This window comes from Nyctereutes procyonoides, unplaced genomic scaffold, assembly GCF_905146905.1.
Source record: "Nyctereutes procyonoides isolate TBG_1078 unplaced genomic scaffold, NYPRO_anot_genome, whole genome shotgun sequence".
Lineage (NCBI taxonomy): Eukaryota > Metazoa > Chordata > Mammalia > Carnivora > Canidae > Nyctereutes > Nyctereutes procyonoides.
Genome location: NW_026575043.1, coordinates 25,040,562 through 25,607,117, shown reverse-complemented (window position 1 = coordinate 25,607,117; position 566,556 = coordinate 25,040,562). Strand labels below are relative to the sequence as shown.

General features: G+C 42.3%; 2 protein-coding genes and 1 pseudogene across 9 annotated transcripts; 2 read left to right on the top strand and 1 right to left on the bottom strand.

Moving 5' to 3' along the window:
• Positions 1-32,908: 32,908 nt before the first annotated feature.
• Positions 32,909-51,281, top strand: IRF4 (interferon regulatory factor 4). Of its 3 annotated transcripts, none has more exons than XM_055321857.1 (9): positions 32,909-32,948; positions 33,753-33,991; positions 34,980-35,166; positions 36,211-36,299; positions 37,007-37,148; positions 39,562-39,669; positions 42,006-42,359; positions 45,691-45,803; positions 47,798-51,281. In XM_055321857.1, exons 2-9 carry the CDS (start codon positions 33,776-33,778, stop codon positions 47,939-47,941), a joined length of 1,353 nt encoding a protein of 450 aa, XP_055177832.1. In that variant the 5' UTR covers positions 32,909-32,948; positions 33,753-33,775; the 3' UTR covers positions 47,942-51,281. The 3 variants fall into 3 exon arrangements, with proteins under 3 accessions (XP_055177832.1, XP_055177830.1, XP_055177833.1); XM_055321855.1 differs by having other exon boundaries at positions 37,004-37,148; XM_055321858.1 differs by lacking the exon at positions 39,562-39,669 and having other exon boundaries at positions 37,004-37,148.
• A 76,883-nt stretch (positions 51,282-128,164) lies between these two features.
• EXOC2 (exocyst complex component 2) lies at positions 128,165-353,955 on the bottom strand. Of its 6 annotated transcripts, none has more exons than XM_055322773.1 (28): positions 353,838-353,955; positions 296,654-296,814; positions 291,500-291,676; positions 289,286-289,412; positions 276,426-276,539; positions 274,001-274,125; positions 266,730-266,810; positions 256,057-256,202; positions 255,750-255,831; positions 254,690-254,792; positions 250,947-251,065; positions 234,896-235,021; positions 229,092-229,216; positions 218,308-218,373; positions 217,978-218,135; positions 217,478-217,599; positions 215,617-215,678; positions 210,479-210,559; positions 210,066-210,125; positions 208,936-208,997; positions 205,164-205,230; positions 201,030-201,146; positions 191,377-191,518; positions 146,833-146,888; positions 144,316-144,438; positions 132,642-132,703; positions 130,318-130,377; positions 128,165-128,928 (listed from the first exon to the last, which is right to left on the bottom strand). In XM_055322773.1, exons 2-28 carry the CDS (start codon positions 296,769-296,771, stop codon positions 128,835-128,837), a joined length of 2,775 nt encoding a protein of 924 aa, XP_055178748.1. In that variant the 5' UTR covers positions 296,772-296,814; positions 353,838-353,955; the 3' UTR covers positions 128,165-128,834. The 6 variants fall into 6 exon arrangements, with proteins under 6 accessions (XP_055178748.1, XP_055178749.1, XP_055178750.1 ...); XM_055322774.1 differs by lacking the exon at positions 353,838-353,955 and adding an exon at positions 347,317-347,336; XM_055322775.1 differs by lacking the exon at positions 353,838-353,955 and having other exon boundaries at positions 276,426-276,536.
• Positions 159,615-160,328, top strand: LOC129507813 (serine/arginine-rich splicing factor 10-like; annotated as a pseudogene).
• Positions 353,956-566,556: the final 212,601 nt, after the last annotated feature.

Below are 566,556 nucleotides of genomic sequence, written 5' to 3'. Positions count from 1 at the left end.
GCCCTCTGTACCTGCAGCCGGAACACCTGGTCTGCAAAGTACAGTATTTTCTTGAACCAAAAAGACGTGGACACGTTTACAGGAGGCGTCCCTGGGCCGTCGGCTGGAGCACTCGGACACGTCCACGAAGGGCCTGGAGTGTGATGCTTCCTGCGCAGCCACTGCCGGAATTGCAGGCTCCCCGGCCGCCCTGGTGTCCGCCTGCGTCTGCAGCGGCTGCACCTTCATGCCGGGGGCGCTAGGGACAGTGGCTCGGCATCACCAAGGGGGACAGGGCGGTCGTCGGCGTGAACAGAGGGAACCGGAGGAGGGGCTTGTGCTGTGTCTGCACCCGGGCGGGCACCGGCACGGCATCCGTGGGCACCTGCTGCCCTTGTCGGCTGCAGGGCATTCGGGTGCGGCTTCGGCTTTTAATTTGGAGAAATGCAGGCGGGCTCGAGGGCAGATTGCAGCCCGTTCCCTAAGCTTCCGTGTCTAAGTCCAGAGGAGGAGGAAAGCAGTTTGGGTTGGCAGCCCAAGGTGGCTGGGGCTCGACCCGGCGGGTGGGCGCAGCAGCCGCTCCACGCAGGCTCTGAGGGACCTGCCGACGCCTCGAGGCCCCGTGTTGGCGCCCCTGGCCACGTCACCAGCCAGCTTGCCCCCTCGTGGGCCGGGCCCGCGGCGGCCGCGTGTCTCCACTCCGTGTGGGGCCGCGCCGGAGCCATGGTGCACGCAGAACCCAGGAGCGGTGGCGAGGCCTGGGCACGGCGCCCCGGGAGGGCCTCCCTCCGTGCCGTGAAGGACACGAGGAGCAGCAAGGGGCAGCGGGGGTGCTGGCGCTGGGCCGACACCGCCCCGTCCTCGTCCTCTTGCTGCAGGAGCAGGTGCGGCACCCGGGACAATCCTGTGACAAGGGCCTGGCAGAGGGCGTAACCCTGCAGAGACACCAAGAAATCCACCCAAACGGAAAATGTTCTCTCCGCTTTGCCCGAATTTGGATCTTCTGATTCCGAATCATGGGGTGCAGCAATAGGACGGGCCGCTCCGCCCCCGGGCTTTGCACTTGGGGGTTTGTGCAGCTCTGAGGAGGGAGCCCCAACAGCTGCAGCCAGGCCTGGGCCGGCCAAGCCAGCCAGCACCTCCGTCGGTCACCCCCCGGGGCTCATTCTTGGGCCGGGAGCCCCGTAAGGAGCGTGGGTCCCATTATGCGGAGGAATGGGTAGGGCCGGAGGCGGGCGAGCCTGCAGGGCAAGCGGGTACCATGCGTGGTTGGTGGGTGGGTACGCGGAGGACGGAGGATCCGCACTGGAGGCCGGTCAGGGGCAGCTGAGCGCTCAGGCGACCGCCCATGATGCCAGAACAGGGTCGTGGGGGTGGAGACCCAGAGCGGCCCAGGAGGCGAATATATTTGGGCTGGAAGGCGGTCGGGGGGCCAAGCAAGCCTCTTCGCACTACACGGGACGCGGGGGACTGTAGGTCTCGAGGCCTCGCCGCTCCGGAGTCCTGCTTCCCGCGCACGGCTCTTCGCATCAGCGCCCTCCCTTCCTGTGGGCCGGCGGGGGGCTCTTCCAGGGCCATCATCCCAGCTTCGCGAAGCACGTCCTCAGGAGCATCCGGGCGCCCAGGAACCAGACTAGACGATGCGAAATTCGGGCGTCCAGCCTTGTGACTTACTGTGAGACGTGAAGTAGGTTCGTGAGAACTGATTTTATTGGCTAGCCCATCTCTCCTCATCAGGATTTGTGGGGGAGGCCAGGTTCCTCGTTGGGCCCTGCCCGGCAACATGCACGTGGTGCTGAGAGCTTTGGCCGGGTCGGGGTGACCCCGATCGGGCTCGCCCCATAGTCAGACGGCTGTTCCCATAACACACCTACGTCGTGTACAAACCAGGCACCTGCTTTGCCCCCTGAAGTCACCTCTCCAGGGTCCAATGGACCAGCCTGTTCATCATATACTCTCTCTGCCCCAAGGGGACCTTGCACCTAAATCCCGCTTTTTTAGGGCACATTCATTAACATTGGGCATCCTCAGGTGTCTTCAGTAGCATGCTTTTCTGCAAGGATGGGTTCCCACTTGTGTTTTTTTCCCCTTTATTTGTTGGGTGCTTATCCTTTCCACTTTGTGTCTGAGCAGGGAACCCCACGTCCAACCTCCGGGGATGTTTCACGTTACCCATGCGTAGAGACAACTTATAAATTCCGGCGAGTCGCGTACGCGTGTGCGCAGGTACACCTGTGCCTTACCGTTTCTTTGGTTTTATTTTAGAGAAACCGCTGGCTTTCAGCGGGGCCGTGTGTGCGACACCAAGGGCACGGTGAGCTCCGTACCGTCGACGGCGGGCACCTCGGGGTGCCCGGGGGGACGTCGGAGCCCATGTTGCACAACCAGCAGCTGCGGCTGCTCGGCATGCCAGCGTCTGGCGAAAATAGGGAACACACTGAAAATCAAAACCCTGTGATGCCACCCTGGGTGACTCCTCCCATCCTGACCCTAAGTTATTAATAATTTTATTAAGAACATGCTTTCAACATGCTTGTATTTATATATGCACTTAGCAAGAAATCACCAACACTTCAGAGGGAAGTTCTTCTTCCCTTTCCTTTTTATTGCCCAGAGAAAGGGAGAAACTAAGAAGAAGCAGCAGCAGCAGCAGCTGCCTCTGGAGTGGAGCCTTGAGCGTGTCGGTCGTGCCCGTCCTAGGATTTTATAGGGTCTCCTTAGGCCTTGGGCTCGTTGGCACCGATGTGGGCTTGGATTCACGCAACGCACTGGCCACATTTCATCATGCACAGAGGCCTTGGCACGTGGCTTTCGTCCTCCTACCCCCGCTATATAGACGCTGAGACCTGTCCCTGCAGCAACGGGACATAATTAGTTGCAGCCGGTCCTAAAATTAGTAATCAACATTAGCATCTATTTTGCAGCAAAAGGCTTAACCACCTAATAAGCATCTGACTGAAGGTCGCAAGTGCTGCGCCTGGGTCTCTCTCCAATCGGGGGCGGCGGGGGTGGGAGGGTGGGGGGAGAATGGCCAGTACGTCTCTGAACATCTGCAAGTTCAGGTTTACTTTGGCTCTGGATGTGTATGCAAACTGTTGATGAGGAGCCAGTAATTTGCAGTTCATTTTCCTGGAGTTTCTGGTTCAGTTATTAGAGTCTGGTGTCCGAAGAGCTATTTTAGCAGGTGACTGAAATTACTAGGCAATTCGACACTGTGCGCGTGGTGCGGACGGACGAGTTAGAGGTGGGGTTAGTTTTGGATGGGAACGTGCCTGAGCACACGCTGTTTAAGGAGGTCAGGATCCAGCATAATCCCCTCCAGTTCCATCCACGTCACGTCGAAGCAAACAGGAGGTGGGGGTGCCTGGGTGACGGGCACGGAGGGGGGCACTGGATGGGATGAGCACTGGGTGTTCTTCTATATGTTGGCAAATTGAACACCGATAAAAATAAATTTATTAAAAAAAAAAGATGAGGATCCAGGGGGATGAAAAAGAAAATTGTGATTTAGGGGCGCAACGGGGGGGGGGTGGCTAATAATCTCTAGGAATAATGCAGTTGCTGGAAATGGTGCTAATGGCAACCCTTGCCCATCTGCCCAGCTTGAGCCAAGTAGGCCACACCAGGGCGGCCTTTCCACGTAACCACGCAATCCCCCTGGGTCGCACACGCGTGGCGAGAGGTTACGTGCGTGGAATGTGGCCGTCGACGTGGTGCTGGCCCCTCTCGCCCTGTCGCCAGGTGCTTCGCCCTCCGCCTCTGGTGCCCTTCCCCAGAAGAGGCCAAACCAGCACAAACAGGAACCATCCTTTCTGGTGAGCAGGTTTGCCTTTTGTTGGCTGGCTATGGGTTTCCCCAAAGGCGCTGGTACGGACTCACTTTGGAAACTGGAAATCAAAAGGCCTCCACGGGTGCACTAGAGAAATGTCACCTTCTGCTTTGCAAAGGGTGTGCCCTTCAAGGCAAGAGACGCAAGTGGCACCGAGCTTCCCCGGAACGGGAGTCCCTAGAGAGGCTGGTCATGTGCCAGGGGTCAGATGTTTGGATTCTCTTCGGTTTATGCTGAGTCTTGCTGATGTGGCGACAGAGAGAAAGGCAAGAAGGTGTGAGAAGAGGGGACCCATTTCTCGGCTGTTTGCCGGAGCCTTCGCGAAGCTCCCCGCCCGACCCGGGTGCATCCCGGAGGTGGGCTGCAGTCCCCCCCACGGTCACGCCTTGAGACTCCCCGCCCCGTTTCCCAGCCCGGTGGAGCAGGTTGTGGGAGATGAGAGCCCAAGGTCCTGGACTGGTGACCGGGCGGCCGACATAGTCACGTGCCAGGCGGGCCTGACCGGCCCGGTGTCGCACCGGTTCTCCAGAATACCTTGGGGAAGTCCCGGGGGAGGCAACCCACTCATGTGAGGAACTTCTTGTGACACTGGAGTGAAAGAGGCCCCCAAGAAGGGCCGGGCGGTGCCGGAGGGCACCTTGCGTCGTGGCCCCGAGGCGGCCAGAGTGGCCCACCACCTTCCTGGGGGGCGTTCTGTGTCTAGAAAGGCCTCTCGAGTCCTGAACACCTTCCACCTGGAGAGCAGGGGCACCGTGAGTGTGGGAGGGCCGCTGGCCTGGAAGCCTCTTCACGACATCACTCCTGATGGCAACCCCGCGCGATGCATCTGACCGTTGCCACCATTTTTCGGGTGAAGGAGCCCAGTTCTGGGTACCTTGGGCATTGCCCGGGCTCAGGGCCAGCAAGCGGCCGAGCGAGGCTCGGGTGCAAGCAGCCCGACTCGGGTGTGCTCGAGGTCGCCTCTCCTCCCGGAGGCTAAGCTAATGAAGCGGCCACGGTCAGGTCACGCGCTTTCTGGGAGGTCACAGCCTGGGCCAAAGGCAGACGCTCACCCGCAGAGCCAGCAGGTGTCCCTTCACACGTCTCCTTTATTTTTTCTGGTCCTTTCTTCAAAAATAACTAAAGATCACGTGGGTTGTTTGGGGGCCGGGCGAGAACGCTGCTTGCTGCTCCCACGAAGGCTCATTGGAGGAAGTTCTGTTGCACGAGAGACCAGTGGACGCTGAGCTTGTCCCTTTTCTTTGTCATTAGTGTGTCTTTCAATCACCATCTCCCCCGATATTATTATTTCACGGGGTCACATGTGAAGTAACCAGGTGTACGTACCCTTTACTAAGGCTACTTCTTCGGTTGCAAAAAATCATAGGGCACCTCGCTTTAGAAAGATCTTATTTATTTATTCGAGGGAGCGTGCACGCAAGCTGACGGGAGCATGGGGGACGAGGAGAGCAGCCCCCGCGGGATCCGTCCCAGGGCCCGGAATCGGGACCCCAGGGGAAGGCAGCCCCCAGCCAACCGAGCCCCTGGGCCCCCAAAGACATGGGGCCCATGGAACCTAATCTAAGCATCTGTGAGCCGCGGGACCCGCAGTCTGCAAATGCGTCCTGGCGGTGCCTACGGTCGCCAGGCCCACCTTCTCGTGGGGAAGGACGCGCCCGGCCCGCGGACCTCAGCGCCTGGGGCAGGTGCACCTGCCACGTCCTCCCCGGGGGCTGGCAGCAGCTCAGCAGCCCGGTGCTTGCAGGGCCGCATCCCATGCAGGACGCCCGGAACCCCGGGGCTGCCCTCCCGGCCTCTGCCCCTGCCCCTACCCCTGCCCCTGCACCTGTCCCCTGCCCGTCGCCGCCGTGCCTGCTCCACGCGCTGGCCTGCCTGGGTGCGGCAAGTTCCCAGGCCCTCTTGGCTCCATCCGGTTAGCGCTTCGGCGTCGCAGCCTCGGGCCAGACTCCTGCCCGGCTGAACCCACGCGTCCCCCTGAGAGGGCTGAAGGCTGCCCTTGGGGGCAAAGGAAAGGCCTGCTGCAGGGTCTCCTTCCCTGGTTGCATCCGCAGCCCCAGCCGGAGCCCATCCACGTATGTCTGGCTTCTTCCTGTGGCTCTGATTTTTAGATTTTTTTTTATATATATTTCTTAGAACATCATTGACCTTGTCACCTTTCACTCAAATCCATGCAGTTGCTATCTGATAGCCTTGTTCTGTTTCCTGGATTTCCTCATTCACTGCCTTTCTCACAATTTGCACTCATTTCTCAGAAGAGTTCGATGCTGATTGTTTGCTGTGAAACCAGCTCTGAACAAAGTTCACGGCACCCGGGGAAACGGCTGCTTAAAGCAACTTTTAGAGTCTGTTACTGGAATCCCGTCTCTCTAGAAAAGATGTGAGTTAACACTGAAGGATGTGAGCGAGGGCCCTGAGCCAACACCCGGAGGGCCCAGGTCCCCACCCAGACGCGCAATTCAGACCCGAAGCACCTTTGGTAGACGGCCGTACGCACAGTATATCCAGAGATAAGTGGATTTTTCATACACTGTACACATATTTAATTAGATATACATAGATTTATACACACACATCTATTTTATTTATTTTTATTTATTATTATTATTTTTTACACATCTATTTTAATTTACATCTTTTCTCCAGGTTTCGTGCCAAAAGTGTAGACTGTCCAGGTTTTCTTTCTTTCTTTTTTTTTTTTTGTGTGTGTTTTTTTTTGTCCAGGTTTTCTAACAGCTTCTTTCTGAGATCATGAAAATTTGCCCCCCCCCGCCCTAATAAAAGAAGTCTACAATAAAATCCTGAAAACTACATTGATTTGGTCAATTTTTATAAGGTTGTATATTTTCCATCACATATATTGATTTATTTTTTTCCCCCCAACAAACCTGTGGGATTACCAGCATCCGTGGGCTGACTCGCAGATCCAGGTCTAGAAGGAACTCAGTTCTGACTCTTAGTCCGGTGCTCTTTGCACTACACCGTGTTGGAACCAACGGGCAACAGGCTCTTCGCGCGAGCAAAACACAAAGATAACCTGCCAAAATAGTTTAGAAACAGAGATTGAGGCAACTTTATCATATGACATAGTTGGTTCTCAATGGATTGATTTATGAATTAATGAAGCAGGAATGAATCATAAAAGAGGCCACAGTTAACTAGACTATGAGGGAGTGTTGTCCCCACAGGAAACGTTTATGCAGGAAAATCCCTCTCCTCGAGGACTTTTTAGTCTGATACTGTGTTTGAGGCTTGTGGATCCGATTTGGTTTTGCGGGATCCACTCTGGATAAACCTGCGGTGGCCGCTAGACTGGAGGGGGGGCAGCAGGCAGACCTGGAGTCAGTCTGGGAGAAACACCACTGGAAGAGCCAGGAGGGGCCCGGCTGTAGGAACTCAGAGAGGCGAGAATGCGGGACAGAGCAAGGGGCGAGGTGGGAGCTGTATGGGGGAGAAGGGGTGGCCCAGGACCTGCAGAGAGGGAGGAATTTGTCCGTGTGCAGGAACAGGTGCTCGCACGGAGGGAGTACCGTGTGCTCCTGGGGGTCGGTGAGGGGGAGTGAAAGACGCTCACCGCCTCCCGTTGGTCAGGTCACATTGTAGCTGCATAAGAAAGAAGGTTCTGGACCAGTGACAGCCGCTCCGCCTAACGCCAAATCATCAGCTGTGAGTCAGTACACCTGCACCTGCAAGACCTCAAAGACGGGCGGCTGGGTAGCTCAGGGGGTTAAGCATCCGACTCTTGGGTGCAGCTCAGGTCATGATCTCTGGGTCCTGGGACCCAGCCCCACTTTGGGACCCACACTCGGAGGGGTTGTCACACTCTCACCTTCTCCCTCTGACCCGCTCCCTACTCGTGCATTCTCTCTCTCAAGTAAATAAACCTTAAAAACAAGAAAAAGCCATAGAGTTCATCTCTTGCCCAGAGGTGAGAATTGTTTTGCCTTAAAGCTTTTCTAAAAAAGCCTCAAGAGGTCCGTTGAAATGAAGCAACTTCTTCCAAAGAAAAGTGAGTGAGGAAAAGAAGCAATGGGGTAACTGAAAAGGAGTTATGACAGCCATTTTATTTTATTTTATTATTATTTTTTAAAGATTTTATTTATTTATGAGAGAGAGAGGGGCAGAGACATAGGCAGAGGGAGAAGCAGGCCCCATGCAGCGGGCCCTATGGGGACTCAATCCCGGGCCCCCAGGATCACGCCCTGGGCCGAAGGCGGCGCTAAGCCGCTGAGCCACCGGGGCCGCCCTGTGACAGCCATTTTAGAGAGATGACGAGTAAATATTTGAAAAGACCATGATTAAGTATAACGGTGACTGCTTCTCCGACTTTCTTAAACGCCGTCAAGATCATGAGGCAGCACCCACGCTTGGGTTTCTGTAAGCTCAAGACCCTAAGGTTAAAACAACAGATACTATGATGGTCTTTGGAAGTCAAAGACAACTTACATTTTCAGAAAAGAGCCTAACTTACGCCACTTAGGTAACCGGGATTTTATTTTGTCCAAACAATACGCTTTTTGATCTGATCATGGAACATGACAACTGTCAATACGTGGAAAGAAAACTTTTCAAAATTATTTCTGATGCTTGTATTTACTAAGTGACAAAGGAAAAAAAAAAGTTGTGACATTTAAGGTGAAAAAAACCTTTAGACCTTCTTTAGCAACGTCACCCTTTCCTTATTTCCATATTTTATGAGGTGCTTATTTTTAAAACATGTTTGTTGCCTGAATCCCACTCAGCAAAGTGGTGTGTACGTTTCACAGACCGTGCATGGGACAAACATGTTGTCTTGATGATCCTTTGGTGCCTGTCGCCAGCAAAAATCAAAGAGAATGTTCTACATGACATTTTCCAGGAAATTGGTGGGATTTAATCGAGTAGATCCGCATCCTCTCTGCTCTCAGCTTCCGGTTTGCAAATTGGGCCTAATCAGAATTATTCATCGTTTTAAATATTGTTCTTGAAATGTTGGCAGGTATCATTACGGGGCGTATTGCCTTCCTGGCTGCCTTCTTGCTCAAGCTGAGTGTGATTTCTCTGGGCCTCAGTTTACTAGTCCTGAAAACAGGGGCCGAATTTCTCAGAGTTGTAATGTTCTGTAACATATCGAGTTATTAAAAGAAGAAAGTGTCTTTTGTGTGTGGCCTTTGGGGGAAATTAAAGTTACTGAAATCATCTCTTCCCTTTCATGTTCCCACAGTTTCTAGCTGAATGGGGGGGGGGGGCGCGGGGAGTGGGCGGAGAGAACGAATTTACTGTCAATACCTTCCTTTATCCAAAACCTTGCCGGATTGAAGTCCTGGGATAACTTACCTAAAAGGCCACATGTCTAACCCACTTCTCTCTCTTCTTATCTCCATCAGAGCTGAAGATTCTAGAAATTTCAAGTGCTGCCTCACTTCGGGTTGTATATTTGGCCCAGTTAGTATTTAGAACTTGACCAGGGACGTCTCCCCCGCCCCCTTTGCTTACACTCCAGACAGGTCATGAACCCCCTGAAAAAGACTAGGCCTCTGAGCAGAGAGTGCATATTTTGTACAGTAAATAATTTAATTTAATCAGCTGCTGGGCATCCTCCAGGGAGATATGTGCTGTCCCTTTTACAATAAAAGAGTCCCCAGAATATGTTTGAATAACAGCAACAGCTGTCATTTAATGTCCACCAAAGAAGAGGTGGTTTTTGCTTTTTGGTTTTGTTGTTGTTGTTGTTGTGTGTGTGTGTGTGTGTGTGTGTTTTCACTGTGGCAAAGGTTTGAGTGGGCAACAGGGAGATTCTGGGTGGTTTCAGACCTTTTTCCCCTTCACATACCATGTCTCACGAGGCATGTTTCATCATGAATGAGAACTATTTTATATGCTCACAGAAAACATAGAACGTCTTATAAGACAAACCCCCTAATAATCACCCTGTCCTCTTCCTTGCCATGTTGAACATGGGTGACCATGCGTGCACATTATTTTCCATAGAAAGACACACACCAGAACTAATTAAACAGCCTGTTGAGTTGCATCAGGTGCTAACAGACGTTGCAGCTGTCTGGGCGGCGAAAATATTGTGGCTTGCTCTAACGGTCATTTGGGTTGATTGAATGTGGGGAATCTGATCTCTCTGTTTTTAGGAGACTCCTTCCCATAGTCAAAGGAAATCTATGGGGTTGGGTTTTCCTCACATTTTCTCTTCTTTTGCAATGTATTTTATCCTCCTCTTTTTTTCATGCTTAAAACCACCCCCCAGCTTCATTGAGGTCAAGGTTACGTACACTCACCCATCTAAAGTGTGCGATTCAATGATTTTTAGTACACCTACCAAGTTGTGCAGCCATCAGCATAATCCAGATTCGGAGCATTTTCATTATCCGGGTAAGATTCCTCATGGCCCCGTGCAGTCACCTCATTCTCACCCCAAGGCTGACAGCTACTAACCTTTGTTCCATAGATTTTTCTTTGCAGCGTATTTCACGTAAGTGGGATCATACAGTCTGTAGCCCTTTCTGTCTGGCTTCCTTCACCTCCCATACAGTTTTTGAGATTCCTCCATGGTATATACAGCATGTCATGGTGTCTCTTTCCTTTTTATTGAATAACCTGGTTTGTTTTTTTTTATTGGAGTTACGGGCTGATCGCTGGTGATGGGACCAGAGGGTCTACACAGGGTTGACGGGGATATCTGGAGGCATTTTTGATTGTCACGGCTGAAACGGGAGCTGATATGGCCTCTGGTAGAGACAGGTCAGGATGCAGCGGGACAGCCTGCAGTGCACAGGGCAGCCCCACGACACAGAATTACCACAATGTCTGGCGCTAAAACTGAGAATCCTGGAGTTAAAGTTCACTGAATTTTCATGTACCATCAGGGGACATGGTTAAAACCAAATGTTGCATAGTGGAAACCCTCCCTTTGATGTGTGTGGTGTGTCTCTGCTTTGGGGTTCTGTTCATCTGATTTTTATGTATGTTTAATATATGGACTCACTTGTGAAATGGATTTTTTTTTTTTTACCATTTGGGCAAACTCTAGAATCTCCTAAAATATTATTCAGTAGGTTGCACTGAAGGACAAGGAAAGAGTACACAATTCTTGTTTCCTGGTTGAGATCTCAATACAATCTGGTTGCGAAAATTTAGCAACAGAAAAGAAGCAAATGGCGATGACTTATACAGCATAAGTTCCCAGGAAGCTGCAGGAACGGTTGGAAGGTTCATAACAAAAGCATTTAATAAAGTACATCGCCTACTTAACAAATTGCACCATCAGTTTTGTGGTGTGACCTCCAATGTCACGCACTGTATTCATATTTTGCCAGTTCGACTCCAGAATTTTGAATCTACTATGTTATTCTTAACACTGGTACATAAAATTTTCATGGGGGCAGAGATCAAAAGAAAACAGATCTAAAAAAACAAAACTAAAGGATTCTTATCACCCAGCATTTGGTGCATAAAACCCCTCTTGGGAATAAGAAGAAATTAGCCTGAATTAAAATATTTTGTTTTATCTGAAACCAGGGACTCACTGGCGGCTTGATTTTTTCCCTCTGGGGTATTTGAGATGCCAAGAGGTGGAATTCTATCTCTGAGGCCTTTTGAGTTTTGTGTGGTGATGAATTGGAAGCAGAGTCTCTGTTCAGAGCCTAGTGACACAAGAGGAGACCTACGTGCTGCGAGTCAGTAAGCGTACTGAGCAGAGGGCACCTTCGGGGACTGGACAAAGGAACGGTGGCGTCTGGGCTGCCCCGGTGGGGTCACTCGACCCTCTCCTGTGCCAGTGGGTGGTGGTGCGGCCCTGCCCGTCGAGGGGCAGAGAAGGCTGGGCCACGGTGGGCGTGCTGCCGGGGCGAGGGCCGGAGTGGGGGTTCCCGGGCTCACACCCAACACCCGCGTCCCATGAACACCTCTGGTTCACACTAATGCTGAATCACATCAGAAGTACACGGCGGAAGTAAAGCGAGGGCAAAACCCATGCAGACACAAATGTGTACACACACACAACACGTGTACACAACACACAGAGGTGTACACACGCACAGCTGCACACACAAAGCGTACATACACACGCAAAAACATATGCACATATACAGCTACATACTCACCTGTGTGTGCACAGACTCACATACTCACATACACTACCGTCAGCCCTCGGGACACATTTATTCCTCACCGCCAGGGACATTTCTGTGTCTGCGTTAGAGTAAAGGACACTTATGCTCTGACAGGCTTAGTCATTTGCTCAGAGCCGCGCAGCTGGGAGCAGAGCCCAGCTTGAAACCAGGCTTTTTCTAAATCCAAATTCCAAAGAGAGAAACAATACGAAAGAAAATTTTGAGGTTAAAGAGAGGTAACTCGAACAATAAGAAGATCAGCGGTTGCAGGGGTGGGGAGAGATAAATGGGCAGAGCAGTGGGACACCCTGTGATAGTATAAAGGGGGATACGTGTCATTATACACTTGTGCAAGCACATAGAATGTGCGACACCAAGCGTGAACTCCGCTGTGAGCCACAGACTTTGGCCGCCACGTGTCAACTAACTATGACGTACGTAACATTGTGACGGGGCGTGTTGGTGGGTAGAGCAGAGGCGTATGGCAACTGTCTGCACCTTCCTCTTAATTTTGTTGTGTATTTAAAATTGTCCTAAAACAAAGTCTGTGAAAGGAAAAAAGATGTAACTCCGCATGGAAGCGGAGTCATTCCAAGACCGTTCACAGATGATTCAACTGGGTGATCTGATGGCCCACCCGAATTGGAGGTCCAAGAATATGATAAACCCTAGTCGCTGTGTGTGCACACAGGGGTGTATGTTCCTGAAAATAAAACTGGAGTTTTTCTCTGAAGATAAAAATGACCTATGCTAATTCCTGAAATAGTATATATGCCCATGAAAAATTTTTTAAAGTAAGAATTATCTCCATTTCTTCACCTAGAGATAAGAATTTCTCTTGTTCTTTCTCTAGGTAGACAGACAGGTATGCACATATGTACATGCGCAGGTAGATGAACAGTTGGTAGAGTCTTAGATAAATGATATCATATAAAAACTGTCTTCCGCAGACCTTATTACCCGGCGGTACAGGTTGACAATTCTCGTTAACATGTCTAGTTCTGCATCATCATCACAAACACCACACTGATTCATTACGATCATCTATTCGGCTTATTTTTTTTAAAACCCTGTTGTGAGGTTAGAAAAGACAAGTAGATCTCACAGCCCGACAACGGGGCAAATGACGCCTTTGAGGAAGGAATCAAGCCAACGCCATCTGTATGAAGCTAACCTTTAGCAAGTCAAGACCTCTTGATTTCTTAGTACTTGAAATTCTAGGGCCTTCTTCAGCCTCAGTTCTTTAAGCCCAACTAAGCCTGCTAAAGACTGGATTTGGGCTAATACAAAAGACTGACACCAAGACTAGTACAGGGGACACCTATGACCTTAGGAGTCCCTGCTGTCCCGTGACCATGCTTTCTGTCCCGCGGAGGAGCTTAGTCCCGCGGAGGAGCTTAGACAGCCTCTTGCCTTCTGGATGCTCAGTCGCTCCTCTGAGCTGCTGTCCTTCATTCTGAAAAGGATTCCAAGATCTTACGTGCGACCCCTCTGCTTACGCCCATGTGTTCCTACTCTGTGCTAAATTGTGGGAAGAGGTTGGTGCTTTTTTGGACATTGAGATCGCAGCCAATTTTTTCAGTTATTCACTCCACTCAACAACACCTACTATATACCATGCAGTCTTCAAGATCCAGGAATACCGCAGCAAACAAGACAAATGTGATTACTAGTGAGAGGTGAACGAAATTTCCAGGGCACCTGGGCGGTGCAGCAGATTGAGTCCAGCCCTTGGTTTGGGCTCAGGTTTGATCTCAGGATCATGAAATCAAGCCTCGTGTTTGACTCTGCACTGAGTGCAGAGTCTGCTTGAGATTCTTTCTCTCCCTCTGCTCCCCCCGCCCCCGCTCAATCTCTCAAATAAATAAAATAAATCTTAAAAAAAAAAGAACGTCAATCTCCATAAAAGGAATTTAGGGATTACAGGGGGCTGGAATGTACGAAACTCCCCTCGTGCAATAGTTTTACAAGTCTAAGTGGTTTTCTCCTTGAGATTATCTTCCAGAAATGCTACCTGGGATCAATGGATCTGCATATTCAAATACTCTTTTTTTTAATTTTTTAATTTTTTAAGGTTTTTTTTTTATATTCAAATACTCTTGAGAAATACCAGGTCAAATTGTACCTCATACAATAGCGCATAACCCCTGCATTGTGACTTTCCACTTAATCTCCTCTCTCTCTTTCTCCAGCTCAAGGATACGTAATTACAAGAAAGAAATGGAAGTGAAGGCCTCTTCCCCTAAATTCCCTTTAAAAAAAAAAGTCTGGGGCACCCGGGTGGCTCAGTGGTTGAGCGTCTGCCTTCGGCTCAGGTCGTGATCCTGGGGTCCTGGGATCGAGTCCTGCATTGGGCTCCCCGCAGGGGAGGAGCCTGTGTCTCTGCCTCTCTCTGTGTCTCTCATGAATAAATAGATAAAATTAAAAAAAAAGATTCCAGAGATAAGTATTTTGATTTTCAGTAATGAGAGAAGGGAAGTGTTCTGAGAATTATTTGTGTTCATCTCTCTCCAGAACTGACTAATGGATGAAGCTCTCAGAACCTCAGAGGGGAGCAGTTGTTTGTTGTTCCCACTATTCCCCTTAAAAATGTGCCTGTTCTTCCATCAGGGTGCTACTCTGTGCCCCTGGGAAATGTTTGCCTCCAACAGAAAACTGAAAAGTCTCTGGGAGCCAGAAACTCTCAGGTCAGTTGGAAACTGTTACTTTTAGAGCTTTGCTCCCAAGCCGTCCCTCTGGATGAAGCTTGGCCCCGTCGTGACCGCAGTTCCCGCTCCCTGGACCTCGTCCCCTCCAAGCCCACCTTCTGTGATCTCCTTTCCATTCCTAGGTCCGCTTTGGAAACATTTTATTTTTTAAACAAGAGGATTGCAATTACTATCATTTTTTCAATGGTACTCAGGAAATGTTTTTCCCAACTTTGGAGCCATACCATGACCTAAAGTGTGACCGGGAGGGAAAAGTGACGTCAATTCTAGATGGTGAAATATGGTCGAGTCATCCAATGCTTGGCAGACTCGCTTCCTGCACCTCAAAGTGAGAGAACACGCTCTTTTGTGTTTATATAATATCTACTCCACTGAAAAAACACACAACATTCTGACAAAAGTTTTCTTAAGCCCCGTAACACTAGCATTAGGAAAAAGAGGTACTTTCCTTGGTCCTGAAGGGAAACTAGGCCTGTTTCGTTTTTGCTCCATCCCAGAGGATGATCGATAGAGGAAGACGGTCCCACCAACCTGCCAAGGATTTGATAAGCCTCTGGCCACTCAGGGTGATGTCAGTACTGATATGTCCATTCTCAGTCTGTTGGGACATTGGATCAGGGTCACAGAATTAGAAGTTGTGCAGCCAAGACTCCTACTGAGTGTGGTCTGCCCCTTAGGCTTGTCTTCTGACCCTGCAACATGCAGCATAGGAGCCCCGTTGCTATGGGGTATGAGGCACGAGTTCATGGAGCGGGCATGAGGTCAATGGGAACCCAGAGAGCACAGGTCCTGAGGGCACGGGTCCCCACAGCCCCCGGGACATGGGTTCTGTGGACAGCAGTCACCCTACCCTGGTAAGTGAGCCCCTGTGTCAATGCCCCAGAGGAGTTGTTTAGAAAGTCTGGATTCTGAAGCTTGAATGGGATGGAGCCGAGGAGCAGTGCTATCAGCCACTTGGGGTACCCACGCTTTATTGGCTTTTTTTTTTTAAAGAAATGTAAAATATACACAATACAATATGGCAAATAGCCAGGTTCCCACTATAAGAACTGGTGATTTAATATTTTGTCATATTTACTTTTTTCCATAAAAGAACATGTTACAAACCTGTAATATTTAAAAACAAGCAAAAATATTATCTGTTCTTCACAGACGGACATAGAAAGGCTCGAAATAGATAAGAGAATTAGGGGCCCGAGTCACGGTTGTGGCCGACTCTGGGGGGAACCTGGGGTAGGATTGGGGTGATAAACGGCACGTGGCTCCCCGTGAAGCCAGAGTGTTCACGCAGGTGTGTGGCCCTCTCCTTCCCGGGACAGTGAGATTCACTTGGAAAAAAGGGTCTGTAGGTAATTTCTGGGAAGTTCAATTGTTACGGTCCTTCAGCTCCCTGGGAGGGGCCGTGTGGCCCACGGGCAATGGGGTGCATGTGGGACAATTTGGCAGACTCTGGGGGCCACAAAGGTGTGCCCTTGTCAGCAACCCCCAGGTTGCAGCGTCCCTCCCGGGACACTCTGCTGGGCACACTAGCGCATCCTTGCCCCTGAGCGTGCTGACACCCCCGCGTGGCCTGCTCAGAGGGAGCCGCTGAGTCCCTCTCCTCTAGGATTTAGCGTCTCATCCCCTGAACCCTCTCTGCTTCCACATCACATCCTTTGTTGCACCCACAGAGCTTCATCCTGCAGGGACCTTCCTGCATAGCACTTGTCCACTGTATTATGCAGCATGAGTGCCTGAGTGTGCAAATGTAAGAGTCCCCTGAGGCTGGGGAAGGCGTCCATGCATCTCAGCACCCCCAACGTCCAGCACATTGCCTGGCATAAGCGTCATCGAATGAATCATACACTCAGTGAGTATAGGCTTGAGGTCGTTCTAGCCTGTGCACTTCAAACTTCTGCACGGTGCCTCTCTGTCGAGGGGAGAGAATTTCCACTTACACTTCCCATTCCCTGCACCAGGGTTGAGATCCCTGGCTGAGATCTTAGAGTAAACCATGTACCTAGTAGGAGGTTCAGTATTAGTGACGGGTTCGGCGGGGAGAGACAGTGCATTCCTTTATTTGGCTTCTGCAACAAACTACCACCGGCTAGCTGGCTTAAACAATGAACATTTTTTCTTACGTTTCTTTAAGACAGATTTGATGTTTGGTGAGAGCCGTCTTCCTGGGTCATTATGTCTTCACATGATACAAGGGGCCGGGCTCTCTTTTATAAGACACGGTCTCTGAGGTCTCCTTTAATGAGATGCTAATCCCATTCATGAAGGCTCCACCTTTATGACCTGATCGCCTCCTAAAGGGCCCACCTCCTAATACCATCACCTCGGGCATTGGGGTTTCAACATATGCATCCTGTGAGGACGCAATCATTCAGTCTACAGCAACTATATTTTATTTTACTTTATTTTATTTTATCATATTTTATCTTATCTTATCTTATTTTATTTTATCTTATCATATTTTATTTTTATCTTATCATATTTTATTTTATTTTTTATATTATATTTTATTTTATTATTTTATTTTATTTTATATGCAACTATATTTTAAAAAGGTATGTTGAGACTCTCAAATTTGAGTTCTTGTCAGAGCTTGTCGTATTAGCACCAAACGTTTTTTAATCTGAAAAGGCAGCTGACCAGGAGTTTGTACTCAGGGGGAAAAAACAGGCTTTGCCTTTTTTATTTTTCTATTTGCTTGTTCTTTTTTACTACTCTCTTTCATTCGTAGGTTCTTTGTGAATAGTTCTTTCTGGGGTTGCCTGCTTAACATCAGAAGACTTTGCCTGTGAGTCCACTTAAGGAGGTCCCTGTAGTACACTGTGATAGTCCCCATGGAGGTTGCCACTGCCAGCCTCTGCCTCAGGAGGCCTGTCTCCTGTTAGGAAGCCCCTGTGTGGATCATGAAGCATCAGGGCCACCTGGATGGCCCAAGTGGGGCCATTGTCACTCTCTAGGCTAGGGATGAGTTCACCATTAAAACAAATAGATATTCTAATCTATTCTTTTGAGACCCCTTTCATACTCTGCTTACTAACAGTGAAAGCTCTGAGGGAGCCAGCCCCCAGAATAGTACTTGGCATGTGATAGATGCTCAACACATGCTTACTAAATGAGCAAAAGTATTTGGATTGAAATCAATTTTTCATGGACCAAAGACAGACATGGTAATAAACATTCAGGTAGAGTCCTGACTTCATGTCTGGACCAGTTTTCTCCAGATTGGAGCTCCCTCTAGTCGGGAAGGACCTCAGACCAACTTCTCTGACCCACATATCATATCCATTGCATCTGAACAAGTTCCTTATATATTAACAGAGGAGGTTGTGGACTGGTTGGTATTCAATTTAGAGGCCTTCAGATATACAGAGTTCACTAAAAATAAAACTCTGGGGGGGCTCCTGAGGGACTCAGTCGGTTAAGCGTCTGAATCTTGGTTTTGGCTGAGGTCATGATCTCAGGGTCATGGGATCGAGCCCTGCATGGGGCTCCACACTCAGGAGACAGCCTGCTTGAGTATTCTCTCCCTCTTCCTCTGTCCCTCTCCACACTCATGTGCTCTCTCTCTCTCTCTCTCTCTCTCTAAAATAAAGAAAATAAATCTTAAAAAAATACAGCTTTGGTGATAGCATCCCAAATAGGGATTAAGGCATAAAAGTAGTAATAGTCACAGTAGCAGTAATGGCAGCGACCATGGCAATGGTAGTAGCAGTAGCAGTAGAAGTAGCAGTGGTGGTGGTAGTGGTAGTAGTAATAGCAGCAGCAACAGCAACTGTGGTAGCCCCATTGTCAGTAGATATGGGGGCAGAATGATAGCCATCATCACCCCATATTGAATACTTTCTATGTGCAAAACATTATAGTAGATGTAATCTAATTTAATCTTAAAAAATCTCCCTGTTTCAAACTCTTAGTAGCTTCAGTTTGAGCTCCTTAGTTTACAACACCCGTTGAAGCATCTAGCCCACATAGCTGTCCTCTAGCCACATGCCCCACCAGCACTCAGCCTGCATCCTTCTTTCAGTTCCTCTGCACATTCCGTCCACTCCCCTGTGCGTGGTACATTCTCCTAGCCCATTCCCCACCCCATAGGCTTAGCTTATAGTCAGTCCTGTTAGGTGAAAGCACCTCAGGCATGGTGGTACTATTACTGTAATTGTTCATGTAACACTTTCTCTCCTCCTCTGGAGTCAGAAAAGAAGGAATCACTTTTAAAAAGGCTGGGTACATAACATAAGGGCACAGAAGTCAACCTGATGGAGCTCCCAATGGCAAGAACAGGAAGAGTTGGGAAAAGAAAAAAAATAATGATAATATGATAAAATAAAATAAATATCCCCAGGTCTATATTAATATAAAAAATGCAAATCCCATAAGAGGAGGAATTCACCTGTCTTGCCTGCTACTCATGACCACACCTAGCATACAACATGACACATAGTAGGTGCTTAATGAATAAGATTTAAATGAAGGAATTGTGTTATTATCACTATTTCACAAATGACTGAAAAGTTAAATGATTGCCTGAGGAAGTATAGTTCGTAAGGGGAGAGCTGGGATTTGAACTCAAGGGTGTGTCTTCAAACTCTGTTTTTTTTTTTTTTTTTTTTTTTTTTTTTTTTTTTTTTACTTCTACCTCCTGAAGGTGAGACTGAAAACTCAGTTAGATTCCTAGTCGTTACCTTAAGCATGAGTTGGGAGCCAGGACTGACACCAATTGTGTAAGATGCTGAAACCTTTGGCTCCTCTTTGTAAGGTTTAAGGAACTATTATTTACATTATAATATGCCACAATTCATCGATGGTTGTGAATCCAAGCAGTGAATCTCCTTGGTTTAACAATGCAATAATGGCACATGGAGAGAATGTTCTGGCCTATTTTATGCCATTCAGACTTTATTTTTGAAAAGTTCATTTAGTTAGAATGTTTTGCCAATGGCAAAGATAACTGATAGATTTTAAAGTACTCTATTTTAGATGAGTTTAACAACAATACTTAGCAGCAGCTTTAATGGTTCATACCTTGTTTTCTGGAGTCACTCTTATTCCAAATGCTCTTGTACATCCTTGACCACCTGAATGAACAGCTCATTGCCTGGTTATAAATTTGGCATGTGTTTGCCAATGAATTCCTTGAGATTTGTGTCAGTACCGCACATTAAATACCAAACTTTATGATTAGTTACTGAGATATTCTACAACATATCCCTCTTTCCTGACTGCTTGAAGTAGCATTCGAGTATGTGGAGTGACTTCGATTCTGTTGCATTAAAAACGATTTTTAGAAAAATGAGCACAGAGATTTGATTCCTAGTTTCAGCCTCTCCAGGCTCGCAAAAACTAGAATTGCTCAAAGTCACCAATTTCTTTGACAGCCAGTGATCAGAACTCTCTGGTGAGTAAAGAGAAGTCCCCAAAGGGGATGAGAGTGGGCTCCTAACCTGTGTCAGGGGCTGTTTCAGGTGGTAAGAAGGTAGCCATGACCAGACAAGCAAGTTCCCCGCTCTCCTGGGGCCAAAGTCTCCATGAAAAAAGTTGACCAATGGAATGCAACTATGATTGGTAGCAGAAATTTTAAAATGTAGGGATGCATTTTGTGGGGAAGTGTTCGATTCCAATATGTGATGGAATATTACTCAGCCATAAAAAAAGAATGAAATCTTGCATTTGCAACAACATGAATGAAACTAGAATATTCTGCTAAATGAAATAAGTCAGTCAGAGAAAGACAAATACCATATGACCTCACTCATATGCAAATTTAAGAAACAAAACAAACCAACAAGGGGAAAAAAAGGAGTGAGAGAGAGCAACAAACAGACTCAACTATAAAGAACAAACTGATGGTTCCCAGGGGAAAGAGGTGAGGGAAAGTTAGTAGGTGACGGGGATTAAGGAGAGCTCTTATAGTGGTGAGCACCAGGCGATGTTTGGAATTGTTGAATCACTATATTGTACGCCCGAAACTAATATGACACTATATGTTAACTATACTGGAATTAAATTTAAAAAAAGATTAAGTGGTTGATTCCAGGGTTTGAGCAGGGAAAATACAAAATAAACTTGAGACTTGTGGGGCCAGAAAATAGGAAAGTATTTGAAAAAGGAAGGGAAGGCACAAGAGACAATTTGAATGAGCTGCCATTGGCCAAATTGGAATAATTTGAGATTAATGGATAATCTCATAAATAAACGATGGATTCCAATCCACAAATTAGAAGTAATGTATTCTAACCCACAGAAAAAAAATAAATATTCCTGAGTCTATAGTGATGTAGATAGGTTGATGGACAGATAAATGGCAGAGAAAGAGCAACTCTTCCTTACATAAGGATTCAAGTTAACAAATATGGAAGGAATGAGGGAAATACAAAATCACCAATAGACTAATCTGATTGTAATAATCATGGCAAGCAAGATTCTCTGATAGATACAAAAATCACTGGGCCCAGCCTGAGAAGAAACAGGATCTTTTCAGTCTCAACTTATTTCTTCAAGGAGAATGATCAGTTAGAAAGAGACAAATAGTAACTTTGCAGTGGAGGTACTCTGCAGCCACCTTCACATGGTCTTTAAGAAAACATCACCAAGGAAGTCTATCAGCTCACACGTCCCTGATATGATGCACCAAGGACGGTGCAGCATTACTTCTGCGGGATCCCCGAAAAAACGCACCACCTCATTATATGAGAAAACATCAGAGACGTTCTACAAACTGACTCGTACCATCAAAAGTGTCAAGGGCATGAAAAACAAGGAAAGACTAGGGAAATGTAAAATAAAAAAAACCCCACAGTTTTGGTGATCTGCTCTCTGAAAAACAAAAAAAGGAAGAGTTGTATAAGGAGATGCTCTTAAACTCTGGCAGGAGTTGGGTATCACCTGGAAACCTTGAGAATCAGGTAAAACGTATCTCTGATGTTTCTATAGGGCTAAAATGAAGTATCAGAGAAAAAGCACCTGAATTTGGCCAGTGTTGATGGACAGTTAAGATAGTGCAAACCCAAATATCTTATTTGTCGTAATAGCAGGTTGAAAAAAAATGACCTTTATTTGAAAAATTGCCCAAATGCTCATTTTTCCTATCAAGTAACTTACTTTGTACAGACCACTATTTTAAGTCTTGAGGAAAGTAATAAAGCCGTAGAAAACACAACTCTTGTCCTCAGAACTTATTAGGGGGAAGTAGGATACTACAAGAGAGATACACAAATCCAAGATTAAAAACATGTCTATATTGAATGGATGAAGAAAACGTGATATATATCCACACAATGGAGTATTATTCCGCTTTAGAAAAAGGAAGTTCTGCCTCTTGTGACAGCATGGATGGGTCTGGAGGACATTAGGCTACGTGAGATAAGCCAGATGCAGGAAGACACATGCTGTATGACCTCAATTATATGTAAAATCTAAAATAGTAAAACTGATAAAAGCAGCAAGTTGAGTGGCAATTGCCAGGAGCTGGGAGGAGGGGGATAGAGGGAGGCGATGGCCAAAGGGGGCAAAGTTTCAGCTGTGCGGGGCAAGGAAGTTCTGGAGATCCACTGCCCAGCACGGGGCCTATGGCTGATAATACTGTCCCGCGTACCGAAGCTTGGCTATGAGGATGGGCGATCTTATGCTGAGTGTTCTTCCTACAAAATAGCAATACTAATAATATTAACGAGGGATGAGAGAGAACTTTGGAAACTGAGGCATGCATTGATAGCCTGGGTCGTGAGGATGATTTCACAGACCTATGCGAACCCCCGAACTCACGTTATGTACACTAGGTAGGTATAGCTTCTTACATGTCAATCATGCCTCCATAAAGTGGTTTTTAAAATAAATAAAAATGAATGAATAAATGAATGAGTGAATAAAAATAAAATAAAATAAATAAAAAAATAAAAATAGATATTACACGTATTCTGAGATACGATCTTGTGCAAAGAAGATGTTTTAATCACCATTAAAGGTGAGGAGGGCAGAAAGGATAAGTCCAGGAAGAGGAAGTTGAGAGCTGTGGTTGAATGGTTAAATTACGGCTGTGAAGAGAATATTCCCGGATGCACGGGGACCTGCCTTTTCCTGCTAAAGACAGAGCGCTTGAATCATTAGGGGACGGGGGTATGGGAGAGGTTGGAGGCAAACTTTGAGGTTTATTTTATTTTTTGGTGGAAGAGGGCAGCTGAGGCCACTGGGCCCAAGGTTATGAGAGTGATTGGTGTCATGAAGATAAACATCTTTGAAGTGTTTGGTCAGATAACCAGGGTTGATTCAAGAGTCTTGTGAGGCCTAGAGAAGATTCTGAGAAGCAGGAAAGGAGTTCAAGTTAAAGCCCGAAGGATTGTGAAAGCCACGATCAAGGGTACAAAATGCTGCCGAAGACCAGACTGGGTGGGATGTCACAGAGGAGGAGCTGATCGGCACGGGCCGCGGAGCTCAGAGGCCCAGAGGCTCAGCAAAGGGATGAGGCCATTGGATTTTTGCCAAAGAATGTCACTGGTGGTTTAATAAAAACAGTTCCTCCAAGGTAAAGACCAGAGAATGAGAGCTGCTCAACTGAAAATTTATTGAGGGGAGGAACCACGCTTTAATATATATTTGTATTTCCCCAAAATACCTAACCCAGAATATCCTCTTCGGGTTTTGACAATGGAGTTCTATATTTCCCTGCCAAGAGCTTCAACCCAAACCAGATTGCAAGCCATCCAGAAAAAAAAAAAAGACACATATGTGAAAATAGGAGTGATTTACATCAAAGATGCGTTTAAGGAATGAATGTTCTAGTAAGAAGGGGGGAAAATGGAAGGCTGGCGTAGATTGAGGGATTCAGTGAAAGTCAAGGTCAAGCATGGGCATAAATCAACACGGTAAGGCAATATCAATATGTGTTAATTTTCTGTCCTTAAGAGATTTTTTTACGGTTTGGATTATAAGATCTTTCTATGCCCCTGAAAGTACAAATGTCAGAAAAAAGGTGGAGATAAAAACAACGTATATAAATAATGTGTGACCTCACCACACACGCTGGGATTTTCCCTAACTCTTGTGCTTTTTTCTCAGTTAAGATTGTATCACGCATACGATTTTGCATTCTGCTCTTTTTCCCTTAACTTGAACTCATGAGCATTTCCCCCAAATTAACACAAATTTTCATAAATAAATCGCCCCACTGTGTGAATGTGCGAACGCGTATTTAATTGTTCCCCAATGATTAGACATTTAAATTGATTCCAGGTTTTACAGTAACAAATGCTGAGATGAACATTTTTGAAGGGTTTTCAATTGCTTTCTAGAGGGATGTGTTTTTTTCACTCATATAGATGTAGTGTCATACGGTCTCATTTAAATGGGTACGGATTTTCTTTTTATTTATTTATTTATTTATTTATTTATTTATTTATTTATTTGAATTTTCTCTTTTTAATGATCATTTACTCATTCAGCCAGAAAACATTTACGGAGTATCTAATATGGGTGGAAAGTGCTGTATGAGCTGGAGGTGCCAGGTGCAAGGGTGTCAAAGTCCCGACCTCCACGGGGCTCGCGCTGTGCTAAGTCGAGACAAGCCATCAACAGCGTCAACAGGTAACAGAAGTAGGCCATGGAGAGCGACGTGTGGGCATCAGGCAAGCATCCACGTGTTGGATCGGAGGATCCCCCACTCGGTGGCCTCTGGGTAGAGGCCTCGTGAAAGGCAGGGAGCAAGCACAGGTAGCCGCAAAGAGTTTTCCAGACAGAGGACTTGTTAACGAGGCTGATTTGTTCTCAGTTAATCATATGGACTCGTTTCACACTGAGGCACGTGGCCGGGGCTCTCACCGTCGGCTCCTTCTGCTGACAGCAGGCACCTGTAGAAGCCCGCGGACCTCAGCATGCTCACCTCCGCAGCCAGGGCCGAGGTGTGAGCTTCACCTGTGCAGGTGACAGCAGAAGCTGGCGGGGCAATCAGGGGGCCCCACGTGGTAAGCTGCAGACCCGATGTCGGGGTGGCTCCCTCGCACGTGGCCGGGGCCCTGGGCCAGAGTGGCACCTGCTGAGACTCCTCCCGGGCGGCCGCCTGGACCCCACAGATGGGCCCGACGGGCGGTGCTGCCCGGGAATGGCATGGGCCCGGGGAACCTGCCAGGGCCCAGGACGCCGCAGCGGCCCTGAAGGACGTGGCCTGGTTAGTCCCGCCAAGGCCACTCCACGGCTCACTGGATAAACCTCCGGGAGGGAAGTGACCCAAGTCCGTGCTCGGGGAACCCGAGCTCCTCCTGACCTCCTACTGCTCCAAGCCCACAAGTCTGGGGGGCAAGTAGAGGCCTGCTGCCAACGGAGACGCCCGCCGTGTTTAGTGGTCAGCGAGTCCCCCGCTGCCCCCCGCCTGCCGGGGCGAACCCGCCTAGCCCCCTGAACCTGCTTCCAAGGGTGAAACCCAAGGGCTCTTTACAGGACCACCTGCCCGGGTAGTTTTCTGGCGCCTCAAGCCCAATCCCCAGGACACACGTGACACCCTCCCTCGTGAATGTCACTCCTTCGTCACCGGCTGCTGTCCGGGTCTCAGCCTGTCTGGTGTCTCCCTCTCTTGCCCACCCCTCGGTGAACCATGAGTCTCACTCCCACGCCTCCTTCTCCGTGACCCCCTGGTCCCCGGGGCCTGGCTGGGACCCACTGGCATTCCACCTGGCGTCTTCCCAATGGGGCCGGGAACGGGAGCGAGGAGAGGCCATCAGGGGAGGCCCTGGGCAGCGGGAGGAGGCCCCCCCCGGAGGCTGGGAGGAGGCTCCCGGGAAGCTGGGCCAGGCCCACCCTGCTCTGCACACCCCCGCTGCCTGCGGACCTCGTGCTGCGCCCTCTGTGGCTCAAGGGAGCATCCTGCAGGCCCGCAGCCCCACCTGCCTCCCCGGAGGCCCACATGGGGCGCTCCGACCGGCCCGCTGAGTGCCCCAGGACCCGCGCGGCCACAAGGGCTGCTCAGAGGGAACCGAACCCGTGTCCCTCCCTTGGTGGCTCTGCAGGTGTCTGGGAGGAGGCCGGGTCTTGGGGCAGTGACCAGGGTGGGAGGGAGGTGCCTGGCGTACGTCTCTGCCTCCCCTCCCTGCAGGTGGGGCGCACGGGGGGCAAGCGGGGCAAACGCAGGGTGCAGACGCCACATGCCAGGGCACCCTCCCCCAAGTCTGCATGGCTTTGCGTCCATGGGACCAGCGTGGGGATGGAAGCCGCAGGTGGGCGCCCAGGGTGGAGGCAGCAGATGGGCGCCAGGTGAGTGGCAGGTGCATGGCACGGAGGCAGCCGGTGGGTGCCAGGTTGATGCCCCGGGACAGAGGCAGCAGGTGGGCAGCAGGTGGGCGGCAGGTGCACGGCACGAGGCCCAGGGCCAGGTGAAGGCGGGAGGTGGCCGGGTTGCCCTGACACTGCGCCCTCGAAGCCCGGGTCCCAGCCGTTCTGTGCAGGGAGCCAGGGTGCCCGCGTCACTGCCCTGGGTCACAGTGGGGCGGGCAAAGGGCAGCGCGTTCCCACGAGGCCCCAGCCCATCCGCCGGTGGCCAGGCCCGGGAGCCACCGCAGGGCCTGCCCTGCGACAGGTGCAACAGGTGCAACAGGTGCCCGCCGTGCGGGTCTCACTGCCCCCTCTCACGCCTCTGCCCCAGCACCAAGCCGCGGCCTCTGCTCGTGCCTCGGAGCCTCCAAAGGAATCGCGTTCCCACGTTCTCTGCGGAGCACCGGTGGGGGAGTCTGGAAAAGAGGGAGCTGGGAGTTTCCCGAGATCCGGGCTTAAATGGATGTTGTCCCTGGTCAGCTTCTGTGGGCAGAGGCCTTGAACGCCGCGTGGAGCCACCGTCCTGCGGCCTAATGGACCTCCTGTGGGTCGTCCCTCAACCGCGGGGGGCGCCCCCTCTCCTGCCCTCTCCCTGCCTGTGTGGGTGCCGACCCCCTGCTGGCCTCCACCACCTGCCATGGGCCCTGCCGCCCGCCCCAGGCACCGCCGGCCTCACCAGGCCAGGCCTCGACCTCCGCACACCCCTGTGCGCTGCGGCCTTGCCACGGGCCCTGCATCTGGCTTTCCTCCCTCCCGAGCCGCTTCCTCCTCCTGACTCCGTGGTGTCCACACTGCAGGCAGCCAGTCTGCGGCACCCGGCAGGCCCGCAGCCCACCTCTGTGGCTGGGTCTGTGCTGGTGCCCCGGGCAGTCCCCAAGCGTCCCCCCACGAGGCCGCCACTCCAAGGCCCACGGCACAAAGCTGCGGCTCAAACACCAGCCGCAGAGGATTCTGTGTCCGGTGCCAGGCGGTCGGAGGGGCGCCAACCCCAAGGGGTGCAGCATCCACCCACTGGCCTGGATGTCAGGGTGCCACCTCAAGGGCCCCCACCTCGTCCCCGATCAGCCCCTTCCCCTCCGGACGCCGGACGCTGTTGCTTCGGCTCCAGGCCACCTCGGCCCCGCTCCCCCGGGCCTCCCCGACACCCCACCCGCCGCTTGCCGCAGCATCCACAGGACGCTTCCCGCGCCCCCCACGGCCTCTCCATTGGGCCGTCGGCCGCCTCCTCGTCGCCCCCCTGGGCTCAGGACTCCCGGCTACTTGCCTCTACTTACCCCTGCGACTCCCGGGCTCCCTTTCTTCCGGGCGCTTCTTGCCCCGCAACAGGGGAGCACGAGGCTCGGTGACGTCAAGCTTGAGGAACAGCTTGGTTCCCCTGGATGGTTTCCCTTGTCCCTGTGACCAGGAAGGTCCCCGCCAGATGCTGCTTGGTCAGCCTGGCTTCTCAGGGTAGGACAACCAGCCGGCGAACGACCAAGTAACCACGAAGAGCCCCGCGGGCCTAGGCTCTGGGGTCTCCGGGACCTGCTGGGGATGCACGGGCACAGGCCCCACCACCCCACATGCCCCGACCCTCCGCAGCAGAACCACATTTGAAAATAACGGTGCGTCGTCTCAGGATACTCAGCCGGAAGGACAGCGGCTGGGCCGGAGGATCCTCAGGACCTGCTGCAAACGGGTGGAGTCAGCCAAGCCTGCCTGGTTGCCATCCGTGGCTCCAGCTTTCAGGAGATGCTGCAGTTGCGTTCTCGTTGGCTTGGTGAACACAGTCGGCAGCGTCCAGCGTCCCTCGCCAAGAACCACGTCGCCAAAGGAGACAACGCTGCCTTAGCGCCTGTGACCTTGTGACCTTTTATCAATGGATTAAAATGGATTAAAATGACCAATTTCCCATAAGCGTGAAAGCGGGGGGTGCACTGGGCCTGAGGAAGAGCCACGCACGTGGGCTCTGTCCCCAGGGGCTCACGCACTAGTGCTGACCGGCCTGCGTTCTGGAAGCGCACCTGATGGAGGGAACTCTGCGAATTTCCTTCCCTGAGGAGGCTCTGGGCACTTTGCACATTAAATTAGGAAAGAGTACGCGACTCTGCATGAGAAAATAATCACGTTTCTACACCACAGTGGCATTCGAATTTCTCTTTTTACGAAGAAAGACCGATACAATCTCTTTCCACTGGAAGTTCGGTGAAAGCATTTAACGTATCATTTCATTTCCAGAGTATTCCATCCCGACTCCTCTCCTGTATGGGTTGCTTGTAAGTTTAGAATCTTTTTCCCCCAAAGGACTGAATACTTGCGGTTAGAGGTTGAGAAGCAGCACCCGTTTCCTCCAGTTTCCTCCAAGTGAATACAGCTTTGTGAGGACGGATGGAGATCAGTGGTTAGGGCCATGACGTAAAAACACAATGAAACGGAAAACAAAAACAAACAAACAAACAAACAAACAAAACAAACAACAACAACAAAAAAAACGCAACGAAACGAGACACAACTTTTCTTATTCAGAATTCGCCATAACCAGAAAGGCCACTGGGCTGTCGTTAACGGTTTTAAGTTTGAGCAGAAATAAGACAGCAGTTACTTTGGGGTTGGAGCAAGGTTCAGCGGCTGCACGCTGCCGACCTCCAGTTCACAGACGAGGGGCACAGGGTCGGGAAGGCTGTGTCTCCCCCACGTTGCCCTAAGCAGCGAGCACCCAACTGAAGGGAAAATGCCCCCTGTGGGCTGACAGGCGGGTGCTTAGAGGCTGATCCTGAAATATTAACGCGACAGGCCGCTAAATACCTGTACCCAAGGGAAAGGACTGGGTCGGTTCGGTCAGAACGTGGCCTTGGGCCAACCCCTGGGATCTCGGTGGGCCTCCCTCCTCATCTGCACAATGGGGTGCATATCGCCGCCCTCACTGCGCGGATTCGGCTGCGAGATCGAGATAAAGTCTAGGAAACCCTTCATGTTGAAGCGCGACATGATGATAAGGGACCCAGTTTGTTGAACACTTGGGGTTAAGCCAAGCTCTGGGCAGAGCCGCTCCTCCTCCTCGGCCCGGCACACGTTAGCGCAGCAAGAGAGCCGGCACCTTCTCTGTACATGTGAGGTTTAGACTTTGGCTAAATAGGTCACCCCAGGGGCGCCCCGGGGGACTCAGCAGTGGAGCACCGGCCTTGGGCTCAGGGCATGACCCTGGGGTCCCGGGATCGAGTCCCACGTCGGGCTCCCCGCAGGGACCCTGCTTCTCCCTCTGCCTGGGTCTCTGCCTCTCGCTCTCTCTCTCTCTGTGTCTCTCGTGAATATATAAAGAAAATCTTAAAAAAAAAATAGTCCACCCAAGACCTCAGGGATTTGAACCAGACCTAGCTGACCCTCCTACTTGAGCACTTAATTGTCAGTAGTGCTATCCTGTGATCACGCTATAGTGTTGTACTGCAGTACGGCCGTCTGTTACTATAGCACATGGCAGAGTGCATCGGGCAGGGCCTGTTACTATGTTACTACGTATATTGTACGTTACTCCACGAGACCTGCGATGCTGCCACATAATATCATTAGGACTACATACTGTAACACATAGTGACACCATGTAGATGTATGGAGTCATCTAATAGCACTAATATAATACATAGTATCACTATTTATAATAATAAGAGCATGATAATACCGCATTACAAAATGCGTGGTTAATAGTAGTATTTAACATTCACAAACTGCCCAAGAGGAGATATTTATCCTGTATGATTCTACATCATCACAAGACATTTTCAGTATTTTCCTGATGTTTACCAGTAATTATAATTAATCGCCCTCTCAACTTTTTCAAGGATATAGTTGTATTGCTTTTTAACTAATTGTAGTGCCGCACCCTTTAAAAAATAAATTAGTGAGAAAATGACTTTGTCAAAAACCAGATTCCTATGTTTTACTTTCTGTTTCTAGTATGAGTTTTAAGAAATATTTGTATCGGGGCTCCTGGGTGACTCAGTTGGTTAAGTATCTGCCTTCGGCTCAGGCTGAGATCCCGGGGTCCTGGGATGGAGCCCTGCGTCGGGCTCCCTGCTCACTGGGGGGCCTGCTTCTCCATCCCCCTGCCCCTCTCTCTCACGTACGTATGCTCTCTCTCTCTCTCTCTCTCTCTCTCTCTCAAATAAACAAATAAAATTTAAAAATATTTTTCTTGCATATGAATGTATAATTTTAAAAGACTGATTTCTCAACATACTGAATGTAAGTAAATTTAGCCTGTCTTACAGTCTTTTCATGATACTGTAAATGGGAAATTGCACTGCTCCCTGCAGACTGTGCCCCATTCACAGCTTCTGGACCACTTGCCTCCTCACGTAGCCTCCTCACAGCATACAACGATCAGCTTCTGTTTCAGATGGACACTCAATTGGCTGATTTTCTATGTGTCTTCACTGTTTAAGAGGTTGTGACATTTGGAGATAAATGTCTAGTTCTTCTGTTACCCAAGAACCCTTTAGTTTACGTGAGTGTGTCTGTGTGTGGGGGGAAGGCTGAACTTAAAAATTGTTGTCATTTTTGCTTCAACTATGACTAAGATGTAAGTCTTTGGTGAGTAATTGGCAACTCCTACCTGTTTACTCGTCCCCTTCCCCGGGTTAATGAGGATGTCAAGAGCTTCAGTGTTCAGAATATATCATTTGTTTTTTATATGTTTAAGATATATCATTCTTTGTATTCATCTCATCATTAAAACAAAAAAAAATCACTTCTAGCAAATCAATATGACAAACGAGTAAGCCAGAAGATGGCGTTGAAGATTAGCAATCACATTCTTTTTTTTTTTTTTTTTTTTTTTGGCTCAGTGGTTGAGCGTCTGCCTATGGCCCTGTCCGGGGATTGGGTCCCACACTGAGCAATCACATTGTAAAGCAAGGCTGAGAAAATCAGAGAGTGAAGAACAGGAGAGACGCCGACCCTGGGAAACTAAGGGTTGTGGAGGGGAAGGTGGGCGGGGGGGACGGGGTGCCTGGGTGATGGGCACTGAGGGGGGGCACCTGACAGGATGAGCACTGGGTGTTATACTACATGTTGGCAAATCGAACTCCAATAAATATATATATATATATATACAAGAAAATAAATAAAGCAAGGCTGATGTGAAGTCTCCGAAAGTTTCATACAATGACTGTTGTTTTCTTCTAGATGAGTGAAAAAAATGCTGAAACTAACTGAACCTACTGCAGAAGACACGTGGAGGAAAGTGCAAAAAGCTCCTTTGCCATTTTTGTTTTTAGCAATCTCTTTCTATGTGTTGAGAACCCTCTGGAGAAAGGAAGCTACTGATCAGGACGTGGCGCAACGCGAAGGCGGTGGTGTCTGCCGTGTCCACTTGGGTGACCCAAGTGCCTACAGTAGTTTGTGACGTGCAGCTGTTGCTCAAAAAAGTCTGCTAAATGAATGAATCTGTGAAAGGAGAAGAGAGGAAGAAAAATGGGTTGTGACTAGAGTTTTCTCTGAACAAAGCTTTGTTGTTTATAACACAGACTCTGATAATGGAAAACTTGCTTGGGTGAATAAAAATATAGCATCCTGTTAATTTCTGAGAAAGTCCGTTAGGGTCAGGGAAGGCGGACCTAAGCCGCGCATCACCGCCTGTTTTGCTGTCGCCCAAACTCAGGTTTTCCTTTGGATAGGAGACATGGAGCCGACACGTGAGTTCAAAAGAGAAAAACTGAGAGGTAAGTGAAATCAAAAGCTTTTCAAAAGTCGCAAATTGACCTAGGCTGGTGGTGGTCTAAAATCATATAGAAACCGGTGATCTGACGGTTTACCTGAAATTGCTAAGTGCACCAACATGCTGGAAGCATCCCAGATGCTCTGCTGAAAGCGCAGCGGGCAGATGCACAGGCACTTCACTTGAATATTAAGGACATCTGGGGAAATTAAGGAAACTCGCAGGTCCTTTCAAATGCTCTTCTTCTCCCGGACATCCAAGCCCCACCAGCAAGTTGCTTCCTGCGGGACTGAGGTTAGGCGGGGTCATTTCAAGGTGAACTGAAGCCCAGGGCTGGGCGCTTGCAGACACCCCCCCCCCCGCCCTCCTGCTGCCTTAACTGGGTGGGGGGGGGCAGCGCATCACCTGGGGACCCTGCTTTAATGGACACAGAGGTCTGGGAGCGTTTCCACCTCGCAGACGGACTCCGAGGCGCTGCCCAGCTCCAGGGGACCCCCGAGTTCCCTCCCGATTTCTCAGCTCCTGGGGGCTCGCGGCGCCAGCTGCATCCCGGGAGGGGGGGGGCGCCCCCGCGGCTGCTCCGGCTCGGGTGCAAGCTGTGCAGGTGAGGTCCCCTGCACCGGGCCCCACTTCCCGCCCTCGCCGCGCGGCCTCCGGGAGCCGCCAGGAGAGCTCAGCGAGGTCCCCTTCCGCGCCCCGCCCTGGGCAGGAAGCCTCCCGCGGGGGGCCCGCCGCCCGCCTGCTGCAGGTGCGCTCTCCCCGCGCAGTGCCGGACCTGCCCGGGGCACAGCGGACCGGGTCCCCGCGGCACACGGGGTCCCCCCGGCACACGGGGTCCCCTCCAGCGCCCCCGTGCGCCCAGCACCCCCGTGCGCCCAGATCCCCCCGTCTCCAGCGCACCCCGTGCGCCCAGAGCCCCCGTGCGCCCAGAGCCCCCCCGTGCGCCCAGAGCCCCCCGTGTCCCCAGCGCCCCCCGTGCGCCCAGAGCCCCCCGTGGGCCCAGCGCCCCTCGTGTCTCTAGAGCCCCCAGTGAACCCAGAGCCCCCTCCGTGCCCCAAGCATCCCCCGTCCCCCCAGCACCCCCCGTCCCTCGGCGCCCCCCGTGCCCCCGCCCCCCCCTGCCACGCGCTCCCGCAGCCCCGGCCCGTCCTCCCCCGCGGCGCCCCGTCCCCGCCGGCAGCGCCCCCTCACCCCGACCCAGGTCGCGCCGCGCTGCCCGCCCAGCTCCGCCCCCGGCTCCGCCCCAGCGGGCTTTTAAGCTTTATAAGTTCCTCTTTCCCACCTCGACACTTACTCGGCTTCACCAGTTGAACTTGGGACCAGCGCGGCCTCAGCGCCGAGTCGGGGGCGAGGTAAGGTCGCGGCGGGGCGGGGGCGCGGGGGGGGGGCTGGAGGGAGCGCGTCCTGGGGAGGCCCGAACCCCGGCCCCGGCCCCGTCCCGGCCCCGTCCCGGCCCCATCCCGGGGCCCTGCTGCGGACGGCGCCTCGCAGAGTCCCGGCCCCTTCACCTCCCCGCGCCCCGACCCCGCGGCCCCCATCCCGGGGACGCATCCCCTGACCCATCATCTCGTGGACCCTCTGCGGACGGCGCCCGGCTCGGCCCGGGCCCTCATCCTCGGCCCCCATCCCCGGCCCCCGGCCCCGCGGGCCCCCATCCCCGGCCTCATCCCCGGTCCCCATCCCGGGGACCCTGCTCCGCGGAGGGCGCCCCGGCTCAGCCCGGGCCCGGGAGGCCACGCGGGGGGCGGGATGCGGCCGAGGGGCTGCGGGGGGCTCCGCGCAGGACGAAGGGTCCCAGTCCGCGGCCCGGGGAGGGGGGTCCCGAGGGGTCCTAGGTCAGCGGGGCCTCCGCGGCTGCCGGGGGGGCTGGGGGGGCCCTGGGACCTCGCGGCTCCTCGGCCCGTGTCCCCGGGGAGCTGGGCCTCGGTGGGGTGCGGTGCGCGGCTGGGCCCCCGGGGCGGTGCAGGTGCGGGCCCGGGGGGGGGGCCTGGGGGGCCCGGGGGGACCGGGATGGGGAGGTCGGGCCCCTGGAGCGCACGGACGGCGGGCGCCCCACGTGCCGGGCGTCTGCGCGGGGCCGGGTGCCGGGTGCTGGGTGCTGGGTGCGGGTGCGGGTGCGGGTGCGGCGCTGACGCCGGGTGTCGGGGCGCGGGCAGGCGGCGGCGGAGCGCGGCGGGGCATGAACCTGGAGGGCGGCGGCCGCGGCGGGGACTTCGGCATGAGCGCCGTGAGCTGCGGCAACGGGAAGCTCCGCCAGTGGCTCATCGACCAGATCGACAGCGGCAAGTACCCGGGGCTCGTGTGGGAGAACGAGGACAAGAGCATCTTCCGCATCCCCTGGAAGCACGCGGGCAAGCAGGACTACAACCGCGAGGAGGACGCGGCGCTCTTCAAGGTGGGGCGGGGCGCGGGGGCGCGGGGGCGCGGGGGCGCGGGGTCACGGGGCGCATCCCTCCCCGCCTGACCCCCTGGGGCGGGGGGTGCTGGGGCCGGTCCTCCCGCCCCGGCCGCGTGGTCCCCGGAGACTCCCCCCCTCCCCCGTGTGGCCTCCCCGCTCCCCCCTCCCCTCCCCGCGCGTCCCTATCTCCGCGTCCCTCTGACTCCCTCCTTCCAGGTCTCCCTCCGGGCCTGGTCTGGGTCTGAGTGTGGGGGTGGGATGACCCCAGGGCGCCCAGCGACCTGCGCTCGGGGACCGCCCCGACACCTGCAGGCGGAGCGCGGCGGCCTGGGGACTCCGCGGGGAGTCCCTGGAGGGTCTGAGCCTCCGCGGCCGCAGCCACCCCTGCCCCCCCCCGCAGCCCCCGCAGTCCCCCCTGCAGCCTCCTTTGCAGCCTCCCCCGCAGCCCACCCCCAGCCCCCCTGCAGCCTCCCCTGCAGCCCACCCCGCAGCCCCCTTGCAGCCTCCCCTGCAGCCCACCCCGCAACCCCCCCCCCCGCAGGCCTTCTGCTGCCCCCCGCAGCCCCCCCAACCCCCCTGCAGCCTCCCCTGCAGCCCACCCTCCAGCCACCCTCCAGCCACCCCTGCAGGCCCCCCCCCCGCTGCCCCCCACAGCCCCCCCCCCAGCTCCGGGGCAGCGCATAGCAGATGCAGTGACCAGGGCCCAGGTGCTCTTCGCCCCTCCCCACCCTCCCTAAGCACCCAGACCTCCGGGAAGCCCTGATAGAGCCCAAAGCTGAAACTACTCCACCAGGAGGACACCTGCTGGGCTTCTGTCCTGTGTGTAAATCGCAGAAGCCTCATTCTTCCCTTTAGAAATACAATTCTCAGGATCTTTTTTTTTCTGTTCTGTATGTTGGCAAATTGAACACCAATAAAAAATAAATTTATTATTTAAAAAAAACACCTGTATTTTAACTTTGCCTCCTCCCTTCGTTCCCACAAGGCTTGGGCACTATTTAAAGGAAAGTTCCGAGAAGGCATAGACAAGCCCGACCCTCCCACCTGGAAGACGCGCTTACGATGCGCTTTGAACAAGAGCAATGACTTTGAGGAGCTGGTGGAGAGGAGCCAGCTGGACATCTCGGACCCCTACAAAGTGTACAGGATTGTGCCCGAGGGCGCCAAAAAAGGTGGGACTTCCTAGACTGGGGTACGGAACATGGGCAGCCTGACACCCTTGAGGCCTCAATCTCATTCTGAAGGTCGGTTTTTCTCATCTTTCCTTTCCCTTTTCTTTCTTTCTTTCTTTCTTTCTTTCTTTCTTTCTTTCTTTCTTTTCTTTCTTCTTTCTTTCTTCTTTCTTCTTTCTTCTTTCTTTCTTTCTTTCTTTCTTCTTTCTTTCTTTCTTCTCTTTCTTTCTTCTTTCTTTCTTTCTTTCTTTCTTTCTTTCTTTCTTTCTTTCTTTTTTCTTTCTGTTTCTTTTTCTTTTTTTTTTATAGCCTGCCTGCCTCCTGCCTCATGTTCAAGCCCAACAGGCTCTTTGCCCAAATCCTCAGGGCCATGAACTGAAGCTCCTGTGCTAGTGTGGGATAACTTCTCAGATTCCAGCTCTCTGCCCGCAGGCGTATGCACATCCACGTGCGCGCATGTTTCTCAGTTATTTCTACTGGTGTCAGATATGGGCCCGTTTTTTCAAAAAAAAAAAAAAAAGGAAAATCCATTCAAAGTTTTATCTTTACTTATCGGTATTTCACGTGACCATTCTATAGAAAGGAAGCGTGCAGGTAGTATTACTAATCGTAGTAATAAAAATGCCGATTTTTAGAGTATACTGTGGCCAGTTGGGATGCTTATTGAAATCCGGGTCTTCTCTTTCCAAGTTCCTGACCAGCGTGTCAGAGTAGAGCTCAAGAATCTGCATTTCACACAAATCAGACAGATGACTCCACCTGTGGCACATCCTGCTGGTGGGCCCCTGCGTGTGACTAGGTGCACTCACACGCGGCGTACCAGCTCCCTCCCTACCTGTCCTACATAAGTCAGACCTCGCAGAAATCACTTTAAGGGCCTGAGCACATAATCGCCGGTGGGAATTGCTGAAAAACTGTCTTATTTGTCAACACCGTTATGCCTTCTAGGAATTAAACTCTCATGCATTTTTCTAAGATTTCACTTTTACTTGTGACAGTTCCTTTTTTCACACTCTGCCATTTGCCTTTGGCCCAAACGCATAGGAGCAAAGCAGCTCACCCTGGAGGACCCGCAGATGACCATGAGCCACCCCTACACCATGACGGCTCCCTACACCTCGCTGCCAGCGCAGGTACAGCTGAGGGTACGGGCTCCTGGAAGGGGAGGCTGGGTCTGGGCGAGGCCACGTGAGCCAGCGGGCCCCACGCAGCAGGAAAAGTGAACAAACAAAAACAGCAGCACTTTGTTTTTGTTATTAGTCAACCAGCTGAACCCAGTCCCCAATCATGGGACGAATGTCTCACTTCCCACCTGGTGTTGCTCTCGGTGCTGGTTTTCAGGAGAGGAGAGGCGAACGCGTCTGCCCGTTAGCGCAGATTTCGCCCGATTCTGAAATCTGGGAAACAGATCTTTTCGGGGAGATGAAATTTTTGGAAGTAGCGCTTTATCATGTGAAACCACAGGGCAGCTGATCTCTTCAGACTTTTCTGATGTGAATTACGGCTCTGTTTGCTTCACTCTGGTGGGTAGGAGAAAGCAGATTTCCCTGCAGGACTTTTGGTGCCAGGTTCAGCCATATGACGAAGCTTTAGACAAATCGTTCCTTACAACACTGTCTTCATTGTGCCTCTTGAGTCTTTATGGCTACTTTCCACCTAGTGTGATGAGCTTTTCACTCCAGAGTCTCTCGAGATGATAAAACAATGCGGCTGTGAGTGACTTCAGAGGTTCTGCGGGGAGCTGATTAAAGGAATCGGCCCCCCTCGCGCAGGGCAGCCGCTGGTCCCTGCCCGGCTGGTGGCTTTTCGTCTCAGCCGCGCCCTCATATTCCTTTAGCAGGTTCATAACTACATGATGCCTCCCCACGAGCGAGGCTGGAGGGAGTACATCCCCGATCAGCCCCACGCGGAGATCCCGTATCAGTGTCCGGTGACATTTGGATCCCGCGGCCACCACTGGCAGGGTCCGGCTTGTGAAAACGGTAAGGGGTGCAGCAGAGCACACCTGGCCCGGGGCCCCGGCCTCCCCCGACCCTTCCCCGGGCGCTGCCCCGGCTCCTGCCCTTCTCCCGCGCAGTGAGGGAGAGAGGGTGGTCTCCCTCCTGCAGCCTGGAAAGGGGAGGCGCTCCAAGGCTTGCTGACACCTGGCCTACCTGTGCCAGCACCTGGCTGCCAACCGCCTGATGCGAGACCTTATTTAAACATCACAGGCATGGTTCCGGGTGGCTGCTGCTTACTCGGTTAGGGTCTGCCCTGGTTCCCTTCACGCTGGGCTGGGACCAGGCCCAACAGGCTCCCTGCTCAGTGGGGGGCCCCCTTCTCCCTCTCTGCCCTCACCCCCCGCTTGCACTCTCTTGCTTCTCTCTCCCAAGGAAATGAATAGAAATCTTTTTTAAAAAATTCTTAAAAAAATAAGCATTGCAGAAAAAATGAAAGGGGGCACTAATGTCAAAATAAATGAATGAATACATAAAAACAAGAAAATAAACATTGCAGAGACCTAACCCAGGCAGCTACAAACTGCCCCGCTGTTTTTGAGGCAAAATCGCACCACGTAAGGAATGCCCAAAGTTACCCAGTGAAAAGTGAGGGGCTGGAGTTCGACCTCGGGTCCCCGAACCCAGCCTTTCGTTGAAGCCAGGGGGTCTCAGACGTCAGGCTGGTTGGCTCTGTCTCCTGAGTTCTCTGTCTGATAGGTTAGCATCTTTCATCTTCCCTAAATAATCTTGGGCGAAAAGTGATAGATTTGGTCAGCCTTCCCCCTGGACTGTCCCGAATGCTGACGGGACCAATGGCCTCGCTGCTCTGCTGCTTTCTGGCCGCCCCTAAGTGGGGATGCTCCAGCTGTGCCGGGCCCTCCCCTTCGGGACCCCAGGAGCCGACTGCGCCCCCCGGCCACCGGCCGCTCAGCACGTGGAGCATGTGGCTCTCCATCCTGAGCTCAGGAGCTCGAGCCCCACAGGGCCGGGAGTTCACCTACCCCGATGCGGTGCCCATCAGAGTGATTTGGGGGCTAGAAGTGATAGTACGAATGCAATGAGTAAATACTAAGAAGAGAAAAGCCCACAGAGGTGTCGGGTCCAGAGCTTCGCCTACCCCGGGCGCTTGGGGTCCTCTGCCCGGAGGAGCTCCCCAGACGTCGAGGTGAGATGTCTCCGCGGAAGCACCAGTTAACCCTGCAGAGAGAACCTCACGGTGTACCGAGCGGAGCACAAGCTTCCAGGACTCGGAGTTAGGTGGTTCGGTAGGAATCCCGAGCGGGTCAGGATCAGATCCTTCTGTGTGTTCTAGAAGTACTGGGTTCTTCGCAATGTGGTCAGCTCCCTTTTTACTGATCGTGTTCAAGTCGGTTTTGGCGTTATGGGATTTGAGATTCACGTTCAGTGGCAAGTTTCCAGAAAAGCCCAGAATTTGATTGCACTAGCATTTCAAGAGCGATTTGCAACAAAGGCTGCTTTCCATCCCGCCGTGGAGGAGTTGGCCCCCCTGGAACTGCTTGCTGAGGTTCACACCTGTGTCTAGTGCATCGGGCCCTGTTGAATAAGAACCTCAGTAACAGGGCAATGCCTCGAACTCTATGGAAATATGGGATTGGCACACTCGGCGTGGAGGCATAGTTGACAGCAAATGAGGTGCCACCAAAACCGTGTCCTATTACATATTCTTTCTCCGTTATTGTGTAACGTGACCTGCAGCTACTGGGCAGCCAAGGCGCATGGTTCGGTTTTGCTCCTGAGCCCAGGAATAGAGAGCTAGATAAATGTGGTGTGAACAACTTGTAAGTTTTTGATTGGGCCCTTTGGCATTGGAACTCAGGCAGACCTGAGCTCTCAGCTCTCCTATGACCCCGCTGTGTGGACAGGACAGGGTAGATCTCCTTGACCTGGGTCATCCTGTTGGTCAGGGTAGTTACGGAGGGACGCCACTCACAGGTACGGACTGGCGGCTATCGGACGAGTGAGCCTTGGGGACCCGAACACCCATGGTGACGACAGTCCGCAATACTGCATCGTATTAAAAGCCGTAGGAGAGCAGAGCTTGAGTATCCCCCCGACGTAGCACACGCACAGGGTGATTATGTGAGGTGACGGAGGTGCTCGCTGAGTTTAAGACGAGAGAGAAAAACTTACAGAGGGATGGTTCCAGGTTTCCTTCCGCGGCTCTGAAAAGCCTCCTTCCTCTTTCAGTGTTGTGTTTTCCCGATTTGGGCTTCGGCTTCTCTTTGCCCCTGGAGGATGCCCCCAGTCTTCCCCGCAGGGCCCCTGGCGCTTCCCTCCCAGGGCTGGTGCGTCCCCGGGGGCTCAGCGGCCACAACCCAGGGAGAGGAGACCTCCCTTGCGTCTTGGTTGGATGGACTCTGTTTAGACATCATCTGACTCTTATTTACGAATGCAGGTTGCCAGGTGACAGGAACCTTTTATGCTTGTGCCCCGCCTGAGTCCCAGGCCCCAGGAATCCCCATAGAGCCAAGCATAAGGTCTGCCGAAGCCTTGGCGCTCTCAGGTGAGTGCAGCGTTCCCTCCTGGAGCCGCACAGCAGGCTGGCTTCCCGGCGCCCCGCCCTCACCTTCCACCTTCGGGTAGACTTGCTGGCGTGGGTGCGGGGTGGGGGTGGTGTCCCTGGGCACAGGCCACGGCGCTGGCTTCTTCCACCTGGGCTAGAGCGGGTGTGGACACACCTGACTCCCGCGGGTGTGAGCCAGAAGCATCAGTAGAACACTCAGCACCGAGAAGCCAGCTTTTGATTCTAAATGCTGGCTTGAGTCCAGTTGTTTTAAGGTTTCCACTGACATCTATCTGAATTTCCAGGAACACGCAAACGCCCCAGCTCGATACACCAATATTGGCCCCGCTTCAGCCAATATTCTCTCAATGTAGTATAATCTCTTAGAAAAAATACACAAGGGTTTCTCATTTTGAAAAGCTGATCATCCTTCCAGGCTTAGTCACAGGTAGGTCTTCCTGTCTGGCCTCCTGGGGACGGGTGTCCCGCTCCCCTCTCTGCCACATTCGTGCACCTGAAAGCAATGGACGTGGCGCTCTTCCTCTGAAATCCGATATGTCTTGCGAAAAATTTGGATTAGATCTGCTTTCAGAGTTTCACTTCTAAAAGGATTCCTACAAGCTCAGAGATCCTACCTGTTTTAAGGAAGGCACCTCAAGGTTCATGAAACTTATGTGTTGCCTGTATATTTATTTATTTATTTTTGTATAGTATTTTGGGTTGTTTTAAAGTGAGATGCGTAATTATATTAAACATGAGTAGCCTAAGCTTCAGAATGAATTATCCCCTTCCTCTTGGGCTTTTTTTTTTTTAAAAAAAAACAGTGACGGAATAAAATAATTATCAAGGTGGCAGGGATTCCGGGTACCTTTCCTGCTTCCAGGTCCACCACTTACCTCTTCCTGGCTCTACAGCTCTGAACGAGAATTGCTGCCTCTTTTCTCACATGGTCCTACGTGACGGAAGGGGGGTGTTTCTGAGCGGCAAGACTTGTGCTTGTTTTTAGAAACGTTCTAAGACTTCTCTTAAGCACCTAAGACCTGGAGGTGCCTGTGGGTGCCTGGAGGGTGGGGGGTAAACAGCTATTATGTCGCTGTGACCTCGTGATTCCTGAGGACGTTAAATGCAATGAGGCCTGCCCTGCGGGTCACCTCGGGTGTCCACTAGCTCTCCCAGCTAGTGCGTTTACAGCCGCAGGAGTTGGAGTGGAGGACAGAGACAGTGATGAGGGTTCAGTCTCACAACCGACCGTTGGGGAATAAGAAGCTTTTGTGGGTTGCTTTCTTGGGAATATGCACAATACAGACGAATGATCAACCTCGAGCGCATTGGCCGAGCCGCGATTCCCGTTCCTGAGTCCCACACAGTCACGGATGGCTTGCTCCGGCCCGTGAGCCCTTCCGTGCTTCGGTGAAGGGGCCCTTTGCAGACCGAGCTTGGTCCTTTCAGTCTGTGGGTCATATTCTGAAGGAAAATTTCCCACCATAAGGTGGGTTTACTGATGGATATAATAGATGGTGCAGTTATTTTAGCCTTAGAATATCTTTTTCTCCATGGATTCTTTTCTTTCCTCATGAATTAATTTTTTTATGCAAGTCATACATACATACACAGCACAAAAACTAACATGACCATAGGGAAGGCAAAACTGGAAAACAAAAACCTTGCATTCCTACCACCCAGAGGTCACTGCTGTTAGAGTCTTACAGCTTACCTTCCCTAAGACCTCAATGTGCACTTGTGTGTGTATATATATATCTTAATGTAAGTGACGTCATAATGGTAGTTTAGGGCCGTTTCAGATGTAAATATTTTTATTTATTGAAACACCATTATATCTCTCTGCTAGTAGGAATTAAACTTAGGCTTTACCTCCTCCAAAAAAATCAAAGCTGATCGCCATGCGCGAAGATGAATTTTGTTCAGTGCTACGTGCCTTAGTATTTTAGACACGATTCTTGTCATCACTGCCAGCATCAACACTAAAGCAATGACACAGAAAGTGTCTGACACAAGTCAAATACATTGTGCAGAAAAACGATGCAAGGCGTGATCCCCCTCCACGAGAAGAAATCTTTGGCCATGTAAATTCAATAGGTTTCTTGCAGGATTTCTTTAATATCTGTTACTTTCTGTGGCTCCGGGAGGGAGATGAGGGCGTACAGCATTTCCTGAACTTCCTTAAGCTGGAACTTTCTAGTTTTTGTGGAATATCCTGGGACAGACACCAGGGTCCCCCCAAGCGCACGTGTTCTGGTCACTTAGTTTGGGATCCTGATGGGTGTCCAGTGCTCCTGGGTCCGTTAGCACTGACCTTGAAATCTCTGTGTTTGCAGACTGCCGACTGCACATCTGCTTGTACTACCGGGAGATCCTGGTGAAAGAGCTGACCACATCGAGCCCAGAAGGCTGTCGGATCTCCCACGGGCACACTTATGATGCCAGTAACCTGGACCAGGTCCTGTTCCCCTACCCAGAGGACAATGGCCAGAGGAAAAACATCGAGAAACTTCTGAGCCACTTGGAGAGGGGTGTGGTCCTCTGGATGGCCCCCGACGGGCTTTATGCCAAAAGACTGTGCCAGAGCAGGATCTACTGGGATGGGCCCCTGGCACTGTGCAGTGACAGGCCCAACAAACTGGAGAGGGACCAGACCTGCAAGCTCTTTGACACACAGCAGTTTTTAGCAGGTAACGCGCCAAATTCTCTGTTAGAATGGAGCATCCCATGCCTGTGAGCCTGAGACACAGAACAGAGGGGGTGCCCGCCACCGTGGTCCAAACAGATGGTCACTCCCGCCCCAAGTGGAGGTCCTCCGTCTAGGAGCCCCTGAGCCCACCCTGCGTGATCCGAGATAGGGTTCCTGTGTGTTCACCTCTCACCTTTGCCTCTACCACCCGCTCCTCTCCATTGGCAGAGGCGTGTGAAGAGAAGGGAGCTTGCTCCGGGGGATTGTGGCTCAGGCAGACAGCTAGAAATTCTGGGATTCAACCGATAGTCACCGACGCAGAAGGTTCATGCTTTACTGGTAGCGGGATCCCAGCAAGCTACTATTTGTTAAGGTCCCTCGGAAAATTATAAGGGTCAGAGGTGTATCATTAGCGTTCTTGGCTGTGGGATGTGGTGCCCCGTGCAGATGCCCTCCAGCAGGGGGGACGAGGAGGGAGTGTGCGGAACCCGCTTTGCAAAGGGGAAATCATGAGAAGGCTTTGAGGTATCTCTACGGTATACACTTCTCAAGTAAGATTTTCTAAAACTAGTAAGTTTTGACTTCATGACAAGTAAATTAGTCCTGGGCTGGCTTTTGTGAAACCACTGGCCACATTCGTGCTGAAGCTTCATCCAGAGAATCCATTTGGCCGTTGTCTATATTGATGAAGCCTCTTTTTGGGGGAGAAAGCTGTTCTCTCGGCTGTCCACTCTTTCTGTGCCCTGTCCTTAAGCTACTCTTTGATAAGTACCTTTCAGAAATGCCCTATGTCTTTGGGTCTTCAGGTCCCTCTCCTTTCCGTGAATACGCTTCTGATTCAATTCATTTAAAACAGAAACGTGAAGCACCTGCGTGCTTTGGTACGACTGATAGTCGCTCAGCCTTTTGGGTTTAGGTTCCCCAGATTGGTGTAGGCTCATCCAAATTCTCTTTGGTGCCCCCCCCCCCAAACGGGTATGTCCCTATATGACTGACCCTTGACAAAAGGTGTGACAAGAGGAAGAGGGAGACGTGGGTCTGTGAGTGCCCGTGGCAGCACCAGGCTGAGAAGGGCCTGCGGGCCTGCACGTCCCTTTCTCCGGCGTCAGCAGAACTGCCTCCAGGTCCGCGCTGTGACTTCTGCACACGCTGGGCCTGGCGTGGTGATCACGGGGGGCAGCCCGGGGCGGCTCGGGGGCTGCTGGGGGCCGTCCTGTCTGCACCTCCCCTGTCTGCGGCGGAGGCCGAGGGGTCCGCGGGCGCTGGGTCTCCTCAGAGACCATGGGTCTTGGCCTCTTTGGACTCGGAAGAAGTCGCAGGCCTAGGGCTTTAGTCAGGGCGTCCCCGAGGAAGGACACTGGTGTCTGTGAGTTTCTCGCCACGTGTGTTTTAGGAAGGTCAGATCCTCCCATGTCACGAGGCTGTACGTGCCCCTCAAGTCCCAGGCGCTGAGAGCTGGACCCGGACTGGAGGCACACGGTGTGAGGCCCGGCCCCGAGCACCCCGGGCTCAGTTCACCTGCCCAGGGTTCATTTATCTGTGAGCAAGGGTTGTTTTTGGTTCCTCGTAACCAAGGGCTGAGCTTTTTGCTCACTACACCCCCTTATCTTGAAGTGGTCCCTGAGGCTCAGGGAGGAACCTGTGAACTCAAACACTGCAGCTGTGCAGACCAGCTTCTGCATAATCAAGGATTCCCACAGAATGTTCTCGTATTATCAAGCATTTGAGGCGTGACTTTTTCAGAGAACTGTGCCGACTTGTCACTCTGACTGGCGCGTGTAGGTGGAGGCTCGGGCCTCAGCAGTGTGAATGCCTGCGACACATTCTGACTGAGTCAGTTAGGCTTGATTTGAATTCTGGAAGAAAAAAAAAAAGCAGGAAGTCAAGCAGTCCAGTGAGTTAGTTAGAAACTTCGCTTCAGTTGAGGAGCACAGTGAAGATCTTTGATATCTGCCCATTCAGGATTCGCAGACTCCTAGGGACAGCCCCTGAAGGCAGAGCCTGGAGGTGCACAAGGTGCATATCTGATCAAGATGCTGTGCATTCGGCTTGCAGGAGGTGCAGCAGCACTGCGGGTCCTTCCTCTGCAGGCGCAACATTTAACTGCTGGGAAGGAAAGCTTAGGAGCAGCTGGAGTCTTAGAGTCCTCCTGAACGTGGGCGAGGGGCCGGGGTCAGTGCCAGAGACTGCACGTGCGGCTTCCCTGCTCCGCGCCCTTCCCGGGGAAGGGTGCCTGGAGGGTCCACACACCCACCAGGGTGGGGCCGGGTGCTTCATCACTACCTTTCTCCTTCCTTTTTTTTTTTTTTTAAAAGATTTTTATTTATTTATTCATGAGAGAGAGAGAGAGAGAGAGAGAGAGAGAGAGAGAGAGGCAGAGGGAGAAGCAGGCTCCATGCAGGGAGCCTGACTTGGGACTCGATCCCAAGTCTCCAGGATCACGCCCTGGGCTGAAGGTGTCGCTTAAACCGCTGAGCCCCCTGGGCTGCCCCCTTTCTCCTTCCAAAGCAACGTCTGTCGCAGGAGACAGGCAACAAGTCAGCCCAAAGTCCCACAGTTTAGGCTCCGCGCCAAGCAGGAGGCAGCTGCCCAGAGCTGGTGCTCAGTCCCCAAGATAACAGGAAAGCATTTGCAGGGGTGCCTGAGTCATGGAGAAGTCCCGACTGGCCCAGATACCGGATTATAAGCGCTCAGCTGTTTTGAGATGACATTTTTAAATAATCAGAACATTTTTATTTATTTATTTATTTTTAAATATTTTTTAAAGGATTTTATTTATTTATTCATGAGAGGCACAGAGACACAGGCAGAGGGAGAAGCAGGATCCCCGCAGGGAGCCCGATTCGGGACTAGATCCTGGGACCCCGGGGTCACGCCCTGGGCCGAAGGCAGATGCTCAACCCTTGACCCACCCAGGCGTCCCAATTTTGATTTTTTTTAATGAAATTTCTCCTTTATATAAATTATTCTTTTGCCTCAATGTAGCTACATTGCTTTTCCTTTTCCTTCAGCCTTCACTCCTTGCTCCTACCCTTCGCACTGCCCTGGCTCCAGGGCTACAAGTCAAGAGTCTTCATCTGCAGGGCACATTTCCCATAAAGAATCAGGTGAAACCTAGAGCTGTCTCGGGAAAAGCACACATACGGACGTGGACATGCAATTCTCTATTGGGGTCTGAGGTTAGGAAACCCACTTAGAGAAATAAAGAATACTCACTCCTTCAGTTTTCAAAATCAGCAGTGAGCTTCTGCCTCCCGTTTTAACCCGGCACGTTCAAGGATCGTTTCTGATCAGGGTCGTTTGTTCTGTCTTTTTCTTGTGGGGTTCTCTAGAGCTGCAAGCTTTTGCTCACCATGGCCGTCCCCTGCCAAGATTCCAGGTAACTCTGTGCTTCGGGGAAGAGTTTCCAGATCCTCAGAGGCAAAGGAAGCTCATCACTGCTCACGTGAGTATTCAGTCCCATTCGAATGATGCAGTTTCCCTATTTTCCATCAGGGGTGGGGTCCCATTTAGAAAATTCTCAAATACAAATATATGTCAAGTGATGGGAACATCCTAAGGGAGGAAGCATGGCCCAGTGAATGGTGCTGGGAGTCCAGGGACCCACAAGTTCTTTCCAGCCCTAGATGTCTACTCATCAAACCTGCACCGTGGGCCTCTTTGTCCCATCATGACACTGTCCTATTCCCGTTTTATAAGGATTTAAAAGGACTGGTCATAAAAGTGTCCCCTTAATATTCTCCATATTTAATATTGCCTTTAAAATGCCGTCTAGCTGACCTCCACTCAACGGAGAAGCTCTTTCCAAATGGGAAGCTTAAGTATTTTGCTGTTCCCCCAAATGTTTCCCAAATCCTCTTTTATTTCTGGATTTTTAGACATTATTTAACTAGTGGAAACCGAGGGCCATGTGTTATTTGGAGGAAGCTAACTCTGTCAAGGAATTTAAGTAGCTCAGACCACCAGTGTTCTCTAGCAGAGTTTGAAATAGGTTCGACTGCAGCAAGTAAACACCTTTTTTTCATAAAATAGAAAAGAAAAAAGGATTTATAGAGATAGCATTTGGAATAAATTTGCCACAGAAAACAGAGCTTTGAATACCTAAGAGTTTTGAATTTGAGAACTTCACGTTGCTACCTACCTTTGAGAGTCATTAATGGGCCCAGACAAAAAGGTAAAAGAAATCATACTCAATAATATAAATATTCAGGTCATATTGTAGAAATAAAGAATACTCACTCCTAATGTTTTTTTTTTTGTTGAAAAACTGAAAATAAAACACTAATTGTAAACCCATAATCCTCCTCTTGATTTGAAAAATCAAAAACCAATCCACCAACCAACCAAAAAAAAAAAAAAATATATATATATATATATATATATATATATATATATATATATAGTCTTGTAGATTTTTAGGGCTTTTTCATGAATTCTCTCCAGTAATTGATACAATAATTAATATCTTGTTAACACCCAGGACTGTTAAATAACTAAATAAACTTGGTATTGACAAATAACATGTCAAAAGTTGGTGAAAAACTCCTGCACCAGCCAGATTTTAAGGGTGTTCTGGGTGCACCAGGCATCCTCTGAATCAGGCAGTGATGGGTTCCTCAAGCAATGGTCCCTGGAATCTAGGTGTCTGGGGTGGAAAAGAAAGATGGATTGGTGTACACCACGAGTTCTACTCCTTTTTATTATGGATTTAATTTATTTCAAGCATCTCATATGAATTATGCTTAAGTTTGTATATATCGAATAACATAAAGGCTCAATTTAATAGCGGAATTGATTAACAAAGTATTCTGTTTCCTTAGATGTTGTAAATTAAGGACATGCTGAAAGCTGAATTTTTTTTTTTTTTTTTGGGACTATGAACCACACAAATAGCCAAACTAGATGAATTTGGGTTCAATTAGCCTCTCTTTCCCCATAATAGCAGTGTTGTTGTTTGCATAGATTTTGCCCCTTTCTTCTTCCTTTCCCTTAGAAATCTGTGGATTATCTAGGTGGTCCAGGAATTGTAAATTGCTCAGGATTTGCACCTGCGTCCCCGTCAAGCTGTGGTCGCGGAGAAATGCATTGGCCTTAATCATACTGAGTTAGCTCCAACTTCACTAGTCACCTCTAATGGCCTTTTAGTTTGGTCATGTCCCTCATTTGCTTAGGCATAGCCAAACGTAAATTTTAAGCGGCTGTTCATTGAAAAGCACCATCCCTGACGTTAATGCAGTCGAAACTCAGAGCTCAGTAGGGCTTGTCGCCTGGGATGTGTGAGCGAGCGCCTGCGGGAGCGACTTCCCCACGGTGTTGTGACCAGTGGGCGCCTACCCCGGACTCCACCGTCCTTGAAACACGGAGTCATTAACGATGAGCCAGTCACAGGGCGCTCGAAAGCGTGTTTCAATAATGTCTTCTTAAAATCTCTTATTAAAGGTCGAACCTCTACTCGCCAGACAGCTGTACTATTTTGCTCAGCAAAACAGTGGACACTTCCTGCGGGGCTACGACCTCCCCGAGCACATCAGCAGCCCGGAGGATTACCACCGGTCGATGCGCCACTCCTCCATTCAAGAGTGAGACCAGGCCTGACAAGGGGCGGCCTTTCACTGTAAATATCTGACTTTCCCAGGAACAGCTCACCGAACTCCCTCTTTTCCTTTTGAGAAACCTGGCGATTGGGACTTCAGCCCTTGAGGAGAATCTCGGCAAGAATGAGCGTAAAAAAAAAAAAAAAAAAACAAAAAAACAAAAAACCCACCCCGGCTCCGTCTAAGGGAGCTCATTCCTAAGGAAACGCGGTTTTCAGGGTCTCCCGCAGACTGCCGCCTCTGAGGATCACTGTGAACCTTGACCAAAGGATGTGTTTACATTGACTTAAATACTATCTTTAATTTGATGTGGATTATCTGTTGCTTGAAAACTGAGAAAACTTGTGTTTCAGTGTTGACCACTAACTGGAGGGATAGAAGCACACGAGTGTCGTACTATTACTCAGGGAACTAATGTCTAAATTTGAGGTGACTCTGCCCACAAAAGGAACATGTTGATGCCCATAGAAGATGTCGCTCTTGTAGACAGTGCTTGCTGTTAGAGAATCTTTGGCTGGGATTGGACCACGGTGCCTCCAGCCTCGGGCTGGCTCATTAACCCGCTGCGCCCGGGCCTGGGCCTGGCCCCGCGGCTTCCCTGCCTTGTCTCACCCCCCCCCCGCCCCCCGTTTGCTCTCTCTCTCCTCAGGCGCCCCTGAGAACCAATTGGTATTTTCTGGAACCAAAAAAGCATTAGGGCTTCCTTGATTAGTGTATTTTAGTAAGGCCTACAGTCTGGTAATGGGTACTTGAGATAGTTTTTGTTTTTTTGTTTTGTTTTGTTTTTTTGTCTCTCTATTCTCTATACTCTATTCTCTATAGAATAGAAATCATGGCTAAAGCTATTTCTTAAAAAAGAAGAAAAGGATAACAATCCAAGTACTGAAGATATATTTTTGAAACTCGGTGACATTTCCCCCTCTTACCCTGTTTGTTTTGTTTGGCTATCAGTTAGTTATCCATGACAACACTAAAGAGGAGGAGCCGATGCTTTTCAATTTGGTGAACTCTGTTAGGAAAGATGATGACAGGATTTCACTGATTGCATAACTGCAGACTCAGTGGGCTGTTTTTGCTTATTTTGTATATTATGTGCTTCCTCATGCCAATATGGTTTGACAGGGCTTTTACTGGGCTTTTTCCAAATACATCTTTTTATAGAATCACCAAGATCTCTACTTGCTTAAGTGAACCTGGTCACTTCCTTGTTGCTTGTTTTGGAAAAGCACAGATGTTTAGACTGATGCTGGCAACTGGTGTTTTTATTATACTATGAAAAACTGCTCTTACTTTCAGGCTCAGCAAAAGACTTAATAATTCTCAAATATATGCCGCTCTTATTCCAGCCTGTATTTCCAAATCATTCAACAAGCTGTGCCCCTTACGTTAGACAGATTATTTATGGCCTTTATCCAATTTGGTAAGCAATGAAGCAATTGGAGTGCCGTTTTTTTAACCTTTAAAAAGGAGGATTTTTAAAAAGGATTTTATTTATTTACTTAGAGAGGACGGGGAGAGGGGGACAGAGGGAGCGGGAGAAGCAGGCTACCCGCTGAGCAGGGAGCCTGACGTGGGGCTCGATCCCAGGACCCCGGGGTCACGACCTGAGCCGAAGGCAGACGCTCAACCGACTGAGCCACCCGGGCGGCCCAAGGACTTTTTAATGGTAACATGATACATATTAACTACAGGAAATGTAAACAGTATATACAGGCCAAAAAAAAAAAAAAAAAAGAAGTGCATCGTCTTCCTTATCGCCAGCCCAAATTCCTCCCTTGAAATATCTGCAAGAAGAGTTTCACTTATTCTTCCAATACGCTTCACTTCTCTGTAGGTTTACATCAACTCAGAAAAAAACCAAAACGAACCACCTCCTAGGATCATCTTGCAGCCACTTTAATGCAGCTGCTCTTTCAACCTAAGGATGCATTTACCTCACCCTTTCAGGAGGCCTTGTCCTCGCAGAACCCCACCCGTGCAGGCCAAGCGAGGAATTTCACCAGCCGCTAGGAGTGAATATGCGTGGACAGCGGATTATATTTTGTGAATTGCAGTAATTTATACATCTTATAGATGCAAAGTGTTTTAGGGTATATTATCCTAAGGGGAAATTGAAGGCAAAATTAGGAATCGCTGTGACACAGGCCCCAGTGTATGCGGCCCCTCCTCCCTGGAGAATATTTAACCCACGCCAGCGCTTCAGAGAAGTTCCCTGGTGTCAATCCCAGGAGTGCTGTGTCTTCTGAATTCTCCAAACAGAAGCTTATTTCTATTCTGTTGTGCATTCTTTTCTCTTTTCTTTTTTCTTTTTTTTGATATTAAGCTACTTTAACACTGGAGTTACATTTCCTGGAAAATGCTCTTGGCTTGGGCTGCTGTCCCTTTTCTCATCCTTACTTCCATCTACTTTTTTTTTTTTTTAATTTGGAGGAATCCAGAGTGTGTGCTAAGGAATGAATCATGAAGAAATCAGGGTGAAGAACCTGGCATGGGCTCCTGCCTGAGAGGCTGGGCAACAGGTGGGCACGCACCGAAAGAAGCCTTTCTCCTGTGTCGGCTGCACCACTGAACATTGGTTGTTGCAGTTGGTTTTTTTTTTTTTTTTTTGGTAGCAAATATTTTTTTAGTTCAAAGCCCCCTTAATTCTTCTTTGATCACATTTCTCCAATTTCCCCACAGGTGAATGTTTTTCTGGAAGCAATGAGCTTCCTTGAGGTCTATATTTTTAGTCTGTATCTCCCGAGTTTGTGGTCGCCTGGCATCTATTTAAATGTTGCATTAGGGCTGTCTTGCTGTAGGTGTCGTCCTGCAATGGACTTTCCTCGCTGTTCCATCGCTGAGGTCTCCCCACATCCATGAAGGTGGGTCTCACCCGGCTCTCGTCAGCTGGGGTCAGATGGCTTTTCACATGAGTGTGGTGAGGGTCGATTTTCCCGGTATTTGTTTCCACTGCTCTTAGGAAAGCATGCATGCCGAGTGTTGTCGAAGTGAAGGAGAGAGAGAGGATGTGGACAAGAGCAAGAGTCCAGCGGACAGTCGTCCTCCAGTGTGGACTCCCATTGTGCCTTAGTGTCCGAGGTGGGAAGAACTGGTGGGTGTTGGGCCCGCCACCCGCCCCTCCTCCCCCGCTGTATCAGTGGCCCGGACGAGCTGCTCTGGTGGGTCCCCCCGGGGTTACGCTGGTTCCCTCCTGGGGCCCGGCCTCTTGGCCTCCCGGGCAAGGGTGTCTAGAGAAGAAGCAAATCGCTCTGCAGAAGATGATTGTACATAACAATGTCGTGCATCTTGGTGTAGACTGCTTTTCAAAACAGTTCGCCGTTTGTGATAATCTGTTGTTTCATGTAGTTGTTAAATAAAGGCTTTTTAAAAAAGTCATCTGTGAGGAGCTGTGTGTGTGTTATTAAACACTCATCTTGATTGCTTTTAAAATACTTCCTCCTTCTGTTGTGTTCTTTCAAAGAGGCTGCTTCGGCAGCCTGCTTCCTTCCTGGTTGTCATATGTGTTCGTAAAATCAGATCTCAAAGTGCTCTGCTAGGCTTTAAAAAAAAAAAAAAAGAAAGAAAGAAGAAAGAAAAGAAAAGAAAGGCAACACTGGTCCCGGCAGCGTAGGGCAGCTTCTCCAGCCCACGGAAACCCATCTAAGGAGCGTGTTGAACAATCCTTGCCTTCTTCTCCCTTGTGTGTTTTAAAAGGTCTACTCGACCCAAGGAAATTGTTAATATTTCCTTTTATATTCATGACTTCTTTGATTTTGTCGTTGTTGTTAAAGAGGAGGGGATGTAGGTTAACCAGCATCCGGAATGTGAACTATAACGTGAGACTCCACAGTGAGAGAGCCGACGGAGGGCCTGTAGGTCTAGTGGGGCCCTCGGGGGTCGGGGCTGCACTTGGGGGGGACGGCGGGAGCCCTGCCGCCAGCGGTTTCGTGGAGCTGCCAGAAGCGCTGGTGACCCAGGAGTCCCAGACTATCAGCTTAGAGAATTCTGGGTTTTCTAAACGGTTCCATAGATCGGATTTTAAATAGCTTTGGATTTTCTAAATTAAATTGAGCAGGTGGGAATATGAACTACATGCTGTTGGCTGGGGCTCTAACTGTTCAGCTGGTACCGAAGAGCCGGAGTCACTGCACATGAACCATGATCTGTCGATTCTTTAGGCCTAAAAAAGGATTTCAAAGAGATTCTGAGCCCTTGGACTGGCGCTCAAGTAAGTTCACACCTCCCTCGGGTGCCTGTCCTCAGGCACAGGCGCAGGCTCGACTGTGTCGGGTTCACTCTCCTTTCGGCAACCATTACTTGCACAAATAAATACTTGCATGTGCATGCACCGGCGGTGATTCTCGACACCAGAAATCGGTCACCACGTTCCGCATCGCGTCTCTGGAAAGCCACTCGAGGAGCCATAACACCCCGTTTCTCTCTAGGTTGGTCTAAGCGGCTCAGCGCAGCTGCCTGCCGGCCTGGTGGAGGGTCACGGACCAGGGCCCGTGGGCACGTGGCACCTGCAGGCCTCCCCGGCCGCTGGCGGGCAGACCGTCTGTGCCACGGCCTCGTCGCCCCTCTATCCCTGGCCTGGAGCGGGTCCCCAGCCTGGGGAACCCCGACCACGGGCACTTGCTGTGTCCGAGAGCTGCTGCTGCTCTGCTCCGGGTGGACGCGGACTTTCCGTTTTCTCCCCGGAGCTGGTGCGTTCAGTGGATGGAGGCTTCCAGGAGCAGCATCAGCAAGGCCGGGTCCCCTCCTGTGTGTCCCGCGCCCCATAGCTGGTGCTTGGAGCCTCCAGCCGTCCTCCTGGCCACCCCACTGTGCAGCCCACGGTGCCCAACTCCGGGGTCCCTGGGGCTCCCCTCCCTCCCAGGAGGCCCCCCGACACCCGGCCAGCCTCGGCCTCCCTGCTGGGCCCTGGCCACGCACCCTCGCTGTCTGCAAGTGCTCGGGCCTCCGGCGGCGGATGTCGGTGTCTGGCCTCCCGTGTGGGCCCCAGAGGAGCCACTGCTGGGCCGTGGGCCGTCGTCACCGTCAGGGAGGAGGGGGCCACCGGTGCCTGTGTCTGCCGCCGAGGCTACCGGGGGCAGCTGGGCCTTGGGCACCGCCACCCCGTCACCCTTCCCGGCCCCCGGCCCGGCCGGATGCAGGTGCTCCGAGCCACAGAGGAGGAGAACGAGGAGGGGCTGCAAGGGCTGCCGCAGCTCCGGGACAGGGGCCACCGCTGTCCGGGAGCCTTTCACCGTCTGTGCCCCGGAGGACAGCGGCCGGCAGGGCAGCAGGGCACAGGCCCCGAGGGGAGCCCAGGCCAGCCAAGGCTGCCGGCTGGACCCCTAGGGTACCACTGCGGCGGGCACCCCGAGGGCCAGGGCCCTGGCCATGCTCGCCCCGCTGTGCCCCCGCCGGGCTTGTGCCACTGGAGGGAGGAGGCGACACAGAGGCTGAGTTGGTGCCAGGTTCGCGTCGTCCCAGGGGAGTAAGAGCCAGAGTGGAAATGACGCTGCTGGAGAAACCGGGTCCGGTTCCTTAGACCCTCCCCAGGGACTGGGCTTGTGCCCCCCGGTTCTCGGGCCACGCGGCCGCTCTTACTGGCAACGGCCCGCCTCCTGACCTGTGTCTCGGCCACAGGGTCCCCGAGGTGGACGCCGGGGTGCCGCCGAGCATCCACTCCGGCAGTGCGGGCTGCAGTGGGCCGGGCGGTGACCCCAGGCCAGGCGGTGACCCCAGGCCAGCGGGGAGCACCGACCCCTCCGCGACACAGCCTGGGCCCCCTGCACATCACGGCCCACGAGCATCTCATGGAAAACTTCGCTCACTCTGTTGGTGGAAAGAAAGCAAGTTTCAAAACAAACAGGGTAGATGTTCTTTCTGTAAGTGGCGCGGTGGTGCGGATCCTCAGTTCTCTTGTGTGTCGTTTGGACTTTCCAAGGTCGCTCCAGCCATCCCTGATTTCGTCGTCGAAGACAGAAGCATGCGCCGCGGTCCTGCTGGGGCTGCGTTTCTGTGTGGCGCCGCTGTGTGTGCATTTCCTCGCTTGCACTTCCGCGTGGGGTCCCGGGGGCCAGGGTCGTGGTGCCACCCAGGGGCCCGGGGGGCCAGTGCCTGCCACCTAGGAGGTTCCCATGGCCAGAGGGGGGAGGACTCAGCCTCTGCTCCTGCCCTTCCCTGGTCCGGCCCTTGCCCCTGCTTTCCCCGGATGCCCGCCCCCCTCACCTCCTCTCCGGGCCAGCGGTTGTCCTCCAGCTGCCACATGGAGGGGGACACTGTCCTGATTCCTGGCGGTGACTGTGCCCCCCTCCGGGAGGACTGCCTTCCAGCCTCCCCCCCCCCTTCTCTCCTGGCCGCACTCTGCCTGTGGCCCCACTGTCTACCGTCGGGTGAAGGATAACGCTTGGGGTTGCTTGAAAATAGGAGGGAAAAGAACGCTTCCCTCCTTCCCTCCCTCCTTCCTTCCCTCTCTCCTTCCTTCCCTCCCTCCTTCCCTCCCTCCCTTCCTCCCTCCCTCCCTCCCTCCCTCCCTCCTTCCCATATAGGGTACAGCGTCATGCTACTTTCAGGTGCACAACACGCCGAGGCGACAACTCTGTGCATCCCTCCGTGCTCACCAGGTTGATCCTTACCTACCTCACTGCTCCCCCTCCCCCCCACTCCCCTCTGCCAACCACCAGTTTGTTTTCTGTATTTGACTTTGTTTTCTTCTTGGTCTGTTTTTTTTTTTTTTGTTTCTTTATTTGGTCATTATTTTGTTTCTTAAATTCCACCTATGAGTGAAATTGCATGGTGTTTGTCTTTCTCTGACGTAGAATTATACTCTCTAGATCCATCTGGGTTGTTGCAAACTATGAGATTTCATTCTTTTTGATGAGCGAGTGCTATTCCGTATGTCCCATCTTCGGAATCCGTTCATCTACGTGCGGACACGTGAATTGCTTCTGTGGCCTGGCTACCGTAATGTGAAGGAGGCCGAGACATATGCAGGCATGCACCTATCATTTCAAATTAGTATTTTTGTTTTCTTTGGGTAGATATCCAGTAGTGCAGTTACTAGGCCACATGGTAATTACATTTTTGATTTTTTGAAGAAATTCCACCCTGTTTTCACGGTGGCTGCCTGATTCCCATTCCCACCATCTGCACCAGGTGCCCTTTTCTCCACATCCTCTCCAGCACGTGTTGCTTCCAGTGTGGTTGATTTTAGCCATTCCGAGTGCTGCGAGGTGATATCTCATTGAGGTTTTAATTTGCATTTCCCTGATGATGAGTGATGCTGAACATCTTTTCATGTGTCTATTCGCCATCTATATGTCTTTTTTGGAAAAACCTCTATTCAGTTCTTCCGCCCTTTTCTGATTGGATTATTTTATTTATTTATTTATTTATTTATTTATTTATTTATTTATTTATTTATGGTTAAGTTGTCTAAGTTTTTATGTATTTCCGATATTAACCTGTTATCAGTTATATCATTTGCAAATATCTTCTCTCGTTCAGTAGGTTGCCTTTTTGTTTTATTGATGGTTTCCTTCTCTGTACGAAAGCTTTTGATTTTGATGTAGTCCCAATAGTTTAATTTTGCTTTTGTTTCTCTTGCCAGAGGCTGACGTATATTTTTAATGGTGGTAAAACTCACTAAAAATAAATGTACCATGTTCAACTGTACAGTTCAGCAGTGCTAAGTACATTCACATTGTTGTGCAACGACCACCACAGAACTCTTTTCATCTTATAAAACTGAAACTCTGCACTCATTAAGCATTCACTCCCTTCCCACCCCCCCCAGCCTCTGGTAACCCCCATTCTATTTTGTCTCTGTGAATTTGACTACCCTGGGGACCTCGTATAAGTACAATCATCCCGTATCTGTCCTTTGTGCCGGGCTTATTTCACTCACTATAATGTCCTCAAGGTTCATCCACGTTGTAGCATGCGTCAGAATCTCCTTCTTTTCTTCTGTATGTTGGCAACTTGAACACCAATAAAAAATAAATTTATAAAAATAAAAAAAAAGGATTTCCTTCTTTTAAAGGCTAAATAATTACTGCATTGTATGCATATACCACATTTTGTGTATCATTCATCCTTCTATGGATGGACATTTGGGTTGCTTCCAACCTTTGACTATTGTGAACAATGCTGCTATGTATGAACATGGAGGTATAAATATCTGTTCAAGATCCTGCTTTCAATTCTTTGGGATATATGTAGAATTGCTAGATCATACGGTAACTCTATGTTTAATTTTTTTTGAAGACACTACATGCTTTCCTTTTTTATTTATTTTATTTTATTTTATTTTATTTTAATTTTATTTAATTTTTATTTTATTTTATTATTTTATTTTATTTTATTCTATTTTATTCTATTTTATTTTATTTTATTTATTTTGTTGTTTTTGACACTACATGCTTTCCTGCCACCCTTTAGGGGCTGCACCATCTCCCATTCCTACAAACAATGGAAAAGGATTCCAATTTCTCCATATCGTCTCAAACACTTGTTGCTTCCTAAGGAACATTTTTTTAAAAAAGCTTATTAATTCAATGGACATCTTCAGAAGATGATCCACCATGTTCCTGGCCCTCTGCTGGTTTCCAGGGATACACAACTTCAATAGGACAACATCCCGACCTTGAGAGTATCATAGGATAGGACGTGGCACATACTCCATAGGTACTGTGGGGACGCCACAGTCATCAGCCAGTGGTGGGAGGGGCCGGTGGTGATCTCTGAAAAGGAATTGTTTTCATTCCCATTTTTTAAAAATATTTTATTTATTTATTCATGAGAGACACACACAGAGAGAGGCAGAGACAGAAGCAGGCTCCATGCAGGGAGTCCAACGCGGGACTCGATCCCAGGCCTCCAGGATCACGCCCTGGGCCGAAGGCGGGGCTAAACCACTGAGCCACCCAGGCTGCCCTTCATTCCTATTTTTTTTTAAATTTTTTTTGTTTATTTATGATAGTCACAGAGAGAGAGAGAGAGAGAGAGAGAGAGAGGCAGAGACACAGGCAGAGGGAGAAGCAGGCTCCATGCACCGGGAGCCCAACGTGGGATTCAATCCCGGGTCTCCAGAATCACGCCCTGGGCCAAAGGCAGGCACCAAACCGCTGCGCCACCCAGGGATCCCCCTTCATTCCTATTTTTAAGGTGAAATTAACAAGGCCCGGAAACCTGAAGTTACCAACTTAATGTTGAACAACTCCTAAGAAGCAAAGCCTATATGTTGGCCAACTGAATTTAAATAAAAAAATAAAAAGAAGGAGGAGGAGGAGGAGGAGGAGGAGGAGGAGGAGAAGAAGAAGAAGAAGAAGAAGAAGAAGAAGAAGAAGAAGAAGAAGAAGCCGCAGCAAAGCCAGGATTCTAATGCAGATCTTTCTGATTTCAAAACCTCACCTGCCAATCTGATGCCAATCTGTAGTGGAGGAGCTGGATCAGGGAGGCGACGGTTTGCCCAGTTCACATGGCTGGTGAGCTGCCCACTGGCATCAAACCCAGACTTTCTAAGACCTTTGGCCTTTTTTCACCAAGAGGAGTCCCCCAGATGGGAGCCTCTCCGTGTAGGTGGGCAAAGAGAACACCAAGGCTTCCAGAAAGAGAAAAACCCAAGGATGTGAGATTTTGCATTAAAATTTGCCTGACTCCATTTAAATTCTCTTTAAATTACCGTTTATTGGCTGCTAAGTGCTTAACATGTATCAGCTCATGTGACCATTGAAGGAACCGAGGGGACAGGCGTCGTGTTGTTTATCCCCTTATCAAAGGAGCAACTGTGGGCCAGCAGGTAAGTGCCTCACTAAGTCTGCATCGCTAATAGGTGTCGGGAAGGGACCTAACCCCAGCTCACCCTGCTATACAACTAACTTTCTTCTTTCAGTTTATTCTGTAAAATGGGGAAAGTGACAAGAATAATATCTGGGGCATAATTAGTGCTATGGAGATATTAGTTATTATTTTTAAGCTCAATATTTATTATAAGCTCTTTTGAGAGTTAGAAGGTAGCTTGTTTCAATGTTTCCTAAGTTTCAATCACATATATACTGCATTCAAAACTGTATTGTTTTTTAGATATTAACTAATTAAAATCCATGACAAATATTATTTACTCATTCAATATGTATTTAAAATGTGACTTCCTAAAAGTATTGTTATTTTCTTTACATCTTTTTTTTGTTTTTTTTTATAAATTTATTTTTTAATTGGTGTTCAACTTGCCAACATATAGAATAACACCCAGTGCTCATCCCATCAAGTGCCCACCTCAGTGCCCGTCACCCAGGCACCCCCGCCCCCTGCCCACCTCCCTTTCCACCACCCCTAGTTTGTTTCCCAGAGTTCGGAGTCTCTCATGGTCTGTCTCCCTTTCTGATATTTCCCACTCATTTTTTCTCCTTTCCCCTTTATTCCCTTTCACTATTTTCTTAACATCTTTAGGTAGACCCAGTTTTCAAATTTAAATGCCTACTTTAGCATCATTGTAAAGAATAAAAATTGGCCAAAGACACAATGTTGGGGTGCTTGTTATATATCCATCTTCCAATACCCATTTAAAATAAATAGTAATGATTGGAAAAAATGCCCATCACTGCACCCCCTAAAGCACCCCCCACACTACCTGTGGGACACACCGCTCCTTGGGGAGACACCAAATACCTGTCTCTCCACCTCCCCACACCTGGCATGGTGCTTCGTGGCACAGTGTTTACCAAATGAATGGCAGATTTAGTTAAATAAGAAACACTAACTTTATTTATTTATTTATTTATTTATTTATTTATTTATTTATTCATTTTTTATTTTTTATTTTTTATTTTCTGATTTAAATTTATTTTTTATTGGTGTTCCATTTGCCAACATACAGAAAAACACCCAGTGCTCATCCCGTCAAGCGCTCACCTCAGGAAACACTAACCTCTCGATTGATTATTGATTTCATGGGAGATTTTCTGTCTTTTACCCTGTAATTTAATATATCTTAATGAATAACATATCAATCAATCAATATATCTTATTAATGAAAATAGTGTGACACATTTAAGATTTGGGTTTTTTAAACGACAGTTCAAGGGTTACATTTGCAAAACTGGAGCATTGCAGACCCTCAAGAAAATCCACCCCCCCAAAGGACCGAGCACCCGCTGCCCGCTGGAATCTAGACTGACCGCTCACTCCCTCTCCACCTCCCACCACTGTGGTGGGATTATACAGGCTGGAAGTGAGCACTTACTCTTTAGAAAACTTTTTCTCTGACCAACCATAGATCTCAAGCAAATAAGCAAATCCTTGTTTGAAGCCTGACTGGGTCCCTTGGTGCAACCCCAGCCTTGTTGAGAAGCGTGCGGGTGCCGTTCGGCCCAGGCCTTTTCCAATGCCCCGTTAGTCTCACGTACTGACTTAACATTTTATCATGTCGCTAAAACATTACTCTTCTCTGTAAATGATGACATGCTAGAGCCTCTTCCTGGCAAAAAGACCAAGAAATGCAAACATTAAGGCTGAGACATTAAATTAAGAAGCGTGCACACATGCAGTCATTTCTGTCGCCGTGTAGCCTGGGCAGTCTCACCCCGGGTCTTACTCACCACTGTGTGATTCGGTGTGTGATCACATCCCAGCGGCCCAGTGTTTCAGTAATTCCCCTAATGCAGCTAAATGAGCTGCTTTCCATTATATTAAAAACAAAAAACAAAAAAACAGCAAGGCACGATCCAGGGTTTTCAGACACTTAGCATCTCAGTTATCACAGGCAACATCAAACTTAAAAACGTTTGGGTTTAGACAAAAATATTATTTTATCTTCTGCTTTTGAAGAAAAAGTGGGGGAAGGAAGGCAGGGTGAGTGGTCCCCGTGTGGACCTCACCCTCCGCCGCGGGAGGTCTTGATGGGCCCTTCCACCCACTCGTCTGGTCCTGGGGCTCTCCGTGCTCCCTTCCAGCGGGAACATGGCTCTAGGTCACCAGGCGCTCAGCTCCCCCATGACCAAAATGCATTAAAATGGGAGAAGATTTCTTAGTAGAGTTGTTTCTTAGTCAAGAAACTTGGAGTGGGGAGAAAGGACTCATAAGCTGGGGGCCGCGGGTTTGTGGTCGGCATGGGCAGGCCTCTCTGCTGCCGGCTGCTGTCCCCAGCCTTGGGCCTGGGCCCCGGGGGGGGGGGGTGAGGGGGGCAGGACCTGAAACGCAGGGGAATGCCCTCCCTACTTCCTAATTCTTGATTCTCCCTTCAGCTCTGGGGGCCTTCAGGCAGGTCAGGTTGCCACCTACCCTTTTGAGTGAAGACAGACAACCCTCAGAAAGTCCCATCGGAAATGCAGAAGAAGAGCTCGGCTGTTTAGCTCAGCTGTGCAGAGTGGAATGAGGTTTGGGGACCAGAACACTCGAGTGAGAATTGGATGGATTCCCCAGCATTTTGGACAAAAGTGCTGCCTGAGAGCCATTGGGGAGGGATGTCACCCTTGAGGGGTGGGCATGGCCTTCGGGGGAAAAGAGAGAGAACAGGACGGGGGCAGGGGGGCACCAAGGGCAAGCTCTGGGGTAGCAGTATGGGGCCGCCAAGGCAGCTTGGGCCTCCCATCGGCATCCCGCAGCGAGTTCTAGGGCACCTTTGGCGTTCCCACCGGCACAGTGGGGGACCCGGCCACTGCCACGGGGCAGTTGAGGGCCCCACTAGCCCATTCGCGGGCCCCGGAGGCCACGGTGTGTGTCGAGGGCTTGGCACTCGGTGTGCGTGGGGTGCCCCTCGGTGAGCTCAGGGCCCTGGCGCAGGGCGAGGGCTCGCAGGGCCTGTCCACTGAGGACCTGTGTCAGGGTCAGGAGCGGGGCAGCCTGTCCCCGGTGAGCCCAGCAAGTCCCCGGCGTCCCGGGTGATGAGTGACTTCTCTGCGGCCAGAGTGCAGGGCCAGCGACAGAAGCACAAGCTCTGGGCGGGGAACGACCTTTACTCATCGGACCAGTGGGTCCTCGGGGCTCTCCTGGGGCCGGGGCCTGAGCTCCCACACAGCCTGTCCCCTGGCCCCCGGTCCCCCGGACCCCCAGACCCCGGCCCCCTGGCCCAGGCCGCCCTGCAGTGAGGCCTCCACGGTGGCTCGGGGCCCCGAGGCCGTGAGCAGGTGTCCCCAGGACAGGGCCTCCGTGTCCCCGAGTCCTCTGACTGCCGCTCGCTCCTCTCCGCTTCGGCCGTTAGCCATGGTTTGCGTTCGGACCATGGAGCTAGGACACGACCCTGTGCTGCCAAACAGCCCTCCCGCCCCACGTCGGGGGCACCTGTGCTGCGGCCCCCCCCCCCAAATCCAGCCCCTGTAACCCACGTGCACCACCTGCCAGGACAGCACTGGCGGGCCTGGCCTCCCCCCTCGCTCTCTGCCTCCCGCTCCTGGTTCCAGCTGCTTCGGAGGGTATGAGTGGGGGGTGGGAGGGGGTAGCAGAGGGCCGGGCAAGAAGGGCCACAGGGCACGGGTCACCCCTCCTCACACTCCCCTTCGAGACCCCACACTCAAGCGTTCCGAACGCCCAGCAGCGCCCGGAGGAGGCCGGCCTCGACCTGAGAGCATCTCCCAGGGCCCAGGGCCAGGTGAGGCCAGGCAGCAGGAGACACTTGCCATGCCCACCTGGACTCACGAGTCCCATGGGCGGAGCTACTCGCTCTAGCGAAGTGGGAGTCATCTGGGCCCAGCAGAGTCCTTCGCATCACAACAGCCTTCAGACGCTTGGCCCCGGCTCTCCCGTCCTGGCTGAGCCTGCTTTTCTCCAAACCTAACAAGATAGGGAAGAGGAGATGAATTTTAAAAAAAAAAAAAATTGAAGGGAAACGTCACCCAAATGGTAGGCTCCAGCCAACTTCCCTTTGCTCATTGCCAGTTCCCATCCACTGATTCCCTTCCTTCGGGTTTGAGCATGTCGTCTGCTAATTCTCTTTCTCACGCGTGTCACTCAGGCTTGAGAAAAGTCTCCTTAATATCACAGAAGTGGGGGTGACTGGGCGACGGGCACGGAGGGGGGCACTTGACGGGATGAGCACTGGGTGTTACACTATAGGTGGGCAAGTTGAACACCAATAAAGAATAAATTTAATAAAAATATCATAGAAGGCACATGACAATGAGATGCCCAGCTGAGTGGCCTGAGTTTCTGGAATGGAGACTCGGGGGGCGCAGTCCCGGACCCCGAGAGAAGCATCATCACCTTTTGAGTGGATGGTGTGGGCTACCTGGACGAGCTAGTTTCCGTCCCCGTCCTCCCATCCTGCTCCTGAGATAGTGTCCAGCGTGACTCTTCAGGGGTTCCCTGGGCACCCCGACACGGAGGGACGGTCGCCCTGCCAGTTCAGATCCAGGGCGGCGGAGGTAACACGCAAGCCGCTGTGTAAACGGCAGGCACCTACTTGAGAAGGCGAGTGTCTGGAGTCAAATGGAAATTTTTGCCACGGGGACCATGTTTTTCTACCTCTTTATTCCAGTGATGTTATTCTCTGTATTTAGACATCCTAAATTCAGCTTCATGTCCACGCCACTGTTATGTCATTATTAGTAATTCCAATTTCTCGTTTAGTTTCCATGCAAGGTAGGGCTTGCTTGTGAAATACACTGGCGGAGGCGCCGTTCTATATTTAGTGAAGGAGATGTTATCTCTGAATTACAGGGAAGTGATTACATCAAGGTCCTCTGTTGATGAAATAAACCACAAGAAAGAAATAAGTGTACGAGAGGAACAACATCCTAAAAGTCACTAAGAACCAGAGCCGCTTGGCTTTCTTGCATCTGAAGATTCCTTCGCCCACGAGCATCTTCCAAGCGGATGAGCCCTATGGCCTTTGTGGCCTCGGTGCGGGTGGGAGGGACGCTGAAGAACGGCAACAGTGTTAACGACTGTTTATTCTATATCCTAAGGAAATTACCTGCTCCGTGGATGGCTACGCATCTGAACCACAAAACCACAGGGTAATTGGATGTGCTTCAAGGAAGGGATAGGGAGCATGGCACGATTGCCACTTTGGCTTCCTAGAGCTGAGAACGGGTTTATTGCCCCCAATTCTGGCCATCTTTCCACTTTGTTATATGAGGAAACTGAGGCACGGAGAGGGATAGGAGTCTGCCTAGGACCAGATCTCTGCCCGAGCTGGGAGTCCACCAAGTCTTCAGCCTCTCCCATTCTTGCCATGAAACAAAGGAGCTCCCTCGGCTTCTAGCGAGCAGGGCTATCCAGGAGGAGGACAGTGCAAGCTCCGCCGTATTACCCGGTAAAATATGATGCAACCCACAAAAGTGAGTCACTTACGTGATTTTAGATTTCCTGGTAGCCACATGGGTGAAGGAGATATGGTCTATGTGTGCGATGGAGGGTTACTCAGCCATCAGGAAGGAGGGACACCCACCCTTTACACTGATGTGGGTGGAACTGGAGGGGATTATGCTGGGTGAGGTAGGTGAATCAGAGAAAGACACTTGTCATACGGTTTCACCCGTATGTGGAATATAGGAAAGAGAGCAGAGGATCGTGAGGGAAGGGAGGGAAAATTGAATGGGAAGAAATCAGAGAGGGACACAAACCACGAGGGAGGCTAACTGTGGGGGACAAACTGAGGGTTGCTGGAGGGGATGCGGGCGGGGGACGGGGTGACTGGGTGACAGGCACTGACGGGGGACACCTGACAGGATGAGCGCCGGGCATTACACGCAACGGAGGAATTATCGAAAACTACATCTGAAACTGATAATGTTGGCTGATTGAATTTAAATTTAAAAAAATGTAAAACAGGAAAGGGAAAAAAAAGAATAAAAAGCAGGGGGAATTAGTTTTTGCGAATATATTTTATACAAAATCCAGTCTATCCAACATTATCCTTCTAACGTACTCAATACGAAACAATTGCTTGGGCACCTGGGTGGCTCAACGGTTGAGCGTCCGGCGTGACCCCGGGGTCCCGGGATCGAGTCCCATGTCGGGCTCCCTGCAGGGAGCCTGCTTCTCCCTCTGCCTGGGTCTCTGCCTCTCTCTCTGTGTATGTCTCATGAATAAATAAATAAAATATTTTTTTTGAAAGGAAACAATTGTTAATGAGCTATTTTACATTCTTTTTCTGTACACGCATATCTCAGTGCAGGCTACCCACATTTCAAGCGCTCCGTGTCACACGTGGCCAGCGCATCGTACTCGACTGTGAACGTACAGACAGAGACGTGGCTCAGGGTCGTGAGCCCTGGGTTCCCATTCTGGTGCTGCCACTCACATGTGTGATCTTAGACCATCTCCTAATCTCCTTGAACTCACGTCTCCACAAACGTAAAATGAGGATCTGATCCAGCCAAGTCCAAGATGTCCAGGAAGCAGCCCTCTTGGTTCCTGGCACCTAGTGGCACGCCTCCATCTATTATTATGACCGAGGCCACTGTTCCATTAGGTAAAGTTCCTGTCATTCAGCTGATTCAGGGTCACACTTGGGTACGGATCACTGGTGGCAAGTAACTTGATTCGACTTTTTAAAATGAAAACCTGTGTTCCAGACCTTGGGCTTGGATATGGGATTTTGATGTTTAGAAAGACAGAGTTCCTCTATATGGGTTTGGGGGCGGGGGGAAAGGCGGCATTTAGAAACTTCTTGTACTGGGTGATTTTTCTGTAAACCTAAACCTCTTCTGAAAAATAAAGCCTATATTATAAATAAATAATAAAATATGTATATAAATATATATTTATATTTATATAAATATATATTTATATTTATATAAATATATATATATTTATATAAATATATATTCATATAATTGATTATATTTTTATATTTAATACTTAATATATTTATATATAATATAATAAATCATATATTATTAATATAATAAATTATATTCATATAAATATATTTCTATAAATATAAATATATAAATATATTTCTATAAATATAAATATATATTTTTATATTTACAAATATATATTTTCATATATAAAAAATATAAATATATATAAATTATATATATTTATATATATAAATATATAAATATATTTCTATAAATATAAATACATAAATGTATTTCTATAAATATAAATATATAAATGTATTTCTATAAATATAAATATATAAATGTATTTCTATAAGTATAAATATATAAAGTATTTGTATAAATATATAAATAAAGCCTATAAAAAGAAGACGGGGTCATTGCCATCTAGCTGATTACAATCAGCACCCCTGTTAGCCTGACAGGGTCTTTGTGCAAGTTGGACAAAGGCACCTCTTTCTTAAAGTGTTTTATCTCCAGCAAACAGGAAGTTGTACTAACAAATACATAAATATTATATATGTGTATATTTATAAATACAACTCCATTAACTATGAGATGGACGGTGCCCCTAGAGTTGTGCAGTGTACAACCTTCACAACAGTGCACAACGGCCCTGCTTTACATTGGTCCGCGGAGGGAGGTAAGCATACGAATTAGTTACTTAGACTAACAGTAACAGGGACACGACAAAACCACAGGAAGGCAGAAGATAAAGGAGGTACAAGCCCGGGAAGAGAAGTGGAAGAGGTCAGGAAGGAAATGGGGGAAGCAGATGGATGACACAGTCACGTGTGCTGGATTCCAGCTGGAGGCCGTGGCCCACTGTGACTTGTCCAGGATTCTGATGTCACTGGTCTGTGCAGGTTCAGTGTCTGTTTATGGATTTCTGGGCCTATCTCGAGGACTGAGGATGCCTCACTTGTACCACAAGCTGTGTGAGCACGAGACACCCCGTTAAGCCTTCCAATGCCCTGGGGACAATATGTGTACCCGGAAATGATCCTTCTCCCCTCTGGGTGTCACCAGCGCCTACAACAGGCCTGGAAACATGTCGAGCTCCCACAAAGGCTGAAACACTGACCAGCACCAGGGCTTGAGCAAACGTGTTTTCCCAGCGGTGGGTGACGTCGGGCTCCTTCGTCCACGCCCTTTGGCCCAGATGCCCATGGAAACAGATGCTCTGCAGATCGCTAACTCCCGGTTCGTGCCACCGATTTCAGTGCCACTGTATTGCCCTTAGTCACTAGACAACTCCACCAAACCAGCCTTGGGTCCGTGGAGAGCTGCAACCACAGCCCCTTTGCATGAGTCTTTTGTCACGAGTTACAAAAGCCCAAGCTCAAGGCTCAAGGCTCAAGGCTCAGGCTCACGGTGAAGGTCAAAGTGCAGCGTGGGGCTCGGGTACCTGCATGCTGCTGCCGCGCAGTAGGAGAGGGGGAGCTCCTTCTCCATTTGCCTCCAGCATGCACGGGGTCAGGGTCAGACCCCATAGCTACCTCAAACCACACCCTCACAGGGACAGTCTTGGCCGTGCAAAGAGCTGAGGAGAGACCGTCGGTGAGCCCACAGCCACCAGGGGTTACACTCACGTCCTAACCATGCAGACAGACAGACGACAGGAGAAAAATCAGAACCGCTTGACAGCAGAACAGACCCAGCCTTGCCAATCCCATGGAGGCCATCAGAAGGCACGGGCTTGCAGAGGTAGGTCTTCAAGACACGTGGTAATCCCCCATTTCCATTGTATTTCTCCAGAAAAAAATCCATTTTCATTCTGCCTCTCCAGCTCTATTGTGTGTCTACAAAAATGGTAAATGAACAAAAATATTCATGGGAATTAAATACACCAACTCGAGGGCAGCAGCTGAACCTCGTAGCCGTTAGTGGTGGCCAGGCAGAGGGGCATCTGTTCTCTCAGTATCTGCATGTTTGAAGTATCTCGGTGACAAACAAACTTCCAGCAAAGAAGGTAAATGGAGGGCGGGTAAGCACACACAAAGATGATCTATAGAATTAGTTATCGGAGAAATTCAAACTACCAAGAGTAATGTAAACCTATAAGAATGGCTACAATAGGGACCCCTGGGTGGCTCAGCGGTTGTGCGTCTGCCTTCGGCCCAGGGCATGATCCCGGAGCCCCCGGATCAAGTCCCACGCCCGGCTCCCTGCATGGAGCCTACTTCTCCCTCTGCCTGTGTCTCTGCCTCTCTCCCTGTGTCTCTCATGAATAAATAAATAAATAATCTTAAAAAAAAAAAGAATGGCTAAAATAAGAAAAAAAAACCTGAAAAAAATGACATTGGCAAGGATGTGGAGCAACCAAAATTCCCATATGTTGTTGGTAAGAAGACAAAATGCTACAACCACTTGGGCAGACAGTTTGGTGGGGTTCTTTTATAAACTCAAACGTGCACCTAACCTATGACCACAATGCCCTCCTCCTACGCTTTTAACCAAGAAAACTGAAAACTTATTTTCGCAGAAACATGAATTAATCTTAAATGACTTTTTTTTTAAATGAAAGAAGCAAAAAAATAAAAAATAAAAAAATAAAAATAAAAATAAAAAAAAATAAAGTGAAAGAAGCAAGACTCAAAAGCTACGTATGGGGTGATTCCACTTACATGACATTCTAGAAAAGGCCAAAAAGTATCAGACAGAGAAGAGATCAGGGGATGCTGGGGGTGAGAGCGGAGGGGAAGTTTTGGGGAATGACGGGACTGTCCAGACTCCTGACTGGTGGTAGTTTCCCAGTTCTATGCTTTTGTACAGCAGAAAGAGTGGATCTTAGAACATGTCGAGGTCTTTATGAGTCTGCATCCGAAGCACTTGTTTCTGATGGCTCCAGAGCTCAGAAAATTGTTTTCCCTTGTGCAGAATGCCATGGAGTTCTGTTATTTCCAACAGATCATGTTGACAGAAGAGCCAGACATAAATTTATAGAAGAAAAAGAAAGGAAGAGAGACGGCGGCCGATGTCACTAGGGCCGTCTGCCAAGCGTGCACTTCTCAGGGTCCAGCAAGAGGAGGAGAGGCGAGCTCGGCCGAAGGGGAGGGCTCCGCGGGGCGGCAGGTGCAGGCAGGTGCCAGGAGGAGGACCGGCGGCCCCGACCGTCTTCCACCTTTATGGCTGGCGCTGCTGTCCTTGTGGGCCAGGTCTCGCTCGTTTTACATCCCCAGCCACCTGCGAACGGTGTGAGACATCCGGTGACTGATGAGGATGCACGAGCTGGGCTGGCACAGCTGTCCTGGCTCTGCCCCTCGCACGAGGACGGGAACCGCCGGAGACCCTAAAAGGTGACCCCTCGCTGGGGAGCGGCTGTGCAGCACCTCAGGTCACGTGCACTCATATTAGCCTTTGGTTAAAGTGAGGATTCCCTTGACTGTGCAACAGGCAGCCTGGCTCTGGAGGGCCTCAGGGCAACCCCGTGGGGCCCAGCAGGGGTGCATGGGCCGCCTCTGCCCGCTCCAACCTGGTGGGCTGGCCTGGGAGCCGCTGCTTGTGCAAGGCAGGGGTGAGGAGGCGCGGGCTGCGGGAGTGCTCCCACGGCGCTGACTCACTCCTCGCCAGGGCTCTTGGTTCACTCTGCGGCCTCCAGCAACCGTCCACGCTTGCAGGGAAAACGCCCAGGTCAAACACAGTTCCTCAGTTGCTAGAAATGTCTGTGCTTCCCCCAAAATCCTTGGCCTTATTCATTGGCATGAACTGAAATGCAAAAGGCGATTTGCCCACACGTTGGCCTCATTTGTTTTTGATTAACATTGACTTCTGGTTAGAAGGGAAAGAAGAGCCGCTGCGAAGCCAGGGCGGGAGCCAGGGCTCAGGTCTGCAGAGCTGCGGGCACAGGCTCTGTCTCCCCCCATGCAGTAGAGCCGCCGCCGCACTGGATGCCACCTGGGGAGCTGGAGGCCTCAACCCTGCATTTAGAATCGGGGAGCCCTGGGAGAAAGCCCACGCCCTTCAACCTCCGGGCCCCAGTCAGGGCCGGGTCCCCGGCTCCCGGCCCAGGAGACACGTCTTCCACGAACCAGGCTGCACACTTTGCAGGGGTCAAGCAAGTGAGCGTCTGCATCTGGGCTGCACAGTCGCGCCGGCTCGTTGCCGCGCTGACTCCTGAGCTAAACACTCTCCGCGGACTTGCCCCTGGGTGCTATGTGACTGTTTCTCCGGATCAATTCCATTGGCAACTACTGCGACTATTCAAAAGAACATGCTGCATTCTGCTCTGGAAAGAGCTCGGGAGGAGGATACCGGGCTCTGAGCCAAGGCCGGAGGATGGGGAGATAGGGAGATGAAGGAAACTTGGATTTTAATCTTTTTCTTAATATGTGCAACATAACATTTGCCATCTACCATTTTCAAGTGTGTACTTCAGTGGCGCCAAGTACACTCGCGTTGTTGTGCAACCAGCGCCACAGAACTCTCCTCACCCCTGCACCCAGTAACCCCTCCTTCCTCCACCACCCCGGCCCCCGGCCACCACTCCTCTACCTCCTGTGTCTATGAATTGGCTACTCTAGGTACCTCGTATGAGTGCGATCCTACGGTTTGTGTCCTTTTGTGTTTGGCTCACTTCACCGTGCGTAACGTCTTCAAAGTTCACGCATGTTGTCGCATGTGTCAGAGTCGCCATCCTTGTTAAATGGAACAGTATTCTGTGGTATCCACCTGCCACGTTATGCCCGACCGTTGGCATATATTCCATTGTATTTAATATTGTATGCCCAACCGTCCATGTATTCCACTGTATGCACCTGCCACGCTATGCCCAACCGTTCTCCTACTCCGGGTGGAGTTGCTTGGGTTGCTTGGGGTTACTTGGGTTGCTTCACCTTGTAACTATTATGAATAATGCAGCTATGAACATCGGGGCACAAATGTCTACCCAAAGTCCTGCTCTCATGCCTCTTGGGTATATATATATATATGTATCCAGAAGCGGAATTGCTTGATCATATGTCAATTCTACGTGTGACTTTTAGAGGAACCGCCATACCGTTTTCCACAGTGGTTGCACCATCCTAAACCTCCACTCCGTCTTAGCTTGGCTTGGGTAACGGAGTTCCACACACAGACTGGGTTGTTTATACACAACACTTTTTATTTTCTCACAGTTCTGGAGGCCAGAAAGTCCAAGGTCATGATGCTGGAGGATTTGGTGTCGTGTCAGATGAAAAAAAAATGGAGTCACTTGCGTCGCGGTGTTTTAAAATGGAGCTGGGAAGCCGTGAAGGAGATGGGCCTCGTGTACATCCTTCTGGGAGGAACCATGAACTTTTCAACTGGGCCAAACTGCAGGTATTCCAAGGATCCAGCCCAAGTTATACCAAAAACATTCTACCGTAGGAGCCTTTGCTTAGTGGTAGCCTTAGCAACCAATTATATTCGATCGATATTAGTTTTCTGGCACCAACACCAATCCAAATTCTCTGTTGATAACCTTAGCCATGGCAACTTCATACTAGACACATTGCTAAAGGCAAGGGAAACAAAAGCAAAAATGAATTATTGGGACTTCATCAAGATAAGGAACTTCTACCCAAAAAAGAAAACAATAAATAAAACTAAAAGGCAGCCCGTGGAATGGGAGACGATATCTGCATATAAGATATCAGATAAAGGGCTGCGAGTATCCAAGATCTATAAGGAACTTATCAAACTCAACACGCCAAAAAACCCCCAAATAATCCAGTTAGGAAATGGGCAGAAGACGTGAATAGATATTTTTCCAAAGAAGACATCTACAGGGTTAACAGACGCATGAAAAAAGGTTCAACATCACGCATCAGCAGGGAAATACAAATTAAAGCCACAATGAGATACCACCTCACCCTGGTCAGAATGGCCGACATGAACAAGACGAGAAACAACAGGTATTGGTGAGGATGCGGAGAAAGGGGGAGCCCTCTTGCCCTGTTGGTGGGAACGCAAACTGGTGCAGCCCCTTCCTCACAAAGTTAAAAATAGAATTACCCTGTGATCTAGCGATAGTACTGCTAGGCATTTACCCAAAGGATGCAAAAATGCAGATTTTTTTATGGGTCCATGCACCGTGAAGTTTATAGCAGCCTCTCAACGGAAGCCAAGCTATGGAGAGAGCCCAAATGTCTATTGACTGATGACTGGATAAGGAAGATACAGCGGACGTATAATGGAATATTCCTCAGCCATTAAAAATGAAATCTTGTCATTTGCAATGACGTAGCTGGAGCTAGTGTTTTGTGCTAAGCAGGATAAATCAGAGAAAGTCAAATGCTGTATGGTTTCACTCATGTAGAATTTAGGAAACAAAACAGAGGAACATATGGGACGGGAAAAAAAAAGAAAGAAAAGAGAAGGAAACAAATCTTAAGAGACTCTTAAAGATAGAGAACAAATAGGGCTGTGGAGGGGAGGGGGCAGGAAGATGGGCTAGATGGGTGGTGGGAATTGAGGAGGGCGCTTTTTATAATAAGCACGCAGTGTTGCATGTAAGGGATGAATCCGTGAATTCTACTCCTTATGCCAGGGCAGCACTCCTTAATTTTTATTTAAATGAATATTTTATTTAAAAAAAATTTTTTTAAATTTAAAAAATTTTTTAAAAATTTTATTTTTAAAAAATTTTAAAAATTTGAAGAAACAAAATAAAACAAAACCAACAAATTCTTTGTATGTAATATATACTAGTACTCCCTTTGTCTTTAAAAACTCTTGACTTTTTTTCTCCAGGGGGGTCACTATTTAGGTTCAAATCTGTACTCCTCAAATTGCAATTCTGAGACCCCCCCCAAATCATTGCTTTTTTTTTATTTTTTAATTTTTTTAAGCTCTGCCTTTCTTTCTTGGTGGTGTTGTCTAGTGAGAGCTTCCTGATTCATAGATGGCGTGGGGAAGGGTCGAGGTTGCTCTCTGTGGTCTCTTTTATAAGGACACTAATCCCATGATAGTGGCGACCTCATGACTTTATTAAGGCCCCACATCCTCGCATCATCACCGTGAGGGTTAGGGTTTCAGCATATGGATTTGTGGGGGCCACAGGCTTTCATCCTAAACCACACCAGGACTATATCTTCTTTAAGTTAGAGACAGACGGGTGTAAGATGCGATTTTAACCACTGTAGAGTTCGTGGCCAGGAGGGGTGCGTGCAGTGGCAGCTGGAGGCGAGAGCGAGTGCACCAGTGTGCAAGCATTTTCAGGGCAGGCTTCTTCAAAGAGATGTGTCCTCAGTCACATTTTGAAGGAGGGCCCGGCGGCAGGGGACAGTGATGAAAACAAACAATCTGGGACTCCCGGGTGGCTCAGGGGTTGAGCGCTGATGGGGGTGGGGGGGGGGAACCCACGCCTTCGTTTCCATCTTAGACTTGTCTCTACGAGCTAGTATACCAAAAACCTGCAAATTTCGGCCCATGGGTCAGACCCAGGTCACTGGATTTGATGATTTTTTTCAATCGTTAAAAACACCTGAAAGCAGGCGCCCGGGTGGCTCAGCGGTTTAGCGCCTGCCTTCAGCCCAGGGTCTGATCCTGGGGTCCCTGGATCAAGTCCCACGTCGGGCTCCCTGCATGGAGCCTGCTTCTCCCTCTGCCTGGGTCTCTGCCTCTGTCTCTCTCTGTGTGTCTCTCATAAATAAATAAATAAAATTAAAAAAAAAAAACCCTGAAAGCTCTTCTTAGCCCCGCGGCTCTGGACCTCGTTAGACGCCTTTCCTCACTGACAGCGGCACCAGGAACTGCCAGGAATCGCCTTAAATGCACTTATCCACTTAAAATGTAAAAACAGTGACTTTTCAATCATTTGCTATATTTCAAGCATATACCACCAAAGAGAGTGACCCTCTGAACTCACTGCCAGCTCCAATAATTATCCACTCGTGCCCAGGATCGTTCACATGAGCATCCCGCCACCCCTCACCCCCAGGATTGTTTTGAAATAAATCCCAGTCACCACAGCAAGAAATTAATTTTAAAAGCACACATACCTCCAAAGGCCTTTTCTTTGACGTAAATATATACTGAAAATCAATTGAAGATTTGTTAAATATCTATCAATTTGCATTGTTTAGATTCATCTGGATTCACCGGAAAAAAAACGAAACCTTAATATTTCCTCACATAAATGCACCAAAAACATTTTGCTGATCTAGTTGCATCAAGCGTCAGATTCTAGGGCGTGTTCATTTTCCAAAAATAGGGCCAAAAAGAGCATCATGCAGTATTAGAAAACAGGGGAAAGTCTAATTTCCCGGGAGAGCTCTGCTGGTCGGCTCAAGGCTGTGCGGAGCCACCCCGCGAGGCTGCCCGAGGCGCTGGGCCCAGGGGCCTCCCGGGGACGGGGACCCTGACCTGAGAGCCACGACCGGGCAAGGTCGTTGCCAATGCTGGTCCCACTCGCGTCAGCACTTGTACCCACTTCCTCGCCCCGCAGGTCCGTCCTGTGCCCGGGGCTCAGCTGTCGGGTCTGTTGTCGAGACACAGGTGCAGCTAGGCCCGCAGCGCCACCCGGACAGGTGCACCAGCACCTCCCAGGGCTCTCGGCCCCTCCGCCTTCCTGGTCACCTGCACCCACCGCAGAGCCGTGGCTGCTCCCGGTCTGGTCCGTGTGCAGATGGGGGGGGTCCAGCCGAGACCCCCGGGCCAGGGCTTGAGGAGTGCGGGGATCCAGGCGAGACCCCCGGGCCAAGGCTTGGGGGCGGTCCAACCGAGACCTCCGGGCTGGGGCTTGGGGGGGTCCAGTCAAGAACCCCAGGCCAGGGCTTGGGGAGTGGGGGGGGGTCCAGGCAAGACCCCTGGGCCGGGGCTTGGGGAGGGGGTCCAGCCGAGTCCCCTGGGCAGCAGCTTGGGGAGCAGGCCCCCATGGGAGCCCTGGAGGCCGTGCCCCCCCAGGCCGGGCCCCCCCCACTGCTGGCAAAGTCCATCTCCCCGAAACCATTCGTGCTGTTGGCCGACGCTCTGCTGTCCCCTCCCGCCCTGGGGACACTGTGCCGTCGCCTCCCTGCAGTTCAGCACGGCCACACGGGTGCTCGCTTTCACGGGTGACATGGAGAGCAGGTGGCTCGTGTCCTGCAGGGGCACAGGGCAGAGAGCGAGCACGCAGCTAGCCACCCTGTCGCCACTGCCTCGGGGGCCCTGCCTGCGACCCTACTGCGCCCGCCGCCCAGTCCTGCTCCTGGCCCTGTGCTGCCTGGAGCCCCCACTGCAGCCGCAAGCACGATTCTCTGCCTCGTGTATGCAGACGGCGGAAATTACAGGAGCCCCTGAAACAGGGTGGCTTGAGGAGGGCACGCAGGGCCGAGTGGGGAGAGCACCACCCCTGCCCCCCACGAGCCCCAGCTCGCCTGACCCGCTGCCGCCTCCTCCACCACTAGGGCCCCTCACCCATAGACGGCGGCAACAAACATCCCAGCTGACCTCCCCCCTCAGTTCTGGGATTCAGGAATTTCTGTTTTTTGTTTGTTTTGGTTTTAAGATTTATTTATTTATTTCAGAGAGAGAGAGAGAGAGAGAGAGAGAGAGAGAGAGAGAGAGAAAGACGGCATAGGGTGAGGGAGAGAGAACTTCACGCGGACTCTGCTGAGCACAGAGCCCGACTCCGGCCTCGATGTCACGACCCTGAGGCCGTGACCTAAGCCACATTCAGGAGTCAGATGCTTAAGTGAATGGGACACCCAGGTGCCCTAGGAATTTCTGTTTAAAAAATAGGATGGTCCCAGGCCAATCAGGACAAGTTGGTCACTCTCCTCATGTGTCTGTGGCCCCCGCTGCTGCATTTGTCATAGGCATGGTTCATTATTTCAACGCTCAGATTTCTTTTCTTCCCCCGACAACACGCCATCTCCCCTTCTCCTTTTCTTCAGAATAAAAAGCAATATATATGGTGAGAAGCACTGCCCCCGTGCTTCAGAAAAGTGTGGGGCACCCTGTGACCACAAAGGACCAGAAGAACCAGGCTGTGGAGCCAATGCCTCCTGGGCCTGCGGATACTCCTGGTACCATGAGTTCCAATTATCCTCACCTGCCCCAAGCAGGGGATTGAAAATGTCCCTTGTGCCTGGGAGTTGAACAGGCCACAAAGACCGTGAAAATAAGCAAAGTAGACAAAGCAAACTAAATGTCTCCCTCCCACCTTCCATCTGCTCCCATGCTGTGGTTGTGCAGTTGGGAAAATGGGAAGAATAAATGGTAAGAATATTCAAGTAATCAGAGAAATTGGGGGCAAGGTTAGCCATGTTTTACAATTTACACGTTCAATGTGATCCCTATCAGAATACCATGGACTTTCTTCACAGAGTTGGAACAAATCATCTGAAGATTTGTGTGGAATCAGAAAAGACCCTGAATAGCCAGGGGGATACTGATAAAGAAAACCAGAGCCGGGGGCCTCACAATGCCAGATTTCAGGTTGTGCTACAGAGCTGTGGTCATCAAGACAGTGTGGTCCTGGCACAAACACAGACACACAGATCAATGGAACAGAATAGAGAACCCAGAAGTGGACCCTCAACTCTATGGTCAACTAATATTCCACAAAGCAGGAAAGACTCTCCACTGGGAAAAGGACAGTCTCTTCAATAAATGGTGCTGGGAAAACTGGACAGCCATGTGCAGAGGAATGAAACTGGACCATTCCCTTACACCAGACACCAAGATACACCCCAAATGGATGAAAGATCTAAATGTGAGACAAGATTCCATCAAAATCCTAGAGGAGAAAACAGGCAACACCCTTTTTAAACTTGGCCACAGTAACTTCTTGTAAGATGCATCCATGAAAGCAAGAGAAACAAAAGCAAAAATGAACTATTGGGACTTCATCAAGATAAGAAGCTTTTGCACAGCAAAGGATACAGTCAACAAAACTACAAGACAACCTACAGATGGGAGAAGATATTTGCAAATGACGTATCAGATAAAGGGCTAGTTTCCAAAATCTATAAAGAACTTATTAAACTCAACACCAAAGAAACAAACAATCCAATCATGAAATGGGCAAAGGACATGAAGAGAAATCTCAGAGAGGAAGACATAGACATCGCCAACATCCACATGAGAAAATGCTCTGCATCACTTGCCATCAGGGAAATACAAATCAAAACCACCATGAGATACCACCTCACACCAATGAGAATGGGGAAAATTAACAAGGCAGGAAACAACAAATGTTGGAGAGGATGCGGAGAAAGGAGAACCCTCCTGCACTGTTGGTGGGAATGTGACCTGGTGCAGCCACTCTGGAAAACTGTGTGGAGGTTCCTCAAAGAGTTAAAAATAGACCTGCCCTATGACCCAGCAATTGCACTGCTGGGGATTTGCCCCAAAGATTCAGATGCAGGGAAATGCCGGGACACCTGCACCCCAATGTTTATAGCAGCCATGTCCACAATAGCCAGACTGTGGAAGGAGCCTCGGTGTCCATCAACAGATGATGGATAGAGAAGCTGTTGTCTATGTACACAATGGAATATTCCTCAGCCTTAGAAATGACAATTCCCCCCAATTTGCTTCAACATGGATGGAACTGGAGGGGATTATGCTGAGTGAAATAAGTCAATTGGAGAAGGACAAACATCACATGGTCTCATTCATTTGGGGAATATAAAAAATAGTGAAATGATTATAGGGGAAGGAGGGGAACTGAGTGGGAAAAAATAGAGAGGGAGACAGACCATGAGAGACTCCTAACTTGGAAACGAACAAGGGGTAGTGGAAGGGGAGGTGAGCGGGGGGTGGGGGTGACTGGGTGATAGGCACTGGGGGAGGCACTTGACAGGATGTGATACTATATGTTGGCAACTCCAATAAAAAATATGCAAAAATAAAAAAGGGATAAACTAAGATAATGTAATACCAAAAATATTATCCATGTTTTAGATGTTTCTAATATGTGAAAGGTTAATGGGAGTGCTACCTCAGGGAGGGAAGATCTCTCAAAACCTCTGAATTACACCGAAGGGCCCTGGGCTGATCTTGTTCTCTGTCGGTGCCGTAGCAGTTCTAGGACACGCCACCACTAGGATTCCTCTACTGGGCAGGTTGACCAACTATCCCACTGTGCCCAAGACTGAGGGACTTCCTGGGACTTACTCTGGCCTGCCATAAATCCCTTCCTACAATCACCTTCAATGCTCTACTCTCAAGGAGTGGCCTCTCCATTGTCCAACCTCCCCCACTGGCATGGCCCACTAGTCACATCCTGCTTTTGGGGCAGCTTATTGCAGCTCTTTCCAGATGCGTCCATCTCTACACGGTGCACAGTGAGGTCAATGCATGGAATGGGATGGAACTTGTTTCGGGGAAACTCCATCCCCTGCCGGTACTACCCGCTGGAAAACAGCAGTGAGAAGCGATGCCGCCTGTGGACCTCGTAGGCTGCCCCAAGCAAGCAGCCTCCCAACTTCGGGATCCCCTGGGCCAGGGCCTGGAGCAATTCCCAAAGATGGAGGACCACGCTCTGCACTGGCCCCTGCACGCTCAGAGACTCTCCTTGTAGCCGGCAGCGTGGGGTCCTGCCCATGGCCTCCCTGTGCACCCATGGGCTTCTGACCCCAGGTCCGCATGAATGCAGGATGGCAGACAGGGGAGCCCCGGGAAGCAGCACGTCGGCGTGGAGGACGAATGCCCTAGCTCCATGGTCTTCGGTGGTGGCCTGGGTTCCGAGCCTGCAAACTACTTCCAGGGTCCCAGGCACCTGGGACTCCCGCCTGACCTCCTCCTGCCCCTGCCTCGCTCTCCACTGCAGCACCTCTCAGACACTTGCTCACCATTCTCGCCTCGGTGTCAGCACCTGGGGGCACAACAGGCCCCCCCCTCGTTCATCTTGGATGAGTCTATTGTTGGGTCAATGTACCTGAAGTCGTGAGAACCTACGTGCATGTTCATAGGCTAGAACTCTCTGGGCAAAGAAGGTTCATGACTTCGCTGCACAGTTCATGGAATAGCCCTTTCTCAATCTGCCTCTGCCGGCCTTCGTCCTCATAGCCACCTCCTACCTACAGGGATAACCGTTTTTAGTCTCGGTCCCTCGTCAGAAACGGTCTGAGTCCATTTGAGCTACTATGACAAATCACCACAGACTGGAAGCTTTAAACAACAAACATTTATTTCTCACATTTCCAGAGGTTGGAAGGCTTCAAGACCGAGGTGCCACCTCAGTTGGTATCTGGTCCCTCTTCCTGTTTTGTAGAAGGTTCTCTTCTCACTGTGTCCTCAAATGTATCCTCATAAAAACTCCTTATGAGGGCACTAGTACCACTCATGAGGGTCCCAGTGACCTGGTTACCTCCCAAAGGCCCCATCTCCTAATACCATCACACCGGAGAGTTGGGCTTCGCCATATAAATTTTGGGGGGACAAATTTAACCCGTAGCAAAAACTATTCCTCTTTTTAAAAAAGTTTTTGTGAATAAAATGCCATCCTTGACATTCTTAGCATAATTACAATGGCATTAAGACTGTGTTACTAAATCCTAAGCCCCGGGAGTGTGGAACTATTTCTGTTGATTCACATAGTGCTTGGGACAGCATGGGGATTCAAATATACATATATATATATATATGTATATATATATATATTATTGGAGTTCGATTTGCCATCATATAACACCCGCTTGCTCATCCCGTCAAGTGTCCCAAATAGTTTTTGAATGGACAAATGAATTTTCACTGTCTTTATACCTTTCCAATTATTGTCCATATTCATGTACTTTTGCACGGCTATCACTGTAGTGTATATCATAATGCAAGTGTGATTTTATTGTTTAATATAATAAAGATTTTCCATGTTGCTGTAGTACGTGTGACGTATGTTGTAGTGAGATTTCTTAATTCTCTATTTAACCCTTACTTAACATTTACATTGGCTCCAAAAGAGTGCGTGCATCATCACAAGTGAAATGGAATGACTGGGCCAAAGGCACGCCGGTTGAAATGATCAGATATACGTATCAGGGCCTTGGTTTCCCCAAGGGTGGGACGGTCTTCTCCGAGACCAGCACCTTCACCTTACCATAGGGTGCTTCGGCTCTTCCCTTATAAACCTTCTCCCTCCATTTAAATGGTATTGCATGGCTCTCATTAGCATCTTAATTTTTTTTTTGTTTTGTTTTTGGACTGTTTTTCACATGTTTGTTCCCCCTCTTCTAATAATGACATATTGTGATACTACTACTACTACTACTACTACTGCTGCTGCTGCTACTTGCAACACACAGCGGAAAAAATACCTAATCTTCCTTGACCCTTGCAAAGGACTCCGAGAGGGTTGGCGAGGCAAGGATTCACCATCCACAAGGCCAAGATAGTAGCTGATTGCTAGACAAGAATTGCTAGACAGGGGGATCCCTGGGTGGCGCAGCGGTTTGGCGCCTGCCTTTGGCCCAGGGCGCGATCCTGGAGATCCGGGATCGAATCCCACATCGGGCTCCCGGTGCATGGAACCTGCTTCTCCCTTTGCCTGTGTCTCTGCCTCTCTCTCTCTCTCTCTCTCTCTGTGACTATCATAAATAAATAAATAAAAATTTAAAAAAAATTATAAAAAAAAATCTTTAAAAAAAAAAAAAAAAAGAATTGCTAGACAGGAAAACCAAGACAAGAATTTTGCTTCTCTGATTTAGTTCACTGGTCTTTTTTAAAAAAACTATCAAGGCAATTTCTACAAGGTAGATTAGCAGAGAACACCAGAAGGTCTTCAATGGAAAGAGATAGTTCTGGTGTCTCCCTCCCCAGCCCTGCCTCCCAGGCCATGTTTGGCATTCCTTCGTCCATCCTCCTGGCAAATACCTCCGTGTGGGTCTGTAACATTTGAGCATCAGTGTTTTCTGGGTTATTAATTTTAAGCAATATTCTACTGACTTCCCCAGAGGATCGGACCTGAGGATTTCTTTTTTTTTTCTTTTTTTTTTTTGAGGATTTCTTTTCTTAAACCTGTTTCTAGTTCTCTTACTGGTTATCTCTGTAACTTAAAAAATACATTTTTATTTCTCCCTCAGTGGGTTTAGAAAGGAAGCCTTATCCCCGTTGTGCAGGGATTCTCGTCCTCTGTGAGCTCCATTGTTATTTTACGTGGTTACATCAAATATTTTACATTCCGTCTGTGACCAAGTCACAGCTGATAACAACAGCTCCGTTGTTCAGGCGCCGTAATCAAGCCTCTACTCCTGGTCCCCCAGGTGACCAAGCGATGAGAAGGACTGATGAGAAGGGCCCACGAGAAGGACCGCTTTTGCGTGGCCAAGGGAGGCACTTTCTTGCTCAGCTTTTGCTTTTCTTAGAATTTCTAATTGACTAACTGGGAGCCCAGATGGAAGCAGACAAGGTGGGGCAATGAGAGAAGGGTGGGGAGAAAGCCCTCTGGGACTCGGGCCTTGCATTTCATTTCATCTCCTCGGGGTCACTAGAGATGAGCGATCCTGGAGGGCATGGAGAGCAGAGCAAGTGGGCCCCGGGGTGCGGGTTGGGGGACAGCAGGCCTGCCGGGCCAGGGCTCGGCCCTGAGAGCGAGCACAGCCACACCTCAAACCATCCAGAGAATGCAGGGAACGCAGATGGGGGTGCCGGCCTTCCCCTGCTGCAGGCGACCTCGGGGAAAGCACGATCGCCCCGAAGAACACTTGCAAGGGGATGGCATAGCCTTTTGGACTTCGGCGAGTAATAATAATGATGGGAACAGGGACATTCTACAAAAACATCGAAGTCATGAAGGCAAAAGACAGTGCAGAGCCGTCCCAGCTCAGAGAAAGCTTAAGACAGGTGACACCTTCCTTCCTGTGAGCCCCTAGATTGTGGCCTAGACCAGGAGAAAACAAATTTCTTCTTTTCACTAAAGAAGAGCATTGGTGAGATTATTCGTGAAACTGGACTGTTGTCTGGAGTTAAGATTATAGGCTGGTAGTCCTTGATGTGGGTAATTACACTGTGGTTACGGAGAGAAGGCCTCTGTTTTCCTGTAGTCCACACTGAAGAATTTAGTGCGGAGGGAGTGCAGTGTACGCAATTTACTCTCACTCGTTTCAGAAAAAAAAAACTATATAGAGAGCTAGAATGCTAAACAAGCAATAAATAAAGTATGGACCTTTGGGAAGCTAGGTGGACGGTATATGGGAATTCTTTATATGATTTTAGCGACCTTTTTGCAAATCTACACGATTTCAAAACAAAATGTTAAAGAGCAACAGCACAAGGAGAATTGGATCCATGGCTACGCAGCTATTACTATAGAGGCCTGTAAGTGAATATCAAGCACATAGCAGCTGAGCACATGGTGCCCTGTGTAGATTTTACCGCTCTTTTCAAATATATATGATTCTGTTGTGATAGAACAAATGCAAATTTGTTTGTAAATGCTGCTGAATTCATTGTTAGTTCCTTATGTTGTATTTCATAGATCAATGCATATTTTAAGACATATTTTAAAGACGGGTAAGAATGAGACAGGAATGACACCACTTTGGTCATCCCTAAGGCAAGGGGATGGGCACATGGAGGTTCAATGTATTATTTCTAGCTTCTTTCAAGTATGTTTGAAGTTTCTCCATGATACAAAAATTTAGCTTCTGTGACATTTGGCTTTCCTTGTGTGGTCTTCATCTCCGTTACTTCAAGGTACGGTCTGTCTTTGTTTCATCTATCGCATTGTACTCTGCCGCTGACTAGCTGCGTGCCTCAGTTTCCATCATCAGGTAAATGGGGGTGATGATAGCCCGTGGCTCACGGTGCATCTGTGAGTCATCCCAGGCTACGACAAGTGTTCCAAATGGCTACTTCTGCGAACCAGAACAGCAACATGCTTTCACCCACTGGATGAACACGGCCCAGGATAGGCCCGTAGCCAGTTGCTGCCCCCTCAGCACCCTCATCCCAGGGGAAGACTGGATCATCAGGGCCATGTGGTGAGGCACCGAAGGCCCCGGGAGCTCAGATGGACATGGCACAGCAGGCTTTCAGGAGGTGTTTGGTGAACTGATGCGATAACGTGCTCATCAGGTTTTTGCTGAATGAATGTTGAATGAATTTGAAATCAAAGACCAAACCACAACACCCATGAAGAGGAAATGAGAGGATGGTTCTAGAGAGAGTGAGGGTTACATCGCAGAGAAACAATGGAAAAGCGGCCAGTGCTCCAGGCGGGGCTCAGAAACCCCAGACCATGTGAAGTGTGATTAGGGTTGTTTTTGTTTTTCCCTTTCAGATGACAGTAAAGACTTCCCCCACCCCTCTTTTTCTGGTTTTTCAGAGTTTCAAGCAATAAGTCAGGGGATTCATTAGAATCGTTGTAAATAAACAAAATGGAACACATCTTCCTGCCTGCTGGCTGGTAACTCGGGTTTCTGTGGTTTTTAACTTTGGTGTTATGAAATAGAGTCTCTGGAACAAAACAGGTATGAAGGTTAAAAAGCCACACTCAGGAGCCCAGGTCCAGACCTTTCCAGAAGCCACCATAGGAACTGTCCCAAGAAACAGTTTTATTTATTTATTTATTTATTTATTTATTTATTTATTTATTTATTTATGTCTTTCTTTCTTTCTTTCTTTCTTTCTTTCTTTATTTATTTATTTTTATTTTTTCCAAGAAACAGTTTAAAGGAAAAATAGCAAAGAATGGATTGACAATGACAAGTGCGTCTTATACTTGACACAGCTTTGCATTGTATTAAAATCAGATTCCGATAGAAAAACTTGAGGGGCAATCAATCCTTCAAGGGACCGCATGGATGTGACCTGGATCCTGCTGGGTCTCTGGTGGTCGGGAAAGACTCCTCCAGCTTCGTGGCCCGTGGGTCTGGGGTCACCGAGCATTCAGGGAAGGACGTGGCAGTAGTTGGACTTTGGGACTAGAGTAGCAGCTAGATAGGGTTGCTGGCGCCTGGACCCCTCCGTGAGGGGACGGTAGGAACCTCTAGATGGAGCAACGGAAGCAAAGGGACCTGGAGCACCACTGGGCGGGGTGGGCAGTGGCACTCACTGTGCTTACAGGACGTGCAAAAGCACTGGGGTCACCACGGGCTTTCCAAAGCTGGAGTTCAGACAGACACTGCGGCTGGGAGAGGATGGCCTGGGTGCAAGGAGTGGGGACCAGGCTGGGAGGGGGGAGGGCAGTGGCCCAGGTGGGGCGTCCGGAGCTGCTGCCCTTGTGGGGGACCTTCCCACCCAGGCCAGAGGGCCAGCGTTCCCGCCTGTGGGCTCCGCAGGTCCCCTTGCCCGGGAAGGGTCTCCATCTGCTAAATGCCAGGCGACATTTTCTTATGGAAATATTTGGAATATTAGGCTCCTACCTGGCTTCCAGTTCTGGTTTTCCCAGACTCTTGGGCTTCCGGAAGCTTCTCCATGTCATTCCCAGGACCTGGCCATCTGCCTGCCTGGCCAGTGCTGTAGCCTTCTGGGTGCGACCTCTCCCCACCCGGAGGAGCCCCCCAGCCTTCCCGCAGCCCCCACGCAGGATGGCGAGGGTGGGCACCTTCTGCTGGGGATGGGCAGGGGCCCCAGGGACGGAGGGTGCTCCTGGCAGGGACCCCGCATGTGCAGGCAGCGGGAAGACGCTGACAGGTTCGGGATGGGGAGTCGAGAGCTGCGGCCGCAGCACCTAGAGCATCGCGGAACAGACAGCATCTAGTGCCCAGCAGGCCTGCAGGTCTGACAGCAGCAGTGAGGCGGCAGCCTGGCCCTGGGCCCCACGCCGGCGACACCTGGGGCAGCCGACAGGGCGCCAGGCTCCGGCCACTGCTGCCTCCTGTCCCTGATCGTGCCTGGCTCCTGTTTGACTTGCTACTTGGGGGCGAGACGTCCAGAGGCCGGCGCTTCCTGAGCCGGGGGTGCAGGGGGGCAGGGGGGGCCCGTGGATGCTGAGCGAGCCCGCTGACCCCTCCTCCTCCCCTCGCTGCTGACTTAACGCAATCCTTACCGAGAAAACCACACACACAAACACAGACACACACAAAACACCCCACAGCCTTGTGAATGGCTGAGTTCCACTGGGAGAGTAAAAATTTTCAGTGGAAATAGTGACACAGCAGTCGAGTGTCACTGGCATGAAGCAGCTGCGGCAGCCGGAGCCCGACAGGGACTGTGACCCGCCTGACTCAGTGGGAGGAAGTGGTGTGTTTCCACTGCAGAGCTCGAAAACACGCTTGTGTCACTGGCATTTCCCTGTTGTGTTTATGAAATAAGGTGGGAATAGAGCTTCGGGGTTACTCGAACCTCGTCTTTTACAAGAAACCAAGGAGCCCCCAGTGGAACAGCAGCAGGGGCTGTGGCGGCGGGGAGGCGCTGGGAAAACCCGCCGGGCCGGGCCCAGGGGCAGAGGGCACCTGGTGCCCGGAGAGCCAGGCAGCATCAGGTGACCCCCAGGGCAGCCTCGTCATCGGTGGTGCCTTGTCCGGCTGCGCGGTGTGGGGGCGACAGCAGGCACCGAGTGGGGGACCTGGCATCGGCTGCAGGGTGCGGGGCCCAGGGAGTGCTGGGAGGGCACTGTGCAAGCGCGGGGGACCGGGGTCCTGGGAGCAGAGCGAGCGCTGCAACACCCCGTCCCCGTCCCTCCCGATGTCAGGGCAGGACACTGGCCGCTCCAGTGACACACACTGAGGTTGGAACACAATTCCTACCACGCGGGGAAGGGATGGCGCTGAGAGGGCCTATAGGAGACCCGGGAGGAAGGGCTGGGCGGGATGGCCTGGAAGGTTCTAGACCCACAGTTGGAAGGGCCTGCAAGAGACCCGGGGGGAGGGACTGGGTGGGATGGCCTGGAAGGTTCTGAACCTACATCTGGAAGGGTTTGCAGGGGACCAGGGAGGAGGGGCTGGGCGGGATGGCCTGGAAGGGTCTAGAACCACAGTTGGGAGGGCGTTTAGGAGACCTGGGAGGAGGGGCTGGGTGGGATGGCCTGGAAGGTTCTGGACCCGCAGTTAGAAGGGCCTATAGGAGACCAGGGAGGAGGGGCTCAGCTGGGATAGGCTGGAAGGTTCTGGACCCCCAGTTGGAATGGCCTGTAGGAGACCGAGGAGCGGGGGCTGGGCGGGATGGCCTGGAAGGTTCTGGACCTGCAGTTGGAAGGGCCTGTAGGAGACCCAGGAGTGGGGGCTGGGCGGGATGGCCTGGAAGGGTCTAGAACCACAGTTGGGAGGGCCTGCAGGAGACCAGGGAGGAGGAGCTCAGCTGGGATGGACTGGAAGGTTCTGGACCCACAGTTGGAAAGGCCTATAGGAAACCAGGGAGGAGAGGCTTGGCTGGGATGGCCTGGAAGGTTCTGGACCTCCAGTTGGAAGGGCCTGTAGGAGACCAGGGAGGAGGGGCTGGGCCGGAATGGCTCAGAAGGTTCTGGACCTGCAGTTGGAAGGGCCTCCAAGAGATCTGGGAGGAGGGTCTGGGTGAGATGACCTGGAAGGTTCTGGACCCGCAGTTGGAAGGGCCTGCAGGAGACACGGGTGGAGGGGCTGGGCAGGATGTCTTGGAAGGTTCTGAAACCTAGCTGGAAGGGCCTGCAGGAGACTGGGGAGGATCGGGCTGTGGATGATGGCCTGCAAGGTTCTGGACCCGCAGTGGAAGGGCCTCCAAGAGACCAGGGAGGAGGGGCTGGGTGGGATGGCCTGGAAGGTTCCAGACTGCAGGCAGCAGGGCTCCCGGGATAGGAGCGGATGGGGCTGCACCCAGGGCCCCTGCCACCGTACTCCCCCGAGGGCGGCCTTCCCCATGTTCCCTGGTCCCAGCCGCCCCGCTCGGAGCCTTGGGCCGCGTCGGGCTCACATCTATCCTCAAACTACAGTGAAAGGCCCGGAGCCGGATGAAGGGCACCGGACGCTGAGCCACAGAGGAGGCCGCGGCCGTGGGGGGTGTGTGCGGCCGGGGCCCGCGTCCACTCAGCCGTCTGGGGGCAGGGCCGGCGGCCAGACATCGGGACAGGAAAATCCCCGACCTTCACAGGGAGGTTTACTGGAAAATCTTGTAGCCGTAGGTTCAGAGGGTAAGCACAGCAATCTTGAAACCGCCTTCTCATCATTGAAATGTTGTCAGGGGCCCTGCTCCCCTCGGCCACCGCCTCGAGGCCTCCCCTACCTGGGCCGGGCCCCGAGGCCCCGCAGGCCCCCAGCGCCCCGGGCCGAGGTGGGTGCTGCCCCGGTGCCCCCGCCCGTCGGCGACCCGGTGCCCCGGGGCTGGGCTCTGATGGACGTGGCCGGGCAGGACTGCTGTCCTCATGCGACAAGGACATCAGGGCAGAGATGCCAGGACGGGGAGCCCGGGGAGCCCGGTGAACCCGTGAGGAGAGGGTGGCCCCAAGCCCGGGAGCGGCTCAGGGGGAGCCACAGCCGCCGACCGGGACCGTGGCCACCCCGGGGAGAAGAACGTGGGCTGTGAACCCTGCTGGGGGGGTCCTCGGTCACGGCCCCAGCCGCGCACTGAGCTGCTACAGACCCTTTAAAGGGAAAGGAATGTGGGGACCCCGAGCGGCCCCCGTGTCCCACGCGAGGGAGCAGTGTCCCGAGGGGTGGCCAACACCAAGCAGTGCCGTCGGCGGCCCGGGTAGCTCAGGGCCTGGAGCAGGCCTGGTGCCCCCACCTCGCCACGTGGTGGCCGCAGCCTCGGGCCCGGCGGTGAGGGCAGCGGCGGGCAGCTGGGGCGGGTGAGGAGAGGTGCCCTGTGGGCCCGGCCCGGCTCCCCAGGCTGCGGAGGGGACCCAGGAGTGGGGCACGCACAGGGGCGCCCCAGGCCTCAGCCTGGGCTAGGCCGCCGCGCGACAAGGGGGCCACGAGGTCAGGGACCAGGGCAGAGGCCCGGGGAGGGGCGGCTGGACGGGCTGCCGGGGACCCCACACAGGCAGCGCCGCAAGGGGCAAGTGTGCACCGGGCTGGGAGGGGCTCTGGCGACCTCAAGTGCGGCCCGGGGGGTGACAGGGACACGAAGCCCGGGTTAGGCAGCGGGGACTGGGGGGACGGGCCTAGGCGCCCCGAGGGCCCGGCTCTGCAGGAGCCCCACTGCGGGTGGGGTCGGAGGCGGCCTGCACCCCGAGCCCAGGGCCGCTTGCTCGCTCCCGAGGCCAGGGGGACACGGGCCGAGCTGAGGTCCCTGAAGAGCCAGCGGGGCGGTGGGTGTAGACGCGCCTCCCCGGACAGGCCCCCGGGCTCTCCCGCAGGCCACCCCCCACCTCACTGCTCGGCCCCGCATCCCTCGGGGGCTCGAGTCCCCGGGCCCAGGCATGGACACCGCCGGGCCCCAGCGTGCAGCACACATTTGTCAGGGCCACGTCCTCCTGTCCCCGGGACGCACAGGGCCTCTGCGTCTTCCTGCCCTGCATCCTCCCTTCGGTTGTGACAGGTGCTCGGGGACCCTGAGGGGCCGTGTCACAAGGAAGGGCTGCTGCGTTGGGAAGTGGCGTGGGCACTCGGTATTGTCCCCGGTCCCCGCACTCAGTGCTTTCACGTCAGCTCTTAGTTGCCCTTTGCCACGGGCTTTTTTTTTTTTTCTATTGTAAGAACTAATTAAAGATGAAAATAGCTAATATTTACCATTTAATAGGAGCCACACAATGTGCTCCACGAATTATTGTCTCATTAACCCAAACCAGTCATTGTCCTCCGAGGCCTGGTGCTAACCTTGAGCCATTTAAGAGTCTTTGTCTTGGGATCAGTTCCCCCAGAAATGCCCCGAATGTCCCAGAAAGAAAAACGGAAGTGTCACCCAGCTCAGCTTAGACAAAGGTGCAGATGCTCCAGGCAGCGTCCTAGAGACCCTGCCCCTGGCCATTTGGGCACTGTGGGGGGAGGGGTGATCCAAGCCTCCTCCCCTGCCCTCACAGCCCACCCCGAGGACTCTGGAGCTGAAAGGAGGCCGGGGTGGGGCAACAGAATCACCCAGCAGGTGGGAGGGGTGCTCCCTGTGGGTGCAGCCCTTGAGCCCACATGCACCTCTCCTCCTCCTTCCGCATGGCCCAAGAGAATGCCCCCAGGGGGCTTTCCCAGGTAGGGCTAAGGGGCAGTCCCTTCCCTCGGAGGAACAGGCAGGGCAAGAAACACAGCAGGACGCCCCGCCCTGTGAGGGGCAAAGGCCATGCTTGGTCCTGGCCAACTCCAAGCGACCTGGCAACGTGCTCTCTGCAAATCCCAGGATCTCACCGTGTCAGGCCCTCGGCAGTTACGGCTGACATTCGTGCAACTCGGGTTTCCAACAACAGCTCCGAGCACCTCCGAGGAGCACCTCCGAGGTTGTGCCCCTGCTCTGCTCCCTGGGGCTTCCTGAACCAAGTCCAACTTCCCACAAGATTTTGAAATGCTTGAGGCAGCATTTCTGGCAAAGGGCGAGGTGGATTGGGAGCTGCCCCCGGGCACAGCCCACAGGTGGGGACCTCACCCTGCCATGCCCCCGACGTGGGGCCTGCGATCCAGGTGGCTCCTTCGGGCCCATGCAGAGGTCTGCTGGTGCCTCCATGGGGAGCTAGGCCTCATGGCTGCAGAAGTGGGGAGCACCGATGAGCACCGACACCCCCGCTCCGCCCCCACCCACCACCACCAGGCCTCAAGCCACCGGGAGCACAATGCACTCAGCACTCGGCAGATGTCTTCACCGGTCATCAGTGCGACACCACGAGGGTGGAGTTCCTCTACATGCTGCCCAGACTGGGGCTCCTCGGTGGGGTCACAGGCCGAACCCCCGGTGAGCCGCACAAGTGGAATGTGGGCTGAGGCTCGGCTTCGAAGCTCGTGCGCTCCTCCTGCATCTGTTGAAGTCATTATAGTTTTCCTTTTCTGTCTTTCGATAAGACGAATGACACGGGTTAATTTTCAGGTGTTGAACCAAGCTCTCATTTCTGGTATAGACTCTTCTTGGTCATATTTTATCCTTTTTATATATAGTTGACCCCTGAACGACATGCATTTGTGCGGCGTGGGCCCACCTACATGTGGACTTTTCAATACATACAGTATGCTCTAAGTGTATTTTCCTTATGATTTTTTTTTAAAGATTTTCTTTATTCATGAGAGACACAGAGAGAGAGGCAGAGACCCAGGCAGAGGGAGAAGCAGGCTCCATGCAGGGAGCCCGATGGGGGACTTGATCCCAGGACTCCGGGGATCATGACCTGAGCCCAAGGCAGACACTCAACCACTGAGCCACCCAGGCGCCCTCCTTATGATTTCCTTAATAACATTTTTTCTGTATCTCACTCTGTTGTAAGAATACAATGTAGAAGACAGAGAGCGTACAAAATACGTGCAATCGACCGCTTATGTTATTAGTAGGGCTTCTGGTCAACAACAGGTTATTAGTAATTAGGTTTTTGGAAAGTCAAAGTTGTATGCGGATTTTCAGCTGCTCAAGGTTCCACGGCCCCCGTGCTATTCAAGGGTCGACTGCATTGCTGGACTCATTTGCCAATATTAAGGATTTTAGGGTCAATATTTATGAAGGGTATTGGCTAGTAGTTTTCTTCTCTTGTAATGTCTTTATCTGGTTTTGGTGTCAGGGTAACATGGGTATTATAAAATGAATTGTCCTTTTCTATATTTTGAATGAGTTTTATATTCTAAAAGAATCTAAATATTCTCTAAGCATTTTATAGAATTCACCAGTGAATTCACCTCTTGGCTCGCAGATGTCTTTAGGTAGGAGAATTTTTTTTTTATAAATTTATTTTTTATTGGTGTTCAATTTGCCAACATATAGAATAACACCCAGTGCTCATCCCGTCAAGTGCCCCCCTAGGTGGGAGAATTTTAAACCGTGAACTCAAATTCCTTGACAGATATAGAACTACTTAGGTTATCGAATTCTTCTTGAGTGAGCTTTGGTAGTTTGTCTTTCAAGAAATTTGCTCATTTCATTCTTGATATTAAATGTATTGGCATAAAATTCTTCATAATACTCCTCATTATCCTCTTAATGTCTGTAGACTCAGGAGTAATATCTCCGCTTTCATCCCTGACTTTGGTAATTTTGTGTCTTCTTTCTTTTTCCTATACCATTCTGGCTATAGATTTATTAATTTTACTCATTTTTTTCAAGCAACTACGTTTTGGTTTCATTAATTTTTCTATTGCTTTTGTTGTTTCCAGTTTTATTCATTTCTGCTCTTATATTGATGATATCCTCCTTGTGTTTGTGCCGGGTTTCATTTGCTCTTCTTTTCCTATTTTCTTAAGGTAAAAGCCTAGAGTGATTTGAGACCTTTCCTGTTTTCTTATATAAGTTCTTAATGCTATTCATTTCCTTTTAAGCACTGCTTTAAGCATGGCCCACAATTTCTGATGTAACATATTTTCTTAGTTAAAAATATTTTCTAAGCTCACTTATTTCTCTTTCAACATATGGGATATTTAGTTTTATAGACCATGTTTAACGTTTTATATTCTATCTTGCTGAATGTTCCATGTGCACTTGCAAATAATGTGTATTATGCTGTTGTTTGGTAAAATGTTCTAAAAATGTCAATTATGTGAAGTTCATTGATAGTATTATTCATGTCCTTTATACCTTTATTAATTTTCTATCTATCCCTTCAGTTATCGAGAAACAAATGCTGGGTATGTACTTATGACTGTAGATGTGTTTATTTCTCTGCCCAGTTTTAACATTTCTATTCTATACGAATCAAGTTTTTATTGGGTATATACACATATACGATTACTTTGTCTTCTTGATGAACTGATCCTTTGCTCATCAAGTAATGACCTCTGATAATTGGTAATAGTTCTTGTTCTAAAGTTTACTTTGATATATATTTTTTAAAGATTTTATTTATTTATTCATGAGACACGCACAGAGAGGCAGAGACACAGGCAGAGGGAGAAACAGGCTCCCTGCAGGGAGCCCGATGCGGGACTCAATCCCAGGACCCGGGGGGTCATGGCCTGAGCCAAAGGCAGATGCTTAACCACTGAGCCACCCAGGTGACCCTATTTGTCTGATATTAATATCATCATCCTAGCTGTCTTTTGATTAGTATATGTAGGTGGACCTTTTCCCATTCTTTTACTTTTGACTGTCAGTTTCTTTATATTTTAAAATGAGTTTTTCATACACAGAATATAATTGGGCCTTTCTTTCTTTCCTTCTCTCTCTCTCTTTCTTCCATCAGCAATCTGCTTTTTAAGCAGGGCTTTTGCATGTATTATAATTATTGATGTGATTGAATTTAAACCTATCATCTTGCCAACTGTTACTATTTGTTTCATTTGCTCTTTGTTCATTTTTTTCCTTTTATCTCTGCCTTCTTTTGAATTGAGTATTTATTATTCTACCAAAATAAGCTCCACTGTTGGCTTGTTAGTATCTTTAAAAAGGTCTTTGTTAGTGGATACTCTAGGGTTTATTATATTAACATATTCTATTTCTGATGGTCCACCTTCAAATAATTTACCACTTCTGAATAGTGTACAAACTTACATTATGGTTTTCTCCTTTCTATCTTTTGTTCTTTTATCATATATTTTATTTCTACATGTTATAAATCCCATAACTTATTGTTCTTGTTTTGGGTGTAGACAGTCTATTAAAGAAATTAAATGTGGGATCCCTGGGTGGCGCAGCGGTTTGGCGCCTGCCTTTGGCCCAGGGCGCGATCCTGGAGACCCGGGATCGAATCCCACATCGGGCTCCCAGTGCATGGAGCCTGCTTCTCCCTCTGCCTCTCTCTCTCTCTCTCTGTGACTATCATAAATAAATAAATAAAAATTAAAAAAAAGAAAGAAATTAAATGTAAGAGAAGTGGGATCTTGGGGGAAAACAGCAGAGTAGGAGGATCCTTAGCTCAGATACAACTAGATAACACTGGTATCAGTGTAAATAAGCCAGGCAATGACCCAAAGACTGGCAGAACAAAGTCTGCATGGCTAAATGTAGAGAAGAGGCCCCACCAAAGAGGGTAGGAAGGGCAAAGACAGAGTCAAGAGCTCACAGACACACGGGACTGTTCATGAGAGGGAGGAGTACTACAGGTGCCGGGAGGAGGAAGGAATAGATCCTCATACCGAGCGCCCCAGTCATAGAGAAGGTAAATCCATGTAGCATTTGGCTTTGAAGCCAGAGGGGCCCAACTACCAGTGGGGCTTAACACCTGGAGCTTTAAAAATCAGTGGGCTAGGCTCTGGAAGAACTGGGAGAATGGAGTTGGAGTCTCTACCCTTAAAGAGACAGCATAGCAAACAGCCCCACAGACATACAGCATAGAAGTAGCAGTTAGAAAAAATCCCCAGGGCATACAGGACGGAGAGGGATTTACTCATCTCAGAGCATGTGCTGGAGGGCAGGGACCACTGGGAGACTTCTCCAAGAACAAAGGAGCTGGTGGGTGCCATTTTCCTCTCCTACTTTCAGCCTAGATACACAGACACCTGTAGGAACCAGTGCACCAACACTCTTCACCTAGTATACTAACAGCATCCCTTGCCCTATTGGACTTCTACAGATCCACCCCTCCAACATGGCAGGCCGTGGGAGGAGTTTTGGGCTGCTACACATTCCTTCCCACTGTGGTTTGGTGTGGACTTTGCTGGCACAACATAACCTGTGTTCTCCCACGAACCTGTTCATTCAAGTACATCCTTGGCTGGGACCCATCCAGAGCAGTGCCACAAGCCTAGCAGTGTGCAACCAATCCTGACAGGGGCCATGTCAAAGTAAGTCTTGCCCTGGGGAGAAGGGGAGATAATCATACACACCAATCCAACTACAGCCCCAGCATGGCCTAGAGGCAGAAAGCTGGTCTGACTGCAGGCTCTGACCACCAATGAAAGCTTCTCAGGGGACAACACTGGGAAAGCACCTTGCAGTTTGGTGCTACTGCACCTCCCGCAAATGCCTGGTCTGACTCAACTCAAGCTTGAGGCATCCCCAGGCTGGCCCACTAACAACACAGGGACCAAACACTGCCCACAACAGGCAAAGACAATTATTGCAGACAAGTGGACTGAAGGCAAACATGGCTCAATCACAAGGGCACCGTACATCAATACACAGAGGAGACACTCCTGAAGTGCCAGGCTCTAGTGAGAAGGGGGCATTACACTGCAGGTTATTATAGAACTTCTTCTTTCATAAGGCCACTACTTTTAAGGTAGGGCAACTTTCTTAGCACACAGAAATAGAGTTAGACAAAATGAGAAGAGAGAAGAATGTGTCCTAGATGAAAGTACGGGACAAAATTACTGCAAGAGACCTAAATGAAATGGAGATAAGTAGTATGTCTGATGAAGAATTTAAAGTAATGGTCAAAAAGATATGACTGGACTTGAGAATAGAGTGGAGAACCTCAAACCTTCAACAAAGAAATAGAAAACAAAAAGAAGCAATCAAAGATGAAGAATTCAATAACTGAAATTAAAAATACACTAGGGGGGAGGGGCACCTGGGTGGTTCAGTGGTTGAACATCTGCCTTTGGCTCCAGGCATGATCCCCAGGGTCCTGGGATCAAGTCCCACATTGGGCTTCCTGCAGGGACCCTTCCTCTCCCTCTGCCTATGCCTCTGTCTTTTTCTGTCATGAATAAATAAATAAAATATTTTTTAAAAAATACACTAAAGGAAATAAATAGACTAGAGGAAGCAGAAGAACAGAGCAGATGCCTGGAAGACAGAATAATGAAACGTAATCAAGCTGTAAAGGAGAGAGAAAAAAATTATAATAACAAATGAAAGTAGATTAAGGAAAATCAGCAACACCATCAAGCATAGTATCGTTCACTTTATAAGGGTCCCAAAAAGAAAGGAAAAAAAGGGGGCATAAAATTTATTTGAAGAAACGATAACCAAAAGCTCCCGGAATCTGGGAAGGAAATAGAAATCCATATCAAGGAGGCAGAAATTCCCCCAACAAAATCAACCAAAGGAGGTTCAAACGAAGATACATATTAACAAAAATTAATAAAAAAATAGTGATAAAGAATTTTATGAGCAGCAGGAGAAGACAGGGCAAATCCCATAAGTCTATCAGCTGATTATATAGCAGAAACATTGCAGGCTAGAAGGGAATGGCATGATATACTCAAAATGCTGAAAGAGAAAAATATTCTATTCATCAAGGATATCATTCAGAATGGAAAGAGAGATAAAGAGTTTCCCAAGCAAAAGTTAAAGGAAATCATGGCCACTAAATCAGGCCTATAAGAAGTGGTAAAGGAGACTCTTCAAGTGGGAAGATAAGACCATAAGTAAGAATAAAAAAAGTAGGATGCAGGATAAAACCACTTAAGGGATTCACAAAATAAAAGGATGTAAAGTATGACATCACAATCTAAAACTTGGTGGGGCAATAAAAACTGGGTTCCAACTAAGGAAACCAACAACTTAATATAGACTGCTAAATGCAGAAGATGTTATATACCAACTAATGGTAACCACAAATCAAGAACCGGCAATACATATGCAAAAAACAAAGAGAAAAGAAAACAAGTACTTCACTAAAGAAGCCAGTAAACCATGAGAGATGGCAACAAGAGAAGTAATGAACGAAGAACTACAAAAATAACTATAAAACAAGTAACAAAATGGCAATAAGAACACACCTATAAATAATTACTTGGAACATAAATGGACTAAATGCTTTAATTAAAAAACCGTAAGGTGAAGGAACGGTTAAAAAGAAAAAGCAAGACTCATATTTATGCTTACTATGAGGGACTCATTTCAGACCTAAAGACACATGCATATTGAAAGTGAGGTGTGGAAAAGCATTTATCATGTAAATGGAAGTGAAAAGGGTTAGCAATGCTTATACCGAACAAAGTAGACTTTAAAACAAAGAATATAACAGAAGACAAAAAAAAAAATGCTACTTAATCATAAAGGGAACAATCCAACAAAAAAAGATGTAATAATTGTAAATATTTATGAACCCAGCATGGGAGTACTCAAATACATGAAGCTACTAATAACAACATAAGAGAACTAATCAATAATAATACTATAACACTAGGGGACCTTAACATCCTACCTGTGGGCAGATAGTTATTCTATATGTTGGCAAATTGAGCATCAATAAAAAGTAAATCTATAAAAAATAAAATAAAAGAGGACTACTTTAAAATAAATAAATATTAACCATTTAAGTGCAAAAAAAAAAAGAAAATAAATAATGAAATAATGGCTTTGAATGACACACTGGATGAGATGGATCTAATAATATTAGATAATATTCAGAACATTCTATCCTAAAACAGCAGAATATATATTCTTTTCAAGTGTGTGTAGAGATATTACTCAGCCATCAGAAAGAATGAAATCTTGTGTGGAAACAGAGTGTAATATGCTAAGCAAAATAAGTCAGTCAGAGAAAGACAAATGATTTCACTTATTTGTAGACTTTAATAAACAAAACAAATGAACATAGGAGAAAGGAAGGAAAAATAAAGTAAGATAAAAAACAGAGAGGAAGGCAAACCGTAAGAGACTCTTAACTATGGGGAACAACCTGAGGGTTACTGGAGGGGAGTAGGTGAGGAGATGTGGTAAATGAGTAATGGGCATTAAGGAGAGCACTAGTTGTAATGAGCACTGGGTGTTACATGCAAGTGATGAATCACTAAATTCTACCCCTGAAAGTAATACTACACTATATGTTAACTAACTTGAATGTAAATAAAATCTTGAACGTTGAAAAAAAAAAAAAGACTGAAGTCATAGATTGCAGCCTGTATTAACCTGATATCAAAACCAGATAAAAATCGTACAAATAAGAGAGCCATTGGCTAATATCTCTGATGAACATTGATGCAAAAATCCTCCACAAAATATTAGCAAGCCAAATCCAACAATATACTTAGAAAAATCATTCATCATAATCAAGTGGGATTTATACCTGGGATGCAAGGGCGAGTCAGTATTTGCAAGTCAATCAACAGGATACATCACATCAATAAGAGAGAGGCTCAAAAACATGTGACCATTTCAATAGATGCAGAAAAAGTATTTCACAAAGTACATCAATTCATGTTAATAACTCTCAGCAAAGTAGGTTTAGAGGCAACATACCTTAACGTAATGAAGACAATATATGACAAACCCACAGCTAACACCATATGCAATAGGGAAATCTGAGTGCCCTTTCCCTAAGGTCAGGAATAAGACAAGGATGTCCACTCTCACCACGTTTATTTACCATTGCTGGCACAGCAATCAGAAGAGAAAAAGATACAAAAGGCATTCAAAATGGTAAGGGAGAAGTGAAATCTTCATCGTATGCATGTGACAAGACACTATATGGAGAAAACAGTAAGGACTCCATCAAAATTCTACTAGAATTGACAAATGAATTCAATAAAGTCAGAAAATAAAAAAATCAAATATTTCCATTTGAAATCCACCAAATTGGGACACTTGGGTGGCTCAATGGTTAGCGCCGCCTTCAGCCCAGGGCTTGACCCCGGAGTCCCGGGATCGAGTCCCACGTCGGGCTCCCTGCATGGAGCCTGCTTCTCCCTCTGCCTGGGTCTCTGCCTCTCTCTCTCTCTCTCTCTCTCTCTCTGTGTCTCTCATGAATAAATAAAATCGTTTTAAAAAATAAATCCACTGTATTTCTATACAAGAATACTGAAGTAGCAGAAAGAGAAGTAAGGAATCAATCTCCTTTACAATTGCACCAAAAATATTAACATACCTAGAAATAAACTTAATCAAAGAGATGAAAGACATGTACTCTGAAAACTATAAAACATTAAATATGACACAGTGAAAGGGGAAGATTTTCCATGCTCATGGATTAGAATATTGTTAAAATGTCTATAGTAGGGATCCCTGGGTGGCGCAGCGGTTTGGCGCCTGCCTTTGGCCAGGGCGCGATCCTGGAGACCCGGGATCGAATCCCACATCGGGCTCCCGGTGCATGGAGCCTGCTTCTCCCTCTGCCTGTGTCTCTGCGTCTCTCTCTCTCTCTGTGTGTGACTATCATAAATAAATAAAAATTTAAAAAAAAAATGTCTATAGTACCTAAAGCGATCTCAGTTAATGCAATCCCTATCAAAACATGAAGACCATTTTCTCAGAAGTAGAACAAATGACTTTAAAATCTATACGGAACCACAAAAGACTTCAAATGGCCCAGGCAGTCTTGAAAAGGAATAAAACTGAAGGTATCACAATCCCAAAAATGAAGATATACTACAAAGCTATAATAATCAAAACAGTAGGGTACTGGCACAATATTGAAAGATAGATTGATGGAACAGAACAGAAACCCAGAAACAAACCCAGGATTGTATGGGCAATTAACTGGCCACAAAGCAGGGAAGAATATGAAATGGGAAAAGGCAGTGTCTTTCTCAACAAATGGTGTTGAGAAAAATGAAGAAGCAGAAGAATAAAACTGGACCACTATTTTACACCACACACAAAAATAAATTCAAAATTGATTAACGACTGAAATGCAAAACGTGAAACTGTAAAAATCCTGGAAAGGACGAGGCAATAATATCTCTGACATTGACCGAGTCAAAAATTTTTAGATATGTCTCCTGAGGTAAAGGAAATAAAAGCAAAAATGAAATATTAAGACTACACCAAAATAAAAACCTTATCCGCAGCAAAGGAAACTTAATAAATGGTAGAAGAATGAAAGACAACTTAATAAATGGTGGAAGATATTTTCCAATGATATATCTGATAAAGGGCTAGTATTCAAAATATACAAAGAGCTTATGAAACTCAATACAGATAAAAACGAAAATCCAATTAAAAATTGGCAGAAGGCATAAGCAGACATTTTCCAAAGCAGACATACAGACAGCAAACAGACACGTGAAAAGATGCTCCACATCACTCATCACAAGGGAAATGCAAATCAAAACCACAATGAGAGATCGATCACCTCGCACCTGTCAGAATGGCAACAGTCAACAACACAAGAAATAACCGGAGGATTGGGAAGAAAGGAGCCCTCCCGTACTGTTGGTCAGAATGAAAACTGGAGGAGCCACTGTGGAAAACAGTGAGCAGGTTCCTAAAAAGGTAAAAATAGAGCTGCCATATGAGCCAGGAATTCCATTATTGGGTGGTCCCCCAAAGAATATGAACACGCTAGTTCAAAAAGATATGCGTACCCCTATTTTACTGCTACATTATTTACAGTAGCCAAATGATGGAAGCAACCCAAGTGTCTGGTGCCCATCAATAGATGGAAAGTCATCAATAAAAAAGAAATATTCCTTTTTTTTATCAGTTTATCCACAGTATAATATAAAGTATAATATTTCGTTTTATGTTATATATATGATGAAATATTATTCAATCATAAAAAGGAATTAAATCTGGCAATTTCCAACAATAGGGTTGGATCTAGAGTGTATAATAGTAAGTGAAATAAATCGGTCTGACAAAGACAAATACCATATGATTTCATTCATATACGGAAGTTAAAGCACAAAACAAATAAGCAAATTAAAAAATAAAACAACAAAAAAATGACTCAGCTATAGAGAACAAATTTGTAGTTTTCAGAGGAGAGATCCTGGTGGGGAGTTTGGGTGAAGTAGGAGAAGGAGATTGAGGGATGAGCAGGGGGTGGACAGTGCATAGAGTTGCTGAATCGCTATAATGTTTGCCTGTAACTAATACAACACTGTACATTATATAACGTGACACTAATATAACACTGTATACTCACGATGCTGGAACTAAAATTTAAAAAAAAATAACCTTTGAAATAAAAATAAACCTAAAATACTGAAAAAATAAGAAAAGCGATATATATTTTTGTTTTTTTCAATATTCGGTAGTGGTGTGTGTGTGTGGTGTGTGTGAAATTTCATGCAGTAGCACATTCCTTTTGATTGAGAAACTTCCTTTAGGGGGGCCTGGCTGGCTCAGCCACTAGAACATGCAACTCTGGATCTCAGGTTGAGAGTCTGAGCCCCACTTTGGGCACGAAGCCTGCCTTAAAAGAGAGAGCGCGCAGGCGGCGTGTGGGTGGCTCAGTCAGTTAACCATCTGACTCTTGGTTTCAGTTCAGGTCATGGTATCAGGGTTGTGAGATCAAGTTAAAACATGGGGTCCATGCTGTGCACAGAGCCCGCTTAAGATCCTTTTCCTCTCCCTCTGTCCCTCCATCTCTGAAAAAAAAAAAGGGTACAAAGAAAAGGACATTTCTCATAAAGGGCTAGTGTCCAAAATCTATAAAGAACTAATCAAACCGAACACTCAAAAAACAGATAATCCAGTTAAGAAATGGGCAGAAGACGTGAATAGGCATTTTTCCAAAGAAGACAACCGGTCGGCCACAGACACATGGAGGGGGCATCGCCGCCCATCAGCAGGGGATGCAAACCCAAACCAGCGGGGAGATGCCACCTCACACCTGTCAGAATGGCTAAAATTAACAAGACAGGAAATAAGTATATGCGAGGATGTGGAGGAGGGGAACCCTCTTGCACTGTTGGGGGGATGCAGGATGGTGCAGGAACCCTGGGGTGCAGTGTGGAGGGTCCTCCAAATGTCAAAAGCACAACTGCTCAATCATACAGCAATGGCAGTACCAAGTGTACACCAAGGGATCCAAAAATACAGATTTGAAGGGGTGCACACCCCCCAATGTTCACAGCAGCACATCAATGGTGGCAAACTCTGGGGAGCCCAAGTGGCCGTCAACTGACTAATGGATAGAGAAGATGAAGAATTGGGACACCTGGGTGGCTCAGTGGTTGAGTGGCTGCCTGTGGCCCAGGGTGTAACCCCGGGGTCCTGGAATCGAGTCCCACATCGGGCTCTCTGCATGAAGCCTGCTTCTCCTTCTGCCTGTGTCTCTGCCTCTCTGTCTCTTTCTCTCTCTGTCTCTCATGAATAAATAAAATCTTAAAAAAAAAAGAAAGCTGTCCAGTTTCACTCTTCTGCATGCTGCTGCCCAGTTCTCGCAACACCATTTCTTGGAAAGACTGTCCTTTTCACAGTGCATAGTCTTCTCTGCTTTTTTTTTGGGGGGGGGAGATTAATTGACCATATAATATGGGTTTGCATCAGGGTTTTATTCTGTCCCATTGATCTGTGTGTCTATTTTTATGCCAGTACCATGCTGTTTTGATCACTACAGCTTTGAAATATAACTTAAAGTCTGGAACTGTGATTCCTCCAACTTTGCTTTTCTTTTTCAAGATTGCTTTGGCTCTTTGAAGTCTTTTGTGGTCCCATACAAATGTTAGTGTTTTTTGTTCTAGCTCTGTGAAAAACGCTGTTGGTATTTTGATAGTGATTACATTAAATGTGCGGCTTGCTTTGGGTATCCATGAGCATGGAATGTCTTTCCGTTTCTTTGTGTCATCTTCAATTTCTTATATCACTGTGTTATAGTTTTAAGAGTATACAAGTCTTTCACCTTTTTAGTTAGGTTTACTCCAAGGAATCATTATTTTTGGTGGAACTCTAAGTAGGATTTTTTTTCTTAATTTATCTTTATGCTGTTGCATTACTGATGTATAGAAATGCAACAGGTTTTTGAACGTTGATTTCATATCCTGTGACTTTATTAAATGTATTTACCACTTCTAGTGGTTTTTTGGTGGAGTATTTTGAGTTTTCTGTATAGAACATCATGTCAGCAAATAGTGAAACTTTGACTTATTCCTTACTGATTTGAATGCCTTTTATTCCCTTTTCTTGTCTGCTGTTGCTAGGACTTCCAGTTGAATAAAAGTGATGAGAGTGTATGTCCTTCTGTTGTTAGGGGAAAAGCTCTCAATTTTTCCCCCTTGAGGATCATGTTAACTATGATTTTTTTCACATCTGGCCTTTATAATGTTGAGATATGTTCCTTCAAAATCTATTTTGTTGAGCGTTTTTATCATGAATGGATTTTGTACATTGTCGAATGCTTTTTCTGCATCTTTTGAAATGATCATATCACTCTTATCCTTTTTTATTGTTGTGATGTATCAAATTGATTGATTTATGAATATTGAACCCTACTTCCAACTAAGGAATAAATCCTATTTGATTGTGGTGAATGACTTTTGTAATGTATTTTTGGATTCTGTTTGCTAGTATTTTACTGAAGATTTTTGCATCTCTGTTGATCAGGAATATTAGCCTGTAGCTCTATTTTTGTGGTGTCTTTACCTGTTTTTGGTACCAGTATGATGCCAGCTTCATAGAATGAATTTGGAAGCTTTCCTTCCTTTTCTATTTTTTGGAATAGTTTGAGTAGGTATTAATTTTTCTTTAAATGTTTGGTAGAATTTACCTGTAAAGCTGTCTGGCTCTGAGTTTTTGTTTGTCAGGAGTTTCTCGATTACTGATAAAATTTCTTGGCTGGTTTTCGGTGGGTTCAAATTTTCTATTTCTTCTTGTTTCAGTTTTGGTAGTTTCTATGTTTCTAGGAATTTATCCATTATTTCTAGATTTTCTAATTTTTTGTCATATAGTTTTTCATAATATTCTCTTATAATAAGAGAATCTTATTATTATTATCTCTTATAATTCTCTTCATATTATTCTCTTATTTCCTTTCACTTGTGATTTTATTTATTTATTTATTTATTTATTTATTTATTTATTTATTGATAAATATGGCTAGAAGTTGATCAATTTTCTTGATTTTTTTTTTCAACGAACCAGCTTCTGGTTTCATGGTCTGTTCTATTGTTTTTTTTTTTCATTTCTTTATCATTTATTTCTGATCTGATCTTTATGATTTCCTTCCTTCTGCTGGTTTTGTGCTTGTTTGTTGTTGTTTTTCTATCTCCTTTAGGTGTAAGCTTAGTTTGAGATTTTTCTTGCTTCTTAAGGTAGGTTTGTAATTGCTATAAGCTTCCCTTTTAGAATGACTTTTGCTGCATCTCAAAGATTCTGGCTCACTGTGTTTTCATTTTCATTTGCTTCCATGTAATTTTTATTTCTTCCTTTTATTTCCTTGTTGATCTATTCATTGTTTAGTAACATATTATTTACCTCTGTGTATTTGTGGTCTTTCCAGATTTCCTCTTGTTGTTGACTTCTAGTTTCATAGTGTTGTGGTCAGAAAAGATGCATGGTGTGACTTTGATCTTATCGACTTTGTTGAGACTTGTTTTATGTGATAATATGTGATTTATTCTGGAGAATGATTCATGTGCCCTCATAAATAACGTGCATTCTGCTGCTTGAGGATGGGCTTTTCTGAATATATCTATTAAATCCATCTGGTCCAGTGTATTATTCAAAGCCAATGTTTCCTTGCTGGTTTTTCATTTTGATGATCCATTGATGTAAGTGGGATGATAAGGTCCCCTACTATTATTATATCATTATCAATTAATTGCTTTATGTTTGTTATTAACTGCACTGGGTGTTATATGTTGGCAAATGTAATTAAAATTTTAAAAACTTGTTTTATGTGTTTGGGTGATCCCATGTTGGGTGCATAAGTATACAGGGTTATTATATCTTCTTATTAGATTGTCTCCTTTATTGTTATATAACAATATCCTTCTTTGTCTGCTGTTATGGTCTTTGTTTTAAAGTCTGTTTTGTCCCAGGACACCTGGGTGGCTCAGGAGTGGAGAGTCTACCTTTGGCTCAGGGCATGACCCTGGGGTCTCAGGGTCCAGTCCCACATCCGGCTCCCTGCAGGGAGCATGCTTCTCCCTCTGCCTGTGTCTCTGCCTCTCTCTCTGTGTCTTTCATGAATAAATAAATTAAAAATCTTTAAAAAAATAAAGTCTGTTTTGTCCTATATAAGTATTACTACTCAAGCTTTCTTCTGATATCCATATGCATGACAAATATTTCTCCATCTCCTCACTTTCAATCTGCAAGTGTGTTTAGGTCTAAAATATGTTTCTTATAGGCATTGGCAGCATATAGATGGGTCTTATTTTCTAATCTGTTCTGTCACCGTATGTGTTTTGATTGGAGCATTTAGTTCATTTACACTGAAATAAATTATTGATATGTATGCATTTTATTGACATTTTACTACTTGTTTTGTGATTCTTTCTAAAGATTTTCTCTTATCCTTTCTTTTTTTCTCTTTCACATTTTGCTGATTTTCTTTAGTGATGTAGTTGGATTTTTTCCTGTTGTTTTTTGCATGTTTATTAGTGATTTCTGATATATTGTTACCATTAGGTTTGTATATATCTTATGCATATAGCAATCTATATTAGGTTGGTGGTCATATAAGTTTGGACCCACTCTTTTTTCCCCTCTCCTCTCCACATTTTAGGTATATGCTATTATATTTTGTATCTTTTTTTGTGTGAGTACCTTGACTAATTTTTTACAGACATATTCATTTTTACTGCTTTTGTGTTTCCTACCTTCATACATTCACTTTTGGTCTCTCCTTTCTACTAAAGCATCCCTTTTAATATTTCTTGCAGGGCTGGTTTAGTGGTCATGAGCTCCTATAGTTTTTTTTTTTTGTCTGGAAAACTTTTTATCTCTTCTTTTAATCTGAATGGTAGCCTTGCTGGATAGAGTATATGTGGCTGTAGATTTTTCCTATTCAGAACTTTAAATATATCATCCACACCCTCCTGGATATCAAAGTTTCTGTTGAAAAATCTTCTAGACTTATGGGTTTCCCTTGTAAGTTACTTACCTTTTATGTCTTGCTATTTTAATTTTTTATTACTATATTTTGCCAATTTAATTATGTCTTAGTGTGGGTCTGCTTTTGTGATTTTGATGGGAGCTCTCTGAGCCTCCTGGATCTGGGTATATGTTTCCTTCTCCAGATTACAGAAGTTTTCAGCTATTACTTCTTCAAGCAAGCTTTTACCACCTTTTCTCCCTCTTCTTCTTGGACTCCTATGATACAAGTATTACATTTGATAGAGTCACTACATCCCCTAAATCTATTCTCGTTCTCACAATTCTTTTCTCTCTTTTGTTCAACTTGATTACCATCCATTACTCTATTATAGGTCACTAATTTGTTTCTCTCCTTCTTTCATTAATTCTATCATGTTTGTTTCTCATTTCATTTATTGAGCTCTTTATCTCTGTTATATTATTCCTTATCTCTGCGTTAAGGATCTCACTGATGTTTCTCCTCTTTTTTCAGGTCCAGTGAGTATCTTTATGATCATTGCTTTAAACTCTCTATCAGACATGTGACTTACATCTGTTTCATTTACATCTTTGACCATAGCATCTTCCTGTTCTTCTCTTTGGGATAAATTTCTCTGGGTCCTCATTTTGTCTGCCTCTTTGTATCTGTTTCTCTGTCTTAAGAAATCCAGCTATGTCTTCTTCTGTTTAAAGTAGTGACTGTAATGAAGAAGAGGTCCTGGGGTGCCCTGCAGTGTTCCCTGTCCACCAGAGCCTGGCACTTCAGGAGGGTACCTGATGTGTGTTGCTCATGCCGTACTTTTGGGTCAGAGTCGATTTTCCTTTCAGTGCAGTTGCCTGTACTGACTATGTGTTGTGGGCTGTGCTTGCTCTCTATTGTATTAGTGGGAGCCAGGCAGGCCAGCTCTGAGATGTGCCCACCCAGGACCTTGGGAGCCATGAGAAGTAGATGTTATCAAAATTTTCACTGGGCTTCTAGTCCTATGCTAGATCCCCTGAAGCACTGCAGTGGCTACAGGCTGCAAGGTGGGGTGTCTGGGGGCACAAGACAAGGCACAAGTGGGACCAGCTTGTAAGTGGCACATGGGATTGTGGACAGTAACTGGGTGTGGCACAGGGTGGCAGTTGTGCATCAGCAGCTGGGTGCAGTGCACTGTGGCAGCTGGGCATGGTGTGGCAGCTGGGCATGGCTGCAGGGTCAGCTGTGCACCTGGTGGATGGGCAGATCATGCACTCTAACAACATTAGTCCTGAGCCCAGGGCCAAGGCTAGCAGGCTTGGAGCAGGTGAGTCCTCAGGAGAGAACTCATGGGTGTGGCACCCTGGTAGCCAGTTAGGTAGCAAGTGTCTGCACAGTGTTGCCTCCTGCAGGTGGCTCTGTGTTTATGCTGGGGGGTGGGCAGGGGAGGAAAATGGCACCTGCCAGCTCCCTCATTTTGGGAGAAGCCCTTCGACATACTCTGAAATCAGTATAAACAAATCTGTCTCTTGTTTGCCCCCAGAGTTGTGCAAACTGCCCCTCCACCCAGGCTGCAGTCTTTTAAGGGCAGTGACCCAGCTACACGTGCTTACCCAGCTTACCCAGTGCAGAGTCAGCTGACTTTTAAAGTTCTAGGCTGCAAGTCCCACTAGTTTTACAAACTCACAGAATTCAGCTCCTCTGGTTTTCAAGACCGAACCTCATGGAAGCTCATCTCCCTCATGTGAGCCTCCTGATGAGTGGGCCTCTTCCTCTGCCTCTCCAGGTGCCCAAATCCCTCCAACTTTCTGACCTTCCTAAACTTTCAGATGCAGCTTCCTCCTTGTATTTAGTCCTGGAGTTTATTCTATCAGCCTTTGGTTTGCTTTCTGGTTTATTGGCGTGGATGTGGGTGATATAGTCATAAACATGGACCCAGGACAGCTCAGGCCCCTCTCGTTCCACCATCTGCCCAAGATCCTTGAAGCATATATAATATTTCTTTTTTGCTGGCTAACCTTGAAGATGTTCTCTAAACTTGTGATATACTACTTTATGTATCTAGGAATATGTGTGTGTGTGTGTGTATGTGTGTGTGTGTTTATCATGTTTGAGGTTCTTAGAGCTTATTGGATTTTGGGTTTTTGTTTTCATTAATTTTGGAAATTTTTCAGCTACTATCTTTTAAAATATTTTTGTTCAATTCTGTCTCTCAGACCCAAAAAGGACATGTCAGACCATTTAATATTGACCCATATTTTGGATACACTGTGCAATTTTCTCTCCCAATTCTCTTATTTACATTTAGGTCATTTATACCAACTTTTCTCCTCAGGTTCATCTGCTGAAGGCCCACTGAAGGATTCTTCATCTCTGATACTGTGTTTTATTTCTAACATTTCCACTTTACTCTTTTTTAAATTATCTCTGAAATATCCCATCTGTTCCTGCATGTTTATCATCTTCCCTACTAGGTTCTTTTTTAAAGTCCTGTATGATATTTCCAACATATGGGTCATCTCTGTGAATGCTCTTGCTGATTTCTTGACAATTTTTAAAAATCTTTTTTGCATCTCAATTTTTGACTAAATGACAAACATCATATGTAGAAAAGTAAGGACTGAGACAAATAGTATACATACAGTCCCTTCTTTAGTTGCACTTTTAACGTGGAGGGTGGAGTCAATCTGGTCCGTAGCTGAGCTGGATTTGGGTCTTGCTTTAGCTTTCCTTACCTTTAGTGCCCGTAAGCTTCCAGACTCTCTGGTAATGGGCTTCTGTTACTCTGTGCTTAGTGGGAGCTTGAGTGCAGAGAGCTCCACCCTCAGTCTCCAGTCGTCCCTGCATGCCTGTGCTGTACAGGGTATCTATCTTCATGTTCATGATCCTCTCCCAGAGGTAGGTTGACGTGTTACTTGATGTTGGAGGGATTCCTATTTCTCCAGGTCCAGCTGCAGTCTCAGGCAGGACTAATGAACCTGGGCCATGAGAGTCCTCCCCAGTGCGGTTTTCTTTCTCACTGTTCTGCCTCTTTATTAACATTTCAGAAACCATATTTATTAAATATTTATTTAACTCTTAAAATTATGAATCCTGAGACCTAATGGGGAACTTTAAGTCCATCTGGTCCAACTACTTATCCAAATTATCTATCCATCTAATTGCCCAGGCTCTATATTCATATAACCTAGAATTAATAGGACTCTAACATTCAGTGTAGACTATTCTATCTCTGGACAGCTCTGATAGCTATATCTCTCCTACACTGAGTTGTTATTGGTATTCCTATAATTTATACTCATTAAACCCACCTTTTTTAGGCTCAATACAAGTTCAATACATCTTCTGTATCATAGCTCTTCAAATATTTGAAGACAATTATTATTCATCCATGTTCTAATTCAAAAAATGTATTGAATGCCAATGTGCCAGATATTATATTGGTCACTAGGGAGTCATATGGAAAAGGTATAATTCTTGCTCCCCAAGATCTGAAAGTCTAATGGTAAGGATAGAAACTGTAATACAATATGGTAAGAAAATTAACTGACATAAATTTGATCAGAATATTTTGGGAACACGGAGAAGGAATATCTAGTTGGAGGGACAAAAGGGGCTAGAAATGGCTCCCTGGAAGAGCTGAGACTTACAGGGAAGTAGGAATTAGGTATACAGATGGAAGGAGGACATTTCAGGCAATGCATACTATTAGCAAAGGCTTGATGGTGTATACCTTGGAAATAACAAGAAATCCAGGTATAGAAATGATGTTTAAGGAAGGCGTCCTGTGAAGGGAGGCCATCCCAGAGTGCACTATATGTTTTATCTCATAGGCAGTAAGAGCCATTAAAAAGTCTTTGTAGAAGACTAGCATAGTGTATAGTACAAACAGACATGCGTACAACGTGTTTCTAGGAGTTCTACTTGTGTGTAAAGTGGAGAACAGTAGTGTATCAGGGAGCGTGTTCATCATGCTGCTCTGCACGAAAGTAAGCACTCTCAGAAACATGTTTTATACATATGTGCCTAACCAGTGTTCTACATGCAGAACAGTGTGGTGAATGCGTTCATTCATGGAAGGAACATTTGGAAACGTATAGGCACATTTTTGGTTGTCATAGTAACTAGGAGTTATTGCCGGCATTTAACGAGATGGAGCTGGGAATGCTAAAGTTCCTGTAGTGACCTGTAATGCACAGGATACTGCTGCCTGACAAGCCAAAAGTGCGAACAGTACCTCCTTGGAAAGCCCATAGAGCAAAGTCTGGAAGGTAGAAGAGAGGTTGGAATCAAGTCACAGGCCCAAGTGTAGACTTAAGACAGCAAGGGAGATAGCACATCTTCAGAGGCTAGTTATCAGGAGGTCACAAAGGGGTGAAGATTATTTTTATTCCCCTTAGAGATTGAAAGGGAATCACGCCTAGAACTAATAAAGAGAAGATGAGTTTGAAAATAACAGAGTGCCTGGGTGGCTCAGTCAGTTAAGTGTCAGACTCGTGGTTTCTGCTCGGGTCATGATCTCAGGATCCTGAGATTGAGCCCTGCCTCAGGCTCTGTGCTCAGCATGGGGTCTGCTTGAGACTCTCTCCCTCTCTCTCTCTCTCTCCCTCTTTCTCTCCCCTCTACCCCGCCCCTTGCTTGTGCCCTTTCTCCCTGAAAGAAAGAAAGAAGAGAAGAGAAGAAAAGAGAAGAGAAGAAGAAAAAGAAGAGAAGAGGAGAGGAGAGAAGAGAAGAGAAGAGGAGAAGAGAAGAGAAGAGAAGAGAAGAGAAGAGAAGAGAAGAGAAAGAAGAAGAGAAGAGAAGAGAAAGAAGAGAAGAGGACAGTTGAGACACTGGCCCAAAGCCAGCGGTCAAGGGTGACCCAGTCATCATGGGTACGGAACGGGAAGTGGGCAGGACAGAGCCTGTGGGAGACCTGAGTGCCCAGCTAGGTACTGACAAGATCCGCGGAGTATCAGACAGCGTCGTACCAGGAATTGGAGGGTGCTCACAACCTAGGATAAGTTAGTGGTGGTTTGATAAAAGGACGACTTACAGAGGTGTGAGAAGGTTGTATAGAAGCAGGATACGGGGATCCCTGGGTGGTGCAGAGGTTTGGCACCTGCCTTTGGCCCAGGGCGCAATCCTGGAGACCCGGGATCGAATCCCACGTCAGGCTCCCGGTGCATGGAGCCTGCTTCTCCCTCTGCCTGTGTCTCTGCCTCTCTCTCTCTCTCTCTCTCTCTCTCTGTATGACTATCGTAAATAAATAAATTAAAAAATTTAAAAAAAAAGAAACAGGATATGCAGCGTCCAGGAGCTGGTGACAGCAGATCTCCTGCCACCCGCGAGCCTGACAGACACCTGTGGAGAGGGCTATTGTGGAAGGTGGAGGGCCTGTGAGCCAAGGGCACAGTTACTCTCAGCCCGTTCCCGTCTTCCTCCTACTTCCTGCCGGGCCTTCCCCCTGCTCGTGCTTACCCAGCAGCCGAGTGCGTGTCAGCCTGTTTCTCTGGCCCATTATCAAGGTCACAGAGCAGGGCAGGCGAGCATGGCTGGTCGGAGGGAGAAATGGAACGTGTCTAGCTCTGAGAGTGCGCTCTAGGGTGGAGTGACAGCCAAAGGGGCCGGATAAGTTGGCATTGATGAGATCCAGGGATTCAGAGAAGGGTGTTTAGTGGATTTTTAAGGACATTCAATGCAGAGATTGAGTAGAAAAGGTCATGGTGATCCCTGGAAGTCTACCTGTCCCGTGTCCTTTCAAGAGGGGATGAGCATATGGCAGTTTATGAAGAGGGAACAGAGTTTATTTGGTCATTGTGTCCACAAGCATGTCAAAGCTGTGGGGGCAAATACATACTCCCTGAACCTGCTTTCTTCTCTATTCAGCACACACGGCCCGACTCCATCTGCCAGCCTTTGGCTCAGTTAGGAGGAGCCATCGGGTTAAGCCCGACCGACGGCACGTGAGCAGGAGTCACGCACGCCACCCCCTGGCCTGGCCCCCAGCAGCTCTCTGGGCAGGTCCCCACATCTCCTCAAAGAGCAATGGGAAGGCGGCGATTCGGGATGGAGGCGGGCAGCACCTGGAAGAAAGCCGCCCAAAGGGGTCGCTTGGCCAGAGAAGCACGTTGTGGGCACGCAGGGAAACTTTCATTGGGGTGTCACCAAAATTTGGAAGAGTCAGACTTTCCTCCGGAGCATCACTCCCCCGGAGTCAGGCCGGGGACAGTGCTGCCGTGGAGGGCTCCGAGGAGCGCTGTGGGGCAGCCGGGCAGGCAAGGTGCCCGGGGAGGGGGCAGGATGAGGGTGACGGGAGAGGTTAGCCCCGCAACCTCGACTTGGCCGAGGCACCCGGAGTCCTCTGAGTCGTGCGGGGCCCTGAGGGCAGCAGGTGGCGGGAGCCGCCAGGACGAGCCCCGAGATCTGCCCGCTGGCTAGAACCTGGGGGCGACGGGCCGGTGCGTGCTGGTGGGCCCCGGGGACTTGTGCTTGTCACCGGTAGGACCCTTGGGGGGGGGGCTGAAGCTGGCCTTTGGGTAAAATGGGTGTAAGAAGGAATGAAAAGAAGCCTCTAGAAGCTCTGGAGGTGGAATTATGGCTCGGGGCACAGCGCGTGGACGTGGGAAGAGCCCATTTGTAGCCTGTCACAGAGTCAGGAACGTCCTGACCCCCTCCCCTTGGGGGCCATCGGACGGTGACAACGAGAAGAAAGCGAGTGTTTGCTGGGTCAGGGAATGCGCGGGGGCCCTTGAAAGGGCCGCGCTCCCAGTGGCGGAGTCCCCAGGGCCGGTGGGAGGCTGGACGAGCCCGGGTGCTGCCTGACCCCCTTCCCAAGCCACCTCCCTTGGCCTAGACAACAGCCCCCCCCCCCGTCGAGGTGTCCCGGGGGCCGGGAGAGGGGCTGCTCGGCTGTCACTCATGTCAACTTCCAGCAGGTCTAGAAAGTGGCCCTTGGGTTTTTTTTTTTTTTTTGCCAACCGAGGGAAATTATTTTGAAACAGTCTTAGAATTTTGGAAGCGCCGCGAAGGACGGAGGAGCGTGCCCGTGTGCGGCTCACCTGGCTGCCCTGGCACGGCGAATCGCGCGGATCTGGCGCAGTCACGGGGCTGAGGGGCAGTGGGGCTTGGGCACGAGGGGACGGGAGGACATCTCCGGCCTAGATGTGGTGCAGTGGCGAAAGCCAGGACATCATCGCTGCAAAAACGTAGGTTTCCTTCAGATCAGGGTCGTTCCCATGACAGCGACGGCGCCCCGTTGGCCCAGGGCCCGTCCCTACGACGGCCGGTGGCGAGCCTTGGCCTGACACACGACCCTTCCCGAGCGACGGTGCAGTTTCCAGCCCTGCAGGTCCGGCAGACGGGTGGGCAGAGGAGCTGGGACGCCCCGGAGCGGTGCGGGGAACGGAGCCTTCGTGGACGCCTGCCCAGGGCGTGGGGGACGGTGGCTCCTGGCCCGCGAGCTGCCGGCCCGGAAGGTGAAGGTGCCAGCAGGCCAGCGCCGGGGGGGCCGCCGTGGGAAGGGACAGGCTCCCCAGTGGGCCGGACAGTGCCTGTGGACCTCTTCACGGCTGGCAGACTTTTGCACCAGGTGACCAATGCGTGTCCAGGATCCCAGTGCGACTCCCCACACGTTAGTCTTGCAGCGGGGGAGCCGCAGGGGAAAGGCGCCGGGCCCAGGTGGCTCGGGCCGGGGGGGTGCGGCACCCAGCTTATGACTTTCCATCCCGTGTTTGTCCCGTCGGTACCGTCGCTCGGGCCTCCAGAACACGCAACCAGGGAACGGAAACGAGGTGACTGGTTCTTGACAGTCGTTCCAGTTGGGGTCCCGGGGCTGTGCAGAGGAGCAGAGACTTTACTTTCAGGCCATCCGGACACCAAGGAGGAGAGGACGCTCTGTGACCCGTCGCTAAGGAAGAGTGGGGCGGTTGGCGGCCTGGGAACGTGGCATTCTAGCTCTTCTACTTCATCCTAAGGCTGCGCGCTTGGCGCAGCTGCTGTGGCCTGTTCTCTAAAACCCTGAACTTCCACGGGAAATTTTCATGCCTAACGACTTTCATGTCAATGTTGGGTTATTTTTTTTGTTTTGTTTTTTTCATGTTCTTTGAATGAGTATCTCTATGTTTTATAAATATCCCAAAGTACTTGGGTTTCATTGGTGAGGTGGGTTATCAAACGTGTTGTCTATTTTTTTTTTTTTGTAAAGAAACACTTGTTGTTTTGTTGACTGAAAGTATTTATGGGATTTTCTTTTTTTTTAAAGATTTATTTATTTATTTATGATAGAGATAGACAGAGAGAGAGAGAGGCAGAGACACAGGCAGAGGGAGAAGCAGGCTCCATGCAGGGAGCCCGATGTGGGACTCGATCCCGGGACTCCAGGATCACGCCCTGGGCCAAAGGCAAGTGCTCAACTGCTGCGCCACCCAGGGATCCCTTTATGGGATTTTCTTACAAGTGCAACGGCACTGAGGTTTCCTGAAATGACGTGGAACGAGGGCTCGCTCCGGTCTGGCCTTCGTGAACGTGCATGGAAGCCCCTTTCTCTCTCTCTAAAGGCTCAATGTGGCCTTTGTCGCGACTCCGCTCATGGCACCTGCCTGGGATACAGGGAGCAGTTTAGGGCCTTTAGGAGAGTTTTGACCGGGTTTGATCCTAATGCAGCCAAAGTTCGAGAACCACTTTGTAGGAGACAATCAACAAAAAGAAAAGGCAGCCTACGCAATGGGAGGTCGTGTTTGCAACTGTCTTGTCAGATAGAGGGCTCGGGCCCACAGTCCACAAGGAACTCAGCAAGCTCAGCATCCCCCAAACTAAATAATCCAGTTTAGACATGGGCAGAAGACATGAATAGACATTTTTCCAAAGAAGACATCCGGACGGCTGACACATGAAGAGACGCCGCACATCACCCGTCCTCAGGGAAACACGACTCAAAGCCGCAAGGAGATACCACCTCACGCCCCTCAGGAGGGCTGGAATAATCAGCGACACAAGGAACAGCAGGTGTGGGGGAGGAAGCGGAGAAAGGGGAGCCCTCCTGGACGGTTGGGGAGGCAGCTGGTGCAGGTTCCTCACAGTTAGAGCTACCCCAGGACCCAGCAACTGCACTCCTAGGCATTTAGACAAAGGATCTAAAAATACTGATTCGAAGGGGCACACGCACCCCAGCGTCGGCAACGGCCAACCCATGGGGAGCCCGGTGTCCCTCGATGATGACCGGACACGGACGACGTGCTCTGCATGCACATAAGGGCACATCGCGCGGCCTTGAGAAGCGTGAAACCTTGTCCCTGGCAAAGACACGGAGGACGCTAGACGGCGTTATGCTGAGTGACAGAAGTCCGAGAAGGACAAGTGCCTTATGAAGTCACGCCCATGTGGAGCTTGAGAAAGAAAACACAGCACGCACACAAAATAAAAAATAAAAATAAATAAAAAATAAATAAAAAAGAAAGAAAGAAAGAAAACACACGGACATACGATAAGGGGGAAGGAAGCAAAGGAGAGAGAACAAAGTGAGGGCTGACGGGCCGAGGGCGGCCGAGCTGGCTGGGGGCACTGACGGGCCTCGTGCGGGCCGGGTGCTGCAGCCGATGACTCTCCGAATTCTGCTCCAGAAGCCAGGGCTGCACCGTGTGTTCACCGACTAGGATGGAAGTAAAAATCTGAAGAAAAAAGAACCACATTGTAGACAAAACTGGATTATCCCCGTGCACAGAAGAAAAGCTTTGAAGAGCAAGGCCCAAGCGGGCAGCCCAGGCTCTTCTTTGGGTGATGAAGTGGTGGGAAGGCCGCGGCCTGCTGGCGCCCAAGCAGCACAGGTCCCGAGCCTGGGGCACCCTTCCCAGGTGCGAGTCCCTGAGGTGGGTGGGAGTCCCGGAGAGCGCCCAGGCCCGGGCCGGGGGCTGGCTGTGCATGGGGTGGCCAAGGGGGGCTGTGCCCGCAGGCCCTGCGCCTCCTCTTCCTCAAACCCCGGCCCACCCCGGCCTGTGGGTAGGGGACTCGGCTGGGGCACAGCTGCCCGGGTTCTCAAGGGCTCTGTGTCATCTTGGGTGACGTGTCACCGCCCCCCCAGCACCCACCCCCTCCCCTGCGTTGCGCCCCCTTCCTTGGCTCAGCCTGGCCGGGTTTGGCCTCTGCTCCCTGCTACGTCTTGTCTTCCACGACAACCAACCTTCAGCTTTGTTGGTTTGATTGTCTCTGGTGTATCTTTGTTTTGTACTTCTTTCATTTCTGTATTTTTTATTTCCTTTTTTTTTTCTTTTTTTTAGACTCTTGAGTTTGAAGCTTACCTCACGTTCAGTCTCCCCCGTACTTGACGTATTTCTTGGGCGGCTCCTCTCCTCGTGACGTGGAATTTTTCATTATTGTTCAGCTCTCAATTTTTAGGACTGTATGTTCTTCAGAAGTCTGTTTTAAAATTTCCAAACATGTATGGGGTTTAAAAGTTATCTTCTCGTCACTGATTTCTAACAGAATTTTACTGTGGTCAGAGAACTCGATAGTGATTCTTTACTATTTCGGGAGCCTTGCTTTGTGACTGGTGTGTGGTCAGTCCTTCAACGACTGTGGGGTTCTATAAATTTCAGCCAGATGCTTTCTTTTTTGTGCTTTTTATATTTTCTTCAAATTTGATAACTATTTTGTATACTTAATCCATTAATACTGAGAAAAAAGTGCATTTAAAATCTACAAATTGTGGGCCGTGAATTCCAGCAATTTAAAAATTACATACTGAGGCTATATTATTAGATGTACCTAAATTTCCTGGGAAATTGTTATTTTTATCACTGTGTAAGAGCCATTTTTATTTTATTTTTTTAAAAGATTTTATTCATTTATTCATGAGAGAGGCAGAGAGACAGAGAGGCAGAGACACAGGCAGAGGGAGAAGCAGGCTTCATGGGAGGGGAACCTGATGTGGGATTCGATCCCGGGACCCGGGGTTCTCCAGGATCAGGCCCGGGACTGAAGGCAGGCGCTAAACTGCTGAGCCTCCCAGGCTGCCCCATTTTTATTTTTAAATACATTTTTCTTTATAGTACACTTTGTTTGATATCAAATTAGGACTACTAGTTTTAATAAATATTTTCCTGACATACCTTTCTAGTCTGGTATTCTTCTGCTTTTAATCTTTATTTCAGGACCCAGAAATTACATATATTTAAAAGTACCACGTGGATGAATTCTTTTGGTTCTAATATGAAGATCTATTTTATTGAAAAATTAGTTCTTGACATTGTGTTCATTTAAAAATATTTTTACCTTCTTTGTTTGCATTTTCTATTCATTTTTTTGTGCTTCCATCCCCCCATATGAAAGTAATAGAATAACTATTCTACAAGTAACTTCTATTTTAATTTTCTTAAAAATTCCTCACCAACACACACTGATTTGGAAGCTTCTATTCTATATCTTTATTTTTTTTAATTTTTATTTATTTATGATAGTCACACAGAGAGAGAGACATAGGCAGAGGGTGAAGCCGGCTCCATGCACCGGGAGCCCGACGTGGGATTCGATCCCGGGTCTCCAGGATCGTACCCTGGGCCAAAGGCAGGCGCCAAACCGCTGCGCCACCCGGGGATCCCTATATCTTTACTTTAAAAAAAAAATCAAAAAAACTTTTTGTTGCAAAATAATTTAAGACTCACAGAAACAGTTTCAAAAATAGTACGAAGCCTTCCGTATTTTCTCTTCACCTAGCTTCTCCAAATATTAATATCTCACATCGACATAGCACAAGGGCCACAGCCAGCAAGTTAACATTAATACAATTTATTATTAACCGGTCTACAGATCTTATTCAAACTTCACCAGTTGTCTCACCAATGTCCTTTTATTTCTGGTTCGGAATCCAACCCAGCACCGTACATTTAACTGTCACGTCTCCAGTCTGGGATAGGGCCTCAGTCTTGGTCTTCCATGACTTGACACTTCTGAAGAGTCTTTTTTTTTTTTAATTTTTTTTTTATTTTTTTATGATAGTCACAGAGAGAGAGAGAGGCAGAGACACAGGCAGAGGGAGAAGCAGGCTCCATGCACTGGGAGCCTGATGTGGGATTCGATCCTGGGTCTCCAGGATTGCGCCCTGGGCCAAAGGCAGGCGCCAAACCGCTGCGCCACCCAGGGATCCCACTTCCGAAGAGTCTTAGGCATCTTGTAGGATGTCCCTTAGGTGTGCTTGTTGTATGCGTCCTTGGGATTAAATTTAAGTCATGAACATCGTGTCTGCTAATTTTGCTAAGAATGTATCATTACTGCTCCCTGTTGGCAAGTTGGAAGCGTCCAGTGCCAATGTGGCTTTTCCTCCAGTTATTACGCTTATCGCATCCTGTTTTTCTATCTCATACACCCTACTTCACAGACTCAGATCCGTGTAGCCTGCTAAACTCCAAGAGGTAGTCCTGGGCCATAATGGGAAACAAGCCAAAGGGAAGTCCCCCACTTAGTTGCTGGTTATAGCTGAATGTGACGACTCTCAGGAGCTGGTCTGGAGAGCACATACTTTGACACTGTGTCCAGTGCCACGTAGGGGGGACAGTGATTTATTTATCCCCCTTTAAGTCTTAAGATTTCAGTGATGTGCTTCCTTCGGGACGTTATTAAAGTCATATTCTAAATTGTTGTAATTTTAAGAAAAAAAAACACATTTAATGAGAGCTAAGGTGAAAGTGAGGGATGCTCCTTTGTAGAAGTCTACCAGAATTTATTTTGAGGCAGAAAACATTTGGCTTTGCTTGAAAGTATGATTAAATCTTACAAATAAGGCAGACAACTCATATGGGGAGATAGACCCACCGAACAAAGACAATGATTTTCCAAGGGCCTCAGGAGCAAGTCAAACAGAAATCAAGCTTGGGATCTTTAGTTTCTGGTGTGCAATGCAACTACTTGCACGTGTTCACTTTTAACTAAGCTGACAGCCTAATGCTTGATACAGAACGTTGTATTTGAATTAGTTCTGTGTCATGTCTATGTTCATGGTACATATTATTTTGAGTATAAAAATGTAAATTGATCAGCATTATAGATTGTGAAAATAGATCCTTGGAAAGGTGGTCATACCCTGAGGCTTCATTTATTCAGCATATTTACTGAGCAACTGCTAGCACATGCTTAGTTTTAGAATTCTATTATCATTGCTCTCTGGCCTCTGTGAGAACCTAAAAATTTCGAGCACCTTTGTGTGTCATCTAAGTCTAACCTCCCTTATTATATAAATGAGTAAACAGATGCATTGAAAGGTGAAGTGACTCCCCGTGTTGTGTAGATTTGGTGACTGGGCTGGAGGAGAAACCAGCTCAGAACCTTTTGATTTCATTTTCCCTATTGCTTATGCATTCTCTATTTCATTAATTTGTGCCCTTCATTATTTCTTCCATGCTACCTGCTTGGTGTTTAACTTGTTCTTCTTAAACTGCTTAACATGGAAACTAATAGGTCAAACCCTTTTCTGACTTCTCTAGTTATTTACCCTTTGACTCACGGGTTATTTAGAAATGTGTTAACTTCCAAATATTGAGGGGTTTTCGAGACGTTTTTGTTATTTTTTTTTTTGTTATTGGTTCAAATTTTGACTCCACTGTGATCAAAGAGCAAACTCTGTGTGATTTGAATATTGTTACTTTAGGAGATTTATTTTACGGCCCGGCATACGGTCTATGCCGGCGAACGTGCTGTGCAATTGCTTGGGTACTGTTTTATAAAAACCAACCAGGTCAGGGTAGTATTGCTCAGAACCCATGTCTCTGTTGATTTGTCTAATTGTTCTAGCAATTGCCATGGAGTTTACAGCTCTCCAAATAGATGGTATTTCCTATCTTTCCCTTTAATCATATAAATTCTTGTTTCATTGTTTTTTCCCCCCAGCGGCTCGTACCTCCAATCCACTCACCTATCTCACCCATTGGGTCGACTGCCTCATTGTGTCTTAACGTTGTACCTGCTGTTTCATTGGGTCATGCTTGATTAGGTCTTTCTGACTCCCCATTTTATGGCCGTGAAAAGCTCTTATCTCTTATATTTTTTTTGTATTAAAATCTACTTTATCTTATATTAATACAATCACTCCAGCCTTCTCTATGCTTGCTGTTGGCATGGTATGTGCTTTCCCATACAGTTACTTTCATCTTTTCTGTGCATCTCTCGTACATAGCATATAGTTGTGTAAAGCTTTTTAAGAGCTATTGTGATAACTCTGCCTTTTAATTGAAATGTTTAATCCATTACTATATAATAAATCTATTGCTGTGGGTATATAGCATTCTATTGTTTGTTTTCCATTCTCTCCTCTGTTCTTCTCTTCATGTCCTTTAAATATTATTTTAATACTGCTCAGATTATTTAAAAATTCAGTTATAATTTTCTTATTTATTTACATATATTTTAAATACTTTGTTTATTCATTCATGAGAGACACAGAGAGAGGGAGGTAGAGACACAGGTAGAGGGAGAAGCAGACTCCATGCAGGGAGCCCGATGCAGGATTCAATCCCGGGGACTCCGGGGTCACGCCCTGGGTCAAAAGCAGATGCTCAATCGCTGAGCCACCCAGACGATTCTAACTGGTTTTTAGTTATACTTCTCTACATTATTATTCTAGGGATTGCTCTGGGAATTAAAATATATATCCTTAACTTTTCATAGGCCATTTGCAGTTATATATTCCTTAAGTGCAGAAATCTTACAAACATGTAGGTCCATTTTCCTTCTTTTATGTTACATCTATATGTTATAAACTATGACAATGCTATAATTTTTCCTTTAAACAGTCATGCATATGTGTTATAAGTCATATGTATTATAAAAATTTTGAGAAGATGGCAAAAAAAAAAACCCACTCCAGAAGTATTTTATTTACCCAGCTATTTATCATCCATGATGCTCTTCATTGCTTTCTGAGGATCTGAGGTCCCGTCAGATATCATTTCCTTTCGGTTTCAAGAACTTCCTTTACATTCCCTATAGTGCAGGTCTGCTGGCAACAAATTCTCTTGATTTTATCTGAAAATGTCTTTATTTTGCTTTCATTCTGGAAGAATATTCTTACTTGATATACTATTTGGACTGACAGTTTTTTCTATCATTTCAGACATGACGATTTCACTCCGTTCTGACCTCCATGGTTTTTGATGTAAAGTCAGAAGTGAATTCAAATGTTGTTCCCCTGTATGTAATATGTTGTTTTTCTACTGCTGCTTACTAGACCTGTTTCTTAGCTTTGACTTTTACAGTTTGTTGCAACCTTTGTGTTTATCCTTTTTCTGTTTGTTGAATATCTTGAATCTGTAAATTTGTGTTTTTCATTAAATTTGAGAAAGTGTCGGCCATTACTTAAGGTGTTTTTTTTTTTTTCCTGATTGTCCATTTGTTTTTCTTCTAGTACTCCAATTACACATACGTTAGATTATCTGATTATATTTAACAGGTACCTTTGAAGTCATATGTTCACTTTATCCTAAATATTTTCCTATTCTTCACATTAGATAATATCCATTGATCTATTGAGGTTGGTCTCAGTTGATTTTCTATTCTCTTGAAACTGTTCCATTTTCCTTGTTCTTTATATGTTGGATAATTTTACATTTTATTCTAGACATTTGGAATAATAAATTGTGAATAATCTGGACCCTTTTTCTTTTGGTTTAGTAGTCAATTGCAGTTGAGTGGCAAACTCAGGTTCTTACGTGTTCCTTGAGTGGAAGCTTTCATTTAGTTCCAGTCTTTGTCTTTAGGACGAGCTGAGTCTGCTTCATTCAGGTATTGCTCAGGGATGTCAGCCAGAGATTTAGACTCACAGAACTTGGGGGCCTCTTTGGTTCTTTTCTAAAACTCTCCTTCTCTCTCCAGTAAGTGCAGTTTTCTGAATACAATCTTCTGGTTTCTGAAAGCAGAAAGACATCAGTTTTTCCACGTAGGCCCCTGACACCTTCCCCACTACCTACCAATTTTACCTGGTTCCTAACTAAAGACTGAAAAATGTGAAATCACTTTGTAATCCTGATAATTTCAGTGTGGGTTTTTCCTGCCTTTGCCCATTCTTCAGTGCCTTCTGGTTGTTGCTTACGAATTATGGCCAGAGCTTATGGTTGTCATCTGCAGCAGTGCCAGTCTGGTAGGGTCGTACCCAGCAAGGATGGGAATCAGAGCACAGTATCTTTTGAAACATTAAACTTTACTCCGACTATAAAAACCATCTCTTAAGATAGTAATATTCTCAGTAGGCATCATGAAAGGGAAAGGGTTTTTTCCTATATAAAAATGTAGCTTTTATAGAGATGATCTTTTTTTTTTTTCTGAGACTTTCACAATTTATTAGGAATAGTATGGAAAGGAATAAATATTCTTCTAGAATATATACCTGCTGTCATCGTAGCAACCACCACTCACAATTATTTCTTTCAGGACAGTAATGCAGCTAGGATTTCTCATGAAGGATCTGTGAGCACTCGTCTTTCACCGAGATGTCCCAGCCCACACCTTTCTTGCTCCAGCGGGATTTGAAGACATATGATTCTGTGCCCCTCGGCCTCCAGCAGGTATCTAACACTTATTCACTCTCAGTCACCTCTTTCCAGTTATGAAGGGGTTTGCTACTAGTTGCCTGCACTTGTTCTACTGGTTATAGAACCCTCATGTAACCCAGCTGAGCTATTCAATATTCAAAGCCTTTACTATGGAAAATTTCAGACATATCAAAAGTGGAGAGAAAGGTATAATAAAGCATCATTTACCTGTAATCCAGAATCAACAATCATCAACTCATGGCCACTCTTACTTAATCTGCAGCCTACTCGCTACCTCTGTTCTCCACTGACACCTCACCCTGGATCTTTCTGTGGAAAATTCCAGACATTTAATTATATTATTTGTAAACAGTTAAAGGATAATCACACACGTTCAATAGGCTGTATTGTAGAGCTTTGGTTCATAACAAAACCAAGCAGAAAGTACAGATTTCCCATGTATTATTCGCTGCTCCCCCCACCCACACACAGCCCCCTGCAGAGTCAACATCTTCACCATGTGGTGCACCTGCTACAACCCATGAAGCTGCATTGCCACATCACTAGTACTCAAGGCTCAGAGTCTACAGTAGGCTTCACTCTTGGTGTCATAGGGATTTGAACAAACATATGAAGCCATGCAACCCTCAGTACAGTATCCCGTAGAACAGCTGCACCACCTCGCAATCCTCTGTGCTCTGCTTGTTCATCCCCTCACCCCTCCCTCCAGCCCCTGATACATTTAGTGTCTGTAGTTTTCCCGTTTCCACAATGTCACATAGTTGAAAATGTACTGCCTGTTGCATTTTCACATTGGCTTCTCTCATTAGTAATGTGCAGCTAAGCTTCCTTCATTTCCATGTCTTTTCATAGCTTGATATGTACTTTTTAAGCACCGATTAATGTTTTCCTGAATGAAGATACCATAGTTTATTTATCCATTTACCTGCTGAAAGGCATCTTGGTTGCTTCCAAGTATTGGCAATTAGAAATAGTTGTTGTATCTGAAAAGTCACTGCCAAACCCAAGGGCATCTAGATTTGCTCTTATGTTACTGGGAGTTTTATAGTTTTGGATTTTATGTTTAGGTCCGTGATCCATTTTGACTTAATTTTTGTAAAATGTGCAAGGTCTGTGTGTAGATTCATTACTTTCTATGTGCTGTCCAGTTGTTCGAGAACTATCTGTTGAAAAGCTGGTCTCTCCATTGTATAACCTCTGCTCCTCTGTCAGAGGTCAGTTGACTATATTTGTCTGGGTCTAGTTCTGGGCTATGCATTCTGTTCCACTGGTCTATTTTGTGTATTTTTTTGGCAATACAAGTTTGGGTTACTGTAGCCTTACAGCAACATCTCATATGACATGTTATCATGTCATTTAGAGTTAAAAGATAGATTTTTGAAAATTATAACCGCATATCATTACAACACATAAGATAGCAACAATAGTTCCTTAATATAATCAATATTGTTTAAATATTGTTAGAATAATAGTGTTTAAAATTTTTCCAAATGTCTAATTTTCTTAAAACAATATGTTGGCTCAACTCAGGATCCAAATAACAGCCATACAATGCAATTAGACACATTTCTGAAATGTCTTGTATCATATAGGATGCCCTCTGGACCCTCCCTCTCTTTAATTTTCTCTGAAAATTTGTTATTGAAGAAATGGGATTATTCCCAGCAATATTGATTTTGCTGATTATCCACTGATATCCCCTTTATTTCCTACAAATTGTTAAGTAGGTCTAGATATTCACGTTTGACTTTTTGGCCAGAATACATCATTGGTGCACTGTAAGACTTCTTTCTAAGTGTGGAATAAAAGAGAGTTTCTGCATGCTAAGCTTGACCTGGTACCTTCCGCACCCAGGGATGGGCAATGGGGTCATCAGAATAGAAAGCGCCTTTCAATGTTTAGAAGTTGTAGTAAATAGTATCTTATTAGCAACAAATCTGAAGCCCACGCGGATGTGAACAGTTAAGGGTCAAATAAATAAACAAAAATTAATCTGAAGTTTCAGTTATAGATGGAACATTGAAACCACATATTAACTTTAGCTCTACCCCAAACTGTCTCTTTACGTATGCAGAATGTTATCGTCATGTTATGTGCTTGTGTGCGTGTGTGTGCATCTAGCATATGTGCCGCATATAGGTACACACACACCATGTGTATACTGCACATAACCACATATGCTACCGTAGATAGTTAATACTTAGTTAAATATACACACAAGGCATAAATCCACAAAGTAAAAGACAAAAGGAGAGGAAATAATAGCTAGAAGAGTTTGAAAGCGGCCACGTATATGGGTAAGTGGAATCTGACTTAGCAGATCTAAACCAGTCAGATCCTAAATGGGCAGTGTGAAAGACAAAAAGATGCAACCTCGTTTACACTGCAAAATGCTCTAAGAATCTGTGGTGTGGGAACTTCTGGAAGTGGAGCTTAAGTTGCAGTTAAAACCAAATGATCGGTTTAAAGGCGTTGATGAAACAGCTGGATGTTAGGTCTTCTCTTCCTTCCCACATGGCAGCAGATTAGAGCTTCGTTCTCTGGAGGGCAAGCAGAAGGCGCACCCCATCCGGCCGAGGGCACGCTCCTGTCCCGGCCTCCAAGCCTTCTCTCTCTTGACTACTGGGAGCAGTTTATATGCTACCGGCAGGAGACAGGGAGGACTCTCTCGCGGAAATCTGACCAGTCCCAGAATGACCCAGCTATAGTATTAGGGATTCCCCAGTGGAGAGGCCCACCCATGCATAGGACCCTAAGTGAAGCTGATTAGCCTCATCCATTCCATGGAGCTTACAGTCCAATTCAGCTTTTTAGTGCTCTACTGCTAATATGAATAAATATCCAAAGCTTGCTAGAAATTTGAGAAAAAGCTTTAGGACATTTGTACTAATATATGAGAAGAATAAAGAAATTTGGAGGCTATGCAAAAAGAAAAGAAAAACAAACCTTCTAAAATAGTATAATTATCTCCAGAGAAAGGAAATCAACAGAGCTATAAAAAATAATATTCAGAGAAAAAAATTCTCATAAATGAAAAACAGCAGAAATGAAAAACCAATAAAAAGTTTTGACAACCTGAAACTAACATAACACTGTATGTTAGCTACAGTGGAATTTAAAAAATAATTTTTTAAAAAAAGGCTGGACAATAAATGTGAGGAAGTTTCTCAGAAAGTAGGAAAAAAGTCAAAAGATTTAAATGTTTTTTAAAAAAGGAGCAGGATAGGAGATCCAAATACCAAAGATAAGGATAAAAACAGGGACAGAAGGGATTCCAATAAATAATTTAAGACAATTCCTAAAATCTAAAGACAGAATTCCCACTATGAATAAAAAGGCATGACACCCTGAACAACATTATGAACGGGGAAAAGGAGCAGATTCTACAAGCAGAGATTGACAGACCCTGGAGGACTATGGCAGAAAGGCTTCAGAATTCTGGGGAGAGGTTTCCAACCTAGAATTTTGTATTCAGCCAAGTTATCCTAAAGACTTTCCTCATACATTGAAGGTCTCAAAAAATTAACCTCCCATATACCATTTGAGTTCTACCCAACAAGGGGGCAAATCAAGGAGGAGGACGTTCTAAGATCCAACAGCAGTTGGTCCAAGAAAAGAAGGGCAGAGTAAAATTCTAGAATGATGACGACGATGACCAGACCCCCGTGACAGCTGTGGGGCCGGCCTGGGGGCAGCCAGTGTAGACTAGAGAAGGCTGAGAAGCTGCGGGGAAGGTTGCTCGAGGGGATAGACCTGGTGAAGTATCTGCGTGTTTGAGTACAGCACAAGGACATTGTGTGTGACGTGGATGGGGGGAAGTTTTGGGAGGAGAGAAAACTTCGTAGAATCCACAAAAATTGCAAAAAAGTATGACAGGAGAAGGATGCTGGTATGTCCTGGCTTGTGACCGGGGGACTTGTACATCGTACAATAACCTGAGCAATGAATAGCGATGGGACCAAGCACCCTGGGAGGAAAGGCTGGGGAGCTGGGCTACAGGGGAGATGCAGGGAGTAGCGTGTGCTCCGGGGAGGACGGGGGAGGGGGGAACGAAGGAGGGACATGAACCTGTTAGGGCAGCGGCACTGAAGGAAATACCAAAAGCAGATCATTCCAAAGTGAAGGGCTCGAGGGAAAGGGCAGGGCGGAGGTTAGACGGTTCGTTTCACAACCAGGCCCGTGGAACCCCTGGACCCCACACCATGTGCATCGCTGAAAAATGTAAAAAGGTAATGACACGTTTGCTACTATGGCTTCATCAGCAACGCGGGATAGAGGTGTCCAAGGGGCGTTTGGTCGCAGTGCTGGGTTAGCACCTGCAGCCCCCCACGCCACCCGCCACCCAGGGCAGGGCTCTGGGCGCCACATAGCAGAGTGAAGACAGCTCCACGCCGTCTGACGCTGGGGGACACTCGGGTGAGGCCTGGGTCTGGGAGCCCCAACCAGTGAGCTAGAAACTGTGGAAGCTTTCTGGAAGGGCAGATTCCGGAGAAAGGAAAGGCAGGGGCAAGTCATTCTAACAGCAAAAGCAGCAGGGGTGGCGGGAACTGATTGGACACCCAGGGACGGAATTTAAAAAGAAAAGGAAGCAAATAAATGAATAAATGAAAGAAAGAGAAAGAAAGAAAGAAAGAAAGAAAGAAAGAAAGAGAAAGAAAGAGAAAGAAAAGAAGAAAAAAGAAAAAAAAGAAAGAAAAAAGAAAAAAGAAGAAAGAAAAGGAAAAGATAAGAAAGAAAAAAGAAAAAGAAGAAAAAAGAAAGAAAAAAAGAAAAAAGAGAAAGAAAAAAGAAAAAAGAAAAAGAAGAGAAAGAAAAAAGAAAAAAGAAAGAAAAAGAAGAAAGAAAAAGAAAGAGAAAGAAAAAGAAGAGAAAGAAAAAAGAAAAAAGAAAGAAAAAAGAAAAAAGAAGAAAAAGAAAGAAAAAAAGAAAAAGGAAGAAAAAAAGAAAGAAGAAAGAAAAGAAAAAAGAAGGAAAAAAGAAAGAAAAAAGAAGAAGAAAAAGAAAAAGAAAGAAGAAAGAAAAAAGAAAGAAGAAAAAAGAGAAAAGAAAAAAGAAGAAAGAAAAAGAAGAAAGAAAAAGAAGAAAAGAAAAAAAGAAAAGAAAGAAGAAAGAAAAAGAAAAAGAAAGAAGAAAAAAGAAAAAAGAAAAAGAAAGAAGAAAGAAGAAAAAAAGAAAAATAAGAAAGAAGAAAAGAAGAAAAAAGAAAAAGAAAAAGAAAGAAAGAAAGGAAGGAAGGAAGGAAGGAAGGAAGGAAGGAAGGAAGGAGGGAAGGAAGAAAGGAAGGAAGGAAGGAAGGAGGAAAGAGCGAGCTTTGCAGACTGGCCCCGGGAGCCTCACTCTTGCTCGTCGGGCCGGACACGCCGAGACCCTCAGACACGGCTTCGTGATGGGGCTCGTGGGCGAGCTAAGAGGAAGTGTCCCTGATTCCTGGTCACTCCCTGGGGATTTACGACTTCCTAAGTGTCGATCTAGCAGCCACTTCCCAGCATCACCCGCTGGGACACATTGGCAACATGTGGCCTCACCCACCGTGTCCTCCCTCCAGCATGTTCTTGCCCCTCCCGTGACTCCCGTGATGCTGCCCCCCCCGGCCCACGGCCCCATGCCCCCCCCCGGGGTGCTGAGTCCCCCTCTGGGCCTCCTTTGGCAGGTAGTGGTCGGGCAGGCGGTTGTCCTGATTCTCAGGGACGTGAGCCTCGCTGAAGAGTCCGCAGGCAGATGGGACGGGAATATTCAAGGAAAACGTGGGAGAAATGACAAGAACCCCCACGGCACCGTCAGCAAGGACTGGGCGACACACCCAGGGGGACGCCGGTCATGCTTCTGGTGCCGATGGAGGCCACGCGGCCGGCAGTGTGGGCTGCATCTACGAGTGTGTGGGCCGGACGGGAGAAAGGTATCTTGGCGTTTTATTGGATTTTATTAGCCACATTACAAACAGGTGCCCCAAAGGCCCAGGTCCTGCTTATAAAATGTTTATTGTTGCGTATCTATACCCTGGCCAGGTACGAAAAGGCTTTCCGGTGATGCCTGCGAGAAAACTGAATTTAAGTTATGGGTGAACGGGGACGCCAGGGGGGCTCAGCGGTTGAGCGTCTGCCCTCGGCTCAGGGCGTGAGCCCGGGTCCTGGGTTCGAGTCCCACATCGGGCTCCCTGCAAGGAGCCTGCTTCTCCCTCTGCCTGTGTCCCTGCCTCTCTCTCTCTCTGTGACTCTCATGAATAAATAGATAAAATATTTAAAAATCAATAAATAAAATGTGGGCGAACAGAAAAGAAGACCCCAACCCACCCAAACCGTGACTGATGTACAAAAATATGCATTCGATGCAAAGCTCAAATCATTGAAACTGTTGTTCCAATGGAGATACACGGATCAAATACTCAGGGAACCTCTCACATCCTCGGAGCATCCTATTCATCCGTGTGCGTGTGCCCTGACGACAGTACCGCCAAAAAGGGTTTTAATGACAGAAATGTAGGCCAGTGTCAGGCCGCAGTCAAGCAGAATTACTTGGAGCGCGTGGTCGGTCCAATCCCGCGAACCTCCCTTTGGAGGCCTAGTTTGCATCTAAAAGCCTGTTGGAAGCTGTGATGACTTCGGAGAACACCTCATAACGCTCCCACTTCACCAGCAGCAGGACGTCGCACACACCACACGTGACCAGCAGGGAGAGCCATCGGCGTGCGGCCCAAGCCCGGGCCTGAAGCGCGATCTCGTCGGTCCCCCCGGCGGCTGCTCCCCGGTCGCCTGCCCACAGCTGCGGGGCTCGGCGGGCACGGCCGGACCCCCTCCAGGGCACCCCACTTCCACGTAGCCCCGGAGGGGAGGCGGACTTTGCCGACGGATGAAGCCAGGCCGACGGCGGGAACGTGGCCGTGCTAAACCCCAACGCTCCCGCCAGGCGTGCAAGCGCCTTCGAAGATCTTCATTCTCTTTCTTGGCTGTTTTTTGTAAATTTGCTCCAAGTCCTATTGTATCTCCCACAGCTTTCTTTGACTTACAGTGTATTCAGCTTTCTCCTCTTAACCACTAAATTCTTCTTCTCTACCTCAAGAAGGTCTTGAAATCCCCCTTTCTTCCAAGAAGTCCCCCTTGACTTGTTGGCATAGGAGTCCTTGAACCACCTCATTTGGGTACGGGGTTTTTACGTGCCTCCCCTCCATTCTCTGAGCCACAAGAGCCCTTTCTTGTCTCTATTTTGCTTAAGTTTTGTCATCCTCCGGCACCTAGTGCTTCCCTGAGCCGTGTCGCTGGGGGGGCGGGGGGGGGGCAGCAGAAGGCCCGGTTGGCCGGGAGGAGGAACTAGCCGAGGCTCACCTAAGGGGTGATGAAGCCAGACAGCTCTGACGGACACATCCTGCCCTTTTCAGTCTTACAAGTCGCTAGCCCCTCTCGGAAGCCCTCATTTTCTTTCCCATCCGTGCAATGGGCCCAGCACCTTGTAGCTCACAGGGCCGTCACGAGGCTACTGGGGGGCCATGGGATGCTCTGGAGCACTGTCTAGCGCACGGGGAGCCCCCAACGAGCGGAGGACCAGCAGGATGGCTGATACCTGCTTTATGGTCAAACACAAGGCAAGCTAGAATTTAAGTGTTTATTTTGCGCATGAAAACTAGACATAAAAAGTCATACAGGCCATGAAATGCTGAAATACAGACGCTTATAGGGGAAGAACAACTAAACTGCATCTTGTATTAAAGACACCCCCTTTACTGGGTGGACGCCCTGTACTGGATATTTAAAATAACAAACACTCAGGACGGAGGATTTGCGCTCAGCTCATCATCCTGTTGGATGTGAGAGTTAACACGCTTAGGAGGGACCACAGCCTGCGTATTCCTCGGTAAGTGTGTCAAGCACATCTGAAAAATTAGACTTTCACCTCCAGGTGCCGTGGTGTCACTCATACACCGAGTGAAGGGACACAACAACACGGACTTATTTTAAATGGCTGATACTGTACTTGGCCACACTGCGCTCCACGACCACTTGTGCTCGTAAAGATACTGATTTAAAAAAGGGGATTCTGTGACATCCACAGAAGTGTTTGAGAACCTGACACACAGCCTCCGGGTAAGAAAATTACTCAGCGTTCTGGGCAGACGGTATGATGAAGTTAGCTGGGGGAAGCTGACCTTGAACGAGGTCACGGTGCCCTGAACCTGTTCTGGTAAACGAAGTCAGCAGCAAATGTAGGGCAAACAGCAGGAGGTTCACCAGACGCCTCTACCGCCTGGTGACTGGGGAGTATCCTGGAATCCTCAGAAAACACAGGCTGCCCTGGCGGCGTTCCCGCAGCCACTGAGGACGGTCCGCCCAAGGGGGAGGATGGTGGAGGGGGGACACCGCGGGAGGGGGGAGCAAGCAGTGGGCAGGAGGGGTCACCAGGCGCTGGCTTCCCTTTGGGAGCAGCGAGGCCTGCAGCCGTCCCCATCAGCGCCTGCGGGGTATCCAAGCCCCACCGCAGTAACCAGCGGATCCGCAGGGGCAGGCGACGCGTGGACACGAAGACACATTGAATTAAGGGTGAGTAAGACACAGGAAAGCCACACCGAAAGGTGCTTGGTGTTTATTAGCTCAGTGAGAAACAGAAATTAGGCAGCAAAACACAAGGTTAACTCGTGGACATCGGGACCACAGATGATCTACCCCGAAGGTAACATTTTCCTAGGCAAACTGCAGATGTTCTAGAAATCCATTTGAGTTAGGAGACTTGGAGGCACAGGTATGAAATAAAGTTTTTAAGGACAGATGTACGGTTCAGGAGTGTTCAGGCTCCAAAGACGTCTATATATCTAACTTGCCAAGCGTCTTCTTACAATTTCTCCACGTGTCTTGGAAGCTGCCGACCCTACAGGTCTGGCACATGAGACACTGAAGAAGGCCTCGGTCACATCTTAGTCACCTGCCACCTCACGGCACCCCCTGGAACAGTAGCTCCTCCTGAAGCACTCATCATGCAACATCTAGCTAAGAATATGTATATTTAAAGGTATTTTAAAGACAGACAGGGCCTAATGTAATAAAAATGACAAAGTAATGCTTGGGCATTCCAAACAAGGTCATTTTGGTTGAAATAAAACGTATACAGACCCCTCGTTAAAGTGGCAATTTGGAAAAAAGAGACAGACTGCAAACCCACTGCTCTGTATGCCAATACGCTGAGGGCACTAAAGCGACCGATGAGATGCCAATCTCCGGAATGCCCTTATCTTGGAGGTAACTATGTTTTCATCATAGTTGAAGCAGCAGCTTGGAAGCAGGTGAGCTGCAGGTGCATGCTGCTCTTGAACTTGTTCAGCAGCTCTTCCAGCAACCTGCAGGGACGAGAAGCTACTTTACAACCTGCACACTGAGGTCGCCTAGCGACACGAGAAAGCACGCAGGAGGGACGAGTGCCCGGCTTTCACTTCTGCTCGCTGAGAAGTTATTTACTTACGGATTAACTCAATAACAGAAGTACATTAATCAAAGAAGCCAATCAAAAGGAGTATATATTTACAGACATATTTGTATTTATATATAGAAATCTCCCTCCTGTCTCCTTCCCCTAGATTAATTACATTTCTTCCTAAAGCCCATTAATGTTTGGGGCTATACTTCTTTTTTGATTCACTACTCTACGTTGGCTAATTGAATTTAAATAAAAAAATAAGACCATAAAAATAAGTAAAAATTCATACATACGGAATGTACTCCTTTGGGCATACAGTCTACGGATACTGATAAATACACAGTAGCAACCTAACAACCCTTCAAATCCAAATCCTTTTGTGTTGCCTCTTTGCGGCCACCTTTCTCCTCATCCTGACCCTTGGCCTGTTTGTCTTTTCCTCCTGTTTTGCATTCTCGTTTTTAACAAATATTGGAGAGTGCTAAACGGAGGTGGTGAATTAGGCGCCAGGAGAATCAGGGTCAGTTGTAACTCGGTGGGCAAATTATCCTAGTACTTGATGACTCAGTTAGTTTCTTTAACTGGTTTGATGTCTGATTTTAGGGCCAGAAAGGATCTTACAGCCAAATGCAAAGGCAGGTGGACTTCAGTTATGGGGAGTGAAGGAGCAAAGACCTACAGCGCTTCCGCTACCCCAGCTGATGGGGGTAGAGCATTTCTGAGATTTGCCCGGCCTACATTTTGTCTCAGGTCAGAATTTCCTCTTTTGTGAGTAGCAGAGTTTAAACTCTGGGCAAAACCATTAACATAATGCTTGTGGAATGTATATAATTTCATTATGTCACATGTACAAATTCACTTTTTTACTACTTTGTAATATATAAAGCAAAAAAACAAAAACAAAAACAAAACAAAAAAACAAACCACATTGCTGAGCTACTCCAAGGAAAAAAATCATCAAGCTCTGCATTTTACTATGCTGCCCTTCTTACATTTCTCTAATATCTTTTTAAAAATCTAGGACAATAGTATAGTTTACTGAGTCAGAATAAACTTTCTTAAAATGTTTTCTGTATTAGTCACTTAAAACAAGAACAGAACTAATGTCTCAAGTGCCATAAACGCAGGGGAAAGGTTTTACCTTTTCTGCACTTGGGACACAGGCCGGGCGCAGCCAACGTTAACGCATGCTGTCAGGGGCCATCGGGTACATCCTGACGCCCAAACCGTTACCTATTCAAACAGTCCTTCGAGGTAACAGAACCTTGCTCACACATCTGAGCTGCCCTTGAAATCGGCACATAGAACTTACTTTTTATCTGCTCCGCTTGAAAGCTGAGGCAGGGCTTCTAAAGCCTGTTTAAAACTCGACCTGGAACACAGACAGGCAACATTCAAGTTGGAACATTTCATATTTCTAAGGGGGATCAAGAGCATCACTGAGAACTCTAAAGTACATCTTAAATATAAAGGAACCTGTATAAGCCAGTGAAGCATGTAGAAAAAGTAAAAGTGAAAAACAATAGAAAAAGTAAAAGTAAAAGTGAGGGTACAAGGTATGGTTCCCAGGCGGAGGCCCTGTAGGAGTAGGGTCAGAAAACTCAACAAGGAAATGAAACACGACTTGAAAAGCTAAAAGAGACGGATTTTGACAGAACGGTGCTACTCACGGTAGATGAGAGCTTAATAATATGGACATGTTCAATTTTTAAAGTCTTTTCAAAACAAAACTGAACTAGTAAAGCAACTGGTAAGAAAGGGAGGAAACTAACTAGAAATAGAGATGATCCTGTGAGAGATTACCAATTGGGGGCATTTATAGTATTAACATGTAGAGGGCCTGATTTACATTAATTAAACAGTCCATAGCATTTAGCTATTATCATATTTAAAATCTGTATGGTAAGTGGGGATTGACTGGTTGGTTTTAATTAAACATCCTTTCTTTTCATGAAAACCTAAAAAGGTGTGAATTAAAAAACCCACCGATTTGGTATGCTTAACTTTTTAAAGTAGAAAGTACCAGAAAAGCTACTGAATCAAATAAAAAGTACTCGAGGGGAAATCCTTTGGTAATGACTTATACTGGTCACTAAGGAATAATTTTTAACTTCTCATCTCTTCTTCTTTTATAACATTGACTAAAGGTAAAGAAATAAATGTGACTATTCTTGACTTTAAGGTGGTCTTTGATTCCGTATTGTAAAACTGGACCCTCACCAGGGCCCTAGCAAACATTCTCTTGGGCGAGGTTTCTCAAACGAGGGGCAAATATCACAGCAGCAAACAGAGAGACTACGAAGTTCCAAGAGGGTTATAAAAACTGGTCCTGGAAACTTCAGTTGTTCCTGGTCAGGGCAAGGAATAGGCTACAGCTTGTGGGCAAACTCAGCTCCCTTCCCACTATGAAGTCGACTTTCCTCTTTCCTGATGCAGAGCGGAGTCTCTGCTGTTATCATGTCATCTTAAATCTCTTCTCAATCAATAAAAAGTGATGTAATGCTATTATTCTTTATTTTTACATTATGACAGTAATGATGACGATGATGAAGACAATACCACCGATTATTTGCAGTGCACCAACAGGCTAGGGGGCAACTTGGCACATTTTTTCATTTAATTACCCCAAAATTCTGCCCAGAAACTACTTATTATCTTTCTTGTGTAGATGAGGAACTTATGCTCTTAAAGGTTAAATTAAAAGGAATACCTAGGTGCCTACATGAAGCATGTACCCACATCAAATACAGACTCAGTGGAGTGCCCTCTATCATCTATTATTATTTAGTACTTTATGTAGAAAAATGATGACTGGGAAAAGGTGTGGCTACATAACTAACATGGGAACCATCCAGAATGGCTCTGGTCAGCCATCATGAACAGGAATAAGAAGCTAACTTCATTTGTTAGGAAAAACTGTTAAAAGTCTTTTTAGTTGTGATAATGACTGTACAAGTGATGGTGTAAGGCATGTCCTCAAAAGCTGGAGATGAGTAACTGTATCACACCAAGTGTCCTTAGACATTTTATTTCTATACTACTTGGATTCTCAGGCATATTAACAATATAGCCCAGTATTTCCTAGGCACGATTGCCAGTGGAGTAAACAATTTTGTATAGGCAAGTAGTCAGTAATGTTTCAGTTCACCTACTGATATTTCGATAGGAAATCCTGACTTTCATTCAAAACAGCTAAAAGTTATCATCAAATTTCCACTACAAAATTTTGTAGAGAAACCACAAGGCTTCCTCTTATGCTGATATTTACAATGCTTAAACGGTCTCTCAGAGTCAGCTATGAATAGATTAAGACTCAATTCTTACTTTTTTCCTTTTTAAGAGAAATATATAATGCTCTGCTATATCACTTACGAGATTAAGATTTATCTTACTGAATGAAAAACATAAAATCATATTAAACCTTTTTTCCTTTATATTATGCTACAGAGAACCAGTATTAGGAGTCTTTGGCTTATTATGCTTTTTAGTTAAAAAAATTAATGCAATGTAAACTTTATCACATCACAATCATGAGCACTCACTCTGACCAGTTATCTTTACAAAGGATTTTATATACTAATAAGAGAATCTTTATTTTTAATGAAGCACTCAGAACAAAAACATTTAGCATCTCACTTGCTTTCAGGTGTCAGGTGAACAGCCACAGTATCTCTCAAAGCACAGATTTCAAGCCGTGCCTAAGGATGAGAAAAGGAAAAAGTGAGGGGAACTGCATCAATTATTAAACTGAAACAAGCGATGAGCAGATAGTCTCAGCCTGCTTACTGCAGAGACGGTTGACAGAAGACTGCCAGCACGTGGTTCCCCGCCACCTGCCACCTACTAACTATGAACAGACTTTCTACAACATTCCAAAGAAATCAGCTATGACAAACTATTTTTTTACTGAAAATTAACTCAAAGTCAAGTATGACTGTGTGAAGGCAGGGAGTCAGATTTGTTATAAAAAGGGTCAATCTATACAAGGATTTTCCAGAAATCTGTATTTACTACCTAACCAGTAATGTTTCCTTTAGTATGATTGTGAGAGGAAGCAAAATTTGAAACATTGTCCCTGGATTATTTAAGGAAACAGACTGGCTTACTTTCTTATACCTATGCCCTTTTGGGTACACTGACTTTAATCTCAAAAGCTAAAACAAAGCTCTGCAGATTTAATCACCACCGGCTTTTGTTTGTTTGATGATTGTTTTTTTTTTTTTAATAAAAATTGACAAGTTGATCCAAAAACAACTTGAAAAAGAATAACACAAGTGGAGAAACACTTTCTAACATCAAAACTCATGATAAATCTATAATCATTAATATAGTGTGGCATTGATATATGGACAGAAATACACATCATAGAACAGGACTGACTGTCCCAAAATAAACCTTACATTTATGATCAATGGATTCTGACAAGGGTGCTGAGACCATTCAATGGGGCAAGAGCAATTTCTTCAGGAAATGGTGCTGGGACAACTGGGTTTCCACATGCAAAAGACTCAACTTGGATCCTTCCCTTAACACAAAAATTAACTCAAAGTAGATGATAAACATAAAGGTGAGGGATAAAACTATGAAACAGAAGAAAACAGCAGTAAATCTTTGTGATGTTGGGGTAGGCAAGCCTTCTTAGACATTATATCAAAAGTACAAATGACAAAAAAGGAGAGGAAGATGGCTGCAAAGCAGGAGGACCCTGGGCTCACCTCATTCCACTAATACAACTAGATAACTATCAAACCATCCTAAATACTCCAGAAATTGACCTGAAGTCTGGCAGAAAAAACTCCAAAAATAAAGGCAGAGAAGAGGCTGCATCGAAGAAGGTAGAAAGTATGGACATACGGTCTGGGAGACAGATTGTGGCCACCACGATCACAGAGAAGGAAGAGAAACAGACTAGCTCACAGGGAAGTACACCGGGAAAATAAATCCCCAGAGCAACTGGCTTGGAAAGTGAGAGGGCCCAAGTTTCGTGACCTCTTGCAACTCACAAGTCTTAAAGCAAAGCCTGGAGTGTTAAAGGTCAGCAGGAATCAGACGATGGCAGCAGCGTAGGAGGACCCTAGGCTTATCTCATCCCATGATTACAACTAGGTAACCATCAAATCATCCTAAATGCCCCAGAATAGACCTGACGACCGGCAGAACAAACTACAACTAAAGGTAGAGAAGAGGCCATAACAAAAAATGTAGGAAGTGCAGAGATGTGGTTTTGGAGACAGATTATGGCCCGTTGCAGCAGGGAGGAAGTCATAGTTGCAGACAAGGGTGAGAGACAGACTAGCACATATGAGGAAAACATCCCCATGGCAACTGGCTTGGAAAGCAAGAGAGGTTGAATTTTGTAAGTTTTTACATCTAGTAGGGTTGAAAGCTTAGAGTTTCACAGGTCAGTGGACTTGGCTGAGATAGACTCTGCAGTACATTATGCTGCTCTTGGAGAGAAGGCTAGCAAACAACCTGGATACAGCCTGGAAACAGGGATCTGAAGAGCACCTGGGGCACACACAGTAGGGAACTATTTGCTCACTTGGAATGTTCAAAAGACACCCCCCCCCCCCCCGGGAACAAAGGAACTGGCAGGTGCCATTTCCCTCCCCTGCCCTTCAGCATAAACCACCTGTGGGAACCAACATAGCACCACTTCACTACCTAACTTGCTTATACCAAGCCCTGCCCCCCAACATTCCTGTGGAAGCACCCTTCCCAGTGGTGCTAGCCTCAGTCCCAATGCAGTGGGTCTCCTCCCCCAGAACACTAACCCAAACCCCTGCCAACACCATGTCTCTCCACCTGGGAGTTTTGCACAGCCTCAGTTGTGGCAGCAGTGGTAACAGGCCTCATTTCATAAGCAGACCAGATGACACCAAAGTTAAAATGTGCCATGTTCAGGCCAGGGACCACCTATTGCCCATAACCAGCAAAAACAACTGGCCTGAAGGATAAAGCAGCCAGTACAAAATAGCAGAGGATGTGCAGCGTCCACTGGAGACACTCCTGGACGTGCCAGGCCCTGGAGAACAGAAGACACTACACAGCAGGGTACTATAGGTCCTCTTCTACATAAGGCCATTACCCTCAAGAACAGGAGACAGAGTCGGCTTTCCTAACACAGAGAAACAGGCACAGAGACTTAGAAAAAATTAGAAGACAGAGAAATTTGTCACAAAGCAAAGAATAAGACAAGGCCATGGCCAGAGATCTAAGCAAAAACAGACATAAGTAACATGCCTGATTGAGTATTTAAAGCAATGATCATTAAGGATACTCACTGGACTTGAAAAGAGAGTGGAAGGTATCAGTGAGATCCTTAACACAAAGATTAAAAAGAACCAATTAGATGTGGTTTTGAAGACAGATTGTGGCTGCTGTAGTGGGGAGGGGGTTGCAGTTGCAGAGAAGGGCAAGAGACAGACTAGCACATATGAAGAAAACAAATCTTGCAACAGACAAGATTAGAAACATGCCTGATGGAATCAACATCAGGCTGGAAGAAGCAGAGGAGTGAATTAATGATCTAGAAGTCAGAGTAATGGAGCGTAATCAAGCTGAACAAAAAGAGAAAAGGAATTATGTAAAATGAGAATAGACTTCAGGAACTCAGTGAGTTCATCAAATGCAATAACATTCGTATTATATGAAACCAAGAAGAAGAGAAAGGGAGAATTTATTTGAAGAAATAGTAGCTGAAAACTTCCCTAATCTGGGGAAGGAAAAAGGTATCTGGGTCCAGGAGGCACAGAGAACCCCCAACAAAATCAACAAAAGCAGACCCCCACCAATGTATGTTGTAATTAAATTGGCAAAATATAGTGATAAAGAAAAAAAATTAAAAGTATCAAGACAGAAGAAGACAGTAACACATGAAGGAAACCCCATAAGGCTAGAAGGGAATTTTTCAGCAGAAATGTAGCAGGCTAGAAAGCAGTGGCATGATATATTCAACATGAGAAATGAGAAAAATTTGCAGCCAATAATACTCAACCCAGCAAGACTATCATTCAGAATAAAAGGAGAGATAAAAAGCTTCCCAAAGAAAAACAAGAAGAGTTCACGACCACTACGCCAGTCATGCAAGAAATAATTAAGGAGACTCTGAGTGGAAAGGAGAGACAAAAAGTGACAGTATGAAGGTAGGAACATAAAAGCAATAAAAATGAATAATTCTGTAAAAAAATAAGTCAATGAACTCATATAAGAAAAAAGGTATGTGACACTATATACCTAAAATGTGGGGTGAGGAGGAGTACAGAATGGGTTCAAACTTAAATGACCATAAACGTTGCGCAAGATGTTATATACAAAAACCAAATGGTAATCACGACTCAAAAACCACTAATAAAAATGCAAAGAATAAAGACATAGAAATCCAATTATATCACTAAAGAAAACCAAGTCATGAAAGAAAGACAAGAAAGGATTAGACAAAATCTTCAGAAACAACCACAAAACGAGTAATAAAATGTCAATAAATACATATCTATCAATAATTACTTTGAATGTAAATAGATTAAATGATTCGATCAAAAGACACAGGGTGACAATCGATAAAAAGCAAGACCCATCTATATGCTGCCTAAAAGAGACTTATTTTAGACCTAAAGACAACCACAAATTCAAAGTGAGGGGATAGAGAAACACTTATCATGTGTATGGATGTCAAAAAAAAAAAAAAAAAGAAAAGAAAAAAAAAAGCCGGTGTAGCAATATTTATTTGAGATGAAAACAGACTTTAAGACAAAGGCTGTAACAGGAGACAAAGAAGGACACTATATAATAATAGAGGAGACAATCCAACAAGATATAATAATTCTACAAATTTATGCACCCAACTTGGGAGCACCCAAATACATAAAAGCAGTAAATAACAAGCATAAAGAACTAATTGATAATACACAGTAATAGTAGGGGACTTTAACACCCCACTTGCATCAATAAACAGACCACCTAAACAGAAAATCAACAAGGTAATAAAGGCTTTGAATGGCACACTGGAACAGGTGGATTTAACAGATATATATTCAGAACATTCTATCGTAAAACAGCAGAATAGACATTCTTCTCAAGTGCATATGGAACACTCTCCAGAATAAATCATATATTAGCCCACAAAACAAGCCTCAACAAATTCAAAAACACTGAAGTCATATGATGCATCTTTTCTGACCACAAGGCTATGAAACAAGAAGTCAACCTCGAGAAAAAATGTGGAAGTAACACAAATATATGAAGTTAAACAACATGCTACTAAACAATGAATGGGTCAGCTGGGAAATCAAAAAACTAAAAAAGTACACATAAACAAATGAAAATGAAAACACAAGGATACAAAATCTTTGGGATGCAACAAAAGTAGTTTTAAGAAGGAAGTATATAGAGCAATACAGGCCTACCTCAAGAAGCAAGAAAAACCTAAAAAAACAAAAACAAAAACATAAAAAACATAAAACCCAACCCTAAATATACTTAAAGGAGCTAGAAAAAGAAAACAAAATCTAAAACCAGCAGAAGGAAGGAAATAATAAAGATTAGAAAAGAAATGAATAATATAGAAACTAAAAAAGTAATAGAACAGATCAATGATACCAGGAGCTGATTCTTTGAAAAAAAAATCAATAAAACAGACTTATCAACAAAAAAAGAGAAAGACTCAAATAAATAAAATCACAAATAAGAGAGAAGAAATACCCAACAGCACAGAAGTACAACTATAAGAGAATATTATGAAAACACTGTATGCCAACAAACTGGACAACCTGGAAGAAATGGATACGTTCCTAGAAACATATAAACTATCAAAACTGAAACTCCCAAAAAGCAAAAAGTCCAGTACCAGATGGCTTCACAGGTGAATTCTATCGAGCATTAAAAGATGAGTTAATACATATTTTTCTCAAACTACTCCAAAAAATAAAAAAAGGAAAACTTCCAAATTCATTTAATGAGGCCAGCATTATCTACTAAAGAAATACCAGATAAAGAAATGATTAAAGAGAGAACTACAAGTCAATATCTCTGATGCAAAAATCCTCAACAAAATACTAGCAAACAGAATCTAACGATATGTTAAAAAAATCACTCATGATGATCAAGTGGGATTTATTTCTGGGTTGCCAGGGTAGTTCAATATTTACAAATCAATTAACATGATACATAACTCAATAAGAGAAAGCACAAGAACCGTATGATCATTTTAACATATCTAGAAAAAGCATGACAAAGTGCAATTTCCATTCATGATAAAAATCTTCAACAAAGTGTTTAGAAGGAACACACCTCAACATAATAAAGGCCATACACGAAAAACCCACAACTAACATCATCCTCAAGGGGGGAAAAACTGAGAACTTTTCCCCTAAGGTCAGGAACAAGACAAGGATGTCTTTTTTTTTTGCCACTTTCATTTAACATTATTACTGGAAGGCCTAGACACAGCAATCAGACAACAAAAATAAATAAAAGTCAACTAAGGAAGGAAGGAAGAAGTAAAACTTTCACTATTTACAGACGATATGACACTACATATAGAAAACCTGAAAGACTTCACCACAAAACTGCTAGAACTGATACACAAAATCAGTAAAGTGGCAAGATACAAAATCAAGGTACAGAAATCTGTTGCATTTCTATATACCAATAGTGAAACAGCAGAAAGAGAAATTAGGGAATCAATATAATTTACAATTGTACCCAAAATAATAAGTTATCTAGGAATAAACCTAACCAAAGAGGCTAAAGACCTTTATACTCTGAAAACTATAAAACGGTGATACAAGAAATTGAAAATGACACAAAGAAATGGGAAGACATTCCATGCTCATGGATTGGAAGAACAAATATTGTTAAAATGTTTGTACTATCCAAAGAAATCTACACATTTAATGCAATTCCTATCAAAATACCAATAGCATTTTTCACAGAATTAGAACAAACAATCCTAACATTTGTATGGAATCACAAAAGATCTCAATAGCCAAAGCAATCTTGAAAAGAAAAAGCAAAGCTGGAGGCATCACAATTCTGGACTTCAAGCTATATGACAAAGCTGTAGTGATCAAAACAGTGTGGTGCTGGCCTGAAGACAGACATATAGATCCCTAGAACAGAACAGAAAACCCAGACATAAACCCACAACTATGTGGTCGATTAATTTTCAACAAAGCAGGAAAGAATATTCAATACAAAAAAAAGACAGTCTCTTCAACAAATGGTGTTGGGAAAACTGGACAGCAACATGTAAAACAATGAACTGAATCACTTCCTCACACCATATAGCAAAATAAATTCAAAATGGATTAAAGCCCTACATGTGAGACCTGAAACCATAAAAATCCTAGAAGAGAACACAGTAGCTTCTTTGACATTGGCCATAGTACCCTTTTCCTACACGGGTCTCCTGAGGTAAGAGAAACAAGAGCAAAATAAACTACTGGGATTACACCGAAATAAAAAGCTTCTGCACAGCGAAGGAAACAATCAACCCAACTAAAATGTGACCTACAGGAAGAGAGAAGATATTTGCAATGACGTATTTGATAAAGGGTCGGTATACAATATATATAAAGAACTTATACAACTCAACACCCAAATACCAAATAATCTAATCTAAAAAATGGGAAGAAGACATGAACAGACATTTTTTTTCAAAGAAGACATAGATATGGCCAGTAGGCACATGAAAAAATGCTCATCACTCATGAGGTATCACTTCATACCTGTCAGCCCGTCAGAAAGGCTGAAGTGAACAACACAAGAAACAGCAGATGGTGAGAATATGTAGGAAAAAGGAACCCTCCTGCGCTGTTGGAGGGGATGCCAGCTGGTGCAGCCACTCTGAACAACAATATGCAGCTACCCTGTGATCCAGCAACTGCACTACTGGGGATTTACCCCAAAGAAAACAAAAACACTAATAAAGGGATAGGTGCACCCCTAAGTTTACTGCATTATTTAAAATAGCCAAATTATAGAAGTAGCCCAAGGGCCCATCAACTGATGAATGGATACAGATGTGGTCTGTATGCATGTAGATATATGCAATGGGATGTTATTCAGACATAAAAATGAATGAAATCTTGCCGTTTGCAATGACTTGGATAGAGCTGGAGTACCATGCAGGGCGAAATAAGCCAGAGAGTGACAAATACCATATAGTTTCACTCATATGCAGGATTTAGGAAACAAAACAAATGAGCAAAGGGAGGAAAACAAAAAAAAAGGAGAGAAACCAAGAGACAGACCCCTAAGAATAGAGAACAGGGTGCTGGTTATCAGAAGGGAGGAGGTGAGGGGAGGTTAAATAGGTGATGGGGATTAAGGAGTGCACTGGTCAAGTTGGGCACAAGGTGACGTGTGGAAGTGTTGGTTCCCTACGTTGGACTCACGAAACTAACAGCACACCGCGTGTTACTGCACTGGAATTAGAATTAAAACTAAAAAAAAAAAAAAAAAAAAAAAAAAGTAAAAGCAACAAGATAAAAACTTGATAAATTAGACTCCATCGAAATTAAAAACTTCTGTGCCGCAACCTAGAGCATCAAGAAAGTAACAAGCAACCCAGAGAATGAGGGGACACTTGACACGCAGTGTGGTGGCGGGAATCAGTAGGATGGACGGCACCAGGCACTGGGGGGGATGTGGAGAAACTGGAATCTTTATACGCTGCTGGTAGGAAAGTAAAATGGAACAGGTCGGTTTACAGACAGTCTGGCAGAGGGTAACCATCTGAGCTAGCGATTCCCCTCCTAAGATTATACCCAAGAGAAATGAAAACATAGAAACTCGTATGTGAATGCTCTTATTAGGTAAAAAGTAGAAACCACGTGAACGGCCATGCGACGAGGAGCAGACAGAGAAAATGGGGTATATTCACAGGATGAAATACTGTCTAATCACCACATGAAGTGACGTACTGGAACATACTGCAGCACGTATGAGCCCTGCAAACGCTACGCTAACTGGCAAGAGCAGCCGGTCACAAAAAGCCATATTCATATGGTTCCGTTTATGTGAAATTTCCAGAACAGGCAAATCATAGGGTTGGAAAATCATGGAAGGTGCCCAGGTGGCTCAGTGGGTGAAGCATCTGACTTCTGCTCGGGTCCTGGGATGGAGCGGGGACGGTCTGCTTGTCCCTCTCCCTCTGCCACTCCCCTGCTCATGCTCTCTCTCTCTGTCAAATAAAATCTTTAAAAAAGAAAAAAAGAAAAACAGAAAAAAGAAGAGATGGGAGGGAAGGAGAGGGAAGAGGATGAAAGGAAAGGAAACCACGGAGACAGAAAGTAGGATGCTGCTGGTCTGTGGCCCGGAGGGGCGGCTGGGAAGGTTCCTCTAGGGTCCAGTGTTCTGGAGCTGGCTGTGTAGATGGCTGCACAACTCTGCCGACACAGTGAAAGAAAATTCACTGAACTGTGCATACTTCTTGCCTTGTAGACAACACTGTGTGGCAGGTGAGCTTCATCTGCGTAAAACTTTCAAGAACAACAACAAAAAAAAGGTAACCTAAAGCTTAAACTTTTTTGCAAGCTTGAAAAAGTGAGACTTAAAAAGAAAAAAGAAAGAAAAAGTGAGACTTCACGTACAGATCAAGGGTCCTCGGATCACTGAAAAGCACCAAACTGGGGCAGCCCGGGTGGCTCATGGTTTAGTCCTGCCTTTGGCCCAGGGTGTGATCCTGGAGTCCCGGGATCGAGTCCCATGTCGGGCTCCCTGCATGGAGCCTGCTTCTCCCTCCTCCTGGGTCTCTGCCTCTCTCTCTGTGTGTCTCTCATGAATAAATAAATAAAAACTTAAAAAAAAAAAGCATCAAACTGTGGTTCCACTTCTCTCTACACTGCATCTCAGGAAGGTTCGAAGACCGTGCATTAGCCCTTAGGTGAGTGGTCATTTCCGGTTAATCTGTCATCTGCTCAAAAGAGCGCAGCCTCACACAGTGACTCCCGGTGGGTGAGGGTGGGTTGGGGGCCAGAGTCCCCCGAAGTCCTCCCATCAGACAGGGCTGCCCCGTCCCTCGGAGGCCGTCCTCCTGGGCGTGTGGAGCTCTCTTCCTCGCCCTCCTTGCTAGCTTTGAGAGAATCTAGCTCTTGGGCCCCTCCCGAGATCATCTCAACCACCTAGAAGAAAGCACTGGACTTTTCCCACCATAGTTTTATCTGTTGAGAATTTCCTGCGAATGGCCCCATACGGTGCGCGAGCTTTTGCGCAGGCCTCCCTTCACCCCGCTGAATGCTCCTGAGGTTCACCCAGCTGGTCCCCGTCTCCCCCTCACCGCTCACCTGCCCTGCCCTGCCCTTCCTCTATTCTGCTGATGGATACCTGGGCCATCTGCAGCGCTTGGCCCTCATGTTTTCAGTCCTCTTGCTTATATACCTGGGACTGGAATGGCGGGGTCAAAGGGTACTTGTGTGTTTAGTTGTTTTTTTTTTTTTTTCTTTTGTTTTTTTTTTTTTTTTAGAGGCTTTTCTTGTCACTGTACCATTTCATACCACCAACAGTGTGGGAGGCTTCTAGTTTCTCTCCAGTCTTGCCAACACTCGGTATTTCTAAGTCTTTAATTTTCGCCATCCTGACGGACGGGTAATGGTTTATTACGGTAGCGCTGATTTTCACTTCTCTGATCACTAATGATGCTGGCCATCCTTTCATGTCCTGATTAGCCATTCTGATTCTCCTAGAAATCGAATTACCTGTATGCTAGACTTTCTGACATGGTCCCAGAGGTCTCTGGAGTTCTATTTATTTTTTTTCCAATGACTCTTTTCTCTGTTCTTTCTATGGGGTAATTTCTGTTGATTTACAAATATGCTGACTTTCTCTTTCGTCCTCTCTACTCTGCTGTTTGTTATTCACATCTAGAAGACTTCAAAAAATTCACATATTGTATTTTTCCATTCCAGAATTTCCATTTAGTTCCTTTTTTTGGGTTTCTATCTTTCTGGTGAGGTTTCCTAACTATTCATTCATTATGAGCATGAATAGTTCCTACATCACTGAACGCAACTGTTTAAAAGTCCTTGCCTTCAAAATCCAACATCTGCATCATCTCAGGATTGGTCTTGGTTGATTGCTTTTCTATTGAGAATGGGTCATATTTTCCTGTTTTATTTCGTTTGTGCATTTCATGTAAATTTCGATAATTTCCTGGACACTGTCAATATTATGTGGGCTCTATAATATGCTCCTAAAGAGGACTGATCTTTTGTTTTGTTTTAGCAAGTAATTAACTTATTTGTGGGCTCAGACTGAAAATTCTTGGCTCTTGGGCAGCCCTTCAAGTCTTACTGCAGTTCTTCTAGCCTAACTGGGCTGGTTGGAGGAGACTATGACCGGGCAGGAGTAGGTCAAGGGTCAGCTGGTGATTTCTGCAGTGTATACATTTGTGGCTCTTGTTTTCTGCTCTCCGGGATACCTCACTTTCCTGTAATTGTGGTGGAAGCCTATTCTTCAAGCCAGAAACATAGCAGGTTTTGTGAAATTGTAGGCATTCCTCGCCTTGCCTCGGGGCTAAAATCTGTATGAAGTGAAAAATTCGTCAAGTGCCCTTTCCTCCAGAATCACTCGCTCATGGCTGTCCTCCAGTATCTTCAGGTTTTTGTGTTTACACTTATGATTCTTCTATATTATGCAGGATGACAGTTGTTATCTGCTGGGAGTTGGCCTGATAGAAACTCCCTCAGCCAGTACTGGAAGGAAAACGGCCAGTACTTTTTTAAGAACACATTCGCAACGCTTGAGGTCACTGCAGTCCATAGGTAGTAGGTGACTCTCCCATGTGCTGCATACCTTGGCTGCTCTCAGTTTGGTCATACGCACACCAAGAAGTATCTGGCTTATGGAAGTTATATTTGCTATTATGACCATGTGACTTCAATAACTACGACATAAATCAATGGATCGTGAGTGCAAAGAGACGGTGGTCATTCCTATGAAAATTGCATTGAATGCTTTGAAAAGATTTATTAAGAGTTAAATGCTAAACATTTCCTGCGAAATTGAATTGCGTGAAGATAGTTGTAAACTAAAAAACAAAACAAATCACGTAACTTTAGAAGGAATCTGCATTCAGATGTCACAAGAGTCATGAGGGTCTTGCTCTGCTCTAAAGAAACAGAAGCCCTATAAAAATCGTAGACAATATAAAAGATACGATGGTAGATGATAAATCAGCAGATTCATCAAAACAACAAAAACAAAAACAAGCCCCAAACCTGTCTGTATATCATAAGATCGATAACTAAAAATACATGTATATGTTCTAAATGAAATAAAAGTTCAACATGGGACTGACTGATTTTGGTACCTGTAATGCTCCATTTTTGCTGAAGGATGAAACACACTGCATCAGCCGACTTAGCTCTTCAGAAACTGCTTCCACCACCCTGGATAGAACTCGAGGTACCAATTCTTTGGAAATCGTGAACACCTGATGGAAGGGTTTAAAGTAAGAAGTGATGCATTGAGGGAACATTTCCTGACTTGAATTTGTTAGAAACAAACAAAAATGCACAAAACACAGTAAGTCACAGGTCTTCTAAGTCCTATTTTTAAAGGATGGTTATTATGAGTGAAAGGAAGTTACAGGCTTCTACTTCAGTTGTATTGAGTGATTCATGCCAAAACTAATCCTCTTAAACATATTGGCAAATATAATTCTGAAAGGTATTATTGATGCTGACAAACTAAAAATAATTTCAAAGATTTCTTCTTCTTCTTGCCCTTTTCACAAAAAGAAATATTATTTCTAAAAGGGAAGTTATATAAATAAAAACATGCTGTGCCAGGTTTTTTGTTTTGTTTTTTTCCTTTCTTTCTTTCTTTCTTTCTTTTTTTTTTTTTTTTACCACAATTAATAGAAAAACATACTGGGTCAGACTGTTCTTACATTAAAACAAACACCATATTATATTGGGGACTTTATTGTGTATTGGACAACAAAGTCCCTAATTTCACTATTTGCTGAATGAATGAATGAATGAATTTTTAAACATTTTATTTATTTATTCATGAGAGACAGGCAGAGGGAGAAGCAGGCTCCATATGCAGGAAGCCGGACGGGGACTCGATCCTGAGACTCTGGGGTCACGCCCTGAGCCAAAGGCAGATGCTCAACTGCTGAGCCACCCGGGCATCCCAATATTTGCTGAATTTTATATATATTTCACTTGACATAAAACATTATTTCCAAACTTTGAATTTTGATATTTTCAGGCTAAGAGTTACTATATTTGAAAATATGGTGAAACATTTTACTATGCTGATTTATAAATTTGTCAAGTTAAGATCATGTGGGAAATACTAAATAATAAACATTATGAATGAAATTCTACTTTCAATCACTGAGATAAATTAAAAGGGGGTTTGAAAACCCTAATACAAATCATGGTTCCTGAGAGTGGATGTTAATAAAAGCTGCCTCTTTAGGAATCACCAGCATCACTGCAAATGCCTACATATTTTATCATTCCTCTGAGCACCACTATCCATCTACCACAGAAATGCTTTCACTGGCTGATGATTTAATTCTATACCCTAATTTTACTAGAAGCTAACACTACGAAAGCATTTGTGTATCTTTGATAAAATCATTAAAAATGTATGTGATAAATTCTTGCTACAGTCAAATAATATATACATTTTAGTTTTGGGCGCCTGGGTGCCTTCGACTCAGGTCACGATCCCGGGGTCGGTGACCATCCCTCTCCTCCCTGCTCATGCTCTCTTTCTCAAATAAATACATAAAATCTTAAAAAAAAAATAGACTTTATTTTTATAGAGGAATGTGTGGATTTTTCCCTTAGGAGGAAATGAAAACTGTAATATACTACATTTTGCTTTCTGCTCTAGTTGCTTTAATCCTAGAGCCGAATTTGGGAACGAGGGAGCATTCTGTTTCCTTTGGTTACTCTTTTATCTTCACCTTGATTATCCACGTTTTCCCAGTTTACCTGGACAACCTCTGATCATTGTGGGTAAGGACATAGTATAAACCAAATACACCTCTATCAGGCCCCTACAGCTCAAAAGGCACTCGCAGCAGTGGAAACTATCTAATGATAACCTCTCGCTGGGCCCCGTGCTATCTGGTCACCCATCGGTCTATGAGCCATAACAACTCTGAAAGTCCTGGCAAAGCAGTGAGTAATGGGTTGTGAGATTAGCGAGGCGGGAGTCGCAGTGGTGATAATGGTGGAGGCTGTGCTTCTTTTGATGTTACTGAGAAGAGCCCTTCTAAGAAGGATGTTAACAAAGGAGGTTCATGTTAAGCTTCAGATGATGGTGCTTCGGGTGAAGCTGAAGGCAAGGTGAGCGTGAACCAGAAGCACCAGCATCTATGTGTCCCTAAGTCACCGCTGATAGGAACCCCTGCACCTGTCTCCTAGCCTCAGCCTGCCCTTTCGGCCCAACCTTCCAACGAGTCTAGTTTTCTGGAATCCCAGCCACCGTGTAAGGATGCGCTGCTACGCTAGTAAGACACCAACGCTTGTTTGTATCCTGGGTATAAAGAGGTTGATGAATTCTCCGACATAAGGGATTTAACATTCCTTTCAACCCAAGATAAGGAAAAAACATCTTTTCAATCTCTCTTCTCCTTACCTTTTGAACATTAATGAATTTGGTTTTAAACACAATTTCAGAAAAAAAAATTCTCATAGTTAAAAAGCACGTGTGTGTGTGCACGCGTGAGAATCGAGCCGTACTTTATTTATAGTCAAGATACATTCTGAAGGGAAAAAAGACCATAAAACCCATCAAATTTGCCTCTTTTTATTTTTTTCCAGTTACCCACATTTCTTAGGAACATCTAATGACAGCTTACCTCCGCATGCACAGCAATTATATTCACCAATGCTTCTTTTAAATAGTTTCTGACACCTGAAATCAAGATGAGGGAGGGGAAAAAAAGGCATTTAATGGAAACAAACTCCCCGTCTCCCTTGATGGCATTACTGTGCACTGTACTACTGTCTTAGAGTTTTCTAAGAAGAAACAGAAAGTAACACTACCACGGTCTATTTCCTTTTGAGGACCAAATGGTAAAAGGACTATTTTCGTACAGGTTAAAAAAAAAAAAAAGATAAATTAGCCATTTTCTTTCATTGTTTTTCCATTTCTGTCATTATTTCTCTGAAATTGATGGCCAGTGTGTTTGAAATTTAGGATTCTCCTTCAGTTTCTTCATGAATGTGTGTGTGTGTGCAAACAGTACAGACATACATTAGCACATCAAAAAAGAAAAAGATATTTACCAAAGCTTACGAAAGCTAAATACCTATTATAGCATTTTACCTCCAAAGGTAAAAATTAAATTATGCAGAATGACCATTTTGATCTTAAAACATTACTTCTGCGAGAAACATGGAACAAAATCAGTCCGATTCTGTAAAGCAACTTAAAGACTGGACAAAATACAGGATTTCAGGACAGTAGAGAATTAACAAGCACTACTGCACTCAAAAGCCAGGGTGCACAAGACCTAATAGTACAGGAGTCTGAAGTCAGATTATCTTTTTTTTTTGAGATTTTATTTATTGATTCAGGAGAGACACACACAGAGAGAGCCAGAGACACAGGCAGAGGGAGAAGCAGGCTCCATGCAGGGAGCCCGACGTGGGACTCGATCCCGGGACCCGGGGTCACGCCCTGGGCCGAAGGCAGCGCTAACCGCTGAGCCACCTGGCGGGGGCAGGGGGTCCCCTGAAGTCAGATTATCTTGGATCAAACCCGCTTCATCACCTACAGGCCATGGCTTCTGGCGAGGGGACAGAGAGGCCAGTTCTCTCCTCCATCAGAGCATGAGGACGCGCCTCGCTGGCAGGCTTGCCGTGGGCAGGACGGGAGACAGTGCACGTCGTCAGCCCTGGTGTCCACGGGGCTCATTAGGAGCTTGCCTCATTATTTTATAGGAGGAAAAATGTAAACCCAAGACGAAGCTGTACCGTAACTGTAAGGAAGCCGTTTTTCCTTGGAGTGGAACACTACTCCAGGGTGCCTTCCAGGATTAACTGCAAATAACGGAGACTTTCCTTTCCGCAGAACAGAGAAAATCCCGCTGTGCTGTAAAATCATGGATGTTAACAGTAATGATCTTAAGGAGAATGTTCTTCCGTTAAGGTCATCTAAACTCCTGGGTATTCAGAAACGTGGGGATTAACGGCCAAGACGTAGAATCAACTTTCCGAACTGACGTATTCCGAGTCGGAGAACGCAGCTAGCTCTTGAGTCGCCCGCGGGCTGCGTACACTCAGGTGCACTGTTTTGCTTTTGAGGAGCCAATTCACATACACTGCTTAGGGACCTGGGGGTTCAGGTGTTCTTGTTTTTGCCGGTGGGAAAATTAAGAAAACTGTCGAAGAGCAAAAGGATGGAATTCAGAAATCAGTTGAAACCAAGTAACTGCAAGGTGACAAGTCTCACCTGGGAGGTAGAGAGAAAAGTGTCAGGAGCCTATTGTTAAGTGAAAGTGAAGTGAGCTACCACTGTGCTTGCGGCCGGGCGGGGCGGGGGCCCACAGCGGAGCCGCTGCCTTGGGTTGTCCACCTGCGTAGAGTGAGGCCAAAGGGAGGCCTGGCTGGGACATCGCCCGGCAGCCAGGGCCGCCGCCCGCAGGCCCCCTCCTCCCTGCTCCCAGAGGGAAGGGCTCTGGGCCTCCGACAGTCGCGGGGGCACAGCGTGAGGGGCCGGCTCATGGGTGCACACGGTCCACACGAGGGTGCGCGCACATGGGTGCACCCCTCGCACACGCTCGCTGAGAATACAGGCGCAATCTTAGGCCGGTGGGGATACGAGGAACAAAGGGCAAGAAATGCAACAGTCTCAGCTCTTCGTGAAAACCAGGGTTCCACGATGCTGCTGTCTGAACAAACATCAGGAGTCCGGGGGCTTAGCAAGTTTCTAGCAACAAGGACTGGAAGTGTGAGGGCAGTTTTTAGCTTCTAAAATTCTTCAATGTAAAAGAGAAGAGTGGGGCCACAGTGCTGACTAAAAAGCAGAAAATTAAACTTAGAATAAAGCAAGCCAGTCTCACATGCTATCAACTCAACTCCCACTCTGACCCTGATAGGAAAAACATTTCCTGGCAAGAACCCATCAGACTGAGCATTACTAATAAAAAACCCTGTAAGAGAGATAAATCCAAATTACTCAATGTAACTCTAGAGACAAAGCTGTGAATAATAAGAACAAAAGCACAAGAAACTTTCAACTATTAGAACTATATTGCTGTTGATAAAAAATTTGAAAACAAAATCAAGCTTCCTGTTTTGGGGTGACCACAGGTTTCACAAGGATAATATGTTAGAAGGAACACAAGGCCTCAACCTGAACAAATTGAGAAAAAAAAAATTGTACCTCTCGGGGACTTAATTTTTATGAATACGACAAAATGAAATAATTGTACCCCCCTCCAAAAAAAAAAAAAAAAACAAGGGCGACCGCTTTAAGAGATAAATGCTAATATTGGAAAAAAGAGAAGGGAAAAAAAAATCTGTGGACCTAGGGATGAAGAGAAAGAGAGCTCCTGGTCAAACCACATGTCGGGTCAGTAAAGGTTCACGAAGACGGCGTTAAATGGAACGTGCCGGAAACAGGCATGTTTAGTTGGAGGTGGGAGATTTGTGAAATATCATCCTAACCTTCCAAAGCAATGCATATGCTGGTGTTAATGACGATAAAATGTGAAAAACGAAGAACAGATCACTGATTGCCTGTCTCCAAAAAGCTACCCGTTGTATTAAATACAGGGAGCGGTATTTTAATTTTTTATTTTCTTATATTTTTACATATTGGGTTGAAATCGTTAGTTCTGAGGGAATGGCTGGTAGTTCTCAGTAAGTCACTTAACATCACTTTGTTGAGCTTCTACTTCATGGGGGACCCTGACAGGCACGTATCAGAGGTGGGGACATTAGGTCCCCCAAGTAGGATGTGTGTATGTCCCCAGTATGTGTTATGACCCCAAAGTGTCTGTTACTACGTTTCATCCCAACCTGCTGGTATTCACACACGTGTCTGAGTTGTATGTCGCAAATGTGTGGTATGAAACGGTTTTAGATTGTTAAAAAAAAAAAATTCTTGTAATACGATTCACGCTAACCTGTGAAACATTCACTTGCAATTTCAACTTTTTTAAGTTCTTGAAAGGTCAAAGAATGTATTCAGGAGGGGGGAGGCAGGGCGCCGGACCCAGAGACTACGCAGCGTCCGTGTGTAGGGACTGAGGTCTGGAGGTTCACAAACATGAAACAGATAAGATCTCTGTGGTCTTCCTACTGAAGAATTTCAATTCCTTTCTCTCCACTCCAGGCTACAGGCTGTCGGCAGCCTCGGAGCCGCAGCAGCAGCACCGCACGGTCCGCGCCGGCCTGCCTTCTGCGCTCGCCTGCTCCTTCGGCTCCGCGCGGGGGCCTCCAGGTGTGTCTGGAAAACTAAACCCCGACGAGGCCCTTGGCTTTGAGTGTCTGCTGACTTTTCTGTCTTAAAACGTTGCCCCCAAGCCAGCCGTGGGAAGGCGCGGGTCCCCGGCAGCCCGTGCTGCCTCGCCTGCTCCCGTGGTGCTCGTGGTGTGAGGCCGAAGGAGCCCGTCAGAGCGCGGCTGACGTCGGGCAGCAGCCTCTTGTGGAGGCTGCGGTAGCAGATTTGCTCTTTTCTGACCTGGGAGAGGAAAGTGCACGGAAATCATGCCGAAAGGACACAGGCTCAATTACTTGGAGTCGAAACACCACGGCTTTGGGTCTTGCACAACGTGGAGCCGGGCCTTGCCTGTGCGAGGATGGCCTCGGCGCGTGGGTGAGGCCTGCAGGGCGGGAAGGGCGTTGCGGGGATGCTGACGGGTCCTGGCGTCAACAGGGGCTGCAGGACGTCGTGTCATCCACATGGGTGTGGAGCTCCAGCGGACTGTGGCCCGTGCGGGCAGGACCCGGATCTGACATTGGGCTTTCAAAAGGTCCACGACGGTGGCAGAGGGACCCTTTGGGGGCTGATTTGGGTGGTTCACGCTTTCTTCCCGCAACATTGATCCTAATTCAAGATTATTAACATTCATGGTTGATGATGACTTGTGAGTTCACTCGGTGACAGAAAGAGCACTCAACGGAGAGCCAGACGACTTGGGGGCAAAGTCCCGGCTTACCGATACCTACGGACTCGGCCCCAGACGAACATCGGTTCACCCTTTAGACAACAGCCTCGTTTACAAAATGTAGAGATGGCGACGACTGTTTGCCAACAAGCTGTTGATGCTCAGGTGCACCTGCGGGCGGGCCCTGCCGGCTGGCGGGGGGCGCGGGGAGCACCAGCCAAGGCCCCCACTGGGAGCCCACCTCGCTGCGGGGGCCAGTCTGTAGGTCACAACGCGGTGCACGTACTTAGGCATTATTTTTTTTAACAGAGACCTACACGGTTGGGTCAAGGTACACCGTTTGTGTGTGCGGCACACCAGGAGGAGCGTGCACCTGGACTGGCCGGGCCGCCGGCTGCCTCCCGCACCCCCACCTCTCAGCCAGGGTCCCCTCGGGGGCCCCAGCAGCTCTGAGCGGCAGGCGGGCGGGCGTGCCAAGGGCCTGACGGCAGCAGGTGCCCAGATGCAGTACCAGGCCCCAGAGACGTGTGGTCCCTGACACCTTTGGCTAGCACCTCGCTCTCCTGGTTTACACAAGGTTCACCGAACGTGGGAATTCCAGTGGCACCGTTTTGCCGCGCTTTGCATCGGTTTGGAAAGAAGGGCTGGACGTGACACAGAGCGCCGGCCAGCAAAGGCCTGGCTCCCGCGGGGACAGCCGAAGGATAGCCGGGGCCATCGGGGGGGCAGGCGCCGAGCTCGAGCACACAGGCCACCAGCCGCTCACCTGGGCCAGGTTTCTCAACAGCTCTCGTCCCTAAGCTATTTATTAAATGATATGACAGGTGTAAGGGGCCTGGCGACACCCACTGCCTCCCTGTGGCCACCCCGGCCTCGGCCGCAGCTCCCACGGCTCCCAGCACTGCCCGGCCCGCTGCCATCCACCCTGCCCCACCGCCAGCTGCACGGCGGGCACCGAGCCTCACTGTCCCCCTCCCGGCAGTCCCCCCCACCCCGGGGGCTGCGTGCCTGAGGCTGGGGCCCAGCAATACTTAGAGCGAGGAAACCGAGGAAGGCCGGCAGCACGTACGCCTTGGCCGCCGGCAGTCCCCTGTGCCCCTCAGAAAAAGTGGTGAGTGGAAAAGTGGTGAGTGGATGAATGAGTGGACAGAGGCAGCAGGAAAACCGTGATGAATGCGGGGTCCCCTAGTATATGACCGTGTAGTGAGTCACCCCCTCAAAATGTAAACGCTTCAGTTTGTGAGTAAAGGAGATACTCTCCGCTGAAGCACGCATCTCTTACTTCTCATAGGATTCCAGAAAGAAAAAAAAAAACCCAAAAACAGTACTTACAAAATACTTTTTCAGGACCCCCCCTTGAAAAACATAATTTGAATAAATTAAGTACAGCAGAATGGCATATGCTGCCCGGTCTACGCACGTTTGTTTCCTTTCCCAAATACACTCTGTTTCTCCGGTTACACACTCAGGGAACAGATTACTTCAGATAACAGACCTTCACGTTTGCTGAGCGCTCACGGTGTGCCGGGCGCTCGGAGAGCAGCTCTGATACGTGAGAACCTAAGGGACACGCGGTGATGGGTGAGGGCACCAGGGTTTCAGCTGCGGCGCTAAGTAGGCCATAGATGCCACGCTGATAGTACTACTGGGAAGTGAGCCGTCCCTGCGAGCAGTGGGCACAGAGAAAAACAAGGCAGGCTGACTTGTTTCTTGGAGTCACAAACGTTACAATATCGTGATGTAGTAGTAGCTATTGTTTTTTTTAAAAAAAGGTTCCCCTTAGATAAACCCCCACAACTTTCCAAGGGGATGAGAACGACTTCTAAGTATTTACAATATGTATCTCTTCTACTCTCTGAATATGAAATTAGGATGTGTCATGATATTTGACCAAAAAAGCGCCCCACACGGTATCAATCTAGACTATCACTTAGCAATTAATCTGGTGGCCCGCTGTGGAAATTCCCCATGGAGAAAACAAAGCTCATCTCTGCTCTGAGCAGGAACCTGTCGACTTCTCCTCACAGGGTGGGCTTCCTGTAACTGGGTCTGGAACCTTCTCCAACAAGGAAGGTCCTGATTTTCATACATGAAATTGGGAGAAGGCTCTTCCCTTGCTCTGTTTGTCAGTTTCTTACGTGGATCTCACGGGGAGGGCACGTGGTCTAGGAATGCGCCGACGACTCAAAGTATGCGGAGGGATGGCCACGGCTCATGCCAGGCTCTCGCAGGGGCGGGATGCAGCGGTGACCCCCCCCCAAAAAAAAAGAACAGACCCACAAGAAATAAAGCCCCTCTACATTCCAACGGAGACACTAACGGATCTAAGGAAACACGAGCATCCTGCACGTGGGAGGGAGCCTTGCCCCGTCTCTAAAACAGCACAAGAGAGCAACTGCGTGCAAGAAACCTGTTCGACAAACCCCAGGACCCACACTGGTTAACAGAGGGCCTCTCCTGGACGGTCCCCTGGCGTGTTGCAAGGACCCGAGGGCTGCCTCTGTGCCAATCTCACGGAGCAGTGCCCAGCACCAGCGATCACCTACGGTAGATAAGCACGGGCACGCGAGGAACCGGATTTCCATCCTAGCTGGGAAATCGGACCTGAAGGTCTTCTCTGAAATATGGGAAAATTAAAAAGTGCCACATAAGCAGATCCGTTTCCCTTATAATTACTATTCCTTCTTCTTATTAATTATTTGGATGAACTGTTAGGATTTCTCTAAAGAGTGTCCACATTAAAAAAAAAAACAGAATAGTGAGCGTTTGAACACCAACCTTTCTTCTTGATTTTTTTATCTTGAAAAAAAAAACATTACATGCTCATTGAAAAGAATGAACACAACACAGACGCGCATGTTTTCATAATAACAAGTAAGAGCCCGGGAAGCCTCTCCTCGCCCTTCTCCCCGCCTGTGCGTGTCCTCCCAAATCTGCCCCCGTGGCTGTGAGCCCCCCACCCTCACGGGAGGCCGCGCGACACGCTCCTTGACACCGGCTCCCGCCTCGCTCTAGAAGGTCACGGCCTTCTTCCATTCCGGGGTACACCCCCAGGGCCGCCTGCGACTCCACAGCGCGTGTGTGCCACGAGTGGTTTATTCTGTTATCCCTTCTGATTTATTTATTTTATTCTATTTATTCCTGGCTCACTCTCCTACCGTTAGACAATCGCACTGCCTTTCAGGGCATGCCCCTATAAAGCATGCTGCAGTGAACACCGATCCTCGTGTTCTCGTAGGTTAATCCACATAAACCGTCTTCCCAGAAGCGGAATTGCCGAATCAAAGGTTTTCAGTTTGGACCAGTTCCGCCAACCTGCCGCGTACACATTCAAAGCCATATAGAACTACACGCCTTTCCACTTTAACCTGGATGCTCTGCTTACTACAATTAATAGTAACTGTCACATACGCTCCTCGACCGTGAGAAGGACAAAACTTTCCACTGAAACCCTAACACGACATCTGAACCCAAACACTCAAGACATCCAAGGAGATTCACTGAAATCTAGGCAGGACCCCCGCTCCCGAGCTGTAGGACGACCGTCTAAAGGAGCTAGAGGGAAGGGACCCTGTGATCATAGAAAACACCCGCTGTGCCATCTGAACCTACACCAAGAATGCAAACTTTTCCGTGAAGCATTTCCTGTCGTAAGTGAACAGACAACTCCTTTAAACAGCCAGATTTCAAGGTATGCTGCTTAATGTTGTTTTGAAACCTGACACTCTTCGGTCAATACTATAGGAAATCAAGACTCTGGAAACTCTGGAGATACTACCTACTTTATAAACCACATTTCCTGTTTTTAACCCCTGTGCCCTACATCGGTTATCAGTCCTAGTCTACAGATAAAAATAGATTGAAAAATACTATAAATATCCCACAATGTACTTTTTTTTGGGTCAAACTGAAACACTACATGAAAAAACTTCGGGGTATTTTTTTTTTTTCTAAATAAATTATCTTTTCAATTGCACTCTGAAGACACACTATTGAAATTACTACCTACTGAAAAAAGGTAACCAGAAACTGTCGATACTGGCAGACAGACAGAAAGGCCTAAATACTCTGCAAGAAAATTAGCTTTTGTTGGAAACTGAAAGGGTTTTAAGTGCTAGGTCTTCACATTTTAGTTTGATCATTCCTAAATTGAACTCTCTTCCTAGATTGATAAATGCCTTTGCCATATGAGGAATTTTTAAAATGAACCCTTGAGGAGAGGATACCCTTCGTATGTAGTGTAGGAATGAATGATCTCCACTTTTACAGTTTTTTCTCTTCTTTCCCAAGATCTTTTTTTTTTTTTCTGGCTTTAATTAATATGATCTCCTAGCTTTTAAATATGAATTGGAAAACTCTGTTCTATAAAAAGAGAAAATACTGCCAGCAGTGAAAATAACAATAAAATTATTTCATGGCTTATGTTTTCCATTTGTTATATTCATAACAGTTTAGCATTCATATACACCAAGGACAAATAGCTTCCAAGACCCAAAAAATGAGCAATCATGTCTCCCATTTCAAAGTTAAAGTCTGATTGGTAAAATACATTATGAATTACATATACTAACATTATTCTGTGTTAGAATATTACAGTTTAGATATTTAGCGTAGAATATCAGTTTCATCATTTGAAACACGATATTCTGTATTTCAGGCCTAAAAATAGACATTTAATCATTTTAACAATAGCTGATAAATCAAACTCTGTTTCAATGTAGTCTTTGGCAGAAAAAATTTTTTTCGTTAGAGGGTAACTTCAATTAGCAAAGTGAAAGAGACAAGAAAATAAGAGTCATTCTATGTAAATGGATGCATTTTGCTTTATACTTGAAATGTTTCATCACATTTGTATATAACACTTCATAAACAGATGTGTATGTAGAAACTGTTCAATTTCAAAATCTCAGGTGTTTTTTTTTTTTTTTAATAAAATGACTTTGATTAAACCAAAACTAATAAATGCTCACAAGAAGCCAGGCTGAAGAACATGGCACCAGAGCCTGACGGGTTGAGCTGGAATCCTGGCTCCCCCAGTCAGCCACGTGGGCCCCTGTGATTCACTGAGCGAACACCCAGAAGGTGCCCTCCCGCCGTCTGACCCAGGACAGATGGTATGAAAACACCGGGTAGTGCCATCCGTGGTACGGAGCAGCTGTTGCACCTCTACAGCTGGATTCACCATTGTGGGGCACAGCAAAGAGGTAGTAAGGTAAAGTCCCTATTCTCAACATATGGTTCCATATACAACTTAAGAAATAAAATCTGATAATATGTTTCAGCCATTAAACTAAAACAAAGAAAAAAAGATGTTGAAGTTAAAAACAATCAGGTTGTAATAAAACTGGAGAAAAAATAAGAAAAGCCAATAGTTAACTTGGAGATTAAAGTCATTTACATAAGACATTTTTTTAAAATCGAAGCACAATTGATAAAAAAATATTGCATCAGTTTCAGGTGTACAATGTAGTGATTTAATAACGCTAAATATTATACTATGCTCATAAGCGTACCTACCATCTTTTACCATATAACACTATTAAAAGACCACTGACTACATTCCCATGCTGTACCTTTCATCCCCATGACCTACTCATTCCATAACCGGAAGAAGCCTGCACCTCCCACTCCCCTTCATTTATTTTGTCTATCCTCCCATCCTTCTCCCTTCTGGCAAACAAGTTTTTTTTTCTTTTTTATTTATGGGTCTATTTCTGGTTGTTTTTAGATTCCACGTATAAGTGAAATCCTATGGTATTTGTCTTTCTGTGTCTTGTTTTACGTAGCATAATATCCTTTAGGTCCATCCATGTTGTCACCTCACACAGGTCAGAGCAACTAGTATCAAAAAGACAAGAAATAATGTGTTGGTGAGGATGTGAACCTCGTGCTCTGTTGGTAGGCATGTAAATTGGTGCCATGGCTGTGCAGAAAGAGTATGGAGGTTCCTCCAAATACCCAAAATATGAGCTAGTAATTCTACTGCTGGGTATTACCCAAAGAAAACAAAAACACTAATTCAAAAAGACATGGATCCCTACGTTTATTGTAACATGATATACAATAGTCAAGATACAGAAGCAACGTAAATATCCATCTATAGATGAATGGATAAAGAAGATGTGGAATGAAGTTTTGCCATTTGTGACAAGATCTTTGAAATATTTCAATAAGCATCTCTCAAGCCTAACTGTGTCACTTAAGCCTACCAAGCGCTGGGTTTTTAACTGCTGGAATGAAACTGAGGAAGCAGCAGGGCAACGTAGAAAGGGTTTGGATGCTGGCATCTCACTACACAAGCGGTTTTCGTCCACAAGCCCACACTTCCATTATTTGGAAAACTGCTCTTAAAGTTTGTTGTCAAGGCTGCCAACTACAAAGGCACAGAAGGTCCAGAGCAGCAAGGTGCTGGAGCAGACGGGTAGTAACAATTCCTTGCTAGGATTTTGTTTCTCTGAGTCTTTGTAACAAAAATCTTCATTCCAATATTTGAATTCTAAGTTATGTTTTCTCTTGAAGAATGTTATTAACAATTATTCAGTTTTTCCACCTTCAGTATCAGTGTTTGCTCTTATGGCTCCACCACATTTGTTGCTTACGGAAGGCTCTGGAACAGTTTTATCCAAAAACAAATGCAATAACCCCTTTATTGTTCCTGGTATTTTTGACCATTTATTATAGTAACCTTTATAACTCCGCCATACTTTGAAATGCTACCGTGCAAGTCGCTGGTTGTCAGGGAGAAAGGAAAACTGGACATACCAGCTGTCCTTCTGGCAAGCCACCACCACCCGTCTCTTCAGCGGGGTCGGACCGTGAGACCAAAGCTGTGAGCCGTCGCTCAGGGAAAGCAACGGCCCTCCCTCTTCTAACTGTTAGCTATGCCTCTGACAGAGAAAGGCACAAAGTTGGGCAGCCCCGGTGGCGCAGCAGTTCAGCGCCGCCTGTAGCCCAGGGCGTGATCCTGGAGACCCTGGATCTAGTCCCACATCAGGCTCTCTGTATGGTGCCTGCTTCTCCCTCTGCTTGTGTCTCTGCCTCTCTCTCTCTGTCTCTATGAATAAATAAAAAAAAAATCTTTTAAAAAAAAAAGAAAGGCACAAAGTTCTTTTTTAACCCAATTAGTTACAAAATATTAGGATATGCAAAATTGTACAGTATTGTTACCCCTCTAGTCTGCCCCTTATATGTTTCCAGTATGAATGATAAAGTTAGAATTTGGAGACAGACAAATAGCACCGAAGTCCTAAGGCTGGTATCCTAAATAAGTCTGATTCTTTTTCTGATTCTCCAAATTTTAAAATCAGCCAAGTGGGGAAGATAAAATCTTACCCCAATGGTGTTGCTGGAAGGATAAAATGTGATAATGCATGTAAAAATAAGTTAAACTATAAAATTCTGTTATTTGAAAATGGACCAAAATGAAATATCTTAATAAACTTATCAAGTTTTCAATATGAACCAAAGCAAAATGATGTTGGGTATTTTATTTTTAATGCTACAAGCTTAAAAATGACAAAAATAAATGGGCCAGCGTTATGTTTCCATTCAGTTATGACTAAACGGTATGTTACCAGGTTCTCTTTCATGCTGCTCCTAAGGCAGAGGACACACAAGACGGCACCTACATTTCTAGAGGCATCCATTCACTAAAACGTTCATTTGTTCAAATACACGTTGAGAATCCATTACGTACAGGGACTTCCTATTACAGGGACCCCCTTGGTGACTTGCCATCAAGAGGCACAGTGTAGTAGTCTTCAAACTTTTTTGATTATGCAAGTTATAGGTAAAGAATTTTGAGCCCTCTTGATGTAAGATTATGATATATAGTACATAACCTCTGATTTATAAAACTATGTGCCACTCTATTAATATATTATAAAAATACATATATACATTTTTAAACACACGATTTATACATATATATGCACGTTACATATTCCGTGCATTGTAAATAAAAAAACAAATTAGAAAATGAGATAAAAAGGAAATAAAAATCATTTTATCAGTTTAAATAAGCTAGGTTATGCTAAAGTTAAAAAACAACCCCCAAGTATTTGCTTAACACAACAGCAAATGTACATGCTCGTGAGACATGTCCCATGGGGGTGAGGGGGGTCTGATCTCTGTAGTCATTCATGGATCTCAGTTTATGGATGCTTCACTTAATATAAGCTTTATAAGTTTTACATTTAAGAGTATAAAAGTGCTTTAAAACTGAAATCACAGTGACTTGAAGATCTGAATCTACGTTTACTTTAGATCATTGGACTTAGTGACTTTCATAGCTGAAAAAGTCCTACACAAAGTATTACACAAAGATACGTGCTTGAAAAAGGTACACGATTGGCTGCACTTACTAATCATCATGCTCTGTTCTCGAGATTTTTAAGTTTGTAATTTTCTCCTCTTTTAAAAATTAAGTATAACTTCTAGGTGGCTGTTGTAGAACCCTCTGGCTGAGAGTCTCTGAGGATCTGTGGACAGTTTGCGCCCCTGCTGAGACTCATGTCATCGTCATGTCCTGCCACCTGCAACCCAGCCCATCTCTGTTCGCAAGGGACGTGGCTGACGATACGTGGTCCAAAGATTTACACCTCAAGTTTGGTCGTTATGGTCCTATTTTGATGCATATGTTCCACTTGATTTCTACACCCATCATCCAAGATGATTTGCTTACATTCAACCTGAGGATGTCTGAGACACCAAAGATGCTTTATGTAATTTAGACAGAAAATGGATTTGTGGATGCAGAAATGAAATACAGTTTGCACAAGGGGATTAGAAGACTCCAAATCAAATGAAAACCAAGGAAGCATGGGATGTGTACAATTCTTCACACTAATGATGATTATGACAGATACGGATGTTCTAGAAGCTGAAGTTATGAAAGAAGAAGATCAAGAAGCTGGTACTTTGGTTACAACCATAGAAGATTTTAGGGGTGCCTGCATGTCACAGTCTCTCAGTACTCAGCCTGGAGTCGGCTTGAGATTCTCTCCCTCCCCCCTGGCCCTCTTGCTTGTGCTCTCTCACTTGGTAAAGTAAATAAATCTTGAATAAAATGCATAGAAGACTTTATAGTCTTAGAAACACACCAGGTTGAAGACCGCAGTGTAGCAGAAGCCATTCTGATAATGGTAAGATTTGAACACTGAAACTGATCTTTTTCAAAATCTAAATCCAATTCAAGATCATGGTCCAAGTCCCAGCTCAAGAAAGTTTATTTATAATGTTATGGGCAGTTACCATTTTGTGGTTTCTGTATATTTTTGTTAGGATTCTCATCTTTTATGCTTGAAGTATTGATGAAAATATGTTGGTTGACCGTAATTTGCAACATATCTTATTAAAAATAAACTTTCATATCCATATTTGGTCAAACTGTTAACATAGAACTCTAGCTTGGCTAATATGATAGAATGAAGCAAAAGTAACGTTGTAGCACGGCCCAAATGACTGATCATACACATTTAAGTTCAGGGTAGACCTTTCTGTCTCGTTATGATGTCCAGGTCCCTGATGATAGTTCATTTATGACACAACATGGAACAGTTCTTTTGTTAACTGTAGATTTTTGGGGAAGATTGTGTTTTTGACTGAAACATGGAACCTTCACTGTTTTTTTTTTTCTGGTTTCTATGAAGATTTGGAACATATAAACATTGGAAGAACTTGCCTTAAAAATCTGAGCAAGTCGATGGCAGAAATCATTTTAAGGGGAAACAATGTTCTCATGTAGTTACTTAAACTTTAAGGACCAGTGTTGGTCATATTGCTCAGGAAGTAAACTGTTTCAAAGCAAGTTTGTGTTTATGCATATGCATAGAGTGAAAGAACTGAATTTTGTGGTTTATAGCACTCAGTCTGGGCATCAAAATCTGCCTAGCACTTTATGAAGGAAGCTTATTCTTCACACCTGTTTATTTCATGTGAGGAAAGCTGAAAGAGAACACTCCCCCTCTAGGTTGCGTATAGGAGAGTCTGGTCATTCCTACCGTCTACAAACATTACTGTAGGACCACACCACAGCTCATGTACCTGTTCTAACTGCTGATAAGACATCTGAATTGTTTCCAACTGTTAGCTATTTTAATTAGAGCTGCTATGAATATTGTTGTTGTCTTTGGTAGGCATAAATACTCATTCCTCTTAGGTAACAGAATTGGGTCATTGCAAAAATGCAAATATATCTTCAGCGGGCCCTGCCAGTTTTCCAATGGTGGAAGACTACATGCCCCACCAGAAGCACTTCATTGTCAACATTAATTTAAGTATAACCTTGCTGGATATGCGCACACATGTCCAAAAGGAGCACTTGCTCTAGGTAAAAAAGGGAGGGGGAGGGACTTATTTTATGTTTTCCTTACAAAAAAAAGTCACAGCACAACATCAAAAAAGAAGGGAAAAATGTCCAAGAATATATACCAATTTTTAATACAACCCAACTTGTACTGTAGAGTACAAAAGTATTAATCTTTTTCATATCCACCATATTTAAACTCCCTGAGGGTGGCTTTCTGTGATTTCATAAAACCTATTATTAAGCTCCTTCAATACACAAACTTGCTTAAAGTGATATGCATTCTACATATAATTCTTAAACTTCTTGTTACTGTAATTATAGGTTGTCACACCATTTGCAATCAGAAATGACAGCAATTTCAAAAACGAAAAATGGGTTTTTAAATATATCATATTTATGAATTTACTTTGTCACTCATTTTTTCTTAACAGTATGAGACATTATCAGAAAATCGAAGTGAACTGATATAAGAGAAAATCTATACCCCAAGTAAATACTTTATATAATATAAAGATTTTATTATTGTGTTCAACTTACTTCTATAGACACAAACTGCTTTGTTGATGTCCATGGCCCAATCAGTTAAAACTTAGCCCCAAACGGAGTTTTGGATTCAAACAGCATCATTTTTGGACTGTTTATACAATACAGAGTTTACCACATTAATTAGCTTGCTGATAAGTGATAAACTGAGGCAGAAAGAGAAAAGTTCCAGTTTTGTCAATCCTACGGTGCTCCAGGGCCTTCAAAACCCTTCACCTGCTGGGTTTCCTCAACTCTTCCACTGTGATGTTCAACAATTATCAAAATGGCTTACTATTAAGCTGTACTAAAGTATTTTGGGGTGGGCTTCTGCTTCTTATTAAGACAAGATGGTTAAGGAAGTTGCTACAGAGAGCAAAGTGATCACTTCTGACAAGGTAGGAGTGTGGAGAAGAGAAATGGAGGGGATATATGGGAAGATACCTGGCGGGGGGTGGAAAGAGCCTTGGTAAGCCGCTGCAGGAAAGCCGTGTGGCGCACAATCGGGAACTTTAGAAATCTGCTCCTGAGAGAGTCTTCCCTGCCTGAAAAGTGCTCAGTGGGGAAATGGGCAGAATCGCAGGAGGGCCAGTGAAGCCTCAATAGTCCCAGGGACACAGCAAGAATAAGGGCATCCAGGAGGAAGCTCAATTTATGCCATAAACAGGGAAGTTCAGTCAGATGTGGCAGGACTGACGTCTCCTAGGTCCCAGTAAAGGGCTGGGACGCAGCAACCCTCCTGGCCTTGCTCAGGGCTCTCTGTCCCAGGGCCCAACAGCAGACAGAAGCGGGCTACCCTCTGTTCCCTCCAGGATGCGTGGAACCGGGGAGGGCACAAGACAGTGAAAGCTCCCGCCACTAGGTGCCCTTCAATTTGCAGAATCAGTGCCCCACGCCTGCCTCTAGGAAGATCAAAGCCAGTGTTCACTGAGAGACTGTGGGTTCCGACACACGGGGAGCTCCTGGCTCCGGGTCAAACATCTGGGCACTGCCATTGGTTCTCCTCCTTTCACCTGGGAGAGGTGCTGCGGCCCAGGACAGAGGCCTCAGAGGACAAACAGCTGGGTACCAAGTGGACCACCTGGCAGGGGGCGGGGCATCCCCGCAGAGGCACAGACACCTGAGAGTCAGCACAGCAGGCCCCGACCCAGGAGATCAGTTGGAAGAACAGGGGAAGAGCAAGTTAACTGCGCAAGCAGCACTGGAAAGCTCCAGGAATGAGGGAAAATAGTATACAGAACTGGAGGTTTTCTCCTTATGATTCATTTATCTTTCAGGTTAAAAATTTCCAATATTTTTTCGTTTTTCCTGCCTTAACTACAATACTTTATCAACTTTTCATTTATAAGTTTCTTCCTTTTTGACTTTCATATTTTTACAATTACATGTCATAGATATATTCTTCATTTTTGGATTCCTTTAACATATTTAATTTTTGTAGTTATATAAGTTATGGGTTTTTTTGGTCTTGTTTTGTTTTATAATTTTGGAACTTAGTACTTTCTAACATATGGACCAAAATATATTCAGAACCAAATGGAGCATCATGTGGTCCACTCTGTGAGATTATATTCTCTCTTCTTTCCCATTCTGTCCCCCTCTTTTGTCTTGTTTTTGTTCTTGCTATTGTTTCTCTATATAAGTTTTGCAGGTTTATGTAAAAATTGGAATTTAGCACCTTCTAACATACAGAACAAAATATACTCAGAACCAAGAGAATCACCCTCTAGGTCCAGTCTGTGAGACTATATTTTCTCTACCAAACTACATCCTCCCCACCTTTTTTTTTTTTTTTAATTTATTTTTCACTTTTGTGGGCTTTTTCTTTTTCTTTTATTTTCTGGTCCCTGACTTCTTCAGAATTGCCTAGAGTGTATTTTACTTAAGTCGTTCTTGATATTTTTGACTCGGCTCGCTCATACAGCCATTCTGCACTGGACAAAATGACTAGAAGAATTCACCACAAAAGAAAGAACTGGAAGCAATACTCTCTGCCACAGGCCTAACAGATATGGATCTAAGTAGCACGTCAGAGATACAATTCAGAGGTACAATTATAAATTACTGGTGGCTCTGGAAAAAAAGCATCTTTTTACTGTAGAATTGAGATCTAATCAGGCTGAAATTAAAAAATACTTTAGCTGAGATGCAGTCTAAACTGGATGCTCTAACTGCTTGGGTTGATGAGGTGGAAGAGAGAGTGCGTAACATAGAAGACAAGGTGATGGAAAGGAAGGGAGTGACGGAAAAAAGAGAAAAATAATTAAGAGCCCATGAGGAAAGGCTTAGGGAAATAATTGATAGCTTCAGAAGGAAGAATATTCATTGTTTTGGGATTCCAGAAGCTGTGGAGATAGGGAGACAGAGAGCAAGAGAGAGAATATTTGATCAAATATACTTACATATACTACAAAGTATATTTGAATAAATCATAGCAGAGAACTTCCCTGATCTGGGGAAGGAAACAGGCATTCAGATCCAGGAGATAGAGAGGACCCTCCCCTTCCCCCCCCCCCCATCAACAAAAATCGATCAACACTCCAACATATAATAGTGAAGCTTGCAAATTTCAAAAATAAAGAAAAATCCTAAAAGCAGTTTGAGACAGGAGATCCCTAACTTATATGGGGAGATATCGGATTAACAGCAGACCTCTCCTCAGAGACCTGCAGGCCAGAAAGGGCTGGCAGGATCTATTCAGGGTCCCAAATAGGAAGAACATGCAGCCAAGAATACTATACATAGCAAGGTTCTCATTCAGAATAGAAGGAGAGATAAAGAGCTTCCAGGATAGGCAGGCCTGAAAGAATATGTGACCACCAAACCAGCTCTGCAAGAAATATCAAGGGGGACTCTAAAAGAAAGGGAGCCAGAGGAAAAAAAAACACAAAAACTGGGAGTGAAGAGGTAACATGATGACACTAAATTCATATCTTTCAATAGTTACTCTGAACGTGAATGGGCTAAATGATCCCACCAAAAGATGCAGGGTATCATAATGGATAAAAAAGCAAGACCCATCTACATGCTGTCTACAAGAGACTCATTTAGACCTAAGGACACCTCCAGCCTGAAAATGAAGGAGTGGAGAACCATTTACCATTCAAGTGGTCCTCCAAAGAAAGCTGGGGTAGCAAGCCTCATATCAGATAAATTAAAGTTACCCCAAAGACAATAATAAGAGATGAAGATGGACACTATATCATATTATTTATGTATCTCTTTACTTTGATTATTAATTGATTGATATACTTGGCAGCTCCCACATTAGGGGCATAAATATTCATGATTGTTAGGTCTAATCTGGAGAAAGTTCCAGGATCTATCCCACAAGAAGACCTAACAATCATGAATATTTATGCCCCTAATGTGGGAGCTGCCAAGTATATCAATCAATTAATAATCAAAGTAAAGAGATACATAGATAATAATACACTAATAGTTGGAGACTTCAACATGGCACTATCAGCAAAAGAAGATCTTCTAAGGAGAACACCACAAGAAACAAGGGCTTTGAATGATACACCGGACCAAATAGACTTCAGAGATATAAACAGAATTTTCCATCCTAATGCAACTGAATACACATTCTTCTCAAGTGCACATGGAACTTTCTCCAGATTAGACCACATACTGGGTCACAAATCAGGTCTCAGCTGATACCAAAAGATTGGGATTGTCCCCTGCATATTTTCAGACCATAATGCTTTGAAACTAGAACTCAATCACAAGAAGAAATTTGGAAGAAACTCAAACACATGGAGGTTAAAGAGCATCCTACTAAAAGATGAATGGGTCCACCTGAAAATTAGAGAAGAATTAAAAAGATTCATGGAAACTAATGAAATTGAAAATACAATCTTTCAAAATCTTTGGAATACAGCAAAGGCAGAGGGATACAAGGGTGGTTCAACACTTGTAAAACAATCAATGTGATAGATCACACAAACAAGAGAAAAAACAAGAACCATAGGATCCTCTCAATAGATGCAGAGAAAGCATTTGACAAAATACAGCTTCCATTCTTGATTAAAACTCTTCAGAGTGTAGGAATAGAGGGAACATTCCTCATATCATAAAAACCATTATGAAAAGCCCACATTCTCAATGGAGAAACACTGAGACCCTTTCCCCTAAGATCAGGAACACGACAGGGATGCCCACTCTCACCACTGCCATTCAACATAGCACTAGAAGTCCCAGCCTCAGCAATCAGACAACAACAATAACAACAACAACAACAAAACAACAACAACAACAAAATAAAAGGCATTTAAAGTGGCAGGGAAGAAGTCAAACTCTCCCTCTTCCCAGATGACACGATACTGTACATAGAAAACCCAACAGACTCCACCCCAAGATTGCTAAACTCATACAGCAATTTGGCAGTGTGGCAGGATACAAAATCAATGCCCAGAAATCAGTGGCATTTCTGTACACTAACAATGAGACTGAAGAAAGAGAAATTAAGCAGTCAATCCCATTTACAATTGTACCGAAAAGCATAAGATACCTAGGAATAAACCTAAAAGAGGTAAAGGATCTATACCCTAAAAACTACAGAACACTTCTGAAAGAAAGGAAGACAAAAGAGATGGAAAAACATTCCATGCTCATGGATTGGAAGAATTAATATTGTGAAAACGTCAGTGCTACCTAGGGCAATTTACACATTTAATGCAATCCCTATCAAAATACCATGGACTTTCTTCACAGAGTTGGAAAAAATAATCTTAAGATTTGTGTGGAATCAGAAAACACAGGGTAATATTGAAAAAGAAAACCACAGCTGGGGGCATCACAATGCCAGATTTCAGGTTGTGCTACAAAGCTGTGGTCATCAAGACAGTGTGGTACTGGCACAAACACAGACACATAGATCAATGGAACAGAATAGAGAACCCAGAAGTGGACCCTTAACTCTATGGTCAACTAGTATTTGACAAAGCAGGAAAGACTCTCCACTGGAAAAAGGACAGTCTCTTCAATAAATGGTGCTGGGAACATTGGACAGCCACGTGCAGAGGAATGAAACTAGACCACTCTCTTACACCAGACACCAAGATACACTCAACATGGATGAAAGATCTAAATGTGAGACAAGATTCCATCAAAATCCTAGAGGAGAACACAGGCAACACCCTTTTTGAACTTGGCCACAGTAACTTCTTGCAAGATACATCCATGAAGGCAAGAGAAACCAAAGCAAAAATGAATTATTGGGACTTCATCAAGATGAGAAACTTCTTCACAGCAAAAGAAACAGTCCACAAAAGTACAAGACAACCTACAGATGGGAGAAGATAATTGCAAATGACGTATCAGATAAAGGGCTAGTGTCCAGGATCTATAGAGAACTTCTTAAACTCCACAGCAAAGATACAAACAATCCAATCATGAAATGGGCAAAAGACATGAAGAGAAATCTCACAGAGGAAGACATAGACATGGCCAACACGCACATGAGGAATTTCTCCGCATCACTTGCCATCAGGGAAATACAAATCAAAACCACAATGAGATCCCACCTCCCACCAGTGAGAATGGGGAAAATTAACAAGGCAGGAAACCACAAATGTTGGAGAAGATGTGGAGAGAGGGGAACCCTCCTGTACTGTTGGTGGGAATGTGACCTGGTGCAGCCACTCTGGAAAACTGTGTGGAGGTTCCTCAAAGAGTTAAAAATAGACCTGCCCTATGACCCAGCAATTGCACTGCTGGGGATTTACCCCAAAGATTCAGGTGCAGTGAAACGCCAGGACACCTGCGCCCTGATGTTCACAGAAGCAATGTCCACAATAGTCAAACTGTGGAAGGAGCCTCGGTGCCCATCGACAGATGATGGATAGAGAAGCTGTGGTCTATGTATACAGTGGAGCATTCCTCAGCCATCAGAAAGGACGGATACCCACCGTCTGCTTCGATGTGGATGGAACTGGAGAGTGTTATGCTGAGTGAAGTAAGTCAGCGGGAGAAATACAATCATGATATATGGCTTCACTCATATGGGGAATATAAGAAATAGGAGTGTAGGGGAAAGGAGGGAAACTTAATGGGGAAAAACGAAAGAGAAAGACAAACCATGAGAGACTCCTAACTGTGGGAAATAAAGGGTCGCAGAAGAGGAGGAGGTTGGGATGATGGGGTGACTGGGTGATGGGCACGAAGGAGGGCACCTGATGGGATAAGGCACTGGGTGTTATAGTAAATGTTGGCTAACTGAATTTAAATAAAATATTAAATAAGAAATTAATGAATAATGATTTTCATTTAACAAAGAAGAGACCATGTACACACACACACACACACACACACACACACACAGTGTTTAGATATTTTCAGTATAAAATAGTTTCCAAGGTTGTTTTTTTTTTTTAATACAACTTTGTGTGTCCTTAGTTTCAGTATTATTTTAATGTCTTAGATTCTGTTAAGCAGTGACTAAAATATCAAAGCACTTTTGATGGTGGCTTAAAATTTGTTAAGAAGTCCAAATGTGACATTTGGAAATCATCTGAACCTCAGCTTTCTATTGTGATGCATGTTATAAATAACTGGGAAAGCATAACATTTGTCACAGTTTTCCAGGTTAAAGTAATAATCTGGAATTGCCTATGCCTTCTACTAGTCCAATGCACTCCACCCATCCACAGACTAAGACAATTAAAGTGTTAGATAAAATTCACATATAATGCAGAGTGCCGAGGTACTCAGATTAATCAGCTTGTTATAACCGGCTATCTTTACTAATCCTAGAATAAAAATTTCTGAATTTGAACAGAAAGCTTTTGTTCTGAGGAGGAATCAGGGTGGAGATAGAGGAAATCCACGATAATAGCTCCAACATGCAGGCTACATTTATGAAAATGAAAATCCAAACGTCAACATTTGCTATGAGCTGTCAGTGTTGCCAAACACGTAGCTGTGCGGTTATGTTGCTGGACCTGCAATTAGCCCAACGGAGGAGCGGACATAGCTCCCTGCTCCTCATGTCTGGCAGGCAGCATGGACTTCCACAGGCCTACAGGGCGTGCCCTAAATCAGAGGTCAAAACAAAGGAAGGCCTTCTAACGTCCTTTAAAATTTCTCACACAGAACTATTTAGAGAAATATTTTTAAATTAGTGTTACAAGGAAGGTTACGAGGTTATAATGAAATGGCTGAGGTAGAGAAGAGAATGCCAAAATGGTAGAACATAGACAAGTGTGTGTTATCTTGGTGTGTCCCATGGTGCACATGGCTGTGAAGTGTAAATGAGTTTTACAAAGACTCTTAACGCGTGTAATTCAACAAAATCAGGTAAAGTAAAGGAAAACAATCCCTAATGGTTCCCATAGGCCCTTAGAAACAGAAGTTTTACGGACTCTTAATTACAGAACATACATACATAGTCCTTCTAATGTCTTCCTGCTACGAGACACCTCTTTAGAGGAGACCTAACCTTGCACTACCTGACTGGTAACAAGTGTGATGTTAGGGAACTGGCTTACCTGGTGCTGACTTGAACAGAAGCAACTTAGTATTGTTGGAACGTAAGAAGCCACAAAGTAATGATGTGACTGCTGCGGGCGCTCTTACCCAATTACAGAATACACTTCTGGATGAGAGTTAATGAGATAGAGATACCACAGAAAAGGCCAGGAGCACATAGGGAGGACAGGGAGAAGGTGTGGGAAGAGTAAAAGAAAAGAAGTTTCTTCGAATTTTACATTATTTCAATATTTGTTGTTATTTCACTCCCTTCCAATGGCTGACTCCACATCTGGGACAAGAGAGCACATGGCAAGCACATACCAGAGTGCAAGGGAGCATCACGCAGCTGTACTTTTCAGGAGCCAGGACCCCAGCTGAAGAGACTCCTCAGCGAAAGAGGGCACAAATTGATTATTAAAGAAATAATAACTGCCTATAATGAATTGAAACTCCATAAATGTACTCAAACCAATAAAAATTTTAAAAGAAATTTTAAATCTTGTTGATCATTTTTTCAAAATGTGAGGGAACCAACTCATTCTGAAGCTGATAAGAAAAAAGAAAGAATCAAGAATTTATCCTGCCTTTCCTATAGGAACTGCACTCTGAGAGTAACTGAATAGTTGATGAAATTGTTTTATTTAGTGTTTCAGCTAACAATCATGAATTGGTAATCCTTAAGGAAATAATAGGTCATGAAAACAATTCCCAAAGACACTAAAACCATCAGATGAAAAGTTTAAGAAAAACTTTTAGAGAGTGGATCAAGCTGATAACCCCTGAATCCAATTTTCAATCTTCACACCATGAAAAGAGAGACAACCAAATCCTATGTACCTCCTGGTGGCAGCAAACAAAATTAAAACAAAATCAAGCCTGAAGCTGATAAAGCTATTTTATTAATTACAAATTTACAGGATTACAAATTTACAAGGAACAGAGGAACATGGTAAATGACACCACGAGGAAGCAATCTGAAAAATCCAGAAAGTGAGAATACCTATAGAACAATCTGATTTATTCAACAAATAAACTGAAAGGGTTGGGGGAAGAAGAGGAAGAAAAGAAAAATTATGAGACACGACAACCAAATGCAACGTATAGACTTTGGTTGAATCCTGATTTGAACAAACTCTAAAAAAGCTTTTATGAATTCTGAACATTGACTAGATAATTTGATGACACTGAGAAATTGTTAACTTTCTCCAGATCCGATGATGGGATTGTAGTTATTATTTTTTAGATCAGTCCTTATCTGATCTGTGTATGGATGAAATGATCTAATGTCTGGGATTCACTTCAAACTAATATATCCCAAGGTAGTGGGGAATTGAGGGTACAGATAAAATAAGATTGGCCATGAGCTCATAATTGTTGAAGCTGGCCAAGAGGTCAATCACGATTTGTTTTACTGGTCTATTTTGACATATGCCTGAAATGTCCAAGATGAAAAGTTTAAAAAAATGACTTAGACTGTTTATTTGCACAAAAGTACTTTAGTTTACCCTGATGCCAAACAGCATAGTTTAAAGCTATCAATTTAATACATAATACAATAAATGCTTTAACAGATAAGACATGTAATGAAGAAAATATGTAGGCCACAGGTCATCTCAAGGTTAATAAATTTCACGTTGAAAAATGCTTGGCAGACAAAGAAATTATAACCAAATGTTCAAGGCATTGTACAAATGGGTTTACAGCACTGACTCTAATACATTAAACTGCATATAAAAAAAGGAGAAAAAAAATCTGAAAAAAAAAGAAAGGTAAAGTGAAAAAATGAAACTGATTAAAAAAAAAAAAAGACTGACTAGGACTATCTTCCTTAGAAAATGTAAACCTTCTTTTCTCTTAAGTAGATCAAATACACATTTATTACAATCTACTTCATAATACTTTTTAAATGAAATTAAGAAAAATAGTCCAAGAAATTAGTAAAATTAGTCTTTCAGAGCTCAGTAAAGGGAAAGATTATTGACTTAAGACTTCTCTCTTCAAAGAGGAAGTTCGCTCAATTGGCATTTGCTTTGATCAAAAGCAGAAGTATATAATAAAGCGTCAAGCCACTCCAGGACTAGAAAGCAGGAAACTTGTGGAAGATGGGTCATAAGAGGAACATGAGAGAACCACTAATGTTCCAAATTCAGAGAAGAGGGCAGATTCTTTTTTAATGTCCAATAAATAGCAAAAAGATATACGATGTTCAAATGGTGCTCTTAAAATTCTGCAGGGCTTAAAAAAATCTTCAGAATACTTTTAAAAAGGTAAAATTGTATTTAAAAGATCTTTGGTGCTACATGTATGTTACTATGTTCTGATTATTTCTAAATAGGTTGTTATGTTACTTTTGGTAACTGCTACCATATTTTATCAACCAAGGTTCTCTTCTTTGACATTTATTGAATTAAAAAAAAAAGATAATTCAATGAACCATTCTGTTCAAAGTATCCATCACTCTTAAAAACTCAACTGTAGGGGATCCCTGGGTGGCTCAGTGGTTTAGCGCCTGCCTTTGGCCCAGGGCGCGATCCTGGAGTCCCGGGATCAAGTCCCACGTCAGGCTCCCTGTATAAAGCCTGCTTCTCCCTCCTCCTGTGTCTCTGCCCCTCTCTCTCTCTCTCTCTCTATGTCTATCATGAATAAATAAAACTTTAAAAAAAATAAAAATGGGAACATCCCATCTTTAAAAAACAAAAAAAGAAAAAAAAACTAAACTGTAAACTGGAACTTTACTTGGTTATTCCTATCATCTCCGGCTTAAGATGCCAAGGCGTATCTCATCAATCAATCACTTGATTGAATGAATCTGTTCAGAAAGGCTCACTATGAATCAGACACCACTTAGGAGCTACGGACACAGAGATGGGAATCAATGTCCAAGACCTGGAGAAAGAGAAGAGAGACGATGGCACATGCCCTCTCAGAGGGCAGCAGAGAAGGGAAGGATGAGTACACCTGCCGTTGAGGTCACAGGCAGAACCCAGGGAGGACGGGAAGTGAGGAGGATACTGATTGCATCATCCAGGAGACCAGAAGTCGGATGCAGAGTGAAAAACACGTCAGGGTCAACTGAGAATGTTGCAAAGCATCTTTATAGCTGATCCATGAGGTACTTTATTTGTAGTAGGAATTAATATTTAGATTCTTAACAAACTCTGCTTCTTGGTATATCAATGGGACACAACAAGTTTTTTATTTGCTGAAATCAGCTTATATCTTTTGCCTGCAGACCTAGAGCTAGTTACCTCTTACATCTGCCTTCGATGCACTCGTGACCCCGGGGTCCTGGGATCGAGCCCTGCATCTGGCTGTGCTCAGCGGGGAGCCTGCTTCTCCCTCTGCCTCTGCTGCTCCCCCTGCCTGTGCTCGCTCACTACCTCTCTGTCAAATAAATAAATAAAATAAATAAAATCTTTTTTTTTAAAAGAGGAAAATGTATTACTTACAAGGCCAATAATCATTTTTAGAAAATGCTAACTATAACTGCTACTTATTTGATTTTCATTCTAATTCCTGGGCTATACAAAACTGATTTGGTTGTTTGGTCTTCTAAAAATCAATTTGAAGAGGGGAAAATAAAACAAGACCAAATCAGAGAGGGAGACAAACCATAACAGCCTCTTAATCATGGGAAACCAACCAAGGGTCGCTGGAGGGGAGGGAGGAGGGAGGGATGAGGTAACTGGGCGATGGGCGTGACGGCGGGCACGTGATGTCATGAGCATGGGGTGTTGTACAAGACTGATGAAGCACTGACCTCCACCTCTAAAGCCAATAATTCACTATATGTTAATTAATTGAACTTAAATAAAAGAAAACGAAGAGAGCTATTAGATCCGTCCCTAGTCCTTTCTCTGTCTTAAATGACTCCAGTGCACGGGAATCTGCCCCTCCTATCTCTCGGAATTACACTTTTATAATTGAAATGATCATTTCTCTGGCTATTATTTAGAGGCAGCCACAGCACAGAGCACCTACAATACAACTGTAAATATCTAAAATCTTTAGAATTCATGCATTAGCTCTTATTAAGCTATTATCTCTTTCTTCCTTTGGTAAAATTGAGTGATCCCCTCAACTGTACTTATGTAATTTACATGTGTGACTTTTTTAGTTCTTACATTTCTAATCATACCTTATTTTGCGTGTTCTTTTCTAGGAGTTCAATTTCTATTGTATGGCTTTAAAGTTTTTTCTAGTCACTGAATTTTTTTCGGTAAAAAAAATAATGTTTAGGTCAAATCTACATGTACTGAACGCACAGAGGGTAAGTGTACAATTTGATGGGATTTGATAAAAGTGTGTAACTTGCATCCTCCAGCACAATCATGATGCGGAGCATTTCCAAGGTACCTCTCAGCCGGTCCTACCACCTACATTCCTTATCAGGCCACCGTCACTCTGGTTCCGTCACCATAGTTTAGTTACCGCCCGTACTTCAGTTTCACTTAAATGGAATCTCATACTATGTACCCTTCTGTGTTTGGCTCATTTTGCTTCAACATGTTCTTGAAATCCATTCACAGGGATGGGTAACAACATAGCAAGGATGAGTAGACCCCCACTGTATGGATACTGCTGCTTAGTATGAATATACTCCAATTTCATATAACCTTCCCTTGAATGGATGGTCAGGCTGTTCCCAGTTTTTGGCTGTTATGAATAAAGCTGTGATGACCACATCGTCCAAGTCCATTTGTTTTCTCTAATTTCATTTAATAGTGATTTCCAATTTTCAGTGAAGAGGTCTTAAATGTCTTTGGTTCAATTTATTACTAATTGTGTATATGTTTTGATGCTATTGCAACTGAAACTTTAAGCAGTTCATTTCCCATTTTTTGCTATATATTACTGAATTTTAAGTAAAATTAATTTTTGTACATTGAGTCTGTAACCTGAGATCTTAATAAATTTACTTAAAATAGTACTTTTCTGGATTCCTCAGAATTTTCTACATACATATTGGTAAAGCCTAGGAATGAAAACACTTTCACTTGTTTTGTTTTCTTGCTTTGTTACGATACCTAGGACCTCCAGGGTAGTGCTGAATAGAGGGGTGAGAGTGGACATCCTAGTCTCCTTCCTCATCTTAAGGGAAAGCATTCCATATTTCATCATATGACATTAGCTGTAGGATTTTGTCCATCTTTTTATCAGGCTTAAGAAGTTTCCTTCTATGTCTAGTTGGCTCAGAGTTTTGTTAAGTGCTTTCTCTGCACCTATTGAGATGATCACACTGTTTTTCTGCTGCCCATAACAGCGATTTTCAAATGTTTCTATAACCATGCATGCCCGAGATGAACCTTACTTGGTCATAATATATTAGTAGCCCATTGTACAGATAATAATAACATTGTTTTATTTGATTTGCTAAAGAATTTGTTAAATTTTCTTCTTCAATGGTCATGCAAGAGACTGGTCTGTAATATTCTTTTCCTGGGATGCCCTTGTTAGATTTTTGGTCTGGGGTTATGTTGGCTTCACAAAATAAAATTAGACATGTCTACTTCTATGTCTACCGATAAAGCTTGTATAAAATTAGTATTACTTCTTCCTTAATGCTTTAGATAATTACTAGTAAAGAATCTGGACTTGGAGTTTTGTACAAAAAAAAGGTTTTGGACTATGAACTTAATAAATTATATGGATTTTTCTTGCATCAAGCAGTTGATTGTCTTTAAAAAATTGAAAACTAAATAAAACAAAGTTTGCCTTTTATAATTACCCACATATTAATTATCTCCAGATGCCAGTTACCACCTACTGTTACTTTCTTTGGGCTATGTGCCCTGTAGCCCAGGTCTTTGGCTTTCTGCTGGAGTAATAATCACCAAATGCTACACACTGGAAAGCTTTCAGGGGAAAGCCAGATAGAGGCAGATCTTGGCCAGTACAGGTTCCCCTCCTTCAGAGGTCGAGTGTCCCTTACAGTTTCTAGTTGCTTTCTATGACTTTCCAGTGTTTCAAATAGTTATTTCTTACATTCTATGCAGAGTTTAAAATGTTTAACTTTGGAAGAGTTAGCGTGATAGGAGTTGATTTGTCATTTCTGGAAACCAGAATTCCTCTGAAATTAATTATTTTTGACTATGTGCTAGTACTAACAATGCATGCTAACTGTTGTCATTAATGTTAGAATACTTCCATCACAGGCTTACAGTAAAGCAGTGTATAATGTAAATGTAAGACACTGATATTACATAAGCTAACTTACTGGGTTTTTATTCATATACCTGGATAAGAGTTTTTATTCTTCCATTTTCAAATGGCTAATAAAATGTTAAACATTGATTTTTAAAAATCCTCTTGCAATAACTAGAGATTTCCCTCTTGTCTGACACTAAGACACTCTGGCTGTACTTACTCCAGCAGTGATGATCCCAACAGCATACCAGGAAAAAGTGTCAAATAACTTGCTAAAATTCTAATTTGTCCTCTATGTCATTTCTTTGACTATCAAATCATATGTGCCTATGAAGAAAATAAGTTAGCATTAAATGTTTCTTTTTTGAATATGTTGACTCCATGGAGAGTTTTTCTTCATTTTTAAAGATGTAAAATTCTTTTTAAGATAAAAATGGATGTTCCTTGAAAATACCCAAACACCGAATTTTAGAGTAGAAAACTACAGTTTTCTGAAATTCTATTTCCTATCCCTTGTCAAGATATACCTGCACATGACAATTGAACATACTACTATAAATGATATGTCTTTTTATAATAAAAGTGATAGAATAATGAATGTATTTTTCTACCAAATATATGAACAATATCTGTGTGTCTCCATTTCGTCTACCTTAAAAGAGGGTGTAGCTACCTCTTCCATTATAAAGGATGCACAGTATTTAATAAATCCTAGTATACTATATTGGTATAGATGTAGCAATATCTAGAAATGTGCTAGTATACTATATTGGTATTGAACTATGATGGGATAGTTCATGTCTCAGTACTTTTGCCAAAGCTGGCAGTATCAAGCTTTACACATTTGCCATTCTAGAGCATTTTATGAAAAATGACAATGCTACTTTAATTTGTATTGAATACTGATGTGTTTTAGTATCTTTTCATGTTTATTGGCCATTTTATGGAAAATTCTTTAGTGAATTTCATGATTTGTGCTATTCTTCTCTTTCTTAATAGACTTTTAATGGCAATTTTTAGTTCTCTAACATCATGATATAGTGCTTTTAGGTAGGGGCTGCCTGGATGTGAACTCTAGATCCCAGTTCCACCATTTCCTAACCATGTGACCTAAGGCAATTTACTTACACTCTTCTGTGACCAATGGCACCTATAAAATAAGATAAAATAAAAATATCTGCTGCTGCTTGAGGTGCTGTTATAAGGATTAAATCAGATAATCCATGTAAAGCCCTCTACCTGGCACATAGTGTATACTCAATAAATGCTATATATCCACAGAGTAACATGTATATGGGTGCACAGCATAAATCATACATATATAACACACACACCTTATTATTTTACAAAGGCCTTTAAACATGTTAATGATCCATTTTCTGAAAGAGAAAAAAAATCAAGCTTTAAGGCCTGTAGCTCTCCATTTTTTGGAAATCAAAGATATTTTATCTCCATCCTTTTTTTTTCCTCAAAGATTTACTTATCCATTTTGTGTGTGTGTGTGTGTGTGTGTGTGTGTGTGTGTCCGAGAGAGAGAGAGAGTGAAGGGGGACAGGGAGAGATACAGAATCCTCAAGCAGACTCCCAGCTGAATATGAGGCCTGATGTGGGGCTCCATCTCACGACACATGAAACTGAGTCACCCAGGAGCCCCTATCTCTATTCTTCTAACATCTTGTTCTTTAGAAATGCTAAACTGGCCTCAGCTTTGAATTATTTAAAGTGATAAAATGCAAAAAATAACAGAAGTACGCAGTGGCTCTTATGGACTAACCACAGACTTAAGAAAAGCTGAGCATCTGCCTTTGGCTCCAAGATGGCGTGGCAAAGGAAGACCCAGAACTCACTTCCTCCTATGGACATGCTGAATCTACGCCCACATATAGAGTAATTCCTCCTGAAGAATAACTGAGGGCTGATTGAAAAGCTTTTGCACAAAAAAGGCTAGAGGAACCAGGTATGGCAAGAGAGATAAAAACATGGGAACTATGGGGATGCCAGGGTGGCTCAGCGGTTTAGCATCTGCCTTTGGCCCAGGCCGTGATCCTGGAGTCCAGGGGTTGAGTTCCACGTTAGGCTTCCTGCATGAAGCCTGCTTTTCCCTCTGCCTTTCTCTCTCTCTCTGTCTGTCTCTCATGAATAAATAAGTAAAATCTTAAAACAAAACAAAACAAAACAAAACATGGGAACTACAGGAAACCCACCCCCAACACTGCAAAGTGTAGTGGGGAGGGACAGCACTAAAGGCTCCCAAGTACACATTTGTCCAACCTGGGACACAAGAAAAGAACAGTGGTTTTACAGGAAACTAGAGTATTAAGTTAAAGAAACCCATTTCTAACCTTAGAGAGTCCAAAAAACAATGGAAACCACTACTAAACTCTCTCCAGGGTTGGAGGTGCTGGTGAGAAACATTTATGCTCTCCCTCTACCTTGATATCACAGGTGAGAACAGGGTTCAGATGCTCCAGCTGACCTGCCACCCCAACAAGACCGGGGCTCTTAGGCCACACCACCTCTGACCATCCTCCCAAGGCAGCCTCTACACCTATGCCCATCCCTGCCCCAGCTGTCTCACCAGGGAGGCCCTTGCCCATGGAATCTCCAGCTGTCCTGCTGTCCCCTACAGAGAATACCCTGGCCTCGGCCTATCCCAGCTCCAGCAGTCCTGGGAGGGTAGCCACAGTGCAGGGTGCCATGGGACTTGCCAGCCCTCATCTACTTTTGCTCCAGCCATCCCACCAGGGCGTCTCTTGCCTGAAGCACTCCGAATTGCTCTATCCCAGCTCCAGCAAAGTCTAGAGGACTTTCAGAGAAGATGGTGGAGTAGGAGGATCTTGGGCTTACTTTGTTCCACAGATAAACTAGGTAACACACACAGCCATGTAAGTAAGCAAGAAAATGACTCAAAGACTGGCATAACAGATTCTCCACAGTAAATGTAGAGGAAAGGCTACATTTAAAAGGGTAGCAAGGGCAGAAATGGGGTCAGGAGGCAAATGAATCTGTGGGAGTGTCCACAGGAGAGAGGGAGGCTATGAGGCATGGAGAGTGGAGAAGAGTGGATCTCGTGCTGGGCTCCCCAGGCATAGGGGGCATGCTCTGGGAAGACAAATCCCCATAAAACTTGGCTTTCAAAGCCAGAGGCACCTGGCTTCTGGAGCTTTTACCATCAACCTCAAATCTTAAAGACCAGCTGGCTCAGCACTAGGAGAGATAGGAGGGCAAAAGGGAACTGAATCTCCACCCTTAAAGAGACAGCACAACAAACAGCACTGATGAGATACAGCACAGAAGCAGCAGTTTAAAAAATGCCTGGGATTTATAGGAAGGAGATTTATTTAATGATCTCAGAGCCTGTGCTGGATGAGCAGGGATCTTTGGGAGACTTCCCTAACTATGAAAGAGCTGGCAATACCATTTCCCTCCCCATGCCCCAGCCTAGATACACAGACTCCTGTAGAAGCAACACGATGACAACACTCTCTACCTATCTTGGTAACAGCACACCAGATATTCTCCTGTGGACCTCCCCCACCCCTCCAAACTAGGAGGCCTTGGGAGTTTTCCCAATCTGGTTACAGATCCCTTTTCTCAAGGACCAGACAGAAAAAAATCAACAAGGAAACAGTGGCTTTGAAAGACACATTGGACCAGATGGATCTAAGAGAGAACATAAATTCTTTTCAAGTGCTCATGGAACATTCTCCAGCAGAGATTATGTATTAGGCCACAAAACAAGTCTCAACAGATTTGCAATGACTGAAGTCATACCAATGCATCTTTTCTGACAATGCCATGAAACTAGAAATCAACCACAATAGAACACAAATACATGGAGGTTAAATAACATGCTACTAAACAGTGAATAGGTCAACCAAGAATTCAAAAGGGAAATTAAAAAAATTACGGAGACAAAAGAAAATGAAAACATACCACTCTAAAATCTTTGGGATGCTGTAAAAGCTGTTCTAAGAGGGAAGTTTATAGCAAAGCCCACCTCAAGAAGCAAGAAAAATCTCAAACAGCTAACCTTATGCCTAAGGAAGCTAAAAAAAGAACAAGCAAAACCCCAAACCAGCAGAAAGAAGGAAATAATTAAGATTAGAGCAGATACATAGGAAATAGAAAGTAAAAACACAATAGAACAGATCAATGAAACCAGGAGCTGGTTCTTTGAAAGGATCAAGGAAAGTGATAATCCTTTAGCCAGACTCATTCAAAAGAGAGAGAGAGTGAGAGAGAGAGGACTCAAATAAACAATATCAAAAATCAAAGAGGAGAAATAAAAATCAACAAGACAAATGCAAAGGATTATAAGAGAATACTATGCAAAATTATTTGCCATCAAATTGGGCAGTCTAGAAGAAATGGATAAATTCCTAGAAATGGTATAACCTCCCAAAACAGAACCAGGAAGAAACAAAATTTGAGAAGACCAATTAACAGCAAAGAAATTGAGTCAGTAATCAAAAAACTCTCCACAAACAAAGATCCAAGATCAGATGGATTCACAGGTGAATTCTACAAAACCTTTCAAGAATAGTTAATACTTAATCTTCTCAAGTTATTCCAAAAAATAGAAGAGGAAGGAAAGCTTCCAATTTCATTTTATGAGGCCAGCACTACCCTGATACTAAAACCAGATAAAGATGCTGCAGAAAGGAGAACTACAGGCCAGTATCTCTGATGAACATATATGCAAAAATCCTCAAAAATGCTAGCAAACTGAATACAATAGTACATTAAAAAACAATCATTCACTGTGATCAAGTGGGATTTGTTATTGGGATACAAAGGGGTTCAATGTTCTCAAATCAATCAGTGTGATATATCACATCAACAAGAGAAAGTATAAAAGTCGTATCATTTCAGTAGATACAGAAAAAAGCGTTTGACAAAGAATATCCCTTCCTGATAAAAACCCTCAACAGAGTAGGTTTAGAGTGAATATGCTTCAATATAATAAAGACCATATATCACACAGAATTAACATCATACCCAATGTTGAAAAAATGAGAGCTTTTCCTTTAAGGCCAAGAACAGGACAAGGATATCTACTCTCACCTCTTTTATTCAACATAGTTCTAGAAGTCCTAACCGCAGCCATCTGAAATCAAGAGGAAATAACAGGCATCCAAATTGGTTAGAATGAAGTATGACTTTCACTGCAGATGATGTGATACTATATACAGAAAACCCTAAAGACTCCACCAAAAAACTAGTAGAACTGAGAAATGAATTCAGACATTTCTCATAAAGGGTTATTATCCAAATCTATAAAGAACTTACCAAAGTCAACATCCCCCTCCCCCCAAAAAAACTCCAACAACAACAAAAAACAACCCAGCAAGAAATGGGCAGAAGACATGAACACACTGTTCTCCTAAGAAAACCTACAAATGGCCAACTGACACATGCTCAACATCACTAAATCATCAGCAAAATGCAAATCAGAATGGCTATTATCAAAAACATAAGAAACAATAAGTGTTGGTGAGGATGTGGAGAAAAAGGACCCCTTGTGTACTGTTGGTGGGAATGCAAACTGGTGCTGCCACTGGGGAAGATAGTATAGAGGTTCCTCAAAAAACTGAAAAAGGAATTACCACATGATCCAGTAATCCCACTACTGGGTATTTGCCCAAAGAATACAAAAACACTAGTTTGAAAAGATATATGCACCCCTAAGTTTATAACAGCATTATCTACAATAGCCAAATTATGGAAGCAACCTGTGTCCATCAACAGATGAAGGGATAAAGAAGTTGTGGTGTATACACACACAGACACACAATGGAATACTACTCAGCATAAAAAATAATGAAATCTTGCCATTTGCAACAATATGGATGGAGCTAGAGTATGTAATAGTTAAGTGCAGTAAGTCAGACAAAGACAAATACTACAGGATCTAACTCATACATGGAATTTATGAAACAAAACGAATGAATGAAGAAAAAAAGAGACAAATGAAAAACATACTCTTAACAACAGTTAATAAACTGATGGTTACCAGAGAGGTGACTGGTCAAGGATGGTCGAAATACAGCAAGGGGATGAAGAGGACACTTATCTTGATGAGCCCTGAGTAATGTATAGAATTGTGAAATCACTATACCATACACCCGAAACTAATATATCTTTGTGTATTAATTATACTAGATTTAAAAATTTTTAATGAAATTTTTAAAAATATATAAATAAACATAACCATTCTAAATGCTCATATCAAAAGACAGAGTGAATGAATGGATAAAAAAATATATAAGAACTATCTATCTATATGCAATCTTCAAGACTCTCAGTTCAGACCTAAAAACACATAGACTGGAAGCAAAGCGATAGAAAAAGATATTTCATGCAAATGGTAGCAAAAAAAAAAAAAAAGCCGATGTAGCAATACTTATACCAGACAAAAAAGACTTTGGGCAAAAAGGAGAATAGGAGATAAAGAAGGGTATTATATAATGATATAGCTATTAATCCTACAAGAGGATATAACAATTGTAAACATCTATGTACCCAACATAGGAGCACTTAAATGTATAAAGTAAGTATTAACAGTAACACAATAATAGTAGGAGACTTTAACGCCCCATTTACATCAATGATAGATCAACCAGACAGAAAAAAATCAATAAGGAGACAGCTCTGAACAACACATTAGACCAGACAGACTTAGATATATACAGAACATTTCATCCAAAAACAGTAGAATACACATTCTCTTCAAGTGCACATGGACATTCTCCAGCATAGATCACGTGTTTAGGCCATAAAACAGGTTCTCAATAATTTTAAGATTGAAATCATAGTAAGCATCTTTTCTGACCACAACGCTAATAAAACTAAAAATCAATTTTAAAAAAACTGGTAAAATCACAAACACAGAGAAGCCAAACAATATGTTACTTTCAGTAGCATGGATCAGTGAATAAATCAAAGAGGAAATTAAAAAAAAATCTGAAGATAAATGCAAAGATAATGGTTCAAAATCTTTGGGACACAGCAAAAGTGGTTCTAAGAAGGAAGTTTATAGCAATCAAGAAACAAGAAAAACTTCAAATAAAAAAATCTAACGTTACAACTACAGGAATTATAAAAAAAAAGAACAGATGAAGCCTAATTTTAGTAGAAGGAGAGAGATAATAAAGATCTGAATAGAAAATACGAAATGAAGACTAAAGGAACAATAGAAAAGATCAATGCAACTAAAAGCAGGTTCTTTAAAAAGATAAACAAAATGGATAACCCTTTATCACACTCATCAGGAAAAAAAGAGGGCTCCGATAAATGAAATCAGAAATAAGAGATGAAAAGTTAATTTACACACAGAAATACAAAGGTTTGTAAGAAACTACTACCAGCAGGGAGTCTCCTTCAGATTCTCTCCCCCTCCTTCTGCCCCATCCCCTCCACCTGTGCATGCCCTCTCTCTCTTTTCCCCTCTCTCTCAAATAAATAAATCTAAAAAAAAAAATGGGTTAAAGACTTCAATGTGAGAGCTGAAACCATAAAACTCCTAAAGAAAACATAGGCAGTCATCTCTTGGACATCAGCCTTAGTGGAATTTTTCTTCATCTGTCTCCTTCTGGGAAAGGTAACAAAGGCAAAAATAAACAATTGAGACTACATCAAACCAAAAGTTTCTGTATAACAAAGGAAACCATCAATAAAATGAAAAGGCAACTAACTTACTGAATGTGAGAAGATACTCGCAAATGATGACATTCATTAAAGGGTCATATCCAAAATATATAAAGAACTCATACAACTCAACACCAAAAGACACCCCACAAATAATCCAATTAAAAGGGCAGAGGATTTCAATAGACATTTCTCCAAAAGAGCCATGGAGATGGCCAAGACACACGTGAAAAGAAGCTCAACATCACTCATCATCAGGGAAATGCACATCAAACCTGCAATGAGATATTTCCTCATACCTGTCCGAATGGCTAGTTCAAAAAGACAAGAAACAACACGCGCTGGTAAGGATGTGGAGAAAGGAAACATTTGTGCGCTCTCAGCAGGAGTGTAAATTGGTGCAGCTACTACAAAAAAACCATACGAAGGTCCCTCAAAAAATTAAACACAGAAGTACCATATGACCCGGTAATCCCATTTCTGGGTATTCACCAGAAGAAAACAAAAACACTGAACATGAAAAAAAACCATGAAAGATAAATGCACCCGTATGTTTACTGCAGCATTATTTACAACAGCCAAGACACAGGAGCATCCCAAGTATCCACCAATAGGGGTAAATGGATAAAGAAGACATGGTACATATATACAATGAAATATTACTCAGACGTGACAAGAACAAGATTTTGCCATTTGCAATAACATGGATGAACCTAGAAGGTATTATGCTAAGTGAAATAGGTCAGATAGGAAAAAAAAATATCATATGATTTCATTTATATGTGGAATCTAAGAAACAGAACAAACAAAACCAGAAATAAACTCATAAACACAGAACAAACTGGTGGTTATCAAAGGGGAGGTGGGTTGGGGGATGGATGAAATAAAGGAGATTAAGAAATACAAACTTCCAGTCATAAAGTAAATATGTCACAGGGATGAAAAGTACAGGACGGGGAATATAGTCAATAATATTTTAATAATTTTGTACGGTGGCAAAAAGTAACTAAATTTACTATGTAAGCATTTCATAATGTATAGAATCGCTGAATAAGTATGTTTATACATGAACTAATATATTATTTCATGACAACTGTACCTCAATAAAAAATTAATAATTAAAAATCAATTAACTACTTTATGTATGTAAAATGGTTAAGTTTATTTGTTAAATATCTATAAGGAATATATGTTTTTATGCCTTTTAGATAAGGAAAATCATTAAAATCAAATTTAAATAAAAATCTAAAAAGAAAAATTATTTTTCTTAATTTATTTTGAAGATGTGAAGTTCCATGTGTATTTTTGTAAATGGAGAATAATATTCCTAATTTAGCTAAAATTTATCAAATGCCAATACTCAGAGCTCTTAATAACTATGGATAATAGAACAATTAAACACTCAGGTGACTCACAACTAACCAGAATCATCTTTCTTGACATATACACAAATAAAGAGGTGACAGCAATTTAAATATCCAACTGTCAGGTTAAAAAAAGCAGAGCTATAGCTCTAACGGATACCTCCTCTTGAATCATGAAATTAATCAACTGGATTTTTTTAAAATTACTACATACAGTATCGGAAACTTAATTTATTGCTAACTACAGTAATAAGTAATCAGTTACCTATATGATTTGCAAAATTCAGTTATTCAAGATGAAAACCCTAAAGGTAATATTAGGGTTGTTAATTGAAATTGTTTTGGAAGATTAATAGTCAAACTATTTTGGTTGTTCACTTTACATGAGGTCTCAACTTAAGTCAACTTTAAACAAACTAAAAATCACTAAATGACTATGCAAGGCAGGTTCAGTTAGTGATCATGAAGCCAAAACTACACAGAGAACAGAACTAAAAACAGTTCATAAAAGTGAAACGAACACTGACAATTTCTAAGCGTTTTTGAAATCTGAGAAAAGTAAATAAATTGCTGACACTGCAGTGCCATGTGCCCTCTGTTCATGAAAGGATGTTTATCTTTTTTAAAAAAATGAGGTAAAAAGCCTTATCGCTTAATGTCACACGGCCGGCAGAATACTAATTTTCTATTAAAAAAAAGTTACCCAGAGTCCACAAACTCTGATGGCTTGTACTAGTTCAATTTCATGGCTGAGAAAATATGAAGATGATAGAGAAGAGACTTTGAGCATCTTAAATAAATATTACAAAGGGAAGACCTGGGAACTCTGAATCATTGAATCATCCAATTCAGTGAAGTGGAAACCCAAAGCCCTAACGGGTGGCACTGCCACCCACATAGTCCTCGTTCCCTTGCGACTCCCTGCGGCCACGTTCCAGGACCCAGCGTGGTGTGACACAGGCCGGCAACCACCGTCTCAGGGAGCGACAGGCCTCCTGCATGGCCCTTTGCAAGACCCCTTTAGAGAGGTGAGCCGACGACAACGAGCTGCGGTCGCTGCGCTGGCCTTGGGCCTGCCGAAGGCGCAGGCTGGTCAGGGGAAGCTCCGAGGCGGGCGCTGGGAGGAGGTGGAAAGACTGGCCGCCTCCGCGTCGCCGCGAGTGAATGAGGTTTCCACTGTAACAACCAAGGTTTCGGTGGAGGTGGACACGAGCAACTGGTTGTGACGACCGATGCTCAGTGACCAAGTCTCGGGCCAGGGACCCTGGAGTGGCTGCGCCGAGGTCTGCTCTCCTCGGGAGACATCACACACCATCTCATAATCTTGAACGTAAGCCCAGTAAGGTAGGACAATGTCAGAGCCGACAATTCTGTTCACCGCAAGCTAATCGTTGGAGAAAACCTTAAATTTAGCTAAATTCATTTAAACCAGGCAATGCCACACAACGGCTGACATGTTGGATACGCTTTACACTCACATTTTAACTCAAATACAGTTGCTCAGAATCTAGGGAGGGCATAAAGCTGGCACATGAGGGTTCACGGAAGACAAGGTGAATGCCAAAAGGCTCATTTTAATTCGATTCAATAAATATTGGATTTATGATATTCATATATTAACTGTGTACCACCTTGAAAAAGTGAACAAGAGAAACAGTGGAAACTGGATTATATGATGAACCCTCCCACCGAAAAGAAAACTGAGAAAAATCACTGCAGAACCAGAGAGCAAGCTCGGCAGCCAACACTCGAGGAGCGGCCCGCCCACCTAGAGGACTGCGCCCGCTGGCCGCGTGCTCGCTCCCCTGCTCACCTGCCCAACGTCGGGAGCCTCTCCTGGCCGGCTGGGCCCGTGCTACACCTGCGCGTCGGAAGGAAGCGATCGATCAGCCACGGCGTGGACGGTCCCAGGGCAGAGGAGCAGCAAGCAGGTGGTGACCGCCCCTCGGCCCAGGAGTGCTGTGGGAACAGGAGGCTGGGGGACACCAACCCACCTGGAGGGATGAAGGGAAGCTTCCCCAGGAGGCGGGGCCTGGGGACAGAGCGGGAGCAGGGGCCCTGACCACCGGCTGCCTGGAGGAGGGCACCCGGGCGGGGCGGGAAGGAGCGCGGGGCCCTAGCAGTCGCCACAAGCCAAGCAGAAGCATTAGCAGCGCCCAGGGAGCTTGGGCTTCGGCCTGATGGAGGACGGGTCTTCCGGAAGGGCTCTAAGCAGAGGAGTAACTGATTCCATTTATATTTTAGAAAGACAAGCTTTTCAAAAGGGCAGAGGTGACCGTGAATCGGGCAAGATGAGGTGCTGGGACCCAGCAGAGGAGAACCCTCAGGTATCCTGACAGGAAAACTCTAACACATGATGAGGGGCAGAACTCAGGAACGGGAATGAGAGGACTTGTAACTAACCGTTTGCTAGAACAAGACGGGGAGGGGGGCCTTGGCTCATGTCTTCACCTTCCCAGGGTCAGGAGGTCCAGTAGCAGAGAGAGCTGACCCGGAGATGATGGGAAAGCCAAGGTGATGAGCTTGCTCGGACGGCTAAGCTGAAGAGGTGTCCGGAATGTTCCGACGGAGAGGTCTACTAGGAAGGTCCATAGAAAGACCTTGAACTCAGAGTAGAGAGGTTAGGCTGCTGGAGGCACCAAAGATTAGCAGATGAAATTGCTCAGCGATAGTCTGGGGATAGTCTGGCAAGAACAAAGGAAGTCCTGGGGAAATCAGCAGCGCAAGGCTACGCAGGGGAAGAGAGGCCCGTCCACAGAGGAAACTAAGGCTACAACTAGTAGTGGGATCAGGGACGCCAAAGAAAGCCTCAGGAAGACGGTTCAACGATGGGACTACTACAGAAACACGGAACAGGAAAAGGAGCGAGCGCATCACAGATTCCCAACTACAGCTGACCTTTCAACAACGAGGGGATTGGGGCGCAAACCCCTGCACAATGGAAGATCCACATAGAACTCTGACTCCCCCAAAAGTCAATTACTAATAGCCTGCTGTTGACCAGAAGCCTTACCAATAACATAAACAGTCAATTGACACATGTTTGGTATGTTCTACGTATTATGTACTATATTCTTACGATAAAGTACACTAGGGAAAAGAAAATGTTATTAGGGAAATGAGGAAACGTAAATATATGTACGGCGCTGTGCTGTATTAACAAAATCCACACATAAGCAGAACTGCACGGATCCCCCCCCCCCCCGGTGTTGTTCAAGGGTCAACTGCGTAGCACTGGAGGTGGATTCAGTGAAAACAGTCTGAATGGGTGGGGGGGACGGTGAGGGCAGGCTTTAGGGGATGAGGCATCAGGTGACACAAGAACACGGAGAGCACCAGCATCGAACCTTTGAGGGAACAGCAACAACTTTTCCTAAGCTGGGTTGCAGAGAGAAGAGTTACCGGAGGGGCTGTGATTTACAGTCAGGTCGACCACCCTGTTGGTTTAGTGCCTGCTGTCCTAGCCTTACCACCACCACCACCCCCACCAGACTCTCGAGAGATTATATTTAATATGGTTTTCTTAAGATGGCTGAAATCTAGACGATCAGAACCACAAGTAGTAAGTGATAATTACATGCAAGGCACTGAATCAGATGTTATGAGGACACAAATAACTGAAACCATCTGTCCGTGAGACGCTTAAAACCTAGGATGTGTATGCATGTGTGTGTGTGCGCACGCGTGTGTAGGTGTTTGCACATGCGTGGCCTGACGCAGAACAACTCCTTTATTTCTGAATATCTGGGATTGCTAAACTACCACGAAAGTTTGGCAGAGCAAAACTAAGACTTTTCTTTTTCCATGAAATAGTTTTTGTACTTAAACACAAGGGGAGGTGCTTCAAATGAGAAAGGAAAAGCGGTCACCGTATGCCATCCCCTCCGCTGCCTTAGGCAGGAGATGGAGGCAGGCCAGCCAAGGGAGAAGCAGGAATCAGGCTGGTCCATGAGCTCGGCTCTTTATGTCTAGTTCTTCGGGAAAAAAAAACAAAAAACAAAAAACAAAAAACGGGAGAAAGGACAAGGCAGTGACTTCAGTTCACCAGCAGTGGGCTAAGAACAAGAGGGACAACACCTGGGTGGTGTGCGTTATCACCTTGAGTAGAAAATAAAGAGATTTTCTGATATCTATCCCTTGGGATTCTGAAACTTTCAGTCAGTGTTCTATAAAAATATTTGAATATTTTGAAGTCTGTGGATGTGTAAAGAATCTCCTCACATCTTTGTTTAAAAATCCTTCCAAAGTGGGGCAATAAAAAAGAGGTAAGAAAATATATACACATATAATGTATATGTAGTAAAGAATTGTGAGAGAGGTACAGGGATTCAGAAAACAAAGAATCCTGCCAGGGTTGATGGGAGGAAGACCTCCCAGAAGCAGCACTCCTTTCGGAGACAGGTCCTGAAGGGCCCGAAGCATGCCCTGGCTGGCCAGGGCAGCCAGGACGCTGGCAGGGGTCAGCTGCAGGGGTCACTCATGCAGCCACTGAGCAAACACTTGCTAAACAGCCATCATGGACCAGCAGTAGTTTAGGTACTGAAGATAGAGAATTCAAGAGGCAAAACTTTCTGTTTGTGAATGTGCAAATTTGTGGACTCTTCCGATGGCATTTGCTCACCTGATCTGAATAAGGGTACTAATCATCACTCCTAGTCTAAGTATTCATGTTTCCTTGCAGAAATCCTTGCTGGGAACATGACATAGTATGTGGCGCATGCACTGTACCTTTCTAAAAGTCCACAGATATTGAAATTCCAAAAGTCATCGGGGCCCAAGAGTTTTGAAAAAGGGATTGTTGATCAAATTTACTTAAAGTGATAAGTAACCCACTAAGTAGGACCTCATGGATTTAGTGTTAATAAACTGAGCCAGGATAAAGGCCAATGCTGGAACCAGGTAGAGCCTCGCACCTGTAAACAGGAATCTCTGTCACGCAGTGAAATTCTGCTGCAGAAAAGACCAGCAACAAACTGAACTGAGACTGTAAATAATTATTTTACAAATAAAATGTGAGTAATTTTCACAGATTAAATATAAAACACCATGTCAACTGTTCACTGGCCATGTCACTTCTTCAGGTTGGTGGCTGCTAAGGTGATATTTGAGTTTAAGACCCGCATGACAAAAGGAGTCAGTCCTATGAAGGTAACGGAGAGTTACCACCTAAGCAAAGGGAAAAAAACAAAAAAAACAAAACAAAAACAAACAAACAAACAAAAAAACCAGGCTTGAAGCGGTTAACGTGGAAGGATTTGGAAAGTCTGGGCAACTGTGCTAACGTGTAGCTGGAGAGAGGCCATGGGGTGCATTTGTGGGTGTGGGCAAAGCGGAGGACACCAGGCCAGGGCCTGCCCTGCACTGCTTGGCACATTTTACTGTATGTAAAATGGGAAGATATTGCAAGGATTTTAAGATACTAATAGGATCTGATTTAAACTTTAAAAAGATATATTTGGGATATGAACTGTAACCCAGTTTGGACACAGTAAAGTATGTTTACACAAAAGTAACAGAATTTAAGAAAAAAAAAAGATTAATTGTGGCCAGCTGTAGGTAAAAAGCCCCAGATGACTATAATGGCTGTGATTTCAGAAAATAAAATACCTGTGGTTCACGTAAAATATCCTTGATTTAAATTGGTTTTTATTTTTATTTTTTTATTTTTTATTTTTTTAAAGATTTTATTTATGTATCCATGAGAGATGCAGAGAGAGAGAGAGGCAGAGACACAGGCAGAGGGAGACGCAGGCTCCACACAGGGAGCCCGATGTGGGACTCGATCCCGGGACCCCGGGCTCACGCCCTGGGCCGAAGGCAGCGCTGAACTGCTGAGCCACCCAGGGATCACCCTAAATTGGTTTTTAGTCCTGACCTACGGCATCACTATATTGTCACCACCTAAAGTGAACACCACACAGTAAAAATCCAAAGGTGTTTAAAGATTAAACAATCTTATCACCACCTAATAAAAGCCTTATTAATAATAAAAGGTATTTAAAGCAATTAGGTAAAAGAACGAAGATTAACTCAAGCACGTGGACAATTCACGGACACGCCTACACATATACACCTGAAAAGAATCTATGTGTGACACGAACATGACCATCCCCGTATAAGACTACTGCTAGATAAAAATGTCATCAGGCAGCTTGGCTCTGTGTATCCCACACTATCCCATACAAAGGAATAACTATCTGGTCCATCAAAAAGTTTATTTGATTCAGCAAGCAACAGTAATTTTTAAAATACATATGATGAAGTGATAAGTGACTCTCATTTGATGTCACGAGATAATACGAGAACTGTGTCAGTCATCCTTCCATGGTTCAATTTTCTCTGCTAAATTACTATGATAATCATACTCCTACACATTTTTCTTCTATCCTTCACCTTGTCAGCATTAATAATTAGGTCTTATACAGAAATGACCAGGTTTTTTAAGTAAACTTTTGATGATAGTCACAAAGTCATTGTATTAAACTGTCACTCACAGTCTATTCCATCCATGCAATAAAGACACATCCTGGGAAGCAAATGTGCATTACCAAAATGATCGGATATTACAAGGTATAATTAATTATTTTCTGGAATTTAAGAATAGTTTCAAGCCTTAAGTATGAATAATAAAAAGTGCATTACATTCCAAACTATCAAAAATCGGTTTAAGCCAGGAGAAAGTTAAAATCAGACTAGTGGGAAAAAAAATGGATAGAAAAAAAAGCATTTTAAGAATATACTAATTGATAAAATCCATATTTATTGACCTAGATGCCCTGGGCTACTTTCAGAGAACTGCAGTAACTTGAAACCATTTACCTGTTGGAGGTAGGCAGTCTTTCCAATCAAAATAGCCTGCATAAATTCCAGGTTCTAGGGAGCCAACGATAGGATCTGCTTTCAACTCGATGTAATTTTCAAAGAGTCTTTGGTCTAATTCTTTCAACGAGGCCATGCTAACCTATAAACACATAATAAAGAATAACTGAGTTTTCTAGTTGAGCATGAGGGAAAAAGTAAAATAATATAAATATGTCAGTATATTTTAAAAGTACTTATCAACTTTCCTACAAAAAAAAAAATCATGATTTTATTTATTTTCAGTAACAAAGACCCCTCTCTTAACACAGCTTATTTAACAAGGTTTAAACCTCAAGAATGGACGATACCCAGAAAGTTCAGCCCACATGAGCTGTGAGTTCCTGCTGGTAATGGAAGTAGAACGGGGTGAGGAAGGTAGCCTCGGTCATCCACGTCTACGCCTGGTCTCACTGGCACTCAAGAGGCCAAGAAGTTGCCGAGGAGATGGGTAGAGTCCTAAATTTGGGAATAAAGAGTCTGTGGGCTCAGGGGCCTCTGTAGTGGACGAGGGGGGACCTGTCTGCTTCTATACCATATAGCCTGGCATATATAAACAGAAATGTGTGTCCCACACTGAAGTTCAGCTGTAGAAAAGACAAGCAACAACTTGGACTCAGAGTGATAAGGAAAACCTTTAAGGAGATTAATGTACATACAATACAAACGAAGACTTCGTGGAGAGAACACAAATGATTTTCGAAGCTAACAACTGAGTGACTGGGGGAACCAATGGTCACTACTGAGACTGAAACTAAGTGCAATAAGTACTTCAAAGCACAGAGTAAAAATGTAAAGAGGGGGACGCCTGGGCAGCTCAGGGGTTGAGCCTCTGCCTTGGGCTCAGGTCGTGACCCCGTGGTCCTGGGATCGAGTCCCGCATTGGGCTCCCTGTAGGGAGCCTGCCTATCCCTCTGCCTGTGTCTCTGCCACTCTCTGTGTCTCTCATGAATAAATAAATAAAATCTTAAAAAAGATGTGAAGCAGTGGAAATTAGGAAGGAAGAGACTTAGAAGATAAATCCAAGGACTCTTATATGAGAGGAAACAAATTCAAGTAGAATAATATGAACTATCACAGAAGAGATAATAATTAAACAAGCAACAGAATAAAATGTCCGGCTCTAAAGCCTGACTTTGCAATTTGAATCGGCTTATTGGGTTCTCGGCTAGACTTATGAGACACTGCAAAAACTGTTAAAGGGCCTAATGTCTAGATAAGAAAGAAAAAGAAAATTCTTAGCTTCCAGTTCAAAAAAAAAAAAAAAAAGGAATTATGTATGTACAAAGAACAATCAGCCTGACATCAGATTTCTCGGATAGAACACTGGAACTTAAAGTCACTAGAATAATATCTACAGGAATAAAAGGAATTCAGTCAAAGAATCCTATATTGAGCCAAGATATCGTTTACTTAACAGAGTCCAAGAAACATACCTTTGGCTATGCAAAGATTCAAAGAATATGTATCACTCATTTACTGCAAAAGCACTGTATCCTCAAAGTAGCAGACTGAGAAGGATGAACAACTGAGGATAACAGTGGCAGGTAATGAACTCCAAGTTCCCTTCTACCCTCTTTCATCCCCCTCTTTATTTTTTTTTATTTTTTAATTTTTATTTATTTATGATAGTCACAGAGAGAGAGAGAGAGGCAGAGACACAGGGAGAGGGAGAAGCAGGCTCCATGCACCGGGAGCCCGACGTGGGATTCGATCCCGGGTCTCCAGGATCGCGCCCTGGGCCAAAGGTAGGCGCCAAACCGCTGCGCCACCCAGGGGTCCCCCCCTCTTTCTCTAATATTTAGGAACATAAACCTAAACAGATGATTAGACCGACTCTGAACATGTGAAATAAAAAGTATGACAACATAGAGGAAATTGAAAAACTGAAAAACAGAACTTTCTCAAAATGGCACACACAGTCCTCTATGTATTAAACTGAGTTCATTACCTAAAATGCGTCCACACAGGCATTTAAGAAAGAAATTTCACACACACACTTTTTCATAGGATAGAGCCTGAGAGCATTTCCTACTTTGTTTAATGAGACAAGCAAAACCTGATGAGGATATTGCAATAAAAGAATATTACAAACCAACAGCAGCCCTCATGAACCAAAAACATAACAATCCTAAGAAACTACTGGCAAATTGAATCTACAAGTAAATAAAAAGAATCTATTATAAAAAAGTGAAATTCTTTCCACAGATGACCAAAAAAAAAAAAAGAATTTGATAAATGTCTCCTCCCAGCACTTAATTCAGGATTGTACTAGAGATATTAGTCCATGAAATATAGTAAGAAAAATACCAGGAAATAAGTAAAACTGTCTTTTCAAGACATACTCAAAAGCTGTAATAATATATGTATAATAACACAATATTAACACAATACTTAATAAGATCATAGACCTGAGTGTAACAGCTAAAGTTTTAGGTGGGAAAAGCCTCTGGGAAAAAAATATTCAGGACACTAGACCAGGTAAAAATTCTGACAGGATATAAAAAGCATTAAACATTTTTAAAAATGATAAATTGAATCTCATCAAAACAAGAAATCCATCCTCCAAAAACAGCACTGTAAAAACAAAACAGCAAGCCATAGTCTGGGAGGAAAAATACGTATCTGAAAGTCACTGATAGAAAGGTAAAGAATCTAATTAAAACATATGCAAACAAACTGGAAAAGGCACTTCCAGAAAGAATATATCTGAATATAAGTATCTAAGGGTATAGGAAAAAGGGCTTAACATCATTATTTACCAGAGAAACTGAGCGTTCGTAAGGACAACGGGGAGCAACTGGAATCCTCCTACACTGCCGCAAAATGAGACATCCCCTCTGGGAAACTATTCGGGATTCCTCATCAACTTATTCCACGTCCGGCGATCCCAAGATGAGCGAGTACAGATGTCCACAAAAGACCTTCCCAGCAGTGTTCACAGCAGGTCTATTCATAAAAGCCTTAAGCTGGAAGCAACCCAACGTCTCTTATAATGACAATCATCAAACAAAACTGAGTCATCCAAACCCAGCAATAAAAGCAAATAAGTTACTTACAGAAACAACAATTTAGATGAATCTCAAAAATCATTAAGTCGGAGCAAAAGCAGCTAGACACAAAAGATTACTGACTGCATGGTTCCATCTTACATGAAGTCAAAGAACGGGCAAAACTGATGTACGCGGCCGGGAATCAGGACGCTGGGGACAGGGAGCCCAGTGACTGGAGTGGAGCTGGAGGAAAATAGATCTCGACCTAGGTGGGGTACGGGGTGTACGTGCGCATTAAAGCCGCCTGCTTGTACACTTAAACTTGTGTGTTTTATTGTAAATAATTCGTATTGTAATTAAAAAAATGGTTGGAAAATAAATGGAAGAGGGGGCAGCAGTGCTGATGTCTCAAGGCAGAATTAAAGTCAACAGCACCTCATAAATTCTGTTGCAAGAATTCAAAAAGATAATTTGTGAAGCTTTTGTAGCACATTTAAAGTACACCAAAAACTCAGCTATTATCATTATTATTACTGTATGATCACTATCATTTTTTTTTCAACAATTGCCCAATTCTTACTAAAGCCCAATTCACACTGGCTGGTGAACTCAGATGTTAGCTTTGTTTACTTTATCCTACTATGCAAGGAAAAGGTCTGTTCGTCACTAAAGCATTATCCAATAGTGATGAATCAAGTTAAATGAAAAACATCCTTCAAGAAAACCACAGTCTAACACGGAAGAAAGGCAAGAAAATATTGATAAAACATTCAGAGAACATGGCTTACGTTAAGGTAGACAGGGTGCTCATGGGGCGCTTCTGATGGCCCAGGGAAAGGCTGTCTTAAGGGAGAAAAAGGTGCTAATTCAGTAATCATGCAATCAGAAGTAGATGTATTCACACCTTCCTACATATGAGAACTGAGGAGCACCTCTTAAAGTGCTTCAAGTAGGGACGCCCGGGTGGCTCAGTGGTTGAGTGTCTGCCTTCGGCCCAGGGTGTGAGCCTGCGGTCCCGGGATCGAGTCCCACGTCGGGCTCCCTGCATGGAGCCTGCTTCTCCTCTGCCTGTGTCTCTGACTCTCTCTCTCTGTCTCTCATGCATAAATAAATAAAATCTTAAAAAAAAAAATAAAGTACTTCAAGGAGCTGGTAATAACACTTACAGAAGCACAGAATGCATTAGGAGATGGCATTTCAGACGGAGGGACAAACAAGGCCTGTGACAATGTACCACGGCACCTGCTTAGGCAGAAACACGCACGTGGAAAGACACTCCCAGGCGCACAGCTGACCTGCAGAGGAGCAAGCGTGCACGCCGGCCCGGTGCGGAGAAGCCGGCGCCTTCGGCAGATGTCTCACTTCCTCAATTTCTATACAGTCGTCTTCAACTCATTCGAAATAGTTAAAAAATAATCATTGATTTTAATGTTCCCAGTTTAGATTCTCTAATTTGCTATTTAAAAAACTTTCTTGTTAAAAGTGCTTCTTAAATAGTACGCTTCAGAGAAAGAAAAAATAATTTTAAAAACGTTAATCTCATTTCAAAGACGACAGAAAGAGTACACTGAATTGAGTGATCTCCACCGAAATAAAATCATCAAACTACAATGAGAACATCTATCCAAGGAAGTATGGGTAACTAGGTTCGTAAAATTAGGATGCTTCTGAACATTTTTTACAAATGGACGGCCAGACTAGTGGCAAATTGATGTTACTCTGTGTTATTGAAACAAAACTTGTCAAATGTGGACAAATAAATGCCAAGTAAATAATTTCTAAAAATGAACTCTTAATCCCTAGTAGCGGTGGCACTATTAAAACAAAACTAAGGGCAGCCCGGGGGGCTCAGCGGTTTAGCGCCTGCCTCCAGCCCAGGGCCTGATCCTGGAGCCCGGGGGTCGAGTCCCACGTCGGGCTCCCTGCATGGAGCCTGCTTCTCCCTCTGCCTGTGTCTCTGCCTCTCTCTCTGTGTCTCTCATGAATAAATAAAATCTTTAAAAAATAATAAAAGAAAAATAAAACTAAAACAGGATGAAACGGGATATACTGTCACCCTGAAACAGAAGGACGCATAACGTCTCTAGGACTTAACGAGAGCCATCATTGCCATCATTCCTCGCTTCCCTCACCTTCCGCTGTGGTTCTAGCCTGGTGACTTACCACTAATCTTTATCAAATTCCCCAAACTCTTCTTTTTCTGTCAATTTTTTTTAGTGAGATTAACTGTCTCACATCTCATTATTGTGGCTTCTCGTAACTGCTCCCATCTTCTTAACAGGGATAGTCCTTTACTTGGCTCTACAATATTATTTGATTTGGCCACTTACACAGAACGGTCTAAGGGGCATGGGAAATAACTTTCCTGCCATTACCTCTTACACTGATGTTTGAGATCATACCAGCAGAGTAGGTTAATCATTTTCCTTTACATAGTAACAAAAATCAAAGAGCTTCTGGAAATGAAACACAACTGAAGTATAATGTCAATACACAGCAAATTTCACCAAGATTAGATACAAATGAAAAAGTCAATGAGAAGAGGGAGCTGAATGAATTATTCTGAATCGTTAGAAAGAATTAAAGATTTGGAGGGTGGAAACGTGAACAAAAAATGTAAGAGACGTGGAGAACAGAGTGAAAAGGTCTAACATATATCCCACTGGAGGTCTTAAAGGAGAGAAAAGAGTGAATAGAGAAGAATAAATATTGAAAGGGGTTATAGCTGCGAATTTTTCAGAACTCAGGTAATTAAAGGTATCAATTGGAGTCAGGGGGAAAAGGCCCACAAAATACACCAAGAGACACATCATAGAGCAACTATGAAATATTACAAAGAAAATTAAAAAGATCTAAAAAGCAGCCAAAGAAAGACATAGAGCTAAAGAGATAGAGGGACATTCATAGCCTTAAAAAGGTTGAAAGGTTTGGAATCAATGAGATACATAAATAAAACAATTAAGCTAAATGCTCATATTACTGTGGCAGAAAACGAGGACATAAACAGAGATTAGTAAAGCCAAAATTTGGTTTTTGAAAAGACTCTGATCAAGAAAAAAGACTGAAAATATTAACTCTAGAAAGGGATCATAATCTTAGATGCAGCTGGAGTTGAAATAATATGAAACTATAATAAAACAATTTTATGCCAATAAATTAAGAAACTTAGGCAAAATGGACAAAGTACAAGAAAAATACAGATGACCACAAGTAATAAGAAGAAAGAGAAAACTACAATGGTTCTTTAACCATTAAAGAAATTGAACCAGTCATTAAAAATCATCTCACGAAGAAAGAACCACAGAGTTCTTGTAAATATCCAAAAAATAAGTAAGTCCAATGTTATATAAGCTGAGAGGAAGAAAAAAAGGATATAATCTTTAATTTGTTTTACAAGTTAGCATAAACTACAGGCAGCAACGTGGATAAATCTCAAAAACAATTCTGAGTAGGAAAAACAAGTCACAGAAAAATACATACCATATAATCCCGTTTATGTTATTTAGAAACAGGTAATATTAAACAATGGATTATTTAGAACCCAAAAAATGCAGATATAAGTGTCCATAAGGGAAAAAAGATGATACAGATGTGCAGGGAACAAAGGGTCCTGGGGAATATGCTCCATTTCTTCAGCCTGACAACAGGTGTGCATGTGTTCACTTTATTCTTCTATCTCACGCCTACATAATCTAGTTTTTGGTACAGATAAAAATATTTAATACAAAAATATTTGAAAATAATTTTGTAATGTAGAAAAGAAACATACCGTGTTACACTGATGGTGATGTAACGTGTTGACAATGTTATTCTAATGTTATAAGCAAAGTATTAATAGGATTTGGCCCATTTTGCAGTTTGGGATGTCTAGTGCCAGGCCAGAAAGCACTCTGGATTCAGAACGAGAATTCTTAAATTTGAGTTGTTTGCTCTGCTACTTACAAGTCAAGTCAGGAACCTGTCTGAGCATCTTTCCATACGAAAAAAATGGAGTTCAGAATACTTTCCTTAAGTATCACAGGATCATTTGCACTAAAAAATGTATTTATGAGGGGCGCCTGGGCGTGTCAGTCAGTTAAGCAGCCAGTTCTTCATTTCGGCACAGGCCATCATCTCAGGGTCCTGGGATCTAGCCCCCCATCAGGCTCCACTCAGCAGGGAGTCTGCTTGTCCCCCTCTCTCTTGTCCCTCCCCCCAACGCTCTCATTCTCTCAAATAAATAAATCTTTTTTAAAAACGTGTATACGAAACCATTCTCGTTTTAAATGATCATTGGTCATTAAATTTTAATAAACTCCTAAAACACATAGTATTTGTGTCCTATTTAAATATAAAATTATAATATGATTTTAACATAATTTAATTAATTAAATATAATTAAAATTGAGTCTACTTTTGAAGAGGAGGCTCAAGATGAAGGGAATTAGCAACTGGCCATTTTTATACCTCTATTGGTAGAAATACCTATAAGAAAGCAGGAGGAAATACGCGTTGAAGAATCTTCAGTAAACTACTAAATCCTGGAAAGTGGTTTGGGAGAGTGTCTAACGTCTGGTGACACTAAGTTAGAAGCCCGTGGTGAACCATCATTTCCAAGGGCAGAAACAGAGTCACAGAATGGATAACAAACTGTTGTGTGAACAACGCGCCCCCACGGGTTTTCTGGGATCGATGCCTCTAGAGATTTCTGTCGTCTGATAAGGGAACTATGAAAAACAGTGGCGGCTGGCAGTATTTCTCCATTAATGCAAGAGAGATATTTACTTGGTTGGCATCATGAAATTAATGGATTCAGTCATAATAAATGCAATCAGCACAAATGTTACCATCTAAATCTGATGGATGATATACACTGATTCATTCAATATGCAACCAAATGATATTCAACGCTAGTCATAAAAAATGCTATTCTGAGTGTGAAAAAATAGTCCATCTTTTATTCTAAGCTGTACCCATGGATCCAACATATTACCTTGGTTTTCAAAATGGTATCAGCAACTCTCTCTAAAATAAATAAGTAAATCAACCTTAAAAAAAAAAAAAAGGTGGGGGGAGCACCCAGGCGCAATCAGTTAGGCGTCCACCTCTTGGTTTCAGCTCAGGTCATGACCTCGGGTCCCGGGATCTGGCCCCAGGTCAGGCTCTGTGCTCAGCAAGGAATCTACTTGAGACTTTCTCTCCCTCCCCCTCCCCCCATCTCTTTCTCAAATATATAAATAAATCTTTGAAAAAAGATTTAACAAGACTAGGAAGGGTATCTCAGCCTACTTGTCTGTCAACTTCATTTTATTTCTTTATCCTGTCAACTGAAGCAGTAGTTACTATTCCTAACTTTGTAAAAACCTAAAGAAAACCAAACTTATTGCTTCTGTTATACGCAATTCCTAATCATTTATTTTTTAAATGATAAAAACCCTGCCCAATAAATAAATTTGTGTCACTACTACTGTTACCACACAAAAACAAAGTGTTCACTTTCTACAAATACTAATTCTTTACTGCAGGAGAGCACCTTGCAATTCTCAACACAAAAATATCTGGAAATAAACTCAACATTTGGCCTTACAGCCTTAAGTCATAACATTTCTCATCAGGATGATTAATCTTTACGAAAAGGCAGGAAAACAAGACAGAGCCACCCACTTTGACATTTTCATTCTTTGAAGAAAAAAAATCCATTTCTAGTTCACAAACTGTAACTATCATTTGTAAAAATATGCAATCCATCAACAGTACTTTTTGATTACAAGATTAACAAGATCATTATCTTTCTTATTTTCTGCACTGAGAAAACTGTAAAAGTGGTTCTAGCTTAGTTTTACTTAGAAATCTGATAAACCTTTGCCCAAGAACCAACCAACCCTTAATAAGAAGGTCATTTCATTTTTCAAGTAAGCAGAAGTTGGTTCTTTTTTCCTTTTCTGCTTACTTGAAAAAATATAAACAACAAAGTATAACATCTAAAAAAAAATCTGTTGATTTATACAGCATTCATTTTTGTCTAACTTTGCTACGTTCGTGGATTAGAGAGTGGAGAGCAGTAGTTTCCAGGTAAGTTACTGAGCACCCGATAGCGGTTCTATGCCAGTCTTGTGTGTGTCTGTGTCTCTGTGCTGGAGCAACTGTGCCCTTGCCCAAGCAGCAAAAAAGCAAAAGCCTCCTGTGGTCATCGGGAAAGGGGGAGAGGAAGAAGAGGTGTGAATAAGCAGGGGGAGGTTTACTGCAGGCTCAGGGAGTCTGCTCTTGGCTCTAAAGTCAAAGCTTTAACCTAAGAGGAAACAAATCTGAGATGATTCTTAAAGATTTGGGTTTGATGCCTTTCTTCCTATCTCTCTGCCTTCCTTTCAGCAGCCTGGGTAGGGAGTAAATCAGCTTTTGCCTTGAGAAAGCTTTGACCTAGAGAAAAGAAGAGATTAAATTAATAGATTTAAGGGGAGTTATAAGAAGGGCAAGAACCATTCAGAGTCAGGGTGGGGTGAAGATGGGCAAAGTATATGGCTGTGGGGGGGATAAGAAGAAAAAAAAATATAGGACAAGCAAAAGAGAGAGTGTACTAAGAAAATAGCTTGGAAACTAAATTTGTAAAACCACCAACCTGTTCATATAACATAATTCGCTTACCTGTGTTATTTTCTCTATTCCCTGGAAGTTATGCTTTTCAAAATGTTCCGCTATATTTAGGAAGGTGTGACGTTCTAGGTAGCAGCAGTTACTTAGGACTATCAAAAGTCTCTGTTCCTAAAAGCCAAAACAAAGGTTTAGAAAATTACACTTATGGTAACAAACTGGGTAACAGTTATCGTTTGTTAAATTTAACTACAATTTCTTCATATTTACTATCAATATTCAATGTTTTGTTTTTCTTGGCTCCTTTTTTCCCCAATAATAATATAGAGAGAAACAATATAATTCCATAATTTACTAATTGCTTGTCATTACATAATGCACAGAAGAGTCAACTAATGGTGCCTTTGCATTTTAATATCCATAAGGAAAACCAGTTCATTAGTAAGGTCTGATCGGCTGTTGTTCTTATGAAAGGGGTTCTACTTTACTGGTTAATATTTTTTGTAGCAGAAAAAAGCCTCAAAAATGCATGTTTTAAAATAACCACAAAAAAAAACCCGCAAAAATTCATAGAAAATCATTCATAAATTTTTCATGACTTGAAAAAGAGTTATAATGCCATCCACGTGATGGGTTCCTCCCAAAACTGGGCCTTCACAGATGTCTTTTATGTAGAATAGTTTTCCTCTTACGGGGAGTGATGGACAGAGGCGAGGGGACCCCCCCACAGCATCAAGTCACCAAGGGGCTAGAGCCCCATAGTCTGTGTTCTCCGGGGTTCTAGCCAGCTTTAAAGTGATTTCTCATTACAACTGCCAGACCCCAGGAATGATGAATAAACATCATTTTAGAGTTCAGAAGAACTATTTTTGTAAACAGAATTCCAGGAATGGCCGTTATCACTGCGGCTGTGGCTCACCAAAAACACTTTTCCCGTGCTCCCTCAGTGTGAGAGCATTCTCCAGAACAACAGTGACTAATTTAGAGCCTTGATTTAAGATCCTCTGACTAAACACTAAGGCAAAACTACTTTCCAGGAAAAATTTTCAACCGTATTTTGCTTACTGTTTTGTACATGATCTACGTTAAAGTCAATATAATAAATGTGAAAAATAAATAGAGAGATACCTGTCTTGAGTTACACTCTGAACCCAATTGCCAAGCCCCAATAATTTCATTTAGCTCCATCAAAAATTTTAAAACTTAATAATTTTTTTTATTTAAAATATTATTTTCTTTATTGCTGGCAGAGTATGGCCCATTCAATGTTTATTTTGTTTTGTTTTGTTTTGTTTTGTTTTGTTTTTGGTTTTTTTTTGGCCAACAAATATAATTAAAGGGCAAGGAGTTATTAAAGTACCTTCGAACAAACAAAAGGTTGTGAATGGCCTTGAATTAATCTATGCATGGAAAATAAATGATAAAACAATGAAAAGGGATTATGGTATGCATAATTCCTTCACATTTTGTGAATAAATGGCCAGTGAGAACCAAAAAGAAAGCATTAAGCAGCACTTCATAGACACACAGGCCAGGCTGGGAAATCTCTTTGATTATTCTCCTTGTGATCTGCATGTTTGTTTGTTTTTTTTCCCCAAATGAAAAATAACTTGAGTGATCTTAAGTCTTACTCTTGTAAGTGCATTTTTCTCCTGAAATCTAACCAATCAGAAGAAGTGAAAATGGGAAGAATAATTGAATGCTACCATAACCAAATTCTTAAACTTGAATGATTAATTAAAAGCTTACTAACAACTTAGATAAATATGCATGTTCGAAAATAACAACTCCACCTATCCAAGGCAGTACTCGCCAGTTATGCATTGCTTCAATTATTTCTCACAGAATCTCTGAGATGTAGGCACTACCATTCCAATTTTGTCCAGAAAATTAGACACCCCCAATGACATGCTCAAGATTATTTAGTTAGTAAGAAGACAACCAGGAAGCAAACTAGTGTCCCCTGACTCCAAACCTGGGCCATAACCGCCTCTTTGCTGGATTATAGAACAAGACGATCTCAATAATCTGGGCCAAATCTAAAGCGATATCATCCAAATGCAGAGAACATACGAACTGAATTTGGCATCAAATGAACAATTTTAAGGAATAAAATAGGAGAGATACGATCCTGGAACAGCAGAAGCAAGTATGAAGCAGCCGGGGTGTGGCTGACATATGGGCACGGTGAGTCGATGGAGACTAACCTAATGCACCCTTTGGCTGCTTCCCAGTTGCCGGGGCCACAGCCCCGCCCTGTGCTCCACCCTCTCCACCCTCGCAAGGACACCGGTGGGCTGAGAGGAGAACCACTGCCCCTCCACTAGGAAACGCTGGAAAGATTTAAGGTGTTAGCTAAGAGGAAGGAAGATTCCGAGCTCACACAAGGAACATTTCCAAATGGAAAAGATGGTCCTGTAGAAATTAGGCTCGTTCTAAAGGGCAGAGAAAAAAGGCCCAGCTGGCCCAGCAGCTCTTAAGGCCCTCCTCAATTTAGGAAGTTCTTTCCTCCAGCCTGTGTCCCTCTCTGCTATTCTTTCTATGTTCACAGTGGAGAGAATGGTTTAAGCTCTACATCGACCCCCTCCGCTCCTAGTCGACCCGTGCCCAAGGCATAGGGACCGCCCATTGGCAACCCGCTGCTGTTTCTCCTACATCACCCCGAACACCCAGCTGCCAAGCCCAGAGGCGCTAGTCTTCACCTGACCCCACCTGATCTTCTACCAGGCCGTGATACCGTTACATATTCCTTTGTTTAAATGTTCTTTCCCATCTCTCTCAGGAACCCTGCTCCACCTGGATTTTCTTCTCTCTCTCTCTCTCTCTCTGATTATTCTTTTTGGGGAATTTTGAGGCTCCTTCCTTCTGGCCATCCCTTAAATACTAGTATCCTCAGTGAAATTTTAAATATTTGGCCCCCCTCTCATTCTACTAGTATTTTTCCTAGTATGCTCATCCACTCCCAGGCCTTCTATTGCTTTTAAGGTGACCCTTGAACAACACAGTGGTTCAAACTGCACTGGTCCACTTACACACAAATTTTCTTTTCAACAAATACGGTACACTACTATAAATGTATTTTCTCTTATCATTTTAGTAACATTTACTTTCTCTAACTTGCTTTATTGTAATACATACAGCACATCATAATAATGTACAGAATGTGTTAATTGCCGGTTATCGGTAAGGCTTTCCTCAACAGAATACTGTTAAGTTACAGGGGAGTCAAAGTTACACATAGATTTTCGAGTGAACAGGGCACTGATGCCGCTAACCCCTGCATTCCTCAAGGGTCACCTATATATTACTGATTCGCAAATCTACGTCCACATTTCTTCCCTGGGGTCCTGACTAGTATATCCAATCACCCACTAAGTATCTCTGCTGGAACGTCACTCATTCAATACACCTAACCCCAAACGGAGTTCTTAATCTTTCCTTAATATAACAAATTTCTTATTTAGGAATTTGTACTTATAGTATTGTGGGAATGAGATAGGTCATATGTCTTCTTTCTTGAGAGACACACATACATTTATCCGTACACACATGTATGCACACACACATACATACAACCTTCAAGCAAATGACAAACCAGAGAGACTTATTATTATTTTTTTTTAAGACAGATGGGTCTGAATTTCAAGAGTTGAATCTATACATGTAATAAAATATGTGTGTGAATTATCCCTAAATACACATATATACTTAAAAAAAAGAGATGTAAATGTGCACATATAGTAGGTGGTATGGCTTTGTTTTTGCCACAGAACTTGATGCTCAAATGAGATGCTATTAGGGAACTTACAGAAATAAAATAAAGAAAAGCAGAACTTCTCTGGTTAAAGAAGAAAGATATGGGGAGATGTGCACCTGTCTTCTGCTTCCTCTCCAATTTTCAAACATCTGGGAACCACTAGGGCACCTATTCACACTCACAAACCTGTGAGCAGGATACAGGGAGTAGATGGAACTACTTAATTACAACTTCAGCTAAACAGTTTTTAAGTGTGGAATACATATAAAATTATACGTTTACTAAAATTTTCACAAACTACAGCATAACTCCAAAGTCCAGGATAGTATACTACAGCAGTATTACAATAGCAAAGTAATTCAGACTGATTTATAAGTCATTATATAGTTTTAAAATGACATGTTTAGCTTTCTATGTATCATCTTACGTACAGAAGTCAAACTGAAGTCTTCATGGATACTTCCAAACAAATCAGGAGAAGAAACATCAACGGAAAGACTAAATATAGAAGCAAGTAAGAGAACAATTAAAATACTAAAATTAAGAATGTTTTATGTCTATTACAACTCAAAAAAAAAAAAAGCAATGAACCCTGTATAAATTTGACTTTAAAACCTTTTGATCAAAAATCACATAACTTTGTTTTTTTTATATTTAAAAATTAACAGCAGAAAGTAGACACCATGGGCTATCTATTAATATAAGCTATATATTTGCTTTGGGTCTTCCGAATACTCAAGTAGATTTTTTTAAATCACCAAAGGGGAAAATACCCAATAATTTAATTTTTAGGCACGACTCAAATTAATTGAAATGTTTCTGACTCTCAGAATCTCCAAAGGAATTTTTCAATAGAGTTAGAAAATTAGTTAATAACCAACAAGTGACCAAAGACAGAAAATTGCAGAAGAGGAAATAGTATAATCTACTGATTAGGTGATATAACAGGATGATAATAAACACTTTAGCAGGAATTCTTTTTTTTTTTAAGATCTTATTTATTTATTCATGAGAGACACAGAGAGAGGCAGAGACACAGGCAGAGGGAGAAGCAGGCTCCACGCAGGGAGCCCGATGTGGGACTCGATCCCAGGACCCCGGGATGACGACCTGAGTTGAAGGCAGATGCTCGACCGCTGAGTCACCCAGGCGCCCCTTAGCAGGAATTCTTTTCCTTAAACCTAACCAATGGATTTTAGAATTCATATGGAACACTAAATAGATGAAAATATCAAATAACATTTTAAAAGAGAAGCAATATAAAATTACCAGTCTGAACAATAAAAAACTGATGAATATTAAAATAACACAAAAAGATGTAAGACATATATGACTGAATGGAACAGAAAAAAAAGTTCAGAAATATATAGAAAACCCCAAAGACTCCACCAAAAAACTACTAGAAATAATAAATGAATTCAGTAAAGTCACAGGATATAAAATCAATGTACAGAAATCTACTGTATTTCTATACAATGAAGCAACAGAAAGAGAAATTAAAAAAAAAATCCCATTTATAATTGCACCAAAAATAATAAAATACCTATGAATAAACCTAACCAAACAAGTGAAAGATCTATACTCTGAAAACTACAAAAGTCAAATGGAAGAAGACAAACAAAAAAATGGAAAGACATTCCATGCTCATGAATTAGAAGAACACTGTTAAAATGTCTATACTACCCAAAGCAAAATATACTTTTAATGCAATCCCTATCAAAATACCAATAGTATTTTTCACAGAACTAGAACAAATAATCCTAAAATTTATATGGAAGCGTAAAGACCCCAAATAGCCAAAGCAATCTTGAAAAAGCAAAGCAAAGCTGGAGGCATCACAGTTCTGGACGTGGATTATATTACAAAGTTGCAGTGTTCCAGACAGTATGGTAGTGGCATAAAAATGGACACATGGATCAATGGAACAAAACAGAAAACCAAGAAATAAACCCATACTATATGGTGACTTAGTCTTCAATAAAACAGGATAGAATATGCAATGCGCAGAGGACGGTCTCTTCAACAAATGGTGTTGGGGAAACTTGGCAGCAAAGTTCAAAAGAAAGAAATGGGACTACTTCATTATACCATAAACAAAAATAAATTCAAAATGCACTAAAGACCTAAATGTGAGACCTGAAATCCTAAGAATCCTAGTACAGAACACAGGCAGGAACTCCTTTGACACGAGCTGGAGCAATTTTTTCTAGATAACTTCCCTGATGCAAAGGAAACAAAAGCAAAAGTCAACCACTGGGACTACATCGAAATAAAAAGCTTTTGCACAGCGAAGGAAACAATTAGCAAACCTACAAGGTACAAGGCAGCCCATGGGATGGGAGAAGGTATTTACAAATGACACACCCAATAAAGGGTCCGTATCCAAGACGTATGAAGAACTCATAAAATTCAACACCCAAAGAACAAATAATCCAATCTAAAAATAAGCAGAACACGCGAACAGACACCCGGACGGCCAACAGACACGTGGAGAGATGCTCACTGTCGCTCACCATCAGGGAAATGCAAATCAAAGCTACGGCGAGGTGCCACCTCACCCAGTCAGCACGGCTGACACCAACACAGGAAACGCACGGTGGGACGCCCGGGTGGCTCAGTGGCTGCGCGTGTGCTCAAGAAACCCAGGGTGTCGGCGAGCGCGTGGAGGGAAAGGAACACTCGGGCTATGTTAGCGGGAACACAGATCGGCACAGCCACTCTGCAGAACCGTGTGCAGGTGCCTTAAGGATCCAGCAAGTGCGCGGCTGACGTCTTTCCCCAAAGGATACAAAATGCTGACTCAGAGGGATGCGCGCCCCATGATGCTTTTATAGCAGCATCTTCAGTAACAGTCAAATTAAGGAAAGAGCCCACGTGTCCATCAACTAATAAGCGGATAAAGGTGTGGTGTGTGCCTATATATATATGTGGATTATTACTCAGCCACAAAAAAGAGTGAAATCTTGCTATTTGCCAGGATGCGGATAAAGCTAGAGAGTATTATGCTAAGTGAAATAAGTCAGTCAGAAAAAAAACAGATACCATATGATTTCACCCATATGGGTAATTTAGGAAATAAAACAAAGGAACAGAGGGAAAAAGAGAAAGAGAGAGAGAGAGAGAGACCAACCAAGAAACAGACTAAACTTCAGAGAACTGACGATTACCGGAGCACAGGGAGTGGGGGCTGGGTAACACAGGTGACGGGGATGAAGGAGGGCACCTGTGATGAACACGAGTGATGCACGGAGCTGTCGGGTCACCGCACTGCACACTGCGCTATATGTGTGTGTATATATATGAAACACTGTACGTGGAATTTAAGACAAAATGAAATTAAGAAAAAAGTTCAGAAACACATAGCACTATGTAATAGAATTAATGGTGTGTGAAACAGAAGTGATAACAAAGCAATATGGAAAGAAAAACGTATTTAATCAACAATATCCGTGAATTAACAATACAAAGTACTGGTGGACTGTGTTAAACATATAAAACCAAATCAATATTTATTAAGTCTCCAAGAGGCAGGAGTATTATATACTGAGAGGCAAAAACCAACACCAAGAAAACCCAAACGTACAAAACTTCTCAAATTACCCATTATAGACTTAAGAGGCATTTACTTCAGTATTTTCCGTGTCAGAGTATTACCCTTTAGTGCGCAGAACTGACACGTGCCAAATATCATTCAATAACATTCAGATAAGTTACATTACTAAAAGATCCTACACAATGGTATTATAAAAGAATTACTAGCAGAATTTGTAAATATTAAGAATCAAGATGTGTCCTCTGGAGCTCAAATAACAGCCTGACCCAGACTTTATTCTACTAGGAAAATTAGTCGTTAACAAGAACATTACTAATTCTCTAACATCAGAATTCTAAAGGTCATCAACCAGGAGTTCTATATTTTAATTTTCATTCTTGTTATTCATAAAACTTGTTCCTTTCAATAATTAGTAAGCCAACCAGGTGTTCAGTTTACTCAGCATGTCTCTAGCAACACTAAGATGGGTTCAGAAGGTAAAAAACTATCAAAAAGATCCACGTCAAATACGTAAAAACATAATTAATTCTGATACACATGACCTATCTTATCCGTCTCATTGTCCCAGGGTATGAGACTACATGTCAAACATCAGGCTATATTTTTAATCCTCCTAAATGCATCAGTGAGACTAGGTTCAGTCTACTTACTGTGTAGTATCTACATCTGCATCAGGCTTGGTGCTCAACTGTTCCAGACAGTATATAAAAATCTACGTCAAAAATAAGAAGTTTCAGTAACATGAACTCTTAGGTACTAATCTGGACATTAAAAATAATTTCCCGGGGCGCATGGGTGGCTGAGTCAGCAAAGCGTCTGCCTTCGGCCCAGGCCACGGTCCCAGGGTGCTGGGTTCGAGCCCCGCATCGGGCTCCCTACTCAGAGGGGGGCCTGCTTCTCCCTCTGCCTGCTGCTCTCTCTGCTTGTGCTCTTTCAAATAAATAAATAAAATCTTCAGAAAAAATGACTTTCTGTACATAAATTGTGTGTGTGTGTTTTTTTTTTTTTTAAGAGAGCATGTGCACACGCACGTGCAGGTGGAGGGGGACGGGGCAGAGGGCGAGAGAGACTCCAGCAGCCTCCACGCCTCGCACCAGAGCCGGACACAGCTCGATCCCACAGCCCCGCGATCGTGATCTGAGCCAAAATCAAGGGCCAGATGCTTGAGCGACTGACACAACCAGGTGCCCCAATAATTTTACATAAATAACCTCCCCCCCCAGAAATACATAGAAGTGGCATGTGAGTACGTGCGTGTCCCAGGAGACAGGAGACATATCCTATATGCACGCACTGGGAATTTTATGCCCATGTGCATAACGTGAGCGACAGGACATTAAAATCACCGTGTTCTGATTCAACTATACATTCTTGACTATATTTTGGGAAAAAGACCTGCTCCCTCCTTTCAGCCGCTCATCACATGCTCACGTTTGCTCATGTTCCCGCAAAGCACCAGGCCTGATTCCTAATGGAAGAGTGTCAAGCTCTAGATACGAGGTAAACGACGATCACCTCATTAGATTCGGGCTGCAACAAAAATCCCCGTAAAGTACGGGAGCACCAAAAAAGGGGAAGGACAGCGGAGGGCTGCTAGGACAAGCGGGGATTCATCTTTCCTTCAACTTTGTCTCGTTACTGAACTTGCCATAATGTTACGGACTCGGGCAAGACGAGCAAAGGATGCTCGCTCCCCACGTGTCCTACATTCTCACTAAGAGGCCGTTCACGGTGACTCGCTTCCCTTCGGGCGTCGGCGCATCGTGCCTCTGCACGTTACCTGCAGGATGTTGATGCTCAGTTGACAGACGTCCTCTTGTGTTCTCGGCTGTTGAAAGACCTGTAGGGAAGAATTTGGGTAGACGTTCTTGGACTCCACTAGGAAAACAGGACTTTTTGTTTATCAAGTTTGACATAAAAAATTCACACGTGGGAAACTGCTTCCAGCGTGGGTGACCTTTGTCTCAAAGGCAGAAGATTAAAGAGCCGCCTGAGAAAGGAGCTGTGAGGAGCTGCTGACAAAGCGTCTCCGGCCGCGGCTCACGCTGTGATCTCCCTCGGCCTAGCTGGGAACCCAGATGGGAACCGCAGCGAGGTGGAGGGCAGCGCGCAAACGGCCGAGGGAGATGCTCTCCTGGGCCGAGAGGACCCGTTTCCCGCTGCCATCCGCGCGGTCCCCGACGGACGACTCACACTGGCTTCCCCGGGCTTGCACTCCAGGACGCCCTTGAGCGACTGCAGGGAGTGCACGATGCACTGCTCAAACTGGCATGGCTGAGGGAAGAGGAAAGGCACGATGTCAAAATTCAAAAGCAAGCCCCGGTCAGCAGGGCATTTAACAGAAGCGTATTAGGGCCCCAACTCTCTGCCGTATGTATTCACTGAAAGGGGAACAGATGCCAACAGTCTCCTGGTCACCAAAACTTACACTTGGCATGTTTTGCACTCGACACTTAAGGGTGGGCAAATCTGGAGATTCTCAACTACAGCTACTTCACCTACAACAGAGGCCAGCTGTAACTAGAATTTTTCTTCAAAATTCTACTCTTCTGAGATGCAAGTGACCTGATAAAGAGCAGATACAACAAGTTCGTATTTCATTGCTTTGAGAGAGAAGAAGCATGCACGAGCGGGGAGGGGGAAGGGCAGAGAGAGAGAGACAGACAGAGAGAGAGAATCTTTTTCTTTTTTTTAAAGATTTTACTTATTTATTCATGAGAGACACACAGAGAGAGGCAGAGACACAGGCAGAGGGAGAAGCAGGCTCCCTGTGGGGAGCCCGACGTGGGACTCGATCCAGGGACCCTGGGGTCACTGAGCCACCCAGGTGTCCTGAGAGAGAGAATCTTAATTAAGCAAGCTCTGCACTCAGCCTGGAGCCCAACGTGGGGCTCGACCCCAAGATCATGACCTGGGCTGAAATCAGGAGTCAGACACCTGACTGAGCCACCCAGGCGCCCCAAGAAAATTTTATTTTTAAACAGTTTAAAGACAAAGCCAATAAGCAAATTTTTTTTAAAAAGCAGGTGCCCCATAAGCTTCTATTTTCAACACCACTTCCAGGATATATTCTGAGCTCCATCTCCTAGATCTTCCACATGTCTAGCCCTGTTCAAAGTGTAATATTACTACTAGTGATTTGTAGGAGGTCCAGGATTGTCCATGCAAAAGTCATTACAGTCACTTTCCATAGACATTGCCAGAAAATAACCCTCGAAGATCTGTCTGGCAAATGGCACGCGAGGCACTGAATGAATGATAACATCTCCGCTCCCACTGTGCTCGAGGCTCCACTGTGCCAGGTGTACTCTAGGTGATGGGGACAGGGAGGCGGGGGCGGGGGAGACAGGCAGTGCTCCTCAAGGGTCTACAAGGGTAGAAGGCACAACCACACAAGTCACAGTCAACAAAACTGGGACTTTTTACAAAACAAACACAACAACAACAACAAAAAGAAAAAAACCACCCCAGAAATAAATTAATTGCAAACTAAAAAAAAAAAAAAAAAAAAAAAAAAAAACAACCAAATAACTAGAATACATGCCATGAAAAACCAAATGGGCACTCAGAGCAAGTGACACTGAAGGAGGGGAACCTGCTGTAGGTAGGCCACAGAGGACGCCCCCTGGACCTTGCAGGGGAGAGGGAGTGGGGGCTGTGCGGCCCCGCAGACCTCGCAGACCTCGGGGAGCAGCGGGGAGCAGCCCGGTGGGACGGGCGACAGGGGCACGGGCCCCCACTCTGACGGCTCTGGGCAAAACCCTAGAGTCAGGCGCTGTCCTTACTGTGTGCTTCAGTTCTCAAGACCCTGGGGGCAGCAACCGAACAGAGGACACCTGCATAGGATCGGAGGCGCTTTCTCACCAAAAGGACCCCAGAACTCAGGGAAGCTACAGTGCCTCCGTATTTAACACTGCGCTCTGAAGCCACCAGAGGGCACCATACAAACTTCTAAATATCCAGGATGTAAATCAGTAAAATAAGAGCATACAGTATGGAATAGCACGTGCACAGAAGCATTTCAGGAGTGGAAACGTCTGCTAGATATCTGACCTTATCCCTCCGCCCTACCAGCCTCAAAAGGTAGGAAAATCTAAGATGTTAAAACAGTAATAGTGAGAATTAAATCCAAAACTCATCAGTAGGCAATTAGATGTTGATGTTCATATATATGGTTTCTTAGATTTTTTGAAATAATATCTCAACTAGATTTTATTAATTTCTTTTTATATCTATATTATACAATAAACGGATTGGGAATATCAGAGAACTCCAGTAGTTTCAGTTAAACTGGGAGTAAATGACAGTGTAAACACCTGCTATTTCTTTTTTCTAAAAAGAAACACTACTATCTCTGTATATTATCAGTGAAGCATCCAATTTAGCTGATTATAGGAGTTATCACAAATATTTCCAACATTTTTACAGTTTTTTTTTTTTTAGATTTTATGTATTTATTCATGAGAGACAGAGAGAGAGAGAGAGAGAGAAGAGAGAGAGAGAGAGAGAGAGGCAGAGACCCAGGCAGAGGGAAAAGCAGGTCCATGCAGGGAGCCCGACGTGGTACTTGATTCTGGGACCCTGGGGTCACACCCTGGGCCGAAGGTAGTGTTAACCACTGAGCCACCCAGGCATCCACATTCCAATTTTTATGAAAGAAGAAAATTCTCAGTATTGAAAATTCTAAAAATAAAATCTTAAAAGATTAAATATTTCAGAAAAAGTAAAATGTATTCCTATTCTAAACAAATGCAATTGGTTCTATGGAGTGTTAAGAAAATATAAATTAGTAGTATGTAATAGAATTTGAGACAATTTAAGTCATTGTTCAAAGTTTTAAGAATTTTATAAATGTCAGGTTAAAATACTCAACACCGGATCTTTGACTCTACGCATTTCTGAAGTGAGGCGCATGAAATAGCTTCAAACATGCTCAGCTTTATCGACATTATTACGCAGCCTCGTCTTGACCAACATCTGGCCCGGAGGTACAAAGGCTGACACCAGAAGTGTGACTTTCTGTGAGTCACTCATCCACAAAGTTTCATCTTGTAGCTTGTATGTGTGACAAACGTGGAAGTATTCCATGGTTAGAGTTTCTTAGTAACACAGTGAAACTTTAAATGGACTGCAAACAAGTCTATAGCAACCATCTGAAGACCTTTTCAGAGGTTTAGCTACTCTAATCAGACCACCTAACCTGGGGACGGCAGCTATGGGCCCCGGATGTGCCCTGTAAGGCCCGGGACTAGAGGTAGCAGCAGCACACGAGCCGTTCTGGGACCCAGGGAGGTGCAGTGGGGCGTCGGGCTCCCCAGCCCCTAGAGCATGCAACTCCTCATCTCTTCGGGGTCGGGAATACAAGCCCCACGTTGGGGGTAGAGATCAAATACACAGACTTAAAAACAAAACAAAACAAAACAAAAAACCCCACAAGATTGCAGGACTATTATGTGACAGGATTAAGGACTGAACTGGATTAGGATTCTGAATCTAGTGCAGCACAACTTCCTCTACAACAACACTGTCCGAAAGGAGTATAATGTGAGCCACGAACATAAGTCACATTTATAATTTCAGATTTTCTAGTAAACACGTTGAGGAAATTAAAAGAAAAAAATAATTTTAATATAATTCATGTTATGCAATAAGACGAAATACTATTTCAACATGTAATCAATATAAAAAGCTGAGATACTTTACATTCTTTGTGTACTGAGTCTTTGGAATCTGGTATGTATTTTACACAAGCCATGTCTCGAATGGCCACTGTATTGAACCATGAAGGTCTACTCCACATCGCCTTTCTCTAAGTATTTAGTAGGACAGAATTAGTTATAGGATAGTCTGTATTTAATCACAAGTAATTATGGGAAGTAGAATAAGTCAAATGAACTAAAAGTAATTTTTATGAAAAACAAGTCCTTCAAAATATCATTAGAATAGATTTATTAAAAATACAAATTTCCCTAATGTCAAACATGATATAATTCACAAAAATCTGTAAGTACGGACTGCTGTTCTAAACCATATTGTCACTTAAAGTAAGGTACATTTTGGTGTATTTAAGAGGAAGAGGAGAAAAGCATTTCAACTTGGGAAAAATTCCCCAGCTCCCAAAGTAAGACTGCCAATAAGAAGCATAACAATTAAAAAAAAAAAATTCAGCAATTTGAGGAAATGAAGAAATACTACATGAGATCATTGCATCTCAACAACCTCATCCACCACTATCTTGTAAATCTGGGCAAGTCAAAACCATTTTATTCTAGTTTCATCATCAACTATGTAGGCAGAAACCTAAATGCCTCCCCTAGATTTATCTTTTCCATTTTTCTTACTAATGTAAAACAGGAACTTTTTGGGCTTAACAATGTGCTCTGCTAGCTAAAAAAATTGCATTTTTCCAGCCTCCACTGCCAACAGGGCTGGGCATGTGAATCAATTCTAGCCAAGCAGATGTAGGAAGGATTATGAGCTGCGTACGGCTCCTGAGAAAGTGCTGGACTTTCCCACGACAGGACCGAGGCCATGGTGGCTGGAGCGGCAGTGGCCGCCTTGTGATAGGAGGACATCTGCAGACAGAAGCCACGATAAGGGTCGCAAAGAAGCAAGTCAGAAAGAGCCCTGTGTGCTGACTGTGTGACTACGCTGCCATACCAGCCCTAATTTCTTTAATGTTAGAGAAAAAGGAAATACCCATCTCATCTAAAGGCCCTGGATGTTTTAGCAGCTGAATGTCAATTTAACTGACACACCTACCCACAGGACCATTGTGGGAATCCAGGAGGCAAATGTGAAAACACGGTAGATCATGAAAACTATTTTCAAAAATATTTTGAAAATCTAAAAGTCCTATCTGAACGGATGCTGACCCTAAAATGAATCCGCCATGTTCGTAATAGCCTGCCTGACCGACGTATATATCTGGAGAAGTTTGTTGTTGCTGTGTATTTATTTTGTTTTGGCTTAGGGGCCAGCACTAGTATTTTTTTCTATTCTGTTTTTCTAAAAAAAATTCGAGTTACTGGGTAACTTACAATGAAGCACAATCTATTTTAAAATGTCATGCAAACAAACAATAGTGACATGATGAAGAAAGAGCACTCTAAAAGAAATCCACTGTTTTTACTAATTTTTAGATATTTGTGGTTAGTGGTGAGCACAAATGACTCTGAAAAGGAAAACTTTAAGAAATTTATTTTTCTATCTTCAGGAGTGATTTAGAATTACAATATAAAGAATATATGCTCCTTATTAATAAAGAAAATAACTTATTTTGAATATAATACATACTAATGATTAAATCTTTGAAAAGAATTTGAACTTACAAGAGAAGTCAGTCCTTCATTATCGACAATCCAGTCCTCCTTTTCAGCTAACCTCTTTATTTCTAAGGGGAAATAAGCACACAAGTATCTTTTATTATAATAATCTCACTGAACTTTATAGAAATAAAAATCTATAAAGGTCATGGTTTTTCATTGTTTTATACAGGTTTGTAAAAAATGAAAAGTAGGTAATAGGTATACAACATAATTCTGGTACATGCAAGGATTTAAATGTGTATTGTTTTCTGGATTTTTTAATAAAACATTAATGTAAATAAACTTAGCCCAGTTTTGAGACTCTAGGCTAGGCTTAATGACAACTTTAGACAATGGTTTATTACTTACTCAAAGCACTTTTGATTATATTCAACGTGTATAAAATAAAGCTTTAATTTTTTTCTTAAAATATCTGATTAAAAAATTTATATTGGGGCAGCCCTGGTGGCACAGCGGTTTAGTGCCGCCTGCAGCCCAGGGCGTGATCCTGGAGACCCTGGATCGAGTTCCACATCAGGCTCTCTGCATGGAGCCTGCGTCTCCCTCTGCCTGTGTCTCTGCCTCTCTCTGTCTCTATGAATAAGTAAATAAAATCTTAAAAAAAAAATTTATATTGTTTTAGTCCTATGCACTTCTGAGATTGGTAAAGGAATGCTACCTTTCCAAACCATTTTTCAGGCTGTTTCAGGTCCCTGATGAGAGGGAGCAGGTGAATTCAGAGGACACTGCTATTTCTCACCTGGATTCCATTCTCTTTCTGTTGACACGGTATATTTGGTCACCAATTCTGTATAGAGATGTGACCTTCTTAAAAGATTTTATTTGATTTTTTTTTTTTAAAGATGCTTTTTTTTTTAAAGGTCCCCAAGATGGGACCTTCCAACTTAAAACTCCTGGTGATAGTTAGTTACTGCTTATGTCGTTTATAATGATGTTCTTGATTGTCTTTGAAAATACTTAATATCCAAAAGAGTGCATTATACAGATAACCTTGCTTTTTATGATTTTATGTACAAAATCATGAAAATTCTAAAAGGTATTAAGAAAACAAGCATAATTTCTACTATATAGAAAACCATTTTAGTCTTTCTTCTGATTTTACATTGATATTTCTAAATATTTAAAATGTACATACATAGTTTCAAAACTGGGACCATACTTTATATACATTTTATTCTAGACTTTTTCTTTTTTTTTTTTTTTAAAGATTTTATTTATTTATTCATGAGAGACACACAGAGAGAGGCAGAGACACAGGCAGAGAAAGAAGCAGGCTCAGGGACCCCAAGGTGGGACTCATTGGGGCTGCCCTATACTAGGCCTTTTCTACTTGATATTCGCCATAAGGATGTTCTTAAGTCCTGAAATATTTTTAGAGATTTAATATCCATTTAATTTATATCTATCTTAATTTGTACATGGCTTGGTATCTCAAGTAAATAGATTTGATAAGATATTCAAAGAAGGAAAAAAATTCGGGCAGCCCAGGTGGCTCAGCAGTTTAGCACCTGCCTTCAGCCCAGGGCGTGACCCCGGGGTCCTGGGATCAAGTCCCACGTCGGGCTCCCTGCATGGAGCCTGCTTCTCCCTCTGCCTGGGTCTCTGCCTCTCTCTCTCTCTCTCTCTCTCTCTCTCTCTCTCTCTGTGTGTGTGTGTGTGTGTGTGTCTCTCATGAAGGAATAAATAAAATCTTTAAAAAAAAAAAAAAGGAAACAATTCTATTGAGCAGCTACTGGTGATCTAAAATATTCGAATTTCCATAAAAAGTAATTATCTCATTTTCAAGAATTAGAAACCAAAAAGAGGAGGTGGCATATTCAGATAATTGATGTCTAGCAAATGTCACCAATTTTTCTTAACCTACCTTCTGCTGTGTGTTGCAGTGTGACCATCACACAACGTACTCGGAGATCCAGAATGAGATCCTGGATAGTCTGTAGCATGTCGTTAGGAATTTCAAGGGCAGTCAACGATTCGTAAGTAAGCCTGTGAAAGAGAGATGACAAAACAAAAGCAAGCAGAGTTGGATCCTGAAGCAAGTCCTGTGAGTAGTCTGGCCAACCTATAATGATGCATATGGAAGTTCAAAGCTATAATACTATACTGAAAGCAAGGGGAAAGTAAGAATTAAAATACAACAGTGATGCTAAATTAAATAGAAAAGATGTACATCCAATATTCTTATCCAACACAAGCACCAGGAAGGTTTAGGGGCTTTACGATATGGAGGAAATACCAGAGTCGAGAGGACAGAGTAAAATTCTTTGTTGAATATGTTAAAAAATCATATCCCAAATTGAATGTTCTTTTTTTTTTTTCCCAAAAAGAATTTACCCCATTTCAGAAGAATGTGTCCATATTTACCTTATGGTCTGAATGACATGAGCAAGCCACTGTCCTGAGAGCTCCGACTTCACCTCCCAGCCTCCGTATTGCCTCACTCCACACTCTGGGATGCTGAGTGGGAGCAGGGCTCCACGGATCAACTTCACAAGACACTGCATTATTTCCTGAATCATTTTCTAGACAATGATGAAAGTAAAACTGCATTAAAAGTCATTAACTTGATTAAATCAACTAAAGGAATCTGTCTGAACCATGAAGCACAGTTTAAATGTAGATAAAGTTTTCTAGTAACTCTGGTTGAGAAAACCTTCTCCTATGAAAAAGCCTACGTACGAATCCTTAACTTACCTTAAAATCATTTTGTCTTTGCCTTACATTCTTTGATCTTTCAATCTGGCCTGATTTCTCCGCAGTCTTAAAAATTAAAAAAACAAAATAAAATATATTAGTTGTCTTCAGAAATAATTTATAAAAACAAATGCCTTAGCAGTTGTATACAAAGAGAGCATGAGATATGGTTGTGACTTGATTAAAAGGAATATTCAAGACATAATCTAAGTTTCTGACTTAAAAGCAGACTTGAGGGGCACCTGGGAGGCCCGGTCGGTCAAGCATCTGCCTTCAGCTCATGTTATGATCCCAGCGTCCTGAGATGGAGCCCCCTGAGGGCGCCCGGCTCAGCAGCCGGCCTGCCTCTCCCTCTCTGCCTACTTGTGCTCCCTCTCTCTTCAAATAAAAAAAAGTCTTAAAAAATAAAAATAAAAAATAAAAATAAAACAGATGTAATTAGAAAAACCGTCCTATTCCAACAAGAGGCTATTCTTCCTAAAAACTTTAAGTACAACTTCCATAAATAAACTTAAGCATTAAGTTGAATTTACCTTTTTTGTAGGTGAATTTCATGTGCCATGTTCATCAATAATCACATATGGTTAAACCTAAATTGTACCCATGATAACATTCTCAATACTATTTCTCATTAGTGTAGAAATAAATGGAAGAGTAAACTCTGGATTAATGTCTAGAAATCTTAAGATATCCATTACCTTTAAATTATTTTTTTTTTTACATTTCAAAATGGAGAATTTATTTAGCCAGATTTTTTTAGACCTGATGCATAGCAAATGAATAACAAAAGGAAAAAAAGTTAAGTATCCTTCCATAATAAATCCCAAGTAAAAATCAAAAGTATAAACAGGTCAGAGCTAAATGACAAGGAGATCATGACCTATAGGAGGTGGCCAAATGAATATGCAGGAGAAATCCAGAGCCTTAAAAACATTTATCTATTTATTTATTTTTAATTTGTTTTTAATTCAATTTGTCACCACCCAGTGCTCATCCCATCCTTTAAACATTTATACATAAACATTATATTTGGCATTTTATTTTTAAAAAAATTATAAATCCCTCTTCTTTGGGGGATTTTATAGTCTAATTTAGAGAGAATATAATCTAGAATTCTAGAATTAGACTTTTATCTGTTTACTACTAGCCATATTTTCCCTTGATACTGCTTTCTCCTTAATGTAATACATGGAGGGCTACGTTGATTAAAAAAGAAATCTATTCAGCTGGATTTCAGTTAATGTTTTATTCCCGAGTTTTCTAACTTGATATTACCATATAAATTGCCCAAGAAGGGTAAGCTAGGAAAACTTTCCAAATAAATAAATAATAACAAAATGGTACAATGCAAAAGAAAAAATTCTGATACCTCCTAAAAGTAATGCAAAATACTCCTTTAAAGTTAAAGTGCTTCTGTATTATTGGTTAGAGACACATCAAGAGAACTTTCAAGTTAAGAACAATTGTATCACAAATGATTATGATATTGACTTCAAGTCAACTCTGAAATACAAATAATGTTATACATATTTTTGGTAAAAGCTAGAGAAAAAGGGTATAGAGTTCATTATGATGATGAGCATTCCCAACATGAATGAGCAAATGAAGGGTAAGGATTGCTGAACGTTTTCAACAAAAACATGAGCCATACCTGGTGAAAATTGTCAACATACACATACATACATCCCTCAGGCTCTAATTTACATTGATTTTAGAATTTTATATTAAACTATATAGCTTTGATCATCTTTGCTTTGTAGAAACGCACTTCTGCTTTTAAAGAATCCAAGTTTAATTTTCAAAAAAAAACTAAACCCAAAATTCACCTCAGTAATAAGCAGGTTCCTAAATTCATTAGGCAACAACACTCAAAATTCTTTATACACCAGGTTTTCACTGAGAAGCTGATGTTTTCGTCCCTTTACTTTTAAGACAAATGAGAAGCACCTGACGCGAGGCGTGACTCCAGGGCCAGTCCATCAGGAGCACAGCCAGCAGGATGCTGCGCTCAGCTCACCTGGGCTCACCTGGGCGAGCAATCACAGCGCCTGGACAACAGGAGGAGGAGCATGAACGCAGGCTGCCCGAGCTGACCGGCCTGGCAACCCTGCGGGCAGGCGTCTGGGTGAGAAAGGGGAGATGCCAAGTGACGCCCAGCTGGGCGTTAGCCTACTTCCTGTTCTGTCAAAGCGTGATGCTCTGATTCAAAGTAACACCATGGGCTGTCGAGGCCTCGGCGCAGGCAAGCCAGTGAAGGGCTTCAGGCTTTCAGGAGGTGGTAAACGAACTACTCTCTAAATACAGCAGCAGTTTGACAGCTCTTCGTCTTGGGCACTTTTTTCCTCTTTTACTAATTTATGCTCAAGGCTTCAGATACCATTTCTATCTAGTGCCTTCCTGTGCTGGGTCCTGCAATCAGTATCAACATGGGGTCCCCCATGAAACAAGGCGTTCTCCAGACACCAGCTGGATGACCTACAGTCCCACGGACTCGGACACGGTCTCCCTGGATGTCACGTCAGATCCCACAAGGTAAAGGCTCAGCCCTACAAGACTGGCACTCCCCAACACACATTTGGATGCCAATCTCAAGACCAGGTTGTCACCTGTGCTTCTGACGGGAGGTTCCTAGGACTCCTTGCTCAGGTTCAGTTAACCCGTGAGAACAGCTCTCAGAACCAGGAAATGTGTTTGCTCACTAGATTACCAGTTTATTAAAAAAAAAGGATAGAATTCAGAAATGGCCAGGTGGATGAGGTGCATGGGACAAGGTAGGGGAGAAGGGTGCAGAGCTTCCAGGCCCTCTTTCTCTCCAGGCAAGTCACTCGCCCTGAACCTCCACACATTCACCAACCGGAAGTTCTCTGAACCGTGTCCTTCGGGTTTTTATGGGAGCCTCACTACACAGGCATGGCTGATTACATCGCTGGCAACTGACTTGGCCTCCAGCCCCATTCTCCTCCCTAGAGGCTGAGGGTGGAGACTGAAAACTCTAACCCTCTCGTCACATGGCTGGTGCTCCAAGCAACCAGCACCCCCATCCTTAGGTGGGACAAAACACCCTTCCCACTCCTTGCTTAAGGAAATTCCCAGGGTTTTAGGGGCTCTGTGCCAGAAATCAGAAGACAACGATATATATTTCTTATTATAAATCACAATGTCTTATTTCCAAATTTATAGCTCCAGTCTAAATCTTTCCTCCGAAGCCCAAATTTGACTTTCAGATTGCCTACTTCATGTCTCTTCTTGCATAACCCACGGGAATCTCAAATCCAATACATCAAAAGTAGGAAACTGTTATTTCCCTCCACGCATGTTCTTCAAGTCTTCCTGACTTCGCGAACGGCGTACCGACTCACTGGGAGTCCATTTGGTAGCTCGGTGTTAATTCTTGTCCTCGTCTTACTCGTCTGATCCATCAATACTACCTCTAAAATACAAATGAAATCTATCATTTTGTCTCTAATTCCACTAACAAGACCTTAATCCAAACGCCATCATTTCCTGCCCAGTTTTAATAGTTTACCCAGTCTGACTTTTTGTTTCCCGCCAATTCATTATTGAACAGGTAACCAGAGTGGTCTTTTTAAAACCAAAACTCCGATCAGTTAGAGCCTATGCGTGTCTTCCCACCATACCTGGAAGACAAACTCCTCCCCCGGGCCTGTAACAGAGCCCCGTCCGTCAGTCGGTTCCGGCTTGCTCCTCTAGTCTCACCCCCTAACCCCACCGCTCAGGAGTCTCTGACTGTCGCGACCTTCTTTCTGTTTTTCAAATAAGCCAAGCTCCTCTCCTTGGCTTTGCAATGTGCTATTGCCTCTTCCTAATACGTTCTTCTCCCTGATTCTTTGTGGGGCTGTTTCCTTCTCATGCTTTGGGTTTTCGTTTCAGTGTCCTCTTCTCAGAGAGATCCTCCCTGACTTCCAACCCACTACTGATATTCTCCTAAAACCCTATTTGTTTCCTTTTGATAGCTGTTATCAAATTCAGGGTAATTTCTTGAAAATTTATTTTGGTTCTACCTCTCCAGGAAGGGAGAGGTCATATTTATCTTGGTCACTACCTGGTGTGTCTATAGATCTCAAAATTTGTGTGTGTGTGTTATGTGTATGTGTGTATATACATGGATCGGTGCCTGCCACACAGATCGTTCAGGATATTCAAGAAATACGTGGTGAATGAAGGATCACCTGGGGTTAGGGTTCTTCAGGGCCCCCCGGGATATATTTCAGAAAACATGAAACAGAAAACAGCTCAGAATACCACTAGGTTAATCTGAAGGTCTTCTGGGTCTCTACGTGGCTAACTGGCCCTTTGGAGGAGGCCTCCCAGGCATAATCCTAGTACATATTCCTGAAGAGTCCAACAGACTCACTACTTCTCCTGGAGATTTAAGATATCAACAAAAGGGAGAAGCACAGGTTTGACGGATTTCCTGTGAACGCTGGGGGTTGGGAGGACCCCTGTAGGGGTGGAATTCAGAGGCTGCCGAGGAGCCCAGCACCTACAGTGATAGGAAGAGGCCCAGGATGACACTGGAATCCTAAACTGCAAAATCTAAGTTAAGGGCCTTGAGACGGTTAATTCTAAGTGGTTACCTTGAGTGGGCCACAGGATGCTCCGATATTTGTTTGACATTATTCTGGTCTGTCTGTGAGAGCGTTTTTGGATAGGATTACCATTTGGGCTGGTAGACCAAGGAAAGCAGACTACCCTCCTTAATGAGGGTGGAGCCCATCCCATGGGAGGCCTGGATACGACAAAGAGGCTGACCCTCCTGCAGGTCAGAGGGACCTCCTCCTGCTAAATGCCTCGAGTGGGGACACTGAACTGAAACACTGCTACTTCTTCCTGGGTCCCGAGCCTCTGGGCTTCCAGGCTAGAACCACACAATGGGCAATTCCCGAGTCTCCAGCTTGATGACTGTTGGTCGCGGGACTCGCTAACCTCTACACAGGCCAGTTCCTTATGGTAAATCTCTTTCTTTATAAACACGGTTGGAAACAGAATCAACATCCTATGGGCTCTATTTCTCTGAACCCTGACTAACACAGGGCTGGGTCCGTGTGCTGTGCACAAGGGATGCAGTGCTAAGAATAAAGGCATGATTTGTCTCAAAAGTGAGTCAAGCCAGTGTAAAACTGTAAGTATGCTGATACCAGATGGTGCTTTTCTAATTGTATCTGTCATAGTACCTAAGACGACTCTTTGCATAGTAGGTTTGTTTAATGGGCTAGTTATTTCATAGTTCTTTGTTCTGTGAAATATTTTTAAATCAAAGAGTGAAGGTCAATTTTTTAAAAACATCACTTCTAAGTTAAAACTGAATTCTGCCCACTAAATAGGTGCTAATGAACAGATGATGACGTCTACTAGACAAAATAAATTTGTAAACTTCAAGGACTGGTTTCCAAATATATAGAAAGTGGAGGGGGCAGGAATCAGTTATAAGGCACACCTCCTGAAATTATTAATTAAAAAACAGTTACTTATCAACATATTGACCTATATAAGATTTGTCTTATTTTTAAAAGGAAATCTAATTTTGGAACATAAAGTACATCTTAATTTACATACTCTGAGTTATTATGCAACTTTTAAAGATTAGTAATCACACAAATGTTTATAAAAATTATTAGGATGTGTTAACAGTTTTCACTCCAAATTATACTATATTTAAAATATATCTGAAGGTGAGATCTCAGCCTACTATTAACCATTTCGTTAACTAAAAACCTTAACTCTTTCCTGCACACACAGACCAAAACTACTTTGTGGTAAGACCAACGGCTAGATTTCACTGTTTTGATTCACATGTTACTTCACATGGGCATGACTGGTTTGAAGAACTATTTTTTAAACTGTTGGAAACTCCATCTAAATCTTTAACGGATGGGCTCTTAATAAAATAGTTCCACAACTAGAAAAAAATTTTCAAGTAAATTCTGTTTGAATATTACAGAGCTTTCTTATACGAGTTTAAGTACCAACTATCAAAAGCCTTGGAACTCTTCCCAGTTTTTAATTAGTTTCTGGATTTCACTAACAGCTCGACACGTTCCTGACCCTCCAGTCCCTTGTACTACTCTTCAGTGTCTTTCTGGCTTTTCTATAGAGGGTAAATAGTTTGAAAAACACGCCCAAATCCATATAGTGGATTACACTCCGTTATTGCCATAAACTCTGAAAAGCTCACAAATACAGATGGGTAGAAACACCACAGGCATATCCAACTCTGTACAACTAATGCTTCCCTAAAATATCTCAGACCAAAAACTTAGGAATTTTACAAAGTCTAAAAAGACTCGAGGCAAGGCACCACTACCCTTGTGTGGTAGGCCACCGACAGCAACGAATCTGAAGGAAGGAACACGGACTAAGGTACTGATTCTTTCGATGAGTCGATCCATCTAGACAGTATTCAACAGTCCTCTATTTCTTGATGCTGCTACGCTTTGTTCCCTGACCACCCATTATGTGCCAGGCCAATGAGATTTTAAACACTGGAATAAGTATTTCTTCCAAATAATAAGAGCATTTCATGGACATTAACTCTTTTAATTCTCAAACGTGACCGGTGCCACCAGGAAGAGAGAAGTAAAGTCATCTGCCTCAGGTCACAGCTAGTAAGTGAGATATGTTGGATGTTTTTATTGAAACATTAGTGTTCTGTAAAAAGAGCCAGGAAACATGACAATTTCATACGAAATTACTTCCATAAAAATACTTAGTGCTCCACCGCATGGGGAAGTGTGCGAGGACACCTCCCCAGAGCCATTAGCTGGGGAACGAGAGCGGCTGGTCTGTTGGGCTTCCGGCCCAGTGGGCTCAGGGACTGGCGCCGCCCAGGCCAGCGAGCTTGGCTAAGACAGAGCCCGCGGGCACGGAGGCACGCAGAGATGCCTCTTGGGGCAGGAGCCACGGGCACCATCGCCCTCCCCTATGCCTCATTAGGTGGAAAACCTGGACTCTGGCCGGCGAGACTGCTCTGCTCCGAATCCCACCGCCCTGCGCTCGAGCACGACTGTCCTCGGTCAAACCTGCGCTGTCCCCGCGCCCCAGCTCAGGCCCTGGCCGTAGCACAACTGGAAGTCTGGAGTCTTACAGGTCGGCAGGCTTCGCCGGGACACCCCGGAGTGCACCGCCTGTCCAGGTCAGTAGGCACCGGGGAGACACCCAGAGTGAAAACGGCGATGGCACGAGGGGGCACCATCCACTCTCCTGGGGGTAGTTCCCCGAGAGCCGCGGGCCCAGGACACTTGTCCAGGGGCAGAGGCGTCGGCTGGTGCCACCCCCCGCGCTCTGCTGCTACCTCTCTGCTCAGGCAAACGTGCCTAAGGACCAGCGCAGTCGGCCCCTTCCCCTGAAGCCCGGCACGAAGCCCTGCACGAAGCCCTGCACGCGCGGCCCACTAACCGCAGGGTTCCGCAGGGTTCCGCACGCTCCCGTCGCGGTGGAAACAGCATCGCGTTCCGTTTAATGAACAGACCAGAGCGCACCTAGTTAAAGCCTGCGGTCCTGTGGCCAATGTCCAAGCCGCCCCGCCGCAGGCAGGGCAAACTGCAGAGGACTGGCCTGAGGGACAGAGCAGCCGAAATGCAGCAGCAGCACACGCGCCGCGTGCACTGGACACTTCCCAAAGCGCCAGGCCCTGGACGCTGCAGGGCCTCTTCTTCAGAAAGCTCTCAGAAGCAGGAAGCATTACAAGATTTTCGAATACAGAAGAAGAGAGAGATCCAGACAAAACACAAAGACAGAGGAATTCATCCCAAAAGAAAGAACAAGAAAAGGTCACGGGCAGGGATCTAATCCAAAGAGATATCGGTGTATTCCAGGTGAGAATTTAGATCAACAGTCATTAAAAAATCAAATAAATAAAAATAAAGCAATAGTCATAAAGATAATTGCTGGGCTTGAGAAAATCATGGAAGGTATCGGGGAGACTCGAACCACAGAGATAAAAGAGTTAACAATCAATCAGTCATAAATGAAAAACGCAATAACTGAGATTCAAAACAGACTGGATATAATGACCACGAGGGTAGAAGAAGCGGAGGAACGAGTAAGTAATATAGAAAATGCTGCCATGGAAAATAAGCAAAAAAAAAGGGGGGGGGACATTATGGATCACAAGAGTAGACTTAGGGAACTTAGTGAATGAATCAAACATTAAAACATTTGTCAGAGAGGAGTCCCAAAGAAGAGAGAGAAAAGTGGGCAGAAGGTTTATATGAAGAAATAACAGCTGAAAACTTCTCTAATCTAGGGAAGGACACAGACATCAAAATTCAGGAGGCTCAGAGACCTCCCATCAAAATCAACAAAAGTAGGCCAACACCAAGGTATACTGCAGTTAGATCTGCACAATATAATGAGGGAGAAAGACTCCTAAAAGCAGCCAGACAAAGGAAGTCCCTAACTTACAAGAGAAGACCCATAAGGGGAGCTGCAGATCTCTTCCCCGACACTTGGCAAGCCAGATGCGAGTGGCAGGATTTACTCGACGTGCTGAGTGGGAAAAATCTGCAGCCAGGGATACTGTACCCAGCAGGGCTATCACTTAGAGTAGAAGGAGAGATAAAGAGTTTCCCAGACAAACAAAAACAGAAGGACTTCAGGATCAGTAAAGCAGCCCTACGAGAAATATTAAAGGGCACTTGTTGAGTAGGAAAAAAAAAAAAAAAGACCAAAAGTGACAAAGACTTAAAAGGAACACAGAAAGTCTCCAGAAAAAAAAAAAAATGATAAAACACATATAAAACTATGGCGCTGTATATGTATCTATCAATAATAATTTTGAACGTAAATGGATGAAATGCTCCGATCAAAACACAAAGGATGTCAGAATAAAGAAATAACAAGACCCATCTACTTGCTGCTTAACCATATGATCTTTTTGATAGACGTAGAGAAAGCATTTGACAAAGTACAACATCCGTTCACGATAAAAGCCCTCAACCAAGTAAGTTCAGAAGGAACGTACCTCAACATAATAAAGGCCACAAACAGAAAACCCACAACTAATATCACCCTCGAGGGGGAAGCCCGGAGAGCTTTCCCTCCATGGGCAGGAACACGACAGGGAGGTCCGCTCTCACCCCTGCTGCCTAACATGGTACTGGAAGTCCAGCCTCAGCGGTCAGGTAATCAAAATAAATAAACGGCATCCAAATTGGTAAGGAAGAGGTCAAACATTCACTATCTGCAGGTGACAGGATACTCGACAGAGAAAACCCAAGACTTCACTAAAAACTTGCTAGGGATGATAGATGGACTCGGTAAAGTCACAGGATACAAAACTGTCATACAGATCTGTTGCATTTCTATACACCGATAATGAGGCAGCAGGAAGAGAAATCAAGGAATTAATTCCATTTACAATTATAACAAAAACCATAAGATATCTAGGAATAAAATCTAACCAAAGAGGTAAAACATCTATACTTTGGGGCAGCCCGGGGGGCTCAGCGGTTTAGCGCCTGCCTTCGGCCCAGGGCGTGATCCTGGAGACCTGGGATCCAGTCCTACATTGGGCTCCCTGCATGGAGCCTGCTTCTCCTCTGCCTGTGTCTCTGCCTCCCTCTCTCTCTCTGTGTCTCCCATGAATAAATAAAATCTTAAAAAACAAACAAACACCTGTACTCTGAAAACTACAAAACACCTATGAAGAAATTAAAGATGACAGCAAGAAATGGGAAAACATCCCGTGCTCACGGACTGCAGAAGCAGCGTTGTTAAAATGGCTCCACTGCTCAGAGCGATCTACACAGTTAATGTAACCCTCACTAAAATACCACAGCACTTTCCACAAGAGCTAGAACAATCTTAAAATTTGTATGGAACCAGAAAAGCTCCCAAATAGCCAAAGCAATCATATATATAGATATATATATATATCTATATATATATATTATTTATTTATTTATTATTCATTCATTCATTCATTCATTCATTCATTCATTCATTCATTCCTGAGACCCAGAGAGAGGCAGAGACACAGGAGGAGGGAGAAGCAGGCTGCATGCCAGGAGCCCGATGCGGGACTTGATCCCGGGACCCCAGGGTCACACCCTGGGTTGAATGCAGGCACTTGACCACCGTGAGCTCTTTTTTTTTTTTTATTATTGTATTAGTTTATTTGAGGGAGAGAGACAGAGAGTGTGACTGCAGGGAGGGACAGAAGGAGCTCTCAAGCCGACTACAGAGTGCAGAACCAGACGTGGAGCTTGATGTCATGACCTGGGCCAAAATCAAGAAACACTCATTCAACGGAGCCACCCAAGTGCCCCAGGGCCAAAGCCATCTCGAGAGCGGAGCAAAGCTGAAGGCATCACAATTCCAGACTTCAAGTCACATTACAAAGCTGCGATCATCAAGACAGTGTGGTCCTGGCACAAATATGGACACACAGGTCAGTGGAACAGAATAAAAAAACAAGACATAAACCCACAACTATACAATCAATCTTCAACAAAGCAGAAAAGAATATACAATGGGAAAAAAAAAAAAGACAGCCTCTTCAAGAGACGGGTGTTGGGAAAACCGGACAGCAACATGCAAAAGAAGGAAACCACACACAGAATGAATTCAAAATGGATGAAAGTCCTAAATGTGAGGCAGCTATAAGTTTTAGAGCTTTTAATTAATCTTAAAATATCAGACAACAGTTAATAGGTTTCGGGGCTCTAAAGTCTAAAAAAAAAAAGTCACTTCAAAATCTACAATTTTCAAGATTCGCACACAGAATGACTTAGCTACCCCTACAGGCAAGTTTGTATACGTACCTCGCTGAAAAGGCTTCCATTAACATAGGAGATCCAGAGTTTCCAGAAGTTAGGCAGCTGACTTAAGACAAGCTTGGTCAATTTTTCAACGAATGCCACTCGGTGAGGAGTTTTGCATCTCCAGGCTACAGGGAAGGGAAGATGCTATGAATATACTTTGAAATAGGAACAAAAACGGGCTTGAACATGTTATTGCTCCCCCACCTAAAGATGTGTCCCGCTTTGTCCCACTTTGTCTGTGGGGCCCAACACCTCTCTCTCCACATCTCAGGACCAAAGCCCGCCTGCAGGGAAGACACTCTAACCAGGGGTCCCTGCTGTTCTCAGGGCAGGAGGATGCAGCAGGAGAAGCAACGAGGACGCTGTGGGGTTTCCAGCTCGCCCTCAGGATGGTCTATGGCTTCAGAAGCCATGTGCCTCCAGACGGCCAAGTAAGGCAAAGACAGGGCAAGGCCAACTAGCCGTAAGCTGCAGGCAAGTATCTACCAGTTAGATATTACCATACACGCAGTGAAAATTCAACAATGAGTCAAGTCATCATAAAAGAACAGACTCAAGGGCAATCATAATGAGTAACTCTTCCTGTAATGAAGAAACTCAAGAATAAATAAAAACATCGAAGCCTCTTCGATTCGGTATCATTTAAACGCAGTTACCGTAAATGGGAAATAAAGTCGCACAGATTTCTTAGGGAAGTAAGTTCATAGGAATAAAAACAAATCAGCAATTCGGTGAGCATTAATCACTTCCGGTCTCTTCCCTTTTTCTGTATCACGTTCTCCCCTGCTTCCTCCCTCCTGCTGCCCCGCTCCCCCGCCCCCCAGCAGGAGTGGGCAAAGGCCCGCCTTCTGTCCAACTCACAGCCACCATCGGGAGAACATCGGGGCCAACTTCTCACTTCTACTTAGAAATTTCAAAGACAGGTCAGACAAGGGAACTTCATTAGCCCCTTCATCAACTACCAGCTTCCTTTCAAACTACTCCTAGGCAAAAAGTTTCGTTGCTATAATTACCACTGTTACTCTAGTGGGGAAGGGTGGATTTTATTTCTTTTAAAATGTCTCATAATATTCTAAAAGGACAACATATAGTCAGAAAAGAGAAAGTCACAGGATATAGAGCAAAGAACCTCCCACCACATTCTCCAACCGCCTCGCTCCCAGCTGCAGCCATAAGAACCTCTGCTATCAGTGGCTTGTGATTCTTTCTGAAATATAAATACATATTCTTTCCCCACCCAAATGTGTTTTCACGCAAATCAAAGCATATTAAAAACACTTGGCCTTTTTTCACTCAATAATGGATGCTGAAGTTTTTCCCGATTCATACATAGAATGTTTCCCCTGCCCCACATTTACAGGGCCCGGTTCACCCTTGAAGAACACAAAGGTTAGGAACACTAACCCCCTGCACAGTCAAAAGCACGTGAACAACTTCTGACTCCCCAGACACTGAGCTACTAATAGCCTACTGTTGACCAGGGAACTTACCAATTACATAAAGCAGTCGGTTAATATGTATTGTACATATGTATTACATACTCTGCTTTTACAATAATAATACCTTTTTGATTTTTTTCAGTATTTCTAGGCTACACGGTTCATCTGAGAGTTTTTTCAAATTGTCCCAGATCTCCAAAAAAACTTTCCAATATATGTATCGAACAAAATCCATTGTATGAGTAGACCTGCACAATTCAAACCAGTGCAGTTCACGGGTCAGCTGTATTTCATATTCTGTATGAATCATGATTTTTAAAAATCTCTGTAATAGGCAAGACTGTTTGTAGTTAAAATTAGTGCTTCAAAATAAATAAAGTTAGTGTTTTATTTAATAACTCTATACCTACAGCACTTACTTAGCACACGTGCGAGTGTCGATGTAGAATGAATTCTCACAACCGGAACCGCTAGGTCCAAGAGTACATGGAGCTGTGATTTTGCTAAGTGGTATTAAATTGACCTCTATGGGGATTCTTTACACATCCAGCAGCAACAAACACAAACACAGCTGAGCTCCCTTATAATCTCACCAATGAACAAATCAAACACACAAAATTCCAAACAATAAAAAAAATTGGGGGATTTTGCCAAATTGGTACCCCACTGTAGTGTTACATGGCCTTTTACATTTTTATTGTTGAGTGCTTACCTTCATACACTTGAGAGCATCCAGACTTCCAATCTGTGGGCCATGGAGCCCCATTACGTAGGAGGTCTACTAGCCCCCTGTCTAGCTGTGCGGAAAAGCTTCAAATTCACTGTCACATATGTGAAAGGTAAGATTCTTTAATAGGGGTACACTGTGAAGTGTTCTGGTTTATTTGGCCAATAGTTATTAAGGGTCCACTGTGTGCTAACCCTGTGGCTGTACCTTAACGTCTGTCTAAGACGGTCACCACTGCTACTGCATGAACGGGCCAGGTCTCTCCCTCACGGAGCCTACAAGTGAACAGACAACCAAGGAAAGGAGCCCTGGTCATAATGTGGCAGGAGTCTAATGAGATTAGAGGTATTTTTCACCTGGCGACAGAGCTGAAGCAGTTAACCCAAATACAGATGAGCACCGTTTCCCAAACGGCATGTAGTGCCCTACACAGCACAGGCCACAGCCCAGGAGATGACAGCCCAATGACAAGGTAAGAAACAGGACCAGAAAATCTAAAACCTGAAGCACTAAGAGACCTGCCTCATGTGGTATCTTCCTCTAAACTAGGGCTCAGAGTCTGAGCTCCTCCACGCAGCTATATGGACAACTCCCTACATAACCCTATTGTGAGAAACTCATGGGATATCCTGGTCTCATATATTCTTTGCAAAGCTTTTTTGCTGGGAAATTAAAGTGAAAACACCCTACGGTGAACCAAGTCCCCACTGGCTCTGATACTGGACAAGGACTGAGCGCTAGCTTCCCACACACCCACGTGCTCCACATACATGCAGATACTCTAGGCGTCCTGGGGAATGCCTCCACCCCAGAGAAGAACAAGGAATGCTACCTTTTCACCAATGTACAGGAAAAGTTCTTTTTCTTTTTTTTAAGATTTTATTTATTCATGAGAGACACAGAGAGATGCAGAGACACAGGCAGAGGGAGAAGAGGGCTCCATGCAGGGAGCCCGATGGGGGACTCGATCCCAGGACCCCGGGGTCATGCCCTGAGCTGAGCCAAAGGTAGGTGCTAAACCACTGAGCCACCCAGGGATCCCCTAAGGGAAAATTTCTTTTTAAAAAACAGAAATTAAACTCAGCTTCTCTCTGGTTAAATCCATTAATTAAGAAGTATTCTAACTGAAGTGATTTTATGATAGGAAAAATAGTTGGAGAAATACAAACCTTACAGGACAATCCCAAAAAGCTTCCACAAGGATTTCTTCATTCAATCTTTTTATGACAGAATAATGGTAGAATGATTCTAAGTTCACCATAGTGCGGAGTGGTAACAGAGCACCTAAATACCATTACCAGATAATCCCACTGGGCTGGGAACTCTGCAATGATTTCATGCTTTGGGACTCAGTCATCAAGGCTCTGGGGAAGCGGACAGGTCCCGGCAGCCTCCTGCCCAGTGACAGAGAACAACCTTTTGTCTCATGCTTAATTTGATCTTTTTATTACTAATGGGTTCTTTATACCTACGTCTATGTATGTAATGAGAGTCCTGCCCATTCCTTCTATGTCTACTTCATCTAAATTCTGATTATTTGAAACTGGTTTTGGGTTTCATTTTCTTACGGAATTCAACATGTCTTAGTTAAATTCCCATATGCTGTTATGAGTAACAGAACAACCTCAGGAGCTATTTCCAAAGGCTGATGAAAAGAACTATTCACTATAAGCATCTTCCACAATGTTTCAAGCTCAAGTAGTAATTTTAGGGAAATTAAACTTGTATTTTACCACTACTTCCAGCCATATTAGAGTAACAAGGATCAGACTCAGCCTCTAGTTACAAACAACTAGAAAATTTGGGGTGGGGGGAGATATATGAACTATTTCAGACATTACACAACGGGCAGCACAGGACTGCCATTCCCAAGGGAAGGGAGATGTGTGGGGAGTCCATAATTCCCACGGCTTTCTGCCTACAATTTCTAGACAACTCAGTCAAAAGGAGGCATGATCTACACAAAGCTCAATGGCCTTTCTGAACTGGAGGGGAACAGAAAATGCAGGAAAGAGTTTTCTGTAACGAAGTAGAGTGGAAAAAACTGGGGGTGAGGACAGGGAAACAGAGCCTCAGTGATCTACGGGATAATCTACTGGCCCAACATACACGTAACTGGAGTCCTAGAAAAGGAAGTGGAACAGAAAAATATTTAAGAAAACTACGGCCAAAATTTTTCTAAATTTGATGAAAATTTCCAGAATCTCATAAAACAGATCCAAGAAGTGTGGCAAAACTCAGGCAGGATAAATGTGAACTATTCAAGATGATATAACTCATCACAGTCAAGACTCAAGAACAGTTTCTAATTGATCTAAGCCTATTAGCATGTCAGCTGATGGCAGTAAATTACTTAAGGACTGAGGTGGAAGGTTTTTAGATCTGCCTATTATCCTACTAATTAAAAGAAGGACGTACTGTTCAAGAAGCCAGGTGGGCTGCGCCCCAGAGCCAGATCGTGGCTACATTTGCTTAGAGGGCTGCTATACGCCACAGTCTACAGAAGCGAGTGACTCCGTTCTTTCATCATTTATATTAGTTTGATGGGCTGCGTAGGAAATAGGAACGGGACAGGAAGGAACACTGAGCCCTCCATTTACTACAAATGAATCATCTCATTTTAAGGTGTTCTTATGGACTTTCATTACATTATTAACGAAGCCTTAGAAAAAGCCCTACTCCTCATACTTGTAAGAAGAACATAAAATACTTTAAAATTAACTTTAGATGTATTTAATAAAAAGTAAGATATTTCTATTACCTTATTTGGATTTCTTTCTTTTTTTTTAAGATTTTATTTTTAAGTAATCTCTATACTCTACATGAGGCTTGAACTCACAACCCCAAGATGGAGAGTTGAATGCTCTACCAACTGAACCATCCAGGTGTCCCACCCTATTTGGATTCCTTAGATCTGTTATTGAGGTTATAAGTAACCAGTGACTAATAGCATTTAATTGGTATCCAAATGCATTATAACCAATATATTCTGTATCTCACACAGCCAAATAAACAATAGGTAAATATAAACTCTAGAAAGTTAAGAACTGTTAACAGTTTAATTTCAGATGCTTTATTCTCAGAAAAAAAAATTGATTGGCAATTAATATATTATTAACTATGCTTTCCAGACCAAATTTTAAAATGCATAAAAAATATGTTTCTTGGGCACCTGGGTGGCTCAGCGGTTGAGCACCTGCCTTTGGCCCGGGGTGTGACCCTGGGGTCCCGGGATCGAGTCCCACATCGGGATCCCTGCATGGAGCCTGCTTCTCCCTCTGCCTGTGTCTCTGCCTCTCTCTCTCTCTCTCTCTCTCTCTCTCTCTCTCTCTATGTCTGTGTCTCTCATGAATAAATAAATATTCTTAAAAAAAAGTGTACTAACTATAGAGAGGATTTTTGTTACAAATTTCATCTTAAAGAAATTCTCACAAAATATTTTCTGTGGCATGTTTTTTAAAAACTCAATCACAGGGAAGATGAAAGGAGATCTTATGTATGTTGAAAGCATTCGCCTGTAAAGGTCGGTAATACTTAGCAGCAGTAACGCAACTAACCAGGAAAATTCCCATGAGAAAAATGTTTGAAAACTGTACAAGTACAAACTTAAAAGACAAAGTCGGGGTTGAGATACTCACTGTCATCTCGACCGGACTGAAAGCTGCTGCCCCTCTTCAGGGATGCTGTCTGACTCAGATGGCCCAACACCACAGGACGGGCGTCCGTGTCCAGATCCAACATGGGGCTGTGAAGGCCTGGAGTCCCTAGAAGAGAGGGGACATTTCCATATACTCCAGATATTCTTACTGGGCTGACTTACTGGGCTGCTTCTCTGAGTTAGTTCTTGCTCCACTGTCCTCCACTCTTTTAAATAAAACATTGTCCAAGCAAAATAAAAGAATCTTTTTTCTAGCTAGCTTCTAAAAGTCATTCCCACCATGACAGATTCTTGGGATTCAGTTCATTACTCTGAGTTAATATAGAGACGTAACAAACAGTGAGAGAAACCTATGGGTCAGCTTAGAATGAATGCCCAGCAAAGCTGGCAGGGGCAAGGCAGAGGGGGAGGGCTACAAAACTAAAAACCGGGATGGGAAGTACTTTTTTGAAAAAAACAGCTGATGCTTGGAAGCCACGGCGTACTGACGCTCTCCTGGTGGAGCAGCCTTACAGCATGAACTGGCTGTCCCTTAAAATTTACATCCCCAAATCCTACGATTCCTTTGTTTGGGATGTGGGATTTGACCCCTACTTGTGTTCCCGATGCCAGCCACCTAATTTGGATTCTTCTCACCTCACGCTGGTACTATTCTAGAAGTCGGACATTTTACTACTATCAGGCGACTCTCTTTACTGTCTGGATGAATATCACTGAAATAGTGCTTTCTGGATTCTCAGAAGTTTTCCAGAAAACCCTGGAAATCCAACCAAAATTATCCCAAGAACCAGGAAACTTTTTTTCTAAAACGGATCTCAAGGTCTACTTGTATCTCATGTTGCTGGGTTAGCAAGACGTTGGCTTCACACGGCAAAATTTGCCTTGTGAGTCTGTACAGGTGCCTGTCGTCACCACTCTGGGCTCTGCAGCCGAGCCTCCAAAGGTCTTCAAGGCAAGATGAATTCCACACACGTGTACAGAGTGTTCACCACGCCTCGGACACCTACACATTCTAGGTATGAAAATCCATCTTACATTTCCCTATCCTCTCCATCTGAAAGGCCTGACCTGTCCCTCCTCTCCACCCCCTCAAACTCTTATCCTTAAAAATGCAAGTTGCAGTGCCGCTGCTCCATGAAGTCACCTACAATTCCAACCTGGAGAGCTGCCTGCCTTCCCCGTCTTCTGATGCCAGTGCAAAGAAACCCGATTCAGTTGACCTAACATTCTACCTTTTCTGCTCTCCTACCTCCAAATCAAAATATTATCTTCTCAGGTTTAAGGGTTAAATATTACATCTCTGTCCACAATCACTGGACCTTCTGCAAATAACCCCCTCAATATATACTGAGTGACTGATATTATATTATTCAATAAGAACTCTACTCCTTCTTTTATAACTCAGGAGAGAAAGAGCAAATAGATAGGTTTTCAGACGCAAAAGACAAAACATCCCTGCCACTGATAATATTAGTTATTCAATAACACTGAACAAGTAGGCCCTGAAGATGGGGTGATGAGTAACAGATAAGGCCCTGCTTTCAAAGTTTGTACATTCTGGTAGTAGAGGCAGAAAATGAAGCAACAAATAAATACAGCAAAAATATGCTCTGGAGAACCTGCTTGTGGGAGCTCCTCCTATCATGAGCCACGTAACACGATATAATATGAGCTATCTCCTTGTGTTCTCACAAGTTCTCCTAAGGTAGGGTCTGTAGAAATAGAAATAGAATCATTTGAAAAGATTTTTTAGTGGAATAGAGTTTTACCGAAGACACACTACGTTTCAGCTGTTGTGCTAAATGCTTCACTCGCATGCACTTCTACTTGGGAAGCCCCGTGTCGAAGATACGACTTGTAAAAGTCCCATATTTTAAAGCAACAAACAACTTGTTTGTTAAAACAACATGAGATGTGATACAGAGTAAGAAAACACAAACAATGAAGAGATAGTATTTTTATAATTGAGTTTTTGTATATTAAAGAAGAAGTTGTGTGTGTGGAAGCTTTTAATGATTGATGACATTTCCCTTTGCAGTTTATGTAGTTGCCACTGCTATTAGCTGTAGAATTCAAGAAATTAATATGAAAATATCAATTTCCTGACATACTTTAAAAGGAAATATAAAGGAGCCCAAACTTAGCATCAGAATAAATATTTACACAAAAATTATATATAACATTTTATATAGGAAGGTATAAGAAAAGAATGCTTAAAATATGGGTGGGGCCCCTGGAGGGCTCAGCGGGTAGAGCACCTGACTCTTGATCCCAGGGTCACGAGTTCAAGCCCGACACTGGGTGTGGTACCTACTTCAAAAAAAGGCCACGTGTTACTCATGATGGTTTCAGAACTATACATTTTCTTAAAGATTTATCTATTTTGAGAGAGAGAGAGAGAGAGAGAGAGAGAGAGCGTGCGTGCACGTGAGCATGAGTGGGAGGAGGGGCAAAGGGAGAGACTCTTCAGCAGATTCCCCGCTGAGCATGGAGCCCAGGGCAGGCCTGATCTCATGAAACCAAGTGTTAGAGGCTCAACAGACTGAGCCATTCAGATGCCACAAAACCATACATTTTTTATTAAGAAGGAAAGCACTTCCTAGTTTCCTGAATATACATTATATAGCATTTCTATTAAAAAATATGATTATGGGGGGGGGGCACCTGGGTGGCTCAGTCAGGTAACATCTGCCTTCAGTTCAGGTCACGATCCCAGGATCCTGAGATTGAGCCCCATGTCTGCCTCCTGCTCAGCGGGAAATGTGAGCACAAGTACGCTCTCTCTCTCTCTAATAAATAGAATCTTTAAAAAAAAATATGTGTGTGTATAAGTATAATATATATATATATATATATATAGTTATCATTGTTCAAGTAGATCTCAGAAAAAGATTTTCCCCATAACTGATATGTTTACAATTTTAATATAAGTAGTTTAAGTCACTTACATAGTTTAAGTAAATCTTGAATTTTGAAACTGTTAAAGGATTATCTTCCTCTTTAAAAACAGAAATTGTATTAAGAATATGCTTTTCCTCTTTTAGAATCATATCATCATTTTCTATAACATCAGGAGAAGAAAATTTAACATGAACTAATTCCTTAATTGGCAGGGTTGAATTCCCCGGGAGCTCAGACAACAACACCTACACCCTCAGAACTAAGCGGCACCTGGGACACATCTGCAAGGCGCATTTTTGCAGAGTGACCAGGAGGGAGCGCTTCAGCACCACACACAGGCATGAGCCCTGCAGACTCAACATTAAACTCAGAACCCAGCTTCCTTCTCTGACATCTATGGGGTTTTTTTTGTTGTTGTTCTTGTTTTAAAAATAATAAGGTCTTAGGATAGGTTATTTTACAGGGAATTAGGAAGATCATCCTCTGAAAAAGAAAATTAAAACATTTTAAATCCCAGTTGTCAGGGACTATTTACTATCAAGTGTTCAAAACAAAACAAAACAAAACAAAAAAGCAAACTTGAGGACTCGTACCCTCCTTTTAAACTTAAATTACATGACCTGGCATTCCTACCCTATAAAATCATTACAAATACGAAGTGGTTTTGGTGATAAATATGCATTACTCTAAAAAAACAGATTAGAAAAAACTATTTCTGTAACATCAAATCAACAAAAGGCTTTTAAATATCTTACAAGAAATCAGCATATTTTCTCTTGATTGCTCTACTTCACAGTATGATAACAACATCTTTTGATGTGCTTGACACATATATACGTTATATGAAACATACGGTTATTAAATGAGAATAATCAGGAGGTTTCCTATTATGACACTGTAACTCATGTGCAACTACAATTGATGTCACTTAGTGCATTTTCCCTGACAACCTGAATTATCTGCCCCTTGATATCCGGTTGAGAACGGTATCTATTGTATACAAACAACTTTAGTTTTTTCATTACAATTTTACCTCTAATGGGACATTTTGCAGGTGACAGAAACAAGTCTTTTTATAAAATTGTGTTTGACTTTGTCTTTCTCAATCCTGCATTAGGTTATGAGAGGTCATTTATTTCCCTGATAGTAAATTTCATCTAGAAATGAACTGTTCCTACAATTTTTTCTAGATGAAAAAATTTTTTTAAAGATTTTTTTTTTACTTATTTGAGAGAGAGAGAGAGAGCACGCGCATAAGTGAGGGGGATGAGCAGAGGGAGGGAAGCAGGCTCCCCACGGAGCAGGGATCCCAATGCGGGGCTCCGTCCCAGGCCCCCGGGGCCATGACCCGAGCAGAAGGCAGACGCTTAACCGGCTGAGCCACCCGGGAGCCCCAAGATGAGAATTTTGTAAAAGCCTTTTATTAAATAAGACTAGAGCCTTGGTGAAAGGTCGTAATTTCCTGGCTTCATTTGTGCTAATAGCAACAAACTGTTTGCTCTATTTGAAACTGGGTCAGGGATTAACCCAAGATTCTCCTGGTTACACAACCGGAATAGGGTCCTGCAGCTCGCCTAAGCAACTGTCATAGGCCAATGCTTCATGATCTGACAAGATAGAATTTTTAGAGTCTTCTTTGGGTGTAAAATAGTGATTCTAAGGTATGAAGCCTGAATCTGAAACTTTAAATCACCACAGCAAACAAAATGGAAAATATGTTTATTGTGCTCACTATTCCTACAATTTAGGACACTGATGAGTGAGTGGTGTTATCTAAACGTATAAAAAGTCTGCCTCTACACACGACGAGATGAGCGCTGGGTGTTATGCTATTTAAATAAAATTTTAAAATAATGAAAAATAAAGAATATAACGACTTCAGAAAAAATAAAAGTCTGCCTCTAGAGAGCAAATGTGCAAATTAAGCCTAAAGTAGAAATTATATCGAGAAAATAATAAAGACAACAAAAAAGACAACAAAAAAACTTGGTCAGAATTTCATGGTACTTATTACGCTGGCCCTGTGTGTATTACAGCTGCGCTGTTTGGAAGACACTAAAGCAGGGTAAGCAATAAATACACTCAAATGAGTAAATGCTTATGAGATCAAAATTATTGGGTGATAAACAAAGATGTGTGGGGAATAACTGCAGGGGAAAGATGACCTTGGAGCCAAAATTCCACGTAGGCACATCCCCCGTAGCAGGAGAACCCGCGCCACAGAACTTCTAGCCCTAACAATGCCAGGTGCTGTGAGCAGGAAAAATGATACAAACAAAACCTGGGGGTATGAGGGTGCAGCCAAGTCTTGTACATCCCGCAAACCAGTGTTCAAGTCACGGTTTTACCAATGTAGCGGAGGAAAGGATGCACAGCCTACATATAGATGCCTGAAGAATCTTGGGGACAAAAAACAACAAACTTCCAAACATTTAAAATTCTAAAAAAAAAATAATAATAATAATGACTAAGCCTCTTAATTACTGACAAATTCAGAATCCGTCTTTTGTTTCCCCAGTTAAAGCTTCTGTAACCTGCTACCTCCGGAGCATTCGCAAGGGGAGCTCTTCTTCTAACTGTGAGGACGCAGGAGAAACTGAACAGATCGTTAACAAACATGAGAGAAAAACCATTTCTGGAACACTATGACAGAAAACTTGTTTTAATTCGGAGAAAAGAGGAAATTTATTCTCAAAAGTTGCTGAAGCTACAGAACAATAATGAAACAATCCTAGTTTTAAAAGAGTAAAAAGCTGCAGTGTAGAGATAATCAAACGTTCTCTAAAAGAAAATAAACTATCAATCTTTCACAATTTGCTCTTAACAAGTTGAAAGACTTGCTGATTTTTTTCCGACCGATAATGAAGTCAGGAATCTACAGATAATGCTCGTTCCACCTCGCACTCCGAACCACTTCCAGGAAACCTTGTCAGGTGTCGGCCAAACCCTCCCGAACCCTCCAGAACTTCCTGACTCAAGCTGGGCCTGTGTCCCCGACTTTCAATGCAAATGGCAGTGAGTCTGCTCAGGAAGTGCGGCCCAAGGCAGAGGCAGCTGGCCTGCGGCTGGGGGGCCAGGCCCACAAAGGCGCTGCCTTTGCCCATCTTCGGGCCTCCTGCAGCAAGCGGGCTCCTTACACGCCGCTGAACACACTTCCCTGCCACCCCAGCCACCCCCGGCCACCCCTAGCTACACCTGCCACCCCCGGCCACCCCGGTCCCCGACTACCCCCCACCACCCTGGCCCCTCCAGCCACCCCCTGGCCCCCCACCCCCCGCCCCCCTGGCCACGCCCAGCTGCCCCAGTCCCCCTGCCCCCCCCCCGCCCCCGCTCCCTGCTCCGCACAGCACAGGCGGCCTGGGGACCGTCTCACGGGCACACGCAGAACCTCAGCCCGGAGCCAGAGCCACCGGGACAGAATTACAAACTCCCCACAAATTAGACCTGTGTCAACAGATAAAAGCGTTCTTTTTGATCTTCTTCTCTCTATACTTAAAGTTCCTACCGGGGCACTTCCTCCATTTAAAGAGAATCATTTAATCCGAATTAAGCAAAGGGAGACATATTCAACGTACTCCCGTTGACCTCACTCCACTTGTGAGGGTGTCACGATTGTCCCAAGCAGGTTCCAAGCAGGGATTCTGGTGCATTTTAACAGCATTCAGAACAGTAGGTAAAAGAGGAAATGGGGGATCCCTGGGTGGCCCAGCGGTTTGGCTCCTGCCTTCAGTCCAGGGTGTGACCCCGGGGTCCTGGGATCGAGTCCCACGTCCGGCTCCCTGCATGGAACCTGCTTCTCCCTCTGCCTGGGTCTCTGCCTCTCTCTGTCTCTCATGAATAAATAAATAAAATATTAAAAAAAAAAAAAGAGGAAATGGGCTTTAAAAGCAAGACCACAGGTGTGAGCCACGAGCAGTATTTAGTAGCCAGCACCAGCCACGTAGGCAAGAACCAGGTATTTGTAACAAGCTGGGGAGGCAAGTATCAAAACTATTTATGCTTTTACTAGAGCATCCTATTCTTTTGTGATTATATATAGATCTAAATAGAGAAAACATGCTTAGAATATGTGAGCAACAGAATTATTACACAAGGATAGAACACAGAATTATAATATTTGTAGTGCGTATCTTACAACTACCAGTTAACGCTAGCGTTCAATGCGTGCTTGACAAGCATCATCAAACATGTGTTCTCTCTTCAGGGCAGGGGACGTGGATGAGACATGAAACGGCTCCCAGCTGCAGGAAGCCTCCTTCCAGATGGACAGTAGGCCAAGGCAGTGGAAAACCACCAGCTGCTGGGATAAAGAAACTGGGGGGAAAGTCCTTTTCAAATAAGCCTCTTTGGCCTGATTTAACAAAGATAAGCCACTCATTCATTGTAAGGTGAATTGAATCTAGTACAAAATAGGAGAAACAGGATCTTCATCAATTCTTTCCTATGATGTTTAGCGGCTGTTATTTTACAAATGAATGCTATGCTGTTAGAAGTCCTAGGTCACTGACTTGGTTTTATTTTTTTAAAGATTTTATTTATTCATGAGACACACAGAGAGGCAGAGACACAAAGGGAGAAGCAGGCTCCATGCAGGGGGCCCGACGCGGGACTCGATCCCAGGACCCCGGGGTCACGCCCTGGGCTGGAGGTAGACGCTCCACCACTGGGCCCCCCGGGCATCCCAGGCCACTAACTTTAAAACATTACTTAAATTAGGAGTATTCATTACTAGTCTTAATTTTAGTTTGGCAGTTACAATTGTCTTTTCAAATTAGATCAAAAACAAATCTACGATCATTATATAAAAACCTGTTGATCCACACTCAGGTAATTAACACTGCTTGTATGAATTCATACTATTCACAAACAACAGTGATGATTTCTGATGGAATGCACTGTAAATCCACTTCATGGCGTTCTGAACATCACCTGGGTTTCTTCTCTTTCTGAGAAAAGGACAAAGCAGAGAGGTGCACGGACGCCACTGTGCTGCAGAGAGGTTTTCTCCAGCAGTCCGACGCCAGCACTTCCACTTCTCTCTTCCATACCTCCTTATAGCTTATAAATCTCAAAGCAAGTGAATAAAATCCCATTAGAAGCATTTTTGTCTTCTAAAGCCAATCTAAAAAATAGTCACAACAACAACAACAACAACAACAACAAAACAAAAAACAAAAAACAAAAAACAAGGGAGCAGATAAAGCTGGGGCTGTGTCTTAGGAAGAGAAGGTGGGCATCCAAGCACTATTTCCTATCTGAAGCGGCTGCAGGGGCGCCTTTCCTGGGTTTCTTTGTAAATAAACTTCTACTAACCTGGATTCATACTGTTATTATCAACATTCAGAAGAGAAACGGTTCTCTAAATCTCTGGAAAACACATTTCATAAAAGGACCGTCCTTATGTACAACCTCATTGTAACAACTTCAAAAGAAAAATTATGATTTTATTAAAACATTTAATATAGATATAACAACACATTTTTACTGTCTTTTTGACCATGGAAATATTTTTGTAGTTCCATAGAAAATTTGATGAATCTGCTGCTGATTTCCTACAGAGACTGCAATTTATTTATTTTTTTTTAGGTTTTTTTTATTACTGTTTTTTGAGACTGCAATTTAATCTAGGGTACAGGAAGTTTACTTAACCCTACATTATAAAAGTACCAGAATTATATTTATTAACTCCACTAATTAAAAGTGTATACACACATATTAATGTACACAAAGGTCAGGCTATATTTTTTAAATATCATGAAAAATAGTTTACACTATGTAAGTTCAGAAAATTGAACATGACCTATAAAATATATAAGCTTGAGTTGAAAATATAGCCTTTTATAGCTTAAGATCATCAGATAAACAAATATTTTTATTTCTGCAAGTAAGTAATAATCTGCTCAGTGTCTGGAAAAATTTAAAGAGTAGCTACTTAGCACAGCACCTCTATTCTTAACATTTTCTCTTCCGTAGTAGATCCACACTGTGATGATTCAGAATAAGCCTTTCCGGTGCGACACACCATCCCTTAAGTTTCCAAAGAGCACCTGAGCCACACGTAAGCGTATTTTCTTCTGTGGTGTGAATATTTTAAGGAGCCTATTGCTTTCTTAAGCCATTGCTCCTATTGTGCCCCTTTTCCAAATGTCCATTCGGGAAGTCCTAATTAAGGACACGTCTCCAAGAAGGCAGTAATTGCTCCAGGAACAGGCTGACGCCTTTTCCCCTGAGTTATTAGACACCAGCCGGCATGTATTTTAAGAGTCAGACTCATTTTCAAAACAACAACAAAAACACCTTTGAAGCCTACCTTTAAACATCCTGTTTGAGACCGTCCGTAGGGGGCTCAGCAAAGGCCTTTCCTGACAGGAAACCTGAAAACTGAGTCTAATTTTGGACCTATTTCATAGGAATTTTAAGAGAGGATTGACACTTCTTATAAGGCGGTAATACAAGTTTTCTGTGTGTGACGATTCAGGTCAGAGGGCTGCGGTGGACACGGGGAGGCAGCAAAACCGTTAGCCAGCTCAGGCCGGGAAGGAAGGAGAAACGGGCCAAGCCTTCCCTTGGTGTTTCAGCTCCGATGAGTGTTTTGAATGCTACTCTTTTTCCGGTTTCCCCCCCACCTTTGTCTCCTCTTAGAAAAACCAAAAGACCACGTCTGGACTATAGAGGCAGGTCACGGAAGAGTAGTGAGGAGTATTTGGGTATGAACGTCAAAGTGTTCCTTAAGGTACGACGGTAACAACAGGAGTTCTGTGCTCCAGAACTTAACATCTGGAAGGCACAGTTTACTAGGTCCAGCGCATGTTATTACTAGAAAAACCGGGATCCAAAGAAAGATCTAGGGGATCCCTGGGGGGCTCAGTGGTTGAGCGTCTGCCTTCGGCCCAGGGCGTGATCCTGGAGACCCGGGATCGAGTCCCACATCATGGTCCCTGCATGGAGCCTGCTTCTCCCTCTGCCTGGGTCTCTGCCTCTCTCTGTGTCTCTCAGGAATAAATACATAAAATCTTTAAAAAAAAAAAAGTGTATTGTCAAGGAAAGCATCCCCATTCTCTAAAAAAAAAAAAACAAAAAAAAAAAGATCTAACGCAGTGTTCCTAAGAATATCAACCTTATGACCTAATGACCTAGCTGTGCCAAGAAATATTTTATATACAAAAGAATCTTTCTTGGAAAAAAGGTGGTTTTTTTAACGTAGGATTGCTGTCTCTGAAAATCTATCATCATCTTTGCTTATGAGATTTTCTCTGAAGACCACAAGACTAAATACAATTAACATTTTTTTCTCAAACAGCTGTGTAAAGACTTTAGGCCTCCAAAGATACACTTGTATGTTAATTAGATTTCTTAAATTCATGCATAAAGACCAACCAACTTTACTTAAGAAGACATCAAGAAACCTTTTCCGGTCTGAAATATTTATCGCCTAACTATTTAAAATTGTATTTTATTTCACAGGACTGTCTTGGTGCTTAACCATTGTTCTGCGGCCTGGGGGTTTGCTCAAACAACTACAACCAGCGTTAAAAGTCCAAGTACAGATATTCTAATAGAGGGACTTGACAATTCAGTCTTTAGATTTAGAATGCAACGAGGTTTCCTCTAGAAAAAAGGATCCTAGGGGGATCCCAGGGGGGCTCAGCGGTTTGGCGCCTGCCTTAGGCCCAGGGTGTGACCCCGGGGTTCTGGGATCGAGTCCCGTATCAGGCTCCCTGCGTGAAGCCTCCTTCTCCCTCTGCCTGTGTCTCTGCCTCACTCTGTGTCTCTCATGAATAAATAGATAAAATCCTAAAAAAAAAAAAAAAAAAGAAAGAAAGAAAGAAAGAAAGAAAGAAAGAAAGAAAGAAAGAAAGAAAGAAAGAAAGAAAGAAAAAAGGATCCTGAGAATACCGGAATAAAAACTGAAAGTTCGCAGTGAAGCTCCAGGTGGAACTGAGGCACTGCCTTATCCTGTTCGTCGTCTTCATAAATCCCGCGTCTTGTCGCACCTGCTCCCACACCTGCACGCGGAGAACCTGCCGCCGGCCTCCCCGGCCTCCCTGGTGGAGGAGCGTGGCCTGCTGGAGCGGGGAGGGACCTGCCCCCCGCCCCGCCCCTGTCCAGGACAAGTGGAAGCTGGGGGTCACTCTCTGAGATGCGCAACAGATCTAACGTCATCGACTGAACTGCACAATACCCCAGGGTGTTTTTCCATTTCTAAAATAACATCATTATATGAAGACATCCAATAAAAAGCCCAAACGATATTTAGGAGGCCTCCTCCATACGCCCTTACACTAAGAGTGTATGGAGACTCTCAAACATCAACGCAGTGTCCACCTTGAACGACCGGCTTATTCCCAGGACACTCCTAATCAAGACAAATATTCTATATAAATACGTCCACGCATACATACACCAGCGGTACATACGATCACATTACCTGTGTAATGTCGCAGGCGCGGATCGACGAGCGAACGCGTCAATGACATACACAGGCATCGGTGAGAACGACCAGAAGAGGGACCGAGTGCAATGTACCGGGGGCCACTTCTTCCATCCTAGGAGATACACGTTCAGTCTAGACTCATGTCACCTCTCATGTCATTTGCCTTTGTACTGAGTCCAAGTTAAAAAGTCACGGTATTGATGTACTGGGGAAGATTCTCGGGTGTATTAAAGGGCTCCTGAATTTTGAGAACTAACTGAATCTTTGGAAGTAAGAAATTGTTGATGACTTTCAGGTAATGATAATGGTGTTCTGCTTACAGTTTATAAAAAGCATTTTTTTTTAATCTCTGGAAATTACATACTGAAATAATTATGAATGGAATAATGTGACCCGCTTCAAAAATAGCTAAAGGTGAGGGAAGGTAAGAAGCAGGTAAGGGTACAAACAGAGTAAGATGGGCTATGAATTGATAACTGTTGAAAGTGGGATACGGGGCAGCCTGGGGGGCTCAGCGGTTTAGCACCGCCTTCGGCTCAGGGCGTGATCCCAGGGTCCCGGGATCGAGTCCCGCGTTGGGCTCCCTGCATGGAGCCTGCTTCTCCCTCTGCCTGTGTCTCTGCCTCTCTGTGCGTCTCCCATAAATAAATAAATAAATAAATAAATACAATCTTAAAAAAAAAAAAAAAGAAAAGAAAATAGGTGAGACACACAGGAGGTTAGTTTACCGTATTTATTTTTTATTTTCCAAAATAAAATCATAAAAGCTCATTCTGATATGAGCTCAGAGAACACACCAATTTTCCAGATAAAAGGCTTTTCTATGTTAGGATTATCTATGCTGTTCATATTAGTAGTATTTGCTGACAATAAAAAATGGCCGGTAGGCATGTTCTCCTGGACGTCAACCAAAAATCAAAATGTAACCTGTGAATGTGTAACTAATATATTTAGGAAACTTACATTATGTGGTTTATGAAATCTGTGGATAAATTCAAAGAGCTGTAAACTGTTATTTTTTTTACTTCCTAATCAGAAAGACCAACTGAAGAAAATAACTGTAAGTCGAGCTCAATCATCCCTAACAAATATACATTCTTTTCGTTATTTCCTAAGTGATGAGCAAGTTCTGCAGCAAGTGTGTGGTCACTGAATTGAAAAGGGAGGGCTCCAGTTAAACGTTAGGTTTCATCATGTTTTTCCCAGACATCTGATCTTAAATAGTTCTGGATGAATACAGATAGCGGGACATAACGTCAAGACTGTGGGGAAGCAATCCATGAGGTAGAAAGCGTGTGCCCATTTACCGTCAAGAAAGATTCAGGCCGTAGGCAATGAATAGTGGCCCCAGGTATCTCAGGTATGGATGCGACAAGAAGACATACGAAATTTCATGGTACTGCTGCAATTTCTTTCCTTTTTTTTTTTTTTAAGATTTTATCTATTTATTCACGAAAGACAGAGAGAGAGGCAGAGACCCAGGCAGAGGGAGAAGCAGGCTCCATGCAGGGAGCTGACGTGGGTCTCGATCCCGGGACCCCGGGGTCATGCCCTGAGCCCGAGGCAGATGCTCACCCGCCGAGCCACCCAGGGATCCCTAGTTTTCCAATTTCAAATAGTCTCCATGTTGTCTTCATAAATTACACACATTCCAAATATTCAAATATTTTCATAACCAAATTACAGAGTCACACTGTGTCTTCTTAGCATAAGTAGGAAAACCGTTTGTTAGACCACGCAGCCTCCTTTAACCTGGAGAATGGCACTGCTGTGCCCATGACCCTGCTTAGTGAAGCGGGGAGCAGGTGATGTTTATGAGCACCTTCTAGGCATCCGGGCTACGCCGCGCCTCTTCATCTAGATAACGGATATTCACCACGTAGGCTCAATGCAAATACTGTCTCCTCTACAAAACTTCCTTGGACCTCCCCCTGAACAGCCTCGAGTAGATTTCTAGACGCCCTGCTCCACGAACCTTTCATAATCATCGCCACGTGAGTCTTCTCCCACCAGACCACACAGCACGTCTGTCCTGCTCACCGGTCCCTAGCACAGCACGTGGTGCCCGGATTAGGGAGCCAGGCCCTGCCTGATTCACCTGCGAGCTTCAAACAAATGCCGAGGCCTGGACCCAGAGATTCTAAAATAATCAGTAGGAATGAAGTGGAGGCCAGGAATTGACGGTCTTTAAAAATACCCAGGGGATTCTGATGGGCAGTTAAGGTTGAGAGTCCTAATAACATACAGAGATCGGTACGGCCCTCTAAACATCCCTAAAGACCAGACTGTGAGTATCCTTGAGGTCATTTTCACCTGTGACGCCTACTAAGTAGTTAACGGCATTAACAGGAAGTTTGATGTGCCGTTAATAAAAAAGATATTTGGATTTTCCTCAATATCAAGAAGAGAAAAGAACAAAGTCATGGCTGGAAAGTACTCAAAATCAAGCCAACTAATTCATGACGAAACCTGTTATCAATAAGTAATTGTAAGCTCTCCATTTGCTGCCTTCTGTTCCAGGACTGTCCTTACGTGACTGCACTTGCTTCTGGAAGCCTTGTCTTGGAAGCATCCCCAGGCCTTATGCTGCGTACGCATCTGGCACCTCACGCTGCTGAAACTGCACCTCCCGAGGTCACCAACAGTCGCCTGAGCGCTAAATTTAAAGGACATCATCTTATTCACCTTAAAATGCCTGCTGATCACGCGTCGCCTCTGGCTTTGTGACACTGCACCCCCCGGTTCCCTCCTACTGGCCCCATAGGTACTGCCCCCCACGATTCTGTCCTAAGGTTTCTCCTTTGCTCCACCTTCTCGGGTGAATGCATCAAGTCTCGGGACCATCTATACACAGATCACACCCAAATCTCTTGCTCTTCAAATTCAAGATACGTTCGGGAATCTTCCCTTGCAGGTCAGACAAGTCCAAATCGAGACTGTCCAAGCAAAAGGAAAAAAATGATTTTCTGCTCTGTGTTCCCCAACTCAACGGTGCCATCATCCCAACTAGTTGCTGGGGTCAGGGATCTGGGGGTCACCCATGACCCCTTCTTCTTCCCTATTCCTCAATCAAGTCCTATCAATGCCAGTTTCTGAACAGCTCTGGAATCTGTCTCTGCTCCACATCCACCACCCTCGTGTGAAGCAGCCCGGCAGCCTGCACACCAGCTTCTCTGATCCACCCCTGCTCCCTCTCAGCCTCACTCCATGGAAGCCAGAACTGTCTTTTGAAAATTAAGTCTCGATGGGTCTTTACCCATCTTAAGGGTCTTCAGACCCTTAATCGCAGCCCAGGGTCCTCTGCATCAAGTCCAAAGCCCTTCAAGCGGCTACGCAGTCCATGCAAGACCTGGCGCCCGTTGCCCAAAGCCTCCACTCTTGCCACTCTGGGCACGACGTCAGACACAGCGAGTTCAGGGGCCGCCTCTTCCCTGCGGCCCTGTGCACATTCTACTTTCTCTTCCTGGAACGGTCTTGGCCTCTTTCCTCTATTTAACTGGCTGACACACATACCCTTCCGTCTTCAGACAGCGACTGCCTGCAGGTGGAGTGTCACTTCTGTGACCCCAGAACCCTGCATCTGACGCTGCTCCTAGTGCTACCCTGGCAGCAGGAACGTCCAGGCTCAGGAAGCACCACCGTAGCCTCCTTGTCCACCGCACTTTGCCTGCGCATCTGCTCCCGCCCAGCTATTTTATAAGGTGCCTGTGGGCCAGGCCATGTGGCATAGGGACCGCTGCGCCCTTGGCACCGCCATGGCAGCGGGCACTGCGTACACCCAGTATCCGTGGGATGACAAAATCACACAAGTAAAGGTCGATAAACCTGCGTGTGAATGCAGCTGTGCCTTCTTCCTTTAAGCTTATTTCTGAGCCTTTGCAAAAGTCGTTCCTTCTTTCAGACTGGAGCCATCCCAGTGGGCTGCTTCTCATTCTTCTAGCTCCTCGTGAACTCGCAGCCGTCTCTGAGACACCTGCCCACACAGACCGTCGAACGCGTTCCCCTCGGTTCTCCTCTCTCAAAATGCTGTGACCTTCCTATCACTTGTCAACCACCTTGCATTTGGTTACCTCAGTGTGTTTCACACTGCCCGGGAGGGACTATGCCTGCGGCGACACCACTGTCCGTCTGCACTTGGCGCGACGCCGGCGCCTGCAGGGGTTCAACTCGTATTTGATGAACAGGAGTAGACCGCTACCGTTTATGGGAGACTAATGTTTCTACACCGTGTTACTTCCCATCGAAATTTAACTATTTCCCTTTTTTTAAAGATGTTATTTATTTACGTATTTGAGAGAGAGAATGAATGGGGGGGGGGAGAGCAGGAGGGAGAAGCAGACGCCCCGCTGAGCGGGGGCCCCAATGTGAGCGAGATGTGAGTGACCACAGGACCGGGGGATCGCGACCTGAGCCGAAGGCAGGCGCTTAACCGGCCCAGCCACCCAGAAGCCCCCAAGTTTGACTATTTCTTAAGTGAAATCTGTGTCGACCATAAAACAGGTCTATCAGGAGAGTTCTCTCCCTTCCCTTTTATTCACTCAGCTGAAATGCTAACCAGCAGCAAAAACAAAAACAAAACAAAACAGGCAAAAAACAAGTAGAGATGTCACAAAAATTAATCATTAAGCATTTCCACTATTGTCCTTAAGTGGACAGTAAGGAGAAGCACGAAGCCCTGGAAGAGACGCGGCCTTGCCTTTCAGATCCTGTACGTATCCCTCTTTGCAGCTGTGCATGAGCTGAAGGATCCACCTGTGCTGGGCCCCGATACACTGCCAAGCAGGGTCTCCCGGCGCATGAAGGTCAGACAGGTACCTGGAAAAGCAAAGCAAAGGCTGACCACGTGGGCTTCCTCTGTGCCTCTCTCTCTGTGTCTCTCATGGATAAATAAATAAATCTTAAAAGGAAAAAAAAAAAGGGAGGGCCCTTAAACAGTGGGGGCTCACCTGGTACAGGGCTGCCTGGAGGTCGGCCCAGCAGCTGGCCCTCTACCCTTCCCTGACTGCTGCAGGCAGCACACAGGCTGTGGCTGTGCTGAGAACAGGACGAATCAGTTAACAGGACCCTGGGACGACAACTACAACCTAACAACATAGTTAGCCTGGCATCGATACCGCCACCCAATACGAGGCTTTTTTCACCTAGAATACGACTGCCGTACGGTACACGGTGCCGTCTTTCCGGAAAACAAGTGACTGCACCCCTTCGTGCTGGAGATTTGTCTTGGCGTTCTCCTTTCACAGGCCTGTTCTGCCCCGAGGACCGCTGCAATACTTTCTCCTCAGATGTTAGTAGTAAAGCACAGGAACATTCTTCCAGGGAGGCTGCTTCCTTTTAAATTCTTAAGCTACTGAATAGGAACAGAAATGGTCCGTTTTAAGAGCTCAGTGCAGCTCGAGAAATCAAACTCTTTTGCTTAACCACTCTTAAAATCCGGTTTCTTTAGCGTGGTGACCAGGCCCTGGCAAGATTCAACTGTAAGCCCTGATGTCATCTTGTTAAAGGGTACCACATTAAAAGAGCTCTATAAAGAAAGACAAGTGTGTCATCTTGCAGACTCTGCAGCCTCACGATGCAAAAGTACGGCCTATGGTAGGCGTTTCCTTGGTTAAGTGACTTAATCCGATAAAGGTCGTCTTTTCCTTCAGTGTGCAGTGTAAGGAGTGCAAGGGCTGAACACGCAGGCCTGAACGGCTGCTCCACTTGCGCGTAGAGCTCCTCCAGCACTCTGCTGTCGGTGTGTTTTCTCTTCCTTGTGATTCTCTTCCTAATATTTTCTTTTCTCTGGCTTATTTTATTTAAGAACAGAATATATCACACATATAGGAGACCAAATATGTTAATCAGCCGTTTGCATCGTGGGTAAGCCTTCCAGTCGGCCTTAGGCGGCTAAGCTTCAGCAGCCAAGCTTCCGGGGAATCAAGTTACAGGTGGATCTGGCCGGAGCGGCTCCTGCCTCAGACCCCTGGCTGTCCGGCCCACCGGTCCACCGGCCCACCGCAGCTGCAGTTCAAAGATCTTTGTTTAAAATGTGGTACGCGTTACTGCTGCTTCTTCTAAAACCGTACATCAAAGAACACTTGACAGCTTTTTTAGAGGGGAAGTGTAAAAAAATGCTAATTATGATTACGATGAGCAGAGGCTCGATATTTTAAACTTTAAGCACTGATCTTTTTAGCCATTTTCTGACACGGTTTTTAACAATTACCAGCGACAGGCTCACATTCGTACCGAAAACATGTAACTTTGCTTCTCACTGAAGCTACAAAAAGGAGAGTAAAAATAGAAGTTTTTAATTGGACAAGACAGCAAACCAGAGTGAAACGATACAGTAGTGATTTGATCTTCCGTGGCACCACGCGTAACTTCAATTATGTAAGAGAACTTACTAAAGATGTACTTTGCTGATGATAAAGCATCAAGTCTCCACTGCTTGATGCTCAGAGTACCTATGGTCATAGATTCCCAAGTCCAACAGACATCTGACCTGGTTGTGATGTTGTTTTTCTTATTTATTAATAACTAAAAGCTTAATTTAAAAAAGGATAACAGAATTAATTGCTCAGTGTCTTCTCAAACCATCAAAAATAAAATCATGATTATAAATAAGTCAACGACTTGATATTCTTGCTGACATTCTTGTCTTTTCCCTTTAAAATGACAGGAAAAAAGCACCTCAATAGGCCATTTAAAAAAATTTTTTTTGACATCTTGGTCGTAAGGACTACAAAGTAGTGATTCACTAAATAAATAAATCATACATTCTAGAAGCATGAATATATTACTACTGGCAAATTTAAAAGCGTAAGTATAAACAGGTAAATAAATACAAAGCACAATTAAGTAGCGTAGTCGGATACAGATAATAAGACACTAACCAGCTGTGCAACCCGGGACAAGAGGATTAACCTCCTTGGAGTTGTTTCTTTATATGTTAAAAAAAAAAAAAAAAAAAAAAAAAGCAGATGGATAACTAACATGTGGTTTACTTCTAGCTTTAAATTTTCACGATGCTGGAAGACAGAAAAAATCCCCCAAATACATTCTTTCCTGTGGAGACAGCTGAGAGAAAAGTAGAGACGGGCTTTGAAAGCAGAGGAACAGGAGTCCTATTCTGAGCTGTGTGCGCCGAGCAAGAACGACGTCTGCGGCGATTTCCCCGCCTTTGTAACGGGCCTCGGACAAATGCCCTGCAAGGCGACGGCGTGGACTAGAAATGACATACGCCGCTCGTGTAACGCGCTGCCCAAGCGTCCTACGTGCTCCAGGTCGCGGCAGGGTCCGGGCTCTCGCCTCCCCTTCCAACATCTCCTGTCCCTTTCCCCTTCGGCCACACAAATGTGTTGGCAAGAACAACGGCTCATGCTGCTCCTGTTCTCAGTCACCAGGAACACAGGGCTGCGTGTGGACCCCGTCCCCTCCCCTGCAAACACGCAGCTTTGGGGCCGACCCTCTCTCATACCTGCAAATTATCTCAGTGGTCATATGGTGACAACAGCCAAATGCATAAACATATGCCATCGGTCTATTATTTTATAAGTACTGGATATTCCATGAACTTCACCGATTAAGGAGGGGGCATTAAGTTTGGAAAGTAACAGCTTATTCTGAGGACAAAGGCCACATTCAGAATACGCCAGCAGAAAGTAATGTTAATATTCTTCAATCACAGATATAAAAGGCTTGTAACGCATATGCCGCCTCCAAATCCTGGTAGGAACATCACATACATAGGAGTTGTTGACTGCTTATGTGCCAGTTGCTATACTAAACCCTTAAATGTATTCTTGATTGTCTTTCCAACTGCCCTGAGACGTGGATTGTGTCATCAAGTCATTTCCCAGAGGAAGACACTGAGAACGCAAGTAAGCCGCCAAAAGGGACAGCTGGTTGACACCATGCGCACCGCTTCCTTCTGAGGCCTTCTCGTCATGCCCTGCGGTGTCCACCACTTTTTACGGTAGTGCAACTTTTTTTAATTTATTTTTTTATTTTTTCTATTCGATACAAAAACCTTTCACAATTTTGTCCACCGCTGAGCCGGGGCCCACCCGACGGCACGAAGAACGACATTGCCGTACGTCTAACACACCGGGAGCCTGTGCCCGGTGGCCTGTGGGGGCCCACTCGGTGCAGCACCATCGCGTCCCGCGAGGCTGCGAAGGCCGTCACGGAGCAGCTGGGGGTAACGCCTGCAGGGACCCCGCTTCCCTCGCCCCGACACGCAGTCTCCCTGCCCTGACGACTCCCAAATTTACCGGCAGACAAAACAGCTCTGGTGTGCCCTAGGAGGCACCTGTGAATTTCTGCTATTTGTCTCCCCCCTCCCCGTCTCATCAGCATGCTAACTCCCCCAAGTTAGCTTCCGGGGTTACATGACGTGCCCAGCGCTACACAGAAACATGCGACTTATCAAGGTGCTTGCAGGTGGTGGTTTACCTTATGTAACGTTTTTGGTCGTGTAAAGTCGATGGCGTCTCAAGCAATTTAGCCAGAAGTAATTCTCTTAAAGCTTCAATCCGTGTTTCTACTTCAGCGTAGTCTATTTAAAAAGGAAAGAACATATAAGATTTACGGAAAGGAAATTTAACAATCAAGTTATGGCAAGTAGAACAGTGACTGCCGTGGGGGACAGGGTTTGACTAAGAGGGGGCACAAGGGAGCTTCCTGCACTGACAGAAACTTCCTGCCCAGGGTGTGGGTAACGTAGGTGCGCACATTTGTCAGGCTCGCTGGCCTGGAAGATGTAAGGTCTGTGCATTTCACTGCATGTACGTTTATCACAATAAAAAAAATGGAATTAAGCTTTCTGAGTCCTTATGGATTTCATTTACTAATTGATTAAAGCCCCGTGATATTTCTCTAGTTGATATGAGGCATTACCACAGGACATTCCAGGCTTTTCATATTTTCTGTAACTCCTGCACTAGAGCTCATTTCAAAAGTTTAGCTCACTTTAAAATAAGGTTAGAATTCATTGAAAGTGGCTTTTTTAAAAAAAGATTTTATTTATTTCTTTGAGAGAGAGAGAGAGAGTATGAACGGGGGCAGAGGGAGAAGCAGGTGCCCCGCCGCGCGGGGAGCCCGACATGGGGCTCGATCCCAGGACCCCGGATCATGACCTGAGCCAACGGCAGACCCGTAACTGACTGAGCCACCAGGTGCCCTTAACAATGGCTTTTCTAAAGAGAGAAAATTAAGATTGTAGGTTCCCATCTCTATAAAATATCTGTTATTAATTCTTTCCAGTAGAAAGGATTTTTTTAGTGGCAACATGGTTAACAAGCAGCAAAGAACGTCATGACTCATCTATCCCATAGCCGTGGTCTTTCATTTTCACTACATCTTGGTAAGAAAAGCCATGTTACTTTTGAGGTAATCGTCTCGCTTTTTCAAAAGAGTAAACAAAAACTAAAATGCACGTGACTTTGTTTGCGGAATGTATTCCACATTCTTCCTATACAAGGAAAGCAGGAGATCAAAAAGTAATAAACCTTACATTTCTTGAAAACTTGCACCTCCGTCTTCCCAAAGAGCGACTTGGCCTTTTCATAATCATTAATGACCACATCGTAATCACCCTTTAAAATAAAACATTTTGGAGAATGTCAGTAAAATATCATGAACACATCTGGTTAAGATTCCAAAAAGAAAAAGACAAAAAACAAAACAAAACAAACAACAACAACAAAAAAAACGGAATTTCAATTAAATGTCTTTAAGCCTTAAAGAGCCCTCAAATTCTGAGACTTAGCAGGTCTGTACGGTCAGGACAGCGTGGCACGGGCACAGGAGCACGCATCTACCTTCTGAATGTTCCTCTCAATGTTCAGGGGGAGGTTGAAGAGGAATTTGAATCTCTGGAGCACGTTGAGCGCGTTTCTAGTGGAATCCGCCTTGTCCTTTCGACCCAGCACCTCTTGGAATAACGTGTCCGCGGTGTTACTCGCTCCTGTTGAGGACAAAGCAAGGGCGGCTCACGCAGGGCACCACATGGGTGCTGCCCTGGCCCACGTCCGCGCTCAGCACACGCGCTCGGACGCGGGCTGCGTCCCCTCTCTGGTGCTTGGCTGACCCTTTTCCACTTTGCCTGCGGGTCCCTTCACCCGCGGGGAACCGCATCCCCCTGAAAACAGCGTCGTTCCCAGGCCCACGAGCCCACGTCTACGGAGGCCCCCGCCCATTCCACGTCGGTTACGGGCCTGGGGCGGTCGCCCTCGCTCAGGCCTCAGCTGGACGCCACACGCTCAATGCTCTCGGGTCCGTGTCTGTGTTACACGGTACGAAAACAGGAAGAAAATACTCATTTTTTAAAAATATTTATTTATTTATTTGTGAGAGACACAGACAGAGAGAGGCAGGAGCGCTGCTCGAAAGGAGCTGTGGAACCGATCCTATTTCTTGAAAAAATGACCTGCTTAGGCAGGAGGCACGAACAACTGCACAAGCAACTTAAAGGACAAACTTTAGCCTATCGCTAGGTAATCGACATTTACTTCTTAAACCACCAAATTCAATTCATACACAAACTGGATACTTTATATATGGGATTTTTTTTCTCTGCCTAGAAGGCTTCAAACGGCACAAAGCACTATAAATGAAAGAGGTGCTTTATCTAGAGCCAGACTCACTGTGTACAGAGAGGGCTTAACTTTGTCGACTTGTGAATTATTTTTAATTAAGCCACAAGGAAAGGGGAGAAAAAGGACAACTGTTTTTGGCTGTTTGGTGGCTGCTCATAAAAAGTCTCTACATTATCTGGTCTACTGACTATACTTTAAGCAAAGAGGAAAAAATCACCTCGGTCTCGCTGGGTGGCTCGCATGCCATATTCTCCAGTCCACACTGTGGGTGGCCGGACCCTGCTAAAAGTTGTCTTTGTAACGTAATTGTTTTATCTAGATGATGTTTAAATTCTGTTGAAATTTTAAAGGCCTAATAGAAACCTTTGTCAAGATAGCTGTTTTCACCACATGGTCTCAACGCAGGAGACTAAATTTCTAGAAGATGAGAAAAAATATGTTCCCTTTTTCCCACCAGAGCACAAACGGTGTCTAAATGAAAACTTGTAATCGGATTAGGGGTAAAACATTTTTCTTCCAAGGAAATTAAGTGTTTATCATTTAAAAACATAAACTTCATGATTTCAGGCTTCATAAATGAAAACATACGGAAATGCCGCCAAATATTTTTAAAAGGTCGATTACTTATACATGGGCCGTGGATGCTAAACTCCCAAGCACATTTTTTTTTTTCACAATGAAAGAATTTGGGACAAAAGTGTAAGTGTTAAAAATTAGAATGTGCTCACTGTATTTTAAAGGTAAAAAAGAAATACCAACTAATAACTTTAACTCCTCTAAAAAGTATGAAAATAAGTAAAAGTAGAAAATTCACTAGTCACTAAATAAGTATATTATAGAGAAAAAAATTTATAGGCAGACATCATAAACTATGAAATTATAATCTACCTTTATAGAGATGTATGCAGAATTTCAATACATGCACACTGAGAAATATGCCATGAAATCATTTTGATTCATAAATTACTTCTATCCGTAAACTGTTCCTGCCTTATGGATTTCCTGCACTCCCCGTGAAATCTTGGGGGTTTCCGACTCTGATAACTGGATGGTTATATCGGTGATCAAATAAAGGAAAGCAGGGGAAATAGGATCTGTGCGAGCTGGGAAGGGCCGCCAGCAGCTCACGAGCTGCAGTTCCCGTCGCGGCGTCGCGGGCACACACCGGCGGAGCGTCAGGTAGCCTGTGGCCCAGGCCTGGGGACCATTCCCCCCCAACCCCCCACACCCCATATGCACCCGGAGCCACACGCTGCAGGGCCACAGGCCATGGCACACAGGGCCACAGGCTTGCAGGGCCACAGGGCCATGGGGCCACAGGCTGCAGGGCCACAGGCTACAGGGCCACGGGGGCAGGGCTGCAGGGGCAGGGCCACAGGGCTATGGGGTCACGGGGCCACAGGCTGCAGGGCCACAGGGCTGCAGGGCCATGGGGTCATGGGGCCACAGGCTGCAGGGCCACAGGGGCAGGGCCACAGGGCTATGGGGTCACGGGGCCACAGGCTGCAGGGCCACAGGGCTATGGGGTCACGGGGCCACAGGCTGCAGGGCCACAGGGCTGCAGGGCCACAGGCTGCAGGGCCACAGGGCCGCAGGGTCGACAGGAGCCGCGGAGCTTCCCTCCACGTGATGCCTCAGTGCAGGGCACCATGAGACGGGCTACGTATCCCTCGTACCCCTGAACACTGCCCACAGGAACCTCCAGGGTCCTCCCCACGAAGACCAGAATTCCGAGCTGGGCTGGAGGCGCCAGCGGATGCGACGGTGGTGACCGTCGTGCAGAGCCGGGCGGAGCCAATCAACAGGATGCACACCCTACACTCCCGCGCTGCTGCAGGTCAGTTGGATCTCAACAGAGCCGGAAAAGGATGGGAAGAAAAGTGACTGCCAACTGCACACCAGCCAGGCCCACTCCTATCCCCCTACTGATCTTATATCCTTAACAATAAAAAAAAAAAAAATGTAATCGTACCAGATCTCCGGTCATCTAGAAGGACCAGTCACGGAAGTCTAATGCTACCTCATCATTTCAAGGACGCTGCTGTGAAGGAGGCACTGTGCCTTCCCTTACTTTGAGGTCATCTTGCTGGTCCCTTCCATGGCACCGACCCCTGAGACCACAGATGCCAGAAGTGACTCTTCACCTCTGCCCTCCACTTGACGTAAGCTTGAGGGTGAAGCTCATGGAAGGAGGCCCGCACAGCGCACACACCACCCAACCGGCTCTGCTAGGAAAAGGGAAGCTGGACGAGAGCAGGAAAGGAAACATGAAAGGACCCAGTCGCTTCAAGTGCCTTTGACATGAACACTTAAATTCGCAGCAAAGCCAGGAGCTCAGAGAGACCTAATGACCAACCCTATGTGCCTCGGTTTCTCCCAAAGGATTGCGGAAAATGGGCAGGGACACTACCATCCGTCGCACAGCACTGCACGAGTGAGTGTCATGACCACGGGCTGATGCCTGTTCCGAGAGCCCCGCTGGACCCTGCACCTCGGCAGCACCAAAGTACAGACAACTGGGGTCCTGGGATGGCAGAGGAGCTCCATCCTGCTCCCAGGAGCCAACTGTTCCCATTTCCTCAAATTCTAGTCCGTGATCTCAAATTGATAGCTTGGAATCAGTCGTGATGGGAAAATTTACACCTTGCAAATGCTAATATTAAGGTTAGTTTTCTTTTTCTTTTCTTTTCTGGAATGCCAATGGTCAGACATTGACCAGCCTATGACTAAGTCAATTTCTTTTTTACAAACTTGGCTTGATGTTCCTTAGCGGCTTAAGTCCTCGTCTTTCTTCTCTCAACCTTACACGTAGGATTTGGATCAAACCATTCAATCCTGTTACATTCAACTACCGTCTCTGCGTTGCTGACTCCAAAATCATACACACCTTATGGTGTCAGTTAGCCTACGAGTAATCCTGAAAGAAGATATGGTGTGTGCCTGCACGTGCGCGGACACACACACACACACACATGCGCACACACACTACTACTCAGCCATAAAGAAGAATGAAATCCCACCGTTTGCAACAGGATAGACCTTGAGGGTATTAAGCTAGATGAGAGAAGTCAGAGAAAGACAAATTCCATACGACTTCCCTGACATGCAAAATCTGAAGAACAAAACAGAACAAAACAAAACCCAGACTCATCAATACAGAGAATAGATCGGTGGTTGCCAGAGGGGAGGCTGGGGCAAAATGGGCGACGGGGGTAAAGGAGCACAAACTTCCAGTTTTAAAATAAGTCATGGGGAGGTAATAAATGGCATGGGTCAATAATAATGTATTTTTTAATAAAGACTAATCTTTATATATACTTTCCCTAAACGCACAACAGTTTTTTAACAAATACTCCTCATGAAGAAGTCCCTTATTCTTGGCCATCGTGAATATAATCCAATCAGCCTTGGCTGTTTTAAGGGGATCCCATGAGAGCATCTCCTGTGACATTCCAGCATCATCCTATGGGACCAATTTAGTCCCTAAGAGGAACCCTGAGGATTTCCCTTTGGGCTAAGGAGGGCAATAAGCAGGAGCATGTCAGCTTTGGGGGACTTGGGGCGCAGAACAAGACCCTGAATCTAAGCAGACAGCTGCTCTGCTCAGGTTCTGGCAGGAAGGACAGTACAGGCTGCACAATCAACTCTTAGGCTCTCGGTTTACCTGCCCTTGGCAAGGGCTGAGGAAGAAGAATGAAAAGAACGAAGATGCTGTGGAGGAAGAAATAACATTTCAGCCTCTCTGGATCCCTTGTAACCTACAGAGTCTGGGAAGCTCTGGTGAGTGGCATAAAGACACAGTAGACCTCTACACCCTACGGAGGGCTTACTCCACGTTCGGTGCTGTTCTAAAGCCTTGCTAAGGCCTCTAAATTCTTCTTAGTTATTCTAAGAACATGTATTAATTCCTAATTCACTTAAACTTGCTTATGTCCCTTCTTACATCCGTGTAATAGTGCAAGCAACTGAAACACAGAAAGGTCATTCAACGGGCTCAACGTGACACACCCGGATATAGTGAGGCAGAAAGAGGCTCCTGGGTACCACGCTCGGGAATCTCCAACTCAACCAGTGAAGTCGAAAAGAATTTTTACCTTTTACTCTTCTCCTTGTGACCCAAACCTGCTCCTTCTGCCTCTGCCCGAGGCCAGACGTCTTCTTGTCCCACTTCCCACGGCAAACTGGGAGCCCCAGCCCGCCTTTCCCATCTCCCCGTTAAGTCCCCAAGCTTGTTTCTACATGACCCTGGCCTCAAGTCTAGCTCTCTCTACATCCACCCTCCGTGCAGGCGGCGGACGTTCTCTAGAAAGCTCACCATGTCACTTTAGTTAAAATCCTGCAATGTCTCACCAACGATCTTCAGGATAAAGACAAATCCTTGCACGACACGGAAGATTTATCCTGAGCAGACTCCCGTATCCCACACCTGCCCGTTGGCACACTGGACCCGGGCCCCCGGGCTGCAGACCGTCTCCCGCCCGAGTCGGGCCTCCTTCCTCATGAGGCTTGTCCCGTCTTGGACACCCGCGTGCACTTGCTGCCATGTGCCAGCTTCTGCTCGCCTGGATACCTCCGACTCCTCTTTCAGGGCTCCTGCGACTCTCCTGAGAGCCTCTCACTGCACTTTTCAATGAGGTGCACCTCGTGCAGGCTCCACGTGCACCCCAGGATCACCAGCAGCAAACAGTTTTCACACCACAATCTAATCACCTGCTTAGCTGTGTTTTCCATTACACTGTGAACTCGTAGGAATAACGCAGAAGTACTCTCTTCACATCCCTGAGATGAAGCCAGCATGTGCGTAATAAATGCTCACAGGACTAGGACTAAGAATCAGCACCCAGTGTTCTCCCGAGAGAGGTAGTGCAACACAGAATAAGCCCCTGCTGGCAGTGTGCACAAACACTTAAACAGCTGTGCAAGCGGAGACCAAGCAAACACTCTAAATGAGAAAATCACCATTGTTCTGTGACTTAAAAATGTTTGTTGCAACATTAAATATCTGCTTACTGTTGGCAGTAAGAAACTGAAAAAAACAGTAAAACCAATATTAATAAACTATGTTGACTTAGAATATTAGAACATTGAAAACTCAAGTGTTCTATTTCTTTGTAAAAAAACTATCAGGATTGCTTGCTTTTATTCACCATAAAATTTACAGTACATATCAAGCATCTTTTTTATACTTTGACAAATAATCATACTCCTTTCTAAGTTTATCCATTGTACTCTGAATGTCATGGATTGTTTCTGAGCACTTTTTTCAGCACCACTTCCTCTAGGATGTCTTCATCCTTTTCTTCTACTTCCCTCATTTCCATTGATAGATTCACCTTTACTGGGTTCCTCTGGCTACACGACTCCAGCCTCTTGACCAGCAGCAGTGCCCACATCCCAACTGTCTGCTCCATTCCAACTGTCTGTAACTCCAGTCAGGGTATATCTGAATTTCACTATTATCACTGTTTTTTTGTTTTGTTTTGTTTTGTTCTGTTTTGTTTTTTAATGCACTTTCATGGAACGCCTGGGTGGCTCACTGGCTGAGCATCTGCCTTCAGCCCAGGTCGTGCCCCGGGGTCCTGGGATCGAGTCCCACGTCGGGCTCCCTGCATGGAGCCTGCTCCTCCCTCTGCCTGTGTCTCTGCCTCTCTCTCACTCTGTGTCTCTCATGAATAAATAAAATCTTTCAAAAAATGTACTTTCATCTTTACGGGTCAATCCCCTCCCTTGATTATTCATTTCTACAAAGAGCCATCCGAGTTTATGTCTGGGGGACAAGGAGTCCACACAACGATATGATCTGTTGTCTGTGCATGAACAGCGACAGTCACAGACAAATTCTGAAGAAAAATAGGTAATTGCTCATTGATCATCTTTCACACCTGTTATTTATGGAGTGATCTGTGGACTGAACAACTAGCAACCACTTCTGTACTTTATCCAGTTATGACAAATATACTATGATAATGGAAATCTGAACTGTGCTGCTGGGAGACAGGTGCATTTAACCCAACTGTGGTGATTGAAATTCATGCCTATCAAAACCGTGCACAGCAAGTTCTATTGGTTTAAAAAAAGATTTGAAGCCAGATTTCCAGATATAAATCCCTTTATATGTAAAGTGGCTCTACCACTTACTACTTATATGACTTTAGATAACTCATTTAATCTTTCTGAGTTTCAGTTTTTTCATCAATAAAATGGAAATAATGGGGTTATGTAGAGTTAGGCTCTGCATGCTGGGTGTGGAGTCCACTTAAAAAAAAAAAAAATAGATACAGGGCAGCCTGGGTGGCCCAATGGTTTAGCACCACCTTCAGTCCAGGACCTGATCCTGGAGACCCGGGATCGAGTCCCACGTCGGGCTCCCTGCATGGAGCCTGCTTCTCTCTCTCCACCTGTATCTCTGCCCCTCTCTCTCTCTCTCTCTCTCTCTCTCTCTCTCTCTGTATCTCTCATGAATAAATAGAATCTTTAAAAAAATAGATATAACAGCACAAGTCGCACAGAGAACTAAATACATAGAGAATGTTTACAGCAATACCTGACCCTTAGCAAGCACTGCAAAAGTTTTAGCTACTAACCATCACAGCTGCTACTATAAATACTTATATAACATTGTCTATACCTGCACTGTGTAATATGTAGCCACTAGTCACACAGGACTATTTCAATTTAAAGTTAAATTTATTAAAATTAAATAAAAATTAAAAAGTCAATTCCTCAGCAATATAGCTACATTTTAAGTGCTCAGTAACTACAATCACAGAAGTTCTATTGGAGAGCACTGTCCTATACTCTTGGAATAAGTAAAGACATAAAGTTGGATATGTGAATTTGATATAAATTAATAGTCATCCCTTCATCCCTGGTTTGAAACCAAGAAGGAATTGTTAGGGTCATCATAAGCAAATATAAAAAATACACGTCGAGGAAAAGAAAAAAAATTTCAATGAAAGGCATCAATATTGATACATTCTGAATAAAATAGTGTTTCTTACAGCCAACATTACCTTTAGTAGCTTAAAGTGAAAAAGGTTGCCCTTCTGAATTCTGAAAACTTTCATTTAAATTAACTCAGAAAAAAGCATACAAATTGGTGTGTAATCACATATAAGACTAAAGCAGTCCTAATAATCTAAGCAAACTAAACTACATTCATACTCATCTATTCTTGTCTTCCTTTCAAAAAAAAATGTTACATTTCCCATAGTATTTCTATAATTTTTTTTAAGATTTTATTTATTTATTCATGATAGACAGAGAGAGAGAGAGAGAGAGAGAGAGAGAGAGAGAGAGGCAGAGACACAGGCAGAGGGAGAAGCAGGCTCCATGCCAGGAGCCCGACGTGGGCCTCGATCCGGGACTCCAGAATCGCGCCCTGGGCCAAAGGCAGGCGCCAAACCACTGAGCCACCCAGGGACCCCCAATATTTCTATAATTCTTTTTGGAGAGAGAGCATGTGCACGAGCTGGGCTGGGGAGGGTCAGATGGGGAAGAAGAGAGAGCATCAAGCAGGCTCCGCGCTCAGCACACAGCCCGACAGGGGCTCAATCTCAAGACCCTGACACCATGACCTGACATGAAACCAAGTGTCCGACCCTGAGAACCACGTGCCCCTCTATAATTTTTTTTTCTGTTTCTCCAGCTTCTGAGCTATGATACACACACCTGGACAGAGGACACACGTACAGGGCTGGAGCTACGTGTCTCCCATTTTTACATCTCTCACTAAACCAAACATGGTACCTTTCCCAGCCACTCTTAAGTAAATGTTTGGCATGTTGTCCTGAATTAGCAAAACTTTATCCTAAGATAGCAAACAGCAATACCGAGTTCATAAAAAAAAGTTTCCAGAAAAAAAGAAAGTGTTACGAAGGAACATCTTTTAAGAAAAAATTTTATACCAATAAGTCCTAAAGGAGAGTGTCATAGAGAAATGACTAATTAACCCCAACTATTTATCCAAGAAAAGCAAACTGCAATAAAGTTAAAATGACACATTTCTAGATAAAGTCTGCGGTTATAAAGGAAAAGAAGATAATTTCCCTTACAAATTTTATACCACAAGTCCCAAGGGAGGATTTCCTAAACTACTCCTTAAAAGAAAAAAATTATGTTAACACACTATGCTAAATCTAACACATGAAACAGATCTTAATTTTTTTTCCAAATCTGAATGTCTATTTTCTTTTACTGATACAATGATATAATTACAATATCAGCTTGTTCTTACAAACCACTTTTTAAAAGTAACTGAAATAATATCATTTTTTATAGATATCCATAGTTTGATGACAATTTCTCCAGCAAAAATAGCATCCCTGAGTAGAAACATCTTTCCAAGACCTTATAACGTCTGACTATGCTAATACAGAAACAGCTTTAATAAATGTTTCTTTGGGTTGAATTCAGAATATATTAATTTCAACTAAGCTGGTGACTTGGTTCTCAGACAAAAACAAGGCAAAGTCTCAAGGCAAAATAACAACAACCACAACCTCCCCCACCACTACCACCAAGGGAAATTTTTTTTTTTTAAAAGATTCTATTTATTTATTCTTGAGAGACACAGGGAGAGAGGCAGAGACGCAGGCCGAGGGAGAAGCAGGCTCCACGCAGGGAGCCCGACGTGGGACTTGATCCCAGGACCCAGGGGTCATGCCCTGGGCCGAAGGCAGACGCTCAACCACTGAGCCACCCAGGCGTCCCGGGAAAAATATTTAAAGTGCTGTTAAACTCATAAATTTAAGATGAAATCAAAATACTTAAATTCTACTACCAAGGAACGCCTACATCAAATGAAAGCTTCTTTCCAGAAAATACTGTATCAGGGATCCTTGGGCTTTAAAAACAGATATTTACCGCCCCAAAAAAGTTCAGAAAGTTATCATACAAGTAAGTCGAGCTAGAAGTCCAAAACTAATTCAGTATCACAATCCTGCATTCACAGAATCACTACAGATGTGATAAAAGAGTTCTTGAATGCTTCAGCTATTCTTAACCCTGTTTCATGGAGAAATCATTTGCTATACTTATATTTAAAAACAAGGAGATTAAAAAATAATAATAATAAAATAAAATAAAAATAAAATAATAAAATAAAATAAAATAAAATAAAATAAAATAAAATAAAATAAAACAAGGAGATTCCCTTGGGCATTACTGCTCTTTGTCAAATGTTTACTATATAAGTGAAAGAGGATAATATACTTTTAAGCTGCTAGTATTATAATAGGGCTTCATTCATCTGATGAGTTTCTTCCAGACCATCAGGATGAGTAGCTGGGAGCTAGGATGTCAGAGGAAGAAATCAATAAATAAAAAGATACACGGGGAAGTGGATGGGACCCCAAACTCTGTATGGTCCAGTTTTTTTTTTTTTGGCATACAATTTTTACAAAATGTCTCAGAGTTAGACACATTCTTAAAGGTGAAGCTGCCTTAAACTCACTTTGGATAAGAGAGGATTCAGGTAAATCAATGGTATGTAAGTATTTGTCATTCTAGTAGCTGATGCTATTTGCTGTGACACTCTTAGATACACGAAGATGTGTTTCTGGGTTCTGGTCAACGGCAACCCTGGCTCCTGCTTCAGCACTTTTCTCCCTGATAACGCTGTTTATGTACTGGTCTCTTTTACGGCAGCAAGTTTCACTTCTTAGGAAGCATACTGGGTTATTTTCAAATTATGACGTCTTATAAATAAAATGCAAGCAAGACAGAACGTTCATTTTCAATATTTTCATTCCCCTTTATATTTATTAAATCATTACTATTTAGAAATAAGTATTAAAATGCAACTCACTGACCATTCTGTGAAAGCAGGTCCAAGAACTATGTTAAAGCTTGTTATAAAGTCCATAAATAGCTTTGGGTCGTAGGACAAAACTTACTGTTCAGAACATTCTCCAGTTTTTGCGTCATGGATCCTTCTACTTTTTCCGTTCCATCCGCTTCTAGTTTTTGATGGATAGCTAGAAAAAACATCTTGTTAAAGTGTGGGCTATTTTAGTGGGTGGGAACACATTACATCAAAATGACATTTTTAAACAACTTTTAAAAATGGTCATATTATTTTCACTGCTGGAAAGGAGCACAAACATGCAGAAAACTCTGCAAAGTAACAGCAGACACCAGTCTAAGTTACTCATAGCTTAATACTATTAAAATAGTACCAAATACATACACTTAATCATCTGAGGCTCATCAAGGTGGAATGGTAAAAACAGTTAAATTAAAAAAGAAAAGTGAAACTTCAAGTAATTAATATCTTTGGTATTTGGCCGCAGGAAAGTCATTTTTATTTCTCACTTTTACCATCTGCAAAATAGAAATACTAGTATGTGAAGTCTACCAACCTCAAAATATCTCATTTCAGCCTTGGACACAACATGGCAAAATACGTATTATCCATGTTCTATATTCCTCTCTATTATTATATCCCTGGAATTTCTCAAGAACTATACAGTAACATCTACCAATATATCAATGTATGGATATACAAATTACATTGGAGTTTTTTGCTCTTATTGATATGCCTGCATGGTTCTGATAAATATTATTAAAAATCATGTAATAATTTATATTTAAAAAAAGGTTTTACCTCATGTAGGGTAGGTTTTAAAAAGAGCAAATCAGGCTTACTTAGGTGAAACACTAAGACAATTTGCAAAATGAAATGACCAAATACACTTTCAAATTCCAAACTCTGATACAATAAAAATAATAAAATTAACAAAACAAACTTTAATCGAGCCATGATCATAATTGAGCACAATGATAAATTTCTAATGCATATCGCTCATCTGGTAAGAAGTCAAAGATACACGTTCTAATATTATTTCTGTTTCACAGATGAGATACCCATGGCTCAGTGAAATTAAATAAGTTGACCAATGTCACAGAGCCAGACCCCGAATCTGAACTCAAGTTGCCTGATCCCAGGACGAAAACCTTCCCCCCATACTGCCTATAATACAAAGGCAGGCAACTTAGCCCGTCTAAGCCAGTTCTCACATCCGTAGAATGGAAATAACAGACTTACTGTAAGAGCTGCTAAATACCCGGGATTTTATTCTTTCATGTAACTTCCATTAGCAAAAATTCAAACGTAAGGTATGTAACTGCATGGGCTTCAGAGCCAGTACAAGGAAATGAACATAACTCTGATAGTAGCTATTCTCCGACCTTCAAAGAGAATGTCAAACTCTTCTTAAAAGGATTATATAGGTTCTGTGTCAACCCACCAGTCACGAGTGGTAGATTTATTGCAGGGAAGAGAGGGAGGGTCTGCTTAGATAAAAAAAAAAAAAAAAAGAAAGAAAGAAAAAGAAAAAAAGTTTTGTTTTAATCAATCAATCACAATTTGATTTGTTTCCTTTGAGTCACTGATTAGAAAATCCTGGGTCAAATTCAGTGCTCAAATGCACTATAAAAATATTCTCAATGCATAATAACATCTACTTCTCTGCTTCTTTTAATTATTTTCTAATTTTGATCCTGCCCTTTTAAAACATCTTTTTATAAAGCAATTTCAAATTTTGTTTGAAATTTATAAACAGACTGCTTCTCTGTTAGAGAAACACATCCAAAGAAAGAAAAAGAAATACATTTGGGGGGGAAAAATCAGCTAGTATATTCTTAACTGTCTTGGTTGATTCAGGAGTGAAAAGAAAGTTATTTATTTAATGTTTCAAATTTGGATTATGTGGTGAGGGTGACATGAAGTATTTCTGCATATCAAAACCTAAACTTACTTGAACTTGTTAAGTTAAATGGAAAAGAACTTCCTTATCCTTAAAAAAAAAAAAAAGGAGATAAAAATGCCCAAATATAAAAAAAGCTAACCTGAAAACACTGCTCACACTATTCATTTAAACGCTGGTGTAATTTTCTGGCAATCTTGTCGCAAAAGAACATGTGGCACACATTCCACTTTATTAAGGGGGCACAGCATACGGTTCTTCCATGGAAGAAGACATTGCATCTCATACTAGCCGTGCGTCAAATACTGCTAAGCAAAAACCATTAAAGGAAATCATGCAGCCACATTTCTGTTGCTGACAAAACCCATCACTGATCAGCAGGTCAAAACGAGGTAAGCCTGGCTCCCCCCGGCTCAGTTTACAGCTCTGTTTTGCTGACAAAGCAGCTTCCTGCCGCCCATCTCCACCACAGCAGAGCCACTGTCAAGCTGTCAGCCAAGCATGAGGACCAAGAGACACTGGGATCTGATAAAGGCAATCCTATTTTCCAGAAAATTAAACCAAATAACCAATGTCTGGTTCACTTGACCTCTTATTTTCTCTGAAAACATTTTTAAATAGTATAACTCAATAAGCAACTTGGTACATGATCACAGGTTTGTTATTGTTTCTAATCTATTAAAACTTAAATATGTGAAGGAGTTTAACACCATAAAATTGTATTTGGGAAACAAAGAAAGTGTATAAAAGTTCTATTCAAAGAAAAAATCAGTCTAGAAAGACTGCCTATTGATCCCCTGAAATTGTTTTATTAACTGTCTAATTAGATGTGGACATCAAATCCGCAGATTTCAATGAAAAAATTCACAGTATTTGTCTAAATAATGGCATTTGTGTATAAATTTACGTATTTATGTAAATTCATGTATACATTTATATATGACTGAGGCACTAAGTAATGATGGGAGTACACAGGCAACATCTGTAAGGATTTATGTCAGGTACACTGTGATCTATCGACTCCCAATCACTACTAGCCTCTAAGAGGAATATTCAAACTAGGTCAGAGACTAGCAAACTATTTCTATAATGAACCACAAAGTAAATATTTCAGACTTCCTGGGCCACATAGGGCCTCTGTTACATATTCTCCTTCTCCTTCTTTCTGTCTCTCTCTCTCTCTCTCTTTTTTCAAACAAACCTTGAAAAGCCATCTTTAACTCCTGGCCTGTACAGAGATGGGCCGTGGCCTAATCTGGCCCACAAGCCAACCTCTGAGGATAATACTCACTAAAACAGAAGAGTAACAAGAGTTACAATGAGATGTCTTAAAAATTTACATTTGTAAAGAGCTTTTCAAACATTTAGTTTCTACTTCTTATTCTACCAAATTTTTATGAGTGACTAAATTAAATAAATAACTTTTAAATAGATTAGGTAATCTATGAGTCCTTTCTTCCCTCAGTTATATGGGGAAAAAAGATAGTAAAAATAATAATACAATAATTACAACTATTAATATAGAAGGCTAACAGGTATAAAGGACTCTCACTTAGATAACAGGATCCTTGATAACCTTACCTGCCTAAATAACCTTCATATGTCAATAGACACTAACAACAGAGTGTGCCAAAACATCAGCTGTGGCTTACACTGCCTCTAGGAGCAGCAATAAAAGCAGCATGGGAGGAAAGGTCGGTCGTGTATTCAGCAACATATGTTACTCTGTTTTGGCCTCTTTACTCAGGTATTCCTTAGTACAACATAAATAAATGTAATTCATGCAGTTTCAGTCCATAATTGTTGTCAAAGAAGTGATAATGCTGGACTTGCAATAACAAAAACACAGGAGACTGGAGAGGTGACAAGCTCAAGGAGCACTCCGGGAAATGGTCACCAAAGAAAGGTGGGGATCAGAAGGCACCGAGGAAGTGAAGGCTTCTTAGGATACGAAAAGCTCCACAAACATCACCGCGGCCTGTGAGAGCTGGTGTGAACAGCAACTGATAAGAAACTACGGCTCTGAAGATTTCAAGGGATGAAGGCAGAGGGACTGCCATGGAGAAGGAACACAAATTGCTGGGAATATTTTTGTGGGATAAAGTAAAAACGACAATAAACACACTAGGGTTAACAGTGGCAGATAAGTTAAGCCAGGCACATCTACCGAGTTCTAAATAAAATAGTTATGGCTACACGCAGGAAAAAACAAACTGACAACAGCATAAAAGCTTAAAGGTACATAAAAGCCACACTGTCTACTGGACTGGGATGGATGGAAAAACACCCTTGGATGCATATGAAATAGTCCACTTAACCAGAGAACACAGATGATATCAAAAAGAGCAGAGAAAGGTGTTTATTTATACACTGTCATCTCTATTTAGCCTAATTCTGACAAGAAACATCTAATTTTTTTCCTATCTTCAAGACTGTAATTCTGCTCCCCCATTTTTCTTACCTCTAACAACTCCTTTCCCTTTACAACGATTTCGAGACCACATTTCCCAACACCCAGTAGAGCAGGAAACAGAAGGAAACTAGTTGAGTCATACTACTACTGGGCAACTCATCAGTGTACTGAAAAAAAGAAAAGTGCCAGGTACCACACAGGAGAGCAGAAGGGAAGGAATAAAGCTTTTATACAAGGGCATTCAAAAACAAACCATAAGTGGTATCCGATATAACAAAGGAAAGTGTTAAAAACTGAAGATATGAGTCTACAGATTCTAAAAACTTATCAAGTATTGGGAAAAATGAATAGGCCTACATTCTAAAATGAAGATAAGACCTACATTCTAAAATATCCTGAAAAGATTTTTTTTTTTTTAAGATTCAAGTCTAAACAAATCAATCTTATAAACATTTCGGGAGAGAGAAAAACAATCAATCCCTCTATAAGTAATAAAAAGTTACACTGGCTCAGGATTTTTCTCTGTAACACTAAAAGATACTAAATAAATCAATTCAGAAAATAATTCTCTTCTAGCCAAGAGGTTGTTTATGTATGAAAGTAAGAGACATTTCCAGACATGCAAGAATTCAAAAGCTCTAGCACAAAATATATATCCCACTGATCAACCCAAAATATCCAAAGATAGAAAAGATGAAATATAAAATGACTGGCAATAAAAATTAAAGCCAATTAAATTTATGTGAATACATAGTAGATTTTAATTATGGTAAATATGTCATAAAATTAACTGCAAAAGAAAAAAATAAATCTAAAAACATAATAATGAAATGCAAAAGAAAAGGTAAAATAAAAAGACAGGTCTATAACTTCAGTTTAAGATGAGGAAAAAGGAAGGAGCATAAGAAATAAATATGTCCTAAACTGTTGACATACACAACAGGAGTCAAAAGACAACCTATGATAGAACTTTAAAACACTTCTTCCAAATTTGGAAGATTTTCAACCAATATGGTCTATATAGCACAAAGGGAAAAACGAAAAGCAAAAATACAGAATAAAACAAAAGAACAAAGGTGTCAGTTACAATAAATGTACATGGCTTAAATTCTTCTATTTTTTTAATTTTTTTTTTTTTATGATAGTCACAGAGAGAGAGAGAGAGAGGCAGAGACATAAGCAGAGGGAGAAGCAGGCTCCATGCAGGGAGCCCGACGTGGGATTCGATCCCGGGTCTCCAGGATCGCGCCCTGGGCCAAAGGCAGGCGCCAAATTGCTGCACCACCCAGGGATCAGAATTCTTCTATTAAAATAGTAAAAAAATATAAAAATCCTACCACTTGTTGCTAATGGTTTAAAAGAATATGATTATATTAGACAATTAGACAAAAAGATCAAAAGAAAATACATCAAAGGTTATGTCATTATCTCTACAATGGGATTACAGTCTTTGCTTATTATTTATCTGTTTACTGTTTTATGTAATATACGTTTCATTTACATCAAAACATAGAAAAAGCGAGATATGTGTGTATCTGAACTTTTTGAATTTATTATTAAAATCACTTTCTATATGTCATAGAGTCACCTGCTTATGTGATTAAGCAGATGGTCAGAATCATCTTTGTTAAATGTTAAGTTGCCAATATGCTTCTAGGGCAAATGTGATAAATGAGACCACCTAACTTTAATGTGCCAAATAAGACTTCTTGAAATCTACCAGGATTGAAGCTATTTATAAAACCAAAACCAGGAAAAAATATACATGTGTATACAAATACATATGTCAAAAAAAAAAAAAGAATGGAGAAAAAAGTCAAGCGTATATTTTTGTTAAGTGAAATAATTTTAAGTTATGATAATTTCTGGAAAATGCTAATCACACATGGCAAATTTATCATTTGCATAGCTACTAGGGAATTAAGGACTCAATTCTATTTGATAACGTTAAACTCTGTGCATATACGTTCAGGTTTCTATTGTTAACATAGTGACTTTGACAACTTAGAATATCAATAAGCACAAAGAAAGAAAGAAAAGTGTCACTTCAAAAAGGGTAGGGCACAGAGTTTACCAAACAAAACTACCTACTTTCTCTGTTCCCTCCTAGGTGTTCACAGTTTACTCCTTCAGAAACCTAACGTCTACCTGGCAAGAAAAGAGCTGTATCAGATGGAGTCCACCATGCTTGTGGAGCCGGGAGGAGAGGGCTTTGAAAACAATAAAAGGACATCTATACTTTTGAGAATACAAAGTAAAAAATAATAATAATAATAATTAAGTCCTACTGAAGAAAAGTGTAGCCTCTTAGTCTACCCTTAAAGTTATAGGTATAGATAGAAAGATAGATATAGATGGACTTAGTTATAGGTATTTCTGTTTTTAAAAATAATTAGGCTTTTATGAATATATTTTACTTTTTACTAAACACTAATTTGATTTCTATTAATTAAAGGTGATTTTAGGAGGAAAAAAAATACCTACGCCACATCTTTCCCTGAAATGTCTGAAGCTGTGCTATTTCTATTTAATATAATTTCTTTCCTATATAAAGATGACGACATGGATGGTGGACACTTAACTATTATACAGGGGGCCCATGGGATGATACCTAAAAAGAATGACACATTATTATCAGTCAGTCCTTTCCAAACTGAACAAACACACTAACGGGATCACAGATACAGAATTAGTCACACGTGCAAGATACTGATGGCTGGGCTACAAAAGGATTTTTTAAATTCTAGAATTTTACCTATCGGGGTTTAGTTTCTTATCAGCCCGGGAGGTTGGGCATCATGGAGAGGCAAAGTAGTCTCCTATTTCACATATGGACAATGGGTCAACAAAATCCTCAGAGACAAATATTTAAAGTATCAAGCCTTCAAAGACATTCCAGCCTGGTCTGCAACAAATATTTATGGCACATTTTAGATCTCTACTCTTATAAATACAGACTGAATGTCACAGCCTGTAAACACTCTGCAAGCACAGTGTCGGGTTTCCGCGGGGAAGCCCCAGCAGCTGGTTCTGAGGGTCACCTTACCTGAGAGGGCATCCTGGGCTTCAAAGAAAGTACTGAGACCTCCTTTCACATACGCCAGGCTGCCTTCGCTCTTCTTGTTAGCCTGTCTCTTCAGGTTGGTGACTGCCATTTTCAGCTGCTCAAAACTGAAATGAAATTAAGAACCCAAAAGTTTGAGACTCCTAGAAAGCAAAAAAGAATTAAGACAACGCATGAAATGCAAAACACTGAGGCCTAAGTTAAGGAACTCACAGACTGATATAATACGTAACCAGATGAAAACAAAAAGCTTTCAAATTCTTCCCTACATCTAAATCTAAATCTTTTCTTTATTATGAATGACAAAATTACAGCAACTATAAAACAGATTTGTAACCCTCAAACGGTCATTTCAAATATGTCAGATTCCTAAGAAGTAAACACACGTGAGTATTTCATCTATTTCTAGATGTCATATGTACGATTCGCCAGGTAAGGAGTCTTGAATTTGACATCCCCGAGGGGCAGACCTACATCAGTGCAGGGGTTATCTCGGTTACCTAAGGCAGAACTGCTCCATAAGATCATTTCCGTATTCCACGTGTAAATTAAGCATGCCATTATTCACCACATCAGGACTCAGTCCTCTGTCATTAACAGTGAAATTACTTGGGGGTCAATTCACAATTTACATAAAAAGACAAAATATATATATTTCTTCCCTATATCTCGAACAGAGAAAAACTGATGGGTGTCTACATTTCAGAAATTTTATTTCCAGGTAAGCTAACAAAATCTGGCTATAAAGCTCTGAATCTATTCCTCGGTGTCATGATAGTCCTACACAGAAAACAGAGATCAGTTCTGACTCACGGTAATAGAAAAAGCATATCCACAATGTAAAATTAGAACCATCTTCTTTTGCAATGAAAGATTCGACATTGATCTTAAAAATGTGTCACAACTGGGGCACCTGGGTGGCTCAGCCACTTACTTAAGCACCTGGCTCTTGCTCCAGTCAAGTTCTCAAAGTTCTGAGATAGAACCCGGCCTTGACTTCAACCCAGCAATTGCACTGCTGGGGATTTACCCAAAAGTTACAGATGCAGTGAAACGCCGGGACACCTGCACCCCGATGTTTCTAGCAGCCATGTCCACAATAGCCAAACTGTGGAAGGAGCCTCGGTGTCCATCGAAAGATGATGGATAAAGAAGATGTGGTTTATGTATACAATGGAATATTACTCAGTCATTAGAAATGACAAATACCCACCATTTGCTTCGACGTGGATGGACCTGGAGGGTATTATACTGAGTGAAATGAGTCAATCGGAGAAGGACAAACATTATATGGTCTCATTCATTTGGGGAATATAAATAATAGTGACAGGGAATAGAGGGGAAGGGAGAAGAAATGGGTAGGAAATATCAGAAAGGGAGACAGAACATGAAGACTCCTAACTCTGGGAAACGAACTAGGGGTGGTGGAAGGGGAGGAGGGCAGGGGGTGGGGGTGACTGGGTGGTGGGCACTGAGGGGGGCGCTTGATGGGATGAGCACTGGGTGTTACTCTGTATGTTGGCAAATTGAACACCAATAAAAAATAAATTTATTATTAAAAAAAAAAAAAAAAGAACCCGGCCTTGGGCTCTGCACTCAGCGGAGAGTCTGCTCCAGATTCTCTCTCTCTCCCTGTGCCCCTCCTGCCACACACATACGTGTGCACATGGGTGCACTCTTTCTCTAAAGATAAATCTTAAAAATCTATCAGGACTTACCCTCCCTCCCCCATTTTCCTCACGTTTTCTAATGGTTTTCATTCTAGCTGGTGAAGGAAAAATGTCTCCTAAGGTGTATTTTAACAAGTTGACTTCTCAAGAATGTAAATTTTAAGCAATAAACCATTCATTTATTCAAACGCTGTTACTAAATATAATTGTTTAAACCAATCTTGCAAAAAGGTTACAGACATGCTCTTGTAGAGAGTGTGGTAAAATGTGATTAGCAGACAAAAAGGGAACACTTCAATTTGGAGATATGACCTTCACTATTTTCAGCTAATTTTAAGGCAAATCTTTGCAAAATGGCAGGTCAAGTCATCTTCCTTTGTTCTAGGGAAGGAGGTATGTTGCTAATTTACAGCAGGACTTGAAAGTCTTGTTATTTGAAAGAGGGAAGTCACGTTTAGACACATCAGTTTAGGTACCCAGTTGAGACTCCACAAAGTTTTAATATGTTGCACAAATGTGAATCATATAGAAACAGTAAGAGAGCAGAAGATATGGGTCTGCTAATTAATAATACCATTTCATAAAAGAGGGAAAAGACACCCGGAGATATTGATGAGCTCACGCAAAGTCAAAGGACTCCTAAGCGGCAGAGGCCGACCTAAAAGCCACAGTCTCATATGATCCTATTAGGCATATCCCCATGAAAACAGGCAGAGTCTAGTCCGACATCCACTGACCTGGTGCTTGAATGGTTTTCTATAAGATACCACGCAGCTGAAAAATTCTCACTTGTGAAATCAGCACTCATTCCAGGAAACAGCATTTCTAAGTCCTTCTGCGGAAACTTACTTCTAAGGGAGAAAGAAAGGTTTAGAGTACACCCTGGGTGCTACTGCTACAATGATGCAGCAGACATCCTACAGTACCCTAATACGCGTGACAGTTACACACCACACATTACGGAGGCTATGTTTACATGTGAATACAAAATACATCTCCTATACTGCAGCTGATTTCTTGTCATATGAACTTTACATATATAAGAAATTAAAACACAGAAATTACATCACTATAGAGTTCAAAGAGGCTGAGTGGATACTTTAGATCTACAAATATGCAATCATTCTCTATTCAACAGATAAAAATCAGAATTTGGATACAATGAAGTTTAAGGACATTAGTTTGTTAAAACACTTTTTGTTAAAGACTTATATGAAAGTTGTTTTAAAAACACTGATGCCTATTGATAAAAATTAGAGCTAACTGTAAAATACTCATATTTATATGTCTATATCTAGAATAATTACAAGAAAAGCTTATAACAGGCAATACCTTACCTGGAGCTCACCTTCCTGCCTACATTTTTATGGTCAACCTCTGAACCATTCAGTTTATTTGTTCAAATAATAATTAAATACAACCACAGTGCAGGCTCCATGCTGGAAGTGAGACAGCCGAGTCCACGAGCACAAGGAACAAGGGCAAACCCTGGTACGGGCTTATGAGCTCGTGGCCCTCCCCACACCCCATCCCCTCATCTGTGCGGGAGGAAGTCCAAGTCTCCAAGAGAGTCAAGTCTGTCCATGATTTGAACCTGCTTATCTGTCAGGACTCACTCCGGCTACTCTAATCCCCAAAACTGAGGCTTTTAGCAACTTCAGAGGGATTATACTTTCCTAATTTTTACTGCGTTCCTTGATCTTGCTGTGCCCTCTGACTGAAGTGTGTTCCCAGCCGCATACAGTGGGTACGCCGAACTCACGGGCATGGACAGGACACAGTACTGTTCCGCAGCCCAGTGTATTCAGGTTAAGATTGAGGGAGTGGGGATTGTCACCACCCTACAAGAAGACGTGGGCAGGTCCAATGACTTCTACTCTCATATGAGAGACACTTGATGCCACATTACCACAAACATGGCCTCAATTCAGAAACTAAGCAGTGAGGTTGGTGGGAATGCCAACCGGAGCAGCCACTCTGGGAAGCAGCATGGAGGTTCCTCAGAAAGTCAAAAACAGAGCTTCCCTATGACCCAGCAATTGCACTACTAGGTATTTACCCAAAGGATACAAAAATGCTGATAAGGAGGCACCTAGTGGCTCAGTTGGTTGAGCATCTGCCCTCGGCTCAGGTCATGATCCCGGGGTCCTGGGATGGAGCCCCACATCGGGCTCCCTGCTCGGCAGGGAGCCTGTTTCTCCCTCTCCCTGTCTCCTTCTCTCAAATAAATAAATAAATAAATAATACTTAAAAATGCTGATAAGAAGGGGCACGTGCATCCCAATGTTTATGGCAGCATTGTCAAACTATGAAGGGAGCCCAAATGTCATCAACTGAGGAATGGATAAAGAAGATGTGGTATCCATACACAATGGGATAGTACTCGGCCTTCAGAAAGAATGGAATCGGGCCATTTGCAATGACATGGACAGAGCTAGGGAGTTTTACGCTACGTCAGGTCAGCCCGAGAAAGACGCATACCATATGATTTCATTTGTATGTGATATTTAAGGAGCAAAACAAATGAACATAGAGGAAGGGGAGGAAAAATAAAATAATATAAAAACAGAGAGGGAGGCACACCATAAAAGACTTAACTAGAGGGAACAAACAGAGGGTTCCTGGAGGGCAGGTGGGTGAGTGATGGGGTGACTGGGTGATGGGCACTAAGGAGGGCACTTGTGATCGACACTGGGTGTGACATGTAAGCGATGAATCACTAAATTTTACTCCTAAAACCAATTCTACACTATATAAATTTAACTTGAATTTAAACTTAAAAAAAATGAAGAAGAAAAAAAAAGAAATATCATAAAAAAAATTTAAAAAGAAACCACACAGTGTGGCGCACACCAAGGCTCCGTCCTTACCTAAAGCACCCTTGCTCTGGGACGGAGCTCCGTGGACTGCGGTGGGCAGCCCCTAAGGGAGCCTGGAGCCTGCTGTGTCCCATCAGGTACTCACGGCCCCAAGCATCCTCCCGCCCACGTGCACTAGTGTTGTGCCCCGCTCCCGGGGTCTCTTTCACAGCCTAGCACACCCCGTCCCTGTGCTCCTGGCTCCCTCCGTCCTTTCGCAGTTTCCTGGGATTTCCTCTGTACACCCTGCACCAGGATCCAACATCGAGTGGGTCAGTACCTCAGTCGAGAGAGAGACCCACTTCACAGTCTGTTACACTCGCCTTTCTCGCAATGATGTTTTCTCTTTTTTAATTAGGGGGGAAGAAAGCCCTGCGGAGCACCACAGGAACAGACAGGTCGGAGGAGACCTCAAGGGGGTCACGGGCCCCCAGTGGCGTCACCTCGGTCACTGACTCACAGACGAGGCCAATCGCACAGCATTACCCACCAGCTTCCGAGGTTAAAAGCCCAGAGTCTGAATCTTCTTGGGGGTGCGTGTGTCCTGTAGGCTTGTTGGTCATCCTTACCAGGCGGGACCTCCAAGAAGGACCCGCAGAACTCTGCATTTTTAGAAGCGTATTTTGGCTTGGCTTCTTCTTGCCGGTTTGATACTTTACTTAGTAATAAAATCCTGTCACCTTTGGAAGTTTTTCTCATTTTATTTATTTGTACATCATGCCTCCAAGCTAAAACTTTGGGGGCGGGGGGGATAAATGCCTGAGCGGAAAGTGCTGGGCCCTAGCTCAGTAGCTAGAAATGCTTCCTTCGGATACGCACAGGCCACAGCCCCCAGGTCTGTCCAGAGTGCTGCGTCAAGGGCCACGCATCTAAACGGGAAAGCACAGCAGGATGAACGGAAAAGTGCACGGGGAAATACCTACCACTTTTTTTGTCAACTTCACTTCTACTTGATACTTGAACTGGCATTCTGTGTAGTTCTAACACTTTGCTCAAAAAGTTAAATAATCTAAAAAAAAAAAAAAGTTAAATAATCTTTACAAAACCAAAAAGCACTACAGAATCATATGATATCAACTAAATCCCTACTATTAAACAGTCTTGACGAATTATTCAACTATGTGAAATCCTCTTCTAACAAGGATCAGCTGCAAACTCCCAGATTAAAGGGACTCCTGGGGGCTCAGAGGTTTAGCGCCTGCCTTCGGCTCAGGGTGTGACCTCAGGGTCCCAGGATCGAGTCCTGCACTGGGCTCCCTGCAGGGAGCCTGCTTCTCCCTCTTCCTGGGTCTCTGCTTCTCTGTGTCTCTCATGAATAAATATATAAAAATCTTAAAAAAGTAAATAAATAAAAAAATAAAGATACAGCTGACCAAAAAAGCAGCAAAAAGGGACTCTGTGAACTTCTTTATCCTTCTCTCGAGCCCAGCAGTTTATGACGGTTGGGTGGTTCCCTACCCATAATCTGGACAGAAGCGTGAAGAGGGATTAACAACATCAAGAAAGGATGTATGATACAATAACAGCAAGTAAAAGAAACAAGTACAAAACGCAGACACAAACCCAAAACACAGCAGTCATATGTGTTGGTGAGATGACTGAGACTACAGCCCCGGCGCGGGGTGGGGTGGGGGAGGGTAGTTAGATCATGGCCAACACACTTAAAAACGAACAAACTACACGTGTCTTTCTGTGTGATCGGTGAGCTCCAGGTCGCTGCACGCTGGCAGGACATCCTCCTTCCCGTGGCTGAATGACGTTCCATTACACACACGCATCTTCTTCATTATCCACTCAGGACACTTCGGCTGTCTCCGCAGCTTGGCTATTGTGAATAAGGCGGCAATGAACATGGGGGTGCAGCTAGCTCACTATCTTGTTTCCATTTCCTCTGGATGTACAGCCGGAAGTACAACTGCTGGATCACATGGTAGTCCTATTTTTAATTTTTTTGAGGAATCTCCACTGTTTTCCACAGTGGCTGCAGCAGTTTGCATTCCTCCCAACAGGACACAGGGAACATCCTCACCAACATCTGTCATCTCTTGACTATTTTATGACTGTCTTTCTAACACAGTTGTGAGACGATATCTCAGTGTGGTTATGACTTGCATTTTCCTGATGATCAAGGACTTCACCTTTCCATATGCCGGGCGGCCATTCACACACCTTTTTTGGAAAATGTCTATTCAGGCTCCCCTGCCCATTTTTTAATCGATTGTTTTTTTTCTTTTTTGCTGCTGAGTTGTATGCATTCTTTCTGTATTTTGAATATTAACCCCTTATAAAATATGCAAATTTACACTAGCCCTTTATTAGATATAAGAAATATAAACGTTTCACCAGATTTGCAAAAAATGTGTGGTAGGGAAAAAAAAGGTCAAACTCATAGAAACAGAGAGCACAAAAGTGGTTGCAGGGGCTCGGGGTGGAGGAAGTAAGAGGTTGGTAAAAGGATACAAACTCTCAGCCATAAGATGAGTAAGGTCTCAAATGTGAAATAATGACGAGAGTTGGGAACACAGTATTCTATCATTGAAATCGGCTAAAAGAGTAGAACTTAAATGTCCTCCCCCTGCCAAAAAAAAAGAAGAGAGAGAGAAACATAGAAAGAAAGAAGTGAGGTGCTGGAGGTGTTAGATGCCTTAGTTAACTTGATGGTAGGAATCCTTTCACGATGTATACATTTATCAAATCACTTTAAGTATCTTACAAATTTGTCAACTATGCTTCAAGAAAGCTGAAGATACATAAAGAGAACAACAACACACACAAAAACAAAACAAACACACAAGAAACCTGGATATACACAGTACATATGAAAAAGGTCAAATCCTAAACAGTTAAAATGCTTAATGTTGTGATACTGAATAATGCAAATATGTAGCTACCTACAACTTCCCATACTTAGAACTCACCTGACGCTTACACTTTAGAAACATCTCACTAACAATGTGCCCAGCTGTTATTTTTACAAATATAAATAGAACTATCTTATCACAAGATAAAGACCTGATATCTGGTAAGGCTCTAGGACAGGAGCCCACAGGTCCCTCCCTATCTCCCTCCTCCTCAAGAGGGAACAGACATGGGCCTGGCCACATTACTAGCAGTGGAGTCTCCTGATGATATGAGAAGCACGTGGGCATGGCCAGGCCTCCCTCCGTAGGCTCAGCAGCCTCCTCTCCTCCATCATGGGTGCACCAAGCCACTGGCAGGGCAGGGTGAGAAGAAGAGGGCCGACGATCCTGAAATTGAGCTCTGGCATTAGTGTGGGCAGTGAGGAGTCACTGCAGACCCGGGACAAGCCATGTGCTTCCACCAGGGAGCCCCAGCAGGCTGCGATCTGAGGCTTTCTCTGCCTACCACTATCTTATTTCCCACGCACTACTATTTCTTATACATACAGCTCCTTCAGGCACCTAAATGAGTTAAGTAGAGTTTAAAAAGCAGTGGATCTCTTGGACAAAATACTCGCTCTGCTTATCTCTTCAAAATCACCCCTGAGACAGAGTTTACTTTACAGTGATTTCCTACTGAAGACATTAAAACTCCTTTACCAACCTTACTAAATAAATATAAATTGGAAGAAGAATATTGAGACTTATAAGACAGAAGTTATATTAAAGATGACAAAATTCAGGGTGCCTGGATGGCTTAGTCGGTTGAGTGGCCAGCTCTTGGTTTCGGCTCAGGTCATGACCACGTGTGTTGTGGAATTGAGCACCCAAGTAGGTTCCCTGCTCAGCAGGGAGTCTTTATGAAGATTCTCTCCCTCGGCCCCTCCCCTCATTCAAGTGCATGCTCTCTTCTCTCTCTCAAATAAATAATCTTTTTTAAAAATGACAAAATTCTAAGAGAGAAGTCAAACAATTTTGCCTCAAATCACCCAATTAAGTCCACTCTTGGCTAGTGATTCAACATGCATTCTCCTCCCACAGACCAAACAATCCCACACAATAGTGCAATCATACCTTCCCTGAGTCAATAATTATCCTAAGCAAATCATGCTTATCGTACCCACTTTGCATATATCTATTGAATGATCTTGTTTTGACCAGTGGTGTCTGAGGAAAGATCTACTGGAACATTTCTGGGAAGGGTCTCCATACTTGTAAGAAGGAGAATCAAGAGAAGAAGGGAATCAGAAGAATAGTGTCTTTTTGCCTCTAGACATTACTGGATTTTATTAATTATTGTGTATTATTGCTTCAACATTAGATTCTTATATTATTCCTTATTGTGTGTTATTATTGCTTCAATACCAGAAATTGTTTCAGCCAATCTGCAATCACAAAGAAAATCAGTTTTACGCTAAGTGCAGCAGAACAGAGCAACAAGATTCCTCACACCTTGGTGACATTACGAGGTCACTGACTCAACCAGTAATGGAGTCCACCACCTTAGGACTCTGTACATTATGAGAAAATAGCAATATTTTTTGTTTAAGCTTAAGTTAGTTTTCATTTTCTGTTACTTACAGCTGAAGGCATCCTGAGTCAGTACTGTATCCCAAAATATATGTTTAACTATACTGATCTTTTACACAAACACCTCAAAATGAATGTGAAACAGAAGATCTGGGGAAAAAACAAAACAAAACAAAACAAAACAAAACAGATGATGACAATGCCTAGAAGCAATGAAGCTCTCCAGGGTACATGTCTGCAAAAGCAGGGATGACTAACGGCATTATCTAAGTGGGAGATGGTAATAATAAGTGGTGGCTTAGAGCACAGGCTCTGGGTTCAATCTGAGAAGTCTGCTAGACTTGTCTGTATAGCCTTTGGGAAGTTATTTAATCCAAGTTCCCAGTTATTGGACAATAGGAGATCTTCCTCCTAGGAATATTCTGAGGATTAAAATAAATAATGCATGGAGAAGGCTTAATAGTTTCTAACACACAGTAAACGCTCAAAAATATTATTTGCTGTTATTTTTATTCTTAATACTCAGTTCTTTATATTTCACAGACTATTTCCATAAGCATCGTTTCCTTTGATCGTCCTAATAACACAGTGAATTATATATTCCCGTGTTATAGTGAGGAGGCTGCATGTAAATAGTCTGGACTTGAACCTGGTACTTCCATTGTCAAATAAAGAACCAGTGACTCTTAGGCATCAAATGGAACCACAGCTACACATCTAGAAAGACATAAATTTAAGGACAAGGAAGGGAAAACTGATTTAGATGCAGAGAATTGCTAATGGTCTCAATGCAGTATTAGGAAAGGAAGCCGCTCTGTGTCAATGGAGTTGACCAAGTATGAGAGTTAAAACTCGAATGTCTGTTCACAATAACTAGATTTTAGGCTGTAATCCACCAAGTAAAGTGATGGCTTAACAACTCAGTAAAAGCAAGGTACACTTTAAGTAATTTAAAATAAATCTACACTTTAAATGTAACACCATGGGGTAAGAGGGTGACAGCAACACATTCTACTATGTGCACTCATGAAATGTTTTCTTTAAGAAATCAAAACACAGTTTCAGTAGCTGACAGCTCCTGCCGCTCCTACAATATACGCTTTCCATTAGATGGCAGTGTGAGCTCAGATTTAAATCTCCTGATGAGGCTTAGCTCCTGCCCTGGGAAGACCCAGGCATATGGATTGAGGGCTTGGATATCAAAACAACGGGACTGTTTGCAACACATCAGAATTTGTTTTCAATGTGAGAACAATGTGCAGTAATGACCTGTAAACAAGCAAGACAAAATTCATTTTGAGAAAAATCCTAGCCACCCCACTCAGAGGGAGGCCTGGTTGATAGTGTTACTGCATTAAAGAAAACGTGCTTCCTTGATTTGGCAGATGGAAGGATGATGAAAGGTGGGAGGCTAACGCAGTAAACGTGGGCTTATGTTCTGCTTTTGACTGTATATTATTCGCAATTCTTTTTGCTTTCAATTTTTAACGTCATTGTATTCATTCTGTTGTATGTGGTATTATGAGCTTGCTTTCGGTCATGTGGTTTGTTTCTGGAGGGGAGGGTCTGACGGGGTCTGGACTTAGGCACTGTTATCACAGCCCACAAACTGGTTTTGATAAAATTTCTAAGAAGCAAATTTATCCAAAGCCCTTCTCTTCTACATGATACTGAGAATCATTCTGCTACTCGTTCCTCTGGTTTTCAAATGTACTGGAAAAATTGGTCATCTTTCCTTTCTATTGAAAAACCAAACTGAGGAGAAGAAAATCAGATCTGTATTGCCCATAAAACCCATGTAGAAATAGAGCAAGTATTTGCGATGCATCAATTGACTAGAGAGCCATTCCTATGTAATTATTTCACACACAAAAAATTTGCAGGTCATATAAAAACAAGGGCAAAGCTCCATTTTTATGTCTTCTGTCCCATATATGTACGCTGTCTAAAAACATTACTCATCATCCTCAAGTTAGACAAATATTCTTTTAAGAAATATAACCTAGCAGGGCACCTGCTGTCGGTCGGTTAAGTGTCAGCCTCCTGATTCTGGCTCGGTCAGATCTCAGGGTTGTGACACCTGCCCTCATCGGGCTCCATGGGGCAGGGAGCCTGCTTGGGATTCTCTCCCCCTCTTCCCCTGCCCAGCCCACACACATGCACATGCGCACATGCACTCTCTCTCTGCCTAAGAAAAAAAAAAGAAATATAACCTAATGAAAGCTTTTACTTAACATGAACCCTTTTACCTTCTCTTTCAATCTAAATGGTTTGTCTCCATTACAATTTAAGTGTGCGAAGAACACGTACATCTGTGACAATCAGCATAACAAATCAGAAATACAGACTTTCATGACTAAATCCTAGTCTCAGTTCAAATTGAAGTTCATCTTTTTCCAAGCAATCAGTAACATTTTTATGAGAATCAAGGCACCACGTGTGCACATCAGTGAAAACATTAGGAATATGAAGGGCCCGGGATCCCTGGGTGGCGCAGCGGTTTGGCGCCTGCCTTTGGCCCAGGGCGCGATCCTGGAGACCCGGGATCGAATCCCACATCGGGCTTCCGGTGCATGGAGCCTGCTTCTCCCTCTGCCTGTGTCTCTGCCTCTCTCTCTCTCTCTCTATCTCTCTCTCTCTCTGTGACTATCATAAATAAATTTAAAAAAAAAATTAGGAATATGAAGGGCTTAAGCAGTCGAAGGAGGCCAATAAACACCGGTCGTTAAACCTGCACCGAAAGACAAAAGTGTGCCTGCTGGGCACAGCTACACCAAGTCTCCTAGACCCTGCCTCACTCCAAAGAGCAACCAGAAGAGTACACGATGCCACTCCTCCTTGCCTTCTCTTACACAGAGGGCTGGCCGCAACACTGCAGGACCGTACATGACTGTCCGCTGAAGAGCACTGCACACATGGTCACCACGCAATTGCTAGCAGCTGGTTCATCTTCCAATGTGACCTCACTACTTTAATAATAATTCATGAGGACCACAGTATTTTATACGAAGCAATCACAATTCTTCAAACCTTCCCAATTAATATACTTCAACAAACAGGTGATATTAAAGTCCTATTATTCCTTCTCTGATGATATTTTTTTTAAAAAAAATTAAAATTAGATCCTCTCCCAACTTTTTAAATGAAAGGAACTGCCAAAGGACATTAATATACAGAAATAAAAACCAGTAAGAGAATGCTCTGAGGGATTCTAACCTGAACGTACACCAGTCTCTCAGGGAGCAAAGCTTTTATTTAAAAACTGAGTCAGGAGGGTGACTCAGGCTCAGCTGGTAGAGAGCAATGCAACTCTTGATCTCAGTGTTGTGATTTCAAGCCCTACTCTGGGCATGAAGCCTACTTAAAAAAATAAAAATGAAAAAAGAAAATAAATAAAAGAAAATAGAGTCAGGGAAATAAAACCCACATGACTGTTGTAACATCTGCTTTTCCTTTCCTTTTGTCTTCTTCTAAAATAAGATTTCTCTACCTGAGGTCAGAGAATTCAATAAAATAAATGCAGCTTTCCTGACAGTACTCTTAAAAAATAAAAAGGAACCTGGAAAGGCATTCTTCTGGCCAAAAAACATTCTCTTCTCTTGTTTTCCATAACTCTTCCTACTTTTACCTTTCATTTTCTTGCTTTCTAGTATCTCTAGCCCGTCTTTCTTTTACTGGGAAAATTTCAAAAGAGTTTAAGTGTGCAAAAGGACCCCTGGACGTCCTCTCACTGTCTGGAGGGCCTCCCCAGTGTTTTCGGATTCAACAGGGATCTGTGCCTTTCTCTGTCCCTATTTTGCAAGTCAGCTGTAGAAAGGGAAGTTCACTTGTGGAGGGCGGATGGTGACAGAGATCCCTGGCCACAGAGATACCCGTCAGGTGAAGATGCAGCTAACTGCCTGCCATGCAGTAGATGTGGCCAGTCTACACCTCTTAGGGTTCCTCGCTGCCTATTATGTCTACCCTCTGGAATTTCCTTTGAAATGGTTTTAACATTTTACTGGTTTTCCCCTTAATGAATGATCTTAATATACATTCATTTTATATTTGAATGAGAGTTATGATTTTACCTTTTCAGAAGACTATACTTACCCCATGGCTGAGCAAATTATTATTTGAAACTTAAGTAACAGCTTGAAAGAAAGGCTACTGTTCATTTTAGAGCCATGTAAGCACTTGTTAAGGTACATAATACTGCTTTAAGATTTTAATACGATTCATTACCCTGAAATCTTAATAGTCATTAAAAAGAGACAGTCTTCCTAAATGACAGAGTAGAGCCCTGAACAGTACACTGTGCAAGAAGAGCAAAGACCCACTGTAATAACGACTAGCACTTACGAAGCACCTGCCAGGAGCAGCACTCTTCTAGAGCTCGCTCCCCCTCCTCACAACCACCGGGTAATACGTGTTGTATCTGGGGAAACTGCGGCAAAGGCTAGGGAAGCAACTCGCCCAAAGTCCTCCTGCCAGTAACCTGGAGAGCTGTGATTCAAAACGAGTTTTTCTAGACTAAATTAGACTACCTCACAGGGAAGAGAAAAAGAAAACTTGTAAAGGGCCAAGCACTCTTAGTGGCATTATTCCTGGCTGCTTTTACCAATGTTCCCTAAGAATAATCTGGATGCATATTAAGTAAAAGTGCTTTCAGAGAGAGTTCAAGCCTAAGCCTTGGGTGGGTAGCAGCAAAAACAGAAATAATAAAGACAGTTAAAAGGTGGAAGGTCCTGAGAAGGTAAAGAAGTCAAATTGGGGCGGGTTATATGCCAAACTGAAAACGAAGAAGGTCCGTTTTATGATGGCAAACACTCCATTTAATCCTAACTTTGATAGTTTTTTTAAAGTTCATACAAGGGGGATCCCTGATGGATCAGCGGTTTAGCGCTGCCTGCAGCCCAGGGTGTGATCCTGGAGACCCGGGATCGAGTCCCACGTCGGGCTCCCTGCATGGAGCCTGCTTCTCCCTCTGCCTGTGTCTCTGCCTCTCTCTCTCTCTCTCTCTCTCTCTCTCTCTCTCTCTCATCTCATGAATGAATAAATAAATAAATAAAATCTTTAAAAAAAAATAAAGCTCATACAAAATTCATACAATATTCCTATAGTCCCTGTCCCCATTTATAAAATTGTATTTTCCTTATGAAAGATCAATCTAAGGGGACCTCCTGGTCTACTCTCCTTTTGTGGCAGGCCCTAGAAAGAAGCTGGCTTTCAAGCGTATCGAAGGAGGCTGTTAAAAGGCTTCATAGCAACTGCAAAGTCTATTCATGCTTGAAACTGCGCTCAAGTAAAGAGCTAGCAATTACCATCCCATTCTGGACGTTCTGGATCCTCAAACTTGATCCTTAAAACGGCTCCAGCATGACCCATACTGCCAAAGAGTTCAAAGATGTGACTAGACAGTCCAAGCTGCTAAAAGTTGCTAAGCCCCGGGATTTTTCAACACATGGTGAATTCTCAAGACAAACACTTGCTCCCTCCTGTTAGCCGGAGGTAAAACCTCACTAGGTGAAAAAGCAGCTTGCTATCTGAATCACTAGTGGTCTTCAGGTGTAGGCTTGAAGGTTAAACATAGAAAGGTTAACAGAGAGTTTTCCCCATTCCTAGAAAAACTTAGAGCTACGGTTCAAGTGTTAACAGAACGAATTTGTCACTTTCAGTAAGTGTTTATAGAGCAACACTCAGCGCATAACTCCAGGAGCACAGTCACCAAGGCTGGAGAATAAATTAGACACAATTAATGTGTGAGATGAATTGATTAAATAAGATGTAAGGACACATAAAGTTACTAAAACACTGTCCTACCAACCAAGAATACATTTGGTTACATTTTGAAAAAAATTCTCATTTACCTGCCACAATTCTGAGAGAGTGAGTCTGGATTAAGCACAAATCATAGGCAAGGGTTGTAAACAAAAGACTACAGTGGGCCTAACTATTCTAAAATATTTCCCCAAAACATCAAGCACGTGGAAAATTCTGTTTTGATTTCAAGTACCGTCTAAATATTTAAACTCACCAGCCCCAGATTACGCATGAATTCTCATATCATTAAAAATATTACTTTTTTTAAAACTTCAAGACACTTCTCTTCTTCACAACACAAACTCAAAAAACTAAAGGGATAAGTAGTTTTCACCAAAAATTTTAACTAATTGGAACGTTCACAGGCAGCAAAGCCGACCAGGCGTCAGAAATAACACTGGTCTTCCAACAACTGCTTCCCTGGATGTGTCCGGAGTTTGTCTCTTTACTTGTAAGTACATAGAGCCCTGGAGCAATACAGAACACCGAGGGCAGGACGGTACTCACTTTTCAATCTCAATACCAAGCGGATTGGCAGGACGCAGAGACAACGGGGGAATTCCTTTATTCCTGTCCGTACGCATATCGTAGTAATTCATTTCATCAACCCACACCGCAGACTGATCCAAAAGACCTACCAAAAGGAGAAGCATATCCTTAATAAGACAGAAACTAAGCCTTTCCCTACTGTTTCACTTTTTAAAGACCAAATCCAAAGTGCACACTAAGTTTGCTTTTGAGAAATTCAACAGCACAAAGGCTGTTTTCTTTCTTCCTTCTTTCTTTCTTTCTTTTTTCTTTCTTTCTTTCTTTCTTTCTTTCTTTCTTTCTTTTTCTTTTTAATGGCTGGCGGCTTGATTAAAAACACTAAGAACCTATTAGAAGGCAAATATAACACCTGTCGGTTCATGGTCTCACTGTACAATATTCAATACAGAAGGCAGACTAAGGCTCTGAGGAAAATCTCTGTATTCTTCCAATATATTTTACAAACAATAAACAGCAAAATTAATTTGGTAATTTCAACAAATATCCACCGGTTCCTCTTATAAAGGAATCAGTCAAATACTTTCCAGGAAATGCATGGCTTGTGTAATGGAAAGGACTAGGATCTCGGGAAACACGGGCAGACCCTGTGAACAGACTACGATCCCTGAAAACGGTCCCTCTTCTATGTGACCGGAGTTCTTCGTCACTTACTTGGCGTAGGCCGCGCAGCCTCAGTGCCTCTAACAGAAAATGGGCCAAGGGCCAGTGGGCACAGGGGCAGCTGGAGCTGTGAAACAGGGACTTGCTCCCGGGCAACTCCCAGCTGGGTGGCCCTTCGTGAGCCTCAAATGTCAGCACCTCCAGTCCTGCCAGAAGGCAACGGGGGCTCTGTGCGAGGCTACGCTCAAGTCAACGCACTCTGAAGGGAGGTTCTGTGAGCCCTGCCTGAGTCTCTACCGTGTGCTAGGACTTGGGCAGGATGTGTTAGAACAAGATTAAAACCTTCAAATAAGTTGCCTTTATCAGCTGTACAAATACGATATTAGACATGGCTGGATTCTGGCAAAAATGTTTTAAGTTCCTCCAGAAAACTGGTAACAAGTTCCTGCTACAATTTTCAGGTTTTGAAGATGTTCAATAAAAATGAGTAAATAAAAACAGGGATATTATGTACGTGCATATATATGCAGACACACGTATGTATGTGTGTGTCTATGTGTATTTACGTAGTCATGAAATTCCATTTTGTATTGTCCCATGAATTCATTTATTAAAAAAAAAAAAGTCTAGGAATTTAAGGAAGACAATGCTGTGAAAAGGCTCTAAGCTCTAGGTTAGAAAACAAAAAGAATCTGCAAAATCATTTCCTTTTCAGTATAAGAGAGAAGTACAGCCTGGGCTTCACTCTGCCTGTGGTATTCCTACAGGATACAAACATCCATCGAGTACCAACCACGTACAAGACGTCACAGGACCGCCAAGACCAATGGCAGTGCAGTCTTGTGTAAGGGTCTATCCTAAGCACCCTACATTCACGCTCTAACTCATTTAATCCCACGAGGTAGGTAATACTGTTGTTTCACTTTTACCCACAAAAAAAAAAAAAAAGTGCAGTTGCACAGCCTGTGGCACTGAAGCCCAGACGAGTCTGGCTCCTCTGACCAAGCTCTCCCCGCCCCTAGTATGAGGAAGCAGGTGCTAAGGGCCTAGAAAGGACACTGAAAGCGCTACAGGATACCGAGAGTCCTGCTTCCCATGTGGGGAGCTAAACCCACATTGTGCTCAGGCAACACTTGTCCTGGCCTCGAACGATGGAGCAAATGAAGGAAACGGGAGCATCATTGGATATTAGATGCCCCTGCTGCTGACTCCTGCCAAATGAGGAGGAATTTTACCTCAAATCTCGACCGCATAATAGAAAGAAACGCAATTACTGTGTTCAAGATCAAGGAGCCCAAACTGGCAAAGCAAATGCCTAAGAAACAGACTTGGTCAAGAATTTAGGACGGGGTTCTCTCGTGATCACCATCCTCGGGCTTCCATGTTACCTCAGCAAGCTGCCTTTCCAAAAGTAATGCAAATGCTAACCAATACCCCATTCCTGTCAAAATAAACACTAGCTAAGTGAAGGAGATGTGAGACGAGCTAAGTTTTCACACAAATCTACCAGTTTCAGACTTTAAAAGACAAAGCCCACTTTCACTTTCCTCTTTAAAAATAAAAAGATGATACCTATTTTTTCAGGTTTCAGCAGCTTGAAAGACACTGTTGAGGTTCCTCTGCCCCCGGACTTGGTCGTGACAATAATGTCCCCTTTGTCATTTTTAGCTTGTCCCACTCGACATACTATCTTGCTCGCAGACATCCATTCTGCCGTCAGGAGACAATTATGCCCACAGATTGTCAGACCTGAAAACAAAAGCACGCACATAACAAAGTCCAAGAGAACAAAGTCGAGATCTTAGATGTGTCTGTTACATGAAAAGACAATCCTTCAGGCCTTTTCCACGAGTGAGAAATAAATCTAGAAGTAACATTTCCTCTTCAGTACTGACCTCTACCACTGAACATGCCCAGTCTCTGTGTCTCTATTGATTTTTGTCTAATCTTTTTCCTCTAATTTTTAAGACTTCTTTAGATTACATTTAAGTTTCTTCAAACATTGATAGAATTAAAACATTATGACCATGGGATCCCTGGGTGGCTCAGTGGTTCAGTGCCTGCCTTCAGCCCAGGGCATGATCCTGGGGTCCCAGGATCGAGTCCCACCTCGGGCTCCCTGCATGAAGCCTGCTTCTCCCTCTGCCTCTCTATGTCTATCATAAATAAATAAAATCTTAAAAAAAAAAAAAAAAAACCATGATGACCATGATAATCATGTGCAGGCCTTCCAGATTCCTCAGCCTGTGAGAATCTTACATTGCTTTCATGAATTTTAGAAGGGAAATTATTGTTATCATTAGGAATCGACATTAGGATATAAAATCCTGAAGTGTACTGCAAACGCATTTGTCATTCCCTCAAAACACACTTCTCTATCTTCCTGAAAACAATCTGCACTTCCTTTTCCTGGCACTTACTTTTCAGCTCTCCACGGTACACACGGGGGGTGCCTCGAGCACAGCCTGCAGGCCGGGAAGCCGGTGGCTCCTCTCCTCCACCTGGAACCCCCGAAGTCCCCGCAGCCCCAGGGTCTCCCCAGAGCCGCCGCCCCCAGGAGCAGCCAGCAGCCCCAGACATACACTCAGGCCTGGAGGCCCCGGGCCTGATACCGCGGAAACGTCACAGCCCAGGCAGCGCCCACCAGGGAGGCAGGGCCCGCTGCAGCGCCGAGACCTGGCCCCGAACCGGCACCACCGCAAGCACAGGCCGCCCGCTCCCACGGACCCTCTCCTGGTAGCTTCCACTTCCACAAAACAGAACGTAATAAATATTTTTGGAAAAAATAATCTAAAATGTATGCGGTAAATCCCAGACACGTCACACTTTCTTTTCTCATTAGTTAACCTTCTATACTGCTCAGCAGTCCAGTGTGGCAATTACATTTTTTTCCCAGATACGAGGAATACCTCGACTAATGTCAAATTCCGTTGAAAAAAGGTAGGCAGGGATTCAAGTCATCTTTTGTTACAACTTAAAACACTATTTAGTAAGAATGTTATGTTAACCACAGAGTAATAAATACAGCTACATTTTAAACATGCATTTATTGAAATAATGAATTTCAGACATTTCCTAAAACAGCCATTATTTATACATGGATGGAATTCTGTCTTTTTAGCAACAGCATTTAAAGGATTCTTCAGGACTAAGGTTTCTGTTGGTTTTTTAAAATGTATAATGATATTTACACATTTTAAAATGCATTTGTAATTCAAATTATTTTTTCAAAATGGGAGTGTCTTTGCTATCTTTCCTGAAAATCCATTTTGCTTTGAAAAAAAGTCAACTATTTAAGAGATTGATAGCACTCCTCTCCATCTTCAAGATAAGCACTGTGTTAACACTTCAATGAATATTTGCTCAAGTAAGGTTTATGCATATATAAACCAGTCTATGTATTTCTTAAATGATGGAAAAGGTTTTGATTAATATACTAAACAGTGCTGGTGTTATAGATGGCAGGTGTTTTGATGTCACTCTAGGTTAATACATTAGCTTAATACTTTAAAATTTTATGATATCAAAAAGATTCTTGTGATTTTAAATATTAACTCATTTCAGAAAACAAAACCAAAAAAAAAAAACAACCCAACAATGAATATCAGGACTTAACACCATTCCTAATAGAGGTTCTCTGCTAGAGAACAACCTTATGACTAAAACTGAGGAATGGGAGATTTCCAATATATAGACAAGAAGCCTTAAAAGCACGTTCAGATGAGCAAAAATAAAGGATACCCATGACAGTACAAGCTGGAAAAAAAAAAAAAAAACTACCCAGCACAATAGTTTATTCATGCTATCAGGGTTTCTCTGATTTAATAGCTGCTCTGCATTTTAACTAAAAAAAATTAATAATCACCATTTATTTGAAACAAAGATTCAAACGGATCATTTTAAATGCCATAAAAATTAAATAAGATCATAAGACTGATATCTTAATTTCTAAAGCACAGTTTTGCTAAGTTACTGCAAACTAAGAAATCTGCTTCATAAAATATAATAACATATTTAACTTATAGAATTTCAAATAAACTGTTTTTATAATGTTTCACTTGGCTAGTATAGATATCATTTGAGCTAAAAACACTCAAATTATTTAGCAGATTGAGTTTGCTTTTTTAAAAAAATGGTTTCTTGGCAATACATAGGCAGGTTGAAAGCTGAACTAGCAAGGTTTATAGAAGTATACACACTTAGTCAAATAAGAATAGCATTGCCTGAGGCTAAAGCAAGATTAAAATTTACATAGACTAATAACTGTCATGTTGGGAGCTCCAGTTAAAATGCAGGACATAGGACATAGCTTCCATCTGTATGGTTTACTTCCATGCATTCTAGGGACTTTTCTACTTTGGATAAAGAAAAACTTAGAATGAGCTATGTCAAAAACCAAGACATAGGATTAGATAAAACTATCTTCATAAGAATAACTAAAGTTTTATTTACTGAAGGATCAAAAACTATGGCTAGAGAAAACAATATAAAATAAGACATTTAAATAACGCCGTGAAAAGAATTAGCTGGGAAGTGCAAAACTCATTTATTTAGCATAGTGCCGAGTTCCACTTCATTTTCTGTTTTCCAAGGCTTTCCAAATGACCAAAAAACAATCTGTCAACCTGCACCAATAATGCAAGAAAAATAAGTTCCAACTCGTAATCTCCAATACTTCACCAACGGGTCCCTCAAATTAAGAAGAGTCAAAAGAATGTCTGAATCCAAATAAGTTTATACAGTAATTGGGATATATGTTCAGTAGCATATACTGAAGTCTCTTCCTCATTCTGAATGCATCTCTATTCTGACTGTATCTCAGAGTTCACAGGAAAATAATCCTAACTGACCAATAATATTTATAATTTGCTCTCTATCCTGGATGTACCTGATACTCGTTTGTATTTTGGAAAAAGAGTGATTAGGCTCCATCTTTAGAGACTGAGACACAGCAGTCCAGAGCAATTTTTTTAAGTTCTAAGGGAGATTAAGACAAGCCAAGGTATATATCCCAATGTTTGTAGCAATATTATCTACAATAGCTAAATTATGGAAATGTCCAACGACTGATGAATGGATAAAGATGTGTACAAATGTGTATGTTATATATGCATATGTGTGTACGTACAAATATACATCCATACCCATATAATGGAATATTACTGAGCCATAAAAAGAATGAAATCCTGCCATTTACAATGACATGGATGGAGCTAGAGGGTATTATGCTAAATGAAATAAGTCAGTCAAAGACAAATACCATATGACTCCACTCATATGTGGAATTTAAGAAAAAATATAAACAAGAATAGGGGGATAAAAGAGTGGCAAATGAAGAAACAGACTTAACTATAGAGAACAAACTAAAGGTTACCAGAGGGGACGTTGGTGGGTGGATGGGTTAAATAGGTGATGGGGGGGAGGGGCAGCCCAGGTGGCTCAGCAGTTTAGTGCCGCCTTCAGTCCAGGGCCTGATCCTAGAGACCCAGGATTGAGGCCCACATCGGGCTCCCTGCATGGAGCCTGCTTCTCCCTCTGCCTGTGTCTCTACCTCTCTCTCATTCTGTGTCTCTCATGAATAAATAAATAAAATCTTAAAAAAAAAAAAAAATAGGTGATGGGGATTAAGGAGTGCACTCCGGATGAGCACCAGGTGTTGTATAGAAGTGCTGAATCACTAAATTGTTCACCTGAAATGAACATTATACTGTATGCTAACTAAGTGGAATTAAAAAAAAAAAAAAAAAAAACTTAAAAAAAAAAAAAGACAAGCCAAGGATGGGAACCACTGACAAACATGAATGCTTAAATAATCAGCAGTAAAAACTCTCCATGTTATAGGGTAGGGGTGAGAGGCGACAGACACTATACAAATGAATAATGAATATGTAAAAATATATATGGTAGAAAAGAAATTGAAGAAAAACCTTTTCCTAAAATAAATAAATAATTAAAAAATAAATATATTTATACAGTGCCAACTGGATACACAGTATGCATGTCCCTGAACTTACAAAGATTTCAAAAAAATAAACAGATCCTAAAAACTAATTTAGCTTACTATAAACATATAAATATTAGGGGAGCCTAAATAAAAAGATAGATTAGCATGGGTGGGAATTACTTTGAAGAGCTTTTTTTTTGGCTGAAAATCTCAAGTTACTATTTGTATTTCAGATTCATGATGGTGCTCTCACCCATGATGGAGCATAATATGGCAGAGAAAAGGGAATAAGGTTCACAGGCCTTGGTAAAAATACGCACCTGATCAGAGTGGACAGTTTCTTCCAGGTGGAGTGAGGATAAGAGCCAAGTGGTACTGAGAGCTCCAAGAGATAGAGTTTAGATTTGATTTGAAGAGCAAGAAGGAAAAGAAGAGGTATAATCCACAGAGCACCACAGAATACAGACGGTTGTAGACGAGGGGGAAAGCTGAAGTGAGCAAATAGAGCTAGGACGCTCTTGGGTAATCAAAGCAGGAGAGAGCAAAGCTGAGGAAACGGAGGCAAATCTCAGCTGTGGGAAACTTTCTGAACAACTTGGTGAAAAGCAAGTTAGACGAGATTTGATAAAATAATGATTTTAAACAGAAAAGCCAGAACAAATAACTCTTTCATCTTCATTCAGATCATTCTGTACAGACCATAATGTTGTCTTTCTATCACCTTGTCTCAACTGCCCACAATAAAAAGGCATTTACCTTAGAAACATAGTTCTTGCTCTTACCTATGAGGTCAGTTGGGCCAGTCCCCAGGTTTTCTCCTCTAATTGTGACCTTTGTCCACGGTATTCCTTCATTTGGAGAGATGCCTGTCACTAGAGGGGGTTGTCGTGATCGGGACATTGTACTTTGTGGAGCAAACTGGAGATCTAGTTACAGAAGCAATCTGTTGAAAAAGAAAGAAAACGATTAGTGACAACTGAAATAAGCATTAGCTAAAAACACAAGAATGCTACACATTCAGTACCAAAACATAAAAAGTATGCTTAAACATATAGTTCGAAATTTTTTAGCTGGCATTGAGTTTATCTGCCAACATCTACTGAACACTGAATTTATCAAGGACACTGCAACTAGTACTGTGGGGGGAAATGTCAGAAAAATAACAGACAACTAAGCCCTTGGTCCTGGAACTTTCAATATAATGACAGAACCTAATGTCACCATTTAGCTCCAAGCCTACACCTGCTTAATCCCAAAAATACAGTAGAAACTAGTCTACTCTCAAAGCTGTTAAAGGAAGATGTCCTGATTAATCATGTCATAAAAATTAAAATACATTTATACTCCATAGGTATACTGAACTTCACTTTATTTTTCTATTCTCTTTTTTAATGTGGTCAAATCAATATATTGACATTTTTATAAAACCTAGAATGTAGTCATATAGGCAAAAGTAAGAATTTGCCAACTATTCTGAGTATATAGCACAGCTGGTAAAGGTGTAGTTTCTAAGGTCAAATACATCTGTATTCAAGGCCCGGTGCTCCAATTTACCAATTCTGTTTTAAACCTTCTGTTTTCATACAGGGAAAATGGCCCTAATAATAATAGAACCTTTCCAAAGTTACACTTACGGTTACATAGGATAAATCCTAGCAAAGCACAGTACCTAGCAAGTAGTAGGCAACAAATAAATAATAAAACCTCACTAATAAACCCCCACAGAGCTCCTCAATTGCTCAAAGTTTCAGATGCCCTAGAAGATGACGGCAAGGTTCAGAGCAAAACAGCAAGAACTTGCTGGTTATCTCAATCTTAACATACTGAGAAATTAGACACCCTGGCCTCTGCCTTCACCATACAGTCAGCAGGAGATCAGTAGTTCAGTCTCTGAAGAAGCCAGACAGAAGAATATCAGGAATCAGGATAGCAGACAGAGTAAGGGTGATGAAGTGTCAACCTGCAGAGCCACGTATGGGACTACTTGGGCCTCTTCCTCCTCTGCTCTTCTACCTCTGTCAGCAAGGTCTGTGCCCACCCTGCCCAACCCCACCTTGTCTGAATAAGGAGATTATTATTCTCTGGAGAAATTGAAGGGAAAAAAGGTCCTCCCCCCTCAAAAAAAGGGGGGGGACCCCTGGGTGGCTCAGCGGTTTAGCACCTGCCCTTGGCCCAGGGCGCGATCCTGGAGTCCTGGGATCGAGTCCCACATCAGGCTCCCTGCATGGAGCCTGCTTCTCCCTCCTCCTGTGTCTCTGCCTCTGCCTCTCCCTCTCTCTCTCTCTCTCTCTGTGTCTATCATAAATAAATAAATAAATAAATAAATAAATAAATAAATAAATAAATAAATAAATAAATCTATCTATCTATCTATCTATCTTAAAAAAAAAAAAAGACCTCCTTGCAATCATATCACCCAATGGAAAAGCCACTTACAAAGAAACTCTGCCCATACACAAACTAAACATATCAGCTATCCCCAGACTCTAAAACATACAAGGACAGCCAAAGACTATGTAAGATGGTCGAGGAAAATATATGAGAGAGATGGAAGTGAGATAAACAAAAAAATCCAGAGGAAACAGAAATAAAGCAGGTGTAACAGGCTAAATTGCATCCCCTAAAAAATATTATGTTGCAGTTCTAAACCTAGGACCTCAGAATATGACAGTATTTAAGAGATCAGGCCTTTAAAGAAGTCATTAAAGTAAAATGAGTTCTTATAAGTGGGACCTAATTGAATATGACTGGTGTCTTTATAAGAAAAGGAAATTAGGATACAGACACACACTAGGAAGACTGTGAGGACACAGGGAGAGGTCAGCTATCTACAAGCCAAAAAGACAGACCTCAGAAGGACCAACTCTCAAGATAATGGCAGATTAGACAAAGAATCTGGAAATGTGGATGCCAGAAGAGAGACTTAAAGGAGTTTGGGGTATATATAATAAAGGTTGTTTTTACTGACCTTTACCCTGTTTCTGGGAAACTCAAAATCCAAGAAGTGTCTTTGTTATTCATGAGACTTCAATATCATATGTATGTAATATTCATGACCCCCCAATATAATACTCCTGACAATTCAATGTCATATGTAGGTAATATTCATGACCACTCCACATCCGGAAGAGCAACCATGAGATTAGAGGGTTGGGGTTCTGAAGCACATGACATCAGTTTGGCCTCTTCTGGAAAAGGGGGATAGGCCAGGAGACTGAGTTCAATCTCGCCGCCAATGAGGCCATGCCTGTGTAACTTAGCACAACTAAAATAGCAAATTGACAACAACAAAAAACAAAGCACCAGAAAGACATTACCATTCACCCAGTAAACCAAATGAGACAACTCAAGTTATCTTGAACACCTCTCCTTCTCTATCCCAACTCTGGAATCAAACAATCAAAATCTTTGTCAGAATCCAAAGTCATCTGTTCCTCTCAGTTCTATTGTTGCTTGCCTAGTTAAGACCTTCATCTTCTCTCCGTGGATACTGAAACAGACTTTGCTTTTATTTTAAAGATTTTACTTACCTATTCATGAGAGACACAGAGAGAGAGAGAGAGAGGCAGAGACACAGGCAGAGGGAGAAGCAGGCTCCATGCAGAGAGCCCAATGTAGGACTGGATCCCAGGTCTGCAGGATCAGGCCCTGGGCCGAAGGCAGGCGCTAAACCGCTGAGCCACCGGGCTGCCCCTGAAACAGACTTCTAACTGGTACTCTGGCCCTATATTCTCTCCACTATAATCCACTCTCACCAAACACCAGTTAATTATCTAAAATACACATCTTATCAACATCTCCCCAGATTTTGAGAAAAAAAATCCCATGCCACCCTCAATCTTAGAAGTCTCCAGTGCCCACAAAATCCTTACCGTTTTATTACAACCTGTCACAACTAGATTGATTATTCTGTACTTCCTACTTCGCCTTCAATCATTTCCTGCATTCATCTGTTACTAACCATATAAGCCCATTCACCTTTTATGAATCATCAGGTACTTTTATGCCTTCATGATTTCATTTATCTTGTGTTGACTAAATAGAAAGTCTTCCAAAGTTTGTTAAATCCTTACCAACACTTCAAGGTCAATGTTAAATGTGACCTTCTCTAAAACAGTCTCTTGATCCCTCTTCTATGGTGCTTCTGATACATAGTTCTAAACTTCACTGTGATAAATCTTAGATACCATGTTTATGTCTCCTCTTTGAAAACATAAGATGTTTAATCAACTCTATACCCCCAATGCCTGTCAGTACACTAACTGACACAAAATAAAAATGCCATATGACTGCTGAAAGAAGTCACATAAATGTTTTCGGAATATTTCATGGTATCAGGGTTTCAGTGGAATTAGAATAAGACACAGAAGAAATACAAGGAGAATACAGACAGGGAGCTATTAGGTATATACATGCAAAAAACTTTTTGAATTCAAAAGACATTTGTATATAACAGCATTAAAAAGGATAAAATACTCAGGAATAAATTTTACAAAAGAAGTGCAAACCTCGTACTTTGAAAACCACAAGACAACACTGCTGAAAAAAATTAAAAACCTAAGTAAATGGATAGGAAGACAAAATATTGTTAAGATGACAATACTCCTCAAGTTGATCTACAAATAAACTGCAAACCCCAGCAAATTCTTGACAATTTTTGCAGAAACTGACAAACTGATCATACAATACTATAGAAATGGAAAGGACCCAGAAGAGCCAGAGGAATCTTTAAATAGAGGAACAAGGTTGGAGGATTCACATTTCTTGATTTCAAAACTTACTACAAAGCTATAAAAATCAAGAACAGTGTGATACTGGCCTAAGGAAAGATGGAATAGATCAATGGAATAGACTTGCAAATCCAGAAATAAAACCTTACAAATATAGTCAATTGATTTTTGAACAACACAGAAAAAATATTCTTTTTAACAAACATTGCTAGGACAACTTGACAACCATATGTAAAAATCTGCAGTTGGATCCTTTCCTTATAACATATATAAAAATTTACTCTAAACATAGTATAGACCTAAATGTACAAGATGAAACTATAAAACTTTTTGAAGAAAACACAGAAGTAAGCCTTTATGATCTTGGGTTAGGCAAACCTTTCTTAGCTATAACACAAAAGGAACAAAAGGAAAAAAAGAGATAAACCAGACTTGGTCAAAAGCAAAAACCTTTGTGCTTCAAAGGACATCATCAAAGGTGAAAAAGACAACCCATAGGAGAAAACATTTGCAAATAGTGTATGAGAAACTTATACCCAGAATATATAAAGAATAATTACAACTCATTGCAAAAGCAAATAACACAATTTAAAAATGGGAAAGAATCTACATAGACTTTCTTGCAACAAAGATACCAAAAGTCCAATAAAGATATGAAAAGATGCTCAAGGACATTAGCCAAGGAAAAGCAAATCAAACCCACAATGAAATGCCACCTTGTACCCACTAGGAGGCTATAATCAAAAAGGCAAAAAATAATGTGTTGGCAATGAGGTAGAAAATTAGAACCACTGTGCATTGCAGGGGGGAACATAAAAGGTACAGACACTCTGGAAAGCAGCTTGGCAGTTCCACAAGAGGTTAAACAAAGAGTTAATATACAATTCATTGATTCCACTCCTGAGTATCTAACCAAGTGAAATGAAAACATATGTACACATAAAAACGTGCCCATGAATGTTCAAAGTAGCATTATTATGTAAAATCAAAAAGTGGAATCAACGCAGTATTATGTAAACTGATGAGGAGGAGGAGGCAAGATAGAGGAAGAGCGGGGTCCTCCACTCACCTGGTCCCACCAACTTACCTAGATAACTTTCAAAACATCCTGAACACCTACGACTCTGACCTGAGATGTAAAGAGAACAGCTGGGATGCTAAAGTGAGAAAAGTGATCAGGTCTGACAAGGTAGGAAGGTTAAGCAGAAAGGTGGGGGAGGCGCGCCAGGCAAACCTGGCCCAAAGGGGAACCGCCACCAGCCGGGCAAACACCCAACCCTGGAAATCCCAGGCAGGAGAGCCCAGCGCTGGAACTTTAAAAATCCACGCCTGAGTCTTCCCTGACTGAAAAGTCCTTGGCAGGGAAATAGGGCACAATCACAGGAGGGGCAGTGAAGCCTCAATATTCCCAGAAACACTATAAGAGGAGGGGTGGGCGGGAGAAAGCTCACCACAGACCATGGTCCGAGCTCCAGAAAGGGCTGGAGTGCAGCCCTCGGGGCATTTGGGAGAAGCCAGTGGGTTGTGCGGCGGCTCCACAGGTCCTGTTAACCTAGAGCCCAATAACGGACTGAGGCAGCTGTCCTCCGTTCCCTTCGGGAGAGGCTACACGGAGTGGCACAGGCCCCTCCATCAGAGGGGGCAGAAGGAGACAAATCCGGGTGACCTCTGTTTACCCAGGGGCCGGCAGAAACAGGGAGGACACAGGAAAGCAAGAACTCTCCTGCCACTGGACGCCCTGCAAGCTGTGCAGATCAGTGCACCCACTGTCCCCAGGAGCACCTAGGCCACTGCGGACTGGGACACTGAGGTTCAGTACTCTCAGGGAGCTCTTGGCTGCAGAGCTGGAGATCTGGCTGCTGCCATTTTTTTTCTTTTTTTTCTCTTGGAAGAGGCAGGGCCTCTAGGGAAAAAGGCCTCATGGGATAAAAAGCTCATAATCACCGGTACCTGGCAAGGTGTGGGGCATCCCTGCCGAAGCACACACACCTGAGAATCAGCACAGCAGGCCCCTCCCCAGAAGAACTGCTGGAAGAACAGGGGAAGACCAAGTTTACTGACCAAGCAGTACTAGAAAGCTCCAGGACTGAGGGAAAATAGTACATTGAATGAGAGGGTTTTCTTTCATTACAATTCGTTTTTATTTCATATTAAAAATTTCTAATATATTTTTCTTTTCCTGCCTTAACTACAATATTTTACCAACTCTTCATTTTTAAGGTTTTTCCTTTTTGAATTTCATATTTCTACAAATACATGTCTTATATATATTCTTCATTTTTTGATGCCTTCAACATATTGAATTTAATTTTGGTAGATATACGAGTTATACTTTTGGGTTTTGTTTTTTTCTGTCTCATTTTGTTGTATAACAGTGGAAATTAGTAACTTCTAACACATGGACCAAAATACAGACAGAAAGAAATGTAACACCAGGGTGGCTCATTCTGTAACACTATATTGCTCCTTTCCATTCTACCCTCCTCTTTTAACTTATGTTTCTGTGGTTGATGTTAGGTCTCTATATAAATTTTGCTGGTTTATATAAATTTGGAATTGATCACCATCTAACATACAGAAAAAATACACTCTGAACCAAGAGGATGACCCTCTAGGTCTCTTTAGGGACTATATTCTCTATCACCATTTCCTCACCACCCCCTTTCTTTGTTTTTGTTTTTCTTTTTTGATTCTTACTATTTCATTTTAAAATTTGTTTTTGACTTTAGAGGTCCTTTTCTCAGGAAATTGAAGGAGTCATCAAAAACCTCCGAAGACACAAAAGTCCAGGGCCAGATGGCTTCCCGGGGGAATTCTATCAAATGTTTAAAGAAGAAACAATACCTATTCTGCTAAAGCTGTTCTGAAAGATAGAAAGGGACAGAATACTTCCAAACTCATTCTCTGAGGACAGCATTACCTTGATCCCAAAACCAGACAAAGACCCCACCAAAAAAGAGAATTACAGACCATTACCCTGATGAACATGGATGCAAAAATTCTCAACAAGATACTAGCCAATAGGATCCAACTGTACATAAAGAGGATTATTCACCACGAACAAGTGGGATTTATCCCCAGGATACAAAGGTGGTTCAACACTCATAATACAATCAACGTGATAGATCACATCAACAAGAGAAAAAAACAAGAACCATAGGATTCTCTTAAGAGATGCAGAGAAAGCATCTGACAAAATACAGCATCCATTCCCGATCAAAACGCTTCAGAGTGTAGAAATAGAGGCAACATTCCTCAGCATCTTAAAAGCCACTATGAAAAGCCCACAGCAAATATCATTCTCAATGGGAAAAACTGAAGGATGCCTGGGTGGCTTAGGGGTTGAGCATCTGCCTTCGGCTCAGGGAGCCTCGGGATCAAGTACCATATTGGGCACCCTGCAGGAAGCCTGCTTCTCTCTCTGCTTATGTCTCTGGCTCTCTCTGTGTGTCTCTCATGAATAAATAAATAAAATCCTAAAAAAAAAAAAAATACAGGGAAAAACGAGGAGACGGGATGTCCACTCTCACCACTGTTATTCAACATAGTACTAGAAGTCCCAGCCTCAGCAATCAGACAACAAAAAGAAATAAAAGGCATTCAAACTGGCAAAGAGAAATCAAACTCTCCCTCTTCAAAGATGACATGATATTGTATATATAAAACCCAAAAGACTCCACCTCAAGATTCCTAGAACTCATACAGCAATTCGGCAGTGTGGCAGGATACAAAATTAATACCCAGAAATCAGTGGCATTTCTATCCACTAACAATGAGACTGAAGAAAGAGAAATTAAGGAGTCAATCCTATTTACAATTGCACCAAAAAGCATAAGATACCAAGGAATAAACCTAACCAAAGAGGTAAAGGATCTCTACCCTAAAAACTACAGAACACTTCTGAAATAAATTGAGGAAGACAAAAGGGAGGGAAAAACATTTCATGCTTGTGGATTGGAAGTATTAATATTGTGAAAATGTCTATGTTACCCAGAGCAATGTACACATTCAATGCAATCCCTATCAGAATACCATGGACTTTCTTCAGAGAGTTGGAACAAATCATCTTAAGATTTCTGTGGAATCAGAAAAGACCCCGAATAGCCAGGGGAATATTGAAAAAGAAAACCAGAGCCAGGGGCCTCACAATGCCAGATTTCAGGTTGTGCTACAAAGCTGTGGTCATCAAGACAGTGTGGTCCTGGCACAAACACAGACACACAGATCAATGGAACAGAATAGAGAGCCCAGAAGTGGACCCTCAACTCTATGGTCAACTAATATTCGACAAAGCGGGAAAGACTCTCCACTGGAAAAAGGACAGTCTCTTCAATGAATGGTGCTGGGAACATTGGACATCCACGTGCAGAGGAATGAAACTAGACCACTCTCTTGCACCATACACAAAGATAAACTCAAAATGGATGAAAGATCTAAATGTGAGACAAGAATCCATCAAAATCCTAGAGGAGAACACAGGCAACACCCTTGTTGAACTTGGCCACAGTAACTTCTTGCAAGATACATCCATGAAGGCAAGAGAAACAAGCAAAAATGAACTATTGGGACTTCATCAAGATAAAAAGCTTCTGCACAGCAAAGGATACAGTCAACAAAACTAAAAGACAACCTACAGAATGGGAGAAGATATTTGCAGATGACGTATCAGATAAAGGGCTAGTTTCCAAGATCTATAGAGAACTTGCTAAACTCAACAGCAAAGAAACAAACAATCCAATCATGAAATGGGCAAAAGATATGAACAGAAATCTCACAGAGGAAGACATAGACATGGCCAACATGCACATGAGAAAATGCTCCGCATCACTGGCTATCAGAGAAATACACATCAAAACCACCATGAGATCTCACCTCCCACCAGTGAGAATGGGGAAAATTAACAAGATGGGAAACAACACATGTTGGAGAGGATGTGGAGAAAGGGGAACCGTCCTGCACAGTTGGTGGGAATGTGACCTGGTGCAGCCACTCTGGAAAACTACGGAGGTTCTTCAAAGAGTTAAAAATAGACCTGCCCTACGACCCAGCAATTGCACTGCTGAGGATTTACCCCAAAGATACAGATGCAGTGAAACGCCAGGACACCTGCACCCCAATGTTTCTAGCAGCAATGTCCACAATAGCCAGACTGTGGAAGGAGCCTCGGTGTCCATCGACAGATGATGGATAAAGAAGATGCGGTCTATGTATACAATGGAATATTCCTCAGCCATTAGAAACGACAAATACCCACCATCTGCTTCAATGTGGATGGAACTGCAGGGGATTATGCTGAGTGAAGTTAAGTCAACCGGAGAAGGACAATCATCGTACCCTTTCATTCATTCAGGGAATGTAAGAAATAGTGAAACGGATTAAAGGGGAAAGGAGGGAAAATAAATGGGAAAAATTAGAGAGGGAGACAGACCATGAGAGACTCCTAACTCTAGAAAATGAACAAGGGGTAGTGGAAGGGGAGGTGGGCAGGGGGGTGGGGGTGACTGGGTGCCAGGCACTGAGGGGGGCACTTGATGGGGTGAGCACTGGGTGTTATATGTTGCAAAATTAATTTAAATAATTAATTTAAAAATAAATAAACTGATGAATTATAAAGTAAAATGTGGTACATCCACAGAATGGTGTATCATTTGGCATGAAGAAAAAAAAAATTAGTACTATCCTGTGCTTCAAAATGTCTCGCCCTTGAAAACATACTAAGTTAAGGAACCATATACTGTATAATCCCATTTATATATAAATATCTGAAATAGACTAATCTATGGATACAAAAGGAGTTGCCTAGGACTGGAGAGGGGAGATCTGAAGAATTGGAATGACTTACTGATACATTCACACTTTTCAGTAGTGATCAAAATTCTAAAGCTGATCCTGGTAATGGTTGCACCACCATGTGACTATGATAAAAATCACTGATTTTTTTCACTTTAAGTAGGTAAGCTATATGGTATACAAATAAATATATTTTGTTTTTTTAAGATTTTTTATTTATTTATGATAGACATAGAGAGAGAAAGAGAGAGAGAGAGAGAGAGAGAGAGAGAGAGAGAGAGAGGCAGACACAGGCAGAGGGAGAGGGAGAGGCAGGCTCCATGAAGGAGCCCGAGGTGGGACTCGATCCCGGGACTCCAGGATCGCATCCCGGGCCAAAGGCAGGCGCTAAACCGCTGAGCCACCCAGGGATCCCAAATAAATCTATTTTAAAAAGACAACTGAAAAAAATGTCTTCAGATAGTAAGTTTAGAGAGGAATACAATGGTTACTATTTTTGTTAGGATTTTCTGAGAATTTCAAAATCATTCAGTACACACAGATATTAAATACTTGGTTTTCATCTGAAAGAATACCCCAGTCTACTTAGCATAGAGCAGCTAAAGGGATGAAGCTTTAAGCTAACAGAACAGCCAGAAAGAGAGGAACAGGGGCGTCTGGGTGGCACAGTTTGTTAAGCGTTTGACTCTTGGTTTTGGCTCAGGGCATGATCTCAGGGTTGTGAGATCGAGACATGAAACAGGCTTTCAGCTGGGTGAGGAGTCTGCTTGAGATTCTCTCTTCTTCCTCTGCTCTTCCTGCTTGTGCATACACTCTTTCTCTCTAAAATAAGTACATCTTGAAAGAAGGAAAGGAAAGGAAAGGAAAGGAAAGGAAAGGAAAGGAAAGGAAAGGAAAGGAAAGGAAAGGAAAGGAAAGGAAAGGAAAGGAAAGGAAAAGAAAGGAAAGGAGAAAGAGGAAAGAGAAAGGGAAAGAGGGAAGGGAAGAGGGAAGGGAAAAGGGAAAGAGACAGGGAAAAGAAAGAAGAAAGAAAAGAAAAGAAGAAAAGAAAAGAAAAGAAAAAGAAAAGAAAAGAAAAGAAAAGAAAAGAAAAGAAAAAAGTCCTAGATTAGAGGGAGACACAGATGCAGAAAAAATATTACTGAAACCCCTGGCTCATCTCTGAACTGCACATGTGTAGGATGCATAGGAGAGACTCCAAGTAAAAAGTAGAGGGCAACAGCTTAAAGAATGAAAGAAGTAAGCAGTGATTTCAGTTGCTGCCCACCACAGGGGAGACAAGAGTTTGAAATCTGAATCCAGTCAAATTTAAAATATCTGTTAAAAACAGAAAAAAAAAAAAAAAAGAAAAAGAAAACAAAGCCAACACTCTTCAGAAGAATAGAACAGATTCCAACATCTCTAAAATGTAATATCCATATACCTAGGATATAATAAAAATGACTGGACTCATTTAAAAAATGTGAAAGATGAGACACCTGGGTGGCTCAGCAGTTGAGCATCTGCCTTCAGTCCAGGGCGTGATCCTAGAGCCCGGGGACCTAGTCCTATACCATGTTCCCCACAGGGACCCTGCTTCTCCCTCTGCCTGTGTCTCTGACACTCTCTCTCTCTCTCTCTCTCTCTCTCTCTCTGTGGGTCTTTCATAAATAAATACTAAAATCTTAAAAAAAAGAAATCATAAAAACAAATATAAAATGGATATTCTAGAATATTCTAGAACTGAAATGTACAATATCTGAAATGAAAAATACACTGAGTTGAACAGAAAATAGTTGAAGAAACAGTGTACATGAACATAAATCAAAAAACAATACAGTATAAAGAACAGGAAAAAGAAAAAGAACAGAGATTCAATGGCCTACGGAAAATATCAAACACTCTGGTTTGAGTGGATTCTCAGAAGGAGAAAATAGAGAGAACGGAGCAGAAAATAATGCTTCATGAAAAAAATGGGTGAAATTTCCCCAAATTCATTGAAAGCTGCTATTTTTTAGATACAGCAATCACCAGGCAAGACAAATACAAAGAAAATCACACCTAGACATACTGAAGTCTAACTGCTAAAAATCAAGGAGAAAACCTTAAAAGCAGATAGAAAAAGTGACATATAAATAAGAATGACAGTATGATGATGACTTCTAATCAGAAAAATTAAAGGTCAAAAGACAAATGAAACATCCTTAAAGTGCTTAAAGGAATTTTTAAGAAGTCACAAATGGAGGTTTTTAAAAAGGAATTTTGTGCTGTTGGGAAAACTGAATAGCCATACAGAAAAAAAGTGAAACTAGATCCCTATCTTACACTATACATAAAAAATGAACTTAAAGTAGATTAAAGATTTAGACATAAGATCTGAAACTGTAAAACTCATACAAGAAAACATAGGATGTAAGATTCTTGACACTTGTCTAGGTAATGCTATTTTTTGGAATTTCACACAAAAAACAAAAGCAACAAGAGCAAAAATAAACAAGTGTAACTACATCAAACTAAAAAGCTTCTGCACTCCAAAGGAAACCAATAAAATCAAGACAACTTATGGATGGGAAAAAATGTTTGTAAACCCTATAACCAATAAGGGGTTAACACCCAAAACAATAGAAGGAACTCGTACACCTCAAAAGCAAAAAACAGAAAAACAAACAAAAAAACAACCCAACAACCCAAGTTAAAAAATGGGCTGAGGATCTGAATAGACATCTTTCCAAAGAAGACATAGAAATGACCAAAAAGAACATGAAAATGTGCTCAAAGTGACTAATCATGAGGGAAATACAAATCAAAACCACAATGAGACTGTCGCCTCACACCTGTTAGGATGCCTATTATCAAAAAGACAAGACATAAGAAATGCTGGTTATAGTGAAAAGGGAGTGTTTTTACACTGCTGGTAGGAATTTAAATTGGTACAGCCACTATGGAAAACAGCATGGAGGTTCCTTAAGAAATTAAAAATAGTTTTTCACAATGGGTTTGCCACCAGAACAGAAGTGTCATGAAACCACTGCTAAATCCAAGCCAAGATGGGTAAGGAAAAGACTTACTCTATCACCATCATCATTAGACACTTAGATTTGGGCAAGTCTACCACTGCTAGTCATCTGATTTACAAAAGTGGTAATCATAAGGATATTTGAAAAGAAGCCTACTGAGATAAGAAATAGTTCCTTCAAGTGTGCCTGGATCTTGGATGAACTGGAAGTTGAATGTGAGCATGGTATCACCACCTCTCTGTGGAAATCTGAGACCAGCAAGTGTTATGTGACCATCACTGATGCCCTAACAACACAAAGAGATCTTACCAAAACAAAAGAAATGAACAAAAATATGATTACAGGCATATGTCAGGGCAACTGTGCTGTCCTAGTTACTGCTGCTGGTGTTAATGAACTTGAAGCAGGTGTCTTCAAAAATGGGAATGATGAGGGACAGAAGCAGAAAAGTGTTCACCTTTAGCCTGGAATGCTGACCTACAGCCTGCACAGTTCTAATAAGGATCGAATGCATGCTGCTTGCTACTTTCTTAAACAATCTCATGACTGCCTGGTAAATCTCACCAATAGGTAAGCACCAGAGAAATCTTGCAAAAAATAGTTTTACAAGCAGAAATTCGAAGAAACATTTATGATCTAATACTCTCTGTACATCCCCTCCCCCTGAGCACTAAGCATATAACCACCGGCTTCATCCATCAAAAGTACAGCTCTTTCTGTCCCCATGCTACTTGAATAAATTTACTAAGTTTCACCATAAAACTCCTCAAGAATTCTTTCTTGACCATCACACTCAATGATCCCACAACAGGATGACCCATGAGCATGCCTTTTTGGCTTACACTTACAACTAGTGTGAAACAACTAGTTATTGGTAAAATGGATTCCTCTGAGCCACCCTACAGACAGAAGAGGTATGAAGAAATTAATTAAGTCAGCACATACATTAAGAAAACTGGCTACAGCCCCTACAAACAGTAGCATTTGTGCAAATTTCTAGTTGGAATAATGAAAACATGCCTTGGTTCAAAGGATGGAAAACAGGGGATCTCTCGGTGGCTCAGCGGTTTTGCACCTGCCTTTGGCCCAGGGCATGATCCTGGAGTCCCGGGATCAAGTCCCACGTCGGGCTCCCTGTATGGAGCCTGCTTCTCCCTCCTCCTGTGTCTCTGCCTCTCTCTCTCTCTCTCTCTATCATAAATAAATAAATGAATACATCTTTAAAAAAAAAAAGGATGGAAAACAATCCTTAAAGATGGCAATGTCGGTGGAACCACACTGCTTGACGCTCTAAATTCTCTCCTACAACCAACTTATCCAACTGACAAACACCAGCATCTGTCCCTCCCCATAGGACATCTATGAAGTTAGCAGTATTAGTTCTGTCCCTAGAGGTTCCCTCTCCCTCTGCTCCTCCCCCTGCTCATGTGCATGTCCATGCCCACATTCCCTCTCTCTCCCAAATAAATAACATCTTTAAAAATAAAAAAAAAATAAAATGATGCTTAATGAAGAAACAAATTTTTAAAGAAACTTTCATATGATGAAGCAATCTACTTCTGGACATACAGCCCAACAAAACAAAATCATCATCTCAAAGAGATGCATGTACTATCATGTTCATTATTCACAATAGCCACAGGTTGGAAATAACCTAAGTGACCCTCAGTGATGAATGGATAAAGAAAATGTAACATGCACTTACAATGGATTATTATTTAGAAAAGAAGGGAATCTTGCCATTTGTGGCAACATGGATAATACTGGAGAACATTATGCTAAGTGAAATAAGCCAGAAGGAGAAAGACAAACATCACATGGTATCGTTCACATGTGGAACTTAAAAAGAAAAAAACTTTTTAAAGGCTAACTCAAAAAAAAAAAAAAAATTAAAAAAAAAAAGGCTAACTCACAGAAACAGAGTAAAATGATAGTTGTTAGGGGTCATGGGGTAGGGGAATTGGGGAAAAGACAGTAAAAGGATACAAACTTTCAGTTACAAATAAGGTCTAAGGGTCAATGGTGATCACAGTTGGTAATACTATATTGTATAACAGAAACTTGCTAAGAGAATAGAACTTAAGTGCTTTCACCAAAAAAAATTTAAAACCGGTAAATATGTGAGGTAATAAATGTGTAGATCTACCTAACTGTGGAATGTATATAATATCACAAAGTATATAATAATCAAATCACCATGCTGTACACCTTAAGTATAATTTTATCAGTTATATACTTCAATAAAACAGGCAAAATTTAAAAAAGCAATAAAATTGGTTATTTCAAATAAAGGAACCTCACTGGCAATAAATCCATATGATAAGAAATGCTGAAGGAATTTCTTCAATCTGAAGTTGGAATGACACCACATAGTAATTTGGAAGATTTCATAATGAGAAAAGGATGAATTCATCAGGACATAACCATCTATAAACTGTGTGTATACCCTAGTAATACAGCTTCAAACACATGAAACAAATGCTGAGTTAAAGAGTGGCAGAAATCCACAATCATGGTTACGTATTTTAATACACTCTTTAAATAGGGGCACCCGGGTAGCTCAGTTGGTTAAGCATCTGAGTCTTGACTTTGGCTTAGGTCATGATCTCAAGGTCCTAAGATCAAGTCCCACATCAGGCTCTGTGCTGCGCATGGAACTTGCCTATGTTCTCTCTTTCCTTCTCCCAGTGCCCTGCCCCCCAGCCCCTTCCCTCACTGGCATGTCCATATACAATAAATAAATAAATAAATAAATAAATAAATAAATAAATAAATAAATAAATAAAACAGTTAAACAAAAATTTGTAAAGCTATAGAATATATGAACAATACTACTGATCATGTTGGCCTAAATGACATTTACCAAAGCTCCTTTTCAAGTGTTTCAAGAATGTTCACCAAGATAAGACTATATGGTAGGCCATAAAGTAAGTCACAATGAATTCCAAAGACTGAAATTCCAAAGACCACAAAAGAATTAAATTAGAAAGCTAGAGCAATACAATATTGAGAAAAGTAAACAAGTATTTGGAAATTAAATAACACAAATAAGCTAATAGTCAAAAAAAATAATGAAGAGGGAAATAGAAATTTGAACTGAATGTTAATGAAAATATCATCAGGAACTCCTGGGTGGCTCAGTGGTTGAGCGTCTGCCTTTGGCCCAGGGCATGATCCTGGAGTTCTAGGATTGAGTCCCACATCAGATTCCCCACAGGGAGCCTGCTTCTCCCTCTGCCTGTGTACTCTGCCTCTCTCTCTGTGTTTGTCATGAATAAATAAATAAAATCTTAAAAAAAAAAATAAAGAAATCTTAAAATATATATATACATATATTACATATACATATATAATCATATATACACATATACAATATATATAATATGTATAATATATACATATATATATAATCAAATTTGTGAGATGTAGCCAAAGCAGTGCTTTAAAAGCTTATATTATAATAAGAGGACAAATATTAAAATTAAGGATATATGTTTCCACATTAAGAAATGAGAAAAGGCAAAAAGCTAACTAAACACAAAGGTACTGGGAAGAAGAACAAAGGAAGTAGAATAAGGAAAATAACAAAGACTGGTAATCAAAAACAAACAAAAAAAAGAGAGAGAGAAAATAAAAAGAATCAAGAAAAAATTCTAAAACCAGAACCCTCTGCAAAAATTAACCAATAAACCCTAGCAAAGTTCTCTTTAAAAAAAGAAACACAAATTACCAATCTCAGGAATGAAAGGGCAGATAACTACAGACACTAAATATATTTTTTAAAGAGTAATGAAGGCATATTACGAAAAACTTCAAGCCAATAAATTTTACAACTTGGATGAAGTAGAAAATTTCCTTAAAAGAACAAGTTACCAAACTAACACAAGATAAATTTAAAAAATCTCAATACCTTCATGTTTATTAAATAAATTAATGATCAAAAACTTTCCTACAAAGAAAACTCCAGACCTAGTGGTTTCACTGATAAGATCTATCAAACATTTAAGGAAGAAATAATACCAAGCCTACATGAATTATTTCAGAAAACCGAAGCAGTGGGAAGACATCATGACCGCGTGGGGTTTATCCCAGTCATGCAAAGGTAGTTTAACTTTCAAAATCCAATTATTATAAATCACATTAAAGTAAAAAGAATAACCATGTATTTATCTAAAAATAGAAATATTTGACAAAATTCAACATCTATTCATGATTTTTAAAACCTCAACAAACTAGGAATAGAAAGGATCTCTTAGTTAAGAAAGGAAAATGGCATGGGAGGGACCATCTAACATTACACAAATGATGAAATACAATGCCTTTCTTTCCTCTAATAAAGGCAAGAATGTCTCTCTCATCTTGTCTATTTAACACTGTTCTAGAAATTCTAGCCAGTGCAATAAGACAAGAAAACTAAAGAAATAAATGGCCTAAAGATAGCAAAGGAAGAAGTATTTTCCAGATGACATGATTGTTTATAAAGCAAATCTTAAGGCATCTCCTAAGCAACTAATAATACTAATAACTGAATTTAGCAAGATCTTAGTATTCATGGTCAATATACCAAAACTAGTTATTTTAAAATTCTAGTGGGAAATAATTAGAAATTATGTTTTAATTCTATTTGAGAATATTATTATAAAACCAAAATATGGTACACCTGGGTGACTCAGCAGCTGAGCATCTACCTTTGATTCAGGATGTGCTCCTGGGATCCTGGGATGGAGTCCCATGTAGGGCTCCCTGCAGGGAGCCTGCTTCTCCCTCTGCCTGTGTCTCTGCCTCTCTCTCTCTCTCTTTCTCTCTCTGTCTCTCACAAATAAATAAATAAAATCTTTTAAAAAATATGGGTGGCGCAGCGGTTTGGCGCCTGCCTTTGGCCCAGGGCGCGATCCTGGAGACCCGGGATCGAATCCCACGTCGGGCTCCCAGTGCATGGAGCCTGCTTCTCCCTCTGCCTGTGTCTCTGCCTTTCTCTCTCTCTCTCTCTCTCTCTCTGTGACTATCATAGATAAATAAAAATAAAAAAATAATAAAATAAAATAAAACCAAAATACTTAAAAATACATTTAATAAAAACAATGTATAAGACTTCTTAAAAACTTTAAAATACAGTTGAGAGGGGGAAAAAGAGAAGACCTAAATAACTGAAGATCTATCTATACAATTACTATGGGCCATAAAACTCAATGTTATTGAAATATCAATTCTCCCCAAACTGACATATAAGTTGCAAACTTATGTAAAGAAACTGGCAAGCTGATACTAAAATTCCCATAGATATTCAAAGAACTTGCAATAACCAAAACTACTTTAAGGGAAAAAAAGTTAGAAATCTCTTAGAGAATATGATTTCAAGACTTATGAGAAATCTACAATAATCAAGATAGTGAGTTGTTGGCATAAGGATAACCTAATGAAAGAGCTTCTGGAACAGAACAGAGTTCATAAATGGACCCACACCTGTAAATCCAATTGATTTTTGACAATGCAACAAAACAATTCAGGGGAAATAAAAATATTTTCATCAAATGGTGTTGAAATAACTAGATATCCATATGGGGGGAAAAAGAACCTCACACCACTTACAGAAATTAATTCAAGATGGATCATAGATCTAAACATAAAAGTTAAAATGATAAACAATAAAGAAGAGAATATCTCCATACCTGGAGATTTTTTTCAACATGGCAAACAATAACTACACAATGAAAACTCTGGGATATTTAGACCATCAAAATTAAAACTTTCTCATCAGGTTGGTGAGGATGTGGAGAAAGGGGAATCTTCTTACCCTACTGGTGGGACTGCAAACTGGCGCAGCCACTCTGGAAAACAGTGTGGAGGTTCCTCAAAAAGTTAAAAGTAGAACTACCCTACAACCCAGCAATTGCACTGCTAGGTATTCATCCAAAGGATATAAATATATCAATTCAAAGGGGCACGTGCACCCCAATGTTTACAGCAGCAATGTCCACAGTAGCCAAAATAAGGAGAGACCAGATATCCAACGACAGATGAATGGATAAGAAAGATGTAGTGTGTGTGTCTGTGTACATACATATACACATATATACACATATGTATACCTATACACACAAAGGAATATTACTCAGCCATTGATGAATGAAATCTTACCATTTGCAATGACATGGATGGAATAAAGGCTATTAGGCTATATGAAATAAGGCAATCAGCAAAAGTCAAATATCCTATTATTTCACTCATATATGGAATTTAAGAAACAAAACAGATGAACATAGGGGAAGGGAAGAGAAAAGTAGAATAAGACGAAATCAGAGGAGGCAAACCATAATAAACCCTTAACAAACAGTTGCTGGAGGGGAGGGGCGTGGAGGGATGGGAGAACTTGGTGATGGGCATGAGGGAAGGCACTTGATGTAATGAGGACTGGGTGTTATATGCAACTGATGAAGCACTAAACTCTGTCTCTGAAACTAAAACAAAACAAAACAAAAAATCTTTCTTGTCAAAAGAAAATAAATAGGCTACCATGTACAAGCAGAAAATACTCTCAATAGATCTAACAAATGACTTTATATAATTTTTCAACTCAATAAGACAAGCAACCCATTTCTAAAAGATGGACAAAAGCTCTGAAAAACCTCTTCACAGAAGATACATGAACTCAATTTTTTTTAAAAACACACACACACATATGTGTGTGTGTGTGTGTATATATATATATATATATATATATGATATATATGACAGATAGACACATAGGGAGATGTACGCATTTGGTAGGTTGTGTGTCTCCTAGCTTTGTACGCAGTAAGAGGCTACAAGTGATATCACAAGAGTAGTAATGAGCATACCTAGCTTCTAAATACCATTATCCAATAAAAGGAATCAGAATCCTTAGAGAAATGGCTGATTCCAGGATTAACACAGGACAAGTACAAGATAAGCCTAAAACATTGTGTTATGCCAGCAGAGAAGTACTCACTGCAAGTGAGAAGTACAAAAATCTGAGATATTTGAGCACCAAAAAAATTAATGATAGCAAAGAACTGTAATCTATTACAAAAGAAAATATGGGGATCCCTGGGTGGTGCAGCGGTTTGGCACCTGCCTTTGGCCCAGGGCGCGATCCTGGAGACCCGGGATCGAATCCCACGTCGGGCTCCTGGTGCATGGAGCCTGCTTCTCCCTCTGCCTATGTCTCTGCCTCTCTCTCTCTCTCTCTCTCTCTCTCTCTCTCTCTGTGTGTGTGTGACTATCATAAATAAATAAAAATAAATAAATAAATAAACAAACAAACAAATAAATTTAAAAAAAAGAAAATATGGAAGTCAATGCTATCAACATAAATCAAGGAAAACATAAACACAGAAGAAAACTCTCCTTACTACAGAATGTTAACTAAGAAGATAAGGAAGCTATGATGCAATTATTATCAATGGATGCTAAAACTAGTGTTTCACTAAAAAAAAAAAAGAATATTCACATAGTTTCAAAGCATCTCTCTACAAATTACCTACAAAGGGAAAAATAGTAATTTTACAGAAGATCAGTTATCACATCAATCAAGTGATTCAAATTAAAATCATCATTAAGACAGACAACACATTCTTCTTGACATCACTTGTCATGTTCCTGCCAAAAATGTGTGACCTAAAATTCATCATCAGAGAACCTTAATTCACAGACATTCTACAAAATAATTGGTCTATACTCTTTGAAAATGTCAAGGTCTGGGACGCCTGGGGGGCTCAGTGGTTGAGCGTCAGCTCAGGGCGTGATCCTGGAGTCCTGGGATCGAGTCCTGGGATCGAGTCCCAGGATCGAGTCCCGCATCGCTTCCCCGCAGGGAGCCTGCTTCTCCCTCTGCCTGTGTCTCTGTGTCTCTCATGAATAAATAAATAAATTAAAAAAAAAAAGAAAGAAAGAAAATGTCAAGGTCAAGAAAAACAAAGAAAGGCTACAGAACTATTCTATATTAAAGGACAGTAAAAACTTTAAAAGATAGTGAATGTACTCTATGATCCTGGATGGATTCTGAAGTAAAAAAGAAATACTTTCTGTAAAGTACATAACTGGACAAATTATCAGCATTTGAATTTTAACTGTGGATTAGATGATATGGTACTAATATTAAATTCTGATCTTGATAAGTGTACTGTGGTAATATAAGAGAACGTCCTTGTTCTTAATAACTACATATTGAAGTATTTCAGAGAAAATGATAATTGCACCATATTTTCAAATCATTTAAACAAATACTTACAGACTTAAAGTAAGGCAAAAATAAAATAATAATAAAAAATAAAACAAAGACCACCATCATACCAGAACGAAGACGGTTGGGGCTGGTGGGCTAAATAGTTGATGGGAATTAAGGAGGGCACCTGTGATGAGCACCAGGTGTTATACAGAAATGCTGCATTGCTAAATTCTTCACCTGAAATTAGTATTACACTGCATTGTTATCTAACTGGAATTTAAATAAAAATTTGAGGAAAAAAAGAAGCATAAAAAAGAAAAGTAAACAATTGGTAAGTCTAAAGAGTTTACAGTTGTTATTTACCACAATTAAAAAAAAAAAAACTTTATAGGAATGAGTTACTTTTACTATTTTTGAAGGTTTTCTGTTAAGTCTGAAGATATATCTAAATAAAAAGTTATCAAAAATAATGCTTTGGTAATATTTTAAAATAAAGCAAAACTAAAATTGATATTCTCCTACTAATCAATATATAAAGCCCACTGTTAGTCAAAAGATATTTATTTTTACATTCACATTAATGCACAAATAAGCAATGAATAAACAGTCATAAAACAACAGACATGATAAAATTAGTGTTTGGTTAAAAAAAAAGATTAAACCAAAAGCCATATAATTAACTATACTTAATAAATACACTAAAATCATAGAAATTTCAGAAATAAGTATTCTTTTAATAGGTCATACTATTACTATCTCTTTAAACATGTTTCTAAACATGTACAAAAGAGTTGAAAGCTTGTTTTGAGAATGTGCTTGAAAATGACTATAAATTGATAAACCTGAAATTTGGCAAGGTAACACATATTAATAAAAACTTTTAAGCGAGCAAAGATGTATTTCAACACAAAGTTCTGACGACTGCTTTAAGAAACAGAAATCACACTGCCCCAAAGATACCGTGTACCAGTGCGGGGAAAACAAAAACTAAGGGGAAGAATGGGTAATTACGCTGCCTCACTGATTAACACCTATAGCTCCTGACAAAGAAAAATGCTTCGTTCCACTGGCATCGAAACAGACCACCACTGAGGGGGGCTTAATAATCTATGCTGATCCCGGTCTGCAGGACTAGACTATAAAACAAGAGGCATGTGGCTTCAACTGGTTATTTCAGAATCTGGTCTACTTCACATAAAAAATAAAATTTTAGGCAGAAATATTCTACAATCTACATTTCCAGAAAAACAGTAGGGCAAAAACATAAGAAATTACCACTGACACTAATATTACTGAAAAGGTGATTAATAAAATATTAGACTGTCAGCTCCCCTTCACACGGTGATGCTGATTACCAGTAGACAGACGTGCCAGTTCCACAGAATCAAAGCCCAGAGACTTGATCCAATTAATGCCTAGACCCCTCATCTGAAAAAACCCAGAGATGTTAAATGATTTTTTTCAAGGTCAAACACCTAATTACTCATAAAACAGACCGGATCCTTAGATTCCTGGGTCACAGGAGTCTAATTATCACTCTTTCCTTCACGCCACCCTGCACACTATTGAGGTCAGTTTGTTTCCAACAGCCCACGTTCTGAGAACTGTAGCTGCTTCCTATGTGACTGAGGAATCCTCGCCCTGGTATGAAACACAAGTGAAATTAGAATACTTCTAGTTTCAAAAAAAAAAAAAAAAAGAAAGAAGAAGAAGAAGAAGAAGAAGAAGGAAGGAAGGAAGGAATGAAGGAATGAAGGAATGAAGGAAAGAGAAGGAAGAAAAAAAAGAAAAGAAAAGAAAGAAAAGAAAAGAAAGAAAAGAGAAAAGAAACTCAAAATAAAACGACGACAGGGCATTTCCAATTTACTTCCAGTATTTCAAATCCATTTTGAGGGCATGATCATAATGTTAACGATGTAACCTCAAAGTTTATCCAAGTAAAACAAAGTAATGTCTAGTAACAATAGGTAATGTCTGGGCCACTACTGAATGAATCAAAAAGTATGATCTATTTTCTTATTTATGATTAAGGAGTACAGCTGTGTTCCAGACACAAATCAGAGGCAGCTGAAAATCCAGCATTCACTTTATCAGTTCATATGTCAAAATTAGTGGTATTTCCTTACCATGAAACATCACTTACTTGTCCCTAAACAAGGGCACACCGTTGTCTTAGGAAGACCAGTAAGCCACTTCATTTAGAGACATAAGAATATCTACTTTTGTACGCTATAGTGTCCAAAACACATGCCACAGTGCCCACCACAGAGTCCACACTCAATTATTCGTGGAATGAATTATGGAAAGAAAGATCTCTTTTCAATCCACCTCCAGTTAGAAATACCCTACCTTACGTTACGTTTAGCATCGCAGATAAATAATCCCTTAGCATTCTCGGGAAAGAATCTTAAGCCTTGAGAAACAGAATTCATTTGAGAACATTTTCAGTTTCACAACCCCTGCCAGACTAAGAGGAATATTTTTAAAGGAAAATTCTCAGCTACAGTTGTCATTAAGTGCCTACAAATCTGCCTCACAAAGATTTTCCAAATGCAATAAACCAACACTCTTTCAAATTTGTCCGAAGGTCTTTCTTACATAAACACGCTAGGCAGAGGTTGACAAAAGTTTGACTCTGCCTGTCATAAACCTCACTTAATTACAATAGTCGTGATATTACGTAGCCATTTAAGACTATGAAAGAGGTAAGGAATAAAGTGGATAAACCTACCCTAAAAGTACACACGCCACGAGCTGATTTCACCTTTTGTTTTTTGTTTTTTTTTAAAGATTTTTATTTATTTATTCATAGAGACACACAGAGAGAGAGAGGCAGAGACACAGGCAGAGGGAGAAGCAGGCTCCATTCAGGGAGCCCGACGTGGGACCCGATCCTGGGCCTCCAAGATCACACCCCAGGCTGCAGGCGGCGCTAAACCGCTGCGCCACAGGGGCTGCCCATGATTTCACCTTTTGAAAGCAGAATGAGAGACCACGAGTAGCTGTCGCTACTCCCACAAGGAGAGTAACTGCAGTACAGGATAACCACCTCTATCAGGCAATATCCTCACGCAAGCACACTAGTAATAAACCGGGAGACAAAGGCGCAAATGACAAAGGCTGGCCGTGCCGGGGCACCTGCTTGGAATTCCACGTCCCCCCACAGGTGTGTGCAGGTGGGCTGCAAATCCTGCTACGCCGACTTTCAGCCTAACAGGGGCCGCATGCGCGCCCGTGACCACCCGAGGTCACAAGTCCGCTGAGAAAGGAATCGCAACTCTGCTGTGGCTTCGGACTCGTGTTAACTTACCAAGCATCTTTCGACCACCAGGACCTGTACGGGGATAACCAACTAGTACACACTGGCCTGCTCTCCTCTGATACAGGGCAGTACACTCGCACAGAAGCAAGTAGTTATCACTTACAGTATACTCATGAGTGACCTTTTCAATAGTGGAATGAAAAATAGTACAAATGTGTCGGATAAATAAGCCAGTATAGTTTTACGAATGACATCCAGGGAGGCAATAGAAGCTACACGTTTACGGATATAAGGCAGCATTTCAATACATTTCATCAGTGATTTATTTTCTGAAGATAGTGAAACATAAAGGCCTAAGTGTTTTTTTGCTTCTTAGTATTGTTTCTCTAAAAGAAAGAAACAGAAGCTGAAATAATTTCTAACCTTGATGCCTTGATTTTTTAATGTGAGGTCTTGGTCTTCCAAGGAATTACCATTTTGTGGCAAATAAATTCCTTCCTACCTGCAAGAACAAAGGATTATCTTCACGCAAGGATGATATGACAATGGCTTTTAACATGCTTTGGACTTTTTTTTTTTTCATTTAAATTTTATCTTCTCAGATAAGTAACAGATTCACATGGGAATCTAGTTTTTTTTTTTTATATATAAACAAAAGTATATCCACGCTGTCAGTCTCTGAAATAAGCCTTGATAGATCAAGCTCAAAAACTTGACACCTATAAATAGTTTGGAGATCTGGATTCTAAAATGGGTTCTGGCATTAACAATTAAAAATCCTTAGTTACTTTTATGCTCTCTGAAACTGTCTTCTCATCTATAAATAAGGTGGCTAGATGAGATCATCCCTAAGGCCCTTATAATTCTTGATTCTATGAGACTTGCACACGACCAGGCTTTTAAATTCAATTACTAATGTAAGACTAGAAACTGGCAATCCTTAGCTTTTCACAATTAAACCAAACTATAAAAGAACACATTATTTTATCATTTTAAATTTTTAAAAATTATTAAATTATTAAAATTAAAATAATTTTAAATTTTAAATAAATTTATTTAAATTTTAAATTTAAATAAATTCTATTAAAAGAATCCAAATTTTTAGATCTTATATTTAGATGTTACAGTATGAGATGGCCTATTAATTTTTCTTTAATAGCAACAAATCTGTAGGTTACCCCTCATATTTTCAAAAGTCGCATTTCAAAAACTAGTCTACAAAACTTTTATACTTTACATTGATGAATCATTAAAAGTTAACCATTATAATAATTCACCGTAGGTAAAATGCACAATTATTTATTTTTCCAAAACAAATCATAGGTTTTTTTTTTCTTTCATTTCCCTGGTTGTATTAAATATAGAGAATAGAAACAGAAACAGACAAAGAGAGGGGGAGACTGAAGGAAAAGGAGAAGAGGTGGTAGAATAAGTAAAAAGGTAGACTTTTATCACAGCTTGAAAATTCTCCTTTGATTAATAAACCAAAGAAAAAACTAGAAAAGATACTAGAAACAAGCATAGTCATTTCTGTGTTATGTACAGAAAAAAAAAGTCTGCATATCTTATAATTTTCTCACTAGGTTAAAGTATTTGTTTTGCATTTTCATCTTTCATTTAAAGTCTACAAATAAGCTGGTGAGGGCAAGAGATTTTTAGAACATTAAAAATCACTTTTTAAAAAAAAATCTTTACAAACAGCTTTGAAAATACAAAACAATTTTGTATAACTTAGAAAAAAATTAAAGCTGTAATTTGGAAATAGTCATATGTTAATAATTTATAACCCTTTGAAATACTTTTGAAAACCACTGTTTAATCTTCCTGTATTGAAACCTGCAGACTACTGAAATGGCATCTAGTCAAAATGAAGGATCTTCAAGAGCCAGAGGTCAAGTGACTTGCCTAGATCTCACATTTCTGTGTTCTTTCCACAACACCATGAATGGAATTTAGAAATCAGCAAAACAAAATAAAATGAGCAAATTTAAGCATTTTATCATGAAATCTAGTAGGAAATTATTCATTACTGATTAAAATGTAGTCATGGGAATTTACTGAGTCTGCAAAAATAAAGGCTGCCAAGTTAATGGCTCGTCTTTTTGCATAAGCAATTAAAAAACTAAATTTTAATATGAAAGAATATGAACCTTCCCTCTAACCACTGCACCAGTCCTTTATAACTCCTCCTTCCTCTTCTCAAAATAATGAAGCATTAAGAATCATTTTCTAAATAGAATAAGGTAATACGGGCAGCCCGGGTGGCTCAGCGGTTTAGCCCGCCTTCAGCCCAGGGCGTGACCCCGGGGTCCCGGGATCGAGTCCCGCGTCGGGCTCCCTGCATGAAGCCTGCTTCTCCTTCTGCGAGAGAGAGAGAGAGAGAGAGAGAGAGAGAGAGAGAGAGAGAGAGGGCAGAGACAGGGTCTGTGTCTCTCATGAATAAATAAATAAAATCTTAAAAAAAAAAGAATAAGGTAATACTATGGGGGGAAAAATGGAAACCTAAAAGTTACCCACAAGAAAAAACTTGGTCCACAGAAACTGACTATTTCCTTGAATCCATGTGAATAAGATGCATTATTAGTGAACCTAATAAATAACCAATTCAAGCTCTGTAGATGATAAATATAAAACCAGGAATATGTACTAATGTATATACCTTGACAAAACACAGCCTGTAACCAAAACTGTGGGATCTGTACAAACACTAGATACCTTGTATCTTTCAGATGCCACACTGAGCTGATTTTTAAGCAAAATCCTTCACAAAGTTAGACTTGTTTTAAAAGAATGAAGTTCCCATTTCACACCGTAGCATCTTATAATAGAAACTGATCCAATGTTTCAAGAATTCAACGTTTTTATTTCATTACAATCCTTTTTCCCCAAAAGTTAAGATAGAAAGTCCTTTTCTTTTTGGCATCTTAAAAAAAAAAAAAAACAAACCCTAGTCAATAAACATAAAAATGCATTTTTCTTTCCCCAATGACTTTTTCAATAAAAGCTTTGCAAAGGAGGAAGCGCTCAGCCAAATGTACACTCTGCATAGGCCAGTGAGGTACAGACCTGCAAGCTGATGAACTCAGGGTCAGCCTCAGTTTTGGAAAGACCATAAGCTTAAATATATACATAAGACAAGAATAGAACACTGGAGAGCCATCCTCATGAACTTCCTCATAAGAGGAAGAAGAGTATTGCTCAAAACATTGCACAAGGCTGTCAGAGGATTTATTTGCTGTCCCTCGAAAGACTGCAGAAGCTTCGAACTGTCTACGAGCGCTTGCAGCACGCTCTCCAGGTTTCTGGCGGACCGGGAGGATTTCCAGTGCTGGTAAAATACCTTTCAATAGGCACGGCATCGGTTTGCACACTCACGTTCCTTTTGCACTTGGATTTGATCACTCAAGTTTGCTCCCCTTTGTACGCTGCGCTTCAGTCTTCAGAGCGCCTTGGGGTCCCCCCCAGCCCTCGGGGAAACCCCCTCCAGAACCATCATAAGCCCCACCTGCAGCAACGGCAGATGCACGGCCACAGGCCTGGGCAGGGGCTGGGCAGGGGCCTGGGCAGGGGCCGGGGCAGGGGCCCGGGGCAGGGGGCTGGGGCAGGGGGCCTGGGCAGGGGCCCTGGGCAGGAGACCTGGGCAGGGGGCCAGGGCAGGGGGCCGGGGCAGGCCGGGAGGCAGCGTCCACACTGCGGGGTGGGGGCCCGGGCAGGCCCAGGACAGCCCCCACCCAGCTCCACCAGCCGCCGCAGGACAGCACCCAGGCCAAGCCCGGGCCTCTGGTCCCACCTTCAGCTGCCCTCCGCCTCCTCCCTTAAGGAGGATAGGTGACCCCAGAAATGCCCGGCAGCCTTCTCCACGCGGGAAGACCCCCCCGAGGGGAACCGTCCCTCTAGGAACAGCCGCAGGCCGCGCGGGCAGCAGTGGCCTCTGGGCAGCAGGTGCGACTGCTTTCGCCCCGGTCAGCGTCCCAGGCTCCTGGGACCAAGCCCCGGTCAGGCCGCCTGCCCCGAGCACGCCGGCTGTCCCTCTCCTCCTGCGCCTCCCCACGTTCTCCCTCAAAAAAAAAAAAAAAAAAAAATCAAATTCAGAGAACACGGTCTCCATCAGCCAGGACACAGATATCGGTACGGCTGCAGCACGCGAGGCACACCGTGGCAGCCCGAGTTTTACCCGTAAACTGCACGATGAACGCTTCCCCTGCCGGCAAGTCTAGTCTACATCCCCCACAGGCCGCCTACTGTCCCACGGTACCGGTGTGCAATCTAAGTGGCATTTAGGCATTTTCTAAGTTTTTGCTCTTATGAACATGCAATGAACATTTTTCTATAAAACATTTTTTGTACATTTATCCAACGATTTCCCTGCAGCACATTCAAAGAGGAATCTCCAGTCAAAAGATGCGCATTTAAGATCCCAACACAGGGGCACCCAGGTGGCTCAGTGGTTGAGCATCTGCCCAGACCCCAGGGTCCTGGGATCGAGTCCCGCATCAGGCTCCCTGCATGGAGCCTGCTTCTCCCCCTGCCTGTGTCTCTGCTCCTCTCTCTCTCTGTGTTTCTTGTGAATAAATAAAAGTCATAAAAAAAAAATCCTAACATGTGCGTGATCACCAAACCAGCCTGCAGAAAAGCTTTATCAGCTCACTCAGCCACGGGGACGCTGCGCAGTAGGACTATATTAAGTGTGTAGCAATCTGATAGGCAAAGTAAAATGGTCTCACCTTGCATCGTGGGTGAATTCCATTTTAATGATCTTTGCAACTTTTTATGAAGTTTATTTTCCTTGATTTTAAGATCTCTAGTAAAAACATTAACTCTATTCTATACACTGTCGGTATCTCCCCCATTTATCATTTGTCTTCTCACATTGTTTATTGTGTTCTTTGTCCTTAGGAAATTTTGACTCTTTTTTAATGTCAAACCAATCGACCCTCTCTTTGCTACTCAGATCATGCTTTCAAAGTTATGTTTCTGGTATTTTAGTACTGTTTTATCTGCTTAGTTACTTAACTCATTTGAGTTAACTTAGTTAACTATTTCAGAGTACTACATAGCTAGTTGACCAAATGCCATTTCAATGTACAATCCACTGTCTTCTCCGCTGATCTGAAATGTCACTTTTATCAATGACAAAAATTCTCATTTGGAACTGTTTCTGGATCCTTTATATTTTGTCTCGCTGACTTTGCTACTATAACGTAATGAATTAATTTAATCAGATACCCAGTAGGACCATTAATCTTCAGTAAATCAATTGAGCCATCCTGTCACAGGTATCGATATAAATGAACTTTTAAAATACCGTGTGGGGCACCCGTGTGGCTCAGTCAGTTAAGCCTCATTTCGGCCCAGGTCATGATCTCAGGGTGTCAGCCTGTGCTCAGCTTGGAGTCAGCTAGGGATTCTCTTTCTGCCTCTCCCTCAGCCCCTCCTCCCACTCATTCTCAACCACCAATCAATCAACTCCAACAAAATATTGAGTAAGATTCTAAACGTAATCCTACTAAAATTCTGATGGATTATCACCCTGACATACTATATTCCTGCTTGTCTATCTCTACTGACTAGACTGTAAGTTCCAGAAGAGAAGGGGTTTTTATACTTCCATACGTTGCTATCCACCCAGCACTCAGAACACTCATCTGGATATAACTGACGCTCAACACGTATTTGTTAAATCAACAAATGTATCGATTACATTAACTATTCAGGTAATCTCAGGATATTTAAATTATCTGCAACACTGAATCCACTCATTCAGATCATTTATAACTGTCAATAAACTGTTCAGCTCTCAAACTAGTCAACTTACTGAGCACTGAGTCTCTCTCAGCTGAAATCATTTTCCAAGTGATCTTTTATATTGTCTCTGTAGAAAATCTGATCACCTTCATATGCTTTAATTTTGGCTTTTACTCTTCAATATTTATGTGTCACTGATTTTAACTGCCTTACTATTACTACATTAACTGTAACTTCTAAAACAATGATGAATAACTATAATATTGGCAGGTACCTTTTATTTCTAACTATAAATGGTAATCCTCTAGAACAGTTTCTCAACCTGTTTTTCATGTGAAGAGTCTTTTTTAGGTCTTTTTTTCTAATTGCCTGAAAGATATCTTAATATCATAAATACACTGTATATCTGTATTGCGAACTGCTTGTGGATCTATGCCATACATAAAATTAAGATATTTTTGTCGCCTCAAGGGCTAACTTTTAATTATTGCTCCTGTTGAGAATATGTGCTCTAGCACTGTATGTTTGCCATTGATATTACGTAGCTAAGAGCTAATTATGTTACAGAAAATAGCCTTCTATCCTTATTTTGTTGAAAGTCTATCTTTAAAAGTAGAAATGGACAGTGAAATCTATCAAATTTTCTCAACATCTTTCGAGATAACTTTTTTAACCTATTAATATCATGAATTAAAATAATAAATTTCCTTTTAATGAATTAGTTTATGTTCCAGGAATAAACATTACCTGGTTCCATTTCATCAGTTTTTTTTTTTTTAAATATCCCTGGATTTGACTCCCTACTACTTTAAGAGCGTTACATCTTAAATCTTATTTTCAGTCACAAATTATCTTCTCTTGTACTGCTTTGCTCATTTTTGTATTATCAAGAAGCACTCAGCAGTTTTCAAATATTATTGAGCATCTACTGTATCCAGAGGGGTGTGAATTTTATTTTGGTTTTTTCTCCTGTCTAGACTGAATACTTAGCTCATTTGTTTTAGTCTTCCTTTAATTTTTATTTATCTATGATAGTGAGAGAGAGAGAGAGAGAGAGAGAGAGGCAGAGACACAGGCAGAGGGAGAAGCAGGCTCCATGCACCCAGAGCCCGACGTGGGATTCGATCCCGGGTCTCCAGGATCGCGCCCTGGGCCAAAGGCAGGCGCTAAACCGCTGCGCCACCCAGGGATCCCTAGTCTTCCTTTAATGATAACTTCTAAAGCCACTATTTTTCCTACCTAGAGCGCTGGTCATACCAGAGATTTTGACATGCAGTAGTTTCGCTGTTCAGTCATGAATGGTCTATACTTGCAGTTTTCACTTCTTCTTTGACCCAAGATCAACTTTAGAAAGCTTTCAAGAATTCCACAGAGTTTGTAGAACTTTCTGTTATTATTAAATTCCAGCTTTTACTTGCTTCATTCTCATTCCAGTTTGTTTACTTGTTTTGGTTATTCAAATGCTGTGACCTTGGGACCCAGGCCAGAAGGAAAATAAATTGGCATAAACCCGCACCTCGGAGCTCCCAGGGCCTGTGCGTCTCTGGACTGGCCCACACTCCCTCGGAGCGTACTTTAGCGACCCTTCGCTCACTGGCAGTGGAAAGAACCCAGAGCCGAGGCTTCGTTCCTTTCCTGACTCCGAGGATCGCCGCCTGGACTCCGGCTTTCCTCCCGCAAACCTTCCCTTCAGGGCTGCCCCCCTTCTTTTTCTCTATAGAGTAACGTTCCTGTCGCTCCCCGGCCTTGCCTGGCCTGCACGCCCTGGACTGCGACTGCTCTAGCATCCCCAAATAAACGATTCTGCTGGTAAAATGAGTAGTAGCCATTTTATTACAAGGCCCACAAGCAGCCGTACCCGTTCTCCGTGGTGTGAACGGAGACTGGTGAGCCACGGCGGGCACACTAGCCGGGGCTGCTGCGAGGGCTGAGGGCCGGCCCTGTGTCAGCACGGGGTGCGGAGCGCTGAGACGCGGTGGCAGGTACCCACGGTGACTGCATCACGGGAGAGCTCAAGGCCTTCGGATCCTTCTTTCTCCTCCCGTACACATCAGCCCTACCTGCTAAAGCGCGTCTCAGCGGTTGCCCTAGAGCTTGGCCACACGTGCACAACCAGACCCAGCTGACCCAGCTCCCGGCCGGGGGGCCTGCAGCGCAGGGACCCCTCCCGCTCGCCCAGGCTCTCCCAGGCCTCCGGACGCTGGCCGTCATTCCTACCAGCCCCTGGCGACAATCACCAAACACACTGTTCCCGTTACTGAACAAACTACTGTCAGATCAACTACAAATAAGAAAAACTGTGCTGTCCCTTCATCTCCTCTTCCCCGATGCTCCTTTGTGTAGACTCTGGCCTCGGACCGTCACCATCTTTCTGAGGAGCTTCCCTTAATGCTTCTTGTCAAAGAGGCTTACTGGAGACAAATTCCTCCAATTTTTGATTGAGTATCTCTCATTCACTTCTGAAGGACAGTTTAATAATTTTGCTTGTACACGGAGTTCCATGTTGATTTTTTTTTCTTTCAGCACTTGAAATATCACACTCTTTTCTTCCTTATTCTTCTCTTGCTTGTATGGTGTCTGAAAGGAAATCCAATACAATTCTTATCCTTGATTTCCCACACCTGTTTTTCCTCTGGTTTACCTCAAGGCTACTTTTAATTTTCTGTAGTTTGAATAGAACTATAGTTTTGTTTTGTTTTACCATAGGTCCTGCTAGATTATTCTCCGAGCTCCTGGGGTGTGTCTTACCCTCCCGCCCCTGGCTTCCTTCCCGATTTCTCTCTCTTTGACTTTTCTGCACTTTGAATATATGTCTAAGTGTAGATTTTTTGTTATTTGTCCGCTTACTACACTCTGAGTTTCCTGATCTGTGGTTTGGGATCTATCATTAATTTCAGAAAATTCTCAGCTATTACTTCAAATATTTTTCCTGTTCCTTTCTCTCCTTTTTCTGATATTTGCATTATGTGTATTGTACCTTTTGTAACCGTCCCACATGTCTTAGCTACTCTATTTTCTTCAGTTTTTTCTCTGCATTTCAGTCACTGAAACTTCTTTAAAGCTCAGTGCTTCTTTGCTTCTTTGCTCAGCTATATTCGGTCTACTGATAAGCCATCAAAGGGATTCTTTGTTTCTGTTTCAGCACGTTTTATTTCTAAATCATTCGTTTCAATACTTTCTTAAAGTTTCTTTCTGCTTACATTTCTCATCTGCTCTTGCATGTGGTCCACTTTTAACAATTACAGCCCTTAGCATATTAATGACAGTTATGCCAAATTCCTGGTTCAGTAATTGCAACATCCCTACCACATCTTCTGCTTGCTTTGTTCTGATGCTTGCTTTGTTTCTCCAAACTGTGTCCTGTAATGTTTTATTGCAAGGTGGACAGGATGTGTCGATTAAAGCAACTGGTACTGGTTCCCACAGAGATGTCTGCTCCGGGACTTCTGCTCTGGTTGAGCAGTGATCCTCTGTTTCCTTGGATCTCTCCAACCATGGAGCAAGCTTGCTGTAACCTCATTTCTGTGATGGAAATATATGTATGACTTGTAACTATTTTGGCAGCAATCTTTCTAACCTTGTCTAAATTTGTCTTATAATAGCATACGGAACATAATTTAACTTAAAAAATCATTCTCAGCCATTATCATGATCATTACAGGCTGCTTTGTACATGTTCCCGGGTTATTGCTTCAGGCTGCAATGTTTTATGAGCTTGCTTTTTATAGTCATCTCAACTGACGTCAGACTCTCACTAATTATTAAAATCAGGGTGCCAGTCTCTGACAAATCTATTTCCTGTCTTTCTAATCTGTTGCTTCTGATCTGCAGCACTGCTCCTGGAGGACAGTCACTCTGTCCAATTCTACTCCTCTGCCAGTTTCTGCTCACCCCACTTCTTGAGCATTCCTCCATAACAGAAGTCAGAAGGGTGCCCAGGCGCTCCATGTGCCCTAGCTGCCCACCACATCTCCGTCAGGTCAAAAACACCCAGTTTCTTGTGATCCTCCAGGCAGGATTTCTTAACTGTGGCACCAGTCACAGCCCAGACAGGTCATTCTTTGTAGTGAGGGATGCCCTGTACATAGCAGGATGCTGAATACCGTATCTGGCCTCTCTGCACTACATACCAGCAGCACACCAACCACTGCAATGATTGAAAGGTATCTCCAGACAATGCCAAACGTCCTCAGGGAAGCGGAGAGGGTCACCCCCATTTAGGCCCACTGCTCCGGGGATTAGAACGGGGCCAGAGGGGATCCCTGGGTAGCGCAGCAGTTTAGCGCCTGCCTTTGGCCCAGGGCGCGATCCTGGAGACCCAGGATCGAATCCCACGTCGGGCTCCCGGTGCATGGAGCCTGCTTCTCCCTCTGCCTGTGTCTCTGCCTCTCTCTCTGTGTGTGTGTGTGTGTGACATTAATAAATAAATAAATAAATAAATAAATAAATAAATAAATAAATAAATAAATAAGCAAGCAAGCCAGAGATCTGGGTACGCAGGATAAGACCCCTCTTCCCAAGTCTCTGCATCACTCTGGAATAGCGACAGTGAGCCCTGCATCTCAGCATGTCCCTGACAAGACTCCCGCTCCTCCCACCCCTCAAACTCCCAAGCTCACTACCACCATCTTCCTTAACATTGTGTCTTACTTACACTTACCTGGGCCTCAGGAAGAAGCCCTGACTGCTGATCATCCCACATCCCTGGGCTCTAATCCCTATTTATTCTGACTCTCCCTTTCTGGATCCCTATCTACTAAAATACTAACAAACCAACTCATAGGGAAAACTTACTGTGACAGGTTTTCACTTTGATATCTGTGGTAGTCCTGTAGGTTCCAGACAAGTGCTGATGACAAATAAAGACCAAAAAGTATACAAAAGTGGTTACCTGCTACCTCCTCGATCCAAAAATAGGAAACCGAAAGATCATTGTTTCTTTTTTTTTTTTTAAAGTTTTGTTTTGTTTTGTTTTGTTTTAGTAATCTCTACACCAGTGTGGGGCTCAAACTCATGATCCCAAGATCAAAAGTCACATACTCTTTCAAATGAACCAGCCAGGCACCCAGAACTATCATTTTTTCTAATCAAATTTTATATTGCTGTGCCAGGTTCAAAGATTAATAGAACTACCAAACTCCAAACTAGAAAGCATGCAAAAATGCCAAATTGGTCATAACTCATTTGCAATTAGCCAAATTTAAGCCATTATACCTAAAAAGACAACTAAGATCAAAATGAGGATTTTTTAAATTGCCACAATAATTACAGAACAGGTGATTCTACATGAATGACAAGAACTGCTAACATGAGTGCTTCTTTTCTTCATATAATTTGGTATAAATATATATATATGGAATTTGTTTAGCCTTTGACGTGATTTATTTATTCTTTCATTTATCTAGCCTATAGGCCATTTTCCTCTGAAGAGTTCACACACCCTGTGAAAAAATAATCTTGTACAAAATGTGGACTGTGAACACTTTTCAAAGCCTAAGAGTGAAAATGAGTTTGGACTGTGGTAAACAGAAGAAAGAATATCTCCAAAATAACTTCAAAAATAACTGGGAAGAGAAGGAGGTTAGATATCAAATGCTCTCTCTCAGACTCCTTCCTAGGTCAAATTTATGCCTCTTCTCATGGGTGATAAGAATCAGTTCTCTAATGATCTTTGCTCTCTGCTACTAAATCCGGAAGCTGTGATACAAAGTCCTGGTCCATGTATTAATCATGTTTTATTTTCGGTATTTTATGAAGCTTTGACATCTTGGAGCCTTGCAGACCAGGAAAGGAACTGCTCCTCGGTGTTAACTAATTCCTGGAGACATGTATTTCCCCCTCAGGACTGCTTTTGCTGCATCCCTAAGATTTTGAACAGTTGTATCTTCATTCTCATTAGTTTCCATGAATCTTTTTAATTCTTCCTTAATTTCCTGGTTGACCCTTTTATCTTTTAGCAGGATGGTCCTTAACCTCCACGTGTTTGAGGTCCTTCCAAACTTCTTCTTGTGATTGAGTTCTAATTTCAAGGCGTTATGGTCTGAGAATATGCAGGGGACGATCCCAATCTTTTGGTATCGGTTCAGACCCGATTTGTGACCCAGTATGTGGTCTATTCTGGAAAAAGTTCCATGTGCACTTGAGAAGAATGTGTATTCAGTTGAGTTTGGATGTAAAGTTCTGTAGATATCTGTGAAATCTATCTGGTCCAGTGTATCATTTAAAGCTCTCGTTTCTTTGGAGATGTTGTGTTTAGAAGACCTATCAAGGGTAGAAAGAGCTAGATTGAAGTCACCAAGTATAAGTGTATTATTATCTAAGTATTTCTTCACTTTGGTTAATAATTCGTTTAAGTATTTGGCAGCTCCCACATTCGGGACATATATATTGAGGATTGTTAAGTCCTCTTGTTGGATAGATCCTTTAAGTATGATATAGTGTCCCTCTTCGTCTCTCACTACTGTCTTCGGAGTGAATTTTAGTTTATCTGATATAAGGATGGTTACCCCTGCTTTCTTTTGAGAACCATTTGAATGGTAAATGGTTCTCCAACCTTTTATTTTCAGGTTGTAGGTGTCCTTCTGTCTAAAATGAGTCTCTTGTAGACAGCAAATAGATGGGTCCTGCTTTTTTATCCAGTCTGAAACCCTGCGCCTTTTGATGGGGTCATTAAGCCCGTTCACGTTCAGAGTTACTATTGACAGATATGAGTTTAGTGTCATCATGATATCTATTTAGTCCTTGTTTTTGTGGATTGTTCCAAGGATCTATACCCTAAAAACTATAGAACACTTCTGAAAGAAATTGAGGAAGACACAAAGAGATGGAAAAATATTCCATGCTCATGGATTGGCAGAATTAATATTGTGAAAATGTCAATGTTACCCAGGGCAATTTACACGTTTAATGCAATCCCTATCAAAATACCATGGACTTTCTTCAGAGACTTAGAACAAATTATTTTAAGATTTGTGTGGAATCAGAAAAGACCCCGGACTTTCTTCAGAGACTTAGAACAAATTATTTTAAGATTTGTGTGGAATCAGAAAAGACCCCGAAAAAGGAAAACCATATCTGGGGGCATCACAATGCCAGATTTCAGGTTGTACTACAAAGCTGTGGTCATCAAGACAGTGTGGTACTGGCACAAAAACAGACACATAGACCAATGGAACAGAATAGAGAACCCAGAAATGGACCCTGAACTTTATGGGCAACTAATATTCGACAAAGGAGGAAAGACGATCCACTGGAAGAAAGACAGTCTCTTCAATAAATGGTGCTGGGAAAATTGGTCATCCACATGCAGAAGAATGAAACTAGACCACTCTCTTGCACCATACACAAAGATAAACTCAAAATGGATGAAAGATTTAAATGTGAGACAAGACTCCATCAAAATCCTAGAGGAGAACACAGGCAACACCCTTTTTGAACTTGGCCACAGTAACTTCTTGCAAGATACATCCATGAAAGCAAAAGAAACAAAAGCAAAAATGAACTATTGGGACTTCATCAAGATAAGAAGCTTTTGCACAGCAAAGGATACAGTCAACAAAACTCAAAGACAACCTACAGAATGGGAGAAGATATTTGCAAATAACATATCAGATAAAGGGCTAGTTTCCAAAATCTATAAAGAACTTATTAAACTCAACACCAAAGAAACAAACAATCCAATCATGAAATGGTCAAAAGACATGAAGAGAAATCTCACAGAGGAAGACATAGACATGGCCAACATGCACGTGAGAAAATGCTCTGCATCACTTGCCATCAGGGAAATACAAATCAAAACCACAAGGAGATACCACCTCACACCAGTGAGAATGGGGAACATTAACAAGGCAGGAAACAACAAATGTTGGAGAGGATGTGGAGAAAAGGGAACCCTCTTACACTGTTGGTGGGAATGTGAACTGGTGCAGCCACTCTGGAAAACTGTGTGGAGGTTCCTCAAAGAATTAAAAATAGACCTGCCCTACGACCCAGCAATTGCACTCTTGGGGATTTACCCCAAAGATTCAGATGCAATGAAACGCCGGGACACCTGCACCCCGATGTTTCTAGCAGCAATGTCCACAATAGCCAAACTGTGGAAGGAGCCTCGGTGTCCATCAAAAGATGATGGATAAAGAAGATGTGGTTTATGTATACAATGGAATATTACTCAGCCATTAGAAACGACAAATACCCACCATTTGCTTCAACGTGGATGGAACTGGAGGGTATTATGCTGAGTGAAGTAAGTCAATCGGAGAAGGACAAACAGTGTATGTTCTCATTCATTTGGGGAATATGAATAATAGTGAAGGGGAATATAAGGGAAGGGAGAAGAAATGTGTGGGAGATATCAGAAAGGGAGACAGAACATAAAGACTTCTAACTCTGGGAAATGAACTAGGGGTGGTGGAAGGGGAGGAGGGCGGGGGGTGGGGGTGAATGGGTGATGGGCACGGAGGGGGACACATGACGGGATGAGCACTGGGTGTTATTCTGTATGTTGGTAAATTGAACACCAATAAAAATTAATTTATTAAAAAAAAATTCCTGGAGACAGCAAACCACTAGCCAGGAGCACGCCTTTAATACGGAAATGAGGGGATCCCCGGGTGGCTCCTGGTTTAGCGCCTGCCTTCGGCCGGGGTGTGATCCTGGAGACCCGGGATCGAGTCCCGCGTTGGGCTCCCTAAGTGGAGCCTGCTTCTCCCTCTGCCTGTGTCTCTGCTGCTCTCTCTCCCTCTGTGTGTGTGTGTGTGTGTGTGTGTGTGTCATGAATAAATAAACAAAATCTTAAAAATATATATATGCGAATGAACCCATCCAGGGTCCACAGCCACCTTCCCAGGGCTCCTGCAGTCCAGGACAACATTCCAACTAAGGACACCTGCATAGCCAGAGCCTGCCAAGGTCAAGCCAATCCTAACCCAGCTCAGCTTGCCTATGCTGCTCGCCTATTCCTTTCGAGAAAACCACAATAAAGGCTCTGGCCCATCCCTACACCTTCCGCCTTCTGACCAACTCTAGTACTTTCCTTAACCCTGGCTCCCCCTGCCCTGCCCAGCATGGTATGCCCCTCCTCCTGAGGACTGTGAATAACAAACTGCCGGTTTTTCTTTCTTTCATCCTTTTTATGTAGGCTCTATGCCCAGTGTGGAGCCCAAAGCAGGGCTCAAACTCAGGAACCGGAGATCAAGACTTGAGCTTAGTCAAGAGTGGATGCTTAAATGACTGAGCTGCCAGGCACCCCTGGCTTTTGTGTTTTCAAGAGCTACCTTTTCTCTTACTGTTGGCCTTACCATTCCTGAATAATAATAAAATCTACATTTAAAACAGTCCTTTTTCAATCTTTTTTGGGCCACTAGGAGTAAATGCCAATCCTCCCTTTTCACAAAAGAGTCTCAGGCTCACTGAAGACAGAAACAGATATTTAGAAATTCCTTAACTCCAAGTGCTTTAAGGGAATCTGGCCAGTAATGCTTTTATGGCCTTTATCCATGACAGATTAGTGACAGGAGAATCCAGCGCTACTGACTTCTGACTCCTGCAGAGTCCAGGAAGACGGGTGCTGTATCACCCACTGCTTCCAAACTGCCTCTTTGGAGGACAGTTCTCCTGGAGACCCTGAGGAGGAAAGGTTCTGGATTTCCCACATTACACCTTATGAGGATCTTGACTCTTTAATTAGTGGGTTGAAGTTTTCATGTGTAATGGACAGTTAGCCTTTGAGGTGTGTAAGAACAAGTATCTCTTCATTTGGGACATTAGTAACATCTGGTCTTTGCTTAAGGCATTTTACAATATAGGAAACAACACAAAACATCGGTAAAGGATGTAGCTGGCCGTTAATGAACACGTCTTATGTAATAAGCAAACATCAATTAATAACAGTAGCAACAGTTATAACTATTGAACGTTTATTATGTTCTTTCCACGTGAGAACTTTTAATCCTCACAACTCCCCTGTGAGGATACCTCATTAATACTTTGTCCAACACCCAACAACTGATAACTGAAAAAGCCGGTGTCACACCTAGGCAATGAGGTTGTAGCGACTGTGGCTGCAATCACGCGTCCACACACACACACACACACACAGATATCCTTCATATATGAAAACGGGGCCAGGGCACCTGGGTGGCTCAGGTTAGTTAAGCATCTGACTCTTGCTATCGGCTCAGGTCTTGATCTCAGGGTCATGAGTTCAAGCTCCCAGTATGGAACATACTTGAAAGAAGGAAAGGGAAAGGAAAAGGAAAAAAAAAAAAGGAAAAGGCACCAAAAAGGAATGGTTTCAAAAGTGCTGACCAGCTGACCTTCCAGCCCAGCTCTGCAGTGTGGCTATGGACATGCACTAAGAGATGCTGACTGGGACCAAGGACATCACCAACAACTTTCATCAATACAAAGTCCACTGACTTCTATGGGATAAAGAACACTGGTATCACTAGACCACCCTTTAGCCAAACAAACCAATCTGTCCAGCTGGGAAAGATATACAATCAGTAGAAAACCACTTAATAGGATTCATAAGACAAATATCCAAATCCTAACTATATAATTTAGTCAGTTCCCTTTAAACTCTTAGTTTTCTCATCTATAAAATGGGAATAATAGCTAACTTCACGGGTACACCAAGAATATTAAATGAAAACAAGTATGTCAAAAATCTCTGCAAATTTTAAAGCCCATTATAAAAGTATTGCTCCTCTGAACATGTAAAAAACCAACTTTAAGTGAATTTGGGAGCTGAGTCATTAACTGTGTTGCCATGTTGGAGACAGGTTGTGAAACTTTACAGGAAGATGACCTTAATCTATTTTAAGACAGAAGATATTGCTAACAGAGAAAAGAAAAAATTATGAGATTCATGCCACATAATTTGGGTAAAAAAGACCCAAGAAGCAAGATGGAGAGGGCTGAATAAATTACTGCAATTGTTAACAATGATTAGGTCTCAAGAACCAGGGGGTATCAACCTCACAGCAAATGGGGAAACTACTTCTCTAAAGCCACCGTACTATACTTCACAATCCAATGAAAAAATTCCATACTATACTCAGTAGAGCCAAATACCAAGCTTAATATTCTAAACAATTGCTTTATTTTATTTCTTTATTTTTAATATGTTAATTCCAATCCCCAAAATAGTCATAGTCCAAAGCATAATTTTCTTGCTTACATTACTTCAAACATCTATAGAGTTAAAGAATTCCTAGTTATTTAAAGAGTCAAAGATAAGTTTGATTAAGCCACAATACCTAGAAACAACATAAAAGTAAACGTGTATTACAGCTTTGGGCATGGCAAGACCTAGTTTGGACCTGACGGGAGAATCCCAACCGTGAACACATCTATAGGTTAATAAATGGACACCTTCTATAGGTTAATAAATGCAACAACCAAATTTAAAAGCCAAACAAAAAATTAGGGAAAATATTCAAAAGAAAACATGAATAGCTTTATCATAAACACGTCTCACAAACCCAATATGAAAACATTAAGACAAAAAAAAAAGAAAGTAAAGGTATAAGCAGAAAATTCACAATAGAGAAAATGCAACCAATAAACAAATATACGGAAAAAAAAGGAAAAAAATTCAACCTCACAGAAATGCAAATTACAAGAGATTCCATTGTTAGACTGATGAAAAATATTTAAGACAATCATGATTTTCCACTAAGTGCGGTGCTCCGATGCACTGTAGGCAGCAATATAAACCATCCCAACATAAATATGAACATTCTAATATAAACCATTGGAAAACATTTTGGCAAAATATGTCAAAGTCTTACAAATGCTTCTATCTTTTGACTTGGAACATAATCTCTTTTTTTCCAACATACGATTGAACAACTCCACACCTTCTGCTCTAATCACCACAGGTTCAGCTAGCATCTTTGCTGGACAACACTATTACAATACCATTGACTACTCCCTATGCTGTACCAGTCATGCTGTGACTTCTTCATCCCACAACTAGAATTCTGTACCTTTCCCTCCCCCTTCACCCGGCTTACCCATCCTTCCCTCACTCCTTCATCCATTCATCCAAAGGTGGACATTTAGGCTGTGTGCATATCTTGGCTATTGTAAACAATAGTGCAATAAACATAATGGTGCAAATATCTTCTCCAATTAGTGTTTTCATTTTCTTTGGGCTAAACACCCAGGAGTGGAATTACTGGATCATACGGTATTCCTATTTTTTTTTGTATTTCTATTTTTTTAAGAACCTCCATACTGTTTTCCACAATTGCTGTACCAATTTACATTTCTATAAACAGTGCACAAGCATTTCTTTTTCCTCCACATTCTCACCAGCACTTATCTTTTTTTATTTCAGTCATTCTCAAAGGTGAAAGGTACTATCTCTGCAGTTTTGATTTGCATTTACCTGACAATTTGTGATGTTGAACACAGTTTCATGAGCCTGCTGGACATATGCAGGTCTTCTTTGGAAAAATGTCTATTCGGGTCCTCTGCTCATTTTTAATTGGATTAATTGGGTTTTTGGTGTTGAGTTATATTAGTTCTTTATATATTTTGGAAATTAAACACTTATTATTTGCAAATACCTTCTCCCATGAAGTTGCCGTTTCACTTTGTTGAAGGTTTCCTTTACTGTGCATGAGTTTTATATTTGATGTACTCCCAGTATTTTATTTTTGTCCTTTTTTTCCCTTGCCTGAGAAGACACATATAAAAAATGTTTCTAAGGCCAATGTCAAAGAGATTACTATGTTTTCTTCTAGGAGTTTTATAGTTTCAGGTCTCACACTTACGTCTTTAATCCATCTTAAATTTATCCTTGCATATGGTCTAATAAAGCAGTCCAGCACCACTTATTGAAGAGATTCTCTTTTCTCCATTGTGTTTGTGCGTGCATGTGTGTATGTGTGTGTGTGTGTATATATATATATATACACACACACACACATACACACAGTATATCATCAGCGAATACTGACAGTTTAACTCCTTCCTTAGCAATCTGGATGCCTTTTATTTCTTTTTCTTGTCTGACTGCTGTGACTAAGACTTCCAGTACTGTGTTGAGTAAGAGTGGTGAGATGGACATCCTTGTCTCATTCCTGATCTTAGGGGAAAAGCTCTCAGTTTTTCACCACTGAGTACAATGTGAGCTATGAGACTGTCATATAAGGACTTTATTATATTGAGGTATGTTCCCTCTAATCCCACTTTGAGTTTTTATCATGAACAGATGTTGAATTTTGTCAAATGCTTTTTTTTTGTATCTATTTAGATAAATAAAATCTTTTTATCCTTCACTTTGTTAATGTGGGATTGCACATTGATTGATTTGGGAATACTGAGCTATCCTTGCATCCAGGAATAAATCCCACTTGATCATGGTTAATGATCCTTTTAATGTATTGTTGAATGTAGTTTGCTAATATTTTGTTGAGACTTAAAACATATTCTTAAAAGGTGACCAATGAATAAAATAATCCAAACCATGGAGATTGTTATTAGGCATAAAGATTTCCATAATTGGGATGATTTATTATCACAAAGGGGAAAAAATAGAAACATCCCAAAAAACTAAAAAAATAATGTAACTAAAATGTGAAGGTCCACCCAAAGAAATATTATGCAGCAAGTGAAATATTTTGAAAGTATGCCAGAGCAAGAGATTATTTATAACAAATTAATGTTTAAAGAGACATAAACATGTATATATGTAAATACATAAATCTATATATATTTAGGAACCATTTAACATTTTGGAATACTTACCTCCAACAACTTTTTCTGAACATTTTAAAATCATTTTGTGTATGCATGTGTATATAATATATTACAAACCTTCCATGGTATGGTCTCTTGATCAAATGCTTGGAAAAATTTCAGCCTGCTTATCAAGTGACCTTTCCTGGACAAGAGGCTATTGTGAAGAAAGGGAAAATCGACCCAAGGGGCATCACTCTAGCACAGAGAGCTTCTATTAAAAAGGTGACTGAGGTCCAAACCTGGAGGACTATGGTCTGGACCATATTTGGCAGCTGCCACCCTCCAGCACAACCCCAAACTAACATCACCATCACTCCTTCCCCCAAGGCCAAGGACAACCTAAACATCAAGATTCAGGGAAAACTAGGTTGACCACCTCAGCTGGCTGTTGCTCAAAAACTATCAGCTCCATTGAAAATACATCTTAGGCTAAGAAAAGGCCTCCAAATCTGTCAAGAAGTGACAGGCTCTTGTTTCATGTAATAAATCCAGTGAAAATCCACACTCTCAGCTGGGTATTTATATGAACACTTTCAGCTTCTGCAAATAAAACTATACAATTCTGACGGGCACTGAGGAGGGCACTTGAGGGTTTGAGCACCGGGTGTTATACTATATGTTGGCGAATCAAACTTCAATAAAAATACATATATATATCTATATATATACAATTCTTTTTAAAATATGTTATACATTTATAAATATATAATTTTTATCTATGATTTTAAAATATACAGAAAAAGTTTCTAGAAGTAAATATTCTAAAATGCTAAATGGTTTTATTAATAGTGATAGAATCAGCAACGATTAAACGTTAGTCCAAAGTCACAGCTGGTAAGTCACAAAGTTGACTCAAAACCAGGTCTTAGCTCTATGCTAATCTAATTCATGATTTTTTTCTTTTTACCTATTATTATGAAAATTTTAAACATGCATAAAAGAAGAAACTAGCATAATGAACCTCCATGTTCCCAAAACACTTTTATGTTGTTTTCAAAGGAGTATTTTAAAACGAACCCCAGACATATCATTTCATCCACAAATATTTTAGTTTGTATCTCTACAACGGACTCTGTACCCAACCCCAATTCATTTTTCCTATGTTGTCTCAAAAAGTGTTACAGTGGAGGAGCGCCAGGGTGGCTCCATCCCATCCGTTAGACTTCCAACTCTTAATTTAGGCCCAGGTCATGATCTCAAGGTCATGGGATGGAGCCCAAGTTCACGCCCAGCATGGAGCCTGCTTAAGATTCTCTCTCTCCCTCTGCTCCTCCACATTTTACAGTTGAGATGTTAGAATCTTGACCTAACCAATGCTGGAAGGAAGGGAGGAAGGGAGGAAGGGAGGAAGGGAGGAAGGGGAAAGAAAAGAAAGAAAAGAAAGAAAAGAAAAGAAAAGAAAAGAAAGAGAAAGAAAGAAAAGAAGAAAGAAAGAAAAGAAAGAAAAGAAAGAAAAGAAAGAAAGAAAGAAAGAAAGAAAGAAAGAAAGAAAGAAAGAAAGAGGAAAGAAGGAAGGAAGGGAAGAGAGGAAGAAAGAAAAGAAAGAAAGAGGGAAGGAATGGAAAGGAAGATAGATAAAGCCTACTTTGTACAAGTATACGTGCTTGTATGCGTATGGAGAAGGTCTGCGGGGGATAGGCACCAGAGGTTAGCATTATTGGGCGAATGAGACTAGAGAGGCTAGAGGGATCAGGGAAATCACATTTTATACGCTATTATATTGCTTTCCCTGTGGCACTGAGCATGTATACGAGTCTTTTAGAGATGCGATAAGGCCTTGGATGCAGAAAGGCCAATTCCAGAGCATGGTATGGAGTAGCCCTTAGGGATGGGGCTCCAAGGCAATACACAGCTTCCTTAGGAATACTGACCACATAACATTTCCTCTTGGCGATTCTAGACCTGCTCACTTCACTTATACACTGATTTTCTTAGGAAAGGGATAATATACAATATCTTGTACTTAAAAAAAAAAAAAAGCAAAAAGAATGACTGTACCAAGATCCCTGATTAAGAACTGTCCTTGATGGGCTTGGCTAGGGCTACATCACGTTCTTTTCTTTACTCCTAGGACCTAGCCTAGTCTCAGAACAAAGCAGACACTCAGGAACACAGCAGCTGGGCTGAACAGACCTGGGAACAACATGGGCTCACTGGCAACTCTCTTCTTTTGGCTCTTCAATGACAGCAGCATTCCTCAGGTGGAATCCCAGCTATGAGAAACCACTGAGATGTGGTCTTCGAGAGGGAAGCCGGCTTGATCTGTTCCACTGCAGGATAAACACTTCCTTCAATCTGTACCATGTCCCATATACTAGTTTTCAAACCAGTAAATCTGTTTGTTAGCCTTTAGACTAAGATCAAATATAAACCAATAAATCCATGCTACAGTAGTAATCACCAAAAACTATTATAGAAATTGAGTCTTCTAACAATAACCTAAAAGTTTACTCAACTTGTGACAGCTCCTCTTAATACTCTACAAAGTGCTAACTATGAAGACAAGTCATTTGTTCATGCCACAGAAAATAATCAGAGGAACCCAAATTAACCACAAAGATCTAAGCAGAATAACTCTTCTATGGGTCTCCTCTGGGTGACAGTAAGTCAAGTTCAAATATGGTCTCTAATTGTAAGGCCCTAGAGGTAAAAAGCTTGATATTAACCTCTTCCATAAAGAATTGCCTGAAAATCAAAAATTTTAATATTTAGGGTCAGATCTTTAATATGTATCCTTTTCCAAAAAATATTTTAAATGTCTATCAAAATTTGTTGCACCTTTCATATTTTAGTGTATGTACTGCCAAAGCGAGCACTCGTTGTACCTTTCATAATTCTTTGCCCTAGAAAAACACTTTTTTAAAAAAAATTTTTTTAATGATTTTGTTTATTTATTCATGAGAGACACAGACAGAGGCAGAGACACAGGCAGAGGGAGAAGCAGGCAGGGAGCTCAATGCGGAACTCGATCCCAAGACCCCAGGATCAGGACCTGAGCCAAAGGCAGAGGCTCAACCACTGAGCCAGCCACGTGCCCCAAAATACATATTTTTCAACCATCTTTCATTTCTGTGAAAACCAAGCCAAAACTGACTTAAGTTTGACTTTTCAATTGTCAAAATCTATACATAAGAAAGAAGAGCAGGGGCAGCCCAGGTGGCTCAGCAGTTTAGCGCTGCCTTCGGCCCGGGATCTGGGAGTCCCAGGATCGAGTCCTGCGTCAGGCTCCCTGCACAGAGCCTGCTTCTCCCTCAGCCTGTGTCTCTGCCTCTCTCTCTCTCTCTCTCTCTCTCTCTATCTCTCATGAATAAATAAAATCTTAAAAAAAAAAGAGCAGAACTGAAAATATGTAAAAAGATTTTACTTTTCGATTCTAAATAATGAAAAGTCCAAGTGAAGAGAATTTTTGTCTTAGATTTAAAGATGAACTTGTGTTCAACAAATATGCATTTAAAAATGCTATTTTTAAAATGCTGCAAAGGGCTGTAGCTTGAGAGACAGTTTCTCTGCCCTTGAAAGAGAATTAACTGCTGCTGAGGCCAATTGCCACTTCAGTTACATAGAGCAAAATCCTACTGTTTTTCCTGTTCATTGTTCACTCCTGGAGGATTTAGCCTGATAAAAGCAAAGACGGGACTGGAGGGATCTGGTTCAATCAAGATTTATCCTTTCAGAGTTCTAGATCAAATTTCAAAAGCCCGTTAGCAATGACATTGGTCAGTTCACGACAGGCTGGAATAGGTGGCTGCTGACTGCTGCAAGGAAGGCCCGGGTGACTGACAGACAGTACACACATGGCATTTCTACCAAACACAAGCCTAGAACATTTCACAGTTCCTGTTTAATATTTCTGAGTTTCTGAAACAGAAGTTCATCCTATTTGTAATGTTTATTTGACCATACCCATCACTTAACAGTGCTCTCTCTATAGAATTTTCCCTTGTCGGGTACGACATAATGACTGACACTACGCACATATTCTGCCATAAACAACATAAATGTCACGCAGTATATGACTGCATTTACATGAAGTTCAGAATAAGTTAACCCGTGAAGTCAAAGTAGGTTAGTGATACCCAGAGGAAGGGGAATGGCAAAGGGTTGATAGTGGGTTCAAGGTTTCCTTTTGGAGAAAAACGTTCCAGGGTTAGATAGTAGTGACGGTTGCACAACGTTGTCAGTAGACTAATTTTGCTACTGAATTCTTGAGTGTTAGATTATCATTTTCACTGCAGAGAACCACCAAAAATGGACACAAGAAGAAACACAAGAATGATAGCAATTAAGCAAAAAAAAAGAAAAAAGAAAAAGCAATTGACAGTACTTAAATTCCTCAAGTCTTGTGATTTAAGATCAAAGGAGGGTAAAGACGGCCTTGGCGCGGACTGAGGGGTACCAGGGCGCAGGGAAGACTGTACCTTCCCGGTGCGGACACTGAGCCCATTTACTGAAACTCCGGCTTAACAGTAATGAAATAGTGACAAATAACGGAAGTAGTGGAGCCACCGTGGGCTGCATGTGTGAACTCTTCTGGGAAGCATCGGGCCTGGGCTTTGCAGTCCTGGGCAACCTGTCAGGGACCGCAGCTCCGCTCGGGCAGGACCGCGAGGAAGACGGCCGGGAAGTGATGAAGGTCAACGGTGCAAATCCCAGGGGACGGGGACGGGGACGGGGCAGGTCGGCGCTGGCTTCAGTAACAAGGCGCTTGGCCGTCTCAGCAGGAATGTTCCGAGGGACAGAAGAATGAAATCGGGACACTCGTGCTAACGTGTAATAAAAGAACTAGACAAAAAGCCCGTCCTGGATTCACACCACCGGGTCGAGCGTCCCGTCCCCTGCGCCGACCTTCGCCGTGAGCCGAGCGGCCTCGGCGGGGCCCCGCGATGGGCCGGGCCGGGCCGGCAGGAGGGCGGGCGGGCGGGTCCCCGAGCCTCCGCCCGTCGGTCGGTCCTGTGTCGGTCCTGTCGGTCCTGTCGAGGTGGCTGACTCGAGGGGCCGTCGCACAACCCCCAGGCTCTTTACTTATCCGTTTCCTTGAGATCTTGTTTGTTTATCCCCGAGACGGAGAGCAGCCAGGGCGCGGGCGGAGGCAGGGGCGCTCCTGTGCGCGGAAGGCGGGCGGCCCCGCCGAGCCCCGCACCCCAGGCCCCTCTCCACCCCAGGCCCCTCTCCCGGCCGCGCGTCCTTAGTGTGACGCGGGTCTGCTGGGAGCTTCCCCCCTCCGAAGGCACGTCCACGCGGCCCGGCCCTTAGCGTGTGTGCTGCGCGTCCCCCCCCCCCCAGCAGCCGCGAGAGGACCCCCGCAGGGCAGCCCCAGGAGCCCCCCGCCCCCCAGGGGCTGCTGCGAGCCCTGCAGCTGCGGGGAGCCGCGGGGGAGGGGAGCCCCGAGGAGCGCGCCCCCCCCCCCCCCCCCGCAGCCCCCGCAGCCCCGCCCACCGCTGGGAGCCCAGCAAGGCGGCGCCTGGGGCCGGGGCCGGGGCTGCAGCGGCGCGGCGGCGGGCGGCGGGCGGCGGGCGGGGCGCGGACCACACACCCAGACCACACAGGCCCGCAGGCCGAGCCGGCTCGCACGCAGGGTCCCCCAGCCGCCACCGCGGGGGGGGGGCGGGGGGGCGCCCTTACACAGGGACAACAAAGCACGCATTTAACATCGGTTAACCCCCACCCAGCACAGGTCGAGGACCCTGCACTAGGACGCCACTCCTCACAACAAACACGAGGGCCACCTTCTCTTAAAATGTGCAATAGATACTTAAGGGAAGGCATTTCCCTGTTTCCGCGCGTGTATTGCTTTACTGGACTTCCATTTACCAACATACAGCATAATCATCTGAAGATTCGTGGGGAATCAGAAAAGACCCCGAACAGCCAGGGGAATATTAAAAAAGAGAACCAGAGCCTGGGGCCTCACCATCCCGGATTTCAGGTCGTGCTACAGAGCTGTGGCCATCAAGACGGTGCGGTCCTGGCACAGACACAGACACACAGATCGATGGAACAGAATAGGGAACCCAGAAGTGGACCCTCAACTTATGGTCAACTAATATTCCACAAGGCAGGAAAGACTCTCCACTGGGAAAAGGACAGTCTCTCCAATACATGGTGCTGGGAAAACTGGACAGCCACGTGCAGAGGAATGAAACTAGACCACTCTCTTGCACCATACACAAAGATACACTCCAAATGGATGAAAGATCTAAACATGAGACAAGAATCCATCAAAACCCTAGAGAACACAGGCAGCACCCTTTTCAAACTTGGCCACGATAAATGCATTTTCTTTCAGATTTATATTTTATTACTTTTAATCCACCTGCCTCTTTTCTTTTAACGAAGCGCAGAGCATGAAGTGCTTCTGCAACAAAGGTCAGAAAATTCTAATTTTATGATTTTCCCATATTTCATTGTGACACGACCTTTAATGTACCAAAATATTTACTGGTGAAATAAAAGCTTTTTACAGAACTTCAGACTAAAAATACATTTAAAAAAAATAACTAGTAGCTGTAATATTAGGAAAAAAGAAACAAAAATGGAAACACAAAACTAGCTTTACAATTATTGACTTTTTTTTTTTACTAATTATTAAAGACGAATTTTGCTGATTTTAGTAGCTACCAAGAAATGTGAGGAAAACAAGTAATCCGGTATCTTGCTCTGTCCAGTCCCCAGAGGCTTGGCTCAGCCCAGCTAAAGGGAGAAGACCAAGAGTTAGAGTGGCAAAACTTCTGATAACACTTAAGACTTGGAGAACCTTCACCAAATAGGTCAAGGAAAGCCTGATGTTAAAGCACTATTTGCCTAGATCGGGCCACAGAAAAGTGAAAGTCTTCTATAAAAAATAATAGCCAAAAAAAAAAAAAAAAAGGAAAAGAAAGAACCTCCCCCAAACTCTACCCCTCCCCATGCTACTCAAACTAGCATCACCAAGGAACAAATCACAAACAGAATCTCAAGACCCCAACCCAACCCCACCTACATTTCAGCCAATTCTGCACATATAACATTTAAGCAGCACCTTATCCTGTCCAGAGCCATCATGGATCCAAAGGACTCCAGAAAAATCTCACTCTAGAGCTGCCTAGAGCATTTCAACAATTAAATTACACTCAACTAGACTCTCAGGCCACCCAGCAACAGAACCAAATATAGAATTCACCACATCCGCCTTGAGTCAGGTTCAACCTATCCTAGAACAGACTTGCCTCTTGGGGTTGGGCTGAGCTAACCCCAGAGGGACCTCCTAGAGATATTGGAAAAGGGTTTTAAAGAATGGTAATTTATTTCCTTCAGTTTTCTGTAAACTCAGACTCTACTTTTCCTGTGCAGGATCAAGGTCAAGTTATCTCAGCACAGCCACGCATTTTACCATCTAAGGGCACAGGGTGGGACGGGTCTCAGAGACACAGTCACGAACTCTTCCATCCAGCTTTCTAAATTAATCATCTCTCTCCTGCTGTATCTCAAAACCGTGGTCAACAAAAAATATAGTCATGCACAAATCTGAAAGGATATGTAGGGTATACATTGTGCTAAGACTCACTGGTCTCAGAAGGGATATCTGCAGAAAGGACGGACTGAACAAATACATAAATAAAGCATCCCTGTTTTCCCAGCTCTTCTTTCCTTCATCACTCACAAACAAACTATAATTTAAACATACCATGTTTTTAAGTTTAGACATAAGTTTTTATGCTTTAATTCTTTTGGGGAAAAAAACCAATGATTTTAAAAATACAAATGATAAATGGCACTTTACAATATCATATATATATGGAAAATACCTATTTTATATATATATACACATATATATGTGTGTGTGTATATATATATGTATATATATATATATATACATATATATATATATATGAAAAATACCTTCACTCCTGCTGTAATGTTTGGGATTAAAAGGGAAGGAATGTACAGAAAGGACTAAGAAAGAAGACTGGAAGCAAGATAGTATATAAGTATATAAGCCTGACAATTTGGCTCTCCAGAGCTCCCACATAACTAATCTATTACATAAATACTTGAGTACCCAGCTAATCTAAAACAAGCACTGGATTTCATCTTCATTACAAGAGTTAATTAAAAATCTCCTTCTTGGGGTGCCTGGGTGGCTCAGTGGTTGAGTGTCTGCCTTCGGCTCAGGGCGTGATCCCAGGGTCCTGAAATCAAGTCCTGCATCTGGCTCCCTACAGGGAGCCTGCTTCTCCCTCTGCCTGTGTCTCTGCCTCTCTCTGTGTGTCTCTCATGAATAAATAAATAAAATCTTTTTTTTAAATGCATAATTAATTAAAAGTATCCTTCTTTATTTTCCACAAACTATAAAATCTCTTGTCTTAGCAGGCTAAGTCTTGGCAAAGGACAACCACCTTCACTACAACTCAAAGCCAAAAGCTGTTAGGCCTAAAGGCGGCTGGTTCTCTAACTTAGGCCAGCAGATATTGATGACATACGGAAAATGAAATAGGCCAGTGCAGATCCACCCCCTTTTCTATCACTCTGCAAAAACAGAAAAAAAACCAAGAATTACAAAGAAGATACACTACTTAAAGAAGGAAGAGTAGTTCATGTAAAGGCATAGCATTATTCATTCCATCTATTGCCAGTTGTACTCATGTCCCTTACCATTCCCTGTTTATTAGGTTTACATTGGGTGAACAAAACACTAGTTCTTGATATCTTAGAAAACATAATTTTTCAGAAAAAAAAAAAAGTCCTGGTGTTTGGTTTTTCAGAAAAATCATATAGCCAACACTGAAGGAGTCATTATCAAATAAAATTGATTTCTATCTTTGTTTAGTCATCAAGAAGATTTGGGATCTATACAGAGATTGGTCACCTAGCATCTCAAGAGAGGACAGTGCCGGATTCCTTGTTAAGAGTGAAGTAAGTCAATCGGAGAAAGACAAACAGTGTATGTTCTCATTCATTTGGGGAATATGAATAATAGTGAAAGGGAATATAAGGGAAGGGAGAAGAAATGTGTGGGAAATATCAGAAAGGGACACAGAACATGAAGACTCCTAACTCTGGGAAATGAACTAGGGGTGGTGGAAGGGGAGGAGGGCGGGGGGTAGGGGTGAATGGGTGACGGGCACTGAGGGGGACACTTGACGGGATGAGCACTGGGTGTTATTCTGTATGTTGGTAAATTGAACACCAATAAAAATTAATTTATTAAAAAAAAAGACATAGATAAACTGAAATCTGGAATAGGGGAACCCTCAGATTGTTCGTTCAGTCAAAACAAATATTTATTAAGACTTGCTATGTCCCAAGCACTATACTGGGGAAATGATAAGAACAAGATTTTGTAACAAGGAGGTCATGGATGCCCTTGACCTTCAATAGAATCATGGGTACTGAAACCAGAAAGCAGTGGGGTGAGTTAGAAACGGAGTATCAACACCTATCTAAGAAATCTGCTAGGAAGGAGAGAGACAGTTGGCAGTGGACCTGTATGGGGTGGGGGCGCTGCAGTCCTGCCCCCCACCCCACCCCACCCCACCACGGAAGCCTCTGGCCCCAGCTCCCAGCAGGCTGCAGTTTGTCCTCTTGCTCCTCACACTGGTCGGTTTCTCTCTGGGCCTCACTACCCCTTATTTGTCACCTAACCTCGCCCACACCTCCGCCAAGTAGTCCCTTTATTAAAACCTCCTTATGTGAACCATCTGGCATGAATTCTGATTCCTGCTGAGACTCTCATTTACCCAGATACACATCATGTCAATCACATGGGGATTTCATTAAAATTAAACTAAAACCAAATATTCCTGACTTTTAGTCTTGTCTTGTCTTTCAGTAAAATTATAAAACAATGGAAGTTAAAAATCATACACCCGCCAATATCAAGTGGAAAAGGCCTCAAAAATTTCATCAAACCTCACGGATGAAACTATGAGCCAACCTTGCCAAGAGCAGCACAGCCAGCAAGTAGCAAAGGGAGAACCCGTTCGTCATTGCACAAGGACTACTGAACGCCCGCTTGGTGCCAGGCACCACTGGGGGCCTGCTTGGATCCACCTTATGCAGCTTCCCCTCTAATTAACCACATTCCACGTTTCCTAAACCCCAGTGTCCACTGTTTTTTCCACGACTGGCTCCCAGACTTAAAAAGGAAACGGTAAGTAGAAGGAATGATTAAAATCAAAACCAGAATCAAGACTGGGATGCACCACATCCAGCTGGTCATCTTAAACATTCCCGACAGAATCAAGTTAAAGAATGCTCGTGAAGCTTTTGAGCAAGTCTAATACAGTTCTCCTGGAGGGGAGGAATGCATAAAAAAATCAGTTCCGAACTCCTCTGCCCTACCCCCAAGGCACTCCATAATCCAAAACGCACTTACTTACCAGCCTGTGGGCCTTTGTTTTTGGTGTATCACCCAGATATTCCCGTGCCCTCCCCACGAAGGGCCAGATGCTCCCATCAAGGACTGACCTCTATCCAACTCCAACAGAAACTTCCCCCATCTGAATTCCTGCTGTACGGACACTTGATATATAGTCAAGTTCTTAGCTATTGTTCAATCGAGAGCGAAAAACTGCCCCCTCTGAATCCAGCCTAATATTTTATTTCTAATGTGCCAGGCATATGTAAAACTGGGAGACGCAAAAATGACCAAGGCTAACCCCCGTCCAGCCAGAACTTACTTTGCCTTTTGACAGATTATGTAAATACCAATAATAGCTATAGCCCCTAGGACAGCACATGGATATAACAGTGCTAGCTGGCTGCAGGAATCACTAAGCTAGAAACGTTCAAACCAGGGAAGAGCTCTTACAGATAACGTGGTTACAGGAAAGAGGACACTGAGGACCAGAGGCGGAGCCCGAGCTGCGTAGCAGGTGGGTGGTAGCTCACAGACCAATCAATGGTGGCTTTGACGCCGTAACTTTCACACTGAGGGCCAAGGAGGACTATGAGTGTCACAGAGCTTCGGGAGTCATATTTCCCTGCAATTACTTTAAGTTTGTGTGTTTGTATCGAGAATAATTATTTTAAATTAACATAAACATACACTGAACCGTGTGATAATAACCACAGGACTACCGTGCAGTTTCAGCAGGCGCTCCAGGAGATCCGTGGACACGCTCCTCACCGTCCTGGCCTTCTGCTTAGCAGACTGATCAACGTTCGTTCCCATGCCCGTCAATTCCAAAATACTCTCTACTCGGCACTGGCCTAAAACTCCTCCACTCAATAAACGTTTATACTCCTGCAGTGCGGTAGGTGCTGCGCTAGGATCCTGGCTACGTAAACATGAATAAGTCGAAAAATGGGTGGGAAAAGTACTTAAAAGACTACGTAAACATGAATAAATCGAAAAATGGGTGGGAAAAGTACTTAAAAGACTAACTATAAAACTGGCCTTATCCTGCCAGGACACTAGAAATCATCCAAAGTCCTTTATTAGAAGAATGCCTCTGCAAAATTTTTTGAATACACCAGTTTCATTTCCCATTAAGATTCATACATAACAGGCTCGCAAATATTAGAGGAATGAATGAAAATTTAATCATCTTTTCAAAAGTAATAGTCCAAAATTATATTCAGTACAATCAAATGTTTGATACGAAAAAAAAAAAGAAATTTCTGAAACCTCCAAGAGTTATTCCAAATTATGCTGGGGGATCCTCTGCTTCTCTGCTATGTAAACAGAAGAGAACATCTGAGTAGCAAGCACACATCATCCTCTATTACGACCCCTTGAGTTAACAACTTTTATTACGACCCCTTGAGTTAACAACTTTTAACCCACAGATGATCCTCCGGAAACTTTTGGCTTCTAGTTTCTTTGTTAGTAGAGGCAGTGACACAAAGCCTGGCCAAAATATGCTAACTTTTATAGATAAAATATTATTATATATTAGGAGACTGAGCCACACAAACTCAGGTAGAACTAGCTTTTCAACATAGCGCATCCCAAGGATTTAACTGAGCTGTGGCTCATTCTTAAGTATTTTTGAAAGTTCTCCTTATAGGGCAGCCGGGGAGGCTCAGCAGTTTAGCACCTGCCTTCGGTCCAGGGCCTGATCCTGGACACCCGGGATCGAGTCCCCCATCGGGCTCCCTGCAGGGAGCCTGCTTCTCCCTCTGCCTGGGTCTCTGCCTCTCTCTCTGTATCTCTCATGAATAAATAACATCTTAAAAAAATTCTCCTTATAAATTTACTCAGAATTATTAAAAAAAAGAAATTTTCTCATAATTATAATTGAGATCCATATAATTATAATTCTCATAATTATAATTCTTAATTACCAATTAAGAATAGTGTATTTCCGTTTAAAGACAAGCTTTTCAAGAACTGTTTCTTGGAAAGCTATTCACAAAATCTTAGGATACCGGGTAAAGCGTCACAGGCTTCAGTAAGAGATGACCCTGTGCTTGGCTGTGCAGGCCTGGAAACTCGGGGATGGTGTCAAAGGTTAAGTTAGGCTGCGGAACTACACACCAGCTTCGTCACCTTGCGGGCTCCGCTTCCCCATCTGTAAAGTGGGGATATGAGAGCAGCTACCTCTTGAGGGGATTAAATCCGGCAGTAAATGTAAAGGCTTAGAACAGCGAACAAAGGCGCCCAGACGAGGCTCGGTGCACCTGTACGCGATGCAGTCTAAGCAACGTAGCAACCCGGCTTCACACCCGCTCTCCGCCAATAAATTCTCCCACCTGGCACGGTAACGACTGCGCGGCACGAGGGGATGTGGACCGCGACCACCGGTACTCGAGGGGCAGTGGGTTAGGGCTCTGGACCGGCAGGTGCCCGGGGTGGGGGGGGGCGGGGGGGACTCCGGGGTCCAGCAGGTGCCCGGGCGGGGTGGGGGCGGGGGGTGGGGGGCTCCAGGGTCCAGCAGGTGCCCAGGTGGGGGTGGGAGCTCCGGGGTCCAGCAGGTGCCCGGGGCAGGTGGGGGAGGGGCTCCGGCGTCCTGCAGGTGCCCGGGGCAGGTGGGGGAGGGGCTCCGGGGTCCAGCAGGTGCCCGGGGCAGGTGGGGGAGGGGCTCCGGGGTCCAGCAGGTGCCCGGGGCAGGTGGGGGAGGGGCTCCGGGGTCCAGCAGGTGCCCGGGCAGGTGGGGGAGGGGCTCCGGCGTCCTGCAGGTGCCCGGGGCAGGTGGGGGAGGGGCTCCGGGGTCCAGCAGGTGCCCGGGGCAGGTCGAGGGGTGGGGCTGTGGGCCTCCAGCAGGTGCCCAGGTGGGGGTGGGGGCTCCGGGGTCCAGCAGGTGCCCGGGCAGGTGGGGGAGGGGCTCCGGGGTCCAGCAGGTGCCAGGGCAGGTGGGGGAGGGGCTCCGAGGTCCAGCAGGTGCCCCGGCCGTTGGCGGGTCGGGCCCCCCCCCCGGCCTCCAGCAGGTGCCCGGGCCCCGGGGGGACACACGGCGCCGCGCTCTCGGGCTCAGGGTCCGGGCCCCGCAGCAGCGCAGGAGGCGGGCCCCGCGGCGGCGGACCACCCCCGCCCTCCGGGAGCCGCCCCCGCCCCCGGGGCCCGCAGGCAGCACGTACCTGGCGCCGCGGCCGCCCCGACGCCCCCACCGCAACGCGCCGGCGCTTCTAGCGGACGGATCCGGGCGCCGCCCCCCCGCCCGCGCCCTCACTTCCGCCCGCCGGGAGCGCCGACGCCGTCGATCCGCCCGGTAGTCGAGCACCGAGTCCTCGATGGCCCAGCCTCCCCGCGAGGGGCGGGGCCGGCTCTCTGGGGGCGGGGCCGGGGGCGGGGCCGAGGCCCAGTTGGCTGGGGCCGGAGCTGCGGGGTTGCAGGGGCGGGGCAGGGGCGGGGCTAGGGCGGGGCTGTCGGGCTGCGGGGCTGCGGGGCTGGCTGGCTCGGCGGAGGGTTGTGGGGTGCAGCTGGAACGGAGCCGGGCGTGGAGGACGCCGCCCGAGGGCCCCAGGGTAGCCCCGGGGTCACGCAAGGAGGACCCAGGATGACACTCGTCCGTCCGGGCTCGGCGCCGGGCAGGTGGCTGTAGCTGCCACCCAGGCGCTGGGAGGCCAGGGGCCGCACCGAGGTCACGGGCCGTCCGAGGTCGTGGCGGAGACAGCCAGGCTGCCACCTGGAGGGTCCCCAGAGCTGGTGACTGGTGACGTCAAAGGCGGGGAGCACCTCCATGGGCCGTGGCGGTGCAGGGCATTGGCCAGGGGCGCGCCTTTGCAGGATCTCGCCGGGCTGAGGCTGAACCCCGGCGGGGCGGGGCGAGAGGACAGAGACTGCCCCTTAGGGGGGCCTGCAGCAGCCTAGGCCAGAAATGTCTGCGGCCTGCCCTGAAGAGGCGGTGGTGGAGATGGAGGGAAAGTGGAAAACTGAGAGCGCCCTTCTGATTGCTTCTGCTTTCTTAGCACAAGATGCGTAAAGATCGTCGGTAAAGACAGAGGATGGGAGGCAGGGGAGGTGTGAAGAGAAAGGATGAGACCCCTGTCCTTGATGTTGTGAAGCACATGACTAAGAAAATGTAAGACTTCCAGGCAGGGCTGAAAGCCGTCCTGGGACGTGCAGCCCTACGTTTGAAATGGATGCGGTCAAGTACGCGCTTGGGTTTGTTAGGGCCACTCTGCCAGGACAGAGAACTAGTAGGAAATCAGTTGTAACTGAGGGCTCGGCTTTACAAGGCGGAAGTCGCAGAGAACGAAGGAGTCTCTGCAAAGAAACATCGCTATGGAGGACGGTGGAGTCTCAGCCCCCGTGACAGGGTATTTAGAGGGGTTGTTCTGGTTGTCCTGGAACTGGCCGCTCAGACTACAGAAGGTGTCAAGTTAACTGATCCCATGTCCCACTCTGCTTGAGAGAACTCTGTTCTTTGTCTGTTATCCCAGCCTAACAACAGAGCCCCTTTCACTGTCCAAAATGCCCCTGTTTGGGCAATATGTAGGCACACGAAAGCCACTGCACACTATAAGGAGAGCCCCAAACCACTGACATCAGACGCCTCTTCCAGGCTCAGAAGGGATTCCCCGAAGGGCCCTAAGCAGCCAGAGGCACACGAGTGGAGCTGAGCACAGGGGCGAGGTTCTTGGAGGAGGTGGCCTGCATGGGGACCACATGACTTTACGCTGTCTGCTTTTGGTCTAGACATTCCCAAAAGTCTGAGGCCTGTTGGAATAACCAGTTACAGCTAAACAGAAAGGAGGGTAGCTGCGCGGCAGAGGCACGAGGGTGGTGAAGGGGTTGCCATCTGTGGCTCTAAGAACTCCGACCGTGCCTCACACAAATGCATCTTTGGCCAATTTCTGTGTGTCACGTGAACGCCCCCCAGGGAGCATCCAGGGCAGAGGGGTCCTTAATGACCTGACCACCCTGTTCAGTGTTTGTACTGCAGGCCTGTGGGCGATGTAGCAGCGGGCAGGCCTGGAGCTACCCGCGGCCCTCTGGGGTGGCCCATCTAGGCAGTGCGTGCACTGCCGGCTGCAGAGGCCTGTGCCATCTCCGGGCAAGCTCACTTCTCAGGCCCAGGTACACATCCTGGGTTTGGGGGTGTGTCCCCTGCCCGCAGAGCCCTGGCCAGCATCACTGTCTGGCTCCTCACCAGATAATAGCGGGATTTCCCATAATAGCGTCGTCTCCAGGCTGGGGCCTTGGCTGTACCCTCCCTGCCAGGGAATAGAAGGTTCTATTAAACTGAAAGGTCTCTCCTCATTTAGGCAACAAAAACTTACCCTCATCATCAGGATGAAATTGGACAGGGAGTAATTTTTTCTGGAACTCAGGGCACTCACGGCACCTTTCCCAGGATAACAGTAAGCGGCTGCATGGCAGCCATGGCCTGTGAGGAGGCCCGGCCAGGGGTGAGCCCGACAGCGCAGGGGTCAGGAGCTGCAGCCCATGGCGGTGGGGTGGGGGGATCCAGGTGAGCCCCGTGGGTACTGGGGTCAGGAGCTGTGGCCCTGGGGGAGTGGGACCCAGGTGAGTCCCAGGGTGCAGGGGTCAGGAGCTGCAGCCTGGGGGGGGGGGTCAGCCAGGGGTGAGTGAGCCCGGTGATGCAGGGGTCAGGAGCCAGGGCCTGGGGAGGGCCGCAGCCAGTGGTGAGCCCCGTGGTGCAGAGGTCAGGAACTGTGGCCCATGGTGAAGGGGGGGATCCAGGTGAGCCCCGTGGGTACAGGGCTCAGGAGCTGCGGCCCTGGGGGAGCGGGACGCAGGTGAGTCCCAGGGTTCAGGGGTCAGGAGCTGCGGCCTGGGGGGTTGGGATCCAGGTGAGCCCCACGGTGCAGGGGTCAGGAGCTGCGGCCTGGGGGGGGGGGGACCCAGGTGAGCCCCGTGGTGCAGAGGTCAGGAGCCGGGGCCCACAGTGGGCGGGGGGCTTGGGAGGCGAGCACCGCAGGCTGAGGCCATACCTGCCAGGGGGAGGGGTGTGAAGCCCGGGGTCGGTGACAGGGGAGGGGTCCCTCCTGCTGCAGGGAGGCAACTGTGGTGCATGGCATCCACGAGGCATCGGTGTGGCCCAAGGGGACACGCACGTTGCGGCTGGACTCAGCGGAGGCCGTAGGAGCCGCCCGCCACCCTCACCGTGCCCTCGGGTCTCCGGGTCTCCGAGGGCTGCTCTCTGGAACACTCACCGCTTCTGCCCCAGGGCAACCTGGAACCCCCGGGGGGGCTCCTTGGCCCAGATGCGGGCGGCCGCACAGGTGGGCACGGGGTGGGCCTAGAGCCTCGGGCCGCCTCGGGCCCGGGGACCTCGCTGGAGGCGGCCTCCATCCCCAGGGCCTGCAGGCCCCTCTCCCCCTCCCCCCCATGTGTTCCCTCCAACCTCTCTCCAGCTACACCCCCCCAAGGCGCACCACAGAGCCGGCCAGGAGCCGAGCCAGGACATGCTGCCATCACCCCGACCACGTGCGCACCACGTGCGGGCAGCGCGCAGGAGCGGAATTGCAGGCTTGTCTGCGGGAGGACGTTCAGGGAGGACAGAGCCTTCTGCCAACAGGACGCTCGCCCCAAGCGCTTTCTTTCCTCGCACTTCAAGTCCTGGGCTGGAGGGCGAAGCCGGGTGACACATGTCAGGGCAGCGTCCACAGAAGCGCAGCAAATACTGTCGCTGAATTACAGGCGGGGGAAGGCAGGCTGCAGCAACCCAAGGCCATCGAATAAATTACTTTTGTGTTTTCCATTTTGCCTCACATTTAGTTTGAGCCACAGAAAGAAAGCGACTCTGACGCATGAAAGTCCTTTGCTTTCAGTCTTAGGAAACAGTGTGACACCCACAGCCCCCGTTGTGTATATATTTATGTATATATTGGCATTAAAGGAGCACCCTGGCGGGATCCCTGGGTGGCTCAGGGGTTTAGCGCCTGCCTTTGGCCCAGGGTGTGATCCTGGAGTCCTGGGATCAAGTCCCACATTGGGCTCCCTGCATGGAGCCTGCTTCTCCCTTTGCCTGTGTCTCTCTCTCTCTCTCTCTCTCTCTCTCTCTCTCTCATGAATAAAAAAAATAAAAATAATAATAAAAATGAACTTAAAAAAAAAATAAAGGAACACCCTGAGTGTTTCGTGGTACGTGGCCTATGGCTCTGTGATGGAGCATCGTTTGCACAGAATCTAATCCCCAGAGCAGCAGTCACTTGCCAGGTCTTAGCACCTCAGGCCCTGTTCTTTCCCAGCTTGTAAGCCCTTCACTGGTGGCTCCCGTTGAGGATACCACGAAGTCATAGGCAGCAGGGACCCAGCCCTGAGGCCACACGCCTGGGGACCAAGCCTCTCTGCTCCTGCCTTCCCGGGGGTAGAGGCCTGTCGCCCACTGTCTATTCTGAAACATGCTTACCGACCACTCAAGGGCACAACACACGAGCACACCTGGACGTGTAAACCTCGATGATACCCGAGTGCAGGACGTGATCCGCCTAAGACCACCCGCTTGTCGCCCTGGGCCAGCGTCTCCTCCGACTTGGGGCCCCAGGGATGGGTCCCCCGGGATGTCCTCAGGCAGCTCCGCTGCAGCAGTTCCTGGCTTGGGCCTGTTGGAGGAGGGAGGCCCCCGGCTTTCTCTGTCTCCATCTGCCTCCCCTGGCGTGTGGCCTGAGCAAAGCCTCTGGGGGAGCCTCTGTTCCCCGTGGGCCTCAGGGCCGCACACCTGCAAGTCCGGAGGCACCACTGTGTCCACTCAACTTCACAGCAGGCAGAGCTTCGTGCTTTCCTCTCGCTCGCTCTTGGCACAGTTTGTTCAGAACACCGTGACCAGGGTGGATGTGCATGGGGATGTGGGCTTGGGCAGGCCTCGCACCCCTGGGGCTGCCCTGCGGGGTCCAGGTGGGGTGCCCCTGGCGCAGGAGCACAGATGGCCCCCGGTCCCTCACCGCCAGAAGCAGGCAGAGGCCCGACCTGCAGGGGCCACTGGGCTCAGGCATGCAGTGGTTCCTTTCCGCGGCCAGGTCCTCCCCGACGGTGGCCCACAGCTCGGAGCAGCCTGGCCTGGGCCACGTCCTGTGAGCAGCAACTGAGGCCAATGTCGGCTCTGAGTGGAGAATTCAGAGCCACATAAGGCAGCGTCTTCACCCTCCGCACCGCCGGCAGCAGCAGGTGGCTGGCATCTCTTCCCTTGGGCCTGTGTGTGTGTGTGTGTGTGTGTGTGCTTTTGGTCCTACAGTCGTGTCCTCGAGGTCACCGGCATGCCTGTGTGCTCCGGGTACCTCTGCATGTCATCGCAGTGGCTGCGGCCCATCAGGTGGGCCACAGGCAGCAGAGCAGCTGCTGGGCCACGGGCCACCTGGGCCACCTGGGCAGGAGCAGCAGCCTCCGTGGGCCGCAGGCCCTGTGGGCACTTCTCATGGCTTCCTTCCAGTTCAAGATGCCCCCAGCCACTTGAGCACCCCACTTCCTATCTCATTTATCTTGTTCCCAAGTGACACGATTCTATCAGAGTCTCTTCATTCCTCGGATGACACCTGGGATTCAGGGGTGTCAGCTTCCCTGGGCGCCGTCTCCCCCATTTCCGTAGATCGCACCCCGCTGTCAGCTGGTGGCCGCCACCCTGACAGGTGCAGAAGGCAGGCCCCCAGGGGTCCCCAGCCTCTGGGTGCAGGGTGCTCGGGGCCGGCGGCTGGATCCCTGCTGCTCGCAGCTGCCTGTCCCAGGGGTCTCCCTCCCCGGAGCCCCCCTGCAGGCGGCCCTACCCCGGGCCTGCCCCCGCTGGCTTTCCAGCTCTCCCGATGCTGCTTCCTAAGGGACCAGGGGCGAGGCATGCACCAAGGACCAAGGCCAGAGATCATCTCCAGGTCACGCTGCAGACAGCGGTCGGAACGTTTGTCCTTTCTGACCCAACTCTCAAAAAAAAGGTGATAACGTCGAGGATAGCCGATGGACTTGAACGGGAACTTGTTCTTCCCTCCCCTGGTGCAGTTTGAGCAGTAAAAAACTAAAAGAAACAGAAATAGCCGTGGTTCCTGAGAACTCAGCAGTTGATTACAGACCTGCCGGTTGCTGGGTCAGGAGATACTTAGATACCCGCGCCCTGAACATGGGGCAGTGACGCTGAGAGTCCAGACACCCCCCTTCTGGGCCACGTCTGATGCCAGGCCCCATCGGATATGTTCTTTGACCGCCCGAGGGTTCTAGTTACCTCATTCCTTTAAAGGTGGCCGGGTGGGAGAGGTTTCAGAGTCCCTCTAATCCCTAAAATCCCAAGGCTCTGCTTTTCAACAAACAAGTATCGAGCAGTGAGTTTTGGCTGAGCGGAAGGGCCTTCTCTTTGGCGACCTTATCTGGCCACCGGCAGGACAGGACACTCGGGGAGTCGGGGGCTTCCGCGGTGGGGATCAGGCCGATTGTATCGCTCTCCGATTACAGGAGTTTCCCCCTCCAGATATTTTCTCCTTGAACTTGTTACACATAAGGCACTTCATTTTCACGCTGGGGACCCGGTGGCTTTCTCAGACCTCGAGGCAGAGGCGGGTCCTTTGCTGTTTCCCTGACTTCTTGCTCCTGGGACACCTCCTCAGCCCTCGCCCTGTGAACTGATTTGCCTCTTTGCTCCTGGCCAGGTGGTTGGAGGCCAAAGCCAACCACGGGGGCCAGCTGTGAGGTAAAGTAATAAGGAGGAAATTTATATCCTGCAAAATATGTGCATTGAATGTTCAGTTTTGTGCTTTTATTGAATTCCTACTTTTCCTTCTGAACATTTTTTCACACCCTGGATCTGTGGGGCTTCATCGATCTGCTTTATTTAACGTGTTGCGTTCACATCCCACTAACACAGCTTAGAAGGTCCAACGAATGCACAGATGTCAGTGATCGATTTCAGCCACGCGTGTGCTTTTTTTCTGATTAAAAGAAAAAAAAAACAACAACAACAGCCACCACCAGCTTTCCAGGACTCTCGACTTATGAGGATTCTTAACAAAGTTTTATATACGAACAGATGGGGAATATCTCTCTAATTTGTAACTGATTTATCTTAGAATCTGTGCATACTTAGCCGATTTCAGATTGTGAAAGAAAATTTCAGTGATTTTGCTGTTCCTTTCACGTCATTTCGCGTTTGGGATACGTTTAAATCCGACTGTTACAGCTGTCAAGTGGCCTTCTGTTTGTAAGCGTGTATTTGTTAAAACACATTTAGAAGGAAGTTTTCATTCTTTAGGAAAACCCGTTTTGAAGCACAATTTATAGACCATATTTTTCTTGGTTATCCTGGCTCACTTTGAAGTGTCCGCCCTCTTCACTGTCGGTGGGAAACGACCAGCTACAGTGTGAGAGGGCATTAATGTTGATTAATATCCAGGGAAAAATATTAAACACCATCGAGCTCTCTAATGCTTTGCATAAATATTCTGGTAACTGCTGACTGTAAATGTGGCAGCAATTTTTCTGATAAATATGATTTCAAGCCAGAAACTATAAAGTAGAATGTCATTCAGTGGAAAAGGGGGATGAAATGCTTGGCTGTGCCAGGCCCCGCGCTTCCTCCCAGCCCCCAGTGGGTTTTGGCGTTAAGTTTTAAGAGAAACAAAAGACAAATTAATTCTCAAAGAATTTAGACTGGCTCTTCCTGAACAAGACGAGTCAGCTTTCCACATCAAACAGTGAGAGGAGCTTTCTGCATTTTTAGTTAATCTTTTATATTCACAGAATTTGCACATCGCTTTCTCTTCTTGGTTTATAGCACAGCATTTTTTTTTTCCTTTAAAGATGTTAGAATTCCAAAGTCACCAAATCAGATGCACTACATGTGCATTTTTGTATATCAATCACACGTCCGTGGAGATGTTAATTTTTTTTAATGTCTCGGAAATTCATCCTGGAGGCAGTGCAATTCTAGAAAGCAAATTCAGACGAGGTCTATTTTCTACGCAAAACTAATTGTCTGACCGCCCATTCAGGGAGATCCTCTGTACCTGTAAATTGCAGCAACTCATGCTTGTTTTTGTGAATCAACAAATATCGACAATGCATCTTATGCTCCAGGCGCTGCTGTTTTTTTCTACGTGTCCTTTCCTGGTTTCTACAAATTAAGCCAATTTGTCATTAAGGTAAAGACATTATAATTATTTGTTTTTGCAACATTTATTTTCCAAAGGCAACATAAGAAGACCATATTGTGAATGATGGGCAGGAATGAGGATAAATGAAAAATCCTATTGTGTCTTCTCTTAATTTCTGTGGCCAGGTCTTGTTTGATAAATATTTGCAGTTAGGGCTGATACAGATCAATTGCCTAAGAAAATCTATTGGGGAAAAAAGCCTTTAACAAATAAGAAAATAGCAGCTGAAACTCTGAAGAATCCATCTTTCCTGCTAGCTTTTCAAGCACACTCTCACATATTTCAATAGGCAAATTTTGAGTAAAACCAAATAAAGGACCATTCTGTTGGTTGGGTTTATGAGTAAACAATTATGTAAGCAATATTTGGAGGTGGAAGTAATCCCAGACACAAGGTTTCTGGCACAACTAATCTTTTTTACAACACAAACGTTAATAAACTTACTACTTCAAAAATGTAAGTGACCCATATGCTATTAATCTTTGATTTTTTTAATTTATATTTTTTAAGATTTTATTTATTATTTGATAGAGATAGAGGGCACAAGCCAGAGAGAGGGTAAAGCAGGCTCCACGCTGAGCCGGGAGCCTGACGCAGGGCTGGATCCCGGGACCCTGAGGTCATGACCTGAGCTGAAGGCAGGCACTTAACTAACTGAGCCACCCAGGCGCCCCAATCTTTCAACTTTTTCATATGAATTTATACATACTGGAAGAAGCATATATATTTTAATTCACAATATGTGCGTATGTTACATTATTGCGATCTCTATTGGAAATATAGGCATTTGTAAGCTTCATATGAGGATAAGTACATAAATATACATTTTTACCGCTATTTTTGGAAAAATGATAACGACAAATCATTCACATATGTTTTAAACTATATGCATTTCCTGACTAGGAATCTAATAACTACACATAAAACAGTTTTCAATGACCAGAAATGTTACATATTGCATGACAATTGATGAGCCTGAATAATTTAGAATACTGACCTTTACAAAGTATAATTACAGACCACAATTGCAACAGCAATTTAGCAACAACGGCAAATTACCTTCTATAAACTTGAGACATTTTATATTTTTTAACGTGGAAGTTAGGATACTTTTCATCGTCGGAGTATTTTAACGAATAACTATTCCAAAACGTTTAAGTAAGCACTTTATGTGAATATGAAATGACATTTTAAAATTATCAACTCTGATGCATGAATTTATGCTCACGTATTACCCTTTCAGCATATCTGTAATAATTATTAATACAATTAATACTACTCATAATATTTATAATTAATAATGGTCTTCAACTGCTGAGAAACACTTGGAAACAAAAACCTTCTTTAATGTATAAAATCTTTGGGAGTCTGAGGTGCTAAAAACTCCACCCAGTTTTGGTCGCTGACACATCCCACATTCCTTCCAGGCCACTGTAAACAGAATGCACGCAGAGATCCTAAAGGCCCATGCTCGGGGCTGCCAGTAGATCGTGGCCACAGGAACATTCCAGATCCAAGCGAGCAGTTGGTTTGTGAGTAATGGTAACAACAGATGTCAACTTCTTATTCCTTTTGCATAAATAATTCATCTTAGATTCATAGGGATGGATTAAGTCCTATGGCTTTTCGTTTCCCGAGCATCACACTTCCATAGGGAGAAGAAAAAGATGTCACAGAACCAGGAATGGCCAGCCGCGGGCACGTGAGGAGAATTAGCCACCTGCCCAAAGTTCAAGAGAAGAGGATTACGTGGAGGTAGACGGGGTGAGAGTTGGGTCAAGTCAGACTGACTAGCTTCTTCCTTCCTGCTTCCTTCTCTTCCTCTCTCCCTGCCTTCCTCCTTCCCTCTTTCTGTTTGCATTTTTGAACAGAACAGAAAAATCTGAGAAAATTGGAAGTCATTTTTTTTTTAAACAAGGGACTTCAGGGACATCATTTTAGCTTTCAGCCTCGTCTAAGCTAAAGATGGGGACGGACTGAGGCAGGCCCCCCAGTCTGCTGGGGACCATCCCTGCCCAGCTGCGGGCCCAGGCCTGCAGGGAGCCCCCCGCCACTGCCCACCCTGCTCCCCACACGTGCAAACGACGGAGGACTTCAGCTGAATCTGGAGGTGGCAGCTGCCCAGGAGGGTGGAACGGGGTGGGCCAGCGCGTGGAAACCGCGCTCCCCACGGCAGGTGTGCGACCCGGGCTGGGGAGCAGCTGCCGGGGACTCGGGCCTTCGAATGTTTAGATTCCATTTGGTCTTAGCTGCGTTTTCACCCACCTTGCATCAGCCTGTCTCATCAATCATAGTTTAAATATTTATTTTCCCTACATCCCTTTCATCTTTTCTGTAAATTGAGGTTTTCAGCAGAATTCAGTGTAAAGGGAATGCTGACAGCAGCATTCTAATTTTTTAGAATTTCTCTGATTAACACATTCCTCTTTTGTGGCTGACCCACTCATCATGGGGAGACTGTAAACTGGTACTTTGCTTTCAACGGCTCGGAAGGCCGTTCGTGGCCTATGTAACAGGAGAATTGTGTTTGGGAGAGTTTGGGCTTCCTAGCCACAAGGCGTCTTCTCTCCCGCCCCGTCTTGCAGTGAGTAGTCAGTCTACACTGGCAGATCCTTAGGCCCAGAAGTCTGCTAGGCACCTCGTTGTCTTAGTTATACAGCTGCTTTTTGCCTCTGACGCCAAGTGTTCAGAAGGACCAGCTTATTTTTTCAAGAAAGAGAAATCAGGCACCTGGTTTATTTTGCCTTATGCTTTGGATAAACGAATCCAAATCAGGTGAGTTGTCAGTTGTTTACAGTTGGATGTCAGATGTAGAAAACGGATACATAGGCCCAATAATTCTATTATCCAATATTGTACATACACCCCAATTTTCTGAGTTGTTAAATTTCAAGAGCAAGCAAAGATGAGAAGTTAGTTCATACTCACGCTTTCATTTTGTTGTTTTTTTTCTTTTTTCTTTCTTTCTTTTTTTTTTTTTTTTTTGCACACCCGTTTGGCAAACTTTGTCCTCTTTAAGCTGGCTCTGCACATAATGGCCCATCCTCTGTTACATAAATCTTCCAGCCCAGACTTTACATTTCTATTAGGAATAGTTTTGAAATTTTAGGGATTAATTTTTTTTTAGGCAATACCTAAATTCAGTTATGAATTATGTTTCTGAGCAAGTCGTAAAATACACTCTGGAGTCGCCCATCTGTACTGAAAGGAAATGGCAGCTCTTTGTTATACACAGGAAAGGTAAGTCACAAGAAGTGAGTTTTGCTCTTGCTTATTCTATGAAGTGCATTTCTTTTAAAAACGACTTTAATTTTGCTTTTTGACGTCTAGGGGAGAAATCATCAGCCGGGCTGAAATCATTTGACTCTAACAAAGTGGAGATGACAGAGGGAAATATTAGAAATGTGTCATTTTTATTTTTTGAGACTTTGTACAAATAATAAAACATGTCTTTTCTCCATATCTGTTCAGATTTAACTACAAAAGGCAAGGCTGCAAATGGACTATTTCCCAGATGGCCATTTATTTTCTTAAGGTATAATTTAACATAACAAGACAGACACAATAAGAGGCCCACTACGATGAGAAAAATGATACGGTTGTGAAAATGTAATTTGCTTTTAGCATTTTATTTTAGAAAGTCAGATGGAAAGAAAAGCTACTAAATAAAATATCTTTGCATTTACCATGTCACTGTCTGCGAGCCTGTTTTCTAAACTGTTCAGAAGGATGAAAGAGCTGCAAAAATCCTTTTCTGCACTGGATTAAATATTGAGCACAGCCATCTAAGGTTAAATATCTTCTTTAGTCAGACTTTTTAAATTATCTTTCCTATTTTTCATCCTTGATTCTATTAGTATGTCTGTATTTCTAATAAATGTAACTTATTTACCTTTAATATCTTTTCTTGAGTTTAATGTACTTTTTAAACAAGTGAGCCTCAGAGAATTATCATGAACCCTATTATATGTGTTGAAAATCCTTTACAGCTTATGAAGAGCAAAGCGACCATTATTAATTGCGTAGCATATCCTAAATAGTGAGCTTGAAATACATAATCAGCATCACATGGAAAAACCGTAATTATGTTATTCAGCTCACATGTATAAAATCAAAATAAGCACTTCAGCTAAGCAATATTTGCATCGTCCAAGCAGATCTTTTCCCTCCTTAATACCTTTGATTTTAAGACAAAATGTGTAAGGAAAAGAAATCCTATTGATGAAGCATAGTAAGGCATTAATAAGTTTGTTCAGCTGAGAGGTCAGATACCTGTATGTACTTGCTCTTTACGTGAAGACATGACTCGAGTGTGATTATCATTGATTTTTCGACGATTCAGTCCTATCTCCGATTTATAAAAAGTAACTTGGAATAACGATTTGATGCTGTTAATTGCTCGATTAAAATAAACATGTCCTTTTTCTTTTTTTTTTAAATTCCCCAAATCAGTTGCTCAAACTAAACAGGACAGACAGATGCTAAGATTTCACTTTCAGCTCACAACCCTGGCAACCTGTGCTCCACGCAAATGCCTTACTACTTTCCCATTTTGAGGTTAACGGGTGTACAGTGGTGTGCCCGGGCCTTACACCGGTGCCAGGAGTCTGCAAACCTGGGGAGGGTGGCTCTCCAGAGAGAGAAAATCCCCTCGCCTCAGTCCTGCTTTAAAGACACAAAACTGGAAACATGTTCATTCCTCAACCGGCACACTCTCAGAGCTGCATTAGAGTCATTGTCATGACTAAGTAACCCCGTTCAACGCGTGTGTATATATTTCAACCATCCCAAATCCCTCTCTCAATATAGTTCATGCAGAATGCATCGGATGTTTAAAACTCCACCCCCTCTCTACATCCGAAGCTCAGGAGTGAAAGATGCAACACATCCAGGGTGAAATCAAAAGTCAGTTTTGAGGCGTAAATTCTCCAGGCCGTTTGTATGAATTTGACTTTTGCCGGAATTGTGTTTTTATACAAATGCACCGCAGTGCAGGCCTCTCGGCGTGTCAGGCCACGCGAAATTTACGGCAGGGGCGCATTATTAGAACAGCATGTAAAACATCTTGATAAAATTAAAAATTGCACTGGGGCCTTCATACTCCTACAGAAAGAACGCTCGGCAGCGCGTGCAGGCCGTGGGGGGACGCAGCCCGGCTAGGGCCGCCGCGAGGCTCTCCTGGTTTGGTTTGGTTTGGTTTGGTTTGGTTTGTTTTAGTGGATTAACCTGACAGAATTCGAGCGAGGCTCGGACGCGAGTCCTACCGGGTGAGGGTGAGCGCTGCCTCCCACTGACCTTTCCTCTCCGCAGGGCGGCCAGCGGCGAGCCTGCTCCGGGAGGGCGGCCCGGGCTCCGCAGCCGCCGGCCCCGCTGCTCCTCGGCCTGGCTTGAAATCCAAACGTTGCACCGCTGAGAAAGGGCCGCGGGAACATAAGCCACCGCATTCCAGGAAAATAAATAAGCGAGGCCACCCAAATTTTCAATTAGTGCTCGTGCTGACTGCAGGAAACGTCAGGAGATGTGTGCAGGGCGACCTGGGTGGCGAAGGCCGGGGGCCCCGGGGACGCAGGCCCGGGTGGGGGGGCCCTGCCCCCGGGGTCACCTCCTGCTGAGCTCCAGGACGGGAGCCAGCGCCCAAGTGACCCTTGCAGGCCCCAGTGGGTCACAGACCTATGGCACGGCTTGTCCCACAGGCCGCGTCCCCACAGGCCTGGAGCCACGGGAGCAGCGAGGCGGGCACGAATTACAGGGTGCTTTTGGTCCTGGGTGTCAGGCCCGAGGACGCCCTGTGCCCCCTCGCGGGGTGGCCGGCCGCCTCTGCTGCCCTGGGCCGGCGCGGCCTGCAGCGGCCTCCGGGCCCAGCCACGCTGGGGGCCTCTGCCTCTCCTGCGGGTCCCCAAAGGCTTGGATCCCTAGTCGCAGGGTAATCCTCGGGGCCGAAGAGGGGTGACGACACAGGGGCCCGGGGACCCGCACACCCAGAGCCCGCCTGTCACTGTCCTGCTTGCCTTCTGGCTCCCGGCCTTCTGGTGCAGCAGCCGCAGGCCAGGAGAGGGAGGCCGGGCCTGCTCCTCGGGCTCGCACAGCGCCCAGGGCGTCGCAGGACCTTTCCCGGCACCCTGGCCTGGGGTTCAGCGCCCAGCAGGCCCAGACCCTGGCCACCTTCACGCGGCGTGGACAGGAGTCTGCACCCTCCACGCGATCGGGAGCTTCTCTCCATCACAGTTATCACAAGAAGGGATGCAGCCCGAATGACCCCCCAGGTGACAAGAATGTGCAGGGGACAGAAGGCCCCCACCACCCCGTCACCCCAGCGAGGACTAAGTGAAGTTCAAAGGCCGCCCTGCACTTACTTAACTGGCAGCGCCCATCTCTGTGGCCTCCGGGGGCTCCTTAAAAATGACCATTCGCTGCCTCACAGAAACAGTGAACGGGAACCAAAAGGGGTGCGCATTTCTGCTCAGCGGCCCGTCCGAGGGGGAGAGCGTGCTCTTGGCACATCCACCCTTCCCCTGGCTTTGACAGGCCACCAGCGCCTCCCGGGAAGCGGGAATCCGGGCTGCAAGCCGCGCAGCCGCATTCCCTGGAGCTGAACTCGGGCGGTTTGGAGTGGGGCCTACCTGGGGGTCCTACACCACACACGGGACAGGGGACATCAAGCAAGCCCACACGTCTTTCTCTCTGCAATCCTTTAGAGGCCTGTTTATGGGCCTTGGCATCAGGGCGGTGGGCAAGGCTCGGCCCTGGCGAAGCGCAGAGCTGCCGTCGGGGTTCGGGGTTCGTGCCCAGGCCGGTGGCCCCGGCCCTGGCTTCCCGCTCCCTGCCTCCCTGCTCGCTCTTCTCCTTTCTTCCCGTTTCTTTTTTTTAAATTTTAATTTAATTTTAATATTAATATTTATTTATTTATTTATTTAATTTTAATAATAAATTTATTTTTTATTGGTGTTCAGTTTGCCAACATACATAACAACACCCAGTGCTTGTCCCGTCAAGTGTCCCCCTCAGTGCCCGTCACCCAGTCACCCCCACCCCCCTCCCTCCTCCCCTCCCACCACCCCTAGTTCGTTTCCCAGAGTTAGGAGTCTTCACGGTCTGTCTCCCTTTCTGATATTTCCTACCCGTTTCTTCTCCCTTCCCCTCTATTCCCGTTTCTTCTCTGCCTTCAGCACCACCCGAGGCTCTCCGTCTTCCCCACACTCTGACATTCTTGCTTCCAGAAAATTATCTGGGGAATTTGCATGAATGTGTGAGTCATCCACAGGGTGTCACTCATTTACTTGACGGCGTTTCCCAGCACCATGCTTGGGGAGGTCTCTGAGAAATAGAGAAACGGCTCCGGCGCTCTTTCTTGGGTTAAGACAACAAAGTAGATAACCACAGTGCGTGGCTCTTGGCTTAACGGCAGATCCAGAAAGACTTTGATGCCATGTAGGCCGAACCTCTGATTTTATAGATGAAAAAGTTAAGGCCCAGAGCCAGACAATTGATTGACATGATCACTCTGCCACTAAAACTCAACAGGAACCTGTTGCTCTAATCTTCTTCCTAGATGCCTTCAATATCTAAATCTTTCTCATATGTTGTGGTCAAAATTATGAAATTATGGTTTAAAATGTTCACTGCTCCTCTTACAAGTCTCTCCCTCTCAGGGACTTAGACTCTCTCAACCCATTGATGTTAGCCTTGGCCACGCACTTGTTCGGACAATGCAACACCAGCAAAAGTGACCTGTGCAATGTCCAAGAGGAAGCTGGAAAAAAAAAAAAAGCCATCACATGGTCTCTCATCTTTTTCTCCTTCTTTTGGGACATCTGCTTTGTTCTGGATAAAGGCTAATTCTTCTGTGTAGGTCCTGGGAGACAGAAAGGATGGAGCAAAGCCACAGCCAGGAAAGCTGTAACAGGAGCAAGAGAAAAATCTCTGTTGTAAGGCTGAGATTTCAGAGCTTTTTTCTTTCTTTCTTTCTTTTTTTTTTTTCGGAGATGTTTGTTATTGCAGCAAAGTACAGCCTCAGCCAACTGATACATTCTATTGCTGTCAAAACAGAGAGTGCTTGGCTGCTGGTTACCCATTCCATTCTGTATAGATTAACCTCAATCGGGGTCATTGTACACATATGAGGCTAGTTTTCTGTACTAGGATCAAAAACCGGGTTCATGGAGGGCAGACAGATGCACAGTGTTCTGCTCCAGGATTCCACAGATGGCCTCATCTCTTTGGAAGCCGGGCCTGGGTGGGAAGGGCACACCCAGAAACTTTTGGATCCCGCTGCTTAGTTGGTAACTGGGTCCATAGACACCCTGAGGTACATTTATTTGACTGAATCTCAGAAGCATCAGCTTAGAGACCAAGAGACGAAGAATCTCCAGGGAAAGGGAGGAAGGTAAACTTTTACTCTTTGGTAACTTCGGATGGCCTTGACCTGAGCCGTGTGTTCTTGAAGGCAAAATTCGGGGGAAAAAGATTGCCGTGACATAGGTTAAAAAGTGATTTAGAAGATGATAGTGAAGCAGATGCAGGGCACATTCAGATTAGCAGACGAATCAGATCATCTTGGAGGAAGTAGCTTTTCACGTAGAGTTTGAAGAACATTCAGAGACAGCAGGTCATGACCATTTGCCCCATAGGTTCATTATGACCAGAAATACTGGTAGGAAGACCTGAATGTTTCAGAAAGTGTGTTGCCTCTTCCAGAACAAATCTTTAACTCAAAGGATATTTAGTAGATTTGAACAAGGTGTTTTCTTTTGTTTCTGTTTGTTTTTTTTTTAATTTTTTTAAAAGATTTTATTTATTTATTCATGAGAGACACACAGAGAGAGGCAGAGGCACAGGCAGAGGGAGAAGCAGGCTCCATGCAGGGAGCCCGACGTGGGACTCGATCCCGGGTCTCCAGGATCGTGCCCTGGGCTGAAGGCAGACGCTCAACCGCTGAGCCAACCGGGTGCCCCTGTTTTTGTTTGTTTGAACGGCAGAGGAGATTCTGAGATTTGACCTCTTCCAGCATTTTGCCGATATTTTGGCACTAAATCATGTATTACTTTGATCTCTTTTCTTTCATTTCTGTGTTCTCTACCCTAAACATTGAGCTACTCGAGAGCATGGGCAATGTTTCTCTGAGCTGTTATCCCAAATCCTTGCACAGTTCTTGACAAAAGGGAGCATGTAACAAATACTTAGTGAAGAATAAGCAAATAAATATTGTTGGCCTCCCCCCATTCTTATTTATATGCCCACTTTATGACATGAAGAAACTATACGCCTGTTTTTAACATGTAGGAAAAAAAAGCAGAATCATTGTCACCGTTTGCCCAATGTTTACAATGACTTTTCCTGAACAGTGAGTCAAATGTCTTTTCTTGGAGAGTATCCTTCACAGCTATGCCACATATCTTCCTACTGTATATAGCCAAGTGTGCCTTTATAAATTCAATTTAGTCACTGCTGACCAAAAAATTTAAAAATTGGAAAAAAACCCCACAATATCTATTTGTTCTTTGAAACAGATTTGCAAACCGCAGCTTTACTTCAACTCATTTTTTTTAAGATGGGAGTCACAACAATCTAAATTTCTCTTCCTCTTTCAGCTTATGCTAGGGTCTTAGTATATTTCTTTTTTTTTTAAGATTTTATTTATTTATTCATGAGAGACACACAGAGAGAGGCAGGGACACAGGCAGAGGGAGAAGCAGGCTCCATGCAGGGAGCCCGACATGGGACTCGATCCCCGGTCTCCAGGATCATGCCCTGGGCTGAAGGCAGACGCCAAACCACTGGGCCACCCGGGCTGCCCTTAGTACATTTCTAAGTTGTAGAGCTATGATCCTTAGAGCCTGGAAAGCTATCTATTGGAAGGATGTGCTCTTTTTTATTTATTTTATTTTATTTTATTATTTTATTTTATTTATTTATTTATTTTAATTTTAATTTTAATTTTTTTTTTTAAGGATGTGCTCTTTGAGGACACCTCTCTGCTGGCCAATATACAGCTGGTAGGAATGAGCAGAGGCACAGTAACAGGAAAAAAAACCACAACAGTTCAGATGCCAAGACTAGCATGTCTAGTGTAATACAGAGTTTTAACAGGTAACAGATTCATCAGAGTAAAAAAGGCCAGAATTATTAATATAAACAAAGCAAGTAGACACTGTAGATATAAGAGTCAGGGCGCCTGCAGGCTCAGGTGTGTAAGCACCTGCCTTCGCCTCAGGCCGTGATCCCGGGCCCTGGGACCGAGCCCCACATCGGGCTCCCTGCTCACTGGGGAGCCTGCTTTTCCCTCTCCCTCGGCCCCCACCCCTGCTTGTGCCCGCTCACTCTCATTCTCTTTCAAATAATAAAAATAAAATCTAAAAAAAAAAAAAAGAAATGTGTCTATTGTTGCTCTCATCACTGGAGCCAATGTGGATAAACATTAATAGATGAAAAGTGGGCTTTGGAATCCAAAAGACTGATGCTTATGTCGCGGTTTTGCCCTGTCCTTCCTTGGGCAGGTGGGCCACTCTGACCTTCCGCTCTTCTAACGTGCCGCCTGGAGATAATGCTGCCTGTTCCCCAGCGCCGGGGTCCCTATAGCACAAAGAAGATGCTCTCAATTACTTGCTTCTTTCTCTTTTTCCATCGTAAGTAAGTACGATAATATGATAAATTATTACTGCTTTTAGTAAGTACAAAATATTCATCAAGGTCCTTTGGTGTCTAAGGCCATGGTCTCCGTACTGTTGTACGATGATACAGCGCTCAGTGAGGGTTTTCCTTTTTCTTTCTCTGCCCTTAAGCCTCCTCCCTCCCACGATCCTCCGGCTGAAATACAAACCCAAACCATCGCCTACTTAGAGGTCGTGGCACATGGCCATCTTCAAGGCAGCAGTCCACTCCGAATTCAAATTTGTCACCGTTTTCCTTAGAGGGAATGAGAGAGAAAATGAATTTAATTTAGTATAAAAAAAATAAACATTTCTGGGCACTGGAAATGTCTGTGGTGTTTTAAGAGCTGTTATCATTAATCAGTCAAGCGTGTTTACCCAGACCCATGATTGCTTAGGAAACAGAACCACACGCGCTGAGCCCTTCAGTGAGAGGTGGCCACCAAAGGCTGAGGCAAGGGCGGACGTTCCCAGTAACCATCGTGTGCCTCGACGGGCTCATGAGTGTAGCCTCTTGCCTCATCTGCTTTTCGTGGCTAAAAGGTGGCATAAAACAGTAGCCAGGGCATTGTAAAGCACTGTGCATGGTACCGTTCCCTTGTGAGTCTCAGTTTTTGGCCAAAGCATTTTCCTGGTGCTTGTGCCTTTTACGAGTTTATTTATCCTGTTGTGATTTTGAGAGGCAACAGCTTCAGCTGCCATCTCCTGATTCCAGTTGCAAAGTGCCATGGCCACGATCGTTGGCTAATTCATACCACGCAAAACGGACTGGCATTTGCCTGGGAGGAGAAGGTTCCTTAGGAGTCAACCAGACAGGACGAACTTAGAGCATCCGTCGTCCCACCTTGGGCTGGGCGGGAGCCCGGAGTGGAAGGGGCTGGTGGACATGCCCCTTGAGCGTGCTCCTTCCATGGACAAAAGAAACCTTCCTGAGGAGCTAAGGAGGCAAAAGGAAGCCCAACACAGAAAATAGGAAACCTTACGAATAAGCAGGTTTTCTGTTTAGAACAGAATTTGGCCTAAGTCAGTAAGTATCATTTTAATTGTTGTTTGTGCATCGAGCAGCGAGGTGAATTTGGTGCCATTGACTGTGATGGAGAAGATGAGAGGAGGAGCAGGTTTCGGGGAAAATAGCAGGAATTCTACTCCGGAAGTGTTAAGTATAAGGTGTTTTGTTAGAATTTTAAAGCGGAGATGTTGAGCTAGACCTGAGTCTGGAGTTGCAGGGAAGAGGCCAGAACTTGAGAGATACAGGTTTGATCTTTAAAGCAATGTCCTCGGGGCAGCCCGGGTGGCTCCTGCCTTCGGCCCAGGGTGTGACCCCGGGGTCCCGAGATCGAGTCCCGCGTCAGGTTCCCTGCATGGAGCCTGCTTCTCCCTCTGCCTGGGCCTCTGCCCCTCTCTCTCTGTCTCTCATGAATAAATAAATAAAATTTAAAAAAATATGCAAAAAAAATAAAGCAATGTCCTGAATGAGATCACGAATATGGAAAAGTCAGGGAAAGGAGGAAGAGCCAGGAAGACGAGGAAGGAGGCGTCGGGGGAAGCCAGCCCTGCCGGTCCCTTGGTCCTGGACTTCCAGCTTAGTTTTCACTTATGAAAAATCAATGTCTGCTATTTAAGGAGGCCGGTCTGTGGACGTGGTTCTGGAAGCACCAGCGGGCGAACCCACCCGGTCTCCACTCATCTAGTCGGTCGGTTCCGGTGCTGGGGTCTCTCTCAAATGTCTGCACTGTTCAGCAAGCCCACACGGGGGCCGTAGTTCGGGGTGAGCATTATTACCTCCTCCTTGGACAGCTTAGGTAGCCTTCACGCTGGTCCTGCGTCCGCCCTAATCAAGCCATCCTTCGGGCTCCGCCCGGTTCATTAGCCCCAGGGACCTGGACTGGGAATATGGAAAAGGAGTCAGAGCTTCCCTGGAAGGCCCTTCTGGTCTTAGGGCACAGGGGGATCTGAAGAGGACACTCCCAGGGCACGGGCTCAAGCTCCAGGGTAACCAAGGAGGAAGACATCCGCCGTGGGCCCAGACACACACTGGGGAAGGGGCGAGATGACTTAAAATAGGGAAAGGTGCTCTGAAAGTCATTAAGAAGGGTAGTGGGACGGTGCAAGGGGCTGCTATGGACAGGACGTGGGAGGAAACACAGGAGGTGAGCACGTGGGCCCTGACCCGTGGGAGGGAGCGGGCGTGTACCGGGAATCACACGCCAGGTAGAGGCGACAGCTGCCCACCCAGGAGGGCAGGAGGACAGGATGTGTCCTGTAGGTGTTTGGCAGGAGCTAGGCCATGTCTTGCCGGCATGGAGGGGGCGGGGGTGTAGTTAATTCTAAGTTGAATGGGCGGCCCTTGGAGGGCTGGAAACTGGGGGGTAAGATTCTATCTGTATTTTTAAAAGATTATTCCGGCCGCCGGGGAGATGAACCGTGGGAGGCACCCGAGGGGAAACGGGTCTAACGGGCATGGCGCAGGCGAGGGTCGCAGATGATGCTGATGCGTGGCAGGAGATGCTGCTGATGTGGCTCAGGAGATGCTGCAGATGTGGCTCAGGAGATGCTGCTGATGTGGCTCAGGAGATGCTGCTGATGTGGCTCAGGAGATGCTGCTGATGTGTGGCAGGAGATGCTGCCGATGTGTGCCAGGGCGCTGCTGGTAGAAGGGTGAGGAGATGCAATGGTCAGAATTTATTACGGGGGTAAAGGGGCCCGGATCCGGGATGCCGGGCGGCTCAGTGGATGGAGCATCTGCCTTTGGCTCAGGTCAGGATCTCAGGGCCCGGGATGGAGCCCCCTGCTCCGCGGGGAGTCTACTTCTCCCTCTGGCCTCCCCCACTCATGCACTCGCTTTCTCTCTCTCTCTCTCATAAATAAATAAAATCTCTTAAAAAGTGGCCAGGATTTGCTTGTGGATGGAAAAGAGAGGAAAAGGGAAGGCGAGTCTGATGCTGGGATCTTGCGGGTCATGGCAAGAGGACCTGAGCGTATCAGCAGGACGAGGGAGACCTCAGAGCTGCGGGGGCCTTCGGGTTGAGGCACTGTATTAGGTATCAACGAGAGGGAGGCTGATCCCACATGGGCAACCGCCCTTAGGAAGGAGGAAAAGAGCCCGGGAGGGATGGTGGATTTGGTCAGAGGAAAGCAGTTGGTGCATTTGATGAAGGTCAGTTTAGGTGGTCAGTTTAGGAGTCGTGGGGGTGGCAACTGCTGTAAAGTGGAGCGAGTCAGACAGGGAGGATGCGAGGTGAGAACGTGCACCTTGTGCTGGGAAGGAGAAGGGAGGCCGAGTGGGCCCGAGGGAGAAGCTGCTTACGGCCGACGAGGCTAAAGCTGATGTGGTGCTGTCAGGGATGGGGTGCTCAGGGCAACGGGCCCCAGTAGGATGGCGTGCAGCAGAAGCAATGATGCTGCAAAAGCTAACGTTGGAGAATCGCAGTTCTCTCCAAAATTAAACGTTATTGTCAAGAGCTCTGCGGCTTATGAAGTAGGAGATGCTTAAACCTTTGCAGAGACTCACGTGTGTCTGCGACTGTAGACAACCTCCTAATCCTCACGAAGCAATTCGTAATTAAAGCATTAGCTTCCCCCCCTCACATTTTTGTTTGAATTCTCGTTAGTTGCCACCCAGGGTAACGTTGGTTTCACGAGCAGAGCTCAGGGACCCCTCACCCACGCACAAAACCCAGTGCCCTCCCCGGTCCCCCCTTTCAGCCCATCCCCGACCCGCTTCACCCCAGCAGCCCCCAGTTCTCTCTAGTTAAGTCTCTCAGGCTTTGTCTCCTTCTCTGTTTTTGCCTTTATTTTATTTTTCCTTCCCTCCCCCTATGATGGTTTGTTTTGTTTCTTAAATTCCACATATGAGGGAAATCACGCAATTGCCTTTCTCTGCTTTATTTCCCTTATCATAATACCCTCCAGCTCCGTCCGCGTCGTCGCAAATGGCAAGACTTCATTCATTTTGGATGGCTGGGAAATTTGTTCTCCTGCGTTGTGAATATGAAGCACTGTACAGTGCTGTCTAAGCGACTTCTACTATGAATATTAACGTTTTATAATTTTAAGGGAAGTTTTAAAGAATGTAGTGATATTCAAATATTACACTGGGAATTTGCCACATAGTAAAATCCTGTCGGTTTATTTCTAGCAGGTTAAGAAAAAGTAATTTTTTGGGGGGTGGGGGAGGATAGGCAACAGTAATAGAGCAATTCTGGGGATTTGAAAATTCCCGTTAAATTCTGTTAAAGCCCAGACTTTGGAAGTGCACTGATGCGCTTGGGCTCCAGGCGCTACCACTCGAGGGAGCGTGCAAGGGTTTTGAAGGACCCGTCCCGGGCCCTGAAATGTGTTCTTCTGAAATGAAACTTCCAACGCAATTTAAACAACTTTGCATCATAGTGGTTATTATTTACTCACGGCTACCTAGGCTTTCCTAGGGAGCAGATTCAATAGGAATGGCCAAAACGTAAAAATGGGAGAATGAAATTATTCCCCTTATTTGAATATTTCTCTCATAAAAGCATGTCTGTTAAAAAAAGAGAAAAAAAGGGGGGGAGTTCAAAATTTTTACTTTTGCAGAGACATATACTTTCCCAGTGTCTATAGAGATTAAAAATGGTCTCAGGGTCGTGAGTTCAAGTCCCACGTTGGGTGTAGAGCTTAAAAAAATACAAAGTGAAATAATGCTATATTCTGGAATAAACCTCTATTGTGCTCTGTACTTAACCAGCCTTAATGGGAAATAAAAATATAGGATTTCACTGCTAATTCTTGGTAGAATTAAAGCCAAGGAGATCCCCTTCTCTTTCTTACCAGTCTGTTCCTTGATTTTAAACATTCAGTAAGTTCCCAGCCAAGGAATGCATTTTTTTTTTCCACTTCTGATACTTTTCTGTGGTTCCTTATTATCGTTTGTAGAATATACTGTGGTTCTGTTTACCTCTGCCTGCAGTTTCCAGACCTTTGTGGTTTCCTCTACAGCTGTGGGTGTTTCTCATGTGAAACCACAGGTCAGTACAGAACCACAGAACTGATCCTGACAATTAGAATTTTAGCCACTGTCCTGTGGGGTTTTCAGAGCCACAACTGACTCCATACTTCACATGCAGATCCTTAAATTACTACCATCTGATGCCTGAAACAGTCATGGTTTCTCGAGGGGTCCTCGATGAGCCTTTCTTCGTTTTATTCAACAGTTGTGTGCACCCATCTTCAAATGGAGCTCTCACGAGTACTCTCACTGGATGTGGCACCTACGAGAAGGGGGGCTTGGTGTTCACTGTGTATTCTTGTATCTGGCCCTGTTGCTTAGTACCTTCCTTTGTGGCATGAATGCACCTTTCCGTAGGGCCCCATTTCGAGCAGTGGGTCTCAAACTTCAGCAAAGCACCAGATTCTGCTAAAGAGCTTGATAAAATGCAGATTGCTGGGTCCTACCCCTAGAGGGGCTGATTCGGTGGGTCTGGGAGGGGGCGTTAAAGAAAAAACTGTGCATGACCTTTGTTGGAGGTGGAAGGGAAGACTTTACTCAAAGGGGCCACTTTAACAGGGTTTTATAGCAGAGGAAACAGATTGGGCTCGTCTCTGAATGCAGGGAAAAGTGGGGACTCACAGCCAGGAGCAGAGCGGGACTTAGTCGGGGGGAAGGGAAATTACCAAGAGGCGGTATCAGGGGTGAAGGAGGACCCAGACTAGCCCGGTGGCAGGAGGCTTCCGGAAGGCAGGCCGGGGCAGGAGGGGTCAGCGCTGGGGGCTAAGGGACCCGACTGGATGGTACGGGTGGGGAGATCCAGCTAACCCAACCTGGTGGGATTCTTGCTAGAACCAGACAATGCAGAGAAGAACATGGAAGCCCAAAAGTCAGGGCCTACCTGAGAAGAAAAGTTGGAAGAGCCCGACCTGGTCTGGGAACCAAGTTCTGAGAACCACGCACTTGAGAACATTATGAATTTGCTCAGGGAGAAGAAGCCACGCGTGTTCGAGAGTCCATTTTGGGCTGGAAGAGCTGGAATTGCTGTTTCACCTTTTGGCTGATGTACTGTGTCGAGAGGGCTTGGCAAGGATGGTTTGTCCTCCAGCTGAGGAGGCTGCGGTCCTGCGAGTGCTCTGGGCGCCTGGGCCCCGAGAGAGGATGGCCTGGAGGCAGTGGCTGGGTGGTTGGGTCCCTGGTCCCCACTGGTCCCTGGTCCCTACCTGTCCCTGGTCCCCACCGCATGTGTCCTGGGCCCTTGGCTGCAAGGGGAGCCTGCCTGACTCCCCCTCCCTCCGCCTGGGGGCCTGGAGGCTCATCCTGTCACCTCAGATTTCATGGGCAGCCTGGACTTGTTCAATGTGTCTGTGCAGTGGGGCTTTAAACACACCTGTGCACGCAGCCTCCAAGTTCGGGCTTCGCCAACAGGTAGATGCTTGGGCCCAGCGAGGGAGCAGCGACTGGCATGGCACCTGCTGGCACCGCAACTCTACGGACACCTCTGGCGAAGAAGGCTGCCGCCTGTGCTCGGTGCCCTAGGCCACCCACTGCCCTGTGCTGCAGGGCGGAGGACACCTTCCTGGTGCCCCCCCAGCACCTCAGGCCCCCCACCTCCCCCAGCCCGGCCCCGGGCTGTCCCCAGCCAGGTCGTCCTTAGCCAGCAGCTAGACACTGGGAAGGTGCCAAAGGAGTCAGGGCCTTTGGGAGCACCTCCTAATCACTGCGTGTGTTCCCGGCCCGGCCCCAGTCACTCAGCAGGACAAGGCTCGGAGGTGCTCCCTCTGCAGTTGCTCAAAGGATCCTCCTGAGGTTCAGCTCCGCTTGCCCACAGCAGCAACCCATTGGGCGATGCGCCCCTCGTGGCTTCCCTCCCTTCCCTCCTCCTTCCCTCTGCTCTCACCTGCGGAGGAGAATTCAGAACGAGGGTACACATGCTCAAATTCGCTCAAATGCAAAATAAGTAGGTTGCAAATTTACAGCAAATCGTAAGACACCCAGTTGTACTTAAGGGGCGAGGAGGGAGCCGTGCGGGGTACTAGGCCCGCGCTCTTCTGTCCCTGGGGGGAATAATTCTACCCGTTATTTACTTGCTGCTCCTTTTCTTAGGGCACATGCACACTTCAAACTCCTGCCTGTTGGCTTCAGACCCCGCTTCGCCACTGAAACTCCCAGCAGGTTAATTCTGACCAGCCAAACCCAGTGGACAGTTTTGAGCTATTTTTCTGGACCTCTGCGCTGCTTTCGACAGCAATGCCTGTGGTCTCCTTCTTGAAACTTGCCTCTCCCTTGTTCTGTTGGAGGTAAATATTGTGCTCCCTCCCTCATCCTTAACCGGTTTTCCTTTTCTTGCTGAAATCCACTGATATGTAGCTTTTCTGCTCACTTATAAACGCTGGCTGGGTTTTTTTTTTTCATGTTGCACTTATTTGGGCTATTTATTTTCAGTTGCCTTATTTTAGAATAAAAATTAAAAGGCAAACTATTTAAAAATGAATTTCCTTGGCTCATATTTACATTTCTATCAGAATGGAAGTAGGATTGGAACATACAGAAAATTCAGACTTGACCCCCGACATGTTGTAGTACTTCTCGTAGCCTCCAAGTGCAGAGGAAAGGACTAACGCATCAAGTGATGGGATTTGCCGTTTTTGAACCATGCATAAACGGTGACCTGCTTGACACCTACTCGATTTAATAGGTGATTATTTGCGTATAGGTGTAATCTGTGTAAGAGATTATATAGTGAAGCGTATGTAATTCTCAGAATAATGATGGGAAAAAACATTTGACTCTCAAGAAATGAGATTTAGATGTCTTAATAAAATTATAATACGATTCTCATGAACTATCTCCAATATTATAAACAAATGCATCTTTAATAATGTTATTTTTATATGAGAAGTTTGAAAAATATATTTTAGCATAATAATGCCAAATGGGCTATCATTTTCAGGGCAGAAATGCCTAGAGTTGCCTAGGTATCAAAATATAGGTGTTTTAAAGATAAAAGGGAACAATTTTAACCTGGAAGTGAAAAAAACTTGCCACGGTGACCTGCAGGTACAAGCAGGGGGTGTGGCAGAGGGAGAAGCAGACCTGATTATTACACTTGTTTTCAAAACGTGTAGACTGAGAGGTTATGATTTCATCAGAATATTTATTTTATTACAAGTATCTATTTTAATAATCATTTAAATTCACCCCCCAAAGAGGGGGGGCAGAGGGAAAAGGGGGGAGGGAGTGTTACGCAGACTCCACATCCAGCATAGAGCCTGACATCTCACGACCCTGAGATCATGACCTGAGCCAAAATCAAGAGTCAGATGCTCAACTGGCTAAGCCACCCAGTGCCCCAATAACCGTTTAAAATTTTTGTTCAAAGTAATCAGAAATGTCCTGCCTTCTCCAGCAAGAATGTATCTGTCATAGGAAGGAAATTCTTCATTTTTCAGAAACAGTCACTAATTACTTATTTTACATGTGCTTGTTGTTCTGTGTTAATTGATTGCCCCGATCTCTTCTCCTCTACTCCCTCTACTTTTTTTTCCTTTCCTTTTCTCTTCTTGACACTCCAAATGCTCAAATTTTGTATCAGTTAACTGTTTGTACTCTTCCATCTTTATAAACATCATGCTTTTCTCTTTAGCTCATGACTAAGTTCCTTGGCCAAGTATTTTATGGAAGTGTTGGGAATAGAAATGTCACATAAAAATGGAATGAGTTGTGAAAACAGGCAGTTCCCATCTCTCCCAACATAGGCAAATCTTTGAATGACCTCCCTGGGAGCAAAGAGCCAAGGGCACATTCTGATTTTATAGCACAAACTTCAGGATATTGAATGGAATACAGTTATGACATGATTAAAAATGAAATGCATTTCAGAAAGTCTTTAAATGTCCAACGGCGCTAAGATAAATTTTACTATATTCATGATTATTCTTTTTACTATTTCTCTTTCCAGTTATTCACCATGGATCTATGTGAAACCTATGGCAGGACGAAACAAAGAAAGAGCAGGAATAGTGCTTTCAAGAGAGCTCGGTTCATACGTTCAAAGCTATTGTCATTTTCCTTGTCAAAGATGGCATTGTTGGAGTGAGCATACATAAACTCTCTTTCCCACTGAGTAGACCACGTGGAAAAATGCTTATTTTATTTTTCCTTATAAGAATAAAATTGCAATCTTTCAACAGAACATGTTGATTATGCCATCTGGCACATAATTTCTATGCTTAAATTAAGCTGAGAAATCAATTCAGTGTTGAAAGATATTATCCGTTTAACATTTTTTTTTTGCCTACAAGCAATTCGAGAAAGTATGACAAAAAATAAGTTGTTTTCATTTCTAAGTATGCGAATTATATAGGTCTTGAATATTTTCTTCCACATAGAGGAAAATTATAATTTATAAGTGGATAGCTATGATCTCCTGGGATTTCTCGTCCTGTAGTTATGCCAAAACTATACTGTATTACAGGAACCTACCCTGGGAGATCAGGTGATTGTCAGTTGGAAATTAGCATCAGTTAATGGACGGTGTAATTAATGGAGCATAAGAACTTGTCACAAGTGGTTGCTTTTACGTTTTTTTGAACTTTTCTTTTTTAAGCAGTTTATAAGTTCGGGTTGTTGCCATTACTAAAGGCACAAATAAATGAGTATAATACACAAGTTAGGCTGCACCAAGGGCTACCTCGCAAAGTTAGGTCACGAGCAGGGAGTGGAAACTCGAAGTGAAAATGGTCACTTTTTACCTGGGGAGAGGAGGACTCCTTCTGCTGGATCTCCTGGTCTGTTTCTTCCTCCCTTTCTCCCCGCATATGAAGAGGTAAATCGATGCCTGTTCACCCAAAAACTTCTTCCCAGTAAACAGAAGCAATGAATACCTTTGGCCAGGCGGTAGCTGCTAGGACAGGGTGGGATTGGTCAACGAGTGGCGGGACTGGGAAGCTCGAACACTTGGAACAAATTGCCCTCAAAAGAGAGCCGTGAACTGAAGGTAGATATTCATATGGCAGAAAAACTGGGAAGAGATAACAAGCAGTTGGAATATCTTCTTTCATTTCTTTGAGTTATTTTAAAAAACATTATCTTTAAGATAATGGTTAAACTTTGAGTTTTCCTGCTCTAATTAAGAAAGAAGGAATGAGTGCCAGCTTCCGCAGCACGCGGAAAAGAGAGAGAATGGGAAGTTAACACTTCTTGGGGAGGAGGAAGTATCACCAAGGTTTAGCCATCTGCAGTGACGCTCTCCTGAGTCCTTGATGCTCACCTGCCTGTTGAGGTCTTGGCACACCTGTTGACTGCCTGGGGCACTCAGGAGAAAAGAGAACTGAAGTGCTTTCGTATCAAAGGGAGTGAGAGCATGAAGGGACTGCAGGCATTTCAAATGGAGTTTTTAAGACAGTCTAGATTCTAGCTCTAGCTCAGAGACGGATCCGCAATAGATTTGGAAAATAGATACTATAATTTTTGCTACAGGAGTTTTGCACAGGGACGCCTGGGTGGCTCAGCGGTTGAGCATCCGCCTTCAGCTCAGGGTGTGAGCCACGGGGAGCTTGCTTATTCCTCTGCGGATGTCCCTGCTTGTCTCTGTGTCTCTCATGAATAAATAAGTAAATCTTAAAAAAAAAAAAAGAAGTTTGCATAATGATACTAACAAGAATGACAATAACAACCATACTTTCCATGGCACTTAGTTTTCGAAGCACATTCATGTGAACTCTGGGCTGAGCTTCCCATTAACCTGCTATCGGCTAATAGAGTAGAAGAGACACAGAACGTAGCAGTCGATGCAGAATTGGAGAGAGGTCCAGGATTTGGGAGCTGAGGAAGCTGAAGCGCTCTCTCCATCCACTGTGGGAAAATAGCATATCCCACTCGGCACGTAGGCTTCGGAAGAGCTGTCTCACTATGCTCCTAACTGAAAGCCGTGGTTGACTGCTTGCATTTATAAAAACAGGGACAGTGTATCTTAGAGCGTGGCAGCGCAAGTCCTCTTAGAAGCTGCTCGATGCTTCACTGAGACAGGAGGAGGTGATAGCACCTGGATAGAAGCCGCTTTCAAGGCTTTGTACTCTGCAGCTCTCCTGGCAAGCTTTCTGAGACTCTAGAACAGTCCTCCTGAGCACATCTTGGTACATCGTGGGAACTGGCTCTCGAAAATGAGAAGTAGAGGAGGGTGGCAGGGGGAAAGGCAGAGAGAGAGAGAGAGAGAGAGGCCAAGCAAGAAATTAGAAAAGATCAAAGGTACGTTGGCCAAAAAAAGATGAAAGGCTCTTTGGCAAAGGCAAGCACCACCTACCAGTCCTGCTAGAAAACTTGAGCTGATGAAACATTTCAGAAGGGTTAGTACGTAAGTGCACCTGGGAAAGGATTTCTCTGATGCCTCAGCTTTCAGACCGTTCTAGCAGTGAATCAACAAGTTCCATTTGTAGAAAGAAGAAAGCTAATGTAATGAGCAATAAAAGCACAGCTCCAGAAGGACTCACCTCATTACTTCAGAGATGCAAAGCCAAGCCCACCTCTCCTGCCCTTGCCCAGCCCTTTAACTCAAGTGTTCAGTATCATTGGAGCCACCAGGGCCTTTTCCGATTTTTCTATTTGTTCAAGAAATTAATTTTAAAAGTGAATTAGAATACTTTTAGGTTCAGGCTCCATGTGTTTCATCTCTTTTCCATGATTTATAGTCCTAGCAATGCCTCCCGGCTCTCTTGACCACTTTTGCTAACTAACCACTGCCAAATACTACAAGATACAAAAAATGATAGAAAATGAGTTGCCCACATTTTCAAGGCCGAGGAGAGGCATGAGGCAAAGAAATTCTAATAAAATTCTGACTCTCATACAATTTGACCTCCCTACCTTTGCAATATGAAATGTACATTTTATATACAATTTCCATGGCAATTTGCAGGTGTTAAATTAGGAACAGGGGTAGAGTACAGACAAGGGGATAACCTAATATAACAGCAATAGAGTTCAAACAAAGTTTGTTTCCTTTTTTTAATATTATCATCTGGGTGTCTGCAAAATTTCATGCAAATCAATCTTAATTTACTATGTGTTTTGGCTCTTTCGTAAAATATTCTGACCATGCTATTCCTACATTTTAGCTGTAAAGTTCTCCATAAATAGAGCACTTATTACATTTTTTTTTAAAAAATGTGGCATGATTCGGTTAGTACAAGGGTCCAGAAGAAGAAATATTTACTCCAGGTAGAGAAATCTAGCTTTTGACCAGTTCCCAGGAGCATTTCTAATACCCACGTATCATTCAGATTTAGAGGAACGTGTTAGCGACACAGGGTGAGAACATGCCATCCCTAGAATTTGTCTCATATTGGTTCTACCACAAGTCTAGATGAACTTTGGGCCAGCTCTACAGATCAACACATTGTAAAACTAAGTGAGCACTTAGTGAAAACTCTTAGGTAAATTGGGTCTCAATCAGAAGATTTTTGTTGGTAACTCAGCCCTGTGTTCCAGTGAGCCCGACCTTGATTCTGTCTTGAAATTTACTCCTTCACGTCCATTTTGGAGGATGGATGAGGAGAGGCAATTGAATGATAAGCGAACCTTCCCTGGCCATCATAATCTCCGTGGTTGGAAGAAAATTAAGGATTAAGCTGGAGAGGTTATTCTCAGATGATGGTTGATTAGGTCAGTCACGTAAGGAGTCAGGAAAGCGCTGCAAAGTCCAACATTTGGTGTTACTTAGGGAGAGCTTGAAAACTTAGAAGGCTCTTCAATTTAAGTTGGAAGGATTGGGGGTGGCGGCACATAGATTCCTTGGAAGGCCTCCTCCAAGAAGTTTTTATAAGTGTGTGTGTGTATATGCCCTTGTTTTTACAGGAGAATCACATCCTGCAGACCACCCGTCTGTCTCACTTAGGCAGAGGGTGTCATGGGTCCTGTCTCCCACAAGTGAGTTGAACGGTATTTGGGCTTTTGCTATTGTATTGACTTGTGACTAAGAGAGATCAGTGCTGCATTATTTGGATTTAGTATGCTCAAACTCATTTCTTTTCCACATTCCAGGAGGATTTCTTCCTTGAAAAAAAAAAGGGAGGATAGGAAAGCAAGTTCCAGTGTTTTTATTCAAACATAATCCCTAATATCCTTTCTGGGAGCTCCCCAAAAGGACAGTTGTTTTTAAAAGGAAAGTATCAGTTAAGACAGACCATGTCACTAAAAGGACCTTTAAAAAGTCATTTGGCCTCCTAGCAGGACCACACTCAAAGCCGAGATCACAATCTATCCCTTTCTTTAAAATCTCCGAAGTGTTTTTGAAACGGTTAATAATAATAAACGAGATAAGAGAATCCAGGTGGCATGGCCACGCGGGCACCAAAAGCAGTTCCTCTGTATGTTAGGTGTCGGCCAATTTGCAGAACAAAGCTGACCACATTTTATAAGTAGTATTTTAAGAAGTGAAGTATTATGTACCTTTCAGAACATGTGCTTCTATTTATTCTTTGTCAGCATGCTGAGGCACCTGTGTTAGTTTTATGCCACTGCATGCAGATTCTTTGATGAGTAGAATTCTGGTAAGTTCCAGCTGTTATTTCACCTGTGGCAGCACAAGAGCAAAAAATCTCCTGGAACTTTGAATCTGAAGCACTAACATTTTTTGGAGATCACCCCACCACATTTGCAATATATTAATTCAGTTTATTAATTGCCCAATTAAAAATAAGACATTGGTTCTTCTTCAGGGTAATGAAAGCAATGAGGAGAGATAAGCAGTAGTATTTGTGAGGTTAAAATAGCGCCGGTTGTGGTTATTGTGAGACGACAAATTATACCTGGATGCCTTTCAGGACTCATTTACAGACCTCTAGTGGGCATTACCTTTCATCCACGGTAGTGTGCTAAGGGCCGCGCATGCACTAGCCCGCTGGATACCTCTAGTGACCCCACGGGAGCGCCCACAGCATCCTCCTTATCTCTTTATCCAGACAACGAGCTAGACACTCTAAAAGGTAAAATAACTTGCAAAAGGTCTGCGAGGCAGGAAGTCAGACGATGTCCTCAAGGCCCAGCAGTGGGGTTTCAGAGCCTCCAGTCCAAGTCTTCCCCAGAGTCTCCCTGGGAGCCAGAACACTGGCTGTGAGACACTTTCAGATGGAACATGAGGGAAACCCACAGAACTCTCAGAGCAGGCGTATTTATTTTTGGTATGTACCGGAGAAAAAAGATAAAGCTAACTAGCCCTACGTCCCCCACCTCCACCATTGCTGCTGTCCCGCTCCCTACGGCCCCTCAAATACAGAAAACTCCTAAGTGGTTTCCAGAATTTCTACTCAAAGATCGGTTCTTCACACAAAAGCCCGAGTAATGATTATTATTTTTTAAAAAAAATATTTTATTTATTTATTCATGAGAGACCCACAGAGAGGCAGAGACACAGGCAGAGGATGAAGCAGGCTCCCTGCAGGGAGCCCGATGCGGAACTCGATTGCAGGACCCGGGGTCATGACCTGAGCCGAAGGCAGACGTTCAACCGCCGAGCCACCCGGGCGTCCCTTAAGTAATGATTATGAGTGAAAAATACTTTATGATATTCCCCTGCTAAAAACTCGCTGATGATTTTTTTCATAAGATTCAAAAGAAAATCCAAACTTCTTCCTAGGGCCTTCCTAGAGGTCCTATCTGGCTCCTATTTGACTCTAAAGCCCCAGCTCCAGGCCGCTCTGTCTTCCTTTGTTTCAGCCACAGCAGCCTTCTTGTTATTCCTTGAGTACAGTGGGCTCATTCTCACACTGGGGCATTTATCCTTCTGTTTTCCATTGCTGAGGCCTTCCTGGCTGGGCTCGTAGTCAAGTTTCCACCCAAAAGCACTTCTTCGGAGGATCACTTATCCTGCTCCATTTTCTTGTCTTCTCCTCCCTTTCCTTTAGTTTTCTTCATAGCACTTAGCTGACATTGTAATTGTAGAATGCCCTGTATTGACTGATTGATTGACTGTCTTCTTCATTAGAATGTAATCCTCGTGAGAGAAGGTCTTTGTCTGTGGTTACGGCTGTACTTTTGGCTCCCCAAAATGTGTCACAAAGCATGTGCTCAATACATATTTGTTAAATTGATTCATGAATCAAACTGATGATTTTGTAGCTACAGTTGCTTGGAATGAAGATGAAGGTTGATTTGTAAAGAAAAAAAATTAAGGGAATTTAAAGAGTGCTATTAAGAAGTGAATGTACAGGGGTGCCTGGGTGGCTCAATTAAGCATCTGACTCTTGATCTCAACTCAGGCCATGATCTCAGGGTCCTGAGTTTAGGCACCAACTTAGGTTCCATGCTGGGTGTGGAGCCTACTTAAAAAAAAAGAAAAAAAAAGTGATAGTTCAAGGGAGATGACAAAAATCATGAAATAAAATAAGAATACTGAAGTTTGGACAACACTGTTTATGTTATAGTCCATGTAATTAGCTAAAAGTGAGATTATTGCATTTTCTGTAAACTTTAGGTAATGAGTAAGATTCATGAATAAAATACGCCCACCAGTTAAAATATGTACCTGCCTGTGTAGACTAGTAAATTTCTGTAGAAGATTAGAATTGCATCTAGAATTTGAGTAGCTGGGCAGCCTGGGTGGCTCAGCGGTTTAGCGCCACCTTTGGCCCAAGGCCTGATCCTGGAGACCTGGGATCGAGTCCCATGTCGGGCTCCCTGCATGGAGCCTGCTTCTGCCTGTGTCTGTCTGCCTGTCTGTCTGTCTCTGTCTCTGTCTCTCATGAATAAATGAATAAAATATTTTTAAAAAATAGAATTTGAGTAACTTGCATTATTTAAAAAATTGAAAAATTTTGTTACACCCCCTTCCGAATTCCCTAGGACAAGCGACATTAAGTCATATGCAGATAAATAAATAAATTTCTATGCAATTTAGAAACAGCAGCAGCTAGTTAGTCATATCCTTTTGTTTTCATTTCACTGTGTACGAATGCCACCCAACACCTGTATATTACCAGCTTCTATAAATTGGTTAAATTGTGTTGAATTAGTAGCTGGATGAAACCAGTAAGAAATCAATGTGATAAGGGAGAAAATGTTGATTATTTTACTTATGTTTATTTTACTGTTGAGACAGCCAAGGAAATTGTTATGAACCAAGATCAGAGCACATAGAGGAAAAACATACAAACGTAGTTTACTTTTCAATGCTGAGATTGCACTAAGATTTTATAATTGAGCATGTAAAGAAAATATAATGCTAGAAATTAAATTGTCTGACTCTTTTGGGAATTTTGAGATGACTTGTGAATACGGAGTTTGTTATAAATCAGTAGTAGCTGTAAAAGATTGAAGTCTCCTGTCTAAGTGGGTGTTTCAAACCAGTAAGGTCTGTGGCCATCACTCAGTGTTCATTCACTGCTCACTTTCATCATCACCACGGCATACTTTCGCCTCTCTCAGTCATGATTCTAATTGCCTTTCATCATTCCTGTAGTGAACATGTACCATTAAAAATACCAATAATTAAATCTCTCACCAGAAGAAATGAAAAGAACTTGAAGGTTTAAGAATTTTAAATGGAGAGAAAAAAGGGTGTGGAAAGTAACTTAAGAATGGCAGCTGCTAACTGATTGCTTGACTCATTCCCAGCATTGGGTTTCTTCTTTGGGGAGTGTGTTGAAACATTGTTTGGAGAGTTTTGGCAAGATCTATTGGAAATAAGGGATGTTTCTATAATGTTTATTTGATTCAGAAGTGGCCAAAGGGAGAGAAATCTTTGAATGAGTGTACCCTGCTCTGTAATTCTGATTTGGCAGTGAGGCACAAAAGACTGAGGACTGCTGGCGATGCTCCTAAATGACTGCATTGGCAGATTCTAATAACTACAGTGACTAAAAATCTTGACCCACTCTCGAGGGGTCTTACATGTATTTTTTCCTCTCATCATTATTCAAAATAGTTGAACAAAGGTGGCATTCATTCATTCATTCATTCAAGAATATTTAGTGCATATCTACCAAGTGCTGGGTACTCTTTTAAGTGCTAGAGACACAGCAGAAATGAAATGACAAAAATCCTTGCACCTACACAGCTTACATTCTAGTGGGGAAGATAAATAATGAAAACATTACAATAATTATGGTATTTTAGATGTGACAAATAAATACTATGGAGAAATAAGGAATAAGGAGTTTAAACCAGAGCTTTATGCTTATGAAGCATTCTCTAGGATAGATTGTATGTTAGGTCACAAAACAAGTCTGAGTAAGTTTAAGAAGATTGAAGTCATATCAAACATCTTTTCTGACCGTTTTGGTATGACACTAGGAATCAACACAAAAGGAAAACTAGAAAATTCACTAATACCTGGAGACTTGACATGTTACTGAAAACCTGTGAGTCAAAGAAAAAATAAAAGAAAAGGAAATAAACAAATATCTTGAGACAAATGAAAATGGAAGAACAACAAGCCAAAATGTAGCAAAAACAGTTCTAAGAACAAAGTGATAACGATAAATGCCTACATTAGAGAAAAAGAGCTCAAATAAACTACCTGACTTTACACTTCTTACTTATTGGAAAACAGAAGAACAAAGTAAGCTGAAAGTTAGTAGAAGGAAGGAAGTAGCAAAGATTAGAGCAGAAATAAATAAAATAGAGACTAAAAAGACAGCAGAAGAGTTCAATAAAATTGCGTTGTTTTTGAAAAGAAAAATAGACAAACCTTTAGCTAGACTTACCAAGAAGAAAAGAGAACTCATATAAATAAAATTGTAAATAAAAGAGCAGACATTGCAACTGATACCACATAAGTACAAAGAAACATAAGCGACTACTATGAACAATGATAGACCAAAAAACTGGACAACCTGAAAGAAATGGGTAAGTACCTACAAACATACAATCAAACAAGACTGAATTACAAAGAAATAGAAAATCTGAACAGAACGATTACTAGAAAGGAGAATGAATCAGTAACAAAAAAAATTTCCAAAAAATGAAAATCCTAGACCAGATGGCCTTATCGATGAATTCTATCAAGTATTTAAAGAATTAATGCCAGTTTTTCTTAAACTCTTCCAAAAAGTAGAAGAAGAGGAAACACTATCAAACCCATCTTATGAAGACAGCACCACTCTGATACCAAACTAAGGACATTACAAACAAAGAAAACTATGGGCCAATAACCCTCATGAATATAGTTGCAAAAATCATCAACAAAACTTTGGCAAGTTGAATTACATAGTACATTAGAAGGATCGTACAGTATGATCAAGTTTAGATTTATTCCATGGGTGCGGGGAGGGTTCAACACCCGCAAATCAATTGATATACCCACATTAAGAAAATGAAGGATAAAATTATATGATCACCTCAATAGATGCAGAAAAAGGAGTTGACAAAATTCAAAATCAATTAATGATAAAAATTCTCAAAATAGAGGAACTTTAGTTCAACGTAATAAAGGCCACATATGACAAATTCACAGCTAGCATCACACTTAGGGGAGAAAGCTTTTCCTCTAAGATACAGAACAAGACAAGGATGTCTACTCTCACCACTTTTATTAAACACAGACTAGAAGTCCTAGCTTAGAGCAATTGGGTGAGAAAAGGAGCTAAATGGCATCCAAAATGAAAGGAAGAGTAGAACTGTCGATTTGTAGATGAAATGGCATTATATAAAAAGAACTCTAAAGATTCCACCAAAAATTTGTTAGAGCAATAAACAAGTTGAAGGATGCAAAATTTCTATACACTAACAAGAAACTCAGAGAGAGAAATCAAGAAAATATTCTTATTTATAATTTCACCAAAAGAATAAAATACCTAGCAATCAATTTACCCAAAGAGGTAAAAGACCTGTCCACTAAGAACTGCAAGACATTCATGAAATAAATTGAAGAAGACACAAATAAATGGAAAGATTCTGTGCTCATAGATTGGAAGAGTCAATATTGCTAACATATGCATTCTACTCAAAGCAAACTACAGATTGAATGTAATCCCTATCAAAATTCCAATGGCATTTTTCACAGAAATAGAAAAAACAGTCCTAAAGTTTGCAGGGAACTACAAAAGGCCCCAAATAGCCAAAGAAATCTTGAGAGAGATGAACAAAGCCGGAGGCACCACACTTCCTGATTTCAAACTACACCATGAACCTATAGGAATCAAAACAGTATGGTATTGGCTTAAAAACAGACCCATAGGTCAACAGAACGGAATAAAGAGCCCAGGAGTAAATCCATGCATGCATGGTCAGCTAATTCATGACACAGGAGCCAAGAACATAAACGGGAAAAGCATAATCTTTTTAATGGTGCTGGGAAAACTAGACAGCCATATGTAAAAGGATGAGGCTGGGATCCTGATCTTACATCATATACAAAAATCAGCTCAGAATGTATTAAAGATTTGAACATAAGACCTGAAACCATAAAACTCCTAGAAGAAAACTTGGAAACATAGAAAATAAATTTCTAATATTGGTGTTGGTAATGATTTTTTGGAATTCACACCAAAGGCAAAGGGAACAAAAGCAAACAAGTGGAACCACATCAAACAAAAAGCTTCTGTATAGGGGGGTGCCTGTCTGGGTCAGTTGGGAGAGCATATGACTTCTGATCTTGGATTGTGAGTTTGAGTCCCAAATTGGGGGTAGAGATTACATTAAAATTTTTTTAAATCTTAAAAAAAAATAAGGCTCTGTACAGGAAAGGAAATCATCAACAAAATGAAAAGGCAACTTCTAGAATGTGAGAAAATGTTTATTAATCATATATCTGACAAGGGGCTGATATCCAAAAGGTTTAAAGAGCTCATAGAACTCCTGGCAAAAACAAAAGGCAATCTGGTTAAAACATGGGCAGAGGAACTGAATAGACATTCTCCTTTTTTTTTTTTAAAGATTTATTTGAGAGAAAGGGAGAGAGAGAGAGAACACACATGTGCAAGCAGAGAGAGGGGCAGAAGAAGAGGGAGAGAGAATCCTCAAGCAGACTCCCTGCTAAATGTGAATCCTGACTCGGGGCTCAATCCCAGGACCCTGAGATCAGGACCTGAGCCAAAATCAAGAGCCACTTAACTGACCCTGTTGCCCCTGAATAGATGTTTTTCTAAGAAGACATGCAGATAGCCAAGAGGTATATGCGTAGGTCGTCAACATCACTAATATTCAGGGAAATGCGAATTGAATCCTCAATGAGATATGACCTCACACCTGCTGGAATGAGATAAGACCTCACACCTGCTGGCTGGCTGTCATCAGAAGGACAGGGGGGGGGCAAGTATCGCTGAAGACGTGGAGAAGAGAGAATCCTCGTGCACTGTTGGCAGAATGGAAATTGGTGCAGACAGTATGGAAAACATTATGGATGTTCCTCAAAACCAAACAAAAACCCAAACCTTCATATGACCCAGTGATCCTACTTCTGGGGTATATTATTAAGGGAAACAAAAAATAGGATCTTGAAGCAATATCTACATTCCTATGTTCATGACCACATTATTTGCAAATGCCAAGATGTGGAGACAGCTCAGTGCTCGTTGTTGGATTCATGGATACGGAAGACGTGGTGTATATACGAGGGAATATCGTTCAGCCATGAGAAGGAAAACAGATACTTGATACAACACGGATGGACTTCAAGGGCATTATGTTATGTGAGGTAAGCCAGGGAAAGTCAAATTCTGCATGGTATCACTTAAGGGTAGAATTTTCATAAAAAACAAGAAGATCCAACTCATAGAAACAGTGCGTAGAAAAATGGTTGCCAGTAGCTAGGCGGTGGAAGAAATAGGGGGAGTTTGGTAAAAGGGTGCAAACTGTCGGCTATGAGATAAATAAGATCTTAGGATCTAACGTACAACGTGGCGACTATAGTTGACAGCAGCGTATTGTATAATTGAAATTTGCCGAGAGTAGACCTTACACGTTCTTATAAATAAAAAGAGAGGTGATGGATGGGTTAATTAACGAAGTGGGCACATATTTTCACAATGTATGTCAAACTACCACAATGTACATTTTGTTAAAAATTCTTTCTTCAAATTTCTATGAAGGACAAAGAGTGTATGTTCTCATTCATTTGGGGAATATGAATAATAATGAAAGGGAATATAAGGGAAGGGAGAAGAAATGTGCGGGAAATATCAGAAAGGGAGACAGAACATGAAGCTCCTAACTCTGGGAAATGAACTAGGGGTGGTGGAGGGGGAGGAGGGCGGGGGGTAGAGGTGAATGGGTGACGGGCACTGAGGGGGACACGACGGGATGAGCACTGGGTGTTATTCTGTATGTTGGTAAATCGAACACCAATAAAAATTAATTTATTAAAAAAAACTCTAGTTAGTTCACATACAGTGCAATATTGGCCTCAGGAGTAGAATTCAGTGATTCATCACTCACGTACAACTATGATTTGTTTTCTTCTCTCTCTCTCTCCTTTTCCTCCTCCCATATGTTCATCTGTATATTGTTTCTTAAATTTCACGTATAAGTGAGATCATACGGTGTTTGTCTTTCTCTGACTTCTTTCGCGTAGCCTAATACACTTTAGCTCCATCCACATCGTTGCAAATGTTAAGATTTCTTTCTTTTTTGATGGCTGAGCAATATTCCGCTGCACATGTGCGCTACCTCTTCTTAATCCATTCGTCTGTTGACGGACATCTGGGCTCTCCATGGTTTGGCTGCTGTTGATGCTGCTGCTGTGAACATCAGGTGCATGCATCCCTTAAGAATCAGTATTTTTGTATCCTTTGGGCAAATACCTAGTTGTGCAGTTGCTGGATCATTAGAATAGCTCTATTTTTCACTTTTTGTGCAGGCTCTATACTGTCTTCTAGAGTGGCCGTAACAGGTTGCATTTTCTTTTTATTTTATTTTAATTATTTATTTTAAAATTTTATTGTATTTTATTTCGCATTTTCACTAACAGTGTAAGAGGGTTCCCTTTTCTCTACATCCTCACCAACATCTGTTGTTTCTTGAGCTGTTAATTTTAGGCCCTGGCTTTGTCTTCTCTCTTCCAAGGGGTGGTCCATTAAAATCCAGAACCTAGGCCACCAGAATTGAGCATAGACTGGAAGGCAACCTCCTGGCTCCAGTGTAGCTCAATCCTGTGGATAAGAACTTCCTTGCTCAGGCTTCTAAGGAATTCCTTTACTCTCTGCCAGTCCAGTCATGTGTCATACTAGATTTTTTTTCCATTCCCCCCCATACTTCCTGCATTTTAATTTGTTTTCTACTAGGAGTGACTTCTATGACCATGTAGTTTTTTATATCTTATTTACACTTTCAAATAACACACTTTAGCAATAATAACTAGTTCCGAAAAGAAAATCTTGTAATAATATTTGGCTTCTTTTTATTCAGTGTACACTTCTTTGTATTACATGAATCTAATAATTTTGTGACAAAGGAGGAAAAAAGGCTTCAGGGCACCAATATCAAATGAATGTTCTATAGCAAGGAAAAACAAGTGTTTTTTTTTTTTTTAAGTCTAGTCTGTGACAAGGGGAATAAAAGTAAGGAGAATTTAAGTGCTGCTAAGACCAAATAATTTTAAAAGCAATAGGCTTCTTTCTAGGGTGAGTTTAATGAATGCATCAAAGCAAGATATTTAATTATTTGGTTTTCCTGAAGCAAGATATTTAATTATTTGGTTTTCCTGATGTGCCAAATTATAAAGAGTCTAGGAAAGTTTCTGGTGGAAAAAATAAATCCTAGACTTACAAGTCAATTTTCCACCTCATGTTAGAACTCTAGTACCTTTGTGGTTTTAAAATGTATCACCAGCTTATGAAACAATTGATGAAGAACATTCTAGAAAAGGCAGTCTGCACAGTTCCATCATTGTGTTTGAAGTTCTGGCAGAGATGTATTAAGTTTCTTTGATTAGAATTAATTTGACAATTTATAGGACAGTCAAGCTAAGTTCTTAAGAATTTAAAATTGTAATTAGCAAAAAAAAAAAAAAAGACCTAATGAAGTATTTGTCTTATATCAGCATGTGGAAGCCAGGTTAAAGAGAAGAGCCTATTACTTGAGAATCTTTTGTTTAATTTTGAGCAAACTCCTCTATATCTCGAACACTTTTTTCAACCATTTTTCCTACTTCATCTGAACAAAGTTTGATTTTCTCTCCACTCTTTCCCTACAAATGCTTCCAAAAGGAAGCCATTCTCCTCTTCTTCCAGGCTCATTCTTTCTCTAGATTTTTCCTGTTTGCATTTATATCAAGTGAATGTACCCAGCATCTCTCCTTTCTTTCTTTCTTTCTTTCTTCTTTCTTTCTTTCTTTCTTTCTTCTTTCTTTCTTTCTTCTTTCTTCTTCTTCTTTCTTTCTTTTCTTTCTTTCTTTCTTTCTTCTTTTTATTAAAAAAAATTATGCATTCCTAGATTTACCTGGTGTAGAGCTGGTATCAATAAACTCCTGTCCAAAGTCCATACTGTCAGAACTGATATTCTGGACATTTTTCTTGTTAATTTAAACAACCAGTTTTCCTCCATGACTTTTCTGCTGTCACAATTCATCCACACTGAGGCATCTTCCCATTTTTCAAAGTTTTAAGTCACAGCTTTCAACTGTGCTCCACTTTGCTCCATAGACACGACCTTATATTCTCTTTGAACTTTCCTCCCTCACCCTGTGAAGCTTGGAATTTCCCTGTAGCACCTTCTAACATTTCCTGCTTGCCCAGTACTCATGAACAGAAAAATTAAAATCATCTGAGTAAAATAAGTTAATTTCTGCCTTTGCTTTCTAGTGAGATACTGTTTATAAAGGGCTTGGTGAACCAAATATGATCAAAATAAAGAAATCAGAATTTTTATTTCTAAGAATTTTATCACCATTTAGGTATACCTTCTTGCAGGAAATTTTGAAAAAAACACATGTGAATAAACACAATTTATCTTTTCTTTTTTTTTAATAAATTCGTTTTTTTTTAATATATTTTTTTTATTTATGATAGGCACACAGTGAGAGAGAGAGAGAGGCAGAGACACAGGCAGAGGGTGAAGCAGGCTCCATGCACCGGGAGCCCGACGTGGGATTCCATCCCGGGTCTCCAGGATCGCGCCCTGGGCCAAAGGCAGGCGCTAAACCGCTGCGCCACCCAGGGATCCCCAATTTATCATTTCTTACATCGAGGTGGCTTTTTATATGATTAAACAGTAACAATTGCCATCTTTAGTCATTGTGTCAGTAGATATGTTCTAAAGAATTGCAAACTCTCATTTCTCAGGTGCAGGCAAAAGTAAAAGTTGGCCCTGCACTGGCCAACTTCTGAGTTTTCAAGTTGTAAAACTTGATTTTTGTATGAAATCTCCCAATCTCTACATGTTGACAACAAATGCAAACTTTAAAAAATATCACTATGTACACCAAATCATAATCTCCTGCAAATAGATGGCTGGCTTGTGACCTGTGTTATAAGTAAAAAAAAAAAATAAGCATATTAGTATACTTCTTATATTATTATTGTTATATATTATATATAATATACCATATTTTATCAATATATAAGAAAATAATGATAACCTGAAAGGAGTTACTCAACTTTTATTGATAACAACTGAAATTTGAAGACAGCTCAAAATAAATGCCATGGCCTCATTTATTCTGCATTGGTGTTACATCCCTGGGCAAAATATAAATGTACACTCATGAGTAGAAAAAGATGTTTTCTACTACTTAGACTCTTGTTGAAATCCATTCCCTAGCAGCGTCACACAATAGTATTTCTTTTCCATGGTTTGGTGCTTACCAGGTTAATAGCTTAAGCCTTTCAGCTTGGGTTATCAATTGTTTAATTACTCCAGTTAATGAGGTAGTTTTAATACTACTATTTTTGGGGGTAATTTGGCCAAGTAAAGAGTATTTTTCTTATAGCCATGATTATGATGATGATTGATATCAAAAAATATTTGTATATATTAAGGAAGATTTTAATAGATCCAACTGTGAATAGAATCTAGGACAATATTTTAGATTAACTGATAAAGGAAGATGAATGTTTTAGAGTATACATCTACAAAATTGATTTTCAATGAATATTTGTATTATTGTGTTCTAAAAATGTAAAAAGAGAATTCCACCCTGTTAATATATGTCACAGGGTAATGCCATTTATTTATTGCCATTAGTAAGTAGCTTTTTATGCTACACTGTGATTATCCAGATATACAACACTTTCTAAATCACTTTGAAGTTAATAGGTTATTCAGAGAATGAAGAAATTGAATGAATGAATGAATGAAGTGCTCCAAACCATTAGCAGGTTAATATTTGTTCTTAATGTCAAAAGCTACTGAGACCACTGGGTGACGGGCACTGAAGAGGGCACTTGATGGGATGAGCACTGGGTATTATACTACATATTGGCAAATTGAATTTAAATTAAAAAATAATACAATTTAAAAATAATAATAAAGCATTGTGGTCTGAAAAAAAGCTACTGAGACCAAAATAGGATTGACATATTTATTTTCTTAAATTTTTTTATATTCTGCAGATTACTTATATTTGGGAATAGGAAGCACTACCTGAGAATTAGGCATTTATAAAGGAAAATACATTAAGACCATTTTGGAGTCTCTTAATGCTTAGGTCTTTTTTCTTTCTTCTCTTTCTTAATGTTAATCTGGCCCATTAAGCTGATTTACAAAATTAAAATTGTTTTAATGTGTATATTCTTTTGACAAATGTAATCGACATTCATATTATCTTCTAGTAGAGAATGAACAAAATGTTCTTAATCAAAGCAGAGAAAATGAAGATAATAGTTTTGGTAAGAACTGTAAAAAAACACTTATTTCCTTTTTCTCGAAGACATACTTGGACTCTTATCCTTTTCAGTATAAAATTATTTTCATTGAGTAAATTAAAATTGATTCAGTGGCTTGTCTTATGGAGTGGAGTGGCCTCCTTCCTCCATTCCCTCCTTCCTCAGTCCCACCCCCCCCCCCCCAGACTCAAATGCCTCCATCTTATGCAAAATCTCTTCAGGGTCTGTTTTTTGTCCTTATGGTTCTTCATAACAAAATCCCTTAGTTCACTTAAAATGTAAAACATTTCATCCATTCAAACCTTTGAGTTGAAGAGACAAATAAATGGAGGTTAAGCAACATGCTGTCTCCAGGATCATCTTTATGGAGGACACAGAGCTGGTGTTCCTTTTAGTCCCCTCTAGTTCATCCTAAGAGGGGCAGCAGGGAGCAGAGCAAAGAAAATAATTAGATACTGACCTTTCCTTGATGCTTCTAGGCTGCCCTGTAGAACTCTAGGACTGACTTCTGAATGCATCAGGCATAAGAAATTAATAATGTGACTCTTGAGAAATCAAAATCCAGGAGAAATCTGATCACTCCAAGATAATTCAAGAGAGATTAGCCTACCCTGTTATGTTGGAGGCTATACATATTGCCTTTTCCTCCTAAGCTTTAAATGCAGATGAAGTTCTGGTTTTCTTTTTAATCAAGTTGTTTGATACAGTTAATAGTCTTACCTTGCATTTCATTAACAAGATTTGTTCATTTATCCTGTATTTTTAATGATAACTTAATATAATATTAATATAATATTTGATGCAAAAAAACATAACATGGAAACTATGAAGCATAATAGCAGAGTATAAACTTCTGAAACTAATGCCATTCCCACTAACTGGCACTTCCCCACTTATGGACCAGAAGTGAGCACTACCTCAATTTTTGTTTTTATCATTTTGTTACCTTAAAAAGTAATATTTTCATATTTGTCTATATTTTGTTTAAGATTTTATTTGAGAGGGAGATAGTGAGTGACAGCACGAGTGAGGGGGAAGGGCAGAGGGAGAAGCAGGCTGCCCACTAAGCAGGGAGCCCGACCTGGGGCTCAACCCCAGCATCCTGGGACTACTACTTGAGCTGAAGACAGATGCTTAATCGACTGAGCCACCCAGGTGCCCTTGTCTACAGTTCTAAACAATATATTGTTTAACTCTTCTGAGCTTGATATTGTATTTTTAAAAATATTTTATTTATTTATTCATGAGAGACATGGAGAGTGAGGTAGAGACAGAGGAAGAAGCAGACTCCTCACAGGGAGCCCGATGCAGGACTCAATCCCTAGACGGGCATCATGCCCTGAGCCAAAGTCAGACTCTCAACTGGTCCTTCTTCATATATTTTCAATGTGAATCTTTTGCCAGTTATATGTGTTACAAATAATTTCTTCTAGTTTAGGAATTGCATTTTCTCTATTAAAACGATGCCATTTGATTAAAAGAAGTATTTGATTTTAGTACATATTATGTTTTCTTTTATGATTATAGCTCGAAATTTTTTGGAGGATTCCTATTGCATATTTATGTCTTTGTTCTATCTGTTACTGATTTTTGTGTATGTTGTGAGGTAGGGATCCAATTTTTTTTTTACCCATATTGATAACTAATTGTCCTAGCTTCATTTATTGTTTAGTCCCCAGATTTCCCACTGATGGACAATGCTACCTCTGGCAATTATCAGAATTCCACAAATGCACACCCATCTTTCACGTTCTCTTTTATATTATTTTTTGGTCAATTTTTGAATCTCTATTATAATTATAAAAATATTTAGATTTGTATTCAATATCTGGTGGGTCAAGTTTTTCCACTTTTTTTTCAGGAACATTTTATCTTCTTCATTCCTTTGCTCTTCAAAATAAATGTAAGAATTAGCTTATCAAATTCCCTGGAAGCTCTGTTGGGTGTTTGGTTGGAATTGCTTAGAATCTATATACCAAATCAATCCTTTCTTTAGTTTTTCATTCATTTATTTAAGACACATTCATTGAGCCATTATTGTTGGTCCGGGGCATAAGAAAAGTGAAACAGCAATAGTAGAAAACTCTTATGGGTTTTAACACATCAGGTATTTTTCACATACATTTACTCATTTAATTCATGAAAAAAAAATCATATGAAGTAGGTATTATATTACACAAATGAGGAAACTGGGGCACAAAAGTAGAAAAGCCCAAAAATTCAATGACAAGAGAATGGATAAAATATTTTTTTCAATATTGACACAATGAACCATTTATTACACAACAGTTGAAAGTGAATGAAATATACACAAGAGCATGGAAGACTCAGAAATATAACAAATTTGGGTAGTCAACAAAGGAGAAGTGAGAACAGATTGCACTGCGATTTAAAAAAGGATTAGATGATTGATTAGATGTTGAAGTGAAGTATGTTAGAGGATCCTAGCTTGCTGCCCTAATAAGTGGATTTAAGAAAACTATAACCCTTGGCCCAAATCTGGTCTGCTACCTATTCTTGTTAATAAAGTTTTATTGGAACAGGACCAGGGCTGCTCATTTATGTATCATGGATGGCTGCTTTAGCCCTATAGCAAGGGGAGTAGAGTAGTTGTGACAGGGAACATCTGGTCTGCAGAGCCTAAAATATTTACTATATGTCTCGTTGTAGAACTTTGCCAAGCCCTGAATCTGCTTTAGTTAACCGGGTGTATGAAATGCACTGAGTTTGGAAATCCACAAGATAAGTAGTTTACCTTGAGAGATGTTGAATTTGAGGTACTGATGTGAATCCAGAAAAACATTTGACTCTTGATCTTGGGTGAGTTTCGACCCCTATTCCTTAGGCATGTATCACATTCTGATGCTTGGGCAAGGCATTTGATGTCAACCTCAACATTTTACTCTGACCTTAATTCCCTTTTATATTTAGGGTACCCGGGATTTTTCCTTTTCTTACTTTTGAGGTCAGCTATGTATTAAAATGTTCTAAAAGATCAAATCTAATATTTCTTTGGTTTTGAGTAAGTTGAGTAAGTTGAAATCTTCATCTGTTTGCCATAGTGATTAGAAGTTCTAAACACATTTAATTTTTTTTTATTTCTGTCTCTAATATAGATTATTGATAAAATTCAAGGAGATATTCCTTTGGGTTATAAAATAGTATGCCGAAAGAACGTATTTCTGGTGATCTACCTTGAAACAAGATCTGAGCTTAATAATCTCGTAGAATAAGAAGTTTTTATGTTTCTCATAGTATTCGGATATAATATGAATTCGGCCTCAGTGTTTATACTGAAAGTATAAATCTGTAAAGAACTTTGGAAGACTGTTTTACAGTATATGCTAAAGCTGAACACACATGTACGCACTCCTGGGTGATATCGAAGACACACGAATGCTTATGTCCACCGAAACATGCATACTGGATGTTTATTCTGGTTTTGTTCATAATAGCCACAAAATGGAATCAGCCCTAAAGTCCATCATAGGAAAGTGAATAAACAAACTGTGGTATATTGACAAAACGGAATACTACACAGCAGCGAAAGAGACTAAAATACTGAAACATGTAACATTATGGACAAGTCTCAAAAAGTATGTTGAATAAAAGAAACCAGATGCTAAAGAAGCTAAATGATTCCATTTGTATTTCAAGAATAGGAAAAGGTAATTTGTGATGCTGGAGTTCAGAAACGTGTTTATCTGTGGGGCTAGTAGTTACTGAATAGGGACACAAAGGGTCTTCTTTAGGCCCTGAAAATGTTCTCTGTCTTAGTCTCGGTGGTGATTGCTTAGGTCTATCATAGCACATGTACGAATTCATCTAGCTGCACACTTAATGTTGGTGCACTGTAGGCAAGTTATACCTCATTAAACAAGAAAAAATCCAGCTAAGTGCCTAGAGTGTATGTGATCTACATGGGTGAGAGAGACACTGAATATATGAACTTAAAAGCTTATAATCCCTTAGGAAAATGATAGACACTGACTTTTATTCTTGCCCAGAAGAGGTTCCATTCCTAATGGAAGAGGTTCCATTCCTAACAGAGATGACCAAAGACAGAGGCTATTTCTCAAGGAAAGTTTTGGACTTTCTCATGTATTTGGGCACTTATTATTTGAGATCTTAGAATTACATACATAGAAAATAGAAAACTATAGAAGCAGGTGTTTACAGTTATCTGTCTCAACTGTAGATGAACCCGAGGCTAGGTCTCCTATGAAGACTGGTTTTCTGTAGTACCACTTTCCAAAGGGCCTGCCAAGATGAGCTCACTGCAAAGATATTCTCATGAAGTTGAAGAATTAATTTGACTGATATGAATGTAATTTAGATTTTGGCATAATTAATATGGAACTTTCTTTCTTACGGCCATTCAATTTCTATAAGTCATCCATTATATATGACAGTCAAACTATCTCATTTATACAGTTTGGTTTTACTTCGATAAGTCTTTGAAAAGTAGGCTTCACATATGAGCTAGGTGACAATTATTATTCAGGATATTTAACTATTAAATCTATAAGCTAATCCAGATACATATCTTCACTTTTCTGATTTTTCTAAATTTTCTAAAATGAACATGTGTTACGTTTCAATAAGAATAATTATATGTTATATAATTTACTGTAGCTATATAATTTATATATTATTTATATTACATTATTATAATAATATATATTTATTTTCTCTAGTTATCCTTCCTGAATTCCATATCCATCTATTAAAGATTCAGCTATAATGTTTAATATGCAAGTTTCCAGTTTATCATATCTCATATCAAAATCCATATCTTCTTCCCTGCATTTAAGATTAGCACCCTCATGGAGACAGTGACCCAGACCATCATCTCCATCACCTTCCACATTCTACCTAACAAGAAGGCATGTTTGTTTTACCTGTTTAGAATGCGTCCCATCCACTTCATCCCTTCATCCCTACATTACTGTCCCTCCGATTCATCCTCCGTAAAGTCATAAGGTGATCCTTCTGAAACACAAAGCTGATCCATATTACACCTTGCCCCAAATACTATTGCCTCTTAGATGAAACTCAAACTTTTTAGCATGTCTGGGGGCTTGAATGCGTGACCCCCCGCCTACCTAGCCGTACCCAGAACTCATGCTCCAGTTGTGCCAAGCTTCTTGCAATTATCTTTACCTGCCACGCTGATACATGCTATTCTTTTAAATGTTCTTTCGTTCCGCCTGTCATCATCCACCTATACATCTTTTAAGATTGAAAGTAACCTCCTATACTAGATTAACCCACTTACTCTTCACCAAATATTCCCTATGGTTTTCTGCAGCTATACTTTTGTTGATAGGCTTCCCCCCAAATTGAACGTCCTTATCAATTCTCTTCAAGTTTCCAGACCTGTCACATTCAAGGCTATTTTAATGGCCAGCTGAGATAATTCAGATTGAGAATCTGTTCTTGGACTGTAGAATTTTGGTCTTTCCACTTACTTAGGGCCATTCTAACATACTCTAAAAGCAGTCGTGTGGATGAGCAGAAGAGCAGGGACCTGAGCTTTTGGCTACAGTTTGTTATGCTATGGCTGTATGGAAATATGTTTTGAAGTAACTAAAGCAAACAGGATGCTGAGCAATTTGGCCAACTGGGGACATTCTTGATAACCATTCTAGATATTTAAGATGAATGAATGCCTTCAGACTCGGGCTCGGATTAGGGAACTGGCTTGTCAACTGTTGGCTTTGCTGTGTAGCTACAGCTGGTGTTATACACTTGTGTTTGATAGTATTTGACTTACTCTGATGTCTAAATCTACTTTTTGATGGGGATACCTAAAAGAAAAGAAATCTGCTTTGAAGATTCCTCGTGAAACACTCAGGGCTATATACAGTTTGTTTCTTCCACATAAATCAAAATTTTGCCTTTAAATTAATAAAAAGTTCTTAAGGTCCAGGAGAGCCAAGTTTCTGTCATCCGCCATTACACAATAGGAAATGGGGAAGAGAAGAAAGAAATGTGCTGGGAACACAGTAAGCCAGCCACTTTACTGATCTGCTTCCTGTGACCTAATTATCACCACTCTGTGAAGGGTCAATCATATAAGAGATAAAATTAAGAGATTCTTAAACCAAAACATTGTGTAGAGAAAAAAAGCCTATAGTGAAATGATAGTTCTATATGCAAATTTCCTTATCTATTTGTGGTGTCCTAGAGTCCCAATAAACCTACATAAAATGTTACACTTCTGGCAATGTTACAACAAATGGCCATTGTACTATATCCATTTTAAAAATATTTTTTTTCCTTTTTACTACCACAATAATTTGAAGTGAACCAAGCAGCTGCGTCATTGTTTGAGAAACAGTTGTTTCATGGCTAAATTGATCCGAACTTCAGCAGCCACCAGCTTGCTAGGGATTTACTTTGAATATTTCAATGATAAGTGACAAAGTCCTCATGTCTAAGTATATTATGATGTGAGCCACATTCAGAGAACTTAGGAAGAAACAAGGAAAAAGAACACACTGGTCAAGCTTTTTGTTTGTTCATTTCAATGTTACACGTTAGGTTGGTGCCAGATGTTCACATTTCATCTTGCCTGAATAAAAATCTGTATTCAAAAATGTCAATATCATTTAACAGCAAAAGCAATATAATTACAGTATTCAATAAACATTTAATAAGACACAGACATTTTCAGTCAGAAGAGGATTTACCAGAGTGTACCTTTTAGCAATTTAGTAGTTAAATTAGGAAACTCTCTTGCTTTTTTTTTTTTTTTAAACAACATCTGGTGAACAGTCTCTAATTTCTAAAGTTTTGGAGTGAAAAGCCACTGCGCAAACTCATTGCTATGAACAATTTGCCAGTTGTTTATCTTTATGCCAATCGTATACCCTATCAGACAAATATATTTCAAATGTGTTTTCTGCATAAAAAAAAAAACACAAGAAAACAAAAAGCTAGCAACTTCAGATTTCTGGGCATGAAGTTAATGCTATTCAGTTTATCAACTGTCAACTATGTTTTAAGATGTCGTCATCTCAGCATGGTAAATTCAGCCACGCTTTAAAGAAAAGTGATTTAATGGCTCTACTTTCGCTTCAATTTGCTATGTTATCCAGATAGACAATGTACCAGGACAAGGGAGAGCAGAAAGTGGGACTGGATTATCTGCTTTATCTCAGCTGGTAGTTTCAACTTTCCCTTCTTTTCTGTTCTGGGACAGTTTGAGAAGTTAGTATGAATGATTTTAGGAACAGGTTTAAAAATATCTACTAACGCACAAGAATCCTATTCCTTCCCACGCTTGTCAATGTCATCGCAATGTACAGGATGGCAGTGAGGAGCACCAACAGCCTGAAATACTTACATTGTTCTGTAGTTTCATCTACTTGCAAGGCCCTTCTCTTTTAAATTTTTAGAAAAGGTTTTATGGCTGAGTTAATTTACATGCCTGGTTTACCCAGACAATATCAGGCTACATTTTGCTTTGAAATGTCTGACATCAGTCATTGACATATATCAGAGGTCAAAACTTAGGTCTCTGTTGGAGCAACACCCTGTATTGATTAGATATATTTCTTTCAAGAAACACAAAGTATGTACACATTCACAATATACATCTTCATAGAAACCATTTTCCTTTCCAAGGATAAGGTGTAGCTTCAGTTTATGGATGAGAAAATAAAGATTCAGGATCTAATTCAAGCAGAAGGGCCGAGCTCTTTAGTGGGAAGAAAGTTGGGCTGTTTAAGTCAAAGGACCAGGTACAGTCTCAATTTTTCCATTAGCTATGAGAAGTTGGACAAAACACCTACACTTTCAATGATACCCTTTTTCCATCTGTAAGTGGAAGTGAAATTCAATCAGTTTTTGTGTCTTCAGAACTGTAGATTCAGAGTTGCAGTGAGTATGTAGTTATGTACTTTCTATAAAATTCTTTGAAAAAGTATAATTGCATACATACGTAATGGGGAAAAGTCTTCTAAGAAAACAGAATTAGACCTTGTTTTTATTGAGAGTACACTCTGATAGGCTACTTGTCCTGAAAGATGAGGTCCCTAAGGGGACTGCTTGAGGAAACATAGATTGTCACTTTAAAGCTAGGTTTTTTGTTCTGGTGACTGGGTTGTGAAAATGAGGACAAGGGTTTATTTATTCATTCATTTATTTATTTTTATTTTAAAATTTATTTATTTATTTATTTATTTATTTTTTTGTATATTTTTTATTGGAGTTCGATTTGCCAACATACAGAAGAACACCCAGTGCTCATCCCATCAAGTGCCCCCCTCAGTGCCCGGCACCCACTCACCCCATCCCCCACCCACCTCCCCTTCCACTGCCCTTTGTGCGGTTCCCAGCGTTAGGAGTCTCTCATGGTCTGTTTCCCTCTCTAATTTTTCCCACTCATTTTCTCTCCTTTCCCCTTTAATCCCTCTCACTATTTTTTATATTCCCCGAATGAATGAAACCATACAATGATTGTCCTTCTCTGATTGACTTACTTCACTCAGCATAATCTCCTCCAGTTCCATCCACATAAAAGCAAATGGTGGGTATTTGTCGTTTCTAATGACTGAGGAATATTCCATTGTATACATAGACCACATCTTCTTTATCCATCATCTGTCGATGGACACCGAGGCTCCTTCCACAGTTTGGCTATCGTGGCCATTGCTGCTATAAACATCGGGGTGCAGGTGTCCTGGCATTTCACTGCATCTGTATCTTTGGGGTAAATCCCCAGCAGTGCAATCACTGGGTCGTAGGGCAACTCTATTTTTAACTCTTTGAGGAACCTCCACACAGTTTTCCAGGGTGGCTGCACCAGTTCACATTCCCACCAACAGTGCAAGAAGGTTCCCCTTTCTCCACATCCTCTCCAACATTTCTTTCTTCCTGTCCTGTTAATGTTCCCCATTCTCACTGGTGTGAGGTGGGATCTCATGGTGGTTTTGATGTGTATTTCCCTGATGGCCAGTGATGCGGAGCATTTTCTCATGTGCGTGTTGGCCATGTCTATGTCTTCCTCTGTGAGATTTCTGTTCATATCTTTTGCCCATTTCATGATTGGATTGTTTGTTTCTTTGTTGTTGAGTTTAGCAAGTTCTCTATAGATCTTGGAAACTAGCCCTTTATCTGATACGTCATTTGCAAATATCTTCTCCCATCTTTAGGTTGTCTTGTAGTTTTGTTGACTGTATCCTTTGCTGTGCAGAAGCTTTTTATCTTGATGAAGTCCCAATAGTACATTTTTACTTCTGTTTCCCTTGCCTTCATAGATGTATCTTGCAAGAAGCTGCTGTGGCCAAGTTCAACAAGGGTGTTGCCTGGGTTCTCCTCTAGGATTTTGATGGATTCTTGTCTCACATTTAGATCTTTCATCCATTTGGAGTGTATCTTGGTGTCTGGTGTAAGAGAGTGGTCCAGTTTCATTCTTCTGCATGTGGCTGTCCAATGTTCCCAGCACCATGTATTGAAGAGACTGTCCTTTTTCCAGTGGAGAGTCTTTCCTGCTTTGTCGACTATTAGTTGACCATAGAGTTGAGGACCCACTTCTGGGTTCTCTATTCTGCTCCATTTATCTATGTTTCTGTGTTTGTGCCAGTACCACACTGTCTTGATGACCACAGCTTTGTAGCACAACCTGAAATCCGGGATTGTGATGCCCCCCGCTATGGTTTTGTTTTTCAATATTCCCCTCACTCTTCAGGGTCTTTTCTGATTCCACACAAATATTAAGATGATTTATTCCAACTCTCTGAAGATAGTCCATGATATTCTGATAGGGATTGCATTGAACGTGTAAATTGCCCTGGGTAGCATAGACATTTGGAGTGTTTTTCCCTCTTTTGTCTTCCTCAATTTATTTCAGAAGTGTTCTGTAGTTTTTAGGGTAGAGATCCTTTACCTCTTTGGTTAGGTTTATTCCTAGGTATCTTATGCTTTTGGGTGCAATTGTAAATGGGATTGACTCCTTAATTTCTCTTTCTTCAGCCTCATTGTTAGTGGATAGAAATGCGACTGATTTCTGGGCATTGATTTTGCATCCTGCCACACTGCCAAAGTGCTGTATGAGTTCTAGCAATCTTGGGGTGGAGTCTTTGGGATCTTCTATGTATAGTATCATGTCATCCATGAAGAGGGAGAGTTTGACTTCTCCTTTGCCAGTTTGAATGCCTTTTATTTCTTTTTGTTGCCTAATTGCTGAGGCTAGGACTTCTAGTACTATGTTGAATACCAGGGGTGAGAGTGGGCATCCCTGTCGTGTTCCTGATCTTAGGGGAAAGGTTCCCAGTGTTTCCCCACTGAGAATGATATTTGCTGTGGGCTTTTCATAGATGGCTTTTAAGATGCTGAGGAATGTTCCCTCTATCCCCACACTCTGAAGAGTTTTGATCAGGAATGGATGCTGTATTTTGTCAAATGCTTTCTCTGCATCTATTGAGACGATCCTATGGTTCTTTTTTTTCTCTTGTTGATGTGATTCATCACGTTGATTGTTTTACAAGTGTTGAAACAACCTTGTATCGTGGGGATAAATACCACTTGGTCATGGTGATTAATCCTCTTAATGTACTGTTGGATCCTATTAGCTAGTATCTTGGAGAGAATTTTTGCATCTATGTTCATCAGGGATATTGATCCATAATTCTTTTTGGTGGGGTCTTTGTCAGGTTTTGGGATCAAGGTAATGCTGGCCTCAAAAAACGAGTTTGGAAGTACTCCATCCCTTTCTATCCTTTGAAACCACTTTAGTAGAATAGGTATTATTTCTTCTTTAAATGCTTGATAGAATTCCCCTGGGAAGCCATCTGGCCCTGGAATTTTGTGTCTTGGGATGTTTTTGGTGACTGCTTCAATTTCCTCACTGGTTATTGGCCTGTTCAGATTTTCTATTTCTTCCTCTCCCAGTTTTGGTAATTCATGGCTTCCCAGAAATGCATCCATTTCTTCTAGATTGTCTAATTTGTTGGCATACAGATGCTCTTAATATGTTTTTAAAATCATTTCTATTTCCTTGGCATTGGTTGTGATCTCTCCTCTTTCATTCGTAATTTTATTAATTTGAGTCTTTTCTCTTTTCTTTTTAATAAGACTGGTAGGGGTTTATCTATCTTACTAATTCTTTCAATGAACCAACTCCTGGTTTTGTTGATCTCTTCTACAGTTCTTCTGGTCTCTAGTTCATTGAGTTTTGCTCAATCTTCATTAACTCTCTTCTTCTGCTGGGTGTACTTTTTACTTGCTGTTCTTCAATTCTTTTAGATGTGAAGTTAGCTTGTGTATTTGAGTTTATTCCAATTTTTTGAGGGAGGCTTGTATTGCGATGTATTTCCCTCTTAGGACTGCTTTTGCTGTATCCCTAAGATTTCGAATGTTTGTATCTTCATTTTCATTAGTCTTCATGAATCTTTTAAATTCTTCTCTTATTTCCTGGCTGACTCATTCATCTTTTAGCAGGATGCTCTTTAGCCTCCATGCGTTTGAGTTTCTTTCAAATTTCTTCTTGTGATTGAGTTCTAGTTTCAAAGCATTGTGGTCTGAAAATATACAGGGGACAATCCCAATCTTTTGGTATCAGTTGAGACCTGATTTGTGACCCAGTATGCGTTCTATTGTGGAGAAAGTTCCACGTGCACTTGAGAATAATGTGTATTCAGTTGCATTAGGATGGGAAGTTCTGTATATATCTGCGAAATCCATCTGGTGCAGTGTATCATTCAAGGCCCTTGTTTCTTTGGTTATGTTCTGCTTAGAAGATTCTTCCTTTGCTAAGAGTCCTGTGTTGAAGTCTCCTACTATTACTATATTATTATCTAAGCATCTCTTTACTTTGATTATTAATTGATTGATACACTTGGCAGTTCCCACATTTGGGGCATAAATATTCATGATTGTTAGGTTGTCTTGTTGGGTAGACCATTTAAGTATGATGTAGTGTCCCTCTTCATCTCTTACTACAGTCTTTGATATAACTCCAACTTATCTGATATGAGGATGGCTACCCCAGCTTTCTTTGGAGGACCATTTGAAGGGTAAATGGTTCTCCATCCCTTCCTTTTCAGGCTGGAGGTGTTCTTAGGTCAGAAATGAGTCTCCTGTAGACAGCATGTAGATGGGTCTTGCTTTTTTATCCAGTCTGAAACCCTGCGTCTTTTGTTGGGATCATTAAGCCCATTCATATTCAGAGTAACTATGGAAAGATATGAATTTAGTGTCATCATAATACCTATTCAGTCCCTGACTGTGTGAATTGTTTCCTTGTGCTCCCTCTTTCTTTTACAGGGTCCCCCTTAATATTTCCTGCAGGGCTGGCTTGGTGGTCACATATTCTTTCAGTTTCTGCCTATCCTGGAAGCTCTTTATCTCTCCTTCTATTCTGAATGAGAACCTTGCTGGATAAAGTATTCTTGGCTACATGTTTTGAATATATCCTGCCAGCCCTTTCTGGCCTGCCAGGTCTCTATGGAGAGGTTGCTGTTAATCTAATATTTCTCCCATATAAGTTAAGAATCTCTTGTCTTGAGCTGTTTTAAGGATTTTCTCTTTATCTTTGGAATGTGCAAGTTTCACTCCTAAATATCATGGTGTTGATTTTTTTTTTTTTTGTGGGGAATCTCTCTATCTCCTGGATCTGAATGCCTGTCCTCCCCCCCAAATCAGGGAAGTTCTCAGTTATTATTTGTTCAAGTACACTTTCTGGCCCTCTGGCCCTCTTGGTGCCCTCTGGAACCCCAATTGTACATAGATTCTTCCTTCTGAGGCTGTCATTTATTTTCCTTAGAATTTCCTCATGGTCTCTTAATTGTTTTTCTCTTTTTTCCTCGGCTTCCTTCCTTACCATCAATTTGTCTTCTATGTCGCTCACTCTTTCTTCCCCCTCATTATCCTTAGCAGTTAAGAAATCCAATTTGGGTTGAATCTCATTTAATTTATCTTTAATTTCAGCCTGATGAGATCTCAATTCTGCAGTAACAAAGTCTCTAGAGTCCTTTATGCTTTTTCTCCAGAGCCACCAGTAGCTTTATAATGGAGCTTCTGAATTGGCTTTCTGACATTGAATTGAAATCAATATTCGGTAACTGTGGTAGAGAGTACTGTTTCTGCTTCTTTCTTTTGTGGTGAATTATTCCTTCTAGTCATTTTTCTCAGTGCAGAATGGCTGTATGAGGAGGATGAGTCAAGAATATCAACCATGACCTAAGTAAATTTCACCCTAGATGATTCTGAAGAGGTCAGAGATCAGAAAGTGAAAAAGATCAGAAGAAAATAAAACAAAAGGACCACTAAAGTGAAAAACAAATTTTAAAACAAAGTAGTAAAAATAAAAGGCCAAAAATCTGAAAGAAGAAGAAAAAAGAAAAAGAGTAGAGAGAAAAAAATAAAGAGAAAAAAGAAAAAGAAAAAAGGGGGCGGGCAGGACTGGGCGATGGTGTTGGTGAAGAAGCAGTAGTAGAGAGAGAATGTTGTCTACTGAGGGGTCCTAGAGGGTGATCATCTTGGTTCTGAGCATATTGAGTTCTGTATGTTAGAAGGTGCTCAGTCCCAAATTTATATAAACCAGCAATACTTATAGAAAGGCCAAAGATTGACCACAAAAACATAAACGAGATAAAAGACAGGGGCAGAATGGGAAGGAAGAGAGAATATAATCTCATGGAATGAACCAGCACGGTATTCCACTTGGTTCTGGGTGCTGCTGGTCATGGACTAGAAGGTATTAACTTTGACCATTATAGAACAAAATGAGGCTGAGAAAACAAAAAACATAAAACAAAAACCCATATGTCATATATCTCCCCAAATTAAGTTGAGGATGTTGAAGGGAATCTAGAAGTGGAAAATATATCTAGGACTTGTAATTGTAGAAACATGAAAGTCAAAAAGGAAAAATCTTAAAAATGAAGACTTGGTAAAAATATTGTAGTTATGGTGGGAAAAGAGGAAAAAATATTGGGAATTTTTAGTCTGATATAAAAATGAGTTGTAATGGAAAAGGGGAAAAATTTAAAAAAAAAAATAAAAGGAGGGTACCCTCTGGTTCTCTATACTGTAAATCCCTCGACTTCCCCTGGTACTTTCTCTCTTCCCCTGTTCTCCCAGGTGGTGTTCTGGGGGAGGGGCTGCTGTGCTGATTCTCAGGTGTGTGCACCTGGGGGAGCTGCCCTGCTCTCCACCAGGTGCAGGCTCAGTGGAAGTTGTTTATCCCCCGAGGCCCCTGCTTAGTCCCAGGCACAGGTGACCCCAGGCACAGGACAACCCCCCTGGCAGTGGCCAGCTCTCCAGCCCTGGGGTCAGCGCCCTCTGTAACTACCGCAGCTCCCAGTCCGCAGGGGCCTGGATGCTCTGGGCCGGGGGCGCTGACCTGCACAGCTTAGGGGCGCCCCACGGGGGGTGCGCCCTCACTGTCCTGTGCCCCATCCCTGCGGTTCCCCCCAAGTTCCCTGCTGAGCACCTTTTCCTCCGGGAAGAATCCCGTGGGAGGTAAAGTCCCCACATCTCCGGGCTGGGGCTCCCCTGTCCCCGAGGCCCCCCCACCCACCTCAGCCCGGCTCCTCGCGGGGACCCCCCTCCCCACTGGATTCTTTCTTATTTTATTTTTTTCCCCACCTTCCTACCTGCTGGAAGCCAGAGCCTTCCCCTGTGGGGTGGGCTGTCCTCTTTGCATCTCAGGTGGGGCTGCAGGTGGCCAGGATGTGCTGACCTTGTCCAGGGAAGTGGGGGGCAGGTGGGTGCAGGCCCTGCTCTCCCACCCTCTTGCTCCTCCCTGAGAATTTCCTTTCGGAAGGCCTCAGCTCGGGTTTCTTTCTGGCTGTTCAAAATTCTCCTTAAAGGCCAGGTACTTTACCGGGATATTCCTTAAGGTTTGTCATTCTTTGTGAGCTGCTTCTGGGACTTCATAGTTTGCAAATTAAAATCTAATTCTACTCTTGTAAGCCTCCTTGAATTATATAAAATATATAATTTTAGTTATAAAATAATCTAAATAAACATAAAAATATAGAGAATAAGAAAACAAACATCTCCCAATCTATCACCCAGCTTTATCACATCAGTTTTATCATATTTGCCTTAGTTCTTTGTTCTTTTAAATTTCATTTTATGTTTTTGGAAATACAAAATAGTTGAAGCCCCTAAAACTCCTAATTTCATTCCCTCTAACCTCCCCAGAAGTACTTACTTTTCACAGTTTTGTATTTATCATTCCCTTGCACATTTATCAATATGTATGTAAATAATACATATGTAGTGCTTTACATGTTATTACACTTTATATAAGTATTATCATAGGATATATGTTATTCTGTATCTGTTTCCTTTCAATATTGCTCTGTTTTAGATTTGTTCACATCAATACACATGGTGAATATACCATAATTTATTACATTATCATTTTTTTCATTAAAAATACCATGATGAAAAAATGATATAATGAACATTCTTGTAGTCTCCTTGTGAATAGGTGAACTTTTTTCTTTCTTTCTTTTTTTTTTTTTAGAGACTTTATTTATTTATTCATGTGAGACACAGAGAGAGAGAGAGAGAGAGAGAGAAGCAGGCTTCATGCAGGGAGTCTGACACAGGACTCAATCCCAGGTCTCCAGGATCTCGTCCTGGACTGAAGGCCGCGCTAAACCGCTGAGCCACTGGGCTGCCCTATGTAAACTTTTTTCTTGACTTAAGGTAGAAATGGAATTACTGGGGTTTAGGATATACATATCTTCATTATTTAATAGATATTGTCAAATTTCTCTCAAAGTGATTTAATATTTTATATTCCCACCAGCATTATATGTGCATTTTTAGTACTTCATATCTTTGCCAATGCTAATGGTTGTCAAATTTGTCAAACCTGAAACCCATCGTTTCAGAACTATTCATTAAATAATTCCTCATGAGTTTTTTTGTTTTGTTTTGTTTTGTTTTTGCTTAGTATGTATATATGTAACCTTACATAAGAGTTTATTACTATATTTATGGAGGTAATTTTGAGTACTTTTTATAGTGGAATTTTGGTGAAAGTTGGCAAAATAATAATGAACACCCATGTACCTATCTCCTGACCCAACAACCATTGACCTGTGGCCTAACTATCCTATTCAAATGTTTATTCATTTCCTCTGATCTCATTATTTTTAAAGGAAATCTCAGCCACCATATACTTAATAACAATGCTCTTATATATCAACTTTCCATATAATTTCATTTCTATTCCTGGATTCTGCTTCATTATATATTACACAATCCAGATGTCAATAAAACACTATGTTAATTACAACAGCTTCATAAATTTTGCTGTCTAGTGATGAAATTTCCTCTTTCTTGTCTTTCAAAATTCATTACCTCCACTCAGTCCTTGATTTTTCCATAATCACTTCAGAATCACCTTACCAAATTCTATTAAATTATTAAAATTGTTACTGTAATTGTTTTAAATTTATATTTCAAATAAGGGATAATTGATAACTTTATGGTTTTGAGAGTCTTTCCCTCCATGATAGTTCAAATTTTTATTTATACAATTCTTCTTGTTTTTTAAAAAAGATTTTATTTATTTATTTAACAGAGAGAGCACAAGCAGGGGGAGCAGCAAACAGAGGGAGAGGGAGAAGCAGGCTCCCCACTGAGCAGGGGGCTCGATGTGGGGCTCAATTCCATCACCCAAGCCAAAGGCAGATGCTTAACTGACTGAGCCACCCCTCCTTTTGTTTTTTAATAATGTTTGGTAATCATTGGCAAAAAACTCTTTTACAACTTTGTAATACATCAGTAATAGTAAATATGTCAGTTACAGGTGTCATCACTATTAGAAATGGGATATCATTTTTCTTCCCACTTTTGAATTTTGTATGGTATATTACAATATTTTATTAAGTTGCTTGTTAAATTTTGCAACTTACTGTAGATTCCTATTAGTTTTAATGATATTTCTGTGGATTCTTTTAGGTTTTCTATAAGACAATGTATCACCTGCAAAGGAAAATGTTTTACTCCTTCTTTTGTAACTCAAACCTGTTATTTCTTTTCCTTTTTTATTTTTTCTATAATGCATGGTTAGGGCATTTAATCTAATGTCCAACAGAAGTAGTGTTTGAGGGAATCTTTGCCTTATTTCTTATTTTAATAGAAATTTTCATTAAATTTTCATCATTAAATATGATATTAGCTCTAATTTGATAAGTATCTTTTATTAAATTAAAGGTTATCTCTTTTATTAGTAGTTGCAAACGGTACTTTTTATTTATAATAATATGTGAATGTTCAGTTTTAGTAAATGTTTTCTCTCCATCATTAAGATAGTTTTTCTTTAAACAGCTAATATAATGTATTAATATGTAAAAAAGAATACACATTTATATTTATTTTCTTTTTATTCCGATATCCACTGTATTTGGTTGTTTTCAATAAATACTCTTCAATTTTATTTATTTAGGACTTTTTTCATCTGTATTCATCAAAGAGATTAATGAATATCTTTCAGAGTGGAAGTTTGGCAGCCCATTCTGAAATACTGTGATTAGGTGTTAGAGATGTAAGTTGCACTTGATGTTCCTTCTTACTGCTTTTGACTGATTACTGTGAACAGCAACTTTACAGGAAAATCCTACACTTTTTTCCTTTTTTGTGCTATTTTTTCAGAGTTTGATATCAGCATTCATTAGAATGATAAAAGTAATGTGAAGTTTCTCTTTCTAGTTCTGTGAGAGTTTAAATAGAATTGGGAGTATATGTACTCTGAATAACAGTTGAAATGATTTAGTGGTGAAATGGTTTGGACCTGGTTCATTTATGAGGAGATTGCTTTTTGAGAGCTCTCTGAATTAAGTTTGTATCTTACTCATATATGCATTTCTACTCTTAATTGAGTAACTAGCTCCTAGTGGGCACTAGATATTGTGTATGTTTGATTAGAGTGTTAGTGACCCAGCTTTAGGCACAGGAACATCTTTCCTGGCACTTATTCTTGCCTAGAATCCAACATTTATATCGCTTTGATGTAAATTTTTTAAAAAGTCATTGTCCTCTGTGAAATCATAACAATTTATAAAGTTATAACATAATAAGCCTTGTTGGTCATTTTTACTTTCAGTGTCATTGAACTGCTTAGATACTTTCCTAACTCTTGAAATTAGAATTTAAATGGAGTATGAAAGGGATAGGTTATAGAAGTCATTTTAAAAGAAAAAGTGGAAAAGAGATGATGGGAGCATGGGAGAAACAGGAGAGAAGGAGGAGGAGGAGAGATAAAGGAAGAGAAGGAAACAGTGAGTATGGGGTCAAAGAAGGTTCACTAACAAGTGGAGAAAAAACACAGAAATCAAATAAAATACCAACTTTGTTTAGCTCACAGTTTTACCCAGAATCGATCCTAATGCTACATGACACCGGATTTCTCCATTAGGTGAGGCAAATATTTTTCCTGGCATATTCCATTTCAGTCATTTTGCTTTTCTAAACTTCCTGCCTCTGTTTCTAAAAATCTCCTTCATTCTATTCTTCTTCTTGACTAAGCATTTTTCCCTTACTTTTGCATTATAGGCAGGCTACTTAACTTTGCAGAACACGACTTTTAAAACAAGATTTTATTTATTTATTAGATTTTATTTATTATTTATTTATTTATTTATTTATTTATTTATTTATTTATTAGAGACACAGGGAGAGCATGACCTGGGGGAGGGGCAGAGGAGAGGAAGAGGCAGTCTCCTCACTGAGCAGGGAGCCCCATCCCAGGACCCTGAGATCATGAAGACACTTAACTGACTGAGCCAACCAGGCGTCCCTCAGAGCATGAAAGCCAAATTATTATAATAAACAATGAAATTTTGCCTTCATTTAGAAGATTTTTTAAATGAATGTAATACTGAAGGTTTTTAGATGTACTTCCTACTGAAAAAATAAGGGCATGAGTTTTCATTTTATTGAACTTTTTGGTCACCTTCTTTTCTAAATAAAATACTTCAAACTATTTAATGTCTTTAACTTTTTTTTTTGTCTTTAACTTTAAAACCACTATATGGCCATTTCAGGGCCAGGAAATAGTTCTATCCCTAAGGAGGTGGCACTGAAAAATCCCCCTCTATGTTGGTCAGCACCACCCAGCGAGTACTATCTCCTTCATGCGCTTATACAATAATAAAAAAAAATGCATGGAGTCAAAGTGTGAGTTGACTCATAAACACACAGGAATCTATCAAATTAGCAAGTGACTTGACAACAATGATGGTTCTAGGGAAACAGAACGTAGAAGAGGTCAACATGTCTTCACTAATAGGACATGTTTGTTTGCAATGAAAATTACGAGAATAGTGAATCACTGTTTGGTTGTTTTTGTCAGAGCCTTTGGGGACTGTGGGGGTCTTGATGGAGAGAAGTGACGTGGAACAAGAGGGAAGCAGCAGCAGCAGCAGCAGCCCCCTACTCCCCATGACCTGCTTCACCTTGTTGTCTGGCTCTGGCTGGTGATTTTTCTAGTGATCTGTCAAGGAAAGTTCTCTGTTTCACAGTGTTCTGCACATCTTCTGTAAGGCCTTCAGGTACTTTGTCTACCCTTCTCCCTCCTTCCCTGCTCCTAAGAGGGCAACCCTTCTGCTCTGTGTCAAGCAGATTGCTGTGAAAACACCAGAAGAGTGAGGCCGGGCTGTTCATCCTCCAGCTCCATTCAGGACCACGTGATTTGGCTGCATCACCCTGTCAATGCCACAACTCTACGTGGCTTTCTCCAAATAGCTATTTTCTCTGCCTTGTAGAACCTGCTCCTTCAAGTCTGGAAGTGGTAATGGCTCCCTGCTGTTGCAATGTTGAAATGAGATACTTCATTGTCCATAATGGGTTTTTCTGAACCCTTCCCATGCCATTCATCTGTCTCTTTATCTATTTATCAATTATCTGTTTATCTAATCCTCTGTCTGTTAATCATTGGTCATCTATAGATCTCTGTTTTTGTTCAGATCTTTAAAAATAATTCCTTATTAAACTATCCTCGATTACTCCATTTGAGTGTAACATCTATAACATCTAACTGACATAGTAATTGGTACCAGAAATGCCTTGAGGGGAAAAACTCTCAAAATGGAATTCTGGCTTTGGTTTACTTATATATTAGAGGTATACAGTAACCTTGCTAGGAGGAAATAAGACACTGGTCACACTGGTGACATCACACTTACTCAAATTCCTAGTGGTGGCATGAGATGAAGTACAGATGGAGAAATAGCAATGGGAAGATCAAATGGCCCTGGTCACTATGGCAACGGGGATACTAAAAATTGTAAGGTCAGCTGGCTTTTTCTGTTGGCACTAGAAAATGTAAAAAGGGAAAAGGAGAAATTAAAGATTGTTGTTGTTATTACTGTTTACTCGGGACACACTCAGAAGCTTTATAGAAACTCACATTCTTCACACAGTAGATATGGCTGAGGCATAAACACTGGGACCTGGATAATGTTTGGGTTGCAGAGTTGCAGCACCAATGGATGTATAGGCCTATGGCTCTTATCCTAAAGTAATGGCACTGGTGGGGCACAAGTGGGACCCCAAGAGAAGCAATAGGGCCATTTGCACAGACAGAGAAGACTAAGAAGTTTAAACCTTCAAATCCCCCCTGAGCCCCTGCCATCAGGTAACCCCTTCCACGCATTAATTCCCACCGTGAATGTACCCTGGGAATTTGCCAATAAAAGGATACCCGTTCTCCTCAGCTACCTCTGCATTCCTACCAACCCTGATTGCCTACAGGCCTATAAGAGAGTCAGATCCCAGTAGAACCCAAATGGAGGAACAACATCTATTTTTGTAGGAGATCCATCAAAATATTTTGCCAGTTTTTATCTGCTGGAGCTTAGGGAGCTTGTGTGGGAATCTATTCTAAGAGTGTTAGACCAATAAAAATGAAATATAAGGGTTGACTGGGCTGTATTTATTGTAATAGATGTGTACACTCATGATTTGGAACTTAATGTGTTGGCTTGAGTCTACGAGGTTGACTGACTAAAGCCTGCGGTCAGTGGTGACCTAGAGTCAGGGAGGTTAAAATACTTTTCTAAGGGATCAGGAAAATAGAAAAGACAGAAAATACTTACCTATTAAGTACACCTTGATTCGCTAGCTTCCAATCAGGTCCCTTTCCCGTTCCTTCTCCCCCTCCGTTTTGCTGCCAGGGCCGAGAGGACATTACCTGAAGGAGGTATTCTGCCTGGCAAAGGCAGCACCAGCATCTTTGAAAATCTCTGTGTGTGTGACATCTTTCGGCCAGAGATCATGCTGGAAGATGTTGGACCTAGAAGCGGCGGATGCTAGTTGATGTGTTTAGGTGGGAGAGGCAAGGTGGACAGAATTATCATAGGAAGCCCCCGGGAAAATGTTAATATGAATCTGCAATGATGGCAATTGACCTAATTGCAGCAAATGGAATCGATGGGAACCATACCAAGGAGATGCTTGATATACATCAGAAGAAAAATTCTAATTTTGGTGGGCAGAAATCTAACCATTGTGGTGGGGATTCACATCCTCATACCAGTGCCTACACCTATGGCAGTTCACAGACACAGAGGTCCTCAATCAAAGGCAAGAAAATTCTCTTAAAGGAAGGACCCTGCAAAGTGGCCGTAGACGTATATTGTCATTCTTCCCCCAGACTTTCCTAAAGAGGCCTGTGCATTCGTCGGGGTGACTGCACACCGGGGGAGGGAGACATCCAGATCTCTTGTGAACTATTTGATACTGGCTTCAAACGGACTTGGAACTCCACCATGGTCTACCAGTTACAGTAGAAGCTTAGGGAAGTCGGGTGTTTGAAGAATCTTGGCCAAAGTCTGTCCCAGTGGGACCAGTAAGACCAGAGTATTTCCCAGGCCAAGAATGTAGATAGAGAAAAATGTACTCAATTGTAGATATAATTAGTATCTGAGCAGAATCCTCACTTTTGTTCTCTGATGAAAAGAGGAAGTAGAAGACCCTGGAAATGTGCCTCTTTTCCCTTTCATTCTATGAATAAACATAATAAACCAAAGCAATAAGGTAGCCCTGGGTGAATTTCAGAGATTTTGAAGACCCAAAAGATGTAGGATAGTGATTTCTACTTCATCCCAATTTAATTAGCATCTTAATCTTAACTCTGTTATTGCAAACTCCAGATGATTCTTGGAGACTATCTGTAGATGAGTTGCTCTTGAACGTTAGTAAGCATCAGAATCACCTGCAGGGTCATTAAAGCACAGATTGCTGCGTCCCATCTCTAGAATTTATGATTTAGCAGATCTCAGGGAAAACCTGAGAATTTGCATTTCTGACACGTTCCAGGTGATAGCAATCTTGCTGGCCCTGGAAGCCACTCGGTGAGAACTTCTGTCAAAGATATCCAAAGTTAGTAAGATGGCAATGCTAATTTCAGCTGCCCTTCGGAATATAGTATATTTTCTGGGACATATTAACCTATATTTCCTGCCATCTGATATGCAACAATGGATCATATAACAAATTTTTTCCCTCATTTTTGAAAACAAAATCACTCAAAGTAATTTATCTTCATGAAAAAGTATACCCTTTCTCTCATCCTTCTGCTCACTGTCACTCTGTACCCTGGAGGGAAATTGGTTATTCTGATGTCCTGTAGACCATCAAGGTGGCCCATGATATTGATGATATTATGCTAATCGACCTAGAGGGCAGGAAATGTCAAGCATTCTGGATACTTTGGTGACACATATGCATGGCAGAGAGTAGGAGATAAGCTCTGCAAAAGATAAGGAACCTAATAAATCAGTGGTGTGTCTAGAGGTGTTATGGTCTGGGACATGTTGGAATATAACCCCTAGAAGAAGAGATAAATTGCTGTATCTTATACTGCCCTCCATGAATAAAGGATTAGGGTACTAGTGGGATTTTGGAAACTGTGTACATCACATTTGGGGCTGTACTGTAGTCCATAAATAAGCTTTTTTTTTTAGCTTGGTTGTAGTATAATTTGCACAAAGTAAAATTAATTAAGTTGATGAATTTTGACAAATATATTTAATTACGTGACAACCACCAGACAACCAAAGCCGTGATAGAAAACTTTTCCATCACCCTAAAATGTTCCCTTGGGATTGCAATCAATCCCATTACCCCATCTACTCATCTTCATCTCCTTTCTATCACTATGGTATTGCCCTTTCTAACTTCCATATAATGAAATCATACAGAATGTTAGTCTTTTAAATATGATGTATTTTTCTCAACATAAGAAATTTGAGATTCATGAAGGTTGTAGCATATTCCTTTTTATTGCTTAGTATTCCATTGTATGGATATACCAGAGTTTTTTTTTTCTTTCCTCAGTGGATAAATATTTGTATGATTATGAATAAAGATGCTAAAAATAATTATCTATAGGTTTTTGTGTGAACATTGGTTTTTGAGATTGCTGTCATAACTAACATTTTAAATAAAAATTTTGAAAATGTAATTGCTGAATCATATGGTAAGTGTATGCTTGTAAGAAATGTTATAAGGTCAGTTTATAAGAAACTGACAAGCTGATTTTCAACATGACTGTAGCACCTTAAATTCTCGCTAGCACTGTATCACAGATCTGGGTGCTCCACATTCCCATCAGACTATGGCATTGTTAGTTTATTTATTTTTTTAAATTTTCAGTTATTCTCAAAGATGTGCAGTAGTTTAACATTTGGTGTTATTTGAATTTCCATAATAACTAAACATGTTAAAAATCTTTACCATCTTTATATCTTCTTTGGTAAAATGTCTGTTCAATTTTTTTAAATCTATTTAACTTTTCTTCTTATTGTTGACTTTTGAGAAAAATATTCTGGATACACATCCTTTGTTAAATATGTGATTTGTAAATATTTCCTCCCAGTCTATCTATAGCTTGACTTTTCATTCTCTTGATAGTCTTTTGAAGCTAAAGTTTAAAATTTTGATGAAGCTTAATTTACAGATTTTTTTTTCTTTTATACATTGTGCTTTTGGTGCCATGTTTAAAAAGTCTTTGCCTAACCCCAAGTCATGAAGATATTGTTCCTCTATTTTCTTTTAAAAGTTTTACATTAAGTCTGTGTTTTGAGTTAGTTTTTATATAAGGTTTAAGGCATATGTCATGTTTCATTCTTTTTTTTTCTTTTTGCATATAGATGCCCCATTTGTTCCACCACAATTTGTTCAAAATTCATTTTCCACTGAATGGCTTTTCACTTTTATCAGTGACCTATTGGCCATATTTGTGTACTATTTTTAGACTCTATTTGGGTCCATTGATATATTGGGGTTATATTGAATATATATGTTATTTATTTCTTTATTTTTAAGTAGGCTCCTTGTCCACTGTGGAACTTGAACTCACAACCTTGAGATAAAGAGTCACATACCCTACAGGCTGAGGTATCCAGGTGCTGCCAAATACATATATCATTTTGAGAAGAATTGACATTATAGCCATATTGAGCCATCTGATCCATGAGCATGGTATAGCCTTCTATTTGTTTAGGTGATTTTTTAATTTTATTTTTTAAAAAGATTGTATTTATTCATAAAAGACAAAGAAGAAGAGGCAGAGACACAGGCAGAGGGAGAAGCAGGGTCCCTGTGGGGAGCCCAATGCAGGACTCGATCCCAGGACCCCAGGATCATGTCCTGAGCCAAAGGCAGATGCTCAACCACTGAGCCACCCATAGGTGCCCATAGGTGATGATTAAAAAAAAAAGATTTTATTTATTTGAAAGAGAGAGAGAGAATGAGCAGAGGGCAGGGGCAAAGGGAGAGGGAGAAGCAGACACTTTGCTGAGCAGGGAGCCCAATGTAGGGCTTGATCCAAGGACCCTGAAATCATGGCCTGAGCTGAAGGTGAGTGGACAGTTAACTGACTGAGCCATGCAGGTGCCCCCATTCAAATGATCTTTAAGTTGTGTCAGCAATGTTTGGTTTTATAGTTTTAATATATAGACCTTGCACATTTTTGTTAAATTTATTCTTAAGTATTTGATAAATTTTGATGCTATTGTAAAAGATTTTAAATTTCAATATCCAGTTGTTTGTAATTAGCATATAGGAACACAATTGAGTTCTGTATTGACCTTTGCTTAATTCATTTAATAAGTCTAGAAACATTTTATTTTCTATGTTTTTATGGGATTTTTTTTTAATGTAGACAATCATGTTGGCTGCAGATAGGGAGACTTTATGTCTTCCTTTCCAATCTATCTTTTTTCCTTATACTTGCCCTAACACAGTGGCCAGGATTTCCAGTACAATGTTGAGTAGGAGCAATGAAATAAGACATTTTTACCTTATTCTGTTCTTAGAAGGAAAACATTCAATCTTTGTCCATTAAGTATTATGTTAGGTGTAGGTTTGTCATCGATGCTTTTTTTTTTTTTTTAAATCAGATTCAGGATGTTTCCTTCCATTCCTTATTTGTTAACTTTTTAACAAGTTTGTTTAACTTTTTAAATGTAAATGAAAGTTGAATCTTAAAAATACCTTTTCTTCATCCATTCAGATAGTTCTGTTATTTTCCTCTTTAGTCTGCCAATTGATTTTTGAATGCTGAAACTTGCATTCTTAAGATAATCATTTTTATCTTAAGATAATTATTTTTTAAAAAGTATTGCTCGATTCAAATTTGTTAATATTTTTTTTCAAATTTGTTAATATTTTATTAAGGATGTTTGCATCTGTGTTTGTAAAAGATATCAGCCTATTTTTCTTTTCTTGTAATGTCTTAGATTTTAATATCAGGTAATATTAGCTTCTTAATTAAATTGGGAAGTGGTCCCTCTTCTGTTTTCTGGAAGAGATTGTGTAGAATTGGTATTACTCATTTCCTAAATGTTTAGTTGAATTCATTAATGGAGATATCTGGGCCTGTATATTCTCTCAAGCGTGTTTTATTAGCTTGTCTTTCAAGCCAAAGCATTTTTACCTAAAATTTTAAAATTAATTAGCATAAAGTTGTTCATAATATTCCTATATCATCTTTTCAATGTCTGTAGGATTTATAGAAAAGTCTACTCTCTTATTTATGTTATCACTAATTTGTATCTTCTCTTTTTTTTTCTGATCATAGAGGCTATGGTTTATGGTCTGGCTAGAGGTTTATCAATTTTGTTAATCCTCTCAAACTTTTGCTTTCACTGAATTTCTCTTTTTTGTTTTCTTTTATACTGACTTATAATTTACCAATATTCTTTCATATTTTTCTGCTTCTTTTGAATCAATGGAAAGTGTAACCAGAATATTGGAGACAATGAGGAGAATGGAGTCCCACTACCTGTCTGCACCTCTGGTCATATGTCATCCTCTGAATTCCAGTAATTTCTCCCACTCCCTTTCTCTTCAGGTCAGAGTAGTGAGAAGTTCCTGCTGTCATTAGCACTGATATAGTGCATCACCCCTTGTTGATGCTCCTAAACACTTCCCACACATTTATAATGGTCTCTTCATTAAACCCTCCACCCAGTGAGTATTTGTTTCTTGCTGTTTCCTATCCACTGATACAGATAGGTTCTTAGAATTAATTAATTAATTAGCAATTAATTTATTAATAGAATATTTTTCAGAGTTACAGCAATATTGAGTGGGAGGTACCCATCTGAAGCTGGAACTTTCTTTTTTGGAAGGTTATTAATTATTGTTTCAATTTCTTTAATGTATATAGGCCTATTCAAATGATCTACTCTTATGTGAGTTTGGTAGATTATATCTATCAAGGAATTGCTCTATTTTACCTAAGTCATCAAATTGGTGGGCATGGATTTATCATAATATTTCCTTATTATAATTTTTTTAATGTTCATAGGATCTGTAGTGATACCTTCTCTTTCATTTCATTTCAAATTTTAAGGTCTTAATTCATTTTGAGTTAATTTTCATGAGCAGTGTAAAATAGGGGTACAATTATTCTTTTGTATGTGTTTATCCCGTTTTTCCAGAATCATTTGTTGCGTATACTATCCTTTCCCCATTGAGTATTCTTGACTACCTTGTCAAATATTGGCTCACTGTATATGTATGGATTTATTTCTGAGCTCTCAGTATTATTTCATTAGTCTATGTGTCTGTTACTATGCCAATACTATATGTTTTTTATTATTATAGCTGTGTTACATAGTTTTAAATCTAGAAGTGTGATACTTTCAGCTTTTCTAGTTTCTTTTTTTTTTTTTTGTTTGCTTTGGCTGTTGGGGTTTAGGTGTTCCATATGAATTTTAGAATTTTTCCTGTTTCTATGAAAAATGCTATTGGAATTTTGATAAGAATTCCATTGTATTTATAAACTGCTTTGGGGAGCATGGATATTTTAATAATATTTAATCTTCTAATCCATGAACATAGGTTATCGTTCCACTTATTTGTGCCTTCAATTTCTTTCATCAATATCTTATAGTTTTTGGTACATAGGTCTTTTACTTCTTTGGTTAAAAATATTCCTAAGTATTTTATTGTTTTTCATGCAATTGTAAGTGGGATTGTTTTCTTCATTTCTTTTTTCAATAATTCATTATTGTCATGTAGAAATGCAGCTAACTTGTATGTTGATTTTGTATCCTGAAACTGCACTGAATTTGTTTATCCCTGTCAGCAGTTGTTTCTTGTGTTTTTGATTTTAGCCATTCAGACATGTGTGAAGTGATAATCTCATTGTGGTTTTGAGTTGCATTTCCTTGATGATGAATGATAGTGAACATCTTTTCAGTTGTCTGTTGACCATCTGAATGTTTTATTTGGATAAAGTTTGCTCATGTCTTCTGCCTATTTTTAAATTGGATTATTTGTTTTTTGGGGCATTGAGTTATATAAGGTCTTTATATATTTTGGATACTAATCCTTTATCAGAGATATTCCTAAGTACAAATATCTTCTTGCATTCAGTAGGTTCTCTTAGTTTTCGTGAATATTTCCTTTGCTGTGCAGGAGCTTTTTGTTTTGAAGAAGTAAAACTGTCACTGTGTTCAGGTGCTAATTTTTCTTTGTTTGGTAGTATTCACCTGTGAAGCCATCTGATTCTAGAGTTTTCTCTGTTGGGAGTTGTTTTTTTTTTTTCTTTTTTTTCTTTTTTTTTTTTTTTTCCGGTTGGGAGTTTTTAACCACTGATTCAGTGTCCTACTTTTTATTGGTCTGTTCAGATTTTCTATTTCTTTCATGATTCACACTTCTTCAGATTCAGGTTGTGTGTTTCTAGAATCTTATCCATTTATTCTGGGTTGTTGATTTTTTGGATATATAATGGTTCATAGTAGTCTCATGATCCTTTGAATATCTGTGGTAGCAATTGTAATATCTGCTTTTTTATTTATAGTTTATTTGAGTCCCCTCTGAGTCTCTCTTTCTCTCTCTTTCTCACTGTTTTATAAATTTATCTAAATGTTTACCTATTTTATCTTTTTAAAAAACATAGCTCTTAGTTTTGTCTGTATTTTCTATTTTTTTTCTGTTCTCTATTTTAATTATTTATGTTCTGATCTTTGTTTCTCCTTTAGGGGCTTGTTTGTGCTTGTTTTTCTTGTTAATTGAGATTAAAGTTAGATTGTTTATTTGAGATCTTTCTGTTTATTTAATGTAAGCATTTATTGTTATAAACTTCCCTCTTAGCACTGATTTTGGTAAATATCATAAGTTTGGGTATGTTATGCTTCCATTTTTATTTGCTTTAAGATATATTTTGATTTACCTTTGATTTCATGGTTGACTTATTTGGTGTTCATGAATATGTTGTGTAATTCCCACAAATTCGTAAATTTTTTAACATCCTCCTGTTATTGAATTCTACTTTCATACCACTTAGTTGGACAATATACTTGGTGCAATTCAATTTTTAAACATTTCCTGAGACTTGCTTTGCAACCTAACATATTATCTATACTGGAAAATATTCCATGTGCACTTGGGACGAATTTGTATTCTACTACTGTCAGATGGAATGTTCTGTATATGTCTCCTAATTTCATTTGGTCTAAAATATATTTCAGGTCCAATGTTTCCTTATTTATTTTCTATCTCAATTGTCTATTTGTTGTTGAAAGTGAAGTATTTAAGTCCCCTAATATTATTGTATTATCTATTACTCCTTCGGCTCTCTTTGTGTTTGCTTATATATTTAGGTGCTCTGATGGTGTGTACAGATATATTTATAATTTTATATCCTCTTGATGAATTGACTCCTTTATCATTATTTAATAGCATTTGTCTCTTGTCACAGATTTTTACTTAAAGCATATTTTTTTCCAACATAAATACGGCTAACCCTGCTCTCTTTTGTTTGTTTGAATGGAATATCTTTTTCCATCTTCACTTTGATCCTACAAGTGATTTTATAGGTAGCTTATGTTTGGGTCTCATTTTAAAAAAATCAATTTAGCCAAAAACAAACAAATAAATCACTCCAGTCATTCTATACCCTTTGACTTCAGAATTTGATCTATTTACATTTAAAGTAATTATTGAGGTAAGGACAGTACTGCCATCTTGTTAATTATTTTCTGGCTGTTTTGTAGTTCGTTTATTCCTTTTCCTTCTCTTATTGTCTTCCTTTTTGAAATGATGATTTTCTGAAGTGATGTATTTTGATTGTCTTATCTTTATCTTGTTTGTATCTACTATTAGTTTTTATGGTTACTCTGAGGCTTCCTTGAAACATCTTATAGACAAAATCAGTCTATTTTATGCTGACAACTTATCTTTGATTGCATGCCAAAATTTTACCCTTTTACCTCCTCTGCTACATTTTGTTTTTCAGGTAATAATTTACAACTTTTTATATTATTTATTAACAGATTATAATAGCTGTAGTTATTTTTTAATACTTTTGTCTTTTAATCTTTGCAGTAGAGTTAAATCATTAACACATCACCATAATACAGTATTAGAGTGATTTGAATCTAAGTGTATTCTTACCTTTACTAGTTTGTTGTATATTGTCAGGTATTTTCATGTTACTAATTATCATCCTCTTGTTTCAGATTTGAGAAATCATTTCAGCATTTGTTATAAGGCAGATCTAGTCATAGTACATTTCCCCATTTTTTTGTTTTTTGGAAAGTTTTTATATCACCTTCTTTTCTGAAGGACAACTTTGTTGTTTACAGTATTCCTTATTCACAGTTTCTTTTCTTTCAGCCCTTTGGATAAATCATCCCATTGTCTCTGAGCCTGCAAGATTTCTGCTGAGAAATCTACTGACAGCACTATGAAGTTTCTATTGTATGGGAGAATATTTTTTCTTTTGCTATTTTTTTTTTACTATTCCTATTATCTTTTAGCATTTAGATTTATAGAGTTTTATATAAGTGTTTTGGAGAAGATTGTTTTGGATTTAATTTAGTCAATAGGGATGACCTATTGGCTTCATGATCTTTTTTTTTTTTTTTTTGGCTTCATGATCTTGAATGTCCAAATATTTCCTAAGGTTTGGGAAGCTCTTAGCCTTTATTTCTGTAAATAAGCTTTCTATCACTGTTTCAATCTCTCTTCCTTCTCAAACTCCAATGATTCATACATTGTCTCTGTTAATGGTGTTCTGTAAGTCCCAAAGGCTTTCTTTCTTTCTTTTTTTTCATTCTTTTTTCTTTATGTTCCTTTGATTGGATAATTCCGATTGCTCTTTCTTTGAGTTCACTGATTCTTTTCTACTTGGTCAAGTCTGCAGTTGAAACTCTGTTGAACTCTTCAGTTCAATTACTGTAATCTTAAGCTCCAAAATTTCTGTTTGGGTCTTTTTTTTTTTTTCTATCCTGTTGAACTTCTCACTTTGTTATTGTATTGATTTCCTGATTTCATTACATTGTTTATCTATATTTCCTTGTAGCTTCTGAGAATCTTTTATTTTTTATTTACATTCCAATTAGGTAACACATACTGTATTATTAGTTTCAGGGGTAGAATTTAGTGATTCATCAGTTGCATACAACACTCAGTCCTCATTTTATCAAGTGCCCTCCTTAATGCCCATCACCCAGTTACCCTATCCCCCCAACCTCCCCTCCAGAAACCCTCAGTTTGTTCCCTCTAAGATTCTCTTATGGTTTGTCTTCCTCTCTGTTTTCATCTTATTTTATTTCTCCTTTCCTTTCCATATTTTCATCTGTTTTGCTTCTTAAATTCCACACATTAGTGAAATCATATGGTATTTATCTTTCTCTGACTGACTTATCTTGCTTAGCATAATACTCTCTAGCTCCATCTATGTTGTTGCAAATGTTAAGAATTCATTCTTTCTGATGGCAGAGCAATATTCCATTGTGTGTGTGTGATGTGTGATATGTGATATATATATATATATATATATATATATATATATATATATATATATATCACATCTTCTTTCTCCATTCATCTGTCAATGGACATCTGGGCTATTTCCACAGTTTGGCTATTGTGGACATTGCTGTTATATTGGGGTGTATATGCCCCTTTGAATCACCATGTTGGTATCCTTTGAATAAATACCTAGTAATGCAGTTGCTGGGCCATAGTGTGCTCTATTTTTAATTTTTTGAGGAACGTCCACACTGTTTTCCAGAGTGGCTACACTAGTTTTCATTCCCACAAACAGCGCAAGAGTGTTCCTTTTCTTCCACAGCATTGCCAACACTTGTTGTTTCTTGTATTTTTTATTTTAGCCACTCTGAGAGGTATGAAGTGATATCTTATTGTAGTTTTATTCAGCCATAAATAGAGTGAAATTTTGCCATTTGTAATGACATGGATGGAGCTAGAGAGTATGATGCTAAGTGAAATAAGTCAGTCAGAAAAAGACAAAGGCATATTATTTCACTTATTTGTGGAATTGTGATATCTCCTTGTGGCTCTGATTTGTATTTCCCTGATACTGTGTGATGTTAAGCATTTTTTCATGTGTCTGTTATCCATTTGTGTGTCTTCTTTGGAAAAATGTCTGTTCATATCTTCTGCCCATTTCTTGACTGGATTTTTTGTTGTCTAGGTGTTTTCTTTGATATATTCTTCATAGCTTTTGGATACTAACCCTTTATCTGATAAGTCATTTACAAATACCTTCTCCCATTCTTCAGGTTCCCTTTTAGTTTCGTTGACTATTTTTTTGGTGTGTAGAAGTTTTTTTATCTTGATGAAGTCCCAATAGTTCATTTTTGTTTTTGTATTGTTTGCCTTCATAGAACTTGTTGAAGCCAAGTTCAAAAAGGGTGTTGCCTGTGTTCTCCTCTAGGATTTTGATGGATTCTTGTCTCAAATTTAGATCTTTCAATCATTTTGAGTGTATCTTTGTGTCTGGTGTAAGAGAATGGTCTAGTTTCATTCTTCTGCATGTGGCTGTCCTATTTCCCCAACATCATTTGTTGAAGAGACTGTCACTCTCTGAGCATCTACATGGCAATTGTTTTGAATTCTAAGCCAAGCAATTCCTGGATCTCCTTTTCTTTGGGGTTACTTATGGCAAGTTTACTGTGTTTCCTTGGTGATATTTCCTTGATTCTTCATGATCCTTGTAGTCTTGTGTAGGTGTCTGTATATTTGAAGAAGCAGTTGCCTTTCCCAGACTTTATGGACTAACTTTGGCATGGAACAGCCTTCACCCTATGGATGGGGGCACACTAGAGCATGCTGTGACCCCTGTCTTGGGAGAAGTGTGGTGGCTCTAGGTTCAGAAGGGCATAATGTATCTTTGACTCAAGCCCCTGGGGTCTACAACATTGACGACTCTTAGTCCCTACCTAGCACTGTGGGAGTTCTCAATGTCTGGTGGAGTTAATGGTGTCGTCAGAGGTGCATTTAGGTCTAATGGCTAAGGACCAGGACAGGCAGTCATGATGACTGGAGCCAGTGGTATGCATACTGTGGGAGTTGTGGGTTTTTGTGTGGTGGTAGGGGTCATTTGTAGAAACACAGGTAATGGTAATAGCCAGAGCAGACAGCAGGGGCCAGGTCCAACAGTGGGCACAGAAGAATGCAGCGTAGGGGGCCTTGGCTGTTGGCATGCCCTGCTCTGGCTTCTGGGTCTTGCCACGGCACAATAGTGTGGGTCAGTGTTGAGACTCAGGGCAGGTACATGCAGTTGCACAGCTGAAGGGGCTACCTGAAGGTGAGCCCTGTGGTGCCAACTGTGCCAGCAGACAGGGCCTGATTCAGGTCCTCAAACAACTGCAGGATCTTTGGTGCCATGTATGTACTCCTGTGGCTACACTGTTTCCCCATAGGTGTGTAGCGAATATCTATGACACCTTTAACTCCCTTCAGGTGCACAGGTGGAGGGGCTTGCCCCATTCATGTGCATATTGTTGTGAGATAGCTGCAGGGGATGAGGCTGGCCTCTTGTACTTGTGCAGCCTCATTTGCCAGGTGTGGGTCCCAGGATAGGTTCTGGGTCTGGTTTGAGAGAAGAAACCAGAAGAGACTCAGGCATCTGCCATATACAAATGTAAATACCTTGTGGCAATAACCAGATATACTTGCAGTGGGTCTGTCACAGCTGTGCTGGCCATTAGTCTCTTCAGTGATGGAAGTTGCTGGAGTCATCCTTAGGAAAAGTCATTTGGAAGTTCAGCTGTTCCTGATACGTGTATACACCTCAGCATTGCCAGTCTCTGGGTGAGGCAAAGCCATGGCGAGTCCTTCGTGTGGTGCCCCAAGAGGCTGGGGAAGCTGGTAGCTCACTTCACTCTCTTTTCCAGCCAGATGAACTCTTTCTAGCCTGGAAGTTCCCTTGGTGCTGAGCATTGCCCACCCTGGACGGTGAGGGTGGTTGCAGGCAAAATGAGGCTGTTTCTCTTCCTTTTTTTGTAGTTACTCTGTTATCTTGTTTGTTTGTTTTTCATTTGTTGTTGTTGTTCTACTGTGTTGCTTATATTTTTTAGCTCCAGGTATCGCCTACACCTGTTTCCCTTTGCAGGTAGCTGTCTAACTGTTCATCTTTGTGGTGAGATGGAGTCTGGGGTCTCCTGTGCTGCCATTTTGCTGACAACACTCTTTTCTTCACTTTCAAAGTATAAATTTTACAGGGTACAGAATTCTAAGTTGGTAGCTTTTTTTCTCTCAACACTTTAAATATTTTATTCCATTTTTGCTTGCATGGTTTCTGGGCAGAAAGTAAATATAGTTCTTATTATCTTTGTTCCTTCATAGATAAGATTTTTTTCTTCTGTTTTTTTTTCCAATATATTTATCTTTCTCTTTTATTTTTGTGGTTTTAATATAATATGCACAGGTATAGTGTTTTTGTTTTGTATTTTTCCTGATAAATCTTCTGTAAGTTTCCTGGGTCTTTTTTTTTTTTTTTTTTGAGATTTATTTATTTATTGATGAGGGAGAGAGAGAGAGGCAGAGACACAGGCAGAGGGAGAAGCAGGCTCCATGCAGGAAGCCTGATGTGGGACTCGATCCCGGGTCTCCAGGATCACGCCCCAGGCTGAAGGCAGTCGCTAAGCTGGTGGGCCACCCAGGGATCCCAGGTCTTTGGTTTTGAATCTGACACTCACTTTGGGAAATTTTTGGTCATTATTGTTTCAAAATTTTTTCTTTTTTCTTTTTCCTCTGCTCTTCCTTTTATGCATATGTCATAATTTTTCTAGTTTTCCAACAGTTCTTGAACATTCTGTTCCATGTTTTTTCATTATTATTTTCTTTCTTTTATTGAATTTTATAAGTTTCTATTTTCATATCTTCAAGTTCAGAGATTCTTTCCATAGCCATGCTTATTTTATTAATGGGCCCATCAGAACATTCTTCACTTCTCTTAGTGATCTTAGTCTCTGGCATTTCCTTTTCATTCTTTCTTAGGATTTTTATCTCTTTACTTATATTACCCATCTGTTCTTGAATGCTGAGTCCTTTTTATATTAGAGCTCTTAGCATATTAATCATAGTTGTTTTGAATTCCCAGTGTGATAAGTACAACATCTCTGCTTGCTCCATCTCTTCAAAAAGTACTTTCTGCCTTTTGGTATGCCTTGTGATTTTTTTTCCTTGATAGGTAGTCATGGTGTACTAGGCAAAAGGAACTGCTGCTATAAATAGGCCTTTAATATGTGCTATAAGATGTGAGAAGAGAGGAACGTTCTATACTCACCGACCCAGTGTTTTAGTGAGACTGTGCCCCTGGAATATGAACCTAACAAGTTTCTCATTTTCTTTCTCCCCACTTAGGTGGAACAGGATGTCCCTTCCCTCAGGTTGGTTTGGCTCTGAAGAAACCCAAATGTTTAGGCTCTGTTTAACCACTTTCTCTTGAGGACAGACCTTGTTAGGAAAAACATCTCTAATGTATTTTAGAATGATTACTTCTCACCTTCCCCAGCTCGATGCATGAGAGGATTTCTTTTTGGTATTCACTATGACGACCAGGTCAAGCTCCAAGAGATGAAATTCACAAAAATGTAAATACCCCATTATTGGGTCCCCCTGTAGTTTTTAACTTTCAGGATTAAACACAGTAAGCCTCCAACAATTTGTCCATTATAGTTCACGTCTTCCTACCCCCATTCCTGGTTCCTGTGGGGGAATCAGCCCATGGCTTTCTGCTCCAACAAATTGTGATTAGTTTTATTTACTTGTCTGTCTCTTGCATTGGGGGCATCGGTTTGCCTTGTGTCTTCCCTTCTCAGACGTGCCTAAGAAGAGCTGATTTTTCAGTTTGGTCAGCTTTCTACTTGTTGTTGGAATAGAGTGATGACTTCTAATCTCCATACATGCCAGACCAGAATTCAGAAGTCCAGTATTTGATTTTGAATTTTAACACATAGTTATAATTTTTAAAAAGATCAATAGGAAAAAAACGTGAAAATATTCTATTATCATGGCTCTGTTATTAAAGTTAAGGTGACTTGGTAAAGACAGTTTGAAATTGTTAACCTTGAAGTCCACTGGCTTAATATTCTAGAGATTTTATAAAATGATAGAATTTACTGGAAACATTCTTTGACTCATGTTAATAATTTAGGATATTTATTACTTAATCTCTTTAATGATGGCTTTGCGACCATCTGTTATACTAATTGACTCTGCAGTTCTCCAAGGAAATTATAGAGAATGCAGAATTTGCAATAATTAGGGAAAATACCAGCTATTGGAGAGCTTCTTTGTGTCAATGTATGGACCTCATCTCAGGAGACATGGATGTGTTTAGAGTATGATTCTTGTCCTTAAGGAACAAATAATGAAGTAGAGAATACATTTGGAAATGAATAATGGTACAAATCAGCCTGTAATTAAGAGTATGATAAGCAAAAACTAAACATTACAGGACATAGGAGCTTCATAGGTAAAGTGCTCTTGTCATATATGGTAGCAAAATAATGTACCCTTCTCCCCCAGCTCCATGACAGATTTCCACATCCTAATATCTGGGACCTGGGAATATGTTACTTCACATGGCAAAGGGGAATAAAAGTTACAAATGGAATTAAAGTTGGTAATTGTCTGACTTTAAGATAGTGAGATTATCTTGAATTATCTAGGTGGGCTAGGGCTAATTGTAATTACAGGTGTCCTCAAAAGTGGAATAAAGAGGCATAAATAGAGTCAGAAGGAGAAATGATGACCGGAGAATGGTCAGAGAAATGCAGTGTTGCTGGCTTTGAAGATGGAGGAAGGGGGTCATAAGCCAAGAAATAAGAGGTTTCTAAAAGTTTGAAGGAAGAGAAAATGGACTCTTCCCTAGAATCATCAGATGGAACGCAGTCCTATCAAATCCCTTGATTAGGTAGATGATATTCATGTCAGACTTCATGTCTACTGAACTGTAAGATTATGTTGTGCTAAGCCATGCATTGTGGTAATTTGTCATAGCAGCAATAGGAAACTAATATATCTGGGAAGAAGAAAGAAAAGACATTGTGAGCAAATGGAACAGCAAAGGAAAGGGATGGAGAAGCATGCCCTTACCTTTTCAGAGAATCAGATGATAGTCAGGTGCAGATTAGAGCAAGATTTGGGAGAACCTTAGATACCATACCAGAGCCTGGCCTTTAATCTTTGGGTAAAAAGAGAATCAGTGAAGTTTTTGAGCACAGCAGTGACATTCTTGGTTTTGTTATATTTCCTAATCCAGAGTAGACTGGAGGGAATAGCTGGGAAAGATACTCACTTTTCTGTTTTGCCTGAGTAATGTTTTTTTTTTTTTTAAAAAAAAAAAAACCACAAGATTTATTTATTTACTTTTGAGAGAGAGAGAGAGAGAGAGAGAGAGAAACGTGTGTGTAAACACAGGGGGAGAGGCAGAGGGTGAGGAAGAGAGAATCCCAAGCAGACTGTGTGTTGAGCATGGAGCCCAACATGGGGCTGGATCTCATGAACTGAGCTGAAAGTAAGAGTCAGATGCTTAGCTGACTGAGCCTTCAAGGTGCCCCTGAGTGATGTCTTTATAGTGAGGCTTTATGTTCTGTTTGAAATCCCAGAATAAAGGATCTGTGCATATTGGTATGTAAAGCCAAGTCGTGAAGACAACAGATATCTACATGTTCACTCATGAGGCTGCTCCACTAGTAGATTGTTTGGATTATTGCTTGATCCATTCTGGCATCCTTTATAATATGTTAATGTAAGTAAACTTACTCCAAAGCCAATTCCGTGTGTGTGTGTGTGTGTGTGTGTGTGTGTGTGTGTTTTAACAATCTGCTGTTTTGGATTATCTCTGCCTCTAGTTTCTGTCATTAATGTAAATAAGCACAAACTGCATGATTAATCAAATTGACTGTGGAGGGATTGGCCATCAAAATGGCAAAATATAAAAGTGAGATTAAATGAACACTCCACCCTTTCCTTTTCCTACCTGTGAAAATTTCAAAACAAGTTCCCTACCAAAAAATAATCAAGTTGCAGTCCTCTAGGTTCCGTGATGATGTGAGTTTGGAAAATGCTGGTTAAGTAATTTAATTATAAATCTCTATAAGAGAAGGGTGCTCTACAGTCCAATAAGTTTCTAAACTTATTTCATAATGGAATCCTTTTGTTTGGAATGTGTTTTGGGAGTAGGGTTCCTCCAAACACACTCTGGGAAAGGAGGAGAAAGAAAAGAGCACTAGGTATTGTGTGCAGAGACTGACTTTCTAGAACTGCTGATGACTCCAAGAAGCTCAGAACTTGGATGAGAGGCTTTACATTCTGGATCCTCAGTTTCCAGACTCTGTTATTATATTTATTTATTTTTATTTTTTTAAAGCTTTTTATTTTATTTTTTTATTTTTTATTTATTTATGATAGTCAGAGAGAGAGAGAGAGAGAGAGAGAGAGAGGCAGAGACACAGGCAGAGGGAGAAGCAGGCTCCATGCACTGGGAGTCCGACGTGGGATTCGATCCCGGGTCTCCAGGATCGCGCCCTGGGCCAAAGGCAGGCACCAGACCGCTGCGCCACCCAGGGATTCCAGTTATTATATTTAACTCTGTAATCTCTTACAATTAAATATGAAATCTTAGTTTGCATATTATTTCATAATCACAAGTAGGTTTTTATCAGATTGTTTTGTGATCTATCATTATAGTTTAGTCATATAAAAATACTGTATATAATCGCTAAGCAACATGAAACTATCTCAAAACCTGATGGCTGGAATAGAAATATGAAATATTTAAAGGAGGCAATTATCTCAGTGGTGAAAACTAAAGAGTCTCTCACCAAAATTAAAGGTTCATAAGATATATTTCTCTACGTATTTTTGTCCTTATGTCAAGGTTGCAATGTCAGAAGTGCAGAAAATGTGCCCACATCACAAGTGAGAGATAGCTAGGAAGCTTGCATAGCTAGGAAGTCTCTATGTGTCTAAATCTGCTGATTGTACTATGACATCTTGGTGCTTTGGAAGGAAAATGAAATTTTGTTTTTGTTTTAGAAAATAGGCTTTTATTTAGTAGTCTCCTGTCATTTGTTCTAGATTATGGGTTTTGATACACATTGGATTTTTTTTGAAAGATCTAATTTCCCGACAAATTAATAGAGATAATTGTTGAAAAGGAAAAGGAGGTTTATGAACCAGAAGTGTAACGTGTCATAATGATAGCTCTTTCTATATATGTGTCTGTATGCATGTGCGTATCTCTGTATGCACACAGATATTTCTGCATTATATATGTGTAGGTGTTAATGTATGTAGATATATAGAGCACGGCGTACTTGATGAAAATGCAGTAAAATGTTAAGAGAGACTCTCTTTGCAGTGGAATTCTACGTGATTTTTCTTCCTTTATTCCTTGCAGTTTACACATTATCTAAAGTGAACATGTATTATTTTTGTAAGCAGGAGAAATAAAGATTCTTTTAAAAATTAAACAAATCAAGTATGTTTTCCTATGCCATATGGTGCATGCTCTTTTTTTTGTGCTAGAGATAAACATTCTACATGTGTATATTGGACGGAAGTGCCTTTGTCTTGCATTTCTTCAATCCATTTACCTATTAAAGTTGTATAAACCAGGGTAAGTCTGCTAGTTATCTATTACTATTCTGTTTGCCTTCACTGTATTTATCTCTGAACTTTGATAGGAAAATATAATACGGCTGTCCCTGAAAGTCACATAATAGTTTCAGTTTAGGCCAATTGGGTCTTAAAAATAAGTAAAATAGTGACTAACAAAATATGGAGAAATTATTTTAATTCTTGTGAGGTTAGGGTTGTGTGGTGGTTAGTTTTATGTGTCAGTTGGCTAGGCCATACTACCCAATTATTTAATTAAACACAAATTTAGGTGTTTCCATGAAGATATTTTTAGATGTGGTTAACATCTACAATTAATGGACTTTAAAAAGTAAAGGACATAACCTTGGATAATGTAGGTGGGCCTCACTCTATCAGTTGAAACCCTTAAGAGCCAAACTCGGGTTTCCCAGAGAATTTATGCATCAAGACTACAGCATCGAGGTGCCTGGGTGGCTCAGTGGATTAAGTGTCTGCCCTTGTTCAGGTCCTGATCCCAGGGTCCTGGGATCCAGCCCCAACTCAGGCTCCCAGCTCAGCAGGGAGCTTCTCCCTCTCTCCCTGCCCCTCCCCCCAGCTTGTGCATTTCCTCTCTCCCCCAAATTTATTTATTTATTTATTTATTTATTTATTTATTTATTTATTTATTTATTTATTATTTATTTATATTTGCTTGAGAGAGGGATTTCTTTGGGTTTAGCTTTAGCTGAGGGGATTTCCAAGTAAAGTGTGGAAAGAGTGGACTCGTTTCCCCTTATTGTTTATAGGAAAACATAGGAGGAAAGAGATGAATTGAGAAAGCAACTGGTAAACAAAAAAAGACCATAATTTAATGATTTGAAAAATTCTCAGCCTGTGCATATTGCCATAGATGGCAAAGTACGCTTGGAGAGCATACCTGTCAGAATGATTAGAATCAAAAAGACAAGAAGCAACAGGGGTTGGCAAGGATGTGAGGAACAGGAAATTTTGTACACTGTTGGCAGGACCACCACCGCATTTTAGAGGCAGTTAATTTGTTTTCTAGTTCATAGGTCCATATATATTTTGTCCCAGGGTGGCTTATACTCAAGTTCTCATCCATATCTGATTTAGATGACTTAGATGATGAGATTTGGGATTTTTTGAGTTGATGATATTTATTTGAGAGTTTTGGACTTAGAGTTGGAATGAGTTGAGACTTTTGGGGAAGTTGAGATGGTGTGACTGTATTTTGCACATGGGATGAACATACATTTTTTGGAGGCTAGCAAGTGGACTCTAGAGAGTTGAATAGCATACCCCCCAAAATTCATGTCCATCTAGAATCTCAGAATGTGATCTTATTTGGAAATAGGTTTTTTGCAGATGTCATTACTTGTGTTCCTGAGTAGGGTGGACTATAAATCCAAAACCACAGAGAGAGGATGGCCATATAACCATAGTGGCAGAGATTAGAGGGATTTGTTGGGAAGCCAAGAAACAGCAAGGATTGCTGGCAAGCACCAGGAGCTAGAAGAGACAAAGAAGTATTCTTTCCTCGAGTCTTCAGAGGGAGCAGAGCCCTGCTGAAACCATGATTTCAGACTTCTAGCTTCCAGAATTGTGAGGGAATAAGTTGCCATTATTCTAAATTACCCAGTTTGTGATAGTAACCCTAGGGAACTAATCCAGAATGGTTATGCATTTTAAGTCTGTATCTTGGCAAATGGATAGGGAGCAGGAAGAAAGAGAAGGAGAGCTCAGGTTGCTTTTCCTAGCCTGGAAGCCATGTTTTCTCACATATATAACCTCTACCGCCTGGATAGCTTCTTCACTCACTGCAGTGCCAATTGCAAGTGCAATGAGTACACTTATGGTGAGTATTTTGTAATGTACACAGCTGGTGAATCACTATGTTGTATACCAAAACGAATACTGCGTGTCAACTACATTTCAATTAACATTTTTTTTAAATTAAAAAGGAAACGGTTTCTAAAAAATGAAATGAGATACCGAGAACATTTATGTGTTATAACTGGTAGCTACTAGCTGTATGAGTCATTTGCTAATTTTTCCAGCCAAAGTAGCTTGGAATGGTATTGTAGCACACTCCGAACCTGAGAGCCCTCTAGATTTTGAGGAACGTGTCTTCTTCAACCATCTATAGTTTCAAACTCAGAAGAAAAACAAGTTCTTTGCCAGTATTTAGGTTTCTAATTTTCATTTGATTACTTTCTACTTCCAATTGCTCTTATCGCATCTTTACCCTTGTGGATTCGTATATATGAGCTGCGGGGTAGCACACTTGGCCACCCATAGAATCCAGTCATTTCTCATTCTGGTCAGTGTGTTTGCTCTTGGCAAAATGCAACTTCCTGTTTCAGAGAAAAGGATTTAAAAAGGCTTTTTAAATGGGCTCCCAAGGCTCCTTGAATAGCAAATAGCTTTTAAAAGACAACACTTTAATGGGCTCTGGATAACCAGTTCAAAAACAAAAGTATTGAATATCCCTTTAAATGTGTACAGGTTTAAAAAGCAAGAAGGGAATGGATTTGGCAAAGTTTCTTCTCAGTTTTACAGAATTCAAAACGTTTCAAAAATTTCTACATACAGAACTGCAAAAAGTTTCTAAATGACCTGGGGAGATAACAAAGATGATAGATGCCAATCCAAGCAATATACAGCTTACGCATGGTTGTGCCTCTTGGAAATTGTTGTTTCTTCTATAAGCTTATCTCTGTGGAAGGGAAACTGAGAATGATGGGCATAAAGGCAGGGAGAAAAGAAGAGAGGAAGACAACCACGCTGCAGGGGTATCATGGCTGCTCTAAATAGTCACTCGACACTGCTCTATAAATGGAGCCATTTGCCCCCCAATGTGAATTGCTAACATTTGGGAGAATAGTGGACAATGGATCTTCGTGTAAACTATAAATTTTATAACAGTGAATTAGCATGTTCGTTTAACAGAAAGCAAACAAATCTTGGTGCAAAATGGATTCAGTGTATAACCTGCTTTTCCACTGCTTAATGAAGTGGTGATGACAAAGCCAAAACAAACAGCTATGTGCTTCATAAAACATAAGGAAAAATACTTCTATGTTTGATCACTGTGTGGTCAGTGACAGGCTGGTACCTGCTTGGACCGAAGGTTTCTACGTTTGTGGTAACCACTCCTTAGCAACTTGGGTGTTGAACTGACGAATTACTACAGTGGCTTTGGAACAGACAAGGAAAAAATAGATACAATGAATTCTGTTCAACTGCTAACATGTATTAAGCACCTACTGTGTGCCAGGTACTGGAGGTATGAAATAACGATCGTGAGATGGAGGCGCTTGAATTGTCCAGAACTCCAGTGACTGTGAGAAAGACAAGTCAGGATGATCTCAGTTTGGGTTTTGCAAAAGCAGACACTGAGATAAGAATTTGAGGACGACTAGTTTATCGAGGAGTGATTCTAGGAAGCATGGGTAGGAGAGTGAAAAAAGTGAGACAGGGAAGGCAAGGAAGACAACCTAAGCCAGCCACCACCGTAAGCACCGGGTCATTCTGCTGGGAAGTGGTCTAGGACACAACCTGATGTTAGTCTTCCCCAAAGTAAGGGAGATGGCTATCCTTTCATTCCCAGCCCTCATTAGCTAAGGGCTGCTCCTGGGAGCATTTATTCCCCATCACTTCTGCTTTTCCCTGTGCAATCAGGAGAAAGTCTTCAGTTGGAGAGCTGCAGTTTTGTGCACCAAGATGGCCTCAGTGGCTACTGGAGGATTTCAGGATGAGGCATCCAGAGCATCTGCTATAATAACCGAGTGGGTGAAGAGTGGTTTGGCAGTAAAGGCACAAGGAGTTCAGAGGAGAAAGAGAGTATTGTGGGATGTAGTGAGAAGAGACTTATGACCGGGGTTGCGAATTGATCCAGATTCTGAATGGTGGGAGGTGGCACAGTGAACCAGGGTGGTAGAGTGAGCAATCTCGGGGACTTCCGAAAGCCTGAGCTGCTAGTGAAAGAAAGATTGAGAAGAGTCTTCTCAGGAATACTCCGAAATGCAAGCTGATTAGCCCATAATCTACTATAGTTATAGGACTGTAGATACTCAACATGAAATTCTGAGCGGAGACGCGTGAAATCTTTAGATATGGCAGTCTCGTACTTTCCCCCATGTCTGTTCTTTCATCTCTCATGCTGATAGAATTTTTAGCTTTTATTTATTTTTTTATTTTTGTATTTTTAGCTTTTAAAAGCTGAGCAGAGTGTAGATTTTTATTCCCAGCCTCTCTTGAAGGCAAATGTGGCCATGTGACCAGGTCTGGCTGAGCGTACGTGAGCAGAAATAACAGAAGCAATGCCCACGCTTTGCCTTTATTGGACATGCTCTCCTCTATCCCTTCTTTCCTTCCTAGTGACTTGAACGTGAGAGCTTGGTGGTCATGTGGGTAAAGATAGCACTTTTGGGAGAGCAGGATATCAAGGCAGGTGGACCCTGAGCCCATAGAAACTTTACGGAGTAGAAGCACAGACCATTATTTTGGGTCTTTGTAAACAAAGCTAACCCTATATTCTAACCAGTAGATTAGGGAAATTAATCTAACAGTAATATTAAGAGTAAAATCTGGAAAAAATAAAAAAAAATAAAAAAAGTAAAATTTGGGGGAGGCACAGATGGACTACACGTGTTGCACATTTGTCATGATTCTGTGGTTGGTGTTCTCTGTTGTGTTGAGCTTTTTCATGGTTCTGATGCTTAACTCTGTGATTGTTACTTCTTTTAGAAGTGTTCATATATATAAACTAATATTATGGTGACAAGAGTTCCTATAATATTGGAAGGCGCTAAGGACTGGCAACCTGACAAAGTGGAGAGAATGTTAATGGAAGGTCTCGGGTAGGTGTGACTTGAACAAGGGAAGGGAGCTTGAAATAACATCCTGGGAAAATATTAAAGGAGAAATTTCAATGAGTGTGACTCCAAGTTAGCATATTTCTTGACATGTGAACGCTTATATTTGAGTGTCTGTTTGTACAGTAGAGGAAGGATAGGGGTATCTAGTTGAGAAAATGAATTGAATTGGAGCGTCTTGGTTGGAGTTGTGGTAGCAATCATCTTAAATTGATTAGGCTGATATCTGGCGATTAATAAATTGTATATTGCTCATTTACAATCTTTTTTTTAATGGAGTTCGATTTGCCGACATATAGTATAACAGCCGGTGTTCATCACCCGTCAAGTGCCCCCCTCAGTGCCCATCACTCAGTCACCCCATCTCCCCGCCCACCTCCCCTTCCGCTATCACTTGTGCGTTTCCCAGAGTTAGGAGTCTCTCATGGTCTGTCTCCCTCTCTTTTTCCCACTCAGTTCCCCTCCTTTCCCCTTTATTCCCTTTCACTATTATTTATATCCCCCGAATGAAGGAGACCATATAATGTTTGTCCTTCTCCGATTGACTCATTTCACTCAGCATAATACCCTCCAGGTCCATCCACGTTGAAGCAAATGGTGGGTATTTGTCATTTCTAATGGCTGAGGAATATTCCATTGTATACATAGACCACATCTTCTCTATCCATTTGCAATCTAATCAAATAAAGTAGTCCAGATTTGTGTAATGTAGCTAATAGGAGATTAAAATTGGATGTGGATTTGTTTGATGGCTTTGGGACACTGTGCTTAGGGCTCACTTCTTGGCCAGAGGCAACAAAGTAGCATTACCTACCTCTGTCCCAAGGATGGTCCTAGGCCAATGGGCAGCAGGAGGGACTCCAGAAAGCTGTCTAAAGATTTAGGGATGATGTTTCACAGAGAAACCAAGCCTCCTGCATACACTTTATAAATTGGACTCCTCAGGCATGCTTCCTTGAAGTGCTCAGAGAAGGCCTGTCAGTGCTGTGAATTGAGCTACATTTTCCAGAGGCTTGGTAAATGTATGGAATAAATGAACAAAATAATTAACCATGGACTTGGCACCAACTATCAATACCTAAGTGATAGATTGTTGAGCATCCCACAACTTTAGTAATCGTGTGCTTATTAGAAACTGGGTTCACCACAGGGGGTGTCAATCCCTTGCTTTTGTTCAAGTTTTTCTCTGCGATTCTATGCCCTGTCCCTTGTCTAATCAGCCTCTTTCTGCAGATCAATATGTACATTCATATCTTTAGCTTTTATTGGGCAGCAATTTTGCAACCCATGTGTAATTCATTAGTATGTAAACTGCTCTGCCATTTGAGCCAAAATAATATACAGGCTGTCTGAAAAGTCTGGCAACAGAGGATAAACTTATTTCAAATAGTTTATTAGTTACATTTTCAAATAATGTACTTAATATACTTTCCCTCTACCTCCAGACATCTTTTTAGGTAAAGTAACTCTAAATTTAAAGCCATAGGTCTGATCCTTAGTCTGAAAAAAGTACAATAAATATGTTATTTTCCCCAGTGTTTCCAGTATATTTACACACTCCAAAGTGCACTTTATTATAATTTTCTTTCAGGTTAACAATAGGATCATCGCTTTAAATTCAGAGGAATTTCATCTGAAAATTTATCTGAAGGTTGAAGAAAAACAAACTGAATATATCCTTTTTTGTAATGCAAATAAATGCTGTTTAAGATTTTTGTGTTTTTACAGAATTTTTGTACATCTTGTAGTTGATAAGCATCTTAGAACGTTTATTTTAAATTCTTTGTTATGGATTGGTTAAAAGAGAACAATTTTTTCAACATTTATTTTCAAGTGTCTACCTACAATATGTTCAAAAATAAAATATAAAAATTGAGGTTTTGGCTTGAACCAAACTTTACTCTCTGCAAAAAATATTTTAAAAGGAGAGAATAATAAATTTGAAGTAGGAAATAGGGAAAAATGCATAATATTCTCCATCAACAAATCTGTCTTTGCAATATCCCAAGAAGCCAGCGAGTTCCATATGCTCTATAAACCCACTTTACAGGGGAACTTAATGGGTTGGATTTGCAGCAAGTTAAATGAGATTTTTTTTAACTGATGCAGTTTTCACAGGCTGACGCCCTTCACTGTTTGAGTGAAACCATCTTGATTTTGAATACTTTGGCACATTTCACCATCAGCCTTGTGTCAAATGACCCTGAATTTGAAATGAAAGCACCCTTCAGATCTTTGGTTTGGGTTGGTGTCATAAACAAATCTCAGTTTTGTTCTCATGGCTTATCATGATCTCTCCAAACCTTTGATGTATTTATGTCGAAGTTCAAGGATTAAATGAGAAGCTTTGCACATTTACGTCTTCATTCCATTTCAAATAGGCATGAGCTGTAGTAGCTCCGTCTCCAGCTACTATGCATCTGAATAGCGATGATGGTTCAGGGCCAGAGTCTTTGCCCGGGAGCCCCTTCAGATAAAAATTTGCCTCTGTATATGTAAACCTATCATAGATGTATCGGCTTGAGTGGGGGTATGCTGATAGAGTCCATGACCATTAGTCATGTTCTTGAAAATCACTAAGATTGGCAAATTTCAGATTTCAGAAAAAGTAGAGGTTAGAGAAAATCAAGAGAAAGAGTGCTAACTCATTAAAAAAAATTCTAGAAGAGATTTGCTTCCAAAATGAAATAGGTCAGTAAATATAAAAAAAAAAAAACCTGTTAGCACAGTTAATCCTCTGCCTGAACCATGTTCTTTCCATTTTGGGGGAGCATAGAACTGTTTCTCTCGAGGCAGACTTGCTTACAAGTTTTAGTTGTGCAGCCAGCACCTCTTTAAAAGTTTTTGAACCAGCCCTTACTGCCTTGAAATGTAATATATTTTATACTTGCATTTTCCTCTAGTTTTGTCTACATGAGCCTCAGGGGGAAAATGCTTATATATCTTCCTGACCTTTTAATAAATTATTGCTGGGCTTAGAAACACATTTTTCTCAACACCTAGTTTTCCTATCTTATATATATTGAGATGTTGACTTGTAAAAAAAAATTCTCTTTGTGTATGTTATCTGAGGCACCTGCCAACATGTAGGAGTGGCAGGGCCATAACTGCAATGGTGTTTTTTATCTTAAGGAATTGATTCATACAGACTGAGAGATTCGTATCTACAAATACAAAGCCTGATTATCCCAAGGTGTGTGTAGATTAAATATTCACATTGATGTAGAGCTCTATAATTGGCTAACCAGTATCATATTCAGTGTAACTTTGACATGACTGGTAGGTAATTGGGATTGCACACCCATCTGGTCACTAGTATCATTCATCTCTCCTTCTGTTTTTCCCTCCTTCTCTTCCTTTCTTGTGCATGACACAAATATGCTTATATTGCAAATGCAAACTGTATTTTATTGTTTATTTTTTTAAACTGTATTTTAGAATGCAGTCTATATCCTCAGCGCCTGCAAGATTGTCTGGGTCAACACGACATGTAACAAACAAGGCTTATGCCAGACACTACCGGATAAGACCTATGAGAGCTATAAGGACCAAGTACCCCTAAGTCCATAAACACACAGAGGTCAGCGAGATTGTTTCTGCTGGTGGGGAAAGGAGACTCAGGCAGAGTAGGCAGAGTTTGAGGTCAGCTTGCAAAATAAGTAGGGTTGTTATATTGTCAATAGATGAAATGTGAGAAAGACTATGTTAGACATAAGCAGTGCCTAAATATCATAAAGGGAGACAGAACATAAAGACTCCTAACTCTGGGAAAGGAACTAGGGGTGGTGGAAGGGGAGGTGGGCGGGGGGTGGGGGTGACTGGGTGACGGGCACTGAGGGGGGCACTTGATGGGATGAGCACTGGGTGTTATTCTGTATGTTGGCAAATTGAACACCAATAAAAAAATAAATTTATTATTAAAAAAAAGATTTACTAGCATCTGGGCAGATCAACAGGAAGAAAAAGTGAAACTCCTGGCAAAGCCTGGCAAGCAAAGAAGAAGAGTGAGGGAGAGAGCCTGCAGGACAGGAGGCCAATGGCCTGCTCTGACACATGTGTCAGGTGAGCCGGAAGGGTCCTGGGGGAACATCAGTGTGTCCTATCACTGGTCTTGGTGTAGATTCCATGCTTCTATGGGTGAAGCTTAAGTCTGAGTCTTTTTTTTTTTTTAAAGCAATTATAACTCATTCTCAGGTCTTTCTCTCAAAAATTACTCCCCTGCTAGATGTTATCTACACTGGAATTGTGTAATTATTTGTGAATATCTGATATCAGAATTTCACATTTTTCTTTCTTTTCTTTCTAATACATTTTATCTATTTGTTTTTGGCTCTTTATTCTGGGCCTGGAAATCATTTTGGATGCAGATTCCGTTAGCCAGCATATCAGCTATCCCTATCAGCTTGATTTTGAGACTTTCCTCCGGACTAACATCAATTGATGTGTCAACATCACTGTTATTATATCAAATACAAACAAGTCTAATAACACCTTATTCAGCCTTCACTTCTCCATCAAGTCAAACACTTTGCAGAAATCACACTCCTTATGCTCTTCTCATTTGCATGCCTACTGACCCCATCAAAATGTAAATAAAGTCATTTGGTTGAATGCATTCTTTATTCCTTTTTAAGTATAATTAAGCTGTTGGTAAATTGACTATTCCATAATAGTTTCTCAGACATCTGAATCAAATATACCAGGTTAGAGCACTAACATTCATCTTCTTGTTATTTCTTACAAAAAATTAGCCCAGTTGTCTATCTCTAGTGTTTCGGTACCTCTCTTTGTTCAGCATGATTCTTCAGATATTACTCAAAGTGGTCAGTTGAAGATTTCCCAAATGGGATTATATCCAATAGCCCAATAAAATGTCCCTAATTAAGGGATTTTCAGGTATCTAAGAACATGAAAGAGGACTATGGCCACTGCAGGGCCCTAGAATTTATACCTTTCCATGCTTACCTTCCTTGTAAATGACCTTCATGGCACAGGTAAGATCCAAGGCATTCCAGGTGCTCTATTCCTGAGCATTCCCTGTTACTCAGGAGATGGGGGGAAAGGAACAGTGGTTGGAGGAGTCACACCCTGGTAAGGATTTTTCAATACATTCCGTAACTGTTTTCATGAAGGCCTAAAAGAAGAGGTGTCTGGAACCAATTTGTAACTCTTTTTCATGCCTTCCCACTCTGTTTACTTTTTTGATGGATAGTTTTATGGTAACTACGAACAGAAGATTTGCCCTGGTGGCGCAAGCTCTGCTTCAGATCACTGCTCCCTGGAGAGTGTGTGCCTGTGGAGAAATCAATTAATTAATGTCTCCGGGTTTCAAGTGTGCTAACTATAAAATCAGGATCCCTCTGGCATTAACTGTACATCCACTAAGTAAGTGTGCCATATTTGTGATAAGAATAGCTCTACCTGTGTGGCAATTGTGTTTCATGATTAATATCCTAGGAAGCAATCCAGGGCCACAACTCCTTCTTTGTAGTCCTTTAAAGCTTATTGCCAACTTCTTGTATCAGTTCTTAAGGTTTGTAAAAGTTCTTTGGGACTTTCATCCTTTGTCACTGTAAGTCCAAGTTCTAGTTAAAATTTTGAGTAACTGCTAACATTACAGTCTCCATCACTGGAGAAGCTGAAGGAATTTATGAAAACACACCTATATGGCAATCCTTCTATACCCAAATAATGAGGTCATTTTTATTTTTTTTCTGATTAAATGCCTATTTTCTTTTGTCCAGTTCTTCTGCACACTCTTAAAGTGGCTTTTCTTGGTGTGTGTCCTCTTTTGTTTAACCACCCGGAAATTGAAGTGCTTCAGGCCTTTTCATTCTTGCATAAAAGCTTGGCTGCTTTTTCTTCCCAATATTTGGAAAAGTCAAGGTATCATGTGAGCTGCCAAGCACACTGGGGTGGGATTTGGAAAAGATCCAGGGCCATATTAGTTCTCTCCACTCCTTTCCAGCGCATTGGAAACTTCTTGTATCAGTCTCCCAAGGTTTGTAAAAAGTTCTCTGGGACTTGCACCCTTTGCAAACTTTCCCTCATACCCTCAAAGAACTGAATTTCAGAATTACCCACTAATATGGATTCATATTAGCAATAGACCAAGTGACTGGGAAGCGTTTGGAAATAACCACTTCCCTGATGGGAGCATTGTAGCAAGAGAAACTTGTTCAGACCTCAGACTTATACTGATTGGCTGTTAGGTGAATGGCTGAGACCTATTTCCCCCTTCTGATTTAATGGGAACAGGTCAAAGGGCCTCTGAAAAGTATGCAACACTTCCAGTTTAAAATAGATCTTGGAAGACACTGAAAGAAGAAGGAAGAATGTGGAAATGCAATGGGATAGGGTTCTTTGATCCTAAACCCAGTCAGAATTTTTAATTAGCAGTACATGTAAGACCAAAGAGAAGGACCTCCCATAGAGCAGACCAACTGAAATGGAAGTTCCAAGAAATGATTGAGTTGTCCTATTTCCAACTTAATTCATCATGAGGTCCTGGGAGATTCTGAATGAGGAATCTTCCTTGTCTTCATGTATTTTGAATAAGTAAAGCTGTTGGTAATTCAGAAGGTCTCTCTCAATAGAGAGAGAATATTACCTATGAATTATATACTATATATTATATATACATAGAGCATAATGGGAAGAATTTACTACTTTTCCCCCCTTCCCCTCCATTCTCTCTCCAGTCCCTCTCAAGAGTTCTGAAAAATATCACTGGATAAAGATTATGAGGATGAAGAGGAACTTCAGGAAAGAATGTAGGGATCTTCCAAAATTTGGAGATTGAAGCAAGAGGAAGAACTAGCAAAAGAGCTTTTAGCAGTAGCCATAAGGTAGAAGGAAAATGGAGAGTGGGATATGGCCTAAGCTAAGGGATGAAAGCATCTTTGGTGCTAATTGTTGTCAAACTGTTGAGAAGTTGAATAAGATGAAGTCAGAAAAGTAATCACTATGTTTGACAAGAGGGAGGCCATTGCTGAACTTGACAAGAATAATTTCTGTGAGTAGTGGAGTGAAAAAGCTCCTTTTGCCAGAACTAACATTAAAAAAGTTTAGTTATTCAAGAAATAGGCATATTCATTGTTTGTGACAATGAGAAATTTAGGGGGAAAGACCTGATGTGGCCTCCACGTCCTTTCCAGATCATGGGACGGACAAAATCTCTGGCCCACATTCCCAACCATCTGCCCCTGTGGAACTTAACTATCAAGGAGCATCACCAAATTCTGGGTCAGGACTCTGAGATGTTTAGGAGACTAGGGACACAGATTAAGGTAATTTGGAGCAGGAATGTACTTTCAGGGGAATGAGATTCTATCAAACACATGAAGCTGGGGTTTATGGAAGGATGTGGGAAGGAATTACCACCAAGGCACTACACTGCAATTCCTTTTTTGATCTGTCCCAATTACTTTCTTCATTCCTTCTTTCATTTCAAATAAACATTCTGGACAACCCATTAGTAATTAATATTAGAGATGGTGGGAAGTGAAGCAACACATGAGCCTGGCGAAGTCCCTGCCTTCATCAGTCATCATATTCAGGTAAGGATATCTCTCTATATATCCATATCTTGATGCAAACTAAGACACAGGATCCTAAAGGAGAAGGGAAGATCTGTTTATGGCACTGGAGTAGTGGTTTTCGACCTTGGATGTGCATTATAATCATTTGAGTGCTCAGCCCCTTCTCTGATAGGTTGAATCATTATGTCTGGGGGTGAGACCCAGACATCAGTAACTATCACATCAGATGATTAGAGATTTCAATGTGCACCCAAAGTGGGGGACCAATGCATTGGAACAGTAGCTCTCCAACTGTGTTCCCTGCAGCAGCAGCACCAGCACCACTTAGGAATTGTTGGCGATGCAAATTTGCCACTCTCACCCTAGATCTGTGGAATCAGAAATTCTGAGAGTGGTGCACAGCAATCCATGGTACTATAACCTCCAGGTGATTCTGATGGTGGACCAAAATTTGAGAACACCTGTATTAGAGAAATTCACTTTCTAAAAGTCTACAGGAAAAGAGGTTGGGTACAGAAGTGTCTCAAGACATAATTTCTTTTATTTGGACATAAATATTTAACAACCAATCACCAGAGTGTGGAGAATGTTCTGTGGCCCAGTTCTATGAAAAGCAAGAGAGAAATATTCCTGCCTTCAAGGAATTTATAGTCCTCACTAGGAACATACAGAAGAATTAGAGATCAATAAACAGTATGGAATTATGTATAAATAATTACAAATTTAAGTTTATACATTTATGGATGGTTTTCTGGTAACATAGGCAATATTACAGAGACTACTTAAAAAACTTTACTATGTTTCTTAAACTTCAATCACAAGTTGACTGCATGGATATTTATAGTCACACTTTCTTTCCTACAGAGCTTCATAAATTTGCTTCCATTGTCTTCTAGCATTGGAAAACTCTGAGCCTAAAAGGAGTTTTCCCATTTGTAGGTGACTTTCTTTTCTCTGCTTGAATATCAAGAGAAAAATGTTCATTATCTTTACAATTTAACTGAAATTCAATAACCTAACCAGGATGTGCCTCTGACTAATCTCTATTTTCTTTTCTGAATAAAGCTGTGCTGTTTTTATCTGCAAATTCAGTACTTCACTCATTTCAGACTAATTTTTGTATTGTATCTCTGATTTTTAAAAAATGCAACTGAATAATTTTATGGGCTAGTCCTAAGTTCTCCATAACTGTCAACATTTCCTAGAGGTGTTTAAAATGGAATATTATGATAGGCTGGAATTGATTTCTTAGTTAGGATACCAAAAGCGCTAGCAATAAAAGAAAAAACAGCATCCCGAATATATAAGGCACTCTTAAAATTCAACAATAAAAATGCAACCCACTTTTAAGGATTTGAATACATTTTTTTCAAAGAAGGTATATGTGAAAAGATACTCAAATAGTCATCAGACAAATGCAAATGCAAACCACAGAGAGATACGATTTCACAGACACTATAATTTGAAAAGACAGACAAATAGCAAGAGTTGCAGAAGACGCAGAGGTATTGGAATCCCTACACATTACTGGTGGGATTGCAAAATGGCGCATCCACTTTTGAAGGCAGACTGGCAGTTACTCAAAAGTAAATATAGCGAGTTATCATATCACCCAGCAATTCCACTCCTAAGTATATACTCAACAAAATTGAAAGCATATGTACACACCAAAACTTGTACAGAAATCTTTATAGCAGTGTTATACACAATTGGAAAAAGTAGGAAAAACCCAAAAGTCTATCACCTGATGACTGGATACACAAGATGTGGTATAGCCATACAGTGAAATGTTATTCAGTGATAAAAAGGAAAGCTCCATAAGAAGGAATGCTGCAACATGGATGAATCTTGAAAATATTATGTTTCATAAATGAAGTTAGACATGAAAGACATATCATATGACTTCATGCATATGAAATTTCCAGAATAAGCAAATCTATAGAGGCATTAAATAGATCGCAGTTGCCTAGAAGAGGGTTGGGGTGGGGGATGGTTGGAAAAATCCAACGGGTATGGGGTTATTCTGTGGTGACTCAAGTGTCCAAAATTGATTGTGGTATGATTGTGCACTTCTTTGAATGTGCTAAAAGCCATTGAATTATACACACTAAGTGGGCAATTTCTGAGTAGGTGAATTATATCTTTAAAAAGCTCTTGAGAACTTAGGTTTCTGTCCTGCATGCTTCCAGTCAGTTCCATGTGCCATTAACCACACTCAAAAGGTATTTTAAGAATAATTCTCAAATTTGCTTAATTACTTTGCTTTCTTACTACTCTAGCTCCTCCCTGCCCCCCCGTCTCTCTCCGGCTCTTGCTCTCTCTCCCTTTCATGCCCGGGCTCGCTGCAATAACTGTGGAGGCCGTACCTTCCATGTGTTCTTTGCCCTTAGTCATTTTACCAAGTTGAAAGGTTTATGGACCCTTGCTCTCGACCTCTCCTTTCGTCCCATCTGTTAATGCTTGGGATTTAGAAGTATTTGTTTTTTCCAATCCTTTAAGGCTTTGAAATTTTGGACTTCCTCTATTCACTTTTATATCCGCTTGTTGCACGCTGGATGAATCATTCCTGATACCATTTTTTTCTTGACATACCTTGATGACTAGAGCCAGGGCAGCCACACATAGCACTGACCTCCAGTTTTCCCTCATCTTCCCTTCCAGCTACAAGCTGTAGGCATTGGCCTGCCCCCTGTGTCATCACAGTCAATAGCTCTCCCAAACACCACACTGCTGGGTTAACACGAAGCTCTACCTTTCCTGCTTTCCATATTAGTTTCCTTGTGGGCTGTCCAATGCTCTACGCCTTAGATGTGCATCAGGGCTGCCATACACACTCTATAATGACGTACCAGGGGGGATTTTTGAGTGGGAGGGAAAATATCAGAATAGAGGTACGTTCTTGTTTAAGATAAGAGTAAACAAAGGACAAATAAATTCCCAAGGAGGCAGAATTGTCTCTGTTATGTAGCTCTGTCTGCAACAACCATTTTCATGGAGTTGACTTTGTAAGTGAAATAGTGTAATAGAGACACACGTCAGCTCTGGAAGGATCACGGGTGCTGAACACTGGTCAGCATCAGCCCAGATTTCTACTTCTACCCTTTGCCTCTTGTTATGCTTATGTAGTGTTTGGGCAGTTTTAATTGAGTTTCCAATGAGGAGCTATAAGGAAACATGTTAGCTGGAAGGAATGAGAAGAAATGTGGTTGCTAACCTCTTCTTATTGGAAGAAAATAATTATGGGACCTCAGGAGATCAAGATGAAGAAAAAGTGAGCATGTGAGCATAAAATTTCTTTATGCTGTTTCTATATTAACAACTAAGGGGAAAAGCCATATGAATATTTTCCCGTCGAGAGGGTACAAGAGATTTGGGTTCGGTGAAGGTGATTACATTTTTTTTCCTTGTTAAAGCAAAATTTCTTAGACATTTCCCCATATTTAATCACAACCACTGGATGATACATCACATTGATTTAACCAAACCCCTACTGTCAGACATTCTCAGTCTTTTTTCAAAAGTGAGTTTTGTCTTTAAAACCATTTTATTTTGGAAAAAACAAAACAGAAATAGTACCATCTACTTCCATAACCCTAAGATTAAGTTCATCATTTCTTAACACTTTGCCCTATTTGTTTTATTGTTATCAACATCATTGAGAGAAAGGGTCATAGTAAATTTTTGCACTAGGCAACCCCACTAATAATATGTCTACCAAACCACCAATCAGCCAATTAATACTTAGTTTCAACTGCGTGTTCAAGATTCTGAGGATACAAAAAAGAAAATGAATGTGGTTCCCATCCCGAGGAAGCTTGCAGTATTGGGGACAGACATACTGACGTACATGGAGCCGGTGTTAAATAGGAAGAAGCTGAAAGTAACAGAGGTTCATAGAAGCCTGAAAGAATTCTAAAATTATTAGTTACAAGAAAACTTAGAACTTACTCTATTTTATGAATGGATCCTCTCGAAATCGTTTCTTGCGAGTGATCCTACATTTCTTTGCTAAAATATTTCCAGTGGTGAAAACCCACTCCCTTACGGTGGAACCCACCCGATGTCAGCTCCGCGCCAATGCTCCTCCTTACATTCAGCTGCAAAGGGGTTTGCTCTTGGTCTCAGTTTGGCTCTAGTAAATGGTGCCTGGCTAATCCCATCAGGTATCCTTGGGGGGGAGTTTAAATGCAGCAGGTGGTGCAAAGTACAGACTCTGCACCAGGAGGAGCGAGGTGTTGCCCAGTCCCCTACACTACCGGCCAGCCTGGCAGTTCTGGATTCTCTGTTATTTTCTGCACTTGGTGTTTAGCCTGAAGACTCTGGACACTAGGGTGTTCATTCTCCCCGGGAATGCTCTGGTGGCCGCTAATGACACTGACGCCATTAATTTCTGGATGAAACCTGATCTGTTAAGCTAGCCCCATTTCCATGTTGCATCCCAGGTTACTCCTTGGCTTCCGCAGAAAGGATCAAAAGCTCTGTGTACTGCAGGGGAAGGCCGGCCTTCTCTTGGGCCTCTACCCCTCACTTGCAGGAGTCAAGGTGGAGCCAGAGGCATCAGAATTTCAGGATTTAGAACAAAACCCTAACAACCAATGGCTAAGACCGCTTTTCTTCTGGAGCCTACATCAGTACTGTGGGATGAAGAGGCGTCCAGGACTCCGGGTCGTTGCCACTCACTGCCTCTGTCACTCCCCTCCACATAGCCGCATGCCATCACCGATGCATGCCTGAACCTACCAGGCTCTTTATCCCATCCACATTATCTCCACCGGAAGCCCAGGCCTCTGAGGTCACCACCCCCATCCCCACATGGCTTTGTATATCCTCTTTTCTGACTCTTTCCTTCTGTCCCCAACTCCTAAACCCAGAAGTGGATTTACCAGGATGGCAATGAAGTTTAGGTTTCAGGGCCCCTCGCATTACATGTCCCTTCCTAAGCTAGGCTTTTTCTCCTCGAGAGCAAGGGAAGGAAAGCCACAGTGATAGTCTGGTGTTGAAGGACTGGCGTGTGCCCACCTGAGGGTCTCTGTCTATGCCCTGGAGGGGTTCTCACCACTTATACAGGGAGACCATCTGCTCCTGCAGACACTTGAATATCCATTAACTATGAGAATAAAATGAATATCATATGATTGATGGGACCCTTCTCAAGTGAGCTACAGGACTGCAGTTCTCAGAGCACAGGTCCCTGGACAAGAGCCTCTAAACAGGAAACTGGAAGAAGTTTCAGTTGTAGTATCACCAAGACGGAGATTATTGGAATTGACGGAAACAACTATCAATTATTAAGGAAACACAAACTATCAATAATAAAGAACCCCCAAATTTCCATCAATGATGCTCAAAAAAGAATTATTTTGATATTCCTTCTATACAAAATATTAAAAAAATCACTGTCATATGAAAAGGTAACTAAAGAAGATTCAGGCAAATAATAGAAGTGTGTCTGACAGTTAATGCTACTGATAGTGTTTTTGTTCTGGGTTTTATGATTTTTACTCATAATTTTGCATTCATTATATAAAAGAGCATTCTCCAAATTGTATAGCTTTATCCTGACAAAAATCAGAATTTATCCCAGAGTATTCCTTGAAGTTTTCAGCTACTGCCTCTTTATTCACTTCAGTGCTACTCTGATCTTAAACTTGACTTTAATGCCCATGGATATAATTTCTCTAATTTCCTGGCCTCTCCCTTCCTTGCCATTTTTTCTTCAAAGACAGTTTCCTTCACTCAACCTCAGTCACTCATTCCCTAGATGTCTTCAGACCTTGTCATTTTTGATAAGGACAGCCCTCCACCATCTCAGTTCAAGCACAATCCCTGCCCCCGCTGACTCATCTTTGTGACATATTTGCTTTCTGTCCAAGCTCCTACAAAGCTTGGACCTTACCCAGACCCCACTGACCCCACTATTTTCACTACCACATGTCACATCACAGACCCATGTCCCTCTTTACCCAGTGTGAACTTTGTGCTCTATCATTATAATCCACCCCTCACATAAACCCTTCAAGCTGCCCTTGCCTTCTCTTATTTATTTTTAAAGATTTTATTTATTTAATCAAGAGAGACAGAGAGATAGAGAGAGGCAGCGACATAGGCAAAGGGAGAAACAGGCTCCCTGCAGGGAACCCAATACAGGACATGATCCCTGGATCCCAGGATCACGACCTGAGCCCAAGGCAGAGACTCAACTACTGAGCCACCCAGGTTACCTACCTTTTCTTTTTAAAATCAGAATAATTTGGTTAAAGTCAAGTCAAGGCTAACATGGACCATGTATCTTAAAGTAGCTGGAGAACATTCAATCGTGTTGGCAGGTCTCATTTAACCTTATGACTGCTCATCTCCAGGGGGCCCTTCTGCTGCTGAAGTGGCCCTTCACTCATTCGCTTTCTTTAACTCTTTCATAGCTTCTCACTTTCCTCAAGCATCCAACACCTCTTCCTCCATCTTCACTCTCAGCTACTTTTCATTTCACTAAGAACATAAAAACACTCAGAAAATATCTTTATATGCTCCCTCCAGCAATGTACCCACTACTTGCCTATGTCTACTCCTTTCTTGCATGCCTTCTTTTGGTGACCATGGGTTACACTTTCCCTTCACTGATTGAATATACTGAATTCCATCCTCCTTAATTTACTAGTAGGTATCTCTCCAGCATTCTCTCCTCTATCTCGCTACCTTTGATCTCCTCTCTCTAGTGGCTCATTCCTGGCAGCGCACAAACTTTTTGCAGCCTAACAGTCATTTTTAAATTCTCTTCTACAGAAAATGTCCTAAAAATTGTCCATACTTGCTGTGATTCCTCTCCTTTTATGCTCTTTCAAGTCTACTCTGGTCAAGCTTTTTACTCCATCCTTATTAAGATCACCAAAGACAAATGTTGCTGATGCAGCAGTCAGATCTAAGCCTTCATCATACTTCTATGGTCTGTAACATTTGACACAATCATCCCTTCTTCATTGAAATATTTGCTTCTAGAAGATGATATTTCCTTGATTTCCTCTAACTTCACACACTTCTCTTTCTCAGTCTCCTGCGCTGGCCTTTATTATCTCTCTAACCTCTAAATTAAAGTTTCTCTGGAACTAAGTGTTTGGATCTCTTTTCTTACTTACATCTTGGATTTCTCATCCACGTATTGTAGCTTTCAATATCATTTGATATCCTAAAAGCTCTCCAAATTTATGTCTCTAGCTCAGATCCCTCTCTTAGAATCCAAGTCCAAATATCCTGCCATCTCTTTGACATCTCCACTTGGATATCTAATAACCACTTAACATATACCACTTCTCTAAAAGCAAATTTCGGATCATGTCAGCAAGTTGCAAATATGTCCTTCTAGTTTTTCACACCATCATACCGAGAGTCATTTTTTTTCTTTTTCTTTTTTTTATCACACACATCACATCAAATCCATGGATCAATCATGTGGCTCTATCTTTAAAATATATCCTAAATAATAGCTTCCACCTTCCTACCATGCTTTGTCATTTGAAGCCTTGGAATAACTTCCTAACTTACTTTCTTGTGTGTCTTCTTCCAACCTCTGCTTCTATATTTCCCACCTCTCACCATGGTGTTTTCTCAATAGAGTTGCCTGTTACTCTCTTCCTCCAGACAGCCTCATCTCTCACTCCCTCATCTCCACCAAATCTTTGCTCAAACGTCGTCACTTGCCTCATCACCCTTTCTAAAATTTCACCCGTCTTGCTTTAGAACTTCCTACTTCACTTGCTGACTTTCCATTTTTCCCCACAATAATTTTCATCATTTGCACTCTATTTTTTGTACTTACTTATTCTGTTCATTGCCCCCACTAGAATGTGAGCTATAGTTTTGTTTAATACTGTATGCCCAGTACCTAGAGGAGTACCTGCTATGCATTAGGTACTCAAAAAATAGTTTTTTAATAAATGATAGATTTGTGCTAAAATGAAGAGATCAGCAGAGGTGAGAGGGTAAGCAAACACTGTGTGTTAGTTGAAGCAGCAGATTCTATGAATGAGAACAGAGAGAATAGAGAAAAAAGAGTTGGTTGTAGCAGAAGGAGCAAGAATAGAGACAGGGAGTAGTTGTGCCATCTAATTAGTCCACCCACTACGGGAAGAGTAGGCCTTCGCACTCGGGGAGGGTGACTTCTGGAAACACTGGGGAGTTATGGAAGCTAATGTTAGACCAGAGAGCAATTCTGTATTTTGAATGATGTTTTAGTCTCTGTGATTTCTGTGATTTTTGTTTGTTTGTTTCTTTTACTTCCTTAACTATACTGCATTTGATAATACAAAGGATGCATTATTCCTCCTCCCTGAAGAATCGTGACAGTGCCTGTGTTATGAGTGGAGTGTTAGAAATTGAAGTTATTAAAGAATGGATTGGCCTAAAGGCAGAAGGAAGTTCATATCACCCTACTGTCTGTACTTAACAGTATACATAACTCACATCAGAATAATTTCTTAAATCATTTAATTACTCTGTTAACTCTGATAAGCACTTATGCACATTATGAATGAAAAGTGTGTCTAGAAAGGTTAGGGAAGTGAGTTCCTAAAAATCCAATCCATAAGTCTACTATTTGCAAAGAGTGAACGAAGGACAATGGCCATGCTGTGACCTCCTAACGGTGGGATGCTATTGCAAAGTAATGTAGTCAAGACTGGGGTTTAACACCCACTTTTTTTTAAAAGAAAAATAGCAATGCACTTCATCATAGGTAGAATATTGGTTATTCTTTTCACATTTCAGTTTTATATTTTTGGTACCATAACCCATGGCACAAAATCATTGGAAATATTGCTGCAATATTAAGTAGATGCTCCATATTAATAATTTAGTAAAAGAAATTAGGGAAAGTTTGGTGACTGGCCTTTTGTTTACTAAAACCTGAACAAAATAATGAGGATTCTAGATATCAAGAAGAGAGAGGAGAAGCTGGCAACTGTAATAAGAACAAACAAAACAGGGATCCCTGGGTGGCTCAGTGGTTTAGCGCCTGTCTTCACGCCCAGGGTGTGATCCTGGAGTCCCAGGATAGGGTCCCACATCAGGCTCCCTGTATGGAGCCTGCTTCTCCTTCTGTCTGTGTATCTCTCATGAAAAAATAAACAAAATCTTTAAAAAAAAAAAAGAACATGCAAAACAATCTCCACAGTGGCCACAGCCACATCTTATAAACTTGAATAGTAGATAAAAGAAACTCAGAGAATTGAGTAACTATTGAAATGAAAATGTACCCAGTCTTGGTAACAATATGCAGATGGTTAACTCTTTTGTTGCTGCAGACTAATGAGGACAATTGAGTCATATTGAGCACAAATATACCCAGCCCGTAGAAGTTAGAATCATCAACTTAAGTACATTACAATGCTAAGAGAAAAGCTAAGTTTTGCCTTTCATAAATCAGATGTATGGCCAAAATTCTCTTGATCTTTATTGTGCATCCCAAAAGAAAAAAAAAAAGAGGTAGACTCTTAAAACATACAATATGTGCTTGTTAAAGCTTTTGGACCTGAGAAGGAACACCACAGAGTTGTGTTGGCATTTGCCAAATTCATGAAAGGCCATTTATAATAATAAATATTGTATCAAAAGAATCTCAAATGTAATTTATATGTATGTCCATGTAAATGGTGGATGAACAATGATGGAGTAAAATTGTTAACAGAGAGAGAGAGAGAGAGAGAGAGAGAGAGAGAGAGCGGTCCAGGCAACCTGTTGGGCTTTTTAAGATCTCAGCTTTATTAGTCTGTGCAAGGGTTTGGAGGATGCACTTATTCAGCTGTAATGCTGAACAGGCTAAGGCCGGTCGTGAGCTTCAGATGTGAGTGCCCTTCTGTGATTTAAAGGATTCAGGAAGAAGGAGTGGAACAGGTGATTACAAGTCTGGGCTTCTGAAATAACCCTGGAGGGAAGGAAGTGGCCGTCTGACAATCACGTGAATGAATGAAGGGGTCGAGGAATGCTGAGTATCAAGAGGTAGTGGTAAATGCCCGTAAACATGTGGAATTAGCAATGTCTCCCACTCTATGGACAATGATTTATTGTTTGAAGATAGTGACGGTTCAGTATCCAATAGAGAAAAGCCAGTGATGATGAAAGAGAATTATCTGGATTCTAGCAGCAAGAATGGATTTCCAGGAAGGTGGTTTTCCTGCTTTTGAAGATGAGGGTTTTCTAGTCTTTGAGGATGAAGATTGAAACTTTTGGTACTTTTTTTTTCACACTTATTCTGCTTATTACATATATACAAATGATAATTATTGAAATAATTCGTTTCTATTATAATACATTTTTTATTATCCCATTTTCCTGTTTGTGTTAATGTTAGGGCTGGATTTGCTTTCAGTCAAAAGTTCCTTCAAAATTATTTTTCTTTTCTTTTTTTTAAAGAATAAAATTTAGTATTTATTCAGTTTCATAACAAAATAACTGTTCACAAACATGGGTATTTCCAAAGAAAGGCAGCATCTTGGCACCGTAGCCTTCAAAATTATTTTCCTATATTTTTGTGACTTTAAAGATTTGTCTATAAATACTAAAACTACCTGTTTAGGAATTTATTCAGAATTTTATTTTGCTGCTTGTTTACATATTTTTACTGCTATATTTGTCTGTTATGTTTTCTGTTAGAAGTCAATCAAAGTTATTTTATAATGTGGCTTGCTGTTCAGTCCCTAATATTTTCCAGAAGACACTAGTGTTATTTGCTCCTTCAGTGCCCCTGTATAGTGTGAAAGTTAATCTAGCAGCAAATATGTTCTGTTTTGTCACCTAGCATATGTCCATATTAATCATTATGCATTTTCTTTAGCGTTGTGACTTGGTAGTTTCCTTTCGGAATTAATAGGTCATATTACATATCCTTTAAAAATCACTTTAAATTTTTTCAAAAAATTTTCTTTAAAAATTGAGATGCAACTTATGTATCTGTACATTTTATGTAAAAGTGAATATGATGTTTATAGCAAATAATTAATATTAAGTAATATAAGAGCGATTTCCCTGCAACCTAAAATTGTCTAATTAATACAAGCAGATGCACATTGAATTATATTTATCTTGATGTAGTTGGTTTGACAATAAAGAGATTGGTAATAGAGAATTTGAAGTCTTATGGACATTTTGCAACTATTAAAGCTATTGTAGAAAACCAAAATATTATTCAGTAGCGATTAATTTCATTTCTGAATTCTACTTTCTTTTTTCCAGGAAAGAAATATTCGATTTATTAACAAATTTAGGCATTAGAAAAATAAAATACATGTCTGATTTCAAATTTTCTAAGTAGGTTTGTTAAGATTTCTCAGGAAATCTTAAATTTTTATCTTGATATTTGGTGTTTAATGTCTCTTGATGCCTCTTCTATTTGGAAATTTAGAAAATACAAACACTAAAAATATTATAACAAAACTCAGGTGTTCACCTTTCAAGAAGGCTAATGTTAGACTATTTGCTTCAGTTCATTCTTTATATAAACTAAATAAAGCATATAGATAAGGTCAAAGTCTCTTTTGTATCCCTTCTCTACTAACCTTATAATTGGAGAAGAAAAATGATGGAGAAACTCCCTGTTGTTTGCTTTTCCTGCTCCTAAGTGGGAGCACTGAAGGCACCGTAGAATCGGTTATGTTAGAAACTGCACTAATGTCGTCTTCACCTTGATTTTGCAGATTGCTGGGGAAAAACACAACAGCCAACAAGGGATAGTTGAGAGTTGAATGATCTAAAACCCTGAGATGCTTCAACTTTGGGATCTAAGTAATTTGGATCCAGACTACTTTGCCACTCACTCTCCCCTTCTTGAGTTTATTCTAGAGCCTCCCACCATCCCAGCTGTATCACAGGATTTGCAGATTCATGTCATGGGATTATTTGGCAAACCATCTTCATTTACAGTTGAGGAAACTAAGGCCCAGACAGTAGAAAAAATGTCTTGAGGACACATGGCCTATTGGTGAATGAGCAAGGCCTGATTCCATCTGTCCCTTTTCCTTCTTCCAATTAATTCAGCTGCTTTCTGATCAATGTTAATCAGCCAGAGCCAGCAATTTTAGTATTCAGGAAGTTTCAAGATCAAACTACTTATACCAGGTTTAGAATGGAGGGAAAAACTGAAGAAATGCCTTAATTTGTCTACGGTCTAATAGGACTTAAAAAAAAAAAAAGATTTTACTTATTTATTTTAGAGAGACAAAGAGAGAGGGAGAGCATGGGGGAAGGAGCAGAGGGATGTGGGTCTCTATCCAGGACCTGGTGCTGGAGATCATGACCTGAGCCGAAATCAAGAGTTGGTCGCTTAAATTGACTGAACCACCCAGGAGCTCCTAATAGAACTTAAGTTCTAAAAGAGGTTGCTTAAAACAGCAGGAAATTCCTGCTATTTTATGATATAAAATTTCTTTTTCTAAGTGAACCTTGTGTGATTAAACGGTTAACAGAGTCAAACTTCCCGGATGTCGTGGACTGCCTTCAGAATACTCTTGGGGATGGAAATAACATTGGCTGAATATCCAATGATAGAAAAACAGTTTGTGCTGCTTGCTAATTCTAGAATGTCCCTATGCCCACGGAGATGTCTTTTATGTAGGTCTTGTAAGAGAATACTATGTGCGTCTTCATGCATTTTTCATCAACTTCTCTTATCATCAATGTAGCCTTAAAGACTGGTCCTCATAGGCTGAAGAGAGGAGCAGCACTGTCAGGAGGGTCTCATGAGTTAGCTCATTTGCTCTTCACAGTAGCCTGAGCGTGCATGTTCTGTAGCAGATTCATAAGAATATTAAAGACGACGGTCTAAAGAGTCTCCCTTAAACATTCAACATGACTCCTATTCAACTTAATAGATTTATAGTAGAGCCTAGACTCACCTTCTGGAATTTGTATTTCTGTGTTACAGATTTGAAAATAGGTCATGCTAGTGATCCATTTTGGTGCTTCCTTCAAGTTTAGCGTTTGATAATGTGATACGGTTACAACATATAAACTCGGACTAAGGTAGAACTGGTGCAGTTACATACAGCTCAAGGATGGCCTTGGGTTTGTTGTATAACTGCTCGTCTCTAAAGTGGGTGCTGATTGGGAACATTAGAACGGGAGCTATTATTGCTATTATGCACGTAATGATATAAAGTAAGCATGGAAAGATGTGCAATTGTGCAGCGGAAACCCATGGGCGGACCATAAACCCCCCAGATCCAGAAAGTGTTGGCCTAAGTCTCTACGAAATTATTGTTTCCTCCTCACTTTCCATGTTTGCTCACTTCCTATCAGACTGGACCTGTTGAGGAGATCTATTTTCCCTTCAGGTTTTGCACTGCTTCCTGGAGAATTGGGCCGTTGCCAAAATACCGTCGTGCTGTTCTTGCCTTGTTATGTTTTATCGTTCTGTGTGGCTCGGAATGGATGCACCTGCTCCTGCTAACTGGGGGCTGGCATGGAAGTCCAGGTCATCGCGGTTTCTCTCCGCAGGTTAGCCACGACCAGAAAGGCTGAGGTTATACAGGAAGCCAGTCAGAACCTTGCTTAGGGCAACCAGGTACACGGCGGTATTTGAAACACTGATTTAAGCAGCAGGCTTTCTTTGGAAATAAGACCAATCCTTAGGATTCTTGACGGGGTTTGTTCTCATCTTGGGGAGAACGTGGGCTGCTGTGTTAATGAGCAATGGGCCCACTTATTTTCTTGATAGGAAAATAAATGATAAGGAAATCTGTTCATTTTCCTTCATGGAACAAACTTATCTCTTCATTTCTTAGCTAAGGGGGGAAAAATCAGTAATAATTCAACATAACGACAATCCAGAAAGTGTCTATAGTTAGTTTTGGGATTTGCTTTTGGTCTTACAGTTTACTATGTGTCTGAGGTTCTGTCGAAATTTCCCTTTTTGTGAAATGGAGAGGTCTCTCCTCCCCCCAGGAGGCTGGAGAAGAACAGAAGGAGCTAAGAAGCGGGTCAGCCTCGGTCCAGGTGCTCCCGGCCCCCCAGTCAACTCTGAGACAGACAACACCCTCTCCAGGCCCGGGCCAGCCAAGCAGAACTGCCCGCGGGCCCTGGGTCCCCCCCACATCCCCCCTCTGCCTCACAGGGGAGGAGGAGGGGGAAGCGGGCGGCCTGCAAACAAAGGGCCCACTAAACAGAAGTGATGCTTGGCTGAAAACTGGAACGTAGGATTCGCTCCAGGGACTTGTGACCGGTGTAGGAGACGTGGCCCGGGCCGGTTGTCCTTTGGAAACAGGCCTCTCATTCTCTGACCACTCCGTCCCTACTTGGGGATCCCTGTGGGGCACTTTAGTTGCTCCACGAAAGCTTTAACGAGCTCCAGCACGTGTATCATAAACGTTAGCTCTGACATTCAATTTTGACTCAGCTTTTAAAATGGCACTAAATGTAACAAATGCAATTTCTTTTCCAATTCAGGTTTTTTTTTTTTTTGGTATTATATTTGTGAGTTTTACCCCTAAAAATGGGGTTTTCTTAGATCATAGAATTTAAGAATTAAAAAAGCACTTTGAAAGACTTTTGTGGGTAACATTTACTAAAATAGTTTCCTTATTATTCATATTGTTTTGTATTCGTAGGCTTTTTATTTATTTTTTTATTTTTATTTTTTTTTATTTTTTTATTCATAGACTTTTTAATAGAAATAATTTATTCAACATCTTTTTCATCAGAATTTATTTTAGACTATCTCAGGACCCTGGCATCTCGCTATATGTTGCTTAGAAAGAAATTATTTTCTTTTAAAATGGTATTTATGGCCTATTTTCATGCTTTAACAAAGTTTAAATGAGTTAATTGCATCATTTTCCATCCATGTCTATAAACACATACAGACATGTGATCCTACACACAGACGTCCTTCCATATTTGTAAAAAGGCATGTAGTGTTCAAAATCAGGATAAGTTTGCAAAGTGCACCTGTGACCTGGAACGTGCAGAACACGGTGTGGGAAGTCTGTAGTTTACAGGCTATCACGGAGTTTAGTGAATTTGGTCAGACGCCCACTTAATGCTGAAAGTTGGAGCGTGATTTCGTGATGGTGACTTCCCTTCTATTGCTTGACGTGGCAGCCCTGTGGGCTGGGAGGGGAGAGAGCGCTGCGGCTGGGTCGGGACTGGGGGCTGAGGTGACCCTGAGAGTCTAGGGAGTTTCAACGACCGCGTGTCCAAGTTGAGCAGACGGTGGTTAAACCTGCTGGAGGAGGACATCCCAATGGGGACAAGTGCATCACACGCGCAGGCATCAGCTCTGAGGGGCTGCTTCCCTAGAGGTCCTTTCCGTCTCCCTTTCTGCATTATCCATCTGTCAAGGGGGCGGCAGGGAGGAAGCGCTCCCTACGGATTTCCCAATGAACCTTAGGTACTGTGGAGCCTCATTCCCCAGTCCTCTGGTATAGAGATAGCGGAGAGTAACAATAAAACTCTGGAGTTCGTATACAGATAAGCATACATGTATAATACGGAAGTCCATCTGCATACCTGGCATTTTAGGTTCCTCTTTGATTTTTTTGACCAAGTAGATGTAAAGAATCCAATCGTGCAGACATGAAGGTCACCTGCAATTGAATAAATGTGAAGAAACCTTTGAGGGTCATAATAATTTTGTCAGGAAATTAAAAAAAACATAGGTTTCTTAGTAGGCATAATGGCATAGAGGGCTTTTCATCTATGTCACTTCAAGGTGAATTTAAAATGTTCATGGAAGGGTTCTAGGGAATATCACAGTCACGTATTTCGTCAGCTCAAAATGCCAAAATGTCTATTGTATAAAATAAGAGAGTTAAGCGTAATAACTGTGTGAGGACTCTCCCCAGTCGCCCCTGGGAACAGTGCCTCCCAGACTGGAGATACGCCCACTGCCCTCTGTGTCAATGTCCCCATTTGGATGCTTCTGGTGATGGGTTCTGGCCCAAGACCGAGAAGCAGGGAACGTATCCAGACTGGTACGGAATGGAAGCCATGAGTATAAACCCCTAGCACAGAGACTCCAGTGTCTCGCTGGGCCTGGGCGTCCCCATTCTAGGTTTCCTGCCCTAATGGAATTACATGGGACCATCCCTGGAGGGGAGACACCACCCCCGAGAAAGAGATGGGGGCCAGGCCACGCCTGCTGTTGTCAGGCCTCCCTGCCCAATCTGTCAGCTTGTCTACCCAAAGCCTCTACCCCACGGACTTCTAGCATCTCCGTGGCTGTGAGGAAAGGCACTCAGGGCTTCTTAATCTGTTTGCTTTTGTTACCAACAGACTTCTGCCTTTTTTCCCTCTAACTCTGCATCATGGGAGTCGGAGAGCAGAGGGTCAGGTCAGGTTTCCCTGTATTGAAGTGTGCGGCCTCCTGGGGCCAGTGCCTCTGGGGGCAGGGAGATGAACCCACTGGCCACAGTCGAAGAGGGTTGGAGCTGGGACCAGTTACCGGCTATTTTCCAAGAAAAGGTGGAAGTCCTTGAAGACAAAGTCTTCCATTCTCAAGGAAGACGAGAAATCCTTGCTTGGCATCAGCCAGGCCAAGAGAATAAATCGGCGTCTGATGTTTTATTTCTTTTCGTTGGATGGAAAAGCTGGGTTGAGCTGCCCTCTTCTAAAATGTAAAACTAACAAACTTAGAAAATGCCTTTTGCTGCCACTATAAGCTTCTTTTTGACTTCGTGACAAAGTAAAGGTAAGAGGTCCTACAGTGCAAAAATAAAGGTCACCGGCGATTAAACAAATGTCAGACGAAAGAAACCCCACGAGAAATGCGGAACGTTCATATTCTTTGTGTAGCCTGGAAACATAGAAGTTAAGGCTTTTACTTACAAACCAATAGCCTGGACTGATCTTGCAGGCAATGACGTAACAAAGAGGGAGCAGAAAACCGACCCAGCATTACTTTTTACATTAAAATGTGTCAATTTTACCATTCTGAGGAGGTGACTGCAGCAGTGAATGTAAAAACACACTTTAAATGTGGCAGCAATAATCAATGTGAACATGTTCCCCTCGTCCAGCTTTTCTTTTACCCGTCAGTCCTGCTGATAATCCTGAAAATATTCTCCTTTGTAATGACGGATGGAGACCAACTGTCCTCTCCTCCCTTCTCCCTTCTCACAGACGGTGGGATCCCTGTGTTCAAAGCCCTGTGATGCGTTTCCTAAGCCCGATCCTGCTTTGTTAACCTTCAGAAGCCAGAGCTTTTTATCTAAATGCAGATTTATTTATTTTTTAAATAATAAATTCATTTTTTACTGGTGTTCAATTTGCCAACATATAAATGCAGATCTAATGCAACATTCCTTTCTTCATCGTACTTCGCATGTGTATAAAATGTCCCCAAACACATAATTTATTCGCCATACCTTCTTCATACATTTCCTTTTAAAATATTTTATTAAGAAGTTAAATACAGTAACCCAATTTGCATTTTTTAACTGAAAAGGTTTATTTATCTACACATAAACTGATTACAAAAATTCTTTGTCCCATGTGACCATGGATATGTTTCAAAATCTCCAGAAAATAGAATAAAGTACTTTCTGTAAGCTTACCCGGGACATATAAATAATAGTAAAATAACTGAAAGTCTAATAAAATATAATCATTCATCTGTCCCAAATGAAACTTTTACATTATTTTTCCTTATTTTAAACCAGGAGAGAAATTTGGAGTAAGGTATATTAAATCAAACATTCACTTCTGAAAATTTCTAAAACTTTTTGTGAGATTAGGGATGATAGTTTAAAAAAAATGGCTAAATTCCTACTGAGACTTTTAAACATAGATTTTGAAGCACTAGTCTCAGGATTATGGTATTTTATTGACAATTTAAAGATGATTTCAATATTTAAATTGTTATATTATGAAGACCATAGAAAATTTTTAATGAATTTTACTTTCTTTCACCATCTATTTTAAATTTCAAAAAAAAAAAAAAAAAAGAAAGAAAAGAAAAGAAAGGAAACTTAAGGTTAGGGGAAATATTAAAGAAATATTAAAATTCAATTTGAGGGACTCCTGGGTGGTTCAGCGGTTTAGCGCCTGTCTTTGGCCCAGGGCGTGATCCTGAAGTCCCGGATCGAGTCCTGCATTGGGCTCCCTGTATGGAGCCTGCTTCTCCCTCTGCCTGGGTCTCTGCCTCTCTGTGTCTCTCAGGAATAAGTAAATAAAATCTTAAAAAAGAAAATAAAATTTCAATTTGAAAGCCGCTTAAAAATTAAGTAATATATATGTTAAATAACTACTAAAAATAATTTTCACATGGTTCTAAGTCTTAGAGGGATTTTATTGTTATTTATACATTTTGAATTTTTATTTTTTCCCATTTTTGTGATTCCTCACACATTGCTTTAGAGGAGCCTGTATCACTTGTAAGTTTTGTTCTTTTAAACAGTCTTCAGATTTTATGTTTTTGTAAGGATTGAAATGAAATTCTTTAGGATTAAGCCTTTTCCTTGTGAAAAATGAAAAGTATTAAGGCAACAATTTTGGACAGGGTTTTTTGATTAGGATTAATTGAAAGGTTTATAATTTCTAGGAAGAGAATGGGATACTTGAACCCAGCAAACAAATTCAAATTACATTTTATAACAATGAATAATTTTGTGTACTGTTCAGTGTTTTAAGGTTTAAAGAGAGGAGGAGTTCCAAGGGACGGATTTTGAAAATACATTATTACGTTTGACCAGCAGGGGTCACAAAAGAATATGCAATGACTCTGGAAGCGGTTCCTTAGGGAGCTCCAGTTGGGCAAAACATGCATCATGCTCCTGATGATAAAAATAAAACTACATTTTCAAAACTGGGAAAAACGAAGTTTGAATTAAATTTGCAAATTCTCCCAGATTATTGAAAAAGATAAAAAAAATAGAGATTTGAAGAAATGCTTCTGGATATGGATTTTCTTTTTTTTTAGGTCTTTACTTAGAAAATGACTTTAGTTATAAAAGACCGCATATTGTTTGGTTATATTTATATGAAACATCTCACATAGGAAATCTATAAAGACAAGAAGTAGATGGTTGCTTCCTGCCGAGGGGTGTGTTGGAGGTTTGGGGGTGATGGCTCAGGAGAGCAGGGGTTCTTTGGGGTAAAAGGATATTCTAAAATTAAGGCAACAGATGTACAACTCTGTGAATAGATTTAAAAACATTGAATCGTACACTTTATTTTATTTATTTATTTATTTATTTATTTTGAATCGTGCACTTTGAATGAATTAGATCGTACAAAAACTATCAATAAAGCTATTGGCTTTAAACATATGGCGCTTTCAAAATCTTAATATGGAAAAGTCCAAATTTATTATCTAACGAGTATTAGTGGGTTTTTGGAGAATCAATTGTGATGTGAATTGATGATTTAGATTTTTGTCAGAGATTTCATTTCAAACAAATGTAGATTAATCTATGTTATTTCACATGAACCCAAAATAGTTTATTAGGAGCCTGGGAGAGAACAAGTCTGCCGGGAGAAACTCCCCGGAGACAGGAGTGCAGAGCTTCAGGTTCTGAGTCTGGCTGTCGTGGGAGCTCACTGGGTGGCTTTGGGTAATTTGCTTCGCCTTTCTGGATTTATTTTTCTTATTTGTAAAATGACCGGCTGAGTTTTATCCTTCAGGTGTCATTTTAGCTCTGCAAATCACATAGAATCCTCTCAGTCCATTTGTGTATTTGTGACTTAGTGGAAACTTAGAAGCTTGCCTGGCAATTTCCAGCAACCTCTGTATAACATTTACACGTTACTTGAGTGAGGATGGAGAAACAATTTTATTGTCTAACATTTGCTAAGCCTGCTTTGGAAGCAGATGTTTGAACCTTGCTAAGTTACTTGGATTTGGACGTCTGAATAAAACATTACTTATATTTTAAAGTTTTAATAAAATTAGCTTTTTATTAAAAATACTTAATTAAAATTATAAGAATTTCCAAAACTGGAATTTTATGTGTAATAAATGATACAGCAGGCAGTCAGATTCATATGTATATATTTAATAAATTATAGTCTAGTTGTGCCCCTTGACTTTTTAATACACTGTTTTTAAATTCAGAGAAGTGGTGATATGTATTTTTCAGACATAGGAACATTTCAGAGAAATGTGTTTTGAATCATAGAAAAATTCCAAATCGATTGACTTTATGCTCTTTACTTCTTTTCGAAGAAAGATCTCTTGTGGTTCACTCTTGAATTCTCTCATTTCGCAGCTGGGTGAGTCTCCAGCTGCCCAGGCTGCTCCGCAAGGGTCCAGGCAGTTTACCTCCCCCACCGGTGAGTCCCACCATTTCTGAGCCGGACTGTGGTGTCTTATACTGGAGGAGAAGGTCACCACCGAGACCCGCTGCCTGTCCTGGTACGAAACTGTGCTCATCCAAGCCGTGGTCTTGTAGGTACACATAGTGCTTGTAGTACAACATATAACACTTAGCAATGAGGCCGACCCTACCAGCACATTATAAATACGACTTCTTACCTTAGGATCATGGGCACATGTGCACTGGGCACTTGCTGCACACAAATTCCAGTCTACCTGATTTAAGAAGTTTCTTTTTCACAATCAAAAAGCACTCAGTGATCAGTGAAAGGGTTAACTATATGATTAAAAACCCAACGATTATTGCTTAGATTTGAGTTCTATCTCTCTGGTTGCTTAGAATTTATAGGGTAAGGAGATTTGGAATTATATTATAAGGATTCAGAGATGGCAAAGTCACCTTTTAAAGTTGTGTGTGATTATTTAAATGTTTGTGTGAAAATCAGGTATTTATGTAAAAGTCATCTTACTGACCTAAAGCGGGCAAAGATGGTGAGTGCATTCTTTTCTTTTTCTGTTCTGCCTTCCAGGTTTTTCGCAGTGAACGGAGACTAAATCGTAGAATGAATGAATTAATGACAGACTAAATGAATGAAAAGTCGCCCCGTATACATGCACATATATGAGCCGACAGACATAAACACCCTGCCTTCCTGATACCCGTGCAGTAGGAGTTAAGGGGCACATTTCCCTGACCCCAAAGCAGACCAAGGAGCTCAACACATGGGACCTAATGTTGAAGAGTGACAGCAAAAACAAAGTGATTAAGGCATTAGTCTAAGCATTTCAACATTTAAGTTTATATATTCAGATCTCAATGCATCTGGATGTTAGAGCTTCATTTTTTTTCTTTTTTCTTTTTACTACTATTCGTTTACGCATCCTAGCTGAACAGATAGAACGTTTGCTCAGAGAGAACAAAAACGACGAGCACCTGACATTTTAAAATCAAGATTAGGAGAACCTTTGAGAAGTGGAGGTGGTGTAATTAAGTAAACAGTTTGGTTTTGCTATTTTAAGAACATGAGATTTTATTACATATTGCTTTATTTGTTTATTTATTTAAAAGATTTTATTTATTTATTCATGAGAGACACAGAGGGAGAGAGAGAGGCAGAGACACAGGCAGAGGGAGAAGCAGGCTCCATGCAAGGAGCTTGATCCCTCCCGATCCCAGGACCCAGGGTCACGCCCTGAGCCAAAGGCAGATGCTCAGCCACTGAGCCACCCAGGCGTCCCTCAGCACCATTTATTGAAGAGACTGTCTTTTCTCCACTGGGTATTCTTGGCTCTTTTGTCAAACATTAGTTGACTGTATATGCTTAGGTTTGTTTCTGGGCTCCTGATTCCATTCCATTGGTCTATTTGTCTGTTTTTATGTTAACATCATAGTGTTTTGATGACTGTCACTTTATAGAAGAGCTTGAAATCAGAAAGTGTGACGTCTCCTGCTTTGTTTCTCTTTCTCAGGATTTTCTTGACTATTTGGGGTCTTTTGTGGTTCCATATAAATTTTAAGAGTGTTTTTTCTATTTCTGAAGAAAATTCAAAGGAATCTTGATAAGGACTGGATTGAATCTATAGATGGTTTTTAGTTTTTAACAATATTAATTCTTCCAATACTTGATCACAGGATACCTTTCCATTTATTTATGTCTTCTTCAATTTTTTTCATCAGTGTCTTACACTTTTCAGCATAGAGATCTTTCCTTACTTTGTTTTTAAGTATTGGTTTTTGATGCTATTATAAATAGAACTTGTTTCTTATTTCTTTTCAGAAATTTCATTATTAGTGTATAGAAACACTACTGATTTTTCTAATTTTGTATCCTGCGACTTTACTGAATTCACCAAATTCAATGATTAATATTTTTTTGATTGGGTCTTAAGGATTTTCTATATATTAAAGTCATGTCATCTGCAAAATGGAAATTGCACTTCTTTGTTCCAATTCTGTAAATTTCATTTATTTTTCCTGGCTAATTGCTCCAGCTATATGACTTCCAGTGCTATGTTGAATATGAGTGATGAGAGCGAGCATCCTTTTTTGGTTCTTGATCTTAGAGGAAGATCTTCCAACCTTTCACCACTGAGTATAATGTCTACTGTGAGCTTGTCATACATGGCCTTTATTATGTTGAGATATATTCTTTCCATGTCTAATTTTTTGAGTTTTATGATGAATAGATGTTGAATTTTATCAAATGCTTTTTCTGCATCTACTGAGATGATCATATGACTATTTTCTTTCATTCTATTAATATGGCGTATCATATGATTGATTTGCGTATGTTGAACCATTTTTGCATCCCAGAGATAAATCTGATTTGAACATTGTGAATGGTCCTTTTTTTAAAAGATTTTATTTATTTATTCATGAGAGACACACACATAGAGAGAGAGAGAGAGAGAGAGAGAAAGAGAAAGAGAGAGAAAGAGAAAGAGAGAGGCAGAGACACAGGCAGAGGGAGAAGCGGGCCCCATGCAGGGAGCCCGACACGGGACTCGATCAGGCCCTGGGCCGAAGGCGGCACTAAACCACTGGGCCCCTGGGGCTGCCCATGAATGGTCCTTTTAATGTGCTCCTGAAATCAGTTAGCTAGTATTTTGTTGAGACTTCTTGCATCTATACTTATGAGAGATATTGGCCTGTAGTTTTCCTTTCTAGTAGTGTCCTCCTCTGGTTTTGGTATCCAGATACCTCAAAAAATGAGTCTCAAACTATTCTCTCCTTTCAAATTTTTGGAAGAGTTTGAGAATGATTGGTGTTAATCCTTTAAATGTTTGAAAAAATTCAACAGTGAAGCCACCATCTGGTCTTGGACTTTTCTGTGTTGGGAGATTTTTGATTACTGATTGAATCACCTTACTAGTAATTGGTCTATTCAGATTTTTCTTTTTTTAAATCTCTTCCTGATTCAGTCTTGGTGAGTTGTATGTTTCTAAGAATTTTTCTGTTTTCTCCATGTTCATCAGTTTGATGGGCTATGGTTGTTTATAGTAGCTTCTTATGATCCTTTGAATTTCTGTGATATCATTTGCAATTTCTCCTTTTACATTTATAATTTTGTTGATTTGGGTCCTTTTTCTTTTATCCTTGCTTAGTTTAGGTAAGGGTTTGCCAATTTTACTTATCTTTTCAAAGAAACCAACTCAGTTTAGTTAATCCTTTCTATTGTTTTTCAGTTCTCGATTTCATTTCTTTTTGCTCTAATCTTAATTATTTCCTTTTTTTCTGTTAACTTTAGGCTCCGTTTGTTCTTCTTTTTCTATTTCCTTAAGGCTCTGAGTTAGATTATTTATTTGGGATCTTTCTTGTTTCCTTGTAGGCATTTTATGTGTTTTCCTGTAGGTCATACACTTCCTTAAGAGGGTTATTCTGGATTCTTCATCTGATAGTTCATAGATCTCTATTTCGTTAGGGTCAATTATTGAATCTTTATTAGTTTCCTTTGGTGGTGTCATCATCACTTGCTGTTTTGTGATCTTTGATTTCGTATGTTAGTATCTGCACATTTGATTAACAGGGTTCTTCTTGTAGAGTTTACAGGTTTGCTTTGACAGAGATAGTCTGTCACCAGTCAGCTCAGTTTGGGTTTCTGGATGTGTTTGCTAGTGATGTCTTTGGGCAGGTGGGGCCTGCTGTGATGAGGTAACTTCAAACTCTGAGGACAGGGGTGGAGGGTGATGTGCTACTGGCTAAGAGCCTGTAGGATGGACTCCACAGTTGCCTGAATTCTCTGGCCAGGCTTACTGGAGGCTTGGGACTTGGAACCATATCCGATAGTAGTTTGGGCCATAAATGAGCTTTCCTGGCATGGCAGGGCCGCAGACCAGGACCTAGAGCCTGCATTGTTGGGGGTCCAAGTCAGGCCTGAGTGTGCACTGAATTCTGGGTCAGTTAATGAAGTCTTCAGCTGTTGTTCCTTTAAGTATATTTTAAAAAATCGAGTGCTACCAGTATTTCTCTGTAGTTGGGGGAAGCCAGAGTCTGTGCTCCCTTTTCGAGTTCCACTGAGGTGGAAGGCATGGGGTGCTGAATGTCTGTGCAGCTCTCCACGGCCCCTGGTTAGGTTCCCTGGTTGGACAGGCTGAAGGCTGTATTCAGAGGTGAGCGAGCCTAGGAGTTCGATTCTCTGCTCGGAGCAGTGGGAGAAGCGGCTGTAGGGCTGGTGAAACCCGCTGTTGTCTTACCTCCAGCTGGTCCAGGCTCCTTGGCTGAACAGGCCGCTGGCTTTGTCCTGCAAACTCCTGGCTCTCTCTGCCCTTCTCTCGGCCCTCGGTCCGATGGCTGCAGGTGCTTTGACCAGCCCACCTGGCCAGAAGACCTTCTGTCCCATGGGTACGGCGACGTCCCAGCTTCCCCACCTAGGTGGGAAAGGGACAGGCTCCAGGCTGCTCTCTGTCCCCCACAGGCACCCAGCTGGTTGGTTAAGGGGCGCTCCTACCCCGGCCTGCGAGTTAACCTCCCTGTGTGTGCAGCATTCAAAGCTCCCGCACCTGGCACTAGCTTCGCCCTGGGCACACTCAGCCTTGCCTGGCCCCTCTCCGCTCACATGCTGCTGGGCTCCAGGTCTGCTGGCCAGAGGGGGCTGGAGGTCACCCCCACGGTCATGGCAGGCCTGACTCAGCACCTTTCCGGGGTGGGGAACCACGCTTTGGGGCTGGCAACGCTCCTCACCTGTGGATCCAAACCATGCAGATGGCTCTGCTGAGCCCTGCGTGCGTCACCAACTTGTTTCTGCAGCTGAGCAAGACCTCTGAGGGGGATGACTACTCAGGTGTGGCAGGTAGGACCTTGGTCCCCCACGATTCACTGCTGATTGTTGCAAGACCCTCCCCACTTCTCCGGAACAGTCAGGTTCCCCGTGGTTGCAGCACCCAGACACCCCTCCAACCCTCCTGGTGCAAGATCGGAATAGAGCTTCCATAAGGTTCCCCACAAAGCTGGAGCTGCAGATGGCACTGGTCGTTCCCCATCTGGTGCTCCCCTTTCTCAGGGAGGACCTGGGGCCCACGGGGCCTCTCCCCGTGTTCCCACACTGTCCTGGGGAAGGGCCATGGGGTCAATGAGTAGCCATTTCTCTGACCTTCTGATGCTCTCTGCCTTGGTCTTGGGGTCGCAGGAAGGTGCTTCAGCCTCACCTAGTGTTCTATAGTCCTTCCAGGGGGATCCTGCTCCCCAATAGATGTTCGTGGTTCTTCCTGTGAAGGGGAGCATTCAGGATGACCTATGTCACCACCTTGATGATGTCCCTATCTACGTAAACAAATTTTACATACATATTTGTAGTAGCTTTTAAAGTCGACACTAAAATAAACCCATGGAATAAAATGACAGAAGTAAATTCTCCTCAGTATATTACAGAGTGCATGCATTTATGTTATACACGGCAAAATAATTATGACTTTTAACAATATCTAATCATTCATGTTGTTCCCACCCAACAGCTGCATTCAGCCCATGTAGTATAATCTGTTAAATTTTATTTATCGGTTCTATATCCCACAATTCGCTATAATCTGACCCAATTTCAGAAATTATATTTTTCACATCAGGAGATATGCACAATTTTCTGTCTGGGAAAAGACAACTGAATTTTTTTAGAGTTGCCAGATGTCCAGTTTTAAACCAGGCTATCTGGCATTTGAGCTTTTCTATTGTGAGCAAATTAAGAAAACTGTGCCAGTAGTTATGGCAAATGCATTCTAATTAAATCACCTTCATCACTACATGACTTAACTAGACCTGCTCACTGTCGTGCAGTTCTCAGGTGACTGGGCCCGGACGCAGAGTCAAGTCCTCCTGGCACCTGGGCCACACTGGTGTAACCCGAATTGAAATTTGCACCGCCTTCCCTGCCAGGAAACAGGCAGCCCCATGAAAGAGAAGTGTGTTCTCATTCTAAAACTGTGATTCATTGGGGAAATGTTTTCATTTTTCTAGTCTGTGGCAATATTGTTTTGTGGGTAAAGAATGCCTGATAGCTTTATTTAAAAAAAAAATGCCGATTGCTATACAACAAATCTTTCTTTCTTTTTTTACCAAAGTTTAAAGTGTTTTCTTTAATTTAAAAAATATTAATGTTCTCTTTAGCATTTTCTTGTAAAAGTAAAATGTCTGGCAGTGCTTAGTTAAATTAAATATACACATACTCATTACACAGCAATTCTGCTCCTGGGCTTATACACCAAAGAAATCACACCTAGCTTCACGAGGCATTACTTGAGGAGGCAGGAGGTTGGGCCAGCCTGGATGTTCATTCTTGGAAGAGTGGATCAATTAAGCACAGGAAGGCATGCCATGGGGCAATTAGAAACAATGGACAAGCTGCACACAAGCTGTAATATGGATAATAGTAAAATTATAATGCTGGTTTAAAACATGAGGGTCAGAATATGTAATACAATATCTTCATATAAATGAAAGTATATTAACACAAAACACATACAAGGAATGATGCTTATTAAAGGGATGAATATGGCTGCCCACAGGAAGGGGCACGTGGGGGGGGTGATCAACAGGGACAGAAGAGAGAAACTCATAAATACGCACATCCATGCAATGAGAGGCAAGCCATGAAGAGACCAATGATAATAATATCCTATAAATGGACGGTATTAATGCCCTGAACTTTAGGTAGAAAAAATGCAACTCATAAAGGTGTGAGTCCATAAAGCTAAATGTGAACACACCTCGGTTACCGTGGCCTACTTCCAACTTCTAGAGGTTGCAATTGTTAGCTCTTTGAAACAGTTTCTTTCGGCCTCATTTTTGTGCATATACAAAAATCTAATTTTGTTTTTACAAAAATGGGATCATGTTCTGCCTACTGTTCTCACTTGGCTTTTTCTCTTTCTCATGCACACTCTTCTAACCGTGACCCTAACTCTCTCCCGCTTTACGGTAATTTAATTACAATTACACTGTAATCGTTGTTCTTCTGTGCCGACAGGTATGGGTTGGTTTCCTTGCCTTCCTTTTCTTGCATCCTGCATCCTTGCATCCTCTCTTCCTTCTTTTTTGACCCCATTTGTTGGTTAATAGGGAGCCACTTTGTAAGAATGAAAAAACTAGCTCAACTGCACTTCTCACTTTTGCTATTCTCAGTATCCAATTTTTGTTAGTAGCATTTTTATTCTTACAATGTCAATGTTTTGTGACATTTAACTTCATTTCCACAAGTATAATTAATACAGGTACTCGGGTGCAGTCCTATAGATTGGTTGATATTTAGTGCACACGTTCAGTTGTTTCCTAGTAGTTTTCCTCTTACCATCTTCTGGCTTTGAATGTTGGAATGTTGATGTGGAAAAGGCTGAGTCAGCCTGAGTTTTCTCATTTACATGTGAATTACTTTTGCTTAAATTGTCACAGGTTTTTTTTTTTTTTTTCCCCTTGGAGATAAGTATCTTCACCAGAAAATGTCTAAGTCAGCTTTTGTTTCTTTTGCTTTAGGTATTTTGTGTATCTTTCCCAGTTAGTAGCTAAGATTCATTGATTTTTTCCCCCCAGTACTTAAAAAAATTATTTTCCATTTTATTCCGTGCAACTGTTTTCAAGGCTATTCGTGTCACTTACTCTGTTTTCAACAGTATGCATTCTATGTCTTGTGGATTCTAATGTGACCTCAATCATCATAATCATGCGGGAACCACTAGCACAGGAAACTTGCTATTGGAATGTGGGGAAATTTGTGGAAGGTTACATGTGAGCAACTTGAGAAAAATTCTGTGAGCCATCATTAGAAGTGGTAGGTACGGTTTGTCTGCTCAAAAGCAAGCCCATTTTTTATTTGTTAACAGAAGGCAGATTTTATGTAGATGGCAGTATGCCTGGCGTTAAGGGATAATGATCTGATAAATAATCTGATGATTATTCTATCCTGGCAATCTCGTTTCTCTTTGCCAATCAGTGATAGGCATTGACCTGCTCCTGCTCCTGAGATTTAAGGAGAGATTGGTTTGAAGAAAGTTTTCCTCCCTGACTCAAGGCTGCATGAGGATAAGGTCGTTGACCCCTTCTGGCTCTGTCTATTTTGAATACTCCACGACAAATTTGGCTCTGTGATCATCCATGTATCAGATTTTTCTCTGGCTGCCTTTCTTCATAGTTTCAAGATGACTACCAGCAAGGGACGCCTGGGTGGCTCAGCAATTGAGCCCCTGCCTTTGGCCCAGGGCGTGATCCTGGAGACCCGGAATCAAGTCCCAACTTGGGCTCCCTGCATGGAGCCTGCTTCTTCCTCTGCCTGTGTCTCTGTCTCTCTCTGTGTGTCTGTGTCTCTTATGAATAAATAAATAAAATCTTAAAAAAAAAAAAGATGACTACCAGCAAAAACTGGGACAAAAGATTTTTTGTTCATACGAAACAAATCAGAGGTACGGCTTTCTGTTTCTCGGAAGTCCCCAAACAAACTTTTCCTTATACTCATTGGCCTAAGTGGAAATAAAGGGTCAGATTACTACAGTTGGGTTCTACTACCTGGGGTGGGAAGGATGTTGAGAAATCAACCACATGGCTCACTCAACACAAAAACTATTAAAGACTTTGGAAGGGGAGGTTTGCTGAAGAAGAGACTAGAGACATACATTTCTTTTCTCTCCTAAACAGAGAAAAACTGGAGAGCAAGAGATTGAGTTCTTTGGTGATCCCTTTGCCTTTGAGAGGGTACAAGCCCCCAGAAGGTTTATTGGGTTGTAATATCATCACAAGTGGAGGAAGATCTATAAATAGAGAGATAAGTAAACGAAAAATACTTTTAGGAAAATGGGCTCATTGTATAGATGCTCTTATTAATGTTAAGAATGTTTCAAGTTTAATATTACCTGGATGTATCAGAAATAAAATAAGTTGAAGTAAAACCAAAGGAAAACTCTGCTTAAGAGGTAAATACCTTTATTAGAAAACGTAGATCCCACTCTTCTTCTGAGGCATTGTTAAATGTACAGACTAGGGTTTAACTCATGCCCAACTTAAAATAATAACATTGCATTTTGGTAAGAACACTTAACATGAGATATACCCTTTTAACAACTCTTTAAGTGTACAGTGCATTTTGTTGACTATACGTACAAGGTTGTACAGCAAATCTTTAGAGTTTATTCATCTTGTTTTAACTGAAATTTTATGGCCATTAATTAATAACTCCCCGTTTCCTCTCCAATAGCCCCTGGAAACCACCATTGCATATATGATTCAATGAATTTGAATATTTTGTGTATCTTATGTGGGTGAATTATGCAGTATTTGCCTTTTGTGACTGACTTATTTCACTTAGAATACTGTTTTAAAGTTCATCCATGTTACAGCATATCCAGATTTCCTTCCTTTTCAAGTGTCTGTAGTATTGCATCGCATGTATGCACCACATTTTCTTTAACCATTTGTCTGTCAGTGGACATTTAGGTTGTTCTTACATCTTGACTCTTGTGAATAACACTGCAGCGAACATGAGAGTGCTATCACTTTTAGATCATGTTTTTATTCCAGAGATGGTTCAATATTTACGAATCATGTGATACACCAGATCAAAAAAACAAAGTATAAAATCATATGATCATCTCAATAGATGCAAAAAAGCATTTGACAAAATTCAACACCTGTTTATGATGAGAACAGCTCAACAAGGTAGGTTTAGAGGAAACATACCTTAACATAATAAAAGGTGTGTGTGAAAAACCCACAGCTAACATAAAAAACTGGGAGCTTTTCCTCTAAGATTAAGAACAAGACACAGTATCCACTTTCAGCACTTTTATTCAACATAGAATCCTAGCCACAACAAGAAAAGGAAAAGAAATAAAATGCATCCAAATTGGTAAAGAAGAAGTTAGGCCATCACTATTTGCAGATGACATGATACTATTATACATGGAAAACCCTGAAGACTCAACCAAAAAGCTATTAGAATTAATGAATGAATTCAGTAAAGTTTCAGGATACAAAATTAATACATAGAAATCTGCTGTGTTTTTATACACTAATAATGAAGTAGCAGAAAGAGAAATTAAGAACACAACTCCATTTACAATTGTACCAAAAAAAGGATATAATACCTAGGAATAAACTTAACTGAAGAGGTGAAAGACCTATACTCCAAGAACTATAAAGCATTGATTAAAGAAATTAAAGACAACACTAACAATGGAAAGATATTCCATAATCATGAATTAGAAGATTTAATATTGTTAAAATGTTCATCCTACCTAAAGCAGTCTACAGATTCAAATAATCCCTATCAAAATACCAATAGCACTTTTCACAGAACTAGAACAAACAATACTAAAATTTGTATGAGCCACAAAAAAACCTGAATAGCCAAAACAATCCTGAAAACAAACAAATGAATAAAAACAACAAACAAACAAACAAACAAAAACAAACCCCAAGACTGCAGATATCACAATCCCAGATTTCTAAACATTCTACAAAGCTACAGTAATCAAAATGGTAGGGTACGGGTGCAAAAATAAACACATAAATCAATGGAACAGATTAGAGTCCAGAAATAAATCAGTACTGATATAGTCAATTAATTGACAACAAAGAAGGTAAGGATACACAGGGGAAAAGAAATAAGTATACACTTCAATAAGTGGTGTTTGGAAAACTGGACAGGCACATGCAAAAGAATGGAACAGGGCACTTTCTTTTTTTTAATATATATTTTTTAAGATTTTATTTATTTATTTGTGTGTGTGTATGTGTGTGTGTGTGTACGGGAGAGAGAGAGAGAGAGAGAGAGAGAGAGAGAGAGAGAGAATGGGGGAAGAAGGAGAGGGAAAAAGATAAGCAGACTCCATGCTGAGCATGGAACCCAATGCAGGACTCAACCTCACAACCCGAAATCACAACCTGGATCAAAATCAAAAGTCAGGGTGACTCAGTCAGTTGAGTGTTTGCCTTCAGCTCAGGTCATAATCCCAGAGTTCTGGGTTTAATTTGTTTTAAATTTTTATTGATTTATGATAGTCACACAGAGAGAGAGAGAGAGAGGCAGAGACATAGGCAGAGGGAGAAGCAGGCTCCATGCAGGGAGCCCGATGCGGGACTCGATCCCGGGTCTCCAGGATCGTGCCCTGGGCCAAAGGCAGGCGCCAAACTGCTGCGCCACCCAGGGATCCCCAGAGTTCTGGGTTTGAGCCCCACATAGGGCCTGCTCAGGGGGGAGCCTTCTCCTCCCACTTCCTTTGCTGCTCCCCCTGCTTCTGCTCTTTCTCTCTGTCAAATAAATAAATAAAAAGTATTTTAAAAAAATTAAAAGTCAGACGTTCAACTGACTGAGCCAACCAGGTGCCCCCACTGGGCCACTTTCTTACACCATACACAAAAATGAAGTAAAAATGAGTTAAAGACCTAAATATGAGACCTGAAACCATAAAATCTCTAGAAGAAAGCAAAGGGACTAATTAATGTCTTTGACATTGGCCTTAGCAATGTTTTCCTAGATATGTCTTCTCAGGCAAGGGAAACAAAAGCAAAAATAAACTCTTGAGGCTACGCCAAAATAAAAAGCCTTTTGACAGCAGACACATGAAGATATTCAGTATCGTTGATCATCAGGGAAATGCAAATCGAGACCACAATGAGCTATCACCTCACACCTGTTAGAGTGGCTAAACTAAAAGGCAAGAAATAACAAGTATTGGTGAGGCTGTGGAGAAAAAGGAACTTTTAGGCACTGTTGGGAAATGCAAACTGGTGCAGCCACTGGGGAAAACAGTATGGAGTTTCCCCCAAAAAATTAAAAAATTAAATTAAAAAATTTAAAAAATTAAATGATCTAGCAATTCCAACTACTGAGTATTTCTCCCCGCAAAAATGAAAATACGAAGTTGAAAAGATGCACACACCACTACATTTATTGAAGCATTATTATTTATAATGGCCAAGATATAGAAGCCAGTGTCCATGATGAAAGGACAGAGAAGAAATGGTACACACACACACACACACACACACACACACACACACACACTGTGGAATATTACTCAGCCATAAAAAAGAATGAGATCTTGCTATTTGTGACAACATGGATGAGCCTAGAGGGTATTAAGCAAAATAAGTCAGACAAATAAAGATAATTTCACTTAAACGTGGAATTGAAACAACAACAACAACAACAAAACACTGCAGCAACAGAAAGTAGATACAGATCCATGAATACAGAGAACAAATTGGTGGTTGTTAGTGGGGTGCGGAAGCAAGGAAGGGCAAAACAGGCGAAGGGGGGTGAGAGATCCAGGCTTTGAGTTATGGGGTGAATAAATCTTGAGGACAAAAGGCACAGCATAGGGAAAACAGTCCGTGTCATTGTCTTAGCATGTATGGTGGCAGGGGGAGCTGTGCTTGCGGTGAGCACAGCCTACAGACTTGTCTACTCACCGCCTCATACATGTCAAGCTGACTTGACACTGTGCGCCAACTGTGCCTCAATTAAGGGGGTCCCTGGGTGGCTCAGCGGTTTAGGACCTGCCTTCAGCCCAGGGCGTGACCCCGGGGTCCTGGGATCTAGTCCCACGTCGGGCTCCCTGCATGAAGCCTGCTTCTCCCTCTCCCTGTGTCTCTGTCTCTCTCTCTGTGTTTCTCTCATGAATAAATAAAATAAAATAAAATAAAATAAAATAAAATAAAATAAAATAAAATAAAATAAAATAAAATAAAATGCTTGTTTCAATTCTCTTGGGATAAATGTCTAGAAGTGGGATTGCTGGATGCCATGGTGGCACTATTTTTAATTTTTGAGGGACCCCATACTGTTTTCCACAGTGGCTGCCCCATTTGGCATTCCTACCAGCGTGTGCAAGAGCGTCACCTCCTCTATATCCTTACCAGTGCTTGCTGTCTTTTTTTTTTTTTTTAAATAATAGCCATCTTGCCAGGTGTGGGGTGATATTTCTCTTCTTTTTGTTTTGCATTTCTCTAATGATTGGCGACATTGAGCATTTTTTCATATATCTGTTGTCCATTTGTATGTTTTCTTTGGAAAACTGTTTATTCAAGTCTTTAGCCCATTTTTAAAATTGGTTCATTTTTTAGTTATTGAGTTACAGATTTCTTATATATTTTGGAGAAACATGGTGGTATGTAAATATTTCCTTCCACTCTGGAGGTTGTGCTCTTACTCTGTTGATTGTTTCGCTTCCTATACTGTGTAGGGGCTTTTTAGTTTGAGGTCGTCTGACCCGTGTATTCTTGTTTTTATTGCCTGTGGTTTTACATCGTATCCAAGAAATGATTAAGATGAATGTCATAAAGATTTCTCCCTGTTTTCTTCTAAGGGAAGCAAATTTGAACATCTTAGGTTTAGGTGTTTAATCCATTTTCAGTTTATTTTTGTGTGTTATGTCAGGTAAGAGTCCAATTTTATTCTTTTGCATGTGGATAGCTGGTTTCCTGGCACCATTTATTGAGAAACAATCCTTTCCTCCTTGGGTATTCTTGGCACCTTTGTTGATGATCAGGTGGCCCGTGTGGACTTGTTTCTGGGTTCTCTGCTCCATTGGCCTATATGTCTGTCTTATGCCAATATCACACTGTTTTGATTATTGTAGCTTTATAATATATTTTAAAATCAGGAAGTGTGGTGCCTCCTGTGTTGTTCCTCTTTCTTAGGATTGATTTGACTATTTGTGATCTTTTCTTGTTTCATATGAATTTTATAATTTTTTTCTATTTCTATATAAAATGTCATTGGGATTTTGATAAAGATTGCACTGAATCTGTTGATTACTTCCAGTGTCATGGACATTTTAACAATACTGAGTCTTCCAATCCATCAACACAAGATGTGTTTCCATTTGTTTGTATTTTCTTTAAAATTTTCATCAATCTTTTGTAACTTTCAGTATACAAGTATTTTGCCTACTTAAGTGTTTTATTCTTTTTACTGGTATTATAAGTGGAATTGTTTTCCCAATTTCCTTTTCAGAGAGCTCATTGTCAATGATTAGAACTGCAACTGATTTTTGAAAGTTGTTATATACTGCAACTTTGCTAATTTTGTTTATTCATTCTAACAGATTTTTAAATGGAGTCTTTAGGGTTTTCTGTAATAAGATCGTGTAATCTGCAAATAGGCATAATTTTATTTCTTTTCCAATTTGGAAGTCTTTTTTTCCTTTTCTTGCGTAATTGTTCTGGGTGGGGCCTTGCAGTAAGTACCACATTGGATGGAACTGGTGAGGTTGGGGATCCTTGCCTCCCTTTCTGATCTTAGAGGAAACACTTTCAGTTTTTCACTGTTTTGTAAGATGGTTGTTGTGAGCTTTTGGCCCTCATTAGGTTGAGGTACTTTTTTTCTATTCCTTGTTCGCTGAGAGCTTTTATTATAAAATGGTATCGTATCTCATCAAATGCCTTTTCTCTATTTGTTGGGAAGATTATGAAATTTTCACTTTTTATCCTGTTAATGTGCTTTTTCACATTAACTGATTTTTATATGTTGTATCATCCTCGTGTCCCAGGGATAGATACCACTTAGTCATTGAATACGATCCTTTTAATATGGTGCTTAGCGTGTTAATTTAGCACATTTTGCTAATATTCTGCTGAGAATTTTTGCACATGTATTCATCAGGGATCTTGGCCTGTAGTATTCTTTTGTGGCATTTTGTCTGACTTTGGTATAAGGCTAATACTGGTCCCATAAAAGGAGTCTGGAAGTGCTCATTCCTCTTCAATGTTTTTGGAGACTTTGAGAATAATTTCTATTAATTCTTTAAATGTTTGGTAGGATTCACCAGGTCATGGGCTTTTCCTTTTGGAGGGTTTTGCTTACTAATGCACTCTGTTATATACTCTGTTTAGAATATGTATTTCTTCATGATTTAGTCATGGTAAGTTGTGGATTTCTAAGAATTTATCCATTTCTTCTAGGTAATCCTGTTTGTTGGTGCATAATTATTAAAAGGAAGGTTTTTTAAAATAGCCTTTTCTATTTCTGTAACATAAGTTATGTTCTTTCATTTCTGATTTTATTTGAGCGTCCTCTGTATTTTTCTTAGTTCAGCTAAGAGTTTGTCAATTTTGCTTATTTTTTTGAAAACACCAACTCAGTTTCACTGATTTTTTTTTCTATTTAATTTATTTTTACTCTTATCTTTGTTATTTCTTTTCTTTACTAACCTGGGGCTTATGTTGTTCTTCTTTTACCCAGGCCCTTGAGATATAAAATTCATATTTTTTAGTATTTGTTCAGAAGGGGAAGAGGCAAGAACTTCCCTATAATTTACTTAACTTCTGATTTTGAAGTAGTATTGAAAATTCTAAAAAAAAATCTAAAAAATATTATTGACTTATCTATATGACTATGAGGAGAGATCACCTCTTTCACCTCTCCTCATAAGTAGCCATATCGATGAGTCAATAATTTTTAAGATTTTTTTAAAAATTGTGAACGCTGATGCTTTGTTTCAGAATTGTGTTTCATTTATTGATTGCTAGGTTTTGAAAATTATAGAATTAAATTATTCTGTGGGTGATTTTTTTTACTGTGGTAATAATACATAACATTTACTCTATTAAAAAATTAAATGTACAGTACAATATTGTTATCTATAAGCTCAATAGAGCCAATCTGTAGAAATTATTCGTCTTGTATAGCTGAAACATTATACCTGTGGAATAGCAACTCTCATTTCCCTCTTCCCTAATCCCTGGAAACCACTATTCTACTTTTGGCTTCTATCGAATTGACTATTTTAGATAGTTTATACACATGGAATCATCCAGTATTTGTTCTTATGTAACTGGTTTACTTCACTTAGCATAATGTCCTTAAAGTTCATCCATGTTGTTCCATACGGCTTTTTTAAATCTTTATGTCACCATATAATTATTTTGTAAGTTTTTATTTTGATTCCAGCTGTTAACATACTGTGTTATATTAGTTCCAGGTGTACAATATAGTAATTTTTAACACTTCCATACACCACCCAGTGCTCATCAGGACAAGTGCCCTCCTTAATCTCCATCACCTAGTTAACCCATCCTCCCACCCACCTCCCCTCTGATAACCATCAATTTGTTCTCTAGAGTTAAGGACTGTTTCTTGGTTTGCTTCTCTCCTTCTTTTCTTCCCTTTGCTTGTTTGTTTCCTAAATTCTACGTATGAGTGAAGTCATATGGTATTTTTCTTTCTCTGACTGACTTATTCCACTTAACATAATGCTCTCTAGCTCCATCCATGCACTGCAAATGGTTTCATTCCTTTTTTGGCTGAGTAATATTCCATTGTATGCATATACACCACACCTTCTTTATCCGTTCATCTGTTGATGGACACTTGGGCTGTTTACACAGTTTGGCTGTTACAGATAATGATGCTGTAAACACCAAGGTGCATGCATTTCTTTGAATCGATATTTTTGTTTTCTTTCGGTAAATGCTGAATAGTGCAATTGCTTGACAATCAGATAGTTTTAACTTTTTGAAGAGCCTCCATACTATTTCCCAGAGTGGTTGTGCTAATTTACATTGGCACTGACAGGGTTAAAAGAGTTCCCTTTCTCTGCATCCTCACCAACACCTGTTGTTTCTTGTATTGTTGATTTTAGCCATTCTGACTGGTGTGAGGTGGTGTCTCATTATAGAGTTGTACTTCCCTAACGCTCAGTGATGCTGGGCCTCTTTTCATGTGTCTGTTGGCCATCTGTAGGTATTTGGAAAAATGTCTACTTATGTCTTCTGCCCATTTTTAATTGGATTATTTGGTTTTTGGGTGTTGAGTTCTATAAGTTCTTTATAGATTTTGCACACTAGCCCTTTATCTGATACATCATTTGCAAATATCTTCCCCTATTCTGTAGGTTGTCTTTTAGTTTTGTTGATTGTTTCTTTCTCTTTGGAGAAGCTTTGTATTTTGATAAGTCCCAACAGTTTATTTTTTCTTTTGTTTCTCTTGCCTCATAGACATATGTAGAAATAAGTTGCTACTGCTGATGTCAAAGAAGTTACTGCCTGTGTTCTCCATTAGCATTTTTATGGTTTTATGTCTCATATTTAGTTTTTTTTATCCATTTTGAATTTGTTTTGTGTTTGGTGTAAGAAAGTGGTCCAGTTTCATTCTTTTGCATGTTGCTATCCTGTTGTCCCAACATAATTTCTTAAAGAGACCCATTTTCCATGGAATATTCTTTCCTGCTTTGGTGAAGATTATTTGACCATACTATTGCGGGTTCATTTCTGGGTTCTCTGTTCCATTGATCTATGTATCTGTTTTTGTGTAAGTACTATACTACTTTGATCACTATAGCTTTGTAATACAACTTGAATAGTTATCAGTAGTGATGCCTCTAGCTTTGTCTTTCTTTTTCAAGGTTGCTTTGATTATTTGGGGTCTTTTGTGGTTCCATACAAATTTTAGGATTGCTATTCTAGCTCTGTGAAAAATGCTGGTAGTATTTTGATAGAGATTGAACACATAGTGTTCAAATGTTTATCCTACCCACAGCAATCTACACATTTAATGCAATTCTTTTTGTTGTCTGATTGTTATGGCTGGAACTTCCAGTATTATGTCAATAACAGTGGTGAGAGTGGACATTCCTGTCTGGTTCCTAACCATAGAGAAAAGCTCTCAGTTTTTCCTAACTGAGGATAATACTAGCTGTGGTTTTCCATATATGGCCTCTAGTACATTGAGGTATATATGAGCCTGATGCGGTACTCGATCCCAGGACCCCAGGATCATGCCCTGGGCCAAAGGCAGGCACCAAACCACTAAGCCACCCAGGGATCCCCAGCAGTTTTCTTTCTTAGTGGAGTATTTATCTGCTTTTGGTATCAGGGTAATGTTCACCTCATGGAAAGAAAGATTTTCTTCCTTTTCTAATTTTTTTTGATAATTTGAGAAAAATAGCTATTAACTCTTCTTTAAATGTTTGCTAGAATCCGCCAATGAAGCCATCTGTCACTGTACTTTTGTTGGGGTTTTTTTAATTCCTATTTATTTATTTATTTATTTATTTATTTATTTATTTATTTGATTCCTGATTCAATTTCTGTGCTGGCTATTGGTCTGTTCAAGTTTTCTATTTATCATGGTTTAGTTTTGGTGTTTTAGTTTGGTCATATTTTTAGGAATGAATCCATTTCTTCCAGGTTGTTCCATTTTTTTGCCTATCATTTTTCACAATATTCTCTTATAATTGTATTTCTGTGGTGTTGGTTGTTATTTCTCCTCTCTCATTTGTGATATTTTTTACTTGGGTCCTTTCTCTTTTCTTTTTTATAATTCTGGCTGAAAGTTTGTCAATTTTATTAATTTTTGCAAAGAATTAACTCCTGGTTTCATTGATCTATTTTAATGCCTTTCTTTTCGTTACTTTCTGTATCATTTATTTCTTTTCTAATCTGTATTATTTCCTTCCCTTTGCTGGCTTTAGGCTTCATTTGTTGCTCTTTTTCTTGCTTCTTTAGTTGTAGGTTAGGTTGTTCGAGATTTTTCTTGCTTCTTGCAGTAGGCCTGTCTTGCTATATACTTTCCATTTAAGACTGTTTTTGCTGCATTCCAAAGCCTTTGGACCACTGTTTATTCATTTTCATTTGTTTCCATGTACTTTTTAGTTTCTTCTTTCATTTCCTAGTTGATTCATTCATTTTTTAGTAGCATGTTGTTTAACCTCCAAGCATTTGTGGTCTTTCCAAATTTCTTCTTGTGGTTAACTACTAGTTTCATAGTATTGTGGTAAGAAAAAGTGTATGGTATGAATTCAATCTTTTTGTATTTGTTTTGTGACCTAATATATGATCTATTCTGGAGTGCCCCATGTACATTTGAAAAGAATTTGTATTCTGCTATTGTAGGGTGGAAGGTTCCAAATATATCTGTCAAGTCCATGTGGTCCAGTATGTCATTCAAAGACATTTTTTTCCTTGTTTATTTTCTGTATAGATAATCTATCAATTCTGATAAGTGAGTATTAAAGTCCCCTACTATTATTGTATTATTATCAATTAGTTGCTTTCTATTTTTTATTAATTGTTTTATATTCTGTGTGTTCCCATGTTGGGGGCATAAATATTTACAATTTTTAGATCTTCTTGTTTGATTGTCTGCTTTATGATTATATAGTGTCATTTTGTCTGTTTTTACAGTCTTTGTTTTAAAGTCTAGTTTGTCTGACATAAGTATTGCCACTCTGGCTTTCTTTTGACATCCATTTGTGTGATAAATGTTTTTCCATCCTCTAACTTTCAATCTGAAAGTGGCTTTAGGTATAAAATGACTCTCTTGTATTCAGCATATGGATGGTTTTGTTTTTTTATCCATTCTGACACCCATTCTGACACTCACTGGAGCATTTATTCTACTTACATTCAAAGTAATTGTTTGTAATTACTTTGTTGTAATGGTAATTGTTGTAATTGTTTGTAAAATTACCAAAGTAATTTTACCAAATTATTGGTAGATATGTATTTATTGCCATTTTATTACCTGTTTTATTGTTTCTAGAGATTTTCTCTGATTCTTTCTTGTCTTCCGAACTTTTGGTCTCTCCTTTCCATGATGGAGTCCCCTTTAATATTTCTTGCAGGGCTAGTTTAATGATCATGAACTCCTTTAGTTTTTGTTTGCCTGGGAAACTATCTCTGCTTCTATTCTGAATGATAGTCTTGTTGGATAGAATATTTTTAAGAGATATTATTCATTTATTTGAGAGAGACAGAGGGGGGAGAGAAAAAGAGAGAGCGCATGCATGCATGAATGTGTGGGAGGTGCAGAGGGAGAATCAGCCTCTCTGATTAGCTGGGAGCTCAATGCAGGGCTCAATTCCAGGACCCTGAGATCATGACCTGTGTTGAAGGCAGAACTTTAACTGACTAGGCCACCCAGGTACCACAGATAGAGTATTTGTGGTTGCAGATTTTTCCCACTCAGCAATTTGAATATATCCTGCCACTCCTTTCTGGCTTAGAATGTTTCTGTTGAGAAATCTCCAGCCAACCTTATCAGTTTTCCCTTGTAAATTAAGGACTTCTTTTATCCTGCTGTTTTTGAGATTTTTTTTTATCACTATATTTTGCAAATTTAACTACAATTTGTCTTGGTGTTGGTCTGCTTTTGTTGATTTTGATGGGAATTCTCTGTGTCCTGAATCTGGATGTTTGTTTCCTTCCCAGGATTAGGTAGGTTTTCTGCTATTATTTCTGGAAATAAATTTTCTTTTCCTTTTTCTCTCTTCTTCCAGGGCTCCTACAATATTAATGTTATTACATTTGATAGTCACTGAGTTCCTCAAGTCTATTCTTATGTTGCATAATTCTTTCTTTTGTTCAGCTTCATTATATTACATTCTTTTGTCTTCTAGGTCATTAATTCATTCCTCTGCTTCTTCCAGCTTTGTTCATGGCATCCAACCTGTTTCCAGTCTATTTATTGCAATCTTCATCTTCAATTGATTCTTTTTAAACTCTTATCTTTGTGGTAAGGATCTCACTGATGTCTCCTATTCTTTTCTCAAGCCCAGTGAGTATCCTAATGGTCTTTGCTTTCAAGTCTCTATCAGGCATTCAGGCATGTTAGTTATATCTGTTTCACTTAGATCTTTGGCCATGACCTTATCTTGCTCTTTCATTTGGGATAAATTCCGCTATTTTGGCATTTTATCTATGTCTCTGCCTTCTCCATGTTAGAAAATCCAGTTATGTTTCCTGCTCCTGGAAGTAATGGCCTTATGAAGAAGATGTGAATTAGTGCCCAGCGCCTAGTGCTTTAGAGTATGTCTCTAGTGTGTGCTATGTGCACTCTGCTGTGTGTTTTGACTGCTTTGTCCTTCAGGCCAGTCACCTGGAAAGGCTTTTTTGCCTGCTATGGGCAGTGTTTGGTTCCTGGCTGATGGTGGCAATTTTTAACAAGGTGTGCTCTGGTCTGCTTGCAAAATCTTGCAAAATGAGACCTGACACTAATTCCACCAGAACTGAGGCTCTGCTAATCTCTCTGTTCAGGAGATGTGGTGTAAGCAGGGGTTGGCATTGGTCTTCTGGGGGAGAAGCTGGTACTGAGGGAAATTTGACTGAGAAAGGTAGGCCTTTCAGAGCACAGGACAGTGGGGCTTGGTGTAAGGAAGTTAGGCAACCAGTTTGGTACTATGCTGTTTCCTACAGCTGGCTCTGTGTTTATGCTGAGGAGTAGAGGAGGGAAATGGTGCCAACCAACTCCTTTGTGTGCCACCTTCCCTTTATCAATTTATTTGTACATGGATATTAGGTTGCAGGGGAATTATTATGTAGGTACAAAATATGGAAGATTTTACAATCTAATTTCCACTCACTAAATTTGAAGCCAAAAACAAGCTGTCCACCAAAGCCATGGTTAGAGATATAGTAGCCATGGTTGGTAGACAGAGATATTCAGATTTGTGTTCACAGACACAATTATGGGATTTTTAGTTTCTTGCAGACAGCCAGAGTTTGATTTTTGTTTAGATTTAGAACATGCTATTTTGACTCTTCTTGCTTGAGCAAGTGTTAAAGTCCCTAACTATCATTTCCTGGAGCTCTACATCTTCACATCCTATTTACTGTTATGTGTTCTTGCTTCCATTAGGGCTTCATTTCATGCTTTATAGATTATGTCTAAGTATTTTATATACTTCTAGGCACTTTTATCAGCTCAGAGAGTAGAAGAAGGATTTCCATATGTGCTCTACCTGCCATCTTGACCCCCAAAACAAACTTCATAAATATAAACTATCTGGGGCCACAAGACAATAGTTGAGCAGAACCGAGGCCTAGAAATAATAGATGCTAATTAATATGTTATACTTTTAGATTATGCATGTACAAAATAAAGCTTAGAGAATAAAGAAAATGTATAGATGGATACATGTGAGTGAAAACATGAAAATCTGCATCTCAAGTCTGGCACTGCCATTAAGCTTGGAACAGAATCAGAATAATAATGAGAAAACAAGTAAAAAAAGAATTACTTTCTAGGTCGAAGGGAAAACTTTCAGCATCCCAAGAATAGTGTATTTGTACCATCAGAGCTTGAAGCATCTCAGAGAAGTGGAATAACTATCAGTGAAACCACCTAAGTTTTTGCAAAAAGCCAGATGTTTTTTATGGAAATATTTACCTACTATAATTGAGACTTTTGGATACATTACTGCTAAGTGTTGGAAGAAATGTTACCTAAATGTGGTGAATAAATATCACACCACACCCTTTTTTGCAAAAATACTTTTGTGACTTAGGGATGAAGCTTTAAAAGGGCATTCATAAGAATTTCACAATTTTTAAAAGGACATATGCATCTTATTATGGTTTTTAAACTTTTTGAGCTTTTATTTACTTTTTAAAAACTTTTTAAGGTTGTAAAACTTTGATTTGACTATTGCTTGAAAGCTGGGTTATTCATAAGAAAATTAGTGACTAATACCTAAAAATCCTCCTCATCTCTACAGAATAAAGTTTTGAAGGAGACAGTGGATAGAATTATATATATATTGAATATTGCATTTTAAATTCATGAAAGCAAATTTATTTACAACTTAAACATGATGTACACAGACTCATAGAGGTAGACACAATAGCCAATGATTCTTCAATGTTATTAATTAACGTTACAGATGATTAACAGAGATCCCAGAGGGATTACATGATTTTTATAAAGTTATATATTCAATGAAAACATCATAACTAGAAACCAAATCCTTCTGTTCACAACCTTATCAATATCTTTATATTAAATTATTTTTTCCATTTTTATCTTTTATCCCACCATCAGTTTATTTGAATATGGGAGTGGTGGACATTACTTTTTAAAAATGATGTATGCCAGAGACTTTTTGGTTCAGAGCCAATGTTCTTTTTTTTTTTTGCAGCATTTGAAGATGCTGTCCTTCTGCTCTTTCTGCTTTTAGATTCCGTGGGACATATTTTCTTGATTTTTCATTTCTAATCACTCCTCATAAGCATTCCACGTGGTGCCTCTTTTTAAGATGTTCTGAAATATAGGCATTTTGTAAGCTTGTGTCTTTAACTGGATTCTTTTTGTAACCCAAGTCCCCCTTGGGATATACTCATTTCCATCTCCTAATTATTAATTCTCTGCATTAACTCACAGATCATTATGTCTGGCCTCAATATTTACTAATCCTAAAGACTGCTGTATTGAAACTTGCCAACACTTCAGTCTCAATGCTTCCACAACTGATTTCATCATCCTTTAGGACAGTTTCCCTCTTCTGTCCTCAAGTCTTCATTAATGCTACCACCAGCAAGGCTGGAAAACTGCATCATTTTCAATTAGTCTCTCTTCTTTTGTAAAACTAGTCAATGCTTGACCTATATCAACTCTACTTCCTAAATGCAACTTATATCATATTTTCTTGACCTATACTATTGCTTCCTTAGTTTGGGTGATTAATCTCTCAACCTGATTTTTATTAGGTTGATATAATCACATTATTCAGCCTATCCTGTCCCAATCCATACCTTTTATGTCGCCAACATTCTTTGTAAAATGCAGATTAAATTATACTTTTTTTCTTGCTCAAAATATTTTAATAGTATAGTTGACCCTTGAATGACAGATTTGAACTGTGTGCGTGTACTTATACATGGAAATTTTTTATATGTACAGTACAGTACTATAAATGTACTTTCTCTTATGATTTTCTTAATAACATTTTATTTTTTCTAGCATATTTATTTATTATTCTTATTATAAGAATATAATATATAATAGATACAACATACAAAATATGTGTTTACTGTTTATGTTATCAGTAAGGCCTCTAGTCCACTCTATAGTTAAAGCTATAAATAGTTAAGTTTTGAGGGACTCAAATGTTATACACGGATTTTGGATTGCACAGGGGTTCAATGCCTCAAGCCATATATAGTTCAAGGGCTAATTTGTATTCCATTGCCTAGAAAGGGAAAAACTAACATTTGTTTGTTTGTTTGTTTATGAGAGAGAATAAGTGAGTGGGGGGAGGGGCAGAGGGAGAGAGAGAAAGAATCTTAAGTAGGCTTGATACCCAGTGCAGAGCCTGACTCAGGGCTCCATCTCAGGACCCTGATATCATGACCTGAGCCTAAATCAAGAGTCAGACACTTAACCAACTGAGCCTCCCAGGCATCCCAAGAACTTACGTTTAATGCAAATTTCAAAGCTCTCTATGATCAGACCGCAACCTATAATTCCAACCTGATTGCCAATGCTCATACATTCTACAACCACTCTCTAATAGTACTAAATATTTGCTTCCTTTATTCCTTCATTAATTTGTGCAGTAAAGATTTATTGAGTTTCTGTTTTATTTCTAATAGATTTGGTAGGTGTTATGAATTAAAAAAATTACACTTTCCTAAATATTCCAAATTTTCTCTGTACATGTGTCACTTTAATAATTGTTGGAAAATAGTTAAAAACCTACATATAAGGTGAAAATAGGCAATAAAATAGATGAATAAGATAAAGTATAGGTGTTTGGATACTTAAAAGTTAGGTGGTAGGATAGAGTTAAGCATAGCACACTGGAGATGATTATAGATCGGGAGACAAATGTAGATTGATAATCAGGCAAATGGTAATAGGTTAATATAGACTTCCAGGAACAGATGGTATCTGATCATACTCGATGCAAATGGAAGGAACCAGTACAGAGAGAAATGACAAATGATGGAGAAATGGCCCTGAAAATGGAAGAGAGGGCCTAATACAGAGCAGAAGCAAGACTCTTCTTACACTGTAGGAAGCAGAAGGAAAATCTAAACATCGCATCAGGTAGGAAAGCTCTCTACTCAGTTAAGGTAAGCTTAACTAACAAGTTTAAGCACTAACGACATTTAGTTGTCTCATATTTTGAAAGTTCTAAAGCTAGGTGGATCAGAGGTTGGTAAAAGGAATTTAACACTCTTGTCTTTCTAACCTGCCATCCTTATTGCAGGGGCTTCTCATCTTTAGCCTTGTTGTTTGGGGTATTCAACTTTTTAAGTTTATGCCACAGTTACCAACAATGTCCAAATTTTAGTGGCTTAAGACAACAAAGGTTTACTTCTTACTCACATTATGTTGTCTTCAGGTTTTCATTCCAGAATATAAATTTGAGGAAAAGCCTTCATCTACTCCCATGAGAGAAGAAAATGGAGTCAGAGTTGAATCATGGAATGGCCCTTAAATCTCACATTGGGATATGGTGTATGGTATGTTCCAGTGTCCAAAATAAGTCACGTGACCACATCTGAGCATTGAGAGTGGGTATGTGTTCTTCTCCCACAGGGAACACTGAAAGTCCCATGGCAATCAGCAGGAATATGTTATCCTCTAATAGGAAGGCACAAATAGGAGCACCTGGGTGGCTCAGTCAGTTAAACATCTGCCTTTGGCTCAGGTCATGGTTCCAGGGTCCTGGGATTGAGCCCTGTATTGAGCTCCCTGCTCCGTGGGGAGCCTGCTTCTCCCTCTCTCTCTTCCCCTCCCCCTGGTTGTGCTTTTTCTCTCTGTCAAATAAATAAATAAAATCTTTTTTTTAAAAAAAGGAAGATGGGGCGCCTGGGTTGCTCAGCGGTTGAGTGCCTGCCTTTGGCTTGAGTCATGATCCTGGGATCCTGGGATCGAGTCCCACATCGGGCTCCCTGCATGGAGCCTGCTTCTCCCTCTGCTTGTGTCTCTGCCTCTCTCTCTCTCTGTGCCTCTCATGAATAAATAAATAAATAAAATCTTTAAAAAAAGGAAGAAGACACAAATAGTTGGGTACATTAGTATAACCTACCACATCTTTTAGGATTGCAAAATTTCTGCACAACATTACCTTTCACAAGAGGGATGGGAATTGGAATAAAGGGCAACATTTCTTCCTCTACTTCTTCATGCCAAGGAGCAATATATGTTTGCAATGTAAGGATGAATAGTGTCATAGTTTGATGCTATTCTCATTAATCAATCAAACTCTTAAATACAGAGACAAACTGGTAGTTGCCAGAGTGAAGGTGGGAGGAGAGATGGGTGAAATAGATAAAGGGAGTTAAGAGGCACAAACTTACAATTATAAAATAAATAAGTCAGAGAGATAAAAAGTACTGCATGGAGAATATAGTAAATAATATTATAATAACATTGTATGGTGACAGATGGTGCCTATATTTATGGTAAACATTCAGTAATGTATAGAATTGTTGAATCAATATGCTATACAGCTGAAACTAATATAACATTGTCTATTATACTTCAATAAAAAAACAAACAAGCACAAACCATATGTTTCTCAAAAAAGGTGTCAGGGAATACAATGTGATTTCAATACAACAAATTTCTAAGAAAATACAAAAAAACAAAGAAATTATTATTTATTACATAAATTCCTTTAGGTTTATTTATGCCAATTCCCAAAGCACGGCAATAATTGCATTCTTTCAGGGCCTATTCAATTTCTAGTGTGACTTTTTCCCCTACAGTCAGTCATTGTTACGTTTTCTGGAAAAATACAATTCATTATAACAAATTCAGGCATTAAATGGCTCTCTTTAAAATGGTGGGCATTGACTGACTTCCAAATTTGTCATGTCAGTACATGTTAGAGAATATAAACATCTAACACTCATATCCATTGAGTATAATTTTTAAACACTAATCTGCAATAGTAACATGTACTGAACAGGGTTAGTATAAATTGGTAAAGACTCTCTTTTGGTAGCCGAGGAGTTCATCAATACCTTTGTGATTTTAAAGTTTTAGAGTAAAGACAATCTGAAAATATCCGATTGTATTGTGTTATGTCCCCTAAATATCCCACAATTTCTTTTTTTCCCCCCACAATTTCTTCAGTCAAATCATACTGTCAACTTCTTGATGCTCTAAATAAGCCTATATTCTTAAAATGGAGGAAATATCCATTGGAGACTTTACTACATTCCGCACAGGAATGCTTTGTTTGGAGATATCTCATTGTTATTTTGGAAAACAATCGTTTTGTGATTTTGACAACGTATGCAGAATAGCTTAGGATTCTTAATATGAACATTAAATAGAAAACCATCTGGAGCCTGTCATGGATTCTGAATTTGAAAAGATGTGAAGGTGTATGACATGTATACTGGGCTATTGGACAGTGCTTGCAAAGTGTGGCTCATTCACGTTGACCTTTAACTGAGAAAAGAAGTACTTGTTTTACTCTCTGGTTGGGATAAGAACCTATGTTTGGTCAGATGTTGACAAAAGATATGTGAGGCTAGAGTCAAGATTCAAGCCCTTTAACAGAGAAGGGGTGGAGATACCTACATGCATAAAAAAGTGCACAAGACATTTGATTTTAGGGGAGGGATTTCAAAACATCTATTAATATGATTGAAATTAATTACATCAAAAGAACAATTTGTGTTGAAATCTTTCCGTTCTGAATATGTAGCAACCTAGACAAAATCTAGCATTGAAATGTAGAGAATTAAAGTTTTTCAGCTCATACTTCTGCAGTTCTTTAGGCTACCCATTAAGTGTGCTCTGCTACTTCTTAGCATATAAGCCGGAATAGTTTTTTTTTTTCCTCCAGGAAATAATGCCAAGACTTTCAAGCAAAGCATATTAGTAATATTTTTAAAAAGATTGTTGTGAAGTGCTTCCAAATGGGAAAGATTTAAAATCTTATGACTAAACCCAGGTGTACATTTTATACAACCATTTTTTTATTACAACGAAGGGGAATAAGAACCACTGAAATTCATAGTTGCCCATAAAATCCCTAATTTTAGTTTTTATATAATTATCTTACTTTCCAATATTGTGCAAGAACTATTGAATATCAATGAACCAGAATTTGATGGATTTTATATTTTTTCTTTCACCTTGCCTTTTTTACCTTCCTTTTACCTTTTCACCTTGCCTTGCCTTTTACCTTCCATTTATAACCCATGATGAAATCACCAAATTTCAGGGGGCTGAAGGAGAGGCTCCTTGATAATTCAGAGGTTCTGCGTTACTAAAGTACCTTTAGGTCTATGTATCAATCTATTCTCTACCTTTAATCTCTCTTTATATAGGGAACTTTAGAGTAGAACTCAAAATTCCAACAAAAACTGTCTTCGGCTTTGGCTTGAGTGTCAGCTTTTAGAAGACTAATAGAAAACACCTATTTAGTGTCATTTCTGACATTATTGACTTGTTTAATCAATGGATATTTGTCATCATACTTATTAGGCTTGATTATGTCCATATTACAAGAGGGATTCATGTTTATTTTTACTTTTTAAAAGATTTTACTTATTTAAGAGAGAGAACAGAGCAAGAGTGAGCACACATGAGTGAGGAGGAGGGGTGGAGGGGGAGGGAGAAACAGGCTCTCTGCTTGAGCAGGGAGCCTGGCGTAGGGCTCGATCCCAGCACATTGGGATCATGGCCTGAGCCAAAGACAGATGCTTACTTGACTGAGCCACTCAGGCGCCCCCATTCATATTTATTTTTAATATTCAAATGTTTCCCTTCAGATAAAGTATCACTCAAAGATGTAAGTTGGAGTAAAACAATATCCTTATGTGTTTTATAGGTTGAAATTATAATGGTCAGCTAAAGTATAAATGCATATTTATATTTGCACAAGTAAAACGCTTTAACAATTAATGATTATTGTACAGAAGCCTCTGATGCAAGCAAGTTTTTATCAGGATGAAAGTAGTCATTTTATGCTTGCGTCTCTCTCTCAGTTGGTTCTGAACCTGCAGGTGTGTTAACATTTTTGATTGAGTAAAAACTTAAAGAGCAAATGAGATGTACTTGTTGGGTCCCTCAACATCTTAATTCCATGAATTATTTGAAGCTGAGATTTTTGGGGCATTTCTTGACCAGTTACTTCAGTTCTATTCCCCTTATCGCATGGGATTCGTATCCATAAAATAAACTATCATTTACCTGAACTCATTTAAATAGGTTTCTGTGCTTGCACCTACACTCGACATACTAGGCTAAGTGCCTTTTATTTCACAAAGCAACTGTAGTTTTCCAAGAACTCTCTAACTATATCTGACTCATTGGTGATGAGAACTACAATTTCCAATTAATTGAAAGTGCCTGAAAAGCTGAAATAGTGATGTAAATTTTCTAGGGTCACATAAAACAGCTGAAAAAGGGCTCTGATAAAGAGGTGTGTTTTGGCCTACATCACTGGCTTCGTGTATGAGTTGAAATATGAATATTTTCCTCTTCCCAATGGGCAGAGTCGAGCATATGATGACTGCCTTTGGACCAACTGCAGGGTGCTATGGCAATGCACCTACCTCAAAGCTGGTGGCCCTCAGTGCTTAAGGATTATAGGACCAGGTTTTAGCAGGAGATGTCTAGGCATAAGGACTTAATTTCTTTCACTTAGCTTAATTTTTTTCTGTTTATGTAGCTGTTCACCATTTTATTATGTATTGCCACATAACAAATTGTCCCCAAACTTTGTAGTTTAAAACAATATATATGTATTATCTCACGCAGTTTCTGAGGGTCAAGAATTTAGGAGTGGCTTAGCAGGATGGCTGTATCTTGGGATTTCTTTTAAGGTTTTAGTCAAGATGTTGACTGATGCTGCAGCTCCCTGAATGCTTCAATGGGACCGCGGGATTCATAGCTACATAGCTTGCAAGTTAGTACTGGGTGTTGGCAGGTGCCCTGAGTCCTTCCCCATGTGGACCTCTCTCCACAGGTCTGCTTGAGTGTCCTCACGACATGGGGGTAGGCTTCCTCCAGAGTAAGTGATCCAAGAGAGGACGAGTTGGAAACTGCAATGTTGCAACCTAACCTTGCATAAAAATCTTAATCTCTTTTGTGTAATAGCAATACTTGTAGGAATCTAAAAACTTAAATAGGGCTTTAATGCTAACTTTGTTACTCTAGATGTCTTTACGTCAAATGGTGAAGAACTGGGAGGTTCTAAAATGAACTTTTATTTATTTATATTGGACCAGTCTAGGATTCTTAATTCAAGTATCATAAGATAACGTAGTTTTTACTGTAGCCAATCAATCCTATAAAGGCAAATGCTGGGCGTCAAGTAGTGACTGTTTTTCTTGACTTGGTTATAACTATTAGCATTTTGGGGAGGGCCAGAAATAGCACCCTCTTTCCCCCTGTGTTTGGAATCAAGTGAGAGATAAGGCACAGGAGACACTCAGGTGGAAACTCGAGTGCCAGATAAGTTACCGAAGGGGCAGATTGGAGACAGGGCTTTAGATCTATGGCCAAATGAGCTTGATTTTAAACATACCTACTCACTTCCAGGCATGGCTGGACAGCTGCAGATCCCTTCAACTTACCACATGGCCAAGGCTCCACTCGTGTGCGTGCAGAGAGATCTGAAAGACTCACAGGACGCCTGAACTGAACGGACTCCACTCTTTCTCCTAAAGTCACTAATCTGTCATTCAGCTTCTCTCTCAGGGTAAGAGTCAGGTGAGGGCTGGGGCACAGAGCACCCATGCTGAGCAGGTGCTACTTCTGGGGAAAGGGAAGGTATTTCAAGGAATCTATCCTGATGATGGCTAGTCATCAAGGATCCTGCAGTTCGTTAGGGAGTCCTGATTGTGGGGTCAGCACAGATCTAAATACTACAGATACCACAGTGACAGAAGCACTCTGGCTCGTGAGCCGTGGCTGGTCAGACGGAGAATACACACACATGAAAACTTAAATATCTGGGTTTGATCTTGCTGTTGACAAAAACCAGGAAACAACTCACAAGCTGTAAGTTCCATAGTGTAGAGGAAATGGTCACTGGAGACATCAGGAGGTCTTTTCACTCAAACGTTTCTTCCTGCCTGATGAAGAGTGTGAAAGGCAGCAGAGAAAGGTCTGCTCTGCATAGGCGGTGGTCCACAGTGCTCTGAATTAAGTCTGCCTTTTTATTCAGATGATTTGACATCTGGGGCCTCGCTGTACCCCGAGGGACTGTCCCTCTTGTGCTTAGCTAATTCTTAGCCGTAGTGAACAATTCCCTGGGGACTGGGCCTCTCAAGTGAAAGACAGCGAATCCGGTGTCTACCCCTGCCCACTTGCCCAAGCTCAGTGGAATTACTCAGCTAGTGAGCCTCAAGCCTGTGCGCCCCGCCATGTGCCTACATCTGTCCCCTGTGAAAGCCCCAGGAAAGTCTCTGCTCCATTTTTCACCTTCGCTGCTCCTGTCTGCTGACCAGTCCTGTGCTAACCTGTGTGGCTGTGCATGGCAGGGCCTGCCCCCTGCTCGCAGGGACTGTGAGTAAGAGTGGCCACCGTTTCTTGATCTTTGGCCTCACTGTACCTGAATAATAATAACAAAACCTACATTTAAAAACACATCCTTCTCTCCCCATCTTAGAACACAGTTTGTACGTGTGAGGGTTACTATTTAAATGTATTTTTTGCTACTAGCATGATTTCTGATGCAATACATCAGAAAGTGAAGGTTGGGGTATTCTAAGGTATTTCATTTTTTATTTTATTTTATTTTATTTTATTATTTTATTTTTTATTTTATTTATTTTATTTTATTTTTTCAGTGCAGTGAATTTATTATTTATTTATTTATTTAATAAATTTATTTTTTATTGGTGTTCAATTTGCCAACATATAGAATAACACCCAGTGCTCATCCCGTCAAGTGCCCCCCTCAGTGCCCATCACCCAGTCACCCCCACCCCCCCACCCACTTCCCTAGATTGTTTCCCAGAGTTAGGTATTTTAGATGGACTTGGTGTTTATGGCTCACCTACCTTTCTTTCTTTCATACTTTCCTGTTGAACATCTTCTTAAATATATCCACTGCGTCTTTTTTGCGGACTTTATTTTACTTTGAGACAATTGTAAATTCACATGGGGTTGTAAGAAGCAATGCAGATCAACTCCAGGCACTCATCACCCAAGTTTCCCCAATGAGAACATTTTGAAAAATTACAGTACAATATCACGACCAGGAAATTGACTGCTTTAATCCACAAATCTCATTCAGATTTCACTGTTTTACCTGCACTCTTTAATGTGTGTGCATTTTAGTTCCATGATGGATGCAGATTTCAGTGAGCAGCACCACATCAGGGTACGGAGCAGAGGACTGTTCTATTACAAGGACCCTTTGTGCTCTATTTGGGAGACCACACAACATAGGCCTCAATCCCTTCCCTAACTCTTGGCCACCACTAACTCATTCTCCAGCTCTACAATTTTGTTATTTCAAGATGTTGTATAAATGGAATAATACAGTATTTGACCTTTTGAGGTTTTTTATTCAACATATTTCCCCTGAGATCTATCCAAATTATTGTGTATATAAATATTTTGTTCCTGTATATTGCTTAGTAGGGTTTCATGGTGTGGATGTACAACAGTTTGGTTAATCATATAACCATTGAAGGACATCTGGGTTGTTTCCAGTTTTTTTATTTTAAACATACATTAGTCATCTAGATTAGTCACCAAGACTCCACATTTATTTCCTCAAGCTTGTCACTATTACAGTTTTACTCTTATTCCTATCTTCCACGTCTGCTATGACCTTCCTCTGTTCCTACGAATGTTTTTGGTCATTTTAAAGGAAGACACTTTTTCTAAAATCAGAGTACAAATTCTTCTTTAACCTCAAAATAATTACTTATCTTCTTTGTGCTTCATTCCTTGGGATAATTACTCATTTTCTCTTAGCTTCATTTCCTCTTTCCTATATGAAGCTATTAAGTGTTTCTATCTCTAGTGTTGAAAAAGTTAATGTGATCACTTCTGTTTACACAGCCTGAGAGAAAGGTTATATAAATTATTTAGACACACAAGTGTGAGTCACTCTCTTCCCCAATTAGAGCTGAAGTTATAGAGAATCAAATAAAGCTCCCTCAGCTGCCTGCCACCTTTTCTGGGCCCGGTCCTTTTCCTGGTAATATTTAATTCCCAGAATCCTGTCTTTCCAAGGGTCTGGTGCTGAGAGTCTCTTCAGGCACAAACTGCTTAGAATTGGCAGATGTACTAGATTATTCATTATCAACTACTCAAGAAAGAATTAGCTGGACCCATCCAGGACTGGACTTGTAACTTGTAACTAGACTTGATGACATTCAGGCAGAAACCACATGCATCCTCTTTTCAGGCTAAAAGTCTGCCTTTATTGAACACCCACTGCTTAATATGTCTTATTTATACTCAGCCTCGTACCAAAAAGAAATGCTTTTGTATTTAGAGCCATCGTGCTAAAGCTTTTTTAAATTTTTTTTATGACAGGATCCCTGGGTGGCGCAGCGGTTTGGCACCTGTCTTTGGCCCAGGGCGCGATCCTGGAGACCCGGGATCGAATCCCACATCAGGCTTCCTGTGCATGGAGCCTGCTTCTCCCTCTGCCTATGTCTCTGCCTCTCTCTCTCTCTCTCTCTCTCTGACTATCATAAATAAATTAAAAAAATTTTAAATTTTTTTATGACAAAGAGCTAATTTTTTATTATCAAAAAAGTGTCACAAATCAATAAGCAAAAGGTAAACTTCTCAAAAGGAAAATGCCCAATGCTATAATAGGCATCTCAGAGAAAAAAAGGATTTTTTTAATAATAAATTTATTTTTTATTGGAGTTCAATTTGCCAACATACAGAATAACACCCAGTGCTCATCCCGTCAGGTTCCCCCCTCAGTGCCCATCATCCAGTCACTCCCACCCCCCGCCCTCCTCCCCTTCCACCACCCCTAGTTCGTTTCCCAGAGTTAGGAGTATCCCATGTTCTGTCTCCCTTTCTGATATTTCCCACTTATTTTTCTCCTTTCCCCTTTATTCCCTTTCACTATTATTTATATTCCCCAAATGAATGAGACCATATAATGTTTGTCCTTCTCTGATTGACTTCACTCAGCATAATACCCTCCAGGTCCATCCACTTTGAAGCAGATGGTAGGTATTTGTCATTTCTAATGGCTGAGTAATAGTGCTAAAGCTTTAGAAATTCTAATCAGGCCTCCCTCTGAATGAGGACGGAGTGCTCCAGTCTGAAATATCACCATCTGAAGATCCTGGTTCCATTATCTGTAGTTGGAGGGAAATTGAAGGCCTTCTTCTGGGTTTGTGGTCTCTGTTGTTCAGTGTGATCACTCTGGGGGTGTGCGTTGAACCAGGAATCTGAGTTATGAATATCCCCCCAGTGATTTTGATGATCAGACAGGTTTGGAGACCCTGTACTAGGTGACATCGCAGTAAAGCCTCTTCTGAGTCTCTTCCTTGACACATGCAGGGTCGAGATACAACATAGAGACCAGGATATAATGAACAGGAGGATCCTGATGGTGAAGCTGGAAATCTTGAAATTTCTGAAGTTGGATGTCTCAGAAGGAAGCGTGGTGACACTGTGGATGGACCCAGTGCTGGATCACTTGGCTCTGAGGCAGAACAGGCATGAGCTTGGCAACGGCTTAGCCTCCATCAGCCTCTCTGGGGGAGGTTAGGATGGACGCTAACTTCTAGATCTGTAGTCTGTTTGGGACCAAGCTCCCTTGTATAGATCAATAGGACCCAAAGTAAGGCCAGTCTGACTCTGGGGCCCTGGGGGATTGCCTGGGGGATTGAGTAGAGAAAAGCACAGGCTGATGTGAGAATAACTGAACACATGATAGGTGGTCCATAACTGTGAATGAATTACTGAATAGATAGGAGGGGAGTCCTCATTCCCTGAGAAGTCTGCAGTGTTGTGACCGTGAATAGATGCCTTTTCCAAACCTGTTTCTCAAGATCCTAAGCTGGCTCTACCTAGGACTAACATCCGGGGAGGTGCATGGGAAGTTTGCCTAGATAAAGGTTCCTTTCTGTTATTTCTAGGCTGTTGGAAAGGGCTTCATTATAGATAAATAGATCAATAAATCAGTTTATTTCCCAAACTCTGAAATCCCACATAGTGGCCTGCTTGTAGGGTTCATGAAATGAAAAAAAATCATATAATGTCACCCAGCACATCAACTAAGGTTTCTGCTCTGTAAGCACTGGCGAAGCTGTATTATGTACATCTTTTCTCAAGTTCTCAGTGAAGCTATGCTCTGAAACACCGAGGCACAGGGCATTTTTGAAAAAGTAATAACTCACCTAATGATTAAGATGAAAGGGAGTTGTTCTCTCTCTATCCTCATAATCCTCAATTATAAGCATAGGACTCTCATCAGAGAAAGTGTGGCGACAGTTCTCCAGTACTCTCCACAAAGACATGTAAATATGCACAAGCAGGAAGGGTGTATGTACCTAAGGAACAGAAAATCTTGCAAACTAGTTTTCTGAAGAGCTGATTTTATGTTCTGTACCGTGCTGACACATACCTCTGAGCATTAAATAGGAAAGAAGGTCCTGCACTATACATTAAATAAAACAAAAGGTCTGAGTAACTAGGTTATTTACCTTTTGGGTACATAGTGTAAAGGAAGCACTTTGCTGAAAATCAGAATAAGCTTTTACAATAATTGCCATAGAATATTAGCACGGATTTGAATGATATTAGTAGAGCTCTGATTTCTCAAAAATTAAAACAGGCAAAAATATAGGGAACGTTTTATGACCATTGAAATGGAAGTAATGGTACTTTGTAAGGCTTCGAATTTTCAAAATCAATTTACTATTTGCCATAAATACCATATAGCTTGGCTCGTTTCTCAAAATTACAAGACAGATAAATTTAAAAGGAAAATTGTTTTAGGTTATTATCAATCTGCTAATAAATATGGTTTTGAAGTTTCCTTGCTTTTAGCCAAGTAAAAGTGTAAGTCTTTGTATTTTTTACATCTGAAAGTTACCTTTTCATCGCTATAAAGTTGTAGTGGGTGGCTTGTTATATAATGCAGTCAGATCCTCTGTATCACTTGCATTTCCAGTTTTGAACTTCTTAGATGTTCAATATATGTACTTCTGAGTATATATATATAAATGGACAGGGTTGGCCAACAGTAATAAAATAAAATAGTGCTATTTTGAATTTATCTTGTTTTAAAGAGAATAGAATTACCTGATAAGAACATAGGTTGCATTATACATACAATGGCCGAAAGAAGTACTTAATCGCTCCGAGTATCTGACCATATTCTCTGGGCAAGTGTGAGCTAAAGTATGTTTGATCGGTTGAAATACAATATTTTCTAATCATTCTTGACTCAATATTTTAGGCTTTGCTTTTTGAACTACGCAGCCGTGATATGTGCAAGCTGTGGTACAGTATCACAAACGTCTTTTTGAAGTAAAGTTCTCCAGCACACAGGAATGTTTGTTTTTCTTAATTTACATCATTCTTTTAATTCTTTTACCAGGACTCTTTTCCTCCATTCCTAGAATATTTCCTGGTGGGAAGCTGGACCCTTAGGATGATGCAGTAGGGCTATATCCTGTGGGACTTTAAGAGCTGCTCCTCCCAACAAGTCACGTCCTCCCCAATGATGCCAGTTGACAGTTCTTATTTTAATCTCTGTCTCTCTCTGTTCCTCCATCTCTGTCTATCTATGTGAGGAAAACTGCACACATTTACAGACTTATTTCCCACAAATATGTGATAGTCTTCTTTCCAGAAGCCAGGAAGTTTGCATGCTCCGCTTTCTTGCCCTGCTGATAAGTAGCACTAACCAACAGCTGTGGAAGTACTTCTGTGCTCCCTCTAAGTGTCCCTGGAATGCTGGAGGTATTTTATCTTTAATTTTGTAACGCAGATAACTTCTGAGGCTTGTAAGGTTTTAGCAACAATGACATACCCTGTGAATATAGCTTTGCTCTTGTACAGGTTTCCTCAGAAAATCACTCACACCAAGCATGAAAAGAGTTCGGGTAGGACTGAGAAAGGTCTGGGTATAAGGGGAAAACCATCTACCATGACCCCTAGGATCCTTCTCCTGTTTCCTCCTGTGCAACTGCTGGGTCGTAGGGCAGGTCTATTTTTAACTCTTTGAGGAACCTCCACACAGTTTTCCAGAGTGGCTGCACCAGGTCACATTCCCACCAACAGTGCAGGAGGGTTCCCTTTTCTCCGCATCCTCTCCAACATTTGTGGTTTCCTATCTTGTTAATTTTCCCCATTCTCACTGGTGTGAGGTGGGATCTCATTGTGGTTTGGATTTGTATTTCCCTGATGGCAAGTGATGCGGAGCATTTTCTCATGTGCATGTTGGCCATGTCTATGTCTTCCTCTGTGAGATTTCTGTTCATGTCTTTTGCCCATTTCATGATTGGATTGTTTGTTTCTTTGCTGTTGAGTTTAAGAAGTTCTTTAGAGATCTTGGAAACTAGCCCTTTATCTGATACGTCATTTGCAAATACCTTCTCCCATCTGTAGGTTGTCTTGTAGTTTTGTTGACTATTTCTTTTACTGTGCAGAATCTTCTTAAGTCCCAATAGTTCATTTTTGCTTCTGTTTCCTTGCCTTCATAGATGTATATTGCAAGAAGTTGCTGTGGCCAAGTTCAAAAAGGGTGTTGCCTGGGTTCTCCTCTAGGATTTTGATGGATTCTTGCCTCACATTTAGATCTTTCATCCATTTTGAATGTATCTTGGTGTCTGGTGTAAGAGAATGGCCCAGTTTCATTCTTCTGCACGTGGCTGTCCAATGTTCCCAGCACCATGTATTGAAGAGACTGTCCTTTTTCCAGTGGAGAGTCTTTCCTCCTCTGTCGAATATTAGTTGACCATAGGGTTGCGGGCCCATTTCTGGGTTCTCTATTCTGTTCCATTGATCTATATGTCTGTTGTGCCAGCAACCACACTGTCTTGATGACCACAGCTTTGTAGTACAACCTGAAATCTGGCATTGTGATGCCCCCAGCTATGGTTTTCTTTTTCAATATTCCCCTGGCTATTCGGGGTCTTTCTGATTCCACACAAATCTTAAGATGATTTGTTCCAACTCTCTGAAGAAAGTCCATGGTATTCTGATAGGGGTTGCATTGAACATGTAAACTGCCCTGGGTAGCATAGACATTTCACGATATTAATTCTTCCATTCCATGGGCATGAAATATTTTTCCATCTCTTTGTGTCTTCCTCAATTTCTTTCAGAAGTGTTCTTAGTTTTTAGGTATAAACTCCTTCACCTTTTTGGTTAGGTTTATTCCTAGGTATCTTATGCTTTTGGGTGCAATTGTAAGTGGGATTGACTCCTTAATTTCTCTTTCTTCAGTCTCATTGTTAGAGAAATGCCACTGACTTCTGGGCATTGATTTTGTATCCTGCCACATTGCCGAATTGCCGTAGGAGTTCTAACAATCTTGGGGTGGAGTCTTTGGGTTTTCTAGGTACAATATCATGTCATCTGTGAAGACGAAGAGTTTGATTTCTCTTTGCCAATTTGAATGCCTTTTATTTCTTTTTCTTGCCTAATTCCTGAAGCTGGGACTTCTAGTGCTATGTTGAATAGCAGTGGTGAGAGTGGACATCCCTGTCGTGTTCCTGCTCTTAGGGGAAAGGCTCCCAGTGCTTCCCCATTGAGAATTATATTTGCTGTGGGTTTTTCGTAGATGGCTTTTAAGATGCTGAGGAATGTTCCCTCTATCCCTACACTCTGAAGAGTTTTGATCAGGAATGGAGGCTGTATTTTGTCAAATGCTTTCTCTGCATGTAATGAGAGGGTCTTATGGTTCTTGTTTTTTTCTCTTGTTGATGTGATCCATCACGTCGATTGCTTTACGAGTGTTGAACCATCCTTGCATCCCGGGGATAAATCCCACTTGGTCATGGTGATTAATCCTCTTAATGTATGGTTGGATCCTATTGGTTAGTATCTTGGTGAGAATTTTTGCATCTGAGTTCATCAGGGATATTGGTCTATAATTCTCCTTTTTGGTGGGGTCTCTGTCTGGTTTTGGGATCAAGGTAATGCTGGCTTCAAAGAATGAGTTTGGAAATACTCCTTCCCTTTCTATCCTTTGAAACAGCTTTAGTAGAATAGGTATTGTTTCTTCTTTAAACTTTTGATAGAATTCCCCTGGGAAGCCATCTGGCCATGGACTTCTGTGTCTTGGGAGGTTTTTGATGACTGCTTCAATTTCCTCCCAGTTATCAGCCTGTTCAGGTTTTCTATTTCTTCCTGTTCCAGTTTTGGTAATTTGTGGTTTTCCAGAAATGCGTCCATTTCTTCTAGATTGCCTAATTTATTGGTGTATAGCTGCTCACAATATGTTTTTAAAATCTTTTGCATTTCCTTGGTATTGGTTGGAATCTCTCCTCTTTTGTTTGTGATTTTAATAATTTGAGTCTTTTTTCTTTTTAATAAGACTGTCTTGGGGTTTAGCAATCTTATTAATCTTTCAAAGAACCAGCTCATGGATTTATTGACCAGTTCTTCTGGTCTCTATTTCATTGAGTTATGCTCCAATCTTTATTGTTTCTCTTCTCCTGTTTGGTTTAGACTTTATTTGCTGTTCTTTCTCTAATTCCTTAAAGTGTGAGATTAGCTTGTGTATTTGAGCTTTTTCCAATTTTTTTTGTATTGCAATGTGTTTCTCTCTTAGGACTGCTTTTGCTGTAGTCCAAAGATTTTGAACAATTGTATTTTCATTTTCATTAGTTTCCATGAATCTTTTAATTCTTCTCTAATTTCCTGGTTGACCCATTCATCTTTTAGTAGGATGCTCTTTAACCTCCATGTGTTTGAGTTTCTTTCAAATTTCTTTTTGTGATTGAGTTCTAGTTTCAGAGCATTATGGTCTGAAAATATGCAGGGGGACAATCCCAATCTTTTGGTATCAGTTGAGACCTGATTTGTGACCCAGTATGTGGTCTATTCAGGAGAAAGTTCCATGTGCACTTGAGAAGAATGTGTATTCAGTTGCATTAAAATGGAAAGTTCTGTAAATATCTGTGAAATCTATTTGGTCCAGTGTATCATTGAAGGTCCTTATTTCTAGTGATGTTCTTCTTAGAAGATCTTTCTTTTGCTGATAGTGCCATGTTGAAGTCTATTATTAGTGTATCATTATCTAAGTATGTCTTTACTTTGGTTAATTGATTGATATACTTGGCAGCTCCCGCATTAGGGGCATTAATATTCATGATTGTTAGGTCGTCTTGTTGGATAGATCCTTTAAGTATGATGTAGTGTCCCTCTTCATCTACTACTACAGTCTTTGGGATAAACTCTAATTTATCTGATATGAGGATGGCTACCCCTGCTTTCTTTGGAGGACCATTTGAATGGTCAATGGTTCTCCACTACTTCATTTTCGGGCTGTATGTGTCCTTCAGTCTAAAATGAGTCTCTTGTAGAGAGAGTGTATATAGGTCTTGCTTTCTTATCCAGTCTGAAGCCCTGTGTCTTTTGATGGGATCATTAAGCCCATTCATGTTCAGAGTAACTGTTGAAAGATGAATTTAGTGTCATCATAATACCTATTCAGTCCCTGTCTGTGTGGATTGTTTCCATGTGCTCCCTCTTTCTTTTACAGAGTCCCTCTTAATATTTCTTGCAGAGCTGGCTTGGTGGTCACATATTCTTTCAGTTTCTGCCTATCCTGGAAGCTCTTTATCTCTCCTTCTATTCTGAATGAGAACCTTGCTGTGTATAGTATTCTTGGCTGCATGTTCTTCCCATTTAGGACCCTGAATATATCCTACAAGCCCTTTCTGGCCTGCCAGGTCTCTGTGGAGAGGTCTGCTGTTAATCTGTTATTTCTCCCCATATAAGTTAGGAATCTCGTCTCGAGCTGCTTTAAGAATTTTCTCTTTATCTTTGAAATTTGCAAGTTTCACTATTAAATGTCACGGTGTTGAATGTTTTTTTATTGATTTTGGGGGATCCCTATCTGTTGGATCTGAATGCCTGTTTCCTTCCCCAGATTTAGGAATTTTTCAGCTATGACTTGTTCAAGTATACTTTTGGTCCTCTCGCTCTCTCTCTCTCAGGCTCTTCTGGAATCCCAATAAGACATATAGTCTTCTTTCTCAAGCTATCATTTATTTACCTAAGCTTTTCCTCATGGGGTATTAATTGTTTTTCTCTTTTTTTCCTTTGCTCCCTTACTTTCCATTACCTTGTTTTCTTTGTCCCGCACTCTCTCTTCCACCTTATCAACCCGAGCAGTTAAAGCATCCAGTTTGGACTGCATCTCAGCTAAAGCATTTTTAATTTTGGCCTGATTAGATCTCAATTCTGCAGTAAGAGAGTCTCTAGACTCCTTGATGCTTTTTTCCAACGCCACCAGTAACTTTATAATTATACTTCTGAATTGAATTTCCAACATTGTTTTTAAATCCACTTTCAGCAATTCTGTGGCAGAGAGTATTGCTTTTGGTTCCTTCTTTTGTGGTGCATTCTTCCTTCTAGTCACTTTGTCCAGTGCAGAGTGGCTGTATGAGTGAGTGGAGTCAAAAATATCAAGCATGACCTAAGTAAAATACACCCTAGACAATTTTGAAGAGATCGGAAACCAGAAAATAGAAGGAAAAGATGAACAGAACAAAAGAAAAGAGCCACTAAAATGAAAAACAAATTTTAAAACAAAATAGTAAGAATAAAAAAAGAGAAACAAAAAACAAAGATGAAGGGGAAAAAAAGGGGTGGTGGTGAGGAAGTGGTGGTGGAGAGAGAATATGGTCTCCCTGAGGCGACCTAGAGGGTGATCCTCTTGGTTCTGAGTGTATTTTGTTCTGTATGTTAGAATATGCTCTATTACAAATTTATATAAACCAACAAAACATATAAAGTCCAACATTCACCACAAAAACATAAATGAGATAAAAGAGAGGGGCAGAATGAGAAGGTAGTGAGAATATAGTCTCACAGAATGAAACATCATGTTGTTCCACATGATTCTGCATGTATTTTGGTCTGTGTATTATATGGTACTAACTTCCACCATTGAAAACCAAAATGAGACTGAAAAAACAAAAAGAAAAACCCATAACTTGTATATTTACCACAATTAAATTGAATACATTGAAGGGAATCCAAAATGAAGAATATAAGATATGTAATTGTAGAAATCAAAAAAAGAGAAAAAGCTTAAAAATGAAGAGTTGGTAAAATATTGTAGTTAAGGCAGGTAAAGAGAAAAATATTGGAGATTTTTAACCTGAAATAAAAATGAATCATAAAGAAAAGAAAAACAAAATCCTTCTAGTTCTGTATACTATTTTCCCTCAGTCCTGGAGCTTTCCAGGGCTGCTTGCTCAGTAAACTTGCTCTTCTCCTGTTCTTCCAGCTGGTCTTCTGGGGAAGGGGCCTGCTGTGCTGCTTCTCAGGTGTCTGTGCCTGGGCGGGGATGCCCTGCCCTTTGCCAGGTGCTGGCTTAGTAAGAACTGTTTATCCCATGAGGCCTTTGTTCCCTGGCAGCCCTGCCTCTCCCAGGTGAAAGGCAAAAAGAAGAGAAAAAAGAAAACAAAAATGATGGTGTCCAGGTCTCCAGCTCTGGAGCCAAAAACTCCCCGAGAACCCTGAACCTCAGTCTCTCAATCCACACCAGCCTGGGCGCTCCTGGGGGCAGGTGTGGGTCCACTGATCTGCACAAATTGAAGGGCGTCCAGCAGCAGGATCATTCTCGCTGTCCTGTGCCTCTCCTCAAGGAACAGCTGCCTCCATCTGTTGCCAGGCTCTAGGGTAAAGGGAGTCCTGGAGCCTGGCTGCATAACCTGCTGGCTTTCCCCAAATGCCCCAAGGGCTGCATCATTCCAGCCCTTTACCAAGATCTGACCATGGTTTTCGTTGAGCTTCCCCCCCCCCACCGCTGCACCCCTCCTCTTGCAGTGTCTCTGAGAATATTGAGGCTTCACTGCCCCTCCTGGGATTCTGCGCTATTTCCCTGCCAAGCATTTTCCAGTCAGGGAAGACTCAGGTGCAGATTTTTAAAGTTCCCGCTTGTCCAGGGCTGGGCTTTCATGCCTGGACTTTCCAAGGCTGGAATTTCCTGCTGGCTTGTCTGGGCTCCACTTCCTCCTGCTCATCGCAGCTCCCCTGCTCCACCTCTTCTACTTCACCTTCCTACCTTGTCAGAAACAACACTTTTCTCTCTGTAGCATTCCAGCTGTTTTCTCTTCACATCTCACATCCTGGCTGTTCAGGGTGTTTAGAAAGTTATCTGGGGGAGGGGATCCCTGGGTGGCTCAGTGGTTTAGCGCCTGCCTTCAGCCCAGGTCATGATCCTAGAGGCCTGGGATCAAGTCCCACATTGGGCTCCCTGCTTCTCTCTCTCTCTCTCTCTCTCTCTCTCTCCTCAATCTCCATCTCTCATGAATAAATAAATAAATAAAATCTTTTTTAAAAAAGAAAGTTATCTAGGTACGTTTGGGGGACAAGATGAGTGGAGGACCCCCTACTGTTCCACTGTCTTGCCTCCTCCTGGCTCTTGCTTTTTTATCCAATCTGATATCTTGTGTCTTTTGATTAGGCATTTGGCCCATTTGCATTCAGAGTAATTATTTAAATATTTAAATATATGAACTTATTGCCATTGTAATCCCTGTAGAGTCACTGTTTCTGTATATTGTCTCTGTTCCTTTCTGATCTTTGTTACTTTGGGGCTATCTATTCACTTAAAGGATCCTCTTTAATATGTCTTGCAGGACTGGTGTACTGATCAGAAATTCCTTTAGTTTCTGTTTGTCCTGAGATCTCTTTATCTTTCCTTCTATTTTGAATGAAAGCCTTTTAGATAAAGTATTCTTGGCTAAATATTTTTCTCATATACCCTGAATATATCTGGCCAGTCCTTTTTGGCCTACCAGGTCTCTGAGGATAGTGTTCCTGCAAGCTTATGATTTTACCCTTATAGGTTACAGACCTCTTGTCCCAAGCTGCTTTTAGGATTTCCTCTTTGTCTTTGAAGTTTTCAAGCTTCACTATTACATGTCGAGGTATTGACCTATTTTTTTTTTTTATCAATTTTGAGGGGAGTTCTTTGTGCTGCCTGGACTTGAATGTCTCATTTCTTCTCCAGATTAGGTAATTTCTCAGGTATAATTTACTGAAATATACCTTCTACCCCTCTCTTTCCCTTTTCTCTTCCTCTGACCCCAGTTTTTCTAATATTATTTTTCTTTATGGTATCACTTATCTCTTGAATTCTCCCTCCATGATCCAGTTGTTTATCTCCCTTTTTTTCAATTTCTTTATTCTCCATCATTTTGTTTTCTATATCAGTCATTCTGTCTTCTAATTTATCCTAGTAGCTATGGCCTCCATTTTTTATTGCATCTCATTAATAGCATTTTTTTTTACCTGATTAGCTTTTAGTTCTTTTATTTCTCTAGAAAGGGATTCTTTAGTGTCTTCTCTCCTTTTTTTTCAATCCCAGCTAGTATCTTTATGATTGTTATTCTGAATTCTTGTTGATATCTTACTTATATCCATACTGATTAGGTCCCTGGCAGTCAGTATTTCCTTTTGTTATCTTTTGAGGCTGTGAGTTTCTCTGCCTACTCATTCTTGCAAATGTGGTCACTTTGCTTTTGTAGAATTGCATCATTCTTTTCTTAGATCTCCCATTGAATTTTCAGGTGATCAGAATGATTTGATAGCCATCTAGCTGAATTCTAGGGCCCAGCTAAAAGATCCCTACTCCTCTGCCATCTTCTGAGCCAGTTTTTAAAATTAGTTTCATGTACAAGTGAGATCATATTTTTTTTTCTTTCTCTGCTGACTTATTTTATTTAGCATAACACTCTCAAAGTCCCTCCATGTAGTTGCAATGGCAAGATTTCCTTCTTTGTATGGCTGGATATTTTCCATTATATACATTATAGTTTCCATTATATACAAATAAATACCACATCTTCTTTATTAATTTATCAATAGACACTTAGGTTGCTTCTGTGTCTTGCCTATTATAAATGATGCTGTGATAAACATGGAAATGTAGATATCTTTTTGAGTTAGCGTTTTTGTTTCTTTTAGATAAATACTCAGAAACAGAATTGTTGTATCATATGATAGTTTTATTTTTAATTGTTTTGAGCAATTTCCATACTGTTTTCCACAGTGGCTACACCATTTATATTACCAATAGTGCACCAGAGTTCCTTTTTTCCCACATCTCCTCCAACATCCATTATCTCTGTCTTTTTAATGATAGCCACTGCAAGATGTGTAAAATGATCTCTCATTGTGATTTTAATTGGCATTTCTCTGATGTTTAATGATGTTGAACAACTTTAGACAATGATTTAAGACACGTTTCAACCTACTGTCTTAAATATGCTCAAGAAGCTAAAGAAAATCATGGGCAAAGAACAAAGAAAACCAGGAGAACAATGTCTTGACAAGTAGAGAATATAAAAAAATAGAATCATCAAAGGAATTAAATAGAAATCATAGGACTGAAAAGTATAGTCCTTTTGAAATGAAATATTGACTAAAGATGTTCAAAAGCAGATTTGAACAGATTCACAAAAGAATTGGTGAATTTGAAGGTAGGTCAAATGAAATTACTCTGAGAGCAAAAAGAAAAATAATATATAAAAATAAATGAAGCCTACGAAACCTATAGGATACATAAAAATACCAACATATGCATAATGGGAGTTCCAGAAGTTGCTAGAGAAATACAAAAGCAGAGAAAATATGAATAACTAATTGTTGAAAACTTACCAATTTCATAAAATATATGAAGCTTCCAAGGATCTTGGGAGTATCCAACTGATTAAAGAGATCTGCACTGAGTACCTTATAATCAATCAAAAGCCAAGGATAAAAAAGGGAATTTTGAAAGTAAAAAGAGAATTGACTTGTTATCTATAAGAGGTCCTCAATTAGATTAATAGCTCAGCATAAACCATGAAGATCAGAATGTAGTGAGATGCATATTTAGTGTGCTAGAAAGAAGAAAAGAGTTCAGCCAAAAATTCTATATTCAGCAACACTATGCTTTTAGAAAAAAAAAAGGGGAAAGCAAACCATTCCTAGGTAATCAAAAACTGATGGAGATCATTTCTAGTATACCTGCTCTATAAGAAATGCTAAAGGCAATCCTTCAGGAAAGGACACTAGGCAGTAGCTTGAAGCCATAGGAAGAAACAAAAAAATTGGTACTAGCCAATCTAATTACATTTTGGTTTTTAAGTCTTTTTTTCTATATGATTTAGAAGACAAATGTATGAAATGTTAGTTGTACAAAGATGTAATCTGTGACAATAGCAATGTAAAAGAAGAGGGACAGATGTATGGAAGTACAATTCTGTATACTCTTGAGACAAGGTTGATATTAAATCAAACTAGGTTGTTATAAGTTGTTGATTCTATTCCCCAAGGTAACCACCAAGAAAATGGTATAAAATGTACTTTTTGAAAATAAAATTTTATGAGTAATACAAAATTAAACCACTACAGAAGAAAAAGGAGCTGTCCTTTTTTTAGGTATAGAAAGCCACAGTCATCTCACTCTGGTGGATCCTAATTTAGAATGCATGTTAGACATTATTTAAATGAAATCACATATGAAAACATATGCAAAAATATTTTTTCTAACTGTAAAGCATTATAAAGTATTAGTTAAAATTTTGTTAAAACAAATCTATTTCTGGACAAAAAAAGTTTTAGTGAAATTAGATAATGGTCATAAAAATGAGTTAAAAAGGAAATAAAGGAATCAGAATAATGCACTACAAAAATTAAACATAAAAAAGCAGTAATAGAGTAACTAAAGAACAAAAGAAAATATGACATGTAGAATATAAATAGCAAAACGTAGAAGTGAAAGGTCACAAAAATTTGTTCTGTTTATCATGAAGAGGCACAATGCTGAATGGGCCTCTGAATTTTATAGACAGCATATATTACATTTGAGCATGCTGCTCTGTAAGTCTGCTGAGTGGAGCTCAACATAAGAAAAAATTGTCTATGACTTTAGCTTCTATACGAGCTGTCCTAATTCTTAAGTCATATAAGCCAGCAAATACAATGTCACTCCGTGAAAGATAAGGGTGCTGAATGAAGGCCTGGAAAAGAACAGTATAAGAATCACAGGGCAGATGCCTAAGGTCTTAGAGTTTGGCTTTGTCTTGTTCTGGCTAAAGTTATTTTCTATTTGAAAAGCAGCAACTCTTTTGCTACTGGTTCTTTGTGGACACCAAACACCTAACCATGAGAAACCAAGTGATACTGTGGTAGGCCCAAGATGCCCATTGAGAACTAGGTATTACATCACTAGTTGAATCGTAAAATTAGGCTGCACAGTATTTCATTCAATGATTAAATGAATTGGTATGTATGAGACTGTATCTGAACAGGTCCAAACGGCATTGGTACGAGGTATCCATGGATAGGTGTGCAGGTACCCATGGTACTTTCTCCTACTGCCTCACTACCTCTCTTGCAGGCTGAACCTATGTCTTCATTGGGAGTTGCTCATATGAAATTAATGGAAAAAGCAGAGACTTGATTAATGGATGCATCTTGTAAAGAGAAAAGTATAGACTTTATCATGAAATAGACCCTCTCTGAAGGTAGCATGAGTTTACAAATCTGTAGGCAGAATTAAGGGAAATAAGGGCTAGTTGGCAGCCCAGGGCTAACAACCTTGCGAAGGCCTGAAAGGGGAAGAAAAGGGATGCCAATGTGAATATTAAGAGATCTGAAGTTGACAGAGAAGGCTGCCCCCCCCACCCCCCAAGATCTGTGGACTTGGATCAAGTTACCACCACTGCTGTACTATAATCCTGGAGAGAGACGATTCACAGAATAAATACCTTGGCCTCTCTCATCTTCCAAACTCAAATTCCCTTCTGCTGCCTCTATAAAGAGTTCAAGGGATTTAGGGCTTATCTAGGAAAGATATGACCATGAGAGGCTGTAACACTCAACAGGTTTTTTTGGAATATGGACAGGGTTATATGGGAGGGAAAGTCCCTCACAGCATTAGTCTGTCCAGAAGCTTATTGAGAGGGAGTCACTATCCAGAAAGAGAGGAGGACAAGGGAACTCCTGGGGAGAAGGAGATCACATGTCTAGGGGACGTTGCTTAGCAGCAGGAGGGGGAGTCTGTTTTGAGAGCTCTGATGGGCCCAGCAGCATGGTGGTCTTATCTTATCAATGATAAGCAGATGTGGGATGAGGTTTCCTCAAGGATTCAAAGCAGGCAGACTCTAAATAGATAAAAATGTGTGCTGGTTTAGGTTATTTTTTGAATAACTGGATTTGCAAAAATGGTAATTTGGCACCTGTTGGCTTTTGAGTCAATGGGATCTCAGCCTGCAGTGAAGAAATAAATAGGCTAAGAGCAAATACACGGAGACCACTTTTGACTATTTAGATAACAGCCCCATGTTGGACAAATTTAATTGGAAGCCAGAGAACCAGGGGGTCTATTCAATGCATTTTATGGGGATCTGACCCCTTGAACATGAAGAAAAGTGGACAACAGAATTGAGAAGTAAAGAAGAAGAATGGATAGCAGAAGCCTTCAGCATGGAACCAGCCAGAAGTAGTAATAGCAACTGTATCATAATCCTATTCAAGTGGTCCTGAAAGTATGTGGTGAATGTCACTGGGTCAAATTTTGACTAATGCATCTGATTTTCTGTTTACTCAAGAACCAGATTTATGTGGAGTGGATAACAGATTAGCTGGCTGGTAAGAGATGTGGAAAGAACATCTTGATAAGATTACGATAAGTAGGTCGGGGGAAGAGGCATGGGACACTCTTCTGAAATGTTAGTGTCCTAAACTGCTTTTATCATGCGACTTCATCATCGTAGTTTAAGACTTCCTCCTCAACTACTGAAGCAAGAGAAGAGATTCATGTGGGATTTCACAGCCACAATTCATTATGCACATCACTTCCACTCACCGATCATAGAACTATACTATTCAGATGTACCTGCCTGTGAGTGGAAACCTATATAATTTAGGGGAACTGAATGTAGGTGAGCCCAGGAAGGACCTTCCACATGCTCACATACACATTTTGACTTCAGCACAGTGATGATTTCTCAAAAACAGTTATGAAGTATTTAAGAACATGGGTTCTAGAACCATATTATATGAGTTTAACTCAAGTTTGTTACTTTCTAGTTCTGTGCGTTGGTAAGTTACTTAACATTTTTGAGTTTCAGGTATCGCATTCATAAAACTGGGAAAATAATAAAATTTACCTCATAAAATTGTTGTGAGGATTATGTCAATGAACATATTCAGAGTAGTTAGTACGACACCAATCACTTAGTAAATTTCCAATATTTGTTCATATTATTTTTGAACTGATTTTTCTGAATGGACACTTACTGGGAAAAAAATGGAGAGTTGGAATAGAATTTGAAAACTACTGTCCTTTGAATATGGGCTGTTTTAAAAAAAACATACATACTTACCGAAAAATTTTGTAAGTGCTATCATTCCAATATATTTAATTCTGGGAGATGTATGCCTCTGTTTGAGTTTGATGCATTCACCACAATTACAGGCATACCTCAACCATATTGCTTGTTTGGTTCTAGACCATCACAATAAAGGAAGTAAAAAAATTTTGTTGGTTTCCTAGTGTATGTAGAAGTTATATTTACACTGTCCTGTAGCCTACTGAAATAACATTATGGGTAAAAATCAATGTCCATACCTTACGAAAAAAATACTTCACTGCTAAAATATGCTTTCATTGAGTCATAACCTGTTTGCTGGTGTAGAGTCATTTCTCCATGTCGATGGCTGCTTAATGATTAGGGTCGTGGTTGCTGAAGGCTGTGGGGGCAGTGGCGATTTCTTAAAATAAAACATCGATGAAGTTTCCCATATCAAATGACTCCTCCTTTCGTGAACAATTTCTCTGCAACATGTAATGTCATTTGATAACATTTCATCCACAGTAGAATCCCTTCCAAAATTGGAGCCAATCTTCTCAAACCCTGCACCAGCTTTATCAACTAAGTGTATGTAGTATTCCAAATCCTTTGCTTTCGTTTCGTCCATCTTCACAACGCCTTCACCAGGACTAGGTGCCATCTCAAAAAAGCATCTTTGCTCATCCATAAACGGCAATTCCTCATCTGTTTTTTTTTTTTAAACATGAGATTGCAGCAATTCCATCACATCTTCAGACTTCACTTTGAATTCTAGTTCTCTTGCTATGTCCACCACATTCGCAGTTTTCCCCCAAGTCTTGAACCCTCAGAGTCATCCATGGGAGTTGGAATCAACCTGTCCCAAACTCTTGCTAATGTTGACATTTTGACCTCTTCACACGAGTCATGAACGTTCTTAATGGCGTGTGATGGTGAATCCTTTCCAGGAGGTTTTTAGTTGACTTTGTTCAGATCCGTCAGAGCCATCATTGTCTTTGGCAGCTACAACTTCACAGAATGTATTTCTCAAATAATAAGACTTGAGGGCACCTGTGGGGCTCAAGTGGTTGAGCATCTGCCTTTGGCTCAGGTTGTGACCCTTGGGTCCTAGGATTGAGTCTCACTTTGTGCTCCTCATGGGGAGCCTGCTTCTCCCTCTGCCTCTCTCTCTCTCTCTCTCATGAATAAACAAACACAATCTTTTAAAAATAATAAGACCTGAAAGTTGAAAGGACTCCTTGATCCGTGGGCTGCAGAGTGGATGTCGTGGTGGCAGGCATGAAAACAATGTTAGTCTCATTGTACATGTCCATCAGAGCTCTTGGTGACCAGGTGCCTTGTCAATGAGCAGTAACATGATGAAGGAAGTCTTTGTTTCTGAGCAGTAGGTCTCAACAGTGAGCTGAAAATATTCCGTAAGCCGAGTTATAAATAGATGTCATCCAGGCTTTGTCCTTCCTTTTAGAAAGTGTAGGCTTAGCATAGTTAGCATCATTCTTAAGGGCCCTAGGAGTTTGAGAATGGCAAATGCACATTGGTTTCAACTTCAAGTCACCAGCTGCATTAGCCCCTAGGGAGAGTGTCAGCCTGTCCTTTGAAGCTTTGAAGGCTGGCATTGACTTCTCCTGTGTGGCCAGGAGAGTCCTAGATGGCATCTACTTCCAGTAGAAGGCTGTTTCATCTACACTGACAATCTGTTGTTCAGTGCAGCCACCCTCATGAGTCATCTTAGCTGGATCTTCTGGATGGTTTGCGGAAGCTTCTACATCAGCGCTTTCTGCTTCAACTTGCATTTGGATGTCATGGAGATGGCTTCTTGTCTCATCTCATGAACAAATCTCATGAACAATCTCTGATTTCACCTTTTCTTCTGTAGCTTCTTCACCTCTCTCAGCCTTCATAGAATAAAGAGGGTTAGGGCTTTCTTGTGGATTAGGCTTTGGCTTAAGGGAATGTGGCTGATTGATCTATCTAAACCACTAACACGTTCTTTACATTAGCCACTAGGCTGTTTCATATCCTAATCATTCATGTGATCACTGGAGTAGCACATTCAGTTTCCTTCAAGAACATGTCAAAGAACTGAAGGAAACTTCAGTTTCCTTTGATTTGCATTCACAACCTGGCTATTTGGTGGAATAGGCCCGTGTCTCAGTTTCCTTCAGCTCTTTGACATGCCTTCTGCAGTAAACTTAATCATTTCTAGCTTTTGATTTAAAGTGAAAGATGTGTGACTCTCCTTTTTAATTGAATGCTTAGAAGCCATTGTATTGGCCTCACTTGACTATTGTTGTGTCTCATGTAATAGGGGGGAATGAGAAGAAGGACAGAGACAGGGCAACTACTATGCAGTGAAGCAGTCAGAACACATACAGCATTGATCTAGCTTGTTGTCATATGGGTACGACTTGTGATGCCCCCAAATAATTGCAGTCATAACATCCAGGATCACCACGCACAGATTACCCTTACAAATATAACCGTAATGAAAAAAAATGTGTAATATTGCAAAACTTGTGACACAGAGACACAAAAGGATCACATGCTTTTGGAAAAATCCTGCAGAAAGATTTGCTGGACCCAGGATTGCCACAAATTTTCAATTTGTAAAAAAATGCAGTATCTGTAAAGTACAATAAAATGAATACAATGAGGTTTGCCAGTACTTTTTCCCTAGACCTGGAAACAAGTTTTCTAAATGTTCAGATTTCCTCAAAACAGGATAGGATTTTAACAGCCTGAGAAGACCATCTACATTTAGGAAATTTTAAATTCAAATTGGCCTCCTAACCCTTCCTTCCTTCCTTCCTTCCTTCCTTCCTTCCTTCCTTCCTTCCTTCCTTCCTTTTCTCTTCTTTCTTTCTTTCTTTTCTTTCTTTCTTTCTTTCTTTCTTTCTTTCTTTCTTGCCTTATTCTTTCTTTTTTTCTTTCTACAATGAGAAGACAGGGCAACTAATATGGTAGTTGGGGGATGGGTTAAATGGATGGTATGGTAGGTGGGGGGATGGGTTAAATGGATGATGAGGATTAAAGAGTGCACTTGTCATGATGAGCCCTGGGTGTTGTATGGAAGTATCGAATCAGTATATTGTACACCTGAAAGTAAGACTACACTGGATGTTAACTGACTGGAATTGGAATGAAAACTTTTAAAAAAGGTTCAGGAAAACTTAATGGAAGATGTGAAATGTCAGTTGCACTTTAAAAGTCACAGTGGCTCTGTGTAATGAGGGTAAGAAAGAGCATCTCTGGCCAAAAGAAGAGCCTGGAATGTGAGGCAGGAGGCTGAAGATGACAAGAGATTACAAGTAATCAAGAGCAGCCTTTGTTGCCTATGGTGACTTGATTGAATGGGCATTCATTTCCTGTTACTTGGGATTTGGAGTTCGACTGTTATGTGGTGACACATGCCACTTAGTAACAGAACGTCTTTCCTGAGTCTTTGCTCTGCCTTGTACCATCGCTGCTGCCTTATGTCCATAAGAATTTCTGGGGCATAAATAACAGTATCTTCCTGTTGTAAGGATTTTTTACCCAGACTCCTGGGCTATTGCATTAGGATTAGATCTGATGGTTTTACTGTAGTAGTGGGGTAAATATGAAAGTGGGGAAATGAAAACAATGTGATTTGTAAGAAGAAGTTGGAATGACATTGATCTTTTCCTTATATGGACTTAGAATTTGATCTGTGAGATTCTATACATTTTTAGGTACCCTTTATGTATGTATATATAACTTTGAGATCCTTTAGCACAGTTTCCCAAACTACAACCATAAGAATCAATCAGGGTGCTTGTTAATTAAACAGATTATAAGATCTTTTCCCTGGAAATTCTAACTCACTGAGTCTGTCTGAAGGAGGGCCATGGGTGCTTTTTAACAAATAAGTCCTTTGGGGCAGCCCGGGTGGCTCAGCGGTTTAGCGCTGCCTTCAGCCCAGGGCCTTGGTCCTGGAGACCCGGGATCAGAGTCCCACGTCGGGCTCCCTGCATGGAGCCTGCTTCTCCCTCTGCCTGGGTCTCTGCCTCTCTCTCTCTCTCTCTCTCTCTCTCTCTCTCTCTGTGTGTCTCTCATGAATAATAAATAAAATATTAAAAAAAAATAAGTCCTCTGGGGCCTGGGTGGCTTAGTTGGATAAGTATCTGCCTCCAGTTCAGGTCAGGCTCCCGCAGTCCTGGGATTGAGCCTCACATCGAGATCCCTGCTTGATGGAGAAAGTCTGCCTCTCCTTTTCCATTTGCCTCTTCCCCAGCTCATGCTCTCTCTTGCGCTCACTGTCTCTCAAATAAAATAAATAAAATCTTTTTTTTTCAAGAGTGCTCCAGGCATTTCTTATGGTCAGGCTACTTTGGGAAACACAGAGCACTTAGCATATTACCGGATATTAGGCCATAAACAAATACTTCCATCTGTAGCATCCAAAGTAAGCATAATGATGACAAAAATGATGATGATTATGTATATTTCACAGATTAGTTAAAGTCATAGAGAATCACTTATATAAATAAGAACACATCATTAGCAATGGAATGACCTGGCTTTGAATGGAAAGTTTCTGTCTTCCACTACATTATAGATTGAATGATAGACATTAAAATGATAAGATCTGATTGTGTTCTATGTTAGGACTTGGGAATTAACCTTTCTCTCTCTCTCTCTCTCTCTCTCTTTCTTTCTTTTCTTTCTTTCTTCTTTCTTTCTTTCTTCTTTCTTTCTTTCTTTTCTTTCCTTCTTTTTGGAATTAACTTTTCTTTATTGGACTTCTTTTTTTTAGATTGCATTATTTCAGATGTCCATAGTTTTTTAAGGTTGTGATCGACAAGTGTTGAGAGCAAATCAAGCTAAATTGAGTCTATTGGAACTTGACTTTATGAATTCAGGGAGAGCTGCCTCAGTTAAAGTAGTTTTCTCTCCTAAGAAGGCTATATGTTATTTAAAAAGATAAAAGATACGTAAATGTGTTTGTTTTTTTTTTTAAAGTAAAGCTAACCAAACATAAATCAGTAAAATAAATCAAAACACAAAAGCATACTAGAGAATTATTTATCTGAAATTAGTTCCTGTCATGAATGATTTCTTATAAACCATCTCTTTCTAAAATTTTTTTAGTACTAAATAATTTAACCCACCTTAATTTGTGATAATTTTATTAGAACCAGATTGAGATTTGCCTCTGAATTACATACTAGGAAACTATTTGCTTAGCAGATTGGTGACATAAAGAGCTTTGGTGAAAAAAATGCATGTTTCCACAAGGTCTTCTATGTAAGTAGGAGTAATTACAAAGGACTCAGCATTGACCCTGCAGAACCTATACACAGTAACTGATGCTGTACACTCAAATTTATTAAAATAATTGTTATTGTAATAACGGTAATAAAGGTATAAAAAGGTAATTTTTTAATATTTTACATTACATTCTATGATATGTTCACTTAAATCCACTGTTTTCTCTCTGATTAGTTCAATAGAAGAGGTTTACTAAAGTCTATAATAAAATAAATTGCTTTATATATTTCTATGTATATATATGTATATATACACACTATATTTCAGTCATATATGAGGCAGCATTGGATTTTCTGGATTAATTAAGGAAAATGTAATTATAATATTAACAGTAGAACTATATTTATGTATTTAAATGAAATGCATTCATTCATTCATTCAATAACAATTATCTACTAGGTTCCTTTCCAGGTCATTGGAATACAGAGATGAACAAGTCACTGATCTTGCCTTTTAGGAGCTCAGCCTATCATAGGGGAGGCAGACCAGATGCCCAAAGGTCACTACATAGTGTGGCCAACTTCCGTTATGAATATGTTCAGGATGCTTCCAGATGCAAGAGGGAAATAAACTACTTCAGCTTGGAAGAGCTGGAAAAGGTTTTCCAGAGAAAGATGTTTTAAAGACATACAATATGACCCAGGTAGAAAGTTTGAACCTAGGGGACAAGGTGAGAGGCCAGGAGGGTGGGTCTAAGACTTGTCATGGCAGCCTATCCTCCTACTGCATGACATGTTTTCACTCTACTTTCTTTTGATAGTCATTATTATTGCTTCATAACCCAAACTTTCATTTTCTATTGTGGTTTACTTTATGGTATCATATTGGTTTCATCATACTTGAAAATCTCTAGGATTATTTAAGCTTCACTCTCCTTCATTCTAATATTGATAAAGTACAATGATATATTCTAATTAATTACTCTTGGGGGTTACTACTACATCTATCAAAGTTAGAACTCTAATTTTCAATGTTAGTTCTCTCAATATTTTATAAGCTTTATTTTTTAAAATTTTTATTATTTTTAAAATTTTATATGCTTTAAATCTAGAATACCTTTGCTGATTTTGGACTATTTCTGTGGCACTTTATTTTAGCACTTTGAGAAATGAATTTTTATGATATTCTCTGACAAAATAGTCATAAGAATCAAATTCTAGTTAAAAGTTCTGCTGCAAAGCAGTTCAATTTTTGAAAAATATGACCTAGTTTAATTGATCTGCAGGAAGACTGGTGTAAAGTATTTCACGTAGAGTGATAGTTTCTTGGGATCTGCCTTTTACAAGTGGACTTGAGTGAACGCTCCCCTTCTTGTCAACCTGCTTATAAGCTTTAGGTGCAAAGGTGGGCTTTACATTCATGAACATATTTGAGTCATGGATTAAGCCCCTCAACTGACTTTTTTTTCATTGCCCCTGACCTCCAGACCATGCAGGAAATCCCTTTGTAAGCAAATTCCCATTCCCAGTCCCCTGGCTGTTTAGTCTATATGGGGTTAAGCATGGACTTACTTATTCCTTTGATTGGCAAGCCTAGTACTAGTAAAAACAAATGTATGGAGCAACTCTCACCAGAAGTTCCCTGTCCTCCATCCTCCCAATCTGCAAACTCTTGCAGCTTTATTTGGACTGAAACTTGACGAGAGCTTCACTAGACAGGAAACATACCCCTTCTTCTGAAAATGCCACTGACAGGAGGACATAGTTTCTCACAGATGTAGCTTCCATATACTGTAGGGACCTGGACTACCCCACAGCTTGGGAATTTTGACTTCTGTCAAAGAAAGAAATGTCTTAAACTATTTATTTTCAGTGAAGGTGAAGTTAATTGTTTGATTAAAAACTACACTTCCAATGGCACATGGACTTGGTAGGTGAGATGGGCAGAAACATTAAGCAACTCATGACACCCATGATGGACAAGAAAGGAAAGAAGAAAAAGATCAGAAGATTAGGAAAATTAAGTAAAAAAGATTAATTTCACTTTAAAAACAGCACAAATGACAACAGAAAAAAATAGATGGACTTCATTAAAATCAAAACTCTGTGCTTGCAAAGTGGACAATTCACAAAATGGGACAAAATATTTGTAAATCACATATGTGATAAGAGATATGTATCTAAAACACATAAATACATTCTACAGGTCAATGTTGAAAAGATAACCCAATTAAAAACAGGTAAAGTTTGAATAGACAGTTTTTCAAGAATTATGTAAAAGTGACCCAAAAGTACATAAAAAGATAATGATGTTCAACATATTAGCCATTAGGAATACAAATCAAAAACACAATGAGGTATTACTTCCCAACCCCTGGGATGGTCATAATAACAAAGGTGAATGATAATAGCAATTCCACTCCTACTTAGGTAGATAGATACATAAGAGATTTGAAAATAGGCCGGCACAAAAACTTGTACATGAATGTTCATAGCAATATTATTCATGATAGCTAAAAAGTGGAAACAACCTAAATGTTTTTTTCAACTGATGGATAGATAAATAAAATGCAATATATCAATACAGTAAAATATTATTCAGCCATAGAAAGGAAAAGGTACTAATTTATACTACAATGTGGATGTACTTTGAACACATATGCTAAGTGAAAGAAGTCAGTCCCAAAAGGTCACATACTGTGTGATTCTAGCCAAAAGAACTGTCCAGAATATGAACTCATAATGAAGTAGGTGAGTGATTATCAGAGGATTTGGAAGAGGGAAATGAAGAGTGACTGCTAAAGCATACGGGGTTTGTTTTAGAGTGATGAAAATATCCTGGAATTCATAGTGATGATTACATAACATTGTGAATATTCTAAAAACCATTGAAACCGTGTATTTTACAAGGGTGACTTTTATGCTATGTGAATTATATCCCAATTTAAAAAGCCTATATGAGAGGAATAAAGAAATTGTAAAAGTACCCCCCTTAAGCCACAGATTCAGAGAAAATAGTTACAAAAGACATCTGATGAAAGATTGTTATAAAATATACAAATAATTTTTAAAACTCAACAATAGATTGGTAGCCCAGGTGGCTCAGAGGTTTAGTCCTGCCTTCAGCCCAGGGTATGATCCTGGAGACCCGGAATCGAGTCCCACGTCAGGCTCCCTGCTTGGAGCCTGCTTCTCCCTCTTCCTGGGTCTCTGCCTCTCTCTCTTCATTATCATATGAATAAATAAATAAATAAATAATCTTTGAAAAAAAAACCCTCAACAACAGCAAAAAACCAAACAACTAGATTCTTAAAATGAGCAAGAGATTGGAATAGATACCTCATCAAAGAGGATATATAGACGGCAAATAAACAAGTGAAAAGATGTTTAACATCATATGTCATCAGCGAGTTGCCAATGAAGACAACAAGATACACTACACATGTATTAAAATGGTAAAAATCCAAAACACTGACAATACCAAATGCTGGTGAGGATGTAGAAGAGTAGAAACTCATTCACGGCTGGCAGAAATGCAAAATTGTCTAGTAAAGTAAGTACATGGTAGTTCCATATGTATTGTTTGTGGGCTGTCACAACAAAATAGCACAGCCTGGGTGGCTTAAATAATGGAAATTTATTTTCTCAGTTCTGGTGCTTGCAAGTCAGTGATTAAGGTGCCAGCAGGTTTTTCTCGTGAGATCTCTGTTTTTGGCTTACAGGCTTCTCTCTGTGTCCTCATCCAGTTTTATTTCTGTTGCTCCTTGTAGACAGAGGGAGAGCCCTGGTAGTCTCTTCCTCTTTATATAAGGACACCAGGACTATCGGATTAGGGCCTCACTCTTTGAGTGCATTAAATATTATTTACCTCCCTAAGGGCCCCATAGCTAAGTACAGTTATGTTGGATGTTAGAGTTTCAAGATATGAGTTTGGGGGGAACAGAATTTAGTCCATAGGCTGCTCTGTCTTTGTTCTGTCCTCCTCTTCACTCTTGGGGCCCACGGTGGTTTTCAGCAGCGTCTTGCTTTCCAGGTCCGGAAGAAGGGAAGAGATTTTCACAGAAGCTCCCAAGCAAGTCCTCCTTCTCCTTAGCCTACATTTCACTTGAGTGAGTGAATCGACGCGTGCTCCATCATATGGAGGGGCTGGCTGGGCTCACAGGGCCCTAGCAGAAGAAAGGGGGCATGGGAAGAGCAAGCGTTGGTGTGAGGAAAGGGAAGGAGTGGGGACACACTGCCAGGTATCCCCTGTGTGGCCACATCATACTGGCTTGCTCAGCATTCTGAATTTATACCGGGGTTCTAGAAGTCATCTTGCAAAGCAACAAATATTTATCAGCATTCGTACTGTGTGGTACATCCATCTGACTTGTGGTTAAGCAGTTGTGCTTGCTCAGAAGATCGAAATGATCTGTTTGGACAGATGAGACATAAAACAATTTATCAGCGGTGACATTAAGCATTGGTATGACGTGGCGATGAGTTGCCCGAAGCAATTAGAAGACTGACATTGATTGTATTCGTGATCTATTGCTGTGTAACAAATCACTGGTGTTTTATGTTTCATTTTTTTTTTTACTTTTCCTCCATTTTATTTATTTTACTGTTTTCCAGTTTTATTAAGATACATTGACATAAAACGTTGCATGAATTTAAGCTGTAGAACAGAATGATTTGTTATGTGTGTATACCGGCTACCACAGTGAGTCTAGTAACATCCATCACCTCACATAGTTATACGTTTTTTCCTTGTGGTTAGAACTTTTGAGATTTACTCTCTTAGCAACTTTTAAGTATACAACGCAGTATTACTCATTATAACACTTATGCTGTACATCACATTCCCAGAACTTACTTATCTTACAACCGGGAGTTTGTGCCTTTTGACCACCCTTACCCAATTCTCTCTACTCCCTGTCTCTGGCAGCCACAAATCTCTTCTCTGTTTCTGTGAGTTTGGGTTTTTTAGATTCTATGTATAAGTGAGATCACACAGTACTTGTCTTTCTCTGTCTGACTTATCTCACTTAGCATGATGCCCTCGAGGTTCATCTACATTGCCACAAATGTCAGAATTCCTTCTTTTTTTTATGGCTGGATAATATTCCATTGTATTTATATGCCATATTTTCTTTCAAAAATTTTTTAGTATATTTAAATACAATTAATTTAGTGTATTAACATATAGTGTATTACTAGTTTCAGGGGTAGAGCTCAGTTATTCATCTGCTACATACAACACCCAGTGCTCATCACATGCCCTCCTTAATGCCCATCACCCAGTCACCCCATCCCTCTACCCACCTCTCCTCCAGCAACCTTCAGTTTGTTTCCTACAACTAAAAGTCTCTTAGGTTTTAGTCCCTCTCTGATTTCATCTTATTTTATTTTTTCCTCCCTTCTGTGATCCTGTTTTGTTCCTTAATTTCCACATATGAGTAAAATCATGTGATAATTGTCTTTCTCTGACTCATTTCACTCAACGTAATACCCTCTAGTTCTATCTACATTATTGTAAATGATAAGATTTCAATTTTTGATGGCTGGGTAATATTCTATTATATACCACATCTTCTTTATGCATTCATCTGCAGATGGACACTTAGGTTGTTTCCATGTCTTGGATATCGTAAATAATGCTGCAATGAATAGGGGGGTACAGATACCTCTTGAGAGAGTGATTTTGTTTCCATTGGGTAGACACACAGAAGTGGAATTGCCAGATCAGATGGAAATTCTCTTTTTAGTTTTTTGAGAAATCTCCATACTATTTTCCATAGTGGCTGCACCAATTTACATTCCCACCAACAGTGCACCAGTCTCCCCCTTTCTCTACATCCTTGACAACATTTGTTATCTCTTATCTTTTTAATGATAACCATTTTAAGAGTTGTGAAGTGTCTCACTGTGGCTTTGATTTGCATGTCCCTAATAATTAGTGATGTTGAGCACCTTTTCATGTGCCTGTTGGCTGGCCATTTAAATACCTTCTTTGGAAAAAATGTCTATTTAGAAGTACTTTGTCCACTTTTTAATTGGATGATGATGATGATGATGATGATGATGATTTTACTATTGAGTGTTATGAATTCCTTACATATTTTGGATATTAATCACCCTGTTGTGTGGTTTGCAAATAGTCTCCCATTCCATGGGTTGCATTTTCATTTTGCTGATCACTTGCTATGCAGAATTTTTAAAATTTAATGTAGTATCTTTTTTTTTTTTTTTAATTTTGTTGCTTGTGGTTTAGGTGTCAGAACCAAAAATCATTTCCAGGACCCTTATTAAGAAGTTTTTCCCTATATTTTCTTCTAGGTATTTTTTTCTAGGTTTCAGTCTTACACTTAAGTTTTTAATCCACTTTGAGTAAATCTTTATGAATAGTATAGGTTAGGAATCTACTTTCATATTTTGCACATGAATGTCCAATCTTCCTAGCGATATTTATCAGGGAGATTATTTTCTCTTCATCAGATATTCTTGGTTCTGTTATCACATGTTAGTTGACCAGCTTTATTTCTTGACTCTTGATTCTGTTCCATGTATCTGTTTTACTGCCAGTGCTATACTGTTTTGATTACTATAATTTTGTGATATATGTTGAAATCAAAAGTGTGATGTCTCTTACTTTGTTCTTTCTCAGGAATACTTTGGCTATCCAGGGTCTTTTGTGGTTTCATATGAATTTTAGGATTTTTTTTCTATTTCTGTAAAAAATGTCATTGGAATCTTGATAAATGTTGCATTGAATCTATAGATGGCTTTGGATAGTATGGACAATTTACAATATTAATCTGTCCAATCCATGGACATGGTATACTTTTCCACTTACTCATATTTTCTTAAATTTCTTCCATCAAGGTCCTATAGTTTTCAGTGCAGCAATCTTTCATCTCCTTCATTAAGTTTCTTCCTAAGTATGTTATTGATTTTGATGCTATTGCATATAAGATTTTTTTCATTTCTTTTTGGATAATTCACTGTCAGTGTATAAAGATGCTACTGATATTTGTATGTTGATTTTGTGTCCTGCAACTTTGCTAAATTTGATTAGATTGAAGTTTTTTTCTGATTCTTTTCTTGCCTAATTATTTTGCCTAGGACTTCCAGGGCTATGTGGAATGGGAGTGGACCTTGTCTTGCTCCTGATTTTATAGGAAAAACTTTCTGCCTTTCACCAGTGAGGGGAATGTTAGCTGTGGGCTTGTTATATATGGCCTTTATTATGTTGAGGAATGTATTTCTGTCTTAAACCTAGTGTATAAATCAACAAATATTTGTTAACTCCCATTTCTGTGGGTTGGGAATTTGGGAGCATTTTAGTTGGATGGTTCTAAATTAAGCCTATCGGGAAGTCACAGTCATGCTGTCAGCCAGTACCCTAGTCTCTTCTGAAGGCTGGGCTTCTGAGTTCATTTATGTGCTTGCTGGAAGGCCTTCATTTCTTGCTGGCTGTTGGATGGAGACTTAAGTTCCTCACCATGTTGTCCTCTCCATAGGCTTCTAGGAGTCTCTTCCCAACATGTCAGCTGGATTCTCCCAGAATAAGAGATGAGAGAGACGGACAAAAGAGAAGGACAAACTGTTACAGGAATCACAGTCTGTTTCTTATATCTCAGAAGTAATGTAGCATCATTTTAACTATATATTGGTTGCACATATCAACCTTTGTACAGTGTGGAGGGCAACCACTCCCAGGAGGCAAGGATCGTGGGAGCCATCTTAGAGAGTGCCTGGTATACTGGTGTTTGAGATCTTTCACACAAGAGATAAACCTTTAAAAACTGTTATTTTTATTACTTTAATTCATCTTCTCATCTAATAACTTGTGGCAACATACCATTCTTTTTTTTTTTTAAGATTTTATTTATTCATTCATGAGAGACACAGAGAGAGAGAGGCAGAGACACAGGTAGAGGGAGAAGCAGGCTCCACGCAGGGAGCCTGACATGAGACTTGATCCCAGGTCTCCAGATCAGGCCCTGGACTGAAGGTGGTACTAAACTGCTGAGCCACCATACCATTCTTATGTGAAAGCTTGGACAAAGTGATTCCTATGGTTCCTCCCAACTAAGACTGTGGTTCTATAGCACTTTTATGCTTACCTTAACATGCCAGGGGCTTTCCTGGTGTAGGATATAGGTCTGAAGAGCTGGAACCCTAAGGGTTACTCATATTTATTCAAGAACCAAAGAGAGATAAACATGAGGCTGGGAGGGCAGCTGAGGTGAGATATTGAGAGACTTTGATAATGTGTTCAGATGGAATGTTGAAATGAAAATCTGCAACATACCAGCTAGTCAAGGAGGCAAGGAGGAAGGATTCAGGATTCACTGTAGTGTGGGTGAGGCTGGGGGTCTTCAGAATAACCCCATGAGGCCAGGCATGTGAGACATGTATTACTGCATTGGGAATGTGATTATATATGTGTCCATTCTACTGCTGAAGGCAGTTGTTGCTGTTACTTTCTATCTGGTCAGATCTTTGCTGAGGAAGTCTTTTCTCCAAAGGACTTAATATCCTATATATGGATATGTGTTTTCAGTAACCCATCTCAGATGTTATTTCTCGTTACCGGACAAATTAAACATTCATAATTTTAGAAAATGGAGTAAGAGATTAAAAGAATATCAGCCATTTTGAAGTTCCATTACATAAAGTCAGGAAGAAGTAAATAAATGCGGGCAACTTTCAACATTGTGTCCTCCATTCAAAAATGGATATAAATGGTTATCAGCGGCACTTTTATCCCAGGTCTAATTCCAGTCTCTTTCTGGTTTTGGGAAGTCACGTGCAAAGCTGGGCAAGACCATGAGCAGCAACATTCCTTGGAGGCCATGCTGTAGAGACAAAGGGACCAGGCACAATTTAGAATGTCTTGCTGAGTGCCCCCTTCCTCCCCGAATCCACAAAAGTAATTAATTATAATAAGCCAATAAAATGAGTAGAATTTTATGGCTAGGTTTGCATGTTGGCAAAATACTCTCTATAGCTATTCCATTGGTATAATTTTAATAAAAGATATTAATTTATAGGTCACATTAATCTCAAGTACTTTGAAACACATTTTCATGCAAATATGGGGATCCTACTGAAAGTAGAAGATTAAATATCATAGTCTTATGAAATGATGCACCTAACATCTGGTTCCTTAATAATAGACAAAGAGTGACTGACACTGAGAACCCTTTTAGATATATATTTAGTCTTTTTTCATAGTTTAAATGTGCATATAAAATTCAGAAATAAGGAAACATCTTTAAAAAGTTAAGCACAAAATTCAGTCATTGGAAGTATGCTCTATATATTTCTGAATTTTCTCAGCACTCAAGTTCGGAATGGATCTGTATTATATTCCAGGTTCCTGAGCTTTACTGATTATAAACAGATTCCCTCTGTTGTCATTGTGTGTAACTGGCGGATGCCACTGTGCTTCCCTGAAAGACAAAGAGGAAAAGAAAAGAAAAGAAAAAACCCTCTTCAGTGGATTTTCACATCTCTGTGAAGCTTATTGAGCCATAGGTTAAAATTTAAACATAATTTTGCAAGAGAAAAGAAGTATTAATTTTATTCTAATGTTTATTATGATATGACCTACAGACTGTTTTCTCCATTGTTAGGTACTCAGGTCCACAGGAGTAAGGCATTGACTTTGGTTCTGTCCAAGCAGAGGTGGGGGACAGCCAGGTACAGGAGTCAGCAACAGCTCTCCTGTGCTGATCTAACAAGATTGGCATTGCTATAAAAACAGAAAGGCAGATTTTGGACAAACCTGAACTCTCTTGTGCTCTTAATATATTTTGCTTTGGGAACTCACAAGCCTAGTTCTTAAAGAAGCAGATTTTTTTTTTTTAATTTAAAGGGAAAAAAAGTATATCAGATTCCTTGCCTGTGCTTGTCACAAATGTGCTTGCCGGGAAGGGGTGCTCTGCCCTGGACAACTAGGGGGCAAAGGACACACTCAGAGGTGCTAAAGGGCCTTTGCAGAATAACTTTTGAATAAAAAATGAATTAATTCTCAGAGCTGGTCAGAACTTCCTCACTCTGTTCATTTTGATCTTTAGCAGTAAAGATGCAATTTTGTCATTAAAGAAGAGACCATTCCAGTGGTTTCCTACCTAGGAAGCCCTATTGTACTAGGGACCCCATGACTCAACTACCCTGTCCGTGCTTTGAGGACTGGGAAGGTTTATCTCTTCACTGCTTCGATTCCCACATCATTCTATCACTGGCCTTGAGCACAGTGGACACGGAATATGCCTGAACACCCCTGATTCCTCAAAGACATACCAGACTTACAGCATTCTGATTCCCCAGGGTCCTCTGATTTAAAGTCTGCTTTGGTGAGTGTTATTTTTCAGGGGAAGAGGTAAACTTTATTTGCACAAAGAGGGTGAATTTAGATGGATGCACATTGCAGCAGATGGCAAACTAAATGGTTGCAAAGGATTCAGGAGGCAGGAATCTGGCAACTAAAGTTTCTGGTGTATCCAAGCAGCAGGTGATAAAGGCAGTACCGGGGTGGCTTCTGTCCTTCGCCGGTAAGATTTCATTTTTATCTCCCATCACCAATATAACGATCTTTGATTGTTATTTCAGAGGTGGTATGAGATTGATAGTGTCCTCCTCAAATTCATATAGTAATGTCGTAACCCTCTGGACCTCAGAATGTGGCTGTTTTTGGAAATAAGACCTTCGAAGAGGTGATTAGTTCTATTTTATTTTTATAAAGATTTTATTTATTCATGAGACACACACACACACACACACAGAGAGAGAGAGAGAGAGAGAGAGAGGCAGAGACACAGGCAGAGGGAGAAGCAGACTCCTTGCAGGGAGCCTGATGTGGGACTCGATCCCGGGACCCCAGGATCACGAACTGAGCTGAAGGCAGGCCCTCAACCACTGAGCCAAAAAACAAAACAAAACAAAACAAAAAACCACTGAGCCACCCATGTTCCCCAAGGTGATTGGTTTTAAATGAGGCCAGTAGGTGGGCTCTAATGCAACCTAACTGGTGTTCTATTAAGAAGAGATGGTTAGAACATACAGAGAGACACCAGGGAAGTGTGTGTACAGAGGAAGGACCATGCGAAGACACAGAGGGAAGACCGCCATCTACAAACCAAGGAAAATGGCCTCAGAATAAATCAACTGTGCCAGCACCTTGATCTTGGATTTACAGCCTCCAAACTGTGAGAAAATATATTTCTGTTGTTTCCGTCACCCAGTCTGTGTTACCTTGTCATGAGAGCATGAACAGACTAGTGCAGATGGCGTTTACCATTCTTGTGTGCTAATTGCAAAAAAAACGGTTCCGAAGTTATTTCCCTCCCTGTAGTTATCTCCTTTGTATTATGACTTTGCAGCTTGGGAGGTCAAAGTTGTTGCCTATGGTTTGACTTTGTCAATTTGCTCTACCCAATAAAATGTGCCAATTCCAAGGCTGGCCTTTAAAGGGCTGTGCACACTTCCTTGGAGCCCACCCAGGGCTTCTGTGGACAACTGCAGATAATTCACCCCCAGCTACGCTTTATCCCTCAACCCTACGCTTCCAGGTCAGGAAGACACAGAAGAATAAAAAAAGGGTTGAAAAGTGAATTAGTTAAATTCTGTCTGCCTAATATTGAATTATTTTTCTAATTATTTGACTAACATGGCAAAAGGAGATTTTGTCCTCTGCTTCCCTTCCCCCACCCCTATTGTTCCTCAAAAAACAAGCAGATCCAATGGCTGTTGGTCCGGAGCCATTCTGTAGGGCCCACCATCCTTCTCTATCTTTGGTGGCCTCATTGAGGATCCTACAGGAGGATAGTAGTCATTCTTCTTTTTTTCTTAATTGGTTTCATAAAGTGTCCTTGTGACCTTCCCACTTTGAGAATGCTACACTGGCTACTATCCAATGAGACGGAGAGAGCTCTATTTTAAATAGAAAAGGGACTGTTTGACACATCTCACTTCCCGCCTTCTGACTGCGAGTGTCTGCTCTCTGATTTCGAGGCCGGATTGTATGCCTGCCTGGGAAGGAGATTTATAAAATGGGACAGTTAGAGGAATCACAACAGGTTCTGTATCTATCAGGAGAACGTGCTGAGACTGGTTCTGACAGAGGGAAGTTTCTATTTAGCTTCAGCTCTGCCTTTGTCAGCTGAGCCCCCTCCTGGAATGGGAGGTCCACGGGCCCGCCATCCCCCCTTGCCTGGGAAGGCAGTCTCCAGCCTGTGCCCTTTGAAGGCTGAGCAAGGTGAGCCACGTGGACATGGTTTGTGGCAAATGTGGCGTGTGGGCTCCTTGCCAGGTGCAATCACTGGCTTTAACTGCTGTAGATCTATCATCTGCAAGGCATCTTGTACATTTTCTGAGACAGAGCAGTAAAGGAATCTGCCCCAGATCATTAAAGTCCTGTGTGTGTGGGAGGTCTGCGTCGGGGGAGGGGCGGCTGCATGTTTCACATGACCGTTCCAGACCCCAAGCCCCTTGGAAAAAGCCTGTGGCACTAGATTGCAGGAGTTTTGCAAGTCTAAACAGTTCCTGATGATCTATATATTTTTTTAAACTAAAACTAAACTGTATCTACAAAAGAACACATTAGTGCGCGCGCGCGCACACACACACACACACACACACACACACACACACATGCACACCATCGAACCACTCCCCTCACCCCCTGCCCAAATAAAAACATTTCAAACGTTTTGGATCTGATTTCTTATTTCCTGCGAGCAGTTGCTGGCATTATTTTATGTGGAGGGGTTTGCTTGTAAGATGAGCAAATGCCCGAGAGCTCTATCCGTTGCTGTAAATTAGGCCAACGGGCAGTGATACTCTTTAGGCTGATGCCAATTTTCTTTCTAAGAGCATAATCCTGTAATGCAGAACAGAAAGTTTTTGCTCCTTTGAATTAAAACCTTAATACTTTGCTTGATTTTTGTTTGAGTTTTTTTTTTTTTTCCCTTGAGTAGAGACAATTTAATCTCAGAATGTCAAGTAACCTCAAACTTCCCTACTCTATTTTAAAGTAGATTTCGTTTTAAAATCCCTTCAGGAGAAAAGTGGGAAAGGTTCTGTCCCTGGGCAGGTTAATGCCTTCCTTCCCTTGATAGAGGCTGCTGGGCACAAAAGGCTAAAAACTTGCATGCGTCCGGCTGTTTTCACACCGTAGAGTGAAGGTACTTGCCTGACACCCCACAGTCTGCATCTGGCTGCCACTTAAATTATCTCCCAACAGGCCCTGAAAATCTGCATGTCCATCTACCAGGCCGTGCAGCAGGGATGGCCACTACGCTCTGAATGAACGGCGCACCCCAGGTTTTCATGTTTCCTTAAGTCCAGTCCCTCTGCTGTCAGTCCCTCTGTTTGTCTTTGTTTTGTTTTGTTTTATACATTGCACATTTGACGCATGCACACATCGTGAAAGGGGTCCTCCCCCGCCTCCTTAGTTAGCACATCCATCATCTCACATATTTCTCTTTGCTTTTTGTCTCGGTGAGAACATTAAGATTCCAGTCCGTTCTACAACACCCTGTTACTGACTAGAGTAGCCGTGTTCTACATTAGATCCTCGGACCTCAATCTCCTTACAACGAAGAGTTAGCACCTTCTTACTAAATCTATTTATGTTTCCTCCAACCCCCTGGCCCGGGCAACCACCCTTCTACTCTGTTTCTATGAGCTTTACTTAAAAACTTTTTCTTAGATTCCACGTAGGAGAGGTACCACGCGGTACTTGCCTTTCTCTGTCCCAACTCACTTAGCAAGGCGCCCGCCAGTCCTGCCTCTGTTGTCTCATGTGGAGGATTTGTGTTCTTTCTCATAGCTGAATAATATTTTACTGTTACATACCATTTCTTTATCCATTCATCTGTTGATGGACACTTACTAGGTTGTTCCCATATCTTGTCTATTGTCAATAATGCTACGATGAACATGGGACTGTAGATAATCTCCTCCCTCAATAGCCTCTTTTCGACTCCTAACTCTGGGAAACGAACTAAGGGTGGTGGAAGGGGAGGTGGGCGGGGGGTGAGGGTGACTGGGTGACGGGCACTGAGGGGGGCACTTGACGGGATGAGCACTGGGTGTTATTCTGTATGTTGGCAAATTGAACACCAATAAAAAATAAATTTATATAAAACAAAACAAAACAAAAATATCGTTTTTTCATTTCCTTTGAATGCATGCCCCAAAGTCAGACTGCTGAGTCATATGGTAGTCTTATTTTTAATTTTTTGAGGAGACTCCGTACCGTTTTCCATAGTGGTTGCACCAGTTTTCATTTCCACCAACAGTGCACAAGGGTTCCTGTCTTCTCATTCCTGTGCCAAAACTTGTCTCTCTTGTCTTTCTGATGACGGTCATTCAGATGCGAAGGGATATCTCCCTGTGGTTTTAATTTGCATTTCCTTAATGATTAGTGATATTGGCCACATTTTCATGTATATGTCATCTTTGGAACAATGTTCCGCCAACCATTTTAAAAATCTGATTGTTTTAATGCTATCAGGTTGTCTAAGTTCTTTATATATACATCTAGATATATATCTTTTTTATATCTATATATATATATTTGCAAATATTTTCTCCCCTTATGTAATTGACTTTTCATATTATTAATGGTTTCCTTTGTTGTGCAGAAGCTTTTGAGTTTGATGTAGTCCCAGTTGTTTATTTTTCCTTTTGTATCCTTAACTCCCTCCCCTCCCCCCCTCCCCCCAAAAAAATCATCACCAAGATTGATGTCAAGGGGTTTACCACCTGTATTTTCTTCTAGGAGATTTATGGCTTCAGATCTTACATTCAAGTCTTAGGTACATTTTGGGTTTTATTTTTGTACATGTATAGGATAGTGGTCCAGTTTTATTCTTTTGCATATGACGGTCCAGGTTTTCCAACACCATTTGTTGCAAAGACTCTCCTCCTTCCACTGTGTATTCTTGGCTCCTTTGTTGTAAAGCAATTGATCGTACGTGCATGGGCTTATTGCTAGGCTCTCTATTCACCGATCTATGTGTCTGTTTTTATGCCAGTACCATACTGTTTCAATAACTACGGCATTTACAGAATGGTCCACACCATCATTTTCTTTAAATCAGTTCCTTTTCCGTCATATTTGATTTACCCTATCTCCTATTCTATGGTGTGAGTGAACATTATGTCTCAGTTATTACCCAATTATTCCCTCCCAGATGCAAGGGAAAGTCCTGAGATTCCCAGAGGATTCACATAGAGCAAGTCTTTGGGGGGATTTTCTCCAGCCTTTGGCCTCCATAGTTGCTGCTGAAATACTGCCCCCATTTGCCTGGTCCCTTGCAGGCCCATGGGTCTTTGCTATGTGTGAGCTCAGGACTCTTTGCCCGGTGTCCCTATTGCCGGGGGTCCTGCCTCCCTAGGTACACCATCTGGCATGCTCCTTTTAGGACTGGCCACCTCCCAGGGCCCATTGTTGCAGGACCTGCAGGTTTCTTGCCCTTCCCATTGTCCACTTTTGCACTCTGTTTCTGCTTCTTTCCAACTCCATAATATAACCCCCTTTAGGAGATTAGAACTTTAGGAAGGGAAGAGTTTGTATCACAAAGACTCTTTGCACATAGGACACATAACATGTTAGCAAGCCACTTCACCTCTTTTTGGATGAAGAAAATAAGGTGCAGAGAAGATAAATGACGCATAGAAAACCGTACAGCAAATGAATCACAGGTTCCCGCATGAATGGAGCCTTTTGAATGCAGATTGTTGCTCTTTACGAAGAGGAAAACTGAACCAGGGGCCTTTCAGTTTCTGAATCTAAAGAGTTTTACAGATTGGAATTCAAATTAAAGTCTACTTGGAACACCTGGGTGGCTCAGCAGTTGAGCCTCTGCCTTTGGCTCAGGGTGTGATCCTGGAGACCGAGATCGAGTCCCACATCTGGCTCCCTGCGGGGAGTCTGCTTCTCCCTCTGCCTGTGTCTCTGCCTCTCTCTGTGTCTCTCATGGATAAATAAATAAAATGTTAAAAAAAAGTTTAAAGTCTACTCTATGGAATAGAAACAAGAATTATTTCCTTTCCATGGTAGTTTGATTCATCTGTCAAGCCGTTTCATAATCTAGTCCCAAGGCCATAGGATTCCAATTGCTGGTGTCAGGAGCCAGTGAGAGGACCTCCCTGTCTTGGTACTTACTACCCACTTATGGCGCCGGCCAGCCAGGCATCTAGGATGTCTGTCAACAGCATGTGTCAGGCTTCAACCATAGCTGTGCCCATTGAGTAGCAGATGTCTGGTTTTCTGATCTCTTTGGAAAACAGAAATTGCTGTAGTAAATATCAGTGTGTAAAGACTAAAAAGTGAAGAGGTAGGTGGCCGCTGAGTCAGAAATTCTAAAAATCTTTTAGCTGCAGAAAAGCATGGGGTTGAAAACTGGAAGCTTGCTAGCCCTCTGGAAAAATGCCAATCGAATTCTAGCTTTTTAAAAATTTATTTAAAAAATAGAAGGGTAGAGAAATTTCTTATTTCCACGGGTGAAAATGCCGACAGGAGCCTTATAGAAAAAATGATAATATTGCCACAAAATGCATAGAGCCTGTGCAAGGTATTCTAACCCTCTTAGATGAATTACCTTAAAATGTGGTCAGATATTTAGGCTGATTGCACCATTGCTGCAGTTTTTCTTCAGGTTGATGTCTTGGGATGATAAAAATTAAAAAATATGGTCATTGTGCTAGTGAAGCCTAAACCTCAAAATTCAATATGCTGGGAAGTCAGATGATGAAGACTATGGAATGTACACGTGAGAACGCCAGCTCAATGCAAAGTCCAGCATCACTGTCATTCATTCATTCATTCATTCATTCATCCATTTATTCACTTAACTAATAGTTACATAATACTTGCTTTGTGCCCAGCACTGGCTTTGGAACTTGGGTAACAGAACTGAATAAAATAGGCTACTTCTCTGCTTGGAGCCTCTTCTAGTTAAGACTGATGTAAACGGAAACTTTCTCCTACGTGAGGGGCATTTGGTAGATCCCTGCACTTCCCCCAAGTGGTCAGTGTCTGACAGGCTCATGTGTCATAAAACGTCTAGGGTGGTCCTATGTCCTGGGCGCACATCAGGAAAGTACAATTTTCATCACCGGCTCAGTTGATCTTTCTTTTTTTCTTGGAGGCAAGAATATTAAAGGAATTAGGAAAAATCATGGCATCCCTTAAATTGCAAAAAAGAACAGAGAATTTTATTGTGCTTTGCAAGTTATAGCATTCTCACTAAAGAAATGAGGTAAACTCTTAATTAAAAAGAACAGTTTTCAGCTCAGACTCAATTCCCAAGAAGCCTTTAACTCCTAGAGCCTGGGTTTCTAGCTCCTCTAGGTGAATCACCTCATGGTGCCTATTCCATAGCCTTCCCTGTCAGATGCTCACGTGTCTGTGCTTTTTGCCATCATTTTATCTCCTAATCTGGGTAAAGTCATTGTGCCAGGTTTAATGCCATCATGTGTAACTTGTTTTAATCTTTTTCTAGATGGATTATGTCTCCCTGAATTCCTCCTCAAATTTATTGGCCAAGTCTAATTCATCTTTATTTTTGCTCCATCATACGTTTTGTCAATACATATGCACTCATAGTCTGGCACATAACAGATGATCAATTAATTTTTTGCGAACTAGTGAAGGAATAAACATATAGCAATAGTTTCTTGATTTTTAAAAGACCTAAAAGATCTTTTCCCCCTACTTTTCAGACATCATTCTGATGACTAACCAGAGTGAAGCTTATCCTGTACTTCCTCTTCTTTTTCTTTCCTAAGTTGTCTTTTGGAAGTTCTTTGAATTCATTTGCATTACATTGCATTCCTGGCTAATTGCAATTCAAATACTCTTTGGCCTAGAATAGCCGTGCACTCTGGAAGAATTGTCACAAGATCAAGAGTGAAGGAGAAACATTCTTTCTGTGGCTTTGGTGGAAAAGCCTGGCTTGCGAAGCCTGTATGTTGCTGAGGAGTAGGGTCCGTAAAATGTCCTTGGCAGGGCAGTTAGTTTTCAAGGGGTAACTTTCAGACTTGCTAGAAATGGAGAAGGCAGTGGAGTGGAGTAGAAGAACCCTGTGCTAGAGAGGGCCTTGGGACTCCCGTCCTAACTCTGTCCTGGCTTGTGGCCTTTCCCTCCCAAGGCTATAATTTTAAATTTTTAAAGTGAGAGAATGGGGCTTCTTGGTGATCTCAACTGGCATTCGCTGCTTGATTGCTTTATAATTTGGTAATGATAGCTTATTTTGTAAGGGTTGGATCTTCTATGGGCCCCAGTCCTTCAGAATAAAAGGCAAGCTGCAGGGCACGGGTGTGGGCAGCCTCATAACTTGGCCATGTCTTTCTCTCCCAGCTTCTTCTCCTCTCCATCTCTACGTGGCTTGAGCACAAGGCTTCTTGCCATTCCTTGTGTGCCCGTGATTTTTCACTCCTCTGTGACTTTGCCCTTTGCTCATTTTGCAAATTTTCCGAGCTCACCTCCGCATTTCTTTGTCTGGCTGACTCTTTTTTTTATCCTTGCAAAGTGGTTTAGGCCTTCTGTGCTCCAAGGCTCCACCCTGCTTTCCTGCATTTCTTTCCCTGTGTTCCCAGGGCTGAGTCTTCATGACTCTGTCATCATCTTTATTACATTATATAGAAATAGCTGTTTTTGAGTAGACCATAAACTTCTTGTGGGTAGGGGCTGTGTCATAGTAGGGGCTGTGTCATAGTCAGCGCTGTGGCCCCATCACCTAGCACAGAGTATATGATCAGAGACTGTACGTTGAATGGAGTTTAGAAGGACAAAAGGTTTAGATAAATATGGACAGGTTTAGATAAATAGTCTTTTATGTAGGTGACTGTTTGCCCAACCTGAAACTCTATTACTTTGTGAGGAGGGGAGAATGGATACAGAAGTACAACCAGAAAATCCTATTAAGTAAAACCTAAGTGCCATTGTGTACAAAGTACTGAGGCATGGCACCTCCTGGAGGCCTGGCAAAGGCCACTTCCAGATGCTAATGATGGAGAAAATAAAAATAACTATAATGCCTCTCAGGGAAAGTATTGCACTTTTTTAGAGGAAATATTTTAGCAAATTGAGGGTAAGACCCCTAACAGCATGTTTATAATATATATAATAATATATATATATTATATATATAATATAATATATAATATAAACTATAATATATATTATATATATATAATAATAATATATAATATAAACTATAATGCCTCTCAGGGAAAGTATTGCACTTTTTTAGAGGAAATATTTTAGCAAATTGAGGGTAAGACCCCTAACGGCATGTTCAAGGACAAAAGATAGTCTCTAAATTGTCTTCTAAGGGTAGAGATGAGTGATGAGAGGGAATTTTGATTTGTTGAGCATTAGACTAAGTCAGAGATGAACTGCTGTGCATCAAATGGAACAGGTACCTGGGGATGTCAGTTCTGGGGTAGGAAAAGGGGAGAGGAATCATCTTAATGTGAGCATAGGGAATTTGTGGGTATTGGGTTTTGAGTGGAGCATGCAAATCTTCTTTCTCTGGCTTTTTAATGAAATCCTAGGGCTTTGGAAAGCCTCAAGGCTCTCCGGTCTATGTCCAAATTGGTTTTGGGGTAAAAGCAAAGCTAGTTTATGGGGATGCAAGAGCTGGAGGACAGCTTTGGGGATGCATCACAAATGTTATTGAGTTGTAATATGGCAGGACAGGGCTCCTCTCGTTCCCTGGACTCTCTCTCCTGGCCTGTCTTCATCCATTCTACTTGGCTTAAGACCTATACCATGAGATTGTTTCATGGTTTCAACAGTAGAGGAGGGACATTGTCGTCACATCAGCAACCTCTAGAGTGTGTTCCATGCATCCCAAATGGTCTAAGAGTAGATATTCCACCAAAAAAGGTTCTGTGGAGAAAACAAATTAAGGAAACATGGGGTTGAAGTAAATGAGCAAGTTCATTGCTGTGGGATTGGTGGAAGCCTTTGGTAAGATTCTATACCAATGTGCCTTGCAACTCTCAGAATATGTGGCACTTTACAAACATTTTTAACCATAGAATGTGGGATCTGTGTGTGTGAGCATGTGTGTACGTGTGTGAGGAAGAGGAAGAGAGAGAGAATCACATGTGTGAATTTATGGCTGGTGCTCTACGGGACACACTTTGGGGAAGCCAGGCAGCAGGGCCAAGGAGACCACAGGGAATACTGAGCCTGTTCTATAACCCAGAGCCAAGCACACTCTTTTTTCATTTTTTTGTTTCTTGGTTCTTCTGCCAAGCACATTCTAATGCAGCCGTTGGGATCCCAGTGTCCACATGGGCTTGAGAACCACATCATGAGGTTGGGAAAACACAGAAAAGGCAACCGAAAGCGTATGTGGCTGGGGGCACCCCCAGCAGAACCCCTGATACTCCCTTCCCTGGTAGGCCTTCCCAGGTTTGCACACCTTCCTTTAGCTACTTTCCACCGTCCCCGTGGAGCTCCTCTGTTCTCCCTGTGCAGTTCTCTCACTGTGCAGACTGAGCCCACACCAGCCTCGTAATCCTCTTGCACTATGCTGGCCTCCCTCCGAATGTCACAGTCTCTCTAGGTTGCCTGGTTCAATAGTCGAAGGCTGGGCTCAGGGACCAGCCATCGTCTGAGTGGTTGAGGCAGGCCTCGCCTATGAGAGATGGGTTGTGGGCCTCGGAGGCCACCTGGACGGAGCCCTCAGAGAGGCTCAGCGCCCTGAATGCCACCGCTGAGGGCGGAAGAGAAGAAAAGAAGGAAGAGAGCAAGTCTCCAAGAGGAGCAGGAAGAGAGCCCACATGTGGAGCACATTTCTTCCTGTGTCCTACTATTTCTGTATCTGGAAACAGAACTTCTGACAGTGCAGTGTGTAGCTGGAAAGCAGCCACTTTATTAAAAGGGGATGTTAATGGCAGTGAGACTAGCATGCCATGCATCTTGGATAAGCGACAGCTGGCAATGGCTCTCAATTAACTGAGTCTGGTTACAGATTAAATCTCATTATAGTAAGCAACTTGGTATTGAACTCTCCTATTATCACACGTCTTTGCTTCAGGCAGTCGTCTACTTATTCAAAGTAATATTTAAATAAATTGGAATATTCTAGTACCATGAAATAATTTGGATGGTCCTTTGGATATGTTAAAATAGGATTTTGCTCATGGGATCAGAAGAACACAATGGTTGTAAAACCATATTAAAAACTGCAAATACAAAAAAAAAACTGCAAATACCTTTCAAAAGTGTCTTTAGCAGATAGTTCATATAAGGGAGAGTACAGGAAAAGGTCTCTTTTTACCTTGGAGAGTTAATGCAGTCATATCCAAGAAGAGAAATAATTGTCCATAACTAGCTTCCCCCCTACTTTAGTACAATCCTTTCATATCACTTCTATATCTAGTGGTAACTAATTTGTGTTATTATTTTGGAAGTATATCTTATTGTACATCTGAAGTCAATATAACACTGTATATTAACTAACTGGAATTAAAATAAAAACTTAAAAAAATCCAAGATCCAATTAAAGGTCTCTCATTGCAAACAAAATAAATAAAGTTTCAAGTTCACAGAATAATAAATGCTAATTCATTTTATTTAAATAACATAAGATGACATTTTATCTTACAATTTAAAAGGTGATCCATGTATGTATTTTGGAACATACACAAATATTTGTAGTCAGAGAGAAGTGTGGTAAAGTGGCAAATGTAAATTAAATTGAAGGGTTATTTAAAAGATAATCAAAATTAGTAAAATTCCTTTATTTCCAGTGGAGCATTCAAAATTATTTCCAGGTAAAATGTAGTGAGGTATCTACTTTTATGCACAAGTTGGGAATCCTCTACAGCTGTATCTTTCCTTTCCCCACCCTCTCTTATGAATCTGTAGGATCAATTTATTTAATTCTAGGAATAGAAATCATATCTGTAAATATATTCACTGTACACAAGTTCAATAAAATGTTAATTGAGAGGACATGTAAGTAAAGCTCAGAACCCTTTCAGAGTATTAGAAATAACCTAAAACCTTGTTGAGTAAGCATTTGTAATTCTAAGACATCATTTATTGAACTTCTATGTTTTCCTGAACTTTTTTAGGAAAAAAAAAAATCCTCAAGATAAGGTCTTGTCAAGAACATACGAGATTGTCTGAGCTTTCAGTAACAGTTTACATCTTGCATAGCACAACCTAGCTTTTATTTTCAAAGTCATTCCAGTGCCTAGAAAGATTTATTTTTTTGCTCTTTAAGAGAAAACACAGCTAATGGGAAAATAGCAGGGGAAAGAGCTCATGTATTTATTGAGTTTCTTTGTGGGAGAGCATAAGTGAAATTTCTTATTTGCACACCACTTGTTGCTGTTTACAAGATTGTGTGTAGTAGCCAAATGCCAATGGAACATGTTTGGGGCCAGTTCTATATTTTCTCTAGGATTTTACTGCTAGTAGTTCCAACCTTGTTAAGTGGCCCTGTTCTAAAACCACATGTTTAGAAAGGAGTGTTAGCTACTTGCCTTGGTACTTTAGCGTTTTGGCTCTAATTTACCAGGTTTTGATGAGAGCGCTGCAGACAGTGAAGTGAGTGGGAATGTAGGCCTCTGTGTTAAGCATCTTCTATATGCCGAGCATAGTACTAAATACCGGAGACAGAGCAATGCTTAAAGCAATACTTAAGCTCCAGTTGCTCACTGGCACACGAAGGAGTCAGAGACTTCAAGGAAACAATCTTAGTTTAGTCCCAACAGGGCAAGCCTAGGGGGTTGTCCAACACTCAGAGGCCTTCACATCCAGCAAGAGGTGATATGCCAAACTGAGGCCTGGAGAGTAAGTAAATTGGACATGAGGTAGAGACACCTTAGACAGAGGTCTCTGGACCTCCATGGAGGTCTATACCTGGACCACTCCTCATGCACCAGGGGACCTAAACTTTGTGAAGACCAAGATCAGCCCTTCCTGCAAGGTGACCCTTTGGTCACTCTGAAGTCATTAAGGAAAGGATCTGAGGTTGGCCAACTCAGGAATGGCTCCAGAAGTGTGTCCCCAGGAGACCTCCAGGAGTGATGGCCTCTAGATCTAGTTTGGCCCACAAAGAGCAAACCAGAGCCACACTCTCCCTTATCTCCTGAATTGAAATCTGCTGTCTGGGTGAAGACTGACATCCTGAGAAAAGGTTGGGATAGAATGTATGAAAACAAAAGGTTGAAATAATATCACCTTAAAACTTTGAGAAAGACTAGCTATTTTTCCTACTCTCCTCTGTTTCATTTCATCTTTCACACACCCCAGGCTGTGCTATAGTGCTCAAGGGTTTGTGGCTGCAGTTGTGTTTGAGCAGGAGCTTCACTTCTTTACTTCATTTCACACTTCTTACCTTTGAAAAATCCTACTGTGGAATCAACATAACTTGAACCAGTAGAGGGTTTCTTTCTCAGTGTTTTTGGTGACTTCTACTTTTCCATTACTAGGTACCTTACGCACTCTGCTTTTAATCTCCCAGTTAAGGGGATCACACATAATAAGCAAGTTAAATTTTTGGCTCTTGAATTTCAAATTCCTGGATCTGGCCTAAGACTAATTGATAGGCTCCAAGCTGGACTTCTTAAGCTTTGAGAGATAGAAGACCAGAGGAGAAGTGGATCCCTTCTCAGGGGCTCTATATTCTGTTCCTCACTTCCTGGACTGCTGGTAGTAGAGATAGGAGGGGTAGCGATAGAGGGTTATAAGGAAAGTCCTGGCAAAGGATCTCAGAATTGGGAACAGAAGAGAAGACCACTTGTTTTGTCCAGGAAGACCTGATGGAGATCCTTAAAGATGTGTCTGTCCTTGAGTGAGGGAACATTTCCTGGGCACTTGAGAGTGGTATGGCTTAGGCAGATGTGAGGAGAGGTCATAATCAGGGAAGACCAAGAAGACACTTATGACCTACCTAGATCAGTTACCAGAAAGGTAAGGAGAGTGTCTCGGAAGGACCCAGCATGGGGGCACCTAGGTGGCTCAGTCAGTTAAACATCTGCCTTCAGCTCAGGTCATGAGCCTGGAATCCCTCTCCCTCTGCTGCTTCCTCTGCTTGTGCTCTCTAGCACATTCTTTCTCTGTGTCAAATAAATAAATAAAAACTTAAAAAGAAGAAGGAGAAGAAGAAGAAGAAGAAGAAGAAGAAGAAGAAGAAGAAGAAAAAGAAGAAGAAGAAGAAGGAAGAAGAAGAAGAAGAAGAAGAAGAAGAAGAAGAAGAAGAAGAAGAAGAAGAAGAAGAAGAAGAAAAGGAGGAGGAGGAGAACCCGGCATGGATGGGCCATGATGCCAAGCATCCCTTGGTAATCTCTCATATATCCCTATGGGATTATGGGGAGACCTTGAGTTGGTGAAACGTTTTCCCACCTCTCTAGAATGTGGACTTCCAATTGATGTCAGCTCACTCACATGACTTTAAAGTGGTTTCTTGCACACTTGAGTTTATAAATTGAGAATAATGCCCACTATGTATTTAGTAATAAATATCTTCTTGTTTTGAGTTAAAATGTTCATTGTGGGTAGGATCAAGATGAAAAATGTCATCGTGAAACTACATAACATGCAGTAAGCCCATTTTTCAATTGGCCATGTCCCCTATTTCAGCATAAATGCTACCATAATAAAGAATTGGGAAAAAAAACCCATAAACTTTCCATTCATCAATTCATTTATTCAATGGGGCATTTAGTGTGCCAGGAAATACAGTGATTAATAAAATAGAAAAGGTTGTTCACTAACAATTGCACTGAAATTTCATCTTTTCGGTGTATAACCACATCCTTAGGACGAAAGTCCACGTAGAATGCATGGCCAGTGATGCCAAGGAGAATAGCTCTAAATGTTTCTCTTTGTATTTATTTGTATTTGCCATTGACCTTTCCCTTTGGGTGTGCCCACATCCATCATTCTTAATGAATGGGTTGGATCTCAAATCATACTTGGTATTCTAAGAGATTTTCTTATATAGTTCCTGCCATAGATTTTCTAAAGGTGTGTCATATTTCCAGTCAAATTTTAAAAAAAGCATTAACAATCATGAGTAAGACTAAAGTAATATCACCAATATTTTTTTAAACTGTGGGAATAAATACAGTGCCATGATAAATTAACATTTTGTTAGGTGTGGTAGGGTACAGTTGGTACTGTCTTTAAAAACAGTTTTTTTGACATATAATTCATATGCCCTCTCTTCACTTTTTTGAAGTGTACAATTCAATTCTTTTTAGTGTATTCATGGAGTTGTGCAGCCATCATCACAATTGATTTTAGAACATATTCATCACTCCCCTCTAAAATAACTCACTGTACTCATTAGCATTCACTATCATTTTCTCCCACACATCTGCCCCTTGACGATCATGAATATAGATTTGTGTATTCTGGGTATTTCATATAAATGGAATCATACAAATGGGTGTTTGGGACAGGCTTATTTCACTTAGCACAATATTTTCGAAGTTAATCCATGTTGTAGCATGTATCATTACTTTATTCCTTATTATGGCTAAATAATATTACATTGTAATGGATTTACCACATTTTACTTATGCATTCATCGGGTGGTGGACATTTGGATCGATTCCATTTATCAGCTTTTATGAATAAGGCTGCCATCAACATTCATTTCCAAAATTCTGGGGTATATACCTATGAATTTCGTGGAGTTATATGGTAAGTATATATTTAGCCTTTTGAGGACTGTCCAGATTATTTTTCAAAGTAGACCCACCATTTTTCAGTCCCAAGAGCAATCTACAAAGGTTCCAGTTTTTCCACATCCTTGCTAACATTTGATATTGTCTTTCTAATTATAGTTATCCTATTGGGTGTAAAGTGATAGCTCATATGGTTTTGATTTGGCTAATTATGGTGAACATCTTTTACTATGTTTATTGGCTATTTGTATAACGTCAGAGAATTGTCCACTTATATGCTTTGGTCATTTTAAGTTGGATTATTTATCTTTTTATTATCAGCCTACTTCATTTTATTGTACTTTACAGATATTACTTCATTTTTTATAACTTAATGTTTGTATCTGAGAAAGAAAAGGAAAATGAACCTGTTGGAACTTCATTAAGATAATAAGCTTCAGCACAGCAAAGGAAACAATCAACAAAACTAAAATGCAGCTTACAGAATGGGCAAAGATATTTCCAAATGACGTTTATGATAAAGGGTTAGTATCCAGAGTCTATAAAGAAGTTATAAAACTCAACACAAGAAAACACAAATAACCCAGTTAAGAAATGGGCAGAAGACATGAATTGAATGAATAGACATTTTTCCAAAGAAGACATCTAGATGGTCAACAGATACATGAAAGGATCCTCAACGTCACTCACCATCAGGGAAATATAAATAAAAACCATGACGAGGTATCATCTCACACCTGTTACAATGGCTAAAATTAACAACATAGGAAACAACAGGTGTTGATGAGAATGTGAGGAAAGGGGAACTCTCTTACACCATTGGTGGGAATGTAAACTGGTTTAACCACTCTGGAAAACAGTATAGAGTTCCCTCAAAAAGTTAAAAATAGAATGATGCTATGACCCAGCAATTGCAACACTAGGTATTTACCCAAAGGATTAAAACATGCAGATTTTAAAGGGCACATGCCCTGATGTTTATAGCAGTGTTGTCAACAATAATCAAATTATGGAAAGAGCCAAGTGCCATTGAATGATGAATGGATAAAGAAGATGTAGATACACACACACACACACACACACACACACACACACACACACACTGGAATATCACTCAGCTATTAAAAGAATAAAATTACCATTTGCAATGACCCAGATGGATCTAGAGTGTATTACGGTAAACAAAATAAGTCAGTCAGAAACAAATACCATATGATTTCACTCATCTGTGGAATTTAAGAAACAAAACAGATGAATATAGAGGAAATAAAAAAAAAAGAGAGAGAGAGAGACAGAGAACCAAACTGTAAGAAAAAGAACAAACTGAAGGTTGATGGAGGGGAGTAGGCAGGGGATGGGCTTAATGGATGATGAGTATTAAGAAGGGAACCTGCTGTGATGATAACTTGGAGTTATATGGAAGTGATGAATCACTACACTCTACTCCTGAAACCAGTACTACACTACATGTTATATTAAATAACTAGAATTTAAATAAAAGAAAAAAAAAGATTTGTAGCAACTCTGCATTTAACAAGACTATCTAGACTGTATTTCCAAAAGCATTTGCTCACTTTGTTTCCCTCTATCACATTTGCTAATTCCTTCAGTACTTTAAACTATTACATATCAGTATATTTGCTGTAATGATCTGTGATCAGTGATCTTTCATGTTACCAATGTAATTGTTTTAGGGTATGATGAATAGCACCCATACAAGATGGCAAACTTAATAAATACCCTGGGTGTTCTGAGTGCTCCAATGATGTCTGTTCTCCCATTTCTCTCCCTCTCCTCGGGCCTCCTTATTCCCTGAGAAAGAACAACATTAATATTGGCCAATTAATAACCCTATAATGGCATATATATGTTGTCAGGAAGAGTCATGTCTCTCACTTAAAATCAAAGCTAGAAATGACTAACTTTAGTGAGGAGGGCATGTCAAAAAGCTGAAATAAACTGAAAGCTGGTCTCTTTCCCCAAACAATTAGCCAGATTGTGATGCAAAGGAAAAAAATTCTTTCCTTTTTTTTTTAAAGGAAAAAAATACTTAAAGGAAATTAAAAGTGCTACTCTGGTGAACACAGATGATAATGTGAAGCAGCTTTATTGCTGATATGGAGAAAGTATTAGTGGTCTGGATAGAAGATCAAACAAACCACAACACTCCCTTAAGCCAAAGCCTAATCCACAGCAAAGCCTTAACTGTGTTCATTCTATGAAGGCTGAGAGAGGTGAAGAAGCTACAGAAGAGTGTGAAGCTAGCAGAGGTTGGTTCATGAGGTTAAAGGCAAGAAGCCATCTCCATGACATCCAAATGCAAGGTGAAGCAGAAAGCGCTGATGTAGAAGCTTCCGCAAACCATCCAGAAGATCCAGCTAAGATGACTCATGAGGGTGGCTGCACTGAACAACAGATTGTCAGTGTAGATGAAACAGCCTTCTACTGGAGGTAGATGCCATCTAGGACTCTCCTGGCCACACAGGAGAAGTCAATGCCAGCCTTCAAAGCTTCAAAGGACAGGCTGACACTCTCCCTAGGGGCTAATGCAGCTGGTGACTTGAAGTTGAAACCAATGTGCATTTGCCATTCTCAGACCCCTAGGGCCCTTAAGAATGATGCTAACTATGCTAAGCCTACGCTTTCTAAAAGGAAGGACAAAGCCTGGATGACATCTATTTATAACTCGGCTTACGGAATATTTTCAGCTCACTGTTGAGACCTACTGCTCAGAAACAAAGACTTCCTTCATCATGTTACTGCTCATTGACAAGGCACCTGGTCACCAAGAGCTCTGATGGACATGTACAATGAGACTAACATTGTTTTCATGCCTGCCACCACGACATCCACTCTGCAGCCCACGGATCAAGGAGTCCTTTCAACTTTCAGGTCTTATTATTTTTAAAAGATTGTGTTTGTTTATTCATGAGACAGAGAGAGAGAGAGAGAGGCAGAGGGAGAAGCAGGCTCCCCGTGAGGAGCACAATGTGAGACTCGATCCTAGGACCCAAGGGTCACAACCTGAGCCAAAGGCAGATGCTCAACCACTTGAGCCCCACAGGTGCCCTCAAGTCTTATTATTTGAGAAATACATTCTGTGAAGCTGTAGCTGCCAAAGACAGTGATGGCTCTGACGGATCTGAACAAAGTCAACTAAAAACCTCCTGGAAAGGATTCACCATCACACGCCATTAAGAACGTTCATGACTCGTGTGAAGAGGTCAAAATGTCAACATTAGCAAGAGTTTGGGACAGGTTGATTCCAACTCCCATGGATGACTCTGAGGGTTCAAGACTTGGGGGAAAACTGTGAATGTGGTGGACATAGCAAGAGAACTAGAATTCAAAGTGAAGTCTGAAGATGTGATGGAATTGCTGCAATCTCATGTTAAAAAAAAAAAACAGATGAGGAATTGCTGTTTATGGATGAGCAAAGATTTTTTGTGAGACGGCACCTAGTCCTGGTGAAGGTGCTGTGAAGATGGATGAAATGAAAGCAGGTGCAGAGTTTGAGAAGATTGGATCCAATTTTGGAAGGGGTTCTACTGTGGATGAAATGCCATCAAAGGACATCTCATGCTACAAAGAAACTGTTCACAAAATGAGTCTTTTGATATTGGAAACTTCATCCTGTCTTATTTTAAGAAATCGCCACTGCCACCCCAACCTTCAGCAACCACCACTCTTATCAGTCAGCAGCCAGGAACGTGGAGACAAGATTACAACTTGCTGAAAGCCTAAATGATGGTATTTCTAGCAATAAAGTATCTTAATTAAGGTACATACATTGCCTTTAAAGGCATAATTTCACTGCACACTTAATAGGTTGTAGGATAGTGTCAATGAACTTTTCTATGCATTGAAAAACCAGAAAGTTATTTTACTTGCTTTATTATGTTATTTGCTTCATTGGGGTAGTCTGGAACAGGACCCTTAGTATCGCTAAGATACGCCTGTGTGGAGTTGTAAGTGTTTCTCACATATTCTAGGCGCCAAGTCCCACAAGTGCCCTTGATTTATAAATATATTCTTTCACTTTGTAGGTAGTTTGAAACACATAGATTTTAAATTTTAATCAAGTCTCATTGATATGTTTTTTTTTCTTTTGTGCCTTCAGGGCATAGCTTTTTCATCTTAAATAAACCTCTTGAAGGACAGTTATCTCCGGAGAGTTGATATTAAGATGTTTGAAATATGGCATTGAATATGAAAGCACTTTTAAATTTCTTAGCTTAGAGGTAAATGGTTATGGTTATTTGGAAATAGAATGTTTTACGACATTATTGGTGCAAAGTGATAGCTGTTTTCCCACTAAATATTAGACCCACCTTCATTGAAGGGATCTTTTATATTAAAAAAAAAAACTTTTATGACAACATAGGAGCATTCATGTTAGAATATTTCTGCCAAATTATCATGCAGGAAAATGCTGGCTATGGTACACATTGTTATATAGTCTGACCTGATCCTTGGAGAGTGGGGCCAGGGTCCTGTGAATGGAGGAAGAAAGCTTTCTTGCATTATTAGGAGACTGTTTGTGAGAAGCATTCAGGAAGTCAGTTTTCCTTCTCTGGATTGACCAATGAGAGTAAGGTATAGCAAACTTGGAAAACCTGTGGAGGAAAAGAAAATCATAAAGTCCTGTCAGCTCTGGACAGTCAAGAGCTCTCCTGGTAGAGAAATAGGTCTGCTCTCGGGCAGGGGGCACAGGTGTGCCTGTGACTCTGGGGTGTGGTTTCTTTTCTCTCTCTGCAATGTCTGATATCCAAGTTATCAATGTTTGGTAATTGTGGCCATAAACCAAGCAGTAGAATAAGTTAGACCAGCCCAAATTTTCTAGATCCACTATATTAGAGGTCATCTTTTTTGGACTTGATTACTGAAATTGAAAAGTGAAAAAAAAATGAATGAGTTACAATTTTTGAGGAATGGTTCTGTCCTATCCATCTGTTATGGGCTGGATTGTGACCCTCCAAACTCGTATGTGGAAGTCCTCACCTCCAGCACCTCGAAAAAGTGAGTATTTGGAGACAGGGTCTTTAAAGAGATAATTAAAGTGAAAAATGAGGTCATTGGGGTGGGTCCTAATCCCAAATGATGTATGTTCTTACAAGAAAAGGAAATTAGGACAGACACACACAGAGGGAGGACCATACGAAGACACAGAGAGAAGTTCATCTGCAAGTCAACGAGAAAGGCCTCGAGAAGCAACACTGCCAACATCATGATCTCAGACGTCTAGCCTCCAGAACCATAAGAAAATAAATTTCTATTGTTTAAGCCACCCGGTCCTTGGCACTTGCTTTGGCAGCACTAGCAAACTAATGCACCATTGATTTTCAACAACTTTTGTGAAAAGGAGATTTTTTTTCCCTCCTAGATATGAAGAAAATACATACTATAGAGACTGAAAATTAGCTTGTATGAATGTGATCACTACTTAGTCCTCAAGCAAAGCTATCTTTTTTGGCTAACATTGGTGTAGCGTTTATAAAGTGCTTTTATTTCTATCTTCACAGTCGATCTCTAAAAGCAAGTTAGGTAGTTATTATTATTAGCTGTAGCTTGCACAGGAAGAAGCTGAGCAACTTCCCTAAGAAATTCAGCCAGTAAGGAGTAGAAAAAGGGCTTGCACCCAGTTCTTTGGGCTTGAACCCCTTTTCCCTCAGGTCAAAAATGTATTCCTGGAACTTATGGCTGGTTATGTTTCTGGGAAAGGCACTACAAGTTGAAATGATGTAAGTCTAATCTAATTTTTATGTATATATATTTTAATATTTTTAATATCATAATTGAGGTTATAATATAGACCAAGTGCTTGATTTTTCAAATTATTACAAAAGGAACAAAAATATGATACGTGATCAAGTCTACGTTATGTACCTAGACAGTATACAGTGAAAATAGGACCATAATATCTGACCTTGTAAAACGTAATTTCATTTTTAATATAATCCCAGGGGAAGGCCTATGCAGAATGGGATGAAGGGCTAGAGGTTTTGTGGATACAGCTGGAGATTCCTGGTTTCCAGAGGTTTTACTTGAGGCTGAGGGCTACAATGACCAATGGGAGAGAAGCTCTAAGAGGTAGGGAATGTTGTCTGACTCTGGCACTAGGACATTGTGTATTCTCATCAGGGCTCCTTGGAAGGCAGGTGTGATGTGATGGCTGGGGTGTGTGTGTGGACTGTTGTAACACTGTGGGCAGAAGTGCACGTGGGGATTTACAGTTGAACTCTTGTTTGTAGAGGGAAGCCTTATCTGTCCTGTGCTCTCAGTGTTAGCCAAAGGATCAGCAGCAGACTCAGGCTGCTTTGTTATTGAAAGCTGTTTCTAGAAAACTAGTGCTCAGCTAGTTAATGGCAAAAAAAAAAAAAAAAAAAAAAAAAGGCAGGGCTTGGAAGCTTGGAAGGAGCTTGTGTTTGCAGTGAGACCCCTCTGGATGAGGATGAAACACCCAACTCCAAACCAAAGCCTCCCTGAAAACTATTTCTGCTTTGTAGAGAGCACAGGTACAGAGGCATAGTCAGTGAACTGGTTTCCTGTAGCCCTAATGACCAGGGTCCCATCCAAAGCAGCTCATGACTGCCTAGTTTCCTGATTATTTAACAAGCATGAGTCGTAGCTTGTTTTTCCTCTTTCAAGTCCTCTTGGTCACATTGGATATGAGATTTAGAGCATCTGTGTAGGGAGTCTTTGGCCATCTGTGTCTAGTGCTCATCAAGCAGGAAGTATGGTTTTGTTTTGTTTTTGAGAAAGTCCTTGTCCTGAGCCTGCAGCTGGAAGGAAGGATGGTCATTGTTATTTTTAGAGGGTTGATGAGTGTGTAGGTGTGTGTGTAGACTATGGCCCAAGTCGGGATCTGCAAACGACTTCCCATTATGGTGACCAGTTTTTCCATGGAGCTCCAGCAGTCCTTTGGGCCCTGTAATGGGGAATGTAGGATTGATACCCATTTAGGAAATGTGATCAAATGGAAAGGTGATTTGTCATGTCACCTTTTTTTTTTTTGTTGTTCTGCTGAGAAATCTTATAATAGTCAAGCTAGAAGAGAAACATGGGGCTTGGTGACAAGTTGCTCTCTCAGTCACAGTCTTCATTATTTTTTACTCCATCTTAAATATAAACAAAACAAAAACCTCTAAAAAGCAGTACAGACTACCTTAAAACTATTCAGGGATTTTTCTAAGTTTCCCCCTCTTCTCCTCTTTTATCTGCTCAATCCACCTCCCATCTCTCTCTCCCTCGTTCTCTGTCTCCCTATCTATCATCTATCTATTTTTCCATCTGGCTAAATTTCAGAGGAAACCAGAGAGGCATGGACGTCTCACACCCCCACATTTTCAGTGGGAAAACGTGTCTCTTTGCTTGCTGTGAAAATCTCACTGCATTGACCTTTTGATCTTTGGGCCTGAGACAAATAGTTGGATCTTATTTTCTGTAGCTCTGATGGAAAAGGGAGGTGGGTCCTAAAAAGGAGGAAAGAATATGAGACTGTTCTATGCGAGACATCCTATGAGATTGTTCAATTCAACTCTAGCCTCTCTGTGGAAAATGAGGCCAGACTACCCGTAATAGATGAGTACCCATTGTTTTCTCCTCAAAATTTCCCAAGGAAGGTAATCTTCTTCAGTGGTGTTGTAGCTTTTCCTTTGCTGAGGTTCATATTTAGTATGTTTTGTGTGTTTGTTTTTTACTGCTGACAAGCCAGGAAGAGGTGTCATACTGAATTGAACTTCTAATGTCAACAAATTAGACTGTCATTCCCATTTTACATTGTTTTTCTGGTCCAGATATGATGTTTCAGGAGATGAATATTTAGCCTGAGAGTTTAATTAAAGGCTAATGTTTGGTCTTTTTGTTTTAATAATTTGATTGCCAGTGAAATTATCTTTTCCCTGCATCTTATTCTCAGCTGATAGCCTGGTACCCTTGACTGTCAGAAACTTTAATAGGCCCACAGTCTGAGATGGGATTCTCATGAGAAAAAGTGCAGGAGAGACAGGAAATGGGACCTTAGGAGTCTGTTCTCATGACATGGAATCAGTGGAAACAATGGGATGGGTCCACTTTTTCAAATTTTCAGTTAGCTTTCTTCTTTGATGATCTTTCTTTCTCCTGACCCTTCCATTCACCCCAATCCTCTCCTAGGGGTGGGAAGCAGGATATTTTCATAAAGTCTTTGCTCCTGTGAGGAGTCCATGATCCTTCTCTAGCCAAACTCTCACTTCCCAATCTGGCTATTCAGGTGCCCCGTGTACTTTCTGCTGGAATATCTCTGGATAGCTGAGGCTTTCCTCCCATAGTTTATTCAAAAGGGATGTTGAAGAATCCTATAAAGTTCTAAATCGCTGTTAAAAATATTATGACATATTAGTTATTATGTGTGATATAATTAATATTATGATAATATTAAACACCACTCAAAGTATCAATCGTCTTTTTAAGGTCAGTGAGGCCCTCACCCAAACTGTCTCTGGGGACAGAAGCTATAATGTGGGCTGACTGTGACCTGGTGGACTTGGAGGAGATGCTCAGCAATCAGGGAATTCGGAGTGTGAATGGAAGCTGCACCCACCACACAGAGCTGGCCGAGCAGGCAATTCAAAGATGTGATCATTGTTAACTTGAATGATGAGCAGCTTCTGTAGCTGATAGGGCAGTTTTATTGCTTCTCAGTCTTCCAACATCCCTGGTTCCTGGAGTGGATAGGGCTGTTCATTGGTGATGGCTAAGTAGTCAAGACAGACTCAAAGGGGATACCTGTCTTCATTCAGCATCCAAACTTACAGGCAGTTGTTCTCAGTATCCTAAGCTTCAATTCTTAACCTTTCAAGCACATTTTCTCAATGGCTAATACTTTTTCATTTAAATAATTCTCTATAAAGGAATCCCACTTTTCCCCACTTCATTTATTGTGAGGTCTTCTCTGTAACATTATTTCAACACGACCCTTGAAGAAGCAAATGACTCCTCAGCTTCCGTCCCTCCCTTCAGGGATAGCCGTATTTCTTTGACTTTCTCTGGCACAAGCCACAAGTTACGGTGGGTCTGAAAGCCCACATTCAGGTGCTATCAACATCCTTTGCTAAACTATATTGCTCTGTAACAATGTTCTAAGCATAAAGTTTCTAGCTTAATCTTAATTGGTTTATACACAGTAGTTCGGGAGAAAAGGAATCTCCCTCTGTCTTTGATTTAGAATGCAATTTCTATTGTGTGAAATTAAAGAAGTTTGCCTTTCCCTAACCTGAGAGCACCCTTCTCCAAGTAAGTGTCTTGGATTTTTGAGTGTTCAGAATACAGTTGAAAATTTGAGAATCTACAAAGATGGGTTTGCAAAACACCATTTAACTTGGAATTGGACAAGATGAAGACAATTATCTATATTGCTTATCTTCTCTCTCCTACCTGCTCCTTCCCTATAATTTAATTATAAATTAAAGCCAGTATTTAGAAGAGAAGCTGCAAGTTATCCTGAGACCCCACAGTTGGGCATTGTGGACTTTGTATATTTATGGTCATAACATGATGCACAACAACATGAAATTTGTACAATTTAGGGAATTCAATAGTAGACTTTCAGAGTTTCCTAACTCTTTCCAAAAAGAAGTTATCATCATTCTGGTTGGTGGAAAAACTAAAGCAAATGTAGATAAACATCCCTACAGCCAAGCAAGATTATTCTTCTGCTCAAATGCTCCATATACACTTTAAAATTGGAAAAGAGCCATAGGAAAACCAATGCATGTCTTAGCATGCCTTCTAACTGCGACTCAGATCTAATCACTGTAAGAATGTGCTTGCTGATATTCATATTCCTTGTTTGGACTATATGTTCAAGGTAAAGTTTGCTCAACTAGATAAACTGGTTGACCATGGAGCAGCCTACTTACTCTTGCTAATTGGTTTTAGGATTATAACTGAATTTATAACTCCTAGATTATGGCTGTAGGAATATCACTAATGGTTATGAGTGGTTTTATTGCTTGCAAAACCGTATCAATGGAGCTACAGGTGCAGAGGAAGTAAATCAGAGAGCCATTGTCACAGGCAAGAGATAAGCTTCGGAGAAACACTTGCTGAAAGAATGTTCTCTGAAGCAAATTTCTGTTTTTCTTTATGCCTTTCCCCACCCACCCCAACCTTAAAAAGAGAGAGAAAAGAAAGGAAATATCACAAAGTATACTGATTATGCAATTCTGCAAGAGCAAAAATGTTTTACATTCCTCTAGGAAAAAAACACAAATGAAGAAGCTTTCAGGATAATGGGAATTTCATATAGTTATTGATTTAAATTTTTTTTTTTTACCTAAACTGCAGAGAATCTAAAGAAAGGGTTTCTCACTATTCTGAGTGGATGTATTCTACTCACCAAAGCAGACACCATTGCTGACTCAAAATTATTCCTCTAGAAAGAATGATATAATGGATGGTGGGACTGGCGCAACTGACAATGGGAGTGTGTCATGTTGCGGAAGTGTCTGGAAGAGTTCTGAAGTGTCCTTAAGATGCCAACTTCAGCCCTGGGTAAATGGGGAAGAAATGGTCAAAACCAGGTCTATTTTGATGTTCTGATGACGTAGGGTTGGAAAAAGCACTGTACTCAAAGGTTCATTATAGGCGATCATGGGATCTTAAACATAGAGACAAATTCAGGCCATGAATTCTTAACACATTTTGTCCTAAGGAAGTCAACTAGACATACGATGACCAACCGTCCCAGTTTGCCCTGGCCTGAGGGATTTCCAAGGGATGAAGGAGTTCCAGTGCTAAAACAGGAAGAGTTCCAGGCAAATTGGGGTGAGTTGGTCATTCGAAAAGGTCACTCACATTGCTTGCAATAAACTTTTCAGATTATGAAAGAAAGTAGTGAGTTAAAAATTCTCATGGAGAGCTCACAGAAGATAAGAATATGTTTGTGAAAAACACTAAGCCAGAACTTGGTTAGGTCTACATATTTTAGACAAACACGCTTACTTTTTCTATTCCCAAATCATTCATTCATTCATTCATTCAAAAAATGTCTATTTAAGTCCCACTGTGGGCCAGGTGCCTTGCTCAGTTCTGGAGTTACAGTGGTACACGGAGCAGTTCGGGCCTCACCAGCACTGAGCTCTGGGCAGCTGCTGAGCCCCTTGGGAAAAGGGTCATCTTTCTGAGACTTGTTATTATTTATCTCACCCATACAATTTTCTCAAACAACTGGACTTAGCCAATCATTTACTCATTTTTGCTTGCTTCTTTGTTTTTTGGACTGTCTTCATATAGAGGAAAGAGTGATTTATTTTGCCAAAGAAAACCAAGAAAGGCATTATCTATCCTGGCCAGACAGTGGATTAATGGCCGGGAGATGTGAATTCTAGCTTCTTCTGTGCATATCATGTCTCTGATTCATTGTCCTGTCATTAATATGGGAGAAATAATACATGGCCTTCTTCTTTTAGTAATACAGTAGATTTCTAAAAAAGAAGTGTTTATGAAAGTGCATAATATACTACATAAGTGCTCTTGAAAGTACTGTACTCACGCAGCCATTAAGATTTCATGGACGGGATAGTGCATAAACTAGATGTTAAAGAAGAGGTAAGATTTTGCTAAAGATTATATCTTCATACAGTGAGGATTTTGGAATGCTTACTTTAGAAATTACAGAAACGTAAAATTGAAATAGTCTTGCCACCAAACACACCTAGTGTGAGAGCACTTTTTGTTAGTCTTACTGTTACTCAGACAGAAAGCCTTGGTCAGGATTTGCGGTTATCATCTCCATAGTGGAGCTGGTGGCCATGCCAGGTGAGCCCAAGTGGATTATAACTTCTGCCATCCGCTGGCCCCAGATGCTTTGCCTCATGGGGCCCTTGTGGCCAATCCAGTTAACTATGTGGAACCTCTAGTTCTGGGCTGCCAAGGACAGGACAAGCGGGAACATTAATACCAACGTGTGGGGCTGCTGAGTGAAGAGCGTGGCAACATCTGGGCTTGGGCAGCAGCTGCCTCCCCCCTCCCCCACTGGCTTCTGCAAGATTAATGGGAACGGTTTCATCAGGCAAGGGTTAAAGATTGCTTCTAGCTCAGAAGGCTCTGCTCCAGCACCATTAATCTGTTCCTTTATGCACATTTGTGGATATAATTTGCAAATTAAAAGAAAACCATAATGAGGTAGTCCTCTTTTATCATGGTCTAGACAACTGCCACCCCAAATTCCAACAGAAGAAGGGCTTCCTTCCATTTCATCAGAGAGTAACTCAGTAAGAAGGAGTGGAGATTTGATTAAGGTAATTGCTAAAAAGAGAACCAGAACCAAACGACTACAATATTCTGAAGCTAAGGATACAGGGTGCGGCCTCAAAGAGGCCCAGCATCACTGATCACCGCCTGCCCTTGAAGATGGTGGTGTTCATCCCCACTCACCATGGCTTGTGGGGAAGAGAGGAGCCCTGCTGTAAGAAAGTCTGTCAGAGAGGAGGAGAGCAATTGAGTATTGGGTTTCCTTTTTCCTTCCACAGTCCATACTCATAATTATTTCAGTTGAATGCCCTGAATCTCTGAGATTCTCCAAAGACTTTAAAGTCCATAAATTGTTAAGTCGCACACACTACAGTGAGTAAAACATGAAGATACATGTAGATATTCAGGCATTTGATATATGAAACACTTTTTAGAGATGAGATTCTTTATCAGGTGGAAAATTTGACTTCTAATCACAAGCTTTACCTTAGCAGGGGGAACCTTCTATCTAAATTTGTTTTATCAGATGTTCTTTTGTACTTTAATTCCCATATTGAGACTGTTCTTTCATCTAAAGTTTGCTTATAGTTAAGGGCTTTCTCAACTTACTCAAAACAACTCTGCCTTTGTTTCTACTAGTAAATTGCTGTATAATTTTCAAGCACTTTGTTTTAGTTTTACAATGAGCTAAAAAATGCATACAAATTATGAAGGATCATATTTTTGAGGAAGCAGTTTCAGAGATGTGGGAAAGTTTGTTGACGTTTGAATCTCAAAGCTAGAAAGTGGTGAAATAGGTTTGGAGCATAGTTCTTATTCCCAATTCTGTCCTTCTTAGCTTCTCACCTGCGCTAAGTAGAACCCGTTCATGGTTTTTCTTCCTTTCAGTTATAACATTATTCTTGAGGTTCTTCAGAACACAAATATAGATCTTCCCCGTTTTGTACTCATTTAAAGATGAGCAACTGACTTGGCCATTTTCCTCAATGTCCTCAGTTGAGCTATTTTGCATTGAACACTTGCCATTTGCAGGGTATCTGGCTAAGCCCTTTATTTACCTGATCTCACGTGATCACATAAGAGCCCTACGATGTAGGTGGCTGCTCTATAGAAGAGGAAAATGAGAATTAGAAGTGTTAGGTTGCAGGAATTTGAACCTACATGTGTCTGACTCAAAGCCAGTGACAGGTAGCCTTTCAGGGACCCTCAGATCATCAGAATTAGACCCAGGCCTCATTCCTAGTAGGATGCTTGTTTGATGAGGTTATAGCCAAGATGTTAGCCCTTTCTGGCAAGTCTAAGATTACAGTCCAGAAGATCTCTCACACTTGGCTGCTTTAGAGCCTCCTCATCCTGTCTGCAGGCTTTCTAGCTCTTCTTATAGTATGAGGTTGCCCCCCAAAACCCAACACTTGGGGTGCTTACGATGAAACACCGTTAATGCATGCCTCCACACTTCACTGTTGTCAGTTATGGTTTTGCCTAATGGCTTTCACTCCTCTCTGGAGTCATTATTTATTTCTCTTTAGCCCAAAATGAAAGGAGCCAACTGCAAGCTTTTATACTGCTTTTAACTGGGAGGAGCTTTACCTCTGAGCACTAGGAACCTCAGCAGGCTGTGCTGCTGTAAGGTGAGGCAAAGCTGTAGTTCAGCTTGATATAAAAGTGCAGAGGTGTTAAAGGGACTTGAGATCGGAATGTTTGTGGAGGCCTGTTCTATTCAAACCTTATCTTGCAGGGGAGTGGGGGTACTGAAGCTCTTCACCATCAGAGAAGCATAATTAACGTTGCTATTGATTATGGTCACCCCGAGGGGGCTTGGAGCATATTACATGGGGAAACTGGACACAGCTACACAACTGAGTCGGTAATTCCAGTATTTAGAAAGTTTGGGAGACACATCCCAAACTCAGAGAGCAATAATAGGAATGGAAAAACCAGACAAGATAAAACTCAAACATCACCACAGTGATGAGCTGTAGGAGATGGGAAAGAGAGGAGTCAAAGTTGATGGACATTTCAATCCTGGATAACTTAAAAGAAGGAGATGCCATAAACAGAAAGGGCCAGGAACACAGTGACTGGCTCTGGCCACCGAGGTTGGGGCACAAGCAAGGACCCAGATGAAGATGTTCAATATGATGTTGAAACTGACGAGCTGGGGGGAAGAAGGGTGCCATGTTCAGTTGGGTAGAAATCTGTATAGGGATGGTAGCTAAATCTAGTTGTGAATATAATTGCTCGGGGATGGGATATAGGAGAAAATAATTCTAGATTTCTTTAAAAATTTTAGCAGAGTTTCTCTGCGGTATAGCTCTTCACAGTGAGGTTTATTTTAATGCAATGACTTTGTTACAAATTAGCATGTTAAAAAAATCATCATTTGGATCACACTTAATATGCACATGGCTCCTCATTAAAGCACATTCTGTGTCTGTGAAAGGATAAGAAGCCTGGAACACCGTTTCCTTCCTGCTTATTTTTCATTAAGAAAGATTTAGCCTTTAACCATAAAGCAAATAACTATCCCATGCTTTTGAACGTGCACATGGTCCTTTTTACTCCCCGTTCCCCCCCCCATACTGTTGATCATAAACCTCACAGAATGGCTTCTCCAAATAAGCAAAAAAACATCCAGCTGCAAGCCAAATTCATTTGAAAATGAGAGGGAGAAACTATCCCAGAAACCAAGTTGACAGCCCCTCCCTTCTGAAGATCAAACAAGGTAATATGATTTAGTATTTTTGAACTCCACGCCTTAATCGCCCTGAGAATAGAGGCAGCTGATGTTAGTCATGTCTAATTAAAATTGTTCTGTGCCATTTAGTTTCTAATGACTGGCATTGCATTGTTTCCCACATAGTGGTTGGTCAATTTGCCTCAATCTATCATCAAGCTTTCTTGATTAGTAGTAGTAATTATAACCCCAAAGTCAATAGCAGTATCAAAGCAAGGTTAAGTAAACATCATAAAGCTATTAGGGAAGAAAAGAACTATGAGCCCAGCAATATCCACAGACATACAGTAGAATCTGGATGGAACATAAACCTTTTAAAAATGAAAAGTTTGGGGGAAACGGAGGTTGGTGTGACTGGGGGGCTTTGCATAAGGTGATGAAGCTGGGCTGCTGACTGACTCCAGGTCTTTGGTCTCAAGGACACAGGTTCAAAGCCAGTCCCAAAGGGTAGAGGTGGAATATTTTCAGAAGGTTCTAAGTGACTGACTCCCAGCACAATTTTCACTGAGCTGCCCTGAAATCAAGTCTGGTTGGAGAACAGAAACCAAAAGAAATCTAAGTTCAGATGGTGAGCGAAAACTCTAATCAGTGTTCTTGTTAATGAGTTTATATAAGGAGAGGAAATGAAATTATGTTGACTTAGCCAACTCCTGCCATTTACTTGTGGGTGTTCCTTCACCAAATCAAACTTCAGCCCATGCCCTAGAAGGGCAAAGAAAAGGTATGATTGTCGGGCCGCTCCCTGTTCTATTCTTTTCCTGAACTGACAGGGAGTTTCCTGCTCTGAAGTTATAAATCTCTTACTCCACAAGAATGGTTAAAATTACTTAAGTAAAGTTTAATATCAATAAAACGGCCTTGGACGTGAGCTCCTTCACTCTCTCCACCCCTGCACGTGCACATAGACTGGTTCAATGCCATTTAGCGACGTGGGCACGAGTGTGCTTGTATGTACACATGCACAGACCTGTGATGCCTCTGTCTCCTCTCTCTCTCTCTCTCTCTCTCTCTCTCTCACACACACCCACACCCCGTGCACTGCCTGAGCACATTCACCCGAGTGCTGTAGTCTAACATTACATCGTTACCTGAATCTTACTCAGTTTTCTAATACATTAGTTCCTTGGGAAATATTTCTAGGAAATGAGAATAAATAATTAGCTTTATGAGTTTAAATAGACTCAGCATGGACTATCCTTGAGAATGGAACAATAACCCCCTCCCCTACCAAAGCAGTCTCTCTTTCTCTTCTTCTCTGAACTCCTTGAAAATGTTTTTGCGAATGCATTTCTTGTGTCCCTAGCGATGCAGGAAAGACATGGCATAGTTTT

Excerpts from the sequence above, each read along its gene's own strand:
- IRF4 (XM_055321855.1), top strand. The coding sequence starts at position 33,776 with ATGAACCTGGAGGGCGGCGGCCGCGGCGGGGACTTCGGCATGAGCGCC. Across the intron at positions 36,300-37,003 it reads ACACCTCGCTGCCAGCGCAG|CAGGTTCATAACTACATGAT; the intron begins GTACAGCTGAGG and ends ATATTCCTTTAG. Across the intron at positions 39,670-42,005 it reads CGAAGCCTTGGCGCTCTCAG|ACTGCCGACTGCACATCTGC; the intron begins GTGAGTGCAGCG and ends CTGTGTTTGCAG.
- EXOC2 (XM_055322773.1), bottom strand. The coding sequence starts at position 296,771 with ATGTCCCGATCACGACAACCCCCTCTAGTGACAGGCATCTCTCCAAAT. Across the intron at positions 276,540-289,285 it reads CTTGGTATTGAGATTGAAAA|AAGTAAGTTTCCGCAGAAGG; the intron begins GTGAGTACCGTC and ends TTTCTCCCTTAG. Across the intron at positions 217,600-217,977 it reads CATGTCATTCAGACCATAAG|GCTTACTTACGAATCGTTGA; the intron begins GTAAATATGGAC and ends TCTCTTTCACAG.